Source organism: Zootoca vivipara, chromosome 8 (genome assembly GCF_965207765.1).
Source record: "Zootoca vivipara chromosome 8, rZooViv2.hap1.1, whole genome shotgun sequence".
NCBI lineage: Eukaryota > Metazoa > Chordata > Lepidosauria > Squamata > Lacertidae > Zootoca > Zootoca vivipara.
The window spans coordinates 85,289,685-85,760,590 of record NC_142591.1 but is presented as its reverse complement, the minus strand read 5'-3'; the positions used below and the strand labels follow the sequence as shown (position 1 = coordinate 85,760,590).

The window sequence follows — 470,906 nt, the reverse complement described above, 5'->3', positions numbered from 1 at the left end:
ATTTTCTAAATGTCAGGTAGTTGTTTATCTCTCTGACCTCTGATGGGAGGGTGTTCCACAGGGCGGGTGCCACTACCGAGAAGGCCCTCTGCCTGGTTCCCTGTAACTTTGCTTCTCGCAGTGAGGGAACCGCCAGAAGGCCCTCAGCGCTGGATCTCAGTGTCCGGGCTGAACGATGGGGGTGGAGACGCTCCTTCAGGTATACAGGACCGAGGCCGTTTAGGGCTTTAAAGGTCAGCACCAACACTTTGAATTGTGCTCTGAAACATACTGGGAGCCAATGTAGGTCTCTTAGGACCGGTGTTATGTGGTCTCGGTGGCCGCTCCCAGTCACCAGTCTAGCTGCCGCATTCTGGGTTAGTTGTAGTTTCCGGGTCACCTTCAAAGGTAGCCCCACATAGAGCGCATTGCAGTAGTCCAAGCGGGAGATAACTAGAGCATGCACCACTCTGGTGAGACAGTCTGCAGGCAGGTAGGGTCTCAACCTGCGCACCAGATGGAGCTGATAAACAGCTGCCCTGGACACAGAATTAACCTGTGCCTCCATGGACGGTTGTGAGTCCAAAATGACTCCCAGGCTGCGCACCTGGTCCCTTCCACCATCTCCCAAAATCGCCTTGGTCTTTCCTTCACTTTGGTATCATGGGCCATTAAAATAAGCTTGCCAGGACCCGAAGAGGGCGTGTCAAAGCAAAACACATTGCCCAACCTGACCTGTTGGGACAACACTCGGCTTCATTATATACTTTCAGCAAGCTAATCAATACACTCTTTGCCATTATTAAATTGTAAATGATCTTCCACTTCAGTGAGTGGAAGGTACCTCTGCACTGAAGTTTGGAAACCTGCAAGTCTATTTAAATGGAATCGATTAATTGGTTGCAAGACGGACGATTAATCAACCCAGCGCTAAGTGCTTGTGGGCCGAAGAGGCCATGAAGCTGCCTTAGAATCACATAATTGTGGAGTTGGAGGCATCATCCGGTCTTCGTCCGGAGTCCCATCACTGCTCCATCTGGCTAAGCATTGCCTGAGGAGATCTCCCCCTGCCCTTCACAGAGATATCTTCTGGCTCAAATCCTCGCTCAGCCACACAGCTCACTTGGTGACCTTGGGCCAGCCTCCATTTCTCAGCCTTGCCGAGGGACGAGGAACAATTGCATGCACAGCAACTTGAGCACCTTGGGGGAAATCCAAGATCTAGATGTAATAAAGAAATTTTAGTTACAGGTAGGTAGCCGTGTAGTCGAAGCAAAATAAATAAATAAAAAATATTAAAAAAATAAAAGACTGCAAAGAGAAGTTGCTGAATTGGAACTCATTACCAAGCTTAAAACCATGGAGCCACCTGGGATGAACAAAGACATAGGATTCTTATCTCATTATGCATGATCAAGCTTTCTTTAGTGCCTCAGCCCTTGCTTTCCCCCCGCAGGACCTATTGCAGTCTTCAGCAGTCGTTAACAGCCATCAACAGGTTTACCACTCCTATCGGCCCATCACCCATTCCCCCCACCCCCCCACCCTCTGTATATACATAAGGGTCTGGCTCTTCTGTTTCAAGTGTATCTGAAGAAGTGTGCATGCACACGAAAGCTCATACCAAAATAAAAACTTAGTTGGTCTTTAAGGTGCTACTGAAGGAATTTTTTTATTTTGCTAAAGAAATTTTGTTTGTGGCTTGCTGGGGTTGTGAAGAACATGCCCCCCCTCCACCATTGAAGTGTGGAGGGCTCAGGTCTCACCTGGCCAGGTAGGCTCAGGTACCCTCCTTGCCTCAGCCCTCCCCCCAGATCTGCAATAGGATCATCTTTTTGTTTTAGAGCATTCACACCCCACTCTTCAGCCAAAAGGTCTCACCGAGCAGCTTACATACAAGCCATTGAAATAAGGCCGTCTCCACCTTACAAAAGGCATGGCACAAAAGGAAAAGGGGACGGGGAGGGAAGAGGGGGAGATCAAACTCAGGTGCCAATTCTTAAAGTTAGCCATACTGGCCTACCTCTTAGGGCTTGACAAGGACAGCTGAGCTAACATAAGCAAGAATAAATTATAGCTGGGGAGGTTTTTGTCTGGAAATCCAAACCAGCAACCTCAAGTCGCTTATCTCAATATGAACAATGGATTACACTTGTTTCTCAAAGCCCACACAAATAGGAATATGGTAGGATAACAAACCGTAATGGCACTGGGGGGGACAATTTTTTAACGCTTTAAAACTTTTTTAAAAAATCACAAATACCAGTAGTTTCCCACCTGAAATAGGAGTTATGTTAGTGTGAGAACTCCGGTCTTGAGTTCCACCTTTCGTTTTGGTGGAGAGGGCAGCTTCCTGGATCTTTCCATTGTCTCTTATTGGCAGCACCCACCTCTCCCCTGGTGGTGGGGTGGGGGACGGAATAGTCTCCCCAGGAACCAGCAGCTTCTGTCTCCAGGGAGAGGAACTGCCCCTCTATCCGTTTCCTCTCTCTGCAAGTACACGCAGCACATCACTGCTACCCGGGGCTGTCAATCACAGTGGTGGTGAGCTCCCTCGTGGGTTAGAACGATGGGAAGTGGGAGCAGGATTGTTTTATAATTATTTATTAAATCTATATACTGTGCTTCACCAAGAGACCACAGAGCGGTTTACAACACAGAACACACAATATAAAAGACAGTAACACACACACACACTTTAAAGGGAGGGACATAGATTGTTTAATAAGCCAAAAGTCTGGGGGAAGAGGAATGTTTTTGCCTGGTGCCTAAATATATGTACTGAAGGTGCCATGCGAGCCTCTCTGGGGAGAACATCCCACAAACATGACCCTCCACGCATCCCAAATGTAAGGATGATAATGATACTGACCGTACCAGGTCAGTGTGAAGTTCAAGTGAGAAATCACAGAACGTTTCGAACGGTGGAAAGCCCTGTGCAATTGCTGCTTATTGATCAGCCTTGCAAGTTGGAATACAGTGGTACCTCGGTTTATGGACACAATTGGTTCTGGAAGTCTGTTCATAAACTGAAGCGAACTTTCCCAATGAAAGTAATGGAAAGTGGATTAATCTGTTCCAGACGGTCCGCGGAGTACTTAAACTGAAGCGTTCATAAACTGAAGCTAACTTTCTCATTGAAAGTAATGGTAAGTGGATTAATCCATTCCAGATGGGTCCGCAGAGTCCTCAACCTGAAGCGTACTTAACCCGAAGCATGCGTGTAATTGGTTCTCGAAGTCTGTTCATAAACTGAAGCGTTCATAAACTGAAGCGAACTTTCCCATTGAAAGTAATGGAAAGTGGATTAATCTGTTCCAGACGGGTCCGCGGAGTCCTCAACCTGAAGCGTACTTAACCCAAAGCCTGGGTGTAATCGGTTCCGGAAGTCTGTTCATAAACTGAAGCGTTCATAAACTGAAGCGAACTTTCCCATTGAAAGTAATGGAAAGTGAATTAATCCGTTCCAGATGGGTCCGCGGCGTTCGTAAACCGAAAATTCGTAAACCGAGGTGTTCATAAACCGAGGTTCCACTGTATAAAGTCTCAAACTTCCAAAGTCTGGCGCGTTAACAGCAAGATTCCTTAAAAGTCGGAATATTTCCATGGAGGGTTTTATTGCCTTGGATTTACGTCCACCGTATCCTTTTGACACCCTTGGCAATGGACCTTCTTTCTTGCGACTGGCACACTGCGAGATCACTTGGAACAAATTAGCCACCCTAGGAGCTCCTTATCAGCCAGTTATTGCATTAGCTTGATTGCGGGGTGGGGTGGGGAGTGTGTAGAGATGGGGCAAGACCCTGGCCTAGCGCCTGCTCCAAGTCTTTACTCCCAAGTAGGGGTGGGTGGTTGTGTGAAAATGTGGGTGCATACTCACCGCTTGGACAGCTGCCTTGGCTGCCTGAGTTCGAGGCCCTGTAATGTATTCAAATGGGCAGCCATCTCTGCTGCTTAATGGAGTCCAATAGTCCATCTTTCATTATTGACCCATTTCCTTTATTGGCCTTTTCGGCTCATCCAGGAAATTAAATCAATACCGTTCCTTAAGAGAAGCAAGTGAAAAGGCGGGTCTCTCGTAATGGATTCCTGAGACAAAGGCTCTATTAGCGCGGCCGGACTTCACAGATAGAGCAGCTGCCTTCTCCTGCCTCCTCATCAGATGTTTTTCTGCCAGGGGTTGCCAGCGTGGAGCTCGTGGGCACCAGACTGCCATCTAGTGCCTCCCAAGAGAGCTCAGAAAATATCCTCTCCCTGTTCAGTTCCTGCTTGCACTGCCTAATAATAATAATAATAATAATAATAATAATAATAATAATAATTTATTATTTATACCCCACCCATCTGGCCAGGTTCCCCCAGCCACTCTGGGCGGCTTCCAACAAAATATTAAAATGCAGAGATCCATCAAACATTAAAAGCTTCCCTAAATAGGGCTGCCTTGAGATGCCTTCTAAAGGTCTGGTAGTTGTTGTTCTCTTTGATCTCCAATGGAAGGGCGTTCCACAGGGCGGGCGCCACTACCGAGAAGGCCCTCTGCCTGGTTCCCTGTAACTTGGCTTCTTGTAGCGAGGGAACCGCCAGAAGGCCCTTGGCGCTGGATCTCAGTGTCCGGGCAGAACGATGGGGGAGGAGACGCTCCTTCAGGTATACTGGACCGAGGCCGTTTAGGGCTTTAAAGGTCAGCACCAACACTTTGAATTGTGCTCAGAAACGTACTGGGAGCCAGTGTAGGTCTTTCAGGACCGGTGTTATGTGGTCTCGGCGGCCTTGGCCTCTCCTACGTTGGATGGCCCATGGACTGAGTTTATTTACAATGCCACTTTCCCACAATGCACTGTGCCCAACGAGGCTTGCAGAAAACATACAAAACATCAACATGCTGAGCGTTCCAATTGGAGAAAAGTCTTTACCCAAGGTGTCATGGGCTTTGAAGACACTCAAACTCAGGACGCAAGGGAGAAATGTGCCAAGAGGAAGGCACGCTTAGCAAATTCACACCATGATCAACTCCTGCCCGGAAACCTATGTCGCCACTGCGGAAGGACGTGTGGATCCAGAATTGGCCTCCACAGTCACTTATGGACTCACTGTTAAGACCGTGTTCATGGAAGACAACCTTACCCGGCTATGAGTGATCGCCAAAGAAGAAGAGGAATTTGTTTTCTGGTCCCTGGGTCCGGCAGGATATACATCATACCCTCCAAGTGTCCCTATGTTCCAGGGAAAGTCCCAGATTTACGGAATAATAATAATAATAATAATAATAATAATAATAATAATAATAATAATTTATACCCCGCCCATCTGGCTGGGTTTCCTCAGCCACTCTGGGTGGCTCCCAACAGAATATTAAAAACATGATAAGAACCTCAAACCTTAAAACCTTCCCTAGACAGGGCTGCCTTCCGATGTCTTCTAAAAGTCAGATAGTTGTTTTTTTCCTTGAGATCTGACGGGAGGGCATTCCACAGGGCGGGCGCCACCACCGAGAAGGCCCTCTGCCTCGTTACCTGCAACCTCACTTCTCACACTGAGGGAACCAGCAGAAGACCCTCGGAGCCGGACCTCAGTGTCTGAGCTGAGCGATGGGGGTGGAGACGTTCCATCCCGGTTTCTGATTTGGTCTCAGAATGTCCCGCTTTTCCTTAGGATGTCCCTATTTTCATTGGAGACATGTCGGAGGGTACGGTACATCGGAACAAAAATGGTTCTTTAAAAGATGTCTGCCTTTCTCCAAGCCTTCCAAGGGAGGTGGAGGTACAAACTGGAGTGAATGAATCGTTAAGAGGATGGGAAGATTGGAAGTTGGCAGGCAGAGAAGCAGCAGGGAGGCAGCCCACCTCGGACCAAGATTCAGGCATTCCCCGGGTGTTGCCGCGATGGAGGTTTCCCCTAATCAGCTGTGGAGGTGTTTGTGCGTTTTGCTTCGCAGCCGCCACAGCAGTGCTGTGCCATGCTGCCATCTAATGAGGCTTGTCACTGCCGTTCTCCTGACAGGGCCTCATAATTATCACTGCGGCCTCCTTCTCCTGGAGAGGCTGGGGAGTGTGCGAGGAGAACTGTCACATGCGCTCTCTCTCTCTCTCTCTCTCTGTGTGTGTGTGTGTGTGCGCACACACACACACACAAACACATACCTCCCATTCACTTCTTCAATCTTTTAGCCAGGATTTCAATGTTGGCCAGAAGGCTGCCTTCTGCCACCAGGGGCGTAGCAAGGCGCCGCAACACCCGGGGCGGCAAATTGTCATGCACCGGGGGGGGGGGTGTCGTTGTTACGTGGCGGGGTATCACCCCCCAGCGCCTCCAAAGCCGCGCGCCTCCAGCTACAAACTCCAGGTAGAAAGCCCACTCAGCGTGGCGGCTGAGCAGGCTTTCTACCTGGCATTTGTAGCTGGAGGCGCGCAGCTTTGGAGGCGTGGGGGTGGCAATACCCCGCCAAGTAAAGGCACATGCACAGCATCCCACTGCGCATGCATGTTATGTAGCAGCATATCACCGCTGCCCCCCCGGCGACTCCAATCCGCTTGGTGCGCCAAGTGGCTCCCCCACAACTCCCAAGCCGAGCCTCCAGCCTCCCGGTAAAAAGTCTGCTTGGCGTGGACTTTTTACTGGGAGGCTGGAGGCTCAGCTTGGGAGTTGCGGAGGTGGGGGGCACCAAGTGGCACTCCCCCCAGAGTGGAACCCAGGGCAGACCACCCCCATCGCCCCCCCATTGCGACGCCCCTGTCTGCCACGGTTAAAACCTCCGTCCATCTAAGGTCAGATCTGTCAACAAAAGAGGTGGGCAACCTTCTGGTCTCAGGGGAAGCATGTGGCCCAAGAGTCTCATTTTATGAGGCTCCCAATGGTTCTTGAAGCTTCTCCATTCCTCCATCCCATTAGAGTCCTTTTCTCCTGTTATTTTAACAGAGCTGAAAGGAAACGTTTCCTTCCTTCCTCTACTCTGTAGGCATCATAACAAGCAGCCACTGGTAGCCCTCTCCTCCTCCATTAATCTGCCCAATCCTCTTTTAAAGGCATCCACGTCAAGTGATGGAACGCCAGGAACAATGACTCCTGGGGCGTGTGGGAAACTCTCAAGTGAAAAGCGGGACGACTGTGGGGTGATAAGCAGTGGGGAGTGTTGGCTTTTAACACTTCCGGGGCACCCCCACAATGCACACCTGCTCCCACACCAACCACTGCAATGCAATCTGCTTATTTCAGGAGCTGAGAAGGGGGAGCTATTTAGGGCTGATGCACAGCTTGTGTCCACGCCACACGTTGGCAGGACAATCTCTCAGCCACTTTGAGGATTAAATGCACTCAGGTCTGTTGGAGGGAGTGGAGTCTACATTGCGGGGCAGTGGATTACTGGATTCTAGCACTAGTTACAGGTAGGTAGCCGTGTTGGTCTGGCGTAGTCGAAACAAAATTTAAAAAAAAATCCTTCCAGTAGCACCTTAGAGACCAACTAAGTTTGTCATTGGTATGAGCTTTCGTCTTACCTTCCAAGTCCCGGACTGCAGAATCCGGGACCGGCAGCCGTGTGACACCGGAAGTTGCATCGACATAACTTCCGGTGTCGCTTCGCCCTTCTATGGGCACCAAAAATGGCCGCTGCCGGCTTCGAAAGTCGCTTGTACGCATGTCAAGAAGTGTGTTGACGCAACTTCCGGTGTCACTCCGCCCATCTATGGGCACCAAAAATGGCCGCTGCCGACACCAGAAGTCGCTTCTATGCACTTCCGGACATGCGTAGATGCGACTTTTGAAGCCGGCGGCGGCTATTTTTGGTGCCCATAGAAGGGCAAATCGGAAAGAAAAAAATGGCCGCCGGCAGGAGAAAATAACGGAGAAAAACAGGAGACGAAGTGATACTGGGGACCACCGGGAAAAGGTAAGTAAAAATGGGGGTTTCCCGGGGAAAACGGGGTACTTGGCAGCTATGGCTTTTGTGTACATGCACACTGCTCTGAATAAGTGTGCATGCACACGAAAGCTCATACTAATGACAAACTTAGTTGGTCTCTAAGGTGCTACTGGCAGGATTTTTTAAATTTGGATTCTAGCACATCAGTGGTATATGCAGGGGCCATCTCTCTTCTCTTCTCTCCTCTCCTCTCCTCTTCTCTCCTCTCCTCTCCTCCCCTCTCCTCTCCTCTCCTCTCCCCTCTCCTCTCCTCTCCTCTCCTCTCCTCTCCCCTCTCCTCTCCTCTCTCCTCTCCTCCCCTCTCCTCTCCCCTCTCCTCTCTCCTCTCCTCTCCTCTCCTCTCCTCTCCCCTCTCCTCTCCTCTCTCCTCTCCTCTCCCCTCTCCTCTCCTCTCCTCTCCTCTCCTCTCCTCTCTCCTCTCCTCTCCTCTCTCCATCTCCTGCAAATAGGAGAGCAAAATAACATCACCCAAAGGTGACATACTTCTCCGCCATCCTCCACAAATACAGCTAACTCTTTAATCCACCGTTTCTTGAAGTGGGGTGCCCCCTTGGGGGTGTTGGGGTTATCTAAGGGTGTGGTGTTCTGGAGGTGTAAGTAACCATCAGATTTTGAAAACTTGTCATCATAGGATCATTGCATTGCAGGGGGCCTCTTGTCACTGGGTATCACTGGCTCAAGTGCATCAGTTTTGTGGAATGAATTAAACTACGGTAAATAGTTTTAATTGGACTTTGAATACATGTGCAATTAATTGTTACTGTTCGAATTCTGTGCTATTACCTTCCTTAGCGGATCATGCAAACCAATATTCTGAAGGATGCTTTCTGTAGGGTAGGGTGTGAGCGCTGGGGATGAGCTGATGGAATCAAATTGGGAGAGGTGCCTGAAATGTTTGGGAAAACCACTTCCGCATTTCTCGGAGGTGGTGTTGTGGGCGTGGCCCGGCCCGACCCTCGCGAGAGGGCTGTAGCTCAGGCCTCTCGCGAGATTAGAGTTCCCGCCTCCGTCATACCCCGGCCGACCAATAGGGCCGGCCGGGAGGCGGGCCTTCGTCGGCGTTTAAATCAAGACGGAGGCGGGAATTCTGCCTCTCTTCGCCCCAGCATCGCAAGCGTTCGGATCAGCCTTTAGAGCTCCCGAACCCTTGCTGTTTGCTTCGTCCCCTTTGTTTTTCTCTTACAGGTTTCGATCGTCGGCCTCCTCGCGTGTTCCCGGTGCCTCCGCCGCGCTCCCCGTGCCTCCGCGACATCGCTTCGGCCGCCTGCAGGCGAACGCCTCCGCCGATCAGCTGGGGGCTCCGCCGATCAGCTGTTGGGCGCGCGTGCGCAGCCAGGGCCGCGAGCAGGAAGTCGGCTCGGAGTCTGGCGCTCAGCGTTTTGGCCAGCTGCCGTGTCTCCGGGGGACGCATTCGTGCAGCAAGCTGCTGCAGTCGTGAGGGCTCGATCGCAGCCTGCAGGAGTCGTCGCCCGCATTCCCAGGGCGCTTCACTGAACCGGTTGCAGCGGCGGCGCTGGGGCTTCCCTTGCCGGCGGCTGGAGCCTCCCTTCCCCGCTGCTTTGGGCCGTACCAGCATCATCAGCGTCGGCTGGGTCGAGGCGGCCGCCTCCCCACGACCTTCCACACAGCGGTGCCGGCCATCGGGGGAGATTAAGAACAAGGCTAGATCCTGAACAAGGTGGTGAGCTTCCTGCGTGCGCGGCCTTTCCCATCAAGGCTAGTGTCTTTGTTAACAAGCTCTCTTGGCTAACAACTCTCTTGTTAACAACTCTTGGCTAACAAGCCCCACAACCACCTGAGACTAGTGTCTCCTTGCAATTTATAACCCCGGTCCTTTTGGTGTGTGTGCGTGTTTTGTTTTGGACCCTGTAGCGCCGCTTTCGTGTTTCTAGTCCTTGCCCCCCCCCCACGTGCGACAGCCCTAGCGGCCATATTGGGAGGGGTTTATTGCGGTAAGCCGCGGCGGCCATTTTGGGAGGGCCCAAGGGTGCAGCAGGGCCAGCCATCTCGTGGCCATCTTGGGAGTTGATAATTGCGGCAAGCCGCGGCGGCCATTTTTGGGAGGGTACACGGGTGCAGCAGGGTCAGCCATCTTTAGCGCCCCTCCTGCATTGAGTCTTTTGCGGCTGCTGTTTTTTCCGATCGCCATTTTGAGAGGGCCCACGTGTTCAGCGGGGCCAGCCATCTTTAGCGCCCTTCCAAATTATTGAGTCTTTTGTGCTCCTGCATTGCTATATTACTATATTACTATATTACTGGATCCCTATTATTAATAGTGGTATTGCTATATTACTATATATTCCTTCAATGGTGGGATCAGTTAGCGGGCTGGGGTCTTTTAGTCGATTATTCTGTTATCGCTTAGCTTTATTTGCGTTTTCAGCCTCATTTTAAGTACTGGTGACCATCTGGTTTTAAAAGTCACTATTTATGTTGTGGTAATTTGGTTGGTTTCCTAGGCAGCAATTTCTAGTATTGTTTAGCATTGTTGGGTTCTAATAGTCGCTAAATCGTCTTGCTGGCAATTTGATTGGCTCATTTGGCATACATCTCTAGTATTGCTTAGCATCTGGCCGTTAAGGGCCACTGGTTTCCTAGGCAGCAATTGCTAGTATTGTTTAGCATTGTTGTGTTCTAATAGTCGCCAATTCGTCTGGCTGGCAATTTGATTGGCTCATTTGGCATACATCGCTAGTATTGCTTAGCATCTGGCTGTCAAGGGCCACTGGTCATCCCGCAGATTTGGATCAGATCGCGGGGGAATTTGGCACAAATAGTTTCAGTGGGCCAGAATATAAATTTTTCTCTTGGGACAAATTCACTCAGGTTCAGCCAAATTGGTTTTATTGAGTGGCCAATTAGCCTCAGTACATTCAGGTATCAGGTAAATTCGCTGGGGGTTAATTATTTGAAGCGCACTGATATCTAGGCAAGACCATGTCTTCAGGACGCAGTACGCGCAGCAAATCCTCTAAGACCGCTGCCCCAGCAGCGGATGCTGGCGCCGCCTCACCGGGCTCGGCTCCTGCCTTTAACCCGGAGGCTTTGGCCCAAGTGGCTTCCAATTTACAGAATATTTGTAATCAGTTAGGTCCACTGTGTTCCACGCTCGCCCCTCTATGTGTTTCGCTTGCCTCCGCGAACAGGGGGGTACAAAATGGACTTGGCAATTCACAAACCTGTGTTCCTGAGTCCCCCCCCCGGTAGCAGTCAGTTATCCAGCTCTTCCTTCTCTTTTCTCAGCTCCCAGTCTAGTGGGGGGGGAGTCTCAAGTGCAGGGCCCGCCCAGCCACATGGTGCACAGCGGGACATGAGTGCTCAGCCAGGCACTTCAGCCGCTTCACTTCAGATCCTTCAACAGAGTCAGGCCATGGCGCAAGCTTCCCAACCAGCGTCCCTTAACCTTCTTCAGGCCGCCCCGCTTCAACAGAGTCAGGCCATTGCCCAAGCTTCCCAACTAGCTTCCCATAGCCTTATTCAGGCCACTCAGCTCCCCAGTAGCCCCCCCAGGGTGCGTTCGAGTCCACTCACATGCAGGCTCGCGCACCGGTTTCGCCCCTCATGTCTGCCCAGTCTGTTTCAGAAATTTTTAGGTCCCAACCCTCACAGGCCCAGGCAGGGCCTCCGCAGTTGCCTGCAGGTTCGATGTCGTCACGGGTGGATGACAGCATGCGAGCGGTGGTCGAACCCCATAGCGAGTCGCCGGGCGCTGAGACAGGTCAGACCGGAGGTAAAGCAAAGAAGAAGACGGAAAAGAGGAAACGCAACAAGAAGGACGACTCAGACGAGGATTCAGGTACATCGTCCGATTCGGATGCAGACATTCCCATGGAGGATTACTGGGGGGTGGCAGAAGACCAGATGGGCCTTCCTCTGTGGGTACACAGGAGGCGCTCTAGTTCCCATCGCAAGGGTTTTAACGGCACCCTTGAGTGCAGGGGTGGTGTGTTGGTGCCTGAGGCTAAATCCTCCACCAATTCCGATATCGATATAATTTTGGGGTCCCATCTGTCCAACCGTAAGCGCGAAAAATTTTTGAACGGTGATTACATCGACATTTTCACGCTGCTGCCCCTGTCACAAATGCTAGGGAAGGGGGAAAAAAGGAAACAATTTGGAAAGCGCAGGTATAGAGCCCCACGTGCAGACCGCACTTTTGAGAATTGGCAGACCGGTATCCACATTTGGCTTGCGGTAATTGCGGCAGCATACCCCAAGAGGGCGATGCATTTGTTGGCCTACATAGCGGACGTTAGGCTGGCCTACTCGATGGCGGGGGAGGCGGCGGCTCTTAACTACGATGAGGATTTCCGTAGAAACGCCTCGCAGAACTCAAGGACGCGCTGGGACCAGAGAAATCAGCACTACTGGAGTAACCACGTGGTGCCCTTCGTCGAAAAGAAACAGGCGGAGCCGCAAAAGTCAGCCAGGTTTGAGCCCAGGAAGGACCCACGTCGCAGGGTCTGCTGGGAGTACAACAAGGGCCTCTGTCAGAGGCCCAATTGTAAGTACGCACACGAGTGCGACAAATGTCTCGGCCAGCACCCTGGAGCCTCCTGCTACAAGGGAAGGCAGCCCTTTCGTGGAGGAAGAGGGGGGGTGCAGGCCTGGGCCCCAGGAACTCTCAAGGTGCCACCCAGGGACCAGCCCCTGGCCAGAGTAGGTACTAATAAGTCTCTATCTCTGGCATTCACCCCCATAAAACTTCACCCCCTACGCATCCTGTTAAACAGCTATCCTAATTCCACTGCCTCCTCTTTCATTTGGGACGGCTTCTCGCAGGGTTTCAGAATCCCAGTACTTACTCCACCGTTAACCGGTGACCCGCCGAACCAAAAGTCCGTGCGCGACAGGCCGGATATAGCAATTAGAAAAATTAATAAGGAGATTGACGCGGGTCGAGTGGCGGGCCCATTTAAGACACCTCCCATACCCGACCTCCACATCTCACCCCTAGGCATGGTACCAAAAAAGACCCCAGGCGAATTCAGGCTTATACACAACCTATCTTTCCCAGTCGGTAAATCTGTCAATGATGGCATCCCACAGGACCTTTGCACAGTGAAATACGCATCCTTTGACCAGGCTGTTAAGCTGGTTAGGCAATTCGGTAAAGGGGCACTGCTAGCCAAATGCGATATCGAATCGGCATTTCGGCTTCTGCCGGTTCACCCTCACGACTTCAAATGGTTAGGTTTCAAGTTCAAGGGTGCGTTTTTCATTGACAAAGCCATGCCTATGGGTTGCTCTGTTGCATGTTCAGCCTTCGAGGCCTTCAGCACATTCTTGGACTGGGCCCTTCGCTTTAAAACAGGCCTAGCAGGTGTCACGCATTACCTCGATGATTTCCTTTTCGTGGGAGGGGCCAATAATGGGGAGTGTGCAAGGCTTATGAAGGCCTTTGCTTCCCTTACGCGAGAGCTCGGGGTGCCACTCGCACCTGAGAAAACTGAGGGACCAGTAGTTCGCTTAACGTACCTAGGCATAGAATTGGACACCGTGGCCCAAGCATCACGCTTACCTTTGGATAAACTGACCGCTATTAAGGAATTAATCTTACAACTGATTCCTCTTAAAAAAGTAACGCTTAAACAGATTCAATCGTTGCTCGGGCACCTCAATTTCGCGTGCAGGGTAGTATCGCCAGGTCGCCCCTTCTGCCGCCGCTTGGCTAGACTTACCGTAGGTTTGAAGCGCCCATACCATAGGGTCCGATTACCCAAGGGAGTGAAAGCCGACCTCGAGAATTGGCTGACCTTTTTGGATCACTTCAACGGAGTGTCACTTTGGCAGGACAATCTGACCTTACGTTCAGACTTCCAGGTACAATCTGACGCAGCCGGGTCCCTGGGTTTCGGTGTTTACTTCAAGGGCAGGTGGTGCGCTCAGCCTTGGCCCGCCAGCTGGCATGCCTCTGGGGTCACACGGGATTTAACTTTCTTGGAGTTTTTCCCAATTGTGGTAGCGGTGCACTTGTGGGCCAGGGAATTCAGAAATTGCAGGGTTTGCTTCCGGACTGATAATCAAGCGGTGGTCAGCGTGATGTCCAGACAATCATCCCGCTCCGGGAGAGTCTCGGCCCTCCTGCGGGCCTTCGTGCTGCGCAGTCTCGAACTGAACTTGCAATTCACCGCCAAATTCGTTCCGGGGGTTAATAATGATATCGCCGATGCGTTGTCTCGTTTCCAGATGGACCGCTTCCGCTTGCTGGCACCGGAGGCGCAGCAGTGTCCAGAGCCGTTCCCGGAATCCCTATGGAACCTTGGGAGCGAGAAATCTTGAAGGGAGTATTCGCATCGGTTGCCCCCTCGACTCTGAGCTCGTACAAACGCGTTTGGGCAGAATTTTCTAAATTCAGAAATAAGGGTCCCTCCACATCACCTTTGGGCCCCCCCACCGAGAGGGAGGTTATGCGATATGTGGTTCACCTGAGGGAATTGGGCCGTGCGGCCAAGACTCTTAACATACATACGGCAGCGATCTCCTTTTTCTGTAAATCCCTGTACTCCATCGACCCTTGCGATAACTTCCACTTGCGAAGGGCCATGGAAGGTTGGCGTAGGCTACAGCCACCAGCCGGCGACCCTAGGAGGCCCATTACATTTGACCTTCTGTGCAAGATCCACACTCAATTGACGTCCCTTTGCTGGTCTCCTTACGAGGCGAGCTTGTTCTCCGCGGCCTTCTCGCTAGCGTACTTCGGGGCCCTCAGAGTCGGAGAGGTAGTATGTGAGGACCATCCAGACGGGTCCTCCCGTGGGATCAGAATGCAGGATGTAGCGTTGTCTAGCTCGGTGGCAGTAGTGCACATCCGCCGCTCTAAAACTGATCAGCGGGGATTAGGGGCCACCATTCGCCTCCCTGCAGCAGGTGGCCAAGGCCCTTGTCCAGTAAGGGACCTCAGGCACTTCCTATATCAGAGGCCGGCTGGCACAGATCCTCTCTTGGTCCACCAGGACAGCTCTAAGCTCACGCGCTCCCAGTTCACACGGGTTTTACGCAAGGCCCTCACGCTGTGCGGCGTTGACCCAAGCCAGTTCTCCGCCCACTCCTTTCGTATTGGTGCAGCAACCTCCGCAATGCACTTGGGCCTTTCAGCGGAAAGGATTCAAGAAATAGGAAGGTGGAAGTCGAATGCTTATAGAAGTTACCTGCGCCCTACCTTGTAGCCGCAAACCATTACCGTTCCTCAGTCTGACATCAACTGATCCCCTGTTTGTCACTGTTTCCTTGCAGGTGGGCGCCGCATCAATGTGTGGATTGCGGGTCACAGCATTGTGCACTGGGCCAAACGAAGGGCTATGGAAACCGGTCTTGGGAGTGATCTCGGCCTCCCTAAAAACGTTAAAATATCGTGGATTGCCAGGCGCGGTATGCGCTGGAAAGAGCTCCTGCCCGCTGTCTTGGAAAGGGCTGCTTCAGTTGGGCCCCCTCATGCGCTGGTCATACAGCTGGGGGAGAATGATTTGGCGTATCGAAATGCAGTGGAACTGAAATGGAATATCTTTGAGGACTTTGATAAGCTACTTGCTTCTTTTCCGGGGATGACGCTGATGTGGTCCGCCTTGTTGCAGAGGCGCGTTTGGCGTGAAGGACTCTGCCCGAAGGCATTGAACAGAACCAGAAGGCTATTGAATTCATTTGTATTGCGCAGGGTTCTGGGTTTGAAGGGGCAGATAATTTCCCACCCTGAGATAGTACGCACTGAAGCAGCCCTTTATCGTAACGACGGAATACACCTTTCACCCCGGGGGAACGACATTTGGTTGGCCGACATAATTAGGGAGTTAGAGCATTGGTTGAGGGTGTGAGGGTATTGGCGGCGAGCCTTTGGGGCTCGATTGGCGGTTAGGCATTGGAAAGCTGCATAGATAAAGAATGGGGGGGCAGATTGCGTCATCCTCTGCCCAAATTTGGAGATTTAATCCCGTTAAAGGGGTTCCGGGGGCGGTAGCTTTGTCCGGGGCCTACGGAGGTCAGGGCCTTAGAGCACCCCCCAACGGTGGCCACAGGAGGTGTCTCAGTAGATACATATCACTGGGCTCCTTTCTGGTGGTTAATTTCTCCCAGACTGTAACACACGGGTTGCAGTCGGATATAGTCGGTTAGGGTCCAATGCCTAAGCCAATACCGCTCAACATCCTTAACCAATAAAGTTGTGGCCTTTTCACCCACTTAAACTTAATTCACTGTGTCCTGTGCTTTATTTCCGGGGAGGGAGGGACATCGCCACACAACTACAGCTCTAGTCAAAGGGAACTTTTCAAGCGGAAGGCAGCTGCAGAATCCCTGGCATCTGCCGTTAGGGCTGGGAATGAGTCCTCAGCAATACTGAGCTAGATGAGCCAATGGCCTGACAAAAGAAATAGAGTGTCCCGATCAAGGGAAGTAATGTTGTTGTTGTTTAGTCGTTTAGTCGTGTCCGACTCTTCGTGACCCCATGGACCATAGCACGCCAGGCACTCCTGTCTTGCACTGCCTCCCGCAATTTGGTCAAACTCATGTTCGTAGCTTCGAGAACACTGTCCAACCATCTTGTCCTCTGTCGTCCCCTTCTCCTAGTGCCCTCAATCTTTCCCAACATCAGGGTCTTTTCCAAGGATTCTTCTCTTCTCATGAGGTGGCCAAAGTATTGGAGCCTCAGCTTCACGATCTGTCCTTCCAGGGAGCACTCAGGGCTGATTTCCTTCAGAATGGATAGGTTTGATCTTCTTGCAGTCCATGGGACTCTCAAGAGTCTCCTCCAGCACCATAATTCAAAAGCATCAATTCTTCGGCGATCAGCCTTATTTATGGTCCAGCTCTCACTTCCATACATCACCACTGGGAAAACCATAGCTTTAACTATACGGACCTTTGTCGGCAAGGTGATGTCTCTGCTTTTTAAGATGCTGTCTAGGTTTGTCATTGCTTTTCTCCCAAGAAGCAGGCGTCTTTTAATTTCGTGACTGCTGTCACCATCTGCAGTGATCAAGGAGCCCAAGAAAGTAAAATCTCTCACTGCCTCCATTTCTTCCCCTTCTATTTGCCAGGAGGTGATGGGACCAGTGGCCATGATCTTGGTTTTTTTGATGTTGAGCTTCAGACCATATTTTGCGCTCTCCTCTTTCACCCTCATTAAAAGGTTCTTTAATTCCTCCTCGCTTTCTGCCATCAAGGTTGTGTCATCTGCATATCTGAGGTTGTTGATATTTCTTCCGGCAATCTTAATTCCGGCTTGGGATTCATCTAGTCCAGCCTTTCGCATGATGAATTCTGCATATAAGTTAAATAAGCAGGGAGACAATATACAACCTTGTCGTACTCCTTTCCCAATTTTGAACCGATCAGTTGTTCCATATCCAGTTCTAACTGTAGCTTCTTGTCCCACATAGAGATTTCTCAGGAGACAGATGAGGTGATCAGGCACTCCCATTTCTTTAAGAACTTGCCATAGTTTGCTGTGGTCGACACAGTCAAAGGCTTTTGCATAGTCAATGAAGCAGAAGTAGACGTTTTTCTGGAACTCTCTAGCTTTCTCCATAATCCAGCGCATGTTTGCTATTTGGTCTCTGGTTCCTCTGCCCTTTCTAAATCCAGCTTGCACTTCTGGGAGTTCTCGGTCCACATACTGCCTAAGCCTGCCTTGTAGAATTTTAAGCATAACCTTGCTAGCGTGTGAAATGAGGGCAATTGTGCGGTAGTTGGAGCATTCTTTGGCACTGCCCTTCTTTGGAATTGGGATGTAGACTGATCTTCTCCAATCCTCTGGCCATTGCTGAGTTTTCCAAACTTGCTGGCATATTGGGTGTAGCACCTTAACAGCATCATCTTTTAAAATTTTAAATAGTTCAGCTGGAATATCATCACTTCCACTGGCCTTGTTATTAGCAGTGCTTTCTAAGGCCCATTTGACTTCACTCTCCAAGATGTCTGGCTCAAGGTCAGCAACCACACTACCTGGGGTGTACGAGACCTCCATATCTTTCTGGTATAATTCCTCTGTGTAGTAATAGTCCCGCTCTATTCTGTCTTGGTCAAGCCACACCTGGAGTCCTGTGTCCAGTTCTGGGCAGCACAATTTAAGAATGATATTGACAAACTGGACGGTGTGCAGAGGAGGACAACCAAGATCTTCTTTTGTGATCACTCATAGCCAAGTAAGACTGTCTTCCCTGAACATGATCTTAGTGGTGTGTCCATAGGTGACTGCAGAGGCCAATTCTGGATCCACAACTCAGATGATCAAGGGTCTGGAAACAAAGCCTCATGAGGAATGGTTGAAAGAGCTGGTTATGTTTAGCTTGGAATAGAGGAGACTGAGAGGAGATAGGATAGCCATCTTCAAATCTCTGAAGGGCTGTCACATGGAAGGTGGACCAAGCTTGTTTCCTGCTGCTCCGGAGGGTAGGACTCAAACTAATGGCTTCAAGTTACAAGAAAGGAGATTCCAACTAAGCCCCAGGAAGAACTTTCTGAGAGTAAGAGCTGTTCGACAGTGGAACGGACTCCCTCAGAAGGTGGTTGTCAGGAGTAAGGGCAGGAGTCAGGCTCTGGGGCCTGTAGTGCTTTGCAGGACTGGGGCCTGCCTCAGCTTGTGCTGGAGAGGCAAGGAGTGGTCACTCAGGTGAGGCCACTTGATACCTCACTGCACCTGGTGGCAGGAGTTGGGAGGGATAAAAGCTCAGCATTTCCCTTCAGCTCTTTGCCACAGCAACACTATCCCTGCCTGGTTGCATCTGGCCTCTTGCTCCTTGGACCCTTGCCTTGCCGACGCCTTGATCCTCGAACCTTGGACCCTTGCCTTGCCGACGCCTTGATCCTCGAACCTTGGACCCTTGCCTTGCCGACACCTTGCTCCTTGAACCCTTGCCTTGCCGACGTCTTGCTCCTTGGACCCTTGCCTTGCCGACGCCTTGCTCCTCGACTCCCAGACCTTCGCCTCTGCCTTGCTCCTTGACTCTGCGACTGCCTGCTGCTGGACCATCAGCCCTGCATCTGTTCCTGCTTCTACATCACCATCTTGCCTCTGGTCCTGACGTCCTCAGTCAGGGCTTCAACCGGCCACCGACCGGACTGTGACAGTGGTCAGCTCTCCTTCCTTGGAGGTTTCTAAGCAGAGGTTGGATGGCCATCTGAGATTCCTGTATCGCAGGGGGTTGGACTAGATGACCCTCAGGGTCCCTTTCAGCTCTACAAATCTATGATTCTATGAGCATAGGGAGGTTTGCTATGTTCCAAAGTGATTTCCTATCTGGGCACTGACCACATCTGGAGACCTTCAGCAGAGCAGCAATGGAAACGCTCCAGTATCCTTTCATTGATGTTTCTCTTAAGCATATGGGAGACTCAAAGGTAGACTTCTTCTGCTTATGGAACCTCCTCATGGCTGATAACTATTGACCTGTAATTAGGGGTGAGGGAGAAATGTGACTCAGTTGACCTTTAAAGGCCAAACTACCTGATCCACACTTTCTAAAGCAATACAAAACTGTAACACATTCACCCTCTGAAATTGTGTTTCTCCACGTTTTTGCAGTTGTCCAGCTCAAGTGATTTCTTAAAAATACTTGGGGGAAATGAGTAATTTAACCCGGGTGGGGGCCAAAAGTAGCTTACAGGCCCAGCCTGCCCCAACTACAGCCTAAATATGGCCCTAACATTTGCCTTGATTTACTGTTACACCTTGTGTAAATCACCGGTGGCGAGTGTAAGGCGATCCTGCTGGAAGGTGGCACAGCCTCATTGGCGCCAACCTGGGCTGAGCTCAGGATTCAGAGAAAAGCAAACAGGAGCCGGACCAACTGTGCGATGTGTGTGATGGGTGGTTATTAATTAGCACATTTTGTCTATCTTACCTTTCCTCTGGGGAGTTTGCCTGGCATCTCTGGTTTCTCTGAACCCGACTTGAGCCTCAAAGCAACCCTTTGAAGCCATCTCAGCTAAAAGATCAAAGGTCTCTCCAGCCATCCTTCCTATCATACATTCATCTCGGTTTCCACTTGTGATGGACACTTAGGTCCAACGCCGAGGGCCTTCTGGCGGTTCCCTCACTGCGAGAAGCCAAGTTACAGGGAACCAGGCAGAGGGCTTTCTTGGTAGTGGCACCCGCCCAGTGGAACGCCCTCCCACCAGATGTCCAAGAGAAAAATAACTACCAGACTTTTAGAGGACATCTGAAGGCAGCCCTGTTTAATCTTTTAATTAAAAGGGAAGCTTTTAATCTTTAAGAAATTAGTGTATTTTAATATTTCTGTTTTCTGTTGGAAGCTGCCCAGAGTGGCTGGGGAAACCCAGCCAGATGGGCGGGGTATAAATACATTATTATTATTATTATTATTATTATTATTATTATTATTATTATTGTCCTGGGGAAGTTCTATGCTTCTGCCCCTCTCCCATCATGCCAGGCATCCAATAAATCTGAATGCTGAAAGTCCTTCACGCAGCACAGAGTTAAACTGTGGAACTCTCTCCCACAGGAGGCAATGATGGCCACCAACTTGGATGGCCTTAAAAGAGGATTCAGCAAATTCATGGAGGAGGAGGAGAGGGCTATCAATGGCTACTTGCCACAATGGCTATGCTCTGCACTGGAGACAGCAATGCTTCTGAATATCAGTTGCTGGAAACCACAGGAGGGGAAAGAGCTCTTGTGTTCGAATCCTGCTTGCAGGGTTTCCACGAGCATCTGGTTGGCTACTGTGAGGAGGAGGAGGAGGAGGAGGAGGAGGAGGAGGAGGAGGAGGAGAAGGAGGAGGAGGAGGAGCAGAAGAAGAAGAAGAAGAAGAAGAAGAAGAAGAAGAAGAAGAAGAAGAAGAAGAAGAAGAAGAAGAAGAAGAAGAAGAAGACCTAGATGGGCCACTGGTCTGATCTAGCAGATTCTTCTTGTGCTCTTATATGATCCTCCTTTCAATTCCATTTGCAGTTTTACTTAAGCAGAGGTTGGGGTGTGTGTGTGATTGGTCAGCAGTTCTGTAGTTGCAATGAATGTGGGTTGGACTAGATGTCCTTCAGGGTACCTTTTCCTATGGAAAGTTTCTAATTGGTTAATTTAACCAATGAATTGACCAAACATTGCACAGCTTAAATGGAGAAGTGTGGTCTGTTGTTTTGTGTGCAGTAGGTCTCCAAAGCGGCTCATCGGTGGGCAGATTTCCCTTTCCCACCTCGTTTCATTTTTATATGCATTTCTATGCACACTTTCCCTTACATGAGCCATTCTGTACACTTTTGTCTGGTTGCAGAAATGCGTCGCAGATCTTAGAGAGGTGCAGATTTTGAGTGTCAGGCGTGTGCTTCGGTGCACGTTTGGGTTTAAGAAGGGCAAATTAGGTGGTTTCTCATCCAAATGCAAACAAGATCAATTTTCTTCCCCATTCCTCACCTGCACTGTGACCTTTTTAGGCATAGCTGCCAACCCTCCCTTTTTTTGCGGGAAACTCCCTTATTCCAAGCCACAGCTGTCAACTTTTCCATTTCCCCCCCTGGAAATCCCCTTATTCCAGCGCCGTTTCCCGCTGCTATCCTGGATTGTTAGATATACCATAGACTGTCCCCGGGACAGGTGAGGCTGCTGCTGATCCCTTATTTTCAAATCCGAAAGTGGACAGCTATGCTTTTAGGTGGCATAAGAACCTAAAACGAGCCTGGTTGCTGGATCAGGCCGATGACCCATCTAGCCCAGCATCCTGTTCCCAGAGAGGCCAAGCAGATGTCGGGTCAGCCGGGGGCAGGAACGATCCCCAGGTATAATGCAGGAACGAATCCAGCCCGTCTCTCCCATCAGCGTGCAGCTCTAGGGAGTTCCGACAGCCCTTTCCCGACGATTTATTATGACCCATGTCTTGGAGACACTGAGTCCATAAAAGATAAGAAGAAGAAGAGTTTGGATTTGATACCCCGCTTTATCACTACCCGAAGGAGTCTCAGAGCGGCTAACGTTCTCCTTTCCCTTCCTCCCCCACAACAAACACTCTGTGAGGTGAGTGGGGCTGAGGGACTTCAGAGAAGTGTGACTAGCCCAAGGTCACCCAGCAGCTGCATGTGGAGGAGCGGGGAAGCGAACCCGGTTCCCCAGATTACGAGTCTACCGCTCTTAACCACTACACCACACTGGCTCTCAGTGATAAAACACAGATGGAGCCAGGCCGAGGCTGTGTACTAAAAGCTACTTTATTAAGCATAAAGCAGAAGAAAAGAAAACATGTCTCCTCTCACTGGGACGGCTTGGTTGGATGGGTGGTATACAAGTTTAATAAATAAAAGGAATAAAAATCATGGAGCGGTTCCTCATAGAATCATAGAGTTGGAAGAGACCACAAGGGCCATCCAGTCCAACCCCTGCCAAGCAGGAAACACCATCAAAGCATTCTTGACATATGCCTGTCAAGCCTCTGCTTAAAGACCTCCAAAGAAGGAGACTCCACCACACTCCTTGGTAGCAAATTCCACTGCCGAACAGCTCTTACTGTCAGGAAGTTCTTCCTAATGTTTAGGTGGAATCTTCTTTCTTGAAGTTTGAATCCATTGTTCCGTGTCCGCTTCTCTGGAGCAGCAGAAAACAATCTTTCTCCCTCCTCCATATGACATCCTTTCCTCCATATGACATCCTCCTTCGACTGCCTGGACGCATCTCAATCTGCTCTATGCCCCACTGCCACCTGTCGGTAGAGTAGACCTCCCACTGACGTCTGAACCCAGCAGATCCCTAAATACCGTAGATTGATGGATTAACAGCCAAGACAGGTGGACTGCAAACCTGTTGGCCGCGCAGTCACGCCGGCAGCAGGAGGGAGAGCGCGGAAAGGTAAATGGAGAAAGCAAACGGCGCAGAAACGCACCCAGGACCGCGATGGCAGGCGGATGGATGATTGACAGCGAAGCATGTAGAGAGACTGAGCGGCTGTGATAGACGTTGCAGCTGAAAAGAAAAGGTGCGTCAGTTACATGCACAGGCAAAGAGGCGACACGCGGCAGATGGACAGCTGAGTGGCAGGTACATTCTGGAGGCAGGAGATTGATGTAGATGTGCAGGTACTGCGCACAGAGACAGGAATCTGTGTCAGCCCGTAAGATCCTGGTACAAGGCTCTTGAGCTCTGAGCTTGTACACAGTACCCCAGGGCCCTCTTTAAAAGCACATTTCCGGAGCCAGCATCAGAAACAGAAGTGAAGGAAGGGGGAGATCGTTTGCTAAAACTTGCCACGCGGACGCCTTTCCTCCGACAGGAAAAAAAGGCGTTGGAGAGCAGGGGAACAGAACTTCGACAATTCAAGCACAGTTTACCCAGGCTTCAAAACACACGCGGGAGGAGGCAGAATGCCAAGGTTTTGTTTTTTCCATCCATTAAAAATAATAATAATAAAAGTAAGGATTTATCTATATTTTCTAAAGACACACACACACACAGAGCCCCACATTTCCAAGTCAGCTGAGGAGTGACAAAGTAATTTGCTTTTGGCAGTCTCTCACGGCTGTCTAATTTCCAGTGACACTGCTCAGCTGCTGACTGTACTAACTGTCAGAGTCAATTAGCCGGAAGCTAGGAGCGCAAACTGTTTACGGGTGCTAAAATTCACTCCACACGCTGTGCGGAAGTGAGAGAAAAAATGGGAAGGAGGGAAAAGAAAAGGGAAAGATTCAGGCACTTCTCGTCTTAATGGCACGAGTGTCGCTGTCACAGAGCTCAGAGAGCTTGGCCCAGAAAGGAAAGAGAAATAGATGCCCAAGTGATGGGGAAGGAAAGGGCAGCTTCTCACAGAGCCGCTGGAACTCATGGTCACTGGATAACCTCCTACACCAGCCTCAAGCATCCTGGTGCCCTACAACTCAGTCCCATCAGGGAAACTAGTTTTATTCTACCCTATTGGGAACGTAGAAGCTGTTGCAATGAGTGGAACAGCAGTTAGGATGAAAGATGTGTGCTTCACAAGTGAAATTATGGACCCATCCCCAAGACCATCAAATCCACGGTCTAAAAAGTCCGTATAGTTAAAGCTGAAGGTTTTCCCAGTATTGATGTATGGAAGTGAGAGCTGGACCATAAAGAAGGCTGATCGCCGAAGAATTGATGCTTTTGAATTATGGTCTGGAGGAGACTCTTGAGAGTCCCATGGACTGCAAGAAGATCAAACCTATCCATTCTGAAGGAAATCAGCCCTGAGTGCTCACTGGAAGGACAGATCCTGAAGCTGAGGCTCCAAGACTTTGGCCACCTCATGAGAAGAGAAGAATCCTTGGAAAAGACCTTGATGTTGGGAAAGATGGAGGGCACTAGGAGAAGGGGACGACAGAGGACGAGATGGTTGGACAGTGTTCTCGAAGCTACGAACATGAGTTTGACCAAACTGCGGGAGGCAGTGGAAGACGGGAATGCCTGGTGTGCTCTGGTCCATGGGGTCACGAAGAGTTGGACACGACTAAACGAAATGACTAAACAACAACAAAATTACTTAGCTGCACCAATGGTTAATTGCTGCCCATTTTTAACCTGTTTTTATTGTACGGCTTTATGTTTTATTGCTGCGAACTTCTTCAATCCTTTTCGATGTAGCAGAATATAAATATTTTTATCAGTAAATAACAGGAGCGCAGGTGCCAAGGCACAGAGTCAAGCCCTCGGTCCCAACTTGTGCAAATAGTAACACCTTGAAGCTGACCCGGTAGCAAATCAGATACCAGTGGCAGATCTCTGAGCACAGGCATTATATGTTGAGAAGGCCTTGCTCCTGTCAGCAATAGTGCTGCAGAATCCTGCACCAACTGCAGCTTCTGGATGAAGCAGGAGGGAAGCCCCACACAGAGCGCATGGCAGTAACCCAGTCTGGAAGTCACCAATGCATGAACATCTGTGGCAACACTCTCCCGGTCCAGGAATGGCCGTAGCAGTCTAACCAGCCACAATTGGAAGTACTTCAAGCCACTAAGGCTACCTTAGCCTCCATGGACACAGCAGCATCCAGAATTTTTCTTGTGGGTGCTCAGCGCAAACACTGCAGGGCCTTCTCGGTGGTGGCGCCTGCCCTGTGGAACGCCCTCCCAACAGATGTCAAAGAGGAAAACAAGTACCAGACTTTTAGAAGACATCTGAAGGCAGCCCTGTTCAGGGAGGCTTTTAATGTTTAATAGATTGTTGTTGTTTAGTCGTTTAGTCGTGTCCGACTCTTCGTGACCCCATGGACCAGAGCACGCCAGGCACTCCTGTCTTCCACTGCCTCCCGCAGTTTGGTCAAACTCATGTTTAATAGATTATTGTGTTTTATTTTTGTGTTGGAAGCCGCCCAGAGTGGCTGGGGGGACCCGGGCAGATGGGCGGGGTATAAATATATTATTATTATTATTATTATTATTATTATTATGATGCAACATGGCCTCCAAGGCGCGGTCTTCCAAGGCGAAGTGATTTCTGGGTCATGTTGGACATCTTTGATGTCACGACATCACGTTACGTCGCGGGTGCCATTGAGCACCCATAATCTGGGGCCCTAGTCGGCACCCCTGGGCACAGAAGCTATTTGCCCACACACAGTGCCTCCATCTTGCCAGGATACAAGCTCAGCTTATTTTTTCACATCCATTTCACCCTCCCCAGGTTGCTCCCCCTCCTGGCTTAATTTCAAGAGGTATCCTGCAGTGCAGAACCTATTCATTGGAATGGTGTTTGGGGGGAAAAGGCTGGTGATGTTCAGATTCCATACCCTCCAAAAATCGTCAGATGAAAATAGGAACATTGCTCACCCCCCCCCAAACTGACCCTCCTCAATTCCCCCATTTTTTGGTCCCACCCCTGCAGAACCTTTCCTATCAGAAGAAGGGCGAGCGCCCTTGCCACTTCACTAATGGGGCACAACACACATGCATAGCTGCCAAGTCTCCCGTTTTCCCCGGGAAACCCCCGTTTTTCCAGCTGCCCCCAGCCGAAAAAACGGATTTTTTTTGTTTCCCCCCGGTTTATTCTGGCGTGGTGGCCATTTTGGAACTGGGCGGAGCATGCTCAGAAGCGACTTTTGATGCTGCTCTGCCCAGTTCCAAAATGGCTGCAGCGCGACTTCCGGTATGCTACTTTCAGTCCGGTCCCTTATTTTTCAGAGAGGAACTTGGCAGGTATGCACACATGCCCTCCAGTGTCCCAATAAAGCCTCTTAATTCCGATTTCATTTTATTTTACTCTTTGGAAGATTTACAAAACAAAAAGCACACACATCATTGAATAATTTTTAGAAAGGGGCAAGATTAGGCGCAGGTGCACAAAGCATTTTAAAAAATCAAGACTCCTTGCACAACACTCCCCCTTTCTTCCCGCTCAGGGCAGCCCTGCCCTCTGCCTGCTCCTCACCTGAGGCTGGTTCTTGGTGGCAGCAGCGTCTCCCCCTCCTTGCCTGCTCTCCAGAAGCTGCTATTGTGGGATGTGACACCTAAGTAGCAGTCAAGTACACATTCCTTGTTTTCCTAGAGTGGATATGCAAGCGAATGTTTGGTCCAGCCAGTCAGAACTTTCTGTTTCCTCCTGGGCTGGGGCATACATCCTCTGCATGTGACCAGAGTTGGGCGTGACCTTACCTGTCCAGGTAACAAAAGTACAAGACATGCAGCGCCCTCTCTCTTTGACTTCCTCCGTCGTTAGAACAGCCTTTAGCTAGAGATGCTTCAGCCAACAGAGGACACTGGGATTATCCCCATATGGGATAGGTCCACATGTATATACTTTGTAACTAAGTCCGCCTTCAGGGATCCAACTGTGAACTGATGATGTGAGTAAACTTCTTTTATTTGACTTTAAATAAGATTGCCGTGTGTTTATTCTTTTAAGAGGGATATAAGGGGGCTTACCAGGAATAGAGTGGAACCCCTAATTACATACGATTCCAGTTACGACCTTCAGTAGGTGCTTCGACTTATGAACTTTCCTTTAGGCCTTGTCAGCAGCCCAGAGCTTGCTCAGCCAGCTGTGGGGCAGCACAGGGGTCTCCGCCGCCAGGGAGAGGACCCCCATCCCACCCCCGAAGCTGTGGAAGAGGTGCCGCCTGCAAGAGGCACAGCAGGGCACTCTGCAGCCCCAAACTCCACCGAGGAACTAACCAGAGGAAGTTCAGAGAAGAACCTCGCCTGGCAAGAAAATAAAGTGACCGTGGCCAAAGTGAACCAGCTCTTTACTGACCCTTGCCCCACCCCCAGCTTGTAGCCAGGTAAGCCCACCCACCCTCAGTGCATGTCAGAGTGGGGGGGGAATGTTATTTTTTTCATCTACATTACTGTCTTATTTATTTTATAGTACAGTGCATTGATTATTGCCTTCATTTTATGGATCTATGGTCTCGTTAGACAGTAAAATCTGTGTTAAATTGCTGTCTTAGGGGGTGTTTTTCATCACCTAGAACGGATCAATTCACTTTCCCATTACTTTCTATGGAAAAGTGCGCCTCTACTTATGTGCGTTTCTAGTTTCTACCTCTGGAACGGATCATGGTTGTAAGCAGAGGTTCCACTGTACTGGTAATTCAATACTGAATTGTATAAAATAGTGAAAGGCTTACACAAGCCTGCAACCAGCTACCCACTGTGTGTTTTAAAAGGGAATGGAAAGCTCTGCTAAGTAAAGGAACTTGCTAGCGCAAGTTAGGAAGGATATTAATGAACAATATATCCTCGCCTGACTCCCTGAACATTCCCACAGCTATGAGCTGCCCAGGCGTGGAGGGAGGCCTGCAGCAGCCATGGAGAGGCAATGGGAGGCTGCCTTGCAGCTACTGCTGTTGTTCAAGACAAGTACCAGCTCATCCATTTCTCAGAACCTGGCGGTTGGCAGCACTGGCGAGGAAGATAGGGACATTCCGGGATCAATTCAGAAGTCAGGAATCTCAGGATGGCTTATGTAATTCTGGAACTGTTCCTGGAAAATCGGGACACTTGGAGAGTGTGAGGTTCCTGGACCAGCCTGGTGACTATTTTGACTACAACTTTCATCAGCCCCGGCCAGCTCATCAGTCTGGGGAAGGTGGTCCAGGACAGACCACATTCTGTTTCCCTCAAAATAAAAACCAGGACCAAGAGATTTGGGCAGGCCCTTTCAATCTCCCCAGAAGTTTGTGCTGGTATTTTTAGCAAACCCATTTTCTCATTGACTGTGTCTTTTTTATTCTTCTTCTTCTTCTCTCTCCCAGGTGATGGCTTTAGCCAAGACCCCCTGCGCTGCGCTTGCAAAATTTGTGATTGCTTTGGGTGTCAGTAGCAATCTTCCCTACCTCTTGCATTCATCTTTCGAAATATCTTGCAGACTTCCTCATTTCCGACAAAGGATACATCTGTGTGCTTATCCCATCCTGATATCAAAAGTAGCTGATGGCAGCGCTTCTTAATTTGAAGAGGGTTACACGCTCATCTTAAAGTTAGCGGGACACAATGTTCTAAGATGCTTACAGCGATGCAATGGTGGCTGAGCCTACTTTAGAGGTCAGAGAAACATCTTTCTCTGAAATGTAACCACCCTGTGAAATGGTATACATGCTGTTTTTTCTTATAAAAAAAGCCAGGTAGCTATGCTTGCATATGGCCTAAAATAAGCTGTGGATCAGCCAATTTTAAGCCATGAATATTTAGGCAAACTTTAACTTAAACGAGTAATATTCAATAATATTTAATAGTGCCACTCTATCCTACCTTTGCTCAGACCAAACTTGGAGTCCTGTGCACGGTTCTGGACACCTCAGTTTAAGAAGGATATTGACAAGGAGATTGCAGGAAAGGTGAGTCTGCGTAGACATACGGAAAAACTTTCTAACAGTAAGCTGCTCAACAGTGGAACAGTCTCCCTCGGGAGGTTGTGGACTCTCCTTCCTTGGAGGTGTTTAAGCAGAGGTTGGATGGCCATCTGTCATGGCTGCTTTAGCCGAGATCCCTGCATTGCAGGGGGTTGGACTAGATGACCCTTGGGTCCCTTCGAACTCTAAGATTCAATGATTCTATGACAAGCTGGAAGGAGTGCAGAGGAGGGAGACCAAGATGATCAAAGGTCTGGAAACCAGGCCTTATTTATTTATTTAATAAAAAGTGTTATAGACCGTTCTACCGTGAAAATATATCACAGCAGAAAATATATTATAACATAAAAGCATGCAATAAAATGAGGAACAGATGGAGTTGGGTATATTTAGCCTGCAGAAGATAAGACTGAGTGATGATAAGTTAGCCATCTTCAATTATCTGAAGGGCTACCCAGGGCCGGATTTAGGTTTGATGAGGCCCTAAGCTCCTGAAGGTAATAGGGCCCTATATATGTCCAGCTGTCCTTTGCCAACAACAAATTGTTGCTGTTTTCTGTGTGGAATATTTTAGGGAGCAGGCTAGCAGGCGGGGCCCATTACTTGCATCATAGGAGCCTATACAATGCAAAACACTGTTGCCGTATGCCATTTTTTTAATCTTATATTTTGGAAATGTACATCCAGGTTTTTTCCCCTGTAAATTTTTTGGGGCCCCCAAGAGAGTGGGGGCCCTAAGCTATAGCCTGTTTGGCTTATACATAAATCTGGCACTGGGGCTGCTACATGGAAGATGGAGAAAGCCTGTTTGCTGCTGCATCAGAGGGCAGGACCTCAGCCAATGGATTCAAATTGCAAGTCAGGAGATTCCTGCTAAACGCTAGAAATAATGTTTGGGAGTCGGGAAAGATGGGAGTGAAACTAGAGCCAGCCAGCGGTCCCTGAACGAGTCAGCCACAATTGAAGATCCTTTGGACAGTCTAGAGAAGTCTTTCTCAGAAGGTGTGGCAGGAGAGAATTGCGAGGGTGGCAGGGAGACCCGAGGACAATCAAAGAAACATTTCAGGGCATACCGTATATGTAAGGGGGAGGGATTATAGAGATGCCCCCCCTCTCATCAGTAGCAGCCCGTCTCCAAGCAGTCATGAAAGCGCGGGGTCTGAAAGGGGTGAGTCAGGAGACGGAGAAGGAGTGCCAGGGCTCTGGCAGCATTGGAGAGCCCCTGCTCCACAGGCAGGAAGAGAGAGAGGCGGGAAGGGTGGACAGGGAGAAGGCAGACCGTAGACCCTTTCCCCCCCCCCCGACACTGGTATTGAGGAGGAGGAGAAAGGGGAGGAGATTCACTGTCCCGAGGCTTTTATGTTGGTCAAAGTCGCGAAAAGGGGCAGTGCCGGATTCTGATACGGAATGAGAAGACATGAAACCGACAGCTCACTACACTGTAAATAATGTGCACCAATAAAGACTTTTGAAAGACAAGCATGTGGAAGGTCGTTACTCAGGAGTAGTCTGAACAACCCTGACAGTATAGTATCCAAATCTTTATTTTATTTTATTTGCAGAATATGGATAGATATCTTTTCACAACGAGAGTAAGAGCATACTGAAAATTGGCGTGGTATGAGCAAATTTTTATCGTGGAAGTGTGGCCCAAAGAAAAAGTTTGAGGTTCTAGAGAAATGGAGTCCTCTTTTGAATGCCACTACTGCAGCTCGTGTTTTGTTAGCCCAAAAATGGAAAACGAGTGAGGTCCCAACCAAAGAAGAATGACAACTTAAATTGATGGCACATGTGCAGCTTGCAGACCTAACATATAGACTAAGGGAACAAGAAGAACATACATTTAAAGAAGGCTGGAAAATGTTTATTGAATATATGTGTACATTTAAAAATGTTGGTAGCATTAAGAGAAATTCAACAGTGTAAATACGTTTTGATGGAGACAGAGGAAGGGTTGTCTAAATGGAGATTTTGAAATGTAAATTAGAAAAATAATAATAATAATTATATAAAATGAGAAGAATTACATAAAATGAGAGAAATGGAGTCCTTGTCAATAGCCTTCAGGGTAGATCTCCTTCTGAAGACCGCCGGGATCCTCCCTCTGGGATAAATGAAACAGGATCTTGAATGGTGCAAACAGAAAAGGCCTCTGCTACAACAGCTGCGCTGGCTGCCCTTTCGCTCCATCGCCCGGTCCAAGGTGCTGCCGATGATCCATAAACTCTTAGTGCTGAGAGTAATACCCTTCACCAATGGTACTGGTGATTAATTACAAATTAATATATGTTGGGATCAGACAAATGCTGGAGATGTGGATCAGGTAAAGCAGATGATATGCACATCTTTTGGAAATTTTGGAAATCTGGTCAGGCTAATATTTCTGGTGTGGTAGGATATCATATGCCATTAGAATCTAAACTATTTCTGCTTGGTTATCTGAAGGATGTTATCCTGGAAAATGATCAAGAAATATAAAATGTAACTGCTGCAAATGGAGGCAGGGGTACATCCCCTACTGCATGCAAATGGTTGAAAAAAGCCGGTCTATACTATAGTAGCAATGATTAAGTTAACTTACTATAAAAGAATATATATCAATTAGCCTAATAGGTTTTCCGGGAGAAATGGTGGTGTTTGTTTGTTTTTGTAATGTTTTGGAATAGTAAGTTTAATGATAACGCTCTACCTTTTTTCTGCCTCCCATCTTTTATTTGTTGTTGTTGTTTCATCGTTTAGTCGTGTCCGACTCTTCGTGACCCCATGGACCATAGCACGCCAGGCACTCCTGTCTTCCACTGCCTCCCGCAGTTTGGTCAAACTCATGTTCGTAGCTTCGAGAACACTGTCCAACCATCTCGTCCTCTGTCGTCCCCTTCTCCTTGTGCCCTCCATCTTTCCCATCAGGGTCGTTTCCAGAGAGTCTTCTCTTCTCATGAGGTGGCCAAAGTATTGGAGCCTCAGCTTCATGATCTGTCCTTCCAGTGAGCACTCGGGGCTGATTTCCTTCAGAAATTCCTTCCTAGACTCCTACCCACTCAAACCTCTCTTGTACCTACGATACATTGACGATATTTTTATTATCTGGACACATGGACAACAGACCCTGGAAACCTTCCACCAGACATTCAATGACTTTCACCCCACCATCAACCTAACAATGAACCAATCTATGCAAGAAATACATTTTTTGGACACTACTATAAAAATACAGGATGGACGTATAGACACCACCTTATACAGAAAACCAACTGACCGACAAACATATCTACATGCTTCTAGCTACCATCCTAAACATACCAAACAATCCATCGTATACAGCCAGGCCCTACGTTACAACCGCATCTGTTCCAACTCTACAGACAGAGAATCTCACCTAAGAGATCTACAGCAAACCTTTTTAGAACTAAAATATCCACCTGATGAAGTTAAACAACAGATCAACAGAGCCAGACTGATACCTAGGGAGAACCTGCTGCAAGACAGACCCAAAAAAGAAAATAACGGAACACCACTAGTCATCACATACAGCTCCCAAGTTAAAACAGTACAACGCATCATCAGAGATCTACAGCCTCTCCTGGACAATGACAGCTCCCTTTCTCAAGCTCTGGGAGGAAGACCTTTCATTGCCTACAGACAGCCACCCAATCTTAAACAACTCCTCACCCACAATAATACAACCACCAGACTTAACATGGACACTGGTACCAGAGCCTGCAATAAACCCAGATGCCAACTTTGCTGCCACATACACCCGGACAACATCATTACTGGCCCCAACAACATCCAACATACCATCTCAGGACTATTTAATTGCTCATCTTCTAACATTGTGTATGCCATCAAATGCCAACAGTGCCCTTCAGCTCTCTATATTGGACAAACAGGCCAAACCCTACGCCAAAGGATAAATGGACATAAATCTGACATCAGGAACCATAAGACTGAAAAACCAGTAGGAGAACACTTCAATCTCCCAGGACATTCTATACAAGATCTCAAAGCAGCTGTTTTATTACAGAGAAATTTCAGGAACAGACTGGAAAGAGAAGTTGCTGAATTGGAAATCATTACCAAGCTTAAAACCATGGAAGCACCTGGGATGAATAGAGACATCGGATTCTTATCTCATTATGCATGATCAGCTCTCTTTAGCACCTCAGCCCAGGACTAATTGCAGCCATCAGCAGCCATTAACAGCCATCTCCAGGTTTACCACTCCCATCAGCCCACCACCCATTCCCACCCACCCCCACCACCCTCTGTATATATATAGGGTCTGACACTTCTGTTTCTAGTGTATCTGAAGAAGTGTGCATGCACACGAAAGCTCATACCAAAATATAAACTTAGTTGGTCTTTAAGGTGCTACTGAAGGAATTTTTTTATTTTCCTTCAGAATGGATAGGTTTGATCTTCTTGCAGTCCATGGGACTCTCAAGAGTCTCCTCCAGCACCATAATTCAAAAGCATCAATTCTTCGGCGATCAGCCTTCTTTATGGTCCAGCTCTCACTTCCATACATCACTACTGGGAAAACCATAGCTTTAACTATACGGACCTTTGTTGGCAAGGTGATGTCTCTGCTTTTTAAGATGCTGTCTAGGTTTGTCATTGATTTTCTCCCAAGAAGCAGGTGTCTTTTAATTTCGTGACTGCTGTCACCATCTGCAGTGATCATCCCATCTTTTATAATGGTATGGATATTTCTTTGTTGATATTTCAATTTACTTTATGGACTCTAAATATTTTTTATTATTATTCTAATTTAAAAGGGGGTTGGATGCAAGGTGGCCAGGGGAACTCCAAGACAGAAAGAGCTGCTGGTGGGATGGAATCTGATTGCAGCTCTGGGCATGACAAATCCCAGATGCAAGGTCAGTTATGTGAAAGTCATTTCAGGAACTGGGAGAGAGGGAGAGAACAAGACAAGCCATTTCATAGGATCATAGAACTGGGAGGGGTCCCAATGGTCATCTCTTCCAACCCCCTGCAATACAGGAATCACAGCTAAGCATGCCACCTTGTGGTCCTTGGAGAGAAAAGTAGGATAAGAATGCAAGGAATGAATTAATCCTCTCCTTCTCCTTTCCCTTCTCAGATTAAGGTGCAAGAGCAAGTCATTCCATTTCAAGTTGATCCAGGGCCAGATTGAAGTTTGATGAGGCCCTCAGCTCATGAAGGTAATGGGGCCCTTTATAGGTCCAGCTGTCCTTTGTCAACGACAAACTGTCGCTGTTTTTTGTGTTGAATATATACTATATGGCAATTTATGAACCTAATAGGTGTCTCAAGCCATTTGCACATAACAAAATATGTATTTTATCAAAGCAATCGTTGAACTAAATTACAATTAAGAAGAAGTATATTGATAGTGAAATAATTATTACTGTAAGCTCTAATTGTATGTAGGTTTTATTTTTTTTTATCTTATATTTTGGAAATGTCCATCCAGTTTTTTTCTCCTTTAATTTTTTTTGAGCCCCTAAGCTAGAGGTTGTTTAGCTTATACATAAATCCGGCACTGAGTTGATCCTTAAATGTTACTGGCATCCATGATTGTTTGTATGGGCAGTGGCATTAATTTGCAATTCTTATTTTATTAAATTTGTGTCAATTCTGTATTTTTATTCATTCATTCATTCATTCATTCAATTTATACACTGCCCTATACCCGGAGGTCTCAGGGTGGTCCACAAACAAAACCACAACATATAAAATCAAACCAAAACAATAACCTAATAATCCGCCCTCAAAAAAAGCCACATTCTAAAAGGGTGTTGGATGTCAATGAGACCAACCAATGGCCTGGTTTAAAAGGGACGTTTTTGCCAGGCGCCTAAAGGTGTATAATGAAGGCATCAGGCAAACTTCCCTGGGGAGAGCATTCAAAAGATGGGGAGCCACTGCAGAGAAGGCCCCGTTCTCGTGTTGCCACCCTTGTGACCCCTCAAGGAGGAGACACATGAAGGAGGGCTTCAGAAGATGATCTCAGGGACCGGGTAGGTTCATATTCCAGCAAACCACATTTCTGCCTTAGAATACATAACAAAAAGTCTAACAAATGTGAATGGTTTCAGGCTTTCATTGTCACGGGATACCTGAGGAAATCTGCCAGATCAAGCACACACTTCCAATGACCTGCAATGGATGGTGGGTTTCAGCATGTCAGAGACCTGAAACCCACCATCTGTTGCAGGTCACTGGATCTGTGTGCTTTTCCAGAGACCCCAAAGCTGCATAATGAGACTCAAATGAAAATCCCAGTGGGCTTCCTGAGGTATATCTGCTATCAGGCTAAAACCCAGAGACCTTCCAAAGTCAATAACGACTTAGCTTTGCCTTCATTTAATTTTCTTCATTCACATTTTAATCAGAGACAAACTCTGACTCTCATTAGCTTGATTTGAAATGGACAAGTCAAATTAATTGAGCTAATTGAAACTGGCGTTCACATTCAACAAAGTTATCATTCCGTGCGGGGTGGGTTTCCGTGTAGGAAATAACTGGATGACCAAGGAATAAATAAACAAATAAATGCAAACCTCTCATCTTTCCTGTTCTGGTATTTCATTTACTAATAGGAGTATTTCTAAATGGGCAACTCATTCCCCGAAAGAAAATGTGAAGCTGAGTGCAATAAAATCGTCAAAAACGTTACTGAATTGTAAAAATATGGAACAAATTGCCACCACGTTGAATCAAATCAATTCCCCCCCAAAAATGCATGGCAAAAGGTTTTCAGCAGCTGCTGAATATAAGAATAAAGGAGAGCCTTCTGGATCAGGCCAATGGCCTATCTAGTCCAGCATCCTGTTCTCACAGGGGCCAAACAGATGACTCTTCTGGGAAGGCTGCAAGCAAGACTCCTGTGTCACAAGAGCCCTTTCCCTCCTGCTGCGGTTTCTAACGCCTTGCTGCCTCCAACTGCGGAGGCAGAAGGAAACCATCAAGGCTAGGAGATGTTCATTTCTCCTCCACGAATTTGTCTCATCCTCTTTGAAAGCCTGTTCAGTCTGACTCCCCCTTCCCTTTCATAAGAACTTGCATGAAAGTGCCCCCCCCCCCCCGATTTTTCTCACAGGCCCATATAAGTTCAGCACAAACAGTTTGGGCCTGGTGAGCATTTAAGGTCCCCAACCCTAATCTGCGGGTTGCCATCCGATTGGATTTTATTCTGATCCTGATCTGATTTTAGGATGTATTTTAAATGATTGCCTGGTTTTATGTCAATGTGTTAATACATTTGATGTTAGCCGCTCTGAGCCCAGTATTGGCCGGGGAGGGCGGGGTATAAATAATTATAATTATAATTATCCAGGTTGGTGGCAGTCACTGCCTCCGGTGGGAGGGACTTCCACAGATTTCTCTGTCTACTTTCTCCCATGTTCAAACTTCTCCCATGTCAGAATCAGGGTGCTTGTCTGATTCTAGTGGGTACAGAGTTTCAAACCCCTGGTGCTACATGGCTAGTCCAACCAGCTTCGTGGGGCAGAAATATTTTCAAAGGAAGGAATGAAGCACCACTCTTTAGTCACACCTGAGCAGTGAATCCTACATACTTCCCAAATTCAAAGTGACAAATAGAATAGAATGGAATGGAATGGAATGGAATCATAGAGTAGTAAAGTTGGAAGGTACCCTGAGGATCATCTAGTCCAACCCCCTACCAAGCAGGAATACGCAGATGTCCCATATGGGGATTCGAACCTGCAGCCTTGTTGCTTGTATAGCCAGCAGGGGCGTTCTGGTTGGTGCTAACCTGTGACAGGGCCTTTTCAATGGTGGTTTCTGATTTATTGAATGGCCTTCCTTGTGTGGCACGCCTGTCGACATCATTGTTATCTCCCAGGAGGAATGTGAAAACATTCCTGTTTACCTGCCACAAGACCATGACAGTCAGTAATCACACAGTTCAAAGATGCTGATAACTCTTTATTAGTAAAAACAACAACAACATGATCTCCAAAGACTTGGTTGAGTATCAGGCCTAAGAAGCAGATAAGCTCATTCTTATGAGCTTAGTCAGTTGCCGAGACTGAAGGTCTCACCTCCTCGCAGCCATCTAAGTCCCCTTCACTCCAGGGCTTTCCTCAAGCAATCGGAGACTGTGACTGTGTGCAGCCAACCTCTCCTCCACTCTTTTCATGCCTCTCCTGATTCTGGGAGACCAGCGGGCAGGGGAGCAAGTCACAGCAGGAGGGGGAGACACCAGTGACTCAACGGCCTCTTGACCTTTCCTGCTTCAGCTTCTGATTCTGGACTTCTCTCTGCCACAGACTCCCTTCTCACCAAGCCCTGTTGCCTCTTCAGCTTCCAACACCTCTTACTCCCGTCTTCTCCCTCTGCCCTCTCATTCTTGTCCCACCAGTTGCTCCTCCTGAGGAACAATCACTTAAGGTAAAGGTAAAGGACCCTTGGATGGTTAAGTCCATTCAAAGGTTGCAGAACTCACCTTGCTGTCAGGCCGAGGGAGCCGGCGTCTGTCCACAGACAGCTTTATGGATGGATCCTGTGGCCAGCAGGACTAAATCGCTTCTGGCACAACAGGACACCGTGACGGAAACCAGAGCGCACGGAAACACCGTTTACCTTCCTGCCACAGCGGTACCTATTAATCTACTTGCACTGGTGTGCTTTCGAACTGCTGGTAGGCAGAAGCTGGGACAGAGCAACGGGAGCTCATTCCATCACGAGGATTCGAACCACCAACCTTCTGATCGGCAAGCCCAAGAGGCTCAGTGGTACACAACCCATGGCTCTCGCTTCTTCTAACGGTGTTCATTTCCTAAGAAGTTTGGGGAAACTCTCTTCCACAGGAGGCAGAGACAGCCCCCAACCTAGATGGCTTAAAAAGAGGATCAGGCAGATTCACGGAGGCGGCAACTATTAGTCAGGATGGCTCTATTCTGCCTTCATAGTTGGAGGCAGCGATGCTGCCTTCATAGTTGGAGGCAGCGATGCTTGATTACCAGTTGCTGGAAACCGCAGGGGAGAGGGCTCTTGTGCTCAAATCCAGGCACTTGGTCAGCTACTGTGAGAACAGGATGCTGGACTCTATGGGAGATGGGCCTGATCCAGGTGGCTTTTCTTAAGCCTGCTTTTTTAAAAGGAGGTTGGATGATACATTGACGATATTTTTATTATCTGGACACATGGACAACAGACCCTGGAAACCTTCCACCAGACATTCAATGACTTTCACCCCACCATCAACCTAACAATGAACCAATCTATGCAAGAAATACATTTTTTGGACACTACTATAAAAATACAGGATGGACGTATAGACACCACCTTATACAGAAAACCAACTGACCGACAAACATATCTACATGCTTCTAGCTACCATCCCAAACATACCAAACAATCCATCGTATACAGCCAGGCCTTACGTTACAACCGCATCTGTTCCAACTCTACAGACAGAGAATCTCACCTAAGAGATCTACAGCAAACCTTTTTAGAACTAAAATATCCACCTGATGAAGTTAAACAACAGATCAACAGAGCCAGACAGATACCTAGAGAGAACCTGCTGCAAGACAGACCCCAAAAAGAAAATAACAGAACACCACTAGTCATCACATACAGCTCCCAAGCTAAAACAGTACAACGCATCATCAGAGATCTACAGCCTCTCCTGGACAATGACCGCTCCCTTTCTCAAGCTCTGGGAGGAAGACCTTTCATTGCCTACAGACAGCCACCCAATCTTAAACAACTCCTCACCCACAATAATACAACCACCAGACTTAACATGGACACTGGTACCAGAGCCTGCAATAAACCCAGATGCCAACTTTGCTGCCACATACACCCAGACATCACCATTACTGGCCCCAACAACATCCAACATACCATCTCAGGACTATTTAATTGCTCATCCTCTAACATTGTGTATGCCATCAAATGCCAACAGTGCCCTTCAGCTCTCTATATTGGACAAACAGGCCAAACCCTACGCCAAAGGATAAATGGACATAAATCTGACATCAGGAACCAGAAGACAGAAAAACCAGTAGGAGAACACTTCAATCTCCCAGGACATTCTATACAAGATCTCAAAGTAGCTGTCTTACTACAAAAGAATTTCAGAAATAGACTGGAAAGAGAAGTTGCTGAATTGCAACTTATCACCAAGCTCAAAACCATGGAGGGACCTGGTTTGAACAGAGATATCGGGTTCTTATCTCATTATACATGATAAGCGATCTTCAGCCATCTCAACCCTTGCTTTTTCATGCAAAACCATTTGCAGTCGTTTGCGGTCATCAACAGCTATCAGTCAGTCAATCACCCATTTCCACCACCCTTCTGAGTGATCCCCCCTCCCCATCCCCACCCCTCCCCACCCCTTCTCTACATAAGTGCCTGGAAACTTCCATTTCACTGTATCTGAAGAAGTGTGCATGCACACGAAAGCTCATACCAAAATAAAAACTTAGTTGGTCTTTAAGGTGCTACTGAAGGAATTTTTTTTATTTTACTTCGATCCAGACCAACACGGCTACCTACCTGTAACCAGAACTATGGAAGGCACCACATTGAGCCGCATGAAATGGAAGTCCATCAACCTCACCAAGAAACTTGCCCAGGTACAAACTGACATCCTCTTTCTATCTAAATGCAAAAACCTGGACATTGTACCTAAGGGTCTTAGAATTAAGAACCCTCTTCAATCAACTTATCCCACAGAATATGCCAGAAAACTATGCCACACTTTATCTAAGAAACTGCTGAAACATCTTATCGGCGTTCTGTATTCCAAACAGAAGTTAATAAAGGAGGAACTCTCTGCACTGGAGAACTCCATCAGGAATCACCCGGCCTGGCAGAAGTTCCACAAGGAAAAACAAACCATTTACCACTCTCAACTGGAGTTACTGAAGAACCAGAAAAATAAAAAACTCTGCAACCTTTCCAACCTACAGGCCACCAATCAAAACAAGATCAACAACATTGTCAATCTTTCACAGCAAACACTCAGCCCAGCTGAGGAATCCGTCCTTTCACGGGGACTATCATTCTGCCCTGCCAAATCCCAACACATGATTCAGTTCTGCGGGGACCTGGAAGCATTTTTCCGCCGTTTACGCCTGAAGGAGTATTTTCATCACACACAAGAACAAGACAAAGTAGAACAAACTACATCCCCACAACACAACACCTCTCAACTTACTGGGGAACAACCATCACCCTCCAAACGCATCAATGAACAGAACATTGACCACCAACTACCACCGAAAAGAAGTTACACAAAAAGGGACTCCACATGGACCCCTCCTGATGGACGCAATACCACACTAGATCTGTACATCGAATGCTTCCGCCACAGAATCCAAACGGATGTGACCAGAAAACACCATCGCTTACAACAAAATCTAAACCATGCTGAAAGGAGAGCCATAGAAAATCTCAGGAACAACCCAGACATTATAATTAAAGAGGCAGACAAGGGTGGAGCTGTCGTCATCATGAACAAAACTGATTACATCCAAGAGGCCCACAGACAACTTTCCAATACTGCCTTTTACATGAAATTGGACTCAGACCCCACACAAACATACAAAAAAGAACTGAACAAGATTATTAAGGAGCTACCCCTACACATCCAAGAACAGATCCTCACAAACACACCAGCGGAACCTCGGCCAGGAACTTTCTATCTTCTACCCAAAATACACAAACCAGGAAACCCAGGACGCCCCATCATCTCAGGTATTGGCACCATTACAGTGGGTGTTTCCGGCTATATGGACTCTGTTCTGAAACCATATGCTATCAGTGCTCCCAGCTACGTACGTGACACCACAGATTTTCTGAGGAAAATACAATATTTGAACAATCTTCCTAACAATACTATACTAGCCACTATGGATGTGGAATCTCTATATACCAACATCCCACACAATGATGGTTTACAAGCCATAAGGAACACCATTTCAGATAAAACCACAGCGGACTTTGCTACCAAACTCTGCCACTTTGTCCTTACCCACAACCACTTCAAATTTGGTGATGACCTGTTCCTCCAGATCAGCGGCACAGCCATGGGCACCCGCATGGCCCCACAGTATGCCAACATCTTCATGGCAGATTTAGAACAACGTTTCCTTAACTCCTACCCACTCAAACCTCTCCTGTACCTGCGATACATTGACGATATTTTTATTATCTGGACACATGGACAACAGACCCTGGAAACCTTCCACCAGACATTCAATGACTTTCACCCCACCATCAACCTAACAATGAACCAATCTATGCAAGAAATACATTTTTTGGACACTACTATAAAAATACAGGATGGACGTATAGACACCACCTTATACAGAAAACCAACTGACCGACAAACATATCTACATGCTTCTAGCTACCATCCCAAACATACCAAACAATCCATCGTATACAGCCAGGCCTTACGTTACAACCGCATCTGTTCCAACTCTACAGACAGAGAATCTCACCTAAGAGATCTACAGCAAACCTTTTTAGAACTAAAATATCCACCTGATGAAGTTAAACAACAGATCAACAGAGCCAGACAGATACCTAGAGAGAACCTGCTGCAAGACAGACCCCAAAAAGAAAATAACAGAACACCACTAGTCATCACATACAGCTCCCAAGCTAAAACAGTACAACGCATCATCAGAGATCTACAGCCTCTCCTGGACAATGACCGCTCCCTTTCTCAAGCTCTGGGAGGAAGACCTTTCATTGCCTACAGACAGCCACCCAATCTTAAACAACTCCTCACCCACAATAATACAACCACCAGACTTAACATGGACACTGGTACCAGAGCCTGCAATAAACCCAGATGCCAACTTTGCTGCCACATACACCCAGACATCACCATTACTGGCCCCAACAACATCCAACATACCATCTCAGGACTATTTAATTGCTCATCCTCTAACATTGTGTATGCCATCAAATGCCAACAGTGCCCTTCAGCTCTCTATATTGGACAAACAGGCCAAACCCTACGCCAAAGGATAAATGGACATAAATCTGACATCAGGAACCAGAAGACAGAAAAACCAGTAGGAGAACACTTCAATCTCCCAGGACATTCTATACAAGATCTCAAAGTAGCTGTCTTACTACAAAAGAATTTCAGAAATAGACTGGAAAGAGAAGTTGCTGAATTGCAACTTATCACCAAGCTCAAAACCATGGAGGGACCTGGTTTGAACAGAGATATCGGGTTCTTATCTCATTATACATGATAAGCGATCTTCAGCCATCTCAACCCTTGCTTTTTCATGCAAAACCATTTGCAGTCGTTTGCGGTCATCAACAGCTATCAGTCAGTCAATCACCCATTTCCACCACCCTTCTGAGTGATCCCCCCTCCCCATCCCCACCCCTCCCCACCCCTTCTCTACATAAGTGCCTGGAAACTTCCATTTCACTGTATCTGAAGAAGTGTGCATGCACACGAAAGCTCATACCAAAATAAAAACTTAGTTGGTCTTTAAGGTGCTACTGAAGGAATTTTTTTTATTTTACTTCGATCCAGACCAACACGGCTACCTACCTGTAACCATCGGTCAGTAGCGATTTCCGCTTTGCAGGGTGCTAGACCAGGGGACCCCCGGAGTCCCTTCAAACTCCATGATTCTATGATTCCATGTGTTTTTATGAGACCTGCCTGAGGCCATGCACCAGGCAACTTTCCTCTGAGCAAGCAAAGAGTGCCTCGCCATTTGAACGCCTCTTGAGGTCCCCCTCAGACAGAACCTGCCTTGCCCTCTAGCGAGATGGGTTCAGCGATAGACACATGACGCTGTTAGTGATAGAGAGGGGGCATTGGCGGGTGACACTGGTGGTGCATTATGCACGATGCTCACCCTTTGTCGGGGTTATGAGGAAGGCGAGGAGGAGGAGGAGGAGGAGGAGGAGGAGGAGGAGGAGGAGGAGGAGGAGGAGGAGGAGGAAGGGAGTAAACACAGGAGACAGGTTTGTCAGCCGGCTTCTTAAGCGAGAGCCCCGCGTGCTACTGAGCGGAGTTTCTCCCAATTAAATTTAACAAGAGACATCCCTGAATCTTTCATGAGCATTCAAAATTTTTTAGTCCAGCTGTCGCTTCTCTCCCCCACCACCACCACCCCTCTTTTTAAACGGCACAGCACTTTGTCGATCAGGCCTGGCCTTTTGTAGGGACATAAATAATTCCTGGGGTGACTTCCAGAGGTTCCCAGATCCAAGGGGATCCCAAATGGACCAAAGGAGGGGAGCAGCGTTGGGGTGGCGGCGGCGAGAGGACCTGGGGAGTCCTTCGCTCGGCCTGCCTTTATTTTGATGGGTTTGGCTTTGTTACTTTATTATCTGCATCCCCATCTTCATCACGGCTCCCCCCCTCTTCCCCCACCCGCCCCTCCGTTTACCGCGTGATCGGCTGTCACTTTAATTATCCATCGGCCCCTCGACGTGCCGGCAGGTAACCCAGCCGTGCTCAGGCATCAAAGTGCCTCCCAGGTCTCTCTGTGTGTTTGTGTGCAGCTTTCCCGCACAGCATCCCTTGCTTTCAATTAAAAGCTCAGAGCCAGCCTGAAAGAGAAGTTGCGGCTTCTGCTAAAAGGAGCAGAGAAGGAAGGGAAGGCGTGCGATGGAGGGCCGTGTCGCCGGGTTAACAGCGCAGGCGGGGACCAGGAAAGGCTTTGGCAGAGAGGCCTGGAAGAGGAGGAGGAGGAAGAGGAGGAGGAGGAGAGCAAGGTGCCAAAGAGAGGCAGCTTGGGAACCGCCTCTCGGTCGCCCATCTCCAAACCCTGTTCCACCTTCCCTGGATGGCCATAGGCTGAAATGCGGTGACATCACAGAATGTTCATGAACATTCACCCAGAGTGGCTGGGGCAAACCACTTGGTTTCCCTGAACTAAAACAGGAAAGAATTTATGGCAGAGAGGGCTATCTATGGTTATGCTCTGCTTCTGCACTTGGAGGCATGAGAGCTCCCTGTCCTAAAGCGAGGAGGTGAGCTTTTTCTCTAGTCCTGTGGTTTCCAAAGTGGGAGTCACTGCCACCGGGGGGGGGGGGAATCGCAAAGGAGGGGGTTAAGAGGTAAGGGGGTGGCAGGGAACCACTGGAGGTAAATGACTACCAGACATTGAAAAACCAGTTGCACCAGGTCAAGTTCCTCAATTTTGTTGAATTAAACTAAATCGCCTGGGGTACTATAGCTCAGCCGGTACAGCATGGGACTCTCGATCTCAGGATCATGGGTTTGAGCCCCACGTTGGGCAAAAGATCCCTGCATCGCAGGGGGTTGGACGAGGTGACCCTTGTGGTCCCTTCCAACCCTACAGGTGACCTATGGTTTAAGGTAGGCATAGGCAATCTCGGCCCTCCAGATGTTTTGGGACTACAACTCCTATCATCACAGTGGTCAGGAATGATGGGAGTTGTAGTCCCAAAACATCTGGAGGGCCGAGTTTGCCTATGCCCGGTTTAAGGTCTCTTGCCTTTAATAAATCAATTCTAGGATTTAAGCTTTAATTGAAGGTTGAATAAGCGTGCAATGACTTCTTAGTGTTTTATCTTCCTTTTGGGTCATGCAAACTGCTATTCTGAGTAACGCTTTTTTGCAGGGTATTGGGCACTGGGCATGGGTTTATGGAACCAAGGGGGTCGTGGTCCAAGAAAGTTTAGGAGCCACTTCCCCCTGGTCTTTCGCACCATTGGTATAAACGTTTTCACGACCCATTAAATCTAGAAGATGCTAAACAAGATTGAGAGCCAGTGTGGTGTAGTGGTTAAGAGCGGTAGACACGTAATCTGGGGAACCGGGTTCGTGTCTCCACTCCTCCACATGCATCTGCTGGGTGACCTTGGGCTAGTCACACTTCTCTGAAGACTCTCAGCCCCACTCACCTCACAGGATGTCTGTTGTGGGGGAGGAAGGGGAAAGGAGATTGTTAGCCGCTTTGAGACTTGAAATATACTCGGAGTCAAGAGTGAATTTCATGCTCTTTATTCAGCTCATAGTCATCAAGGAGGAGAAGAGAAGACGAATGGCTCTTTTCCCCAAACCATCTGCTTATATACATTATTTACACAATGGGCCTTGCGTGATTGGCTACTTCAGGGCTACACCTGTGGGCCAATTATATTGTGGATTGACTTCTGCCTGCAGCCTGATTGGCTGCTCCTACAGGCCAATCAGGTAGCAGATTCACTTCTGCCAGCCGCCTGATTGGCTGCTCCAGCAGGCCAATCAGGTTGCGGATTCACTTCCACCTGGAGTTGGATTGGGTAGCTCCCGCTGATTCTGAATCCTATTGTTCTAGGATTCAGCTCAGTACATAACACCCCTCCCCTCTAAGTTACAGTCCTGCCCGGGAAGTTGCATTCGTAGTCCCCAAGGTCTGCTGGCCGCCTCCGTGTGCGTTGTGGCCTGGGGTGTTCCTTGGTCAGGGGTTCTGGTTCTGGCTCGTGTTCCGAGGCTGCTGGCTGTGCCAGGGCTGTCTGGTCTGGCGCCACTGAACCACTAGGTTGTAGCTCTGGTTCCGGTGTCCTTCCAGCCTCGGGGCGCCCCTCTGTGCCTACTGCTTCTGCTTCCCCTGCCCACCCCTCTCGCTCTACAGGCCTCACTGCCCTGCTGTCCCCTTGGGACCCCTCTGTCCCGCTCTCCTCCCGGGTTCCTCCTGGGAATCGTCGCCGTAGCTGGTCGCAGTGGCGGCGCCAACATTGCCCCCCTTCCGTTAGTACCTCGTACGACACGGGACCGGTCACCTTGGTGACTGTGGCGGGTACCCATGCTGGGCCTGCCCCAAAATTCTTTGCATACACTGGGTCCTGTGCCACAAATGTCCGGGGGTTCCTGCCTTTCCCCACCACTACCTCATCCTGAGCTCTGTCGGGGTGAAGTCGGTCCAGTCTAGTTGCAAGGCGCCGGCCCATTAGTAATTCAGCTGGGCTCCGGCCCGTCGTTGTGCTTGGGGTGCTGTGCTGTGCTAGAAGAAATGTGGCAAGGCGGTATTCCCAGTCCCCTTGTGTCATGCGGCGGAGGCTGTCCTTGGTGGTCCGCACCATGCGCTCCGCTTGGCCATTGGTGGCAGGGTGGAATGGTGCTGAGCGGATGTGGCGGATGGCGTTCTGGAACTCCTCTGACGTGAATGCGGTTCCATTGTCCGAGACGAGGGTGTCAGGGAGCCCGTGGGTCGCAAACAGCTTACGTAGTACCCGGATGGCTGCCGCCGTAGAAGTGGATGGTACCAGTGCGACCTCCAGCCATTTGGTGTAGGAATCCACCACTATGAAGAATGTTTTCCCCTGGAAGGGGCCAGCGAAGTCCACGTGCAAGCGTGACCATGGATGTCGGGCGGACTCCCAGGGCTGGACTGGGGCCCTTGGGGGATCCGGGCGGGATTCTTGGCAGGTCTGGCAGTGTTGGACCCAGGCCTCTATCTCTCTGTCAATCCCCGGCCACCACACATAACTCCTGGCAAGGGCCTTCATCCTCACTACCCCTGGGTGTGTCTCGTGTAGGGCTGTGAGGACCCTTTTGCGGAGGGGCTGGGGAACAACAACCCTGCTTCCCCATAACAGGCACCCCTTGTGGGCCGACAGTTCATGTTTGCGGTTTGTGTAGCCAGCGAATTCTGGCCCGGGGCTGCTGCTGGGCCATCCTCGCCACACCCAGTCCAGGACCCGGGAGATGACCCTATCTTTTGTGGAATGGTGCGCAACTTCTTGTGCCTGAATGGGTCGGTCGGGAAGCAGCTCCAGGGTCATAACCTCTTGCGCAGGCGCTGGGTCGGGGCCTGTTTCTGGTAGTGGTAGCCTGCTGAGGGCGTCTGCGTGGCCCATCGCCTTCCCAGGGCGGTGGATTAGTGCATACTGGTAGCCGGCAAGGAAAATTGACCACCTGAGGACACGTGGAGACAACACTTGGGGGGTCTGCTTCTCAGGGGCAAACAGGCCAAGCAACGGCTTGTGGTCAGTCACTATGGTAAAGGGCCGCCCGTACAAGAAATCATGGAATTTTTTTACGCCCTTCACGATTGCCAGACCCTCCTTGTCAATCTGTGAGTAGTTTCGTTCGGCTGCAGCAAGCGTCTGGGAGAAGTATGCCACCGGCACCTCTCTTCCATCCGGGAGTTGGTGTCCCAGGACAGCGCCGATGCCATAGGGAGAGGCGTCGCATGCCAGCACCACTGGCAGCCTCTCGTCGAAGTGTGCTAAGACCGAGTTCGAGACGAGCAAGTCCTTGACTGCCTGGAATGCGGCCCTTTGTCGCTGGCCCCACACCCAAGGGGCCCTTTTATCTAGGAGTCTGTGTAGGGGCTCCGCTACCGCTGCCTTATGGGGAAGGAAGGCATGGTAAAAGTTCAATAGTCCCAAGAATGACTGAAGTTCGGGCTTGCTCTTGGGCGCTGGGGCCTCACAAATGGCCCGTACCTTGTCACCGGTTGGATGGACCCCTTCTGCGTCCACCTTAAATCCCAGAAAGTCCACCTGCGGCACTCCCAGTAAACACTTTTCCCGCTTCACCTTGAGGCCCGCCGTCTGGAAACGGTGCAGGACGGAGCGGAGGCGGTCCTCAAATTCCTCTGGTGTGGGCCCGGCGATCAGTACATCATCGAAGAAGGGGGTGACGCCAGGAATCCCTTTAAGGAGAGAGTCCATTAGATTCTGGAATATGCCTGGTGCCACGCTAACGCCAAATTGCAGCCGCTTAACTCTGAATGCCCCTCTGTGCGTCACAATCGTCTGAGCCTCTGCTGTGGCTTCGTCCACAGGCAACTGTTGATACGCTTGGGCCAAGTCCAGTTTGCCAAAGATTTTTGACCCAGCCAGGGTGGCGAGGACATGGCTGACCACTGGCACTGGGTATGCATGGGCCGTGAGAGCCTTGTTTATGGTGCATTTGTAGTCTGCACAGATGCGGACCGAACCGTTAGGCTTGACGGGTGTGACAATTGGAGTTTCCCAGGGGGCGTTGGGCACCGGCTCCAGCACTCCTTGCTCCACGAGCCGGTCCAATTCCTCGTCTATGCGGGGTTTCAGGGCGAACGGGACCCGGCGGGCCTTGTGCCTGATGGGTCGTACAGCGGGGTCTAGCTGTAGGGCAATGGGGGGTCCTGTATATCGTCCCAATGCCCCATCGAAAACCCCTGGAAACTCTTTGCATATGGCGTCCACGTCCACTTGTAAGCTAGTGCGGTTCACCCCGGTAACAGCTAGCCCCAGAGGTCCAAACCATGCCAGTCCCAGTAAGCTAACGTAGGGGCCCTTAACTACCAGCAAGTCCAATTGTTGCTTTCGCCCTCGATATTGCACCCTGAAGGTCCCCACCCCCATAGTAGGGACCTTACGTTTCTGGAAGTCCCGGAGGGTGAATGGGGCCGGCCTTAGTTTGGGACCCCCATTAGGGCACAGTTCCCTTAATGTTCGGGCCGAGATTATGGATAGAGTTGAACCCGTGTCCAGCTCCATGCGGCATGGGGCTCCCTCTATCTGTACCTCTATATAAATTTTCTCTGTGCTGGGATGGGGCAACTGGAATACCTGGTAGTCCGTGATCTCCGTCGAGTTGCCTTGGTGCATGGTGCCGTGTGACCTGGGGCTCCTGGGTCGGTCATCTGATGCTTGTCGACGGGTGAGTCGAGCCCGACACACCCGGGCGATGTGTCCCAATTTTCTGCACTGCCTGCACTCTGCGTTGCGGAAACGACAGGTCCTCCTCTCGTGGTTCTCCCCGCAGCTTGCACAGTTCCCTCCTTCTCGTCGAGGCTGCTGTGGTGTGTGTGCTGCTTGAGTGCGCCGCTGTACTCGGTGTACTTCCTCCCTGTCAGATTCGGATTCGTCGGTGAGGTCTTCGTGGTAGACCCTCGGTTGGGATGGCGGGGCCGGTCGTGCCTCTTGCGTTGACCTCTCGGCGGCTTCGGTTGCCAGGGCTTCCTCCAGAGCAATCTGGAATGTGAGGTCTTTTTTGGCGTAGAGGCGTCGTTGCAACATCTCGTCCCTCAGGCCACCGACAAGGCGGTCACGAAGCATGTTCTCCAACTCTGAGAAGTTGCATAGCCGGGCGGCTTGGCGGAGGGAGGTCACAAACCCAGTTATGGTTTCCCCCGGGGCTTGCCGCTTTGCGTAGAAGGCATTTCGGCAAGCTACCACCGAGGGCTGTGGTGAGAAGTGCTCCTTCAGCCGTTCCATTATTGTTTTGTAAGAGACGGTAGCGACATCTCTAGGTGCAAGGAGAGCCCGGGCGATTTCAAACGTCTCCTCTCCACAGACGCTGAAGAATGTCGCCCTCTTCATGGCATCGTTGGTGACTTCTTTTGCTTGCAGGAGGAAGTTGAAACGGGCGACGTACCCTTCCCAGTCTCCTGGTGCTGGTTTGAATGGCGAGAAGCTGCTGTCGGTTGCCATTCTGGGTTCCTTGGGTCCTGGAGCTGAAGCCTGGATGCACGGTGCGATGCAGCGGTGCAGCAGGTGGCGGTGCTGCGGTGCAGTGCGTGGTGGCGGTCAGCTCAGCAGGATCCCATCCTCGTCGCCAGTGAAATATACTCGGAGTCAAGAGTGAATTTCATGCTCTTTATTCAGCTCATAGTCATCAAGGAGGAGAAGAGAAGACGAATGGCTCTTTTCCCCAAACCATCTGCTTATATACATTATTTACACAATGGGCCTTGCGTGATTGGCTACTTCAGGGCTACACCTGTGGGCCAATTATATTGTGGATTGACTTCTGCCTGCAGCCTGATTGGCTGCTCCTACAGGCCAATCAGGTAGCAGATTCACTTCTGCCAGCCGCCTGATTGGCTGCTCCAGCAGGCCAATCAGGTTGCGGATTCACTTCCACCTGGAGTTGGATTGGGTAGCTCCCGCTGATTCTGAATCCTATTGTTCTAGGATTCAGCTCAGTACATAACAAGACTCCTTCGGGTAGTGATAAAGCGGGGTATCAAATCCAAACTCTTCTTCTTCTTAAAGTCAAACATGCAGACAAGTTAAATAAAAAAATTCCTTCAGTAGCACCTTAAAGACCAACTAAGTTTTTATTTTGGTATGAGCTTTCGTGTGCATGCACACTTCTTCAGATACACTTGAAACAGAAGTCAGTCCCTTATGTATATACAGAGGGTGGGTGGGGGGGGCATAGCTGCCAAGTTCTCCCTTTTTTTAAGGGAAATTCCCTTATGCTGAATAGGCTTCCTCGCGAGAAAAGGGAAAACTTGGCAGCTATGCAGTGGGGGGGGTGGGGGGAATGGGTGATGGGCTGATGGGAGTGGTAAACCTGTAGATGGCTGTTAACGACTGCTGATGACTGCAATTGGTCCTGGGGGGGGAGCAAGGGCTGAGGCGCTAAAGAAAGCTTGATCATGCATAATGAGATAAGAATCCAATGTCTTTGTTCAGGACCAAATGTCTTTGTGCAGGACCAATTGCAGTCATCAGCAGTCGCTAACAGCCATCTACAGGTTTACCACTCCTATCAGCCCATCACCCATTCCCACCCCCCCACCACCACCCTCTGTATATACATAAGGGTCTGACTCTTCTGTTTCAAGTGTATCTGAAGAAGTGTGCATGCACAAGAAAGCTCATACCAAAATAAAAACTTAGTTGGTCTTTAAGGTGCTACTGAAGGAATTTTTTTATTTTACTTCTACTCAGACCAACACGGCTACCTACCTGTAACTAATGCAGACAAGTTGTTCCTAGTGTGAGTACGGTAGATCTTTGCTCCCTACCTCTCCTTCCTCTGCCTGCTCTTCCTCCTCCTTTTTAGGGGACCAAAAGTCCAATTCCTTTTGCGGTATTTCTAAAGCTTCCTTTAATAGCCTCAGACAAGGGAATTCTGTCAGAATCCCACAGAGGACTTGGGAGGGAAGGGAATCTAAACAAAGGCCCCCTGGGCCGATTTGCCTCTAAATTTGTTCTCATTACCCCCCCCCCCCCCCGGAGGATCTTAGCAGACTGAAATTCATCCTGCCATTGGGATGCAAATGAAAAGAAGTTGGAGAATTTTATTGGGCAAAAGAGAAGCAGACAAAGGTTGCCTTTTAACCGGGTGACCTTGGCACAGGCGGACCAGCTGAGGTCAAAAGCTCCTTTTGTCAGGGAACCACACGCCATTACACCTTTCATGCTCTTTAAGGCTAGACAAGTGGTTGGAGTCTAGTTTCTTTGTTTGTTTCTTTGTTTATTTCATAAAATTTATACACCACTTGATTGTTGTTGTTTAAAAAAGACCCTCAAAGCAGTTTACCAAAAAAGATAAAGCCATAAAATCAAGAAAAAAATTACAATATTTTAAAACATTCAAAAATGTTAAAATAGATTAAAACTTCGCACCAGCATTTCTAAGCCTCTGGGTTGGCTTGCCTTAAAGGAGAACATTTTCAAGCAGGTGCCAAAAAGAGTAGAGTGAAGGCGTCTGCTGCTTGATCTCAAGAGGCAGGGAGTTCCAAAGTGCAGCTGCTGCCACACAAAATGATCAAGCTCTGACAAATGTGGAACAGGCTTTATGTGGCACCTTTAAAGGTAAAGGGACCCCTGACCATTAGGTCCAGTCGTGACCGACTCTGGGGTTGCGCGCTCATCTCGCATTATTGGCCGAGGGAGCTGGCGTATAGCTTCCAGGTCATGCATGACAAAGCCGCTTCTGGCAAACCAGAGCAGCACATGGAAACGCCGTTTACCTTCCCGCTGTAGCGGTTCCTATTTATCTACTTGCATTTTGGCGTGCTTTCAAACTGCTAGGTTGGCAGGAGCTGGGACTGAGCAACGGGAGCTCACCCCGTCACAGGGATTCGAACCGCCGACCTTCTGATCAGCAAGCCCTAGGCTCAGTGGTTAAACCACAGCGCCACCTGGGTCCCTGTGGCACCTTTAGTAGTGCCAATTCTAGGAGAGGACGACTCGGGGGAACAGGCAGCAGGGAAGGCAAGGTTAAATTCCCACAACTGTGTCCTGTAGGCAGCCCTTTCCCCACCCAAAACAATCATGCGCCTGGGCAATCTCCGTCTCAGCCACTCTTTGCTGAATCATTGCCCTCCAGGTACCTTCATTTCCCTGGGAGTTTCTTGGGACTCCTGTACAAATCCCAAAGTCTTATTCTTCTGTCTTGTCCTGCACTCCAAATCAGGAAATTGAAGGATCCCATTTGCAGGTCTGGGGTGCTCCTAGAAAAAAAAAGCTCAACAATTGAACTTCAATCCTAAAAAAGCTCAACACCTCTGGTTGGCCCTCATGCATGTTGACTTCATCAAATCTGGCCCTCTGTGAAAAAAAGTCTGGGCACCCCTGTCCTAGATCCATCTCTGTCACTGGGCATTCAAGCAACTCCCTTGGCACAGAGAGCCTTTCTTTCCCGTTTCATCAGACTTACCAGCTGTGACCTCGAAGTTATCCATGCCCTGGGAAACGTCCCAACAAGATGCATTATATATGCATTATTGCCTTTTGAAAATGAACTGGAAGCTTTGGCTGGTGCAGATGTCGATCCCATACCTGGATCACGTCTCGCTGGCTTTAAAAGAACTCCGTTTGCTAGGGGTCCAATTCCAAGTGCTGGTATTGACTCTTGAAGCCTTAAATCAGGCATCCCCAAACTGCGGCCCTCCGGATGTTTTGGCACATGACTACAACTCCCATGATCCCTAGCTAAGAGGACCAGTGGTCAGGGATGATGGGAATTGTAGTCCAAAACATCTGGAGGGCCGAAGTTTGGGGATGCCTGCCTTAAATGAAGAGCAGACAGCCTGTGACCCTCCGGATATTTGTTGGACTACAACTCCCAGCATCCCTGACCAATCACCACGCTGGGCAGGGCTGATGGGAGTTGTAGTCGAGACTATCTGGAGGGCACCAGGTTGGCAAGGCTGGCCTGAAACGTTATCTCTCTGTGTCTTGCAAATGCGCAAGCGATGACCAGCTCCAATGAACTGTCAATTTGGCATCCCTCCCTCTCCGCTGCCTTCTATTCATTCTCTCTCTCTCTCTCTCTCTCTCTCTCTCTCTCCCCCTTTCCCTGTGATGTCTCTACAAGCCCTGTGCTTGTAACAAAATAATAAAGAATTAATCAAGACAAAAGCTCTCAGCCACATTTAATGCTTCACAGGCCCTTAGCCACTGTGCAGGAGTGTTTTGAAAAAGCCCTGTCCCCCTTATGAAATAATCAGGATGGAGAGACAGTTAGCCGCGCAGGTGGTTTGAAGGCACTCACTTGAGAGGAAACTGTCAGAAAAGGCCTTTCCGAGGCGTCGCTCCATCAGTTTGCCAGCAAATGGGCCGTGCAGGCCCCTCCTGCCCCCACCAGGCATGACTTTCCTTCCCCCCCCCTTGTGAATGGTCAACTTCTGCCTGGCCTCAACATGAGACTGGCTGTGTGTTCTCTTGAGGTCCTGCAAACAAGACTTCCAGCGATCTTGGACTTCTTTAAAAAGAAGAAACCAACATCTACTACGTATCACTGAAGCCAGTTCACCCATTTCATTGAATTTATAGTTGTAACTGGATTTGGAATAAAAATGCAATTTATTGTTACTGCTTTCGTCAAAGCATGCAAACCACTATTCTGAATCATGCTTTTTGCAGGCTAGGGGGCACTAGGGATGAGTTTGTGGAATCAAGTGGGCAGAGGCCCAGAAAAGTTTGAGAACCACTGGGTGAGACCATGAAAAAAGCACTACTGCATCACAGCCAGGTGGGGTAGGGATATTGTTTGTTTGTTTGTTTGTTCATAGCATTTATACACTGCTTGATTGTAGGAAGGATCTCAAAGCAGTTTACCAAACAGATAAAACAATACAATGATCACTATTTTTTAAAAAAGCAATGATTCATAGAATCATAGAATCATAGAGTTGGAAGAGACCACAAGGGCCACCCAGTATAACCCCCTGCCGAGCAGGAAACACCATCAAAGCATTCTTGACATATGCCTGTCAAGCCTCTGCTTAAAGACCTCCAAAGAAGGAGACTCCACCACACTCCGTGGCAGCAAATTCCACTGTCGAACAGCTCTTACTGTCAGGAAGTTCTTCCTAATGTTTAGGTGGAATCTTCTTTCTTGTAGCTTGAATCCATTGCTCCGTGTCCGCTTCTCTGGAGCAGCAGAAAACAACCTTTCTCCCTCCTCTAAATGACATCCTTTGATATATTTGAACATGGCTATCATATCACCCCTTAACCTTCTCTTCTCCAGGCTAAACATACCCAGCTCCCCAAGCCGTTCCTCATAAGGCATCGTTTCCAGGCCTTTGACCATTTTGGTTGCCCTCCTCTGGACACGTTCCAGCTTGTCAATATCTTTCTTGAACTGTGGTGCCCAGAACTGGACACAGTACTCCAGGTGAGGTCTGACCAGAGCAGAATACAGTGGTACTATTACTTCCCTTGAATCCATCTAGATGCTATACTCCTATTGATGCAGCCCAGAATTGCATTGGCTTTTTGAGCTGCTGCATCACACTGCTGACTCATGTCAAGTTGGTGGTCTACCAAGACTCCTAGATCCTTTTCACATGTAACAGTAACAGAGAGGGTGCCTGCCTAATATCAATAGGCAGGGGGTTCTCAAGAGTAGCTGCTGCCACACTAAACTTGTGCCTCTCCAGGTTTTAAGGGGTTCCCATCGTCTCTGGCCATTGGCCACCTTAGCTCGAGCTGACAGCAGTCTGAGGACAGAGGAGTGAATCTGTCTCTGCCCTCACATTTTTCCTATCTTTAAATTCAGTTCACCACATTTCCACATCACGTTGCCGGGGTGGGTGGGGGGCAGAATTAAGTCCTCATGAAAATTGGTCAGCATTCTGGTCAGTATTTCCCCTAATATACACAATTTCAATGCCCATTTGCATGATACGATGCGTTGTCGTGTGTTATTTTTGTTCGTGTGTGCATTTTAAAGGGCGCATTCCCTTAATATTAGCTTTTTTCGTGCCCTTTTGTTGTGGGAAAACCGTGTTGCAAAATTCAAGGAAGTGTGGGTTTCAAAGGACATGATGGAACCAGACTTGTTTCAGACGGGGCAAATAAGGAGCTTCACATTAAAAGGTGAATCGAACCAATTTTCTCCCCCAGAAGATCCCTCCATCTTCCCACAGTGGCCAATCAGATGGTTCCACGGTCTGAGGCAGCGATGCTTCTGAATCCCAGTTGCTGGGAACCACAGGAGGGGAGAGTTGCTCTTGTGTTCAAATCCTGCTTACGGGTTTCCTACAGGCCCCTGCCTGGCCCCTGTGAGAACCGGAGGCTGGACAAGTTCACCTGATCCAGCAGGCACTTATTACGTTCTTACGAAGGCTCCTAAGCAAGGCATTCCCCCTCCCTTGCTGTCGCTCCCCTCCTATGGCTTCTGGACCCGGAAGTTTAGTGAAGCAGGTCTGCTGATCTGGGAGACCTGGGTTCAAATCTCCACTCAGCCGTGAAGCTCACCGAGCGACCCTGGGGTACTGCCTCTCAGCTTAATCTACCTCGCAGGGTTGTTGTGGAGATTAAATGAGGAGAAGGAGAACCATGTAGGCTTCCTTGAGCTCCTTGGAGGAAGAGGTGGAATAAAAATAATACGTATAATAATAATAATAATAATAATAATAATAATAATTTATTATTTATACCCCGCCTATCTGGCTGGGTTTCCCCAGCCACTCTGGGCAGCTTAGAACAGAAAAATGAAATAAAATAATCTATTAAACATTAAAAGCTTCCCTGAAAAGGGCTGCCTTCAGATGTCTTCTAAAAGTCTGGTAGTTGTTTTCCTCTTTGACATCTGTTGGGAGGGCGTTCCACAGGGCAGGCGCCACCACCGAGAAGGCCCTCTGCCTGGTTCCCTGCAACTTGGCTTCTTGCAACGAGGGAACCGCCAGAAGGCCCTCGGTCCTGGACCTCAGTATCCGGGCAGAATGATGGAGGTGGAGATGCTCCTTCAGGTATACTGGACCGAGGCCATACTGGACCGATAGTGCCATCATGACCATGGGCCTTGTTGGGTAATTCAAAGTCCAGGGGGAGAGCTCCACAACAAGCGCATTTGCAGAACATCTGCATATGCAGATTTGCATATAGCCCTTGACTCCCACCACCGTGCAGCTTATTGATAAATAGGGGATTGGCTCCTGCAGCGGCTGCAAACGGCAGACCTGAGCAAAAGGATCAGGGAACAAGGCCCCAGATTGGGACTGTTAGCCATTATTTTCCGCTGCTCCAGAGGGCAGAACTCGAACCAATGGATTCAAATGACAAAAAAAGGAGATCCCGACTAAACATTAAGAACTTTCTGACAATAAGAGCAGTTTGGCAGTGGAACGGTCTCCCACAAGAGGTGGTGGGCTCAGCGGCATAGCTAACCGCTCAGGTGCCTGGTGCGGGGGCGTGTCCTGCAGCTGGGGGCGGAGCAAGCCGTTCATGGGGGCGGGGCGAGCCTCTCCATTGCTTGGAGCCTCGCTGCCGGCTCCCCCTCAGCTGTAGGGCAGCTGACTGAGGGAGAGGCAGTAGGCCGTACCTGCCAAGTTCCTCTCTGAAAAATAAGGGACCGGACTGGAAGTAGCATACCGGAAGTAGCGTGGCGGCCATTTTGGAACTGGGCAGAGCATGCTCAGAAGTGACTTTTGATGCTGCTGTGCCCAGTTCCAAAATGGCTGCCGCACCAGAAGTCACACTGCAGCCATTTTGGAACTGAGCAGAGCAGCATCAAAAGTCGCTTCTGAGCATGCTTCGCCCAGTTCCAAAATGGCCCCCAAGCCAGAATAACCCGGGGGGAAACAAAAAAAATCCGACAGCTGGAAAAACGGGGGTTTCCCGGGGAAAACGGGAGACTTGGCAGCTATGCAGTAGGCAGATGCAAGTCCCACGCTGCCATTTTAGGCAGCCTGGAACCTGCAGGTCCCTAAGCCACCACGTCACTCCTAAAAAGTTTTGTACGCCCACTTTTTTTATAACAAAACTCATTTTGTCACCCGCCCTCAGTGATGACACCCGGGGTAGACTGCTCACCCCGCACCCCCTTCTTCCGCCACTGGGTGGGCTCTCCTTCCTTGGAGGTTTTTAAGCAGAGATTGGATGGCCATCTGTCAGGGATGCTTTAGTTCGAGATTCCTGTATTGCAGAGGGTTGGACAAGAGGACCCTCCCACCCTTACAATTCTATGATTCTGTTATTCTAGTCAGCCACCTCCTCCTTCCTCACAAGGCGAACCCGGCCTTGCTCCTTCTGTCTCAGAATCCAAAACCGCCAGCCTTCCTTCGCACATTTACCTGGCTCCATCTTGAAACCAGCAAGAGTCCTCCTCCTCCTCCTCCTCCTCCGCCATCAAATAATTAATATTGTTCCTGGCATGCCATTCCTTCCCAGCCGTTTCTCTCTCTCTCTCTCTCTCTCTCTCTCTCTCTCTCTCTCTCTCTCTCTCTCTCTCTCTCTCTCCCTCCCCCCCCCCATTTCTCCTGCTTAAAGGAAGCGCTTGTCAAAGCCCTCAACAGCTGTTAAAAGTGAGGCGTTTAGAAATGAAAGTGCCCAAGTCAGCAAGCTCTCAAAAATCCATTGGGAGGCCTGCTTATTTGTAACGGAAGCGCATCTTAATCCATGGCTGTTTTTCCAAGCCAGAGAGAGAGAGAGAGAGAGAGAGAGAGAGAGAGAGAGAGAGAGAGAGAGAGAGAGAGAGATACTGTCTCCAACAGGGAGGGAAGGAAGGAAGGCTGGGGAAGCAGCCTGTCTACCTTGTTTCTTGAAGTCTTCGGGGGTCTCTCTCTCTCTCTCTCTCTTGTGTGCAAGATCCAGACGTCTCTGACAATTGTCAAACCAAACAGGAGAACCTTCCCCAAGCAAAAGTTTTCCGTCATTTTGGTACGCGGGGCATACAAACAGCCCCGCCACCCACCCAGGTTTTGCACTAATGAGCAGGTAAGGAACAGGAGGGCCTCCCGTCAAATGCACAGATCCTGCTCGTTTCAATGGGGCTCGTGCAGGAGAATTTCCCACACTGGCTGACGGTGGCCCCATTTAGTCAGACGTGTCTGTCTCTTAGCCACTTTGGAGGCTCCTGGACTACAAAGCAACACAGTCTCTCAGGCTGCGGCAGAAGGAGGGAGACAGGGGTCAGGGAATCCGAGAGCTGGAAGGGACTCCCAAGGGTCATCTAGTCCAGCTGCCTGCAATGCATTGCAGGAATCAGTGTCTTCAAGGTCTTCTTGTTAACTTATAAAGCCCTGAACAACTCAGACCAGGTTACGTAAAAGACCGACTGTCCCTGTGAGATCAGGAATGGGGAATCTTTAGCCTTACGACTCCCACCAGCCCCACCAAGCATGGCCAAAGGCCAGGGGTGATGGGAGTTCCCATAGAATCATAAAACTGCAGATTTGGACCCTAAGGGTCATCTAGTCTAACCCTCTGCAGTGCAGGAATCTCAACTAAAGCATCCATGACTGATGACAGATGGCCACCCAGTCTCTGTTTGAAAGAGTCTGCCACCTTCTGACGGAGACCGTTCCACTGTCGAATGGCTCTTACTATAAGAAAGTTCTTCCTAATGGTTAGTGACCAGGGGTCAACAAACCTTTTCGGCAGGGGGCCAGTCTACTGTCCCTCAGACCTTGGGGGGGGGGAGACTATATTTTGGAGGAGAAAAATGAACGAATTCCTATGTGCCACAAATAACCCAGGGATGCATTTTAAATAAAAGCACACATTCTACTCGTGTAGAAACATGCAGATTCCTGGACCGTCCGCGGGCCAGATTTAGAAGGCAATTGGGCCGGATCCAGCCCCCGGGCCTTAGTTTGCCTACCCATGGGTTAGTCAGGATCTCCTTTCTTGCAACTCGAAGCCATTGGTTCGGGTCCTACCTTCTGGAGCAGGAGAAAACAAGCTTGCTTGTTTAGGGAAGTTTTTAATATTCAAAGCTGTGTTGTTTTTAACACTCAATTGGGAGCTGCCCAGAGTGGCTGCGGAAACTCAGCCAGATGTGTGGGGTATAAATAAATTATTATTATTATTATTATTATTATTATTATTATTATTATTGCTCCGCCTTCTGTGTGACAGCCCCTTTAGATATTTGAAGATGGCTGTCATATCTGTCTCCACTTTTCCAGGATAAACCTTCCCAGCTCCTTCAACCGTTCCTCATAAGGCCTAATTTCCAGACCCTTGATCATCCTGGTTGCCCTTCTCTGGACACCTTCTAGCTTGTCAATATCCTTCTTAAACTGTGGTGCCCAGAACTGGGCACAGGACTTCAGGTGGGTTCTGATCAAGGCAGATTAGAGTGGCACTATGATTACCCAGGTGGCGCTGTGGGTTAAACCACTGAGCCTAGGGCTTGCTGATCAGAAGGTCGGCGGTTCGAATCCCTGTGACGGGGTGAGCTCCCGTTGCTTGGTCCCAGCTCCTGCCAACCTAGCAGTTCCAAAGCATGTCAAAATGCAAGTAGATAAATAGGAACCGCTACAGCGGGAAGGTAAACGGTGTTTCCATGTGCTGCTTTGGTTTGCCAGAAGCGGCTTTGTCATGCTGGCCACATGACCTGGAAGCTGTACACTGGCTCCCTCGGCCAATAATGCGAGATGAGCGCGCGACCCCAGAGTCGGTCACGACTGGACCTAATGGTCAGGGGTCCCTTTACCTTTACCTTTAGGACTACCCTTGAACTGGAATCTCATCCGGAAATTATCCTAATAACGCAATTACAGTCTGGATACGGGAGGGATGCTTTCATAGTTTTGGGTACCTGTAGTTTGGGTGGGGTGGATATACTCCGCTGCCTAGTCTCACAAGGTGGAGGTGGGCAGGAGAGATGCTGAGAGATGCACAATCATAGAACTGGACTAGACCCCAAGGTCGTTTCAGTGGTTTGAAGCTCCCTCTTTTGCAAAACTGGAAAGGGAGAAATGTGCAGACGTGGTGTGAAAACATGAAAATGTAGCAACAACAAAAGCATCAAAGAGAATACCTGAGTCCTGCTTACTCCACCATGCAAAAGAGAGAAGTGGGGGGGGGGGGAGATTACCTGCCCCCATCACCCCTCCCAAGAGAGAGCATTGTCTAGAGAGGATCAGAAACTTCCCAAGGCATGCAAGAGCTGGAAAAGGCAAGGGAAGAAAGATCCTCTCTCTATTCCTTTCCTCCAGGCTTTCAATGTTGCATTTGAAGAGGCTCGGTTACTTCTGCACTCACTCAGCTCCCTGACTTGTTTGCAGCTCCAGCCTTCAGCCCCTGGAAGCAAAGTGGCGGCACTTAGAAAGTGACACACTTTAGCATGTGCAGAGTGCATTTTGCAACCACTACTGCAACTGGGCAACTGCAGCCCAGTCCCAAAGATTCTCGTTTATTTATTACTGAAATAGCAATATAAAAAATTCCTTCAGTAGCACCTTAAAGATACAGTACACAATATTATTCATACGCTTCAGATACAGTACACAATATTATTCATACGCTCATTCTCATCGTTTAGCAAAATTTAAATACTGTTTGGTTGTATGTAGAACCTCTAAACAGTTTACGAAAAATAAATTTTGTCAATAAAAGACAAAAGGTAAAAAAAAGTGTGTGCTTTTAAAAATCAAAATCAACCCATATCAACTTCTACACATCTGGGTAGGCTTGCCTAAACTAAATTGTTTTTAGCAGGCGCCAAAAGGAGCACAGCGGAGTTGCCTGCCTGACATCAACAGGCAGGGAGTTCCAAAGACTAAATTTTTGTGTTTACATGTTGTCCTCCCTCCTGTATGGTGCTCAGTACCAGAATTTTCAACAATGATTAAGGGAGCAAGATCCACCAAGATGAGAGGGATAGGATACAGTGGGCCTCTGGATGTCACCTCCACGAATCCCTCTCCTCCCACAAAATGTTGCAAAACCTTATCTTTTAAGAGTCTGGAGGGAGGAGGCAAGGCATACTGGAAATGCCAAGTTGACAAAGAAACAGGCATACTTTGGAAAGTTCAGATCATTTCCAGGTTCCCAGCACTCACTGCTTTTAACCACTGCCTGCCATCTCACTGGTGACAAAGCCAGTCAACATGAGCTCTGCAAGAGATCAGCTGCTAGTCCCAGAGTACTGAGTAGCGATGGTCACACCTGGAGTTGGTTTTTAGCCTTCCTTTCCCTTCTCTTCCTACAGACAACATTGCTTTTCTGCTCTTTAACGATACTCCATTATGGAGAACTAGAACTCAACTGTTGTTGTTGTTGTTTAGTTGTTTAGTCATGTCCGACTCTTCGTGACCCCATGGACCAGAGCACGCCAGGCACTCCTGTCTTGCACTGCCTCCCACAGCTTGGTCAAACTCATGTTTGTAGCTTCGAGAACACTGTCCAACCATCTCGTCCTCTGTCGTCCCCTTCTCCTTGGATTCTTCTCCAAGGATTCTTCTCTTCTCATGAGGTGGCCAAAGTATTGGAGCCTCAGCTTCAGGATCTGTCCTTCCAGTGAGCACTCAGGGCTGATTTCCTTCAGGATGGATAGGTTTGATCTTCTTGCAGTCCACGGGACTCTCAAGAGTCTCCTCCAGCACCATAATTCAAAAGCATCAATTCTTTATGGTCCAGCCTTCTTTATGGTCCAGCTCTTACTTCCATACATCACTACTGGGAAAACCATAGCTTTAACTATATGGACCTTTGTTGGCAAGGTGATGTCTCTGCTTTTTAAGATGCTGTGTAGGTTTGTCATTGCTTTTCTCCCAAGAAGCAAGCGTATTTTAATTTCGTGACTGCTGTCACCATCTGCAGTGATCATGGAACCCAAGAAAGTCAAATCTCTCACTGCCTCCATTTCTTCCCCTTCTATTTGCCAGGAGGTGATGGGACCAGTGGCCATGATCTTAGTTTTTTTTTGATGTTGAGCTTCAGACCATATCAGCTACACAGCTGCAAATAAAGCACTTTACATGTGTTGTAAAGTGCAATATACAAATGCGACACAAGAAGGCGACAGTGAGCTATGTAAAATTCAATGTATTTTTCAAAAAAAAAAAAAATTTTTTAAAAAGCATTTTCACAGCATTTTTTATATGTGTATAGATTCCACCCTTGTGTTTTTAAGAGACAGGAGGTGAAGTGTACTGAAATTGCCATGTTGGCAAAAACACAGGCACACTTTGGAAAATTCAGACCCTGTTCCTGGTAGCCTGGCCCTCTGTTCTCTCGGAATCGCCACTGTAGGGTTTATACCCCATGCAGAGGCATGAACTGTGCTTAGCAGATGTCATTGCATCCTTTGAACAGGTGTGGGGAGGAAACAGGGACTTGCTTTTAACATGCTTTATCCTCCCTGTTATTAGAGATTTTAACCCTCCCTGTTATTAGAGATTGCTGGAGACTGCTCTCCATCTGCTCTGTGCTGTGATAATACATTTGCACTGCAATAGCCAGCCCCAGAAGAAATTCTGTTGTTATAGATATACTGTAATAACTGGGGGGGGGGGCATAATTGCCCTAGGGGTATGATGAGGACATAAAAACATCAGGCCAATGGCCCATCTAGTCCAGCATCCTGTTCTCATGGTGGCCGACCAAATACCTGTGGGAAACCCACAAGTTGGGCCCGAGCACAAGAGCAAATCTCCTCTCCTGCGGCTTCCAGCAACTGGTATTGAGAAGCACTGCAGAGCATAGCCATCAGGCCTGGGAGCTATCAACATCCCTCTTCTCCATGAATTTATCCAGCCCTCTTTTATAGGCATCCAAGTTGGCGGCCATCGCTGCCTCCTGTGGCAGTGAGTTCCACAGTTTAGCTATTTGCTGTGCGAAGTAGTTCTGAATCTTCAACATTCAGCTTCATTGGAGAATGGCAAATCATATTTAGAATAAACCCCAAAGGGACTGTTATAAGAATTTTAAGGTTTCAAATACAGAATAAATATTCATAAATGCACACATATCTAAATATATAAACCATGTGTCTGAAATAGTACAGGAGAGCAATCCTGAAGACCTTTTGACTCTTAAGCTGCCCAGGTAATGCAATCAGTGACCATTATCAGGTATCCTGGCAGACAAGATTTCTGCTGTAGACCGCCTCCTTCTGTGATGATGTTTTGGGGGATGGTCTTGCAAATCCTTTGCAATATGTAGGGATATTTTGTGGAATCGTAGCGGTTTTGGGAGCTGCTGGGAATTGCAGCCCAAGACATGTGGAAGGCACAAGGTTGGGGGAAGCTGTCAGGGGGCAATGGGCTCATAAGCATTCACTAGCCACTCACCAAACATGGAGTGAGGAGCCAGGGGTGGGGAAGTGGTGATCGAGAATTATGTTCCCTGCAGGCATCTAGACGCAGCACCCACCCACCCACCTGCTTCAGGTGTAGCTCTAAGCTTGCCTATCTGGAACGGGAGTTGCTTTTCTGGCTCCAGGTCTCGTCCTGGCTCAGAGAAGATGCTGAGTCAGGGGATGCCTGCACATCTGCAGCAGAGGATCCATGCGCTGCTGATATTAATCAATGTGTTTCTATCAGACTCTGGCAGGCGCCCTGGGCCTGCAGCTGTGACAGCATCTTGGGAAATGAAGTGCAGGCGGGAGGAGAGATGCCGGAGAACAACAAAAACGGAAGCAGGCGTGGAAATGGCCCACCTTTGCTTACCCATCCCATGCTCAGCGAATACGATCGGCCGTCGCTGTTGCTGCCTCAGTTTGCAAACGATACAAAACCCAGCTTTGCATTTCCTCTGCACTGAAATGAACGCGCAATAACATAACGACATTGTGACTTGCGTAGTTTTCATAATTAATTGCGTACATTGCAGAAGTTGCACCCTTTAGCCACAGCAGAGAGAGAGAGAGAGCTGTGCAATGTCATGGGGGGGGGAGAATTCAAAGTGTTGGTGCTGACCTTTAAAACCCTAAATGGCCTCGGTCCATGAAATATACTCAGAGTCGGTGCAGTGCGCGGTGGCGGTCAGCTCAGCAGGATCTCGTCGCCAGTGAAATATAGTCGGAGTCGAGAGTGAATTTCATGCTCTTTATTCAGCTTGTAGTAGCAAAAGGAGAAGGAGAGAAGAATGGCTCTTTCCCCCAAAACGTCTGCTCTTTCCCCCAATACATTCTTTACATAATGAGCCTTGCGTGATTGGCTACTTCAGGGCTGCACCTGCAGGCCATTCAGGTTGTGGATTCACTTCTGTCAGCAGCCTGATTGGCTGCGCCTGCAGGCCAATCAGGTTGTTGATTCACTTCTGGAGCTGGATTGGATGGCTCCTGTGGACCAATCAGACTGCTGCATTCTGGATCCTATTGTTCTAGGATTCAGCTCAGTACATAACAGTCCAGTATACCTGAAGGAGCGTCTCCACCTCCATCATTCAGCCCAGACCCTAAGGTCCAGCTCCAAGGGCCTTCTGACGGTTCCCTCCCTGCAAGAAGTGAGGTTACAGGGAACCAGGCAGAGGGCCTTCTCGGTAGTGGCGCCCACCCTGTGGAACGTCCTCCCATCAGATGTCAAGGAAATAAACAACTACCTGACTTTTTAGAAGCCATCTGAAAATGGCCCTGTATAGAGAAGTTTTTTTTTAATGTTTAATGTAAGGTTGGCATATTTCAAAAAGTGAACATGTGAACATCTTGGGGGAGGGTTAGTACTTGAGGCTCTTTCTTTCTTCGCAAATACTCAAAAAAAGAAAGGTTTTTCAGCTATTACTAATGGAATCCACCAAAATCTATGCTTGTTTATGTTTTTATATGTACCATCCAGAGGTGCATGGGCAACCCAGCCAGATGTGAGGAGTAGAAATAAAAAAAGTTGTTGTCGCTATGCATTTTGTGTTCTCGTTTTGTGTTTTTATGTTGCAAACCACCCTGTGATCTTTGGATGTAGGATGGTATACAAACTTAATAAAGAAAGAAAGAAATAATAAAATAAAATAAATATGGAAATCGAGAGACCTCGGTGACCAGCCTCCAGCCGCCACCTAAATCTTGCACCCTGCGGCGTATTGACTTTCTTGCTGATCTGGGAATGACAGCCGGCTTGTGAAAGGAAATCACTCAGGCAGGACAATGTACCAGGGCACTTAACAGCTTGTTACAGGAACAAGAGCCGATGGAGATTTAAAAACACAGATTTCCATGGAGGCCGGAATTCCTCATGAAAACATCCGCTGGCATTCGCCCTTAATTCCCAGGGCTCTCAACAGAGCTATGAGGGCAAAAGCTCCCTGCTGCCCAGAGGCATTTGCCTCACCTCCTCGCCTCCTGGGTGGGCCCTGCATGAAGGGTTTGAAACAGGGGTCAGCAAACTTTTTCAGCAGTCCACCGTCCCTCAGACCATGTGGTGGCCCGGACCATGTGGTGGCCCGGGGGAATGAACGAATTCCTATGCCCCACAAATAACCCAGAGATGCATTTTAATAAAAGGATAAAAGGTAAAGGGACCCCTGACCATTAGGTCCAGTCGTGACCGGCTCTGGGGTTGCGCACTCATCTTGCATTATTGGCCGAGGGAGCCGGCGTATAGCTTCCAGGTCATGTGGCCAGCATGACAAAGCCACTTCTGGCAAACCAGAGCAGCACACGGAAACGCCGTTTACCTTCCCGCTGTAGCGGTTCCTATTTATCTACTTGCATTTTGACGTGCTTTCTAACTGCTAGGTTGGCAGGAGCTGGGACCAAGCAACGGGAGCTCACCCCATCACAGGGATTCGAACCGCCGACCTTCTGATCAGCAAGCCCTAGGCTCAGTGGTTTAACCACAGCGCCACCTGGGTCCCTAATAAAAGGATACATTCTACTTATGTAAAAACACGTTGATTCCCAGACTGTCCGTGGGCCGGATTGAGAGGGCGATTGGGCCGCATCCAGCCCCCGGGCCTTAGGTTGCCCACCCCTGGTTTGAAGGATGGGCTCCCGCTGTGCTTCTTCTGTGCCACCCAGGAAATGGAGAGCGGCAACATTTTCCTGATCTCGGCTGACCAGATGCCCTCTTGGCTTATAGGGGCAAGTTAAACTTCCTTGGGCCACAGCCAACTTCCTCAGAACAAACAGAACTCACCAAGAACTTCTCCCTTGTTCTCTGAGGATGGCCATGGCGGTACCTACCGGTAAGAGGTGCTGGAGCTGAGCTCCGGTGAGCTCTGGCTGAAAAACGGCCCTGAGAAGAAAACGTGAAACAGCTTCATCATTGTTTCCCAAAATGAGCGTCGCCAGCTTTACTTGCCAGATTAACCGACTAAGGCTGATCCATTTGAATTTTGAGAGCCAACGTAGCAGCAAGCCTTATGAGAGACGGCAGTCATGAGGCAAAGGGTTGTGTGGGTTCAAATCTCACCTCGGCTACCACCTCACCAAGGGTCATGGCTGAGGTGAAATATATATTGTTATAAGAATTATAGGGTTTCAAATAGAAATTGAACCTTCATAAATGTATGAGGCAAACACATACATAAGTATATCCACCACGTGTCTGAAATAGTACAGGTGAGCAATCCTGAAGCTATTTTGACTCTCCCAATTTGACCTCAAATATTCCTCTGCAGTAAGGGAGGCAAATGGTAAAAGCCTCCCCATTGCCTTTTTGCCATCACAAAAGAATGGCTGGGCTGCCCAGGTAATGTAATTCAGTGACCATTATCAGGTATCCTGGCAGACAATATTTCTGCTGTAGACCGCCTCCTTCTGTGATGTATGCATGATTTTTCAGGGGGGTAGTTTTGGGCTACAGGGTGGGCCATTTCAAAAGGCTATATAAGAGCTTTCACACCATTGCTCAGGTTTCTCCTCCCTCCTGCGTGTGGTGAGTGAGGACCCTGTTGCAACAGTTCCTTGAATAAAGATCAGGCTTCCTAGCCGCCTTGCTTCTCAAAATTCTCTACCCCATAAGGGAAAAGGAGCAGGTTTTTTCTTAGAACAATAGATTTACCTGCTTCATCCCCACCCTCCAATGACACCTCACAGCTCTGCAGCTTGTCCTCTCGGCTGGGAAGCCTCGAGGAGAGTCGTCCCACGATGCCTCTGGTGCCAGGATGAGCTCCCTTTTGCCAGGTCACGTGTGGGTGACAAGCACTGGCCTCTCCGTTGCCTTGTGCCCCTCGGGCAAGAAGTCCGGCAAGGGGCTTGTTTTCACCTCAGGCAGCGCCATGGGCTTGAGGGCATCCTGAGCAATTTTGCAGATGACACCAAATTGGGAGGGGTGGCTAATACCCCAGAGGACAGAATCAAACTTCAGAATGACCTTAACAGATTAGACAACTGGGCCAAAGCAAACAAGATGAATTTTAACAAGGAGAAATGTAAAGTACTACACTTGGGCAAAAAAAATGAAAGGCACAAATACAGGATGGGAGACACCTGGCTTGAGAGCAGTACATGTGAAAAGGATCTAGGAGTCCTGGTAGACCACAAACTTGACATGAGTCAACAGTGTGATGCAGCAGCTAAAAAAGCCTGTGCAATTCTGGGCTGCATCAATAGGAGTATAGCATCTAGATCTAGGGAAGTAATAGTACCACTGTATTCTGCTCTGGTCAGACCTCACCTGGAGTACTGTGTCCAGTTCTGGGCACCACAGTTCAAGAAGGATACTGATAAGCTGGAACGTGTCCAGAGGGGGGCAACCAAAATGGTCAAAGGCCTGGAAACGATGCCTTATGAGGAACGGCTTAGGGAGCTGGGTATGTTTAGCCTGGAGAAGAGAAGGTTAAGGGGTGATATGATAGCCATGTTCAAATATATCAAAGGATGTCATATAGAGGAGGGAGAAAGATTGTTTTCTGCTGCTCCAGAGAAGCGGACACGGAGCAATGGATTCAAACTACAAGAAAGAAGATTCCACCTAAACATAAGGAAGAACTTCCTGACAGTAAGAGCTGTTTGACAGTGGAATTTGCTGCCAAGAAGTGTGGTGGAGTCTCCTTCTTTGGAGGTCTTTAAGCAGAGGCTTGACAGGTATATGTCAAGAATGTTTTGATGGTGTTTCCTGCTTGGCAGGGGGTTGGACTGGATGGCCCTTGTGGTCTCTTCCAACTCTATGATTCTATGATTCATTCCTGCTGCGGGAGATGGGCAGGGCTGTGTGTGTGTGTGTGTGTGTGTGTGTGTGTGTGTGTGTGTGTGCGAGCGTGTGCCCCTCCATCCTTGCACCAGGTGTGACAGCTCTGCCCTTTCCTCGGCTTCTCTCTGAGAGAGGCCCGCCAGGTCTCCGCCACCTTCGCTATCAATCTTTCAGGAGCTGGAGTGGCTGTTCCCCCGGGGAAGAGGGATTAGCTCAGGCTGAGGTAGCACCGGACAAGCAGCGGAGGGGAAACAGTGGCGGCTGCCACAGTAAACAAGGCGACACCTGCCAGAAACCATGAAATATTCATCCGTGCCCTGCTGCCGCGTTCAGGTAAGGGAGCCTTGCCTCCGCCCGGCCAGGCATCAAAAATGCAGCGCAGCCTGGCATGTGGTGGGGCTTGCTTAAAGATGCATGACCCTATTTTTGTAGCATCCCCATCACCCCATCTGTCACCTCATCTCCGTCTTCCTGTCGACGCGAGTGCTGGAGGGAGTGAAAGAGGGTGGGTTTAGGAGCTGTAAGAACCTGCCTGATATTCCATCAGACCCTTGGGCCCACCTAGCGCGGTGCCATTTGCAACAGTGGGCGTGGCTCTACTCAAGGCATCTCCACCTGGAGATGCTGCGGCCTTCTGCTCTACCGGTGAACTACAGCCTGTGGAGAGGGTTTAGCTCCGGCAGAAGCAAGAGGGGTTTGGAGCAGGTTAGTAGTCAGGAAAAGGCTTCTGCAAGACTCTCCAAATGTCCCTCTTTTCCAGGGACAGTCCTGGGTTTACAGACGCTGACCCGGTTTCTGATTTGATCCCGGAATGCCCTGCTTTTCCTTAGGATGTTCCTATTTTCATCAGAGAAATCTTGGAGGGAATGGAGTTATGTGACCCCCCCGCCCAAGCCAAGGATATAAGTAACTCTACAACCTTTAGAAGACATCTGATGGCAGCCCTGAATAAGGTAAAGGGACCCCTGACCATTAGGTCCAGTCGTGACCGACTCTGGGGTTGCGCGCTCATCTCGCATTATTGGCCGAGGGAGCTGGCGTATAGTTTCCAGGTCATGTGGCCAGCATGACAAAGCCGTTTCTGGAAAACCAGAGCAGCACATGGAAACGCCGTTTACCTTCCCGCTGTAGCGGTTCCTATTTATCTACTTGCATTTTGACGTGCTTTCAAACTGCTAGGTTGGCAGGAGCTGAGACCAAGCAACGGGAGCTCACCCCGTCACAGGGATTCGAACCGCCGACCTTCTGATTGGCAAGCCCTAGTCTCAGTGGTTTAACCCACAGTGCCACCTGGGTCCTTTAGAAGACAGGCAGCCCTGTATAGGGAGGTTTTTTAATGTTTAATGTTCTATTGTGCTTTTATAAATGTTGGAAACCACCCAGAGTGGCTGGGGCATCCCAGTCAGATGGGAAGGGTATAAATATTATTATTATTGTATTGGCCCAAATATAAGCCGCACCTTTAAAATTCAGCGGGGGGGGGGAGAGAATACCCGAATATAAGCCGCTCCCTTACAGGGAGCATTCCATTTTTACTGTATGTCTGTCTGTTTCAGCAGCAATTTCATAAAAGCCACTTTTTGTAAGGTCACGCATTTAAGCCGCACTTTAACTTTTCACAGTCGGAATTTGGGGGGGAAAGGTGAGGCTTATATTCATGCCAATACAGTATTAGGAACAGGACATCCCTATTTTCAGTAAGTAAGTGGGCAGTAAGTGGGTGGGTTGTCAGGGGAGGAGATTTGGAGGCAGGGAAGAAGAGAGAATGAGGGGTCTTGATTTCCTCTTCGGCTCAAATTAAAATCCAAGCCGGAGAACTTCATTTGGCAAGATGTTGCTTCCAGCCCTTGCAATTTGCAGTCTTCTCTTTCGGCACGATACTTTCTATGGCCTTGTATCGTCTCTCTTTGAGCTTTGGGGCTTGTCTCTCTTCCCCCCTCAGCCACCCCTTTGCAACAGCCAGACTATGGTGCATGTGGGGCTGTGTGCGCTGGATTGGAGGGGCAAGAGACAGAAACTGGGCACTACAGTTCAAGAAGGATACAGACAAGCTGGAACGTGTCCAGAAGAGGGAAACGAAAATGGTCAAAGGCCTGGAAACGATGCCTTATGAGGAACGGCTTAGGGAGCTGGGTATGTTTAGCCTGGAGAAGAGAAGGTCAAGGGGTGATATGATAGCCATGTTCAAATATATAAAAGGATGCCATATAGAGGAGGGAGAAAGGTTGTTTTCTCCTGCTCCAGAGAAGCGGACACAGAGCAATGGATTCAAGCTACAAGAAAGAAGATTCCACCTAAACATTAGGAAGAACTTCCTGACAGTAAGAGCTGTTCGGCAGTGGAATTTGCTGCCAAGGAGTGTGGTGGAGTCTCCTTCTTTGGAGGTCTTTAAGCAGAGGCTTGACAGCCATATGTCAAGAATGCTTTGATGGTGTTTCCTGCTCGGCGGGGGGTTGGACTGGATGGCCCTTGTGGTCTCTTCCAACTCTACGATTCTATGATTTTATGATTCTAACTCCACTGCAGGGGAACTCTTTGCAAAACCAAGAGAACCTCATGTGTCTGAGCGCCACCACTCAGAGCTCTCTGCCAACGGGGGAATAACTTGCATGTTTGGATTTCCATTTGCATATGGCCATGCATTTCAGCATATGGTTGTTGTCAGTATTATACTGTGTTGGGGGTTAGTCCAGGGACCGGACCGTTTGCAGACTGCACACACTTCGTTTCTCGCATATGTCAAATTAGCAACTTCTCCCAGCTTGAGCCCAGAGGCTGACGACTTAACTCTCCCTTCGCAAGTGGTGCCGTGGAGGTGAGCACTGTTGTTTGAGTCTATAGAACAGGAGAGGCATAGCTCAGCGAGAGGCAGAAGACCCCGCTTTCAACCCTTGGCATCTCCAGGTCAGGTTAGGTCTGAAACCCCAAAGAACCGCTGCCAGTCGGGTGGACAAACAGTGCCGGATTTATGTATAAGCTAAACAAGCTATAGCTTAGAGCCCCACTCTCTTGGGGGCCACCCAAAATTGAAAAACAAACTGGATGTACATTTCCAAAATAGAAGATAAAAAACAAATAAAATAAAACCTTCATACAGCAACAGTGTTTTGTGTTGTGTAGGCTCCTATGATGTAAGTAAGGGCCCCGCCTGTTCGCCTGCTCCCTAAAATATCACTAGTTTGGTCATTTCTATGTACAGGGTGTCTACATTCCGCGTGGACTGGTTGCACGGCAAAATGTGCAAATGGCTTGAGATACCTATTAGGTCCATAAATTACCATACAGTGCTACCTCTGGATACGAATTTAATTCGTTCCAGGGGTCTGTTCTTACCCCAAAACATTCACATTCAGAGGCGGCGCTTCTGCGTATGCGCGCGTGGCGGAAACCTTTCTGGGTTTGCCGCGTGCGTAACCCGAAGGATCCAGAGGTGTTCGCAACTAGAGGTACCACTGTATAGCATATATTCAACTAAAATAAACCAGCGACAATTTGTTTACAAAGGACAGCTGGACATACAAAGGACCCCATTACCTTCAGTAGCATAGGGCAGGCCTAGGCAAACTCGGCCCTCCAGATGTTTTGGGACTACAACTCCCATCATCCCTAGCTAACAGGACCAGTGGTCAGGGATGATGGGAGTTGTAGTCCCAAAACATCTGGTGGGCCGAGTTTGCCTATGCCTGGCTTAGGGCCTCATCAAACCTAAATACGGCCCTGTGGACAATACAAAGCTAGATGGACTCAATGGTCAGACTATGCTGTTTCTTATGTTCCTATGCTGCTGGACCACGGCCCCCATCATCCCTAACCATTGGCTGTGTTGGCTAGGGCTGATGGGAGTTGGAGTCCAACATCTGTCACTTCTCCAAGACCAGGAGAAAAGGGTTGAAAGCAAATCAGAAGTCGAGAGGACGGGTTTTCCACTCTCCTCTTCTCTTTGTCTAATTGGCTAGATCTGCTTTCGTCAGTCACTGCTATGACTTCATGGGTGTTGGTGGGGGGACGGGACTGGAGGAGGGAGCCTTCCTTTCTCCCACCTGTGGACGCCCTTGGCCAGGGTGTGACTCGGGATGGATCCATCCATTTCATTTTCTTTCATTTCCCACTTTTCCATTCTTGAGTTCCGTTCAGCTTTGGTTTTAGAACAGACTTCCAGAATAGATTAAGTTGGAGAACCAAGATATTGTTTTTTAATTGTTTTTGTTTGTTTATATCTTCTTAAAGTAAAAAAAATAAATTACGAAAAAAATACATCTGGTCTAGCTCAGCAGAGTCTTTCCCAGCTCTGCCTGATGTTTCAAGAAAGCCCCCACCCCACCCCACCCCGAAATGCTGGGCTTACATGGTGATTCAAGCATAATTAAACCCAACCAAAGAATGCCAAGCTACTTAGCTGGCACAAGGGAAGACACTAACTAGAAGGATGTTAATTACCCAGTTTATTAGGTGTCGGCATTATCAGCATAACCCTGACGTAATTAGCTCACCACAAACTATCCCACAAATATTAATTGCCTAAAACTTCCCCGGAACTTGGATGTATTAATAAAGACAGTAATTATGTATGGATTGTGTTTGCTGAGAGTTAATGACATGGGGATTTGATTTGTCCCTCCTAAAAGCGATAAAGTCAAGGAAGTGTTCTCCAAACAATCAATTGATATTTAATTAACAAACACGGCCCTTTCAGAGAAAACCTAAATTAAAAGTCCACAACGTCTAATCTAAAGTGTGTGGTGACACCTCTGGGTTCTCTGAATGCACCAATTTCCCCGCCCATCTGATGGCAAAGGTTTGCAAAGGTGTTTTTTTTAATAATTAAAATAAACTTTATTGAATTACACATTAAAAAATACACTCACAATCACACCAAGAAATAAACGAAAATGTCCAAAACATAACATACAGCAACAAAACTTCAAACAGAACAAAAATAGAAAAACAAACATATCATAATCATAAATCATAATCATAAATTAAATCATAAATCATAATCATAAATTAAATCATAAATTGTAATTATAAATTAAATCATAAAGAACATAAACATAATCATAAATTAAATCATAAAAAACTTTAACTAATTCTCTCATTCATTCTCTCTTTCATACCCAAAAAATCCTCTCTTGTCCTTTTCTTAAGATTAAAGTCCTCTATCCCCTCCCCCCATCCTCTCCTACTTCCAGCCATTCCTATATATTGAGTTATTCCGTTCTTGATTGATGCATACTTATTTTCAATTTCTCTTTTTCTTTAATTTCCTCACACTTCATAAATCTGCTACAAGATTCGCTTTTTCTACCTTATTTTTCAGATATATCTCAAAGGACTTCCAGTCTTTCCCTGCTTTCTCCTTCCCTTCCAGTAGCTGCTAGAATTCTAATTGCGCAAAATTGGAAAAGCGAAAAGATTCCAAAGATAGAAGATTGGCAAATGAAATTAATGGGATATAAAAATTTGGCTCTAAAATATGGGATTTCAAAAGGAATAGGGAAGGTTTGCAAAGGTTCCCGTGCAGAGGCTGCTGGGAATGAGCACAACGGCGGCTTGTTCTTTGTTGATTAGCTAATTTAACAAAACAAAACAAAACCATCTCGGCAACCCGTAACTGAGCAACTGAGTAACTAGAACTAGAGGCGGAGTGTTGTTGTTTTTTGACTTAGCAAGGTGAGATCCTGCAGAAGGGAGTTTCCCTGTTACTCCTCTGCAAGTTGAGAGTGGATCCTTCCCCAATAAGCCAGCAAAACATGAAATCAGCACAGTGACTATGAACAAAAGGTTCTTTGCAAGGCAATGGAAGCCAATGTGGAATCATAGAATTGCAGAGCTGAAAGGGAGCCAAAGGGACATCTAGTCCAACCCCCTGCAATACAGGAATCATAGCTAAAGAATCTCTGGCAGGTGTCCATCTGACCTCTGCTTAGAAACCTCCAGTGAAGGAGAGTCCACAACCGGTTGGAGGATGGATGGCGGCTAACGGATTGAAGTTGAATCCTGACAAGACAGAAGTACTGTTTTGAGGGGACAGGGGGTGGGGACTCCCTGGTCCTCAATGCGGCAACTGTACCCCTGAAGGAGCAGGTGCGCAGCCTGGGAGTCATTTTGGACTCACAGCTCTCAATGGAGGCGCAGGTCAATTCTGCGTCCAGGGCAGCAGTCTAGCAGCTCCACCTGAGACCCTACCTGCCCGCAAACTGTCTTGCCAGAGTGGTGCATGCTCTAGTTATCTCTCGCTTGGACTACTGCAATGCCCTCTACGTGGGGCTACCTTTGAAGGTGACCCGGAAATTACAACTAATCCAGAATGCGGCAGCTAGACTGGTGACTGGGAGTGGCCACCGAGACCATATAACCCTGGTCCTGAAAGACCTACATTGGCTCCCAGTACGTTTTTGAGCACAATTCCAAGTGTTGGTGCTGACCTTTAAAGCCCTAAACGGCCTCTGCCCAGTATACCTGGAGGAGCGTCTCCACCCCCATCATTCAGCCCGGACACTGAGGTCCAGCTCTGAGGGCCTTCTGGTGGTTCCCTCCCTGCGAGAAGTGAGGTTACAGGGAACCGAGCAGAGGGCCTTCTCGGTAGCGGCACCCGCGCTGTGGAACACCCTCCCATCAGATGTCAAGGAAATAAACAACTATCTGACTTTTAGGAGTTATCTGACGGCAGACCTGTTTAGGGAAGTTTTTAATGACTGATGTCTTAATGTATTTTTATTCTTTTGTTGGAAGCTGCCTAGAGTGGCTGCGGGAACCCAGCCAGATGGGCAGGGTATAAATAACTTCTTCTCCTTCTCCTTCTCCTTCTCCTTCTCCTTCTCCTTCTCCTTCTCCTTCTCCTTCTCCTTCTCCTTCTCCTTCTCCTTTTTCTTCTTCTTCTTCTTCTTCTTCTTCTTCTTCTTCTTCTTCTTCTTCTTCTTCTTCTTCACCTTCCTGGGTGGCCCATTCCACTGTCAAACAGCTCTCACCATCAGAAGGTTTTCCTTGATGTTTAGTCAGAATCTCCTTTCTTGTCATTGCTTCAGGCCCTTTCTTTTCTTCTCCAGGCTAAACATACCCAGCTCCTTCAAGCACTCCTCATAAGGCTTGGTCTCCAGTCCCTTGATCATCTTGGTTGCCCTCCTCTGCACACTTTCCAGCTTGTCAACATCCTTCTTAAACTGTGGTACCCAGAACTAGACACAGGACTCCAGGTGGGGTCTGACCAAGGCAGAACAGAGCGGTGCTATTCCTTCCCTTGACCTGGACACTAGACTTCTGTTGATGCAGCCTAGAACAGCATTCACTTTTTTTGCTGCTGCATCACACTGTTGACTCATGTTCAGCTTGTGGTCCACCAAGACCCCTAAACCCTTTTCACAGGTACTGCTAGTAAGCCAGGTGTCCCTCATCTCATATTTGTGCATCTGGATCTTCCTGCCTAAGTGTAGAGGCTGCTTAACAATTTCCTCGCTGTTCATTTCTCAGTTCAAAATAACTTTTTTTCTCCCTGTCTTCTTGGTTTCGAGAAAAGATGAGTAAGAGGTGACATGATAGAAGTTTATAAAATTGTGCCCAGCATGGAAAAAAGTGGATAGAGAAAAGTTTTTCTTTCCCATAATGCTAGATCTCATGGACATGCAATGAACCTGAATGTTTTATGTTTCAGGACAGATTTTAAAAAGTACTCCTTCACACATCATGTAGGCAAACTATGGAACTCACTGCTGCTGGAAGCTTGTGGTCCATTAAGGTGTATATCTGGTTATTCCTGCCTAAGGGTAGAACCTTCCACCTTCAGCCTTGGGGGTCATATTCTGTGCCCTGCCTCTGCCAAGCTACTTGTGCAGGGGCAAAGCACCTTTGGGCAGTGGGCTGGCCCTAGTGGGTGAAGAGCAGGGCCCCCAAATGACCGAGGCTGCTTCCCACAACATCCTTCCTCGCCCCCCCCCCATATTATTTTAAAAACTACCCAGGCACAAACATGGTCACAGACACCTGTTTTCTTATTTTTACTTTAAATATAAATACTATTCTTTTCCTACAGCAAACGGTGCTTATTCCCATGTAAAAATAATAATAAATGTTTAGCCTCAGGGAAGCAGGCGCAAGCTCTATTTTATTCCTGTTACCGTAGTAGTCGTGGTAGCGCTGTGATTTTAAACAAGCTGGATGTGAAATTGTACATGCTCAGAGTAAATTATATATATATATATAAATATATATGAAATCAGAATCAGTGAAATGGGTTTTTGACAGTTGCTCTGATGTATAAGAAATGTGGAAGCTGTTGGACAGCGTGGAATTGTGATGTGAAGGGAAAAGGGAGAAAGGAAATGTTAATTGTGTGCTTTGCAACAGAAGTAATACATGGGGCTATTAAAATGTGGGGGCATCTGACCATTCAGATCCAGCTGCACCACAGTTTTGGGGACCTTTTTGTTGCCGAGTCGTTCAGTCGTGTCCGACTCTTCGTGACCCCATGGACCATAGCACGCCAGGCACTCCTGTCTTCCACTGCCTCCTTATCTATGGTATTATTAGTGCTCCAGCCCCCTAAGAATCTGAATCAGCGGTCAGCAAACTTTTTCAGCAAGGGGCCGGTCCACTGTCCCTCAGACTATATTTTGGAAAAAAAATAATGAACAAATTCCTATGCCCCACAAATAACCCAGAGATGCATTTTAAATAAAAGGACACATTCTACTCATGTAAAAACACGCTGATTTCCGGACCGTCCGCGGGCTGGATTGAGAAGGCGATTGGGGCCCCCAAACTGCGGCCCTCCAGATGTTTTGGCCTACAACTCCCATGATCCCTAGCTAACAGGACCAGTGGCCGGGGAAGATGGGAATTGTAGTCCAAAACATCTGGAGGGCCGATGCCTGACCTAAAGGGACAAACTGGAACTTGAATTAGTTTCTTTTTGGACAAGTTGAACTACAATTGGCTCCTTTATAAAAATGAGCCTTCCAAGCTCTCATCTAGACATCCTTCAGATTCCGTTTTTCTTGAAGAGTTTGGGCACCTGACCAGTCAAGAACGAGGGATGATGAACTAGAAATTTATCGTTTCCTTGATGGGTGGCAATTGAAATACATTGTGGAATCAATCTGGTTAAAGATGATCAACAGAATTTACAAACTTTCTGGCGTCTGCCGCTAGAAATATAACACCACAGCACTGGAAAACAAGCTACTAACTTTACCCGAGAGGTGTGATGGGAGACTATGGAACAAAGCCTTTTATATAGCATCTTGAAGCACTAAGAACATGAAGGCAAAATCTAAGCTATTTTGCAAACCTGTTTTACATTTGACTGTTACCATTTTCATTGTAGATGCATTGAAAGTTTCTTGGTCTGCATATTGGGGTTGCTTGTTATATATATTTTCAAAAACTGGAAAATATATTGTGAATTCCCCGCATCCTGTTGACTCAGGGTCGTATCCTGACTACTGTCAATTGTCGATGCTCAGCGCCTTCTTCATTTATACCCACTGGCTATCTTGATTTGGTGCAGGGAAGGCTGAGACGGAGACAGATGCTTCGGAAGATTTACTTAGCAACTAAAACAATATTAACTAAGTGGATGCAAATCAACAGGTATGTTGAAGGGGTGCTGCTTTTTAAGAGACATCGCCGCTGAAATGACTCAGCTGAACAAAGGGAATTATTCAGAATGTGACTAACGTGCGTGTAAGATATCCTCAAGAAATCAGGAAAGAAGTTTTAAAGGCTTCAAGAGAATTCAAGTGCCGTTAGATCTGTGGCCCGACAGTTTTTATGTACATGACAGGAAAGGTTTGGGAGAATTGGACCTCCTGGGGTTGGGGGGGGGGGGGAGAAGGCAGCCATCACCATCACACCCTGGGGTTTTTCGTTCTTGGGGAAAACACCAAGATCAATCCACAGGTCACCTTACAGAACTTGGAACTCTTTTGCCCTAGGTTTCTCAAATACGACAAATATTGGAGTTTATTGTTTTACCTCCGGAAGGCCTTTCCCTCAGGACTTCTTGCATAATAGGAGAATGCATTTTTGTCCCAACACTTGGATAAATTGGTCTTTTCCATCACTGCCTATTTTGTTTTAAATGTATTTACAGCTTCAATGCAAGCAAACTTTCATAGGGCAAAGGGCACCAGTACCAGGTGAGCTGCCATCAACCATAATGAGTATCCATGTTGGAGCATCTCCATTCCCATCATTCAGCCCGGACACTGAGATCCGGCTCCGAGGGCCTTCTGGCAGTTCCCTCCCTGCGAGAAGTGAGGTTACAGAGAACCAGGCAGAGGGCCTTCTCGGTGGTGGCACCTTCCCTGTGGAACACCCTTCCATCTGATGTCAAGGATATAAACAACTTTATGACATCTGAAGGCAGCCGTTTGGGGAAGTTTTTAGTGTGTGATGTTTTATCACTTTTTTATTATTAATATTCTGTTGGGAGCCGCCCAGTCAGATGGGCAGGGTATAAATAATAAATTATCATCATCATCATGTAGGATGGATTCTGTTGTGTTTTCAATACATTAATTTTTTTTACTGTATTTTAAAAAATATGTAATTGACTATTACTCGTATGTTGCCTTGGTAGGTTTATATTCTGAGTTGTGGGGTATAAATAATTGCAACAAATGAATAAATATGAAGATTCAAGAAGATACCTTACGTAATTGTTACCCGTGCTGTTAGAAAATGTGGAATTCGTACTATATTTTTTGTACTTGGCCTTTGTGATATACCGTATATAGCATGTTGTAAATTCATTGGCATATGAAGCTCTGCATTTTCATAGTCGGGGGGGGGGGCTTTCCCAACATGATTCCAGGCCTCTCCGTGGTGGTACAAAAGGACTATCTAGTGAGCACTGATTCTTAGCATGAATCTTACTTACATATTCTGTTGAAATATATTGGCTGATGAAGACTATTACAAAATAGTAGTATCATGCCGGAGACACTGTCCTTTTGAGGCTTTTGAGACGTCTTCCATTGAAACTTTTGAAAGACTACTGAGAGACTTTACTTCTGAAACTTTTGAGACATCTTCTGTTTAAGCTTTTGAAAGACTATTGTGAGACTCTCCTTAGACATCTGTTTTGAACACACGGCGTGACGGCCCTTGCTACCACTCTCTTATATTGTACATATAAACTTTGATTGGCTTATTCCTACAATTTGAATATCATCATTATTCTATTATATAGAATCATAGAATCATAGAGTTGGAAGAGACCACAAGGGCCATCCAGTCCAACCCCCTGCCGAGCAGGAAACACCATCAAAGCATTCTTGACATATGCCTGTCAAGCCTCTGCTTAAAGACCTCCAAAGAAGGAGACTCCACCACATTCCTTGGCAGCAAATTCCACTGTCAAACAGCTCTTACTGTCAGGAAGTTCTTCCTAATGTTTAGGTGGAATCTTCTTCCTTGTAGTTTGAATCCATTGCTCCGTGTCCGCTTCTCTTTTTTTTTTTAAAAAAAAATATTTTTATTAATTTTCCAATTAAAACCAATTATATCACATTCCATATTTCAAATTATACACATATATATATCAATCAAACCGAATGTTATGCCAAATCATCTAAAGAATTTTTTATTTGGGTTCCCATGCTTCAAGAAATTGGGAATTCCTCGCAACTGTCCACTGCCGTCTTTTTTCTAAAGTTCAAATCGTCCTCCAAGTTCATAATAATCCAGATCTTCCCCTTACAGTCACATAGATGTTTTCCACTTTCATCCGATTGTTTCCCAGCTGCTGAGATAAATATCAAACAAAGTTTCACAGATGTTCTTTCTCCTGTGTGAGTTAATCAGTCCAGCCTCCCCATAAATCTTCTTAATGGAGCTCCCTGTTGCGTCGAAGCAGTTCGAAGCAGCGCCATCTTAAAAAGCTCAAATCACTTTCGATTTCTCTCATAGCCATGAAGATTTACGATCATTATAGAATTTACAGCTTTTCCAGGCAGGAGACCCAAACATCAAACCATAGACTCTTGGTAAATTAATGGATCTCCTTGCCCTATAGCTGAACTTAGCTTCAGGTCGCTGCTCCAATTTAAAGTGCGTCACAGCTCATAAATCCTCCGAACGCGTCCAGAACTCCTTCCGTCCGACTAGGGGGGGGCTTTTCTCATCGGCAACTCCACATCTTTAAAAAATATGCTCAGTAACAACAGTTATAAAGTTCAACTCACACAGTCTTTTGCTTCTCTTTCACTCCAAACAAGCCAGGACATCGCGTCCGGGAAGGTACGAGGCAACAATATGAAGAAAAAAAAATAAAAACTCACTTCCCTTATCGCTCCGTCCCCATCAATCCTTCTTCCAGATGCAGTACAATCTTTGACTCCTCTCCCTCAGCAGCATAAATTTCTCAGCAGTAAACAGCGCTTCTTCCCCTCCTTCTGAAGTATGTCCATAGATTTAAGCCTAATTATCTTCTTTAACCATGGAAATCCCCGCCATGCAGATTAGCGTCCGGGAGTCCTGGCCCTTGTAAGTGCTCAGCCCAAGCTCCCCCCACTCCAAAAACAGTCGGAGTGGGTCTGGGGGCATCGCGGGCCAGCGGCCCCTCTCCGTAACCCCCGGAGAGGGTAGGGGGTTGCCATTTACTCCCCTAGCAACCGCCAAATTCCTTACGAAGGTCAGAGAGATGGAAAACAGGTCCGCCATTCCTGCAGGCGGAAACCGGAACCCCGTGTCCGCTTCTCTGGAGCAGCAGAAAATATATTCTCTACTAACTATTAGCCTACTAATAGTTCTGACTGGGCTTAGGAGAAGCAGGCTATAAACATTTCACGCAAAAATTAAATAAATTCATTCCCTTGTGGAGCATGAAAATCACTGACTGGTACTAGAGCAGACCAATGGCTGTCCAGCCAGGGCACAAGCTCTGGCCCTTCTGGGGCTGCTGCCAAGATCCCTGGGGACTTCTAGAAGCAAAGCATGTGTCCTTTCACTGTGCTGAAGCCCTCTTCACATCTGTTAGGAATGGGAAAATGCAGAAGCATTACAATAAGAGAGAGGAGCAGATCTGTCCATTTCAGTTTCTTCCTCATTTTTCCCCAATCTTAAATTTAGTCGGCTACACTTTTGCATGAATTTGCAAGAAACCTCCACACACACAAAATGTCAGCATAGAATTGTAGACCTGGAAGGGACACAAAGGGCCCAAAATAGTCCAAGCTCCTGTTGTGCTTTTCTCATGTACACATTTTTGCAAGAATCTTCCCTAACACAATGCATCATTTTCATATGTTGATTTGCACTGAGATTCGCGTCTTTGCATGCAGTGTATGCATTTATTTTATTTTTTTGCACACTTTCCCAACACAGGCATTCTTGTACATACTTTTTGGTTACAGAGCTGCCTGGTGAAATTCTGAGAAGGGCACAGATTCTGGAAGGATAGCTGTGTTTCGGCTCACATCCTGTTTTGGGAAGCGCAGATTTGATAAGCATGCATTCAAATGTGAAGAGACTTTCGTTCCCCCATCCCTACACGAGAGTAACCCCCATAGATTTCTCTGGTGCCAGGAGCACTGTGCATGTGTCTTTGCACATGCATGGCCCATTGTTTCTTCTGATGGGCCGTAAATAAGAGATTCTCCCTGTCCACCTGGCCTGTTTGTCTCCGTGAAATATTCATCAGCAGCTGATTAAGTTTTCAGGAAGGGACTCAGCCATCCAGGTGGGACTCTTCTGCTCCAACTGCCAGGGGAGAAGTAGGGGGGGGGGAAGAGGCCGTGAGCTTCTCCTTCCCCCCAGCCTTGCTGTGAATGAAAAGCATGGGAGTAAACAGAACAGGGAAGAGATACTATGCCTCCCCCTTGCAACAATTTCATAAATAAGCTTTCAGCTCCGGTGCTTTACATAGAAAATCTAGAGAGCTGTGAAAAACCTTTTGTTGTGCCTACAAGACATCGAGAGATCAGTATGTTGGGGGCTTACTGCTGCTATTATTATTATTACTATGGTACTTAATAGCAAATGGGGCTCGTCAACCTGGGAAGGTAGCCTATCCAGGAGGAGGAAAACTGATCTTAGACTTCCACTGCCTTGCAGGATATCTTCAGGAGGAGAAAAGGCTCGGGAGTAAACCCTACACAAATCTGGAGCGGAGTCCCTAAGACAATTGGATGGCGCCTTGTGTTCATGAGGCTGACATGAGGTTCCTGTTGTCTGGGTAGACCAGGACCTCCGTACACAATGTCCAGGCTTGTGCCCCGGGGAAGTCTCTTCAGGCAGATGGATGCCAACTCGTTGTTGTTGTTGTTGTTGTTGTTGTTGTTGTTGTTGTTGTTGTTAGCTACTATTTCAGTGTGTTCCTAGTGCTGCAAGGGTCACGTGCACATGCAGCAGCTAAAAAAGCCAATGCAATTCTGGGCTGCATCAATAGGAGTATAACATCTAGATCAAGGGAAGTAATAGTACCACTGTATTCTGCTCTGGTCAGACCTCACCTGGAGTACTGTGTCCAGTTCTGGGCACCACAGTTCAAGAAGGATACTGACGAGCTGGAACGTGTCCAGAGGAGGGCAACCAAAATGGTCAAAGGCCTGGAAACGATGCCTTATGAGGAACGACTTGGGGAGCTGGGTATGTTTAGCCTGGAGAAGAGAAGGTTAAGGGGTGATATGATAGCCATGTTCAAATATATGAAAGGATGTCATATGGAGGAGGGAGAAAGATTGTTTTCTGCTGCTCCAGAGAAGCGGACACGGAGCAATGGATTCAAACTTCAAGAAAGAAGATTCCACCTAAACATTAGGAAGAACTTCCTGACAGTAAGAGCTGTTCGGCAGTGGAATTTGCTACCAAGGAGTGTGGTGGAGTCTCCTTCTTTGGCGGTCTTTAAGCAGAGGCTTGACAGCCATATGTCAAGAATGCTTTGATGGTGTTTCCTGCTTGGCAGGGGGTTGGACTGGATGGCCCTTGTGGTCTCTTCCAACTCTATAATTCTATGATTCTACGTGTGGAGATATATTCTCCGAGCATCCTTATTCTGTACAGTTGTACTTTGGTTTTCGAACAAAATGCATTCCGGAAGTGCGTCCAACTTCCGAAATGTTTGGAAACCAAGGTGCGGCTTCTGATTGGCTGCAGGAGCGTCCTGCAGCCAATCGGAAGCCGCACCGAATGTTTGGCTTCCGAGGCAAAGTTCGCAAACCGGAACACCTGCTTCCAGGTTTGCAACGTTCGCGTTCCAAGTCGTTCGTGAACTAAGCCGTTCAAAAACCAAGGTACGGCTGAATTTGGATGCTTCTTTGAGCACCTGGGCGGGGTCTGGCATCTTTAAGATCTCTGGTATCTCTTTAAGGCCCTTTGGGTGACTTTCACCTCTGAGATTCCTTCCACAGTGTCTGCTCCAGCTGCTGGCAGCGTCAGAGGCGGCCTGAAGTTCCCCTGCACAATCCCTGTCAAAACGAATCAGAGGTGGCAAGGGAGCAGAGCAGCAGTAAACCGTGAGAAACAGGAGGAGAAACCAAGTCGAAGAGACCAGGGGGAACTAACTCTACAGGGCGAGCCGCCTCTGCCAAAACCTGCCTTCCTACACAACTCTGCAAAGTGCAGGTGCCCTCGGCTTGTTTACACACCTGGTCAACTTCAGCTCAAAATGCATTACGTCTCAGCAGTAAATGTTCTGCATTTTTTTATTTTTTTAAAAAAATATCAGTTGTGTTAAAAAAGGATTAGACAAATTCATGGAGGTAGTGCAGACATCCCCAAACTGCAGCCCTCCAGATGTTTTGGCCTACAACTCCCATGATCCCTAGATAACAGAACCAGTGGTCAGGGATGATGGGAATTGTAGTCCAAAACATCTGGAGGGCCAAAGTTTGGGGATGCCTGAGGTAGTGCTATCAGTGGTTCCTAGACAACATGGCTATGTTTTTTCTCCTCAGTTACAAAATTTTAGGGTGCACACAGTTCAGACACATATGCCACAGAATATGAGAATATGAGTACACACACACACACACACACACACAGAGAGAGAGAGAGAGAGAGAGAGAGAGACAGACAGACAGACAGACAGACAGACAGACAGACAGACCCCACCCATTTGGGCGGCTCCCAACAGAATATTAAAAACACGATAAAACAGCAGACATTAAAAACTTCCCTAAACCAATCCTTCACCCTTAAAATTCAGGAAATATTCCCTGAGAAAAATTGCACTTTGTTTTAGCACACAGAACAATACCAAAAGCCACCTCGGCTCTCCTAATTACTCTTAATTAGTTCCCTTACAAAAGGAAATATCTTAGAGACACCATTCCCAATAGTTCTTTCACTTAGAAATCCTGTCTTAAGGGCATATTTTGTGTATAAATTGGGGGGGGGGCTGCACGATAAAAGCAGAGATCCTGAGCCATCTTAAAAATAGACTTGGACCAGGAAGGAGTTGGTGTGAAGCAGATAAGTGCAGAGCCGGTGTCTGGGGCGACTGGGCTTTTATCCATTCCTAGCATGCTCCTTGGATCACTGGATACATTTTTAAATGCCTTCTGGATGAGGCCATGAACCATCTCATGGGCATAGCCAGGATTTTTGGTTTGGGGGGGGCAGCCAAAGCAGTTCAGCTTTTTTCGGGGGATCACCCCAAGAGAAAGACATTACGGTGGACAGGCTTTTGGGGGGCAGACAACCTCATTTAATTGAGTACCTACTCCTGCTGATCACCGAAGAATTGATGCTTTTGAATTATGCTGCTGGAGGAGACTCTTGAGAGTCCCATGGACTGCAAGAAGATCAAACCTATCCATTCTTAAGGAAATCAGCCCTGAGTGCTCCCTGGAAGGACAGATCGTGAAGCTGAGGCTCCAATACTTTGGCCACCTCATAAGAAGAGAAGACTCCCTGGAAAAGACCCTGATGTTGGGAAAGATGGAGGGCACAAGGAGAAGGGGACGACAGAGGACGAGATGGTTGGAGAGTGTTCTCGAAGCTACGAACATGAGTTTGACCAAACTGCGGGAGGCAGTGGAAGACAGGAGTGCCTGGCGTGCTATGGTCCATGGGGTCACGAAGAGTTGGACACGACTAAACGACTAAACAACAACAACTCCTGCTTGGCTCTGCCCATGAACCACCTCTGAATTTTTAAAGGAAACTGTTTCCCCCTTCGCATTTTTCTTGTAAAAGCTGAGATGTGAGGGCGAGGATAGCCCTAATTTTTAAGAAATGTCACATAGTAAAGTACACCCTCTCGCCCTCTTTTTTCTTATGCAGCCTGCAGGATGTAGCAGTGAGATGAATGTTGCAGCAGAAAGGTTGAAAAATTGAGTGGTTCTCAGCACTGTCCACTGCTAGGATATAAAAATAGACTCTTGGGCAGTAGCCATCAAAAGTGAATTCCTTTAAAAAAGGGGGGGGCTACCACAGCGTTTGTTTTTAACAAAAAGACCACATGGTGCCCAAGAAGGGGACGCCCTAACTTTCTTACCTGTGAGTAAAAAAATCCAAAGTCAGCTTCTCTCTCAGTGAACAATCCACTCCCAAAGTCATTGATGAATTCTGACATGGGGTTCTGAAAACTGGTTTCGCAACTTATACTTATATTGGCTAATAAGTCAGCTCCCAACAAAATATTAAAAACACAATAAGACCTCAAACATTAAGCCCTGCTGGATAGCTCAGTTGGTTAGAGCATGGTGCTGTTAACGCCAAGGTTGCAGGTTCGATCCCCGTACAGGACAGCTGCATATTCCTGCATTGCAGGGCGTTGGAATGGATCCTTGGGGTCCCTTGTATCTCGACCATTCTCTGATTAAAAACTTCCCGGAACAATAGCCTCAATGACACACACAGTTTCTGATTGAACCGGTGCAGCTGTTTTGGCTGGGCTTCCCAAAACAGGATGTGAGCCGTCTTAAGCGCCCCTGGCACCGTGGTGCGCCGGATCCCTCCGCAGTTTCCCAGCGCAGTGGGTGGGTGGGCGCAGCACGGCTGCCACAGGCGCTGCTGCGCGGCCGGCGGGCGGGCAGGCACAGCGTGGTCCACAACTCCTCTGAGCGCGTGCGCTGTGCAAAAAGGACGCAAGGTGACGTTAGCAGCCCGGGGAACGTGGTCGGCCCCCTCCCTGCATCAGCCCCTCCCCGCCGCATTTCTGCAGCCAATAGGCTCACGGGGGGCGGGGGCGGAGTTATTTATTTTTTAAAATGGGCGCGCTTCTTCCCGCCCAGCAGCAGAAAAGGCTTGCGGGCTCGGAGCGCGTGTTTGCTGCTGCTGCTCCTGCCTGCGGCCTGCCTGTGGCCTCTTGCCGGCCTGGTCAGGAGATTGAGGTAGATGTATTAATCAATGGGTTGATTCAATATGAGGAAATTTTATAAGTTCACTTGATGGGAGCAACACACATGAAACCATACAGGTGTCCTAATAAGGGAGTCAGAGTTTTGCCCATTCCCAGTAATCAAGGCAGCCCAAACTCATAAGGCAGTGGTTGCTGGTGCCCATTCCCAGTACAGTGGAACCTCGGTTTATGAACACCTCGGTTTATGAATTTTCGGTTTACGAACGCCACAGACCCCTCTAGAACGGATTAATTCATTTTCCATTACTTTCAATGGGAAAGTTCGCTTCAGTTTATGAACGCTTCAGTTTATGAACAGACTTCTGGAACCAATTACACCCATGCTTCAGTTTATGAACGCTTCAGTTTAAGTACTCCGCGGACCCGTCTGGAACGGATTAATCCACTTTCCATTACTTTCAATGGGGAAGTTCGCTTCAGTTTATGAACGCTTCAGTTTATAAACAGACTTCCGGAACCAATTGTGTTCATAAACCGAGGTACCACTGTAATCAAGGCAGCCCAAACTCATAAGGCAGTGGTTGCTGGTGCCCATTCCCAGTCATAGCTGCCAAGTTTTCCCTTTTCTCACGAGGAAGCCTATTCAGCATAAGGGAATTTCCCTTAAAAAAAGGGAGAACTTGGCAGCTGTGTTCCCAGTAATCAAGGCAGCCCAAACTCAAAGTTATTTTTATAATGACGAGGATGACATTGGACCCTCATTATTAATTATTTTACATCAGGCACTGATTATGATTTATGGTACACTGGGGCCCTGAATAATTTTCTATGGCATTTTGGGGCATTGATTATTGGGCATAGCAAATTTTGCTATGGGGCCCTCTGATTTCTAATTACGTCCCTGTTTTGCGGCTCCCAGTTTATTTTTTTTCTTCGGAAACGGGTCCAAGTGGCTCTTTTTGTCTTAAAGGTTGCAGACCCCTGAGCTAGAGGGTCGCAGACAGCAGGAACATTTTACAAAGGAGCTCCCACTAGCTCCTGGGAGATGGGATCGTGAAGATCCCAGCTCTAAAGTTTCAGAAAGGTTTCATCTATGAAATGTGTGCACCTCAACCTTCTGCCAGAGAAAAATCCCTGGCTTTGTGGCCAGTGTGTCTGCGCATTACTGGAAAATTTTCTGATACTGTGTTTTTAAGGGTTGGGGTAATTCTTTGAGGCTGAAAATGCGAGAAGACATAACATTTTTGATCTTTCACAGAAAAGCCTCGACGACAGAGACAAACAGCAGGAGTCATTTCAAGAGTTTGCGTTCAGAAGGAAAAGAAAGGAAAACCCAAAGAGATTAAAAGCAGACAAAGGAAGCAATGTGGTTTACAAGTCTAGCTCAGTCTTGCAATGCTGGTGCCAAGGAGATGTTCTGGAGCTACAACTCCCGTCATCAGGCATGGCCGGGGATGATGGGATTTGGGGTCCAAGAGTATCTGGAGGACGACTCTCAGTCTGGGAAAGGCTGGCTTAGCAGCTCCGCTGAATTGGCTTTACAAAGATCTGCTCGTAGAAAATTAAAAATAATAATAATTCTGAACGATGTTCTGATTTTATTTGGGGGGCAGGATCAGGATCGCTATCAACTGGAACAATTATATTTTTACTTTAAAAATATGTGTATCGTTTTACAGTTTAAAAGTCAATACCGTAATTCAGAGTAAAATTATTTGTAGTGTGTGCGGTGGGTGGAGAAATCAAGCTGCAAAGAAGATCTAAAATCTGTAAGTTGACCTAAAATCTGTAAGCCAGTTCTGGTTTCACTATTGACTATTAAGGAGAACATTCTATGCACAATCTTTATCAATGAAGTTAAGATCTTCGGAGCCGCTTTTTTCAATGACAGCGAGTTAAGCAGGTTCTTAAATTGTATCTTAAATAGTGGAGCATGACCTTTGGGTTTTTTAATATTCAGATTCATGGTGGCGGGGGATAGCCCATGAAAGACAACTCAAGGTGTTTAGGATGTACAGTGGTGCCTCGCTAGACGAATTTAATTCGTTCCACGGGTCTTTTCTTATAACGAAAAAATTCATCTAGCGAGTCCCATAGGAATGCATTGAATTTTTTTCGCATTGTTTTTTGCCCATAGGAACGCATTAATTGAATTTCAATGCATTCCTATGGAAAACCGTGATTCGCTAGACGAATTTTCATCACTCCTAGCCGAGTAAGATTGTCTTCCATAAACACGATTTTAACAATGGGTCCGTAAGTGACTGTGGAGGCCAATTCTGGATCCACATGTCCTTCCGCAGTGGGGACATAGGTTTCCGGGCGGGAGTTGATCATGGTGTGGATTTGCCAAGCGTGCCTTCCTCTTAGCACGTTTCTCCCTTGCGTCCTGAGATCGAGTTTCTTCAAAGCCCATGACACCTCTGGTAAAGGCTGTTCTCCAACTGGAGCACTGGAGCGCTTGCCGGCCAGTGTTTCCCAGCTGTCAGTGTTTATACTACATTTTCAGCCACCACAAAGTGAACAAGCACAGCACAACTAGGACTTAAGAAGCAGACCAACCTTCCCTCCGTGGCGAATGCCAGGACAGTGGTGTAGGAAGCCACTTGGGCACCCGGAGCGGCAAACATGACGCACACCTGGGGGCGGGGCATCACTACGTACGATGTATGCATCGCTACATACGATGTATGCATCGCTACGTACGAGACATGCTTTGCTACGTCCGATGCATGCTTTGCTACGTCCGACGCATGCTTTGTTACGTAGCGACACTGTGCATGCACACTACGTAGCAGGGTGCCGGCACCGCCGCTCACGCTGCCCCCCCATGGAGCTGGGGGCAGGCCGCCCCCTCCGCTCTCCCCTTGCTACGCCCCTGGTGCCAGGACACACAACCCGTTCTCCTTCCTTGCTCCTACACCAGCAACCCCCAAAGTCAGAAACACCAAGTGATTGTCGTTTCAAGAGAGCCAGGCCAATCCCAGGGTCCTGGTTGGAAGGCACAAAATGCAGCCACGTTGCTAAAGCTAAACAGGTCTGCGGCTGGCATGGGCTTGGAGAGAAGACAGCCCAGGAATTGCAAAGACATCACCTTGAGTGCAGAGAAGGAAGAGAGATGCCACACAATAGACAGTGAGGCAAGAACCACCACTTAGAACAGCAGTTCCCAAACCTTCGGCCACTGCCCTCTTGGTTCAATAAACTCATCCCCCAGTTCACCCTACCCTACAGAAAACACTATTCAGAATAGCAGTTAGCATGCCCCACTAAGGAAAATAATAATGCAATAAAATTCAAGGCAGTTAACACTCAATTGCACATTTATTCAAAAGCCAATTAAAATTATTCAATCCAATTAATTCCACAAAATTGATGAACGTGGTCCAGTGATGGCAGCTTTTCAATGTTTGAGAGCCTTTTGCACCTTTAGCGCCCCCCCCCCGGGCAATCCCCCTCCCAGGGGAAAGTATGGCCCAATTGGGGAACAACTGGCTTAGCCAAACCACCCCAAAGACTGGTCTCCTCTACTCCCTCTGAATGCCAGGCGTTGGCCAAGGTCAAGGGGACTGTGGCTCATTGGTGGGGCAGTTGCTTGGCATGCAGAGGGTCCCAGGGTCCAAATCCCAGCATCTCCAGTTAGGACTGGGACAGGTGCCCTGGCTGAAACGCACAGAGTGGCGCTGCTAGTCAGCATAGACACAATACTGAGCTTGACTCTGTACAAACTTCCTATGTTTCTTGTTGTTGTTTAGTTGTTTAGTCGTGTCTGACTCTTCGTGACCCCATGGACCAGAGCACGCCAGGCACTCCTGTCTTCCACTGCCTCCCGCAGTTTGGTCAAACTCATGTTCGTAGCTTCGAGAACACTGTCCCACCATCTTCATCCTCTGTCGGCCCCTTCTCCTGGTGCCCTCCATCTTTCCCAACATCAGGGCCTCTGTTTCTAAGAGCTGGCAAAACTGGGAGGAGGGCAGAGAGAGAACCTGGCAGGGCTCAAGTCGCCGAGAGTGCTTATAAAAGATGGCGGGTTTTATTTCCAGGGGCAATTTCTCCAACGAGGAGGAAGCCTCGCTTGAAAAGAAAGCCAGGCACGCAAAGATCCCTGAAGACCTGCCTGTATGTGTGTTATTGTATTATGTTTCAGGTTCTGCATTAAAGCAGCATGACAGATGATCAGTGTTCTTATTCATAAAAGCCTCCCATTCTCCTCCACCCCCCATTTAGCACAGTTCATACAGGCCTTTTCCCTGTAGGACACAAGCAAGAGAAAACAATTGGGGAGGGGGGGAGCCAGTTAAATCATCCACACTAGACATAAGTGGAGGGGGCAGAGAGAGAGAAGAAAACCACTTTTAAAATACTAACCCATATTTAGTGTTGCCTCGGAGAGAAACCACAGCTTTAGATTAGTACTGTATATAATAAATAATGAGGATTATAACTTACATAGCACTTCAGAGCAGCATCTGTCATTTCAAGAAAAGCACCCAGCACATTAATAAATATCTAGTAAGCCGCAGGTCAGCCACAGGGAGACATTCTGCTGAAATTATGCAGCGCCAGATTTTACAGAGGGAACGCAATCAATCGCTTTTGCCAAGTTTGCCAACTTGTACCAACAGGGCCAAGTCAATCAAAAATATTAGAAAGCAGAATTATTTCATTTTGGAACAGCGAGCTGAAGTGACACAAGACCAGCGACATTTCTCTTAAGTTGATGGCCGTAAAATTTATGCTTTGTGAAATTCAGTTTCTACCCATTTAGGGGAAGATAGAAAAGAGGACAAAATGACAAGATGATATTATAATTATTTTATTGTTCATACCCCACCCATCTGGCCGGGTTTCCCCAGCCACTCTGGGCAGCTTCCAGCAGAACACTAAAAACAGAATAAAAACTTCCCCAAACAGGGCTGCTTTCGGGTGTCTTCTAAAAGTCAGATAGTTGTTTATCTCCTTGACATCTGATGGGAGGGCATTCCACAGGGAGGGTGCCACCACTGAGAAGGCCCTCTGCCTGGTTCCCTGTAACATGGCTTCTTGCAGGGAGGGAACCGCCAGAAGGCCCTCAGAGCTGGACTTCAGTGTCCAGACTAGACAATGGGGGTGGAGACGCTCCTTCAGGTCTACTGGACTGAGGCCGTTTAGGGCTTTAAAGGCCAACACCAACACTTTGAATTGTGCTTGGTAACGTACTGGGAGCCAAGGATGTGTGTCAATTAAAATATATCAGGAATAGCATTCTGACTTAAAGTCTAGAACCTAGATGGCTTTAAAAGAGTATTAAGAGAAATTTGTGGGGGGGGGGCTGCCCATGGCTACTAGCCAAGATGACTATACTTTGTCTCCCCAGTCCGAATCCCAGTTGCTGGAAACCACAGGAGGGGAGAGTTGTTTTTGCGCTCAAATCCTGCTTGCAGGTTTCCCATAATGGGCCATGGTGAGAGCAGGTGGATGCATGTCTAGAGAGCTTGTGAAAGCACCCTGAAAATGATGGGGAATTGGCTGTGGGAACCTCGGCAAAGGCTTGCTTAAACCAAGCATGCCTCAGAGAGGCCCCTGTAGCAACCAGCACAGGTCTCCCACTGAAAAGGGAGCCATGCTTTCAGCAGACTCTTTCCTCCTCTAAGCGAGTAGCCAGAGGGAAAGATCTTCAGACAACAATTCGAATCATCCTGTGTTTTCCCCAAGTGCAGACCTTGACACCTGACCGTCGCAATAATTGCCTCCCTAACTGAGGTTCATTCCGTCAGCCTTTGGCCTTCAACACCTCCAAGCGGAGTACAGTCTAAACTAGCCTGTGAGCCATGTCTGAAACGGAGGGACAAAAAGCACACACAAGTTCTGCGAACGCAAATACAAGCGATTCAGAGGATCCAAATGTGTGAAACAGGGCCGAAAGGTAACTCTTCACAAGACTTTGGAAGCAATTGAAGGATGATGCTACAGTGGTGCCTCACTTAACGAAATTTCCGCTTAACGAAAGGTTTTTTCTAGTGGAGAATTCATTTTACGAAAAATTCGTCTAGCGAATCGCGGTTTCCCATAGGAATGCATTGAAATTCAATTGATGCGTTCATATGGGCAAAAAAAAATTTCAAAGAATTTTCAATGCATTCCTATGGGATTCACTAGACGAATTTTTCGTTATAAGAAAAGACCCGTGGAACTAATTAAATTCGTCTAGCGAGGCACCACTGTACCTGTATTGCAGGCCTTGTTTGAATTAATTGTGGGCTGTATCTTGATTGATCGCTTGTATTATGCATATCGTCTTATTTATATGATGTTAGCCGCTCTGAGCCTGGCTTTGGCCGGGCAGGGCGGGATACAAATAAAATTTATTATTATTTATCATTAATATTATTATCCCCCAATACAGGGCCACAGCAGAAAATGCCTGTTGTCTTAAAATTGGAAAGGACCACAAAGGTCATCTAGGGACCTTCTGCTCAATTTGGGGCTTGAACCCACAACCCCAAGATCAAGAGTCTCATGCTCTACCAACTGAGCTATTTTCAAGTCATTGCCCTGCTGTGCCATAAGTAAGCTGGAAGCTCAAGCACACTGTGAAGAATCCTGGCCCTGGAATAACGGAATCTAATGTTGGCTGGACTAGATGAATCCCAAACCGGAATTAAGATTGCCGGAAGAAATATCAACAACCTCAGATATGCAGATGACACAACCTTGATGGCAGAAAGCGAGGAGGAATTAAAGAACCTTTTAATGAGGGTGAAAGAGGAGAGCGCAAAATGTGGTCTGAAGCTCAACATCAAAAAACCAAGATCATGGCCACTGGTCCCATCACCTCCTGGCAATTAGAAGGAGAAGAAATGGAGGCAGTGAGAGATTTTACTTTCTTGGGCTCCTTGATCACTGCAGATGGTGACAGCAGTCACGAAATTAAAAGACGCCTGCTTCTTGGGAGAAAAGCAATGACAAACCTAGACAGCATCTTAAAAAGCAGAGACATCACCTTGCCTACAAAGGTCCGTATAGTTAAAGCTATGGTTTTCCCAGTAGTGATGTATGGAAGTGAGAGCTGGACCATAAAAAAGGCTGATCGCCGAAGAATTGATGCTTTTGAATTATGGTGCTGGAGGAGACTCTTGAGAGTCCCATGGACTGCAAGAAGATCAAACCTATCCATTCTGAAGGAAATCAGCCCTGAGTGCTCCCTGGAAGGACAGATCGTGAAGCTGAGGCTCCAATACTTTGGCCACTCATGAGAAGAGAAGACTCCCTGGAAAAGACCCTGATGTTGGGAAAGATTGAGGGCACTAGGAGAAGGGGACGGCAGAGGACAAGATGGTTGGACAGTGTTCTCGAAGCTACGAACATGAGTTTGACCAAACTGCGGGAGGCAGTGGAAGACAGGAGTGCCTGGCGTGCTCTGGTCCATGGGGTCACGAAGAGTCGGACACGACTAAACGACTAAACAACAACAATGTTTGCCATGTGTCCCTCCTTCCACAGAAGAGTTCCAAACAGCCTTGTGGAGAAGAAATGGGCTTAAACTGAGCAACTTCCAGCAAATGCATCTGGATTGACCTAACAGGCCAAATTAGAAGCATCAGATTCCCCCCCCAAAAAAGCAATAATACAGCACCTTTCACAATTGTATCTAAACTGTTTTGGTGAGCTTGCCAAGAAATGTAACTGCAACTCTAGGCATCAGAAAGCCAGCGGAGGCGAGAAGGGGATTTATTCTGATTTCTTTCATCGGAAAGAGAAAGAAAGAGGAAAGCGAAGAAGCATCTGGGCAGATTCGATGGTCTCACCCATGTAAAAACCACAGCAGCCTTTGAGAGAAACAGGCATTTTCTGAACCTCAACAAATAGGGCTGCATTAAACCGTCCTCTGCAAATCAACACACTGGGGGGGGGGATTATTTTTGCAAAGCAGATCACTCTGCCAGGAAGTGCAAAGTTACCCAGTGTTACGATGCTACCCGACATCACATGATCTCACAGTTTCTTTAAGGCTAAAATTGCAAGACTCTACAATAAAACAGCTAATATCACCGACTACTAATTTTTTTTTTTAAAGGAACTCTATTTCTGGAGCTCAGCCTGCTACTGAAAAGAGCATATATATATATATATATATATATATATATATATATATATATATATATATATATATATATATGCAAAATCCCTGTTTGTCATTATTTTAACTCAGCCAGTTGGAATGGGAGGGCCCCTTTATTTTATTTTTCAAAACATCCAGGAATGTAAAATTAAGAGTCCTAGCTAATGGCCCTTTGACTCTTTAGATGCCTTACTGCTAAAAAAAAAAACAGTATTGCTGGGGGAGGATGAAATGAAAGGAATATATTATAATGTCCATTGCAATTGGGGGGGGGAGGCAAGGAGAGAAGTCACATGGTCTTAAGTGAAAAATAAATATATAGGCAGGATCTATCAAGTGTTCCTCATCACTGTTATTTATGAAGACCTGATTCCATGATTCATCGTACTTTGCCATCATATACGAAATACACGGGAGAAAATAAAAAGCTGGGCATCATCCTGTCTTAGTTGCGTAAGAGAAAATTGTAGCAAAGTTCTGGCCTGCTAGTAGATGTCGGGTGAACAGTGCCAATTTTCTTGCCTGGATCTGTCCTGTTTAATAATTCTCCTTGCCTCCAATCAAGGTATTTACTAAATATGGGTTTTTATTTCATTTATTTACAACCTTGCTGCCACAGAAATTCAAGCATCTATTTGCCTTCATTGTATTAATGGCTTTTAGAGCACCTCTAAGCAAACCACCTATTATACACACATTTTTTTAAAAAAATGCTGACATTTAAATATCTGGCCATTGGGCTCCTCCCCTGAAATTGCAGGATGACTTGGGATATGCAACACAGAAACCTCTCGTCTCTAATCTATGAAATGGAAAATTACAGCTAACTATTGCATAGCGTTGTTAGGAAGAAATATGGAACATAGGTGTGAATAAAAAGGTTTATACCTATATCAAGGGTTTCTATATCAAAAGGTTAATTGCATTTCAAATACAGAAGGTGAAATAATCTTGCTGCAAACATTCATCACCCAAAATTAATCCTTTTGCAAATTTTGATGTTGAATATTTACCAGGATTTAAGTTGCCTTAACATTGGGTTTCAATCTTTAACATTATCAGATATTAAGTGCTGGCATGCAATAGTATACAGTATTTAACAGGATCTGATGGCTGACATGCAGTAGTAATTTTACTGAGTGTACATGTGAAGCAGCATTCCTGTTCCACTCACTGTGTACACTCTCTGGAAAATTGAATATTTATATTTTTTTCCCCCAACAAGATTTCCCAGGTGAAAAAACAGAGTTCTGGCAGAGGTGTTCCATTTTGTGTTGTTGTGATAACCAGAGGTGCCAACTACAGTATAGAGGGAAGAAGGGGCTTCAGCCCCCTCAATATTTTTTTGGGGGGGGCGGACAGGGGGGTGAGCCCTCTCCATATTGAGTGGCCTGCCACACCCACCCACACACCCGCTGGGCAAGCGTTCACATGCCAGCTGGGGATAACTTGTGCTATTTCTCAAGACATGTTTTGAGACAACCTTTTGTTGACTGCATCCACACAGAAACCTCCTGCATATCTACAAGCACTCATATTTACCTGTGAGCCAACAACACACAAACGGCAGCCCAATTGGAAATTCTGCATTCAAAACGTAAATCGCGAAAGAGGCAAAATGTTGACAGGTTTAAAACAACTGCAAACCTCCACCCCAGCTGTAATTCCTTCTTTCGGAATGCCTGGAGTTACAATCCAAAGCGAATCGCACCCACCCTCCGCAGGAAACTGAGCATTTCCCCTTAAAAACAGGTATGCTGTAGGCAGGATATATTCCAAAGAGGTACGGGGAGAGCGATTCTTTTTTTAAACAGTGATCCTCTCAACAGAGCCATTCTGTAACAGACATATGATCCCAATGGACCTCACACACACAGGAGAGACACGTGGTTCTCTCGCCTACGTCCGAAGAAATCAGACGGCATTTCGAAACACCGAGTCTTTGCAAGGACAAGAAAAATTTAAAACCTCTCTCCTGCCAAGGGAGTCTCCGACCACCTTAAGGCTAAAGGGTTTTTCTGGGGCAACCCAAGTCCACCACCCTCCTCTGGGATTGCGGCAAAGGCCAGGAGAAGTGAGCGCATTGCACTCGCCGCATGTCATGTTTCACACCCTCCTTTCGGAACACATGTTTTCGGAGACACGTACAGGAAGAAAATAGCCCAGGAAGAAAGAGGCGCAGCAGCTGCTATTAGTGGGAAGAGCAGCTTGGCCTCCGTATCTTGGACCTTTGAACTCTGCTGGAATGCCAAGGAGTCCGAGGGATTGAGCCTCACTCTTGCCTTGTGGGACTGCCGGCCTCGTCCCCGAAAGCAGATTTAGAGGGTCGGGAACAGGCAAGAGGTGAAGATAAAAGGATTCGGGCGATACTGAAAGGGATCTCCTCCTGAGTGGGCGGGAGAGTCGATACCTCTTGGCAACACCCTCTGCACAGACACCGGAATAAACTGCACTGTCAATGCAGTCGGCTTCTGGAGTGGCAGAATTTCACCAAGCAGGGGGTGGCCGCCAAAATGCAGATTGCTTAAGATTTTAATGGAATTTGCACTTTCTGAAACAATATGCACAGTGCAACACAGCCATCCCTCGACATGCACACTTATCCAATTGTGCAATGCAGCTCTCGGACCAAAAATAAAAGCGGCTGTTAGGGGGAAGGGTTCAAAAAGATGCATGGGGTTGGGATGCTTACGCACCATCCCTCTGAAGCACATTCTCTCCCTTAAAGACTTCTGAGCATGGTATTTCAACCCTTCCAGAGTTGTGATTTCCAGCAAACCTTTATGAACGACGGTGCCCAGAATTCTTGGAGGTGAGGAAATGTGCTCTCAAGGGAGAGTGCGGGCATGCCACCTTAGTGAAAATAACACACAAAATGCATTAGATCAGAGGAAATTGCTTGCCAAAATAAAAATAAAAATGTGCCCGTTTGGAGAAATTGACAAGCTGATGGGGAACACTGGACTTAAGCCTAAATGCAAAATAAATAACTGCATTTGATTCCACTCCTCTGCAATGCTACTCCATCCGCCTTCTCCCTTACATAATGCCAACATTCAGACTGCGGGCTCCTTCGAGCAAAGATCTCTCTACGTATTAGAGTATAGCACTCTCTAAAGAGGCTTTGCAGATCCATTCCACTCCATTATACATAATGGGGATCCTTCACATTGATAGTCCACAAAATTCCTTGCAAATAAGTTCAGAGTAGCAGTTACCAAACCACTACACAGGAGAGCTTATGTTAAAGGTTGCAAGAAATCAAGACTCAACCCATTTTTATAAAAAGAAAGCCCAAGAACTTGCATGGCGCAGGTCAAACAGTCATTACAAGCGGCTCAGGGCTCACCGAAACAGTTCAACATAAGCAATCACTTCAGTCACTTGTGGTGGAAATATTTTTAGAGCTACCAGTCTGACGCTGTGTACAATATTATCCAAGACATGTTCAACCTTCGCACACCCAGGGGCAAAGGCCTTAGGGGAGCAAGTCTTGGGTCACACTGCGGTTGGAAGAACATGATGGGGCAGCAAAGGGGAGTGGAGTCCCCTTTCCAGCTGCCAATATATAGATGGGCAGGGCACAGATTTTTTTCGTACATGTGCAGAGGTCCATGTACCTTGCAAGGCAGTTTACAACATTAAAACCCAATAGAGTGGTACCTTGGTAGTCAATTGTATTAACTGCTCAGATAATTTGTTGCTGCTGTTTACTTTCCGTGCTATCCTGCTTGAGATTATAGTGACTGGAATGCTTGCTGGGTTTTGTTTTGTTTTTGATGCTACTGCAATTACCGCGAGCTGCTTTCAGCTCAATATCTGCTGTTGGAAAAGGGGAATAAAAATATTAAAACAACTCAGGTCTGCCACAGCACTGATCCAGAAACTATTTACTCAGCTAACAGTGTCATGTCTGCTTTGGCTGGAAAATCAAAATAAATGCGCTTGCCTTCCATTATTCGTCATTGTTGTGGCGCCCAGTGCAGGCGAACTTTGCACTCCCCTAAATTTGCCTCAGGCAGACCTGCTGAAATTAATGGACTTAACTTAGTCATATTTGCCCATTTCAATGGGTCTACTCTGAGTAGGGCTACCACGGAATACAGTGGTACCTCTACTTACAAATTTAATGCGTTCCGAACGCACATTCGTAAGTAGAAACATTCGTAAGTAGAGTTATTCGTAAGTAGAGGTACCACTGTACCGCCTTTTAAAAAATGGCACTTTTAATCCTTCCATCCATGGACAGCACTCACCGTCCTTGCGCTCATATCCACGATGGATTCGGCTGAGTGAGAGCGCCTAGCGGGTTCAAGGTCACCCCTGAGGTGTTTTTTTTTTTTTTACGACCGGCAGAACATTTGAACCCGGGGTCTCCTGGGTCCTAGCCTGACACTTTAGCCCCTGCGCCAACTGCAAAGTGCGGTTTTCCCGGGCCCTGCGAAAGCCAGAGGGGAAGGGAAACAAACCCTTGAGCAGTGCTGCGCCAAACATCTCAGGAATGGTGTCTGCTCATAACGCTGATATGTTCGGAACGAAAAGTTATCGCCTCCACCGCTTGGCTCACCGTCTCCCCTTTGCTCCTCCATGTTCCCAACTAGTATATCGAGCTGCAGCCAGACTTGTTGACTGGTTATGTGCACCTGCTTCCTTTTTAGCACACACCTGTTTCTGCAGAACAGAAGCACCCAGGGCTGCTCTGGTGCTGAGATAGGTGGTTTAAGCCCTGGGAATCAGAGAGCAGCTCCAGGATTCTCACTAGGCAGGCACGTAATATATAAAAATTAAGCACAGTATGTCTATACCCCAATAATATATACTAGGGGGTCCCCAAACTAAGGCCCGGGGGCTGGATCCGGCCCAATCGCCTTCTCAACCTGGCCCGCGAACGGGCCAGGAATCAGCATGTTTTTACATGAGTTTGTAGAATGTGTCCTTTTATTTAAAATGCATCTCTAGGTTATTTGTGGGGCATAGGAATTCGTTCATATTTTTTTTCCAAAATATAGTCCAGCCCCCTACAATGTCTGAGGGACAGTGGACCGGCCCCCTGCTGAAAAAGTTTGCTGACCCCTGATATATACCGTATTTTTCCGTTTATAAGAGGCCCCCATGTATAAGATACCCCCTTTTTGGGGGGACTCCGAATTAAGAAAACATCCCCCTCAGCACTACCCATGTATAAGACGAGCCCCAATTTTAAACCTATTCTTTGGTTTAAAAAAACCCCTAGTCTTATACATGGAAAAACACGGTATATTTAAAAAATGAGCAAGATTTAATTATCACAACTCTAAGGCTGCCAGTTTGTTTAGGATTAATTCTAAGCATACGTAACTTGGAAGCAAATCCATTTGAAATCAATGGATCAATTTCCTAATACGGCTGGGCGTCAAATTAGTCATACTTTCCACCCTAGAGGATGAAAAGCCACTTTTAAAAACAACTCTGCAATGCAAACGTTAAACTGAAAATCGTCACGTCCGTTCTGTGTGCCCTGCCCTCCGTGAATCTTTTACGCGTGGCAAAAACCCACAGGGTCGAGGGCTCAGAGAGGTGCCTTTTAGTCTCACGTGCGTAATACGCGCCAAGGCGGCACAGCAAAAAAAATGTGCCTGCTGCAAAGGCAACGTGGGAAAATGTAAGGCTCCCCTGCGCTGCAACGTCTGCCAGAAATTAAAGATTGCAAATGGAGGCGTTGCAGTGGGGTGACGGCAGGTCACATGCCAGAGTCCACAGCACACACTCCGAACATTAAGCGAGGAGGGTGTCCCATTCAGGTAGGTGAACTTACACCCACAAATGTTCCGCTGCGGAATTGGACACGTTTATTGCACTTGCAACCTAACTCTCTCCCAAGCTGCTCCGAGAGGCACTCAGTCTCTCAACTGCCATATAAGGGAGATTCGCCTGTTTATAAATGATCACCTATTTCTATTTGGTCGAAATGCCCGGCGATAAGGATCCATTGGAAAGGCTTTTCTTCCAACTAAGGTATTTTGGAAAGGTCTTCTTTCCACCAATCATTGTGGTGGTGAATTTGGAGATGAACCTTCAAACTTGCTCCTTAAATGATCTGCAGGGTTCTAATAACGCAGTTTTATGTTTGACTTTTTATTTCGCAAAATAAGTGCTACCTACCCAGTCAAGTCTGTCCGGGTCCTAAGAAAGCCAATTTTAATGTTTTAAGATTTTAACTATTTTTTGTTTTGAAGTACTGTTGTAACTTTCTTGATTTTATTTTCTCTTATTTTCTCTTTTCGTAAATTGCTTTCAAGTCCCCCCTCCCAAACCATGCAGTGTATACATTTCATAAAATAAATAATGCAATTTTAACATGTAGGTTAACTTGATCATGGCAGCAAGAATGACAGGAGGAATGCAGGAAGAGCATCTGCTAAAGTACCCCCCTCCCCAGCCCATAAAATCATTTCCCAGTAGCAGCCGACCAGATACCTTTCGGAAGCCCATAAGCAGCCCATAAGTACAACAGCGCTCTCCCTGACTGCGATTCCCAGCAACTGATATTTCACTGGTAGACTTCGTCTAAAGCTGGAGGTTCCACAGTCTTATCCTCCAGAAGCAAAAACTAGAAGCAAAGAGAAACCACCCAAAAGGATAAGCGGCTGCAGAGATGTTTAGTGTACAACGGCAACAAAACTAAGCCACACATGCACAAACCACATTTTAAATGACTATGGGATGTTAGGAGTTCAATTAATTTCAAGTGAAGGGCAACCCATTCATAAGTTATTGAAGGAGAATTAAGCCAGTGGATCCAGTTCAGGAAGGTGTGTTATAGTTGCTGTAAACTTTTTTTTTTAAGCTGAGAATCATAATCACACGGCAAACATATAAGGTATTTAGATTTTCATGTCAGGCATCTAAGTGCAAAAACTATTTTATTTTATGGTGCCATACAAGTCAGTAACCCAAAGGCTGGTCAGCAAGAGAGATGCTGCTTTATGGCATGTTTGATACGATCACAGATTATTATTATTAATTATTATTATTATTATTATTTATACCCCGCCCATCTGGCTGGGTTTCCCTCGCCACTCTTGTGTGTGCTCCCTACAGGAACACCAACATGTAAAAAGTGACAGAGATTTAAAAGATGCTGGTCAGGTAACCAAAGGAGCCATTTCAAAATAGGCTTCCTAGCCCTCAAGCCTCTAGCCACTCCACCATGCTGCCTGCCACCCCATAGGATCACCCCCAGGGACTGAACTGAAAGGACAGCCCCTCTTCCCGTGAACTATTCTGTGCGCGCATCAGACACACAGCACATTCATGCACCTCTGTAGAAACGCAACATGGCACCCAGCTCTCATTTTGCTAGAACTGACTGGTCCAGCTGCCTTAACTGCTGTTATTGAAGATTCTCCCTGAACTGCTCTGCCACCATCGCATTGCAACGCTGATGCAAACATCTTCCTTTGCAGCGCAACACCGCAGCTTGCCTGCTCCACGGACGAGAGAAGCTTGGGTAGGGGGAGAGAGTAATTCAGCCAGCTTCACATACAGCACTCGGTGTCCACACATCACATTGTATCCTGTAGATCCAGACTTTTTTGCTGTGCCGATTCCATTTGGCACACATCTGAACACACCCATCCTGGCCACAGGACTTCATGTCTTCAGTCTGGGAAATGCCAGAAAGCAGAGGGGGGGGTCCCTGGAGGGGTGTTTTGGGCACACCTACCCCACCCAATTTCGATAATAAAGGAGAGAGAGAGAGAGAATAAAACTCAAGCTCTAGAAAATAGAAGGGCTGAGGAATGGGAGGAGAGAAGGATATTGACCCTAGAGGAGTACGAAGGCCTGGCTTCCTGCTCGGGCGAAAAAGCGAGAAAACGTCTGAAAATTAAGGCATCCCTTCTGACAATTCCTCATCGCTTTATCAGTACGAGTCACTCGTATTATAAGAAGCACCGGATCATTCAGACTGTTGTTCGGTGTGGACTGTGAGCTTCTTGCGCCGCCACCAATTTTCCGTTGCCCACAGGACAGCCTCATTCAAATCAATCTTCTCTCCCACAGCCTGGGATTTTCTTCTACCAGGGATACTTTGAAAAGGAGAGAATATGGGGAGATCTAGATGGAGGGAGGGGGAAATTTAGAAACAACTTGAAGTACGTTCCTAAACGTTTATATAAATGTAAGTGAGCGGATGCAAACAGACACACCCAGCTGCCCGAGGAACATTGCAAACAAAATGGATTCAGCTTTTCATCAAAATAAAAGCCCGAACAGCAGATTATTTGAGAAAATACTAAGCCACCACTGGCCAGTACCTCAAAAAAAAAATTCTGGTTCAGCTTGCACCTTTTCTTTTCTTTTAAAAGTTTAAACCTTGGAAAGGAAGCTCAAATGACACACTCTCTTCAACAAGCCATCGTACCATGAGATTGCTTCACTTTGGCAGCAAGAGAGCTTCCAATTCATGGCAACAGACAATGCAGAGTTTGGGCTCAGTTTGCTAAAAGGTGCTAACTCCATTTTTTCAGATCCTCTTCTGCCTGGAATGCTCTCCAGAACTCTCTCGCGTCAACAGCATTTCATGAATCAAACAATACTTTCCTCTGCTAACTTCGTTAGGCAACAACCACAGTCTCTCTAATAAACAAGCCTGAGAAATTGGCACAAATATGTATTTGCCTGTTTGGGGTGCAACCTAACAAAATTTGGCCGTGAACAAGTCCCACTGAAATCAAGAAAGCTAAACGCACAGAGTTAAAAATCGCTCACTGGTTCAACCTTAAGCGGAGTGATTTGGAAGCAAATTTCATTCAAGTCATAAAGCCCGACTCAATTGGAAGAAGCAGATAACAGGGAGGAGGGTCACAGCCCCGTGGCAGAGCATCTGCCTTGCATGTAGAAGTTCAACGCCTGGCATTTCCAGGTAGGGCTTGAAGGGATCCCTGCCTGCAATCCTGCAGAGCTGCTGCCAGTCAGTGTGGGCAGTGCCAAGCAAGATTGCCCCACAGTCTGACTCCATATAAGGCCGGCTTTCCTGTGTTCCTAGGAGTTAAATGTTATGTCAACAGTTCCGGATCGATCCGTTAAACCGCCGGCAAATGGGACATCAAAGGAAAAGGCACGGTGGGCTGAGACGTAAAATAATTTTTTTTAAACCCAGCAAGGATTGCTGCTACTAAATTTGGAAGGGCACACAGGCCACAGATTTAATCCTGGCATCCTCTAACAGAAAGAGCTGGGAGCAAAGATGCCTGAAAGCTTCTGCCACTAAGAAACAACGGCTGCAACCACACTGTGCATTTAAATCACATCCATATGCCCAACCCCCAAATAAACCTGGGAACTGTAGTTTAAGGCTGCTGGGAATTGTAGCTCTCTCTGTGGGGGGTAAACTCTAGTTCCAATGATTCTCCGAGGAGGAAAATGTGCTTTAAATGTACAGTGTTTGCAGCTAAGCGGGCAGAGAGCCTGGCCCGATATAAACCAGCTTCCTCTGATCCTCTGATTCTTTTAGCTTTAAAAGAAGCTGGAAAACAGGCACAAATGGTTCAATTTAATTAAAGAAACAGCAGTAAATCTTAGAAATGGAGAGCCACAAAAAGGACTATTTAAAAAACAACACACACACTGAATGACGAGGAGAAACAGAGTCAAGACAAGGAGCACAAAGGTGATTTGTCCCTCCCCACCGGGGAAAAATTAGGGACAGGGAAAGAAGCTGCAAAATGAAGGATCAAACCCTCAGTGGGATTCCCAGGTGATGATTTCAAAATTAGGAAGCAATCCCTCAATTTATACTGGAAAAAATCTTAATAATCAGGGATTTTCAGCTTGGGAAAACAGAGGGGGTTAGAGGGGAATGAACTATAAGATCTTGAATAGTAGGGATACTATAGCAGAGAATGGTTTGCTCAGCAGGTTTAAGACGAAAAAGGCGCCAAGAAATATACAAAAAATGCCATCGGCACCAGATATTGCAATAGCCACTAGCATATTGGGTTTTTTAAATAAAAATAAAAATACCGTACTGAAATAAGCCGTCAGTGGCAACAGAGCGCAACAGCAAAAATGTAAGTTTCCTTTTCAAAGACAGCATCTCTCTTAACTTTTAAGTGCCAGAGATGTCCGAAGCACAGGTGTCTTCCTCATGCCCAACTGACAACCGGCATGGAGGCAGGAACTGGATGGAATTCGAAACTAGTTGGGCTAATGGGGCAGAAATGCAAGGAGCGGTTTTGGAAATGCAATGCTTGAAACGAGCAGAGTCTTATGTTCTGTAAAGTGATTATCCTCCATTTGAGTGGCTGCTGTTTGTAAAGGTCATATCATATATATGAGTTTCAGCAAATGTAGCCCATCCTTTACCCCAATTTCAGGAAAAGGACCAGAATTACAAACCCCGAAACAGCAGCTCTGCATGGTGGGAAAAGCTGGGCAGATTTAAACTGCTTTGGGAGAGAGGAGACTTTTTGCTCTTAGCTCACTGTCGCCTGACACCAATCTTGGAAATTATTGCCTATGACTTGGCATTTCTCAAGTTGCTGTGGTCAGAAGCACCTCGCACTATCCCCAAGCTCCACCCCCCCCCCTGTCCTTGTTTAGTCATTGCCTTGTCTGTTCTGATGCTGCTTTCTAGAGAATAACAAGCAGAGACTTCTTCGTTACAGGAAAGGAAGGGCTGGATCGCACCAAGCCAGAATGACCTGCCTAGAAGTTTCGAGACCAATACATGGAGAGACAGCACAAAATGAAAGGAGAGGTTCTAGGAGAGAATGAGAAATTACCAACCCTACATGCACATAAAAGCCAGAAGAGGTTGAGGATTCGGAAAGTGGAGAATACGGGAAAGTGGGGAAGGAAGAGAGAGCTTTTTAATTCCTCCAGGCTAGATTCCTAATCCAAAAACCTCCAATGCTTTCTTCAGGCTGGCTAATGCTACCCCACTTCAGACAGATGCTGCGCCAGTCTTGCAATCTCTGCTTCTCAAATCTGGCAGTGCAGACCGTCAGGTTAAATCACCAAAGCAGGCGCCATTCTTTCTCCACTTTTGGGGATCAAGGCTCCGCTCAAAAAGCAGCTGCGACACATCAATATCTCAACTGAAAGAAACGCCAACAGATTTGGCATTGCGCACTGCGAAAACATAAACTTAGTGGGGAACAACTGGAGGGGAACCTCAAAAGTGGATTAAGATGCCGATCTTGGTTCTGTAACATTGTGGGGGGGGAAGCATGTATACAAATATATATGGATCTGTCAAATCACAGTTCCATGGAAGCAGCTAACAATTTGCCATTCAGAAAGGATGCAGGGCTACAAGCAACACCACAAAGCTCTCTAGGTAACTCAGGTGTACTTCCAGCGTAACATTTCAACATCACAGGACAACTTCTCATAACACTGCCCATCACGCCGTTCCTGCCAGAACGCACAGGACGAAAGCAAAATGGCGCCAAGGCCAATCGGAGATGGATTTGGAAAAGCTGGGCTATGGGAAAAGAAGAACAGCAGCAAAATGGGGAGGGGGAGAGTGTGAGGAGCCAAAATTTGACCAGCAAACAATAAAACTAATGCAAGGAAGAGGAAGGACAAAGGCGAGGTGTGGCGGACAAGGCTAGTACCACCTCCCAAATAGAAATGGAGTCTAATTTCATGCCATACTCAACTAGACAAAGCTATTTTTAAAAAAGGTACCCAAATTCAAGCTTCCTTCCCCACTTCCAACATTTCCCCCACTTCAAGAAAAATAATAATTAAAAAGCAGCCAAGAGGTTGCCGACTCTCTGCTTCTATACTCACCCTTGCTTGGTCTTCTTTGTCCACTAAATGGGGCATCGGTAAAACTGGAAGATGTTCAGCCAAAGAGCGGAGGAGCTAAATTCAAACTTTTGCAGGAGTTTTGGGGAGCGGGATAGTCTGCAGAGTTCAGGTCTTGGGCCCCTTTTCATTGGGGCAGAGTGGGCACAACCGAAGAGGATGGCGGCAGTCCGGATGAATCCCGGGGCAAGCCCTCTAGGATCATGCCCCACACTGGAAAAGATCTTTCTAGAAACCGATTTCAACCAAGTCACAAGAATGCTCTGATACGGCCCCAATTCATTTTAACAAGGCTCACACAGGAGAACTTACTCCTGTTGGTTTGTGGCTAAAAACAAACTAGGAAGACACTGACACAGGCAAATCACCCCAAACAGAAAAAGATTTGGAGATTTAGTAAATTTATAACATCTTTTCCTCAAAACAAATCCATCCGGGCATGCATTGTTGGAATTTGGGGGGTTTCTTTAAATATTTCATGCGAAAGTTTTAAATACAAATACTACATCAGTGCAATTGCTATTTTTATTTTCTAAAAGCTTTTATTTCCAGGTTAAAATACCAACTCCCTTTTCTAACTTTCTAGGTTTAAGAAATTCACGCTGTTAAACTCAGAACATACACCCCACACTTCATTCTTCCAACGCCCACAGTATTTTAAAGAAGTTATATGGATTGATTTAAAAGAGGACATAATCCCCTAAGAAGCTGATGTAGGAAATAAGGTAATTTATTACCATCTAATATAAAAGTCAAGCAGATACACTCTGCATTTGGTTATAAAAACAGGCAGTAAGGAAAGTGGTTAAAAAGAGCCCTCCAACTGGAACAAAATTTTCTTTTAACTAATTAACTGGGAGCACAATGAGACAATATACCCAATTTCTATTCCGATGAAACTCTTTCATCTAGAATCTTAAAAGTGGGAGGGGTGGCAGATCAGAATAATTGTTTTAAATCCAGCATGAAAAAGTCATTTTCCCAATAGGAGGGAGGAAATAGCAATCTGTGGTACATCCCACAAAAAATATACTGATTCATATATTGTAAACCTAAAATAAGCCAAGAATGTAACACATTTTTTTTAAAGCCACATTTTAAATATACCTTCTATTATTTAAAGGCTGCATGCAAATACATTCGGCAATAAGGAATTCAGAAGAAAAGCCTATTTCCTTTCCCAAAAAGCTGCTGCCCAAATTGCCAAAAATAAAAAAAATCACAGATGGGGGAAATAATCTAGTTGCTTTAAATGGTAAGTGGTGTAATTGTAGCATAGCTCCAAGAAATCAGAATATCAAAAGAAATAATGCCTGCTTCCCAGCCTTGCATCTCGTCTGCCATTGTGAGAACAGGATGGTGGACTAGATGTGCCACTGGCCTGATCCAGCAGTCTTTTCCAGCATTCTTATTAAAGAGAGATTAATTTAATTTGACAGTGTGTTAACAGAACAGTTCTGGACAGGAGGTCTTTGAATTTAGGTAAATTTAATATAATTTTTCAAATTCCTGGAGATCACACATCTCCCCTCTCCCTCTCCCTCCGAACACACTTCTGATTTCCTTGCAAAAAAAGTGTGAGGAAGAAAACGGGAGAGACAACTGCCATTTCATTTCCTACATTCACTAAACCCAAGACACAGCCAAGCTCCCAGAATGTGCAAAATACGTTCAAAGAATTGGCGAGGGGGGGGGGGGAAACAAGACTAGAAAAGGCAGCAAGACGAAGAAATATGTCTAAAGAGATTTATTTTTGTTTCGTAGCAAATGAAAGCTAGAAGGAGGCTTTTTGCACTGATGCCTGAAACACAAAGAGGAAACAATTCATGACAAACAAACAAAAATATATCTATATATATAAATATTCAGTTGGTTTGAGGTTGCAACAGCCTGCCTGGCTCAAGAGCAGGATGTGGGGAGAAAATTAAGAACCGTATTGAAGCTCTAGAGATGAAATTGGTTGTATCTGGATGCAACAGTGTTTAAAAACCACAGAAATTGAAATTTCATTTAAAATGCCTTGCACCTAAAAATGCACCGGGTTCCAAAATTTCACAAATTGTGCCGGGTTTTGAGAAATACCCATATGCTTTAAGATACTTATTCCTAAGAGTCCTCTTTTAAACAAACAACTTTTATTTAAAAAAAAATAGCCCAGCTGTGAATCAGTCAAGCCTTCACCCAAAAGCACAATTGCATTTCTTTGTTTGTTTGTATTATTATCATCATCATTATTAGCAATAAATAAAGTGTGCATTTTATAAATCAAGGTTCAAACCGTTATTTCGTTTCCTTGGAATTTAATAAATAATTCTGGTGCATAGTATTAGTAATAGTATTATATAGCAGCCAACAGATTGCAGTTCATATATTAACTCTATTGCCTTTCAAATTGTCTTTAAGAGTGTTTTCTTTTCTTTCCCCCAATATTGTCTTAAACAGCATAGATAATTTTAAATCTCTATAAAACAAACAGCATTATTTAATCCAATTGATTACTGTATATAGTGCATTCGGCTTTGTCAACATCATTAAATTAATTCTTATATTATTTGCATGCTATTACATACAAACTTTCATTAAGACTCGTTTTTGTTTTTTTAAAAGTTTTCTTTCTTTTTCTTCCTTTTAAAGTCACCAAGCAAAGTAAAAGGTCAAGAAGATAAGACTGGGCAGTCGGGGCTCAGGAGGAGGGAGAGAAAGGAACTAAAGAGCTACGAATATGTACACGTGGACACCTTAAATAAGTTAAGTCTGGCTCAGTTCCCCGTTGGTTTGGTTTGTTTGTTTTTAAATAAAAAACGCACACAGACAAAAATAATTAAGAAAAAAAGGAGGGGAATTAAAAAGGCAAGTAAACTCAACCCAGATTGTGGAGGCTTCATCCCCCTCGCAGGGGGGGGAAAGGTCCAGCGTTATTTGAGCATCATTCTTCCATCAGGAGAGGGAGGGGGAAAACATCACTTTGCAAAATCTTTTTTTTTAAGACTATCAGATTCTGTTTAAGATGCACCGAAAAGGAGAGGGGGGGAAGAGAAAAAAATTCTGGACGTAAGAGGAGAAAATACAAAGTTTGGGGAGGGGAGGGGCGGGGAGAACAACTGGTTCATGCTTTCCCCTCATCTGTTCTCGTAAGGGACCGGGGGGGGGGGAAAGAGATTTTACTGAAATCCCATACATGTCCGGCATGCAGGAATGCGGAGAGACGGAGGTCTCGAGGAGGCGGAGGAGGGCCGGGAGAGAGTCGGTCGGGCGCCGCGGCAGGACGAGGGCCCCCTCGGGCTCTCCAAGGAAGGAAGGAAAGGAGGAAGGAAAGATGTTGGGGACCCCTCTCCAACGGCGCTGTCCTTGGTCGACAGAATCCTATTGCTGCTGTTGCTGCTTCACGTCGAGGGATATTTGGAGGCTGGGGTGGGGGGCTTGCCTGCTCCAGCGCTTTCGTTTGGTTTTCTCTGAGGTGGGGGAGACAAAAAAGTTGTCCCTCCTCCTTGCCAAAAACGGTCCCTGCCCCCCGGAGCGCGTCTGTATGTATGTCCGTCCCCGCGGCGAAATGTACAAGTCCGCACGCCTCCTTTGCGAACACGCCAGGAACTAACAGCGGAGGAAAGACGAGGCTCCCTCGCTTCACTTTAGAGCATCAAAAGAGGTGCGGGAGGGCATGAAACTGGGAAGAGGGGGGTAGAGGAGGAAGGCGAGACAGTCAGTACGAAGTCGGGGGGCGCGAGGAAAGAGAAAGAATTCAAGTCGGCTTAGAAAAAGTTATGAACGCAGTCAGTGCAAGGAAGATGGAGGGGGCGGACTTGGTGGCGAGCGGGTCTTTCTCCCCACCCCACCTCCACTTCAGGTCTGGCTTCCCCTCTGTCCCCGGGTGGGGGTGGCGACCTGGGTCCCCTAAGAAAGAAACCGCGAAGCCTTGGCGAGGCCGTGCGCCCCTTCGGGTATTTACAACTTCTCTCCGGAGGCGAGCGAGGAGGGCGCGGGAGAGAAGGACAATCCACAGGGGTTCACACGCCCCCCACCCCCACCGCTTTCTTCCTTGTTCTCGAGGGGAGGGGCGGGGGCTCCCCCAGTTCCGTCCGCGCCGTCGTGCCTGCAGCTTCACATGAAGAAGTCGGCGGAGGGCGGCTTGCCCGGCGCAGGTCCCCCCTGGGCGGGCGACGGGTCCCTGGCGGCGGCGGCGGCGAAGGTGCGCCCGGCCAGCTTCTCGTACTTCTCCTTGTAGAGGTCCCGCTCCTTGGCGAGGCGGGAGACCTCCTGCTTGAGCTGCTCCACCTGGCCCTGCAGCTGGCACTTCTCGTTCTCCAAGATGTGCCGCTGCTGGACGCGCTTGTAGCGGCACGACTGCGCGTAGCCGCGGTTCTTGAGGGTCCGCCGCTTCTGCTTGAGGCGGATCACCTCCTCCTTGCTGAAGCCGCGCAGCTGCCGGTTCAGCTCGCGCACCGACATGGACACCAGCTGGTCGTCGGAGAAACGGTCTTCCAAGCGCAGGTGGTGGTGATGGGGGTGGTGCCCGCCCCCGGGGTGGTGGTGATGGTGCCCCGGGTGGTGGTGGTGAGGGTGGTGGTGGCCCGACGGGGCTAACTCTTCGCCGGGGAACGGCTGGCCCCCCCGGAAGCCCTCGTAGCCGCCCTGGTGGTGGTGATGGTGGTGGTGGTGCCCGATGAGCGCCTCGACGGCGTCCTCGGGCGTCAGGTTCAGCGCCTCGGGGTTCAGGTGGTGCTGGTAGTTGGACATCCAGTAGAGATCTTCCAGTTGCGCCTTGCCCGACGCCCCTCCGGGGTTGCCTCCCCCGCCCCCGCCGCCGCCCCCCGGGTGGGCGAGGCCCGTCGGCGGCTGCCCTCCGGGGCTGGGCGCGCAGAAACTGGGCGACGACGGCACGGATGAGCAGGGCGTGCTGATGGGCGTCGAGGAGAGCGAGCCCGGCGGCGGCAGGCGGTGGCAGAAGCGCTCCGCCTCGGCCGGCTCCTTCTTCACCTCGAACTTCATCAGGTCGAAGTCGTTGACGTACTCGATGGCCAGCGGGCTGGTGGGCAAGTCCGCCGCGCTCATGGCCAGCTCCGACGCCATCTCACCGCATAGAGGGCCGCCCGGGCCGCCGCAGCCGCGTGCCCCGGCCCCCGAGCTCCGCGCACCGAGGCCGCCTCGACGACGCTCGCCGCCGGGTCTCTGCTCAGGCTCCCTTCCGACGGCAGCCGGAGAGGAGAAGCTTGGAGAGGCAGGAAAAGTTGCTGCGTGCGATCTCAGTGGAGGAGAGTTTGCGAGGAAGGAGAGAGAGGGAGGAAAAGATTGGAGCGGGGTAGGTGGAGAGAGAGAAAGAGAAAAAGGAAGAAGAAGCGGCTTTGCTGGCGAGGGCGAAGGAGGCGTCGTCGGGGAAAGTTGCCCTCACTCCAAAAAGTCCATGGGGCCAGGAGGGGGGCGCGCCGCGGGGAGGAGGCGGTGCAGGGAGGGCGGTGGTCGTCCTGCGGGCTCCGGGCAGCCCCCCTCCAGCCTGGTCTCGGCGCTCAGCTGCAACGCCGGGCGCGCTTCCCTGCTTCTGCTCAGCTCCTTCTCCGGCGACGCTCCGGGGTCCCAGCAGCAAAGCAGCGACAGGAGGAGGAGCAGGAGAGAGGCGGCTTTGCCAAGCGGCCAGCGCCCCCCTCCCGGCACTTTTCCTGCCCCCCCCCCCCGCAAGTGGGGGGCGTCCTGGAATTGCACGAGGCACGCGTCCCCTCTTCCTGCCCGCTTTGCAAGGCGGCGGCGGCGGACGCGCGAGGGTCCCGAGCGCTGCTGCTGCTGCTCCTCCTGCTGCTGCTGCCGCCCCCTCGGCCGCCTCCCCCCCTTGGCGAGTAACTGAAGTGCTGAATGGAGCATTCTTCCTTTTATAGGGAGCGGCGCCAGGCCCCGCCCGCCGAGGCGGGGGCAGCCTCCTTCCCGCCTATAACGAGCCGGGGCTGGCGGGGCAATTTGCCTATCCCTATAGCAACCCCCGGGCCCAGCTGTCAGTCTCTGGCGGGAACAGCTGGAAGCCAAGGAGGAGGAGGGGGGAAGGGAAAGGGGAGGGGGAGAGAGGGGAAGCTCCCTCTAGTGGCCGCGCCGGGGAAAAGCAGCCCCGGGGTCCGTCTTGGGGGGAAGGTTGGGGGGGGGAGGCGCGCCTCGGCTGGCCCAGGGAGTCCGGGGACAGTTGCCAACTTCTGGCTCTGAAAGCCCAAGGGCGCCCGCGGGAAGGAGAACGAAAGCAACTTTGCGCAGTGGAGGAGGACAAAGCGCGCATGCAACTCTGTCCGTCGGCGTTTTTTTATTGTCTTGCCCAGATACCACGGTAAATACGGCGCTGGCTGCGCACCCGGGCGAGCGCGTCCCTGCCCCGAGGAGCCTGCCGTCTGCATTCAGCCCGAGAGGGGATGGATGCCAGCAAATGCCATTACGCACGGCACACACTCATCCAAAGTGCTCGCATCGCCCGCCCTCTTTGCATCCTGCAAAGGAGCGCGGCAAGAAGCGGCTTCCCACAGGCCCGGTCTCTGAGCCCCGCAGTTTCTCCGATGTCTCGCGCGGAGAGACATCTTCTGCTAGTGCCCAGGCCTTTTTAATTTGGAGAATTGAATCCATTGCAGAGAGTAGGGCCCGAGCCCATGGATTCAAACCAACCTTAGGGAGGAGATCTTTCTGAATTGGAGTTTTATTATTTTTATTTTTATTCCACCTTTTCCCTCAAAACGGGGTTCAAGGTGGCTTATAGAAAGTTGAACAAGACAGATAAAATACAAAAAGCTCAAAACATATTACAAAAAAGTTAGGTTGTGGACTCCCCTTCACTGGAGGTTTTTTAAAACAAAGTGGGTGGCCATCTGTCAGGAATTTTTTAACTTCTTTAATTTCTGCATTGCAGGGGGTTGGACTAGAGGACCCTTGAGGGGCCCTTCCAACTCCACAATTATATTATTTTGCCTTGGAAGGGAGTGGACTCTCCTTCAGTGGAGGTTTTAAAACACGGTTTGGATGCCTCTATGTCAGGAGTTCCTTAGCTGTGATTCCTCTGCATTGCAGGGGGTTGGACTAGAGGACCTTTGGGGAGCCCTTCCAACTCTACAATCCTATGATTCTATGTTGCAGCGGTGGGTGAGGGGTATGATTGGAATTGGGACCTTCCCCCTGCAAAGCAAGCCCTCTTGGCCACAGGTCTTTACCTCTCTCTCTCTCTGGAAGGAGCAGAATGGCCTTGTGGGAGGAAATGAAGGCACAACTGTTTGGCCTGGCCCTCTAATGGGGCAAAGGACGAGCCCTGTGGTTTAAATCCCTCTTTCTATTTAAATACCTCGCCCTTGGACTATAAGGAAGCATATAACAAGCAGTCTTTAAAATAAGCATGTTTGAAACTGTTGTAAGACATACTGAAAATCGTTTCGCATTTTTGGAATTTAATGTTGGGCTGTTTGTGACACTTGGGACTCCTTCAGGAGGAAAGCTGGGATAAGGATCAAATCAAGTAGCAGCAACATCCGAAAGCCAGGTAAGAAATAAAACCCCAGGACTGTTTTATTAAACCTGCCACCACGGCTCGCAAACAATAAATGCTTGGGATGTTAACTAAACCTAGGGGTGAGTCAGACAGACTTAGCCTCACGGCTAAATGATGGACAGTGAGGGGCTGGAGTGAGCTTTCCCATGGAGGGGATTTCAAATGGGGAGTCCACCTTGGGGAAGGTCACTGCTGGTCCACAGCACCTGCTGCCATTGGGAGAGTGTCCAGTGAGTCTTGGTGCTGAGCAAAGCCAAGCCAGATTTTGCAAGAGTTTTAGGGCTCTCGGTTGCACAGATTACCTTGATGCTCTTTCAATCCACTGCAATGTTGTGCTCGTATCATGCTCCCCCCAGCCAGCTGCTCAGCCACTGCATGTCCCCCCCCCTGCCCCGTGCCGGGGTGGCAAAGTAAATATTCCAAATATCATAACTATGGCTGGGTACACGTTGCCAGCTTAAAACACAGCTAGAGCATGCCTTTTCTCAGTTTGGTTGGGGGAGGAAGCACATCCAAACACAGTATTTCATAAGCAGCGACAGGACATAGAGTTAAACTGTGGAACTCACTGCCACAGGAGGCAGGGATGGCCACTGACATGGATGGCTTTAAAAGAAAATGAGGCAAATTCATGGAGGAGGCGGCGGCAATGCTTCTGAATCCCAGTTGCTGGAAACCGCAGGAGGGAAGAGGGGTCTCGTGCTCAGATCCTGCTTGCAGATGCCCATGGGCATCTGGTTGGCTCCTGTGAGAACAGGATGCTGGACTAGATGGGCCACTGGCCTGATCCAGTAGACCCTTCTTCTGGAAACCCGAGTCATTTCCTGTAGGGCAGCCACCGCCATCTTCCCCCAGAAGGAAGGCTTAGAATGAACATTTCTTCTGCAGGTGATGGGTGTGTCACTCTTAACCTACGTACTTTCTTTGTTATTGGCTAGATCTGCTTTCTTAAATGCCAATCCTGGCTGTGACTTTATTCATTGGCTAGACACACAGAAAGGCGGCAGCTTTCTCGCGAAACAAATGAGGGGAACAGGGCCTGCAGATTTGGCCTCACATTGCAGGTTCCCCAAGGGCTAGAAACTTATTTTTATATTTCAAAATAAGTAGTGTTTTAAAAAGAAAGGTGGGGAAACCTGGTCAGATGGACAGGGTATAAATAATATATCATCATCATCATCATCTGGGGGTGGGGTTATGGCTTATCTGAGAGGAGAAGCTGCCCCCTTGAGCCCCCTCAAAGGCAGCCCAGCTCTCAAGGCCCACCCAGACTCCTCCTTGAGATTGATTCTGGCACGGGAACTTCGCCTCAGACCCCTCTCACTAAGCAGGAGGGCTGCAAACTTTGATCAGCTAATTGATTAAGCCATTTCAACACATTTTTAAACATTTGTTAATTGATCGGGAGGTGCCTTTTGAGTCAATTAGACCACACCATTTTTGTTTCTAAAGAAAAGCTAATTTGCTTTATAGAGGTTCTCAGAGAAACTCCCAATGGGGAAAGGACCCTATAAAAAGGGGGGGTTTCCCCTTTGTCTTTCTCACCGGTGGGGTGTCTAAGCAAACACCTGAAGAGGGCTCTGTTCTGGCCCTCTAACCACCACACCTGAGCTGCAGGAGGTTGGGTGTGGCTAAGCATAGAGTTCTCATCTCAAAAAGGAGCTGGAAAAGGTTTAGAAAAGGGCAAATAAATGCTCAAAGGGCCATACCCAGAGAAGTCAGGCAGGAGCTGAAAGAGGGTTGGGAAACAGTGTGGCGTAATGGTTAGAGTGTCAGACTAGGACCTGGGAGACCCAGGCTGAAGTCCTCAGCCATGAAGCTCTTACTGGGAGACCTTGGGCCAGTCGCTGTCTCTCAGCCTAGCTGAGAGGGTTGTTGTTAGGAGAAAATGGGGCAGGGGTGCTGATCCTGTCCCACTTGAGGTTTGGCATCTGCAGAGGAAGCAGCTGTCATACAGAGCTTCTTCCCTGCACACAAAGGCAGGTCAGGATAGGCCCCTTTGGTCACGACGGCTTAATTAACTACGAACCCTGGAATTTTGGATCTCCTCCAAACAGGTGCCAAAGCTTTGTTGTCCTTTTGTAGGATTTTTGTAGCGTGACACCTATGTTTTGTAGCATCCCCTAAACTGAATAATTGATCCTAAAACGGGGGGTCAGAGGTATCACCCAGAAATCCAACAATGTCCGGTTCACTCCACCCAGGTGCCAATTTTATTTAGTCGTTTCTAATCAGGACCTTGGCCAGCTCCCAGGCAGAAGGGCTACATCAGGCATCCCCAAACTGTGGCCCTCCAGATGTTTTGGCCTACAACTCCCATGATCCCTAGCTAAGAAGACCAGTGGTCAGGGATGATGGGAATTGTAGTCCAAAACATCTGGAGGGCCGAAGTTTGGGGATGCCTGGGCTACATCCACAGATCCACAGATCAACAGGAGATGTCAGGTAGCCTGTTTATTATTATTATTATTATTATTATTATTATTATTATTATTATTATTAAACCTATATTGGCTCCCAGTATGTTTCCGAGCACACTTCAAAGTGTTGGTGTTGACCTTGAAAGCCCTAAACGGCCTCGGCCCAGTAGACCTGAAGGAGCATCTCCACCCCCATCGTTCTGCCCGGACACTGAGGTCCAGCTCCAAGGGTCTTCTGGCTGTTCCCTCCCTACGAGAAGTGAAGTTGCAGGGAACCAGGCAGAGGGCCTTCTTGGTGGTGGCGCCTGCCATGTGGAACGCCCTCCCATCAGATGTCAAGGAAATAAACAACTACTGTATCTGGCTTTTAGAAGACATCTGAAGGCAGCCCCTGTTAATAATAATAATAATAATAATAATAATAATAATAATAATAATAATAATAATAATAATAATAATATATTTATACCCTGCCCATCTGGCTGGGCTTCCCCAGCCACTCTGGACGACTTCCAGCAAAATATTATAATGCAATCATACCTGTGGTTGCATTAGCTGCGGGTTGCGTCTTTTCAAGTTAAGAACGCGGCGGACCCGGAAGTGTTTACTTCCAGGTTCTGCCGCGCATGCATGCGCAGAAGCGTTCTGCGTGCTTCGCGCATATGCAGAAGCGCTCTATTGGCGCTTCACGCATACACAGAAGCGCCACTCTGGATACGTACTTTTCGGGGTGCGAATGGCACCCCGAAACGGATCAGGCACTTATCCAGAGGTACCACTGTACAGTAGTCCATCAAACATTAAAAGCTTCCCTAAACAGGGCTGCCTTCAGATTCTTAGGAAAGTTTTAAATGTTTGTTGTTGTTGTTGCTGCCCCACCTATCTGGCTGGGCTTCCCCAGCCACTCTGGGCGGCTAGACAGGATTAAATAGAATAAATGTCTCACCACAATGAGTAAGGGCTGTTTCCAATGACTTTGAGGTGGTTGTTGTTTTATTACGGTCAGGCTGTATATGACTTTTAATAAATGAATTGATTAATAAATGTCCACAGCGTTCTGAAGCGGAAAGTGGATGCAAGTTCAAGTTTCATAGTCGGGTTGAAGCTGGTTTGAGGCGGCCGCACGGAAACACACCAGAAATCCACCTTCACCCTGAAACTACGGGATCGAGATGGAGTGTGGCTGATGTTGTGTGAAAGCTAGCAGTGGGAGAGCATTTCATGTGGGGATGGCAGGAATGTGAACATAAAGCCTCTGGGTGACAGTTGCCACATTCAGAGCTAGCAGGTGGCATGTCTTAAACTTATATTCCCCCTCCCCCCCTTCCCCAAGGAGCCCGGGGCTATTAACACAAGACAATTAAACAGAAATAAAAACAATATTTTAAACACCTAAAAATATCTAAATGATCAGACACACCCTCATGGTTTATAATGTCCTGGTTGTCTGGTGAGGTCTTTTTTCTGCCACCTATGGCCTGAGTGAACAGGAATATTTTCAGACAGACCTCCTGAATGTTAATGAAGAAGGGAGACAGATTCACCTTGGCAGGTAGGGAATTCCACAATAGGAGCCTATCACACCTGAGCTGGGAATCCTCTGATATCATCAACTGACAGAGCAGAAGAAGCAGTAATTTGCACATGACGCCGTTAACCTGCGGGATTGAGTGCTGCAGGGCACTTTCTGGGTCACCGTGTTGCAAAGCGCCCTGTTGCCTTTTGACAAAGGGTGGCAGAATCGATTTTTTAAAAATAAATAGGTTACAGCACATTCTCAAGTTCAACAACAAGTTCAGGATCAAAAGAATACAGAGTGCGCTTCTTTCGCCATTTTTGGTGCCCATTTGAAAAGACAAGCCGGTAATTCAGTTTCAATATGGCTTGCTTCTTTCCGCAGGGTCTTTTGCTCTAAATAAGACAAATGGCACTGCGCCCACATACTGATATCTGAGCACACGTCTCTCTCTTTATCCTTCCCTATTAAAAAACACAGTGGTGATGGTCATGCGTCTTAATGCCTTGCAGGGGTTGGGCTAGCTGATCCTCGGGGGTCCCTTTCAACTCCACAATTCTACGATGCCATGTTTCTGAGAGATTCACAAATATAAAAACACGAGTATTAAAACACAAGCATTCAAGAAGAGGGAAGTCTCGCAATGGCTGCTTGTTGGGATGGCAAGGATAGACGCAACCTCCAGGTTCAGGAGCAGTCTACCTCCGATTACCAGGCGCCACCCGCTCTGCCTGTTTGCTTCTCGGGAGCATCTGTCCAGGCTCAGACATTCAGTTCCCACGGTCTTACCTTTCAATTGCCTCCATCCCCAAACCCCTGGATCCGAAGGCATCTAGCGAGTTGCAGCGGAGCCACCTTGCCGGAGAAGGCGTCCCTGCTGCGGGAAGAGAGTGGCCTGCCTGCCTTTTTCTCTTTCACACTCTTCCCTCCCACCCCCACCCCCACCCCATCGAACAGGAGATCTGCAAAATCAAAGCACTCCCAGCTTGGATGAGCTCGGCACAGCACTTGCTGGCTCAGCAAAGGGAGAAACTCTAAGTTGGCTTCATTTAGCAGCTACAAATGGAAGACTGAAGCCAGCAGCGCAGGGGAGAAATGCCCAGGAGGGTGTTGGGAGATGGAGGGGGGGTTATCGGCTTGGCTTTGCAATGATGTCACACACACACACACACACACACACACACACACACCAAATAATAGCATTTGTGGTGGCACGGAAGCCCAAGGAAGTGCATAAGCTGTGGGTGTTTGTGTGTTAGTCCAGATCCTGTACACTGAAGGCAACTGGCTCATTTTGCATAATTGATGCTGGTTCAAGTAGATCTGGGGAAGGCACAGATCTGCAGAGAGAGCCAGGATTCACAACTCCCTAACCGCTATAAATCTTGCTGAGACACACACACACAAACAAACAAACACACACACACACATTCGTTTCTGGCTTTTAAAAGTTCAGTTCTTCCTTGCCTTGTCTCCAAAGCCAGGTGGGGCTATGAACCAGCTTATTGTTTGCCATGGAAACTGAGGTTGAGGGGATCGGCTGGATTCTGAAATGAGTGTTGCAAAGCAGCTGGTCCAGCTAACAGACTGAGGCTGAATCAGGGAATCAGCCGCCCAGAGCGGCCGGGGCAACCCAGTCAGACGGATGGCATATAAAGAACAAATGAAAATATTATTGCACTCATGGAATTGTCGAGTTGGAAGGGACCCTGAGAGTCATCTAGTCCAACCCCTTGCAATGCTGGAATAACGGCTAAAGAATCCCCAAGAGGCGGCCATCCAACCTTTGCTTAAAAACCACCATCTTCCCAGAACAGCTCTTACAGAGTCAGAAAGTTCTTCTTGATGTTGAGTCGGAATCTCCTTTCTCATAACATGAAGCCATGGGTTCGGGTCCTACCCTTCGGAGCAGGAGAAACCAAGCTTGCTCCCTCTTCCATGTGGCGGCCCTTGAGATATTTGAAGATGGCTATCCTATCGCTTCCCAGCCTTCTGGGTTGCACAGCAGTGGCCCAGCTATGGAGCATGCTTCTTCTCCAGAATCGAGGGGCCGAGAAGCTTCCTCAGTCACTGAATCTCTGTTATTAGTCATGAATTAATACTCTGGCACTTTCTTGGCCGGGAGCGCAGGAGGGCCAAAGTGTAGCGAAAATGTCAGAGCCCTCAGGTTTCCACCAAGGAGAGGTGAGGCCCGGGATTGTAGTCTTATTCACACACACCCCCAGGCCCAAGCCTTCTGTTCCTTGCTCCCCCTATCTTTGGGGGGCTGAGGGCATCTGTGGGCCCAAACACAAAAGGTGTGCGTGTTTGCGTCTCTCTCTCTCTCTCTGTGTGTGTGTCTCCCTCCATGGGCTTCTCCTTCCTGTTGCTATTTCGATAAAAGCACGTCAGACTCAGGGGCAGCCTCAGACCGCTTTGAGGAAATCTCTCCCTCCCTCACGCAGTGACAATGGGCAAAGAGCTTTCTAGTTTGAAACACAAAGTGGAAGAGTTTTGAAACCCACCTCATTCCTTACAACAACACCCCAAAATTGTACAGAAGTGCCACCTGCTCCTCTCATATTTCACGGCACAAGTCTGGGGTGCCATGAAGTAATAACCCTGGGAGCAAGTACCACTGGGTGGGGGTCCCTCAGGCAGGTGGTAAAAATTAGTCCCCAAAGTGGGAGCATGCGATGGGGCTGGCTGGTTGCCAGCATCCCCCAGCCCCTATAAATCTTCGAGTTAACCTGCCGGGGGGGGAGAGAAAGAGAGAGAGAGAGAGAGCATGCCGTCTAGATTTGTAGCTTGGAGGGAGGACTCAGCAAAGCGACCCCCTCCTGGACATGGAGAATGTTAGAAGAATTCTAAGGTCCCAAATAAACATTCATAAATGTACACATACATAAGTATATCTAAATATCTTCTGGACGACAAGTCTAATGATATTACAGTGGCTGAGGCAAAGTTTCTTTCGATAGTCATACGTATCAAAGATAATCATACTGAAGACTACACAAATATCGTCTCGGTCTCCCTCACCCGGGGAGTTGTCTGTATGAATCTGCATTTTATTCTGAATCTATGTTACAGGTTTTTGGACCGCGATAAAGATTATTATTATACATAAGTATATTAACCACGTGTCAAAAATAGTACAGGAGAGCAATCCAGAAGTCATTTTGACTCTCCCAAATTGACCTCAAAATTTTCTCTGCAAGGAGGGAGGAAATAGAAAGCCTCTCCATTGTCTTTTGCTTACCTGTCTTTAGACAGGTAAGCAAAAAACAATTACTTCCGTCATAGAGCTTCAGTATGCTGATGAGAACATAGTGTGTGCACGCTCAGAGGATGACCTCCAAACCATCCTAAATATCTTTGCAAAAGCTTACGAAAAGCTTGGCCTATCACTCAACATCCAAAAAACCAAAGTGCTGCACCACCAAGTACAAAATAACCCCTCTGCAGCGCCACAAATCGAACTCAGTGGTGTAACATTGGAAAATGTTGAACACTTCTCCTACCTAGGCAGTCAACTTTCCACAAGGGCCAACATTGATGCTGAAATCCAGCGTCGTCTGAGCTCTGCGAGTGCAGCTTTCTCCCGATTGAAGTGCAGTGTGTGTGAGGACTGGGACATTCGCAGGGAAACCAAAATGCTTGTTTACAAAGCTATTGTACTACCAACCTTACTATATGCTTGTGAAACACGGACCACTTATAAACGCCATCTCCAACTCCTCGAAAGATTCCATCAACGGTGTCTCCGAAAATTTTTACACATCACTTGGGAAGACAGGTGAACTAATATCAGTGTACTGGAAGAAGCAAAGATCACCAGTGTTGAAGCAATGATTCTTCAACATCAACTTCATTTATTTTTCTGTTGGAAGACACCCAGAGTGGCTGGGGAAACCCAGTCAGATGGGCAGGGTATAAATAATAAATTTATTATTATTATTATTATTATTATTATTATTATTATTAGTCATGTTGTGCGGATGCCTGATGATTGTCTTCCAAAGCAACTACTCTATTCCAAACTTAAAAATGGAAAGCGTAATGCTGGTGGTCAACAAAAGAGCTTTAAAGACTCTCTCAAGGCAAATCTTAAAAAAATGTAGTATAAACACTGACAACTGGGAAACAGTGGCCTGCGAGCGCTCCAGTTGGAGAACAGCCTTTACCAAAGGTGTCATGGGTTTTGAAGAAACTCGATTTCAGGAACCAATGTCCCCACTATGGAAGAACATGTGGATCCAGAATTGGCCTCCACAGTCACTTACAGACCCATTGTTAAAACTGTGTTTATGGAAGACAATCTTACTCGGCTAAGAAGATTTGTGTATGAATAGGATGAGCCTGTGACCTGGATTCAGGAACTAAAAGTATTTACCATCACAAAAGAGTGGCCAGGCTGCCCAGGTAAAGCAGTCAGTGACCATTAACAGGTTTCCTGGCAGACAGGATTTCTGCTGTACTTTAGTTCCTGAATCTAGGTCACAGGCTCACCCTATTCATACAGGTAGGTAGCCGTGTTGGTCTGAGTCGAAGCAAAATAAAAAAATTCCTTCAGTAGCACCTTAAAGACCAGCTAAGTTTATATTTTGGTATGAGCTTTCGTGTGCATGCACCTGTAACTAGAACTATGGAAGGCACCACATTGAGCCGCATGAAATGGAAGTCCATCAACCTTCTGAAGAAGTGTGCATGCACACGAAAGCTCATACCAAAATATAAACTTAGTTGGTCTTTAAGGTGCTACTGAAGGAATTTTTTTATTTTGCTCCTATTCATACACAAATACGCCCTTGAGACAGGATTTGTAAGTGAAAAGACAATGGGAAGGAATATTTGAGGTCATTGGGAGAGTAAAAATGGCTTCAGGATTGCTCTCCTTTACTACGGTATTTCAGACAGGGACGCGGGTGGCGCTGTGGTCTAAACCACAGAGCCTAGGGCTTGCCGATAGAAGGTTGGCGGTTCAAATCCCTGCAACGGGGTGAGCTCCTGTTTTTCGGTCTCAGCTCCTGCCCACCTAGCAGTTCGAAAGCATGGCAAAGTGCAAATAGATAAATAGGTACCGCTCTGGCGGGAAGGTAAACGGCGTTTCCGTGCGCTGCTCTGGTTTGCCAGAAGCGGCTTAGTCATGCTGGTCACATGACCCGGAAGCTGTCTGTGGACAAACGCCGGCTCCCTCGGCCTATAGAGCGAGTGGAGCGCTCAACCCCAGAGTCGTTTGTGACTGGACCTAACAGTCAGGGGTACCTTTACCTTTACTATTTCAGACACATGGTTCATATATTTAGATATGTGTGCATTTCTTATTCCATATTTTAATAACACCAACAGGACATCCCCTGCATGTGAAGACAGGCTCTGGCAGAGGGAAAGCATGAGACCAAGAGTGGATCCAATGGTCCAGAAGGCGGTTTCTGCATGTGCTGTAGGGGGAGGGGAGGGGAGGGGTGGGTGGGGCTCACCCACCTGGGCAGGTAGGTAGGCAGGTAAGTAACCCATCTAGGTGAAGGGAAACTTTAAACCTTCTCTTTGGGAAAAGAAAAGGCTAAGGAGTAAATACCACACAATTCCGGAGTGGAGTCCCTTGTTGTTGTTTAGTCGTTTAGTCGTGTCCGACTCTTCGTGACCCCATGGACCAGAGCACGCCAGGCACTCCTGTCTTCCACTGCCTCCCGCAGTTTGGTCAGACTCATGTTGGTGGCTTCGAGAACACTGTCCAACCATCTCGTCCTCTGTCGTCCCCTTCTCCTTGTGCCCTCCATCTTTCCCAACATCAGGGTCTTTTCCAGGGAGTCTTCTCTTCTCATGAGGTGGCCAAAGTCTTGGAGCCTCAGCTTCACGATCTGTCCTTCCAGGGAGCACTCAGGGCTGATTTCCTTAAGAATGGATAGGTTTGATCTTCTTGCAGTCCATGGGACTCTCAAGAGTCTCCTCCAGCACCATAATTCAAAAGCATCAATTCTTCGGCCATCAGCCTTCTTTATGGTCCAGCTCTCACTTCCATACATCACTACTGGGAAAACCATAGCTTTAACTATACGGACCTTTGTTGGCAAAGTGATGTCTCTGCTTTTTAAGATGCTGTCTAGGTTTGTCATTGCTTTTCTCCCAAGAAGCAGGCGTCTTTTAATTTCGTGACTGCTGTCACCATCTGCAGTAATCAAGGAGCCCAAGAAACCCAAGTGGAGTCCCTAAGGCAGTTAAATAACACTCTAGGTAGCTTATTGCTTTCATGCACCGGGTGATCAGCTAAAATGAGCCCGTTATCCCCCCAATTTCCAGTCTCTTTGAATTTTCCCCGCACAGCACCCCATTTTCTGAATGGATCTACTTAGGGGGGGGGGAAATGGCTTGTTGGGTCCCCTTCCCCCATCTTCTTGCATCACGCCTTCCCTGGCAAATTGTCATCATGATTTGCACTAATTACAGGAAGCTGGAATAGCCAGTTTGCAGAGCAAGCAAGGAAGAGGAGAGGAATCTATGACACTTGGGCAGGAAGACGTACGGCCCGATGGCCTTCACAGCAATAATTATTATGAAATCACAATGCATTAATAAAAAGCTTTATGGCTCACAGCGACGGGGGTCTCCAGGAACCCAAATAGCTCATCCTCACCCCATGAAGCAGAGGCGGTTTTAGGGCAGCGAGCTGAGTGCCGTCACACTTGCCTCCTCACTGCAGGGGGCGCCGCAACAAGCTGTGGAACAGAGCATGAGGGGGGTGGGAGAGGGTGAAATCTGAGAGGCCAAACTCTGCCGCTGCATGAAGGCACAAGAGCTGCTGTTTGGGATCAGACCAAGTTACCTTTAGCCAGGGATGGGGGTAAACCCAGTTCAGTGCAGTTTGCGTTGCCAAATCTGCACTTCTCCAAACATCGTGAGATCTGAAACACGGCCACTCTTGGAAATTCATGCTTCTCTGAACTTTGCAATGCAGTTTGCCAACCAAGAAATGCACCTACTGCAGTAAAGTATCATAAAGACACATATATGGGGGGGGGGGAGATACAAAAATGCATTGTTTCAGGATATTGCTTTGCAAAAATGTGCACCTTTTAGCTAGGTAAAGGTCAAGGGACCCCTGACCATTAGGTCCAGTCGTGACCGACTCTGGGGTTGCGCGCTCATCTCGCCATACTGACCGAGGGAGCTGGCGTACAGCTTCCAGGTCATGTGGCCAGCATGACGAAGCCACTTCTGGCGAACCAGAGCAGCACACGGAAATGCCGTTTACCTTCCTGCTGTAGCGGTTCCTATTTATCTACTTGCACTTTGACGTGCTTTCGAACTGCTAGGTTGGCAGGAGCTGTGACCGAGCAACGGGAGCTCACCCCGTCACAGGGATTTGAACTGCCGACCTTCTGATCAGCAAGCCCTAGGCTCTGTGGTTTAACCCACAGCACCACCTTTTAGCTAACAAGTCACTAATAAGTTGGAGGAGAACCACAGAATTGTAGAGTTGGAAGGGACCCCAAGAGTTATCTAGTCCAACCCCCTGCAATGCAGGAATCTCAGCTAAAGACTCACCCTAAAATGGGAATTATTTCATTGCAAACTGATGCGAGAAACTGAAACAAGTACATGCTCACATAAATCCCATCATTACTCACCCTTTCCCTAGAAGTGCCTAACCAGGGACATTTCCCCTAATATAGTTCTGGTTACAGGTAGGTAGCCGTGTTGGTCTGGATCGAAGTAAAATAAAAAAATTCCTTCAGTAGCACCTTAAAGACCAACTAAGTTTTTATTTTGGTATGAGCTTTCGTGTGCATGCACACTTCTTCAGATACCATCTGAAGAAGTGTGCATGCACACGAAAGCTCATACCAAAATAAAAACTTAGTTGGTCTTTAAGGTGCTACTGAAGGAATTTTTTTATTTTATTTCCCCTAATAGATCACTATTGCCAGTTATTTTGCCCCTAATACAATGTAGTTTTATATCTTACCTTCCAGGGCCGGCTCTAGGTAGACCCCCGGTGGTGCGGTGTGTCAGGGCACCGGGCCGGTAGGCAGGGCGCCGTGCGGCTTTGCCGCGCGGAAACCATGCTGCGCCCTGCGAGGGCGGGGTCGCCGGAGCGATCTCCGCCCCTCAGCGCCAGGGCGGCCGACCTGCTTGAGACTGCCCTGATACCTTCACCAATACAGAGATACTTTAGTACAGAGGCTTTCAACCCTTTTTGATTCCACGGTTCTCTTGACCAATGACCCTCTCTCTGTGGCACCCTTGTGGGGTTCAGGAGCCCAGTTATGTCGCCCCCTGACTGTAGAGCTGGCAGCTTCTCACCCCTTTTCAAGCACCCTCCCTCATGGAGGGTTCCCTCAGCCTCCTCTCCTCTCCCCTCTCCTTGGGAGTCTTCTGGGCAGCCGCTGCTTCTGCCCCTGGTCTCTGAGCTGTCCCCCTTCCCCAAGGAGAGGTGCCTCCTCACACTGCCCCACAAGGGCCTGGGACTTGTCTGTCCATTCCCAACAGCAAGGGCTGGCGGACTGACTGGCTGGGCTCCCTTGCCCGCTTGCTTGCTTGCTCCGAGGCCACCTCAGCTCCTGGCACCCAGCACCCCCTGGGCAGCCCCTGAGGCACCATTCACCTGCAGAGCTTGTAGCTAAAGAGAGAAGAAGAGAGGGATGGAGGCCAGTGTTGCTTGTGGCACCCCGGGCCATCATTCCAGGCACCCCAGGGTGCCACAGCACACTGGTTGAAAACCACTGCACATCCTTTTCAAATGGAAAGCTGCATCACAAAACTCAGAAAAGAGCACACTTCAAAGGATAGGTAAAAAAGGTAAAGGAAAAGGAGCCCTGGACGGTTCAGTCCAGTCAAAGGCGACTATGGGGTTGCAGCGCTCATCTCGCTTTCAGGCCAAGGGAGCCGTCGTTTGTCCACAGACAGCTTTCCGGGTCATGTGGCCAGCAGGACTAAACCGCTTCTGGCACAATGGAGCACCATGATGGAAACCAGAGTGCACGGAAATGCTGTTTACCTTCCTGCCACAGCAGTACCTATTTATCTACTTGCCCTGCCGTGCTTTCAAATTGCTAGGTAGGCAGAAGCTGGGACAGAGCAACGGGAGCTCACTCCGCTGTGGAGATTCAAACCGCCGACCTTCCAATTGGCAAGCCCAAGAGGCTCAGTGGTTTAGACCACAGCGCCACCCGCGTCAAAGGGTAACTGCATTTCATTTCACTTCTTGGTTCAGGGAAGGTGAACTGAACAGTTTTCTCCCCTGTCTTTACTGGCCATTAGATCTTCCAAGCAGGGAGCATCTCAAAAGACCAGAAGAAGAGACTCCTGGTGTGGGAATGTTCAGGAAGGATATACAGTGGTACCTCGACTTACGAATGACTCGACTTACAAATGTTTCGACATACGAATGGAGCTCCGTCCGCCATCTTGGATGCGGTTTAGATACGATTTTTTCGACTTACGCATTTTTAGATAGGGTTGCTTCAACTTACGATTTTTTTCTCCCAATGCATTCCTATGGGATTTGACTTACGAATTTTTTTGACTTACAAATGTGTGTTCGGAACACATTAAATTCGTAAGTCGAGGTACCACTGCATTGTTTAATAATATCCTTCCTAACCTGTGTTAGCAAGTTCTATGACTTAGCAGAGTTTAAACATTCCCCTTTAAACGTACAGCGGTTAACTTGTTGCAAGCTCATTTGAGTTTCTAAATACAGTGGGACCTCGACTTATGAATTTAATCCGTTCCGAATGCACACTCGTAGGTCAAAAACTTTGTAAGTCGAGTTTCCCATAGGAAAAGCGGTTTCCCATAGGAATGCATTGGAAACGGAAAAATTCGTAAGTCGAGGAAACCACATCTAAAAACTCGTAAGTTTAGGAAACTGCAGCTAGCCGCGAACAGGTTTTCTGTTCCGCTTGTAAGTCGAAAACGTCGGATGTTGAATAGCTCGTAAGTTGAGGTCCCACTGTATAAGATTCCTGGTAATTCCCTTTCATCCCTCTTAAAAAGAACAGACATGGCAATCTTATTTAAAGTCAGTAAAAAGAAGTTTACTCACAGTATCACCAGTTCACAATTGGATCCCTAAAGGGAGACTTAGATTACAATATATATACGCGTGGAGCTCTCCCATAAGGGGGTCAGTCCCTTTGTGCTCTGTTGGCTAAGCCAACAGGGCATCTCTAGCTGAAGAGATGTTGCTTCTTCGAGGAATGAAGTCAGAGAGAGAGCAAAAGAGGAAGTGTGCTCCCTGCCTTGCCCTTTTGTTACCTGGGCAGGTAAGGCCATGCCCACCTCTGGTCACATGCAGAGGGAGTTTGTCCCAGCCCAGAAAGAAACAGGAAGTTTTCTACTGGCTGGTACAAAGCATCCCCTTGTATGTCCACTCTAGGAATGTTGTACAGTGGTACCTCGATTTACGAACGACTCAACAACAGAATTTTTCGACTTACGAATGGGGGTAATGGCCGCGCGCTTACAAATGTCTCGGCATCTGGAAAAAAACCACGGCAGTTTTAAGATAGGGACTTTTCAACTTACGAATTTTTAAATAGGGTTGCTTCGACTTACGAATTTTTCCGTTTCCAATGCATTCCTATGGGAAATCACGTTTCCAATGGTGTTTTTCGACTTACGAATTTTTCGACTTACGAAGGTGCCTTTGGAATGGATTAAATTAGTAAGTCGAGGCACCACTGTACTTGACTGCTATGTGTTTCACATCCCACACCTGGGACAGGACAAGGGTCCATCTAGTCCAGCATCCCGTTCTCGCAGTGGCTGACCAGATGCCCATTACGGGGAACCAGCAAGCAGGATCCGAGTACAATAGCCCTCTCTCCTCCTGCGGTTTCCAGTAACAGAGCTTCAGGAGCAGAGCCATCCTGGTTTGTAGCCACCAATTGCCTCTCCTCCAATAATTTGTTTAATCCTCTTTTAAACCCACCCACATTGGGGGCCATCACTGCCTCCTGTGGGGGGGAGTTCCATAGTTTTTTCACTATCTCCTCTTGGGCTGAACTCAGAGCAACCATGGGTTGCAGGCTATCTTTGGGGGGGGGGGAGATTGCACACTCCGAGCCTCAGACACAAGCTCCTGAGGTCTATCAGAAACATCTGGCCCCAAACACCTCCAAAATATTTAGTTCCTCAAACCAACTTGTGCTGTACAGCAGCTTTAAGTTGGGTAGAATGAAAGGCGCAATAATGACATTTTCAACAAACAAAAAATGGAATAAGCCAATACTTCACAAAGCAAAACAGGGACCAGGAAATCTATCGCCCCAATAAAAGAGGCAGAGACATTTGGAAAGGCAAGAGTAGAAAAAACATCGCTCAGGCTGTCTCATAATATCTACTTTCGAAGGTCCAAAGTTCAGATTACGAGTGACATTCTCATTTGCTGCCAGCTTCAAACCCTGGCGGGACAGTCTCACTCCCTAGTCCTCTCTCCCGCTCCGGTGAAACTCCATTCATTGTGTAAAAAAATGATGCAGCGCAAAAGGGCAGGTGGGGGACGAGGCTCTGAGCTGTTCAGCTAGGCCAGCTGTGGTGGCTGGGGCTGGTGGCAGCTGCCTCTCAAAACATCTGGCGGGTGCCCTGGTTGGCCAGGGCAGAACTAGGCAGAGATTTCCCCCCTACTCATGAGGTGTGAGCATCTCCTTAAAGCAATCCTTCCAGCATGTTGCTAAAAATGCAAAGGCCAATAGTTCTTTATACAGTATCTATATCTATATCTATAGACCCAGGTGGCGCTGTGGGTTAAACCACTGAGCCTAGGGCTTGCTGGTCAGAAGGTCGGTGGTTCGAATCCCTGCAACGGGGTGAGCTCCCGTTGCTCGGTCCCAGCTCCTGCCAACCTAGCAGTTCGAAAGCACGTCAAAATGCAAGTAGACAAATAGGAACCGCTACAGCGGGAAGGTAAACGGCGTTTCCATGTGCTGCTCTGGTTCACCACCTGACCTGGAAGCTGTACGCTGGCTCCCTCGGCCAATAATGTGAGATGAGTGCGCAACCCCAGAGTCGGTCACGACTGGACCTAATGGTCAGGGGTCCCTTTACCTTTACCTATATTCAAAATTGAATATAACTCAGTTGGCAAAGCATGAGACTCAAGGTTGTGGGTTTGCGCCCCATGTTGGGCAAAAGAATCTTGCATTGCAGGGGAAGGGTATTATTATTACTGGATTATTATCTGAATTTATATACCGTCCTATCACCGGGGGTAGTAAATGACCCTTGCAGTCCCTTCCGACTCTCTCTCTCTCCCTCTCCCTCCCTCTCCCTCTCCCTCTCTAGCTTGCAAATTGACTTATTACTTACATACAGTTTTCATAACAACAACAACAAACAACAACAACACCTTTATTGTCAATGTACAACCTGTGTACAATGAAATTTCCCATCAGTTTTGGAAACATAGAAAGCGACGGTACACTTAATTGGTACACACACACACACACACACAGAGAGAGAGAGAGAGAGAGAGAGAGAGAGAGAGAGAGAGAGAGAGAGCGCTCCTGGGGATCCTCAGTCTGGAATGTCTTTTCTTGGTGCCACGGCCATGCCAGAAGATTAGCAGCTCCCTTGCCCAGGACAGGAACACACGTCAGCCCCCCTTGCCCTTGCCCTCCCCCCCCATCCATATTAACAGCTGTCTCCCTGCATGGAAATGGGACATTAAAGGATTACGGGTGGGCATGGCTCCAAAGATCCCTTGTCACTCCTCTAGCCGGGCCAGAGAGCAAGAGGGGCTGGACCAGGGGGCAGGGGGGTGCGGTATTTTTAGACAACGTGCCTAAGATACAGTGGAGGGCTGGGGGGGGGTGTTTCTGGGAACCAACTGCTGCTGCTGGCATCTACACACACACACACACACACACACACACGGGTCCTCCCTCCCACTTCACCCTGAAGCCAAGGGCCAGTCATCTAAGCAGGTAGAGTGACAACTCTTTGGAGCTCCAGGGAGGGAACAGGGCCTTTGCGTCATCCTCTTATTCTTAGAGCCAGCGCGAAAGGAGATTCGGTTCCCCCAGGGATTACATCTTGCCAAGACAAGCAGCAAAGGAAGAGGTGGCAGAGGGGACACTTTTAAGATAAGATAAGATAAGATAAGATAAGATAAGATATCTTTATTGTCATTGTCCCCTTGCGGGAACAACGAAATTACTCGGTTGCTACATTCACTCAAATAAAGCATTCCGCATAATCCAAAATTAAAAATTACAAAATTACAAATTTTCCCGGAGAGGTGATTGCAGGCATTAAAGGGGGGGGGGGAATGCATGGAAGTCAAAGTGTTTGAAACTCCCAGCGAAATCGGTCTTGGCGAGATAAGAGAGGGAGAGATGATCCTTCAACTGGTAGATCATTGGTGTGTTATGTCGCACAGATCCAGCTCAGAGTATGCCACACTACCAACCTCTGGTGGTTGCTGCTAAGCGGATGCACTTACTAGTCTGCTTGTGAATTTAAACTTTAAACTTCTCTGCGCTGTATCCGTATTGTTACGCTAAAGTTCCTTTGTGCGATGTTGCAATGCTATGGATTCATAAAAATATGTTAAAATTCAAAAATCCAGTGTTGGTCTCTAGAGGGGGGTTATATATATATATATACAGGTGAAACTCGGAAAATTAGAATATCATCGAAAAGTGCATTTATTTCAGTTATGCAACTTATTATTTTTTATTTTTCTTTTAATTTTTACAAATGCTTTCTTTTGGAAATTCCACAGTAATAAAACAAACAGTTACAATAATACAAAGATAAACAAAAATAAACATCGCTATTACATTTCATTACAGTCATACCTCGGTTTAAATACGCCTCGGCTTGAGTATTTTCAGTTTAAGTACTCCGCGGACCTGTCTGGAATGGATTAATCCACTTTCCATTACTTTCAATGGGAAAGTTCGCTTCAGGTTAAGTACGGACTTCCAGAACCAATTGTGTTTGTAAACCAAGGTACCACTGTAATTACATTCCATTTATAATTGACCCGCCTAACAACAAATAATTACGATTACAACAAATAAAGGCTTGACATATCTTGCTTTGCATGTCATGCATCTATCTCATATATTAGTTTCACCTTTTAAGTTGCATTGCTGAAATAAATGCACTTTTCGACAATATTCTAATTTTCCAAGTTTCACCTGTATATGTAAAACAGAGAGACACAAATCCTTGGGCAAAGGAACCATTTGCGGTTCCAAGACTGCAGCTTGCCTTGCGTGAACCCGAGGAGGGAATGCCAGGAGAATGGAGCCCGGTGAAAACTCCTGTTAACAGGGTGTGTGTGTGTGTGTGTGTGTGTGTGTGTGTGTGTGTGTGTGGTGTTGGTGTTGTTACCTCTCTTTTCAGCTTTTACATGTGCAAGGAGGCACCCTGGTATGCATTTTTAACAAATAAAGGGATAACGTTTATAGTCTTCTAATAGCTTTAGATTGAGTCAGACGGTCAGCAGAAGTTGGATGGCCCTGAGAGTGCATAGCTCAGTCAGTACAGCACGAGACTCTTAATCTCAAGGCCATGGGTTCAAGCCTCAGGTTGTGCAAAATATCCCTCCATTGCCTGCATTGGACTAGATGACCCCTAGGGTCCCTTCCAACTCTACAATCCTATGATACCACGAGCTTGCTGGGAGCTCCCTCTCTTGTCCTTCTCTTGGTCTCGCCACCCTGACAGGCATGCTTGGTGGGAAAGAGCCTTCTTGGTGGTGACTCCTCCTGAACAACTTTGCAACCTCTTCCTAGAGAAATTAGACCTGCTCCCTCCTTCTTGTGCCTTCGCAGGCAGCTGAAGACTTCCTTGTTCCAGGAGGCCCTGGGGAACGGACTGTTTCTTAAGGAAAGGCTGGTGCTGTGATCTTTTTATTGGACTTATCTGTATGTGATCGTATCGGTTATTGTTTTGTCTTGTCCTTGTTTTTATTATATATTTTGCGGTTTTGTTCAGTGAACTGCCCTGAGATCTTCAGATGAAAGGCAGTATGCAAATACAATCAGTCAATCAATCAATCAATCAATCAAATACTCTACTAAGGTTTCATTGTTTTTTAATGAATGCTTTTAAAATACTGTATGTTGTTAGCCATTTCTATTTTGCCAGTAAGCCACCTTGAGAAACCAGGATATTAATAAATATAATAATAAAAAGGCAGGATATTCCTAAATATAATGATTTATTCTGTCAGTATAGCATGAGACTCAATCTCAGGGTTTTGGGTTCGAGTCCCATGTTTGACAAATGATGCTAATTATATACCTTCATCAAAAGATCTCAGCACGGTTCACAAAAGATTCCTGCATTGCAGGGGGTTGGACTAGATGACCCTTGTGGTCCCTTCCAACTCTACAATTCTATGACCCCCTTGCATCTCCCGGAAGGTCTCCCCCTCCCCTGAGGGTCTTCTGGGCCTCTTTCGGCCTGGGAATCTCAAGCCGAGAGGCCATCCTGCAAAACAGGGTGGAGAGAGTCGGACAGCTGAACACAGTGACCCGACTTGGGCTGCCCGAACTTGTTTATACGCCTCCAGCACACACCCAGAGCCACCCCCCCCCCGGCAGCTCGAGTTTCATACCAAGAATCCTGGGGCAAGATGGGCTCCCTCGGCTGTCGGCATTGCCCGCGTGGTTGCTGGGGGTGGCTGCGAGGCCCAGGAAGCTTCCCAAATGTCATAGTGGCTTGTGCGTGACATCCAACACCCTTGCTGAAAAGGAAACCACCCTTAATCCCAGCCCAAGGGCCCCGGGGAATGGGGGGGGATGCAGCACCCGGGGTGGAGGGCTGTGAAGCCTCGGGCCTGCGGGTGGGATCGTGTTTCAAGGGGGCAGCAGCTGGGGGTGTCCCCTAAGATGACTTCTCAGAGCCAGGAAGGTTGGGGTTGGTGGTTCCTGGCAGAGAATTCCCTGTGTGTGTCCCCCTCCTCGGCACACACACACACACACTCACACAACATGCACCCAAAAAGACACAGAGTTGAACTTTGGCCGTAGGTGCCTGACAGCCTTGAGGCCTCATTCTCCTGGATGGAAAGGTAAAGGTAAAGGACCCCTGGACGGTTAAGTCCAGGCAAATTTGACTATGGGGTTTCAACGCTCATCTCGCTTTCAGGCCAAGGGAGCCGGTGTTTCTCCACAGACAGCTTTCCAGGTCATGTGGCCGGCAGGACTAAACTGCTTCTGGCACAACAGAACACCGTGATGGAAACAAGAGTGCACGGAAATGCCCTTTACCTTCCCGCTGCAGCAGTACCTATTTATCTACTTGCACTGGCGTGCTTTCGAACTGCTAGGTTGGCAGGAGCTGGGACAGAGCAATGGGAGCTCAGCCCGTCGTGGGGATTCGAACTGCCTACCTTCCCATCAGCAAGCCCAAGAGGCTCAGTAGTTTAGACCACAGCGCCACCCATGTCCCTTGTCCTCCAGGACAAGCAGATGAAGGTGAGGCATTTGGGGTGAGGGAATAATGCACATGGCACCGGGGTGCATTTCAGCAAGAACGGGAGTCTCTCTCTCTCTCTCTCTCTGACTCTATCTCCCTCTCACACACGCACCAGATATAAGGAAAGACTTCTTCACATCGCCCTGTGGAACTCCCTCCCACAGGAGGCCACTGACCAAAATGACTTCAAAAGAGGATTAGACCAGTGTTTCCCAACCTTGTGCCTCCAGATGTTTTGGGACTACAACTCCCATCATCCCTAGCTAGCAAGACCAGTGGTCAGGAATGATGGGAATTGTAGTCTGAAAACAGCTGGAGGCACAAGGTTGGGAAACACTGGATTAGACAAATCATAGACTCAGAGAATTGCAGAGCTTGAAGGGTGGTCCTGTGCAACTCCTGGCAATGCAGGAATCCTCGGCTGACGCTGCCTGTTCTTGATCCGCCAGCCTCAAAACACTGGCTGAGAGAGGAGCCCTGAAGGAAAGAAGCTTTTCCCTACACATGGATTGGCTACAGAGGGCTACTACGGTAGCCAGGTTGGCTCTGCTCTGCCTCCACAGTTGGATCCTGCTTGTTTACTCACAGCTCACTCTGGGACTATCTGCTAAGGTGGAGAGCCAAAGGGACCCAACTGCTGTGATCTGTTCTAAACCATTTGCAATCTTAATGTCTGGCTGTATTATTTACATTGCATATGCATGGGGTGTTTCTTTTGGGGGTGTATGAGGATTGGATTTCTAGAAACCGGAACATAAAGTTGAGATGAGAGAGAGAGAGAGAGAGAGAGAGAGAGAGAGAAGAATATAAAAGGAATAAGCAATAACGGAAAAGAGACAACAAGCTTCTTTGCAGACGACACCTTGCTAACAGTTGAAAATCCGTTAGAAAATGTGCAGGTAAGAGAAGCACATTTGAATTTCTTTTGGAGAAATATCAGAGCTGCGAATGAATTGGTCCAAATCAGAGATGATGATATTTAACTATGATGAAGATGAAAAACGAAAATGGTTGAAGGAAATAAAAAGACTGTAGATATAAAATTAGGAAGTGTAATAAAAAGTACTTGGGAATAAATATAACAAGAAATTTAGAAAATTTAGAACAAGAGAATCTTAACGAGAGAGAGAGAGAGAGAGAGAGAGAGAGAGAGAGAGAGAGAGAGAGAGAGAGAGAGAGCTTTGTGTACCATTCAGAGATGATCCCATGCAGTGCCAAAACTGTGAGAAACACCCCCCCCCATACACACACACACACACGTGGCTGGCTGTTTTCACAAATGGTGCTTAAATCATTTCTCTGCATTTCCGGCTTCCATAGCTGGAACATAATAGTTACATTAACTAGAACATGCTGTTCCGAGTGGCGCAGTAGCATAGTGCTAAGTGAGGAAGAGTTTTCTATCAAGGAGAGCTGAACGTGCTCCCATCCTGGCTGGTAGGTCTTCCTTTGCGTGCTTAAGACAGGTAAGGTCTTGAAACTGAGCAGCAGCGAGGAGGAGGAGGCAGGCAGCAAAGAGGACAAAAAATACCCTGCTTGGGGGAAAACCAAGCAGAGATGTCAGAACGTGGAGGCCAACCTGAACACGGGGGCGTAGCACACAGCCGCGCTAAAAAGAACTTTTCCACACAGCACATATAGTTAAACTATGGAACTCACTCCTGAGCAGCTTCTCTTCACCCCTGGATAAATGACCATGTCACCAGGGATGTGGCAGTTGGCTGTGGAAGGGCAAATCTCATCATCATGCCGTAAGGAAACAAAATGACATTTGGACCACTCAGAGCAGGCAGCAAAGAAAGAGACTAAATCTGCCAAGGGTTCCTTGTTTGTTCAGACAGAGGTTGGCATCCCGTGGACTGCAAGAAGATCAAACCTATCCATTCTGAAGGAAATCAGCCCAGAGTGCTCACTGGAAGGACAAATTGTGAAGCTGAGGCTCCAAGACTTTGGCCACCTCATGAGAAGAGAAGATTCCCTGGAAAAGACCCTGATGTTGGGAAAGATGGAGGGCACAAGGAGAAGGGGACGACAGAGGACGAGATGGTTGGACAGTGTTCTCGAAGCTACGAACATGAGTCTGACCAAACTGTGGGAGACAGTGCAAGACAGGAGTGCCTGGTGTGCTCTGGTCCATGGGGTCATGAAGAGTCGCGACTAAACAACAACAAAGGCTTGCAGATACACTAATTCAGAGGTTTTCAACCTTTTGGGGTCCACGGCTCCCTTGACCAACTCCATTCTTTCTGCAGCACCCCTGGGGAGCTCAGGGGGCTGGTTAGGTCACCCCTTGCTTGCAGAGCCGGCAACCTGCGACCCTAAGATTAAGAGTCTCATGCTCTACCAACTGAGGGGTTTTTTGCTTATTTGATATGTGTTTGAAAACCACCACCTTGGCTAGGTTATGCACACTTTTTCCTCTCTGCACATACCGCCAGCGAACGAAGAAGGAAGTGATTGAAATTTTGGCATGCTTTTTATTTACCATCATTTTCCTTCTATGGGTTTTATGAAACACAGCAAGTTCAAAAACCTAAGAAATGAACCAGCTCTCTCGGAGTAAAGGACTCACCTGTGCACATGGGAGATTTGGCTGCAGAGATGAAAAGGTGCATGAAAAAGAAAAGGCTAGCACATGAATTTCCCCATAACAGGGAGGTCTTAAGAAACCCTGAAAGGGTTGCAGGGCACCTGGGATCCAGATCCTCTCTTTCGGTGAAGACTTCTGTCTTGGGGCGAAGGCCAGACTCAAAGGGACGGGTATTTCACACACCACCAAACAGAATTGATAGCTGCAATTTCCCAAACAACGTGGGATTGTTCAGCTATATTACACCTCTGAGACCAAACTTTAGTCTGGCTGTAAAACCATGCAGAAACATGAGGAATTGCCTGGCAACCGAGCTCAGCTCGCTACTTATTTAAGAGCCAGATCCCATGAGTTTTTACATCAGCGAGTAAGACTACAGGTGTTGGGTCTGCCAAGTCAGAACACGGGATCCATTTAGCTCAGCTCTGTTTGCACGGGGTGGGTTGGGGTGGGGAGCGGATCTCCAAGATTTCAGGTCAGGTAGGGGACATAGGCCTACCTGGAGATGCTGAAGGTTGAACTAGGGACATTCTACATGCCAAGCAGGTGCTATGCCATTGAGCCGTGATGGCTGCAGCACAAAACTGCCACATTCCAGACAGCCTTGCCAGTGGAGGAGGGTCCCAGTGCCCCTGCCCCAGATGCAGTGCCCATGCAGAAGAGACCTCGGGCAGAGTTACACCATCGGCAGAATCAAGTGGCGCAGCTCTTCCTGGACTGTACCACTTCATCAGAGCGGGAGGCGGAGTCCATGTTTCCATGCTCCTGCCAAGGACTGGTTGGACGCAGAGGAATGGTGGAAGGAACCTGCTGGGGGGGACCCCCAAGGGAAGAAGGCTCAGAGACAGGAGAAGAGGGAGAAGATTGGGAAGAGGAGGCAACAGGACTTAGTGAGCGGGGAAGAGCGTGTGGCAGAGAGAAGTCCAGGATGAGAAGCTGAAGCAGCAGGAGGGAGGGAGAGATGACTCTGGCTGGTGTCTCCCTCTCCCTTCCCCACTGGTCTCCCAGAACCAGGAGAGGCATGAAAAGGGTGGAGAAGTTGTCTTCATGTAGCACAGTCTCTGGTTTCTTGGGGGAAACCCTGGAGATGAGGAGAGGCAGGCAGCTGTGGGGAGGCAGGGACCTTCCATCTTAGCAACTGCTTCATGGGGGCAAGACCTACCGTGGAAGAGTTGCTGTGCTCCTTAGGCCGGTGCAGATTGTGTTTTTGCCAAAAAAGATTCAATTCCAACCGGGATGGTAGAATTTCCTGCCGGCTCAGTCTTGGCAGCTCCCTCGTACAAAAACACACGGCTGACACTGGAGTAAATCTTACTCCAGGGATAGGGGACTCGGGGCCTGGCAGATGTTCCTGGACTGCAAATCCCATCAGCCCCAGCCAGCTTGGGCAACAGTCAGGGGCAATGGGAGGTTGCAGTCCAGCAAACATCTAGAGGGCTGCAGGATAACCCCCCCTGCCTTAGCCAATGAGTTTTACTTGTCCAACTCGGCATATGAATAAAACAATCATGCTGAAGAAGGGTGCTTGAATTTCAGATGATGCACATGGATGTTGCAGGAGGCCCATCTCAGAAGCACCTTAGCTGGACAACCTCCCCTAAAATCATGCTATCCATTTGGTTCTGGTTGCCTCAACTCAGCAAGGACATTATAGAGCTGGGAAAGGTTCAGATCCCGCTTGCGGGTTTCTCTTTGGGGGCATCTGGTTGGCTGCTATGAGAAGAGGATGCTTGGGGGGGGGGGCTTGGCCTGATCCAGCAACCTTTTCTTATGTTCTTACGTCTGCCAGCTGTGGGTCTCAGAAGTGACTTCCCTTCTTAATGCGCAAGGGACCTCCGTGGGAAGCGACATAATCTGACCCAGGGACCCAGCCACTCGGCCAGAGCGATTAAAGGCTCGCTTCTGATGGCCGCAAATACCAGTCCCCGGGGCTTTTGGCAGGTGCCGCATGGAAAGAATTTGAAATTCTCTTGGACTGCATGTGCCGGTGCATGGCTAGGGGGGGGGGCTGAGGAATGAGGAGGACGCCTGGTGCAGAGTTATCAACAGCCCCATGATTTGGTTCTGTTCCGTCCAGGCAGGTAGTGCTTTTGGAACCTTACAAAACAAAACAAAAAAAGACAGCGGGAGCCTGGAAAGTCTTCCTTTGGGCTGCGTCCCAATAAGGGTCCCCCGCCCCCCAAATAAGGTAGTCCATGGAGAATCTAATTAAGGAGTTGGGAGGAGAAGCAGGGATCTGGAAGAGGGTCTCGGAAGTTGTCGCCTTAGGTTCCCAGGTCAAAAGGGCAATCCACTCAGGAAAAACTGCAAGCGTTTTCTGCCATCATCATGCAGCTTAACCGCCACGGGCCATTTGGAATCCGTTCTCTGAACTGCTGCGGAGAAGACTTTGGGGAGGAATTCAACGTAGTGCTAAGGAGATCTCTCAGCAAAGGCATTTCTTGCCTGCCGTTTCCCATTATTATTATTATTATTATTATTATTATTATTATTATTATTATTATTATTAAATAATAGTGGGATTGTTGGAATGGGAGATTATTGGTTTGTTTCTGTTCTTATTTTTATTACGTATTTTGTGTTTTTTACATTGCAATTTTATGTCATGAACCGCTCCGAGATCAATGGGTATAGCACGGTATACAAATATAATAATAATAATAATTTATTTATACCCTGCCTTCCCCCCTGAGGGAATTCAAGGCCGTTTACAGCTAAAACCAGGAACTGCTCAAAGCAAAGAAAAACAACTACTAAAAAACAAGTATGCATTGATAGGATTAAAATCAATTAAAACCATGCAAATAATTACAATGAGAACAGCACTTGCACTTCTATCTGCCATGTGCTTCTCTGGGGATTTAGAAATCTCCCCACAGCCAATCTGGGGCAAGAGAATGAGCAGAAGGCTTTGCATGGGGTTCTAGTGGCCTCAAGTGGGAGGCAGCTCCCCCTCTCCCCGGGTGGGTGGGTGTGGATTTCCTAGGGTACAATTACTTCTAGCTATTTCGAATTCCACCGTGCTGTCATTTATCTTCCTTAGTAGGGTGTGCAAATGGCTATTCTGAATACGGCTCCAGAAGGAGGAAGTTTCAGAGAGTGCAGAAAAGTTTGCCCCTGTTCTCCTCGCAGAGCTGTCTGGCCAGCAATCCTGGGCTCTTGCGGGGAACGCTGTCAGGCAGGACGCTAAATCACAGAGACAGAGAAACAGAGAGGGGGTAATAAAAGCAGCCCAATCAAAGGGGGTGATTGTTAATGGCCCCCTTGCTGCTGCTCCCCCTACCACCACCTGGAGCGAAGTTGGGCCAGGAAGTGCCAAGCAAGGCAGATTGCAGCCCTCCTCCCTATCCGTCTCTTATTAGCTTGCTACTCTGCGGAGATGAGCCAGGATGCTTCACCAGCCGGGGATGGGAGGGCGTTTCGATGCTTGCCGCACAGGTGCCAGTTAAAAGAAGGGGTGGCCAACGCATCCTGTAGAGAGAGGAGGCCCTTGAGATGGGTCCAGGCATGGCTTTTTATAGATACAGAGCAGATTCACAGAAGCATAGAATAAAGTTGGAAGGGACCCCCAAGGGCCATCCAGTCCAACCCCTGCTATGCAGAAATCCCAGCTAAAGAATTCCTGACCATCCAACCTCGGGAAGTTCTGTGGTTCTCACTTGTTTCTCTCTCTCTCTCTCTCTCTCTCTCTCTCTCTCTCTCTCTCTCACACACACACACACACACACACACACAGATGTAGTGAATATCTAAGAGCAGCCCTGTTGGATCAATCTAGTCCACCCATCTAGTCCAGCATCCTGCTCCCACAGGATGTGGAAGGACCGCAAGAAGGAAATATGCACAAAAGCAACTCTCCCCTCTGGTGGTTTCCAGAATCTGGTATTCAGAAGCATTTCTGCCTCCAACTGTGAAGCCAGCCACCCTGGCTAGCGACCATTGATAGCCCTCTTCTTCACGAATTTCTCCATCTAGGTTGACGACCATCACTGCTTCCTGTGGGAGGGAGTTCCACAGTTGAACAATGTGCTGTGTGAAGGAGGACTCTCTTTCGTCCGTCCTGAACTTTCCAGCATTCAACTTCCTTGCACGTCTAAAAGTTCTAGCCTTATGAGAGAGGGGGGAAATGTTTCTCTGTCCCCCTTCTCCATGCCGTGTATAATTTTATAAACTTCTATCATGCTGCCTCTTGCTCGCCTTTTCTCTAAAGTCACAAAGGCTGCAATCTTCCTTCAGGTCAATGTTTCACGTGATCTACTGTATTTTTTTGTGTATAAGACTATATTTTTTCCTAATTTTTTGAACTTTAAAATAAGGGGTCCTCTTATACATGGATAGTGCAAAGTGCATTTCTATTAATTTTGAGTCCCAAAAATTAGGGGTCGTCTTATACATGGGCGCGTCTTATACACGGAAAAATACGGTATGTCTCTTTGATAAAATGAACACATGCCTAAGTAGCAAGTGACTAAGAGGGTTAAGAAATAGTATCATTTCTGAGTTCTGTGGTTCTTACTTGCTTCTGAAGGTGTGTTGAGAGCAGGGAGGGGACAGAAGTGGCTATCCAGATACTGTTGGACTTCAGCTCCCATCAGTCCCCCGCCAGCATGGCCAACCGCCGGGCATTATGGGAGATGTAGTCTAGTGATACCAGGAGACCCTCAGGTCCCCATTCCTGGTTTAGAGACAGAATCCATTGGCGTAGAGTGGGGAGGGGCATAGGGCAGGCATCCCCAAACTGCAGCCCTCCAGATGTTTTGGCCTACAACTCCCATCATCCCTAGCTAACAGGGCCAGTGGTCAGGGATGATGGGAATTGTAGCCCAAAACATCTGAAGGGCCGAAGTTTGGGGATGTCTGGCATAGGGGTGGTTGCCCTAAGTGCAAAATTGTTAGGGGTACAACGTCTTAACACCCACTGCTGACTCAGTACACCTACTGCTTCCATCGCTAGGCTGTTGAAAATGGCTTCTCCATGTGAACCAAGAAGTGACCTCTCCAGGCACAACAGAACGACTCTTCTTTCCTTATCACTGTGACTGCAATCTCCCGGGTGACACAGATGTTGTTAGGCAGCTGGATGTGTGTGCATACCGTCTGTTTCCCTCCCACCCTCCATCCACTCGGCCCCGGGAGCTGGCAACCTGCGCTATGACACTGACAGAATCCAGAAGACCTCTGCTGAGACTGCGACGAACTCCAAACCACTGATGGATACAGCAACACCACATCGCTTTTTCAGACCAAGAGGTCCTCAAAGTGCTCCCTATCAGATGCGAACTCATGTTATTTCAAGATCCGGAGACTTGGAATCCTTGTGGACCAGACTTCTCTCTCTCACACACACAAGTACACTCGTCCCAGCCAAAGGTTAGCCCATCATGGTCCATTTGATAGGCAGAGTCTGTTGCAGGATCAAGCATGGTCTGCCCAGGCCACGAGGCCAGTCTCCTTTGCTCACCTATGGGACCGCCTCTCCCGGTATGCCCCGCAGAGGACATTAAGGTCCACAAATAATAACATACTGGAGATCTCGAGTCACAAGGTGGTTAGGCTGGCCTCGACCAGGACCAGGGCCTTCTCAGTACTGGCCCCGACCTGGTGGAACGCTCTGTCTCAGGAGACTAGGGCCCTGCGGGATTTGCCATCTTTTCGTAGGGCTTGCAAGATAGAGCTGTTCCGCTTGGCCTTCGGACTGACGCAGTCTGACCCCGGGGTTACCCTCCCCTAAGGTTTTATCTTATAATGGTTTTATCTTACTTGAAGATTTTTAATTTCAAAATTGAATTTTAACATTGTATTAATCTGCATTTTAATTCAATTGTTTCTTTTATACTTGCGTTGATATTTTTGCTGTTAGCCGCCCTGAGCCCGGTCTTGACTGGGAAGGGCGGGGTATAAATAAAATTATTATTATTATTATCATGAGTAAAAAGTGCTTGGCCTTCCCTGGATGCATCCCAGGTGGTGCCACGGCAGGGGAGATTCCTTGCCAAGAAAACTCTCTTCCCAAGGGAAGGAAGAGAGGCTTCTTGCATTTCACATTACCTGCTGGAGGAGCAGACGGATTACAGAAGAGCAGAAAGGAGCAGGGTGCATTTCAACCTAGAGGGTGCTCAAAATGTTGGAGGTTCCCCCCACAAAAATGGGCAATGAATCACAGCAGCCAGATTAGCTCCAGGGAGAAGGGGGGTCATTGCGAAACCTTCAACCCTACTGTATGTTTCAGGCAAAGACGGGCTTGGTATCATTTCACTCGAATGGCTTTATGACTCATTTGAAAAGGGAGTAGATCAGGGGTCCCAAGACTTACCCGGCTTTGGGCCGGTGCCCGCCGCGCCAATCGCACGGCGGGCCAGAGGGCAGGGGAGTGCGCGCGCAGCAGGCCGGAGGGCAGGGGAGTGTGCGCCCGTGCGCATGCGCACACACACTTACTGGCACGGTGGCACGCTTCCAGGACGGAAAAATCGCCGAAAATCGTTTGTGTGCATGCGTATGGGCCTTCCCCCGACCCGGAAGTGCACCGGAAATTACCTCTTCTGGGTCGGGAGAGGCCCATACGCATGCGCACAAACAATTTTCGGCGGTTTTTCCCGACGTGGAAGTGCGCCGCCGCGCTGCGCGCCATAAGAGCAGGCAGCGGGGGTCGTCGCAGGCCAGATTGGGAGGCCAATTGGGCCGCATCTGGCCTGCGGGCCGTAGTTTGGGGACCCCTGGAGTAGATCCTCCGTCCAACCAGCTGGGCTGGGAGAGGAAGGAAGGAAGGAATCTGCGTATGTACTGCAATTGCTCTTTTCCTGCATGAGATCTTTCCCCAGAATTTCCACCCAAAGAGGGAAATCGGTTGAGTATGTCGGTCTGGAGAAAGGACCCCCCCCAAACCCTGTGATTTCCCCCCACGCCCAGAGAAAACACAAGACTCTCTTTCACAACCAAGACCTGTATAGAACTTCACAACACGCCTCTACAAATATAAATGTTTTGCTTGTGGCTTTTTTTTTTTTTGCATAATAAAAGCACCCAGGCAAGCTGGTTTTACAAATCACTCTGAGACCCAAATCTGGCCTTGACTATCAAAGAAACAACTTTGCAAAGAATCTAGAGTTCTTTCCCCTCAAAAAAAATTCTGCTCGGGAAAGAAAGAGAAACCGCCCTCTGCCCTCGTGTCTCCAAAGCCTGCAGGAACTTTGCCTCTCTCGGGACAAAGTCAGGCATGAGATTTAAGCCCCTCACCCATCAACCCACAATGGCTTTGAAATCCCAGAGCCATCTATCAGCAATCATCTCCCTTAACTCTGCATCTTGGCACCCTTGGGAAAACCACCCTGGCCAGGCGGTCCAAGCATGAGGTGGTAAAGGGTCTGGGGTGCAAATCTATATCTTAGGTTTCTACCTGGTCTCTCTCCCTGCTTCCCCCAGTCCACCATCGCGGTTGATGGTCCCAGGTGAAGCCAGCACAGCCACGCTGAGTCTGGGACCCAGGCAGACGTTTCTGGGTGACGCTCCCCCTGCAGTGCAGGCCAGCGGAGCTGAATTAGGAGCTGGTGAAAGTCTGAAAGAGAAAAGCTCCTTTATTGGGGGGGGGGAAATAAAACCACAAAGCTGCCCTCCTGGGCTGTGTGGGAGACTGGGGTAGCCTTCCTCTCGCAAACCCCACTTCTCACATAAAACAAGCGGACAGCCCCTCTGGGCAAATCCAGCCGAGCCTTTTTGCCTGTCTGTCTCGGTGCCGTGTCTTCCTGAGTTAGTCGCCAGGGTGGCTTCGAATCCCTGAGGCGTGTGTGGCCGAGGCGTCATCTGCTGCGCAGGGCTCTGCTCGGAGGTGTTGCCGTCCTCACAACCTGGGCTTGATCTGCAAAGGCTTCCCTGGGAGTGAAAAAAAAGAGGAGAGAGAGTTGTTTGTTATCAAAAGGAAAAGAGGCCTGAACTATTACAACCCGGTGTCTATCGCTGAGATCATCTGCAGGAGCATCGCTGGTCATTTTTTTGAGTTGGGGAGTCTTGCTTGACAACAATGAGAAACTGAGCCTCCAATGTCATTGGCCATGTCCTGTGGAACTCTCTGCCACTGGAGATTCAGCAGGCACCCTCTGCACCAACTTTTAAACTGAAAACCTTTTGATTCCTCCAGGCCTACGCAGGCAATTAAGAATGCATCCTTCCACAATGGGTAAGTGATATTGGTTTTTAAATGTTTAATTGTATGTTTTAAAGTTTTTAGTGCTGCAAGCCCCTTTGTTATATATATATATATATATATTTATGAAACAGCGGCACGGAAATATTTTCATAAATAAACCAAAAGTGAAAAGGACACACACCCCTCTTGGCATTTGGGAAAGAGAGTGGATTGTTTGATCCTCCTCACCCTGAAAATGCTGCCTGACCTCAGCAACAGCTGCTCTGATGTTGCACCTCACCTGCTTCATTCCCCCCCCCTTTGCCACAGCTGTCAAGCCCACTGGGCTGCTAGTCCACAGCGAGGCAGGTACGCCGATGCCTCTGCAAAGCTCTTGGGAAAGCGAGGGTGTTGTGTTCTGGCTGCCTAACCTCAAAAAAGGACATTGTACCACTGGAAAAGTTTGAGAGAAGGGCAACCAGAAGGATCAGGGAGGGCGGATCGACTGCCCTAGGAGGAAAGGGTGCCGTGTTTGGGAGAAAAGGAGAGGAAGGGTCTTAGGTTCTAATAAAAGGGGGCTTACTTTTTAATTCAGGAATGAAACCTGATGCCCACTGTCATGGCCATTACCCTTCTCAAGAGCTATAGTGAATGGGGAACTGCTTGCGGGGAACCCCATCCTGCTCAACGTTGTTTACATTGGCAGGAGAGCTCAGCGGGTAGAGCATGAGACTCAGGGTCTCATGTTTCAGGCAAAGACGGGCTCGGTATCATTTCACTCAAATGGCTTTATGAATCACTTCAAAAAGGAGTAGATCCTCCGTCCAACCAGGTCACACATACAAAGCTGGGCTGGGAGAGGAAGGGAGGAATCTGGTAAGGGTTCTCTCTCAGGGTCGTGGGTTCGTGTCCCACGTTTGGCAAAAGGTTCCTGCATTGCAGGGGGTTGGGCTAGATGACCCTCGGGGTCCCTTCCAACTCTGCGATTCTGTGATTCTCATTGCCGGAAATCTGGGCACCTTAAGCCCTGCAGAGAAGGAGCAGCTCACTTTCAAACACTCCAACGCTCCTGGTTCCGCACACATTAAACGGCAGGGTGAATTAGCAGGATGGATGTGGCAAAGGGCTCAGGTTTGCTGACAAGGTCAGGCTGCTCAGGATGACAAAATGCAAAACGCTAGAACTGTCTCTCTGGAAGGAGCAGCATCCCGGGGGAGAGGATGGCGGGTCTTAACAAGCCAGGAGAGGCGGGGAAACTTTCTTTTTTTTTTAAAAAATACATTTTATTCCGATTTTCCAAATTCAACAAATTAACAAAACCAATCTTTTATACAAAATCTTATATTCACATCTTTTACCTTGCTCCGCCGAGCTATGACTTCCCCCCCTCCCTTCATGCGGTTTTCTTGTTAATTCCCTTTTTTGCAGTTCCTTTTTTAACATATTGGTCAATTCGTAAGGTTTATTTTAATCCTGTGAGAGTTTTTAATGATCTACAGTTTTTCTCCATATAGTCCACATATTTACTCCAGTCCTTTTGAAACCTTGTCTCCCCCTGGTCACGAATCTTGCATGTCAATCTAGCAAGTTCAGCATAGTCCATCATTTTTATCTGCCACTCCACAATTGTAGGTAATTCCTGTAGTTTCCATTTTTGGGCTAACAAAGTCCTAGCCGCGGTTGTTGCATACATAAACAGTGTTTGATCTTCTTTTCTAATCTCTCCTCCTATTATTCCTAACAAAAATGCTTCTGGTTTTTTTGGGAAGGTATATCTAAACATCTTTTTCAATTCATTATATAAACTTTCCCAAAATCTTTTAACTTTTTCGCATGTCCACCACATATGATAAAATTCACCATCTTTCTCTTTACATTTCCAGCAACTTTTATCACTCATTCTATACATTTTAGCTAACTTAACTGGAGTTAAATACCATCTGTACATCATCTTATATACATTTTCTTTCAAGGCAGTACATGCTGTAAATCTTAAAGTTTGATTCCATAGTTTCAACCACGCATCATATTCAATATTATGCCCCAAATCTTTTGCCCATTTAATCATCACTTCTTTTGTCAACTCATCTTTTGTATACCACTCCAACAACAGATCATACATCTTTGTCAAAAGCTTTGTTTTGCCTTCTAGCACTTCTATTTGAAATTTGGATCTTTTATCCTCAAAACCTATTTTTCTATCTTCTTTAAGCACATCATTTATTTGATGGTATTCTATCCATCCTGTTAACACTCCTTTAATGTCCTCAAAAGGTTTTAAACTCCATCCTTTTTCAGTTTTCGTCAAGATTTCCTCATACGTGGCCCGCCTCTTTTCCATATTTACTTTCTTAACTGTTAATACCTCTGCTGGTGAGACCCACCAGGGTGTTTTAGTCTCTAACAGCCTTTTATTTCTTTCCCACACCTCGTACAGAGATCTTCTTATCACATGATTCGTAAACCCGGTATGTGATTTCTTTTTGTCATAACATAAATATGCATGCCATCCAAATCTATTGTTAAAACCTTCCAAATCTAACAAGTCCGTATTCTCTAGAGTTATCCATTCTTTTATCCAACAGATACAGGACGCTTCGTAATAAAGTCTCAAGTCTGGCAGGGCGAATCCACCTCTTTCTTTCTTATCTACCAAAATCTTATGTTTTATTCTAGGTTTTCTCCCCTGCCAGACAAATCTTGATAAAATCTTTTGCCACTCTTGGAATTGCCTCGTACCTTTAACCACAGGTATAGTTTGAAATAGGAATAACATCTTAGGTAATACATTCATTTTTATTGTTGCAATTCTTCCTAAGAATGACATTTTCATATTAGTCCATCTTTCCAGGTCTTTCTTTATTTCCTTCCATACTTGTTCGTAATTATCACTGTAAAGATTAATATTCTTTGCTGTCATCCATATTCCCAAATATTTTACCTTTTTAGCCACGTCGAGTCCATGTTTTAACTGTAATTCCTGTTTTTCTTCTTTCGACATATTCATTGCCATAACCTTGGTTTTTTGTCTATTTAATTTGAATCCTGCCAATTGACCAAATTTCTCCATTACTTCTATAGCTTCTGCAACACTTTCCTTTGGATTTTCCAATGTTAAAACTAAATCATCTGCGAAGGCTTTCACTTTAAATTGCTTTGCACCTACCTTAATACCTCTAATTGTAGATAGGTCTCTTAATCTGATCAATAATATTTCCAGGACCATGATGAACAATAACGGTGATAAAGGGCAACCCTGTCTAGTTCCTTTTGTGATTTCAAAATATTCTGTTAGGGTGTTATTAATTATCAATCTTGCCTTTTGCTCTGAATAGATCGCCTCGATCCCATTCACGAATGTATTCTTCCCAACCATTGATTCCAAATTCCTCTTCATGAATTGCCAAGATATATTGTCAAAAGCTTTCTCAGCATCTACAAACATCAAGACAGCTGGTTTATCTATCTTGGTCTCCAGATATTCTATTACATCTATTATGTGTCTTACATTATCCTTTAGCTGTCTACCAGGAAGAAAACCAGCCTGATCCTTATGTATTATTTGATTTAAAACTTCTTTCAATCTCTTGGACATTATATCTGCAAAGAGTTTGTAATCATTATTCAATAATGAGATTGGTCTATAATTTTTGACTTCTAAGCCATCCGTATCCGGCTTTGGGATCAATGTTATGTATGCCTCTTTCCATGTATTTGGGATCTTTCCCCCCAACAGAATATCATTCATCATTTCCTCTAAAACTGGAACCAACAGTTCATTCAGTACTTTATAATATTTCGCCGTTAAACCATCTGGTCCTGGTGCTTTACCTTGTTTCATTCTCCCTATTGCTTGTTGTAATTCTTGTGTCGTTATCCTGTTATTTAGCTTTTTCCTCTCTTCTTCTGGAATTGGTTTCAATCCATATTTTCCTAGATACTCACTGATCTTCTTCTCATCTTCTTTCTTTTTGCAATACAAATCCTTATAGAATTTTTGAAAGGTTTTCTTAATCTCCTTTGAATCTTCCGTCGTTCCTCCCTCTGTTTTAATCTTAGTTATTATGTTCTGATTTTGACGTTTCCTTAACTGCCAAGCCAACAGTTTTCCTGTTTTATTCGCCGATTCGAAATTTCTTTGTCTCATTTGTTTTATTTTCCACTCAATCTCCTGATTGATCAACATGGAGAATTGTGTCTGTAACATCTTTATATTATTCTTTATTTGCTGATTCTCGGGTTTATCAATCAGGTTCTTCTCATTTTCCATGAGACATTTCAAAATTTCTTCTTTCTTCCTTTCTTTCTTTCGTTTCAGAAAACTGTTTTGCTGTATTAGAAAGCCTCTCATCACTGCTTTACTTGCATCCCATACCATATCCAGTCCGGTATCCTTGTATAAATTCCAATGAAAATAGTCTTTCAGGGTCTTCTTAGCTTTCGAGACCACCTCTTTATCATCAAATAAATCTTCGTTCATTCTCCACCTGAAGGACTTTTGGTCTTTGTTTTTCAATTCCATGAATATAGAGTTATGGTCTGACAGTGTACGTGGTATTATCTCTGTTTTACTCACCCTGGGCACTAGTTCCTTGGAGATCCACATGTTATCTATCCTTCCCGAACTCTGATTTGGTTCTGAGAAGAATGTAAATTGTTTAGTTGTAGGGTGCCTCAGTCTCCAAATATCCACTAGACCCAGGTTTTCTACTAGTTCAAAGAAGGATTTTGGTAATTTACCTTCATTCTTCCTTTTCTTGGTCCTATCCAATTCTGGCACTGTCACTCCATTGAAATCGCCCATAAGCATTATCTTTTGATCCATATATTCAGTCAACCTTTCCTCCAGATTCTTGTAGAATTCAGCCTTATTTTCATTCGGTGCATAGATTCCCACCACTAACATTTTTTCTCCCTCAATCGATATTTGAGCCGCGATTATTCTTCCTTCTTCATCTTTAAAAATCAATTTCGGATCTAATTTCTCCTTTATATACAAGACCACTCCTCTCTTTTTCTTTTCCATCGAACTTATAAACTCTTTACCCAACCTTTTATTTTTAAGAATATAACTATGTTTTTTTGCCACATGTGTTTCCTGAAGACAAATTATATCCAAATTCTTCTTCTTCAAAACATGATCAATTTTATTCCTTTTAGTCTTATTATTCAAGCCATTCACGTTCCAGGAATGTAACTTCAATGCCATTTTACTTCCTACTATCAGGAAGAGCAGAAAATTATTTTACTAAACTTGGTCGGGTTCTTTATTTAAATCCTTATCTTCTTCTTCTTCTTCCTCTCTCTCTGACTCTTGATCTTGGTCTTCTTCCTCTGCCTTTTCTTCTTCTTCCTCTCTTCTCTTTCTCCTCCTTCTTTGTGGTCTTGGGTCTTCTTCCTCTTCCGCTGTTACTTCTGCCAGAACAGCTAGTTCTGGGTCCAACTCTCCCAAAAATTTTTCGTACTTCCTCAAGAATTTTCCGATATCCTGTATACTTGTCAGCACATGTCTCTTCTCCTTATAATGAAACATCATTCCTTCGGGGTATTCCCATCTATGTTGAATTCCATTTCTCTTAAGCAAGGCCACCATTGCTTTATAATTGTCGCGTTTTTTCAAAAATCTTCCTGGTATCTCTTTAAACACAATTATAGGCTTACCACTGATGATTAGCTTGTTGGTGAAACTCAGTCTTAAAATCTCATTTTTCATCTCCATTGTATTGAATATCACCACACAATCACCAGGTGCTTTCCTTGCTTTGGCCTTTGCAGATTTCACCTTAATTCTAAATACATTTACAATTGTCTGACTCACTTCTTCATCTGTTTTTCCCATCCATTTTGCCAATTCAGCAATTATTCTCGATTTGATATCTTCTCCCGTTTCTTCAGGAATACCCCTCAATTTCAGATTCAACTGTCTTTGTTTCATTTCTATCAATGCCAAATTGTCAAGCATTTGTTCATGTGCCTTATCCAGTTTTTTCACTTTGTCTTTCACTTTATCCGTTTCCTTTTTAACCTCTTTTACTTCTTTTTGTGTCTTCTTAATTGAATCTTCCATTGTTTTGGATCTCACTGACAGATCTTTTATCTGAGTCGAAAGCTCTCCCACCGCTCCTTCAATCTTCTTGTCAATCTCTCCCAATTTCTTATCCATTCGCTGTTCACTATGTTTAAATTCATCTTTGATTTTTTGCCATAAAGCTTCTAGATCTTTAACTTCTTCTTGTTTAGAGCCTCTTCTGTCTAGGCGGGGAAACTTTCAGGCTGATGGAGGGGCTGCCCAGTGACTTTGTGGGCAGAGGGCCGGACTTAGGTTCGAATCCCAGCTTAGTTATGAAACCCTTTCAGTGGCCTGCAGCCACTTTCTCTTTCTCCCTCTGCCTGACCTACCTCACAGGGCTCCTGGGAGGATAAAATGGGGACAGAGGGAAACACATTGCCCTGAGTTCCTTGGAGAAACAGCAGGACAAGAATGTAGGAATAGAAGGAAGCAATACATTTAAGAATCCCGCTGAAAATATTGACTCCGGGCTACACTCCCCACACCTAGAATTTTAAAATGTGCTTTGTGCATTCAAAGAACTGATGGCTGCCAGTTCCCTCTGGGATCAGACCCTCTGCCACAGCAGGAGGAGCTTAGGAGCCAAAGGACGGTCGCTTTCTAGTGGCACCGAGGGAACAAGAGACCATCAGAAGAACACTGCCAGGTCACGCTCGCCTTTTGTCTAAACTAAAAAGTCACAAACCTATGATCAAACCTCTCCATTCTGAAGGAAATCAGCCCTGAGTGCTAACCGGAAGGACAGATCCTGAAGCTGAGGCTCCAAGACTTTGGCCACATGAGAAGAGAAGACTCCCTGGAAAAGACCCTGATGTTGGGAAAGATGGAGGGGACAAGGAGAAGGGGACGACAGAGGACGAGATGGTTGGACAGTGTTCTCGAAGCTACGAACATGAGTTTGACCAAACTGCGGGAGGCAGTGCAAGACAGGAGTGCCTGGCGTTCTATGGTCCATGGGGTCACGAAGAGTCGGACACGACTAAACGACTAAACAACAAAAAGTCACAAGCACTGTTCTTCAGATCAATGTTTTATGCGATCTCTCTCTGTTTGATAAAATGAACACATGCCTATCCTTTCAGACATCAGTTGCCCAGAGCAAGTGACTAAGAGGGTTAAGAAATAGTATCATTTCTGAGTTCTGTAGCTCTCACTTGCTTCTGAAGGTGCATTTAGAGCAGGGAGGGGCACCCATGGCTGTCTAGATACTGTTGGACTTCAGACACCCATCAGCCCCCAGCCAGCATGGCCAACTGCCAAGCATTATGGGAGATGTAGTCTAGTGACACCAGGAGACCCACCTGGTTTAGAGACATAATCCAGTGGCGTGGCGAGGGGGGGCGGGGGCGTTTGCCCTGGGTGCAAAATGGTTAGGGGTGCAAATTTTCACTTGTTTCTAAGTGTGTGTTCAGCACACGACCTCTCTCCCCCCCCCCAAAAAAAACAGAGCCCTGTTGGATCAAGCCAATGGCCCATCTCGTCCAGCATTCTGCTCCTACAGCATGTGAGAGAACCGCAAGCAGGAAATGAGTGCAATAGCAACTCTCCCCTCCCCTGGTTTCCAGCAAATGGTATTCAGAAACTGTGGAGTGAGCACAGCCGTCCTGGCTAGTGACCCTCAAAAGCCCTCTTCTCCATAAATTTGTCCATCTAGATTGGTGGCCATGCATCACTGCTTCCTGTGGGAGGGAGTTCCACAGTGTGAAAAAAAAGGACTCTCTTTTGTCCGTCCTGAACTTTCCAACATTCATCTTCCTTGCATGGCCACAAGTTCTGGTATCATGAGTGAAAAATGTTTCTCCGTCCAGTTTTGTAAACTTCTATCATATTCTCGCTCGCTCGCCTTTTCTCTAAACTAAAGAGTCATAAATGCTGCAACCTTCCTTTGGATCAATGCTTCACGTGATCTCTCTCTCTTTGAGAGGCTGGGATGCCCACAGGGTGTGCAAATCATAAATGAGGAAGGGGCTCAATCTGAGGAGGGGGGGGGAGTGCCCAGCTTGGCCCCCTGTAAAGGCTCAGATCGGGGACGGACGGATGTCTCTAAGGCCTGAGAAGCTGGGATGGGTTTTACATTACGTTGCCTGCCAAGTGACAAGGGTTCAGGTTTCCAAACTGGCCCCCCTCTCCACTGCCTGTAAAAGAACAAGGTACACCCATCTCAGCCCCGAACGTAGCCCGGGTGTCACGGCCCCTGCTGGGACGATGCTGCCTTTTGAGGGCCTGGGGCGGTTCCAAGAAGGATCTAGGCTTTATATTGGGAAAGGCCTTTCATGCCGGAGATTCTTCACGTGGACCCCGCTGGGCTCCCCCGCTGGGAAACCACGGGTGCCCTCCTGCAGCAGCGCCACCGAAGAAGCAGGAGGAACGTGGCAAAGTCTCGTAGCTAGCTCTCCTCCCCGCCTTTTAAAACTTGGTCAGACAAACTTTGGGCAGGGCTGTAAGTGGCGGTGGCATTGATGCATGGCTTTTTGAGCTAATTTATGTAAAATAAAGAGGGCTCATTTAGCACCTTTCCACCCTTAATATAACAACCATACATCAGAGGGAGGCCCGGCAGTCGCCCCCGACTTGGCCATTAGTCACCTGCGACGCCAGCTAATGCCGCGTAAAAGGAGTCAGCAGCGGGCGAGCAGACCTCTGGGTGCCCACCGGCGTGCGGGCATGAGAGGCACCAAGGAGGCAGCAGATCTGGCAAGGTCAAGAGGAGAGCAGGCATCCTTCTAGATCAGGCTTCCTGAACCTCGGCCCTCCAGATGTTTTTGGCCTACAACTCCCATGATCCCTAGCTAGCAGGACCAGTGGTCAGGGATGCTGGGAATTGTAGTCTCAAAACATCTGGAGGGCCGAGGTTAAGGAAGCCTGTTCTAGACAGTCTTCAAGGGCTTTAAGCAAAGGCTGGGCATCTCAGGGTCACTGTTGCACTGGCCACCCTTTCTACCGTGCATTCAGGGTTATCTTTCGTTCGGAGAAAAGGCAATGACAAGGTGTGATGGTAAGGTGTTTCTCAATCTTGGGTCCCCAGCTGTTGTCGGACTACAACTCCCATCACCCCCAGCTAGACAGGACCAGTGGGCAGGGATGATGGGAGTTGTAGTCCGACAACAGCTGGGGACCCAAGTCTGAGAAACTTGGTTATAAAATGATGCATAGCATGGAGGAAGAGGGGAGATAAAAGTTTTGCTCCCTCTCTCGTAACACTAGGACTTGTGGGCATCCAATGAAGCTGCATGTTGGAAGATTCAGGACAGATGAAAAAAGGACTTATTTGAATAGTGCATAGTTAAACTGTGGAACTCCCTCCCACAGGAGGCAGTGATGGCCACCAAATTCATGGAGGATTGATGGCTATCAGCCACGGTGGATGTGCTCTGCCTCTGTGGTAGCAATGGTTCTGAATACATAGAATCATAGAATCATAGAGTTGGAAGAGACCACAAGGGCCATCCAGTCCAACCCCCTGCCAAGCAGGAAACACCATCAAAGCATTCCTGACAGATGGCTGTCAAGCCTCTGCTTAAAGACCTCCAAAGAAGGAGACTCCACCACACTCCTTGGTAGCAAATTCCACTGCCGAACAGCTCTTACTGTCAGGAAGTTCTTCCTAATGTTTAGGTGGAATCTTCTTTCTTGAAGTTTGAATCCATTGCTCCGTGTCCGCTTCTCTGGAGCAGCAGAAAACAATCTTTCTCCCTCCTCCATATGACATCCTTTCATATATTTGAACATGGCTATCATATCACCCCTTAACCTTACAATTTGAGGGAAACTGCAGGAAGGGAGAGGGCTTGCAGGCTTCCTACAGGCATCTGGTGGGCTACTGTGAGAACAGGATGCTGGACTAGATGAGCCAATGCCCCTGATCTAGCAGGCAAATCTAAAAATATGTAGTATAAACACTGGCAACTGGGAAACACTGGTCTGCGAGCGTTCCAATTGGAGAACAGCCTTTACCGAAGGTGTCACGGGCTTTGAAGACACTCGAACTCAGGACACAAGGGAGAAAGGCCTGGAAACGATGCTTTATGAGGAACGGCTTAGGGAGCTGGGTATGTTTAGCTTGGAGAAGAGAAGGTTAAGGGGTGATATGATAGCCATATAATAATAATAATAATAATAATAATAATAATAATAATAATAATAATTCATGGAGGATTGATGGCTATCAGCCACGGTGGATGTGCTCTGCCTCTGTGGTAGCAATGGTTCTGAATACATAGAATCATAGAATCATAGAGTTGGAAGAGACCACAAGGGCCATCCAGTCCAACCCCCTGCCAAGCAGGAAACACCATCAAAGCATTCCTGACAGATGGCTGTCAAGCCTCTGCTTAAAGACCTCCAAAGAAGGAGACTCCACCACACTCCTTGGTAGCAAATTCCACTGCCGAACAGCTCTTACTGTCAGGAAGTTCTTCCTAATGTTTAGGTGGAATCTTCTTTCTTGAAGTTTGAATCCATTGCTCCGTGTCCGCTTCTCTGGAGCAGCAGAAAACAATCTTTCTCCCTCCTCCATATGACATCCTTTCATATATTTGAACATGGCTATCATATCACCCCTTAACCTTACAATTTGAGGGAAACTGCAGGAAGGGAGAGGGCTTGCAAGCTTCCTACAGGCATCTGGTGGGCTACTGTGAGAACAGGATGCTGGACTAGATGAGCCAATGCCCCTGATCTAGCAGGCAAATCTAAAAATATGTAGTATAAACACTGGCAACTGGGAAACACTGGTCTGCGAGCGTTCCAATTGGAGAACAGCCTTTACCGAAGGTGTCACGGGCTTTGAAGACACTCGAACTCAGGACACAAGGGAGAAAGGCCTGGAAACGATGCTTTATGAGGAACGGCTTAGGGAGCTGGGTATGTTTAGCTTGGAGAAGAGAAGGTTAAGGGGTGATATGATAGCCATATAATAATAATAATAATAATAATAATAATAATAATAATAATAATTTATTATTTATACCCCACGCATCTGGCCGGGTTCCCCCAGCCACTCTGGGCGGCTTCCCAAAAAACAGAAATTCTAAAATACAGAAATACATGTTCAAATATATAAAAGGATGTCATATAGAAGAGGGTGAAAGGTTGTTTTCTGCTGCTCCAGAGAAGCGGACACGGAGCAATGGATTCAAAGAAAGAAGATTCCACCTCAACATTAGGAAGAACTTCCTGGCAGTAAGAGCTGTTTGGCAGTGGAATTTGCTGCCAAGGAGTGTGGTGGAGTCTCCTTCTTTGGAGGTCTTTAAGCAGAGGCTTGACAGGCTTATGTCAAGAATGTTTTGATGGTGTTTCCTGCTTGGCAGGGGGTTGGACTGGATGGCCCTTGTGGTCTCTTCCAACTCTATGATTCTATGAAATGTGCTAAGAGGAAGGCCCGCTTGGCAAACCCTCACAGTGATCAACTCCCACCCGGAAACCAATGTCCCCACTGTGGAAGGACGTGTGGATCCAGAACTGGCCTCCACAGTCACTTATGGACTCATTGTTAAAACCGTGTTCATGGAAGACAATCTTGCTCGGCTACGAGGAAACGCCAAAGAAGCAGAAGCAGCAGCTCACGATAGTATCAGGGTGGCAATACATGACTTTGCTTTCAATATGGTGAATTTCAGAATGCAGAGGATCTTACGGGCTGCAAAGTCCGTGTTTCCAGTGCCAGAGGAGAAAAGAAGTTAAGAAGCAGCGTTGACTGCATCCGTGACACTCGCCCGAGCTTTGCTTGCTGGGGAGGAGAGAGAGGGGACCAGGGAGCAGGCAGGCAGGCGCTGGCCGGAAAGGGGAAAGGATGGAGGGTGCCCAGGAAGGAGCACGTAGAGATGCCCTCTCCGTTTTGGGCCATCTCTATTAACGGTGTACCTCTAGACCTCGATTCTGAAGGAAATCAGCCCTGAGCGCTCACTGGAAGAACAGATCCTGAAGCTGAGGCTCCAATACTTTGGCCACCTCATGAGAAGAGAAGACTCCCTGGAAAAGACCCTGATGTTGGGAAAGATTGAGGGCACTAGGAGACGGGGACGACAGAGGACGAGATGGTTGGACAGTGTTCTCGAAGCCACCAACATGATTCTGACCAAACTGCGGGAGGCAGTGGAAGACAGGAGTGCCTGGCGTGCTCTGGTCCATGGGGTCACGAAGAGTCGGACACGACTAAACGACTAAACAACAACAACCTCTAGACTAGAGGCTAACATTACAGATTATTAGACTTCCATAGCACGATAAATATGCAACGTGGTCGCTCCTGCAACTGCCCTTTCATCGGGGAGGGCCCTCAGAGAGAGAGAGAGAGAAAAAGAGATTTACAGCTGCAAGACGAGACTGGCAATATTTCCTGAGCCATAATATTGGCAGCTTTTCATTTATGCCCGAAGACGGTGCGGATAAAAGAAGACAAGTTCGAGAGGGAGGGAGGGAGGAGGGAGGCAACACAGGATGTGAGCAAAGGCGGCCGAGAGGGAGTTAGTTGCCATTCATGTCAGCCCCACTTTCCCCCTGGGGCTGGTGGCAAGAGGGCTCTTTAATCGCATTGTTTCTTCCTTCCCCTGAAGGACAGCGCTCCTCGTAAACCCAGGCACGGAGGGCGGGGGGGGGGGGGAGCGTGTGATGTTATTTATTTATTTATTTACGAGGCGCTATGAAATTCTTACAGACACACTGTAAAATTGTCTGTCAACATCCCCGCCCCAGAGTTCCCCCCCCCCGACCCTCCCCAACAACGAGAGGCCCTGACAGAACATTAAACAACTAAAAACTCTCATCTGTGTTCTGGCTGAACTTAATTATGAATTGCAAACAGAGAGGGGAGAGGGGAGAATTTTAAAAATGTACTAAAACGAAGCAACACGTGCGCGAGAAGAGAAGGGTGGGTGGGTGCCCAGAATTTTAACCAGATTTGGATTAATTTGGTTCCGCTTCTGCCCTCTTGCCCCACCCGCTTTGGATCATGGCTGCTTTCCCCAACCCTTGCCACACCTGGATGTGCGCGTGCGCAAGTACACACACACTCTTGCACACTCGCAGGCACAAGTTGGTACGGGAGAGAGAGCGGGGGGGTCAGTTAAATTTCTGAGGTCCTTATTAAGAACTTAAGGAAACTGAAAATCCAGGCCATTCCTGCCTTTACCGGCAAAGCACAATAACCCCAACTCTGGACTTGCATCTTGAGACTGTAAAAGAAATGGAAGCCTCTTGAGAGGCTCCGATAAAATGTCCCCTAAGTGCCACATTTAAAGATGCAGTGTAAAACAATGGTGTAAAAGTCAACAAAACTGGCTCTGTATGAAACAATAGAGAATGTTACTCAGCCAAAGGCTTGGTGGTCAAAGAGGAATGGTTTCGTCTGGTGCCTAAAGGCATATGACATACCCTCCAACGTTTCTCCAATGAGAAACGTTGTGCAGTGTGATGCAGCAGCTAAAAAAGCCAATGCAATTCTGGGCTGCATCAATAGGAGTATAGCATCTAGATCTAGGGAAGTAATAGTACCACTGTATTCTGCTCTGGTCAGACCTCACCTGGAGTACTGTGTCCAGTTCTGGGCACCACAGTTCAAGAAGGATACTGACAAGCAGGAACGTGTCCAGAAGAGGGCAACCAAAATGGCCAAAGGCCTGGAAACGATGCCTTATGATGAACGGCTTAGGGAGCTGGGTATGTTTAGCCTGGAGAAGAGAAGGTTAAGGGGTGATATGATGGCCATGTTCAAATATATCAAAGGATGTCACATAGAGGAGGGAGAAAGGTTGTTTTCTGCTGCTCCAGAGAAGCGGACACGGAGCAATGGATTCAAACTACAAGAAAGAAGATTCCACCTAAACATTAGGAAGAACTTCCTGACAGTAAGAGCTGTTCGGCAGTGGAATTTGCTACTAAGGAGTGTGGTGGAGTCTCCTTCTTTGGAGGTCTTTAAGCAGAGGCTTGACAGGCATATGTCAAGAATGCTTTGATGGTGTTTCCTGCTCGGCAGGGGGTTGGACTGGATGGCCCTTGTGGTCTCTTCCAACTCTACGATTCTATGATTCTATGAAAACAGGGACATTCTATTCCATAACAATAATTTTACTACTGTATTCATATCCTGCCCATCTGACTGGGTTGCCCCAGCCACTCTGAGCAGCTTCCAACATATATAAAAACATAATAAAACATTAAAAACCTTCCCTATACAGGGCTGCTTTCAGATGGCTCGAGGGTTGGACAACTCCATACTCGCCATCATTTCTCGGATGAAAATAGGGGCGTCTGAATGAAAAAATGGAACAATCCAAGATCAAATCAGAAACTGGGGAAGCTTCTGTAAATCCAGGACTGTCCCTGGAAAATAAGGGCACTTGGAGGGTCTGGTATAATAAATGTGGCAGGTGAGCTTCCCTGGGGAGAGCATTGTACAGATGGGGGGCCACTGCAGAAAAGGCCCACCCTCTGGACCTCTTGTGGAGGAGGCACATGAAGAAGGGCCTCGGATGATGACCACAGAGTCCGGGTAGGTTCTTATGGGGAGAGGCAGTCCTTAAGGCTTCCCCTGGCCTAGAGAGTCTGGCATAGCTATTTTAGGTGTTCAAATATGTCTTGAATTTCCTGAACATAGCTGGAATACTGTAATTCGAAACAGTGTCTGGGGGAAAATCCGAAGTGTTTATTTCAGCGAATTTCACAAAAGATATGCAAAAAAAGCTCAACAAGTAAAAAAAATAAAATCAACAACTTTTGTGTCCCGATTTTTCACTTTTCGCAATATGGCAGCCCTAATTAAGATTGAGCAGAGTCCCACAAGGATGGTCAATTAGGTTGGCGAGCACAGGGACAGCAGAGTCTTCTTTGTGGTGGGCCCACAGTTCTGGACCTCCCTTCCTGCAGAAGGGCAGAAGGAACCTTCAAGCAGATGCCTTTAAACCTTCTGGTTGCCTTGTCTCAAAAATGATACTGTAGAGTTGAAAAAGGTTCAGAGAAGGACCACCGAAAAGATCAAGGAAAGGATACAGCATTGGGGAACCATTTAGCTTAGAGAAAAGGCAAAAAAGAGGCGACATGATAGTAGGAGTTTATAAAACTATTCGTGGCTTGGAGAAATAGACAGAGAAAGCTTCTTCTCCCTCTCTCAACACCAGGACACCCATGGAAGCTGAATGTTGGAAGGTTCGGGACAGAGGAAAGGACTTGTTCATGTAGCACAGAGTTCAAGCTATGGAACTTGCTCTCCCAGGAAGTAAGGATGGCCACCGACTTGGATGGCTTGAAAAGAGGACTGGACAAATTCATGGAGGAGGAGAGGGCTCTCCATGGCTATTAGTCATGATGGCTCTTCTCTGCCTCCACAGTTGGAGACAGCAGTTGCTGGAAACTGCAGCAAAGGAGAGAGTGCGGCTCTTGAGAACCAATCCTGCCAACAGGTTGCTCGACTCGATGGGCCTTATCCAACAGGCCCATGTTCTTATGCTCTTTGACGACTCATCATGATGCTTCAGTCCATCTTAACACTGTTTTCTCTGGCACAGATTCCTGAGACTCGGTGCTTCCTTATGCTTCCATGTTCCACTGGGACTTTTCAATTATTGACATGTACTTTAAGCCCTAAAATGTAACGTATAAACCAACAAGGAGGAATCAAAATACTAGTTCTTTGGATCCTAGCTACAGAGCCCTTTGATTCCATTCCTTCCCCCCCAAACAGGACGCTTTCCAAATAAGGTCCCAGAATTCTGCAAAACCTTCTTCTGTCCCCACGATAACCCTGCAAGGTGGGCCAGCATCTTTCTGTTTGTTGCAGGTGAGGAACGGGGGCCAAGACAGTGACTTGGTCAAGCCCCCAGTGGGGTATTTAAACGCAAGGCCCCCTGCCCCAGCCCCTCTTTGGAGAATGGGAGGAGGGCCAGGGAAATCTCCCCAATTTCAGCAAAGAGACCCACAGAGTATTAATGGTCTCAGAATCAATACAGGATATGCAAAAAAAGGAAGACTAATCTGAATGAGTAATCATTTTGAAATGCAACACCATCCATTATAAAACACGAGGACAGCAAATGAAGGAATATCCAGAGAGCAGAAGCCCGGTGCCGCTTCAATGAACAGGCTTCGAGGTTTGCTGCCATTTATCAAAGAGTTTTGCAGGTTGGGGGGGGGGTTCGTTCTTGGGTGGCCCAATAAATATCCTCCATCGAGCTGAGCAAGAGGAAAGGACTATACCTCTGGCCTACCTCTTGGAAGGCAGTGTCCCTGCAGAAACTACAGCAAGCCCCCTGCCGCCCGCCCGCCCGGCTGCAAGCCCCTCGGTTAAAGTTCCTGGTAGAGCGTTCAAATTGTGCGATCCATCTTGGTGGCAGACGACGCAGTCACTCACTTGTTCCTGCCACCCTCCGTATCTCGGGAGCGGCACAATCTATCTTCCGGGAACCAGGTATATAATTTCTAGTTAGTGAAAGCTCCGCTAAGAAGCCCCTTTTTCATTATGATGATTGAACAGCTTCGAGCAAAGGAGACTGCGAGGCTGGGAAGGAGAGCGGGAGCCAGCCGCTGCGGTGGAAACCCGAGTCGCTTCTGCTGAGCTTGCCACGCCGGCGAGAGAATTCGTGCTTCCAAGATGCTCTCGTGCCTTTCATGAAAACCAACACACATTTTTTCCTGGGCCTGAGCGGCATGCAGACAAACCAGGCTTAAGAATGAAAGTGTTGTCAGGTCCAAAAAGCAGAAACTAAGCTGCAGTGCTCTGCTGAAATGGTTGGTTCTTCAACAAACAGCTCTCCCTAGGGCAGGCTTCCCCAATGTGTTGTTGTTTAGTCGTTTAGTCATGTCCGACTCTTTGTGACCCCATGGACCATAGCACGCCAGGCACTCCTGTCTTGCACTGCCTCCCGCAGTTTGGTCAAACTCATGTTCGTGTATGCCTGTTGTCTTTGTCCATGGAGTTTTCTTGGCAGGGATACTGGAGTGGCTTGCCAGTTCCTTCTCCAGGTGGATCACGTTTAGTCAAAACTCTCCACTATGACCTGTCCATCTTGGGTGGCCCTGCATGGCATAGCTCATAGCTTCTCTGAGTTATTCAAGCCCCTTCGCCACGACAAGGCATTGATCCATGAAGGGATCAATGCCCCAATGTGGCAACCCTCAGATGTTTACATCAACTCACAAAAACCCTGGGCAGTTGTCTCACCTCGGCAAGGATATTGTAGAGTTGGAAAAGGTTTGGAAAAGATAAACCAAAATGATTCAGGGGATTCATCCCTACGAAGAAAGGTTGTTGTTGTTGTTTAGTCGTGTCCGACTCTTTGTGATCCCATGGACCAGAGCACACCAGGCACTCCTGTCTTCCACTGCCTCCCGCAGTTTGGTCAAACTCATGTTTGTAGCTTCGAGAACACTGTCCAACCATCTCGTCCTCTGTCGTCCCCTTTTCCTTGTGCCCTCCATCTTTCCCAACATCTTGGTCTTTTCCAGGGAGTCTTCTCTTCTCATTAGGTGGCCAAAGTTTTGGAGCCTCAGCTTCAGGATCTGTCCTTCCATTGAGCACTCAGGGCTGATTTCCTTCAGAATGGGTAGGTTTGATCTTCTTGCAGTCCATGGGACTCTCAAGAATCTCCTCCAGCACCATAATTCAAAAGCATCAATTCTTTGGCAATCAGCCTTCTTTATGGTCCAGCTCTCACTTCCATACATCACTACTGGGAAAACCATAGCTTTAACTATATGGACCTTTGCCGGCAAGGTGATGTCTCTGCTTTTTAAGGTGCTGTCTAGGTTTGTCATTGCTTTTCTCCCAAGAAGCAGGTGTCTTTCAATTTCGTGACTGCTGTCACCATCTGCAGTGATCATGGAACCCAAGAAAGTAAAATCTCTCACTGCCTCCATTTCTTCTCCTTCTATTTGCCAGGAGGTGATGGGACCAGTGGCCATGATCTTAATTTTTTTGATGTTGAGCTTCAGACCCTATTTTGCACTCTCCTCTTTCACCCTCATTAGAAGGTTCTTTAATTCCTCCTCACTTTCTGCCATCAAGGTTGTGTCATCTGCATATCGGAGGTTGTTGATATTTCTTCCGGCAATCTTAATTCCGTCTTGGGATTCATCCAGTCCAGCCTTTCGCATGATGAATTCTGCATATAAGTTAAATAAGCAGGGAGACAATATACAGCTTTGTCGTACAGTGGAACCTCGGTTTATGAACACCTCGGTTTATGAATTTTCGGTTTATGAACGCCGCGGACCCATCTGGAACGGATTAATTCATTTTCCATTACTTTCAATGGGAAAGTTTGCTTCAGTTTATGAACGCTTCAGTTTAAGTACTCCGCGGACCCGTCTGGAACGGATTAATCCACTTTCCATTACTTTCAATGGGAAAGTTTGCTTCAGTTTATGAACGCTTACTCCGCGGACCGTCTGGAACGGATTAATTCACTTTCCATTACTTTCAATGGGAAAGTTTGCTTCAGTTTATGAACGCTTCAGTTTATGAACAGACTTCCGGAACCAATTGTGTTCATAAACCGAGGTACCACTGTATTGTCGAAACTGCTTTCCCAATTTTGAACCAATCAGTTATTCCATATCCAGTTCTAACTGTAGCTTCTTGTCCCACATAGAGATTTCTCAGGAGACAGATGAGGTGATCAGGCACTCCCATTTCTTTAAGAACTTGCCATAGTTTGCTGTGGTCGACACAAAGGCTTTTGCATAGTCAATGAAGCAGAAGTAGTTGTTTTTCTGGAACTCTCTAGCTTTCTCCATAATCCAGCACGTTTGCTATTTGGTCTCTGGTTCCTCTGCTCCTTCGAAATCCAGCTTGCACTTCTGGGAGTTCTCGGTCCACATACTGCCTAAGCCTGCCTTGTAGAATTTTAAGCATAACCTTGCTAGCGTGTGAAATGAGCGCAATTGTGTGGTAGTTGGAGCATTCTTTGGCACTGCCCTTCTTTGGGATTGGGATGTAGACTGATCTTCTCCAGTCCTCTGGCCACTGCTGAGTTTTTCAAACTTGCTGGCATATTGAGTGTAGCACCTTAACAGCATCATTTTTTAAAATTTTAAATAGTTTGGCTGGAATACCATCACTTCCTTGTTATTAGCAGTGCTTTCTAAGGCCCATTTGACTTCACTCTCCAGGATGTCTGGCTCAAGATCAGCAATCACACTACCTGGGGTGTACGAGACCTCCATATCTTTCTGGTATAATTCCTCTGTGTATTCTTGCCACCTCTTCATAAAGTTCCCTATGAGCATCTCTGGAGATTTTTTCTTTAAATCTTGCTTGTTTAGTTTGCCTCCAGGTGACTGAAAAATCCCTCATTTTCTCTATTTAATTAGGCAACGGTTCACCATTTGCACACAGGCTTGGGTGAAGGAGATGACTTTATGACCGTGAATTCAAAGCTAAAAATGATTGCCCAAAGAGCTGATAAACACACTTCTTAGAAATGCTACTAAAACAACTTATCCCTAGATGATAAATGCATGCCCAAATATTTCACGTTGCCTCTGGAAGATATTCACATATAGGCCTTGATTAAACTCGGGGTGAAAGGGGTGGGGGAGTGCCTGCGTGTGTGAAAACAGCCACCAAGAAGGTCTCCCCACGTGACATTGTTGCTCAGAGATGATGCATCACTTAAAACACCTCAGAGGCCATTCTAGGTTATTCTTAGAGGTCATAGGAGGACACAGAGGAGGAGGAGGAGGAATGCCAGTTGCTGGAAACCACGGGAGGGGAGAGGGCCCTTGTGCTTAGATTTTTCTTGCAGGCATCTAGTTGGCCACTGTGAGAACAGGAGGCTGGACCAGGTGGTTCCTTGGCCTGATCCAGCAGTTCTTCTTATGCTCTTAGTCAGAGGCACCAAGATATCCAGGGCCTTTAAATCTGCACAATGTTTTCAACTCCCCACTTCCATAGCCATGCTGCTGCACATGGCCAGGAATTGGCCTGTCCTTTCTCTGGAGAGGAGGTCCACAGAGCATCTGCAAAGACCTCGCTGTTCACCTCTCATGCCTACAAGGATGCAATCATTTGGGGAAAGGCCTTCAGCGGAAGGGGACATGCTGTGAATGCAAGAGGTCCCAGGCTCAACCCCCTGGCATCTCCCACTAGGGTTCATAAAACCATAGAATTGCAGGCTTGGAAGCAACCCCAAGGGTCATCTAGTCCAACCCCCTGCAATGCAGGAATCCCAGCTAGAGAATCCCTGACAGGTGGCCACCCAACCTCTGCTTGGAAACCTCCATGGAAGGATAGTCTGCCAGCTCCCATTCAGACGCGAGACAGCTTTTACCATCAGAAAAGTATTCCTGATATTCAGTCAAAATTTCCTTTCTTGTAATTTGAATCCATTGGTGTCGGTCCTACCCTCTGGAGCAGCAAAAAGCAAGCTTGCTCTACTATCCGTGTGACAGTCCTTTAGAGATTTGAAGATAATAATAATAATAATAATAATAATAATAATAATAATAATTATACCCCGCCCATTTGGCTGGGTTTCCCCAGCCACTCTGGGTGGCCTCCAACTAAAGACTAAAAGTACATTAAAACATCAGTCATTAAAAACTTCCCTAAACAGGGCTGCTTTCAGATGTCTTCTAAACATCAGATAGTTGTTTATTTCCTTGACATTGGATGGGAGGGTGTTCCACAGGGAGGGTGCCACCACCGAGAAGGCCCTCTGCCTGCTTCCCTGTAACTTTGCTTCTCGCAGTGAGGGAACTGCCAGAAGGCCCTCGGAGCTGGACCTCAGTGTCCAGGCAGAACGATGGGGGTGGAGACGCTCCTACAGGTATACTGGGCTGAGGCCGAGGCTGGGGTGAGGCCGAAGTTGGCTATCATGTCTCCTTTCCATCTTTATCACCTCTCACTCAGGGCAAAAGGTGATTGCTGATGGAACGCAAGCCATGCTGCCTCTGTTTCGCCTCTGTGGCTCAGCCTGAAGATGGAGAGGAACCCCCGGTTTCTCCCTGCAGATGATGCCCTGGGTACTTGCGCCTTGCCCCCAGGGTAAGGGCATACTGCCTGGGAGCCAGCTCTCATGGCCGTGGCAGAGAAAGGGGCCGCCAGATGTAATCCAGCCGGCGGAATGACGGAATCCCCCAAGCATTTTCCTGGCCGCTCGGGCAGGGTGGCGGTTAGCACAAATCTCCGGTGACACTGGGCTTGTATGCTTCACGGCCCCTCAATTCCACTTGTCAACTCGTTCACAAACACAATGGTTCCGTCTCGCGACTCACTGGCCATAAAATGCAGCAGATGAGCTCCCTGTTAGCTGACAGGATGCAGCCAAACATGAAGCAGGCAGGGAGTGATCCATTATGGGCCACCAGGAGCGGAAACCGACAGCGGCCCCAGGAAAGGCAGCCATGGACAGCAGCTCCAGAAAAAAGGGGTCTTGTCGGGGGTCTCCTCTGCCTCCTAGCATGCTGTTCCACTGTTCTCCCAAGAGGCCGGGGGCTCCAGTTCTGGCTGTCATGTGTCAGGAACTGTAGGTCTCAGTTCTGGCCCCTCACTTCTCTCGGTCTTTCTGCAAGCTCATGGTGTCTTTTTGCATGCACCTGGCGGCACAGTTTGGTATCCTGGGAATCATCATGTTTGCTTGAAATCAAAAGTCAAGGTTCTAGCTCTCACACATATTCTGCACTTGCGTGGTTTGAACACTTGGGACACTGAACAATACTTAGAACAATAAAAAAATTCCTTCAGTAGCACCTTAAAGACCAACTAAGTTTTTATTTTGGTATGAGCTTTCGTGTGCATGCACACTTCTTCAGATGCCTCTGAAGAAGTGTGCATGCACACGAAAGCTCATACCAAAATAAAAACTTAGTTGGTCTTTAAGGTGCTACTGAAGGAATTTTTTTATTTTACTTCGATCCAGACCAACACGGCTACCTACCTGTAACCAATACTTAGAACACTTTCTGTGAAGCCCTGCTGGGTGAGATCAGTCTCCCTGGAAATCCTGCTTGCAACTGACTCCTTCTGCCTTTGGTCTTGCCCTGCTCCAGCCCTGGCTTACAGGACTCCTGCTTATGTACCTGACCAGAAGCCAGACAGAGCAGGGTTTCCAGAGTGAGTCCCAAACCTGCTGAGATTGAAGGGGGGGGGGGCAAAGAGAGAGATATGCAACTACATTGCAGCTCTGTAAATTTGCAGTTCAGGCACCAGAGACTTGCCCTCTGTTTCTGGGGGCACCTGGGCGGCCGTCAGCAAATTACTCAGCCTCAGCTTCCAACCTGTAAAATGGGAATGGCGTCCTCCTGCACAGGACAACTGGTTGAGCGAATGCAAAACTCTCTTTGTAAATGAAAATCATAGAATCATAGAGTTGGAAGAGATCACAAGGGCCATCCAGTCCAACCCCCTGCCAAGCAGGAAACACCATCAAAGCATTCTTGACATATGCCTGTCAAGCCTCTGCTTAAAGACCTCCAAAGAAGGAGACTCCACCACACTCCTTGGTAGCAAATTCCACTGCCGAACAGCTCTTACTGTCAGGAAGTTCTTCCTAATGTTTAGGTGGAATCTTCTTTCTTGAAGTTTGAATCCATTGCTTCTCTGGAGCAGCAGAAAACAATCTTTCTCCCTCCTCCATATGACATCCTTTCATATATTTGAACATGGCTATCATATCACCCCTTAACCTTTCTCATTTGAAAAGCAGCCTTTCAAATGAGAAAAAGCAAGTAAGAGGAGGAAGCGCCCCTCTTGGCAGCAGAACAAAAGTTTCCTTCTCTCACTGTGTGTCTATGTACAACATTCATTGTCACATAAATAAAATAAAATAAAATAAAATAAAATAGTAGTGACCAGGTGATCAATTCAAGAGTCACCCTAGGGGTGTTTTTTTGCAGCTGGGCCCAGTACCACTTCTAATTTGCATCAATCTTGCTGGCTGGGGATGGAGAAAGGGGTTGTTCCCATGAACCCTCTCCTCCTCCATGTCAGGGGCCACTACTGCCTCCTGTGGGAGGGAGTTCCACAGTTAAACCACGTGCTACGTGAACAAGCCCTTCCTTTTCTCTGTCCTAAATCTTCCAGTCTTCAGCTTTGTTTTATGTCCATGAATTCTCTCTCCCATGTCATTCATCAGGATATAAACTTCTACAAGTTCTTGTCATGAGAGAGGAAGAACAACTTTTCTCTATCCACTTTCGGCCTTTGTGTAGAGACAGCTCCCTCGGAGACTTGGCATCCATTCTGCCTCTCACGTTGAGGGGGGAAGGTTGACTTCTTTCTACCCCTGCCTTTGGGCTTAAGTGTTCCACTCCAGCCTCACATCTGTCAGGGATTCTTTAGCTGTGACTCCTGCATTGCAGGGGTTGGACTAGATGGCTCTTGGGGTCCCTTCCAACCCCCCAGTTCTATGACTCTATGATGTATCTCAGTTCCAACGACTCCGATGCCAAGTGAGTAACTAGCGTGGGAGGGTGGTAAAGCTGGGGTTGTCAGATGCAGCCACTGGAACAGGAAATATTTCCAAGCCTCTCAAGTGAGATTTTAATGCTCTTTTCTCTGCATATAGGGATGCAAAGGCTCTGCGTTACAAGAGGAAAGAGCTTTCAAAGACCATGCCACAATTCATCCAGAAAAAGTGAGGATTGCAGGCCCACCAAACGCAGGAGGCTTGGCAGATTTGAAAGTTGCCAACAAATCAGTAAGGAGAGAGGAGATATTGGGGGGGGCGGGCGGCTGCAGACACAATAAGAGGCACACAAATGAAGAGATCAGAAAGCACATTCTCAAAGAGCTCCCTGGGGGACAGGAAGACACGGGTTGCATTCTGAACGAGAGCTGACTAGGGAGCAAGGGGGGTGGGCAGAAAGTTTTTAAAAATTGGCATGAGTCATGATAGAGCCTCCATGGGTCGGGGTAATGTAGCTTTGACTCCTGTGGACCGACGGGACATGGCTCTGGCACCAGGCCCTGCCTGCAAACTTCCCACAGCAGCTTCTTGCATGTGTTTCCCCCCCATAAAATAATTTCGATTCTTCAGAATCGCAGCTGTTTCTTCCTTTGCTGCCTCATTCGGAGGCAGCAATGCGTCTGAGTACCAGTTTCTGGAAACCACAGGAGGGAAGAGGGCTCCTGTGCTCAGATCCTGCTTGCTGGCTTCCCATAATGAGCATCTGGTGAGAACCTTGTGAGAACAGGATACTGTACTGGAATGGATGGCCCATTGGCCTGGTCCAGAAGGGCTTTTAGGTTCTTTTAAAAACTAGTTCCAAGGCCTAGTAGTTCTGGAGGTAACCTGAATGTTTGCAGGCCATGTCTGCAAAAAAGCAGCATTGCTTCGGGGGGGGGGCATTTTCATGGCTCCGGGTCCTTTCTTCCCCAGGAATCACAATTCCTCCTCCTGCCATGCACTGCTTTTTGCCAAAAAGATTCTACATTTGAGAAAGCTCCGAGAAGCGCACAAGTCTGAAATGAATGGAATCAGTCTGAAATGAATGCAATCACTAATGTAGGCCTGTTAATTTCAGTTGGTCTACTCTGAGCAGTTGGCTACTACCCTGAGGAAAGTCACACAAGCCACCTCAAATAATTTGTTCTTAAGTGCAGAGTCTGCGTTTTCTGAGAGGGGAGTTTCTGGCCCAGGGAGGGGCCGGCAAGCAAGCAAGCAAGAACGGACAGACAAGACATCCGCCGCTCTGCAAATGTGCACACTCTACCTGCAGCTTGATAGACTCTGCATTAGGAAAGCAATTATATTAGAGGTTTGTTAACTCAATTATGAAAGTAGTTTGTGATGCTTTTTAATTAACTCATTTCTGTACGCCTGATAGAGCATGGATTTGCCAGATGAGACAGAGCCTCGACGCGGGGACTGGGCCGTGGTGTGAAATTGGGAAACGGAGGGAGGCAGGCAAGCAGTGGTGCGCCTGGGTGTGTAGGAACACACACAGAAGGATGGAGCCAGAGAGCTCAACCCACTGGGGCCTTTTCCTGCCTCGCTGAAATGAATCAGCACACCTGAGGCCTCCGAGACCCGACTCCTGACACCGCAGGTCTCCCTGCAATCAATGGGCTTTTCTAAAAAAAACTCTGAACCTGAACTGCTGCGGACGCAGGCAGGGTGACTGGAAGAAGCTCTGCCGCCCACTGCCAGGGCTGGGAGCCCAGAAAGAGGCAGAGGCAATGGCAACAACGGGAGGGGACAGCTAGAGTTGAGTAGGCCGCTTGATGGCAAGAAGAGGGCAGGGTGCTGGATTTTGCTTTGGGTATCCTGCTGATCTCACACAGGGCAGAGGAACTATCAAGGGGGCCTTCTCTGTGGTGGCTCCTAAGCTGTGGCGCTCCCTCCCCAGAGAGGTGCACCTGGCACCTTCGTTGCACGGCTTCTGAAGGATGCTGAAGATGTCCTTCTTCACACTGGCTTTTGCCACTTGAGGCCAGCACACACTTCCGTGCATGCCGAGGACGCACCTTGCTTTTGTAAAGGTGATTTGTTTTCCAACAATTAGTTTTTAAGTGTTGTGACCATAGGATGAAGGGCAGGCAATAAAGAAACAATTAACAACAACAACAACACCATCAACATCATCATCACAGTTGCATTATTGCACCAGGCAAAAAAAAATCAGTTTTGAATTTACTAGGACCATTATTTGGGATGAATTTTAAGGGGGGTGGGGCTTGTGTGAGATGTGAAACAGGATTTATTATGCCTGCCCAGTGTGCAGCTTGTAAAAGGCAATCTAACTTACTTTTCTTATTTAACGTTTTGCCTTAACAAGCGTCCTGGTGAACTTAAAAACCTGGCATATTACTTACTGGTTTTTGTTTGTACCTAATGAGGTATTATTTTAATATTCTTTGGTGATTTTATTTTTTGGGGGGGGGGTGTCTCTAAGCCTACGTTGTTGCTAGAACGGCTGCAAAATCCCCATAGATGCTCACAGGAATTGCTGCAGGATAGAGATGGCTGGAACTATCAGGGGCAGCAGCAGCAATTCTACCTGCCTTGCCCCCTCCTGCCCCACCTGGGACCCTTAAAAGGAGGAGCTGCTGTTTAAGTGCTTATTCTTGCTCTCTCTTGATGGTTTCGTGGGGAATAATTGCTTGCCCTTCTGGTAGGTAAACGAATGCATTTTGATACTTCTGAAATGTAAAGATTTATTTTTATCGTTATTGATTTGCATTCTGTCGCATGTGCATTGATATGTTTGTATTCGCATCTGCATTGTTTCTGAGCTGCCTTGGGGTGGGGGTTTTTTTTGGCCAAAAGGTGGCATATTAATAAATAACATGACAGGAATGAGATTCAAACCCCTGCCCCCCCCCATTTTATGTCTCTCCCCTGCATCTGTTTCAGCAGAGCGGAGCCCCAGGAGCCCCAGAGAGACCAGCTTGCCACTCTCCCAAATACCGAAAGGCAGATGGCGCCTGGGATGCAACAGCCCACTGCAGATAGGAAACGAAACTCCAGAATCTTGCTCTGGGAATAAATTATGCAGTCATATGATTCTATGATGCCATTCCTTCCTAGGAGGCATTTAAGCAGAGGTTGGGTGGCCATCTGTCATGGATGCTATAGTTGATATTCCTGCATTGCAGGGGGTTGGACTAGATGACTTTTGGGGGTCCCTTCCAACTCTATTATTGATTCTATGATTATAAACCCAAGGGGTGCTGTTGTTGAGTCAGGGAAACCCTGAAACACGGAGTAGGATCCATAAAAGGGATACCCAAGAGCAGTGAAGTCTGGGGTCTACAATGAGCTATTCTGAGAAGCATGCTATTCATTAGGTTTCTAGTCCTCACCATCAATTGAAACAGCTTGGGAGGCTCTGGGGCAGAGCTTTTAAGGGGGCAAGGGGTTCAGAAATTTACCTTATTGGCCACGGAACTCTCTATTCTCCACACCCTGCTTTTTTCTCCTTCATTTGTCTCTTTTTGCCTCAAAACACAATTTCAGGTCCCTGGGAAACTGTTTAGTTCTCTCTGCTGATACTTTAAATCACGCTGCCTAATGCCCTTCTTCACACAGCGCATGGTTAAACTATGGAACTCGCTCGCCTGGGAGTCCATTTCCCAGTCACTTTCCTTACTGCAAAACATTTGATGGGGGGAGGGGGAGCAGGTATGTTGTGCAAGAGTGCACAGTACAACTTATCTGCACAACCAGAATCTGCTGGCGTGCAATTGAATTCCACCGGCAAAATAGAGACTGCCTGGAAGTGTGTGCTGGCCATAAACAGTTTTAGCCAAGTTTCTCTCTCCCCGCAATGAAGCAACTCAGCCTCTTGTTGCAAAGGGCTACTCAGGACTGCTATTGTCTGGTCCATGGAGCCCCCAGGTGGCAGGTGGCAGAATAATAGAATCACAGAATTGTAGAGTTGGAAGAGACCCCCAAGGGCCATCTAGTCCAACCCCCCCCAATGCAGGCACCACATCCCTGACAGACGGCCATCCAAACCCTGTTTAAAAACCTCTTTCCCCATTCACTGTCAAATAGCTCTCACTCTCAGAAAGTTGTTCCTAAGGTTGAATCGGAATCGGCTTCCTTGCAATGTGAATCCATTGGTTCAGTTTGTCCCTACTGGAGCAGCAGAAAACAATCTTCCACATGACAGCCCTTGAGATATTCGAAGATGGCTATCCTATCACCTCTCTGCCTTCCCGTCTCCAGGTTAAACACCTACAACTTCCTCCACCGTTCCTCACCAGGCTTGGTTTCCAGACTCTTTTATCATCTTGGCCACCCTTCTCTGAACACTTCTTAACCTGTGCTGCCCGGACCTTGGCACAGAGTCCAGGGTGAGGCCCGCTGGCGTGATTCAGGGGTGTGCATTGGCAGGGAGGGAAAGGGGGCTCTTGCAGAGTTACTGTATTCCTGCAGAAGCGGAAGCGGTAAACAAAAACTGAAGCACTGTACCTCAATGAATTTTCCAAAGCGAAAGTGTTTTGAGCGTGCTCAGCGGAGCTGTTAAAAAAGACTGGAGCGAGCATCTTCCATTAACGTTACGACCGTGAAATATGACAATAAAATGATAGCCGTATGGCCGCAAATTTGCAGCCCGCCGAGTTGCCAGGGGTTTATCCTCACTCAAACGTGCAGAGAGCTGTAAAATGTTTACAGAAAGGGTCGTTTGCCACCATAAAACCCTCTTTTCTCTCCTAAACAAGGCTGAGTGGAGTCATTTACAAACCCCAGAATGTTCATCGGGGGAGAGGGGAACATCTGTTCTCTCCAGGAGCCTGCAGTGATCTTCTCGAACAAATTAACTAAAATGGGTGCTTTCTAATTAAATTAGCACTCGATTGGAAGGGCCGACATTGGTGCACTTGCTTACAATTAGCACGGGGAGGACCGACTGCTCTGGCGCAAACCATTTAACTGGAAGGTGAAATATGGAAAGGAGCATTACCTGCGGACGATTAGCACCGGAGCAACGGGAGGCTTCGCTTCTGCCCTCGCCACAGCCACGAGAACGCGAGAAGGCGGAGGGATTTGCAGAGCCCCCCAGCGAGAAGGAACAGAGAGGAGAAGGAAGGCTCTTGAACGATTGCCTGTGGTCGGCCTTGCAAAGAGCTGGGAAGTGAAGGGACTCAGGGTAGCCTGCTACTAATGAAGGTCGCCCAGCAAACCAAGCACTCTCCGCAAAGGCTTAGCCATGAAGGGTCACTGGAATTGCCATCTGCAGAGGTAATCTCTCTCTCCAAAGAAGCAAAAAAACCGGGGGTGGGGGTGGGGAGGCACCTTCATGCTCACCCTGTGAGCTCCCCAAGAATATTTAGTGGTCCCTGAAGAAAACAGAGCCCTATTCATTCCTACATCAAGAAAGGATTTTGGTGGCAAGGTAATCCGATTTTTTTTCTCATCCGATTTTGCAACACATGTCACTTGCAAGAGCCTAACAAATGTTTAGAAATACAGAGAGCAGAGGGCTATCAATGGCTGCTCGCCAGGACAACTAGGCTGTATCTCCACAGTTGGAAGCTTCGTTGCTTCTGAATATCAGTTGCCGGAAGGCACAGGAGAGGAGAGGGCTCTCGTGCTTGGATCCTGGACTAGAGGGGCCATTGGCCTGATCCAGCAGGCCATGGGAACCAGGCCTGAGGTTCCTTCACACACCCCAATAAAAGATCTGAGGAGGCTGTTCAGTTGATGGGCACTGCCACTCAACTGGTGTGTTTGCGTTGCATCTTCTGATTGATTATGTGGGGCTGACCCGATATTTTATTCCAGTTGGGAGCCCTGTAGCAGGCTCTGATGTTCCTATCTTCCATGCACCCCAAATTCCAACTCTCAGCTAATCATTTCCCCGGGAGCAGAATCCAGACACTTCTTGAACACATTACGAACACTGGCATAGTGCCGGAAGACGGCTCTGGCTGCTCTGCCCACCAATGTTGAGGACCAGAATCCGTGCTTGTACCTGCATCTTCCCCACTCCTATCCTTCTCAGGCTTGCAGTCTTCCTCGCTGGGGGACGTGGGGGGCGACTGGAGAGAGATGAAGGAGGGCAGCTTAGTTAGCCTGCTGGTCTGAGAGGGAGTCTCGGGGCTCCAGACGTCTCCCCGCTGCTCTGCCCTTGAAGGCCCTGCCATTTCTTCAGCTTCCTCTTTCCTAGAGGAGAAAAACAAAGGTCAGTGCTCATCCAATGTGTAAAGCTCCCATGTATTTAATATGTAAATTTAATACACACACACCTACCTATAATCTCTCTCTCTCTCTTTTCTATCTATAATCAGCTGTTGGTTTTGTTTACATTTTGAACTGTTTTTAAGGTCAACTTCTTCTTAACTTAAGAACATGAACAGGACCTGCTGGATCCCACCTAGTCCAACATCCTGTTCTCACAGGGGCCACCCAGATGCCTCAATAGGAAACCAGCAAGCAGGATTCGAACATAAGAGCTCTCTCCCCTTCTGTGGTTTCCGGCAACTGGTGTTCAAAAGCATTGCTGCCTCCAACTGTGGAGGCAGGGCAGAGCCATAAAGGCAAGTAGCCACCCATAACCCTCTCCCTCTATGAAACTGTCCACTCCTCTTTTAAAACCATCTAGGTTGGTGGCCATCACTGCCTCCTGTGGGAGGGAGTTCCATAGATTAACTACATTCTGTGTAGTTTCTTTTATCTCTCCTGAGTCTTCCAACATTTGGCTTCATTGGATGTCCATGAGTTCTAAGGTTAGGAGAGAGACCAAAAAGAAAAAAATTCTCTTTCCCTGCTCCCCATGCCACACACAGCATCTGAAAATACCCACCTTGGTCCCTGAGATCTTGGGGAGAGTTTCTCTTGCCCCCCCCCCGGCTTAGATGCAAGGTTCCTAACTACCTGAAGCAGGGCATTCAGACAGCGAGACCAAGTCTATGGGATTCGCTCCTGATTGAGATTAGACAAGAACCCTCCTTGCTGAACTTCAGGCTCATAACCAAAGAGTTTATTGTTTCAACAGGCATTTTAAGGAAGTGCTGTTTTTTGTTTGATAAACTTCTTTTGTTTTATTGCTTCTGTCCTGTATGGTGTATTTATTTGTGTGGGCCACTTACAGATGCTAGTGATTCAGCGGTATAGAAATGACTTAAGTAAATAAAAACCGATCATTTTTAATCTATGCTTCATTGTGAAACATGTTACAGAAAATAAATAAAAATGCAGAGCTTTTAATGCTACTGGGAGATACAATTTGATGCTGCAAAGGCCGCCAGAATTAAGCAAGTAAATATTAAATTCACAGTAGGCAGAAGCTGGGAGAAATCTAGGAGCGCCTTGCCCTGGGAAAGACTACAGATCACCCTAGACCTGAGTGGGATTCAGAACGTCTCCCCAACCCAACCCAAGGAAGATGACACTTGCAGCCAGAGCAAGAGGACTTTCCATTTGCAAAGCACTTCCAAGCCTTATTGGCTTTTGCTTCTCAACAACCCTGCAGGGTTGCTTTTTGTTTTAAAAGATAAAAAAGGGAGGCCCAGACACCAAATAGACCACACAGCATGTCCATAGGAAGGGTGGGACTCAGCATAGTGTGGGCCCCACATTAACTATGCCAGCCAGAATGGCTGGGGCAACCAAGTCAGATGGGCTGCATATAAATAACAAAATCATTATTGTTATTATTATTGTTGTTGTTGTTGTTAAAGAAATCAGCCCAAGAAGGAACAGAGCACCCATCTTTGAGAATAAGATGTGTCCCTTCCCCTGTAAAAAATAAATAAATCATTGCACAACCCACTGAGGAAGATAACAACACAATAACACACAATAACACAATTCAAAACGGTAGCAATTGATTGCACAAAATTGATTATTCAAAATCCAGTTAAAACTATTTAGTTTAATTCACTCCATGAAATTGACAGACTTGAACCAGCGATAGCCAGCTTTTCAAAGTCTGACAGACCGGGGGGGGGAGTTTTGCCCACTTTGGGAACCACTGCTCTAACCACTAAACCACGCTGCCGTGTGCTTTCACACCTTGTTTCACAAGCTCCTGACCTAAGCGCTGGCACTTAACAGGTGCTGGAGCCCAGTCCTGGCTCTGCTTCAGCCCCCCCCCCCCGCATCTGCCCTCCCCTCTTCCTCCTGCCCAGCCTCCACCCCCCCACACACACATTGGCTCAAGGCCTGTCCCACCCCACGGGCTCTGGTGCCTCTGAGCAAATCCGGCTAATGTGATGTTTTATCATGTTTGACGTCTCTGTTGGCAGGGCTAATAAAGACAGAGGGAGCCTGCTATTTAAAAGCTCCTCTTGTCTCGCGGCCGCCCTCCCTCTCCCGGAAAAGGGAGACTGGAACTCAGATGCCCCCTCCTCTCTACCCTGATGAACACCCCGCCCACCCCCCTGGCATTCTTACCTAAAAATGAGCAAGGAGGTATTTTACACCTCATTGGCACACAGGGGATGCAAGCTGGCTGGCATTCCAAGTTTATTCTGTCAGCCTGGAGAACTCAGAGAGAGTCTGGCATCCGCTGCTCCGAGTGCTACCATACAAGGCAGGGCTGGGGGCTCTCCGAGGAGGATTCTCAAGGGACCAATATAGAGAGATGGCCCCCACTTTGCAGTCCACACCCAGCCAGGTTGCTCATCGGGGAGGAATAGAGGCTGGTGCGTCCAGAGGACCAGCTGAGCTGCCACGACCCTCTAAACTGGACGCACGTGCAGCCTGATCCTAGCTGGCTTTACTCAGGTGTAAGGACACTTTGTTGGACTAGGACCTAGGAGACCAGGCTTCACATGCTGACTTGGCCGTGAAGAAACTCACTGTTGTGAGTTTCCGCTCAGCCAAACCCGCCTCGAGGGGGCGTTGTGGGGATGAAATGAGGAGGGGGGGAAGAGGGGGTTAAACATATGCCTCCTTGAGCTCCTTGGAGGGGAAAAGGTGAGGTGCAAATGCAAGAAATCCTATATAATAATGTGCAAGTGTCTCTGCGTCCAGTCCCTGTGTCCCTGTGTCCGCACTACTGCGCATGTGCCCCATGGACACAGGGATTGGACGCGGACGCGCGCACTCTCCCCCCACCCCCTCTGCCTACCTGTGGCCACCAACCGCTGCTCCCCTGGCGAGCGAGCGCGCTCTGTACGAGCGAGCGGACGCCCAGGAGAAGGCTGCCATTCAGCCTGTTTCGGCGACGGCGACGCGTGGGGGGGCCAGTTGGCTCCCCCACGCGTCGCCGCAGAAAGAGGCCAAATCGCGGCCTTCTCCTGGGTGCCCGCTGCCCAGAGGGGCTCAGCGGAGCGCCCACTGCTAAAGGGAAGGAAGGCTGTGGTCCCGCCGCTCCTCTCACATACCGGTATGTTCTAGCGCCCGTTTTTTAACGGGCTGAATGACACTAGTAAATGAATAAGACCGGTGACGCTAAACGGGAATTGACTCCCCAAACACACACACATTAAGAAGAGGACTGTACTTGTGCAATTTGTCCAACCATGCACTCTCTGCTCTCTCCTAAAGAGGAAGGACCACAACTTGTAAGCTGCTCTGGGTAGCTTTGGGCAGGATAAGGCGACTAACAAATTTAATCAGTAACAACAAAAACAAACGAGCACCTGCTTGTTATTGCACAACAAACAACACCCCTTATTCCCATTTCACAGAAACTGATCAGGGCATGCTGATGCATGTTCAGACACAGCGATTCTGTGGGGCCAGAAAAAGATGGTGTTAACTGGCGAGCGGGGTCAATGTTCAGCCAATGCTGGGCTGGGCCAATGCAGGAACCCCCAGATTCAAAGTCCTTTTTGGCACTGGGGGAAGTTGGCCTACACTGGTTAATGGAGGCAGTAAAAAGGGTAATAAAAACGGCAGCTGCTAGATGTCTCCCAGCACAGTTAAACTATGGAACTCACTCCCATAGGAGGCAGTGACGGCCCACTGGGGTGGCTTAAAAAGAGGATTGGAGGAGTGGGCTCTCAAGGGCCACTAGCCAGGATGGCTCTGCTCTGCCTCCAGAGTCAGGGGCAGCAATGCTTCTGAAAGCCAGTTGCTAGAAACCACAGGAGGGGAGAGCTCAGCTCTTGTGTTCGAATCCTGCTTGCGAGTTTCCCACAGGCATCTCGTTGGCCACTGAGAGTCCAGGATGCTGGACTGGATGGTCCACTGGCCTGATCCAGCAGGTTGGTCTTTGGTTCTTAAGTAGCCCTCCCTCTGTTAGGAGCTTTGAAAGAAAGGTCTCCTTCTAAGACATGGTGTTGACAAAGCAGATCAAGCAAAGGTTATTGAAAGGGCGAGAGAATGATGACCTTTCCTTAATTTTTCCATTAAAAGAAATGCCTCGAACGGCAGACATTTAAAAGCAAATAAAAGCATAAAAAAGAGAGAGGCAAACCCCAGACAAATGGCTCAAATGCAGAACGTCCTAAGTCATCCTGCATTGCAAGGGTTGGACTGGATGACCCTCGGGGTCCCTTCCAAGTCTACAATTCTGTGATTCTGTTAAGTGTGAAAAATACTTTCTGTTCCTTAAGCAGTTAAGGTGTGGAACAATCCTGCGTCCTGCCATTTTTATAGGCTGTGATGGAAAGGAAACCAAGCAAAAGCAGGGCTGAAGTCGCTTGCCCAGAGTGAACTCTTGGGCAATGCTGCTCAGGGTTGAAGGGTGACGAAGGAAGAGGGTGCTCTCCACACTCATCTCTCATGCTCGTTTTGGAAAAGGGATGTGTGGTGCACGCTGGATGCACAACCACACCTCAAATAATCCACCTGCCACTCTTCCCCCCCACACACCCAGTTTCACTGCGCTAGGCCTCCGGGACTGTGGGTCAGGCAGCACAGACGTCAGAGGTGCCACAGAGAGAGCTGATTGTCCGCACCTGCGTCCATCGCAAAGAGACCGCATCAGAGGAACACCGGCCTTTTTTCTTTGCAGGTGACAGCGGCATGTCGCAAGGGGGCAGGACAGGAAGTGGGAATTACCTAGGGAGGATGCGGGAGGAAGCGTTAAGGACCAGTGGCAACTGGGGGTGGCACTCTTGAGTGCTCGGCACAGAGCTAGAGAGGAGAAGAAGCAAAAGTAGCTGCTTTCTGGACCTTTTCCCGCTAAGGAGGGATGAGCCAAGCCTTTAGCAGCCGCTGAAATGAAGTTTTGGGTGTGCGTAGCAGGGGGTGGGGCTGCAGATTGGGTTCTTGCATAAGTGCATGTCTGATGCGCAGAGACCCCTTGCAAAGGAAAATGCCCAGATACGAGGCTGGAAGCGTTTGATGCGGAAGGAATGGCAGAGGGGCTCCTGCCAGAACGGCTACGGACAGAATTAGCTACCTTTTCTATTCTGGGACTATATAAATATATCTGCTCTGTTCTGTAATGCGGAGGTGGGTCTCATTCGCAGCCCTGGGATGGAGGAGGCGGGGGCACGACACAATGCGGTCATGAGACACAGGACAGCAGCTCAGGCACACAGGCAAGCTGCATGACTTGCAAGCTGCAAAACATTTGCTTAGTTCATTCCCTTGTTTCTGCAAGTTCTGAGCTGCCTCAAGTGCAGCTGCTGTAGAAAGATGAGGTATACACAATAAAATCAAGTACAGTAAAAAAAAAACAACGCAGGCCTTTAACCTGTTGATTATTCAGAACACTTATTTGTTGAAGTAAATTGTATCTGCTGATGAAATAATTTTTGGATGATTAATTACCTGTTGCTGAACCAATTAAATCAATTAAATTTTAACCAAATTTACTTATTGGGAAAACCTTGATATTGGTGCCTCTAAGAGATACAAAAAGGGACCCAGGTGGCGCTGTGGTTAAACCACTGAGCCTAGGGCTTGCTGATCAGAAGGTCGGCGGTTCGAATCCCTGTGATGGGGTGAGCTCCCGTTGCTCGGTCCCAGCTCCTGCCAACCTAGCAGTTCGAAAGCATGTCAAAATGCAAGTAGATAAATAGGAACCGCTACAGCGGGAAGGTAAACGGCGTTTCCATGTGCTGCTCTGGTTCGCCAGAAGCAGCTTTGTCATGCTGGCCACATGACCTGGAAGCTATACGCTGGCTCCCTTGGCCAATAATGCGAGATGAGCGCGCAACCCCAGAGTCGGTCACGACTGGACCTAATGGTCAGGGGTCCCTTTACCTTTTAAGAGATACAAAAAGAAGGGTGTTTCAGTCAACTATATAATGAGAAGGTGCCGTTCCTCACGGGAAGGAAAGGCCACAGATTAAGAACTCATATTTCAGTCCCTGTTGCTGGTACAGAATCAAAAGCAACTGAAAAAAAATTAGTTAATGTACCCTTAGCCCATCAATTGCCACTTATGCCCATAGATCAGTTAACTATACATTTGGTTGATTAATCTGATTAACCAAATGAAAGCTTCAAGCCTTATTTCTAAACTGACTTTTCTTAAGGAACCTACATATTGTAACTTTGCTGTTGTTTTGTTAATTATAGTTTAGTAATGATTTATTGTAATTGTTGAGAGTGATTTTTTGTTTAATTAGTATTTGCTGGTATTTTGGGAGGTAATTTTATTTTTATTATTATATTCTAATGGATTATTGAATACTATTTCATTTTATGTAATCCATTTATTTTAAGTCACGCCCTAGCTGCAACAAAACATGTCTCTCCCCTATCAGTCTCTACAGCCACAGCAGGTGCTGTAACTCTCCAATGGTTTGAATTCACCCCCAAAGACTCCCTTCTCCATTGTCTCCCAAGACAGGTGGATGCCGACAAAAATATATTTTTAATTGTGACTTATTTGCATTGGGTTGGACTCCTATAAGATGTGTGATCTTTGTTGCATACTTTGCTGCTTCCTCAGCTTGTAAACCGCCTTGTGTAGAGCGATATAGAATGGCAGTACAGTGGTACCTCGGTTTACGAACTTAATCCATTCTGGAAGTCCGTTCTTAAACCGAGGCACGCTTTCCCTAATGAGGCCTCCTGCCGCCAGTGCCCTTCCACCGTTCGGATTCCTTTCTTAGACCGAGGAAAAGTTCTCAAACTGGGACAATACTTCCAGTTTTGTGGAGTTCATAAACAGGACTGTTCTTAAACAAAGGTACCACTGTATACAAATTAAAAGTGATGAGGATTCAAAATTGCTCACAATAACACTCTTGAAGTGGAAGCGCTTTCTAACGTAGAACAAACTGTTAAGTATCTAGGAGACGAAGGTTCTGAGCCTGGCTGGCTTTTGCCTTTGGATCAAGTCCCACGACCGGCCTCGTCCACTGTGACAGCTTCTAGGGAAGGATCATTTCCTTGGCCCGAACAATAAAGCAGCTGCTTGCTGCCTTTTCCTGCGGCGGACTCGCTTTGCTCAGGCTGCAGGAGCCCAGGAGAAAACCTCGGGCAGATCGGGAAGGGTGGAGAAAGCTCCCAGACATCTAACTGCGCAGGTGGCTAACAGCATGGTGCAGTGGTTAGAGTGTCAGGCTAAGACCTGGAAGACCACGTTTCGAATCCCCTCACTCAGTCATGAAGCTCACCGGGTGGCTTGGAGCCTATCACCATCTCTTGGCCAAACCTACTTCCCAGGTGTTAATGCTAAAACGAGGAGCGGGGAGCCATGCATATACTGCCTTGAGCTCCTTGGAGGATCTAACTAGAATGCCAAGCGAAACACGGACACTGGTGCCTACGATTCTGAGCAGAAACACATGCAGGGCTCCAGAGTCAGCAAATGTGATCTCTGCTCTCAAAAACGGACTGGAAGTGTGCATTAGGTATGGTCGCCTGTGAATGCAACCTGAATTCCGTCTCCCTCCCATCCCTCGCTGTGAGCAGGTGGAGGAACCAGGATGCCACGACTATGCTGGGGTTGCCTTGCCCGCCCCCCCCCACCGGCCAATGCAGAGTTAAAAGTGCCTCTGCTCCCAGAGTTAAGGGTGCACAGCTGGGAAGGAGGGAGCCTGCGGCGTTATGACAATGAGATGATCAATAGGCCCCCAAGGGCACCTGGGACAATGACCTCTAACAAGGCGCTCTCTGCGTTTATGCTGATGCCTGCTGACGCGCTCAAGTCTCCGGCACAGCCGTAAAGGTGCTGTGTCCTTCTGCATCTGCCACTGTGCAAGGGCCTCGCTGTGCCAGGATAACACCCTCTCTTCTCCTTGGGCTGTTCCACAGACTCTACAATGGTGTTACCTACAGAGCGGCAGCTAGAGAAACAGGGAGCAGAGAAGGGGAGAAAAGGGGCACAGCTAATTTCAGGGGGAGGAGAACTGTGTCCTATGTGCTAGGTTTTGCAAGGAAAGAGAGAGGGAAGCAAGGAAGCAAGGAAGCAAGGAAGCAAGGAAGCAAGGAAGCAAGGAAGCAAGGAAGCAAGGAAGCAAGGAAGCAAGGAAGCAAGGAAGGAAGGAAGGAAGGAAGATGCATAATCTCCTTCTTCACGTCTGAGGGGATACATCACTTGCATGCTATTGCACTACGCTGCATTGCAATCATATACAGTACCACCGTTTCCCCTCTAAAGTGGCATGCATGGTTTCCTACCCCTTCTCATTTAATCTTCACAACAACCCAATGAGGTTGGTTATTTATTTAAGGATTTTCTTGGTTTACAGAAATATGTGCAATGTCTCTTGTAACGTTTTTACAGATCTACCTCTTCCCCCCCCTTTCCTTCCCAATGAGGTAGTTTAGGGTGATAAGCAGCCAAAGTTCACACCTAGTGAGATTCATGGGTGGCTGAGGGGGGATCTGAACTCTGGTCTCCCAGGTCAGAGTCCGACACTCTGCTGGGACTCCCTATGAGATGAGCTAAACAGCCAGGAAGTTAGTGTGTGTGTGTGAGAGAGAGAGAGGTGTCCCTTCAGCTGCTTCTTCAAGAACGGACGGCATCCCGTAATAGGAAAGAGGCTTGTAACTGGGAGAGAGGGTGGCAGTTCCTCAGGCAGCAGCTGGGCCTTCTTACCTTGAGGTCCGCTCTGCAAGGCGCCCCCACTTGGGCGCTGAGCATGCCCGCTGGAAGGAGGGGTCTGTAGCACTGGGCTGCCTGGCCAGGCGTTTCCTCTGCGGGTGCTGCAGTTTGCACTGGGATCCCTTGGGGCAGACTCCGTGCTTGGAGAAGTCCGGACACACCAGGGTGTGCTTCTTCTTGCACTGAAAAGCAAAGCAAAGAGTGCCGGTGTAAGGGGGAGAGAGTATAGAGAACCTCCCCCTATCATCAGGAGCAGCTCCTCCCCAAGCAGCCATGGAAGCGGAGGGTCTGAAGGAGCTAGTCAGGAAGCAGAGAGGGAGAGCCAGGGCTCCGGCAGCAGGGAAGAGCCCCTGCTCCACAGGCGGGAAGAGAGGGAGACGGAAAGGGGGGAGAGGGAAAAGACGGAGCATAGACCCTTTCCCCCGGCAGCGGAATTAAGGAGGAGGAGAAAAGGGAGGAGATTCGCTGTCCCCAGGCTCTTATGTTGGTCTAAGGGGCGAAAAGGGGCAGTGCCGGATTCTGACACGGAATGAGAGGACATGAAACCGACAGCTCATCACACTGTAAATAATGTGCACCAATAAAGACTCTGAAAGGCAAGTGTGTGGAGAGTCGTTACTCAGGAGTAGCCGTAATAACCTCTGACAGCCGGCAATGAGTTGGCGTCAACTGTGCAGGCTGGCAAAGGAGCAAGAGGCTCTGGCATTGGAAGGCATGCTCAGCTATAGCTATCAGCTGTAAGCCCTCGATGGAGCAGCTTTTTGATTAAAGCTACTATACACTTTGGTAACTGTTGGTAGTCTTACTAACCACCCCAAAAAGTCTTCGGTATGGGACTGGCTGCAAACCAAGGGAATTAACACAATCCTTCAGCACTTTCAACAAATCTACAGAGGTGCAGGAAATGAAGGCCGCAAACATGTGCATTGTGTGCAGCAGAGACACAACTGAGTGGTACCTCTGGTTACGAACGCTTCTGGTTACAAACGCTTCAGGTTATGAACTCCGGTAACCCAGAAGTAGCTGCTCCTGGTTGTGAACTTTGCCCCAGGATGCGAACGAAAATTGCATGCCGGGGGCGCGCGTGCAGCGGGAGGTCTCATTAGCGAAAGCGCGCCTCAGGATAAGAACGGTTTCAGCTTAAGAGCGGACCTCCGGAACGAATTAAGTTCGTAACCAGAGGTACCACTGTAAAATATTATGAGGCATTCAATTGCACACTTCAGAAGCTCCCACAAGTGAGAACGGCTTCAGAAAACACGGTACGTCACAAAAATGTCTCTACTTACAGAAACAGGAAAATTAAAGGACGGGAGACAAAGGGTGGAGCATTTTGAAAGTTTGTGGTTCCCCTCCACTAGTTATACGAAGCAAAGATTTAATTTTGCTTTAGTCAGTGTGTATTCACTAGCAAAACAGCAAGGAAAGTTATGATATAATATTGATACTTCATAAATAGCTTCAAAAGGTAAAGGTAAAAGTCCCCTGGACAGTTCAGTCCAGTCAAAGGCGACTATGGGGTTGCGGCGCTCATCTTGCTTTCAGGCCCAGAGAGCTGGCGTTTATCCACAGACAGCTTTCCGGGTCCTGTGGCCAGCATGACTAAACTGCTTCTGGTGCAACGGAACACCGTGACGGAAGCCAGAGCGCATGGAAATGCCATTTACCTTCCCACCATGGTGGTACCTATTTATCTACTTGCACTGGTGTGCTTTAAAACGGCTAGGTTGGCAGGAGCTAGGACAGAGCAGCGGGAGCTCACCACAGTTGCGCAGATTCGAACCACCAACCTTCCGATCAGCAAGCCCAAGAGGCTTGGCCGTTTAGACCACTGCACCACCGCGTCCCTATGCTCCACAGTTTAACTATGCTCTGCATGTATAAGCGCTTCCTTCTATCTGTCCTGAATCCTCCCCCCTTTGGCGTCGCTGGATGTGCAATGCTGAGTTGAAATGCCCAAGCACATATACAGACCTGAGAACGAGGGGGCGCATGAATTCAGGCGCGGGGTGGGTGCACCGCCTGCCTTCGCTAAGTCACCTTAACTGGACAGCCGCCCAGCTAAGCGTTCGTGTAAACTGTATATGCAATCCACGACAGCACGGCCTTCTTTCTTCTTCTTTTTCAGGCTTGTATTTCATTCCGTGACCTGAGCTGACCAAACTGCTCCCACCCAAAATAGCTGGAGCCAGAACCTCTCTGAGCAGCTTCCCTCGACTGCTCTGCTCCGAGAAGGCTTGTCAAGAGGGTGCCAACGGCCCCCCGGTCGTCATCAGGCAAAGACAAATGCCTTGACATTTCATTGCGACTGCCCGCCCCGGCCCTGCCGTCTGCTCTAGTCTCTGAAGTGGAAGAAGTCCGGATTAGGGGCCTAAGTCTGGCCTTACTGGAGGAAAAAAGGCAAAGAGCCCAGTGGCAGCAACACTTCAACAAGTCTAACACGCCGATTGCAGTGAAGGATCTTTCGTGGTCAAGATGAAAGATGCACAAAGTGCGAGATTCGCAGACGCTGTCGTAAGGGCCAGCTTGTCTGCTGTGGTGCTTTTGTTCAGAAGCCAGTGATAATTCACAGGGCCTCGCTGATTATTTATAGGGCAACCAATTGGTGCGGCGTTTTATAAAGAGAAGAAGACAGATCCCTGCCTCAAGGAGCTTACAGTCTAGCCTTGGACCTTGCCATCGACCATCACCCAAATCCTTGAATTCTGGGATTCGAGTCAGCTAGGCATACTCCGTTGACCCCTACCATTAGCTTAATCCTGCCCTCTTTACCTTCCAATTTGAATTATAAAAGCTTCCTGGCAAGATCTTGTTAGGGCTTTGAGTTGGCAAGAGGGTTCCCGAGGTCAGTGGAAGCAGTTTCCTTCAACATTTGTATGCCGGGCACCATTCTGAATAAAGATGATGGCCCCTGGCATGACTTCATCCCTTTGGGGGCAAAGGTTTGGCTGCCTCTCAGGATACCGTTGCCAAACTTGGCTGGAAGGTTGCCATGGTCTTTGGTGTTTGGATGCCAGGCCCCATTCGGAATCAAAAGATGGACGACAAAGCATGACTTGGGCATGACTTCACCCAGTTTTTGGCACGATGGATCGGAAGTCACAATTTACACCACCAGTTGAAGAAATACACTATTTTGGGTTCTACGCCACGCTGCTTCTAATGCATCCCTTAAAATAGGTGTTTTGGATCTTGTAAGGTCCCCTGACCATTAGGTCCAGTCGTGACTGACTCTGGGGTTGTGCGCTCATCTCACATTATTGGCCGAGGGAGCCGGTATATAGCTTCCAGGTCATGTGGCCAGCATGACAAAGCCACTTCTGGCAAACCAGAGCAGCACATGGAAACGCCATTTACCTTCCCGCTGTAGCAGTTCCTATTTATCTACTTGCACTTTGACGTGCTTTTGAACTGCTAGGTTGGCAGGAGCTGGGACCAAGCAACGGGAGCTCACCCCGTTACAGGGATTCGAACCGCCAACCTTCTGATCAGCAAGCCCTAGGCTCAGTGGTTTAACCACAGCGCCACCTGGGTCCCTAGTAGTCCATATTAATTACTACAACAAATGCAGTTCCATTGGGTGGTTAAAATGATTAAAATGAACTGCAAAGTCAGAGTGTCTGTGGCATGGCACATAAACTTCCCCCAAAGAATGCTGGCAAACCACAGTTTCCCAGCACCATTAAGAAACAATGGTTCCCGGGATTCTTTGGGGGAACTAATGCGCTTTAAATGTGCAGTTTCTGTACAAGCAGCCCTCGTATGAAAAAGTGATCTTTCCATTGAGAGAAGTCCTAGAGCTGGGGGCCATGCAACCCCTGCCCATTTCAGTCACCCCCTCAGACACTGAAGTGTTAAGCCAAGCCCAGGCTCTGACCTTTACTGGATGGTTCAATTTAGTCAATATGCTTCAACATGGACAGAGGGGGGGGGGCTTTGGGTGCTCTCAGCCTGCTGCCCTGTTGGAGTGAGATTCAGACACACACTGGCGAATCCAGGTTGCACAATTACAGCTGGTCTTGGGCAACACAGCCACTCCCCCACCCCACCCAAAGATCAGACTTTTTGCTATAAGAGACAGGAAAATGCAAGGGAGGGAAAACACTTTCTTTGACACAACATTGTCTAACCTCCCTGCAAATAAAATCAGAATAAATGCTGATTAAATAGTCTACGTTTGCAGAAGGTATCGGGTTCAATCGTCAGCAGGTCGGATTGGGAGACTCCTGTCTGAAATCCTGGAGAGTTGTTGCTAGTCAGAGTAGACAGTATTGAGGTAGACAGAACAATGGTCGGATTCTGTGTAAGCCCAATCTCCCTTCAAATCAGGATGAACATTCAATAAACTGGCTGCCTGAAAGCGTCCTTTGTGAACAGTGACAGCTAAGAGCTTTGAATTTGAGGCACCTACAGAGGCCACCCAAAATCCAGAATGCAGGGTGAAGTTGGGTGCGGGAGAGAAGAGACTGAAATGGAAGATGGGGAGAGGCAACAGGATGAAATGCAGAACTGAGCTCCAAGCATCTGGCTGGCAATCCCAAGAAACAAACGTAAGAAAGGGCACCGGAAGAGGTTTCATTGAAAGAGGCTACGTTCCAAGGCCAGGTGACGGGCATTATGAAGCCAAAATGATAAAGTATCTGGAAACCAAGCCTTATGAGGAACGGTTGAGGGAGTCGGGTATGTTTAACCTGGAGAAGAGATATGGTAGCCATCCTCAAATATCTGAATACATCGAGGATGGAGCAAGCTTGTTTTCTGCTGTTCCAGAGAGTAGGACTTGAACCAGGCATCCCCAAACTCGGCCCTCCAGATGTTTTGGGACTACAACTCCCATCATCCCTAGCTAACAGGACCAGTGGTTAGGGATGGTGGGAATTGTAGTCCCAAAACATCTGGAGGGCCGAGTTTGGGGACGCCTGAATCTTGAACCAATGGCTTCAAATAGCAAGAAAATATATTCTGACTAAACACTAGGAAGAACTTTCTGATGGCAAGAGGTGTTCAACGGTGGAATGGATGACCTTGGAACGTGGCGGGCTCTCCTTCATTAAGAGGTTCTGAAACTAAAGCTGGATGGCCACCTGTCACAGCTTCTGCAGCTGAGATTCCTGCATTGCAGGGGGTTGGACTAGATGACCCTCATGGTCCCGCCTGACTACAATTCTATGATTCCATGAAAGTCACACACACAGCCATGGAAGCCCCATCGATTTCCCTTCCTCTCCCATAGCCATCTCTTTCTCTCTCTCTTTCTCTGTGCCCCACTTCCGGTCACAGAGCTTCCTTCTGACCTTGCGCCCACCCTAATTCTCCCTATCATCTGCAGCAGGTGAGGCTGTGCAAGGGCTGGATGCGCCTGGGAGTTCTAGTGCGAAGCATCTGGAGGACACTAGGTTGAGGAAAGATGTTGTGGTTAAGAACATAAAAAGAACCTGCTGGATCAGGCCAAGGGCCCATCGAGTCCAGCATCCTGTTCTCACAGTGGCCAACCAAATGCCCGAAGGAGAAACCCGCAAGCAGGATTCGAGCGCAAAAAGCATTTTCTCCCCTCCTGTTTTCCAGCTGCTGCTGCTCAGAACCATTGCTGCCTCCAGCTGTTCAAGCAGAGCACAGCTATCACAGCTACGTTTGTTTTTTGTTCGTTTGCATCGTGCACACATATAGAGATTTCAAATGCATTTCAAGGATCTAAATAATTTTATTGCAGTAAGATGTTTTTATAAAGGCAACGCTCCCCACCCAAGAAGTAAGGGCGTTTCTCCCCAAGTGCTACACAGAGTACGTCCAAGGGATTACGTCAGGCCAGAGCTAAAAATATTCCCATCCCCAAAGGACAAGCCAAATCTTGCCGGGGCATCTTGATGGCGTTCATCCTCTTTTCCGGTCCCATTCTCTTCAAATCACAGAACTTGCCTTTGTCCCGTTTGAGATATCTTTCTGCCTCCTCTGTCACCTCGGGTCTTCTCCTCCAAACACACAGACCCGGTCAAATCCTAGCACTCTCTGCCCCCCCCCCCTAAAAAAAGATACAGCGCATCCAATAATTGCACTAGGCTCTGTTTACCAGCTTCTTTTCAAGTCTCTACATCTATAAAGAAAACAATCCTCTCTCTCTCTCTCTCTCTCTCTCTCTCTCTCTCTCTCTCTCTCTCTCTCTCTCTCTCTCTCTCTGTGTGTGTGTGTGTGTGTGTGTGTGTGTGTGTGTGTGTGTGTGTAATTCATTCCAAGGCTGTGTCCTATTCTCAAGTTTCCAATAACTTTTGCACACCCGTTCCGAGCTTGGCTGAGCCTCTCTGCCTATGACAACATCTTTTTGGCCTCCCTCCCTCCAGAGCAACAGCCTCCTCCTTCTGGGGTAAGGATGTCCATCAGGCCGGACCTGGGTCATGGGAAAGGGAAAGGGGAATGCGGCGCAGCTCAGCATCCTCCGAGGCAGGGGGACGCTTATTTGGAATGGAAGCAGAGGGTCTCTGGTGCCCCGGAGATGGGGTGCGCACAAATATCTGCCCCTCCACGCCCGGTTTTCTGTCCGGTTGTATGACGGAAAGAGCTATGCGCTTATGTTCCGTCCCGGCTGGCTCCGTTAACACCCAACAAAACACGAGGATTCGGTTACTTTAAGCCCTGCACATGTCATCCGAGGTGAAGAGGAGGGCTTAGCGTTGTAAGGGAGCGACCTCATTCCTTGGGTCACCCGATCCTCTCCACCTGTCGGTGCTGCTAATTTTACCGCCCCCGGCAGGGCCATGGCCAGCTAGCAGGTTGCACCATAAAAAGAAGGGGGGGAAAGGGAATCGGGCAGGGAAGCAGCTCCCTCCTGGGAAGAGAGAAGAAGATCCATCAGGAAATGCAGGGCGGGGGGCAGAGAGGAGGGTTGAGAAGTAGAGAGATGAGCCATCAGGATGGTGGCGGATGAGAAGGATGGAAGATGAGCCCAGGTGCTAGGAAAGGCCAAAGGAGCTCATCCTGACCAGCATTCTGTCCTCATGGTGATGGTCATAGAATTGCAGAGTTGGAAGGAACCACAAGGATGATGCTGGTGATTTTTGTGTATATCCTGCCTTCATCCCAGGCTGGGACTCAAGGTGGCTTACGCACATCAAAACAGCATAGATAAAACACAAAAAGTGTATAAAAGACATTTCGTTAAAAAGTAATCATGCTCTACTAGAATTAAAATAATATAAACAAGCAAATCTATTAAAATGCAGGCAGCGAAAAAAGAACAGAACAGCAAGGAAGGAGCCAGGCTGGCTTTTCTAGGGAGGGAGTTCCAAAGTTTCCTGGGAGCAGCCACCGAGAAGGCCCTATGGGAGTCCTACAATGCCGATGGTGTCATGATTTGGGAAGTGACTGCAGACTGCACAATATCTTAGGAGGACTGATGTCTAGAGATCCCTTGAGGGCTGTTTCCTGCCCTACATGGATGTATAGCAATTCCAGGTGCATTGCAAAGGTTGCTAACTTCAGAAATGGCCAGGAGCTTTGTTTAGTTGGGTTTGTAGCAAAATCAGAAAATGTCACCATGTTTATATGATCCGAAGCGAAACCAGAAGCCGTCTTTGGTGGCAATGCCCTCGGGTTTCACTAGCCTGGTCTCAGGCCTATCAAGAAATACCATATCTAAAATAATTAAATCCCCTGCTCAGGCTTCCCCGCAACTGTGATTCCTGAATATGTGGGTGGTCAGCATGAAAGGCTGTCCCTGTAAAGAGCTCTGGCCTCCAGTTTTACTTTTGTGTCACCTGCTGGGATTTTATTTCCTATGCTTTGGACATAGATGCTCAACTCCAGCTTGGGAGATATGGATGTCTTGATTTATATTGGTGCGTCACAATTTTTTCCCTCTTACCATTTGTTGTTTGTTTGCTTTGTAGACGTTATAGTGTTAAGACCCGGCGACTGCACTTTGGGGTTGTTAAAGGTAAAGGTAAAGGGACCCCTGACCATTAGGTCCAGTCGTGACCGACTCTGGGGTTGCATGCTCATCTCGCATTATTGGCCGAGGGAGCCGGCGTACAGCTTCCAGGTCATGTGGCCAGCATGACAAAGCCACTTCTGGCAAACCAGAGCGGCACATGGAAACGCCGTTTACCTTCCCGCCGGAGCGGTACCTATTTATCTACTTGCATTTTGATGTGCTTTCGAACTGCTAGGTTGGCAGGAGCTGGGACCGAGCAACGGGAGCTCACCCCGTCACAGGGATTCGAACCGCTGACCTTCTGGAAAAAAAAATCCCTTTCCCCGCTTTTCAATCACCATGTGGCCTTGACCCCCCCCCCCACTTTTCCATATCTATTGATGGATACTCATGCCATGTACCGAAATGTCCAGTTTTGCCAAAAGCCGTTTCAAACCCAAAGCTCAATCTCTGCTGCAAACAGCTCCAGGTCTGAGAGACGTTTCTGCCAGGTGACCTCTGCAGAAGAGCCCCTGAGTCGCAGAATTAGCTGTCTGGATGGAGGGCAGGGTGATCGAGTGGCACTCTTTTCCGTCAAGTCTCTAATGCTGGGCACCTTTCAGGAAGCCATCGACAGGGCTGGAGGGAAGGCTTTTCCAAGGCAGTTTGGAACTGACAGCTAGTAAACGGCCTTTTTGATGGCTTCCCCCCCCCTTCAAAATAATTGGCCATAGATGGAAAAAGCTTTCAGAATTCCCACTTCCTGCCATTAAAACCTGGAAGGCAACCCAGCCCAAGCATCTTTGACTCAGAGGAAGGATAATGGGCAAATTTATCTGGCCCACGGAGCAATGGCACGGGAGGGTCCTTCCAAACTCCATTTACAAAACAATGGTGGTGTATGTGTCAAACTAGTTTTCCTGTTTTTAGCTTATACCTGTATTCTAATATTGGAGAGCAATGCCGACGGCCGACGGCAGAGCCTAAAATAGCTGTTGCAAGCAGGGTTTACTACTCGGTTTGTCTGGAGCAAGACAAAACATGAGTCCGGATTCAGACGTGGTTTAGCCTCAGGAAGCAGCAGCAGAGAGAGGATGTTGCAACTGCCGTCTCCAGGAAGTCACGCATTTCCTTGATCCTGGTTCACGCAAAGTCGTGGTTTGGCCTAGTGCTATGTGCCCAGTGGCCTAGTGACTGAATGCGACTTAGCAGAGGGTGATTTCATGCATGTTTTTAAAATGCGGTTTTAAATATACATCAAATGGAGCTTTTAAATGCTGCCTAGCCCCCTAGCCGAGCCCTTCATGCTATTTGCTCCTTGCAGGAGAGGCTGCATTTGGCGGCCTTGCCCTCCCGATTCTGCTGATGCCTCCACATATTTATAGGGCACGGCGTCCTCGTTCTATTCTTTAACGAAGGAAGAGACCCGAGAGCCGCCTGCCCAAGCGTCAACTTACAGCTATTGATCTGCAGCGGCTTTTCCTGCAGCGGCGTATTTGCTTTGCAACCCTGACGGTGAGACTCTTGGAGGGAAATGATGCCTGCCGGCGGCAACCAAATCTCAGGCCCTGACAAAGTCTAAAAGAGGAGCCGCCGTGGCATCTGAGACAAATCCACAAAAGCAGGGCCGCCCCAAATCGTAAATAATTCCACAAACCAGAAGCTTCTAGGCCAGTGGCAGAATCCCCCTTGATCATGTAGCCCCAGCCATGAAATTCCATGGAATCACAGAATCATGGAAATGTAGAGTCGGAAGGGACCCCCAGGGCCATCTAGTCCAACCTCCGGCAATGCAGGAATCACAGCTGAAGAATCCCTGGCAGATGGATGCCCAACCTCTGTTCGAAAATCCTCAGTGAAGAAATCTGCAGTGGCCCCCACTTGTGGAATGCTCTCCCCAGGGAGGCTCGCCTGGTGCCTTCCTGGTGTATCTTTAGGCCTGATTAAACAATCTATGGCCTTTTAAATGTCCTTGTGGGAGAGTAGGTTATTTGAGGTTTTTCGTTTTGCTATTATGTATTTTGAATTTTTATTTTGAATTTTTTCTGTGATCTTCAGATGAAGGGTGACATATAAATTTAATTAACCACCACCACCATCATCTCTCATCAGGCAGTGAGAGATTTTACTTTCTTGGGCTCCTTGATCACTGCAGATGGTGACAGCAGTCACGAAATTAAAAGACGCCTGCTTCTTGGGAGAAAAGCAATGACAAACCTAGACAGCATCTTAAAAAGCAGAGACATCACCAGGCCAACAAAGGTCCGTATAGTTAAAGCTATGGTTTTCCCAGTAGTGATGTATGGAAGTGAGAGCTGGACCATAAAGAAGGCTGATCGCCGAAGAATTGATGCTTTTGAATTATGGTGCTGGAGGAGACTCTTGAGAGTCCCATGGACTGCAAGAAGATCAAACCTATCCATTCTGAAGGAAATCAGCCCTGAGTGCTCACTGGAAGGACAGATCCTGAAGCTGAGGCTCCAAGACTTTGGCCACTTCATAAGAAGAGAAGACTCCCTGGAAAAGACCCTGATGTTGGGAAAGATGGAGGGCACTAGGAGAAGGGGACGACAGAGGATGAGATGGTTGGACAGTGTTCTCGAAGCTACGAACATGAGTCTGACCAAACTGTGGGAGGCAGTGGAAGACAGGAGTGCCTGGCGTGCTCTGGTCCATGGGGTCACGAAGAGTCGGACACGACTAAACGACTAAACAACAACAACATCATCATCACTTTTTGAGATAAGGATAGGGAAATGAAAGGTGGGGGGGGGAGAGAGACGTCTGCTTGCTACAATGTCATCTAACCTCCCCATGAACAGATCGGAATAAATAAATAGGTCACCTGGAAGCACCTGGAAGCACACAGGACAAAGCATCATTAGAGACACTTTCTTCCCATTCGCAGGCTGTGCAAACCCCTCCCTAAGGCTAAAAGTGGGGGGAGTGACAACTCCATTCGACACACCTACAGTCTATAGGTCTCCAGTAACCTTCAGAGGCCCTGTTCCCAGCACACACCTGCCCAGGAGCCGTAGGGAAAGTGGAACGACGCGAGCGGCTTGTGAGGCGGAGATGATCCTGCTCTATCCCCGGGTGTGTTACGGCACAATGATTATCAGGAGTCAAAACACGTTGCCCCAGAAACCAGCAACAGGCACCTCAAGCCTGGCTGTTGAAGCCAGCAATTGCTGCTTGCCCTCCGGCAAGGAACATGTGCGTACTCTGTAACTGTGTCGTCCGCCCAACTCCTTTAGCAGGGACGTAACACACACGCTGGGGGCTTTCAGCCCCCATTAATGACTCGGCAGGGTGGATAATCTAGTCCCAGGCAGAGCCTCTGCCCTCGCTATCTGCTACCAGCGCCACTCCTCCGTGGCTTGTGAGCACATTCCTGGCAGAAGTTAATAACACAGGAGGGAGACCAGCAGTCAGAGGGCTGTGGTGTCTGCGAGGCTGTTGCCACTGAGAAGATAATCACAGACTATTATCAAAGGGGAGGATGTTTTCCCCCCCTTCTCCTTTTTTTGTATTATCAAAACTTGCCCAAGCTATTAAACAGTTCCCATTTGTACTGATAAGCAACATTTACAGCATAAGTGTCTGAAAGTCACAGAAGACGCAGCAGTTATATTAAGGAAGCAGTGGGGGCCCTCATTATGCCATTACGGTGGAGGGTAAATAAGAGGTATCTCTGCAGAAATCTTTGGAGGTTAAAGCCAGAGCGGCGGGGATTGTTTGGGGCTCTCGGAGAGTTTGCTAAGCCCTTTAAATCAAAAGCTTCTGTTTCGATCGGTGGCCTCCGTCACACTCGCCTCCGCTGCTGCTGCGCTGCTGTAGTTGTGGATTAATCCAGGAAGATTAATCCAAAAAAAGGCTGGCCAAATGATCAAGGCACAGAGCAAACCAGCAGAGAGAGGCGTGTTCTCCTTCTCCTGGATGGGGGAGTATAAGTGGCAAACAGTCGGGATCCGGAAAGACCTGGAGTCTGCCTTAGAATCATAGAATCATAGAATCGTAGAGTTGGAAGAGACCACAAGGGCCATCCAGTCCAACCCCCTGCCGAGCAGGAAACACCATCAAAGCATTCTTGACATATGCCTGTCAAGCCTCTGCTTAAAGACCTCCAAAGAAGGAGACTCCACCACACTCCTTGGTAGCAAATTCCACTGCCGAACAGCTCTTACTGTCAGGAAGTTCTTCCTAATGTTTAGGTGGAATCTTCTTTGGCTGGGAGAGCTGTGTGGGCAAGAGAGCAAGCTTTGCAATTACACAAAGCCCTGGTCTCCAAAGCAGGCATCTTCAGAGAATACCTCTGTGGGTTTCCTGCCTGAAGAAATGCTCTGTGTGGCGCAAGAGCAGCCACCTCTTCCTAGGCAAGAGGGACGGCACGCAGCACCCTGCCAGAAACAGAAGCACATCCTGAAAAGAGCCTCTGCGGCCTGGGAGTTTTCTCCCCTGCCAACTCAAATGGGTCCGCAGAGAGACAGTCATCAAGCGGCCTTAGAAAATGGAGCAAGTGCCTCAAGGAACTCAGGACACCACAGCCCACAGCGGCTGCTGAAGACCAGCTCCCTTGAACTGCATTCTGTGGGCATGAGCCTCCCTATGACACATGGTTCCTAGCCTGTTCCCGAGGTTCAGACAAGGCTGGATCCATGTTATTCCAGTCCGGGTCCAGATGGCTAATGTCAAGGGACCTGGCGTGACCTTAAATTCATTTCTATGCCAGGCCACTGAAAGTCCCTTATTGTGTCCCAATAGGGTCCTTTGGGATATTTTGCATTAAAAGAAGTGGGGCAAACTGGGTGAGGGATTAAGGAGGATCCATCTATCTCACTCGTGTCTACACTGGCAGCAGCTCTCTGAGATTTCAGGCACGGGACATTTTCCAACCCTATTCAAAGACGCTCTCAAAGGAACCTGGGATCCGCTGCATGCAAAGCTGGTGATCTGCTGATGAACTAAGGCTGCAAAGAGATCCCAGGAAAAGCCACCAGCCATTGAGCCGGTTTTAAAAGCCGTTTAAGCATTTGTTCTTAAAAATATTCAAATACAAGAGCCATTTGCGACAATTGTACATAAAACCACCCAACAGAAACCACATGTACAATTGCCGCAAATGGCTCTTGTATTTGAATATTTAAGAAGTTAAAATCGGAAATCAACTAAATATTGCGGAAAGACGTCTTCTTAATTGCCCGTGTGAGCAGCATGGTGGAATAGAAAAGTTTTCGGCAGGCATTTACGAGTCAAAACAGAAGGCGTCTGCTGGATTTATCTGGAAGGTTCCCTCTATTCCGTGGGGCAAACACAGAAGAGATAGCCTGAGTCTGGAAGAACAAAGGAGAGGAATTCATCTTCTTCACGCAAGGCAGGTGATTTCTAGTCAAAGGAATCAGCGGTGGAAAAACAGGCAGCGTTTTCTGCAAGAACCCCGCACAGCACAAAATTACATCACATGGCATCAGCAAAGGTTTATTTTACCAATCCAGAGAGGCCCTGTGCAGACCCTCTCAAAAGGTCCTTAACGGAAGAGGGAGAGAGCAGGCCAGGAATTCTAAACAATAATGGATCTTTTTTTAAAAGTGGCTGCCTTGCATAAAGACAAAAAAGGCACACAGAAAAGAAAGGAAGGAAGAGGTGAGGGAGGCAGATCCCGAGGTGAAGCGAAGCCCATCCTGGCAGCATCAGGGGCTAGAAGGAGAAGGAGGAGCAGGGAGGAGGAGAGGCTGCCGCAGCTGGGCAACTGCCTTGGCTGCAACAGGGCAGGCTCAGCTGAAGGACCCTTGAGCAGGAATTAAATTGGAAGCAAAGTTTCACACATATACCATGTTTCCCCAAAAGTAAGACACTGTCTTATATTTATTTTTCCTCAAGAAGATACAGTATGGCTTATTTTCAGTGTGTGTGTGTGTGTATCTTATTCGAGCGGGAAGGGCTCTGGGTGCGGCGCCGCATCCATGTCTTATTTCCGGGGTATGACTTATATTGCGCAAATGCTTAGAAATCCTGCTACGGCTTATTTTATGGGTATGTCTTTTTTGGGGGGGGGGAGAACAGGGTACAGTCATAACTCGGTTTAAGTACGCTTTGGTTTGAGTACTTTCAGTTTAAGTACTCCGCGGACCCGTCTGGAACGGATTAATCCACTTTCCATTACTTTCAATGGGAAAGTTTGCTTCAGGTTAAGTACAGACTTCCGGAACCAATTGTGTAATTAAACCGAGGTACCACTGTATATACACAGTGCGTTTTTTTGGGGGGGGGACACATACCCTTAAACATTTTGTGAATCTAAGTTTGGCCTCATTGAGGGGCAGTATTTCAATATGAGTAGGAAAATGAGAGTGCCCCTAAACATTTTTTAAAAGAAAAAAAGCAGTGTGTGTGTGTGTGTGTGGTTGTGTGTGTGTATTCCGCCTTCTCTCCTCCAAGGAGCTCAGATTGGCACACCTGGCCCTCCCCCTCCTCATTTAATCCCCACGACAACCTGTAAGGTAGGTTAGACTAATAATAATAATAATAATAATAATAATAATAATAATAATAATAATAATAATATATTATTTATACCCCGCCCATCTGGCTGGGTTTCCCCAGCCATTCTGGGCAGCTTCCAACAGAAAAATAAAACACAGTAATCTATTAAACATTAAAAGCCTCCCTGAACAGGGCTGCCTTCAGATGTCTTCTAAAAGTCTGGTAGTTGTTTTCCTCTTTGACATCTGTTGGGAGGACGTTCCACAGGGCAGGCGCCACTACCGAGAAGGCCCTCTGCCTAGTTCCCTGCAACTTGGCTTCTCGCAACGAGGAAACCGCCAGAAGGCCCTCGGTGCTGGACCTCAGTGTCCGGGCAGAATGATGGAGGTGGAGACGCTCCTTCAGGTATACTGGGCCGAGGCCATTTAGGGCTTTCAAGGTCAGCACCAACACTTTGAATTGTGCTCGGAAACGTACTGGGAGCCAATGACTAAGAGAAAGTGTCTGGCCCAGGGTCACCCAGTGAGCTTGTAGCCATGTGGGGATTCGAACGCTGGCCTCTCCCAGGTCCTAGTCTGACACTCTAACCCAGGGGTTGTCAACCTGGTCCCTACCGCCCACTAGTGGGCGTTTCAGGATTCTAGGTGGGCGGTAGGGGGTTCTACGGCACAAGCTGAATCCTCCTTCCACTGAGCGCTGGTGGGCGGTAAGGAAATTTTACCACCAAGAAAGATGCATTAGTGGGCGGTAGGTATAAAAAGGTTGACTATCCCTGCTCTAATCACTACACACTGTCCTGTGAGCGGAAAGGTTAATTTGCAGTGATTCCTCAGCGGAGCCCAAGTCCACTGCAGTTTGGTGACGTACAGTCAATGGCCTGCTGCACTAAATGCCTCTGAAACGCCATCCTTGAGCGAGCCCAATAGGTGACAGGGAGCAGCCACGGAGAAGGCACTGCAATGCATGCCCACAAACCAAATTCCAGCCGGCGGCGTGACACAGATTTGTGGGAAAACAGGGGGCCCTTGTAGGTGTTGTGGCCTGCAGCCTTTGACTCCCATAAGAATCTCAATTGTTCGAGCAACGTGGTATACTAGCAATTCTCTCGCAGCCCACAGTTTGGGGACAAAGGCGGCAGACCGGGAATTCCCAACACACCTTTGTTGAATGGGGATTAAACGTGATGGGCACATTTTTCAGGTCGCAGCATGAACACCCTGCTCCCCACCCCCCAAAAAGCAGGGACTATAGAAGAACATGCACCTGACAATATAAACATGAGAAAGAAATGGGGGGGGGGGCAGAGAACAGCCAGTGCATCTAATAGGCAGGACTGTACCAGGCAAAATATGGGGAGGGGGCATGGTTGGATTAAGCAAAAGGGGGGCGGTCAGTCGATCAGCTGGGCAGAAAGTAGCAAGGTGGGCTACTGAAACAGGCTGAAACACTCACAGAATCATAGGACTGGAGAGTTGGAAGGGACCCCAAGCATCATCTAGTCCAACCCCTGCAGTGGAGGAATGACAGCTAAAGAATCCTTGACAGAGGTGAGGCCAGACAGGAAGTCATGACAGAAGTTTATAAAATCACGCATGGCACAGAGAAAATGGATAGGGAAAAGTTTTTCTTCCTCTCTCATGACACCAGAACTCGTGGACGTACAATGAAGCTGAATGTCGGAAGATTCAGGGCAGAGGAAAGGAAGGACTTCTGCATGAAGCGCAGTGTTAAGCTGTGGAACTCACTGCCACAGGAGGCAGTAATGGCCACCAACTTGGATGGCTTTAAAAGAGGGAGGAGGAGGAGAGGGCTATCAATGGCTACTAGCCATGGTGGCTATCCTCTGTCTTCACAGTTGGAGGCAGCACATAACCCCGGTCTTGAAAGATCTACATTGGCTCCCAGTACGTTTCTGAGCACAGTTCAAAGTGTTGGTGCTGACCTTTAAAGCCCTAAACGGCCTCGGTCCAGTATACCTGAAGGAGCGTCTCCACCCCCATCGTTTTGCCCGGACACTGAGGTCCAGCACCGAGGGCCTTCTGGCGGTTCCCTCATTGCAAGAAGCCAAGTTGCAGGGAACTAGGCAGAGGGCCTTTTCGGTAGTGGCGCCCGCCCTGTGGAATGCACTCCCATCGGATGTCAAGGAAATAAAAAAGTACCTGACTTTTAGAAGACATCTGAAGGCAGCCCTGTTTAGGGAAGCTTTTAATATTTGATGAATTATTGCATTTTTAATATTTCGCTGAAAGCCGACCAGAGTGGCCAGCTGGGCGGGGTATAAATTATTATTATTATTATTATTATTATTATTATTATTATCATCATCATATGAATAGCAGTTGCTGGAAACCACAGGAGGGGAGGGGGCTCTTGTGCTCGGATCCTGCTTGTGGGTTTCTGCTTGGCCACTGTGAAAAGAGGACGCTGGCCAGGATGGGCCACTGGCCTGGTCCCACAGGCATGTTCCACGAAGGGTGGGGAGCCCCTGGGGGATCTCCCAAGGGAACCTCTGTCCCTGGCACAGAGTCCCAGTGCCCAGAAGGAGGGGTTGGCACCCGGGGTTTCTAGCAGACACGGGCAGCGCCAGGTCCGACCTCAGCTGCCTCCCTGCCTTCCCCATCCCTTTTAAAAGCTAAAACTGCAGACAGCTGTGCCCTGCCGCATCTCGGACACAAGAGTAGGAAAAGGGGAGAGAAAGAGTGGGGGGGAAAGGCAGAACGAGAAGAGATTTACTCCCTTTCTAAATTATTCACAAGAAAAGGGACTGCGCATCTTTAACAAGCCATCGTTTTATGAAGCAAGGTTAACATTTTTACTTGATTCAGTAGAATATTATAAACTCTCCGGGGTCCATTTGAGGACTTTCTACTTTGTGCAAAAGGAACAGACTCAGCACTTTTTATATTATTTAGAGAATAAAATTAACCCTCAATGGCCCAGGCTGGGTATTTCCTCTCCCCAGTTAAATATGGCACGCTCAGCAATTCCACCCCCCCGATATAATTACGGGCTGCTATCCATCATCTGTAGGAGAATGTTTTTCTGACACTCCAGAAGTGATGCGGTAAGCACGTTCACTAATAGAATAAATATTCTAAGTATCTCTTTTATATTTTCATTTAAATTGGAATATTTTAAAATAATTGTACAGGGGCTGCCTGGGTGACTTGTACCGGTGGCTGTGGAGAGAGGCTGCCCGATCGACTCTGGCTTCGGCTCGGAGGGAAGGTCTCCCACCACAGAAACCAGGGTGCGCTTGGGGTCCGGCTGGAAAACCCAGTAAGCAAAAGGTAATCTGCTAGCAATCTTTTCCTGCCAGAGTCCTCGCCAAGTGTTCCTCTTCCCCACATTTGACTGATGGCTGCCTCTCCAATGGAATGTAAGTGTCCCGATTTCTAAATTTATTTATTGCATCTATATCCCACTTTTATTTCCCTCTCAGGAACTCAAGGTGGTGTACATGTCCCCCCATTTAATCCCTACAACCACCCTATCAGGTAGGCTAGACTGAGGGAGGCAGTGACTGACCCCAAGTTACCTGGTGAAATGGGGGTATTCGAACCCTGGCCTCTCCCAGTTCAGCATCTAACCAAGACACCACAAGGTGCTCTCTGGAACTCCTCCTCCTAGTTGCACAAGAGTAGCCCTACTGGGTTATACACAGCGGCCAGCCAGGTGCCCTAACAAAAGAATTCAGAACCAGGACCGGAAGGCAACCGCCCTCTTCCATTGTTGTCCTACCACCACCTATGAAACCTGGAGGTTCCCCTCCAGCCACCATGGCCAGCAGCTGCTGGCAGACTTCTCCTCCCCCTCTGTCCTCTCTAGGCATTTGTCCAACCCCCTCCTAAAGCTAGCAACCATCACATCTGGTGGCAGCGAGTTCCACAAGCCAGCAACGTGGGGAAGATCTTCCTTTTGCCCGACGTACCCATTCGCTTTGCTGGATGAGCTCACTTTCTGGCGCTGTCAGAGAGGGAGGGAAAACCTCTCCTGCCTTTGCTTTCTCCACACCTTTCTCAACAGGTAGGGCAAGCACATGCCCTGGCCTCGAGTCAGCTTTGCCTCCATGCCGGTCTCTGCTGCTTCCAGTGGCTGCCATCACCTGAGACAAGGAAGCCGCATTCGGGGCTGGCCCAGTACATTTTGGCAACTGAGGCGGACCACAAATTGACACACAAACGCACCCCAGCCAAGGAAGAAGGGATGAGCAATTGGGAACAAAGCAGGGGATTGACCACTGGGATCTGCTGCCCCTGAGGATCCTGCCACCCGAGGCAGTAGCCTCACCTTGCCTCATGGGTGTGCCAGCCCTGGCTGCATTCCTTCACAATACTGCAGCCGTGTGGGTGTCACTGCGCTGTCAGGCAAGGAATGTGAGGAATTAACTACAGTGGTACCTTGGTTCTCAAACTTAATCTGTTCTGGAAGTCTGTTCCAAAACCAAGGCGTGCTTTCCCAGACAAAGTCATGCAAAATGGATTAATCGGTTCCAGAATTTTAAAAACCACCCCTAAAAGAGCAATTTAACATGAATTTTACTAACGAGACCACTGATTCATAAAATGAAAGCAATAAAGAATGTACTGCAGTCACACAATCAATCAATCAATCAATCAATCAGTAGCTGAACTGGATTCCACACAGTCACAAAAACAACAAAAAGAGCTGCAAAAACGCAAAATAAATAGCAAAAACAGACAGACCTCAGCGTAACACTCAAAATGGAGCACATTTGGCATCCGAAAAAAATTCGCAAACTTCCTTCCGGGTTTGGAGTGTACAGTGCACACGACCACTGTATTGTCAAAAGTACACTCACAATCACCTCCTAGGTGTACACCTGTTGAGGCAGTTGTCATGACAGAGAGACCCCCCGCCCGCTACAGCCTCGGCTTAGGTACCACCACCACCCGAGCTGCACACAAGCAGAAGCAGACTTCACCTGCGTATAACCTGCTTCTGCTCCCCCCTCTTCACCCCTCTCCTGGTCCTGAGAGACAGTGGAGCAGGAGACACAGGGGCAGCAGGAGGAGGTGTGGAAGCCCTTGACTCCCCACCAGCCTGACTTCTCTCCCCCTCCTCCTGCCCTGTTCTTCACTCTCCAAACCTGCAGCATCTCCCGACTCGTGACTCTCGTCTCTTGGCTGTCACACATTCCCCCAGATCAACAACGTTCCCTTCTTCCAAGTCAGTCCCCAACCCCTCCTTCTCCCGGTGCCCACTCTTCAGTGTCCGGCCAGTCCCGGAAATGGGCGCCCCACAAGCCACAGCTGGCCCTGCTGCCACAAAATTCCACAGCAAAATTCTGCCTTCTTACTGCCAGGGCCATTTCTTGTTGGCAGGTTCGGGACAGGTAGAAGAGAGGATTTATTTACATGTAGTTAAGGGACACGGGTGGCGCTGTGATGTAAACCACTGAGCTTTGGGCTTGCCGATTGGAAGATCGGCAGTTCGAATCCCCGTGACGGGATGAGCTCCTGTTGCTTGGTCCCAGCTCCTGCCCACCTAGCAGTTTGAAAGCACGTCAAAATGCAAGTAGATAAATAGGTACTGCTCTGGCGGGAAGGTAAACAGCGTTTCCGTGCACTGCTCTGGTTCGCCAGAAGCGGCTTTGTCATGCTGGCCACACGACCCAGAAAAACTGTCTGCGGACAAACGCCGGCTCCCTCGGCCTATAGAACGAGATGAGCACCACAACCCCAGAGTTGTTCGTGACTGGACTTAACTGTCAGGGGTCCTTTACCTCAGGGGTGGCCAACTCCCAAGAGACTGTGATCTACTCACAGAGTTAAAAACTGGCAGTGATCTACCCCATTTGGGGGGGGGGGTTCAGGTCAAAGTTCTTGAGCTTCTTTTTGGGGGAAGGAAGGCCCATTTTTGGGGGGTTCAGGTCAAAGTTGCTGAGTTTTTTTTAGAGGAGCCAAAGCTGTTGAGCTTCTTTGGGGGAGCCAGTGATCTACCAGTGATCTACCACAGACGTCCAGTGATCTACCGGTAGATCACGATCTACCTGTTGGACGTGCCTGCTTTACCTTTTTTTAAAGTTAAGCTGTGGAACTCCCTCCCACAGGAGGCAGTGGGGGCGACCAACCTTGATAGCCTTAAAAGAGGACGTGGCAAACCAATAGAACCAAGGGCTGCTGATGTTAGATGGAGGGGGGGGGCTCTCTCAAGCCCACCGCCCAACAGAAGGACATAAAAGATGGGATCATCAGGTGTGTGACTGTACATTTGAGAAACGAATATTGCAGGGCTAGAAAAGCTGAATCAAAGGGCAACCCAAGAGATCATGGGCGTGAAGGAACTCCCCAGTGAAGAAAGGTGACAACATTTGGGGCTTCTGAGTTTATGGGGGGAAGGCGAGCTAAGTGGGTGGGGGGACACAGCAGAGAAGTCGAGAATTATGTTTGGTGTGGAGGAAGTGGATAGAAAGAAGTGGTTTTCTCTCTCTTATAAGGCGAGAGGTTAAGACTATCCAATGAAGCTGAATGTTGAAAGATTCAGGACAAAAGGAAAGTAGTCTTTCACACAGCACAAACTACGGAATATCGTTTAATTACAAAAACACAGTGGTGATTTTATTAAATGTATGAGTCGCAATTTTGCCATGGCAACTCAAAGTGACTTGCAATATTATAAGCAAAAAAACCCAAATGCATATCTATATTAAAACCAGTACTTTTTAAAAAGAAAAATCTAAAAACAGTTCCATTTTTTAAAAACTAGATTACTGCTGCAGCAAAGAGAGCAAGTTTCCACCAGGAGCCCCCTTGGTTTCATTGAAAGAACAGATTCCTTACCTTTGAGGTAGCCCTGATTTTCAGAGAATTTAAGATTAAGTTGTCTCTGGTTGTTTCTTACCAAACGAAGAATAACAGCACACACCACATAGAGCCAAACTCAGTCGGCTATTTTTACTTTTAAAAATTCCCAATATTTAAATCCTACTTTTCCAAAGATGCACACACACATAAACACACACACACAGTGCGAATCACATTCTGTGATGCCAGCTGCATGTGTCGCGTGGATTTGAAGATAGAAACGTTTCTGCCCAGTATCTCTCCACCTAGGGGTAGTTGCTACTCACCAGTGGTACTGAAGCCCAAAAAGGAGGAAAGAGGGGGTAGGAGAACATTTAAAAAATGAAAAGGAGACACCCTTCTCCACTGCAGGCACTGGATTTTCTGTGAGTATGGACCATGTCATGAGACCAAACAACAATTCAGAGAGAGAGAGAGAGAGAGAGAGAGAGAGAGAGAGAGAGAGAGAGAGAGAGAGAGAGAGAGAGAGATCTGGATTCTCATCCCAATGAGATACTTGTCTAAGCCCTTGCCCCACCTTACCTTCTCTCCCAAGGGACAGTAGCCTTTGAGGAAGTCTGAGCACACTTCCGCTTTCCGGGACACGTAGACATGGCTGTAGGGACAGTCACTGTTGTTGCAGATCCCTTTCAGGAAATAAGAGCACACAGGCATCTGAAAGGACAAAGTCAGGAGGGAAGATTAATCTCCAATGATTTTAGTGCCAGTTCCAACCCCCCAAGTCTGACGGAAAACCATCCCTGCTATAAAATGAAGGCTACAGTCCCCATCCCTCCAATACCAGGTTTGATTCTGGCGTGGTTTACACATGCATCACTTACGCTCACAACAACCCTCCGAAGCGGGCCACAAATATTCCCATTTTGCAGGTGCACCACCCAACTTAGTCGCCTTCATAGCTGCTTCCCTGTGGTGCACATATTATGCATCTGATAACTTATACAGTGCTTAATTACAACAATCTCTAAGTAACTCCATACAAAAAAAAACCCACCAACTGTTAGAACTCTAACACCAGAAACAAAGAAAGTCAGTAGGCACCATAAGTTGAACATAAGTCCAGTGTCCAGATCAAGGGAGGTCATAATACCACTCTATTCTGCCTTGGTCAGATCCCACCTGGAATCCTGTGTCCAGTTCTGGGTGCCACAATTTAAGAAGGATGTTGACAAGCTGGAAGATGTGCAGAAGAGGGCAACTAGGATGATCAAGGGTCTGGAAACCAAGCCTGATGAAGAACGGTTGAAGGAGCTGGGTATGCTTAGCCTGGGAAAGAGGAGACTGAGAAGTGATAGGGTAGGCATCTTCAAATACGTGAAGAGCTGACCCATGGAAGATGGAGCAAGTTTTTTTTACGTGGGGCTACCTTTGAAGGTGACCCGGAAACTGCAATTAATCCAGAATGCGGCAGCTAGACTGGTGACTGGGAGTGGCCGCCGAGACCACATAACACCGGTCCTGAAAGACCTACATTGGCTCCCAGTATGTTTCCGAGCACAATTCAAAGTGTTGGGGCTCACCTTTAAAGCCCTAAACGGCCTCGGTCCAGTATACCTGAAGGAGCGTCTCCTCCCCCATCGTTCTGCCCGGACACTGAGATCTAGCGCCGAGGGCCTTCTGGCGGTTCCCTCGCTACGAGAAGCCAAGTTACAGGGAACCAGGCAGAGGGCCTTCTCGGTAGTGGCGCCCACCCTGTGGAATGCCCTCCCACTAGAGGTCAAAGAGAATAACAATTACCAGACCTTTAGAAGGCATCTTAAGGCAGCCCTGTTTAGGGAAGCTTTTAATGTTTGATGGATTTCTGCATTTTAATGTTTTGTTGGAAGCCGCCCAGAGTGGCTGGGGGAACCCGGCCAGATGGGCGGGGTATAAATAATATATTATTATTATTATTATTATTATTATTATTATTATTATTATTATTATTATTTTCTCCTGCTCCAGAGCCGAGAACCCAAACCGATGGATTCAAATGACAAGAGAGGTGATTTCGACTAAACATCAGGAAGGACCTTCGGACAGCAAGAGCACAGTCTAACGCAGCACCTGTCTACCATAATATTCAAGGGGGAGGGAGTTCCAAAGGCTAAGTGTCATGATAAGACATCCAACTCTCACCAGACGCGACTGGCGACGGGCCAAAGGGTACTTTGATTCCCATTTTTGTCATCTTTGAGAGAAATGCCCTTTGCGTCTTGAAGCCAGATTCTGTCCGTTGTTTCCTCCAGTGGGTGGGCAGATCTCCACAGGACTCACTGCTCCTGCTACCGTTGTTCACAGGTGCGGGTGATGTGAAAAAGCAATGCAAAACCAATCTGTGCGCAGAGACAGATGTGGGACCGCCTTGAGCACTGCTGCCACAAAGCACAAAACTTTACCTTCTGCCAGCTGCTGGGTAATTAAAAACGAATTACTGGCCTGCTGTGACAATCCTACTCCTCCACCTTCAGCGGCTACTGGAGGCGGAGAAGAAGGGCTGCAGCCCAGGATGGCCAAGCGCTGCCTTTGCAGGGATGGAAACACTAGGACTGCTGCTCAGCCAAGGAAGCTGAATGTTGGAAGATTCAGGACAGGGAAAAGCAGCGCAGTGCAGAGTTAAACTGTGGAACTCCCTCCCACAGGAGGCAGTGATGGCCACCAACTTAGATGGCTTTAAAAGAAGATTGGACAAATTCATGGATGAGGAGGGAACTATGGGTGGCTACTAGCCAGGATGGCTCTGCTCTGCCTCCACACTTGAAGGCAGCGATGCTTCTGAAGCCCAGTTGCTGGAAACTGCAGGAGGGGAGAGGGTTGCTCTTGTGCTCGGATCCTGCTTGCGGGTTTCCCACAGGCATCTGCTTGGCCACTGTGAGAAGAGGGTGTTGGACAAGGCGGGCCATTTGGCCTGATCCAACAGCCTCTTCTTACATTCTTATGTTCTTAAAGGATGCCTGGGTCAGTCGCTGGCATCTCCACGAACTCTGGTCAGAAATGACCATGCTGGAGCCAGTATGACTAGAGCACCTGTGGCATCCTCCAGCTGTTTTGGACTACAACTCCCATCAGCCCCAGCCACTATGGCCGTGCTAGCTGGGGCAGATGGGAGTTGCAGTCCAAAACAGGTGGAGGGCACCAGAGGGCTGCTCCAGCGTGACTCTGCAGAGGATAACTTTAAATAAGAATACTGCTTAAAAGCATCTTGCTCCTGAGTGTGCCTTCCAAGGCCCAGTCACCACATGGCTTGTGAAGTGCTCGTTCTGGGTGCTTGGCTCGCAAATCAGCTTATTGCCCAATGAACAGAGCCAACCCTTCTGCCAAGTGCCATGGCCTTAAGTCCTACGGGTTCAAGGATCCTCCGGCCAGTATTTACAGATGTGCAATAAGCGCAGGCGACGCGGTGCATGGGGGAGGGAACTTTCCCCCGAAGGACGTATTAGGGCTTTAACTGAATTAGTTCACTAGAGTGAGAAGGAGGAGGAGGGAGGGGAGAGAAAGAGGACAGCAAAATGGAAGGCTAAAAGCCACGCAAGAAGGAAAAACAAAGAGGGCTTTAAAAGCAAAGAGTTTATTTTTAATTGTCTTTTAACTGCAGACATTAAAATAAAGGACAGGGCTCTGGGGCTGCCTTCTCCTGTCGGCGGTGGCGTGACTGTAAACGATTCCCTTAATGTAGGTTTTGATATAGAGATCAAATTAGCTCTAATAAAAAGGGATAATAAAGCCAGCTCTTATGCAAAACTCAACTCCTCCCAGCTGTCAAGGCTGAGCCATTACCAAGAGGAAGCGCCGTTCTCGTTTCAATTAACCTTGTTTGCACCCCGCGATGTCCGCGCAAATAACAATAACATTAATGCAAGGCGCTGCGGCCATATTAGGAAGCCCCGAAGACGCGCGCCTGCCTTCCCGGAGCCGGCGGCTAATGAACCCGAAACTCGACGTGAATTTCCAAATTGCTCACAACAGAGTTTTGAAGCTCTATTAGGGAGAAAAATGCTGATTCTTGTCAAGTCCCTCAAGGGGAAAAGCTGTTGCAACAGCAGCCTGCTCCAGCCCAAGTCTTAGCCTCATGCTAACCTCTTGCATCCGCAAACTCAGCCGCGCTGGCACATGGGGAGTGGTAGGGGGCTGGCAGCCCCAGGGATGGTGGGCAGCAAACTGGGGGCCACAAGCAGCTCTGCCCAGGAGGGCTGGGCCACTTCTCCACTATGTCCCACCCTCCAAATGAGGAAAGCTGTTCGATGCTCCAACTCTTTTCGTACCATATTCTCAGGAAACCTATCAAGACTCCTCTCTTTTGCTGGGCTTCTAAGGCAGCCAGAGATAATAATCCCTTCTCTTCTTGCTTTGCCCTTTTTGAAAAAAACAATTAAAATTGAACGTAAACATTTGCAGATTTCCTTTTTGATTTAGTTAAGGACTAGTTAAGCACGCCAGGCCTATCTATCAAAGGCAGCCTTCAAGATGTTGTCGGACTACAACTCCCACAGTGTGCTAGCTAGAGGCTGATGGGAGTAGTAGTCCTACAACCTTTGGAGGGCATCAGCTTGCACAAGGGTTGCTCCAAAGTGGTGCCCCAAATACAAATGGCGCTTGACCCCCGAGGAGAGCTGGCTGAGGCTGATGGGAGCTGTAGTCCAACAGCATCTGGAGGGCATCAGTTTGACGAAGGAGGGCCTAAGGGCATGCTACACAAATGTATCCCCCCCCCGGCCTCAAAGACAAACCTCTAAACTGTGTTTGCTCACACAACCTGCAGAGGAATCGGAGGCCCAAGCAGCGTTTTTGAAAGTCAACCACGTCTGGAAAGGTCTGGGCCTGCCTCTGTCTCCATTCCAAGCAGGCAACTTGGTGGGAAGTAGCTGCAGGGCCAGTCCAAGGCATTTTGCTGCCTGAGGCAATGGACAAGATGCCATTCCCCAGCTCCATTCCATGTACAAAACCCTCCCAAACTGGCTGTCAAAACCAACTCTAACACTGGCAATGGAGCCAGTGTCCTTGGCTGCCTCTGAGGGCAACAGGCTAGCTTAGGGGGCATACAGCACGTAGCTCTATCCTAGGGTTGCCATATTTTGCCGCTTTTTAGAAACTCTGGCCGGACGCTATTTCCGATGGATGAATCCCAGGGAATCCTGGATGCACGACAGCCCTACTCTGTCCACTGTCCCAACACCACCTCCAACACCTGCCACCTCCCTCTGTCTCAAGGCAGTGCCGGCCCTGGCTAGGCAGAGCACAACTTTAAAATAAACCGTCTGTTGCTGGTTGCTCAGAAATCCCACCCGAGGGCCTTAAGGAGCAGGGCAAGTAAGAAACCAATAACCACGTCATTCCATGGCATGTGTTCCCTTCCGTTTGGCTTGCACACTGCCTGGTCCCCCTGCTTCCCCCTGAGGGTTTCCGAAAGAAAGGGACAGACAACAGAGGGACTTCTCAACTTCTCCATTCCCAGTCGGAGCCAAGCGCATTTGCTCTTGGCAGCAGCCAGGAGGTAGGGCAATCGTGTATCCAGACCCAAAACAAAAATCTGTCCCTGTACTAAACTCAAGACACAGAACAAGAAAGCTGCCTTTAAAAGAAAGGGCTCATTTGGAGCCAGTGGACTCCAGCCAGGCCATTTGCAGCGAAGCCTGAGCACAGCAGAAAACGGCTTGCTTTTGCGGTAAGGATTAACTCACCAGCCACTCTCTTTGGGTTGTGCTTTGATAAATGAGGCTAACATCACCTTTCCTGGTAATCGCCAGGTTAACAGGAAGCTACGAGAGCAGGTGCCGAAGTCACCACTTGCTCCGGGCAGCCGGCTACCCCTGGGCTATAAATCATGGCGAAAAGGACTCTTGAGCTCAGCAAAGGAAGGGGAGGCTGCAGCCTAGAAACTCCCCAACTCAAAATAGAAAGTAAGAAGTCCACTCCTCTCCCCCAACGCACCTCACTAACATGGACTTGCTTTGGGGAAACCACACGTTGATCCACAAGTGGGGGGGGGGCTGGGTGCTTTTAGTTTCCCATTCAGCACAGCACAGGGATGGGTTCCTCTGTGCTCACAAAAAATGAAGAGAACAAAATTCTGCCCCAGACAATCTGCATTCCGTGCAATTCCAGAACCTAGGTAAATTACGCCTCGACTTTGCGGCATTTATTGTGCAAATATTTTTCAGCGTTTCGCATTATTTAATCTGGGTTTGCTAGTCACGAGCGGGGGGGAGAGATGGGTGCTTTGCAGTCCCCCCCAATCAAAAAAGCATATTTAGCTACCTCTCCGGATTCCGAGATTTAAGCAGGTTTTGCTCACACAGCTTTAAGCATCTCTTCAAAGTAATAAGGGCCAGAAACCTGCTTATCTTCTGTTAGTGAAAATGGAAGTTCTCAGGAAGCTGAAGTGTTGCACCTGATACCATCTAGGAGGCGTCAGGGAGGGAGGGAGGCAGAGAGCATGAAGTCATAGCTAATGGCCTGACTGGGGCCAGCTGAAAACTTTTTTTTTGTTTCAGCCAGCCTACCCAGACATATAATTTAGCTACCTCTATCGCTTTTAAAAGCTGTATTGATTTTATCTTTGTTTGTAATGGTGATGGTTCTCTGTGTATGTGTGTGTGTGTGTTTAACAACAATGCCTTCATATATATTTGTTCTTAATTGGACTGTGAATTTGAGCTGTGTTTTATCCAAAATTCTGTTTCTCCCTTGATTGGAGAGTTTTTTGATCAAGCTGGTTATAAATCTACTAAAACAGTCGTTCCCAAACTTTGGGGGGCTACTGCCCCCATTGGTTCCATCATCCCATCCCCAGTGCCCCCTACTCTATAACGAGCATTATTCAGAATAGCAGTTTGCACGACCCTCTATGGAAGGTAATAACACAATGAAATTCAAAACAGTAACAATGAATGGCACATTTATTCAAAATCAAATTAAAACTATTTAGTTTAATTATGTCAACAATATCAGTGAGCTTGATCCAGCATTACCCATTTTTCAAAGCCTCATGGTCATTTACCAAAGTAATAATTTACACCTCCAGCACCCCCCCTGCCGCTCCCTTGCCTCTTTGCAACCCCTGCCCTCCACCCACTTTGGGAACCTCTGATCTAAATAAATAAATCTGCACATATGAAAAAGAAGCCCCCTCTCTTCCAATATGGGTCACGCTCTAGAGTGATGATGGAAATGTCCTATCCAGAATTCTGGGCGGGACAATGAGACCTGTACCAGGAGTTGGTACTTCCAGGAGGCTGGGGAAGAGGCTGACCATCTCTGTCCTCCCAAACTTTTCCCTTTTGCTGCTGCCAGCCTCCTTTGGAGTAAAGATATGGCAGCCAGCTGCATGTCAGCTAGCCTGGTGAGAGGAGGACCCCTCCCCTCTGAACTGTATGTAAGCCAGGCTCCTTGGAGAGATGGAAGACCAGAAACTTTATTTTCGTTTTTACTCATTTTGCTTTTTATTTATGCACTTAAACCTTAACTGTTTTGTTTGTGTTTTTGTAATGTTGAATTTTATTCTGTTTGTTAAACTGCTGATTATTCTCATTTTTTAATTTACTGGCATGCTCTTGCATATTTGTATTCTTGAAAGATCTACATTGGCTCCCAGTACGTTTCCGAGCACAATTCAAAGTGTTGGTGCTGACCTTTAAAGCCCTAAATGGCCTCGGTCCAGTATACCTGAAGGAGCGTCTCCACCTCCATCATTCTGCCCGGACACTGAGGTCCAGCACCGAGGGCTTCTGGCGGTTCCCTCATTGCGAGAAGCCAAGTTGCAGGGAACCAGGCAGAGGGCCTTCTCGGTAGTGGTACCCGCCCTGTGGAACGCCCTCCCAACAGATGTCAAAGAGGAAAACAACTACCAGACTTTTAGAAGACATCTGAAGGCAGCCCTGTTCAGGGAGGCTTTTAATGTTTAATAGATTACTGTGTTTTATTTTTCTGTTGGAAGCTGCCCGGAGTGGCTGGGGAAACCCAGCCAGATGGGCGGGGTATAAATAAAAAATTATTATTATTATTATTATTATTATTATTATTATTATTATTATTATTATTATTATTCTGAGGTTTGGAATGTTCTCTGTAAGCTGATATGGGGATGGTGCATCGCGGAACAGTGGCATCTAAGGAAACTCAATCAATCCATCCCTCATCAAATGCAGGTGCCGTGATCTTCAGAAATGGGACCCTCTGCTTCTGCCCTGCTTGCCAGAAGCCAAAACCTGCCGCCAGGTGCCACCCAGCCGGTTGCCGTGGCAATCAGCACAGTGCCGTATGTTGCAAGCATGTGCTTGACAGTGATGGCCTGCCCTGAGGATACTCTTCCACCTGTGCCTGAGGGCGCCCCAGATGCAGAAGACGACAGCCCAAGTTGCCCTGACCTGCTTAATGTGCTACAATACTGATGATGGTGCTGGAGGAGACTCTTGAGAGTCCCATGGACTGCAAGAAGATCAAACCTATCCATTCTTAAGGAAATCAGCCCTGAGTGCTCCCTGGAAGGACAGATCGTGAAGCTGAGGCTCCAATACTTTGGCCACCTCATGAGAAGAGAAGAATCCTTGGAAAAGACCCTGATGTTGGGAAAGATTGAGGGCACTAGGAGAAGGGGACGACAGAGGACAAGATGGTTGGACAGTGTTCTCGAAGCTATGAACATGAGTTTGACCAAACTGCGGGAGGCAGTGCAAGACAGGAGTGCCTGGCGTGCTATGGTCCGTGGGGTCACGAAGAGTCGGACACGACTAAATGACTAAACAACAACAACAACTGATGCATCATAGAATCACAGAATCGTAGAGTTGGAAGAGACCCTGAGCCCCCTGCAATGCAAGTCCAGCCCCCTGCAATGCAGGAATATGCAGATGCCCCATCCAGGGATAGAACCTGCAGCCTTGCCATCATCAGCACCCCCCACTAGCCAACTGAGCTATCAAAGCAGCCTAAGAGACCCGCTTTGCTCTCAGTATGGGAAGCAGCCCCTATGGCGATCCTGAACGGCTTTTCCAAGCCAACTCCAAATGAATAGGTTGTTTGAAACACCTCCCCTCTGTGGCCTCCTCCCTCGGCACCAGTCTGTGACTAAGAGCCAAACCAACCTTGTCTTTCGAAACCTTGTGCGAAAAGGGGCAGCTCCCATCGGTCTTCTTGCATGTGCCACGGAGAAACCTGTTGAGAAGATGGGGGAGAAGAGGGAGGTCTGAGGAGCTTTGGAGGGAAGCAGATGACAACTGGAAAATTTCGGCAGGGGGGGGGAATGGTGGAATTCAACCGTTGCAAATATATTTCTGCTTGCCGTGCGGAACAATCCTCGCTCTCCAAACCCTGTGTGCTGTTTTGGCGGTTCTCCTGACCCCCTCCCCAGCCGATTTCAGGGGGTGCACAGCAGGAGGAGCGGGGAGCCCCACTGCGCGAGTGGAAGCCCTTGTGCATGGCTTCCACTGATGTTGCGCAAACCTCACCCAAAGCAATTTCAGCTTCCACCAGCACGAGGCAAAGGTCGAGCGCAGATATTTCTTTGGAAAGGCCTGTCCAAAGATGGGACAGGCTCTGTCGATTTCTGCAAAATTCCCACGGACAACTTAGGCCAGTTTTAATTTACTGACATGTTCGCTTAGGGTGGCGCTTGCAATCGCAGACAGCTGTGACCAATGTGTGGATTATACATGTGTATCTGATGCACGCTGGACGCAAATGGAGACGTGCCCCTTTTCGCCTCATTAACTTGGTTAATCCACTATGTTTGTGCACAACAGCACTGTCCCTTCCTGGCGCTTCTAGAAAGGAAGATCATTTACCGCGTGCAGACGGCAACCTTTTCCGGGTCATGGATGTAGGGGCACCTCTCGCCGCGGTTGCATTTGCCAAAGCGGTTGTAGTACATGCAGTATTCCTTCTTCTTCTCCTTCTTCTGCTTGGCCTGGCGGATGATGGCCAAGCTGCGCTGGACGGCTCGGCTGAAGGGAAGGAGAGAGACAAGCAGCTCACTTCAGCCCCGGCCAGCAGGGCCAAGCGGCAGGCATGACCATTCTTAAAACTACATTTATTAATTTTGTGTAAAAGACAAATTGTAACTGACAAATGCATGAGGGAACTCATCAGAATTACAGCAAAATTAAGTAATAAATAACTAAGATTTAAACTAATAATAATAATAAGGATTTAGTAGGATTGTTCTGCCCTCTTTTCTTCCACAATGTGCAGAGCAGAGCTCCCAAAGTACTGGCCCCTGATCTCTGCTGTCAAATCTTCTCACTGTTAAAAGTTCCATAAACTAGCCTACACTTTGCTGGTACACTAGGGAGCCTCTCTTCCCCTGTTTGTAATTTATACATTAAATGCTAAAACCCTCAAAGCGGGTTATTAATTAAATAAATACATTTACATGCTGCCCTTTCACCTGAAAATATCTGGGTGGTTCACAAGATAAAAATACAGGAGATGTTTACTGAAGTCAAACCAGACCAGATAAGAAGTGTCTTTTCTAGCTACCCCTCTCTGTAAACGGACTTTGAGCATTAGCTTTTCAGGAACGGTCAGGAATGATGGCAGCGACAGTCCAGTAGCATTTGGCAGGTACTGCAAAGGATGCTCTTGCCTTGGGACAGGAGTGGCCAACTCTCAAGGGACTGCGATCTACGTTCAGAATTTTAAAATGACAGTTGTCTACGCCCGTTTTGGGGGGGTTCAGCTCAAAGTTGTTGAGCTTCTTTTAGAGAGGAGAAAAGGCCCATTTAAAAAAAAATGGGTTTTTTTGAGGGGGGTTCTGTGGTTTTTTTGGGGAGGGGTAAAGGCAAGCGACAAAGAGGTAAAGTCACTCACAAAAAGATCGCTATGGATCAAAACAGCAGCACAGAGGAATCTCCGCCATCGTCTTCCTTTTCAGAGATCATACAACAATGGAGGGCGGGGCAAGGGGGCGGGACAGGAGTCAGTTTTACTGACAGTAAGGAAAGGGAGCCAGAGATCGACTGTGATCTACCAAAACCTCATGGGGATCTACCAGTAGATCGTAATCGACCTGTTGCACATCCCTGCCTTGTTGTTGTTTAGTCGTTTAGTCGTGTCCGACTCTTCGTGACCCCATGGACCATAGCACGCCAGGCACTCCTGTCTTGCACTGCCTCCCGCAGTTTGGTCAAACTCATGTTCGTAGCTTCGAGAATACTGTCCCACCATCTCGTCCTCTGTCGTCCCCTTCTCCTAGTGCCCTCAATCTTTCCCAACATCAGCGTCTTTTCCAGGGAGTCTTCTCTTCTCATGAGGTGGCCAAAGTATTGGAGCCTCAGCTTCAGGATCTGTCCTCAGCTTCACGATCCCTGCCTTAGGACATCACTAACTGCCACCTCATCTGCCATCTCCCCAGGCAAGGAAGCAAGAGAGCTTTTCAACACACAATACATGCCTAAAAGTAAACCAGGCCTGCAGCTTTCTCTCTCTCCATCCATTTCCACTGCTTTTTGCCCCCCACCCCACCTAAATAATTGGCAAAACGCCCTCCGCCAATCCAGCCCTTGGGAGTGGGATGGAGAAGAGAAAGAAGGGACATTGTAACAGTCCATCATGTCTCTCAGTCTCATTGTCACTCAGTCAGACTACAGCAGGCATGTCAAACCTGCGGCCCTCCAGATGTTTTGGACTACAATTCCCATCTTCCCCAACCACTGGTCCTGCTAGCTAGGGATCATGGGAGTTGTAGGCCAAAACATCTGGAGGGCCGCAGGTTTGACATGCCTGGACTACAGCCTTTTGAGAGGGCATAGAAGAGTTTCGGGGTCTTAGCAAAATGGCCAGAGAGGTTCCAGGGCTTCCAGGATTAACAGGACACCTGCTCTCTTCACATTTTGGGGACTAGTGTCTCTTCTCTCGAGGGAGGGAATACAGACCTTGCGATGTAGCGGCTGGTGGTCGGCCTGCTCAGATAACTGGATGGGGAATAGCCAGGGGAGCCGTGGGCAGAATCCAGCCTCACTGTTCCTGGAGAGAAGGAGAAACAAATGAGATGCTAACTAGCACTCGTGCAGATATGAAAGTTGCAAAAGGAGCTTGATCTTCTATTGATTCGCAGGCAGGGCGGCACCGTACAAAGTTCCGGCACGGTAAATAAGCACATCTTGGGTGGGCTGAGGTGTTGCCGCCACCTTGTCAGCAGCAGGAGACTGCCAGGTGTCTGGCTGGGGATCAGAAAAAATAAGGCCAGGGACTCAGGCAGCGTTGCAGAAAGGCACAGGCTTGCCAGCGATGTGCCATTCCCATGTCACAACATTTGGTAAGGACCCACCTGTATGGCAACAGCTGAGAAACTAAGAGAGCTTATTTTGTATTTTATTTACATTTCTTTACTCAAGGCCTTTGTCTCCTGCCTCCAGCAAACTGCCTTGAGGGTTGGCAGGGACAAAGGATGCTGCGGAGAACAGGGCAACCCAAATGATCCAGGGGATGGAGAAAACCCACTATGAAGAAAGGTCGCAGCGTTTGGGACTTTTCTGTTTAGAGAAAAGGCAAGTGAGAGGCAATGTGACAGAAGTTTATGAAATTATTCATGGCATGGAGAGAGCGGGTGGAGAAAAGTTTTCTTCCCTCTCTCATAAAGCAAGAACCCTTGGACATCCGATGAAGCTGGGCGTGGGAAGATGCAGGACAGAGAAAGGGAAGGACTTTTTCATGCTGCACAGAGTTAACCAATGGAAGAGGAGGCAGCGAGGGTCACCAACCTGGGTGACGTTAACAGAGAACTGGACAAAGGCTCTGCTCTGCCCCAACCATCCCATTCTCACGGAGGCTAACCAGAGGCCTGTGGAAAAGCAGGATTTGAGCACAATAGCCCTCTCCCCTCCTGCGGTTGCCATCAACTGGCATTCAGAAGCAATGCTGCCTCCCCGTGTCGGCTGAGTGTGGCCGTCATGGCTAGTGGCCCCCAACAACCCTCTCCTCCATGACTTGGTCTAATCCAAGGTTTTAGGGAGATGGCGCATGGGATCTTCAACATACAGAAAATTTGGGTCTATGAGAAGGCATGCTCTGAGAAAGCTGGGAGCTGAACTGAAAGGCCTCGTTTCCAGAAGAGAGTTTCACGCCACTGTTGCTTCTTTACATCGCGGCTCCCTCCCCCAAGGCATGATGGGGAGTTCCTCCTGCATTGTTCTGCCCTGTACCATCAGCCGAGACGTGTGCCTGAGCGTGGCAGGTGGGGAAGAGCGTCATTCCGTCGTTCACCTGCCAACCAGAGTGTGTTCCCGAGTGAGTGAGTGGAATTTGATAGCGTGTCAATGAGCACTCTCTTCACCCGGGCTGTCACGCAGCCCGCTGGTGACGGCACAGGCCCATCTGTTCCATGTGCAAATAAAATTGCTGGCGCAGTCGCATTCCCGGAGCATTGCTGCCGATCAGAGGCATCAACCAAGCCCAGCCATGGGGCAAACTCCTCTTCTCTCCCCCCCCCCAAGACAGGCAGTCACTGCAAAACATCTGGATGGCCCCTCGCAAGATGGGACCCTTTGCTATGGACTGGACTGAGCTCTGTTGCCTTGTGTGCATCTTCTTCTGGGATGTGGCAAAGCATTTTCTCCCCATCACCATCACAAGGTTTTCTCACCATGAGGATTTTGGCAAGATCAGCCAGTGATCTTTTACAAGTGCTACTTTCCGGTTGTTAAAAAGCGCTCATAAACTTGCCTGCTTTGGGAAGAAGCGCTAAAGCAAAAGATAAGATGGGAAGCTGGGAAAAGATGCAAAAAAGTTCCAAGCAGACCCTCAAGAGCAGAGGGGGCTTTGCAGTCTGAGACACTGTCACTTTGGGGGGGGAATGAGGAGGAGCCACACTCTAATTCGGCAAATAAATGCATGTCAGATTTCCACACCCTCTTCTGTTTCAAGCTTGATCCAGGCTCCTCTGCCCGCTCTCTGCAGGCTCCAGCATGCATGGCTGCCCATTGGGTGACATCCCAACATGCATATGCCTCACGTGTTGGTGTGTGAACTGCCTCCCTGGGGGAAACAGCAGGACTAGAAGGGCCACTGCAAACAAGATGCTGCAAACCTCTGCAGACTACAGAGTTGTGGCCTGGGGTTTTGGGGAAGGGTAGTTTAACCCAGGCATCCCCAAACTTCGGTCCTCCAGATGTTTTGGACTACAATTCCCATCTTCCCTGACCACTGGTCCTGCTAGCTAGGGATCATGGGAGTTGTAGGCCAAAACATCTGGAGGGCCGCAGTTTGGGGGTGCCTGGTTTAACCTTTCCCACTCCCATGCACAGTTTTCCTGACTAAAACTCTCCACCCACCTTTGAAAGTGCAAGGCAAAGCATTCAAGTATCACGTCTATCCATATCTTCCCTCTGGAGAAAACAGGTGAGGGGTTGCTTCACATCAGGTAAAGGACCTCAGAAGGAGGAGTGACAACCCTTCTCCCAGAGCAGAGGCTTCTACATGAGCAAAACTTAGCCTCATCCTGGATCTGCAGACTAGATTCATGTCGGGGGGGGGTGCTGACAGGACAGGTGGTCTTGAGATGGGGACTCCCCATCTCCAAACTCCCTCCTCCTAAGTAGGTAAGTCATGAGGACCTGGGAGCATGGTCCTCTTCTTCTCCTCATACTGAAGCAGAGTCTGAAGCCAGGCTTCTTCAACCTCAGCCCTCCAGATGTTTTGAGACTACAGTTCCCATCATCCCTGACCACTGGTCCTGGTAGCTAGGGATCATGGGAGTTGTAGGCCACAAACATCTGGAGGGCTGAGGTTGAAGAAGCCTGGTCTGAAGCCATGAAACGCCATGATTCACAGCAGCCCTCCAGACCCCTGTCCCCCCATCCCAAGCAAAGTGAAGAAAACCTGTCATGAGCTGGAGTCTGGGAAACTCTGTTCCAGCAGATAAGCGCAGATGCCTTTCCAGCTACTGCATCTTGAGCAAGAAAAAAAGAAAGAGAACTAAAGTTATTCCCTCCCTCCTGTCTGGCTTAGAGAAATGAATGGCTAGAATTTTTAACTAATGAAATAGAAACCAATAGATCAATAGCTGGAAGCCAAACAGCTTCATAGCTGGGCTTTCATTTTATAAAAACGGCCTAATTTATTTATCTCTGCTGGAAGTGTTCGCAAAGCTGCGTTCAAACTGTTTAAGGAGCCCTCTTGCCTGCTGTGGACCTGCCTTGGGGCCGCAGGAACTTAATAAATAAATAAAATTATGACAGCTGCTCCCAGGGAGCAAGCCCCACCAAAACGGAAAGGGGTTTGGCCCACGGTCCTCTGAGGCACTTCCAGGAACCATGTTCCTTTCAGTGGGGGCTGCATCCAAGGCCTTTTATCAGTGTGTGATTACAATATTAAGTAGGTGCTCGGGTCCAAGAGGTAGAATCATAGAATTGTAGAGCTGGAAGGGACCCCGTGGGTCATCTAGTCCAACCACCTGCAATGCAGGAGTCTCAACTAAAGCATCCATGGCAGGTTCCACACTAAAAAATCTATTAAAATCATACAAATAATTACAATAAAAAGAGCATGGCACCCAGTTCCCCAAAGCCTATGGGAACAATTGTTGCTAATAACATATACAATATAATAAATAAATAAATAAATAAATAAATAAATAAATAATAAAACAGCGTGGCTCACATGCTTACCAACCCTTTCAATCCACCCCATCCCCAGACACCACCATTCCAGCCTCAGCAAGACGGTCTGCTGTTGAACTTTGCCGTGGGCATTTCTGCGCAGGCTCTTCGCTCACGGGGGAAATGGGCTGCAACACTGGCATGGTGACATAACGGCAAACAAGGCAGTGTTGTGCGTGGAGAGGTCAAGTCATAGCAAACATGGCAAAATCACGTCCAAGGTAAAGGCAGCAAGAGCAGAGCCCAGTTGAGGCAAGGCAGAGTCTTCAGGACCTTGGACAGAGCACAGAGTTCTGGGATGGGTGGAGAGCTGCAGCCAGAAGCACAGGCTACCCTGGGAGCCAGTCTTCCCAATTGGAGTCCTAGAAGGACTTGGAGGGCCTCTTCCCCACCTGTGCCCTTTCGGATAGGTCAAGGTCAAGCGGCAGGGCAAAAGCCAAGTGCAACATTAATCCGGGGATATGCAACGTGGGTCCCTCCAGGTGTTGTGTACTGACACCTTCATGAGCCACAACCAGCATGGCTTATAGTTTGAGATGATGGGGGTTTGTAATCCAAAACATCCAGATGGCATCACTCTGGCTACCGCTGCATCATTCCATCTTCTGCCCCCAAAGAAATGGAATTCTGCAACCTTCAAAATCCTGCAAACTGGCACACATCTTCCTTTACCTATTTTAGTCTTCTGCCGCCAATTGCAGGGGGAAGTATTATGTAACACTGATCACAAGAAATCCACACACATTGGAACCTACATTTGCCTTCCAAAGGGCTAGAAACTCGCTTTAAAATAAAAATACAAAAGCTGCCATGCCTAGGACGTTGGGTGAAATTCAACGCCATGCCTACACAACCGTATTAGCAAACTGAATTATCTCCCCTCTCCTCCTCCAATGTCTTGGGGGTTTCTTTTCACCCTCCAGAGCAGATAAGGAGGCAGCACCAGGGGAGGGGAGTAGCCCCATTGTGCTAGCAGTAGTCCTTGCACTGGCTGCCGCTAGTGTACTGGGTTTGCTAAATCTGACCTGCTGAAGTAGCTGTGATTCCTGCATTGCAAGGGGTTGGGCTGGATGACTCTTGGGATCCCTTCCCAGTCCACAATTTTACGGTTCTATGAATTCAAGAAAACGTCCTGCTCAGATCAGAACAGGTTACAGCAGCCCACAGAGAAGGGTCCCTGTTCTCAAAGGAATCAGAAACTAAAGTAGAAAAGAGAAGCAGAACCAAAAATCTGCTAGTGTTGAAAACAAGTAGTATATCTAATTAATAATCCCTGTTCTTCCAGATATTCTTACTTATGAACAAAATGTGCATTGTTTTATCCTTATCACATGCCTGCCTACCCCTGGAGCTCCATCCAGAATTATTTTTCCCTAACTGTAAAGCAACATTTAGCCAACATTTCTAATCTCTTGTTTTTGAATTGCCGTATGACTGGCTTTTACTGTTCTTGGGTTTTGCATTCTGCTGCTCTTATTGTATTTTTATTATTCTTGCAAGGCACGGCACAGTTTGTTTGTTTTCAAAGGGCAAAAGAAAAAGGCCCCTCAATCGCCCACACCACAGACAGGCTCTCTTTCGCCACGGCTGCAAGATGCGCCCCCGGCTCTCCCCACCTGCAAGAAAACTATTTGCATCTTGTACAGGATGCTAAGCAAAGGCACTGCCACTCACGTGCCCCAGGTATCCGTTGCCTGATGAGCTTTATTTGTGTTGCAATGAAGCATGGTGACCCAGCGGGGGCAAGGGTCAAAAGGAGCATGTTGGAGCTGGAAAACTACAGTGTCTCTGACACCCAGTGGCTGTGAAGGCAATAATGGCCAACAAATATCTTAAAAAACAAGCCCATTATGCAAAAAAAAAAAAAAAACCCCAACCCCTTCTTGTCCTCAGAGAACTGAAACACACCACGCAGGGCGGGGGGGGGGGCAGGTCAGGCTCGGCTAAGCGGACTTGGCTGGAAGGGAACAAAATGCCTGAATGGCCACACACACACACACACACACACACACACACACACACACAGCTCTGTGAATTCGTTCCAAGGACTGAAGAGGGAAAGTAGTTAGGCTTGAAGAAGATCTGCTATTAATCATCGCCATAATCATGCATTTAATGAACACGACAGTTCCCTCTCCCTCTGGAGGGACGCAGAGGTTCTCGCAGCAACAAGCGCTTTGCGACGCACTCGCCAGAGGATGCCGAGAGCCTGCCAGAGCGGGACGCCAATGGCAATGCATCAAGGCGCAGCACGGCACCCTTTTCGTGGGCTGTAGTGGGAGTCTTTCGAGGCAAGGCGCTGCGGTGCAGGCTGGGTGTCCTTAAAATAGGGAAATTTCCTTGACGCACCGTTCACATCCAGAGCCCTTGTTGGCTATGCAGGGCATGAGTGGGCTGCATCAATAGGAGTATAGCATCTAGATCAAGGGAAGTAATAGTACCACTGTATTCTGCTCTGGTCAGACCTCACCTGGAGTACTGTGTCCAGTTCTGGGCACCACAGTTCAAGAAGGATACTGACAAGCTGGAACATGTCCAGAAGAGGGCAACCAAAATGGTCAAAGGCAACCAAAATGGTCAAAGGGAGCTGGGCATGTTTAGCCTGGAGAAGAGAAGGTTAAGGGGTGATATGACAGCCATGTTCAAATATATCAAAGGATGTCATATAGAGGAGGGAGAAAGGTTGTTTTCTGCTGCTCCAGAGAAGCGGACACGGAGCAATGGATTCAAACTACAAGAAAGAAGATTCCACCTAAACATTAGGAAGAACTTCCTGACAGTAAGAGCTGTTCGGCAGTGGAATTTGCTACCAAGGAGTGTGGTGGAGTCTCGTTCCTTGGAGGTCTTTAAGCAGAGGCTTGACAGGCATATGTCAAGAATGCTTTGATGGTGTTTCCTGCTCAGCAGTGGGTTGGACTGGATGGCCCTTGTGGTCTCTTTCCAACTCTACGATTCTATTATTCTATGATTCTATTCTATGTTCAGGGTCGGGGCCTGGGAAAAGAGTCTTGACAGGACCAGATCCAAGGACGTGCAGGTAGATGTGGAGGAGGCCAAGACAGCTGACCTGAAAGGTGTCCATTCAGCCTGGGATCCTCAGCAACCCCGGAAACCCAACGGGTGCAAGGTAGGTTGCAAAAATGCTTATTATAGGCCAGGGCAACCACTAGCGCTGATTTTTCAGGGATCAAGAAAGTGCTGTGTCTCTATCCAACATGACTGGACAGGAATAACCACACACCTTCCTCCTGCTGCTTAAGATGCCTCACTAAGCCAGTGCAGAGCGCCTTGCTCAGCCTCCAGAGCTACCTCTGATCTGCCCTTCCTAGGTGTACTTTTAGTTTCAGCAACAACAATCTTACAAGATGGCCCTCAGAAGCAGATACAGCCCTTAGGAGAGGCTTCCCTATCCTATCCTGGAATGCATTAAAATATCCACACACACCAGCATTTAGGCATACACGTTTAATTAAAATGTATTTCCTGGCTTTTTATATACAGTATATAAAGGCGGGACTGTTGACATAAGCAGAACCCTAAGTATAGAATGGAACAAACTTTCTAGGGTACTCTAAAGTACAGGTGAAACTCGGAAAATTAGAATATCATCAAAAAGTGCATTTATTTCAATAATGCAGCTTATTATTTTTTAATTTTCTTTTAATTTTTACAAATGCTTTCTTTTGGAAATTCCACAGTAATAAAACAATACAAAAATAGACAAAAATAAACATCACATCGCTATTACATTTCATTAAGTACATTCCATTTATAATTGACCCGCCTAACGACAAATAATTACAATTACAACAAATAAAGGCTTGACATATCTTGCTTTGCCTGTCATGCATCTATCTCATATATTGGTTCCACCTTTTAAGTTGTGTTACTGAAATAAATGCACTTTTCGGCGATATTCTAATTTCCCGAGTTTCACCTGTAAATGCTTTTGAGGTTATCGTAAAAGTGTAAGAAGTGCCTGGCTGCTGGATCAGACCAAGGACCCATCTAGTCCAGCATCCTGTTCTTGCAGCATTTGACCAGAAGCCTCTGAGAAACCTTCAAGCAGGACCTGAAGTTGCAGGGCTGGGAGGCAACCACAGGCCAGAGAGAGTTCTGTGGGATTTCAGGGCAAGACAGGCAGAATCCAGAATCCAATTATTCTCTGTCCAGCTTGCACCCTCCTTCTCCATGTGCCAACATTCAGACAGAGTTTCTCCAGTCCCCACAAAGGACGCTTTTTGTCTCTAGACGGCAGCTTCGAAGAAATCTCCATAGGTGAAGGCAAGGCCTGTGAACACATTTGCACCCCGGCTGCAAGATCCTTTAACACAACCATCGAGAAGGAATGGGAACGTGTCAACTTGAGTCATTACCACTGTTTACTAAATGAACTCATCCATGCACCATGCGCCTCTAGTGACTATAGCACCCGTTGCCGGAGCTGAAAGTTGACGAGGGCTCTGATCGGTCCTTCTGAATATTCAGTTCCTTCTGCAAAAGGATTGAACTGAAAACATTTCTGAAAACTTCGGCTTTGCATTAACCCTCGAACCAAGTTGGCCTCTCAATCAAAGACAAGTTGACAAAAGGTGCAAAGCAACATCTTTGTTTGTGTAGGTCTACTGAGAATGGGCAAATTGTGGGGACTCTGTAAGGGGCTGAAAAATGGGTGCCCCAAACTTCCTGCAATTCAGCCATTTATTTTTTTTCTGAGTAGAACTTGGCATACTGTCAGAATGTGCCAGAGCTTCTCAATTGGGTTAGAATGCCATGCAGAGAAACAACAGGCAGCCTCTCTTGAGGGTGGTTTGATTGGGCTGCATCTCAGCATCAGTGACTAGATGATCTGACCATGCTGCACACAGAGCTATGTCAGAAACCCCAATCCCAGGTCACAACAGCTTGTGCTTGAAAGGAGGTCAAGGCAGTACATCATGCAGAGATGCAGCAGGAAGCCTCCTCCATGGGACCAGTTCAGGTTCGCTGGAGCTTTTTATTGACAAACTGATTCCATGTGGCACATGGAAGCAGCTCTCTTGTGCGCCTTGTCCCCTGCAGGCAGCTTTGGGATCATAGCTGCACGATTTGCAACTGTAAAGAAACATCCCCGTGTGTCTGGATTACACATTCTAAATTTAGAGATTATTTCTAAAATGCACCTAATTTTTATTTCATGTCATAGGATTGCTCAAGTGCCCAGAGCAGAGTATCATTTTACAATTCCTGAAACCCCTGAAGGCACATGGAGACAAGCCACTCCTCTTGCAACACACAGGCTTTTGCAACTGAAAACTGCTTTTATTAGACACATGGTCTTTTTTTTTAAAAAAAAAAAAGATCTTTGCAACTTTAAAGTTTTGTTTGTCTGATATTTGTTTTGTTTCCCTTTGCTATTGGGGCTTCCTCATATTCCAAAATGCCCTAGGCAGAGATTAGACTCCATGTAGAACAAAGTGTGCCCATTGGGAAGATGCGATGCACAGAGCCAGGTTTTCTGCAACTGCCTACATGACGATGCCATGGATAGGGGCAACACACAAGGAGCTTTGCAACCTGGAAATGCTTCTGCATGCAGCTTTGCTGCTGGATTCACAGACAGGGGCACTAACCCCGGAGCTCTTTTTATCCACACTTACTTGACACAGAAGCAGCGCCCCTTCTTGGAGAGCAAGGAGCTGGCCACAGTCATGGAAGCTTTTGCTTCTGCACTGCACTGCGATGTGTGCAAATGTCCTTCAGGGCTGCCCGGGAATTACAGCTAGAGCAAAGCAAGAACCTAAGAAGTTGCCTTGCATGGAGTCAGACCATCTAGCTCAGCATTGTCTTACACCAGGCTTCCCCAACCGGGTGCCCTACAAATGTTTTGGACTACAACTCCCATCAAGCCCTGGCTGGGGTAATGGGAAGGCAAAGTTTAAAGTGTCTGGAAGGCACCAGATTGGGGAAGGCTGTTCTCTTTCATGTGGACAGGCTCTGCCCCTCTGCTCAGCAGCCTCCCTTTACCAGGTTGGACCAGAGGCCCTTTCCATTAATTCACCTGCTTGATAAAAAGCAGCGGCCCTTTCCTGCACCTGCCACAGATGCCACCTCCCCTCTGCTTCACGCGGCCGCCTTGGCGCAATTTGTTCTGCTAAACCTGTTTAATGCATGACCTCGGCACCTAGGAAAGGTATTCTTTTAACCATGAAAATTCCTTTAATCGGCCGCATTAGCATCTTGCATCTGCAAAGGCAGCCTTATGGCGAGCGCTGCCTTCCCCCCCTCCCCTTTCCATTTCAGCCCCACTTTCCATTTCAGAGGCCCATGGCTTTAGTGCTGAACAAAACATTTGTGAGCCTGGCACCGAGGAAATTTATTTCTTTAATTATTACCCATTTAAGCAGGTCCAGCCATTTCCAAGCGGATCAGCACTAGCTGCTGCTGGGGGCTCATTTATTTTAACTCACCCAGCGGCTCAAGTACTCCTTCCTTGCCAGAAGGGAAAGGCTAAATGGACGCTCCCGTTACAACAACAACAACACACCCATTTTCTGTTGCTTTCTTACTTTCCAAAGACCACTTTTAAAGGCTCAAGTGCAAGAAAATAGGATTGGGCGCTACATAAACACACACTGGAAATCTGCAGTAAAAAATTCGGGTGGGTAATTCTGGATGCAGGTGTGCAATTCAGCCCTCTCTCACCTCCCCCCCCCCCCCGCTCACAACACAGGCTCCCTCACCCCCCATTCACCCACCGCCTTTAGAAGCCACAGGCCCACAACCCAGAGGGGTTCCTTTCAAGAGCAGCTTCAGGGACTGAACTGCATCCAGCAGGCAAGGAGTTTCAACTTTATTTTCATGGCACAGCGGCCTCCCCCACAAATTGCCTGACACTTGGCACCGGGGGGCAACAATTTAAAATCAGAAAGTCGACCGCCCAGTTGGGCAGGCGGAATTTAATCGCTCCGCTTCCCAGATTGTGGCCATAACCTTGTTGACTACAAAGGAGTGAGGTTACAGTGGCGATCTTGGGCTCTGCAACAAGCTACCCAAAGTCTCCTGGTTAATGCATTATATTACTCTGAGGGTTTGACACGTCAGAAGAGCCTGCCTGAAGTAAGTGGCTGCTTCATATATCAGAATTTCCTGCACAGAGATTAATCTCCATGTAAGTGGAAGGGTTAGATTGCGGAAACATGACACACGCGGACCTTTCTGCCACAGATGCACAGGCAAATCAGCACTCCCAAGGAGTGTGTGTGTGTGGAATGAAGACACAGTTCATAGCCCACGTTTGGTAACTCAAGGATTCATCTCCATATACCGGTAAGAAACTGAAACCTGCAAAGCAGCCCCTCAAAATGGGATTGCTGCTACAGGATGTGCTTGGTGCTTTTAAAGGAAAGCGTAAGTCCTGCAGCCTCTCTGCCCAGAAGGCCATTTCAGACCAGTTTGCTCTCTCCATAAATTAGCTGCCTTTCCAAGATTTGCTCTCGCGCCAACTGAAGGAGTCAACTCACTATCATCGAGTTCTGCAGGTGGACAGAAAGATAAGCCCCTAATCAGAATCCATTTCTGTACACAGCCGGTTCGCCCTGCACACACTTTAAAGTGATTGAGCTGTGCATTGTGGATGGTCCCAGGAGCAGGAGACTTGCAGAATACCACCGACCAGCCCCGCCTTAGGAGTCCGGTGACCACGAAGGAAGCCCTCGCCACTCTTGCCCGCCAGCCATCAGCTGGTGCCCTGCCAGCCATGGCTCAGCAGTCTGCACAGGTCAGCATGGAGCCTGCTCAGCACAATTCACATTAATTGGACCAAACCTCTTCTGGGGCCGACACTCCGCACGCACAGAGGCCAACCTCAGCAGAAAACATCTGCAGGGGGATGCACCGCCATTCTACAACTCTCACATATACTGTAAACCGTTGGTTTTAAACATGATTTTTTGCTCTCCCCTGAAAGGTATTTCACAAGGAAGTTTGAATGTGATCTCAGAGCTACAGGGCATGCACTGCAACGCACACATCCCAGCTGCGAAGGGACTGCAAAGAAAGTTGTCAAAGGTGCAAAAAATTCAGTAATCTGGGTGAGGAGCCTTTGCCAACCTGGTGTTCTCCAGTAGTTTTGCATTGTGACTCCTATTAGCCCCGGACAGCACAGCCATATGATGCTAGAGCCAATGGGAGCACGTTCATGCTGGTAGGAGCTGGCAGAAGTTGTAGTCCAGAACATTTGGAGGGAACCAGCGTTGCAAAGGTGTAGGGTGGCTGCAGGGTGGCCAGACAGCACAGTCACCTCACCTCTTTCTTATAACTTAAAGGGTAAAGGGACCCCTGACCATTAGGTCCAGTCGTGACCGACTCAGGGGTTGCGCGCTCATCTCGCATTATTGGCCGAGGGAGCCTGCGTATAGCTTCCAGGTCATGTGGCCAGCATGACAAAGCCGCTTCTGGCAAACCAGAGCAGCACATGGAAACGCCGTTGACCTTCCCGCTGTAGCGGTTCCTATTTATCTACTTGCATTTTGACGTGCTTTCGAACTGCTAGGTTGGCAGGAGCTGGGACCAAGCAACGGGAGCTCACCCCGTCACAGGGATTCGAACCACCGACCTTCTGATCAGCAAGCCCTAGGCTCAGTGGTTTAACCACAGCGCCACCTGGGTCCCTTCTTATAACTTACACACCTTTTTTTAAGGGGGGTGCAAATCTCACTGTAGACTTTTTGTTACAATCCTCACAACAACCTTGAAGGGTAAAGGTAAAGGTAAAGGGACCCCTGACCATTAGGCCCAGTCGTGACCAACTCTGGGGTTGCGCGCTCATCTCGCATTATTGGCCGAGGGAGCCGGCGTATAGCTTCCAGGTCATGTGGCCAGCATGACAAAGCCGCTTCTGGCAAACCAGAGCAGCAAATGGAAACGCCGTTTACCTTCCCGCTGTAGCGGTTCCTATTTATCTACTTGCATTTTGATGTGCTTTCGAACTGCTAGGTTGGCAGGAGCTGGGACCAAGCAACAGGAGCTCACCCCGTCACAGGGATTCGAACCGCTGACCTTCTGATCAGCAAGCCCTAGGCTCAGTGGTTTAACCCACAGCGCCACCTGGGTCCCTAACCTTGTAGGGTAGGTCAATATTATTATTGCAGATGTTGGTGGGGAGAGCTGTGGAAGAGAGTGACTTATCTAAAACTAGCTGGTGAGTTCATGGCTACAGTAAGGGGCGTCTCAGCCCTGGCTCTTTGGCCCTACCCATTGCTAGCTGTTTTCCAACTCTTCTATTCTTCTTCTTCTTCTTCTTCTTCTTCTTCTTCTTCTTCTTCTTCTTCTTCTTCTTCTTCTTCTTCTTCTTCTTCTTCTTCTTCTTCTTCTTCGCAGGCATTTGGGGCTGCCATCTAGCAATATCCACAAATGTTGCAGTTTCAAAGAGGGGAAGGGAATGACCTCCAGGAACTGAGAATGAGGTCCCGGAAGGGGTGGTGGTGGTGGCGGCTTCCAACCATAACTGCTTCCCTCCCATTTTCCTATATATTCAGCAGAAAGGAGAGCTGGGGACAGGAGGGTCTTAGTGGCTGATCACTCACATAGGATGTGGATTCCTGGGAGCACTGAGAGACCTCCTCAGGTCCTGTGGCAACATATGACATATTACGGGTACTGTAGACCCAAGGCTGAAGTTGAGAACTGTAAGACCCAAATCACTGAGCCATTCATCTGGTCTCACTTACTTAGGATCTGGGAGAGATCAGGGCTACAGAAATTAATAGTGTTGGCATAACCCCAGAAACACCAGTGGGGCAACCAAAATGATCAAGGGGGTGGAGACACTCCCCTACGAAGAAAGGTTGCAGCATTCGGGACTTCTTAGCTTAGAGAAAAGGCGAAATGATAGGAGTTTGTAGAATTATGTATGGCATGGAGAAAGTGGCTACAGAAAAGTTTTCTCAGAACACTAGAACTTACAGACATCCAATGAATCTGAATGCTAAAAGATTCAGGACAGATAAAAGAAAGTCCTTCTTCACGCAGCCCATAGTTAAACTATGGAACTCCCTGCCACAGGAGGCAATGATGGACATTAACCTAAATGAACAAATTCATAGAGAAGAGGACTATTGATGGTCACTAGCCAGGATGGCTCTGCTCTGTCTTCACAGTTGGAGGCAGCAACGCTTCTGAATCCCAGTTGCTGGAAACCACAGCAAGAGGGGAGAGGGCTCTTGTGCTGGAATCCTGCTTGCAGTATTCAAACAGGCACCTGGTTGGCCACTGTAAGGACAGGATGCACGATGAGATGGGCCACTGGCCTGATCCAGGAGGCGGCTCTTCTGCTCATCCATTCAGTGGTTCCCCCAGCCTCAGTTCCTGGTAGGACACAACGCTGCCTCCTTGGATGAAGCTTCATCAGATACACAAAACCCCAAGAAGGGGCCTGAGGACATTAAGCAGAGAACAGGTTGCTCGTGTGATCCCTTGCAGTGACAAAAGGAGGTGGGTGGGCTGGGGGTGCCCTGGGCGCTTTTGGCTGCTCTGCAAAATGTAGAAACGGCATTCCCGTGACATTCAGCCCTTCTAAAATTAGTTGGTAAACAACCAGCCGAGTGTGCATTTTCTTCAAACGCTTTTTGTCCTTCCTGGCAGCAATGACGGGCCTTGACAGCCTGGCGCCTGGTCAGCCACCCCCGCACTCGGCTCTCCTGACTGTGCATGGGGGTTTCCCCGGCCACCTTGGGATTCATGCTGATCAGCACACACGTCCCTGGGGAACTGGCATTGCACACTGAAGGATCCCGGGGCGCTTAAAAGCACATGGTGTTCATAAGAACATAAGAAGAGCCAGCTGGATCAGGCCAAAGGCCCATCTGGTCCAGCATCCTGTTCTCACAGTGGCCAAGCGAGGTGCTTGTGGGAAACCCCCAGGCAGGATTCTTGCACAAAAGCCCTTTCCACTCCTCTGTGTTTGCAGCAACTGGTCTTTAGGTAAAGGGGCCCCTGACCATCAGGACTCTGGGGTTGCGGCGCTCATCTCGCTCTATAGGCCGAGGGAGCCGGGGTTTGTCCGCAGACCACTCCGAGTCATGTGGCCAGCATGACAAAGCTACTTCTGCCGAACCAGAGCAGCGCACGGAAACGCTGTTTACCTTCCCGCCGGAGCGGTCCCTATTTATCTACTTGCACTTTCAAACTGCTACCGTAGGTGGGCAGGAGCTGGGACCGAGCAACAGGAGCTCACCCCGTCGCAGGGATTCGAACCGCCGACCTTCTGATCAGCAAGCCCTAGACTCTGTGGTTTAACCCACAGTGCCACCTGGGTCCCACTGGTATTTAGAAGCCTTGTTGGCTCCAACTGTGGAGGCAGAGCAGAGCCATCACGGAGCCTTCGACAGCCCATGCATGCTTCCTGGGGGACACTAGCATCCAAAGCCTGCCTTCAGAACAGGCCAAGTTTAGTTGAAGTGGTTTGGGGGATCCTGTGCATATTTTTCTTGCATCAGTTGGATTGCTTCCACTTAAATGTCTAAATATCTGCATGCACCGTTATCACACTGAGGATTGGACTGTCCTAAGAGTTGCATGGAGGGAGAGAATTGACCACTGTCCCCTCACTCACCCATCTCAACACCTGTCTTTTGCACACTCACACAATGAAGCCACTACCCTACCAGCATACACGAATACTCACACGAGGGGAAAAGCCAAATCAGGCACAGGATACGATCCAGAACCAACTGTTCACATACAAACATGTCCATGTCTTTACATCAGCAGTCCCCAATTTGGGCTGGTATTCAACAAAGTTTTACTCAGAGTACAGCCATTGGAATCTCCCCGCATTCTCACTGCAACCTTGCGAGGTAGGCTTGGCTAAGAAAAAAATGCACATGTTGCATGCACCCAGCATGTTTTGCGGACTGAGCAGGGATTTGACCCTGAATCTTCCCCCCCTTTTCACGACCAAGTGAAAGCAAAAGAGCCCCGGATGTGCAACCCCCCTGAAAGGAGGAGATCATAATACCTACAGACTCTGCTCCAGAGGGAAGCTGGAGGGTGCCTACAAACGCCACTTGGGGGCCTCTTCAACTCCATCACAGCGCCAAGAGTGTGTTGAGCACAACCAGAGGCGGCTCTTTAATAGATTGAGGTCAGGCTCGCTTTCCGGACAATGTCAGCCCTTAATTTTGTTCCTGCTGCTTTCAATCTTGTGCTCGGGGCTGCCTTCCCCCATCACTCTCCCCTCCCTGAAACTTCTCTGTGGAATTTGCTTTTTGAAAGAGCGAGGGTTTCTTGCCATCACTAAAGACCTTGCCTATTTCCTCGACTGCCTGTAACTCGTGCATCCGGCACAGAGCCAGGCAAAACTCCTTATTATAGCGGCCGGTTAAATATCTCACACCTTTGCTGAGTGGAAGAATGCAAGAAGGGCTCTTCTGTTTCAGACCTATTTAGTCCAGCATCGCATTTCCCACAGTGGACGCCCAGGTGCCTCTAGGAAGCCCACAAACAGGACCCCAGTATGACAGCCCCGTCCTCACCTGCAGTTCCAAGCAGCTGGCATACAGAGGAGGACGGAAGTGGGGAAGGGTCGTAGCTCACTGGCAGAAGGAACTGCCTTGCATGCAGACGACCCCAGGTTCAATGCCCGCCATCTCCAGTAGAGCTGGAACGTCTCCAGCCTGAAACCCACGGGCTTCTATCAGCCATTATCTTCCAGCCTAATCTACCTTGCAGGGGTGTCGCCAGAGTAAAAAACAATAACCCCATGTAAGATCCTCTGAGCTGCTCAGATGAATGGTCAAATATGTATCTATGCATTTAAAAATGTTTTTAACCTACAGTTCCAAAGACCAAAGCAGGCGATAATACCGTAATGTGCTTAAACTATATCGGCTGGTGCTCACTTCGGCAGCACATATACTAAACTATATCGGCTGATATTCTTTGTCCCTTTAGGGTGTGCCATTTCAGGGGGTGGAACTTATTTTACCCAAATTTCTTCAGTGAAGGGTCTTAAAAATATGTTTGTGAAGAACTAAAAACTGCTTTTTTGTGATTGGACAACATTTAGCTTGGTAAGACTATGTTTGATGAAGAAGCACATAAAACGCTTTTATCCTTTTGAAAATGTCAGGTACTGTAATGCCAAACAAACAAACAAAATTACAAGTACTTGGCAATAATTTCTAAAGATTTCTATGCAATTTTATATACATTTCACACCAAGCAAAACTAATTTTATTAATTTAAGCAAAGCAGTTTTTCAATTCCCAAGTCATGTTACAACTTTTGAGCACCCCTCATTTTTTGGAATTTGAAACTTGCAGCACATTATGTTCCATCTGCCCTCGGCTATGTGTGCAATTTATAAATAGGTCATATAAAGAAGGCTTAAATCTTAAAGAAATGGGAAAGTAATGAGACCCAGAGGTCAGCTTGCCTGGTCCAGAATTGGTTTTTCAGGCAAAAACTCAACCCTTATACATATGAAGTAATTTTTTAAGAAGAAAGTCCCTTTGACCGTATTATATTAGTAGTAGTAGCATCTTGCCCTTCCTTCAAAAGGAAGCCAGGCCAGAAAAAAACATCCGCTTTTTAAAAAGCATCCCAGAACAGTCAAAGCATTCTAAAAACAGCTGCAATTGAAAACATGCTGCCAAGAAGTGTGGTGGAGTCTCCTTCTTTGGAGGTCTTTAAGCAGAGGCTTGACAGGCATATGTCAAGAATGCTTTGATGGTGTTTCCTGCTTGGCAGGGGGTTGGACTGGATGGCCCTTGTGGTCTCTTCCAACTCTACGATTCTATGATTTCATCCAGTGATCTCAGGGTTGCCAGGAGCAGGTTTTGTTTTTTTTCCTTGCCTGGGTAGACAGGGATGCTTTCAAATTATTCCTGATAGGAGACAGACACTCCTCGCTAGGGAGGGCATTCCACAAGCATATGCAGAGTCCTTTCCTCTTCCTGCTGAGCCACACAGCTGGGAGAAGGGGCTTTGAGCTGCCCTTCTCATTCCCAGGTGAAACGTCTCGTTTCAGGCCTTGCAAGTAGGAGATGAGCAGGTCAAACTGGACTGCTTCAGGTTGCTAGGGGAGAGGGGGGGGTCATAGGATAGGATGTTCCTCCACGGAACGAAAGCTCCCACCAGGAGCTGGCCCTTTTCTCCCTGACACCCCGTTTCCTACATGTGAGGATGCTTTACTGTAGGCCAGAGCATGCCATCATGGGAGCCCTCGCCTGCAGACCAAAAGCTGCACCAGGCTGATCGCGTCACCTCCTGTTTGCGAGAACAAGGCCTTAGAGATTAAGCACAGATCTGAGCCGTCTCATCTAATTCTGGGCATTTCCCCAAGCCTCTTTTGCACATAACAATCTAATCAAATTTTGGAAGTGGAACAAGGTGGCGAGGCAAGGCATGCTCTCTCGGCTACCGGAGGCCAATCTGCCGGGGAGGCGAGACGCATCTGAGCTCCGGGCACGTAGTGAATAAAACCCACTCCGCTCAGGTCCACCAACCAAAAGGCAAATAGCCACGGCTCTCCAAGCTGGTGATAACGAGCTTGTGGGTTGTGGACAAGCTAGAGGAAAACTACTGGTTTCCTTCTCACTTACAGAGATGGATGACTTGCTTGATCACTTCTGGCAGCCTCGTGATTGGCCACTGATATTGCAAAGGGCTTGGCGTTAGAGGCAGCCCCGGGACCAAAAAAATCCTTAACTTCTGCCAGTGGTGACAAAGCAGGTGTTGGTTCTGGCTGATGAAAGTGAATCAGGTTGGCCTCAGCTGCCCGTAAGGGAAGCCTCCCCCCCCCCCACAAGCAGGACGACAAAATAAAGACAGTTAAATAATTAACAGCCACATTTGTCGTTTCCAGGGAGGAATCAAAGGCGGGTGAAGTTGACAGAATTGAAGGAATGCAGCCGAGAAGCCTTGTGTGAACGCGGAGGGGCCGGGCACCTGCCTGGTTCAGCTCATTTGACATTCAAAAGCTCCTGACACTCAATATCCGGCTTCTGTCTCGACTGGGGAAAGATCTGAACCGCTGTGTTCCAGATGCAGAGATTTAGCACCTGCATCTGGTGTTGTTTTGAGTTATGGTGCCCCTTCTGCAGCCTACATTGGACCCCCTCAGGTGGGTGAGGTGGGGTGCCCTCTGGCTGGTGGCACGAAGCCACTGGCTCCTTCCATCTCCTCGCCTTTGCATCATTACTCTGCTGGTGCTCCCCGTCCCTTGGGGCTGCTAGGAATGGGGCACGACTGGGAGAAGCAAACTCATGAGACGGTGCATCCCAGGTCCACCGGGGGGCTGCTCAATGCGCTCAGAGTCGGAGCTCCTGGGTCAGGGGCTGCGGTGCTTAAAATCACATCGAAGCAGCCCGCCCACCTGGTAAAAGAGAGGAGCGCTTGAGTGTTTCACCCTGGCTCTAAATTGGAGTCATGACAGAGGGAGACAAAATATTGACCCAATAAATCCAGATGGAGAGCGCCATTGCCAGGCGGAATTATAACCAGCCCCAGTTAAATGCCAAGCAATTAAGCTGTCAAGTGTATCTCCCATCTCTTTGCTGGTCCCAAACGCTCAGGAGATAGAAAGCGCCGTGACAAAAGGAACTTCTAAAGGGAATGTGGTCCTGCAGATCAAGCAAACACATGGAGATGCAATGAACTCAGCAAATAAATACTGCTGGGGCACTCAGAATCACAAACGTACACACTCAGACACAAACACACATGGTTCTAGTTTGGAAGCCTTATTATTCCAGGCCATCAGATGTGGAAAGGCTCCTGAAAGCTAGCTAGAGCTCATCATTTAAGAAGATATGTCAAGAATGCTTTGATGGTGTTTCCTGCTTGGCAGGGGGTTGGACTAGATGGCCCTTGTGGTCTCTTCCAACTCTATGATTCTATGATTCTATGATTCTAACACTGTAGAAATATCCCAGGTTAGACCTCTAACACCTCCAGCTAAATTCATAGAAACATAGAGATGGAGGGAACCCCGCGGGTCATCTAGTCCAACCCCCTGCAATGCAGGAATCTCATCTAAAGCATCCATGACAGTTGGCCATCCAACCTCTGCTTAAAAACCTGCAAAGAAGGAGAGTCTACCACCTCTCATGGGAGACCGTTCCACTGCCAAACAGCTCTTACTGCCAGAAAGTTTTTCCAAAAGTTTTGTTGGAATCTCCTTTCATGTAACTTGAAGTCATTGGATCGAATCCTACCCTCCAGAGCAGGAGAAAACAAGCATGCTTCCTCCTCCATGTGACAGTCCTTGAGATATTTGAAGATGGCTATCCTATCTCCTCCCTTTCCCCCCAGGCTAAATATACCCAGCTCCTTCAACCAAGCACCTAGGAAAACATAAATCTGCCTTATACCGAATCAGATCATTGGTTCATTTAGCCCATCTAGCCCAGTACTGCCTACACTGACTGGCATCAATATGGCTCTCCAGGGTTTCGGACATGGAGGTTTTCCCCCAGACCTACCTAGAGATGCCAGGAATTGAACTTGGGAACTGTTGCACACAGAGCAAATACTCTACCACCGAGCTACACCCTTTCCCCCAAAGCATCGGGGCTGGGAAACATCCCGCCCCACCCCTGCCTGACAGCTGCTTCCACTCAGAGCAGGCAGCACTAGGCTAAATGGAGCCAAGGGTTCAACTCAGCGTAAGGCCTCAGCTTCATGAGCAGAACTTTCTGGCAGCAAGAAGAACTTCATGAGCAGAAGAACTTTCTGGCAGCAAGAGCTGTTGGACAGTGGGACAGACTCCTCCAGAGGGGAATGGACTCTCCTTCCTTGGAGGTTTCTAAGCAGAGGTTAGATGCCCATCTGCCAGGGATGCTTTAGCTGTGATTTCTGTATTGCAATGGGTTGGACCAGATGACTGTTTGGGTCCTTGTCAACTCTCTGATTCTATGGATGCCTCGGGTGTCAATGCCGGGCCTGGAAAAGTTGCACAGATGGATGCTGAAAATAGGCAATACCTGTAAGATGGTGAAAGGGGGCATTAGTGGACGAGGGAAATGGGCTCCTTAGAATCTGGAGAGGCATTTTTCCCCCAGACTGCTGAGTCACCATGCCGTAATTTGAGACGGTCCTCCCTTCCTCCCTCAAGCCCCCACCTGCCTGCTTGCTAAGAGGAAAGGAGCCAGGTACGATAAACAAGAGATGGAAGCTGGCGCACACCTGGGGCCTCCTGATTATGGTGTAATCAGATTTGAAATGCTTCTGCAGAGCTCCTGGAAAAGGCACCCCAATTTCACAGCCGCACAGGCCAAGGTGAAGGGAAATCTTTGGGATCGATTGGCGTCCAAATTAAGTATGGGGCAGGGGGAGGAATCAATCTCCATCTAATTCCGCCATTGCCCCCCACCCCACTCTGAAAGGCAACCCAGATGGAAATAAACTTAAAAACAAAACAAAACACTGAAGCAAATGAAATGTTTAATAGGGAGAGGAGCGGCCAAAGCGGAAGATGATCATAAAGAAGAGGATTAAGAGGGGGTAAGAAACCTCAGCCAGAAACCCGGGGGGGGGGGAGTCAAGAAAGCAGTACCCTGACAAAGAGGGAGCTGTTCCTGAGCTCTTCTTCAGCAGCCCTGTGCTCCTCTCCACCGCTGCTCCCCTCACTGCACACACACACACGCCTTGGCAGGTAAAAAGCATGAGAGGGGAAACTGAGAGTGGAAAATCAGGGCTGAGCTGGGGAGGGGGAGAGCGGAGAGAACTGCTTAGGGCACTTCATCTCAGCAGGTGAGGGGGGGTTGGAGATTTAGCTTAAGCCGTCGATTAACTCACTGGGTGCTGCGGATGTGGGGGACGGGACATTTTTAAAGTGCACTGATAATAGCAGAGTGGGAGATTCAGGAGGTGCACGTGGGGGGGGGGGGCTGAGCAGGGAGAAAGTTTGCAGAGTTGATGAAACACGCTTTCCAGGGAATTGATCTCCCTGGAGCCTTAAGAAGAAAGCTGGAGGAGGAACCTTCGAGTGGGGATGCTTCTTGACATGAACAACAAGACTCCTGTCCAGGTTGAGAAGACAGCTGCACACTTCCCATAATACTCAGTGGCCTCTTTCATGTTGCTGCTTCTGTGCAGGAGTGTAGGACTGTTCTGAAGAAGCGTTTTCCATGAAAGAGACTCCCTGAAGTCTGCCAGCAGGATACTGTAGCTTATTAACACGAATCTCCAAACAGGCAGGCCCTGAGCAATGGACCTCCGTTCTTCTGAAGCAAGAAGAGCCTGCTGGATCAGGCCCAACATCCTGTCCTCACAGCAGCCAACCAGATGTCCCAGAGGGAAACCCACAAACAGGACCAGAGAGGGCTACCGACGGAGCTGCCATCCGCTTGCCCTTTTGCCTGCCCCATCCCCATAGAACGGGACCCGAAGGGGTGTGTTAGCTTGTAAGATCAGTGTCTTCACTTGCTTAGCCATGAGTAGAACCCGCTGTGCCTTCCAACCTTACTTTGCCTATGCATTGCACTGATCTGAACATTAAAGGTTTTGGCAGAAAATGCACTCAGGTGTTTGACCAGGACATGAATGGATCTTCACAAAATAATGTTTGGGGAGGAGAGTTAAAATTACATCCATTTTTAAAATATATATTTGGTTCAATATATGGAGGAGTTAACACTGTTCACACTTAACCTGAGCCTTGGCCAACAAATTTCTGTCCAGATAAAAAAAAGATCTAAATCCTGCTTTTAAAACATGCATAGACCTGAGCTCTGGAGAACTTCCAGGGGAAGAGGCTGCCATAAAGGAGAGGCTATTATCAAGACCATCTCTCTGTGATGTCTGAACTTGGGAACTGGCAGCAGAGTTTTAGATGTCTGGGAAATGCTAGAGAGGTATTAACAGATAACTACCAACCTGGTTATTGAATTGGATTTATAGCACTCCTCACTCCATAGGAGTACAATATACCTGGGTTTTTATGGATGGATTTTTAAGAGTGTGATACATCCCACACAGTGCTAGGGAGAGGATGGGACACAGACAGAGAAATGTTTGAATAAATGCTATGGTCCGTTTCCTTGTTCTTGAACTTAAAAGGGAAAAGCTAACACATGAACTAGATCTCTGTTTTCCTGTTAGCTATTTTTCAAGTCCTACCTGCCACTGTTTAAAAGGGAGATTTTAAAATATTTGGAGTCCCTGAATTGCATTTATTCCAATAAGATTCCCAAACAGATGCTCAAAGTAAAGTAGATCTGAGTCTTAATGTTGTTACTCCATTTGTAAACTTTCCAATTTGGAGATTTTCTTTTGAGTTCTGGAAAATAAGCCAAGGTTCCTTGCAAGAACTTAGACCTGAGATATTGAGCCACTCAGGATTAGTGAAGTTTCTCTTTGTGAGCTTGCAAAGAAGCCAATATTTTATAAGGGGCTGTGACTTAATCCAGGATGGGGTAAGCAGTGTGGTCCCTTCCAGATGCTGTTGGACTCCAACTCTCATCAGTCCCAGCCAGCCTGGCCAGTGGCCAGGGATGTGGATAGGAGTTGTAGTCCGACAACATCCAGAGAGTAACATCTCAGCTACTCCTGATTGAGGAGATCAAATCCCACAAGGCTAACTTTTATTAGCAGCAGATGAGCTAAGCTATCTTGCCAAGTACTTTGCACTGACCTAGCAAACCTCAGCTCCGAGACGGTTGAACTTGACAACTAAAAAGACCGTTATGGAAACCCAAGCCACACTTAGCAGAACAAAGATAGTTGGGATCTGAGACGGTGTTACAATGTCAGCTGCCTCCCAGTCCAACTGGGAGCAGCTCTGCACTCACATGTGCTAGTATCCAAGACCAGGAAGCTGTCCCATAGCCTACCTGCTCTGGCGTGGCTCCTGCTAGCAACTTCAGCGCTCCTGGCCGGAGAGCTGGAAGTTTTGGCAAGCTTGTTAGCAGACACCCTGTACATGACTCCTCCGATGCAGCGCAGATCTTTGTTCCTCCAGTGGTGCTGCAAAGCCTGGAACTTGCTCCCTGTGGGAGAGTGGCGGGTGCTACTCAGCACCGGAGACCTGCAAAGACAAAATAATACACTCAAGGTAAGCAACGGGGACCTTTGCTCACAGCCTGCCATGTTCTTTTAGGGCTATCCAACAGGGCTATTCAACAGAAACAAGAGTTTAAATGCTAGCAGAGTTGTTATTCCAATGTGCTATTCTGAAAAGTGGTCTGGCCTGACCTGTCCCTGGCATTTCCTTCCACTTGTCTCAAACAACTGAAGCAGAAAAATATCCAAGATTTACTCCAGACTCACCCAAGCCTCTGCAATGAGCATGCATTCTGGGACTGAAGCGAACTCAACAGTATTTTGCTTGCTCTGCATGATTCCAGGAGCCAGGCTTCTGAAAGAGGTAGAGCTTTTCTAGACCAGCAATGTCCACTTGGACCAGCAGCAGTTCCCAAAGGCCTCTGCAGCCCCCCCCCCAACTGCATGCCCCAGTATTACCACCAGACTGCACGTAGGGGAAGGGGGTGGGATGTGGAGCAGAGCATCTTTACTTATATTCTTCCACTGGAACTTTTGCATTACCAAAGTTCATTAGGCGCAAGGAATTGATGCTAACTACAAAGAAATATCCGGCAACCTTGGCAGTTTCCAAGTTTTTAGGTTCACTCGATACATGTAAAATAAGCATGCTAAACTAGATCATTCTCTAGGACACTGGAAAATTCTCCAATGCAAACAATTTTCTGGTGCAAAATTACCCCAATTTGTATCGGGAAATTCTTCAGAAATCTTCCATTCAATGTTTTCTGGGAAACGCACATCGCAGGGAAGGGAGCAGTTATAGATGAGAGACGAGGGCTTGCTAAGGTGTTCCAGAAAGTTCATGGCAGAAGCAAGAGGATTAGACAAACTGTTGGATGACAAAACTATCAGTGGCTACAAGTCATGATGGCTATGTTCTCCATGATGGCTATGTTCTCCATCAGAGGCAGAATCACAAGTGGAAAGAGTGCTGTCACACTCAGATCCTGCTTGCAAGCTTCCTCTGTGGACTAGAAACTTGTTTTCTTTTTTTAGCATGAAATTTCCTTGCCAAATTCTGGGTCCTCCAGGCAACTCCACCTAGACGCAGCTTGCTGCATGGGCTGACTCTGCATCTGTAACTATTCCCACTCGCATTCGGAGTTCTGCATATTCACCATTAGGCCAGCAGCCATTCCAACCAAATCAAATCTGTTCCAGTATCAGCTGCCTTAACTATTTAGCGCTAATCCAAACAGTAATTTGTTTATGCAAATGAGAGATCTAATTTTGAATTAGCACAAAACTATGGCTCATAATGCTATTAGCTGAAACTATATAAACCGCGGCATTGACTGAAGAATGGGTGTAAATTAGAGAGCTGCTCTCCTATCAGCAGAAAGCAAAAGCCGGAGGAGCAATACCTTTAAATGAAGGCAAGCGCGGCACACAAAAAGGGGGAATTGCAAAATGTAATAATTACATTTATTAGTGCTTAGCATGACAAGTTTATTCTAATATGGTTGTTGCCATTGGCTACCGGCCTTGATGTATTGTGCCTGAGAGTTCCCACAGATGGGGCAAGAAGAAAGTTGGTCCGTTAACTGGTTTGCGCAAAGCAATCAAGGGAGGAGGAGGAAGAAGACGACTTGGGTGCACAAATGCATCTTTAAGCATCTCTGCTGTAGCGCCTGATCAAAAGGCTTCCGTGAAACATCGCCAGGGTGGGACCCATGTATTTAGATCAAAGCACTTATCTGACCTAGGATTTGATTTGATTTATTGTTACGGTTCTTGACCAGCACACATAAATATGCAATACATAAAAACAATAAAAGAAGACAAGAATATCTAAAAATAGACAATAAGTATAAGTTTTAACAATTGGTTAAAAGAAAACTAATTAAAAGGAGTATTACTACTTAGGGAGGTAGACTAAAGCAGTTAATATCACTGGATCCTCTTTAGCTAGTCCTGAAGATGTTCTGAGGACCTAGGAAAAAAGGACTCTGCATGGATTCAGGTGGAGCAGACACTTGGAAACAGGCACAAAACATCTGATTGCAGGGACACAGTGAAATTATTCCTATTTCCCCCCCGGGCATTTAAAACTGGGCCGTTGCAATGGTGTTGCTCCTGTATGCTTCACTGTGAACTGAGGTCCTACACACCCTTGTGGTAGAAAAGAGATGGTAGCATGTATTAGTCTGTAAAAAGCAAGCCACCAGCAAGGTCTCCCCCAGCGTATTTCTAGGAGTCAATCTTTAGTGCATGGCTGAATGGCTCTGAGGTGTCTGGAACAAGACTTCTACAAAAGGTGCTTCCTTTGGCATTTAAAGCCCTAAATGGCGTAATTTGTAGCCAGTGCAGTTGGACCAGGATCCAGTGTAATATACTCAAACCGTCTTGCCCCGGTGAGCAACCTGGCCACTGAGTTCTGCACCAGCTGAAGTTTCCGAACTGTCCTCAGAGGCAGCCCCACATGTAATACATTGCAGTAATCTAACTTAGAGGTTACCAGAGCATAGATGACAGAAGTTAGGATATCCCTGTCTGGATAGGGATGCAGCTGGGCCACCAGCAAAAGCTGATGGAAGGCACTCCAGGCCACTGAGGCCACCTGAGCCTCAAGAGACAGCAAAGGATTCAGGAACCTGCTATGAACCTGCTCCTTCAAAGGAAGTGTAACCTCATCAAGAGCAGGACACCTGGCCACCCATCTGGTCTAAGGAACCACCCACTAACAGTGTCTCCGTCTTATCTGGATTGAACTTCTGGTTCTGGTTCTCATCCAGTCCATTATACAGCCATACCTCGGTTTAAGTACGCCTCGGTTTGAGTACTTTCAGTTTAAGTACTCCGCAGACCTGTCTGGAATGGATTAATCCACTTTCCATTACTTTCAATGGGAAAGTTCGCTTCAGGTTAAGTACGCTTCAGGTTAAGTACAGACTTATGGAACCAATTGTGTACTTAAACCGAGGTACCACTGTAGAGGCAAGACGTCGGTCCAGCTCTTCCACTGCCTCACCTGCAGATGTAAAGGACAAACAGAGCTTTGTGTCATCAGCAATATTGCTGACCACATGCTCCAAAGCTCCAGATAACCCCCCTCAGCAGTTTCATGTGGATGTTAAAAAGCATGGGGCATAAAACTGAACCCTGAGGAACCCTACACTGAAGGCTCCATGAGTGTCACCCTCTGGAAATGAGCATCTGAGTAGGACCGGAGGCGCCACAAATATTTTATAAATTTATAAAATTTATTTATAAGTAAATAATTTTTTAGCATTCATTTGGAGGAGGGAAAGCATGATTAGACAAAATGGATTGGCAGCTACCATTGAAACTAGTAAATTGCTTCAGTAGCACCTTAAAGACCAACTAAGTTTCTATTTTGGTATGAGCTTTCGTGTGCATGCACACTTCTTCAGATACAGTGAAATGGAAGTTTCCAGGCACTTATGTAGAGAAGGGGTGGGGAGGGGTGGGGATGGGGAGGGGGGATCACTCAGAAGGGTGGTGGAAATGGGTGCTGGACAATGACCGCTCCCTTTCTCAAGCTCTGGGAGGAAGACCTTTCATTGCCTACAGACAGCCACCCAATCTTAAACAACTCCTCACCCACAATAATACAACCACCAGACTTAACATGGACACTGGTACCAGAGCCTGCAATAAACCCAGATGCCAACTTTGCTGCCACATACACCCAGACAACACCATTACTGGCCCCAACAACATCCAACATACCATCTCAGGACTATTTAATTGCTCATCCTCTAACATTGTGTATGCCATCAAATGCCAACAGTGCCCTTCAGCTCTCTATATTGGACAAACAGGCCAAACCCTACGCCAAAGGATAAATGGACATAAATCTGACATCAGGAACCAGAAGACAGAAAAACCAGTAGGAGAACACTTCAATCTCCCAGGACATTCTATACAAGATCTCAAAGTAGCTGTCTTACTACAAAAGAATTTCAGAAATAGACTGGAAAGAGAAGTTACTGAATTGCAACTTATCACCAAGCTCAAAACCATGGAGGGACCTGGTTTGAACAGAGATATCGGGTTCTTATCTCATTATACATGATAAGCGATCTTCAGCCATCTCAACCCTTGCTTTTTCATGCAAAACCATTTGCAGTCGTTTGCGGTCATCAACAGCTATCAGTCAGTCAATCACCCATTTCCACCACCCTTCTGAGTGATCCCCCCTCCCCATCCCCACCCCTCCCCACCCCTTCTCTACATAAGTGCCTGGAAACTTCCATTTCACTGTATCTGAAGAAGTGTGCATGCACACGAAAGCTCATACCAAAATAAAAACTTAGTTGGTCTTTAAGGTGCTACTGAAGGAATTTTTTTATTTTACTTCGATCCAGACCAACACGGCTACCTACCTGTAGTAAATTGCTGTTCAGCAAACTGCTATGAGTTGTGTTGAGTGCCTTAAGACCTGTGTTGTTATTTGAACTCTATGCGTTATTTTAATCTTAATTGACTTTGTTGAAAAACATACTTGCGGCTCCTGCCAAGGACAGTATATAGATCACCCCAATAAGTGAATCAAAGGCAAGGCACCCACCCTCTCCCAGAGGGCACACTGCCGTCCAAGGTGTGCCCATCCCCTTTCTGCCTCTCGTGCCCCATTCCTTTGCAGATTAGATGTCTTGCGCTCCAATTGCACTCTGCTTCTGTTTGCGTTAGAGACTGCTGAGCTTTACTACTTCGGCCTCTAATCCAGACACCTGCGCTCAGCGGTTTTCCTAAACATTTCCGAATGAAGACTCATTAAAGCCAGCCACCCCGAGGTGGTTGCTGCAACCGCTTCTCCTTGCTGAGCGCACACGGAAAGGTAAAAAGGCTGCCTGTTTTGCTGAAAGCTCCATCTGCTAGGGCTCCAACACACCACAGCTGTGATTAAAACTGAACAAGGCAGGGAAGCAGCTCTTTTTTATATTGGGAGCTGCCGCTGCGGGCGTGAAAACCAAACCACAGGTTACAGACAGATCAAACAGCAAGCGAGAAACATCGAGGAAACGGATCGCATCCTGGCCAAAGAACAAAAGCGGCTATATTCCATTCTGACCACAGTTGCCATGGTCTAATTGGTGTGGAAATAAATGTGGTCGCCTTATTGTAGTGGTGCCCAAGCACTCTCAGTGATGATGGGGTTTTTCTGGGTCAGACTTAGCCCTGATTTCCACCACAGCCAACCAAGTGCTGCCGAGACCACATAACACCAGTCTTGAAAGACCCACAATGGCTCCCAGTACGTTTCCGAGCACAATTCAAAGTGTTGATGCTGACCTTTAAAGCCCTAAATGGCCTTGGTCCAGTATACCTGAAGGAGCATCTCCACCCCTATCGTTCAGCCTGGACACTGAGGTCCAGCTCCGAGGGCCTTCTGGTGGTTCCCTCACTCGGAGAAGTGAGGTTACAGGGAACCAGGCAGAGGGCCTTCTCGGTAGTGGCACCCACCCTGTGGAACGCCCTCCCATCAGATGTCAAAGAAATAAACAACTACAGTCATACCTTGACATCTGGATGACTCGACTTCCGAAGGTTTCGAATTCCAAAGTCGACAACCCCGGAAGTCTTTTTGCCGCCTGCGCAGAAGCGGCATGTGCAGCCGGCGCATGCACAGAGGCGCGAAATCGCGCTTCGTGCATGCGCAGAACGGGCGCTTCGACAACCGAATACTTCGACTTACGAAGACGGCCGCGGAATGGATTGTCTTCATAAGTCAAGGTACCACTGTATCTGATGTTTAGAAGACATCTGAAGGCAGCCCTGTTTAGGGAAGTTTTTAATGACTGATGTTTTAATGTATTTTTAATCTTTTGTTGGAAGCCACCCAGAGTGGCTGGGGGAACCCAGCCAGATGGGTGAGGTATAAATAATAAATTGTTGTTGTTGTTGTTGTTATGGAGCCCCCAAGTACAGCATAAATGCAACAACCCTCCCCTTTAGGAGGAAGTGCCTTAGCTCAATAGTAAATCATCTGCATTGCAAGCCAAAGGTCTCAGGTTCAATCCCTGTTCTCCAAGTATGAATAGAATAATAGAATCATAGAATTTGTAGAGTTTGAAGAGACCACGAGGGTCATCTAGTCCAACCCCCTGCAATGCCCAACGTGGGGCTCAAACCCATGACTCGGAGATTGAGAGTCTCCTGCTCTACTGACTGAGCCATGGAGAGAGACTCCTTCCTGAAATCCTGGAGAGCAGCTCCTATGTTTGCTCTCTGTCCCCTGCCATTTGCCCCCAAGGAGTCAGAATTCAGAGGCCATAGCAGCTGGCATATACTGTTTTTCTCTCTTTAAATGCTGGAGTATTATTAACTTGTTGGTCACTTTTTTTGAAAAATGAATTATTCAAAGTGACAATCGAAAATCACAATAGACTCTTTGGGGTTTTGAGATGAGTACTGTGACATTTAAACGGCTATATTGATATTTTATGTTTCTAAAAGGAGTAAACAGGAGTCCACCGCCAGCGCAAGAAATAAATCTAAATGCCTATCAAAAAGACCTGCTGTGCCTTCTGATCTCATACTTGGCTGTTACTGCTTTAAGCCAGAAGAGGGTAGACTCACTTGATCAGTACACAGAAGGCTGCAATTATTTCAGAAAGGAGCAAAATGTTGCTTAACTGCTACTGGTCTTGCGATTCCTAGATTACTTGCTTTTTGTGGAAAATGCTCACAATTTGGAGAACAATCCTACCCAACCCCCATTTTTGCTAGGGGTGCTGTTAGTGGAGGAGGGGGCGTCTGTCCTGGAGACCACAGTCTACCCCTGCCCAGCGGCGTCGCTAGCCTTCTGGCTGCCCGGGGCGGGAAACCCAAAGGCACGACGGAAACGTCGCGAAGCATGACGAATGTGCACGCGGGATGCCTATGACACGGCGCCGTGGCAAACCCCACGAGCAAGCCACGGAGTGAGGCAGTCTTGCTCGCATCGGGGCTTAAGTCCTCGATGGCAGTGGCCAAGTCGTGCGGTGCCGGCCATCGGAGGTGGTCAGCCCTGTCCAGCCTGCTGCCTGGGGTGGCACGCCCCCACCGCGCCCATCTTAATATGCCCCTGCCCCCCCCAAACACACATCTACTACTAGCAGATTTCCAAAATACTGTAGTATTTGGGGGGGGGGGTGAACTAATTCCTTTGCCCCACAAATAACCCAGAGATGCATTTTAAATAAAAGGACACATTCTACTCATGTAAAAGCATGCTGATTCCCGGACCATCCGTGGGCCAGATTGAGAAGGCGATTGGGCCGGATCCGGCCCCCAGGCCTTAGGTTGCCTACCCCTGCCTGAAAGGCTCCACAATCTGGCCTCTGAACTATGCCATTCTGGAGTTAGCACAGTTAACCCCTCCCCAAATTCATGGGTGGGAAGATCTCCTACCACCTCCTGCCCTGGCTAACCAGCAAAACTTTGGCGGCAGAATCATAGAATTGTAGAGTTGGAAGGGACCACCCCCTGCAATGCAGGAACCTTTTCATCCAACATGGGGCTCAAACCCTGTCACAGTGGTGGTGGTGGCTACTCTAGAGTAACGACTCCTCACAGCTCTGCATTTTTATCCTTTTATTTAGTGCAGTCTATTTACAGTGCTGATACAGTGCTATGTTGTCAGTCCAGTGCAGAACCTCCGAATGGAGATTCCCGCGTTTTTCTCCAGCAAAGTAGCCTGGGGATACTGAATCTCCTCCCCCGGCGCTTTTTACGCAATTCCGGGGTTGCTGGGATCGGTCTTCTTCCCGCGGTTTCCCTGCCTCCCCCTTCCTTTCCCAAGCGTCGCCTTGGCCCGGCTATCCTGCCTGAGCCCTGGCTTCTGCTTCCTGATTCCCCGCTAGAAACATCCCCCTCCCCACTCCCACTTCCGCTGGGCGAAGAGCTTGTGTTTAAGATGGGAGGGGGCTGTCTATAGCTTCTGTCCCTCACAAACCCTGAGATTAAATGTCTCATGCTCCACTAACTGAGCTATCCCAGTAGCGGGTCGCCTGGCCCTGTTAGGTTTGCTGAGCCAGTTGTGGGCCTCTGCCGGGAGAAGCCTTGGGGTGCCAGCGACCCCTGCCAGTGAGTCGTCCACAGACAAATTGAACTGCCAAGAGCTAAACTGAAAGGCATTTCCCCAGCCGTTAGAAATTGGGATTGTTTGCATGACACCCACCGTGAAGCATGCCTTTTAACATCTATTTATTGGAAACATCTGTCCTCATGTATCTCTGAGCCAGACTTTCTCAACCTTGGGTCCCCAGATGTTGCTGGACTACAACTCCCATCATCCCTAGCTAGCCGGGCCAGTGGTCTGGGATGAAGGGAGCTGTAGTCCAACAACATCTGGGGACCCAAGGTTGAGAAAGGTTGCTCTTGGCTGATAATATTGGTGGTAGCTGTGGAAGAGGTCTCCACCATTCGGTTTTAAATTGGATAACATATTTTTTCCTGTACTTACGACTTATGGTAAACAGCACTTTCAAGCCCAAAAGGGAGCCACACAAGTAACTTAGAAAATGGTTTTAAATACTAATAATGAACAACATAAGACCACATAAAACAGGAAGTCTGCAGCATCAGCAACAAAAGAAAACAGACACCAAACAGCCGCACAGCCTATATTCTGCAAAAACAAAAACAAAAAACCCAACCACATTGTAAGGGGGAGGGCTTATAGAGAACCCCCGCCCCTTCATCCGAAGCAGCCCGTCTCCCAGCAGTCATGAGAGCTAAGGGTCTGATGGAGGGAGTCAGGGAACGGAGAGGGAGGGCCAGGGCTCTGGCAACATCCAAGAGCCCCTGCTCCATAGGCAGGAAGAAAGGGAGGCGGACAGAGAGGACAGGAATCGGTCAGACAGAAGACCCTTCCCCCCAACGTCGGAATTCAGGAGGAGGAGGAAAGGGAGGCGCTTCTCAGTTCCGAGGCTTTTATGTTGGTCCAGAACGCGGAGGGGGGCAGTGCAGGAATCTGACTCGAGTGGGTAGACATGGAATCAGTAGTTTGTTACACTGTAAATAATGTGCACCAATAAAAACGTCTGAAAGACAAGCATGTGGAAGGTCGTTACTCAAGAGTAGTCACTACATCCCTGACGCCCATCTTCTTTTATAGCCAGGTTTCCACCGCTCACCAAATGCCAGGCAGTCCCCCTACTTTTAAAGAGGGGGTGGGGGTGGAAAAGGGCCTCGGAGGTTAATCTTGAGTGCACAAATAGGCATGTGAGGAGCAGGGTGCTCCTGCACCCGGATGACTTCGGGTTTTAAAAGGTAAACATCAGAGCACTTGGAATTCTGCCTAGACACAAATCAGTAGCCAGCACACACAGAATGATGTCAGAGCAGCCTGCTCCAGGGAGAAGATTTGCTCTTGCATTTTGGTACCCTCTGGAAGTTTCCATGTACTTTCCAGACACAGCCCTAGTAACGACTGTATTACAGCATTTTATCCAGTTCGTTACCTACGCAGTAAGAATGACTGCGGCCAATTTTTTATTTTATTTTTTAATGTTAAGAACAGCAACTGGTATTCGGAAATACTGCTGCCTCTGTCTCCAACTGCGGGAGCTAATAGCCCTTGATAGCCTTACCCTCAATGAATTTGCCTAATCGTTTTTTACAGCCATGTAAGTCGGTGGCCATCACTGCCTCCTGTGGCAGAGAGTTCCATAGCTTAACTATGCTCTGTGTAAAGAAGGGCTTTCTGAATCGCCGAACATTCAGCTTCACTGGGTGCCCACAAGTTCCAGTAAAAGGAGCTTGCTCAGTCACCCCTCCTATCCTAAAGGAACAAACACCTGTTTGCATCATGAGTTCTCGATTAACCAATTTTCCTTAGCACTGGCCTTGAGAGCCTGATGGGGAACATCTGCTCTCAGATTCATTATTCCGAATATCTAGCAGCTTCTAACATAAAGTAACAAATTAGGCTTAGGGGAGACTGTTTTCTCCACAGGACCTGCCCCCATTTTTGTTTTTGTTTTAACTTTCAAAAACCCTTCAGGCTGCAAACACTGTTCTTTGCCCCTGCGCTACAGCTGCCCAGAATTGTGGTCAAGGCATTTTTTGCTTTCTCTTTCAGAGGAAGAACATGTGTAGTCCTGCCGGCACAGTCCACGCAGAGCCCGAGCTGTGTGAAGTCTCCACCGTATTATTATCGGACATCTATCACGTTGGAAAAATCACGCTAAGAGAAGCCTCTTGCAAACTGTGCTTATTTTTCTCCTGCGTTAGCAGCAAATGAAGTGCCTTGCTTGGAGCTGAAGTGGAAACGGTCGCCACAGGTAATTCTCAACTGGATTCTCACAGAGACATGCGTGCACCGCAGTCGCTTCCTTTAAGCTGGAACTGAGTGTTTAAAACACATTAATCTAAGTGGGGGACGCTCGAGGTCCCCAGCCAGGTTTTCCTGGCTAGTAACCGGGTTAACGTGGCAGATTGACAATTGCTGAAAGAGATCTTTATATGTGCAACTGAAAACAACCACATCTAGCTGGACAAGCGGAAGGAGGGTTGTATGATGAAGGGAAAACAGTTTCAGTTGCCGTAAGAGTGCTCTCTTTTCAAAACTCAGCGTGCAAAGAATTGCAGGGAACGACAGCTCGAAAATCCTTGGCAGCTTTTCCTAGTCCACTGTTCGCATAGAGTTCTCAGTCAAACCGTGGCTTGGCACGAACGCGTCAGCTCCCAGGGACTCGCTCCTCTGCAGTGGTTCTTGGGGCTGTGTCACACCGGGGTAAACCACGGCTTGGTTTAGTGTGACGTGTGAACCAGGCTACAGTGGAAGAGAACAGAAAATGTCTAGGCAAGATGTATGCCGGCTCTGCTGTGACAGGCCAGCTCCATCAGGTCTCCCCTCCCCTCAATGGGGATCTGAGGGACCCATCCCAGGAGTGGGAGAGAGCTGAGAAGCAGCGTTTCCTCCATGGGCTCTGGTGTGAGAGGCCGGCTCCATCAGGCACCTTCTGCCCCTGAACTGCACCAGCTGGAACAATTGTCTAGAAACTGGAGTGCATTTTTTAGGTTTTAAGTCTGCAGGTTGGGGCTGCCTTGTCTTGACTGCATGTAAGCTGCTTTGGGAGATCTTTTTGGCTGAAAAGCAGTGTACAAATGCTCTTAATAAATTTTTTTAAAGGTCTGGCAGGAGGAAGAATCATAGAATTGTAGAGTTGGAAGGGACCCCGTGGGTCATCTAGTCCAACCCCCTGCAATGCAGGAATCTCAGCTAAAGCATCCATGGCAGATAGCCAGAATTCTGGGGTCCAGTGCTTCACCAAGTCGATTCCTTAGGGCTTCTAGTGGTGGTTTTCCTCTGCCATGCAAAATAAAAAAATTTTTTAAAAAACCCCAACCTTTGCATTCAGAGTAAGGCAGATTTGTAGATTTGTGCAAATTATTCTGAGCACTGAAACTAAGGGCAGTTTAGCATACAGTCTGGACTTTCTCCCAGCACTCCTTTTAACAGAAACACCTGGGCTGATATCTCGACAGATTAGGCATGGGTTGGCTTTATAAGCACAAAGTGAGTCATTTAGGGAAACGTACCATGGTGGACGTGTCTGCCATAAAACGGAAGCCTGTCCGTTTCGGACCCTAAGGGAGCTCATTATTTCCCTCTGGTTGAATACAAAATGTGCAGCCCGGGGTCTTGGTTTCCCCCTCGGCTATCCCACAGAGCAATTTCTTTCTGCAAGAAGTCCTGACAAGTTCCAGTGGTCTTATTCAAAAAAGAAGAAAAGAAAAGAAAAAAGGAGGGAGGGAGGGAGGAACAATTCCACATTAAACGCACACCCAAGAGGTGTAAGTGATTTGTAGAAACTGATCCCTTTCGACGCCACCGTCTCTTCCTGTATCAAGAAGGAGGAAATAAGTGCTGATGGATGCTAACTATTGCATGAAAATCATGGGAGTTAGAAGGATAAATATTTAATGCCTGCAAAGCAGGTACCCACAAGGAGGAAAAAGTCGCAACCAGGAGCAGCTGCCAGGGAAGGTGGGCTGGAGAGCCAGGGTCACGGGGCAAAATCACTGGCTCAGCCTCAACTTCCCATCTGCAACATGAAACCAAGAGTTTGCCAGGATGGATAAGTGAATGAAATGCTCCTGCCCTGAGTCACCTTGCAAAGGTAAATTAAGCTAAGCAACTCACATTATTGTTCTGTTTTTTGTTTCCCAGAAGGGCTGCTTGGTTTTAAAAACTGGACCGCCCAGGACTGCCTTGGCATGAAAAAACAGTATCGGGAACTCCTGCAAGTTGGGCAAGCATCCTGCCGCCTCCCTTGTTTGGTGCAAAAAAATGATCATATTATGCAAACTGATTAAGACTAATCATTATACATCAAGGGTCTGGGAATTAAAAAACAATGCACCTCAAGACGAATGCCGTTATAGTCAAAAGTATACACGCAACATATTATACCCAATGCATTATGTAAAACTGCCGCTCAGCATGTTTTGCATCACATACTCCATTCATATTTGTGATTCTGGATCGAGGAGTTGAGCCTTTGGAAGTTGCTTTTTTCACAAAGTTTGGGGTTGTTGGGGGTTTTTTTGGTTTTTTTTGTTTGTTTTTTGCAAAGAAGGTTAGATCAGCAGGGAGTATAGGTGATGGAAGGGGAAAAACATTAGACACGAGCCCCTGAAATTCATTTCTATAAAGCAAAAGTTTTCCTCCCTTGGAGGTAATCTACTGAGGTTGCACGCTGGCAGTGGGCACGGCCACAACCACCCCACCCCCACTTGCTCTCTTAAGATCATAAACATCAGCACTGCCACCTCCCTCTCCCTCTCTGCGTGTCACACACCCTGCACAAGGTAGCGGAGAAGCCATGGTTGGTTTGCCTGGGCTGCCAGACTCTTCCTCAAGCCTGGGAGGCAACTCACTCTGAGATGGAACGAATGGATGCTTCAGAATTTCCTGGTGCTTTCTACTACCTGCACAAAGAACACCAATGGGACAATCAGGAAGCAACTGCTTGTGAGATCCTAGGGACTTTTCTCTCTTCAGGAAGTGAGAGCTGGACCATAAAGAAGGCTGATGCTTTTGAATTTTGGTGCTGGAGGAGACTCTTGAGAGTCCCATGGACTGCAAGAAGATCAAACCTATCCATTCTGAAGGAAATCAGCCCTGAGTGCTCACTGGAAGGACAGATCCTGAAGCTGAGGCTCCAATACTTTGGCCACCTCATGAGAAGAGAAGACTCCCTGGAAAAGACCCTGATGTTGGGAAATATGGAGGGCACAAGGAGAAGGGGACGGCAGAGGACGAGATGGTTGGACAGTGTTCTCGAAGCTACCAACATGAGTTTGACCAAACTGCGGGAAGCAGTGCAAGACAGGAGAGCCTGGCGTGCTCTGGTCCATGGGGTCACGAAAAGTTGGATACGACTAAACGACAACAATGGTTGTCAGTTGCCTGGAATACCATCTGGTGGAAAGCTTGGGAGGGCAGAAGCAGGGTACAAATGCCTCACAACATCTCACTCCTAAAATGCCGACTTATTTATTTAACAATGGCATTTGTGTGCCACCCCATAGCATAAAGTTCTCTGGCCAACAAACAACCATCTTAGAATGTTGAAATTCAGCAAAGGTAAGAAAAGCTATCGGACTCTGTCTCCAAAGCACGTAGGAAGCTGTGAGTCAGGGAGCACAGGTAGATGGAGCATCTCCTAGCCTCTTCACCACACAGATTCTGTCGTAAGCCTGAAGGCCCATAAGAACATATGAAGAGCCTGCTGGATCAGGCCCGTGGCCCATCTAGTCCAGCATCCTGTTCTCACAGGGGCCATCCAGCTGCCCCCATAGGAAACCCGCAAACAAGATTTGAGAGAAAGAGCCGCCATCGATAGCCCTCTCCTCCTCCATGATTTTGTCACATCCTCTTTTAAAGCCATCCAAATTGATGGCCATCACCACCTCCTGTGGCAGGGAGTTCCATAGTTTATGCGTTGCATGAAGGACTTTCCGTTATCTGAATCTTCCAAAGTTCAGCTGAACTGGACATCCATGATTCTAGTTACAGGTAGGTAGCCGTGTTGGTCTGACGTAGTCGAAACAATTTTTTTTAAAAAATTCCTTCCAGTAGCACCTTAGAAATCAACTAAGTTTGTCATTGGTTTGAGCTTTCGTGTGCATGCAACCTAAGAAATGTGCATGTACACGAAAGCTCATACCAATGACAAACTTAGTTGATCTCCAGGATGCTACTAAAAGGATTTTTTTTATTTTGTTTGGACATCCATGAGTTCCACCCCTGCTGAAGATAAAAGAATTTTTTTTGGGGGGGGGGGAGATCTCTTCTGTTTCTAACTGTGCTGCTTTTGTCCAGAGCTGTTTCTCTTGTTTTTTTTAACAAATACATATAACATGTATTTTTTTAATTAAAAAAAAGTTTTACCAAACTGCTGTAACCTGCCCTGGGACCTTGGCATGAAGGATGGGTAATAAATCTGATAAATGAATATAGGTGGCAGGAAAGTGCTGGTATTGGGCACAAAATTCGAGTGGGACACTGAGAAAGTGGACGTGTGGTTTCCACGAAAGGCTGAAAGGAAGGGAGACCCCAGAGCTGTCGATCTAAGGTGCTTCCTTGCCCTTGAGCTGCTCTTTAAGGATGGCCAGGCTGACACTGCATAATGATGGAGGCATTATTTAAAGACTATATGCTATTATTAGGACAAATATGCCTAGACACTGCCTTCATTTTCTCTTGGTTGCAGTTTCACCACAAAGTGAGCAAACCTCAAGCTAAAGGTAAGCCAAATCTCCCTACAGAAATTGAGGTCTAACTTATTTTTCACATTTAGCTATTTCACATTCGTGCATGCACACAGAAAGCATACAGCCCCTCCAAAACTCGTTTAACATCACATTTTATCGAAAATTTGAACATTTATATTTTACGTAAACTGCTTAGAGGTTTTGTTGATTAACTGATATATAAATCCCGCTATATAAACCAATAAAATAAATATTTGATCTCGGCAGCCATTTAACTCCTACAAGAAAAACAGGACGTGGAAAGCAGAAATCTGCCCATCTTCAGGAACACAGATGGGCCCAGGAGGGAACTTTCCAGGCGGAAGGAGCAGAGGTTCTAGCTATCTGTGAATCTGGGGCCCCGAAATCAGGCCCTGTGGCCTGAGAAACGCTCGTTTCTGGAACAGTCAAAGTCAGCTAAGGGGGCAAACTCCCGAACAGACCTGTAATCTGCTCCAATAACCTTTAGAGCTGTTTCCCCTGCTGGAGACGGCAAGACGGGAGGCGAAAGGCGCCAGGAAGTTTCAGCACTGCTTCAGCAGTTTTCGTTTTCCCTCCCTCTCTTTCCAGCCTCCTTGCAAAGAAGAAGGGGAGGGGGGGACACAGCCCAGGCTGGTACAGCAGAGATCAGGGGATCATCGAGCAGGAAGGCTGCAGGCGCCCTCGGCTGGGATCACCGCCATGCCAGGGAGCAAGGAGGCCCAACAAACGGCAGCTCCATCCAACGGCAGGAAAGAAAAGCACGAGCCAGCCAATGGCAGGCTCAGAAATTGTACTGTGCCACTCATAGAGTGAATTAAAATCCACGCCAGTCATTACTCTATCAGGCACTCCACTCTTTTTATCATCTAAGCACCCTGTGCGGCAGACAAGCGTGAAAGAGAATAGATCCATGCTATCAACACAGTCACAAAATGCTTCATCGTGGCCTTTTATCTTGCTCTGCCTTCCAAGTGCCGCTGTTTGGGAGCCAGGGAGAAAGCCGTCTCACCATCTGATTCCAGATCATTACCAAGGAGTATTCATCCTTAGGGCAGACTGGCAAGCACGACACAGGGTACATGGTCCACTGTGGACACAGAAGGGTTTGCAGCACGGGAAATTTATCACGCATCGTGACAGACACTTAATGGCCTAACGGTTAGAATGCTGGACTAGGACCTGGAAGACCAGGGTTCAAATCCTCCCTTGGCCGTGAAGCTCACTGCCTCTCCGGTTAACCTACCTCACAGGGTTGTGGGGATTAAATGAGGAGGGCAAGGACCATGCAGGCCACACTGAGCTACTTGAAGAAAAAGTGCCAAAATGGACTTATGCATTGTTCACACAAGCTTCCAGAGCCACCCAGAAACTGTTTTCCATGTGGTTTGGCCAATTTCAACCACATAATTGGCTAAACCCAGCAAAACCTCACAGTAAACTTGCTGCAACACTCTCAAGAAGCCAACCAGGTGAGCCACTGCTTGCTTGTGTGAACTTGGGCCTCCGTTAACCACCGTTCTTGCTGGCTCTCGGAAAGAGGTTATGGGAAAGCCGTTCCCAGTATGAAATGTAAAACTAGAGGGGATGGCGCAATTACAAAACGGAGCTAAAACAAAAGCCAAGCCGTCACAAGGAGAGGAGTCGCGCTGGATTGATTCTTCAGGAGAAAGGAAAGGTAATTCCAGCACACCTTTCTGCCGTTGGAAGGAGCAGCTTTGGAATAATTGGCTGCAGAAGATCATTCATGCTCCACACTCAATAGGACAGTGGCAATGGGAGGGAGGGGGAGGGAGGGAGGACTCCCATGCCTGGCTGAGCACAAAGCGTTTCCCCACAAAAGGGAGGGGGGAAGGGGAGGGGGCGCCTGGGGCTTCATTGTCCCCATCACATCCTCATAAAGGCCTTGTTATCCTCTTAGGGTGACTCTAAAGATCAGAGCCCAATTCACAGGGCTCCTGAGCAGTTATCTACCAGCAGCAGTGGCACTCATCTGGCCTTACCTGTGACTGCTGAGCCCGACATTCAACTCTGAGCAAAGGCAGGGGGCAGAGGGGGAGGGGGGAAGGACACCCTCCAAAATAGGAGGGCAGGGGGTGCCTCGAAAAAACAGCTTGTAGCTTTTCATTCTCCGCGGTGTCACAGCACTCCACCAAATTGTTACCCTAATGGAAAGGACGGCCTTCGGAAATGAACTGTATTGAGAAGAGAGGATAAAATTAATGAGATAATAGCCAGGCCAAGGACCTGAAGAATACGTCTGCCCTCAACACGAGGGGCTTGTAATTCCTTTTCTGCAACACAAACCCTCCGATCTAAAGACTTCTCCCATCCGTCCAGCAAGCCTGCTCCGACAGGAAATTTCATTAATGCTGGAAAATAGGAAAGGTATTAAGCGTGGATAATGAAGGCCAGCAAGTGAACAGTGCCTTAAGATAGTCTTCTTTCTAGCCTTTGTAATGGGAGGCATGAACTTTCCCTTCAAATCCATTTCTAATCCATTTGAAATACTACAGCAAATTATCTTCCCTTCAGCCCGAAAGCGGCCAGCCAATTTACTCCGAATAGAAGTGACAATGCAACAGAATTTATCGCCATAACCTTGACTACACAAGGTTGAGAGTTGGCTTTCCCTCACCCCCAAAGTGGGGACAGAAAGCAAATTTCAAATGATTTTTTTTAAGGGGGGTGGGAGAAAAAAAGGCTAGGGAAATCGAGGCACACCATACAAACGCGCCTTTACAAAATAATAATAACAAGCCAAGTGCCACCATCAAAAGTCAGCTGCAAGAACATGGGGCTGGAGCCTCCACACATGTCACTGAGCGAATTCAAGGCTTTCATTCTCCCAGAAAGACAGATGATGATAACAACTCCAGCTGGACCTTTTCCTCTTAAATCTATGGAGGGATTCAAACCACAGCACTTGAACAGCAGGACAAAACCACCCTATCTGGCTCTCAAGTGCAAGGGCCGAACTGCTTTTCTCTGTTCCCAACACAGGAGCGCAACTTCCATCTCTCTCTCTCTCTCTCTCTCTCTCTCTCTCTCTCTCTCTCTGCCACAGTGGAAGGGAACAGAAAATTCAAAGCTGAACAAAGGAAGCACTTTTTGCACAAGATTTGGCAGCACGCTGTGAACCTCTCTGGAAGGCAAAAAAAGAAGAGAGAAATGAAGGAGGGTTTCACTTTTACTGCAACAACTGAGATTCAGGGTTAAACATTTAAGAAGTAGTGGACACATTCAGAGTTTTTACTAAATCTCTGCTTTAATCTTTGCTTTTAAATATATATATATATATATCCCTCTCTCTCTCCCTCTCCACCCACACTTGTTGCTACAGTCAAACATCGGTTGTCAAACATAATCTATTCCAGAAGACAGTTCAACTTCTGAAATGTTCAACAACCGAAAACTGAAAGCAGAAGCCTTAATAATAATAATAATTATTATTATTATTATTATTATTCATGGATCAATGCCTTGTCGTGGCGAAGGGGCTTGAATAACTCAGAGAAGCTATGAGCTATGCCATGCAGGGCCACCCAAGATGGACAGGTCATAGTGGAGAGTTTTGACTAAACGTGATCCACCTGGAGAAGGAACTGGCAAGCCACTCCAGTATCCCTGCCAAGAAAACTCCATGGACAAAGACAACAGGCATATAAAAGTTATGACGCTGGAAGATGAGCCCCTCAGGTCGGAAGGCGTCCAACATGCTACTGAGGAAGAGCGGAGGACAAGTACAAGTAGATTCAGAGCTGATGAAGCGGCTGGGCCAAAGCCGAAAGGACGCTCAGTTGCAGATATGCCTGGAAGCGAAAGGAAAGTCCGATGCTGTAAAGAAAAATATTGCATAGGAACCTGGAATGTAAGAACCATGAATGGAGGTAAGCTGGATGTGGTCAAAAATGAGATGACAAGAATAAATATCGACATCCTGGGCATCAGTGAACTAAAATGGAAGGGAATGGGCGAATTCAGTTCGGGTGACTATCATATCTACTACTGGGCAAGAATCCTGTAGTAGAAATGGAGTGGCCCTCATAGTCAACAAAAGAGTGGCAAAAGCTGTAATGGGATGCAATCTCAAAAATGACAGAATGATCTCGATACGAATCCAAGGCAGACCTTTTAACATCACGGTAATCCAAGTTTATGCACCAACTACCGGTGCTGAAGAAAGTGAAATTGACCAATTCTATGAAGACCTACAACACCTTCTAGAAATGACACCAAAGAAGGATGTTCTTCTCATTACAGGGGATTGGAATGCTAAAGTAGGGAATCAAGAGATAAAAGGAACAACTGGCAAGTTTGGCCTTGGAGTTCAAAATGAAGCAGGGCAAAGGCTAATAGAGTTCTGTCAAGAGAACAAGCTGGTCATCACAAACACTCTCTTCCAACAACACAAGAGACGACTCTACACATGGATATCACCAAATGGGCAGCATCGAAATCAGATTGATTATATTCTCTGCAGCCAAAGATGGAGAAGCTCTATACAGTCAGCAAAAACAAGACCTGGAGCTGACTGTAACTCAGATCATCAGCTTCTTATAGCAAAATTCCAGCTTAAACTGAAGAAAGTAGGAAAAACCACTGGGCCAGTAAGATACAATCTGAATCAAATCCCTTATGAATACACAGTGGAAGTGAGGAACAGGTTTAAAGATTTAGATTTGGTGGACAGAGTGCCTGAAGAACTATGGATGGAGGCTCGTAACATTATACAGGAGGCAGCAACGAAAACCATCCCAAGGAAAAGGAAATGCAAGAAAGCAAAATGGCTGTCCAACGAGGCCTTACAAATAGCAGAGGAGAGGAGGCAAGCAAAATGCAAGGGAGATAGGGAAAGATACAGGAAACTGAATGCAGATTTCCAAAAAACAGCAAGGAGAGACAAGAGGGTCTTCTTAAATGAGCAATGCAAAGAAATAGAGGAAAACAATAGAATGGGGAAAACCAGAGATCTGTTCAAGAAAATTGGAGATATGAAAGGAACATTTCGTACAAAGATTACCATAATCAAGGACAAAAGTGGTAAGGACCTAACAGAAGCAGAAGACATCAAGAAGAGGTGGCAAGAATACACAGAGGAATTATACCAGAAAGATATGGAGGTCTCGTACACCCCAGGTAGTGTGGTTGCTGACCTTGAGCCAGACATCTTGGAGAGTGAAGTCAAATGGGCCTTAGAAAGCACTGCTAATAACAAGGCCAGTGGAAGTGATGATATTCCAGCTGAACTATTTAAAATTTTAAAAGATGATGCTGTTAAGGTGCTACACCCAATATGCCAGCAAGTTTGGAAAACTCAGCAATGGCCAGAGGATTGGAGAAGATCAGTCTACATCCCAATTCCAAAGAAGGGCAGTGCCAAAGAATGCTCCAACTACCGCACAATTGCGCTCATTTCACACACTAGCAAGGTTATGCTTAAAATTCTACAAGGCAGGCTTAGGCAGTATGTGGACCGAGAACTCCCAGAAGTGCAAGCTGGATTTCGAAAGGGCAGAGGAACCAGAGACCAAATAGCAAACATGCGCTGGATTATGGAGAAAGCTAGAGAGTTCCAGAAAAACGTCTACTTCTGCTTCATTGACTATGCAAAAGCCTTTGACTGTGTCGACCACAGCAAACTTTGGCAAGTTCTTAAAGAAATGGGAGTGCCTGATCACCTCATCTGTCTCCTGAGAAATCTCTATGTGGGACAAGAAGCTACAGTTAGAACTGGATATGGAACAACTGATTGGTTCAAAATTGGGAAAGGAGTACGACAAGGTTGTATATTGTCTCCCTGCTTATTTAACTTATATGCAGAATTCATCATGCGAAAGGCTGGACTAGATGAATCCCAAGCCGGAATTAAGATTGCCGGAAGAAATATCAACAACCTCAGATATGCAGATGACACAACCTTGATGGCAGAAAGCGAGGAGGAATTAAAGAACCTTTTAATGAGGGTGAAAGAGGAGAGCGCAAAATATGGTCTGAAGCTCAACATCAAAAAAACCAAGATCATGGCCACTGGTCCCATCACCTCCTGGCAAATAGAAGGGGAAGAAATGGAGGCAGTGAGAGATTTTACTTTCTTGGGCTCCTTGATCACTGCAGATGGTGACAGCAGTCACGAAATTAAAAGACGCCTGCTTCTTGGGAGAAAAGCAATGACAAACCTAGACAGCATCTTAAAAAGCAGAGACATCACCTTGCCGACAAAGGTCCGTATAGTTAAAGCTATGGTTTTCCCAGTAGTGATGTATGGAAGTGAGAGCTGGACCATAAAGAAGGCTGATCGCCGAAGAATTGATGCTTTTGAATTATGGTGCTGGAGGAGACTCTTGAGAGTCCCATGGACTGCAAGAAGATCAAACCTATCCATTCTTAAGGAAATCAGCCCTGAGTGCTCCCTGGAAGGACAGATCGTGAAGCTGAGGCTCCAATACTTTGGCCACCTCATGAGAAGAGAAGAATCCTTGGAAAAGACCCTGATGTTGGGAAAGATTGAGGGCACTAGGAGAAGGGGACGACAGAGGACAAGATGGTTGGACAGTGTTCTCGAAGCTACGAACATGAGTTTGACCAAACTGCGGGAGGCAGTGCAAGACAGGAGTGCCTGGCGTGCTATGGTCCATGGGGTCACGAAGAGTCGGACACGACTAAACGACTAAACAACAATAATAATAATAATAATAATTTATTATTTATACCCCTCCCAATACAATAGAGAAACTCAAAACAGAAGCCGCGTGGCACATTCAGCTTCCGAAAATCATTCAAAAACCAGAGCAGTTACTTCTGGGTCTTCGGGAGCCAAAACGTTCAAAAATGGAGCCATTTGAGAAACAAGGTTTGACTATATAATGTTCTGGTGGAGAACCTGAACACACATTAACTTTAAAACTCCCAAAACAGACAAATAAAGGTCCTCCTACGGGGGCTTCCATTGCTTAGGAAGCAAGGGGCTGTTCTCTTGGCAGTTCCTGACATGGTCAGTTCCTTACTACCAGAGGCAAAGAGAATCCTGTTTGCAGAGTTTAAGACTTTGGTCCACAGAATGTGGGTTTGGTGAGTGCAGAACTGAACCTGTTTACCTAGAGTTTCCGTGCGTTGCTCTGGTTCGCCAGAAGCGGCTTTTTCATGCTGGCCACATGACCTGGAAGCTGTACGCCGGCTCCGTCGGCCAATAGAGTGAGATGAGCGCCGAAACCCCAGAGTCGGTCACGACTGGACCTAATGGTCAGGTTCCCTTTACCTTTACCCTAGGGACCCAGGTGGCGCTGTGGTTAAACCACTGAGCCTAGGGCTTGCTGATCAGAAGGTCGGCGGTTCGAATCCCTGTGACGGGGTGAGCTCCCGTTGCTTGGTCCCAGCTCCTGCCAACCTAGCAGTTCGAAAGCACGTCAAAATGCAAGTAGATAAATAGGAACCGCTACAGCGGGAAGGTAAACGGCGTTTCCATGTGCTGCTCTGCTTTGCCAGAAGCGGCTTTGTCATGCTGGCCACATGACCTGGAAGCTATACGCCGGCTCCCTCGGCCAATAATGCGAGATGAGCGCGCAACCCCAGAGTCGGTCACGACTGGACCTAATGGTACCTTTCCCCTTTAAAGTTCTGGGAAAGCCTGCCTGGAGAGAGCACCCGCCTCATTTAAGGTCAGGCCAGCCACTTGGTGCAACCTACCACCCTTTCGAGGGACTTAGCCAGCCAGTTCTGTGGCTGGCCGCGCTCCAGCCATCGCTAGGCACAAGCAGGAGGAGAAGGCAGACTTTCTCAGCTGCCAGCGCAGCCCCTCGTGCCGGCATTTGGCTCGCTTTTGAGAACAGATGCTCAATAAGGAGTTTGGAGGAGCTTCCCTCAGAAGACTCAAAATTAACTGCACATCCCCTTCCAGGGGAACACGAAATGGAGCTGTGTTAAGAGACCAAAGAGCAGCTCCTCAGCAACATCTCCATTTCTACAATTCCCCCGGACCACCGCATAACAGGTTGAGTCTATTCAGCACTCACCTCTCCAACAATCCAGCACTTCAGCACAAAGTTGTCCCCTGGCAGCCATTTGACTAATGACTCCCCCCCGCCCTTGAAGGGGAACATACGCTTCTCATTCCCAGGCTACTCGGCAGAGATCCACTGCCGCTTCCAAGCAGCATTTTCGCCTCTCCCCGGTGGGGAGCAATCGTGGGACGCACGCCCCCCCGCCAGCTTTAAACATTTCTCACAGCCACCAGCAATTCTCAGTGGACACAGCTTTCACTCTCGGGTTCTAGTTATTGATGGCCCGGTGTCTGACTAGTCGGAGGTGATCGGGAAATGAGACGTCTCCCTCTCTCAAACAACCAGCTTGCCTCAAGCCAGGAACTTGGTAGAAGGACGCTTTCTGCTAATTGGTTGCAAGCAACGCAAAGCAAAGCCTCCTCTAGTGACTTAGTGGCTGCAACAGCTTCTAGTCGTGACGGCTGTATATTATTTCATTGTTTTGTTTTATTTACAGTATTTATCAACCACTTAGGGAACAATCCAAACCCAAGATCCACAGGGATGAAGTGTGGGAGGACTAAATGGGGGGCGCAGATAGTCATGCTGGATCCTAACTCTGTTCTGCTCAGCCACGTGATTCTTGCACCTCTGGAAAATGTGGTATAAGTTCAATTCTGTTTTAAACGGTTGCTTCCCTTCTGCCGGGCTTTGGCCGGCTCAGCCAGCAGCACACTGCTCCTAATTAGGATGTGGATCTGACGTATGCCATGCTGCCTTCCAGCAATTAGGATTGCTCTCTTTATATTTATACTGCACTAAGTAAGAAACAATGAATAGTGTCATTAAAAGAAAGAAAGAAAATACAACATTAAACCCAGTAAGACAGCAGTATAAAAGCATGTAAGAACAGGAATTTGGGGATTCAGAAGTGTGCATGCACACGAAAGCTCATACCAAAGTAAAAACTTAGTTGGTCTTTAAGGTGCTACTGAAGGAATTAAAAACAGGGTCCAATCTTACAGGTCAAGGAAAGCCTGGCCATAAAGGTAAGTCTTTGCAAGAGGTAGGGAGCGACTGGTGGCAGCTGATTCAGGCATGGCAGGGGGACCTTCCATAACACAGGGGCAATAGCAGGAAATGCCCATTTGGGGCCATTGCCCTTTGATATTCTGTAGCATTGCATGTTTCCTACAGGCATCTGGTTGGCCACTGTGAAAACAGGATGCTGGACTAGAAGGGCCAAACAGGCTATTCTTATGTTCTTAGGGTATGGTACCCTAAGTAGAATTACTCCGGATAATCTGTGGTCTCACCGGTCTACACAGGAGCAGACAGTCTTTCAAATAACCTGACATTGCCACCAGGGTTGCCAGGCATAGGCAAATTTGGCCCTCCAGATGTTTTGGGACTACAATTCCCATCATCCCTGACCACTGGTCCTGTTAAGTAGGGATGATGGGAGTTGTAGTCCCAAAACATCTGGAGGGCCGAGTTTGCCTATGCCTCCTGTAAGCCATCCAAACGCTTACACTCCACTTAGACCAGTGGTTCCCAAAGTGGGTGGTACAGACCCATGGGGGGCAGTGGGATTACGGGGGGGACCACTTAGAGACAAGGGGGTGGCGGTGAGGCACTGGAGATACAAATGGCTGAACATTTGGTATCATCAGATCAAGTTGTTGTTGATTAAACTAAATAGCTTTAATTGGATTTTGAATAAATATGCTATTAATTGTTTTGAAATTTCATTCTGTTCTTCTCTTCCTCAGTAGTCCATGCACACTGCTATTCTGAATAATGCTTTCTATGGGGAGAGGTAGGGGGTGTGGTGGCCTGAAAAAGTTTGGGAACCACGGGCTTCGATGGATCTACTGGTTCCTAACTTGCCTTGCGTGTTCAGTTTCAAGGAGAACATTTCAACATGAATTTCTCATCAAAGGCCTCCAGGAGCCGGCTCTTCGGCTTCGACCCCCCCCCCCTGCTAAAGACTGGCCACATGGAAATCTATGAAGCCGTCTCATCTAGAGTCAGGTCACTGGTGTGTCCAATGGGCACAGACTCTCTGGGTTCTTTCCTAGTCCAACTGCCAGAGATCATTTTCAACTTAAACGCCAATAAGAGTTTAACCTGGAACATTCTTTATAAACAAAAACCCAAAAAGTTCCCTGGGACAACAGTCTCCCCTCTCCAAGAGGAACCCTGTTTGACAGTGGAAGACTCCCTCTGGAAGTTGTGGGTTTTCTCCTTCCTTGAAAGTTTTTAAGCAAGAGTTGGATGGCCATCTGTCTTGGATGCTTCAGTTGAGATTCCTGCCTTGCAGGGGGTGGGACTAGATGGCCCTCGGGGTCCCTTCCTACTCTTGATTCTCTGCTCATGGCCAGCTTACCCCTCCCTTTGTCCAGCCAGGGAAAGCGCTTCACCTGAGGCGGTGAGGCTGCTTACACTATCACTTATTGGTCAATAATAGCCAAAGTGCAAGAGGGAGTTTAATGGCTTGGGCAGCAAAAACAAAACGAGAAGGAGCAAATAACCTTTAATGTCCCATGACATGTTCCAGCCTCTAACTACTCCATTACTTTTTAGCCTCTTCATTTCCAGAGGCCTGCGCAAGAGGGGCCAGGTGTCAACAGACTTTTCTACAACCCTTGCAATCTCCTGTTTATTACTGCCCAAGGCAGCATCGCATGCAGATTGAACAGGAGCATTTGGGGAATTTACAATTCGATTCCCGGTTACCTGTGCATGCCGGGCAGGCACTGCGTTCGACACAGAGGCTTTATTAAAAGGGGGGGCAAGATGAAATATCGGGGGCAGCAAAACATGGCCCATCAACCCAGGACTCTGCGGGAGCAGGGGTGGGGAGGGGCGAGATATTTCGACCTCTCGTGATTTATGGAAAAAAATTGAGGAATGCAGCGGTGGTATTTCCTTAGAGTTTAAGGGTGCAAACGCAGCCCAGCTGGATTTCGCAGCCTTCTGCCTCCAACACTAGCCTGCCGGCGGCCTCGGCTGATATTTCCTTTCATGTTTTAGAGGGTGGGGAGTGTTAGTACCACTCTCTGCTGAAAGAACTCAACTGAGTTCAAAAACATGGCATAACTCATAGAATCATAGAATCATAGAGTTGGAAGAGACTACAAGGGCCATCCAGTCCAACCCCCTGCCAAGCAGGAAACACCACCAAAGCATTCTTGACATACCGTATGCCTGTCAAGCCTCTGCTTAAAGACCTCCAAAGAAGGAGACTCCACCACACTCCTTGGTAGCAAATTCCACTGTCAAACAGCTCTTACTGTCAGGAAGTTCTTCCTAATGTTTAGGTGGAATCTTCTTTCTTGTAGTTTGAATCCATTGCTCCGTGTCCGCTTCTCTGGAGCAGCAGAAAACAATCTTTCTCCCTCCTCTATATGGCATCCTTTTATATATTTGAACATGGCTATCATATCACCCCTTAACTCCTCAAATAATAGTAACTCACCCACTCACAGGTGAATCTGCCCTCCATGAATCTTCCCAGCCCTTTTTAAAGCCCCCTCCAAACACATAAATTCCATGCTTTAGGAAATACAGGCAGAACTCAACTGAGTTCAAAAACATGGCATAAATCCTCAAATAATAGAGACCAGCTCCTCCCTGCACCCCGCAAAAAGATCTTTTCAGCCTCTCCCCCCCCCCGGTGACCCCTGCTCCACCTCCTCTAGGCTCTGGGACCCCCATGCTATGGACCGCAAGGTCAAACCCATGTCCTAAGATGAGCGAGCCTGAGCCAATAACTGCCACCCGAGCCAGTTATTTTCTAGAACAATAATATATTGAGTGAGAGCTTAATTATTTTGGGGACAAACCAAAAGAGTTTCTCTGCTAATTTGAAAGCGTTGTTAATGTCAAGCTGCTTAATTGCCATCGCCTCCTCCTAATATAGCCTGGATTGGTTAACTAAACTGCAGTGACAAGGGAAACAATTTACTGATTGAGCCGAATGCCACACAAGGAAGGAAATAAAACGACAGACGTCCCTAGGATGGTCCAGGAACAGCCACTCCAGACAGCTCACCACTATTCCGGAATTTCCTCCCCACTCTCTCCTCTGTGGCAAAGGCCATATTTTAATAGCACCTTCTAGGAACAAGGCAATAGCTTTTTTAGGGTTGCCAAATGTCGTCTTTTTCCAGGACACATCCTCTTTTCCGTGGGTATGTAAAATGAGAGTCATCATAGCGATCCATAGTTAAAAGTAGAAGTCGGCAAATGTGTCCTCTTTTTTGGCGCTTCAAAATATGGCAGCCATACGGGAGCAAGGAAAATATTAACCCGATCCTTTGGATTTAAAGTTCATTTCCGCTGCAACCTGACTTTCCTCTCACTGGGACAATTTGCGGTACATGCTCCCCACAGACCCTCTCCTTGGCATACCACAGATAAACAAGGATGAACATTTCAAGTGCCCCCTCCAACCAAAGAAACCCATATCATCATCAGTGGTGCACGCAAACTGGTACCAGGGTAGGCATTGCAGGGGTTGGGCTAGATGACCCCGGGGTTCCTTCCAACTCTAAAATCCTATGATTCCATGTGCTTTCAGTATAAGAGCAGAAGGGCTGTAGTTCAATGCCTTTGCCCCCAGGCTCAATCCCCGACATCTCCAAGTAGCTCTGAAGGGAGAAGCCTGCTGCCTGAAACTCTGGGGAGCTGCTGCCAGTCCGTGTAGGCAGTACTGAGATAGATGGACCAATGGTCCGATTCAATGTACAGCAGCATCCTTCGTTCCTGCTTAACACTTTTGACAACCAAGCTAGCCAGGAAACATGGCAACAGAACAATGCAAGGACCAAATGATCCCAAGCTGAGGAAAACCACCGGGGAAAACATCGCCTTCTTCTCCTGTTCTCGCCACGTACATTCTTAAGGGTATCTTCAACAACCATTTTAGGACTGCCAGATCAAAATGGAAACAAAGGGAAGAGCCATTCTGTAGGCCCTGTGTCATGTTCTGGAGCTCCAGCTTTTGGAAAAATTGAGAGAGGAGCTCTTAAGGCTGCAATGTTCCGGACGAAGGAGCCTGCTGGATCAAGACAGTGGCCCCTCGAGTCCAGCATCCTGTTTTCACAGGGGCCAGCCTGATGCCTGTGGGAAACCAGCAAGCAGGATTCGAACACAAGAGCCCTCTCTCCTCCTGGGGTTCCCAGAAGCTGGCATTCAGAAACATCACTGCCTCCAACTGTGGAGGCAGACCGCAGCCGCCATGCCTGGCCCTCTCTTCCATGAATGTGATTAATCCTCTTTTTAAAGCCATCCAAGTTGTTGGCCATCACTGCCTCCTGTGGGAGGGAGTTCCACAGTTTAACTATGCATTAGAATAAAGGATAAAGACCTTCCCTTAATGGAGACTACATGGGGCTACCTCTGAAGGTGTCCCAGAAACTACAATTAATCCAGAATGCGGCAGCTAGACTGGTGACTGGGAGCGGCCGCCAGGACCATATGACACCGGTCTTGAAAGACCTACATTGGCTCCCAGTACGTTTCCGAGCACAATTCAAAGTGTTGGTGCTGACCTTTAAAGCCCTAAAGGGCATCGGTCCAGTATACCTGAAGGAGCGTCTCTTCCCCCATCGTTCTGCCCGGACACTGAGGTCCAGCGCCGAGGGCCTTCTGGCAGTTCCCTCATTGCAGACAGAGGGCCTTCTCGGTAGTGGCACCCACCCTGTGGAACGCCCTTCCAACAGATGTCAAGGAAATAAGCAGCTATCCTATTTTTAAAAGACATCTGAAGGCAGCCCTGTTTAGGGAAGCTTTTAATATTTAATGCTGTATTGTTTTAATATTCAATTGGGAGCCACCCAGAGTGGCTGGGGAGACTCAGCCAGATGGGCGGGGTACAAATATGTTGTTGTTGTTGTTGTTGTTGTTGTTGTTGTTGTTGTTGTTGTTGTTGTTGTTGTTGTTGTTGTAAAGAGTCTGTGGATGCAAACATAAAGAGGTAAAAAGAGCTCTGTCTAGGTTTGCAACCATTGGGAGAGGCCAGATTTTGGAAATTTCATTCCAACCACAGTTGCGCCAACAAGGATTACAAATTATTTAAAGGTTAAGCAGCTGAATTCATGAAGGGAACTTTCACTGTTTTTTCTGGAGGAGCATTTTAGGACACAACCCTGAGGCCCACTCCTCTGATCAAACTTTGGAGAGCCCCACAGAGCGTGGGGTGCAAGGTTATTTGCCTATTCACTGGAATCGAAAAGTGTCAACATGATGCTTGACAGAGCTGCCTGTGGATCCAGAGGATCCAGGTTCAAATCCCTACACAGCTGGGAAGCCGACAAATATGGTATGTTTTCCATTGGCCTGGCCTGCCTAAAAAAACAGCACTTGGATGGATAAATGAGATTGTGAGAAGTAAAATCCTTTGTGCACCAAGAAGTCTTAAAGGTACGAGGGCTTAGAAGCCTTTCCCCATAACCCCACCTTGATCTTGGAGAGGAAGAAAATACATTTTGCACATGCTCAGATATGTTTAGGGAGGCTTTTAATGTTTAATAGATTATTTTATTTCATTTTTTTCTGTTGTAAGCCGCCCAGAGTGGCTGGGGAAACCCAGCCAGATGGGCGGGGTATAAATAATAAATTATTATTATTATTATTATTATTATTATTATTATTATTATTATTATTATTATTATTATTATCAGGGCCAAGTCACGAAAATGGATGATGAGATTTAAGAGAGCCTAGAGAAATGTCCTTCTGCTCATTCAGCATAAAGAAACGCACTTCTCCAAAAAAGATCATTTCAGGACTGCTTGAGTGCAAGAGCCCCTAATCAAAATTGCATATTGGGGGTTTCTGCGGTATCCTATGGTGGAACAGTCGTCGATTCTTCCTGTCCCTCGCCGCCCCCTCCCAATGAATCTGCACACATGCTTTCTCCTTTTTGGCTTCAATTCCAAATCCTTGGGTGAGCAAAATATCCTTCCGCAGAGCCAGCCGTGCCCAGAGTGCCACAGCATTAATGCTCCTGCTCTCGGCAGGGGGCCATTCGCAGCTGTAATTAACAGCTCCCAGGGGGTTCTGAAAGCAGGCAGCCTCTGTGCTCATTGGGAGGCGACTCCACCATTGCTCAAGGGAGAGCAGCCTCTCTTTCCTCTCCTATGCTTCTGCAAGAGCTTCCTCTGGACCTTGTGTGGGACTTGGGACGAGGGTGCTGCTCGTATCGCCCTCCCAGCTCCACTGAGTTAGTTGTGTTTGCCTTTGTAATGCACCTCTCCAGGCAGGGCTCCATGTTATCTTCTCACCCTCAAGGCCTTGCACCAACTCACTATAGCCAACCCTATCAAATTCAAGCTTCTAGTCCTCTCTTTTAGAACTTTCTGACCCTGACCAACACCCCTGCTCACCTCGCAAGATTTCCTTTCTTTTACATATCTTTTTATTGATTTTCACAAATTTACTTAAATTTCAATATATATTTTTCTTTAAATTTTGACTCCCCGCCCCCTTACTTCCCTCGTGTTTTTATTCCCACCTTATACCTTCTGCTTCTAAAAGGCATTGCTCGCTTTTCTGGGCTGAGCTCAGCGTGGGGCTGACCAACCAGAGTTCCCAAATCCTACCACCCAAGAAGCAACAGGACTTGCCTGCCCATACGTATGAGAGCTGAGAGCCAAGGCCCTGGGCCACTAACCCCCATTTCCTTCTCAAAGGCCCCCCCCCCCCCAGAAAACTGGATCCTGATGGAGGAAGCAGTTTTAACGTTTATTTGGGCCACTGTGATTCACCGTCGAAGAGAGGGAGGGAGGAGGGAGGGAGAAGGCACAGGAGGGGGTGTGGAAAGAAGATTTAAGGGGGACATGTTCCTCAGATTTCATTATCTGAGCCTGGTCCTGGCTGGCTACTTAAAGCCACGTTACGGCCGCTCCATCCCTGCGTCTCCCGTCATGTATAAAAATGATTCAGAGGCACCCACCCAGGGCCAGGGGATTGGCTCGGCCACACGGATGGCGTTGCCGGCATTACAAAAGGATATCACGCCGTTATTAAAGGGTCGGGGCTATTTTATGTGCTCACATCTATTCAATTGGTATTTCGATCAATGAACGCGTTACAAGCTTTCCCTTTAAGAGCCCTAATAAACAACAAGATGGAAAGTAAAATTCTCCATAAAATGACACTTTTAAAAATCCATTTCAGCCGGAGCTATCGGTACTTTGCAAAGCAGGCTGGAAACCAACAAAAAAGAGGGGTGGGGGCGGGGAAGGATGGGGAGAAAAGAGATTGCTCTCCCCCCTAAAGTTTAAAAGTTCAGACGATAACTCTGCACGGCTTCCGTAGGTTCCATCAGACAGAGGCCCCTTAAGAGCAGCAGTTCACAAACACTTCCTCTCTAGTTTTGGGGCGCGGGGCTGAGATAGAGGGCACCAAGGGAAGGCCCTTGTCCCTTTCAGAGATCCCCCTGCCCTGCCCCACAGGACCAAGGGAACAAGCCTTCCTTCTTGGAGACCATCCCAGGAGGAGGGAGGAGCAGGTTCTGAAGCCATCTCTCTTCTGCAGTGGGAGGGGAGCTCAGTTTGTCCAGTGCTGTCCTCCCTCCCAACCCCAACTAAAAGACTCAGCTTCTCATCATGTGGCATCTGGTTGGCCCAATCCACCAGGCTCTTCTGATGTTCCCAGCAGCTTCTCAAGAGTCCCCTCTGCCTGTTGTTTTTGAAAAGCAAATCTCTGGCACATCCTGATAAAGCCCCTTGAAACCAGAGGAAGGCCAAGCAGGATTTCAGAATGTGCACATTCAGAGGTGCAAAGGGATTCTACCTTATCGGGAGTCAGACAATTGGACCGTGTCACTCAATACCGTCAACCGCAGCCTTCCTCAATGGCCAAGCTGTCTGGGATTGGTGGAAGTTGTACTACAAAACATCTGAAAGGTACCTGGTTGAGGTAGGCTGGTCTACAATGACTGGAAAGGCTGGTGTCTTGTGTGATTCTGCCATTCTCTGTGTCCAGCAGAGGTAGAATCAATTACGCAAACACAAGCAAATACATGCACACTTGTTCACACGGCAGAATTTCAGCTTTTCTCGACAGCCTGGAAGCGTTCCTTCTTAAGGGTCGTTAGGCCGATTTAAGGGCTTCGTGAGAAGAACACAATGAATTCAGATGACAATCAATCAATTAAGTAAAGTCTTTTCCTACAGCTGAGGTACCAATAATGGAAATTCTACTGCATTACCTGGTCAGTCAGCTGCTGAAGACTCACTCCACTAAGTGAGCACAATATACACAGAATATTAAAAGTTCAGGTAGAGGGAGAGGAATCTGATCCAGGCAACTCCTCCCAAAGGACATCGAGTGCGCATTCAGAGCCAAAGTGAATTAGCCGCCAATGTTTCCCTCTCCTGCTCTTGCACATTTTCAGCAGGGCCTCTGCAAATGTGCCCACTGACTCCCTGGGAATTTTGAATTAACAGCACCATAAAATTGGGCAGAAGCCACGTCTGCGACAGCGTTAGTCACTGAGCTGGCAATCAGCAATGTGCGGGGCCATTGAAACTGGGACTGCGAGGGAGGCACCCAAGGGAGCGTGGCCCAGAAAGCGCTCCTCCGCCTGGAAGGATGAACCGTCAGCTGAAAGGGACTGTGAATCCATCACGGAGGCCTCCAGAGAGGGAGCCCCTGGGGAGGCCTTGAAGATTTGCATCATTTGTGGTTCCGGGCTGCATGGCATCACACACACCACACTGAATCCAATGAGCATAAGGTCTTTGCCAGCATCACACACACACACACACACACACACACACACACACACACACACCTTTGTGCAGTCTGCTGTCAACAAGGGCAGACAATGCTGCTAATGTGTGTCTAGCAAGACAGGCACTACGAAAGAAAAGACTGAACTGATGGCACTTGCTAAGAGCAGCCCTCTCTACAGAGCGACGCAGGAGGACCACGCAACCATGCTGCTCCAGAGAAGCGGACACGGAGCAATGGATTCAAGCTACAAGAAAGAAGATTCCACCTCAACATTAGGAAGAACTTCCTGACAGTAAGAGCTGTTCGACAGTGGAACTTGCTGCCAAGGAGTGTGGTGGAGTCTCCTTCTTTGGAGGTCTTTAAGCGGAGGCTTGACAGCCACCTGTCAGGAATGCTTTGGTGGTGTTTCCTGCTTGGCAGGGGGTTGGACTGGATGGCCCTTGTGGTCTCTTCCAACTCTATGATTCTATGATTCTAACCATCCAGCCCCATGTGAATACACTCCCCAAAGTGTCACTGCAAAGAGGACTCATTCCCAGTGACTGAGGCGCTCACTGCACCAAACAGCCTGGAACTGGGCGGACTTGTTCAGCTCGAGGGCTGCGCTGAAGGCTGGCCACTCCTCCAGGGCCATGCCGGAGGTCAGTGTGGCCAACCAACACACAGCCATGCGCACACATCCACATGTTTGCTTCTACAGCTACTCCTGTGCTGCCATGGGGAGAAACAACAACATAGGGTGGAGAAACAGGAAGAGGGAAGCCTTCTCACCTTGAGAAAGTGACCCGCTTCAATCCTCATAGGCTTACTCGAAAATGTGTTGTCTCGCTAATGGTTTAGAATTGGTGTTGCATTCATTTAGTGCTTGCTGGCACAGGAACACAGGAAGATGGCCTTATTCTGCGTCGGACCACTTGGTCCATCTTGGTCAGTAATGTCTACACTGACCGACAGCGTCTCTCCAGGACTGCAGGCAGGGATTTCTCCCTACAGTACTACCTGGAGATGCTGCGGATTGAACCTGGGTCCTTCCTTCTGCATGCAAGGCAGGTGCTCTACTGCTGAGCCCTTCCCCCTAAACACCACTGAGTCTGAATGGTGACTCCTTTGATTGTACAGCTTAGCCAATGTTAGGTTGGTCTAGATCAGGCATCCCCAAACTCGGCCCTCCAGATGTTTTGGGACTACAATTCCCATCATCCCTGACCACCGGTCCTGTTAGCTAGCCAGCCCTTTGCTAAAATCGGAGGAGATGGAGACCTATTCTTACCTTGGAGAAAGACCTCTTCTCCCTCTGTCATTATGAAAGGGTCTGAGAAAGCAGGAAGGAAATCGAAGAGTTCCTTGTAATGGCAATGCACTAGAGGAAGAAAATGTTCGTGGCTTCAACCTTGTGCAGTAGTGAATATGAGACATTTGTAAGCAACTTGGAGGGTCCCCACTTGTTTTTATATGTATATTTATTTATTTTTAAAAATCATGAGAGGAAGGGGGAAATTGCCATGCAGAACTGGAAGGGGCACCTATCCATTAGTGTTATAAACACTAAAAGAAGTATTCAGTTGTTTTCTGTACTTCAGCCAAAATTACGGCTTTCCCCTGGGGAAGAGGCTAGGGCAGGCATCCCCAAACTGCAGCCCTCCAGATGTTTTGGACTACAACTCCCATGATCCCTAGTTAACAGGACCAGTGGTTGGGGAAGATGGGGATTGTAGTCCAAAACATCTGGAGGGCCGAAGTTTGGGGATGCCTAGGCTAGGGTTAAACAACTGAAGACATTTTCACTCTCAAAAGGTGGTGCCTGGCATCCATCACAGACATGAAGACTGAGATGCAAATTCATTTCACGGGACAAAAAACATTCCAGCGAACTGCCTTTCAGCTTATGATACAGGGCCAATATAACCCTCCACATAGAAGGCAGGAGGCCTCCCCAATTCACTCCTAAGCAGGTATGGTCGGTTTAATCCCCATTGATGAGGGGGGAACTGTGAGTGGGGGGCTTCTAGGCTCCCTGTGGAAACCTGCAAACCCTCTCTAACTAGCACGAGAAGTCCAAGCCAGTGTGTTGTAGTGGTTGAGAGTGGTAGACTCATAATCTGGGGAACCTTGGGCTAGTCACACTTCTCCGAAGTCTCTCAGCCCTACTCACCTCAGAGTGTTTGTTGTGGGGGAGGAAGGGAAAGGAGAATGTTAGCTGCTTGGCTTGGGACTTGGGACTCCTTCGGGTAGTGATAAAGCGGGATATCAAATCCAAACGCTTCAAATCCAAGTCAAGAAACCCAGTGGCAATGTTGCCAATGCAGCAGGTTTTGCAAAGTTTTTCTGCTTCCCATAGGGTTGCCATACGTCCGGATTTCCCCGGACATATCTGGAATACTGCAGTTGGCAGCAGTGCCTAAACGGAAATGGGGGGAATTTCCGGGAAAATGTGGACGTATGGCAGCCCATGTTGGCAATGTCGTTTGTGCAGTTTTCCCACAAAAATAGCTCAAAAACAGCAACTCTGGGCAAAACAACAACAACTGTTTGAAAATATAGCCAAAGGTGGAGGAAGAAAGGGAACCCAGGACAGCAAAGCTGCACCCCTTCTGATCAATGGACACCCTGTTCAGTCTCTCATCCCAACTGGAGCACACCAATGTCCCAGCATCTGGTTCCTGACAACAACAAAGGTTCTAAAGCAAAGTGGGGGAAGATAAGTAATGCCAGTCACTAATGCCAATTAAATGTTTATTGAAGATTTTAATGGAATGATTTATTATTGTATTACTGCACTTTTTATTGTGAACCCCTTTTGATGGATGGTGATGGATGATTTAAATTTCTATGCCGTCCTGCATCCAAGGATCACAGCGAGGTTTACAATATAAAAATACAAAAATACGTGGCATGGTAACCAACAACAGCGACAACCTCCCCACAGTTGGAAAGGCCACAGATTGTTTCATTGGCCAAAGGCCTGGGAGAAGAGAAGCGGGTTTGCCAGGCGCCTAAAGATATGTAACAAAGGTGCCAGGTGAGCCTCCCTGGGGAGAGCATCCCATTGACAGGGAGCCAATGCAGAGAAGGCCCATTCTTGTGTTGCCACCCTCTGGACCTCTCGTGAAGGAGGCACACAAAGAATGGGGGGAGGCGGTCCTTGAGGTATTGCGGTCCTGGACTGTTTAAAGCTTTATAGGTCAAGACCAGCACCTTTTTTGGGTCAAAACAAGAAGTGGGCCTAGTAACTAATTGATAGCCAGTGAGGTTGGGCCAGGATTGGCATTATATGGTCAAACCGTCTTGCCCCAGTGAGCAACCTGATTGCCAAATTCTGAACCAGCTGAAGTTTCTGAACTGTCTTCAGAGGCAGCCCTGGGTATGAAGTGTTGCAGCAATCTAACCCAGGCATCCCCAAACATCGGCCCTCCAGATGTTTTGGACTACAATTCCCATCATCCCTGACCACTGGTCCTGTTAGCTAGGGATCATGGGAGTTGTAGGCCAAAATATCTGGCGGGCCGCAGTTTGGGGATGCCCGATCTAACCTATTCACAGATGGAAAAGTGGTATAAAAATTATTGGTAGCAATAATACTTTTTTTAATTTGCATCGTTCATTCTGAAAACTGAATTTTGGACTTTTTTAGAAGTCTGGAGAGGACAGGGTCTACCTGTCCACCAAGGGAAATAATGGATGCACAGAACCCTATCTGACAGGACTGAAACTGATTGCAAATGTTGAAAATGTATTATGGGCTATTAGCTTTCGGCAACCAGAACATTTAACTTCTTATTTACATCCCAACTCCTGCCTTAAAGGGTTAACCCCATGCCTATTGAAACAGCCCTTATTCTTCCTCACAGAAAAATTCACTGATGTGGGTTCACATTATCTTTATTTTACTGAAGAGGAGAGAGAAGCTGAATAGATTACTTGTTCCAGGCCTTAGCTGGGATTTGAACAACGATTCATACTTTGGTGGATTCCGGACCATCTTTGCACAAGCTGTCACTTATTCCCACATCAGCGGCAGCAACAAGTACTCTGTGCTGCTCACACAATGCCTTCACCAGCCCTGTGGAATGCCCTCTCACCAGGTGTCAAAGAGAAAAACAACTACCAGACTTTTAGAAGACATTTGAAGGCAGCCCTGTTTAGGGAAGCTTTCAATGTTTAATAGATCATTGTATTTTGGTGTTCTGTTGGAAGCTGCCCAGAGTGGCTGGGAAACCCAGCCAGATGGGCGGGATATAAATGTTGTTGTTGTTGTTGTTGTTGTTGTTGTTGTTATTATTATTATTATTATTATTATTATTATTATTATTCACTTGTGGGTTAAATTGAGACGAAGAATTTCTATCTCACTGAATGCATCCATTAGTTTACCAGGGCTAGAATTTATCTGTGCTACCTAGGGCTGTTTTTTTTTGTTTTTTTGTTTGTTTATTTGGTGAATGGTTCCCATATAAGTTCCAACTGCCACAGACTGTGATTCTTGCATCGCATTGCCATTCAACCCCCACCTTACGATCTTCTCCTTTACACACCTTCTAAGTGAGATTTCATGTCCTGCATCTCACAAAGCTGCCTCGAGTCTGCAAAAGTTTACTCTGTGATAAATTTGTGAGTCTTTGTAGATACAGCAAGAAACCACTCCTGGTTGTTTTTTGCGTTTCAGTGGGGACTGAAGAAGCCGCAACTCTTTGCTTTGCTGTCCTGATCGGAAACAGCCTCCCGTCCTTTGCAAAGGCTGCTCTAGCTATTTCTGCCCCAGAAGCAGCCACAGAGGAAGCTTTCAGCCACCTGCCTGGTCGCCTGCAATAAGGAGAGAGTAGCCCCTAGGGGACCAGAAAGGGAACTGCTTCTAATCTGGACAGGGGCTGGGTCCTCTTCTTCCCTCTCCTCTCCTTCGAAGCAGCTGAAATGACTAAATGAGAGTTCTGTGTGGGCTGGTAAACAAGAACACAAACAGCAGTTTGCTGGACCTTGCTTAAGTTTCACATTGTCTAGCATCCAGAGCAGGGGTCCCCAAACTAAGGCCCGGGGGCCGGATGCAGCCCAATCGCCTTCTAAATCCGGCCCGCAGACAGTCCTGGAATCAGCATGTTTTTATATGAGTAGAATGTGTCCTTTTATTTAAAATGCATCTCTGGCTTATTTGTGGGGCATAGGAATTTGTTCACATTATTTTTCAAAATATAGTCCGGCCCCCCACAAGGTCTGAGGGACAGTGGACCGGCCCCCTGCTGAAAAAGTTTGCTGGCCCCTGATCCAGAGAGTGCTTGTGTCTGCAAGAAATTACTATGGGTTAGTAACAGGGGTGATGCTGTTTGTAAAGATGTGTTTATTTATGCATATCCCACCTTCCAAAATACTCTGTTCACCAGGGCTAACAACTGCAGGTGGTAAACTGCTACTGCCGGTCACATGGGAAGACCACCACACCTGGCAGTAATTTTAATGCTCTTGCGCTGTAGCTGTCTCTCTCTCTCTCTCTCTCTCTCTCTCTCTCTCTCTCTCTCTCTCTCACACACACACACACACACACACACACTACTCTGTGAGCCAACACAGCTCTTAACTGAGAGTGCACCAACCGAAAAAAGAAGAAAAATGAAGTGAAAAGTATTGTGACAAGCGCCTTCCATTCTGAAAGCTGCAGAAATCAATACCAAGTTATTAGGAACGGCACAGCCTGAGCCCTCGTTGCTCCTACTCCTCTGCCGACCGAGAGGGTGATCCAGAGAATGGATCTTCCTCCTCAGCTCACCTAAGTCCTTCAGGATCAAACCAGCTTGTTTCAGCCACCCCTGAACGCAATCGGGTGGGCAAGGAGGAGGGAGCGTGGAGACAGGGAGATGGCGATAATTTATACTCTCCTGCCTATACTTTATGGCTTTCTTAATTCGGCTCCTGCTACTATTAATGTAGTTAATGTTGAGATTATATCTATTTTCTGGCGTCAGACGGTGATTTATTCAAGCCATTTTTCCGGTGCCGGCTCCCACGCTGTTAAATCAAGTGACTTGCCAATTAACTGCTGACTGGGGGAAGTGGATGCAATCTTAACAGATATCTAACCGCAAATTAAACTGAGGTTGGGGGAGGAGGTTCTCGCACTTTGTGGGGAAGGGTGGGGCTAAGAAGACAAACCTTGCTGACTTCAGAGATTGCAGGGCAGAGGGTGTAGAACACCCACCCACCCACCCCGCAAAATGAAAGGGAAATAACTTGGAAAGGGGGGGCGGGGATGGAAGGAAGCTGGGTGCGCACAGAAGCCAAGACGTGAGTCCTCTTCCGTCGCCATGGCAAGGCCTCTTTCCCGCAGGCTCCCACAAAGGCTGCTGCACCCCACCCACCCCAGTTGTGGCTAAAGGGTCGAGCCGGGCCGCCTCCTTTGCACGTCCCCAGCTGGGTGCGACAGGGACGCCATCTCTCGGCCGACAGATGCTGCTGCTCTAGACCTGGCAGCCTGTTTCCGTTCCAAGCGCCTGTCGGCAAATCAGCCCAAGTCGTCTCTTTGGCAGCAGGTGACGCAGCACGGCCTGCTTCAGAAACTTTGCTCATGCCGTCGCCGCTGCCCCAGGGCCTTCTGGGCAAGCCATCCCTGGCGGATGATAGATTGACAGGTTGCGTGCCAAAGCCCCTTGACGCATGTTTGGGGGAAAGAGAAGTGCACAGTTCAGCCTTCGCCAACCTGGTGCCCTCTCCCATCAGCCCCAGCCAGCTTGGCCGTAAGAGGTTGGAGCTGATGGAAGGGGTCGTGCAAAACCTCTGGAGGGCGCCAGGTTGGCATAGGGGGAAAGGAGGAGTCTCTGCCTCTCCCCAGGGTACTGCTGCCTCCTGCAACTCTCTGAGTCAGTGTTTCCCAACTTTGTGCCTCCAGCTGTTTTTGGACTACAACTCCCATCACCCCTAGCTAGCAAGACCAGTGGTCAGGAATGATGGGAATTGTAGTCCGAAAACAGCTGGAGGCACAAGGTTGGGAAACAGTGCTCTGAGTGGACTCTTTGAGGGCACCTCCAAGGTTCACATAAGAAAAAGCCATTATGAAATTCCCCAAGCTGAGAATACAGGCTGCCTTCCCCCCATGGGCTTATTTTTAAACCAAAAAAATGCAAAATATCTTCTGCATGTCCCAGTGCCTGACGCTGCTCTTAATAGGAAACAAGGGCAGCGCAGAAGTCTGCAGCTCTGCTAGATAGATTAGCACCTTAATGGCATGAGGCTGAGACCGCCTACCTGGTGCTGACGGAAGAGGCGTGGGGTCTCAGGCACGGCCCTTATGGGGAGATGCTCAGGCCTGAGCAGGGAGAACAGGGACGTGGGGCGGAATCCGCGAGGCGCTTTCCAAGAACATGGAAAGATGCCCTCAGCCTGACCACAGATGGCTCCTCCGTTAGAGAAGGAGGAATGTTCTAAAATTGGGCTTGAAAGGAGCGGGGGGGAGGGGGGGCAATGCATGCCAAGCTAATCTGTGTCTGCGTCCTTATACTGCATTTGCCCTGGGTGATCTTTGGCGAAAGGCATTATTTTTAACTGCATTTCAGCACAGCCTTCCAATCCCGACAGAAGCAAAAAGAACACTGTTCTTCACGGGGAGGGGGGTGATTGTTGGGCTAGAGGGGGGTGCACCTGTTTGAAGCCCCCCCCCAAGTCACTACAAATGCCATGGGTTAATTTTGAGCTCCAAAATGCTATGAAGCCTCTGCAGATGCCTACTTCAGCTAAAGCAGCCCATTGCTCATGGAACAGTATTTCCCGATCAGTACACCTGGAAGTCTTTCCCAGAATCATTTTGCGATCTAAGGACACTCCCTTCTTCAAGCTAGAGGGTGTGGGGGTTTTGACAGGTGCCCTGAGAGATCTCAGGTGGAGAATTCACCCAGTGCTCACCAAAGAAGCTGGAAATATCAGTCACACCGGAAAAGGGAGCCCTCCTAGCACCAAGAGGCCACGGCAGGGAATATTCTATTGTGCTCAAAGTTTCAAGGAGAGGCTAACTCCGTGCTCTGCTCCTACAGGCTACAGACCTCCTTTGCCTCTTCCTATCACTTGGCCTCGCTCTCAGCTTCGCCACAGCTTGCTCTGGGAGGGAGGGAGGGAGGATCTGGTGTTTGCAACTGGGAGCTGAAGCCAGAAAGTTCCCCCCCACACACACACACCCCTGTCCCAACATTTAGCCAGAAGGTTTTAAATTTTATTTATAAGCCATTGGTGGCTTAGCTTTCTTCAGCCAGAGGGCCACATTTTCTCACTGGCAATCTTCTGGGGTGCCACCTAAAACGATGAGTGTGGCAAAAGTAGGTGTGCCCTAAAACACACCATTCCCCATCCCCTGTCCAGGCAAGCCCACAAGACGCTGAAATCATCACCCGAGGCCCTTCTCAATGTGCTCCCCTCCCATGGCAGGTTCAGGTTGCTACATGAGAACAGGCCTTTTCAGTGGTGGCTCCCCACTTGTGGAATGCTCTCCCCAGGGAGGCTTGCCTGGAGCCCTCTCTGTCTAGTTTTAGGAACCAAGCAAAAAAAGTTCCTTTACGCCGAGACTTTTGAAGTTTTTTTTTTTTTTACATTTTTACATTTTTCTGGCTGAAGCTGCCTTTAATTTGAACAGATCTGTCGGTTAGGATTTGGCAGTAGGGCAGGAGGCTCCCTTCAGGGGAAATTGCTTGCTTTGTCGTGTTTTTCAAACTTAACTCATTCCCTACAATGAAGCTGGAGGCTGCCTCCTAGTCTTCAAAATGACCAGAAGAGGGGTGGACAAAAGGTGGTATTTTTTTATCAGAACATGTTTTTTTGAACAACATGCTCACCAACATTGGCCCACCCTGGTAAACTCCATTTTCGTACAGGATTAAATTATCTATCTATGAACAAGGACCCAGGTGGCGCTGTGGGTTAAACCACAGAGTCCAGGGCTTGCTGATCAGAAGGTCGGCGGTTCGAATCCCTGTGACGGGGTGAGCTCCCGTTGCTTGGTCCCAGCTCCTGCCAACCTAGCAGTTCGAAAGCATGTCAAAATGCAAGTAGATAAATAGGGACCGCTACAGCGGGAAGGTAAACGGCGTTTCCATGTGCTGCTCTGGTTTGCCAGAAGCAGCTTTGTCATGCTGGCCACATGACCTGGAAGCTATACGCCGGCTCCCTCGGCCAATAATGCGAGATGAGCGCGCAACCCCAGAGTCGGTCACGACTGGACCTAATGGTCAGGGGTCCCTTTACCTTTTATGAACAAGGAATGGTCAACATTAGTGAATGTGGAAAGGGGGGGGACCTTCAGATGCAAAGCTGGGGAATGATTGCAGTTTACAAGTTCCTTAAACTTCCCAGATCAGTGTTTTTGCAGTAGCAGCGGCGGCGGCAGCAGATAACCCTGTGGGAGGCTCTGATTTGTAGGTGACCTCCTTGTAGTGGTCAACCCTGCATTCCAATGAGCTGATAAGCATGACCAATAAAAGAGTAGCCCGCAGTTTGGGTGAGATTAGGGGGCAGCCCGTTGAAATATACCACTAGTCTAATATTCTATTGATCACCTTAAAGGAAGTTTACTACTGTCCTTAAAACAAGAGCTAAAGCACTATTTAAAACAGTGTTTAACTATGTAAGCCAACTAAGAAAAATTAGCAACTCAAGTCCGCTTTGGGGGAAATTCTCCGCAAATCAACATGGGTCAACGGGTGGGGCATTGGGCCCGGGAGGCCAGACGTCAATCCCCAATGGTCTCAAGGACCCTTGGGCTCAGCCTCAGTTTCCCATGTGCAAAATGGCAACGACCCACTTCACATCTTGAGGACTTCAAGGCTGAACAAAATTAAAATGCTGCGCACTTTGCAGCACTTTGAGGTCACAAATGTGCAGAATCTGGACAGGCCTGAGCCTCGCAGTCTCCACTGGTCCATGGAAAGGTATCATCAGACTCTGCCAGGGGGGTGTTGTCTGTTTTCAGATACAGAATTACATCTAGAAGAAAGCACCTTCAACCCACCAACTAACTGTCCTAGATCAGTTCCATGTCCAACACAGGCATTTCAAGTAGCAGCCCAGACAAGGACAAGAGAAGAGGGGGAGAGTGATGCTGTCACATACCTGGCCTTACATAGCAACCCAAAACCTGTCTGGTAGGTGTGGGGCAGGTGCAAGGGCTATCTTGGATCCTGGGGAATCTGAAGCTCCATTTGGCACCATGCAAATGACCACATCCAAGGCAGAAGGAGCTCTGTGTCAAACAGGGAAGCCGCAAGACCCTAGGCCACCTGAGCAGAGTGACTTCTCCATGGAGATGTCCCATCAACAAGCCCTCTAATGTTCACCCACTTTCCTAAAATGATCGTACAACGAAGGTTAAAGTGCAAAAGAGTGCTAGACTAAGGTTACCAGATGTCCCTGTTTCCCGGGGACAGTCCCCGGATTTACAAATCAGTCCCCATACAAAATCCTATCATTCCTACTGAAGTTGAAAAGTGTCCCTGGATTCATTGAAAAAAAATCTGGTAACCTTATGCTAGACTGGAAGCGATAGTAGGAGACACCTTAACATAGGCATAGGCAAACTCAGCCCTCCAGATGTTTTGGGACTACAATTCCCATCATCCCTGACCACTGGCCCTGTTAGCTAGGGATCATGGGAGTTGTAGTCCCAAAACATCTGGAGGGCCGAGTTTGCCTATGCCTGCCTTAACAGAGTCCCTTGAATAGAATCTGCACGTACACACACACACACAGGTAAAACTCGGAAAATTAGAATATAGTCAAAAAGTGCATTTATTTCAGTAATGCAACTTAGAAGGTGAAACTAATATATGAGATAGATGCATGACATGCAAATCAAGATATGTCAAGCCTTTATTTGTTGTAATTGTAATTATTTGTCGTTAGGCAGGTCAATTATAAATGGAATGTAATTAATTAAATGTAATAGCGATGTTTATTTTTATTTTTGTATTATTGTAACTATTTGTTTTATTACTGTGGAATTAATTTCCCAAAAAAGCATTTGTAAAAATTAAAATAAAAATAAAAAATAATAAGTTGCATTACTGAAATAAATGCACTTTTTGATGATATTCTAATTTTCTGAGTTTCACTTGTATGTGTGTGTATATATATAATCTTGTAAGAACAAGGTGCCTGCCTGGGAGCTGTCCATAGTCCTATATATCTTGCATGGAGCCCAAATTCCTGCCTGGCCTGGCCCAGCCTGGCTTCTTCATCAGCTCCAACTGGGAGTTTTGGCTTCATGCCTTTGCCTCTGTCTGGTTTTGCCCTGAAGACAGAAAGTTTGTGCCAGCTACAGAGGATCCAAAAGTATATTTCACATCAAGACATCCAATGCTCACATCTATTTTCTATTTTATTAAATAGATTTCTAACCCGCTTTCCTTTAAAATAATCCAAGAGCAGGGTAAATAAATATTAATAATAATAATCGAATATGAGTTGTATAAAACAACTACATTGTTCAGACAACCTGATTCTTCTCCCAAACCATTTCAACACATCAAAACAGTTGGCAACAGCCACCATCTCCATAATAATAATAATAATAATAATAATATTTTATACCCCGTCCTCCCCAGCCAAAACAGGGCTCAGAGCGGCTAACATCAAATATATAACATATTACCATAAAATCAAGCAATCAATGAAAATACATCCTAAAATCAAATCAGAATCAAAGTGAAATCCAATCAGATGGCAACCCGCAATTTAGGGATGGGGACCTTAAATGCTCACCAGGCCTAACTGTTTATACTGATCTTATATGAGCAAGTCACCAAATAAAAAATGAGCAAGTCACCAAATAAAAAACTTATATGAGCAAGTCACCAAATAAAAAACTTTTTCTGCAACATGTTCAGGCATGATAACAAAGAACCATTTCAAATTTATCTGCCAATATTCCAAAGGAGGTATAAACGGGCTTTTTCAAATGCACGGGGGCCACCTGAGGAAGTCAGGAGCAACTTCTAGACTCAGCAATCGAAACAAGTTAGTGAATAAGTATTTCCTAGCATTTGTGGCTCTGGGGATTGCTGTCCCACCTAATCTGCATAGCTCCAGGCATTAAAATCCTGTACAGCGTACAACTGTACCTTTTTCTCAAGAGATTTTTTTAAATAAAAAAATTAAGGTTTGGAAGGAACAACCACCCAAGGCCACTGGGGAGAAGCCAGCTTTTGGAACAGCTTCTGCTCATCCGAAGACAGGCGATGCAGAGCAGTCAAGAGATGCTTGACTTAGCAGTGAAACTAAAAAGTGGGAGACTCCCCTTACAGGGAGGCCAGTTGACTTGTAGAGCAGTCCCACTGCTTTTAGGATTTATGAGTAAGAGGCAGTTAATTCTCTATTCACAATCTGGACGTTGGGATGCAAGCGAGTCCTGCCTCTTATGTCCAATAAGCTTGAAATATCTCAGGAAAAGACTATTCAAAACTTTTTTTATCATTGTTGACTCTGCAGCCAACCTAGATCGTTTTATAAAGGATTAGATAAATTCATGGAGGAGACAGCTATCAATGGCTACTAGCCTTGATGGCTATTACCCAATATGACTGTGCTCTATCGCCATAGTTGGAGGCAGCCATGCCTCCGAATACCAACTGCTGGAAACCACGGAAGGGAAGAGCACTCTTGTACTCCAAGTTCTTCCCCCTGGTTTCTCGCAGGCATCTGCTTGGTCACTGTGAGAACAAAATGCTGGACTAGATGGGCCCCCTGGCCTGATCCAGCAGGCTATTCTTACATTCTCATGTTTTGAACGATTTAGGGTACACACTGGTTGGGGAAACAGCAATGCATTCGACCGTGCCGCAGCTCTTGGCTTATCTGGGTCTGAGAGTTGGAGAACGCAGAAGAAACAGAGATCTTGGCAATGCAGTGAGTGGAAGACCTCATGCGGCAAGACACTGCTTGGATGCAAATTGGCAATTCCGCTAGCAGGGCCCAAAAGATGGAGTGCCACACACATACATCAAGAAGAAGGTGGCAAGGTTTTCCAAATTTATGACCCATCCGCAATGCTCCACACCCCCTCGCAATTTCATGGAACCAACAGCAACCGATCTCATTGAACCTCCTCCACAATCTAGAGGCACTCCAAGGAGTTGATTGCATTGGTTTCATGCCGAGATTTGTCACACGCAAAAACCTGATCACCGGCATGTGGCCTGCTGCTAGTAGGAACATTGTCGCTAAAGGTGTCATCATGCCAGTGCTAATTACGCCAGTCAGGCTTCTCTCCCCCAACACACAGAATTGCTTTTTGAAGCTGCTCGCTCGCATGCCCACCCCCTCCATCCCTGCCCACCTGCAAAAGGGACCCTTGAGCTCAGGGCCCAACACGAGGAAGAGGAGGAGAAGCCTGTTTTCCGTGGCTTTTAACTCTGCCTTGGCAAGCTGTCTCATTTATCTATCATGCCTCCTCCTCTGCCATAGAAAGAGTGTGAGAAAGAAGCCTACAGATCTCCAAATAAATAAATAAAGCCTTTGAAAGTGGTGCCAAATTAAGAGCCGCTGCCGAGCTGTCAAGCTCCCGCTAGCTGCGTCTCTGCAGCACCTTGCGTGCAAAAACCGTGGCTGGGCCCATTTATTAGAATGATGAAAGCCGAGGGATCTAAAAATTGCACTCCTTCCTTAATGAGCAGCCGAAGGGATCGGTAAGCATAATTTCAGAGGCTAGTAATATTTTATATAATCGCCGAGTGGTTTAAATTGAAAACCCCCAACTGAATCAATATTTACTGCATTGAAACGAAATGAATAGTAATAAGTCACTAAGCTCCCTGTCCTGTTTCATAAAATAAAAAATTATAAAAATGAGCACAGGCGCAAGGAGACCATCACATTAACTTTTACAGCACTTGGGGAGTCGTAACCGACTATTCTCATAAAATAAAATTTCAAAAAACCTGCCCAAGCAGGCTGAGGTTCAGCAATACAAGTGGGTGTGAGTGAGAGACAAGAGAGCTGGCACACACATGAACACACCCATGCACACGCGGGAGAAACAGTGAAGCAGGTGGGACCATTTTTTAAGGGTAAAAAAAACCCCACAAGAACTGGTAGTTCCCCACCAGAGTCAAGTCGCTGGTGGCAAGGACTCATGTGCCCCAAATACTCTTGGGGAGCCTCTTACTTGCTTTGAGTCTTCCTCTAGCTACAACCGCTATGTGCCACCTCCACAGTCAAGAGTCGGAATGACAATAGCTGGGAATCACAGGTGAGGAGAGTTGCTGTCGTACTTGGGCTTTGCTTGCAAGCTTCCCATAGGCACCAGGTTGGCCATTGTGAGAACAGGATGCTGGACTAAATGAGCCACTGGCTTGACGCAGCTGCAGGGTACTTCTGATGCTGGTATCTCCAGGCCACTTGGAACACCACCCCAGCTCTCACCTCAATGTTCACTGCACCACAGACCACGTGGGCTTTTGACTCCTAACTCTGGTCTGGTGCACTGACTCACTCGAGCCCTGCTTGGCCTCCAAGCCCAACTGCTTAGCACAAACTCCAAATGCTCAGTGCTGGACTGCTACCTGCCTGCATTTGTGGCTACATGAAAACCAGCTGCAGATTGACTGCCCCAAAAAAATCAATACCCTTGGCACGGTGGGTGCCTCGACTCTCAGCAGGCCCTCAACACCCATTTTCATAGGAAGTTACAGGCTACAGAAGCTTGAGCCTTTGCGCCTTCCCCTTCGGATCTGGGGGAAGCAGAGGCTGGGCTCTGGCACCCGCTAAAATACCAAAGCCTTCTGTGCGCTTTTAAGAGGGCAAGATGAATATAAATGCACAACTCAAAATACAACACTCCGGAGCACAAAAGCCCGTCTAACTATTCTTGCCACCCAACACAATTCCATCCTTTGCACTTATGAGGCTTTGAAATGGCCGTACACAAATTGTTCAGCTGGTAAATTTAACTACACAAAGCCAGCTTTTTTAAGACACTAAAATAGTAAATGCGCTACAGTGTAACTTGAAAAAACATTTTTCTCTCCAGTGCTTTCGACTTCTCACAACCCTATTGCATTAGCACTAGTGTTTTAGCACATGCCAGCTGGTGAATATTCATAGTCCTATATGCAACACTTTTCCACACAAGGTGTTTGTTTCTTTTTACAACTTTTCTTTCATTTGTTTTCACAACAACCTTGCACGGCAGGTTTGTTAATGCAATTTGGGGGGGGGGGAGAATGAGCGATTACAATAGGCCACTTTCTTGCTTAGACCTCCTAAGTAAGATTCTAATGCTGCTGCAGCCACAGGAATGCAAGGAGCCGCTTGCAAACATCAGAGCCTCTGAGCAGAACTGCCAGTGCATTTTATGGAGGGAATAATGAGTTACTCAGTCCATATCAACCATCTCGAACCCTACGATCAGCAGCTGAAGACTCGGGGAATGCCCAGTTGGCATTGACAGGGCTATTTAGGGGTACTCCCGTTTGTGAAATGCCCTCCCTTGGGAGGTGCAGCCGTTTGTATCATTATTAACTTTGGGGGTGAATTGGACAACCTTCCTTTTTACCCAATCAATGGGTGGCTGAAGGACAAGGTTCCTGCGAACCCTGTGATCGCTGAATAGAATAATGATTCTAGTGTATCTGATTTTAGAATGCTTAAAAAGAGAATGTTGTGGATGTACAGGATTTGCCATCCTGGGCTCCTTTGAGAAGAAGGACGGGATATAATTTCAAAGAAGGAATGAACTACAGCCTCTTCCCATTGGCTCTCCAAGGGTGGAAAGATGTCGCTGTACTTTGGAAGAGGCTTTGGGGAAGGAACATATTTAGCTCGAGGAGTTTGTAGAGGACCCTCCAAATCACCAACTCCAAACCAGTGTTTGAAACTCCCATTGTTCTAGGCGCATTTTGCAACAGGGAATTTCATTAGAGCAGTTTCTGAGCTCTGGACACAGTAAAGGGTAAAGGTAAAGGGACCCCTGACCATTAGGTCCAGTCGCGGACGACTCTGGGGTTGCGGCGCTCATCTCACTTTACTGGCCAAGGGAGCCGGCGTACAGCTTCCGGGTCATGTGGCCAGCATGACTAAGCCGCTTCTGGCGAACCAGAGCAGCACATGGAAACGCCGTTTACCTTCCCGCCGGAGCGGTACCTATTTATCTACTTGCACTTGGAGGTGCTTTCAAACTGCTAGGTTGGCAGGAGCTGGGACAGAGCAACGGGAGCTCACCCCGTCGTAGGGATTCGAACCGCCGACCTTCTGATCGGCAAGCCCTAGGCTCAGTGGTTTAACCCACAGCGCCACCCGCGTGTACTGTGCCTAAAATTTCAGATTAAAGCTGCAGAGTGGAAGAAAATGAGGACCTTTTCCTGCCTCCCCACTTCCAGCTACTCTCTGAAGACTGGAGAAGAGACCCTCTTTAGGAATATTAGGGGGCAGGCAGGGGAAGGACTAGACCATGTGAAAAATGAACATAATATTTTTTGCCTGCAGTTCATTCATTTTCAGCTTTGTATTCTTGTTAGTTTTTTTAAAAAAGCACCTAGACTTTCAATTGTTGCACCCATTACATAGGTTTAAGGTGCCATTTAGCTCCTAGCTTTCATATCTCATTTTCTAACACTGCTTCAAAGAGAAAACGCACAACAAAACAGCCAGCGTCCCTTCTAACTCTACAATTCTGTGATTCTATACACCAGCGAATCAGCTCTTACCAAAGAGGCTGAGCTCCCATTTGGGCAGACCTTCAGCTTCCAAGGCATTAAGGGACATGCAGAGAGGTCAATTCTCCCCCCTGCCGGCCCTGCTTACAAAAGGCTAAGGAGCTTTGCTACCAGCACAGCCCTGAAAACCCGTTTGGCCAGGAACAACACCCTAAATTTATACTTTTGTACATTTTGCACAAGCTGTAGACCAAGAACCTGGAAAACTTTTGATGGCTTTTCCCGGACAAGCCAAAAGAGCTTGTGCCAGATTCCGCAATTTGCTTGCCCTCTGCCACTCTCCGAGTTTAGCAGCTGTGACCTTTACGACCCCCCTGCATCCACCTCCGACTCCCCCTTTCGGAAAAGCCTGCAGGACGGCACAAAAAACAGATGCTCCTGTGGTCAGCTGAGCAACCCAGGACTTTCCAGGCAGCCATCAAGAGCAGCAAAGGCGGTAGAGGAGGCACAAGCCACAGATGTTCTCGAAATGCATGGTGATCCCATGATAGCCGCCTGCAAGGGGGCCGGGTACCAGCTGACTAAAGTTAGGCTACTAGCCAAATGGAAATGGAAACAGCTTGCCAGGTTTGGGCTCGACTGTCAATGGAGCTAAAAAACTGCTGAATCGGTGAACAGACCACCATTCCATTCTTGCCGTCTCAGCAGACTTGTTCATGGGATCGCTATTTACTTCAAGGAGTTCTGGCCATCTAACAACAGGAGCAGTTCATTTCTGCAGTATTTTACACCTAAAGGATAAGACGACACAGTTGGCAATCAAACGGCTACCCAGTGGGATGCTGGGTATTTATGTGCCCTGGTCCAATTTCTTTGGGGTGATTTGGCAAAGGACGTTTCGCTCACGATCTCGCAGCTCCAGTTTAAATTATGCAGAATCACACAGGGCCACATTTATCATTATTCATTTACTCATGCCTCAATTTACTCCTGTTGTTGTTGACCACGCAGTCAAAATTATTACGACGGTGACATTTATTTATATCCTGCCTTTTCCCCAGACTGGGACTCAAGGTGGAATACACAAATTGAAACAAAGCAGTCAAAATGCAAAAAGCTAAAAAACCATACAGAGGACAATCATTAGAAAGTAATTAAACTCTAATAAAATTTAAACAGTATTTAAAAACTAATCTATTAAAATATAGATGCCATAATTAAACACAATAAAAACTGTGCAGCACTATTAAAAGTTGCTTCCTTAGAAAGTAGTCAGTTCCCAAAGGCCTGCTGGAATAAGGGTCTTCAACAAGGAGGGAGCCAGTCTAGCTTCTCTAGGGAGGGAGTTCCAAAGTCTGGGAGCAGCCAGCACTGAGAAGGCCCTGTCCCATGTCCCCACCAAGCGTCCCCGGGAGAGTGGTGGAACTAAGAAAATGGCCTCCCCACAAGAACTCAGAGCCTATGTAGGTTTTCATGGAAAAATGAGGTCCTTCAGGTAGCCTGGGCTTAGGTAAAGGTAAAGGGACCCCTGACCATTAGGTCCAGTCGTGACCGACTCTGGGGTTGCGCGCTCATCTTGCATTATTGGCCGAGGGAGCCGGCGTATAGCTTCCAGGTCATGTGGGCAGCATGACAAAGCCGCTTCTGGCAAACCGCTGTAGCGGTTCCTATTTATCTCCTTGCATTTTGACGTGCTTTCGAACTGCTAGGTTGGCAGGAGCTGGGACCAAGCAACGGGAGCTCACCCCGTCACAGGGATTCGAACCGCCGACCTTCTGATCGGCAAGCCCTAGGCTCAGTGGTTTAACCACAGCGCCGCCTAGGCTTAAGCCATACGTAAAAAGTAAGCTGCTTGAGGGCAGAGATCTGTTGTTATTACCTCGGTTATTCTGTATGACAACAAGCACAAGGATGTGATAAGTAGCAGTTGTGAAGCTAAGCAGGTGCAAACCTGATTCTTTTCTTGGATGGGAGACCCATGTAGCAGCAGAATATAATGAGTTGTTGTTTTTATCCCCACACACACACTAAAAAAGAGCAGAGTACAGCAAATTGAAGGGCACACATGTACCTGCAGATCAGTTTCTGTAACTCATTAAAAAAACACCATTTAATTTCCTAACCCCACCCCACACCCTTGGTTAAAATTGCCATTCAAATAACAAAAAAAGGATGTCCAAAACAGGTCGGTAGCCCTGCCAAAAAGCGGAGTTCCTCCACCCACAGGCAAGCTCAAACTTCACTTCTCGTGCCCTGCCTGAGGGTGGGAGGCCCTGCCTATGCAAGCATTTCTCACGCAAGGAAGAAACAGGTGGAACCATCCTTCAGACTGGGAAAGAACGATGTGTTTGTCTTAGCCTGGAAAGGGAAGAATTAATCAATTTAACATTAAGCCCGAACATTTGCCAAGCCGAGTGACCTTCCTGCCCCGGGAAGCGGGTTCGATTCTCTCGCGGAGCCTTGAGACTCGGCCTGTCAGTCATCCGTAATGCGCTGGCAGTCGAGCCAGACGCAGCCCAGATGCCAGCAACAGTTGGAGGGGCCTCAGCACAGCAGAGCCTGGCCGGGGGCTGGAGAGGGGCTTCCTGGTCAAGCTGGAGGCAGTGGCTAATCAGGAGCGGCCACAGGGTCACTTCTGGAGGGCACAGGGCTGCCACTCACCAGGCAAAGCTTGCTCTCGCCACCTTCCATGCCAGCGGTTCGCGCAAGCCACCCCTTGGACTGACAGGACAAAGGGCAGAAAAGACTGACGGCAAAAGCAAACCACAAAGCCTTCGTTTCTTCTTGAGAACTTCTGAAACAGAGGGAGGCGTCGGAAACGTAAAGATGGCAGGGCTGGCAGTGGGGAGGGAAATTCATTCATTTTGTTCTCCCCCCCCCTTTGGTAAAGAATTGGAAACATTGAAGGGGAGGGGGTTATTGGAAAGAGAGCAATCCAGATGCATGGCTGGATATATCTGGCATAAATCCAAAGATCGCACTCTGTGAGCAGGAAGGCAGTTTCACTCATGTAGCACAGAGATGGGGAACCTCTAGCTGGGGCAGTCTCTGGACATCTCTGTGTGTCCCCTGGGACTGTCCCCACAGCCCCTCTGCAGCGAGGAGTCTTACCAGCCCTCCTTGCACCTTCCTTGAGTGTTTTTGCCCGGTTTGGATAAGTCCTTGGACTCTGACCATGTTGGTGTCATGTGAACTGTGGGTCCAATTCATGTGGCCAGCAGGATTAAACTGCTACTGGCACACAGAGGACCGTGACAAGTGTCAGAGCGCACGGAAATGCCGTTCATCTTTCCTCTGCAATGGTACCTATTTATCTACTTGCACCAGCATGCTTTCGAACTGCTAGGTTGGCAGAAGCTGAGACAGTGGGACAGAGCAACGGGAGCTCACCCCATTGATTGGCAAACCCAAGAGGCTCAGTGGTTTAGACCACAGCGCCACCTGTGTCCCTGAGGTAGTTGGTATGGAATGACTAGCAAACATAATCACACAATACACAAAGAGGAAATGGCACCTTCCATACAAAATGGGTCTATTTTACCAATTGAAAGCAAACCAGACATCTTTACCAAAGATGTTTCTGAGCCCAGTTTCCACCTACAAACTCCAACTGGGTTATTTTTCCCAAAGGGAAATAAAAGTGAGCATTACAAGGTCACTGAAATAACTTTACAGTGGCCCTCCTAAAAGTTTTTTGAAACAGGCCCTGTCTCTTAAGGGTCTCCATAGCACCTCGCAAGAGATTTCACTGCCATACAAATAAACGCTGTCACAGATTCCGGTGGTTTCAAGGAAGTGTTTTATGGAGAGCCCAAAAGAGAAGCAGACAGAACGATGGAGTCCTGTGAAGTGACCATTTATAAATGTAAAGAGCTGAAGACAGAGTTGAGCCAACGCTCCACAGACAGCTGCAAAAGATCCGTGAGGAAAGACGAACATTTATTCAAATTAAGTTAGATTTCCCTATATATCTGGGACACAGAACATGAGTCAACATGGTAAAAATGAGACAACAGTGTATGGATGGGCCTGACAGGCAACCAGCCAGGAGAGGCTGATGGGGAGCATAAAAATAGAGGGATACCAGCCTGACAAAATTGCCTTATTTTTTTCTGTGAGCAGCATGCCGGTGTCACAGACAAATGAGAGGAGCCAGACGTACAGGCTTTTATGTACTGTCCCACCAGGATAGCCAAGCACAGATCTTTTTGCCGGTAGCCACAAAGGCTCCTGGGAAATTCCCAGAGCACAAAGGAAAACTTTGCTGTTTCCTTTGGTTTCCTGGGGCGAGTGCAGAGAGCACAGGAACATATATATATATATATATATATATCCCACCTCTTTTTCTCCAAAGTGATGTGCCTGGTTCTCCCCTTCCTCACTTAATCCCTACAGCACCCCTGCGAGGTAGGTTATGCCAAGAGGCAGTGACTCTGGTGTTGAGCTCTGTGATGGGGAGGGTTGTGGCTCGGGTGGAGCACCTGTTTGGCATGCAGAAGATTCCAGGTTCGATCCCCAAAGGCACCAACCTAGGTGGCCTTTAAAAGAGAATTGGAGGAGAGGGCTATCGAGGGCTACTAGCCATAATGACTATGCTCTGCCTCCAGAGTCAGAGGCAGCAATGCTTCTGAATAGCAGCTGCTGGAAGCCAAAGGAGGGGAGAGGGCTCTTGTGGTCAAATCCTGCTTGCTGGTTTCTGACAGGCACCTGGTTGGCCCCTGTGAGAATGGACTAGATGGGCCATTGGCCTGAACCAGCAGGTTCTGCTTACATTCTTATCTCCAGGTGGCTTGGGAAAAGACTCCATGCTTCAAACCTCGGAGAGCGGCTGACTTGGCCATCCCTGCTTTTGGGCCCCGCAAAGGGCACTGTCAAGATTCAGGCCTTGCCTCACTGACCCAAGGGGAAGCAATACCGCAAAGGATCAGAAATGTCTGACGAAAGAGGAGAGCAAATCAATTTCGTTCAACACTTCCTGCAAAAAAAAAAAAAGTAGTTTTACAGGTTGAAATTTGCTTCAGGTGAAGAATTTCACTGTGCACCCAAGAAGCTCAATTTTGTGTCTCTTCTGCCATTGCCATCTGAAGCAAGCAGACCCAGAAGCAGAGGTTTTTAAATGAAAAAACCGGAGCACCAACTGGAAACCTCTCTCTAGTTATTTCCTTTCCTTTCATCTCGGGACTCTTTGCAGCGTCGCTCGTGAAATAAGGTCAAAGCGTGCCAAAGGGACTAAGTGAGGGCTGCAGAGGGAGTTTGCACAGAGACAAAAGCCCCCTCTGAGGGGGCTGGGGAGGCGGAACTCAAGGGAAGTGAGAGCCTCTCGCAGAACTTTCACTTACACAGAGGTGGTGCACTGGGTTGTATAAAGCACTCGCAGAAATACAGTTCCACCGAAAGCTCCAGAAACCCAGGCGACGCTCAGCGACGCTCTTCAAGGTTTGAGGAGCTGCGTGCTTGCTTTATATAATCATCTCATAATCCCCTAAGCAAGTAGGCAGGCGGCCCCATGGGCTCTCGCTGCCTTGTTCACAACACGAGTTTGAGCTTGGGTGCTTGGCGTTAGGAGCCTAAATCCATATTTAAAGCAGCTGAAAAGGGGGGTGGGAACGGTCAGAAATATGGGAGTAGGGGAGAGAAGGAGAGGGCTGATTTTCAGGGATGCTGGAAGCCTCCAGATGACATAGAATCATAGAGTTGGAAGAGACCACAAGGGCCATCCAGTCCAACCCCCTTCCAAGCAGGAAACACCATCAAAGCATTCTTGACATATGCCTGTCAAGCCTCTGCTTAAAGACCTCCAAAGGAGGAGACTCCACCACACTCCTTGGCAGCAAATTCCACTGCCGAACAGCTCTTACTGTCAGGAAGTTCTTCCTAATGTTTAGGTGGAATCTTCTTTCTTGTAGTTTGAATCCATTGCTCCGTGTCCGCTTCTCTGGAGCAGCAGAAAACAACCTTTCTCCCTCTTCCATATGACATCCTTTCATATATTTGAACATGGCTATCATATCACCCCTTAACCTTCTCTTCTCCAGGCTAAACATACCCAGCTCCCTAAGCATAAGGCATCGTTTCCAGGCCTTTGACCATTTTGGTTGCCCTCCTCTGGACACGTTCCAGCTTGTCAGTATCCTTCTTGAACTGTGGTGCCCAGAACTGGACACAGTACTCCAGGTGAGGTCTGACCAGAGCAGAATACAGTGGTACTATTACTTCCCTTGATCTAGATGCTATACTCCTATTGATGCAGCCCAGAATTGCATTGGCTTTTTTAGCTGCTGCATCACACTGCTGACTCATGTCAATGGAAGGAGAAAACTCAGCTTAGCAAGCGATTTATTTCCAAGCATTCATATTTGAACATTGGGGAAAGCGTTCTCACGCAACGGGGCCTCCAAAGGCCAGGAAGGAAGGCAACCTCAAGGAACGGCTGAGCTTCTCCAACAAGCCTCCCAGGATCCCTCTGTTCCTTCCCCTTATCTGACCATCGCCACTGTTCAGGAATCTTTCTGCGCTGCTTCCTCTACACACACACCCATCAGTTTCAGCTCCTGCATTTCTTCACGATACGGAGGCCATGTGCCGGCCAAGGCAAGAGGTGTGACGGGCTCGCTCACATGGACGGCAATGAACAAGAGGAACATCTTCAAATCCCAGCTCATGAATGGCTTCGGTGGTATTCCTCTGTGTGTAGCAAGGGTGGGGGGATTCAAATCAGCCTCCGTTCCTCTTCTGAGAAATGAGAGTGCTGACCCAGCCACCTAGTCCAAGCCCCTGCAACACAATGAATCACAGCACTCTCCAACATGAATCTGTCAAATCCTCTTTCAAATGGAGGGGTTTCCTTTTTTTTTCTTTCGGCGATGGTGGGGAGAAGAGAGAAGACGCACACCCCTCGCGAAGGCCTTCTGTGCACACTCCCTTCCGTGTGTGATCCGCACCGGGGAAGGAAGCATGCAGAAAGAGCAGCCCAAGATTAACACAAAATACCCTGTCAACTAAATAACCCATAATTGCTTCCCCAGGTTTGAAAGTGACAGTTTTATTTTTAATAGGATCAATTCAAAAATCTACTACTCCATTAACCAAAATTAAAAAAAGAAAATCCCATTATTCTTAAGTATTTTCATATGCATTTAAAGCTGGTCGTTAACCTCTGAGTCCCAGTTTTATTTTGTTTTCATTAGTTCCTCCAAAGTAGAGCTCAATTACTGTAGCTGCTCCCTGAAGGGCACAGAAACCTGGGTAGGATTTCTCTCTCTCTCTCTGTCTCTCTCTGTCTCTCCCCACCCCACCCTCTTACATGCCCAGTGCCTGCTGCTGCCTGGGTCCCAACACTTTGGAATGATATGCACAATAGTTTAACTATGCTCTGCTATGGAACTCCCTCTCACAGGAGGCAGCGATGCCACCAACCTAAAAAGGGGATGGGCAATGGCTTCTGAATCCCAGTTGCTGGAAGAAAGCAGAGGAGGGGGGGAGATGCTCTTGTGCTCAACTCCTGCTTGTAGGTTTCCCACAGGCATCTGTACTTCCTGACAGTAAGAGCTGTTCAGCAGTGGAATTTGCTACCAAGGAGTGTGGTGGAGTCTCCTTCTTTGGAGGTCTTTAAGCAGAGGCTTGACAGGCATATGTCGAGAATGCTTTGATGGTGTTTCTTGCTCGGCAGGGGGTTGGACTGGATGGCCCTTGTGGTCTCTTCCAACTCTACGATTCTATGATTCTATGGCCACTGTGAGAACAGGATGCCGGTCCAGGTGGGTCGCTGGCCTGATTCAGTGGGCTCTTCTCATGCTCTTGCATCCTAAAGGAGGCAGCAGTGGGATTCTTGACAAAAGGTAAGAGCAGGTCCCCACTGCACTGGGCCTGGTGCTTGGAATGGTGCAATCAGCCACCATAGCTCAGAGGAGCTGGAAGCTTCTACTGTTCCTGGTTCTCAGCCAGGTCCTGATCCAGGCAGACACTCACGTGCGCACGCACACACACACCCCTCCTGAGCGACCAGCCAGATACTTCAGCACAGCGCTGAAGCTCCTGCCTGGTGGGCTGCCTCCTTCTGCTCCTTGGAGAGCTGGCCAGGAATTCAGGCAGCCGGTCCCCAGTCCTGGGAAGGGATATTTTGGCAGTATGGAGGCGTGCTTGGGGTAGGGGGGTCCTACTCCTTGTCTGAAGATTTGTGCAGGATTGGGCCCTGACTCAAAGCGACACGACAGGAGCAGGAGGAGGCAAAGGCTAGGAAGGAGGACGTGTGAGGGGAAGAGCAGGGGCAGAATGGTCCAATCCCACCTCCAGCCATGTGCCCAATTATGGGGCTTGTGCTGTCCCACAATCCTGATTCCGCATTGCACCCAAGCTCAGGTCTTGGCAGCGCATGAGGATAAGTCAAGAGCAGCCCCCAGATGCCAGCTCCAGTTGGGAAAAGCAGATTGAGCATTATAAACTGTCTTTCGTTGCTGCAGGAGGGAGGAGAGCGCACTGAGCATTCAAAAGATTAATCCACAGCTTTGGCAAAAGAGCTGCTACATTATTTTATTTTTATTATTAAGAAGCCTCCAACTACTAGCTAACAGAAAATGGATTATGTTAGGCCAGATGTCAGGACTTCTTAGAAACAATATGGGGTTGTGTGTCTCTCACCATCCTCATTAAAAAGATTAAGAAGTACTTCCTATAAGAAGGGGGGAGGAAACACACATTTTAAAGAACTACAGCCACTGTTTTCTCCTTGTCTGTAATATTTCCAATCCCAGCAGATGAATTTTACTTTAATGAGATGTCATTTTTAGAGAATGGTTTTAACATCCCTTCAAAAAAGTCTTATTCCTAAACCTTTATAAAGCACGTCAAGATTATTAAAACAAAATTTACCACAGACAAATATATATATATATATATTAAAAAATTAAAAAGAAAAGTTCTGAAAACCAGCCATTTTGCAGAAACCATGACACAGCTGTTTTCCAAATGTGATGGAAAAGGCTTTCCGAGTTATCTGCTTAAACACAAGGTTTCTGTTTACTTCTCACTTTCTTATCAAATGAATTTGGAAAGAAAAGGGAAATGACAGGAACTTTAAGGACATTAGTCACAATTCAGCGGCCCTTCAGATTAACGTGCCAGAAGCTGAAAAGAGTACACACACACACACACACACACACACGGAGGGAGGGCGCGAAATGGTGCACAATACAAGCCCCACTTAGAGCACTGGCAAAACACACAATTTTGGATTCCAAGAGCAAGTGGGGAGCAGTTCCACAAGACCTTTTGAGAGCCACTGAGCATGAAGTGAGAAAGAGGAAGGCAGGCAGGCAGAGGTGCCCAGGCAAGTTCTTCCAGCACCTGCCGCAGGGTCCCATATCTAAAGCTGCTTCTCTGCCACCAGGATGTGAGACCACAAGAAAGGAAAGCACTTTGCTGCTTACTTTCTCCAAACGCGAGTACTCGCTGCTGCCTCCCCCCACCCCCGGTGAAATATAGATCGCCACGTCTCTGTGATGCATTGCACGCTGGAATCACGCAGTCTCAGCACTTGCTTGCTAAGCTGGGACCCCAAAACCCGGCTCTCCCGCTCATAAATCCCAGCGTGATTTAACAGGCCTAACCCCTCTGCGTCAGGGTTCCCGTTTCCCCTTGCAATAGCAAAGTGTCAGCAGTGTGGAGAAGGGCTGTGGCTCTTTCTTCTAGGACGAGTGAAAGGCCTCTCGGACCACCTTCCCCCCTCCCCCCCTTTCCTGCCATGCTATGGTGCGGCAAGAGCAGCTGTGAATTTTTGACTGGCACAGGGTGCCCAACAAATGAAAAATAAAAGGTATGGGGAGGCTTTGGTCCCAGTGCATTCCTGCCCCCTGCCCAAGTGAAATATATACAGGGTATGATAAGAGCAATCGGCCTACACTTCCTCCATGAAAATAGTTTTTGGGCTTGCTGATCAGAAGGTCGGCGGTTCGAATCCCTGTGTTGGGGTGAGCTCCCATTGCTCGGTCCCAGCTCCTGCCAACCTAGCAGTTCGAAAGCACGTCAAAATGCAAGTAGATAAATAGGGACTGCTCCGGAGGGAAGGTAAACGGCGTTTCCATGTGCTGCTCTGGTTTGCCAGAAGCGGCTTTGTCATGCTGTCCACATGACCTGGAAGCTATACGCCGGCTCCCTCGGCCAATAATGCGAGATGAGCGCGCAACCCCAGAGTCGGTCACGACTGGACCTAATGGTCAGGGGTCCCTTTACCTTTACAGGAGGTATCATCTCCAGTCATTTGATTTATCAGTAAATGTAGCATGCAGACACAACTTTAAATTTATTAGGTTATTTAATGTAAACTCAATGCATATTACAGTTAGTTATTAATGCTAGGAGTAAGGATTCTTTAAAATTATTTTAAAACTATTTAACTATTAAAATGTTTTTTATAAAAAAAAAATCAAGACACACTTCCAGAATTGTCTTAACAAAACAATTTGGCTTGGAATTGGGGTATTCAACTGGTGAGTTTAGAACTTGTTGCCAAGAGGTAGTAGCCAGCAGGGGGGAAAAACAACACTGGCAGCTTTTGTCGTTTCAGAAATTACCTGCAAATTCCTAAACTGGGGCGGGCCAGAGCTTATAGGATGAAAGTAAGAGGACTGCTCTTTTCCAAACAAGTTTCTGAACTTCTCTTACTTAAGAGAAACTGTCACCTCCGTTCAGCATCCTCAAAAAGGCATCTTCATCGAGATGTCACAAGGCATAATAGCAATTGGTTTCATCAACCAGTTAAAAAGGCAGATATTTAATCAGCTGGAAGATATTTAATCAAGATGAACACACGAGGAATGCTGGGTCTCGCCAACTGTCAACTCACAAAAGTACTTTTAGACGTGCAGACCAGGAGGGAACAAGCAGGATTGGCAAAAGCTGTTGGCTTGCGGGGAGGAAAGCGCTCGTAATAATAATAATAATAATAATAATAATAATAATTTATTATTCATACCCCGCCCATCTGGCTGGGTTTCCTCAGCCACTCTGGGCGGCTTACAACAGAAAAATAAAACACAGTGATCTATTAAACATTAAAAGCCTCCCTAAACAGGGCTGCCTTCAGATGTCTTCTAAAAGTATAGTAGTTGTTTTTCTCTTTGACATCTGATGGGAGGGCGTTCCACAGGGCAGGCACCACTACCGAGAAGGCCCTCTGCCTAGTTCCCTGCAACATGGCTTCTCGCAATGAGGGAACTTGGCTTCCCGCAATGAGGTGGAGACGCTCCTTCAAGTATATTGGACCGAGGCCATTTAGGGCTTTAAAGGTCAGCACCAACACTTTGAATTGTGCTCGGAAGCTCGCAAGTAGCTTCCTCATACCTTGAAGCATGCAACTGATGCACTACAGTGGTACCTCGGTTTATGAACACAATTGGTTCTGGAAGTCTGTTCATAAACCGAAGCGTTCATAAACTGAAGCGAACTTTTCCATTGAAAGTAATGGAAAGTGGATTAATCCGTTCCAGACCGGTCCGTGAAGTACTTAAACTGAAGCGTTCATAAACTGAAACATGGGTGTAATTGGTTCTGGAAGTCTGTTCATAAACTGAAGCGTTCATAAACTGAAGCGAACTTTCCCATTGAAAGTAATGGAAAGTTAATTAATCCGTTCCAGATGGGTCTGCGGCGTTCGTAAACCGAAAATTCGTAAACCGAGGTGTTCATAAACCGAGGTTCCACTGTATTCGGGGTAGATGTCCTTCCCTCAGCTAGGCTGAGCAGCAGGACTGTGAGCCTCACTCCCAAACAGAGCACCTGCTGGCCCTTCGACACACATCTAGCCTGAAATGCAGTGTTAGAAACTGAGATATGAAAGCTAGGAGCTAAATGGCACCCTAAATGGGCGCCACAACAGAATGTCTAGGCACGCTTAGATAAAGTGCATAAAGCTTATTTCACTCACCTGCTCACTCTCCCTCTCTCTCTCATAGTACTAGAAGAACTCAGGAGCATCCAGCAACACCTAACGTTGGAAGATTCGGGACAGAAAAAGGAAGCACTTCTTCCCGCAGCACACAGTTGAGCCATGGAATTCGTGGAGGAAAAGGCTTCTGGCCATGCTATCTGTGCGGTATTTCTAATGCCAGAGGCAGGATGGGGAAGAGGAGCGGAGAGGGAGTTGTTGAGCTCAGGGCCAGCTTGCAGGCTTCCCAAGAGCACCTTGTTAGCCACTGTGGTGGAGCAGAAAAGCCTTTGGTCTGATTCAGCTGCAGGGCGCTTTTTATGTTGCTAAAACAGCCGGGGGGGGGGGGGTGGCACCCAAAAACCTCCTTGAAACCAGTAATTCAAGCGCTGGCCCTCCTCACACAATCCTGAGCAGGTGCTGAACTGCAGCCCAGGACACCTGTCACCTTCTCTTCCTTTACCAAATATTGCTTAAACAGGGGGAAACAAATCTAGAACAATAACGAACACTTTATTTTAATACCTTCAGCAATTTCATAATGGGTTTTGAAGGAACAAAACATTTAACTTTAATGAAGTAAATATGAGTCTCAACCTAAATATTGCTTCAGCTGCCGGGATAAAAGCACAAATTAAAACCAGAGTGGGAGGAGAAGAATCTCGGAGTCTCATTTTGGTACCTTTAATTGCCACTGGCCGGCATTTCGGGGGAGACGGGGAAGAAAAGGAGCTCTCCGCGGCAGCTTAAGATAAACTGACCTTTTAAAACAATACGGTCTCGATACTTCCGAAAAACACAATCTGCACACACAGACACACACACAGAGAGAGAGAGAGACACACACACACACCTCTCATTCCCTCGCTTCCCTGGAGGAACTTAAAATGGGGATTGGAGAAGTGTCAGCAGAAAGGAAGAAAAGCAGCAAGGGAAAGCTCCCAGGGAAAGCTCCATTTTTCTGCCAAGATCCAGATGAGCACAGGGCCAATGATGGGAAAAATCTGCTTTCGCAACAGTCATCCCCCCCCCTCCCTCCGGGAAAGGAACTGAGAGGGAGCGATCCGTGCATCCGCCTGGACCATTACCAGTGAAGCATGAAGGCAGCGTGTTCCCAACATGTCTTTTCCGTCACAGCAAACAATAGTCAACAATGAAGAGAACTGCCAAAATCGAAAGGGTACTTAACTTCTGGGGGCAGCATAGCACTTGTTCTCTATGTGAGAGCACCTGAAACCGGTTAACAGGACCGCTCCCGAAACCAGGACACGTCTGCAGACCTACAGGGACTTCGAAACCAGGACACGTCTGACTCTGCAAACCTACAGGGACTTCTCTAGGTAACAAAAGCCGTAGCGTTTAGCCCACCAGGCAAGCCAAAGGGTGTGGGTGAGAGTGGCGCCTCAACATGTGGCAGGAAGGGGTGACCCAGGTGGGGATCAGCAGCCCCCCCCCTCGGAAACTTGGACACCAACACCAGCTCAAAGGCCAGTGACCAAGGAGTGCTTGCAATGAGTTGCATACACCCAAAGGTGGTGGGTTTTTTTTGGGGGGGGGTTTCATTCCGGTGACTGAGAACTGAGGAGATTTTTGCAAAGGGAGATTTCTTAGATGGGGCAAATAGGACTCAAGGGGTGCAGCCTTAGACGGGACCCAGGTTCAAATGCTGACTTGGCCTTATTACTGCCCCAAGGAAGTGTGCAGGTCGCAAACTTCCTGCCACAGTGAACCGCTTGAGAGACCCAGCTCTCGCGCTGCTCTGTGAAACTGATGTGCATAAGAAAAAAGGGGGAGGCGCTCTAAAATTGGTACTTCCATGCCCCATTGTGCTTCACATACAATCAATGCAAAGCTTATTGTACATATCCTAGTTAACTTGTGGGGGATCGTGGCAGATAAAGCCATCAGCGATTCCACTCCTGCCAGTTTCATTAGGCAGCTGCTCCCCTCTCAAAAGCTTCTCTGGAATGCCTTAATTGAACAATTCAGTTGTGTCCATTGTTCAGGAAACCTTGGAAGCTCGCAATGGCTTTCCGGAGCACTCTGGCTGCGCTCGGGTTTCATCCTCAAATGCAAGAACAGCCACGATACCACAGGCCGTGATCACTCATCTACCCACCGGCACAAGACAGTTCACCGAAGGAGCACCACCTGAAATTCATCCCCCAGGATTTGGTCCCAAGTGATTTCTCAAGGGCTCCAGAGAGACCCGTGGATTTCTTGTGCCGCTGCTGGTGAAGGCCAGGAAGCCCCACTCTTTTGCAGCCCCACAGTGGAACGTAAAAGGTGGGGAGGGGTAGGAACTCCCCGAAGAGATAAAGGGGGAGGAGTGAGAAAGAAGCACAATCAATAAATCTCAACCTCATTGGAGCTCTTATTAAGTAAATTAATTTAAGTTAATTTAACTCGATCATGACTCCCGATCACAGTGATTTAGTGAGGGGGGAAATTGCATTAGGAAAGGCCGCACACACCAGATAGAAGAACGGAAGAAAATTAGATCCACTTAGCAATGTGAATTAATATGGAAATAGCAGGTGTAAATTTAACCTTATCAAGAGAGTGAAAATTATCTTCATAAATTTGTAGAAATAGCCCCCGAGCTGCTTATAAATCTATTTAAAACAAAAATATTACAAAAGTGCAGTAAAATTAATTTAAAATATACTCCCATCTATTGCCTGCAGAAAAGTCAGTGGCAGGGTGAAGTTTAATGCAATCTAGCAATAAGGGGAGAAAGCAAGAAATCACCAAGGGGTTTAGCACTGGGGGTCGAGGGGGGCAGGAGAGAGAAGGGTGAGGTTTCCCCTCTCTTCTCTCCCCATCCCTCTGCCCCTGACACCTTCTGGGAGGCACATTTGTCTTTTGCCTCTAAACAATTACTTTACGGGAGAAGGAACTCCTCCCGACGTGGGCACAATGCCCCGGCCAATGTGAAACAGGACAAAGCAAAATTAGACCCCGTGAAAAGCCTCACTACGAGGGGAGCAAAACCACGTCAGCTTCACTCACATAAATCGCAAGGGCAGGACACAGGGCCTCACTCATCATCACTCAGACAACCCTGAATGTTGGACTGGGCAGTGGGTTTGGCAGCCGCCATACTGCTCCCAGTACGTTTCCGAGCACAATTCAAAGTGTTGGTGCTGACCTTTAAAGCCCTAAATGGCCTCTGTCCAGTATACCTGAAGGAGCGTCTCCACCTCCATCATTCTGCCCGGACACTGAGGTCCAGAACCGAGGGCCTTTTGGTGGTTCCCTCATTGCGAGAAGCCAAGTTGAAGGGAACTAGGCAGAGGGCCTTCTCGGTGGTGTCAAAAAGGAAAACAACTACCAGACTTTTAGAAGACATCTGAAGGCAGCCCTGTTCAGGGAGGCTTTTAATGTTTAATAGATTATTGTGTTTTATTCTTCTGTTGGAAGCCACCCGGAGTGGCTGGGGAGAACCGGCCAGATGGACGGGGTATGAATAATAAATTATTATTATTATTATTATTATTATTATTATTATTATTATTATTACTGCTGGCTACACGTGAAGAGGCTGTGCAAGAGGTAAAACACAAAGAGACTTTGCAAACTGCAGCCATAGAGACACCCTGAGCATTGACAAGACTAAGGTGGGATCGCAGAATCTGGTACAGTACTTGCTGCAGGTAATATTCCACAGCAAGCACAAACAACATGCATTTTTTACAATCAGGAAATACGGGCCGAGGGAGGAACTTCAATGAACTGATGGTAGCCGTGAGACTTAAAACCAGCTATACCAGATCACAGAGTCCACTGAGTTCAAAAGTGACAGCAGAAAAGGGCCAGGATCTGGAGCAAACATTAGCCCTTTTCAAGCATTTAAAGCTTCTGCGAGAACAAGGGGAGTATGTTGGACACTTCGGCTACTCTCCAAGGGTGTTCACATGTTGAGGGCGCACCTGCAGTAGGGTAGCTGACTAAGACCGCAAAGGTCAAGGATAGCAAACGTGGGGCTCCCCAGATGTTTTAGACCACAACTCCTGCCACTGTCCAGGTGAGCTGGAAGCAGAAGCGCTAAGGCAAAAATTAACCTGCAAGAAGTATCCTTCTTCTTCCCTCCCAACAACTTGTTGAATTGGCAAGTCCTAGAACTACTTTTGGGGGGGACGGGGATGACCTATCACAGAACTCCCGCCCTTCTATTTACAGTCTCTGCTCATCCAAGAAGCACTTTTGTCCAGATCTCTCACTGAGCATCTGTGGCCTTCCTACACAACGTGCAAAAAGGGGGGAGGTGAGGGAGAGAGAAAACACGCAAACCAATCTCCTCCGATAAATGGGCAGCATTTGCTGTGGATGAGGTAACTGAGGAAGAATGGTCATTTCAGCAAGACACCCGTAGCACACGAAGAAAGAGGAAACTGTTTCCATCAAGATAGGCTTCTTTCAACGGACTTAAATAAAGCACGGAGAGTCAATCAATAGTGCTGGCAGAGAGAGAGAATGGACACACCAAACCTTAGAGTGGAAGCAAAGGAACATAGGAACCTGCCTTGCACTGAGTCAGCCCATCTATCTCAGTATCGCCTACACTGACTGGCAGCAGCTCTCCAGGACTTTAGGCTGACTGCTCTCTCAGCCCTTCCTGGAGATGCCAGGGGTTGAGCCTGGGCTCATGCTGCACAATGCCCATGTGAAGAACGGCTTCCACCCCCAGGAGACTGTCAGAAAAAGGTCGGCTGCAGCCCCTGTGACACCCGCAGGAAATTTAGCCAGGCAGTGAAGACGTAACAAGGATATAGTCAGGAGATGCAGCTGCTCAACAGAACCTGGGACAGCTACCCATGTGATGAAAGCAGCAGCTAATATATAGATATAATAGTTGGTCCCCATGATGCTGGAAATCTGCAGGGCCCTTTGGAAAGAGGTGGGGTAAAAATGGTGCAAGTTTCTGAAATATAGGGAGGGAGGGCACTAGAAAATAAAAAGACTAATGGCAGAGAAATGACACAACTCTCAGAGCCAGATCAAAAGGAAGATTTGTTCACACATTCTTGGGAATATCCATTAAGCCAGGGGTGTCAATCACATGGTCAGAGATCTTACCAGGCCTGCCAAGGGCATGCCTATCCAACGCCAGATTTAGGGGCAGATTATCAGTACGCCTAAATGCAACGTTGCTGCAATCAACAGCAATGATATAAATCTCATCTGTGTCAGGCTTAAAATAAGAATAAAGTAGGGCTTTGTGACTTGGCTTTAGCAGTTCAAGCATTTCCTCCTCCAGAAGAATTTAGAGTTGCAAATGAGTGCAATACCCTCCAACGGAAAACCAGCTCTTGTTTTACAATAAGCACAAATGATCTTCACATATACAATGTCTCAGTCTTTCCCCCTTCATAAACAGAATCTGTACTTTACATAAAGCTATTCTTAAGCAGGCTGGGTGGGATAATCAATTGTTTTAGGAAGGTAAATGCTGTACTCCAATTTTAAATTCTTGAAATAGCAATTGTTTTGATACTGTCAAGTGTTACTAAATTGCTGGTGACAGAAGTTCCCAGATAAAGCATCTGGTTCTTAATTTTTAAACTGTTTTCAAACTGTAACAAATACTGTATAATCAGCTTTTAAAAAACGGGAATATCAGCATTTTCTTTTATTTCACCAAGTAATTGAGGAAGTTTATTCTATTTGATTTTAAAATTCATTCTCCCCCCCCCCTTTTCAAGCCAGCTGCCACACTCATTTGTAAAACTTTGTAATATAGTTGAGCACCTTAAACTAATTGCTTGCAAATTGCAACTGGTCATCCGCTGAAGGGATCTTGTAACGGAGGGAGGTTTGAAAGGGATGACAACCTCTACAGAGTGTGCGGAGAAAGAGGCAACTTATTCAGGCTGGAAATGGGAAAGCCGGAAGGGGAGAACAGAAAAATGAATAAAAGCAAATTCTAGTAGAGGAATAATGAAAATAATGAAATCCTATAAATTCCTCCATGCAGCCTCCTCCCAAGAAACTGTGGGAGACTTACCTATGAGAACAAGCACATGGGATTGGACTGAAAGTACATTTTCTAACACGGGGGATCCTCAAAAATGTATACTGCCGTGTTTCCCCAGAAATAAGACACTGTCTTATATTTATTTTTACTCAAGAAGACACACTATGGCTTATTTTCGGGGGGTGTCTTATTCCAGCGGGAAGGGCTCCGTGCATAGCTGCCAAGTTATCCCTTTTTTTAAAGGGATTTTCCCTTGTGCTGAATAGGCTTCCTCGCGAGAAAAGGGAAAACTTGGCAGCTATGGCTCCGTGCGGCGCAGTCCATGTCTTATTTTCGGGGTATGGCTTATATTTCAGAAATGCCTAGAAATCCTGCTATGGCTTATTTTATGGGTATGTCTTATTTTCGGGGGGGAGGGTACTTATATGTCACATAATCTGAAGAATCCCAAAGTAGTTTACATAAAGCACAATAAGATGGTTACAGAAAGAAAAATCTATACAGTATGATGACCAAATACTGATGACCAAATATTGATCAGCTACTGATGTGAAGGCTGAGATGACCCCCAAACCCAAAGAATCCATTGATAAGGCAGGAGCATATATGAAAAGCAATAAATTTTGTTTCCATGGTTTAGGTTTTGTTACCTGTTTAGGGAAGTTCTTGATGTTTGATGCTTCATTGTGTTTTTAATATTCTGCTGGGAGCTGCCCAGAGTGGCTGGGGAAACCCAGCCAGATGAGCAGGGTATAAATAAATTATTAAATCATCATCATCATCATCATCATCATCATCATCATCATCATGGCATCCCTCATCTAGCCCAAGCTGTCCAGAAAGAGACCAGCAGAATCAGCAATTGTTCGACAGGTGCTGAAGAACCACACTAACGGCCCCATGGCTTTAGGTCTCTCCTAAGTCAGTGATGGGCAACCTTTTGAGCTTGGTGTGTCAAAATTCGCCAAAAAAACCAAGCATAACTCGGGTGGTGTGTCACTTCGAGAAAAAAACCATAATTTTGCGATATTTATAGTTTAAATAACAAAAATGTATAGTTGTAATATATAACTGTATTTAATAAACCAAAAACTAATTATTTAACCAACCAAACCAAAAAACCCTTATTTATCACAAAGTGCCCAGAGTTGTTGAGCTTTTTGGGGGGAGCTGCTGACCAAATTTTGGAGGTTTTTTGGGGGGGTGCCCCAAAGCTGCTGCATCTTTTGGGGGAGGAAGAGAACAGAAATAAATGACGAATAATACCTTCGCTGGAACTAACACACAGCACCGACATAGTCTGCCAAAGCGACAAAAAAACCAGCACAGAAAGGGTTTAAAAAAGAACGCTGTTACACCCAATCATAGTCTGCCAAAGCGCCAGAAAAAACAGCACAGAAAGGGTTAAAAATCCAATCTCTGGCTACCAGCAACAACAACAACAAAGGATCCGGGTTTTAACAGCGGAGACAAGCTCTAGCGGAGACAAGCTGTAGGAGGAGCGGGAGAACAAATGGGGGGGAATGACAATGACAACAACAACAACAACAACAACAACAACAACAACAACAACAACAACAACAGCGCGAATGGGCTGATGGGGCACGTGCCAGCAGTGAGGGCTCTGCGTGTCACATCTGACACGCATGTCATAGGTTCGCCAACACTGTCCTAAGTGGTCAACACTTTGGCAAGGCGCTTGATCTGCAAAGCAGTTTCCATTGCTCATAAGAACAATGCGATATGGCTTTTTTTAGCTGATTGGCAGTTGTAAACAGATGCCCACTATAACATGGTACCAACACTGGAACAATGGTCAAAGCTGCGTCGGAAATTCTACCTGGATGTCGAGAGCCTTCTAGACTTCCAGCTGTGAGCAGGGCTGCTGAAAGATGCCGCAGAGGCCGAAGGAGCAGACGTTGCCGCCTTCTTCACAATCCTGTAGCGAGTGTTCACCACTTTATTGGTTGTGGGGCTTGCATGAAGGAAGCTGGAGCCTGGGATTTAAAGAGAGAGGAGGAAGAAATTAACACAGGCCTGAAGAAACATGTAGAACAAGACTGGGGTCGTGGGAAAAAAGGATCAACTCTTTGCTGAAATGCACAGATACGAATTCTTATCCACACATACATACAAAATGGAGCATTGTTTAATAAAACAGAGCCCAGGGTTATAATATCCCTCAATAGGTTACACTTTTGACTACTTTCCCCAAGTGCAAAATGGTCAGAACTGTGAACCCAGGAAGAGCATTACAGGATCAGGCAGTTCTCATGGCAGCTGAAAGCAAAAATGTTCCCATTTTCCTTCAAGTATTACAAGATAGAGCAGGAACCTAAAAACCACATTAGAAACATCAGAATAAATTCTCTGGTTAATCTATCTCAAATTTTAAATCTGGTAACAACCATTGTGAAAGGGTTTTGAAGAATGGACAGCAAAAGAACAAGGAGGGAACCAACTTTTTTCCTCCATCAGTGGTTTTGATCACAAAGATGCAATTGTACACGCTCTGCATAAACTGAACTGATGGTTATCTTACACTGAGTAAGGCCACAGGCCTATCTAACTCAGTATTGTCTAGACCAGGCATCCCCAAACTCGGCCCTCCATATGTTTTGGGACTAAAACTCCCATCATCCCTAGCTAACAGGACCAGTGGCCAGGGATGATGGAAATTGTAGTCCCAAAACATCTGGAGGGCCGAGTTTGGGGGTGCCTGGTCTAGACTCTAGACCAGCCTTCATGGACCTGGTGTCCTCCCCTCAGCCCAGCCAGCAAGGCTATCTGGAGGGCAGCAGGTTGGCAAAGGTTGGTCGAGGCAGAAGCCTTTTCCGAGACCTGCCATTTAAGATATGCCAGACTTCCCAAAACTGGTACACTCCAGCTGTTTTGCACTACAACTCCCACCAGGCTGGGGAAGACAGATATATAGGCTGAACATTTGGAAGAGCATCTTAACAGCTAGAACAATACAGCAGGGAAGCAAGCTTCCAGAGGACGCTGCTTCATTTCTCTCCATGGGAGTTTTCAAAGAAAAGGTTGAACAGGTTTCTATCAGAGGGAAGCTTCAAGCGGGCATTGGACTAGAAAACCCGTGAAGTTCCTTCTGTGTGCTCCCCAGGAGCAGATTGTGAAACCTACAGAACGCTGCCCCGTGTCTCTCCATCCTAACCCGCCCTCTATAATCAAGCCTTCAGCACCCTCCGAGGGCTGCTTCTCATCTAAGCCCTTTGTTGCCAGAACTTGAAAAGATTAGCAGAAAGAAGCAGTGCCTGACTCTTCGGCCTGCTGCTTCTCTGGAGCTCCAGGCACAGACCTCAGTGGCGTTTTGCCAGCAACTGCTGCCTTCCCCCAAACCAAGCACAACACCGTCAAATTCTGACCAAGAGAAGCACCCAAACCCAGCTTCATCATACCTACAATGACAACACACCCACTCAGCACCACCTCTCACATCTAAGCCCCGGGTCTTTCGATCCTCAATTGCCACAATAGCCCTGAGCTACACTTCCCACTACGAATTCCCACTTAGCCCCTTGCCCTACCTCTCTGCCCCCCTGGTCAGATGAACAGCTTTTGTTCTTCCCTTGTAGCATGTGGCTTAGCTCACTTGCTTGAGTCATTTAGAGCAACCGGCTCTGTCCTGCAGGCATTTCACTGTGGCCAGCCTCCCCTGATCTCTGGATTGCAGCACATCCAATTGTGTGATTGTGTTAGCCTTCTCCTGTACCGGCGAGCAGGGAATGATGACCTTCTGGCCTCCTCTAAGGATTCCACACTTATAAGACATTGGGGGGCAGTAGGATACGGGGAGCAGTGGGTGCCTAGCCTGCCTGCCTTGAATATTACAAATGCTTCCTATTTGTGCTATTGAGTGTCTTTGGACACATTTTGCAGTCATTTAGAAAGAACACCTTTATCCGCGACATCTACACTCCCAAACAGATTTATGTATTTAATCATTTCTACTTTCACAATATTTTGCAATGTGATATACACACCATTTTTTCTGCTGAATGCCCCATGCAATTAACAGCTATATGTTTGATTCTGTTTCTTCCCCTTCTTGATAGCCAGCAATTTTTTTTCACAGCTTTAAGGAATGCATCTAATTGCCTGACTTTTATAACATACAGCTATAACTGCCCAGATAATTAAAGCTGACACTACATGCTGAGACGAAGTCTGCTGGTTTTATAACTGATTTGAAGAGATGACTCTCCCCCCCCCCTCCTTTGGGAATCCTCTAATTAAAATTATTGCAAGGTGGAAAGTGGAAAAAAGGAGGCCCATATATATCTATATCTTTTTTTTCTGAATGTCTTCTGCCTGCCTTGGGAAATGCAACCTTAATATTCCCTACTAGCTAAGTTAGGCAACTTCTAAAAGGCAATATATCAGGAGCAGCACCAAATGAAAGTCCACAGGTGGTCCACTTCTCTAGAGAAGGGGCCAAAATTTTGCCCAGAGGCAGGTAGCAGACACCCTGAGCCTGGTCACCCATATTTTCAGGCCTATTTAAGTAGAATTAGCTCCTCTGCTGCTCCAGAGAAGCGGACACGGAGCAAGGGATTCAAACTTCAAGAAAGAAGATTCCACCTAAACATTAGGAAGAACTTCCTGACAGTAAGAGCTGTTCGGCAGTGGAATTTGCTACCAAGGAGTGTGGTGGAGTCTCCTTCTTTGGAGGTCTTTAAGCAGAGGCTTGACAGGCATATGTCAAGAATGCTTTGATGGTGTTTCCTGCTTGGCAGGGGGTTGGACTGGATGGCCCTTGTGGTCTCTTCCAACTCTATGATTCTATGACTCTCAAACTAGGAGGAATCATGCCTTGTCTACTTCACAAACCTTCACTTCTAGGAAACATCCTTATACCATTGGTCCATCTTGTTCAGTATTGTCTACACTGACTGGCAGCAATGGCTCTCTGGGTCTTCAGACAAGGAGTCTTTTTTCAAAGCCCTACCTGAAAGACGCAGGGATTGAACCCAGGACCTTCCTGAACACGAAGCGGGTGCTCTCCCCGCAAGCGATGGTGGTGGCCCTTTGCCAATGAGTAGTGTGAATCAAGAGTCACACAAGGCAAGTCGTACCCAGAGCAGCAAAGCTATCTCCTGGACAGAAAAGCAGCAAAGAGAGCCACAGTAGAACCTCTGTGTTCAGACGCAGTGCACCTCTTTCTGACAGATGCCTTGGACAAGCAAGAGAAGATTACTGAAGTATCCGATTGGTCTCTGCTGGAGACAAACTGCTGGATTAGAGGGGCCTTCGGTCTGACCCTACAAGGCAACTCTTACATTGTGATCAAGAAGGGACTGACAGAGGAAGAGGAAGAGGAAGAGGAAGAGGAAGAGGAAGAGGAAGAGGAAGAGGAAGAGGAAGAAGAAGAAGAAGAAGAAGAAGAAGAAGAAGAAGAAGAAGAAGAAGAAGAAGAAGAAGAAGAAGAAGAAGAGGAGGAGGAGTTTGGATTTGATATCCCGCTTTATCACTACCCAAAGGAGTTTCAAAGTGGCTCAACATTCTCCTTCCCCTTCCTCCCCCACAACAAACACTCTGTGAGGTGAGTGAGGCTGAGAGACTTCAGAGAAGTGTGACTAGCCCAAGGTCACCCAGCAGCTGCATGTGGAGGAGCGGAGACGCGAACCCGGTTCCCCAGATTACACGTCTACCGTTCTTAACCACTACACCACACTGGCTCTCTGGAAGAGTGAAGGGAGATAGCAAATCTAAACAATCGAGCTATTTTTGCTTCTAGAGTGGGTCTAAAACAGCCTGGAGTATTAAGGTGGGTCTTGGGCATGGAAAGTTGGAAGGCGGCTGATGTAGACAGAGATAGTCTGCTGGAGTTTTCCTCAAAGCTGCCATCCGGGAGTTTCACAGTGGTCTCCAAAAAGTACATCCCATTCACACCCAGTGAAGAGACCTAAGTCCTACTTAGCTCTCCCACTTCCTTCCCAGTGCTGGCAAGTCACTGGAGGTTGTTGCTGCTTCACTCCTCCAGACTTGCTCCATGTGGTCCTGAATCACAAAGTCACACTCAAATGAGACTCGGGGAAATCAATGGACATGACGAACTTAAGTCCATCGGCTTCATTGGGTCTACATGGAGCATGACTTGGTTGAGATACTGCCCACTGCTTTCCGAGGCAAAATTCTACCATGATACTTCAGTGTAGTGACAAAAGTCTACTAACAGCTCCATTTGCGGCATGTTTGCATATCGCCTTGAATAATACGTAGAAGGTGAATAATAAATTAATAAGTAAAAGCTACTTGGCTCCCGAGAAAAGAGAATATATTATCAAATGGAGGCTTGCAACCTTGAGCACTAGGAAAAATGTGAACAAAAAGTTAGCTTTGAAAGCATTGTATTTTTTGCTGGGGGGGGGCGTGTTTTTGTTTGTTATTGTGGTCTGTATTTTTGTGTTTTTATATTGTAAACTGCCCTGTGATCTTCAGATGAAGGGCAGTACAGAAATGTAATACGTAATAATAATAAATGGACAACAACATTGCAATAGTACACACACTCCAGTCTGCATGTATTGGATAATTCCACGTTGCAAACCACTTAAGAGATTTTTGTACAATCAAGTGATGTGTGCGTTGCAATGCTGCGCGCGCGCACCTCTCTAAATAAATAAAAAAAATAGACATTTTTGGACTCCCATCGACAAAGCTCCATGCTATGCCAGCATATCCGCTTTCCAGGGTTCCTCCCAAGAAAAACCTATAGCTATAATTTTACTAAGCCTTGCCAGTAAGGACTAATAAAAGAAGAGTTGCTATAAAGTATATTAAAAGACAAAAAAGGGTACATTAAGGTAATGTTAAGTCTCATAATTCCCACAAAAGGCAGGAAGTTAAAGCTGTAAGTCTGGGCTTAAAAGACCTTCTGCTGCCTTGTAATAAAACACACACTAGCTGAGGGAAAAGGTATATTAATCAACCTTCTGCAATATCTGTCCCCTGTTAATTAAGGATTGTTTGCAAGGGGTTCTGCTCCAACCTACTGCAAGAATGAAAACCAGCGCCCAGAGTAACATCGGCTGGCAAGAGCGAGTAAACCTGCCCACTCCTGAAGAAAGCAGTGAATTTTAATTTTATTTTGCCACTCCATCCCTCGGCTCATGGTAGCTTACAATCCAAAAGCATCATATAACATGATGATGCCTTATGAGGAACGGCTTAGGGAGCTGGGTATGTTTAGCCTGGAGAAGAGAAGGTTAAGGGGTGATATGATAGCCATGTTCAAATATATGAAAGGATGTCATATGGAGGAGGGAGAAAGATTGTTTTCTGCTGCTCCAGAGAAGCGGACACGGAGCAATGGATTCAAACTTCAAGAAAGAAGATTCCACCTAAACATTAGGAAGAACTTCCTGACAGTAAGAGCTGTTCGGCAGTGGAATTTGCTACCAAGGAGTGTGGTGGAGTCTCCTTCTTTGGAGGTCTTTAAGCAGAGGCTTGACAGGCATATGTCAAGAATGCTTTGATGGTGTTTCCTGCTTGGCAGGGGGTTGGACTAGATGGCCCTTGTGGTCTCTTCCAACTCTATGATTCTATGATTCTATTCTATGATTCTATGATGTGAAGCAAACATGTAGCTGAAGCTTGACATGAGGATGGGCAAGTGCTGCTGATTGGCAGGCCATGCTATTAATTGGGAGGGTGTTTTTGGACTCCCATGTGGTCCAGCCCCTTCCCTTGCTCTTCAGGTCCACAGCCAATCAGAGGGATGCATCTCTCGTGAAGATCCGGACACAAAAAATGACATTTTGGAACGATTTTTAAGGAAAATCTCCAAAAACGACATTCCAACAATTTCCGCCTGGACACTGTTTCCGACATCCGAATCCTGGCTATGTCTGGGAAATTCCGGACGTATTGCAACCCATGAAGGCAGCCCCTTAAAACCACTGAGAAACGGAACAGCTTCTCTACAGCTGTTACGGCTTCTCCTAATAGAAGCAGGTTGCAATACCCCACTCTAGAGCTCTCCTGCCTTCTTTTCTCCCGTGCACCATTCAAAGTATGGGGCATGATCTTAAAAGGTTCTGGACTTGAGACACAGCCTCCTCCCACATGTCCAGTTGCAATTTCAGTGGTAAGCAAAGGAACCCTTCTAGTTTTATCATCACACTACGAAGAGAGGTGTGATCTGAAATTCTCCAGATCTGAAATTCCCTCCCTTTGGAGATTCACCAAAGTCTCAATCTGACATCAGGAATCACAAGACAGAGAAACCAGTAGGAGAACACTTCAATCTCCCAGGACATTCTATACAAGATCTCAAAGTAGATGTCTTATTACAAAAGAATTTCAGAAATAGACTGGAAAGAGAAGTTGCTGAACTGCAACTCGTTACCAAATTTGGAATCATGGAGAGACCTGGCCTGAACAAAGACATTGGATTCTTATCTCATTATACATGATGAGGCTGTCTTTGGCCATCTCACCCCTTGCTTTTTCCTGTGGGACTAATTGCAGTCGTTAACAGTCATCAACGAGTTTCCACACCTATCAGTCAAACACCCATTCCCACCACACTCCTGAGAATACCCCTCCCCACCCTCACACTGTATATGGGGGTCTGGAGACTTCTGTTTCAGTGTATCTGAAGAAGTGTGCATGCACAAAAAAGCTCATACCAATGACAAACTTAGTTGGTCTCTAATGTGCTACTGGAAGAAAAAAAATATTTTGTTTCATCCTTTGGACATGTTGTTGAGGATCTTTTTAACTTTGTGCTACTTTCAGAATCAAGCTGGTTCTATAGTCTGGCTTTTTGGTGGCTGCAATTGAAAGTGGCAGTGTGGGTTGCAAAAGGGCAAACATTACTAGATTAAAGGTAAAAGTAAAGGACCCCTGGGTGGTTAAGTCCAGTCAAAGGTGACTATGGGGTGCGGCACACACCTCGCTTTTCAGGCCCAGGGACCGGGCGTTTGTCCGCAGACAGGTTTTCAGGGTCATGTGGCCAGCATGACTAAACCACTTCTGGCACAACAGGACACAGTGATGAGTGCCAGAGGGCAATGAAACACCATTTACCTTCCCGCTGCAGTGGTACCTATTTATCTACTTGCACTGGTATGCTTTTCATCTGCTAGGTTGGCAGAAGCTGGGATAGAGCAACAGGAGCTCACCACTGTTAAGCAGATTCGAACCACCAACCTTCCGATCGGCAAGCCCAAGAGCTCAGTGGTTTAGACCACAGCGCCACCCACATCCCCAAAAACTCATTACTAGAGTGACATCAGCTGAAGACTTGCAGGATTCCCATCCCGCAAGGAGCTCAATCAGTAAAGTAAATTATTTCAGCGGAATAGCAACGAAAATATGTTTGAGAACTTACAGTGGTGCCTCGCTAGACGAAATTAATTCGTTCCACGGGTCTTTTCTTATAGTGAAAATTTTGTCTAGCGAATCCCATAGGAATGCACTGAATTGTTTTCGTGTTTTTTTTGCCCATAGGAACGCATTAATTGAATTTCAATGCATTCCTATGGGAAACCGCGATTCGCTAGACGAATTTTTCGTAAAACGCATTTGTCTAGCGAGGCAAGCTCCGCTCGAAAAATCCTTTCATTAAGTGGAAATTTCGTTAAGCAGGGCATTCGTTAAGCGAGGCACCACTGTATTAGTTATATTGAACCTCCAGTTAGATGTCTAAGAAAAGAGAAGCAGAGGAAAAGCTGAAGAACTGAGCCAAGAACTTAGACCAGCTCTTACCGACTTGGTGCCCTCCAGCTGTTTTGGACTGCCAAATGACTGGAGGGCACCACGTTGCCAAAGGCTGGCTTGCAGCAATGCCAGGAATGCTACCAGAGCTGTGCGCCTCTTTGAACAGTGACCAATTCTCGTTCCTACTTCCCCATCCTTATTTGCTTTGAGAAATTCCCTGGCACTAACTCACTTCACAAAACACACCAGTCACATTCTTCCTGTCAGTCTCCAGGGCATCCCTTCTACAGATCAGCTTCCAATTTAGTTGTCACTCACCAAGCAGCCCATTTTGCTAAATAACTTCATTCCAGCACTCACAAAAGCGTCAGGGCAGCCTTTCTCCAGCCCCTTTCTATGCCATCTAGTATTTCGGCAAATCCTGTGCAAAGGGCTTAATTTAGCAACATTTCAGCTGCAGCTCAACGAGCCCGTCATTTTATTCTTCCTGGGGAAAACCTTCAAAGGAAACCCTTCCCTCAGTATTCCTTGCAACATGTCTGCAAGTCAAGTTAGATTTATTTATTTTATAATGTACGCCACACTTTTGTGGAAAGCAGACTGAAGTGACCAACAGTGTGTGTGAGAGAGGGGGGGAGATTTACTTTTAAACTAGATTTTAAAAGTAACATGAAGCGGCAGCAACCGAGATACCACAAAATATACTAACATTGAAGACAGTAGACAGCAAGAGAAATGAGATAAAAGGATAGAATGACCACACATAAAATCAACCAAGCATGTCCAATCTGTGATTAGATACACCTAAAGTAGTTATTTGCAATGAAGCAAATGAGCCAACAGTCATCGGCACAAAACTGGGAGAGCACAGGTGAGTCCTCAATTTCAGCCCCACATCCCAGGCTCTCCTATACTATACTATAAGTTCTTTTGATCGATCTTCTTTGGAAAGCCTACAGAGCAGACAAGTCCATTGCCCTGCTGGGCAGCTAGCTGTGGAGAGACCACGGAGTCTCCTTCCTTGGAGATTAGAAGCCAGCAAGACACTCACCTGCTCACCTTGTAGAGGACGAGCAAGGGGAGCAGCTCCCCCCACAAGCACACTGGTCTCCACACTACCAGTGACCCCAAAGAGCCATTGGATCTGGGCCTCCTTGCCCCAGGACTGAAGGTCGCACACACAGGATGCCAGAGTTTGGGCCATGATCTTAGGCCATTCCTCATCTCCCAAGGGCCAACCAGGCACAACCTTGAAACCCACTGCCAAAGTGTCCAGCTAGTTGCGCACAAAGCTACATGGGAAGAGAGGGGGTGGCATGAAAGCAACCTGGCTGAGAGGCAGGCAAGCTCCAAGTCTGAGCTGCTTCACGGCTGAAGCAACATGGATCCCCCAAGTTCCAGCCTCCTTGACCTGGGGAAACAGGTAGCCAGGTACCACTCTAGGGCAGTTTCTTCAGAACTCTCCTTGTGTAAGAAGAGTGTGGATGGATCAGGCCAATCACCATCAGCACCCTAATTCCCATAATGGCCTACCAGATACAGATGAGAAGCCCATGGCAAGACACTGCCATTCATAGATCTCTCCTCTGCCGCTTCTAGGAATTTGTCTTATCTCCCTTTTAATTCCACCTGTGCTACTGCGCTGTCGCAACATCTTATGGCAGTGAGTTTCAAGTGTTAATTATTATACATCATGTGAAAAAGTGCTTGTTTTTATCCAATCTGAGCCTAATGGTCATCAATTTCATAAGGTAACCCCAATATCAAGGGTTGTGATACCCCCCCCTCTCTCATATTCTGCCCCCTTCAGTCATCTTTCCCACTCTAAGCTAAACAGCAGGCCCTTGGCAGCTGTTGGGAATCCTGACCTGAGTACACTCACATGGTCAACTTCAGTAGGCACCTGCAGGCTGAGAATTGAGTGACATCAGACAGACAGGCAGATGCTAGATACCGTGTTTCCCCTTTTTTAAGACACCGTCTTACAACTTTTTTTCCTCAAAAAAACACACGGTGGCTTATTTTTAGGGGGTGTCTTTTTTTTTTTTAAGTGCCGGTACAACTGGGTCCCACTGGCTCAGGACGCTTGGCGCTCTCTTCCGCGTGCATTTTCTGCCTCTTCTATTCTCTCCGTTTCCCCTCCTCCCCATCCTGAATCAAGGGCTCTCCTTCCTTGGAGGCTTCTAAACAGAGGCTGGATGGCCACCTGCCTAGGAGACAGACACCTCACTCTGTGAGGTGGATTTAAACCTCATAGGATGCTGGAGCAGGAGGTATACATGAAGCTGCCCAGCGTCATGTCGGTGTAGGTGGGACTGCGCTGGTCGCAGTCGAAGCACTTGCGGTTGGGTGGGAGCACTGGGAGGCTGCTCAACTCCCATGGCTTTGAAGGCGGCGGCGGCCGGGTGTGTGCGCGCACGGAGGTATAGAGGCTGCTCCCCAGGCTCTCTCATGCTGGCCGGGGAATGAGGAGGGAGGCCAGGACCCGTCCCGCTCCGAGACGCTCGTGAGGGAAGCGCGAGGGGGACGAGGCTTGGGCCTGCGCCTCTGGCGCGCGCAACCCCAACTGACAGACCGACGGAAAGAAGGGAAGGGAAGGGGGAAAGGGAAGGAGGGGGAGAGGAGCGGCATCAGCTCTCAGCGAGGAGGCCGGGGCAGCTGAATGACAAGCCGAAGAGGAACCTGCGCGGCACCTTTTCTCTGTCCCGGGGGGGGGGGAGACGCGATCACAAACATACAGGGGAGAGAGAAAGACGCACGGGGAGGGAGGGAGGGAGAGAGAGAGAGACGCAGACGCGCGCGCACGCGCACAAAGAAAGAGGGGGAGAGATAAAGACGCACAGGGAGGGAGGGAGAGAGAGAGACGCGCGCACACACAGAGAAAGGGATGGACACGCACACAGAGAGTGCGGCGCTGCTTCGCGCTTTGTCAGCGCTGCAGCCGCCGCTTCTGACCGCTAACCCGACCTGGCAGGCTTCCTCCTCCTGCCACGGCCAGCATTGCAGGAGCTGGGTCCTGCTGGCTTGTGCCCTCAGTGTTCCGTGCGGCACTGCTGCACGCTTTATCGGCGCTGCAGCAGCCGCTGCTGCTTCCGGGCACCGACCCAACCCGGCAGGCTTCCTCCTCCTGTTGCGGCCACCGTGCTGGGTCCCGCTGGCTGGCTGGGGCGCTCAGTGGTCTTGTTCCGCACGTCGCGGAAGTATGGCTTATTTTTGGGGTATGTCTTACATTTCTCAAATGATTAAAAACCCTGCCATGCCTTACTTTTTGACTACGTATTAAAAAAGGGGAAACACGGTAAGATAGATATCCCTATTTTTAACATGGTGTCATCAGCCAATTTATTCACCCTGAGCCTCGGGGACATGGTGGGGTAAGAGGTCCATGAGTAACATCAGAAGGAATCATGTTCTTCAGGGATGCTTTATGCTGATTTGCCCAATGGGTAATGGTGAAAAACAGTGGGGGACCCTCTTCTAGCAATGCCTCTCTCTCCTTCCCTGCCCAACACTCCAAACAGCTCCCCATTTGCACCTCTCCAAGTGGCCATGAGCGCCCTCTCCCTCCCTCTCTCTCTCCCCTGACCTCAGAAAAATTACTGGTCTGAGGCACCACTGAGCATCTTTTCTGGCTCCCTCCACCCATTTCCCCAGCCCTTCAGCTTCTGGCCTTTGAACAAGCGCTGCTAGTTGCTGCTAATCCATCAGAAACCCAATCAAACACTTCCTCACTCCGTACACCCCTGGACAGATGTGGAAGCTCCAACCCAGATAGACATAAGCAGAGATCCCACATGATTGAGGTCTTTCAGCCTCCCGTCCTGAAAACAGGCGGGCGAGTGCCTGGTGAAAACTCTATTTGCCAGCGGTAATTGGATGTTGCATTCATCCTGGAGCTCCTCCTCTGACAGAGTCCGGGCATGAGCCCTCAGCATTAACTGCGTTCTGAAAGGGGCTCTCCGAAGCAGCTCGGTTTTCTATTATTACTTGCTAGCTGAGGGGTTTTGTGTAGATAATCATGTTATTTAGATAGGATGTTGGTTTAATTCCCTTCATTACAGGCTCCCAGGGTTGTAATTTTTTTTCTCCGCATGATGTATTCCCCGTGGCACATTTCACTCAAATCAAACACTTTACGCTTTTATTACAAACAATGCCCCGGCGTCCCGCGTTATCAGCCCGGCACACACATGCACGCTCCTTGCAGAGATCCGGAGGTCAGTTCTAATGACTAATCGATCTCATTAGCTTTCCTAATTAAAAACTTTACTACCGCAATGGAAGACAAACTACAAAGAAACTGCTTGCATCATATTTGAATGGGATATGAGCACCATTTATCAGCCCACAGCTCACGGCCTGCACACACCCAGAGTCCCCGGCGCATTGCTGAGAGGGTGCTTTCACGCCCAGACATGCTTCCTCCCTTGAACAATTTCCTGCCAACCTTGCCGAAGGAGGAGAGGGGAGGCCAGTGGGGAAAGGATTGGAGACCTTCCCGTATACTTTCACGAGGGCCCCACAGGGGTTTCGGCAGGCGAGCTCATCATATCAGCACGCAAACGCAGGTGATGGGAAACGCGGCAGCAAAGAGCACAGGACTCTATTGCAGTGGGTCTCAGAATTAATGAGCAACTTTTTCCACCCATCCCCAGGCAAGGGAACCAGAAGCTGCTGCCAACCCTTGACTTGCCGGTCCCCGATTGGTATCCGTTCTGGCCCTGCTCCATTGTGGGCATCAGCTGCTTCCGTGGCACGTCCTCAACAAGCACCTTTGTGAGGAGCAAAACAGAACGGCTAGCCCACGCTTCCATGCAACCAGCACAGGGTGCACCAAAACAAGACAACAATAGCAGGAACAGAACCCTCTCCATGCTTCATTTCAGAAAGAGACACACACAGAGAGAGAGAGAGTTTGAGACCAGTACCAAGACCGCAGTTCACCTGGAAGTCACTAATCTCAGAAAAGGTGGGGATTGATAGCAAGGGAGAACTCTGAACCTTTTGAAAGCAACCTTCTGCCCCCACCCTCTTAATTCTGAACGCAGAAAGTTGCCTTACATCAAGTGAGTCCCTTGGTCCATCAGGTTTAGTAATGTCTTCTCTGACTAGAAAAAACACGCTCTCCAAGACCCTGAGGCAAAAGCTGCTTCCCCATCACAGGTATCCTTCTACCTTCCCACTTCGCAACCCCCAGAGCTAAGCCCCTAACACTGGAAAGAAGTCACCACAGTTTGCAGGGGGGGGGTCCCAATTCAAAGTAAGCCCAATTGCTGTGTTCTGAAAGGGTGTCCCTTTTCAGAACAGTTATTGCTGTTCCCAAGAACAATAGCTGAGTCAAGCAAGCCCCGGAATCACCTACATTCCTCATTCGGAGTTGGCTCCCCTGGGATGTTCAACATCACAGCCAGATATTCCAATGATAATTAAACCAGATTTAATGCTGAACCAGCAAATGGACTGCAACAAAAGCTATTCCAGCATGGGAGTCCTGAAGGGCAATGATCAAGAATAGGAAGTATTCATTTTTAAATGATTCACCCAATATGTATTATATTCAGACACCCTCCCTGGTATAGAAAATTTTCGTGATGCACCCAGAGTGCTTCCGTCTTGGGTACTCATCGTTGCCACCCTATCAGGTGAGCCAAGAAGGGATTCAAGGCTATCCACATGGCTTCCTTTTCAAGTTTCCCATCTTCCTTTACTCCTCCATTGGGGTAAATGTTCCGGCACTCCCTTGTGAGACGGCTCCTTCAGGAAGGCATTGCACAGTCCACCAGACCGCATCATTAGGCTGTTTTCCAGCTTCCGTTCTCTTCTGCTTCATTCTCCCCCATGCTGCCATACCTCATTATCTCCACAGCCGCAGAGGAGCTATCCTGACACGCAGCAGGTAGGGCAGAATGGGGAGCTCCATGCGCTGAGCTCCTCTCCTCTCTGTGGGCTCCCATCTCAATGACAAGCTCATTTCTCCGGAGGTCCAACAGTGGTGGCAGCACAATAACCAGCATCTCAAGGTTCAAGCCATACCACTGACCACAGCTGGAATGAATTAGCTAACCGTCTAAGCCCCTATTGTGAATTCAACTTCTCCAGGGGGCGGGGGAAGTTTTGGGGAAAGAAGGCAAAAAGTTGACAGCAGAACCAAATCACGGAGGGAAATGAAATAGCGCCCTTTGACTCTTTTTCTCAGGATAAGCTTATGCTCTCAATACATAATTTTGTGGGGGGTTTTCCTGAGATCTTGAGTCATAGAGAATGTGAGTTTATCTGTGCATGACGGGAACAAAGCTCAGTGGCAGAGCAGATGCTCTCCATGCTAAAGGCCAAAGATTCAGTCCTGGCTTAAGACTCTCCAGATAGGATGGTGGGCTAGAAATTATGTCCCCCCACCCATGACCTTGGAGAATTGCTACCAGTCAGAATCAAGAGGAGCCCTGCATCTGGATCCGACCAAAGGCCACCTAGCATAGCATCCTGTCCTCACAGTGGCCCGTCAGGTGCCCATCGGAAACCAGCAAGCAGGATCTGAGCTCAACAGCAATCTCCCCACTTGTGCTCTCCGGGAACTGGCATTCAGAGGCCTACTTAAAAGGACTGTTAAGGAATAGTAATGCTACTGCTTCTTCACAAATCTCAAAGGATCAAAACGTTTATCAGAAATGGAATGTTTGCTCCTACAAATTTAGTCACTAGGGATGTGAAGCAGAATTATTTTCCCCATCCTTAGTTTAGGGGGGGGGGGCTCACATATTAATCTTTCCTCTCTTACTGTGAAAGGTTATTGAAATAAAGCCACACAGCAATTCAATTCAATTTACAATACTAGTTCAACATGTGCTATGACTATCCCACCACATAAACTTTTTTTATTTTTAAGGACAGGGGGAAAGGAAGGACCGGAGAGCCTCCCTTTTTAAAGGGACCCCTGACCATTAGGTCCACTCACGGACGACTCTGGGGTTGCGGTGCTCATCTCACTCTATAAGCCAAGAGAGCCGGCGTTTGTCCGCAGACAGCTTCCAGGTCATGTGGCCAGCAGGACTAAGCCGCTTCTGGCGAACCAGAGCAGCGCACAGAAACGCCATTTAGCTTCCCGCCTATTTATCTACTTGCACTTTGACGTGCTTTCAAACTGCTAGGTGGGCAGGAGCTGGGACTGAGCAACGGGAGCTCACCCTGTCGTGGGGATTCGAACCACCGACCTTCCAATCAGCAAGCTCTAGGCTTTGTGGTTTAGACTACAGCGCCACCCACGCTTGGACCTATTTTCCTCTTCCCCCGGCTCTTATGCTAAGGGTACGACTGAATTGCCCAGCTGAATCGGCCCAGTTACAACCGGGAAAAGGAAATTTAATCACTGTATGCTGCAAGCCTGCTAAATATTAAAAAGCCTGCTGGCAGACCACAGTTTGAACAGTCCCCTCCCTCCTTCCTCTCAACAGGCACTTAGCCCCACAGGCTTGGAGGCCTTCGGAATTTGCAGTCTTGTTAAAAAAAAAAATCTCTCATAAGGGTTCTCAACCCATTTCCCCAGATACGCAACAAATTGAATAAGAGACTACATTGCACGGTGGATAACACAGTGGAAAATTGTTATTTATACCAATTTTTGCATAAAATGAGGCACCCTGGAGAGAGGGATTGAGGGCGTTGCCAATTCTTAGGCTCGCAAACGCAAGGTTACACCAGGCACGGCTGCTGAACTGTAATCCTGGGAGAAATGTAGGAGGAAGCAGAGGTGTGCCAGGCATACAAAAGGTGGCAGTGAGTTACATCTCACTCAGTGAGTTAGATGGCGAAGCGGCCAAGTTTGCTGAGTGGTGAAAACAAAAAAAGGATTGTGAAGAGCTCAAAAAGAAGCTCTCCAACTGAGCAAATGGGCCATAAAACGGCAAATGCAGTTCAATGCAAAGAAGTGCAAAGTGTTGTCTCCCATAAGCATCTGGTTGGCCACTGAGAGAACAGGATGCTGAACGAGATGGGCAGCTGGCCTGATCCAGCAGGCTCTCCTTAGGTTCTTAAGTGTAGTTAAGAGTTCTGTATCAGTTCCAGTTGCCAGTTTATATTCTGTAACCAGCAGAAGGCAGTCTAATAATGCACAAAGTCTCAAGTAAAAATGAAACACAATAAAATTCCATCTTCTCGAATACGTTTGGAGCAACACCCATTGGAGTTCCCAAACTGCTGTCCATCCAGGTCCCATCCTAGGATTTTATTCTTTATTTTATCCGATCTTTAACACACACCCTGGCGTTTTACTTTTACATCCGGCTATTACAGAGTTGGTGAATGTTGGTGGGATGTAGCCCATTTCTGAAATCAGTTGCAAGTATCAGTTTGCTGTGGCAGAGGGGCAGCAGAGCAGGATCAGAGGGGAATCAAGATTGATTGCTGAATAAGGCAGGGAATCTCTCCCTCCTGCTGTGACCAGCTCCCCTCCGCCCTGGACACCCAGAACAAGAGGACATAGCAAAGAGAGCCTTAGGCTGCTGGGGAAGGAGCCAGGGGGAGGAGTCTTAGAGAGCAGAGGACCTTCAGTCCTCAAAACTGCCTCATTGGGGGAAGACCTACTGGGAAGAGTTGCTGCGACCACTAGGCCTGCGCTGCTTTGGTTCCTTTGAGGAACTTCACTGACACCGGGTGTTTTATCGCTGACAGCATGTGCAAGGGGGTGTCCAATGTAGGAGAGGCCGTGCCATTGAGAAAGAAGAGCAAAACAGTCTCCCATGCATTCTGGATTATCGAAGGGATGGCAACAGAGACCTTTCATGGGCACCATTGAAAAAGGTACCATTGGACACACTGACACCAACAAATGCTGCGTCGCCAACCCTACAGATTTGGAACTGTCCTGGCTACTTTACCTACTCAAGTGCCCTTTCTTCCAAAATCAGCACATTCGTCATCTTTTTTTGGTATCTTCAGGAACCAGCACCCTGCTTCTTAGCCATGCCTGCTTTCCACCCAACCTAAATATGCATATTTTTTAGGCTGGGACATATGCAGCTGAAGAACCCCAAAGCTTCCTCGCAGCATTTTCTATCCTGCTTGGTTTGAATGAATAGATTGTCTCGTTTCCCCCCACGTCTTACCCTTGGGCAGACCTTAAATCTGCTGGAAGCTTGCCAGTGCTCCCAGACAATCCTCCATACTTGACACTGCAGGTTAAGTCAGTTAACACCTGAAAAGTATCTCTGCCGTATTGCTCAGCCCCAACAGCTCTTGTTCTGATTTCCCCAGTTGGCTCAGGTCCCCAGCGCTAAAAAGAAAAGAGGCAGGATTACTCTAATACTGTTACCAATTTCAGTGTGAAAGCAGACCCGGGTATTATGGGGTGATTAGTACAGAGGCTGCTCAATATGTTCCCACAGAATGGCACAGCGAGAGGTTAATTATATTGCTACCGGAATCGGCTTCTGAGAAGGCCTTTCCTTTGGTTTAAGAGGGGAATTTAATTTTCACTCTTATTCAGTCCGGGGCTCTTTGGAAAGAGGAAAAGGATCTACTTATGCCAGAATTTAAGCAGCACTTTATGATCACAAGCCACAGTTTAATAGGCAATAAATCCATGCGATCAAACACACTTCACCTGCGACCCCCACCCCCCCCCAAAAGCCAGTTGGCTGCTCCAATGGAGGACAACAGAACAATGAGTGTTGAAACTTTTAAACGTCTTTATTGGGCTCCAAGTGCATTCCAACGTTTGCCTCTCAAGGCAATCTGCTTCAGCTGGAGGCATTCAAGGGGAATTAGTGCCAAATCAGCTCTGCTAATTCTGTGCTGAAAAGACTTCCAAATACCGGTAGTAGCTAGCAATGCTTATCAAGGATCCTAACACAGCAGACACACAGGTTCTGGCTCCGGCAAGATCCAAGAGAATCTTCCTTGTTCTTAAACCCCTGGAATCCGTTCAAGCAAGATAAGGAGCACACAGAACCACTTGGGCACAAATGATCTCATTTGTGTATTTTTTAAAAAAAACCAAATTAGACATATTTAAGAAGTATTTTAATCTAATACCCTAACCAAGGACTTTTAGCTCAGGAGGGATTTGCAATGCCAGTTCTTTAGCACCAGTAATCTTGGTTTAGGTTTAGATTTGTTAAAATTTGTACATCACTACTCTAGCTGGATGTAGAACGTAAGGTCCAAGCAAATGAGTATGTCCTGGTTTGCACATAATACTAAACCATGGCTTATTCAAACTATGGTGTGAGCCCAGCCGAGTAACATAATTATGGTTGATGGTGTTTCCGGCTTGGCAGGGGGTTGGACTGGATGGCCCTTGTGGTCTCTTCCAACTGTATGATTCTATTCTATCATTCTATGGTTTTCTTACTTCCAACAAACCACAATCCAAAGCCATGGTTTGCTGTTGGCTTACAAACCTTGGTTCGTTTTAAGTATGGTCTGGTGTTACATAACAACCCAACACTAGCCATGGTTTGTTTGGCCACCCCACCCTAGATGCTCACCAAGCTACAATGGCAACAGGCAAAAGCAGCTGGGAAACAAAACAAACTTTGGAGAAACAAGCCATGATTTGTTTGTCTGTGAGACAACTTGTGGTTTGTAAAGCTAAGTCACAGAGTGTGAACCAGGCCTGTATTTGGGTTCTGCCATGCTACTAGAGCAGGCATCCCCAAACTGCGGCCCTCCAGATGTTTTGGCCTACAACTCCCATGATCCCTAGCTAACAGGACCGGTGGTCGGGGAAGATGGGAATTGTAGTCCAAAACATCTGGAGGGCCGAAGTTTGGGGGTGCCTGTACTAGACAATCTTGAGCGTGGCCTTTTCCCTCCCTTTTTTAGTGTCTCTTCTCCATCATGATGTTATATTAATATCTACCAATTTGTGCATCTGATTAATATCTACCTTTGTGCATCTGAATGTTGTCCCTATTTTCAAAAAGGGGAAAAGAGAGGACTCAAACAATTACCGCCCAGTTAGCCTGACATCAATACCTGGAAAGATTCTAGAGCAGATCATTAAGCAAACAGTCTGTGAGCACCTAGAAAGAAACTCTGTGATCACTAAAAGTCAGCATGGGTTTATGAAAAATAGGTCATGTCAGACTAATCTGATCTCATTTTTTGACAGAATTACAAGCCTGGTAGATGAAGGGAACGCTGTGGATGTAGCCTATCTTGATTTCAGCAAGGCCTTTGACAAGGTGCCCCATGATATTCTTGTAAAGAAGCTGGTAAAATGTGGGCTAGACAATGCTACCATTCAGTGGATTTGTAACTGGCTTACTGACCGAACCCAAAGGGTGCTCATCAATGGCTCCTCCTCATCCTGGAGAGTGGTGACTAGTGGGGTGCCACAGGGTTCTGTCTTGGGCCCAGTCTTATTCAACATCTTTATCAATGACTTGGATGATGGGCTTGAGGGCATCCTGAGCAAGTTTGCAGACGACACCAAATTGGGAGCGGTGGCTAATACCCCAGAGGACAGGATCACACTTCAAAATGACCTTAACAGATTAGACAACTGGGCCAAAGCAAACAAGATGAATTTTAACAAGGAGAAATGTAAGGTACTACACTTGGGCAGAAAAAAATGAAAGGCACAAATACAGGATGGGTGACACCTGGCTTGAGAGTAGTACATGTGAAAAGGATCTAGGAGTCTTGGTAGACCACAAACTTGACATGAGTCAGCAGTGTGATGCAGCAGCTAAAAAAGCCAATGCAATTCTGGGCTGCATCAATAGGAGTATAGCATCTAGATCTAGGGAAGTAATAGTACCACTATATTCTGCTCTGGTCAGACCTCACCTGGAGTACTGTGTCCAGTTCTGGGCACCACAGTTCAAGAAGGATACTGACAAACTGGAACGTGTCCAGAGGAGGGCAACCAAAATGGTCAAAGGCCTGGAAACAATGCCTTATGAGGAACGGCTTAGGGAGCTGGGTATGTTTAGCCTGGAGAAGAGAAGGTTAAGGGGTGATATGATAGCCATGTTCAAATATATGAAAGGATGTCATATGGAGGAGGGAGAAAGATTGTTTTCTGCTGCTCCAGCGAAGCGGACACGAAGCAATGGATTCAAACTACAAGAAAGAAGATTCCACCTAAACATTAGGAAGAACTTCCTGACAGTAAGAGCTGTTCGACAGTGGAATTTGCTACCAAGGAGTGTGGTGGAGTCTCCTTCTTTGGAGGTCTTTAAGCAGAGGCTTGACAGGCATATGTCAAGAATGCTTTGATGGTGTTTCCTGCTTGGCAGGGGGTTGGACTGGATGACCCTTGTGGTCTCTTCCAACTCTATGATTCTATGATAAAGAGGGCTTTAGCCCATGAAAGCTTACAAAATATATTTGTTGGTCTTTAAGATGCCACAAGATCCTCGGTTGTTTACACTAGATTGCAACATATTCCATTTATGTGCCACATTTCCTTTTACAGAATGATCCTTTGATTGTTTGTACTAAGATATTTAAGAATTATCTCCTTTTCTGTAATGTCAACAAGAGAGCTTATTTTTTTAAAAAAAAATACACTAGAATTCATGCCTTATTCTATATCACTAATAAAGTCCATCTTCCTGAAATAAAAGCACCATGTTTTCAAAGTATTTATTGCCAATTTTAAGCAAAATAATCACATTTTCTTAGCTGCAGGGCACATGCTAAGCAATAGCCCATCTCAGAAACCACTTCAATTAGGGGCTTTCTTGTATAGAACAAATTGGATGAAGGCATGGGACTAAAGTGGAACAAGGAAACGAATGGAGCAGCCAGCTGTAGAGAATGTCACAGTAGAGACGGTGGTCTGTTCCCAAACACCGTGGCAATTTGAATTTTACCTTCTCACTCATTCAGGAGCCATTCTAAAGTAGAGCTAAGAACTTTGCTACGGATAGATCCCTCATAAATCCTGCTATGTAAGTATTTGCCACCCCACATCTGAAATTTTGAACGGTTATCTAATTAATTGTTCCTCACCTTTGTTCTCACAACACCTGCCAAGTTTTATTACCATTTTAGAGATAGAACAATGGACACCAAGCAATTTGGCCCAAATCTCATAGTTGAGTCCTTGGCTGCAAATTGTGAAACCCACTCTTTGCATGCTGAAGGTCCTAGAATCCATTCTCAGATTTTAGGTGGAGAAGATCCTTCTCTACCCCGAGACCCTGAAAAGCTATTGCCAATCAGAGCAAAGAATACTGGACAAGACAGACCAATTGTGTGAAGTGTTGGAGGCATCTGGCTTTGGTCCATACCCTTTTGAACTACACCAGCCTTCCCCAAATGGGGCCCTCCAGATTTTGGGACAACTCCCATCCATCCCAGTTTAATAATATCATCTGCGCCTAGCACAGGCATTGGAGAGAAAAAAAAAACCCAAGTAGCAGTCCTGTGATTGTGGGGCCCTTATCATCGAGACTGACCACAACAGGAGTGCTGGCATCCTTTGACATTTGGAAAAAGCTTTACAAAGTTGTGCTCTATGCCAATCAAGACAGTGAGGGGTGGAAGGGAGAAGTCTGTGTTCCTGTTTTAAATTATAGTTCCTGGACTATATATCCCTGTTTACCGGTTACCTGACCCAGGAATTTGAGGACAATACTAGAAATGCACATCAACACATTTCTGCTCTCCAATGCAGTTCTCATGCAGGCTATTAGCTATGATCAGAAGCAGCAGAAGGCCCAAAGCCCTTTCCCCCAACCTCTGGGTATTTCCTACTGGAACCACTTCTCACCGCATCTCACACACCACACAAATCAAACTGAGTGAACCCACGCCATTAAGAGGGAGAGGTCAATTTTATTTATTTCGTACCACCATTCAATCATGGTCCCAGGAACAGGGAACAATACAGGTTCTGGGGAAACGGCAGAATGTAGCAGCAATAATTCGCAATCTCTCATCCCCTCTAGGCAATGGAGCAACTGAACGCCATATAATGGACCGGGGTAGGCTGACACATCCAAAATCCCTGGATGCCACGACTTGAGGAGAAATGCATGCTCTAAATCAGCTTGTTATTAAATAACTTGCACTCTTTATGATCGGGCAGGGCCAAAGGGACATTTGCCAACAAAGGGAAATGACCCGTGATCTTTGCTAGTTCAAGTCTCTAGTTCAAGCCTGCACAATCGGTGACCCACTAGGCCTGGATTCGGCCAACGTATCGCGGCCTGTGTGCACACTCACAGAACCAAGGGCCTGTTGGACGGTTGGACTTAGTGCAGTCTTCACCAGCCCAGCACCCTCCAGACGCTTCGGACCCCAGCGCCTATCAGTTGGGGGGTTGGAGCCCATAACATTTGGAAGGCACCCCTGGGTAGAGCCACCCCTGCTTCAAAACCTATGAGCCACCCTGGATTCAAGAAGCAAGGGCAATTTAATTTAACCCTGTGAAATGTTTCCACCTACTGCATGCTTTCCTTAATAAATTATCTCCATTAAATTACAGAACATAACAGAGATATTTATTGTGGCCATCGAGCAGGTTTTGTTCCGCTCACCCAATCAATTTGATACTCGCGCCGCGGTTAGCATAAGGCTAGCTGGCTGGAACAGACCTTGAGGGTAGTGTGCAGAATTTTATGAAAGTAGTAATTTACCGATTACACCCAAGAACACTCATAGCAGTGGCAATGATTAAACTTTCTTAATGCAGAAACTACGAAAGCCCATGACAGCTGGGGGGAGGGGCACATACCATTCCTTTCTCAGCTCAAAATCCCTTTCCTCTCACTAAGGGTCTCTCGGTCGCTTTTGCTTTTTTCATTTCCCAGACACTGTACATCATCCAGGCCTCTTCTTCCGAGGAATACATGTAGAAGGGGCACTGCACCCCTCTTTCTCTGCAAACTCAAGCAAAACCTCCTCTCTCCCATCTCCTTAGCCCTCAACTTTTCCATTATGTTAGAAACGCTTTAGGTATATTTTTAAAGGGCCACTATCAACTTTTTTAGGGACGTAGGTGGCGCTGTGGGTTAAACCACAGAGCCTAGGGCTTGCCGATCAGAAGGTCGGCGGTTCGAATCCCCGCGACGGGGTGAGCTCCCGTTGCTCGGTCCCAGCTCCTGCCAACCTAGCAGTTCAAAAGCACGTCAAAGTGCAAGTAGATAAATAGGTACTGCTCCAAGTGGGAAGGTAAATGGCGTTTCCATGTGCTGCTCTAGACCACAGCGCTACCCACGTTGACCAATGAACTTCAAACTAGACTGGAGACAGATAAAGATATAGAGATACAGACTGAAACTGCCTTGGTCGCACTGGTTGATGATCTCCGGCAGGCTAGAGACAAAGGTGAGAGCTGTTTCCTAGTTCTGCTGGATCTCTCAGCGGCTTTTGACACCATCGACCATAACATCCTTCTGGACCGTCTAGAGGGCTTGGGAGCTACGGGCACTGTCATACAGTGGTTCCGCTCCTTCCTCCTGGGCCGTGTTCAGAAAGTGGTGGGGGGGATGAGTGTTCAGACCCCTGGGCTCTCACTTGTGGGGTGCCTCAGGGTTCAGTCCTCTCCCCCATGCTTTTTAACATCTATATGCAGCCGCTGGGAGAGATCACCAGGGGGTTTGGGCTGGGTGTTCATCAGTATGCGGATGATACCCAGCTCTACCTCTCTTTCAAATCAGAACCAGTGAAGGCGGTGAAGGTCCTGTGTGAGTGTCTGGAGGTGGTTGGAGGATGGATGGCGGCTAACAAATTGAGATTGAATCCTGACAAGACAGAGGTACTGTTTGTGGGGGACAGGAGGCGGGTGGGTGTGGAGGACTCCCTGGTCCTGAATGGGGTAACTGTGCCCCTGAAGGACCAGGTGCGCAGCCTGGGAGTCATTTTGGACTCACAGCTGTCCATGGAGGCGCAGGTCAATTCTGTGTCCAGGGCAGCTGTTTATCAGCTCCATCTGGTACGCAGGCTGAGACCCTACCTGCCTGCAGACTGTCTTGCCAGAGTGGTGCATGCTCTAGTTATCTCCCACTTGGACTACTGCAATGAGCTCTCCGTGGGGCTACCTTTGAAGGTGACCCAGAAACTACAACTGACTGGGAGCGGCTGCCAAGACCACATAACACCAGTCCTGAAAGACCTACATTGGCTCCCAGTACGTTTCTGAGCACAATTCAAGGTGTTGGTGTTGACCTTTAAAGCCCTAAATGGCCTCGGTCCAGTATACCTGAAGGAGCGTCTCCACCCCCATCGTTCTGCCCGGACACTAAGGTCCAGCGCCGAGGGCCTTCTGGCGGTTCCCTCGCTACGAGAAGCCAAGTTACAGGGAACCAGGCAGAGGGCCTTCTCGGTAGTGGCACCCACCCTGTGGAATGCCCTCCCACCAGAGGTCAAAGAGAACAACAATTACCAGACCTTTAGAAGGCATCTCAAGGCAGCCCTGTTTAGGGAAGCTTTTAATGTTTGATTTCTGTATTTTAATGTTTTGTTGGAAGCCGCCCAGAGTGGCTGGGGGAACCTGGCCAGATGGGCGGGGTATAAATAATATATTATTATTATTATTATTATTATTATTATTATTATTATTATTATTATTATGTGAGTTTTAATTCTATCAATGTTTACTTTTTTATGCCTGTTTCTTTTCTATGTTTTTAGCTGCCCTTATTTTTATCCATAAGCCAAGCTGAATCCCTGTCAGGGAAAAGGGCGGGATATAAAAATATATAATGACAACAACAACAACAACAACAACAACAACAACAACAACAACAACAACAACAACAACAGACCATTGCCAGAGGCAGCAATCTCACAGACGCTGGAAGGAAGAAGTAGGAGGCAGCCGCAGAAGACAGCTCCCTGTGCCCAAAAGAGATGGGTCTCATCCACAGACCCAGACACAGCAGTCAACTTCATTAACTAAAGGCTTGATATTATCAGTTGGGAGGGAAAAGAAGCTTGCAAGGAAGGCGAGCAGGACTGGGTGGGGGGAAAGAGACCGTGCATATCAGGTTGAGGTTGTATACATCATTTGCAGCTTAGGCTAAGAATCAGTCATCAGCCAGCCAGCCAGCCAACCTCGGAGATCCATAATGCAAAAACGAAGCAATACAACAGAAGCCAACGCATTTCAAGCCATCAATATAAGGAATCGTAGCTGTAATCCAGGCTAATGGAATAACACTCAGGAGCGGAATGCAAAAGAACATTATTATGGTGCTTTAGCATTTGGACTATTAAAAGGAGAGCAAGATCGTTAGACACTGACAGAGCTCTGGGCAGCGTGGCATGACAGCCCCCCACCCACCCCAACAAAAAGCCACACAGCCCCTCTCAGTGCCACTGTGCAGGGCAATATTGCCAAGAGGAAAAGAGGTGGAGGGCAGTTTCTGAGTCAAAGAGGGCAGCGGGCTGGGGAAGAGGGCAAGAAGATCAGGAGGAAGAGACTGCAACTCTTGGGAAACAGTTTGAAAGTTAGTGGAGATAAAAGAGGGAGACAGTGAGATTGGGAAAGGTGGAGACTTACGGGGCATGTTTTATGGGGCAGCCATGTTTTTCTCCACAACGAATAATCTCCCTTTTAAAAATAACAATGGAAACTCTGATTCTATAAGATGTCAAATTCCATCCCATGCAGAAGATCCCACCGGTTATCGGAATGCACGCTTGCACCCCTGGCTGCAAAAAAATTTTTTTGTTATTGTTGTCGTTCTAAAGCCGCAAGGCGAAAGGGGAGCCAAGATCCATCCGTCAGTCTCCTAGACCCACCTATCCGTCTTTCTGATCAATCCGCCCATCTGTTTAATCTATTCAACCTCCCTCTGCACTTTCCTTCACCCATCTGTCTGGGCCCTGTCTATGTGTAGAGCACAATCTCGGCATCTGTCTGTGGAATCTGTCATTTCAAATTTGTCTGCCACCGGAACTCTTAACACAACACGCAGCTCGGGCATTATGGCAAGTTAATGATGTGCAACAGGACACATGTTCGCGCGGACGCTGGGAAGATCGAGGGCTCTGGCGCTTACAGGGGCTCCCTTTGAATTATTTATTCTCCATTATTAATATCCAGTGGACCAAAGATTGAATGAAAGATGAAAGGTTTTAGGGTGTTTCTTTTGGAAAGAAAATAAAGAAGCAGCCCTCAAAACCAAGGACTGCATACCCAGACAATGCAAACATCTACTAATCCTAACTTTAACCTTAACTCTGGCATTGTAGCAAAGAGGCCTGTTGAAACAGAACAAGCAGGCCCCATTCTTAAAACACAAAGAGGAAGAAAGATGGACTAATGTGAAGGCAGCAAGACACAAACACACCCCTGATAGTGCACTCAGTCACCTGCAAGGAATTGCCCCGGATGACAGCAGGTGAGAGGCACCGTGTCCTGCCACCTTCCCCAGGAAAGGCATCTGAACTCATTCATGGCGGCGGCAGTGGCCTCTCCCAGGCAACCTTCAAGGACCAGCAGAGGAAGTGCACACAGCCAAGGTTGCACCATGGCATATTTCCAGAAAGCTACAAGGGCCCACCTCAACTGCCTCTCCCCAGAAAGGGGCCTGGGCAGAATGGGAAGCAAGCAGAGCAATGGCTGCAACTGAACCAATTGATTGCAAATTGGCCATAGCGGACCAGGAAAATGAAGAAGGTGAACAATAAAACACCGTCGTCTAATCTTTTTGTCTGGGACTACTAGTCACACTGCATTGCCCCCCCCCCAGCACCAGCAAAATCAGATTCTGTCTTCCAAAAAAGGTATGTGAATCAACAAAATCTTTGTAGAAGTTGGCACGCCCAGGTCTGCTTGCTTCTTTATGAAAGGGATGCTTCAGATTTTGGAGAAATTCTCAACGAGATGGGCTGTGGTGAAGGAGGCAAAGATTGGGTGAGAAAGAAAGAAAGAAAGAAAGAAAGAAAGAAAGAAAGAAAGAAAGAGAGAGAGAGAGAGAGAGAGAGAGAGAGAGAGAGAGAGAGAGAGAGAGAGAGAGAGAGAGAGAGAGAGAGAGAGAGACAGGGGAGGGCAGATGAGAGGGCACAGAAGAACCATTCGCATTAGCCAGGCAACCTCGCCTGGGAGATGATTACTTGCTTTCTGAGGGTCGGAGGAAAGGTGAGAAACGAAGCCAGGGAGGTTCTTGTGAATCCAGATGTTCGGTGCTTAACTCCACACATGCAAAATTGAAAAGCCCATTAATTCCCAAAACATCCACTGCCAGCATTTTAATATGGTTTGACTGCTTCCTCCTGATGCAGGCTCTCTTGAAATGTGTGCCAAGGCAAGAGGTGGGCCCCTAAACGGCTCCCCTAAACACACCTATAAATAACCCTCTGGCCACACAAGCACTCTTCCCCCGTTGGGGATTTTTCCCCCCCTTCTTCGCGGTATTAAATTAGGCATGTAAATCTCACCTCTGCTACTGAAGATTCACGGTGTATGGCTTGGAGGCCTCAGAAGGCTAATGCTGATTTAATACCCAGAGATCTTTACTGATGATTGGTGGCCCATTACGCTCCCATCGTCAGCACATTACACAGCACAGAGAGTGCACTCCTGCTCCCACCTTGGCTTTTAAGCACTTCCACCCTGCACATCTTGCAACCCACAAAGTATGTCCAATGCAGGCAAGCCGGCCTCGCCGAGTCCGACCCAGAACTTTGCTGGTGCAAGAAGCTGTGGTGCCCACCGCCAGGGGGCTGTGCTACACTGAACATTCAGAACGTCCCAATCAACTGCAAAAACTCTCGTCCTACATTGCCTAATACAGACATGCCGGACTGGATCCAATCACCAAACCTAAAGCCCCAGGAGCAAAAACATGGGGTTGGCATGCTCCCTCGGCCTCTCCTGTGCATGAATCTCACCTCAACTGACCCTAGTGCAAGGCACACATCTGGAGTAACGGTTGCCTTCAAAGTGGAACTTGCAACCCGGTTAGCAAAGACTTTGTCGCCATTTCCCGATTTCCCCCTACAATTTACAACCCCTCTCTGTAGATTTCCCCAAGACAGCTCACACATAAATGACCAAATAATAAGAAAATATTTGAAATGAAGGGACCTGCACAAAGGTGTATAAAACAAGGTGTGGAGAACCCAGGAGTTTTGAACCTGGCTCTCACGTGCCCAGACCCAACACCCTCTCTGCAAGATAGCACCCCTCTGCTGCTCTGAAAGGTACCTAGAAAAAACACAAGTATGTGGGTTGCATTTTTTTGCTGGGGATAAATTTCACGCCTGCAAACTCTCTGAATTTTAGCTGAGGGTGTGTGTGTGTGCGTGTGCACAAGCACAATAACCCTGTAAGGCGGGCGCCTTTATTATTTTCACATACCAGGGAGAAGGAGCCATATGCCCAGGTCCCAAATACAGCCTCTCTATCTTATTCTCAGGGCACCTACACTCTTGCCAGGGCTACCTCTTATTCCCCTGCTTTGAACCCTCAGCTGGAATGTGTCCGTGAACTCTGATAACGCCTCTTTCCTCTGATAACGCCCCGCCCACTTTTGCCTCTGGCCCCGCCCACCACTGTCATATTCCCGCCCCCCGCCACTGAAGGTTGCCCCAGAGGGGAATGTGGCCCTCTGGCTAAAAAGACCCCTACCCCCTGCCATAGTAAAGGTAAAGGGACCCCTGACCATTAGATCCAGTCGCGGACGACTCTGGGGGTTGCGCCGCTCATCTTGCTTTACAGGCCGAGGGAGCTGGCGTATAGCTTCCGGGTCATGTGGCCAGCGTGACTAAGCCGTTTCTGGTGAACCAGAGCAGCGCACGGAAACGCCGTTTATCTTCCCGCCAGAGCGTTACCTATTTATCTACTTGCACTTTGACGTGCTTTTGAACTGCTAGGTTGGCAGAAGCAGAGAATGAACAACGGGAGCTCACCCCGTCGTGGGGATTCGAACCACCGACCTTCTGATCAGCAAGCCCTAGGCTCTGTGGTTTAACCCACAGTGCCACAGGGCCAATCACACTTTTAACTTGCGATCGCCAGGATTTGAACCCAGAACTCCCTAGCCCCATTTCACACCTGCATGCTGCTAACAAGTGAACCAGAACAGCTCCCTCCTCTCCTCCTACGTAGGTTTACATGGCCTCTGGCCTGAAGTGGGCGATTTGGTTCTGCTGGAAGATGGCAAGCGGGCGAGGAGCAGCCATGCGCTTCTTCTGTTCTCTGCGGAGACTGCCAGAGAGGTGGCTGCAGTCTGTGCGCGCGTTTCCTTGCTCAAGCCCCAGTTAAAGAGAGCAAATGGGTCCCCAGCGTATTGGGCCTTGTTCAAACACAACCCCTTATGATAACGAAGGGGTTTTCTGCCAAACGCTGTTTCCTCCCCCCCCCTCCAAACGCCCCGCACCTTCAGCGGATGATTATTAATGCCTTTGCAGGAGCCCAGTCCATTTCTCTAAATGAGAACCGCCGTGGCAGTCCAAGCAAGAATGAAACGTGATAAATGCGCCCCCTCCCCACCCCGCTCGCTCGGCAGGAGCCGCCAGGGGTTCTCATTCTAACAAGCTTCAGATGTAAGATGACTGGAATAACAAAGTATGAATTTTTATGAGTCTAATAAATCACTCCACTTTTCCTGCTCTTCATCGTTTTCAGCACTTCAAGCATTGGGGGGGGGGAGAGATCCAGGACTGTAATCAAATGGCTTTGTGGATCACACGCAGGAGGAGGAAGGGAGGGGCGAGAGGAGCCAGAAGCCCCTCTTTCCTCAGTGCTGAGGAAAGGTTTGCACTTGGCTGGGGCAAAGCAATTCTCTCTGGCTAATGATAGGAAATGCAAAAGCCAAGGGGCTATTTTCTCTCCATCCCTTTGCCCTACCGCAGACTCCCCAAGCACCAGGGCACTCAAAAATGCTTATTTAAAGATCCCAGGAGAAAACATTTCCCAGGGGACTCTCATTTGCATCACAAGGCAACGGGCTGGGGCAAATCACAGGCAGAGGCTTCCAAATGCTAAGTGAAAGTTGTTGGAAACCACAGAAGGGGAAAGTGTTGCTCTGGTGCCCTGATCCTGCTTGTGGGTTTCTCACAGGCATTTGGTTGGCCACTGTGAGAAGAGGATGCTGCCTCACAGTGGGGCGGGAGGGACAGGACATTTCATGTCACCCATGTGGAACTAGAGCAGAGCATGACTCTTGGGAAGTTTTAAAATGTTTAATGTTTTATTGTCTTTTTTACATTTTGCTGGAAGCCGGCCAGAGTGGCTGGGGCAACCCAGTCAGATGGGTGGGGTATAAATAAAAATAAAAATAAAAATTATTATTATTTAGCATAAAAACATAAGAGACCTACAGCTGGTTCAGGGGCACTAGAATCTCAATGTTGGAAGGTTTGAGACAGATTTTTTTAAAAAAAAACAACCTTATTTGAGCTGCACATACGGTATTTAAACTATGGAACTTATTTAACAATCTGCTGGACTAGATGGGCTATTGGCCTGGCCCAGCAGGGCACTTGTTATGTTCTTATGAAAAGTTCCCCAACAGGGAAGAAGCGGCTTTTCTGCATGTCTGTTTTTATGCAGTGACGCAGTGGCAAATTCTGACATGCAGGCACTCTGCACAAGAACACCCAGAGCCTCACCTTCTCTAAGAAAACGTGGCAAACACCACAATCTTTTGGACAATGCAGACATTGTGGCTGGAATACCAAGCCAGCTTTCCTCTCCCACTTCCCCTTGCTCACTACTGTGTGACATTTGGATTGGTCATAGGAAGGTTTAGCCCTTAGCCACACATGCTAAAGTAGCTCACCTCTGCTTAGCTGGGCTTTGCTCCAAGATCTGCTTATCTGGCAATACAGAGCATTTGCAAATAGCATCCCCAGGAGAGAACATCTTTGTCCCTGCTCTGAAATATGAGGTGGTACTTTGGTCCCAACCATCCCTGCTCCACTACGCCATCTGCTGCCAGTCAGTGGAGGCAACACTGAGCTGGATGGGACCAATGGTCTCACTCGCTATAAGGCAGCTCCCTCTGCTCCTCTTGCTCTCCTTCATGGGAGGTCTCTTGAAGATGCTCCAGCTCTGAATTCCCATACGGATTCCACTTTGAGCTCTATGGTTCAATGAAGTCATGGGATGAACAAATTCTTATCTGCCCCTAGTGACACCACCCTCCCAAGCTTCCAAGCAGCACCAAGCCCAGGGCGAGGCAGAGATTTCTCTCCTGGGACGGCCCATGGACCCTCTGACAGTCTTTGCAAGATTACCAACTCCTGAAGAGAGGCTTGACGATCACGTCCCTCCCCGCGATCACTCAGTGGCAAAGCACATCCTTGGCATGCAAAATCCCTATCAACTCCAATTAGAAAGATCGAAGAGATGGGGGAATACTTCTTCCTGCCCCCGCTGCTGCCAACTCGATAGGCAAATAGTCTGAGGAAGGAAGCTCCTCCCCTGACAAGCGCAGGCGGATCAGCCGGGAAGTTAGAGGGGTAAAGGAGAGTTACAAAAAGAATAGAACTTAGGTGCACCCCAAATATGCTAGCAGAAAGTTATCTGGCAGCACATGCAGCAATGAGCACCCTACAAACTGAAGCATTCTAGGCATTAAAATGACCTAATGTATTACTTCCTCCACTCAAAATGTTACCAGCTCATTCAGCTGTGTGTGTGTGTGTGTGTGTCACACTTTGTGGTGCATGATTAACCTGGAAAGTTGCTTGCCCAGAGGGAATTGTTATTTGCCCCACGAGGCTAAGTAAGATATTTACTGAGAAACAACATAACATTTAAAATCTGAAAGAGGTTCTGTAGAACGTCACATCTGATCTGTGGACCATGTCACTGTGGTCCACTTCAGATAATGTGAAGAAAATCCCATATAACAGATGAGAAATAAATAATCTGCCCCATGGAAGCTTTGCTAGTAACCCCTAATGAGAGATCAAATTAATCCTGAAAGTGCTTTCCATGTTCAGGGCCTGCTCACATTCTGTGCCAAGAAAGTCAAAGTCCTGTGCCAAGAAATCTTGAATAAATCACACAAATCAATAATATCCATGCTTGCCCCCCTGTTTTGCATAAACTTTTTCCTCCATTTGCATGCCTCATTCTGAACTTGGTATCTGAGTTTTCGCGGGTTCAGAGTATTATAGGACAAAGAACAGTGCAGGGACCGGAAAGGACTGATAGAGATGCAAGGGCTGCTACAAATAAAAGACCTACAAGAGGGGAACCGGAAGCCACAGAACATTTAACACCTGAACTAAGGAAGCTTTCCCCATGCGCCTCAGCCAGGTTTTCATGTCATACTTTTGCAAAACCATCAAACACACTTTGCAGAGCTTTACAGAGAGTAACAGGAGCAGGAAAGACAGGCTCCTGCCCGCAAAGACTGGGCACATTTTGATCATGTGCGGATACGAAAAGGAAAAAAGCAAGAGGCAAAAGAAAAAAAGGGATGAATTAGAGCCAAGATGCTCAAGTACCCATTGCTCCTGAGGTCGCTGGAAGTCCAGAATTACAGAAGGCAAACACCATTCCAGCTCTGGCTATTTCCCTATCAGGAGTGCAGTTTTGAGCTGATCAACATGGCCTGGTTTTGAGTTGATCAACCTGGCCACCCCTGAATTGGTTCCTTAAATCCATCCAATGTGTTTTTCATGTGCAACCACTTTTCATTTGCTTCTCCAGCACAGCACTGAATCAGGGAGGGAATTCATCTTTGACAAACATTTACCGATTATCAAATCACAACCGCAGCCACAGACAGGGGCAATAAGTCACTTTAAGCAGCCGCCCGAACCGCAGTCTGAAGAGTTTGGGCAGCTCTGCGATGACAAATAACTCCTGTCAACACCACATGTTCCCTTGCGCGCGGGATCCTTGTTCTCCCTTGTTCCACGCTACCTGGTGTTTAATGACAGCGCTGTCAGACGAAGACAGAGCCCTCTGCGTCTGTGGACTGTCAACGCCCTATTAGAGAGAAGATTGAGACCCTACTCTTCTTAAACTCACTCAAGCAACACAACCTGCTAGTTTTTATAATTATTGTTCGAGAGCCATCGATCGCGGGCTGACACCTAACCTATCTGTATGAAATGGGAGTAGTTTGCTGGGTGACAGTTGCTATAGATTATGGAAGGTGGGGGTCGTCCCCCCACTCCTTCCCACTAGGCTGCAAAGACTAAACTGAAAAGGAAGCCAAAAATGGTATGAGTGAGAGTACTTATATTCATTCTCTTTCTCTCTCTCTCTCTCTCTCTCTCTCTCTCTCTCTCTCTCTCTCTCACACACACACACACACACACACACAAAACCAGAGTCATCTGCAGGCTGTTTCCCATGTTACGATTTCCCAAGAGGACAAACTCCCGTAAGCCAGTCCCATAACATGGAAGAGCTGATTTACACCTAACTAAATTTAGCCTCTGTTGAAGAAGTAACATACCAGACGCTGTGTGCTGTGGCAGTGAAAGGTGCCAGGAACTGTTAGAAAATGCATTTTCGAGTATAATAATTCACCTTAAACAATGTGATTGTATAAAGTTTTATTACTTACTGTTGCCCATAACTGCTTGCAACTATAATCAGCCCACCGCAAATATATAGAAAAAAGGATCTCAGCAGACAAGAGAGGAAAAGCATGAAACTGACGACAAATGGAAATTGCACTGACTCTGCCCCTGGACATCTTGCAGTGCTCAAAACCCACCCAGAAGCCTTGAGGAGGAATAGCCTGAAGGCCTCTCCAGAGGGAAGGGAAGGTTGCCAGCTGCTGAGCCCAGGTGGCTCAGATCCTTTGGGACAGGAAACTGGGAGCCCTCCAACATCAGCCCTCCAACCGCCCCAAGGCTGTCTGCTCCCCAAGAGGTTGCCAGTCGAGGAGGCAACTGGCCACACAATGGAGCCACAGGACACTGCTGCTGCAAGCCAGAGCAATGATCTTTCAAATGCTTTGCACCCTCTGCACAAGGGGAGGGGTATGAGCTGCTGCCTGCCCTGATCAGGTATTACCTACTGTATATGAATTTGTTTCAGAGCTTTGTCGAAGCAACATTGTCCCCGTCCCCTTCCTCCTGCAGGCTGCCCACAACACTGCCCCTTGCTCTGCCAACCACCTGGTCCTGTCCTGCAACCCTTACTCTTTCTTGCCTCTTGGCAATCAACATCCCAGCAGCAAAAACCCTGGGTCCAGGGCAAATGAAAGACTTATAAAACAATCAGGGCTTTGTTGGTTGTTGGTCTGCAAAGATGGGCATGTCAGAGCTGGACGAAATCTTGAGAGTAACGCAGGAGGCGTGAGAGGTACCAATTTAAAAACACGCACAAAAGGAAGCAGAGTTGTCTGAGATACGCCTTCCTGCCCCACAGAAACCTGCCCCTGTGCCACATTCAACACCTGAGGCCAGAATCCATGTGCTGCAACCTTTAGAGGTGTACTTGGTGGTGCCACAAGAGAGAGTCACAAAACGCACCTGGCGCCTAGCTAATTTTGAACAGTGCTCAGGTCCTATGGGCTCCCAATTGGTTACTGTGAAAACAGGATCCTGAACTAAGATGGTCTTTGACCCGATCCTCCTCCAGCAACAGAAGCAGGGCTCTGTTACCAAGTGTCCCAGTTTTGCAGGGACGGTCCTAGAATATCTAGAATCATAGAATCGTAGAGCTGGAAGAGACCATAAGGGCCATCCAGTCCAACCCCCTGCCAAGCAGGAAACACCATCAAAGCATTCTTGACATATGCCTGTCAAGCCTCTGCTTAAAGACCTCCAAAGAAGGAGACTCAACCACACTCCTTGGTAGCAAGTTCCACTGCCGAACAGCTCTTACTGTCAGGAAGTTCTTTCTAATGTTTAGGTGGAATCTTCTCTCTTGTAGTTTGAATCCATTGCTCCATGTCCGCTCCTCTGGAGCAGCAGAAAACAACCTTTCTCCCTCCTCTAAAGCCATCTAAAGCCATCACAGCTTCTGCCTTGATCCCAGGCTGACCCACCTTCTCCCGGTTAGCGGACGGGGTCTGCAGAAGCAGCTCCTGGGGCGCCACAGACCTTGCGAAGGAGACAAGAGAGTGCCTTCCCGCTCCTTCCCCACCTACAGGGCGCTTTCCCGAGACCTTCTGAACTACAACTCCCATCAGCCCCCAGGAGAGGGGCCAGAACACACGTGATCGCAGAGGAGTCTCAGCTGCCGCTGGCCTGGCGCAGCTTCCATAACACACATGCATGAGAGAGGCCCATGCTTGGCCCTGAGATGCCCGCCCAGAGTATCCCCACATGGCTGCCATGGCGCAAACACACTCTGGGAGGCTTTGGGTTGTCATGGCAGCGCCCCCCACCCCACCCCAGGAGGATGAGTTTTATCTGGAGAACATCGACAAGTTCATCATGGATCAGAACTGAGTTGTGAGTGGGGTCCTTGTGGGGCAAAGGGGGTCCTGGTGGGGGGCACGGGAGCTTCGGAGGGAGGGGGCCGGTGGGGGGATTTGAGGAGTCGGGGCAGCAGTCAGCACAAGGCGGCAGAGCAGGAGAATGCCGTGGGGAGGTGAATTGGACACAGAGAGGTGGTCTTAATTCATTTTCATTTATTATTGTTATTACTGCTATATATTTCTTTGCACACTGTCTTTTTTCACCCTGGCTGCTTACAGCTAAGAACAGCTTGAAAACATAAGAGGGCGGACAGACCCTCCAACATTCCTCGGATGAAAATGCCCCTAGATTTTCAACTGAGGAATGTTTGGAGGGCATTCGTTCTTAGTCATCAAAGGTGGAGATGCAAACGTACGGGGTGGGGGGGTGGGGAGTCAAATGACGTGGGAAGATGTCACCAAACTGGTGTCCCCAGCCTGCCCCTGCTCATCCGACACCCTCCAAACAGGCGGGAGAGAGGGAAAGTTGCCGTTTGACAGGTACCACTGTTCTATCCGACAAGTCAATAATCCAACCTCTCCGCCACGATTGGAAGCGCTTTGCTTTTTGTTCTTAAATCTTCAAAGTCCAATCCGCTGGCTCTCACATCGCTTCCCCCCCCCCCCAGCTCACACACTCTCTCTCCCAACAATCCCATCCAACCAAAAGGACTGTTGCTTTTTCCAATGCTGAAACTTACAGCGGCTTTGCGCTTCCTGTTACCTAGAAAACATCTAATTTTCTAAACCGTGATTGACAGGAAAGCAGATCGGCTTCCCTTGTACCTTCTCCTTGGGATTACCAAAATGATGCCTGGGGGAGGGAGGCAGGAGAGAAACTCCCATATCCAGACATCCAGTCTGACAAGCAATTCTCGACAAGCGCTTGGCAAATATTTGATAAATTCTCATTTTCCCTTCTAGGCTGTCAGGTAATCTTTTTATTGACAGCGCTACAGGAGTATTTCTGTAGTCACTGGGAAAAGGTTCACACTCCAGCTTGTTATTAAACCAAACATAGTGGCGTTTCTTTTCTTTTTTCCTTTTTTTAAAAGAGAATTTCCTAATAGAGAGGAAAGCGACAAAGCTGGCCACCAGAAAGGCTTTCCGCTTCTGTAATTCGACAAAATCGCACCCAAACACCTGGTTTGGGTCTCTTACTTGAGGAGGATTGCAGCTTTTTTCACTGCTGGTTCTTAGACAATTCTTCTTCTTCTTCACATCCTACTGTCACCTTCCGGGGTTCAGACAAACTTGTGCCTTCTCACCCTAATTTCACTTTATGCTGATTTATCATAAATCTGACTGGGGGGGGGCATCCTTAGCTCCTCAACTTTTTCTAAGCTTCTCTCCTACCCTGTGCTGCTGTCTTTTAAGAGAGAGAGAAAGAGAAACAAGATGGGTATTCATATGCAAACCATATTCTCTTACCATATTCTGTTTTATCCTAAATAAGATGCATTATACATACAGCCAATAAAGGCAGGCAGCGTCTACCACTGACTGCTGGATCTCCTGCAACAGGAAGACTCCCCTTCATGTGGGGCAAAACAATAATAATTATTTAGAACATTTCCCATCTGCTATGTTGTTATGAAATTGTTTGGAAAGGCATCCCTGTTTGTTGGAAGCCACTTTGAGCATGGCTTGCGAAAAAGCAGCATGCAAATAAAATGAATGAATGAATCTCACAAGCTCATTATTAACAAGACCAGGGTGCCAGCTGTAAATATAGTATTCGGCAAGCTTGACAGTTTCACAGTTGTCCATTTTGTCTGCTAAACACCAGTAAAAGGAACATGCTAAATTAGCTCACTCTGCAGGGCATCAGAAAATTATCCTGTGTAAGCTGATTTTTCTTTTCTGGGTGGCAGTCAACTAAGTTTTACTCAAAGTATACCTACTGGACCCTGCTATATAGCTGCAAAGAAAACGTTTTAAGTGTGTTGTAAAGTGCATTATTCAAATATGACACTAGATGGCAATGGTGTGCTATGGCAAATTCAATATATTTTTCAAAACATTTTTTAAAAAAGCATTTTCACATTGTTTTTTTATGTATGTCTAGATTCCAACTTGGTCATGTTCATTAATTTCAATGGATCTACTCTGAGTAAACTTTAGACTGAATACAAATGATATGGTAAAGAGGCGGAGGCAGCAGACTGTTCAATTCTGACTTTCAAATCATCCCTTTGAACTGTTATTTTTTATACTGGATACTCTGCATAGGAAGATAGGCAGCTGGCTTGTATCGAGTCAGAACACTGCTCCTTCTAGCTCTGTATAACTTACACTGGCTGGCAGCAGCTCGCCAGGGTGTCAAGGTGAGGGATATTTCCAGCCTTACCTGAAGATGCTGACAATCTACGGCCCTTCCCCATAACCATCCCCCTTTCTCAATGACCATGACAGGTGAATGTCAATGATATGGACCTGACACTTTGCCTATTTTATGTGCTCAGAGGCTGCCCTGCATGTTCAGACTTCTCTTCGCCTTTGGTTCACCCACCAAAACCTGAGCCTGTGCCGCTTTCAAACATGGTGCAAGCTTCTTGCATTCCAGCTAGCATTTGGTAGCCAGAGATATGGAGGGAGAGACTAGGACAACCTTGTTTGCCACGCCAAGCCAAGGCGAGGCACTCAAATGTCCAATCAAATCAATAATGTATGACTGTATAATACAGCATAAATAGCATAAATATTTAGTTGATGCAGTGAACTGCCCTAAGATCTTCGGATGAAGGGTGGTATAGAAATTTAATAAATAAACCAATACAATGAACAAAAACCAATGTTAAGGAAGACCCACACAGGAAAAATCTGAAGTCTCTCTCTCTCTCTCTCTCTCTCTCGCAAAGAGATTACAATAGACAACTCATGAAAGTCAACAACCACCTGTGCAATAAATAAACGTGTTGTGCTACCCAAGAACTTGGCATGCTCAAACTAGTCTTGCTGCAAAGGCTGAGAACAAGAGAACTCATTGCTACCCACTCAATCCCCTTTACACCAGCAACACCAGGAATTATTAACAGGACAACCCCAGAGGCCACAGCTGGGTAAGAGGAAGAGACAGACTTGCAGAAAGAGATCCCCAAGGCAGAATGGGGATTCGCTTGGGCCAAGGTCTGGAGAGCCAGTGTGGTGTAGTGGTTAAGAGCGGTAGACTTGTAATCTGGGGAACTGGGTTCGCGTCTCCGCTCCTCCACATGCAGCTGCTGGGTGACCTTGGGCTAGTCACACTTCTCTGAAGTCTCTCAGCCCCACCCACCTCACAGAGTGTTTGTTGTGGGTGAGGAAGGGAAAGGAGAATGTTAGCCGCTTTGAGACTCCTTCGGGTAGTGATAAAGCGGGATATCAAATCCAAACTCTTCTTCTTCTTCTTCTTCTGTACCGTTTAGAGACATCATCTACTCTCACAAAACCTTCACACTGACTTGGACATTCACCAGATGAGATGGAAGGTGGGCAAGAGAGTCAACATTAATGGGGAAAAGCCTACGGGTGACTTATTGAATACAGTCATCCCTCAAAGTCGAATGGAATCCGTTCCGGAAGTCCGTTCAACTTCCGAAACGTTCAGAAACCAAAGCGTAGCTTCTAATTGGCTGAAGGAAGCTCCTGCAGCCAACTGGAAGCCACGGGCAAAAAAAGAAATTTCAATGCATTCCTATGGGAAACCGCGATTTGCAAGACGATTTTTTTGCAAAGCGAATTGACTCGCGAAATGAATTAAATTCGTCTTGCGAGGCACCACTGTAGTCACTTTTTCCTTTGTCTGTTTGCACCATACATGTGTGCACAGTAGAAGGAAATGCAGCAAATTTGGCCAGGACCTCAGCAACCATTGCAAGCAGCATGGAAGAAGGAAGGGCCAAGGCAAAAACTCAACAGACCAGCCAGAGACTCAGGAGCACATATATCGCAGCACAAAGTGAGCAGGATCTTTCAAAAATGCACAAACTTAGCTGTTTGCTGATAAAGCCAGCCAGCCACCGTCACATTTAACCGAGGCCAAGATGAGAGTTGGGGGGCGGGACTCAGCAAGAGCATCTTTGGCCCTCCCCCGCGTTACTGCTTGCACACATACAATCCATCTCGCAATACAGTTGTTTGGGACACAGTGGCTGCGCACGAGGCAAAGTGGAACAGATTTCCAAACATTTCATGCTCAGGGAGCTCCTCCAGCATGTGCTCGGCATGTACGCCTCCAAAACTGCTTCCAAAAACAGCTGCTGCACTCCTTAATTGGTCTCCACGGGCGACGGGCGTTCGTGATTTCAGCTCCAATGCCTGCCTGCTTGGGTTGAGGTTCCCTTCTCTCTGCTTTGGTTCCTCTCCCCTCCCACCCACCCCCCTTCACTTAATGGAAGCCTGGCTCGGGGAGCACAACCTTTTGTCAATGTCAGTGGCTCCTGGAAGTTCAGTTAAAAAGCAGTTAGCCAGCTGTACTTATTAGCTACTTGTGGAAATTAGCAAAGTACCAGAGGGGGAGGGAATGGCCTGCCAGCCTTAGCCCGCTCTTTGACAAAGGACACGCTGGGCAGATTACAAGAGTCTTGGAACTTTGCGCTACGAAGCATCTCAATATTCTGTAGCTAGAAAACCAAATTCTGCAACCAAAGGAAATCTGCAGGCAGATTCTTATTTTGCATTGTCAGGGAGAAGCTGCAGGGTTTCTATTTTGCCTTCCCCTTTGTGTGGGGGGGTGTAAATTATAAAAGGGAAGGTGGTAGAAGCTTTCTGTCGGCCGCATATGCGTGAATTGTAATCATAAACTGACAGACATAAACATACATAGGGGGGTGTTCGAAGGCACTTGTTCTGTTGGTGCAAGGATTTACGCTTGTGCAATGGAATTTCCCTTCCTCCCCCCCCAAACAATATATATTGCCCTCTCTAAATCTTCTCTGGAAGGTCAGGGAAAGCCCCAGATTTAGAGAGCATGTGGTTCCACAAGCATGAATTTTTGCACTGAAGGAGCAAACTATTTAACACTACACTGGATGAAAACACCTGGTGGCTTTCTAAGGGGTCTTTCTGTGAGGTCGGGGGGGGGGGTGCAAAAAGGATAGGGATGACTGCTGTACATAAAAACAAAATAGTTACAGAGGCAGACTAACATGGCAGCCTCTCTGGAAATTGGAGAAATCCCAGGCACCATGTCAGACTCCAAAAATCAAATTCCGACAGTCCACCTTCAGAGAAAACGCCAGCTGTGGGCAAAGAGTACAGGGACAGCAAGGAAGAGAAAGACCAAGGGAGGTTTATAATACATTGGCCAGGCCGTTTGCTGTTATTGCTGCTTCAGGACAAAAACAAGACATGCTGAGAAATCCCCAGCACCTTCAAATTCAATGGAAGAATCTGACAGAGCTTTCTTACAACTCCTTTCTCGTGACTCTAGTTTGGAGTTTCAGTAACTTTTCAAAAGCACGCTTGAGGCTGGAAAGTCTCCTATGACGCATGCGAGAATTGGTTCCAGCACAACGATAACGGAAGATTTATGAATCCAGCTGCCTTCTTGAGTATATGATCGGTGAAGCAACATGCATGATTGCAAGAAACGTTTGGAGCAAATATGTGTGTTTTGGGTGGTGGTTTTCAAAATGAGCTCTACCTGTGCATATTGATAGATGTACTGTTACGACGGTCTGTTCCTTACAACTGCACCATTGCATACTTAGGGATTGTTTTAATAAGGGTTGAACAGCCTGTGTTTTTGGTTAATTGGTAGTTCAGTTGTACCTCTATAGCTGCTTAATTTATTATTCAGAAATTCTCACTGCCAAACTGCATGTGATATTAGTCATAGAGCTCCACCCCTAAGTGCAGGGGGGCGGAGTTTAAGAGAGGGGAGGGGGTGCTGATCTGGATTAGGAACTTAGCCTGGGGGCGTGATATAGGGCTCATCCTCTCTCTGCAGGACTGGTTCATACTGGACACCCCACACCTGCCAAAATAAATGAATGAAACCAGGTTTGGTTTTTTTAGCAATATAAAGCACAGGTTCCAGGGGGTGGGTACAAATAGGGATTGAGCCTGCAGCAGGGGGGGCAAAGTGTTAAAGCCCCCCTACACCCCCCACCCACAAGGCTCCCAGTTTGGGTTTGAGGAGGGGCAATGCTGACTTTCTGTTAAAAAGAACAGCCATTCTGCTCTTTGGCACAGAAGCAATGCTACGTACAGTTTGGCCTTGGAGTCTCATGTTCCAGGTTTCAAGTCTGGGCCACCTTTCACCACAGATGAAAACAGAAGGTGGGGGAACGAAGCAGACCTCTTTCTTACAAATTCAGTGGGGTGGGAGGAGGGGGAGATAGATATTTCATCTGGAGAACGGGAAAGGGGTCTTCTCCTCCTTCATGGACCTGTTCCTAACTCCCAGAAGTCTCAGCAAGCATCCAATAACACATCACATGCACACATCATCCCCCCCCCCGAAGACAAGGGTGGAATATGCCAGGGAGAGAGAAGTTACAGAAGCATTGCTTGAGGAGGGGAGAGAGAAAGAAGATCGGGGTGTTTTGCAACTCATCAAGAGACACCTTCCTTTTCTAGCCCTCCTGCCCCAATGCACTTCCCCCCCCCAACCCGCTTTCACGCAGCAGGATACCAGCAAAGAGAGGTGCCCCACGGCGCTCGCAAGGCACACGGGAACAGACGTCAGCGGAGCACAAGGTGGAGAGCTCAGCCTCCTGGGACCAGCAATCCCCCCAAAGGCTGCACGGAGACGGGAAGGGGGACGCGAACAAGTGTGAAGCGCTCTCCAGCGCCATCAAAGTGGGGCCTCCGTTGGGAACAGAGTCACTGTCCTGCTTAGAACTTAGCGTAGTTCCTCCCAAATTCTCAGTTATTTCTTTCCCTGAGACAAGAAGACACGATTTGTCACATTTAGACAGGCTGAATAGGGGGAGGGGGGTAGCAACTGAAAAGCCCAGTGTTTTTTAATTCTATATGATGTTTCGCTGTTGCAACCCTTATCGTTTTCCAATGAATTTTCGCCGCAGATTGATTGCGGGAGGAGGCGAGGGAATGGCAAGATTAACGAAGACAAAAGCAAGTCTTCTAATAGCTTTCGAATGAACTGTGCAAGAAGCGGCCTCTGCAGCCACACCCAGATTTCACACGCACAGCTGTAAAAACAAACAAACACACACACACACACCCAAAAACCCCACAGCCATGTAAGGATCCTTCCCATCTCACAATCCATGCCAGGTTCAGCTTCCTAACTTTTGCCAACAGCCACACATTTTTCACCAGACCCTAAGTGACAGCTCATTTTCTGGTACCATCCCCAGCCCCCATATAGGAAGGACAAGTCACTTGGACGGAAAGTTATCGGCCTGCATAACTTACTCACAAGTGTTATTTGGGGGGGAGGGAAGAGAACCGGGAGGGGGATTCACGGTGATTTTGAAAGAAAATTGGGACCCAACATTACCAAGGCCATGCAAACTCGCAAGGACCCCTCTCTGTGCCTGTAGCTCAGTGGCAGAGAATTTGCCTTGCGCCCAGAGGATCCTGGGTTCAATTCCCAATGGCTGGGAGAGACTTCCCTGCCTGAAACCCTGGAGAGACTCTGCCAGTCCGTGTAGACAGTACTAAGCCCAATGGACCAACAGTCTGACTCAGCATAAGGCATCTTCCTCTGCTCTGCCACCAGCAAGATAAACCACTGTCCTTGCCGCAGGTTCTCAGCTGCGCCGCACTAGGCTACTTCGCAGGATCCTGAGAACGACCGGGCGGGAGTATAAATCCAGCCAAGCCCTTCCTCGTTGATTAGTGCAGCTGATTTTGGACATAAAACAACAATACAATTGAACTGGGGTCTATTTAAAATAATAAAGCGCCTTTGATTTTTCATATTCATAAAAAGTGGAACAATATGGCAGCCCAGGAGAGCGCATATCAATAAAATCCAAGCAGAATATCAATATTTAGCTACATGGAAATTTATAACAATCCAGGGAGCCATTTCTAATGTACTGGCGGGTAATTTGCACTGCGTACTGTATTAAACAATAGAAATCTGCGCCATTGACAATAACTTTAGCAACATTCCAATACGTTTCATGGAATTAATAAAAAGTAATAATAGTTGGGTGAGCACAACTTCCCTTGTCCTTAAAGGCACCTCAGATATAACTGGCTTGCAAAGAGGCATAAAAACCAAGGGTGGGGCCATTAAGAAAGGCTGGGCCTGTTCTGAGAGAGGCTCATTACACAACTCATGCAAATGACAAGGACACCGTAACCAGTGCTATTGTTCCAGAAAAAGAGGTACCGGAACTCACCATGAACTTGTTCTCTTATAAGGGCCATGGTGCTCACCTGAGAGGTGCCAGAACTGAATTCTGGCGAGTTTCGGCTGCAAAAAAAGCCCTGGCTGTAACCCACAACCTAGCAGCTAAGCAGGAACTGCCAACTTTCCCACTGGAACCTCAAGAGTGACTAACATTCTTTGGATTCTACAGAGGGGATCTCAGGAGCCGAAGCTTATGACCCATGTCTTCCTCTCTGCTTTGCCTAAGGCTATCAGGTGAGTTTATGCAAGAGGCAAGATTCGAACCAGGGACTTATTTTCTTACATTCACAACCCACCCTTCATTCCATCCTGGAAACCAAAGCGGTAGGTGTCTAGATCTCAGGAGGTCTTCCCCTGGCCAGACCCAGATCTGCTTAACTTCTACAACATGGTAGCCCCAGGAAACTTCAGGCCGTACCCTTGGGCCTCCCCAGCTCTCAACTCTCACTTTTAGCCACTAGTGTCCACTCCTGATGGGAATTTGTACTAAAAAAGTACAGCAATCCTGAACCCGCTGAAGGGATCCTCCGCGGGTATAACACAGCTTCTCCGACATAACTTTTCTTCCTCCAAGAGCAATGGGTCAGACCCAAAAGCACTCTTTGTAACCTTGCACCCTCCTGGTATTTTGGCTGGATGGGGCTGGTGGGATTTGCAGCCCAAAAATGCCGACAGGGTGCCAGGTTGGCAAAGGTTGCCCCGACGGGTTGCAAAATAAAAAGAATGGAGTTTTCACGCTGCGGCATGGCTCTCAGGCCGTGAGCCCAGCTACGCTGCCAGCAACTTCCCGAAACAATCCTGTCCATCTGCGGAGCCACAAGTGGGAGAGCAGCTGGCATGTTTTCATGCAGTCCCATAAACTCCCGAAACGTAGAACTAATCGCAATCTTAGGCATCCATTCTTGCCAGGAGGAGTTACATGCTGGAACATTAGCGTGTCATGTCCTGAGCACTTCCAAAATTGTGGAAGTCCTGGATGGAGGAAGCTGGGGCTTAGCAGAGATGCAACGCATTATTGATGGTTGACCTCTGGCTGACACATTTTTACTCCTCCTCTCCTGCCACAAAGCCCTTCTCCTTCTGGGCACCCCCTACAGACCCCTGGCCAGCACACAATTAACAACAGAGGCATCGCCGTTTAATTTCTTGACAAAACAAGGATGTTTTCTAGGAAGCTCTTTTGCAAACTATAAAAACCACACAGCCCTTAAATTCTAGGCACTCATTGTGGCATTTATTTCCATTTATAACATGCACTCTTGACTGCAAGGCCTTGTAGGGCAAGGAGCAACAGTTTATAAACGCACAGAATATTGCAAGATAAAAAGACAAAAAAGGAGGGAGAGGAAAACAGCCATTAAAAGTATGTTCAAGTACAGAGTCGAAAAGCACCCCACCTTGAAAGGCCAATGGTACAGAGAGAGACAAACCCTCAACGCAACTGTTGTTTGTGCCAAAATAGCATGGAGTTTCCCAGCATCAAAGCAGAAAGAAGCCACTGAGTTTCAAAGGCTTTTTCACAGGATTCAGCTCACAGCATCAACTCCCCCTCTGAAGAACAGCTGGGCAAGCGCACACACACACACACACACACACACACACACACAAACGCAGGTGGCTAAGATCTGGTTTTAAATTCTTCCTTTTCACTGATAGATCCTATACGTCCAATGCCTACCCTTTTCATCTAGCAAATACCATAATCTAGACAACAACTTTAGCAGGGATTATACTGTTGCTCTTCCCTTTTCCTTCTGTACGCCCTCACATCGAGACTGGGGTGAAAAAGCAGAAGTACTGGCTATGCCAGCGGTCCCCAGACTTACCGCGCGGCGGGCCGGAGGGCAGGGGAGTGCGCGCGCGGCGGGCCGGAGGGCAGGGGAGTGCGCGCGCGGCGGGCCGGAGGGAAGGGGAGTGCGCGCGCGGCGGGCCGGAGGGAAGGGGAGTGCGCGCGCGGCGGGCCGGAGGGCGGGGGAGTGCGCGCCCGTGCGCATGCGCACACGCACACGGGCGGGGGGGAAATCGTCGAAAATCGCTTGTGCGCATGCGTATGGGCCTCCCCCGACCCGGAAGTGCATCGGAAATGACCTCTTCTGGGTCGGGAGAGGCCCATACGCATGCGCACAAAGGATTTTCGGCGATTTTTTGCCGATTTTTAAGATCGTCGCCGCGCCGCGCGCCGTAAGAGCAGGCGGCAGCAGCGGGCGGCGGGGGTCGTCGCGGGCCGGATTGGGAGGCCGATTGGGCCGCATCCGGCCCGGGGGCCGTAGTTTGGGGACCCTTGGGCTATGCCATACACTCCCCATGTGGAAAAGGACAAACTGACTGCACAGACAGAGAAACCTGTTCTTTCATCCAGAAACTATGCTGTGCCCCTTTCTGGCAACTTCGAACCACGGTTTTGAGCACCATGAAAAAGCCACAGGCTCCCCTCAGACATGCAGCTTTCTGCCCCTTTACCTGCCTGGCGCTACCCATTAATAGCTCCAACTTCAGAACCAGCAGATGAAGGTTAGCAGCTGTGTCCCATTCAGCTGCACTCTCCAGCCCCAGTTCCAGGTACAGCAGGTTTGCAGAGTTTCCCAAAGGGTCCAAAGGATGGAGAAAGGACCTCCCTCCATTCACAGACCTTTCTTCACCCTCTGTCGTCTCCTCCATCTTCTTAGATATCGACTGATGCTGAGACACTTGCACGCATCACAGCCAAGGTGGGCCTTTGGCCTGATCCAGGAGGCTGCTCTGACGCACGTGAAAAACAGAGGAATGCTTCTACATCACCGACGCAAACTGTAACAAGAACCCAGTTGTGTCTCAAAACACCTACCAGATTGGGGAAGGCTGGCTTACACGATTTCAACATGCCCTTTAAACTCAGATATCCTCAAGTCCCACTGATGTCGGAAATCCCTGAAGGCCCTCTCTCTCTCAACCTGGGATCACACGTTATTGAAGTTATATTTTCTCTTTTTCTAAAGTGCTTTTGATCATCACAGCCCATCAGCATATTGTGTGATAAAGGCAAGAGGACAGTTCATGCCTGGCACCTACGGCATTCTCTAGATGGGGGGGGGCAGGAGAGAGAAATGCATGTGGCACTTCTTCCAAAGCCACCCCAACAATTTCGAGCTTCTGGTGAGGCTCCCTCCACCTATTAGAGGGCTCAAGAGGATGACAGATTACCGACTCCTCAGATTAATTGCTCTCCAAAGTGAGACGGTCATGTTTGGCGCCCGACGTCAGCACATCCCATCAATCTCGGCAGCAGAGAACTACTGTCAGAGGGGATAATCCCCTCCCAGCTCCCCTCCCGAGGCAGGCAGTTCATTTCCACTTCATTACTTCACAATGTAGTGAACCGGTGAGTGTCTTAGTTACCAGCTCTGCTACACACCAGCGCTGCCTTCTTCGCTATACCAACAGCTGTGCTGTGCTCAAGCAGTGTGTTGCCACAGGGGTGCTCACCCTCCCCTCCACCCAGAGTCCTGCTGGCACCATGGCAAAGGCAGAGGGGAAGGCCTTGGATAACGGGGGGCGGGGGGGGGCTGTTACAACTTTCTTAGCTGATTTCATAGCTGAAGAACCACAGCCCAGCAGCATGTAAAAAGGAGAAATATCCCCATCACTCTCTGCTTCCCCAAGCCACATTCCCTTCGAAGATTCGAGGGTTACCATCCCTCTCTAGGAATTATTCAGCACTGGAGGTGGGGCCCCTGCTAATGTTTTCATTCTCAGTGAGTTGAACCCATGTGGCAAGCCAAAGGACCTCAGTTCATCCGTTTTCAAAGGACATCTCTTGTGTCCAGATTGGTTTGCTTCTGCTTTTGTTTTATTCTGTATTCTGTGTTCTCATTTTGTATTTTTGTGAACTGCCCTGTGGTCTTTGGATGAAGGTCAGTATAATAATAATAATAATAATAATAATAATAATAATAATAATAATAATAATTCAAGATGCAACTCCCTGAAGTGGCCCCTTGAATTCTGCAGGTAAAAACAAGGGACTGCAACGAGTGTGGCATAAATATACTCACATACTGAGCAGGAACAAGGTGTTAAGAAGAGCAGGAACAGCCTGACACTTGCTAGAGTGAGCACAGAGGGAACCCAAAGCGCATCTGTGTTGGAGGGGGACATTCTTTCTGTTTCTCAGGGACAGGAGAGCTGATCTGTCGTGGGAAGGACAGAAGTGGCTAGAAGGGATGGCACTCCCCCGAGAATCCAAGACTCTGCACAGGCCTACAAATGTTGGTGACCCCCTAAGTGACTAGTCCAGAGCGTGCTTTTTGCAAACCAGTTTCTAGGAATTGCAAGTGGAAAGGGTGTGCCGGCTTTACAGAGACTTCTAGTTGGGCACTATGAGAACAGGATGTTGGACTGGATAGGCCTTGGGGACTGATCCAGGATGGTCTTGATTACGTTAATTCCCTTCTCGGGGTCTCCAACTGTGACAAACGGGAACCCTAATAATAATAAATAATAATAATAAACCTTTATGGTCACTACACCACCTGTGTGCAGTGAAATTAAACAAGCCCCCCCCCCCACACACACACACTCAGTCTTGTTCGCACTCTGTGTGCTTGTCAGAAGTCAATTGCACCACTATTTTTTTTTTCATTCAGCAGCCCAGAAGCCCATGGATAAAAACTGTTCTTTAACCTGTTGGTGCAGCTGACTATACTTCTGTATCTCCTGCCTGAAGGTAGGAAATTAAAGAGGTGCTGCCCGGGGTGTGAGTCGTCCCTGAGAATTTTCCTCGCTCTCCTAAGGCAACGATCCCTTGCGATGTCATCCAGCTGTGTTCATCACCCTCTGTAGGGACTTCCTGTCCGTGACTGTCAAACCAGCGTACCGCACTGTAATACAGTACGAAAGGACACTTTCTACAGCGGACCGGTAGAAGGATATAATCAATTTTTGTTTGACATTGTTCTTACGCAAGACCCTAAGGAAATGGGAGTCTCTGTTGGGCCTTCCTAACCACCTGGGTTGTATTGATTTTCCAAGGGAGGTCTTCACTAAGGTAAACTCCCAGGAATTTAAAGGAATAGACTCTCTCCACACAGCCCCCCCCCCCGATATTCAATGGGGCTGGTTCTCCTCTCTTCCTCCAAAAGTTCAAAACCATCTCCTTTGTCTTACTGATATTTAGGTGCAAGTTGTTCTCTAGGCAGAGGCATAATGCTTCTGACAGTGGTGTTAGAAGGCAGCCACTGTGGTAAGCAGGCTCTCAGGCTCAGATACCTTCGTCCTTCAATCAGTGATGGAGGGCTAAAAAAACTTCATGTGGAAAATGTTCCATTTCAATTCCCAACTGCAATGCACACACAATCTTAGGCAACCCTGGCAGTTTTTTTTTTAAAAAAAACAAACTAAACAAATTTTAAAATTAGGTTCTTCTTTAGGACATTACAAAAAATTCTGTGCAACCTGAACGTTTTCCAATGCAAATTACCCCATGGAAATTACCAATTCAAAATTTTCCGGAACACCCAAATTAATGCCTGCAATATGGAGGATAACAGCCAACATACCGTGAAGGGCTGGTATGTGGAAAAGCTTAGATAATGCACGTGAAGCACTTTGAACACCTAAAAGCACTACAGAAATGTGAACTATTGTTATTTTTATTAACAGCAGCCTCAAAGTTCAGTTTTCATGTACGTATTAACAGTCATTTTTAGATACATTTGTTTTTGCTTTTTTAACACAAAATAAAAGAGAATTGAATGAACTCTCATTTACAAGACTTTAAAAAACCAAGAGGACTAAGTATCAAACCCGGCAGCAAGACATTGCACTTACCTAAATGGAAAATGTACCTGTGAACCCAAGGCCAACTGATAGGACATTTACCTGCCTGTTGCTGGAAACAAAGCTCCTGTCCTCTGAGTGCCATACAGTAAGCCTGCAACTTACCCAAGGGGTTACGTTCCAAGGATTGTGCCTAATGCCAAAATCACAGAACCATACAATTGTAGAGTTGGAAGGGACACCAAGGGTCATCTAGTCCAACACCCTGCAGCTAAAATCACGTATAGCCAAAACACATTGGGTTCAATGGCAGGTGGGATTGTCAAAGTCCTTTTCCCCAGATGCCTGCCTGATTTCTGATTATTTAGAAATTGTTGCCAAGTGTGTAAATTTGAATTGTGATTGTGTGTGTATGTGTGTGTGTATACACGCACATTTGGCTCTTTATTCTTTCCAGCAACTATGGACACCTTCTTCAGAGACTCTCCTCAAAACGCCTGTGCCACCCAATATTAACTGGGTGTTGAGGGAAAAGGGCATGGTCTTCTCAGTGGTGGTACCCCATTTGTGGAATGGCTCCACACAGAGACCCTTCCAACACATTTGATGCCTTGCAATTACGTTTTTAATTCACCCAGGTTTCTTTATGTGTTGTTTTAGCATGCTTTGCTTTATTAGATTTCATTTCTGATGTCTGCCTGTTTCATCTTGTTGTTTTAACTGCCCTGGAAGCTGGCGTAGAAATCTTGCAGAAGAAATAGAAACAAAAGCAAACAGGTGAGCTGAATGCCATTTGGAATCCCTAAACCAAAATGCCACGCAGGGGCCTGGGCTTTTTGGAGTCTACAGCTGGAAGCTGTTTCCAATGAAACCTCTATAAAGATTCCCAGCTCTGAGGAAGCCAATGTTCTTGGCCGACTGCATTTTGCTTTTTGGATATTAATGTTCAGCCTTCAGTTGAGCTAATTCCTACCACTTTCCGATGAACCACTTTTTCCTCAGTTGCGAGCAGGCAAGCAAACACTCCTTTTGCAAGACTCAGATGAAAGTCTTTGAGCAGAAAGATAGGCCCAGGGCGCCCCCTACAGGAGATGCTCACAGATGCAGCCTTGAGACCTTTGGAGTCCACCTTAGAATATACCTGAGAGTGCCAACCAACAGAGAGAGATGAGGTCCAGGAATTGTTAATCCCACCAGCAAGAGAGAGGGGCAAAAACAGACCATGTCATTTCCCCTTGAACGGCCTGTTACTCCTGCTGCACATCTCAAAAAGGATGTCAACTATTCTAGCAGCAAAGGCTGTGCTGACCGATTCTCCCCCACCCCACCCCAAACACACAAACAATACGCCACTTTTCCAAGTCTGAAAATATTATAATCTGAGAGATTGCATGATAAGAAGGCCGTTTGGTCCTGTGCTGTATGGTTAACAGCAGGCAGCAGGCAGACATGTTTCTAAAAGCAATTTTTAAAAGCACGGTTCTGAGCCAAAGCCCTTTGAGACAATAAAGGGCTTTGTATTATTGGCTGCAGAAGAAGTGGTCCTTGATGGAATAGTTGTCTTTGACCAGCTATCCTGAGGGAAGGGAGAGAGGAGGAAGGATGCGGCAGGCCCTAGTTTATAATTATTTTTATCATCATCATCATCATTCTAAAATTTATACCATTAGACCTACATGGGGCAGATCACTTTGAAGACTTACAGTGAGATTCACCTAACCAGCACCATCAGTGAAAACTGTGTGCAAAGACTTCCTCTTCCGCAACAGGGCTTTATTCCTCCTCCTCTTCCCGCACACACTCCATACATTCCAAAATGAGGTCAGGGGGTTGAGGGAAACCCCCCCCCCCAGGACAGCTTGCCTAGGAGGAGCATCATAGCAGGACACTGAAACCCACCCAAAGTTACGGAAAGTTGGGATTAACTGCCAGCCGCAGTTCATCACAGGCATCCTGGCGCATTAGTTTCTTAACCAACTGTAGCTAATCGGGCTCCTGTTGCTTCCGGAGCCCCCCTTGGTCCCTTGGTCTCTGGCGTCGCCCCAGGGAGGAGGGGGAAATATTGATCCACTTCCCCACAAGCTGCAGCCCGTCAGAATCCTCCATGCTGAGCTAGGAGAGATCTCGCAGGTGGGCTCTGCCTGCTAACAGCAGCGGCCTGGCGTTTCACAAGGTCCAGGGCGAAGCAGCTGGAGCTGCACTAAGAGTTTTGTTTTATTTTCCTGCAAAGCCCGGGGGGGGGGGTGGCAGTGGGAGACTCTGCCACAAGCTTGGCCTCATGGCTCCAAGACAATAACTCCTTGACATCCCGACTCCAGAGTCCTGTTTGTTCCCTTCAGCTCAAAGCAAAACTACTTTTTCTCTCACCTAGCATAAACTTAAAAGCTTAAACTTTCATAAATAGATGCTCTCTTGTTTTAGGTTGTTCCGAAAGCTCAATCGGAACCTGGAGCTGAAGGCGAAGTTAAAGCAATATCTCCTTGCTTGGCCATGTGGCACAATGTTACTAAGCAGGGCTTTAGAAAGAAAAAAAGAAAAAGCTAGATTTAAAATTATTCTTCGCCTTCAAGAACAGCTCTGCGAGGCTCTAAAGCAGTGCTTCCCAAACTTGGGTCTCCAGCTGTTTTTGAACTGCAGTTCCCATCACCCCTGACCGCTGGTCCTGCTAGCTCGGGGTGATGGGAGTTGTGGTCCAAAAAGAGCTGGAGACCCAAGTTTTGGAAACACTGCTCTAAAGCTTGAACGCTCTACAATAAATGCGCTTTTAAATCTTTTCTACAGGCAACAGGAAGTTCTCTCATCTTTGGGTATTACAAATTCTGTTGGGAGATGAATTGTTGATTTGGCGCAGAGTATATATGAACTCCTAAACAATCTATAAGGAAATGCGGAAATTACCAGTCATGCGCAGAAGAAAAATGTCAATGGGCTAAATTAGTTTTGTGCAGATATTTTGGCAGTCTTTTTGAGGTAGGATGACTCAGAAGCCCCATTCACACAAATGGCATGCATACAGAAATACTTGCCATTGCAGAGAGGGATGGGTGACCACTACATCGATTTATAAGGTCACACCTGCATGCACCCTAAGCTTGGGAGCAGCTACCGGGGGATATTTCCATGCAAATAGGCAGGTGTTCAGCGGCACATGTTTGAGCTTGCACTCCACCTTGAATACAAGCCCACTTAATACCTATATACGCTGTTGCGCTGAAGACTGTCGAAATGGAAGCATGCGGTCCAGCAAACCTGCTACTAACAGTGAGTTAGTGCAACTGATGCATGGAAACTGCTTCAAAACTGGATGGAATTCGATTTCATGACCACATTGGACAGCATCTCTCAGGATTTGCACAAGAATTACAGGTGTGTGTTTTTCTACAAAAATGTATTTGCCTCGCCCGCCTGCCCCCCAACATACACAAACCATTTGGTTATGATACTGTATTTATGAAGCACCTTATTGCAGGAGCATTAAAGGTGTTTTGTTGACATTTAAACCCCTGCTTTCCTAGCCATGTGCACCTACGAAGTGGATGTGGAGGAAGCCGTTGTTCTTGGCTGCAGAAACTCAAGCTCAGCACAGTAGCCCAGCCAACTAAGGCAGGCGGGTCAGCTATGTTGCTCTGGACTCCCGTTCATTTCCAGAACAACTGTCCAGGTTGAGCGAGCTGTCCTGAGCCCCACAACCAGCCTGCATGCCACAGCCGGTGCTTATCTAATTTATGGTGACTACATGTGGCCAGAGATCTAATTTGTGAATTCCAACCATTTGAAGCAAACCTTAAAATTGGAATGGCATCCGTGTGCCGAACAAGAAACTCCCCAAGGCTGCCCTGAGCTGGCTGAACAGAGGGAGACGTGTCTGTCGTGGCTCAGATGCCAAGTCGGATGCTTCTGCTGGTGATTCGAGAGCGCAAGTGCTCTTCACCACCAAAGGGAGACGCAAAGATAGCTCTTGAGCACCAGAATAAACCTGCAGCTAAGGTTTCCTCCCCAGCCTTCCCTCTCCCATCCCAATCGCCCTCTCCGCAAGCCTCCAAACACACACACACACACCTGCCTTGCATTTTTGTCTTGTTACACTGAAATGGAAAGTTTGGAGGGCAAATTGGAGAGGGATAGGGTTACCCTGGGAGACCAGGAAGGCAAGCAATAGCCTGCTCACAGCTGCGCCTCTCTTCACTTTCACACAGGCGGCTAATTGGTAATTTTCATCACTCTCTTCGAGAGGATTTGCTGTTTTATATAAATCAACACCGAGTTGCTGGTGGAAGAGACACACGAGCAGCCCCAAGAGATGAGAGGTGGGCCACGGTCAGCCAAGCATGTGAAGAGCAGGCGCTGTGCATCCCAGCAGGATTAGGACCAGCGTCAGGAAGGAGCGGTACGCCCCAGGGGGAAGGCAGCAAGCAAAAGGGGGCTGGTCTTGCCCTAAGGGTACCATCAATACAGGGCTGACGGGCTGCATGCGGCTAGGCAGGCTGCAAGTTACGCAAGACTGTCATAAAAGTTAAGGTAGCCATTACCAAAATACACCAGTGTGGATGCCTCCACCTTCTCCATCTACACTTCCAAATAAAGTTTACCTAAGAACACAACAAGCCTAATTGAAATAAGAAACGCTCTGCAAGTTCTGTTTGTGTCATGATGAGGAATTGTGGGGAGGGCTTTAATACTTTATACATCCCGTCTGAAAAGGTATGGGGGGGGGGCAGAGAGCAGGAGACAGAAACTTTCGCTTGCTGTTCCAAGGGGCACATGCCCCCACTCAGTATCTGAACACAGTATCTGAACACTTCGATATCAACAGAAAATGTCCTAACAACAGTCAGTCAACAGAGAGACCCCACTGAACACTTGCCTGGTCAAATTCAGCAAGGAAGAAGAAGAAGAAGAGTTTGGATTTGATATCCCGCTTTATCACTCCCCTAAGGAGTCTCAAAGTGGCTTACAATCTCCTTTCTCTTCCTCCCCCACAACAAACACTCTGTGAGGTGGGTGGGGCTGAGAGACTTCAGAGATGTGGACTAGCCCAAGGTCACCCAGCAGCTGCATGTAGAGGAGCGGAGACGCGAGCCCACCCAGTTCCCCAGATTACGAGTCTACCACTCTTAACCACTACACCACACTGGCTCTCAACCCAAAACACCTACAAAACTATTATGCAACCTACAAAACTATAAGGCAATCCAAACACCTACAAAACTATAATGCACGCTTCCCACCCTTGGCGTTTTTTGTTTCTACACACACGCTCAATTCCTGGAGTTAGTGGGCTCTGCAGACCAGATGCCTGGAGGAAGGGAGGGGAGGGGAGGAGGAAGCAGTGCTGAATGATTTAAGGCAGCCTCTGCCCCTGATGGACCCGTCCCACGACTGCCAAGAGCGTCACCTGTTGGTATTCAGGAGCATGAGAAAACACCCAGGAATGAGCAGAATCCCGGGAGCCGTGGCTCCCCCCCCCCCACCAACTGCAGTAAGAAAGAACCTGCTAATGACTCTTCACTTGGTACAGGGATTAGATCATCGCTCAAATTGTATTCTCAAGGAATGGAGCAGCCACATTCCCCCGACACGCAACTCTCTTTCCAGTGAGATGAAGGGCCAGGGAGGCCCAGGCAGCAGGCACAGCAGGCAGGAGAGGCAAGGGGAAAGGCACATGCCCAGCAGCGGCCCGGAAACCCTCGCAGCTGCCGGGCTGCTTTGGCTCGGGGCACCCGGCACAGCAGGAGCAGAGAAGGGGCAGACACACAATCGAAACAGGGCTTCTCAACAGAGCCAGCTGGTGAGGGAGGCTGGCAGGCTGGCTGTTTTTCATTCACTATTTATTCAATTTAGATACATTTGTACCTTGGAAGTCAAATGGAATTCGTTCCGGAAATCCGTTCGACTTCCAAAATGTTCGGAAACCAAGGTGCAGCTTCAGATTGGCTGCAGGAAGCTCCTGCAGCCCATCGGAACCCACAGAAGCCCCATCGGACATTTGGGTTCCAAAGAACATTCGCAAACCAGAACACTCACTTCTGGGTCTGCGGCATTCGGGAGCCAAAACGTCCGAGTACCAAGGTGTTTGGGATCCAAGGTACAACTGTACCACCCTTTATCAAAAGTTTCAGAGTGATGTACGGCATTAAAAACACATTACAGAGCATCAATAATAAAACATAATGAAAAGCATACTAATAAAATGATAACAACAACAGCCCCCTCTCTAAGCTTTAACAGGCCATAGATTATTTCATGGCCAAAGGCCTGGGTAAAGAGGAATGTTTTTGCCTGGCGCCTAAAGGCATGAAATGTTGGTGCCATTCGAGCATCTCTGAGGCATGCTTGCACCATTTTCCAGCATGCCTCTTTTTCGCTCTTTTTAGATGGGGCAGTTGGGTCATCCATGCAGCAGCCATTTTGTGACTGGCGCCCACAGCGCTTTCCCGGGATTCAATATGTTCTCAGTGGCCCAAAAATGTTTGTAGCCTCTGCTGCAACCCAATACATGCAGGGTGCAGCCTACCATTTCGACACCCATAAAAGATGGGCTAACTCAATATGGTATCTTCCTTCCCGACAAAGGTCTCTTTTCAACTTGGATTGGATTGGTTTTGAAAAGGATGTAAGTGCTCATGGTATCCCCTCATTTTCTCTAAGTTGCCTTTTTCCTGAAAGACACACATGATCATGACTAAGACCAGGCACCCCCAAACTTCGGCCCTCCAGATGTTTTGGACTACAGTTCCCATTTTCAATTACCATTGGTTCTGTTAGCTAGGGATCATGGGAGTTGTAGGCCAAAACATCTGGAGGGTCACAGTTTGGGGGTGCCTGACTAAGACCAAAGTTTGTCCTTCAACTTTATATAGTGAGCTTCATTGAGAAATAAGCAGTGGGGCAGCAGTACCAGCAGCAGCAGAGAAGAAAGCCCAATTATTCCTCGTCTTCCCTGCTGACGCTACCCTTCCCCTTGGGTGCTGATAAAACCCGACCATGAACATGCAGCAAAGGATTCTTGGCTGCTTAGAGTGTGTCCCCCATCAGCCTCTGTGCCCCGACCATGTTTTGTAGGGCAAGAGCCTCTAGGACAGACACAGAGATGTTCCCATCCGGTAAATATTTCAGACCAAAACCAATTACCCTTCCGAGTAGCATCTGAGCAACAACAACTCCAATCTGCCAAGTAAGCAAGTTTCCCTAAACTCAGAGAGAGGAACGGAAGCAAAAGAGCTTTTAAAAGGGCGGCTGAGAAAACCACTTTGGAATCATCCAACCCAGAAGAAAATCAGAAAAATTCAGCAGGCAGAGAGATGGCCAGGTCGGGGGGGGGGGGCAGTGGCAGGTGGGGAGATGCACTCTGGTCCGCGACACTGAAAGCTTGTGTGTTCTAGGGCTCTGGTTTTCAACTGGTGTGTCTGGACCCACTCCTTGGTGGCCACAGCCGGTGCAAGGCAGGTTGCAACAGGAGCACCATCACCATGCAAATATATGGTAAAAGATTAAGAAAAGTTTGACAATCCCCACCCCTTTGCTTCTTCCTAGTTCCCTGAAGTCTGGACCTACAAAGCTACAGTGGCACCTCTACTTACGAATTTAATGCGTTCCGAACGCACATTTGTAAGTCGAAAAAATTGTAAGTAGAATCCCATAGGAATGGATTGGGAGAAAAAATTCGTGAGTAGAAGCAACCCTATCTAAAAATTCGTAAGTAGAAAAAATCCTATCTAATCCGCATCCAAGATGGCAGACGGAGCTCCATTCGTAAGTAGAAACATTCGTAAGTAGAGTTATTCGCAAGTAGAGGTACCACTGTACTTCAGAGTGGTAAGACCACACAGACTCTCTCTCATCCCTGCACCCCAAGACTGTTTTAACTGGCAAAGCTGCAGATTCTGCGTGCAAGCCGTTCTGCGAGTCAGCGGCAGCCCTTCCTAGAACTGAACCTTTGCAGTCTATGCAACGGGGCAATTCTAGACCCAGACTCAGAAGGGAGCCCCACTGAGTTCAACCCGGGTGAGAGGGTTTTCGGATGCAGGCTGAATCTTGCTAACGGAGCCCGTCTAATGCAAAATGGTCCGGTTTATCCCATTTCTAATCACAACATTTGAGAGGCTTCAGTAAAACCGCCTCCCAGCTATAATGACCTATGAACCCGCATGGACAGAGAACTCCAAGGCGTGGCACTGCGAAGGAAGGAGGGAGGGAAGGTATTTTGCAAGCTCCAGAAAAGATGTTGCCTACCCTGTGTAAGTGCTGCTATTACTCGCCTGATGACCATCTTCTCCTCCAAGGGATCAATGCCCGTTCTGCCCTGAATGGATGACTAATGTGGCACTTTTGCTTTTTCTTTGAAATATTCATAGCGGGAGAGTGGCTGAGTTACTTAATGGAGCAGAGGAGTCTTCCAAGTACAAAAGAGGGCTTGTCAATAATTTTTTTAAAAGGAAAAAGGAAAGAAAACCTAAATAACACTTCCCACTGCTACGGGAGATTTCATATTTGTCACTGAGAGCCCCCAACCAAAAACAAAGCAGCCCGGAAACAGTTTGGGCCTTCATTAGTGCAATTATAAACCAGACAGCCTTCTAACAAGTGCTAGCTCACCTGCAATTAAGAGGGTCTACCAGTCCAGTTGGCAGACCCCCCCCCATACCTGAACTCTGCTCCAGCTAAGAATCTCCCACCGCCAGCCAGCAACAGTTGTTGATGAAGCCATCAGGTAGGAGGGAAGTCAGTCTCCAATTGAGAACTCCTCTCACACTAATAGCAACATTATTATTATTATTATTATTAATAATAATAATAATAATGCATACTCCACCCATCTGGCTGGGTTTCCCCAGCTACTCTGGGAGGCTCCCAGCAGAATAGAAAAAACACGATAAAACATCAAACATTAAAAGCTTCCCTGTACAGGGCTGCCTTCAGATGTCTTCTAAAAGTCAGATAGTTGTTTATCTCCTTGACATCTGAAGGGAGGGCATTCCACAGAGAGGGCACCACCACTGAGAAGGCCCTCTTCCAGGTTTCCTGTAACCTCACTTCTTGCATAAGACCCTCGGCGCTGTCCGGGCTGAACAACAGGGATGGAAACAAAATTTAAAAAAATCCTTCCAGTAGCACCTTAGAGACCATCTAAGTTTGTCATTGGTATGAGCTTTCATGTGCATGCACACTTCTTCAAATACACTGAAACAGAAGTCACCAGACCTTTATATATAGTGAGAGGGTGGGGAGGAGTATTACTCAGAAGGGTGGTGGGAATGGGTGATTGGCTGATAGGTGTGGTAAACCTGTTGACGACTAGTTACAGGTAGGTAGCCGTGTTGGTCTGAGTCGAAACAAAATAAAAAAATTCCTTCAGTAGCACCTTAAAGACAAACTAAGTTTTTATTTTGGTATGAGCTTTCGTGTGCATGCACACTTCGTCAGATACACAGATACACTGTTGACGACTGTTAACGACTGCAATTGGTATTACAGGCCTTGCATTTTCCTGTAAGACCAACTGCAGTCGTTAACAGTCGTCAACAGGTTTACCACACCTATCAGCCAATCACCCATTCCACATGACCCTGTTTTCGTTGCAACAGGAGATTTAACGCAGGTGAGCATAGCCATGAATAAACTGCCCATCAACAGATTGAACACATTTTCACTGGGCAGTTGAAGGGTTTCGTGAAAGAGGAGTTGTGCTGCCGGTTTCCCCCCCCCCCAATCCACGCTGATCACCTTGCTCATCACAGGCTTCGAAGCAAGAGCCCAGAAGGCCGCTTCCAGAGGAATTGCACCCTGAGAAAACAAGCAACACGTTGTGCGAGCTCCTTGTCTTGTTTACTCCCTGCAGCTTTGCTAAGCCATCTCTCTGGCTGCATTTGGGTCACAGGACGGGGAGAGGCTCAGAAGCTCAACTCGCCTGCTACTCAAGTAGCTGGAGATGCAAAGAGACACGCGGAGAAAGAGGCTAATAGGACATGGCAGCTGAGTTTCCAAAAGTGCTGGTTGCAGGGGTTTTGATTGGGTTTCCCCTCCCCCCCCATGCAGATTGGGAAAGGCTGGGTGCTTTTTAAAAATGCAAATAAAAATAAATAAAGGCAAAGTTATTGAGTAAAACAGAACAAAGTCAAACGGGGATTCATATGACAAGTGGCATGAGTTGCAGGCCAGCCAGGGTAGAAATCTGACGTGGTTCAGCCCTGCTACAAGCTTCCATGGCGTGCATGCAAATCCTTCGCACGCCATAGTGTTGCAGAAGTAGTACTGGTGGCATTCATTTGCCACATCTCACACAAAAAAGATGCCCGAAAGCAACCTACAGATTCATGAAACAAAAGCAGCCTGGCAAACATTAGAAACCAAATATAGGACAACCCCAGAACAGGCTACCCCCAAAATGCTCAGCTACAAAAGAAAGGGCAACCCTACCAGCATTAAATAGACCAGAAGTCATGCCTCAGTTTGATCCGTCTTGCTGGAAAGCGCAGGAGGAGAAAGGGCTCTTGGGATCAGCTCCCGACTGTAGGTTTCCTAAAGAGGAATCTGGTTGTCCATTGCGAGAACAGGATGCTGGACTAGATGGGCCATTGGTCTGATCCAGCAGACTCTTCATATGTTATTATGCAAATAAACCACCAGAAAATCTAGGCAAACAAAAGTGCCTTAACCTGGCACTTAAAAGCTGGCATTCATGGTTCCCTGCATGATTCGCTGGGTTGTGGGAAATCAGCTGGAGCCATATTAGGCTGCACACACAGACAGACACAAAAGCAGCTATGGTGTCTCCTACAAATTTCTACATTTTTAGACTACAATTCCCATCAGCCACAGGAGGTACAGCTGCCTGGGAGGCAGCAGGTGAAGAAGTGCACTGCTTTTCAGGCTAAATGTGAACATGTTAAAGGAGGCTGTCCCTTCAAGTAAGTAGCGGTATGAAACGGAGAGAGGAGAAAGTGGAGGAAACTCAACAGGTACCAATTGTTTTCATCCTGGTCCCTGGACCACAGCTTAAGAACCGCTGGACTGGCAGGGTAAACGGATTAACGAAGACAAAGTCCCACAGTCTGTCCCTCTTCAATTTCTGTGCTTCTGGCTGTTAACCAGACCAAAGGCAGTTGCATCTCCATCTCTCTCTCTCTCCATGAAACAGAGCATAAAACAAGCTGACCGCTTTCTCTCATACACACAAACACACACACACACACACACACACACACACACACACACACACACTTCCAAAAGAAAGAGGCCTGAAGTGAACGCAGTGGGCTGGGAATTTACTGCCTGTCACAAGTGGGAGTTTAACATCTTGATTTCACGCTGATATTCTTCATTACTTTTTACAGCCAGATCTCTCTTGTTTATGTGGCCATTGCGGCATTCAGGCATCGGCTAACGCACCTGCGCTCAAAAACTTCTCCAGACAGAGGAGTGAAGAGGAGGAACTGCTCTGCCCCCTAGCCAAGGATGGCCATTGCAGACACAGCCCCAAGGGTAGAGGTGTGCCAGCCTTCCCACGCACCCACAAACAGCCCCCCTAACGCTTCCTCAATGAAGCAGGTAGCTGATCCACCTGTCCCCTTATCTTCCATGGTGCTTCCTCATTCCTCTCCAGCCCCTGATGACTGACAGGTGCCCCAATACGAATGTACACACATGCACACACAAAAAATAGCACTTTTCTTTTAAAAACAACAACAGAGAGGGACTGGTGCAAAAATGGTGATGGTGGGGGAGAGGAGAGATGCAGCCAGGATTGAACCAGATGCAGGCAGCCCTGGATGGGAGGCGCTTGGTGGGTTTTTTAAATGCACAGAGAGAGAGAAAAGATTGCACGCCTGCTCCGGGCAGCAAGAGAAACATCGGCGTCTTTCTTGCATCCGACTGGCTCTCCACAATGAGCAAAGTTAATAGAAATATCTATCTTTGGTGGTGCAGGAGGCATTTGCATGACAATGGGCCGTGCTGCTCTATTGTTGGGTGGATTTTATACAGCCATAGGCCACAGGTGCAATTTGCTCTTTGTTGCACTTCTAGGCATGGGATTGGATTGGGCTGGTTGGGCGTTTAACAGCAGCATGCTCAGAAACCTCTGCGCACCACGACTACATTGGCACTTGGGTGGCGGGGGAGCACGGTCATACCACACCAGGGATGGGCAAACAGGCCCAGGGTCCAAGTGCAGGCGTCCAGGACTCTCTCCAGGAACACACACCTCAGCGCCTCTGCTTCACAGCCTTCACAAATGTTTCTGCCTGGCTGGAATATATCCTGGGACTCTGCTGCACATTAGGTGCTTCCAGGAGGAGGACACATGCTTGCCCAGTGTTCGAAATTCGCCAGGGGCATTTTGCAGCTGGCTTTCGGCCACGTGCGAACCAAGTGAAGATTCCCAGGCACCAGAATGGGGGCTGACGTCTCCACCGTCTGGAGGTGCATGCTTGGGGATCCCTGAATCTTGACTGTTTTCACACACTAGCAACGCATCCTGTAGAATTCTATCCGTGATATATTATCTGCGCAATAATAACGAATTTCAGGATCCAAAAAGTCATACCGTGTTTCCCCCTTTTTAAGACACCGTCTTATAACTTTTTTTCCTCAAAAAAGCACAAGGTGTCTTATTTTCAGGGGATGTCTTAATTTTTCATTAGGTTTTTATTTTATTTTATTATGGTACCTTCTGTTGCTCGTTGGTCTTATAAGGCAGGCAGGAAGGGTGGAATTTGCAGAGACTGGCTCTTGGAATACAGGAAGGGAGGAAAGTCTATCCGCTGCTGGGTGCTCCGCGGGCGCCGAGGCCATGCAGCCCACAACATTCCGGTGGGGCGGAAGGGGGCCAGCAGCGCTCCCGCCGCTGTCCGTTCAGTGCCGAAGCCGCGGCCTGAACCTGCGCACGCGGGAACCGGGCAGGTTCCACGCCGGGGGAGCTTGGTGCTCGCCGTGAGCGGGCGTGTGAAGCGATGGCGCGAGGCTCCCCCAGCTCCAGCCTAGGCAGGGATTTTGCTAAGGCAAAGCCTTCAAGGAGCCAGGCTTGGGCGGCTGGCTGGCTGGCTGGCTGGCGGGGGTTAGGTCGCACAGCGGCTGAGGAGGCAGGGCGGGAGTGGGGCGGAATCTGAAATGGCCCACTCGTGGGTGGCAAGGCGGATTGGGAGCGGGGCGAGACGTTGCCGGGCTGCTCCGGCACAACATGGCTTTAAGGGAGGGGCGTGAGGGCTTCTGCGGGGGTCAGCGGGGCCCTCGGCAGCTGCGCTTCTCATGCTTCCTCTGTGTGGGAGGTGGTGCTACAGAGCCCAAGGCGGAAGCCGGGAGAGCCTCTCTGAAGAACTGTTCTCCCGGCACGCGCTTAAACAGAAAGAGCCCAGGCGGACCAAACCAAAGGTCCCTCCAGTCCAGCGCCTTGTTTTTAAAAGCGATTAGAAAAAAAGCCGTCCGTCGCCCCGGCAGCGCGAAAGGGCCCACAGGCCTCCCGTCACTGTTCAGCCTTGGGCCATGCAGCCCACGACGCTCCAGAGGCGCGGGAGGGGCCAGCTGCGCTCTCACCGCCACCCATCGCCCCGGCAGCGCGGAAGGGCCCGCAGGCCTCCCGTTGCCGCTCAGCCTTGGGCCATGCAGCCCATGACGCTCCAGAGGCGCGGAAGGGGCCAGCAGCGCTCCCGCCGCCACCCATCGCCCCGGCGGCGCGGAAGGGCCCGCAGGCCTCCCGTTGCCGCTCACCCTTGGGCCATGCAGCCCACGACGCTCTAAAGGTGTGGAAGGGGCCAGCAGCGCTCCCGCCGCCGTCCGTTGCCCTGGCAGCGCGAAAAGGGCCAGCAGCGCTCCTGACGCGGGGGGGTTTCCCTGTCCGGGCGCTCGGCCCGAGTGGAAAAAAGTCCTGGGAAGAGCGGGGAGGCTCCCAGCGCGGCTCGCCTGGCAACGCGCTCAATTCATGCACCCCCTCCCACATGGTCTCAAGCCTCTCCGAGGTATGTCTTATTTTCGGGGTATGTCTTACGTTTCGCAAATGCCTAGAAATCCTGCCATGGCTTACTTTATGACTACGTATTAAAAAAGGGGAAACACGGTATTGAAAATTACGAATTTCAAGGTGTCTGGCCTAAAAATGGCAACCAGGCATTCCATTTTGGCGACCATAACACTGGTTTAAAGAGCCATTTGGCGCCTGGCTCTGAGTTTCTAACACTGCCCCTGTCCAATTCAGCACAGGAAAGGGTGCATGGCTTCCTTTAGCCAAGTATCAAAAGTCCAGGGAGAATCCTCAGATGCATATTGTGGGCATTACACACAGACACGTGTGTGTGTGTATGCAGCATACTCAACAGTAAGGGCCAGAATGTATTGCAATAGACAAGTATGACGAAAGCTGGGTATCACCCAATAGTGCAGAGGAGAGGAGAGGCACACCAGGATATAATGATCTATGAAGAGCTCTCTGGATCTGGGGAAAGCCTCGTCTAGTCCAGCCTCCTGTTCTCACAGTGGCCAACCAGATACCCCAATGAGAAACCAGCAAGTAGGATGCAAGGCACAAGAGCCGTCTCCCCTCTTGCTGTGGTTTCCAGCAACTGCGATTCAGAAGCATTGCTGCCTCCAACCGTGGTGGCAGAGTATAGGCCTCAATGGCTCATAGCCATCCATAGCGCTCTCTTCAAAGCCATCTAAGTTGGTGGCCATCACTGCCTCCTCTGAAGACGTGGCTGCAAAATGTGGGGTGGGAGGGAGGTTGTTTCTGTTGAAGCCCTGTTGCCTCCCTTCTTTCAGCAGACATGCATTCAGAGAGCAAATGCACAGTTTGTGTTCATGATCGGGAGTACAAGTTGCAAAGACCAGGGGATGCAGCTAATTGCAAATTTATTAAGTGAAACGGTTGTCTATGAACCGGAAGCTGCAGAAAGAATGTGAAGCTCATTCAGTTCAGCCTCATACACCAGGCAGCTGGACATACGCTGCACCCCTGGGTTCCCACCTTTCAAAGGCGAGCTGCCCTAGACTAAGCAGAGCCTCCAGGAACGCTTGCATCTCCAGCCAACATTGCATATTCCCTCCATCCATTTCACAGCACTGGATGAATTTAAGAATAACTTTTTGGCTAATTTGTGGACTGTTCTGCTCTCTCTGCTCACCACTTTTGCAGCGTTGACACATAAACCCCCCCCCCCCCCGGTCATGTGGGGCAAGATTAAAACATAGTCACGCAATAAAAACACAACCAAATCTATGTGTGTACTTCTGCCATTTTGGAAATAAATATACTATGGCCCATTACCACGTTTTTAAAAAGTCAAAAACCATTGATTATTCGGGAATAATTAATTAGCGCAGCTCTAACAATACATAAAATGGCTAGCCTTTGACTCTTCTGATAATTTATGCAAGATTAAAGTATCGCTGTCATTGCCTTTTTTTTCCTTCACTGCCTAATTCAGCGTTTTCTTTTTTCATTAGGAAAGCAGGACTCTGGGATTTAACTGCTCTAATGCCCTTTTACGGTGTTTGGGGTAGTAAAATTCAAGAGACAGTACAACACCAGGGAGGGAATGATGGATCACAGCCGCCGCCCCCCTTACACGCCAGGAGGAAGAGTGGGGGATAAATGGTAAAACACCCCAGTTAATGTTTGGACGGAAGTGTAAATCCTCCGCTCTCAGTGATGCCCCCAATAGCTCACCAGCCCAACCATGTCTCCCATGCTTGATTTCTCTTGCTGATAACACAGCTCGTTTCACATAAAACATGGGGGTATTGCTTTCACCCTAATATCTTCCTAAGCAGCTGCATTACATGGGAGCCATTTTAGAGCCTGTCACTAAATTAAGATCACCAATCAATGGTGAAATCCAGCCAAGGGAAAATTATGTTTGCAGCCAGGCCGGGGAAGAGCCCCATGCTAGGTCAGCTGCTTTGATCAGGAAAACTCACATTTGGACCAGCAAAGAATTTGAGAACCCAGAAATAAAATTATTTCATTGGATTTTCATTGGCTCCCAGTACGTTTCCGAGCACAATTCAAAGTGTTGGTGCTGTGATATTTTAATAAAATATCAGATAAAATATCAGATAAAAGGCGCCTAGAGTGGCGGGGAAAACCCAGCCAGATAGGCGGGGTATAAATAATAAAATTATAATAAAAATAAAATTTTTCTAACATGCATTTCATTGCAGTGGTAGCCTCCAGGAAATAACATATTGCCAAACTGCAATTTGGACGTCAAGAGACGAACTTGCACAAAACTTTCCTCTTGCTGAATTCTGCTCCCTGATCCAGGTCACATCCCTGCGGAAGGGGTCTTGAATCGTCCACACCAAAAATCAGACCCAAAACATGCAATTATCTTAAGTTCTGCAACTGGAATAAACTCCGGGTGTATGTGTTTCGATCCCACAAAACTTCTTAGTATCCTGCAGAATATTTTCCCGCAGAATCCAGTTGGCATAAAGAGGGACGGGAGGGAAAGGGTTAATGTAGAGGGGGTGGCAGAAAAATGTGCAGAGTTGCTGAGAGAAACAGGAGAAAACAGAGTGAGAACCCAGCATGAAATATTCATATACCGTACTGCTTTGGACTTTTGCATCGCAACAATAACTACTTTTTCTTACTATTATCAAAAGTAATAATTATGTTGCAAGAAGAAACAGTCACAGCCCTTGCTGCTTCTATGCATAGGAGTTTGCAACGTATCTTTTAAGCCTCTCTGAAAAACACCAGGACCCAGAATGCTGGCTCTCACTCCAGAGACATCTTCTACTGTACTTTAAGTGGGTGGGAATGTGGAGCAGCTCAGCCACTGGTTATGAAACTCCTTCCCAAGGGAGGTCAGACAGGCCCCATCTCAGATGAATTTTAGGCAGGCCTCCCTCAACAATACTTTTAATCCTTTAGGCTTTTAATTGTTGTAATTTTAGCCATTTTGGTTATTTGCTTTAATTCTACAGCCATAGAAGCACAGAGCCATAGAATTGCAGATTTGGACAGCATTCAATTTAATTTTATTGCAAAACCACCTTAGGGGTCTTTGTTAAAGCTGAAAGGCGGCAAAAATGTACAACACTGCAAATCATATGAGAACCTTGCATGTAAGCAAAGTTTGGGTTCAAAAGGAGCTCTCTGCTCAATTTAGTCACAATGCCATGGAAAGCTGTTGACCTGATAGAAGCTGCGAAATAATGAAACGGGAAGAGGAGATTGGCTACTCCACAGTGAGAAGGTGGGGGTTGGCATCTGCACCCACTTATCCCAAACTGAAGCCACTCCAAGTTCTTCAAAAGACTCTCAACTGCTCAGAGATGCTGGAAAAGGCGTTTGTTGAAGGTGGTCTCGAGGGAGAGAATAGCCAGGACAATGGCAATGCCGTGAGTGACAAGGGGCGCCTGGGGCAGAAAGCCGGCCAAGTTGTAGGAAACAGAATCACAGAACTGTAGAGTTGGAAGGGGGCCCGAGAGTCATCTAGTCCAACCCCCTGCAATGCAGGAATCGTGGCACACGAATCTGAGGCCATCCTGGGCCCCGCTTAGCTTTGCAAATGTGCTAGCAGTTTAGCTGCTGCACCGCTAGGAGGACAAACGCCATCCGAGAGATTTATGGAAGAGCAATAGAAACAAAGAAGAGGAACACATGATTTAAAATCAAATTAATTTACCATATATTCCAGCATATAAGACGACTGGCCGTATAAGATGACCCCAACTTTTCTAGTTAAAATATAGAGTTTGGGATATACTCGCCATATAAGAAATACGACCCGGCGTATAAGACGACCCCCGACTTTTGAGAAGATTTTCCTGGGTTAAAAAGTAGTCTTTTACGCAAGAATATACAGTAGATGTTTAAAATAGAAGGCAACACACCCAGTATTTGGGAATTACCCAGAACCCGGGGGGGGAGGAGGCGAAAGGATCCCTTAGCAGAGTTTTCCGAAAACATCCTTCCGAGAGAGCCGCTCAAGCACGCTGGAACGGTCCCCCGTAAAGTCCCAAGGAAACCCAACACTTTCACCCCAGCAGGCTGACGTAAGAAGCAGCGGCTGGGGATCGTGGCCAAGTATGTGAACTTTCACAACTTTGACAAGCAAGCTCCTTTACAGAGCACACTTCAGCATCGCTCCACCGGGAAGAGCGTAATGATCTCTAAAGCAAAGGCAACCTGTTTCTGAGAGCCACGGCTAGTAGACATTTCGAGAGTTCCACTTTTCCGAGGGCAGCATGGCAGTGGGTGGGGGGTTAGCAAACTCCATAGGGCAGCCAGAAGGTATCCAGGCAGGCAGGACTAAAAACAGGCCGCTAAGAATAGAGACATGTGCAACACTAAGCTAAGTTTTGCACCCGATACAACAGCCTTCCCCATAATGGACGGAAAGGTGGAGCATCAGCATAGGAAGTTGCCTTACACTGAGTAGGATCACTGGCCCAGTACTGTCTAGACCAGGCATCCCCAAACTGCGGCCCTCCAGATGTTCTGGCCTACAACTCCCATGATCCCTAGCTAACAGGACCAGTGGTCAGAGATGATGGGAATTGTAGTCCAAAACATCTGGAGGGCCGAAGTTTGGGGATGCCTGGTCTAGATTGACTGGCAGCAGCTCCCCTGGGTTTCAGGCCTGGGATAGCTCACTTAATCTCCAGGTTGCGGGTTCGAGCCCCACGTTGGGCAAAAGATTCCTGCATTGCAGGGGGTTGAACTAGATGGTTCCTTCCAACTCAACAGTTCTATGATTCTACCTGGAGAACAAGGTCAACAAGCACGAAGAAAAATAAAGGTTTTGAAAGCAAACCAAAATAAGTCTAACCACACAGCCCTATTTAAATGCCTCAGCCTCTCTCACACACCAGGATGTTACTGTATGTATTTTAATCTGCTTTTCTTCTTACTGCCAACCTCCTTAAGAACTTGATACCAGGCTGCCATACAAATACCTAATATGTATATATTTTAAAACGAATATTTGTGTCTTGTTGCTGTTTTTTATATTAAAAAATAGATACCAATTATGTTTACACAGCACTAGAATGTTTTATGCACGGCAACTGCTATTTTTGGCAGCTGCCAAAAAGGGGAGGGGAGGCTGATCCAGCTCCAGCCATGCATTAAAAAAAATCGTATTTACCTATGACTAATTGAACCAGAATGTGAGAGGTCCATCCCTCTGAAAATAATGCCCTGCTAACTCAAGCAACATCCACATATAGTTATTTTAAATTGTTTTTAATGCTGTAGCCTCCCCTGGGACCTTAGGGTGAAGGGCAGGTAATAAATAAATTATTATTATCTTTATTTATAATAATTGTTATTATGTGCACTGAACTGACACCCTGAGATTTTGATCCAGCAAAATCTTTCACAGGCGGGTTCTCTCTCTCTGCATCAAGGCAATGGGAATCCTACCAGAAAAAAATGAGCAACACTTCCTTGCACCACTAAGGCGAGCCGTGAAAGTTTGCAGGTGAAAAACCTTTGCAGAATCAGGTCAAGACAACCGGAAGTCAGAAGTGAAATTCTGAAAATGAGGCCAAAAATCCCCCACCGTGAACATCTTTTAATATGCTCAGTATGGAATTGAGACTTGCTTTCCCATTTCTGTTCGAGACCGATTAGCCAGCCACGCACACAAAAATAACATCTTCGTTTTGCACCGACGCACTCCCAACAGCAAGCTTGGGATTCTCCTTGTTTCAAGATATTATCTCGGCAATCTCAGCATTTCCACTCCCTCATCTTCCGTCATTAAAAACTTGAGCATGAAACTGTAATTAACCCAAGCAATCCCCATTTACTGCAGATCTTGAAAGCGGGGGAGGGGGGAGAGATACTTGTGAAATTAACAATAGCGTGACACAGGCAGAACACAATCCGTCCTCTCCTTTGCCAGCCCCATGGAATCGAAGGCACGACATGCAAATTGCAGCTGTGCTCTGGCAAACTTCCACTCTCTGTATCTTGTATGTTCCTGCTGGGCTGCACCTTCGTATTTACCCTTTCCAAGGGACATGTCCCTGCAGCAGAGGAATCGTGGATCTCTCCAATTCCCCTATGAAAATTATCCATTTCTGGAACTCCTAAGCATCAAATAGTACGCTCCAATAAAGGCTGACATGAATCCCAAATCATGGGCTTCACATGCCCACCCACCCAAATGCCATTTGGCACTTTCGGTTCTGTTCCCTTCACATAGGCTCCCTGAATCTGCCGCTCTCAACTGGGACGTCATGAGCCTTTAGTGCAAGGCGAATAAAAACTCCATGCATGCTGCATTTGTAAGTGCATATGTACACTTAGCAGAAGGAGAGAGACACAACCACCTAGTCTGTCTCTGCAGTCTAAGGAGAGGAACAGAAAAACATTTAAATTACCGCTGGTTCAGCTGAAATCAGGAGCATTGTTTGTTTGGGATTCTAGTGCCCCAGGTCGTAGGCATTTGGGGTTGACTGGGGGGGGGGGAAGCTCCCAGAACCAGCTCTTCCCTCTCCACCGGTTACCAAAACCGTGACTGCCCTTTCATACAAGTCCCCAATCCGACGGCCCGGTGGCAAGGTTGGAAAATAGCCTGGCCTCCTCAAAGTTCTGACACAATATCTGGATATTGGATTTGGCAATGCAACTGAGTTAGAAAGCGGAAAAGATGACCTGCAGTCCTCACGCAGAGCTACTCAAGATGAGCATGGAGAGCTGGGGGGGGGGAAGCCAACTCCCTGCTCCACACGGATCCTTCCATGAGCAAAAGTTATCCATCAAGGCAGAAGCTGCGTACTTTGCAGCTCACTGGCACCAAGTGCTCTCGAAGCCGAGGAGACTTCTATTGCCTTTTAAATATTACACTATCAATGGCCTGCATCCTTCCACGCATGAACGAAGGCACGTCATGCCTTCCGGGGGACATTACAAAGGAGGGACACACAGAAAAAAAAAACACGGCTCTTCTGGCACCTTTGTAATATTCTGCAATTCCCCACGGGCAAAGAGAGGCAGGCCACACTGCTGAACAATGCAGTTTTGAATTCAATTAAAGTGATTATCTGTTGTGCCAAATAAATTGTGTACAGCATATATCCTGTAGCACTTTACACCTTCGGGCTCATTATTTCCTAACTGTTTCCTCCTGTTTATGCGCTTTCAAATTAAATCGCTGATAATATGCGCCAAAATAAAAAATGAGCACACCTTGTCCGAAGAAAATTGATTCTCCTTTTCTCCTGAAGCGGGCGATTGCCAGGTTTTATATACTCGGTTCCTGGCGATCATTAGTAATTCAATTTTCTTTTTATTAGCCCCCTTATCTGCTGAGCAATATAGTGGCAGAGCTGACCTCTTTCGCACGGGTAAATGTTTAAAATCTTTTCCCTGATTAATTTTGCCAGTTAAGGAAAAGAGGAGAAATGGCCCGGCTCTTAGCCATCACAATGAATATAGCTTAATGTTGATTGTGATGGAATTTCTAATGCCAAGGAAATTGATTGAACGCAGCAATTATGCCGCAATACTAACTCAAGGGAAATGGAATAGTTTTCTCCTGGCCATAGTCTTTTGGTTATTTAAAACAATCCAATTTGCAAGGATAATTATATATTAGTGTTTTATCTGCCACTTGAAATGAACATGGGAGTTTTGATACTGGCCCAGCATTAGCAGGTTATTGCTGCAAATTACTTGATATCTGCTTTCTTTCACATAAAGAGGAAATTAGGCAATCAATTACCAGAAAAAGGTGGACGAGGGAGAATGCCAGGGGCAAGACTGCCCTCTACAGGTCAGAGGGGAGGAGGCGTCACGTGAGCCCTTGCCGGAATGAGGACGGTCCTGTCCCGACTCTGTGGCTGTCAGTCCAAGAGTCTGGATGGGCACCAATCACACAGGGGGTCACACACACCCCCACGGGCACCCTTTGAAAAACACCGCAAGCAGCTGCCTGCACGCACACACAAGGGAGCCTTTGCTAGCAGGCGACGCTAGAGAGAGGGGGGGGAGGTGTTTGCTTTATCTCATTATTAAAGGGAAACCCTCAAAATAATCATGGCCGGGTCTTGTACCGAACACCAAAAGCTCCAGCAGATGTCAGCAGAGTCGACGCAAGCGATCAGAGAAGCAGAGGGAATGTCACAGCATTGATTTTACTGGGGTGAGGCAAGGTTCAAAGCGCCCGGCCGCTCATACATGCCCCCCTTCTCCTCCACTGCCCACTTGTTTCATTAAGGAACAAAACTCCCCCAGGGGCCCAGACCCCCCCCCCAGCACCAAGCAGGATGAGGCTCTACATCAGCCAGGCAAGCTGCCCCAATAAATGGTCTGCCTCGAGGTCTGTGCGCCGCACCGGATGTGACTCCCGTGCATACAAACAAGAGTAACATATAAAAGTGTCTTATAAGGATGCTGGATCTTGAGCCTAGGTTTCCAGGCAATTTCAGGCCTCCTTGGAGGACAGGGCCCATTTGCAATCTGCAGGCATTAAGAGCAAGATCTCCAGTTCGTTGGAGACCTGAACAGTTATCATCCAAGCTGGTCCAGAGTGCAGCCCGACCACAGCATTGAAGGATAATAATCTGTTAATAGTCCACCTCCACAAACCGTTCTGCAACTCCAGGTGGAGGTGGGGGGGTGGGCTTTTGCCCACTCTAAAAGAGCAAAATATATTGCTGTCAATAGTCTATCCTGCTATTGGACACCTGCCACTTGGCCAACCGCCACAACAGCCTCCCCAAAAAGACAGCAGGCGAATCACAGAATTACCTAGATATGGCATGTCTGCCAGAAAAGTCAGATTATGCCAGCCTCCCACTGCCCCAAAAATCACACCCAAGTATCTAGACAAGCCCAGATGAAGGCTCAGTGGATTGGTTCACACCGCGTTACATCAGAGATTTGGGATGGCCTGGACCGGAAGTTCACTTGCATCCACATCCATGAAGACAATGCGACATGTGAAATGGAGCAGCACTGGTCTCCCATTTTGCCCAACGGGAAGCAACACACGCAGGTTTCAGTTTTGCACACTCCTGAAGCCACCATAAATCCATGTGCTCCCCTTCAACACACTGAACTTATCAACACAAAGGTCTGGCAACCGACTTCCAACTTGCACATACACAGAGGTCTCGCAACATTTTGGTTTGTTCCCATTTTGTCCAAAGCAAAAAACTGTGATGACTAGTTAGGGAAGAAGTCGTGATATTAAACTACAGTTTAGAGTTGGTTTGATATCCTGATTTGTTCCATTGCTGGCAACCAAAGCTTCCTGTTTGGGACCATAAAAATGAAAACTATGGTGTAATAATAATCTCAGATTAAGTGACTTGCTAGACAAAAATGTCCCCAAGCAACCTGCAAAAGATTTATAAGCATAAGCAAAAATACATTATATTTTTTCCGTCTATAAGATGCCCCCTTGTATGGGGGGACTCAGATTTAAGAAAATTGGGAGAGACATTATCCGTGTATAAGATGCCCCCTAACTTTGGACATTATTTTTTAGGGGGGGGGGACCTAGACTTATACACAGAAAAATGCGGTTAATACTGTTACAGAAAACGCATGCAATTCATTAAAAATCCACAAAGCAACACCACTAACCAAACAAGCATCAAAAATCTTCACAGGCTCAACTAACAAAAAACAACATAGTTATGAGGGGAAAGGTAAGTTTTTACCAGATGCTGAAAATATGTCAATGAAGGCCCCAGAAGTACTGCACTGGGTAGAGCTTTGTGCAAAAGGGGTGCCACAACCGAAAAGACTCTTATCCTCTGAGCCTTCCTCAAAGGAGGATCCTGGAGAATCAAAGAATTGTAGAGTTGGAAGGAAACCCAAAGGTCCTCTAGTCCAACCCCCTGCAATGCAGGAATCTCAGCTAAAGCACCCCTGATCAATGACCATCCAACCTCTGGTGGAAAACTTCCAAGGGTCCACCACCTCCTGAGGGAGACTGTTCCACTGTCGAACAGCTCTTACTGCCTGAAAGTTTTTTCTGATGTTTAGTCAGAATCACCTTTCTTGGAGCTTGGAGCCATCGGTTCGAGCCATTGGAGAAAACAAGCTTGCTCCATCTTCCATGGAACAGCCCTTTAAATATTTGAAGATATCTATCATATCTCCTCTCTTCCAAGCTAAACTTACCCAGCTCCTTCAACCATTCCTCAAGGCTTGGCTTCTAGACCCCTGATCATCTTGGCCACCGTCCTCTGGACACCTTCCAGGTTGTCAACAGCCTTCTTAAATTGTGCTGCCCAGAACTAGACACAGTATTCCAGGTGGGGTCTGACCAAGGCAGACTAGAGGGGTACTATGACTTCCCTTGATCTGGACACTAGACTTCTGTTGATGCAGCCGAGAACACCATTCACTTTTTTTGCTGCTGCATCACACTGTTGGCTCATATTAAGCTTGTGTTCCAAGAAGAATCCCAAGTGCATCTCTTTCTCTTTCTGATTTGAGTTACTCTTTTTGCAAACAGAATAGCAAAATGGTTGCTTGCATAGGCAAAAGTCCCATTCACATATTGGTTTAATAATCCAATATACAAACCTTGGAATGAGTGCTTCCCAACCTGTGGGTCGTGAAGCCTGTGCAGGTGGGTCATGGGTTACAAGCAAGCCCCAAAATAATTATTTCTTGCAATCCATAATGGTTGTGATTAATACCTCTTGCAGCTTTTTGTTTCATTGGCATATTTTAATGCTGTGCTGACACTCACAGCCGAACATAGGAAAGGCTCGAGCCTTACATTTCAACCCTTGGGAACTGCTTGTTGACAGCAAAGAAGAACTAAGGCAGGGGTAGGCAATCTAAGCCCGGGGACCGGATGCAGCCCAATCGCCTTCTCAATCCGACCTGCAGACAGTTCTGGAATCAGCGTGTTTTTACATGAGTAGAATGTGTGCTTTTACTTAAAATGCATCTCTGGGTTATTTGTGGGGCATAGGAATTCATTCATTATTATTTTTTCAAAATATAGTCCGGCCCCCCACAAGGTCTATGGGGCAGTGGACTGGCCCCCTGCTGAAAAAGCTTGCTGAGCCCTGAACTAAGGTCTGAAATTCATGCGAAATTCATGTAGATTTGCACTTGTGGATTGCCATACCCCAAAAGTTGGGAGCCACTGGTCTGTATGAAGCCAGCAGCTCATCGAGTTAGGGAGCATTCAGGACCGATTCCAACATTCCTTGTAACAGCCGGATCCTATGTGAGCCTGCTCAGAAGTAAGTCCCGCTGAGTTCAATTCAACTGACTCACAGTTGTTTAGAACTGCTGCCTAAAAAGTCAGAAGTCACACATGCCCACATGTCAAAGACTCAAAAGTATGGAGGAAAGGAGTGTGGGGAGTTTATTCTGGTGAAGAAGTCACACATAATAGTTACAGGTGCAGCAGCCTCAGAACTGTGAAACTGCCAGAAGATTACAAGTGTCCCGCACTTGGCCAACCCTCAAGAAACAGCTATAAAAACCACCCCGTTGCCAAGAAATTCCAGGATGACGCATCCGAAAATACTCCCTGGTTAAGGTCTGCCTCTTTAGTGTACTTAGTTACTGATAAATCAACATGTACATGGGTGGAGTAACAGCGACAGTGGCGAGAAAGTGAACGACAAAGTGCAATGTGCTACAAAACGCTGTTGCTTCTTCCTAAAAAGCAAAACTACACTAGGTTTTTAAAATTTTCTTAACTTTGCCAACACATTAAAGAGCACAAAACTACCTCGAAATGCTCAAGGGTGCTAGGCTTGGCTTTACAACATTTACTTGGATTAATTCCATACGAGGAACTGAGCATCCTGGAGACACCTGAAACATTTCTAGAACCCTTTAACAAGCAAACAAGGTGCTCTGGCATTTGTGTAAAACGCTTCAGGGTTTTTTTTTTAATCTAAATAATAATAATGTCCCACCCTCACCAGACTTTTTATAAATAAGCGTAGATGATTACTTCACACCAACCTGGCACTTGAGATGCTGACTGGGCCCAAAGGGACTCCTAACCCAAAACACTGCCAGGTAGCAGGAGGCTGTTTTTCCATTACATTATCCTGCCCATACTATCTAGGAAGTTCACAAATCAGTAAAATGCAATCTGGCCCCATTCCCTCCCACAGCACCCCAATCCCCAGCCAATATTAGAAACTCAGATATGTAAGCTAGGAGCCAAATGGCTATTTAAACCAGGGCCATGCTCACCAAAACGAAATGCTTAGTTGCCATCTGAGGGCCAGTCGGCTCAAAAGTCGTGCCAAAGGCACAGAATGCTCGAAGAAATGGAACGAGTTACGGTTCAGTTGGGCTGGAAAACAAGTGGGTGGCTTACGCTGCCAGCTTTCCAGGGAAAAAAAAACTCACAGAGGCCACGGCCAAAGCCCAGGCCACGTGACCGATATATGCAACCATAATCCAGTTTTTAAATCTTTGTTAGCGAAAGGAGTCTTGCAGCCAGGTCTGCAACTCTTCCAGCAGAGTTGGCCAAAGCAAGAGAGAATCTCAACCAACACCATGCTTCTGCAAACCAGACCAACAGGATGGACTTCCCTTGCAGTTCCCAGGACAAGGCGCTGGTGTATTAAAAAGCATACCATTAAACCAAGAGACACGACTTCCAAGCTTGTTCTTACCTTCTTTGGCCAAAAGGTGGGTCCGGGATGCCGGCAGGCGGCGTAGCCGGTGCTTGCCAATCTGCACCAGGCCTTTGGATCCAGCTCTTCTGGCAGTGGGCGATCCCCTTCCCCGAGGGGAGTTCCTTTTCCTGAGACAATAGCGGCTTCTCAGAAGCACGGTGGGAAAGGACGGGCTCTTCTTCTCAGTCGGGGAGCTGGAAGGACAACAGAAGAACTCACCATGGTGTAGTCCTCTAGCACATCACACTCGGACCATAAGCAGATTCATAGGGCAGTCTCACATGGGGGGGGGAGGGAAGCTCTCAGCCAAAACCCCTTTTATGTAGTCAGGGCTCCAGGAAGCTGCAGGAATTATTCAACCCAGCCGCCTCATAGAGAACGGTGACTCAAATACACTCAGAGATGAATGGAGCTTCACCCACTGATAGCTCCACCTTCCAGGTCCATCTTACAAAAAGCAAATCCAATGAAAGTTATGTGAGCTGAGAGGGTTAATAGCTCAGCAGTCGTCCTGTATCACGAGGGGTCCTGTGACGTGTCATGTAAACAGGAAACAGGAAGTATCTGTGTGATTGCTGTTGTATTCTGTAATATATGACATTGTCTGTTTGTATTCTGTTCTGTTTCTGCTGTGTTCGTATCGCAGCTGCAGCATCATGGAGATGAACACTCCTGGCTGAAGTTGCCCTAACAATAAATCTTCTCTGTTTTAATGAACAAAGGAGTGAACGTGAGTTATTTAACAGGCACAGAAATAGCTGGATAAAGTTTCCGCTGCTATGGACTGCTACTGGACGGTTATCTTAACTTCAGAAGGAAAATTTCTGGCGTTTAGAAACGAGGCTTGATATTTGGGAAGAAGCGTACTGGACTGAGTTTTTGCAACGCTTCTACACAGCGGAAAGTTGTCGTGGGCAGATCGATTTCTCTGCTATCCTTCTGCCTCACAAAGCTGTGTTTATTGATATATGCCAATTAGACAACTGAACATTCTACAAGTTATATGTTCTGCATATTTATACTGCTCAGCAGTATAGTGTTCATTACCAAGAGGTGCTGGTAAAATAATCACAGGTACCAGCTAAAAAGTGGTGCAGGGGGACCAATAATCCAAAACCTCATGTTCCGCAGTTGCAATAAGTTGCACCAGCAGACTGAATGTTACTTGATTTTTGTGGAAGAAATTGTGCAAAATCTGATCTACATGTTTAGCCCTGCAAGCTAGAATCAAAGAACATCGGGGGGGGGGGAGGATACATGGAAGCAGAAGGTTAGGGACTAGGGACCACAAGAAAGAACTACAAAATATATTTAAGAGTAGATATTTGAAGGCAACCACCATAAAACCTCACACAGGCGATGAATCACTTGTCTGAATGTTCCATGCACACAGACAGTTAGCACACCAGGGAATAGCCTACCTAGTTTACAATCCTTCACCCTGGCATGCTAGCTTTCTATAGGAAGATTGTTTTTGATGTGGGGAATAATGCACTCATGCTCTCCCAATATCTGCATCCTGAAATGGTACAGGCTCTTCTGGGTTCTTTCTGCAGAAAGTTGCACCCAAGACTCTGGACTTCAGGCTGGGGCGGGGAGGATCCAGGTACTATATGAACTGCTAGAAATTAGAATCTAGCAGGCGAAAAAATTGGGAAGCAGTTTCCCAGCTAGAGTGGATCCCACAGTTGTCATGAATTTGCTCGCTGCTTTACCTACCCAGACACATCTAGTGCCCCAAACATACAGTCCAACTCTCATCTCCAGGCCCTGACAGAGCTTATTCCACACTTTGCAATGCAAAAATAAGTGTTTTCATGGGCCCCAGCAGCTGCATTGGAGTGGTAAGCATTACTATAGGGCAGGCACGTCCAACTCCCAAGAGACTGCGATCTACTCACATTATAAAAATACTGGCTGTGATCTACCCATTGTTACTGACAGGCAAAGCTGTTGAGCTTTTTTTGACCATGATCTACCCCATAGACATCCCGCGATCTACCTGTTGGACTTGACTGCTATAGGAGAAAGTCTTGGGAATTTCTCCCAACACAACCAGTAACTTACCAGGCATTTCCCTTCCTCTTGATGATTTTGGCCCAGCTCTTCAGTTTGTAACTAAAAACCCCACTATTCCCAGAGGGTGATCTCGGGTTGCCATGACCAAGAGGCCCACGCCTCACAGTCTGAAGGGAAGCGCCAGCTCCCACGAGAGGAGGCGCTCCAAACCCAGCACATTCCTTACGCTGCCACGTGAATGCAGAGGTGGATGGAGCCGGAGACAGTGGGAGACTGGAGGCCTTCCACTTGTACAGGCTGGAAGAAATACCCATCTTGGACTGCGGGCTGGATTTCTTTTGCTTTGCTCCCAATTCCCCCCTTGGGAGTAACTTGGGACCTCTCTCTGCACTCACAGCAACCTTGCGTGCATTTTCAGAGGCTCTGGGAGCAGCCCATTTTTTCACAGTACGGGGGGATTTGCTTTGATTCGCCACCACGTGTAATTGTTTCTCCTGAACTTTGGAGACTTGATGGAGGCCGGCAAGGTAGGAGCTCCTTGGAGAGCAGGTGCTGAAGGTTTGCCCTGGGAGAGGTTCGTATCAACAGGTGAAGGAACCTCCGAAGTGGAAGCAGCAGCAGACTTCTCAGCAAGCCTCGGTGGGCCGGGCTTCCCCGTCACTGCAAGCGTCTGCTGCAAACTATGCAAGGCTGGAACCTTCCTCACCAACAGACCACTTGCTTTATGATCAGGCAATGTCAGGGGCTGCTGCTGCTGAGGCTCAGATTTCAACGTAACGGCGCTCTCACTGATAGTCCTGCACAAGTCAGGGGCCAATTCCGATGCACCCTGAACAGAAGGCCCCTTCCAACACCCGGCAGGCGTGTCAACCTTCTCCTTAGCAAAGCCCTTGCAATGCAGTGAGTGAGGCGAGCTGGGGGCGCTCAGTGCTTTAGTCTTTTTCGGGCCAGCACCCGAAGGCCAAGCAGTCCTGCTCACGCATCCTCTAGACACAGCTGGGCCTTCTGTTGCTTCCGCAGAGCTCAGATGGGATCCTGGGGCAGCAGTGCTGGCTGCTGCCGAACCAGCCTGCATCCCCACAACGATATTGCCATCTGCACTGAGGCTTACGCTTCTTCCCGAGAGCGCGGCCTGTGCCTCTGTTGCCTCAGGGCTTGTGTGGCTCAAGCTGGTCCGAGACGCACTAGCAGAAACGCTGGTTCCAGAACAAAGTGCCGGCCGAGGCGGGACGTTGACGAGAGAATATTTCTTTCTCCAGGCATTAGGACAACTCTGGCGAGGCTGAAAATCCCTCTGGGTTTGCTGGGAATATCTAGCAGAGAAAGCACCCTGGCTGCTAAAGGCAGGCGGCCTGGGATTCTGCCACTGAGGTGCTGGGGCAGGGGGGGCAATTGGTGTATTCCCATGGATGTTTTTATGGTTGTTGATGAGACCTAGAAGGAGAGAAGGAAAAGATTCCAATAGTTATGCCTTCCAGCAGACCTTGAAGGATTTGCAACACAATTTATTTCCAAACCAAGACAGGTCCTGCATAGATCAGTATCATGCATGTTTCTGCGGGATGTAGCCCTGCCGGTAAGAAGCCATAATCTATCCCACCTGAATTAACAGAACATATGAAGCCCCATTACAATACAAAAAATAATAATCTTCAACCAAACTCAAATACATTTCAACCTACCTGCCCCAACCTTGTGCTGGTTAACCACAACCATAATAATAATAATAATAATAATAATAATAATATATTTATTTATTTATACCCCGCCTATCTGGCTGGGTATCCCCCGTCACTCTGTGCGGCTTCCAACACACATCAAAATACGTTAAAATATCACAGACTAAAAACTTCCCTAAACAGGGCTGCCTTTAGGTATTTTCTAAATGTCAGGTAGTTGTTTATCTCTCTGACCTCTGATGGGAGGGTGTTCCACAGGGCAGGTGCCACTACCGAGAAGGCCTTCTGCCTGGTTCCCTGTAGCTTTGCTTCTCGCAGGGAGGGAACCGCCAGAAGGCCCTTGGCGCTGGATCTCAGTGCCCATAACCATAACCTCCAAAAGCTACCCCAAAGAGAGAGAGGGAAGAAACACCTTGGTGCATCTGCAGCAACACAACCGGATGCCTTCATCTGCCTCAGCTGCAACAAAACATGTCTCTCCCCTATCAGTCTCTGCACCCACAGCTGGCGCTATAACTCTCCAACTGTCTGACTTCACCCCCAAGGGCTCCCTCCTCCACCATCTCCCGAGAAAGACGGATGCCAACCTATATATAGTTTTAATTCCATCAATGTCTATCTGTTTTTCAGTCACTGGTTCCCGCCTGCCCCCCTTTTATGTTTTCAGCAGTTCTTGTTTTTATCTGTAAGCCCCTTGGGGCAGGGACCGGAGCTCAAGCACCGCCTGCAAGGAAAGGCAGCCAGGGAAGAAGCGCTCCCACAGGCAGACAGGGCCCCCTCCCAGGCCCCTCGGGGCCCCCCTGCCCTCAGCCCCAAGGGGCCTGTGAGGGGGGCACCCCCGGACGCCTGGGTCCCTCACCTTGAAGCAGGCGAATCTGGCGCCTCAGCTGCTCCTTCTCCTCCATCGCCGGCTCTTCCTGCTCTTCCCGCTGCTGCCTCAGCCGGCAATTCCTCGCCTACCTGCCCTGGACGTCACGGCCGAGCGCCGCCTCCAGGCCCGCAGGCCCGTCCGCTTCCGTGTACGTCATCGTCCCGCGCGCCCGGCGCCTTTCCTTTTTTATAAGGAGACATGCGTGCGGCCGCACACTTCCGGTTTCCACTCGAGCGCCGCTACGAAATGCGGGGAGGCGCAAAAAGCGCGGCGCCGAACGAGACCGACGATGCTTATTCCTATGCAGGGTACTCGGGATTGGTCGCTGCCGCCACCCGCTCACCCAGCATCCCCGCCTCAGGGTCCTGCCGATGGAGAACCGGAAGTGTCCTTACGCGATTCATTAAACTCTGCGGCGCTCGGGCTTTGAATTTGACTGACCTCTGTGTGCTTTGCGTGGCTCCTGTGGCTACGCTTTCCACGCTTTGCGTGAGGCTCGCAGGCAGCTCCTCCTCATTCCTGGCAGTGGCAGAGTCCTGCTTTCAACGCGGATCATCCAGGTGCCTTCAGGGGAACCCACGAGGAGGACCCGAGGGCAGTGTTTGGGATTCCATAGAATTGTAGAGTTGGAAGGGACGCCCCCCCCCAGGGTCATCTAGTCCAGCCCCCTGCAATGCAGTAAGGCAGAGACTAGCACTTTCGCGTGCTGCCTCCAGCTGGGAACGGCCAACGTAGCCGTCGTGGCTAGCAGCCATTGTGGCTAGTAGCCCTCGCTGCCAGGAGTCCCAGACATTCAACGAAGCTGAGATGCTGCCAGATTCCAGGCAAATAAAAGAAAGTCCTTCTTCACCTAGCACACAGTTAACCTGTGGAACCGTCTGCCACAGGAGGCAGCGATGGACACCAAATTTGGATGGCTTTAAAAGAGTGCTGGGCAAATCCATGGAGGGCTATCGGTGGCTACTAGCCACAACAGCTATGCCGTTCATGATCTGTTTGTTTTTATCTGTTGTAGTCCCAAAACATCCGGAGGGCCGAGTTTGGGGATGCCTGATCTGGATGGTGCCCCCAGTACCTTCCAGTTCTTGAGCTCCTGTAGCCAGTGAGGGTGAGACTCTTAACAGAGGAGGTTGCTGAACTAGTTTGAAAAGCCACTTGTGTCCTCAGCAGCATCACAAAAGAATGAGTTGGGTTGCAAGAGCTGCAACTGAGTGATGGTGTCCTCCAGGCTAAGAGGTGGGCCTTTCCTGCACCCCCTTTCCTAGCTGCTAGGTAGGAGAACAATAGCCAATATGGGATCATAGAGTTGGAAGGGACCTGGAGGGTCATCTAATCCAACCTCCGGCAATGCAGGAATCTCAGCTAAAGCATTCATGACAGATGGCCAGCCAACTTCTGCTTAAAAACCTCCAAGGAAGGAGAGTCCGCCACCTTCTATCCCATGGTCAAACAGCTCTTACTGTCAGAAAGTTTGTCCGTACGTCAGTCAGAATCTCTGTTCTCGTAACTTGAAGTCATCGGTCTGAGTTCTACCCTCCAGAGCTGGAGAAAACAAGCTTGCACCCTCTTCTATGTGTCAGCCCTTGAGATATTTAAAGATGGCTATCCTATCTCCTCTCAGTCTCCTCTTTTCCAGGCTAAACACACCCAGCTCCTTCAACCGTTCCTCATCAGGCTTGGTTTGATCAGAGCTGGAAACAGGCTGGAAGCTGGAGAAACAGACTTGCTTCCTCTGTGCTGGAACCAAAACTGTTCCTAATGGAGATGTGAGATCTGCTGGGGTGCGAATGCCATGAAACACACACACGCACACACACCCCTCATGCCTGGGTTGTATATGCATGCGAACAAAACCATATATCCCAAAGATGCCACAATTCTCTCCGCTGACCTTCGATGGAAACTGGGCAAGCTCTCGGAAGCCCTGGATTCTTTTACTGCTCTGAGATTGGGGTGATGTGTAACCCTTTTTAAAAAAAAACCCAAGTTTTCCCTCCATCATCATATCCTTAACTAGCACCCCCTGAGAAACATCCATCTCCAACTTTGGGTCTGTGTTAAAACTCCATCCCTTCCAAAGATTTCACTGACACCTGCTGCAACTCGTGACGCCCCCCTTGTTTTGTGAGTCTAACTCGGGGGTGGGGGGGAGCGCTTTTCAAAAAAGCAAGCAGCGCCTTTTGACACTGCGTTGGCAGGGAGGCCTGCGTGCGAGAACATACCCTAGGGAAGGTGGCATGCTTAAGGAAAATTAAATTGCCTAATTCAGCTTGCAAATAAGCACGGCGCTGCTAATCCCCCTAATGAGTTCAGCCTCGCCCAGAACGATGAATCTTGCAACAAGCATGCGCTAGGACCCAATTAGCTCGCTCACACATCTGAAATCATCAGAGCCTCATCAGTTTGGGTTCAGGCTGTGGGAGTCTCTCGGTGGCTTGTGAGAAATTTGCTGAGAAAAGCAAAATAAAGAAAGAAAGAAAAAAATGCTCAAGTTGGTGAAGAGCTGAGCCAGCAGGTTGTGGAGACCTGAGAGGGGAGGGAGTGGCAGTGGTTAGAGAAGATGGTTGGCACCAGGCAGGCAGCTGCAAACAGCATCCAGGTCTGTTTGTTTGTTTTGAAGGCAATTTGGGAGGAGTTTTGTGGGGGAAAATACCTCGGAATCCCAGAGATACCCAGGCAGGTGTTCTGCTAATGCCTCTCTGTGGGACTCTTTGGATTGAATCTTGAATTGCCCTTGTGAGAGTCCGTCTAGGTCAGGGCGGCCTAAGATATTTGGGCACTTTCATACCCTCCAACATTTCTCCAGTGTAAATGGGGGCATCCTGTTCTCCATCAAGAAGCTTCTCCTGCATTTGATCTCGCCCCCCCCCACCCCACATGCCGCATACACATCTACATCTGTTGCCTTGAGCCAATTACAACCTCTCAGCCTGACCTACCTCGCAGGATTGTTGTGAAGAAAAAATGTGCAGGGGAAGGAATCATGCACAGCAACTTCAACAATTGTTGTTGTTGTTTAGTCATGTCCGACTCTTCGGACGCCAGGCACTCCTGTCTTCAACTTCAACAATTAGGGTTGCCCTATTTTGAAGAGTGGAGAAGAGGACGCATTTGCCAACTTCTACTTTTAAATATGGATTGCTGTGGACTTTCATTTTACATACCTGTGAAAAACAGGATGTGTCCTGAGAAAAGAGGACATATGGCAACCCTGATTTTAGCTGTGAGCTGCCTTGTTCAAAAGCACGTCAAAGTGCAAGTAGATAAATAGGTACCACTCTGGCAGGAAGGTAAATGGCATTTCCGTGCGCTGCTCTGGTCCTCCAGAAGCGGCTTAGTCATGCTGGCCACATGACCCGGAAAAACTGTCTGCAGACAAATGTTGGCTCCCTCAGCCAGTAAAGTGAGATGAGCGCTGCAACCCCAGAGTCATTCGTGACTGGACTTAATTATCAGGGGTCCTTTACCTTTACCTTTTTAAAAATGCAGAGGATAGCACTGTAAGACTGCAACGTACATAGGAGTAAGCTCCATTGACTACAGTGGGGCTTACTTCTGAGTAGACGCTGTGAGGCTCCATTAACAAGAAAGGAATAAAACCTCCACACATTTCCTAAGAAATGACTGTCTGCTGTTGCATTGCAATCAAATCATTTAAAGTTGGTGACATTTTCCTTCAAAATTATAGGAAGGTCTTCGTATGGCAGCTCCACCATTTCCTTCATTGAACGCAAGTATTTTATTTTCTGTATAAACAGGAACTCTGCTTTTGTACCCAGACACACATCACTTTTAATTGAGGTGGAGGGGAGGAAAAAGGAAAAGCAGGACATTCCAGGATCAAATCATAAACTGGGATGGCTTCTGTAATTCCAGGACTGTCCCTAGAAAATAGGGACACTTGGAGAGGATGCAGCTGAGGCAGACCCCAAAATGATGCCTCGCTCCCCGCCCCCCAGGGAAGAAGCCGGGGAGGGAGGATTTTACATCAGGAGCAAGGGAGGGGGAAGAAAGATTGATCTGCTGCCCCAGCGGATCTCGCCGCCTGAGGCAGTCGCCTCACTTTGTCTCCTGGGTGAGCTGGCGCTGGTCTATGTGCAGGTGGAAAAGGACTAGTTCAGAGGGCGAGAAGCCCTGGGCCCCAGGCTGAATGTGGACTCCAGGACTCCCTGCCTGGCCCCTGGGACTCTTAGGAGCACAGCCACCCTTTTGCTGAGCCACATCCCTTCCCTTCAATTCAAGGTAAAAGGTAAAGGGACCCCTGACCGTTAGGTCCAGTCACGGATGACTCTGGGGTTGCGGCGCTCATGTGGCCGGCATGACTAAGCCGCTTCTGGCGAACCAGAGCAGCGCACGTTTACCTTCCCGCTGGAGCGGTACCTATTTATCTACTTGCACTTTGACGTGCTTTCGAACTGCTAGGTGGGCAGGAGCTGGGACCGAGCAACGGGAGCTCACCCCATCGCGGGGATTCAAACCGCTGACCTTCTGATCAGCAAGCCCTAGGCTCTGTGGTTTAGACCACAGCGCCACCCGCGTCCCTAATTCAAGGTAACCCTGTTGGAAACAAGCATGTCTGGGGGGAGGGGGGGTCTACAAATTGCAGATCCTTGCCTGGGGACAACTGGCAGCCTGGGGCACAAAGGAAGATCCAGTTGCTGTCCTTGCTGCCCTAGTCATCCACAGGTCTTCACTTGCCCAGCCCCCAACTCTCACCCTAGCCTACCTCCCAGGGCTGTTGTGAGGATGAAATGGGCAGTCTAGGGACCACATACCCTCCGCTCCTTGGAGGGCAGGTAGGAAGATAAAGGTAATAAATATGTGAATATAACCAACATTCATTGCCTGGTAGACCTGATGCTTTTTTGCAGGGCCATCCTGGTGGAATAATAATGATAATTGTTGTTGTTTAGTCGTTCAGTCGTGTCCGACCCTTCGTGACCCCATGGACCATAGCACGCCAGGCACTCCTGTCTTGCAATAATGATAATAATAATAATAATAATAATAATAATAATAATAATAATAATAATATGCCACCCATCTGACTCGGTTGCCCCAGCCACTCTGGGTGGCTTGCAATAAATTGAAACCTCAAACACAGCAAAACACCACACATAAAAAACTTCCCTCTACAAGCCTTCTAAAAGTGAGGTAGTTGTTGCGATAGTTCCAGATAATGCTCTCTATGAGTAAAACTTTTCCAGAAAAGTGAACAGCTTGGGGATGGGTGGGAAAAATTATCTGTTTTTAGAAAAAAGAGAGAGAGAGAGAGAGAGAGAGAGAGAGGTGGTTCCCAAGGGCAAATGAAGTTTGAAATTGATTTTTTTGCTGATGCCAGCATTTGCCGAGGAGCTGTGCCCAAGGGAAGGAGCATCCCTTGTCTTACAAGGTGGGGGTTCCTTTTCCAGGAGAAGCTGCTGCCTGCGGTCCCCAAAGGAAAGACTCCTTTCATTTGTCAAATGTGCATCACATTTTCCTGGTGGGATTATTCTTTGGGGAAGGAGGGCAGGGACAGTAGGTTCCTGCTCAAGGAGAGTTAGTGGTTGCAAATGCACCAGAGACCTCCATGTCTTCACGACTACTGTGCTGGGCTGAAAAGAGCCTCCCTCTCCTCCATACCAAGTCAAAATCCTTCTTTTGACCACCTAACACAGCCTTATAGGAACATAGGAAGCTTCCTTCTACTGACTCAGACCATGGACCCATCCAGCCTGAATGCGGTATATAAATATTGTTTATTTTTATTTTTTTACTTTTTTTACTTAGCTTAATATTGTCTACACTGACTGGCAGTCTCTCCAAGATTTCAGGCTGGAGTCCCTCCCATCCCTACATGGAGATACCTGGGGGATTGCAAGGCAGATGTAAGACCTCCTGCTTGCATGACACACACACACACACACCCCATTTGCAAAGCAGATGCTCAGGACCCCAATACTTCAAGGGCCGCCTCTCCTCAGATGAAGTGCCCTGCCCCCTGGGATCAAGATTTGAGGCCCTTCATGTGCTTCCTCCATGAGAGGTCCAGAGGGCGGCAACATGAGAACGGGGCTTTTCTGCAGTGGCTCCCCGTTTGTGGAATGCTCTCCCCAGGGAGGCTTACTGGGCACCATCATGGTATATTTTTTAGGCAGCGGGCAAAAACTGAAATCCTAAAACGTCTTCCTAACAAAAACTCTGCCATTGCATTCTGATCTCAGGGCTCAGAGAGGGACCCCCCCCCCAATTTTCTGGCTTTGCTTTGCTGACAACCTCTCTCCTTGTCTTTGTTCCCTGCGAATGGTCCATCAGTCCAGCTATTCAGAGTCGGAATTCCAGTTTATTTCTCCAAGCATTAATTTAACTCTAACACTTACTAAACCCATGGAAATCCATAACAGTTTGGTTCACAGTTGGATTTTTTTAGTTTTATTCACACACATATACAACCTGAACCTGCAATGGAGAAGTTCACAGCATTAAACTCCGAAAGGGTCCCGATTCTCCCATTACTGCAGCCTCCAAATCAAAAAGGCAGCCTACATTGGGTTCTGCCTCCCCCCCTCCAGCTTGGAAAAGAGTTTTGGATAGAGCATCTGGTGTGACCCAGTCCTGTTGTTAATTTATATGAATGGCCTGGTTAAAGTTTCATGTATAGTCACCGTGGCAAGGATATTGTTTACCAATAAACAGAAACTACAAATAATATAATGTATAGGAGAGTGGATCGGGGTGTGTGTGTGTGCGTGCAGGATGCAGGAGTTTGCCATAACGGCTAAAATTAAAAACTTCCTTCCAAAATTGCTCTGTTTGTAGACACTCCCACCATGTATGCTGACATGTACCTATAATTTGGCTTCAGTTGGTGGAACTGGCACTTGCCGCTGCCACACAATACCTGTTCCACATCTTGATCTTTTAGTGTGGCAGCACCTAAACTTTGGAACTCCCTGCCCACTGGTATCAAGCAGGCCCCTTCACTGTACTCTTTTCAATGCCTCCTAAAAACATTTTTTGTTTAGACGAGCCTACCCAGAAGCGGCTTTGTCATGCTGGCCACACGACCCGGAAGCTGTACGCCAGCTCCCTCGGCCAGTAAAGCAAGATGAGCGCCACAACCCGAGATTCGTCCGCGACTGGACCTAATGGTCAGGGAGGGGTCCCTTTACCTATACCTTTACCCAGATGTTTAGAAAGTTGTTTCAATATTTAATCTGATTTTAGTCTTTTATTTTAAATTTTCTAAAGTCTTAAATTATTGTTTATTTTTTCTTATTGATAATTTAATTGCTTTATCTTTTTTGTAAACCACTTTCAGGCTTTTTCATTATTATTATTATTATTATTTTACAATGAAGCAGTGTATAAATTTTATGAAACCAATAAAGGTGCAGAAGGAGCACGTTCTGTGCTCCTCTGCCATTTAAACAGAAAGAAATATATTCTTCTGGTTTTTAAGATTAGCTGCCCAGTAACAGTCTTCTGGATGACCCGCAAAGATAAAATGATAATACACAATTTTAGAAATGTTATAAAACAATTGCAGCGTGACCATTTCCAAGCAATTTTAAGAATGCAGGTTTATAAAAGCCTGGGAGAACAAAAAAGACGTTTACTCGGAGCAGAAAAAAAGGCAACTAAAATAAATAACAACAACTTAAAGGAAGGGCCAGGCACGGCTCTCTGGGAGGCCTTTTGACAACCTAGTGTCCTCCAGCTGTTTGGACTACAAGTCCCATCAGCTGGCGCAGGGGCCGATGGGATTTGTAGTGCAAAACATCTGGAAGGCAGCCGGTCACTTCCCCCTCTGGGCTGCGCATCTGGACCCACCTGGATCTGTACCGCAACCCCTCCCTTCCGCTCCCCTGCCATGCCCTCTTTCCGCCTCTAGGTGTCGCCCTCCTCCACCTTTCCAACCCCCCCCCCCGCACTTTCGTATTTTGCTTTCTCTAAGATCCAGGATTTTTTTTTCTCCCCCTCCTAAATTCCTTTCTGGTCTCTTTCCGGCCATGTGCGATTGCAGTTTCCTCTGGGCGTCCATTTCAGCAGGCTGCAATTAATCAGCGGAGAAATAAGGCGAGGAGGAGGAGGAGGAGGAGACCGAGGAAAGGAGCAGGAGAAGAGGACCAGAAAGGGGACAAGAAGGGGGTCCCCTCCCCCCCCCACCACCACGCCCGATCTCCACTCTCAGTCCCATATAGACCACCCTGCCAAGGCTCCCCGAGCGCATTTCCTTTCCCTGGGGGGAGAGGAGCTGCTGCAGAGAAGACCCTCCCGGCCTTAGGGATCTTGGGATTCTGCTTCTTGGGGAGAAGATCTCTGCGCCCCACGGAGGACCCTTGGCTGATGTGAGTGGATGGGGTGGCCAGGGGCTGCCAGCCGGGTCTCTGGGGCAGGAGGGGCGCTGCCTGCTTGGGTGCGCCGCCCGCTTCCTCCATCCCTGCAAAGCCCACCTCGGGTGGGGCTTGCCTGGGGCTTCTGCCCGGAGAGGGCATCATCCTCTCCAGCCCTAAAGCTATGGCAAGATTTCCCCCAGCTCCCTTCCTTTCTGGGCCAAAATCCCAGCTGGGCTGGATCGATGCAGCAGCCGCTCTGAGCCTGGCTTGAACCTAGCAGCTGGAGAAGCCTCTTCAATCAGGGACATCTCCCTTTTCAGCCCCCCCCCCCCAACCTGAAGAGGGACCTGGTTTTACCTATATATTTCCATCCCTTGAAGCTTCCAGGAGACACAGGATCAAAGGAGACCCCGGTGCCCGTCAGAGAGAGAGAAATAGAAAGGGGTTTCTAATATACAGTATATGTCATTGCCAGCAAGGACTGTTATATATCGCAGCGAGGGTGTGTTGGATTTTTGCAGCGTCTGAGCGCCCCTCGGTTTCTCTCCTGCAAAAAAGGGGGAGAGGATTTTGCTGTGGCTCTGAGGGGTTTGCATGTCACCAGCCCCGCTCCAGAGGAAGGCCATGCAGTGAGGAGGATGTCTCTGTCCAGGCTGAACAGTTTCCTCAATGGCTTCCTGGAGGACCCCTCTGGGACGGAGGCGGCCGGAGCAGGGGACATGTCCGGGGTCCTCAAGCGCTTGGAGACGGGCACCGTGCTCACCCTGTTCTACCAGAAGAAATCCCAGAGGCCCGAGCGGAGGAACTTCCAAGTGCGCTTGAAAAGCAGGCAGATCATCTGGAGCCGCAGCCCAGAGAAGGTGGAAGGGGATGGTGAGTTGGCCGGGGACTGCCATGGTTTGGGACGCTATGGTTTGGGACGTTGGAGGGAAAGGAGCGGTGGGGTGGACCGAGAATGTGGGTTCTGGTGCGAGATGCATGGGTCTTTGCCGAGAGGGAAGTAGTGTGGAGTTTGCTCAAATGCGCTCTGGGCTGGGCCGCACTCTGACCCACTGGCCCAGGTTATTGAGTGGAGGAGGCAGTGTTAGAAACTAGATTGGCTAGGTGCCAACTGCCTCCTTGAACCAGGGTTACAGTCGTTAAAACAGAACGCCTAGTTGCTATTTTGGGGGCAGGTAGCTTGAAAGTCATATTCTTCAATACGACTTTTTGGTTCCTGATTGTGCAGATGAAATATAACGGGTAGAATTCTGCAGGATGTGGTATTTGTGTGTGGAGAACAGTCCAAGGATCCCCAGGCATGCGCCTCCAGGTGGTGGAGATGTCGTGAGCCATCCTGGTACCCGGGCATCGTCACTTGGTCGCAATTGGCCCATAGCCAGGTGCAAAATGCGCCTGGCGAATTTCTAACCCTGGGAAGATCTTGGCAACCCCAGTCTTAGCAGCCATTTATCCTTATGATGCTGCACAGGTGTGCTTGGGAAACCTGGCCACCAGGACTGGCACACCAGAGAGTTGTGAGGGCGCTGGAAACGGGCAGGGAAGTGTTGTTGAGCCGTTGGAACCTTCTGGGATCTGATGCCACAGGTGAGGCTGTCCTGGAAGCTGTTGTTATGAAGGCCACAGTGGGTTGAGGGGGGGATGTGTCTGGCTTCTTCTGGCTTCCATGGATGCCTTAGTGATCGGGAGTTGGAACCATCCTTGTTCAGCCCAAACCCTGACAGTGCTGTTTGTTTTGTAGACTTTTTCCAGAGGGAGCAGAGTGCAAGTGTGTGTTTGTGCAACACAATTTTATACATAAAAACTCAGGCACCTAGTCAGCTCCAGGTATGCCTTGTCGTCCCATCAGGTCGCTTGAGACCAGAGCGCCTTCCGCCAGCATCGCCCGGTGGCTCAGTTACAACCCTATCTGGGCAGGGATGACCCGGCTGCAGTAGTCTATGTTCTGGTAGCCCCAGTATTGGACTACTGCAGTGGGCTTTATGTGGGGCTGCCCTTGAAGACTGTTTGGAAACTTCAGCTAGTGCAGAACGTGGCCAGCCAACTGCTGGTGGGCTCCAGGGCAGCTGATTATATAAACACCGGTCCTGGCACAGTTGCACTGGCTGCTGGGACATATCTGAGCCCAGTTCAAAGTGTTGGTTTCACCCAATAAATCCCTGTATGGTTCAGGACCCCAATATCGTTGGAGCACCTTTTTTGGCTGGCATCTACTTAGGCCCGTCAGTTGAGTCCCTTTTCGCAGACGTTCCCTTTGATGCTCTCTCCTCAGTGAGGCCTGCTTGGTGCCATCACTAACATGCTTTGGGGAACCAGTTGTAAAAATATCTCCCAGATATTTGATGGATTGTGATGGTTTTGCTGTCTGCTGATAATGCTGCTGCTGTTTTCTTTGGTCCGTTTTGCAGGTTGTTGTGATATGATGCTGTTCTTTCGTGTTTATTCTTATCTTGAGCGTCACGGTGTTGTCAAGATCGGGCAGACTGTGACGCAGGAGAAGGAAGGTTAGGGAATAGGGGAACCTGGGAGTGGCTGTCTCCCCTTTCTATCCTGACCAGTCACTTTTGGAAGGGGGATAGGGATGCCAGCTCTCCCGCCCGACCTGGAGGCAGCAATGCTCACAGTCTTGACATCCCCACAAGGGTAGAAACTCTTGTCCCACCTCATCTGTAAAAGCTGGTGTGAGGGACAGGGAAACTGGATCCACCATAATAATAATAATAATAATAATAATAATAATAATAATAATAATAATTTATTTATACCCCACCCATCTGGCTGGGTTTCCCCAGCCACTCTGGGCGGCTTCCAACCGAATATTAAAACAGTACAGCATTAAACATTAAAAACTTCCCTAAACAGGGCCGCCTTCAGTTGTCTTTTAAAAGTAAAATAGTTACTTATTGCCTTGACATCTGCTGGGAGGGCGTTCCACAGGACGGGTGCCACTACCGAGAAGGCCCTCTGTCTGGTTCCCTGTAACCTCACTTCTCACAATGAGGGAACCACCAGAAGGCCCTCGGTGCTGGATCTCAGTGTCCGGGCTGAATGGTGGGGATGGAGACGCTCCTTCAGGTATACAGGACCAAGGCCGTCTATCTTTCTGGGAAGATTACCTTACCCGACCCATGAGATAAAGGTAAAGGAGCCCTGCACGGTTAAGTCCAGTCAAAGGCAACTATGGGGTTCCAGCACTCATCTCACTTTCAGGCCGAGGGAGCCAGCATTTGTCCGCAGACAGCCTTTCCGGGTCCTGTGGCCAGCATGACTAAACTACTTCTGGTGCAATGGGACACCATGATGGAAGCCAGAGCACCCAGAAACACTGTTTACCTTCCCGCTGCAGCGATACCTATTTATTTACTTGCGCTGGTGTGCTTTCGAACTGCTAGGTTGGCAGGAACTGGGACAGAGCAACAGGAGCTCATTCCGTCATGGGGTTTCGAACCGCTGACCTTCCAATCGGCAAGCCCAAGAGGCTCGATGGTTTAGACCACAGCGCCACCCATGAGGGCAACTGATCTCCCATACAGCACTTTCCTCTCTATTTGCAAGTAAACCAATTTTGCAAATCATCACAACTCATCATCTGAGTCTCCTGTTAATTTCTACCCAGGTCCCGCTTACAGGCTTCCCCATGGCATCTGGTTGGCCAGCTGTGGGAACAGGAGGCTGGACTAGATGGGCCATTGGCCTGATCCAATATTAGCCGTATCTTTGCAAACCCAAGCAAAGGAGGTAGGAGTGGAACCCCCCCCCCATTGGGGGAAACACTGGGACGTCTCACAGATGTGCTATTCCAGCACAGGATGTTGTGCTTTGCTCACAACGTCTGGCCACAATGCCTCCTTTTGTACTTGCAGATGTGCTCTCTCGCTTTCCTGCCTCAAAAATTCCTCGGCTTCCTTATCTCCCACAAATCAAAGAACAGACTCTCCAGTTCCTTAGAATGAGCTTAAGAAAAAACCCTTGCTCATCCCTTGACTTCCAGGACATTTGTTGAGATCAAGAACATCCTAACGGCTCAAGGGAAAGTTTGGGAGAGAAATTGGGGACATGGGGCTAAGAACAACGGAGGGGGGTGAATCATAGAGTCGGAAGGGACTCAAGGGTCATCTAGTCCAACCCCTTGCAATGCAGGAATCTCAGCTGAAGCATCCATGACAGATGACCATCCAATCTCTGCTTAAAAACCTGCAAGGAAGGAGAGTCCACCACCTCTTGTGGGAGTCTGTTCCACTGCTCAACAGCTCTTACTGCCAGAAAGTTCTTCCTGGTGTTTAGTCGGAATTTCCTGAAACTTGAAGCCATTTGTTCGAGTCCTACCTTCCAGAGTGGGGGGGGGAGCTTGCTCCATCTTCCAGGTGGCAGCCCTTCAGATATTTGAAGATGGCTACCCTGTCTTCTCTCAGTCTTCTCTTTTCCAGACTAAATATACTCAGCTTCTTCAACCGTTCCTCATCAGGCTTGGCTTCCAGACCCTTGGTCATCTTGGTTGCCCTCCTCTGCACACCTTCCAGCTTGTCAACATCCTTGGCCTAGAACAGGACACAGGACTGCAGGCTCACTGGCAAGCGAAGGGATAGGGGCAAGGGCCACAGCTCAGTGTGGGAGCACCTGCTTTGCATGCAGAAGTCCCAGCTGCAGTCCGCAGCATCTCCAGTGAGGGTCAGGAATGTCCCTATGTGGAAATCTTGGAGAACAGCTGCCGGTCAGTGCACAGAGAGGGTAGCCAATGCGCTGCCCTCCAGATGTTTCAGACCACAGTCCCCATTGGACCCCAGCTCAGCCAAAGTGACCCATGGTCAGGGATGATGGGAGTTGTAGTCCAGATGTTCTGGGAGGCACCTTATTGGCTACTCTGGCGTGGGCAAAGCTGAGCTAGACAGACCAATGGTCAGACTCTGTCCGAGGCAGTTGATGATGATGATGATGATGATGATAATAAATTTATTATTTATACCCCACCCATCTGGCAGGGTTCCCCCGGCTACTCTGGGCAGCTCCCAGCAAAATATTAAAATACAATAATTCATCAAATATTAAAAGCTTCCCTAAACAGGGCTGCCTTCAGATGTCTTCTAAAAGTCAGATAGTTGTTTATTTCCTTGACATCTGATGGGAGGGTGTTCCACAGCGCGGGTGCCGCTACCAAGAAGGCCCTCTGCTCGGTTCCCTGTAACCTCACTTCTCCCAGGGGGGGAACCACCAGAAGGCCCTCGGTGCTGGATCTCAGTATCCTGGCTGAACGATAGGGGTGGAGACGCTCCTTCAAGTCTACTGGGCCGAGGCCGTTTAGGGCTTTAAAGGTCAGCACCAATACTTTGAATTGTGCTCAGAAACGTAGATCTCTTTTCAAACCAGGCCTTTCTGATCTGCATGTTTATGCCCTGTGGATCATGTTCCCAAGAAGGGAGAGGGAGCCCACTTGCAAGGAAACAAATCTTTCACCCAAAGGACACCGAAAGAAACCCTGCCCACTCTTCCTTTATAGCGCAAGGCCTCTACCCTGCACCCCACTTTGCCCTGCAGGAGTTTGACTCATGGTGAGCCAAGTGGGGTCCCCCCACAGGGATTCCCCCAAATGGAGCCTCTGTTGCAAAGGGACAGGATTTGGCCTTGGAGAATTCGCTCTGCACCCTACCCGCTTCCCTTCCCTAGCTCCCTCTCCACTGGGGATTACATATATCAATTCTCTGGGAAGTCCGATTTGCCGGTTGTCAGATTGATCTGACCTGTTCCCCACTTGTATGGGGCAGCTTTTAATCCTCTCAACCGCACCAAAGCAAAGGTCAGCCCAGCCCTCCCTCTCTTGATGCATCTCTTAGGCAGAGAGGGGGAAAAGGCAGAAGGATCTCTAGGTTGCCAAGTCCTTTCCGGCCTGACGCTCCTGTGCTTTAAGCTGGCTTGCTTTTTCACGCTGGTGTTTTCCGAATGAGAAACCTCGGTCAGTTAGTCCTCCTCAGCAGTGTCTGTAGAACCCATCACTCTGGTCAGACCTCACCTGGAGTACTGTGTCCAGTTCTGGGCACCACAGTTCAAGAAGGATACTGACAAGCTGGAACGTGTCCAGAGGAGGGCAACCAAAATGGTCAAAGGCCTGGAAATGATGCCTTATGAGGAACGGCTTAGGGAGCTGGGTATGTTTAGCCTGGAGAAGAGAAGGCTAAGGGGTGATATGATAGCCATGTTCAAATATATAACAGGATGTCATATAGAGGAGGGAAAAAGGTTGTTTTCTGCTGCTCCAGAGAAGCGGACATGGAGCAATGGATTCAAACTACAAGAAAGAAGATTCCACCTAAACATTAGGAAGAACCTCCTGACAGTAAGAGCTGTTCAACAGTGGAACTTGCTGCCAAGGAGTGTGGTGGAGTCTCCTTCTTTGGAGGTCTTTAAGCAGAGGCTTGACAGGCATATGTCAAGAATGCTTTGATGGTGTTTCCTGCTTGGCAGGGGGTTGGACTGAATGGCCCTTGTGGTCTCTTCCAACTCTATGATTCTATGATTCACTCTCAGGCATCTGCCTTCCGGGTAAGCAAGCCTGAGATTTTTTAACGGCCACCTGTCATGGATGCTTCAGCTGAGTTTCCTGGGCAGGGGTTGGCAACCTAAGGCCTATAGGTCACAAACGGCCCACAGGGGTTGTATAACCGGCCCATGAGCTGCCCCTGAACCAAGCCACCCACTCGACGAGTCCCCATGCGCTGTGCTAAACCGGTGTAGCGTGTTGTGGGGACTAACTTCTGTGGCGCCGGAAATAGCAGGTGCGATCCAGCCCACAGAGGGATCTCCGCTGGAGTGAACCAGCCCAGGCAAGGTAAACCTTGCCGACCCCTGTTCCTGGGGGTTGGACTAGATGACCCTCGGGTTCCCTTCCAACTCTGCGATTCCAGGATTCTATGGGTCTTCCCCCTGCCCCTCCCAAGACGTGACAATGGCGTGGCTTCCGTGTGGGATGAAACACTGTGGTTGCGGTGGGATGATGCTAGCGCCCAGGGTCAGAGTGCCAGGAAAAGCAATCTCTGCCGGCCCCTTGCAGCTTGTGCTGCGGTTCCTCCTAATGCAGAACGGAAGCTCCCTCTTGGTGCTTCCAATGCTGCTAAAAGCTTTGGGGTCGTGCCCTTCTGCAGCGCCTGGTCGGACGCCACATCCGCGAGGGAAGCAGCTGTGTGTGCTCTCTGCTTCTGAAGCGCCCTTGTTGCAGCCGGGGTGTGGGGTGTGGGGTGTGTGACTCGCTTTGCCCCACTTCCCACTCTCTCCTGCGAAGGAGCAAGGGGCGGAGGGAGACAGCATGATCCTGCCAGAAATATACTGCCCCTAAGTAACCCAGCGCAAGCGTGCTTTTGAGGGGGTTTGTGGTCTTGCCCGGCTCTGTAGCCATTTGTGGGCGGCTGAGATTCTTCCCTTAGTGCAGGCTCTCTGCAAATATGTTGAGGGAATTGGAGAACAGAGAGCTCCTTTGGTTAAAGGCCAGCCTGGGGACAAATTTGCTATTAGTAGGTATCATCTGGAGATTAGCAGACTTGTGTTTGTGCTCAAGGAGGGCTCTTTATCTATCTGTATTATTCCTGCACACCTCCGTTGCCAACAGCACTTTGAATTGTGTTAACCTAGCTGTGATTCCTGCATGCTGCTTCTTTTTTAAAGTCTCCCTTTTCCACTCCATCTTCTGATTCCCAAGCATCAAACACAGCAACCCGTGTTTTTCAGTGATAGGTAAAGGTAAAGGGACTCCTGACTATTAGGTCCAGTCGTGACCGACTCTGGGGTTGCGCGCTCATCTCGCATTATTGGCCGTGGGAGCCAGCGTACAGCTTCCAGGTCATGTGGCCAGCATGACAAAGCCGCTTCTGGCAAACCAGAGCAGCACATGGAAACGCCGTTTACCTTCCCGCTATAGCGGTTCCTATTTATCTACTTGCATTTTTGACGTGCTTTCGAACTGGTAGGTTGGCAGGAGCTGGGACCAAGCAACGGGAGCTCACCCCATCACAGGGATTCGAACCGCCGACCTTCTGATCAGCAAGCCCTAGGCTCAGTGGTTTAAGCCACAGCACCAACTGGGTCCCTTTTCAGTGATAATAACCCTTTAACTCTCCCAGAACCTCATGTGCAGATCTGAACAAGTGCACAACAAAAACACTCATCTATTATTTCTTCTTCTTCTTCTTCTTCTTCTTCTTCTTCTTCTTCTTCTTCTTCTTCTTCTTCTTCTTCTTCTTCTTCTTCTTCTTCCTCCTCCTCCTCCTCCTCCTCCTTGGCTTATGTGCCCCGCAAGGCCAATGAGCCTGAGTTGCATTCATGTTTTTCTACCCGACCTCCTTCCCTGCCTGTTGGCTCAGCCTTGCCCAGAGGCCGAAGGCTCCCTGCCTGTTGGACAAAGGAGAACTTTATTTGTGGCTAAATAAATAAACCGTTGGTTTTTGGCAGCTGCAAGCCCCTTGGGTGCTGGGAGGGCACAGGGCTATTCAAAGATTAGCTGTGTGACTGGCAAATCCCTTCTGGGCTCCAGCGGGGATTTCCTCTTTAAAAGGGCAGTCAAATGTGGACCCCAGTGTGGAAGGGAGATTCTTTCATAGAATCCTAGAGTTGGAAGAGACCACAAGGGCCATCCAGTCCAACCCCCTGCCAAGCAGGAAACACCATCAAAGCATTCTTGACATATGCCTGTCAAGCCTCTGCTTAAAGACCTCCAAAGAAGGAGACTCCACCACACTCCTTGGCAGCAAATTCCACTGCCGAACAGCTCTTACTGTCAGGAAGTTCTTCCTAATGTTTAGGTGGCATCTTCTTTCTTGTAGTTTGAATCCATTGCTCTTTGCCCCAAGGCAAGCAGGAGGCGCCACCCTTGAAGTCCCAGGGCCTCCCGGGTCGTGGCACCCTGATGTCTTTAACCCCCTTTGCTGAAACTGGAGCTGTGGGTGGATGATAGTTTTTCCAGACAGCTGGGTTTCCGTTATGCATGCTCATAGGGAGCGTAGGACTGTGAAAGCAGTCAAGATCGAAGCATGCCGCCTTGAGCTCTTGGAGAAAAGGTGGGGTTTAAATGTAAAAATAAACACACTCTTGGAGCAGCAAAACCCCATTGTTTGAGCATGGTGGATGTTCCCTGTGGGCCGTGAGGTCTTCACCGCCAGTCAGCAAAAAACAGCAACAGCAGCAATGCATTTTTCTTGAGTCTTCCTTCGTCAGAAAGAGGCCCTCCAAAACAGCTGTGCCCTAAGATATTTTGGGCACAATCTCTTGGGAAGCTCTGCAGTGCCGTCTCTTGTAAGGAATGCACAAGAGCCCTTCTGTTTGAGTGGGAGAAGTTGCGCTGCCGGTGTGTCTGGCTGCGCATGTCCAGCCGTGAGAAGGGCGAGCGTTGAAAACGGGACAAAAATGGTAGGTAGCCCCTGTGAGACTGTTTTGAGTGAAGAGATCTCATCTGAGACTACACTGGAGAGAATGTTAAGGAACCCGGGTCGTTCCGGCCCATGCGTAGGACTTGAGAAAAAGTTCTTTGGCCTTTGCAGAAACTGCTAAAATGGAGCAATGGAGATTGTCATTTCAAACCTCCTATTGGGCATCTTCTTGTAGCTGGTAGCTCAACACTGGGAGGACCCCAAGGGAGCCATGTTAGCTAACTGGCATAAGACAGCTTGACGAGTCACTTTGGTGGAAAAACCGTCTACTTCCAGCTAAAGGAACAAAGTGTGAATATTCTTTTGTGGGAGACGGGCACTGTTTCATAGTTTAAGAAAGCAAAGGTGATATACGAGGACATCTCCCGGCAGAATACAAACTTTTCTGGCTGCTACGGAATTCATAGATTTGAATTTTAATACTTCCTAATGGATTGAACTGACAGATTACTGGGTTTCTTGGGAAGGCAGCCTCTAGTCTTCTTAAGCACTGTTTGGTGGTGTTGGAACGGGCTCCCTCTGAAATTGGTGGCCTCTCCTTCCTTGGAGGTTTCTCAGCAGAGCTTGGATGGCCACCTGTCAGCTATGCTTTAGCATTGCAGGGGGGTTGGACTGGATGACCCTTGGGGACCCTATGATTCCATGACTCGTCTGTGGGAGGAGGAGGGGGGCTGTTTTTTATTATTAAAACCCAGTCGTTAAAGAATTACGGTATACAGTGGTACCTTGGTTCTCAAATGCCTTGGTACTCAAACGCCTTGGAACCCAAACACCACAAACCCGGAAGCATGTGTTCCAGTTTGCGAACTTTTTCGGAAGCCAAACGTGTTCCATTTTAAGTGTAACGCTTCCAATTTGAGTGCCACACTTCCGTTTTGAGTGTTACGCTTCAGATTTGAGTATTACGCTTCCAATTTGAGTGTTACGCTGAGGTCTGCCTGTTTTTGCTATTTATTTTGCGTTTTTGTTTTCCGGCTCTTTTTTTAGTTTTTGTGACTGTGTGGAACCCAGTTCAGCTACTGATTGATTGATTGATTGATTGGTTGGTTATGTGACTGCGGTACATTGTTTATAGCTTTAATTTTATGGTTCGATGGTCTTGTTAGAGAGTAGAATTCATGTTGAATTGCTGTTTTAGGGGTGGTTTATAAAAGTCTGGAACGGATTAATCTGTTTTGCAGTACTTTCTATGGGAAAGCGCGCCTTGGTTTTGGAACGCTTTGTTTTCGGAACGGATTCAGTTTGAGAACCAAGGGACCACTGTAAAAGGAAAGAGAAAAGGGACGAGATGAGAGCGCTCCCGCTCCAAGGGCAGAAAAGGCCGCCTTGCGCTGAGTCAGGCCCCTCATCCGCCTTGCACACAATAGCCGTCCGTTCTGACTAGCAGCGGCTCTGCGACTTTCAGACAAGAGTCTTTCCTGGCTGTGCCGGAGACGCCAGGAAGTGTGCCGCGGGGTCTTTCTGCACGCAGAGCCCAATGAGTGACCTGTGGCCCTTTCTGTGTTGCTGTCAGTGCGCAGGGTCCGCAGAGCCACAGCGCCGGAAACTTGCATATGTGGATGTTGCTGTGGACCCACACGGATGTTGGCACGTAGCTGTGACCCCCTATGCGCTTTTTCCCCACCCTCCTTTCCCAGCTGGTCCTCCAGCCTCTTAATTATCTTTCCTGCCCTCTACCTGCTGCGATCTGTCGGAGCCCAGCTGCAGAAGGAATTTGTTGCTGGAAATCCCGGGATCCGGCCAGTTTCCTGCCTGCTTGTGCGGGACAATAACTTCGAGTCTGCTGACATCGCTCTGGTTGCCGCCCGCACCCCAAGGCCTCTGCATGGCGGCGTCTCGGTGACTTTGGTTGGGAGAACTTAATTTGTAGTGAGATGACAGTTGCAAGAAAGGAGTTTCTGACCTAAGGGTCACCCAATTCAACCCCCCTGCAATGCAGGAACGACAGTCCATCAATCTACTAGTTCTCAGCTGTGCAGGATAGGCTTGCGCAGGAAAACGTTCCACGGGATTGTGACTTTTGTTGCTTATTTTACCCACCCATGGAAGCTCACCGAGAGATAAAGAGCGCTTCCACTGGGTTGAGGAACGTCGTTTTCGGCTGCAAATGAAGGCAGGGGAGGCAGGATTTCACCTTTGCCAGGAACCTAACTCCCCCCCCCCCACTCCTTTTTATACTGCTAAAATGCCAGAGTGTAAGATTCCACATGCTGCCATTTGAAATTTCGCTTTGAACAGTTTGGCAAAGCAAGATGGTTATGCACTTTGCAGAATACGTTGGTTAAAATATTTGTAGGCATCGCAGCTCATTCTGAATACAAACCTGAATTCTTACATTTAGAATAAAGTTAAATTATTTTGGAGATTAGTGCTGGGAAGTATTTTAAAAAGGCATCATAATCCCTTGCATGTCCCCCCCCCCTCCCAAGTATATTTGAAGGGTGCTTTGAAGAAAGTTATTTTGGAGTTAGTGATGGATCTTCTAACTGCAGCCAAAATTATGATTTTCATCCATTGGAAGAAGGATGGAATGTGATGGCTACCTTAGTGAAATTAATTAAGGTCATCAGCAAGTTGAAAACCATATGCACTATACATTTAATGTGGTATTATTCCACTTTCAATAGTCATAGCTGCCCCCAAAGAATCCTGAGGGCTGTACAATAGTTTGTTAAGGGTGTTGAGAGCTGTTAAAGGTAAAGGTAAAGGGAGCCCTGACCATTAGGTCCAGTCGTGACCAACTCTGGGGTTGCGCGCTCATCTCACATTATTGGCCGAGGGAGCCGGCGCATAGCTTCCAGGTCATGTGGCCAGCATGACAAAGCCACTTCCGGAAAACCTGAGCAGCACATGGAAACGCTGTTTACCTTCCCGCTGTAGCGGTTCCTATTTATCTACTTGCATTTTGATGTGCTTTCGAACTGCTAGGTTGGCAGGAGCTGGGACCAAGCAACGGGAGCTCACCCCGTCGCAGGGATTCGAACCGCCGACCTTCTGATGAGCAAGCCCTAGGCTCAGTGGTTTAACCACAGCGCCACCTGGGTCCCTACCAGAGAGACCCAGAGAGCTGTTAGGAGACCCCTATTCCCTGTCACAGAACTACAGTTCCCAGAGTGATTTAACTTTTAATGGTCAACCCTCTTCCCAGGTAACCCTGGGAATTGTAGCTCTGTGAGGGGAATAGGGCCCTCGGCACACTTAACAAACTACAGTTCCCAGAATTCCTTGGAGGAAGCCATGACTGTTTGAAAGTGGTCTGAAGAAGTGTGCATGCACACGAAAGCTCATACCAAAATATAAACTTAGTTGGTCTTTAAGGTGCTACTGAAGGAATTTTTTTATTTTGCTTCGACTCAGACCAACACGGCTACCTACCTGTAACTGAAAGTGGTCTGATACTGCTTCAAACGTATAGGGACCCTTGTCCTTAGCTGCAAAGTTTTGGAGTCAATATTTTCAGGGCAACATTAGACCTCCTGTATTATATAATAGACCCTGCAGGTGTGCGTGTGCGCGCGTGCGTTGTTTTTGAAGTATCACAAGTCAGAATTCTTTCACAGGGAGAGATTCCAGGAATGCAGTTGCAAGAATCCCGCACATAGAGGACAGTCTGACTTGTATGCATTGATACATGATGGAATAAACATGTCTGCAATGAGATCATCAATTTACATAATTAGAAAACTTATCCTCCACCCATCCAGTGCTTTTGCATTGCTCAGTGAAGCTTATAATTTTCTTTTAAGAGCGCACGTAATCCCATCAGCGACATAAAACGTAAACTTGGAAGCGGGCTTGGCACACATCTGTGCCTGAATTTATGCAATCTTTGACGACAGTTAGCAAGATCAGGGAAGGAGTGCAAGAGACAATATAACTAAGTTTCAATTATTTTCCTCACTGGTTTTTCAGGGCTGTAGCCACGTTCAGAGTAGACCCATTGAACTAGACCCTACCCCAGAGGACAGGATCACACTTCAGAATGACCTTAACAGATTAGACAACTGGGCCAAAGCAAACAAGATGAATTTTAACAGGGAGAAATGTAAAGTACTACACTTGGGCAAAAAAAATGAAAGGCACAAATACAGGATGGGAGGCACCTGGCTTGAGAGCAGTACATGTGAAAAGGATCTAGGAGTCTTGGTAGACCACAAACTTGACATGAGTCAACAGTGTGATGCAGCAGCTAAAAAAGCCAATGCAATTCTGGGCTGCATCAATAGGAGTATAACATCCAGATCAAGGGAAGTAATAGTACCACTGTATTCTGCTCTGGTCAGACCTCACCTGGAGTACTATGTCCAGTTCTGGGCACCACAGTTCAAGAAGGATACTGACAAGCTAGAACGTGTCCAGAAGAGGGCAACCAAAATGGTCAAAGGCCTGGAAACGATGCCTTATGAGGAACGGCTTAGGGAGCTGGGTATGTTTAGCCTGGAGAAGAGAAGGTTAAGGGGTGATATGATAGCCATGTTCAAATATATAAAAGGATGTCATATAGAGGAGGGAGAAAGGTTGTTTTCTGCTGCTCCAGAGAAGCGGACACGGAGCAATGGATTCAAACTACAAGAAAGAAGATTCCATCTAAACATTAGGAGGAACTTCCTGACAGTAAGAGCTGTCCGACAGTGGAATTTGCTGCCAAGGAGTGTGGTGGAGTCTCCTTCCTTGGAGGTCTTTAAGCAGAGGCTTGACAGGCATATGTCAAGAATGCTTTGATGGTGTTTCCTGCTTGGCAGGGGGTTGGACTGGATGTCCCTTGTGGTCTCTTCCAACTCTATGATTCTATTATTCATCTAGAATCCCCCCCCAAAAAAACATCACTGCTGCTGTTGTTGTTTCTGTACTTTTTAATTTTCCCAGAGGAACCCCCCCCCAAAAAAATACAAAAAACTGTATTCCTGTACATACACCACTTCTTGTGACAGTATACATCTGCAAAACCCTTTCTATTAAGCATAAACCTTTGTGACTGATTTTTGGGTTTTCTGGAGAAGTTGTAAACAAAACAAATCTCTACCAAATCTCTACCTAATAACTGTTCGTGGATGCATCTTAAAGACATTATAATAAAAATATTTATTATTTATACCCCACCCATCTGGCTGGGTTTCCCCAGCCACTCTGGGCGGCTTCCAACAGAAATATTAGAATACACTAATTTCTTAAAGATTAAAAGCTTCCCTAAACAGGGCTGCCTTCAGATGTCCTCTAAAAGTCTGGTAGTTGTTTTTCTTTTTGACATCTGGTGGGAGGGCGTTCCACAGGGCGGGCGCCACCACCGAGAAGGCCCTCTGCCTGGTTCCCTGTAACTTGGCTTCTCACAGCGAGGGAACCGCCATAAGGCCCTCGGCATTGGACCTCAGTGTCCGGGCAGAGTGATGGGGGTGGAGACGCTCCTTCAGGTATACTGGACTGAGGCCGTTTAGGGCTTTAAAAGTCAGCACCAACACTTTGAATTAGTGTTGTAATCAGACATCTCCAATATACAACTTCTCCCTCTTCAGATCTTTAAATGACTTGCCTGTTGGCAAAAAGGACAGAAAATACCCCTGGCAATCTTTGTAATTTTGGCACAAATTTGGCACACAGAACCAGCAAGGACCCCCAGAGATGGCTGCCCGGTATCTTACATCTCACGGTCGTACTAGCCAGATGGAGCCTCTGATTTCTGGTCATTCTCTCTACATTTTCCTACTCTATGCACCAGTAATGATCAGCAAAGCATGCAAAAGTTGTTCCAGATCACCTTTTGAAACGGGCCTCTGTCTCTATTTCCAGTTGTTTCCCCTTTTCTGCCTTATCTGTTCCCTATCGATGTCCCTTTTCCTATCTCCTGTGCGCCTCCATGCCTGTTTCCGCCAGCTTCTCCCCACAAATAACCCCACAGGGGATATATTTTATGGTGCCAAATGACTCTGGCAAAAGTGTGTCGCCCTTGCCAAGCCCCCCCATCTCCTGTTCTCTGGGAACAGCACAATCCATACGGGCACTCGCTCGCTCACAAACAGAATGTAAGAAAAAAGGGAAGGAAAAGTTGGGATTTGTGCGCACGCAAAAACCTCCCCCCCCAAAAAACGAACAAAACAAACACCTTCCCAAAACCAACAGGACCACATCAAGACGGACTGTGGTTTAAGAAGTTTGGGGGTAAAAAAAGGTAAAGGGACCCCTGACTGTTAAGTCCAGTTGCGGATGACTCCGGGGTTGCGGCGCTCATCTCGCTTTACTGGCCGAGGGAGCTGACATTTGTCCACAGTTTTTCTGGGTCATGTGGCCAGCATGACTAAGCCGCTTCTGGCGAACCAGAGCAGCGCACGGAAATGCCGTTTACCTTCCCACCGGAGCGGTACCTATTTATCTACCATACTTGCACTTTAACGTGCTTTCGAACTGCTAGCAGGGACCGAGCAACAGGAGCTCACCCCGTCGCAGGGATTCGAACCACCAACCTTCTGATCGGCAAGCCCTAGGCTCTGTGGTTTAGACCACAGTGCCACCCACGTCCCCCTTAAAATAAGCCATGGGGTCAACAAGTCCTGTCTTATTCCCTCCATCGCATTTGGGAACATCACTGCAAAGCCACTTACGCCCCCAGGAACAAGGCTATTTTGTTTCCCCTCCAGTGTTATAAATAGGACCGAGTGTATTTTTGGGGATTTCCGGAGTCTGACACAAGTTTCCAGAAAGCATCACACCCAGAGACCTGGGTCACGTTCAGCAGCGATTGTTTCCAGCACTGCACCAGGAGGGAGACTCTTGGCACACGGCTGTTTCAAACTCTGTATCCGTGGGGATCTTTGTACGTTTGCTCCTACAGCAGCCGCAGGAGGCAGCTCACTGGAATTCCTCATCTTGATGGGCAGGATCTGGAGACGGGGCAGAGACGGGTCAAAGGCTGTGCAGATAAGAGGAAAGAAGACTGGAGTGGAAACCTAGATTTCCCGCATCAAAGTCCAAGAAGTTCTTATCAACTCATAAGAACTTAAGGAGAACCCTGCTGGATCAGGAGAAAAGGCACCTCTGGCCCAGAATCCCATTCCCACAAGGTCATAGAATCATAGAACTGTAGAGTTGGAAGGGACCCTGTGGGTCATCTAGTCCAACCCCCTGCAAGAATCTCAGTTACTCATCTAAAGCATCCATGGCAGATGGCCAGGACCACCCAGAAGCCTCAGGGAAGGTCTAAAGCAGGCATCCCCAACCTTTGGCCCTCCAGATGTTTTGGACTACAATTCCTATCATCCCTCACCACTGGTCCTGTTAGCTAGGGATCATGGGAGTTGTAGGCCAAAACATCTGGAGGGTTGCAGGTTGGGGGTGCCTGCTCTAAACAGCAGCAGTCCTAACCACAGTTGTGATTCTTAGCAACTTGCATCCAGAGGCAGACTGATTCTTAGAGCAAAGGTAGCCCATTAGTGGCTGAGGCAGTGCTAGAAATAAGCCAGGTGTGTTTTGAGAAGGGCACAGATCCAGTTGCAACCATGTGGAGATCTCTGGGTGCCAGGATGGTGACTGGGGAAAGCAAAATGTCCCTTTACAGAAGGATCTGAAAAGATTTTGCTTGAAGCTTAAATTTGTTTTATTCCGGATTGTTTTATTTGATGTTTCAATATGTTGTAAACCACTCTGAGGTTTGTTTTTTTTCAAAATATAAAGTGGTATAGAACTGAAATTTCTTCTTCTTCTTCTCCTTCTCCTTCTTCTTTTCCTTCTTTTCCTCCTCCTCCTCCTCCTCCTCCTCCTCCTCCTCCTCAAGGAAAAGCGCCTTGATATTCAACTATGGTGATTGTAACCCATGTTACATTTGGCAATTAGCTTATAGATCTGAGTTCCTAACACGGCATTGTGGCTAGTACCCACTGATAGCATCATTCTCCATAGAATAATAGAACCTTAGAGTTGGAAGGGACCCCCAAGGTCATCTAGTCCAACCCCCTGCAATGCAGGCGTCTCAGCTAAAGCATAAACTCGGCTGATCCTCTTTTGAAGCCCCAGAGGTTTTTGGGTGTGAAGAAGGAGATTTGAAGGCTATCAAAGGCTTTGGAGCATCTGATTGGCCCCCCCGTGAGAACAGGAAGCTGTGGGACTTGATGGTCCATTGGGCTGATCCAGCAGCCAAGCTCTTATGATGCTCTTTTGCAAGGCGGCACACAAGAAGAATCGGGGACAGGAGGCGGGTCTCCCACTTCCACAAAAGGACTTAGAGCAGGGCGTCTCCAGCTGTTGTTGGACTACAACTCCCATCACCCCTAGCTAGCAGGACCTGGTGGTCAGGGAATGATGGGAGTTGTCGTCCCATAGGGTTTATAGATACAGTATGGTACATTTTTGGAGGGGGTGGCAGCCAAACCTCCAACCTGTTTAAAAGTGAGGTGCCCTGCATGCATCCGCAAAAGAGACGGAGGGCAGCCTGCGGCTGAACCGACAAAGCCCCCAAACTCTCTCGCCTTAGGTTTTCCTTCTCCTGCCTGCCTGCCTCCGTCCGTCCGTCTGCCTGCCTGCCTGTCCTTCGCCCCAGGGCAGTTTGATCTCATCCGTTCAAATTACAGCTGTCTGCTGACAAGGGGCCACTTAAACGCAAAGCTTGCCCACCTTTCCGAGCACGACTCTCATTACGCTCTTTGAAGAAGCCGCAGCCGGTGGGGTTATTATAGGGTGGCTTCCGGCTCTGCGGCCTTGGACTAGGAGACGGCTTGGACGGGTGAGCTTTCTGCAGGAGCCAGACGTCAGTCAACACCACTTTCTGGGGGTGACTTTGGACTCTCCAGGTGCCCAGCAGTTAAGGGGGGCAGACAAATGCTGACCCCCCCAGCCCCACTAAAAAGGCGCACACACAAAAGGAGATTCCGACTAAACATCAGGAAGAAAGAGTCGTTCGACAGCGGAACAGACCCCCTTGAGAGATGGTAGACCAGGCTTCCTCAACTTTGGCCCGCCAGATGTTTTTGGCCTACAACTCCCATGATCCCTAGCTAGCAGGACCAGTGGTCAGGGATGATGGGAATTGTATTTTTATTAAATATTTTTTTTATTAGAAAGTTTTTATAACATCAAAAACATCAATAAACCGAAATCAAAAACAAAAACACAACAATACAAACAAAAAACACATACATCATCTTATATCATCTTTTTAACTCATTGTCCCTTTTGCTTCCCCAACTCCCCTCTATCTGATTTTCATTTTAGATTCATCTGTAACAGTTTCTATTTCATTACTTTTAATTTTCATCATCCTGTATTTTTCTTGATTCCCTTTAATCCCATCCTTTTACTTGTATCTCATTTTTCCTACTTTATAGTCTCCTCTTTTCTCCCTATTGCCTTAACTTCTGTGTTTCCCTAGATGTTCAGACTTTCAACTCTCAAAAATAATTCCCTAAATATAATTTAAATTTCCTCCAATCCTCCTCCATCCTTTCATCTGCTTGATCTCGGAGTCTTCCTGTCAATTCTGCCACTTCCATAAAGTCCAACATTTTCATTTGCCATTCCTGTAGAGAGGGCAGTTCCTCTTTTTTCCAATATTTCGCAATTAAAATCCTCGCAGCTGTGGTGGCATACATAAACAAGTTAACATCTTTTTTGGGGATTTCTTCCCCCACTATTCCAAGTAAAAAGGCCTCTGGTTTTTTCAAGAATGTATTTTTGTATATCTTTTTCATTTCGTTATAAATCATTTCCCAGAAGCCTTTTATCTTAGGGCATGTCCACCACATATGATAGAATGAGCCTACTTCCTCTTTACATTTCCAGCATTTGTTATCACCTTTATGATACATTTTCGCTAATTTTACCGGAGTCAAAAACCATCTATACATCATTTTCATTAAATTCTCTTTCAACACAGTACATGCCATAAATTTCATACCCTTCTTCCACAGTTTTTCCCAATCTGACATCATAACATTATGGCCCAAATCTTTGGCCCAATCAATCATAACCGATTTTGTTTGCTCATCTTTCAGATGCCACTCCAACAGTAAATTATACATCCTGGACAAATTCTTACTGTTTGCCTCTATTAATTCTGTTTCTAATTTTGATTTTTCTGCTTGAAATCCTATTTTTTAATCTATTTTATATGCTTCGTTTATCTGTACATACTGAAACCAGTCACTTAACTTGTCCTTCAATTGTTCATATGGCTTTAACTTAAATTGATTTTCCACTTCAATCAAAATGTCTTTGTACTTCAGCCTATTCTCATCCATATTTGTCCTACAATGATGGGAATTGTAGTCCCAAAACAGCTGGAGGGCCGAGGTTGAGGAAGCCTGTGGTAGACTCTCCTTCCTCAGAGGTTTTTAAGTAGCTCCGCTGTACAGCATCTCTTTTGCATACTCCCTGCCTGAAACCCTGGAGAGCTGCCAGTCAGTGTAGACAATATTGAGATAGGTGGAACAATAGTCTGGCTCAAAACAAGGCAGTTTCCTATTTTCCACCATGTGTGCAAATTTATAGTCATTTCCTGTTATCAATAACAACTCCACCAGATCATAAATGTGCCACTTTTCTTGTATATGCTTCAGCTTGACACAGGACAGTAGCTCTCGGGTTTTGTGATTATTTGGCCCCCACTGCTTGTATCCCCCCCCCCCAGGTGTAGAAATGCAATGCCAACCAAATATGGTATTTCATGCATCCATTCACAAAAGACCCAGAACAGTAAGTATCATGAGACTCCTTGTTGTCTATGAGTACAGAAAGGGACGCCGTCATCACACTCAGAGTAAACTCATTGAAACTGATGGGTATAACTGGCTTAGGCCCATTAAGTTAGAATCATAGAATCATACAGTTGGAAGAGACCACAAGGGCCATGCAGTCCAACCCCCTGCCAAGCAGGAAACACCATCAAAGCATTCTTGACATATGCCTGTCAAGCCTCTGCTTGGTGTTAACAGGCTATAGGTTTTAACCTGTGTGGGGGTTTTGGGGTGCTTTAAAAGTTGTTAGTAAAAATGGCTGGTGGTAATGGAAGGGAATCAGGGGGACTAGGGTAACTGGAGGAATTGTGGGCCATTGGGCATCGCTTCCGCAAGGCAGGGCCAGGACAAGGCAATTTTGCTACCCAGGGCAGAACATCAAAAGATCATAGAATCATAGAGTTGGAAGAGACCACAAGGGCCATCCAGTCCAACCCCCTGCCAAGCAGGAAACACCATCAAAGCCCTAGATGGGCTGTGCCCAAGTCATGGTGCAATGTACCAGTGTTCGAAACTCAGATTAGGCACCAAATACGGTAGCTCCTTAAACCAAGGTTAGGTAAAGGTAAAGGGACCCCTGACCATTAGGTCCAGTCACGGACGACTCTGAGGTTGCGGCTCTCATCTCGCTTTACTGGCTGAGGGAGCCGGCTTCCAGGTCATGTGGCCAGCATGACTAAGCCACTTTTGGTGAACCAGAGCAGCGCACGGAAACGCTGTTTACCTTCCCACTTGGAGCGGTAAGGTAAAGGGTAAAGGGGCCCCTGACCATCAGGTCCAGTCATGTCCGACTCTGGGGTTGTGGCGCTCATCTCACTCTATAGGCCGAGGGAGCCGGCATTTGTCCGCAGACAACTTCCGGGTCATGTGGCCAGCATGACAAAGTTGCTTCTGGCGAACCAGAGCAGCGCACGGAAACGCCCTTTACCTTCCCTCCAGAGCCGTCCCTATTTATCTACTTGCACTTTTGATGTGCTTTCGAACTGCTAGGTGGGCAGGAGCTGGGATCGAGCAACAGGAGCTCACCCCATTGCAAGGATTTGAACCACCAACCTTCTGATCAGCAAGACCTAGACTCTGTGGTTTAACCCACAGCGCCACCTGGGTCCCCACTTGGAGCGGTACCGGTACCTATTTATCTACTTGCACTTTGACGTGCTTTTGAACTGCTAGGTTGGCAGGATCTGGGACAGAGCAACGGGAGTTCACCCCGTCGCGGGGATTCGAACCGCCGACCTTCTGATCGGCAAGCCCTAGGCTCTGTGGTTTAGACCACAGCACCACCCAATAGAATGTCTAGTGCCCATTTTGGGGCCAGGTGGCTCTAAAGTCATATTTTTCGAACGATGGACTGACTGTGACTGTTTCTCAGTGAAACCTCTAGCTGGTTCAGAGGACAACCTTGAGCTAAGTTAACAGCTTTGAGAACTGAAAGAAGAAAAGTCACTTTATCCAGGGGCAGCCTGCATTTCTATTGGCCTGCTCTGTCCTTTTTGATTCAGGGTAACGCGGACCATTCCTAATGTAGGAATATTCTTCACATCTGTGAGCAGGGCAGTGGCGCGGGGTAAGTGAAGACAAGCCACAAGAATTCGCTATAACCTTGTTCCCTGCTTGTGCTCAGGTTGCACAGAAAAAGCATTTTGGTTCCCGAAACTCATTCCGACTGTGCAGATAAAATATGCCTGATAGAATTTTACAGGCGGGGTATTAGTGTGTGAAAACAGCCCAGATCCAAGGATGCACCTCCACATAGCGAAGACGGCAGGCACCCGGGCATCTTCACTTGGTTGCAGGTTCAAAATGCTCCTGGCGCCTGGCTAATTTCGAACACTGCACAGTACCCAAGGCATGACAAGCCATTTTGTCACTTGAGGCCAAAAATCCTCTCCCTGGGAGTAAAAATATCGCAATAATAATGGATGTTTTGAAGAAGTAACCCTTTCCCGTCCTTTGGGGACACCCAAGGCAGCTGTCTTCTCCCTCTGCCCAACGACAGAGCCGGCCATGTCATTAGGAGGACGTCATCCTGAGCTCCTGGGTCTTGGTGTCCGTTCTCATGCCAAGCCCACTGTCCTGACTTCCTCTCTGTCCCCAGATTTCTCTCGGGGGGGGGGGCGACTTAGTAAGAGAAATTCCCAGGTCTGGGCTAAATGCAAACGGGTGATGGCCTGGAGTATCTTGACTGCATCCCGATGTTTCCAGGGCAACCGGGCCCTGCATGAGGCTGGCCATGTGGAAGCGGTTTGAGAAAAGGAGAGGTGCCCGGGGAACAAAGGCTGTTTCACTCCCGCACTGGAGGCCTGCTTGGCGGGTTATGTGTTTCGAGGGAGACGGTCCGCACATTTGGCTGGGAGGCGACTGCTAAGTACTGGGCACGCATGCAAAGCAGCCTGGGGGGTGGGTGGGACATGCATATATTCAACAGGGACATCCCTCCCTCCCTTCTCGCCTTTGTTGCTTCATCTCTACGCTGGGGGAGCTGCACCTGTTGAATTCTGCCTGATTCATTGAAAGGTTTGAAGCCTCCGCCAAGAAACTCTTCTATGTGAGAGGGAGAACCAATGAAAAATGCAACATTCTCTCTTGGCTGTAAACAACATGAGGGTTAGTGTTAAGTTGATTAATTGATTCCATATAATCTAGATTAATTCATTCCACATAAATACCACCCTGGGAATCTTTTAACTTGCCTCTTAATATGGAAGGAATGAGATGGTGGTGAGACCTTCCAGTTAATTAGTGCAGAATATTATTATGATTGTTGTTGTTGTTGTTGTTTATTAACCTGACCGTCACCAGAACAGCCCAGGGCAGGTGACAGCAATATAAAATACAACATTAAAAACTATTTAAAACAATTGGAGATCACTTCCCATGAGGTGTCCCAATGCAATTTGCAATGCAATGAAAACCTACAGAGAAAAAATTGCACCTGTAAAAACAGCTAAAGCATTTGCATATATAAAAGCAAGTTTGAAAATTATATATAAATAATAATTTTGAACAATAGCAACAACACACATATATAAAATCAGTTCTAATCCAATGCAGATGTCAACAAGGATGAAATGCAAGAATCGCTGGCTGTGGTCGTTGAAATTCCCAGTGTCAGAAGAAGAGGGGATCAAATCTATTACACACATTGCTGAACCTGTTTGCAATTAAGCATATAGTGATTGCACTGATTTCTCTCTGGGTTACTGTTATTTGTCTTATTTTATATAACAAATTTAATTTTCAAAAATCTTTTTAAAAAGAAAAGAAGGGAGAATCTGGAAACAGCGAGGTGAAGTGGGTGTTTTTGAGCAAGCATAATCCTACCAGGTCTTTTGGGAAAAAACATTGACACATATTCCTCTCTCTCTCTCTCCCCCTCTCTCCCTCTCTCCCTCTCTCTCTCTCTCTCTCTTTAACCTGCAGTGGACATCAGGGAAATTAAGGAGATCCGTCCAGGGAAGAATTCCCGGGATTTTGAACGATACCCGGAAGATGCCCGGAAACTGGATTCTGCTTTGTGCTTCGTTGTCTTATACGGAATTGACTTCAGGCTGAAGACCTTGAGCTTGGCTGGTCAGTGGGGGGCAATGGGGAGGAGGTTTAGGGAGAGGGGAGGGCAAATCTTTACACCCCTTGCCAGGAAGGGAAGGGATTTTTACCACTTTCTTAGTCCCTTCCAAGCCTACGATTCTATAAAGACACCAAATCCATTTTATTGACTAGAAAGTCGGGGCCTGGGAGGAGGAGGAGTTAACCTGGGGAATTCAAGGGGTGGGGGAGGAAGGTGCTTCTCTGTGCCCAGGACCCCTCACCTGTTCCGTTGGCTGTGTGCGCAAGCAGAGACCGCCTCTTTTACCTGGAAATTCGCTTGCAACCTGTTCCCTCCCTCCCTGGGAGGAGCAGAAGAATGAGATTTTGAAACCAAGCGGTTTCCATTTGCAGCGTCTACTTTCTATTAAGCAAACCGAGACTGTCTGTGGTTACACCTCACTCGGATTAGCATAGATGGCAGATTACTTTCTCCTAATTAGGTTGTGTTCGGAGATAACCTCCGAGTTTCTTGCAGGAGCAGCCGACAGACACATGGCAGCGGGAGTTGTGGCGAGGGGAGGGTTCTCCTCACCTGATCTCCAGCCTGTCGCTCTTTGCTGCTTCCCAGGAGGAGGGCAGGGCAATGGGGCAGTGGCGTTGGCATGGGGGAAATGCCCTGCCAGAACCAATCCTATGCTCCTGGTGGTTTTTGTGGCACTGTGCCTACCTAGCTGCTGCCTGCTCCTCCCACTAAGCAGCAGCAACAGGACTGATCCATTGCCGGATTTACGTATAAGCTAAACAAGCTATAGTTTAGGGCATGGGTAGGCAAACTAAGGCCCGGGGGTCAGGGATGATGGGAATTGTAGTCCCAAAACATCTGGAGGGCTGAGTTTGGGGGTGTCTGATATAGCATCTATTCAACAACAACAACAACAACAACAACAACAACAACAACAGTGACAATTTTTTGTTGACAAAGGACAGCTGGACATATAAAGGGCCCCATTACCTTCAGTAGCTTAGGGCCTCATCAAACCTAATTCTGGCCCTGGACCGAAGTGAGGGGCACTGGCATAGCTGCTGCCTCTTGCTTTTCCCACCTATTTCCCCCCAAGAATTATTATTATTATTTTGACCTCTGTTGACTTTCTTAACAGATTTCCAGCCCTGCTGCAAAAGGAAACTCTCGTAGTCCGGCACTTCCTTATTCGCAGCCACGGTGACCCCCAAATAATGGGTGGTTGGGTAGGCGACACGGTAATTCAGCAGCCTGTCGCTTTTTAATATTTGGGGATTATTTACGGTATCCGCAAGTACCGTATTGGCCTGAATATAAGCCCCATCGGAATATAAGCCTCACTTTTAAAATTCACGGGGAAATGAGAGGAAAAGACAATACCCAAATATAAGCCCCACCCTTAAAATTCCGCAGGCACTCACAGCCATTCCGTTTTACCGGATGTCTATTTCAGCAGCAATATCGTAATAGATCGTTTTGGTAAGGTCGCGAATTTAAGCCGCACTTTAACTTTTCACAGTTGGAATTTGGGGGGAAAGTGAGGCTTATAGTCAGGCCAATACGGTATTACAGGGGCAAAACATTTCCATGCCATGAAATGGAGCTTAGAGAAAAAGGACCTCTGTGGGAACTCAGAAGTATCCCCTTGTGGATTTATTTTATTTATTGTGTTCATATCCCTGCTTTTTCTCCTAGGAGCTCAAAGTGATATACATAGTTCTCCTCCTACCCCTCCTCCTCCTCCTCCTCTAGCCCCTACAACAACCCTGTGAGGTAGGTTAGGCTGAGAGGAAGTGACGGGCTGAATGTAACCAAGTGAGCTTCACGGCTGAGTGGGGATTTGAACCCAGGTCTCCAAAGAGTGCCAAGCTGGTTGAGAAGCTACCCTGCGTTGGGGATGTCTGATTGCACTCATTTTGGCAGTAGATAATGTGGAGCTATTTATCTGAGGGTTTTCTGAACTTTTCCTGGCTGCCGTCAAAGGAGTTCTGTTATCAAAGTGATGGATTGATCGATTGATCTCATAAAATGTATACACCGCTTGATTGTCAAAGCTGTTTACAAAACAACAACATAAAATTATGTTTTTTAAAAAGGTAATTCCCCTTTTTTAATCTGTTCTAGTTTTTTTTAAATGCATTTATTTTTTAGGAAGATTTATATATTTCCCAATTAAAAATAACCTCTTTAAGTAATTTATGTGAAGGAGTATAAAATTCATTTTTTTGAAAATAGCAATAAATATTAAAATCAGTAGACATAATATAGTTTTTATTATTTTTAAAGAAAAAAATCAACAGGTTTATAAATGAACATGAATAATAAAATGGCACGTCTACCCAGGCTTGCATAAACAAAAGCAATTTCTAGCAGCCATTGAAAACGGCACAGTGGAGGGAGCAGCCTAATATTAATCGGAAGAATCTTCCCGGAGGGTAGGTGCCGCCACACTAAGAGATCAAATTCTCCCATGTGTGGAACGAGCACGATGTGTCACTTGTATTTTATTTTACCTGTATTTTAAGATTTTGCTGGAAGTCGCCCAGAGTGGCAGGAGAAACCCAGCCAGATGGGTGGGCTCTAAATAATAAATTATTATTATTATTATTAGTTACAGGTAGGTAGCCGTGTTGGTCTGAGTCGAAGCAAAATAATAAATTCCTTCAGTAGCACCTTAAAGACCAACTAAGTTTTATGCATGCACACGAAAGCTCATACCAAAATAAAAACTTAGTTGGTCTTTAAGGTGCTACTGAAGGAATTATTATTATTATTATTATTATTATTATTATTATTATTACTACTACTACTTGTAAAAGTGGCCAATTCCGCAGATCAATGCAGTCGAGGGGCAAAGCGATCCTTCGCGCAGACTCTTCCAGGCTTTATATACTAATAGTAACACTTTGAATTTGGCTTGGTGAATGTGTTTTCTTTTTATTACTATTATTATTAATTAGCCCAATTTCTTTCGCTTTCATCTCCAGCTTCGTATCTGTAGTTCTCTGCTTGGCTTGATGCTGTTTCTGGAATCTAAAGGGTGATGTTCTCAGCCTGTTTTGTCTGCCTCTGGCCCCCGGCCAGTACAAATAAGCATCGTATGACTAACGCGACGCCCGTGGGGTGTGGCGCACCTGCCTTCCGTTCTGCTTTTATGGCAGGATTCGACTCTCCCTGTAATTTTCCCACCAGAAAACATCCCTCTTTCCCTTTGTGCGAATCCATGCTCCGATTTCCCTAAAGGGGAACGTCCATATCGGGTGTCACCGAATCGCCACAAGGCGTTGCATGGCAATGGCCGTGGGAACAGAGGAAGCGGCCTTACCCTGAGCCCAGACCATTGGGTCCATCCAGCTCAGTATTGTCTACTCTGACTGGCAGCTGCTCCCCAGGGTTTCAGACAGGAGTCTCTCTCTCCCCCCCCAGCCTAATTAGAGATTCTGGGGAATCTCTAGTTACCCAAATATATCACGCACACAAAATACCAAAACAGCAGCCTATAGGCTGGGGGAAATAATAAAATTAATAGAGAAGAATGGCAGGTGAAGTTGATGGACTATGCCAAAGTGGCTAAAATGACCGGAAGAGTCAGAAATCGGGAAGATCAAAATTTTAATAAGGAATGAGGAAAATACGTAACTTACCTTAAAGACCATTGTAAACAGTTAAAATCATTAGTAGGATTGGAATATCACTTGTAGTTTAAGGGTGAATTCTGGACATCATGGAAGAAGTAAAAGATGCAGGAGGGAATGATTAATAATAGGACCCACAAACGGGAGGAGGGAAGTCCAGAAGATTCCTTGGAATCTTGTTTTTATGATTTATGTTTGATATATCACTGTAAAATTTTAATTTGAAAAACCAAATAATCTTTTTTAAAAAAAAATGCACCCAAGTGATGTTAACGGCCAGCAACAGCTTGAGAAAATATCTGATTTTTTTAAAAGCCGGCACTGAAATCATAGAATTGTCAAGTCGGATGGGACCGCAAGGGTCATCTCTTCCAACCCCCTGCCATGCAGGAATTTCAGCTAGAGAGATTTCACACACAGAGAGAACGATAAATGAAAGCACATGTCAGGAAGTGCGGTGCAGTGGTTAGAGAGTGTTAGACTAGGACCTGGGAGACCAGGGTTCGAATTCCCACTCAGCCATGAAGCTCTCTGGGTGACCTTGGGGACCAGTCGCTGCCTCTCTGCCTAACCTACCTTGCCGGGCTTTTGTGGGGATTAAATGAGGAGGAGGGAACCATGTGCACCAGCTCCTTGCAGGAAAAGGTAGAATATAAATCCAATAAACAAACAAGTGCAAATAAAGCAGAAGGAAGGAAAGATGTTTGTCTTGGCACTCTCTCATCCAGAGCCATTTTTCGTCTCCCAATCTCCTCTTGTCCTTAAAGACCTACATAGGCTCCCAGTACATTTCCGAGCACAATTCAAAGTGTTGGTGCTGACCTTTAAAGCCCTAAACGGCCTTGGCCCAGTATACCTGAAGGAGCGTCTCCACCTCCATCGTTCTGCCCGGACACTGAGGTCCAGCGCCGAGGGCCTTCTGGCAGTTCCCTCATTGCGAGAAGTGAGGTTACAAGGAACCAGACAGAGGGCCTTCTCAGTAGTGGCACCCGTCCTGTGGAACACCCTCCCAGCAGATGTCAAGGCAATAAGTAACTATTTTACTTTTAGAAGACAACTGAAGGCGGCCCTCTTTAGGGAAGTTTTTAATTTTTAATGCTGTACTGTTTTAATATTCGGTTGGAAGCCGCCCAGAGTGGCTGGGGAAACCCAGCCAGATGGGCGGGGTATAAATAATAAATTATTATTATTATTATTATTATTATTATTATTATTATTATTATTATTATTATTATAAAACTGGTTTACTTGCCCTGTGGAACGCCCTCCCACCAGATGTCAGAGATAAATAACTGACATTTAGAAGACATCTGAAGGCAGCCCTATTTAGGGAAGTTTTTAATGTGTGACATTTTAATGTATTTTAATTTTTTGTTTGTTGAATTATTATTATTACTATTATTATTATTATTATCATCATCATCATCATTGTCTGCAGTGCTCCAACAATACACATTTCTCTTTTTTTGAAATCAAAAAGAGACAAGTTAATCTGGGCTGCAGGGAATCTGCCTGTCCCTCTTGCCATCTTCCTTGTCAGAGTTCTCCTTTGATGGCAGGCTCCCTGCTAAAATTGAAAGCTGAAGGGGGTTCCTGGCTAGATCCCGATGGGGAAATAGGCAGCAGTTTGAACCTTTTCAGGTCTTCCCTCCTTCCCCCCATCTTCATTCTCTGCCGTTCTCTTTTTCCAGCCTTTTGCGAAGAAGATGTCAACCTCTGGGTGGCCGGCTTGAATTGGCTGCTGACGGACACGCAGCGATCGCAGACGCCGCTCCACATCGAAAGGTGGCTGAGGAAGCAGTTCGACTCGATGGACAGGTCGAGAGAAGGCAGGTGAGTGAGGAGCGCCGTTCTCTCTGGAATGGCCCCGAATTGGGGCCTCCTCTCTCTTCCTGTGCCATCGCAAGGTTGCAAATGCTTCCTTCACAGCCCAGTTTGTGCCTGGGCTTGCGTCGCTCCTTTTGTCCTGGAACCAGTTGGCAAACTGGTGTCCCCAGCAGCGAACGGCTGTACTTAGTTATGGGATGTAAACATAAGGGAAGGTGTTATTTGCTAAAGATTACGGCGTGAAATGATCACAATATATTCAAAGAGAGGTTCCCTCTGCTGAGAAGCACCTTTTTTTTGCATAGATGATAAAGCACGATTGGTTTCTTTCAAACGTTGGACGGTTATTTTAGTGCTGGGCGAAATGGTGTTTTAAAGGGTAAAGGGAGTGATTTTTGGCATTCTGTCTGTTTGTAGCAGACCGTGCAACCTGAATCCAAGACTCCAGCGGCCTGTTCCAAGCAGGACCTCTGGGATAGCTCAGTCAGTAGAGCATGAGGCTGTTAATCTCAGGGTCGTGGGTTCAAGACCCACATTGGGCAAAAGATTCCTGCATTGCAGGGGGGTGGACTAAATGACTCTCATGGTCCCTTTCAGCTCCACAGTTCATGGATAGGGAACAAGGGAACCAGGCAAACAGTTTAACTACGTGCAGCCAAACCACTTTGGGGTTTTCTTTAGGATACTGACAGCACAACAATCGTCAGGGGATTAGTGCGCCTGCGTAATAATCTTCCCTTCAGGGTTGGCTGTTTGATGAAATAGCCTCTTGGTTTTGCCCAGCTCTCATCTTTGAGTGGCCAGGATACAACTCAAATCGTGCCTCATAACAAGAGCCGTCTCTCTTCTGGGGCATGAGATATGAAGCTTGCAGAATTATCGGTGGGGTGTACAGAGGGAAACATCCCAAAGGCCGGCAAGCAAAAGAACATCTCAGCTTGATGTGTAATTAAACCGTGGAACTCACTGACACAAGATGGTCGCTGACCTAAATGCCATTTCGGAAAGGATTAGGCGAGACGCTGGGCATGTCGGGTCTTCGTCCGCTGTGCCGTGCGATGGCGGCCTCCCGCAGGAAAGAAATGCTCTCGCTATCCTGCCTCCTGTTTCATCCAGGGAAGGATTTGAAGTCGTTGACACAAGCGTGCCTCTTCCGTAGAAGAAAGGCCAAGTTGGGAGGAGAGATTAGGGAGGGAAACAAGAGAGGCCCAGCTCCAGAGGCCTTTTTCATGGTAGGAGGTGGGGGCTCTGGCCTGACAGCCCTCCCCGTATGGCAGCGATCTGTAAACAGGATGCTGAAGAGGAAAGGATGGGAGTTTATGCAGGAAGAGGAGGGTGTGGAAGCTCAGCAAGGAGAGAGCAGAGGGCCAAAGGAATTGTCCCGTCCCTCAGCTGTATATGCCGCACAGAGTTGTTATTAGCCGTCTTCAGGAACCGACTGTAATCCACAGAGATTATTTTGTGAGGAATGGTGTTTGCAGCCTTCTTATTATTTCCCACTGGATTAATTTTGAATTCGCTTTAATCCTGCTTGCATTCTTTTAATCAGTTGCTCATTTTAATCCCAGGGGGATTGGTCCAAGGCGCAACTGTCGTAATTACACTTGGATTATTTTATCAAAGCACCCATTTAGTCCCCCCTGGTCTAGTATTAAGCAAATGCTTAATTTAATCATTGTAGATTTTTTTTTAAAAAAAAAAGCTAAAAAAAACACCAACCTCAGTTTAATCCAATTTGGATTTAAAAATACGCCTAATCTTGCGTTATTTCATACTTTTTAAGATTGGTAGTACTGCTTCACAGAACAAGCATTTTCAGCAAACTCTGAGATTGCAGCAACCCTTTTTAATCCGCAGTTTCGGCTAAAATTCCACGTTGGGCTTAAATAAATGCACATCATGTAAACAGGCTGATCGGGCTGGAATTCCGCTGGAAAAAACTTAATGGCCCCTACAACAACCCTGTGAGGTAGGCTAGGCCAAGAGGCAGCGACTTGACTCAGCTTCGTGGCCGGCTGAGTGGCGGATTCGAACCCTGCTCTCCCAGGTCCGAGTCTGACGCTCGGACCATTACACCATGCTGCCTCGCGAGGGTTGCACGAGAGATCTGACGCACCTAGAGGGGAAGGAACACCAGTGTGCACATGACTGGGGACTGGGTTCTACCATCTCCAGCTTAGCATTTTGGCTGTTTCCGCAGTCCTGTTTCGTTCTCCCCACCCAGGCCTTTCACCTGCAAATCTGCCTGTGCAGGCTGCAGGAGAGGAAGGGACCCAGGAAGGGTTTTAACCACCCTCTTCCTGGGAAGCGACACCCAGCAAACCTGGCCTGCAATGCAAAGAGCAGCTGGCTTAAGTTAGCAGAGGTGGAGTTGCAGGGAGGGAGCTGTTGAGCCAAGGCTTCACCCTGCTGCCACCTGCCGCCCAAGATAGGGAGTAGCAGGTGAGCGCCAGCCCTGATGTGACCCTGGGAGTGCCATGCCTAATAGGATCACAGCCAAGGTGGGCGAGGCTGCGGTCCCCCCTGTGATGGACTGCCTTGTGGGTTTCCAGCTGGTGAAGAGGGGCTTCCAAAGTCAATTTAACTGGGTGAAATCTGACCAAAAGTCCAGAGGTAGCTCTATTACCAGTTTACGATGGGGTGGAAGGTCCGCAGGCCATGAAGGACTCGTTCCCAAATTCCTCGACAGCCGCACGAATTATTGTAGCTAGGAAGTGGAAGGGGCAAGCGGAATGTAAAATGGAGGGATGGTACAAAGAGGTTTGGGATATAGCTATTAATGATAAGTTAACATGTGCGATTAAGGGAAGGCGGGGAATATGCAGGAGAAATGATTTTGAGGAGATAGGGGGGGGGGGTTGTAGAATTTGTACCGTCAAAATGGAAAGGGGTCAAACCATCGCAAGAGGTGCTGAAATTTTGGGAGGTTGGATAGTTACAACGGAATGGTCTCGGTAGTGGGGTGCACATTTTTATTCTTACTTATTTACAGTATTTATTTATGATTAATTATTAACTTAATAAAATAACAACAACAAAGTCAGTTTGACAGATTCATGGAGGGTAAGGCTATCAGTTATCCACTGCCTTTCTGGACATCTTTGGGAGAAGCTTAGCTCAGTCAGCTAGAGCATGGCACTGATAACGCCTGCAAAGATTTCTGAAATCAAGAAGTCTCCACTCACATCTGGGAATCCCAGAAGCAAAAGTGGAGGCTATTCCAGAGCCATGATACTATCATGGAAAAGGGCATGTGATTTAGCTGTGATTCCTGCATTCAGAGGCGGATTTAGGGCAATGCAACTGGTTCCCCCACATTAGGCACCAAGCCAGAGGGGGGGGGATGCAGAACAGAAGGCGAGAGCTTCAATCCCCATATGGGACAGCTGCATTTTCCTTCATTGCATGGGGTTGGACTAGATGATCCTACAGATCCCTTCCAACTCTTCAATTTTATGATTCTATGAAAAGGCTAAGGAGTAACGGCAATGAGCATGGGGGGGGGGTTGCTAAATTTTGGGCTCGCTGACATGTGAAAGACCAAAGTCTGTCCCTGCTGCATTGCATGGGGTTGGACTGGATGACCCTTGGGGGTCTCTTACAACCCTACAATTCTGTGTGCTGGGAAAGATCATAAGGTAGATTCACGGGGGAGAATTCAGTCGTTCTGTTACTCTGGACCCAAGCCATTTAGGGATTCAAAAGTCGAGTCCAGCGCTCAGAGACACCTGATTTGCTTGCAGAACGTTCCAGGTTCAATCTCCAGGAAGGGCTGCGAATTTCCCCTTCCCTAAGACCCTGGAGACTCCCTCCCGGCCAGCATGGACAATGCAAGGCTAGGCAGAGCCCCAGTGGTTTGACTCTGCCCAAGAGAGCTTCCTGCGTTTCTCATGCTTCAAAATTGACATCATGTCCGCCGGCTGACCACCCTTAACAGCCTTGGCATCCACATTCCACGGCGGCTGCAACATCTGAGAATTCCTGCTCATTTATTTATGTTCTAATTTATTTATTTTCATTTATGAATCATTTCCTATAAAGCCACTCTCCAAAGCCAGCCTCGTCTCGGGCCGTTGAAAAGCAATCTTGCCTGGATGTGACTAAGCGGCTGACGTGTGAATTACTTGGGGCCAGATCATAGAATCATAGAATCATAGAATCCTAGAGTTGGAAGAGACCACAAGGGCCATCCAGTCCAACCCCCTGCCAAGCAGGAAACACCATCAAAGCATTCCTGACAGATGGCTGTCAAGCCTCTGATTAAAGACCTCCAAAGAAGGAGACTCCACCACACTCCTTGGTAGCAAATTCCACTGCCGAACAGCTCTTACTGTCAGGAAGTTCTTCCTAATGTTTAGGTGGAATCTTCTTTCTTGAAGTTTGAATCCATTGCTCCATGTCCGCTTCTCTGGAACAGCAGAAAACAACATTTCTCCCTCCTCCATATGACATCCTTTCATATATTTGAACATGGCTATCATATCACCCCTTAACCTTCTCTTCCCCAGGCTAAACATACCCAGCTCCCTAAGCCGTTCCTCATAAGGCATCGTTTCCAGGCCTTTGACCATTTTGGTTGCCCTCTTCTGGACACGTTCCAGCTTCTCAGTATCCTTCTAGATCACATGCCTCAAGGAGAGATCCCACAGCCGGCACATCCGCTGAGGCTGGGAGGGGAGAGGGAGCTCTTGGGATCACCAGTTGGACAGGGAGGAGCAGCTGGATCCCAGACCTGTATCTCTGGGGAGAGTGCAGCCCCAAAATGGTGGTGCGCTAACCCCAGAAGGAATAATATTCTCCGCCAACCAGACACTCACTTTCCCCCTTCTTGAATAGCAGCTCCCTGGTGCTGCAGGCCTCTGTTTTGCTTTGCAAGACTTAGTATCCCCTTCATGCTGCCTCTCTTGATATTTGCATGAAAATAGCGTTCAGCAGATTTAGCTTTTTGTAGCTGGAGCTCAGCATCAAAAAAACCAAGATCGTGGCCACTGGTCCCATCACCTTCTGGCAAATAGAAGGGGAAGAAATGGAGGCAGTGAGAGATTTTACTTTCTTGGGCTCCTTGATCACTGCAGATGGTGACAGCAGTCATGAAATTAAAAGACGCCTGCTTCTTGGGAGAAAAGCAATGACAAACCTAGACAGCATCTTAAAAAGCAGAGACATCACCTTGCCGACAAAGGTCCGTATAGTTAAAGCTATGGTTTTCCCAGTAGTGATGTATGGAAGTGAGAGCTGGACCATAAAGAAGAGCTGGACCATAAAGAAGGCTGATCGCCGAAGAATTGATGCTTTTGAATTATGGTGCTGGAGGAGACTCTTGAGAGTCCCATGGACTGCGAGAAGATCAAACCTATCCATTCTGAAGGAAATCAGCCCTGAGTGCTCCCTGGAAGGACAGATCGTGAAGCTGAGGCTCCAATACTTTGGCCACCTCATGAGAAGAGAAGACTCCCTAGAAAAGACCCTGATGTTGGGAAAGATGGAGGGCACAAGGAGAAGGGGACGACAGAGGACGAGATGGTTGGACAGTGCTCTCAAAGCTACGAACATGAGTTTGACCAAACTGCGGGAGGCAGTGCAAGACAGGAGTGCCTGGCGTGCTCTGGTCCATGGGGTCACGAAGAGTCGGACACGACTAAACAACTAAACAACAACAGCTGGAGTCAGTCCGGGCCCTCCTAGGCCAGGTGGAAAAAGACCAGCAAGGTAGGGAGCAGGTCTTCCGGAATTCGCTCCGGAAAAGCTGTGGGCCCTTGCCAGCCTTGGAGCTGTGCTCTGGCAGCCGCAGCGCCTCCCCTCTATCCGCACAGCAGCTGCTGGCAGGCTGTCGCCCTAGTGCAAGCATGTGCAACTCTATAGAGACTGCAATCTACTCCCAGTATAATGAAACTGGCAGTGATCTACCCATTGTCATTGACCAGAGTTGTTGAGCTTTTTTGGGGGGGAATGATTGCATAACATCGATCACCAAGCAGTCCACAACCCTCCCTCCTTTCCCCAATCGGATGCCGACAAAGGGGAAACCAGCTTTCAAAGCAGGGAAGGAGGCAACAGAGGTTAATAGCGGCGGGGGCAAGGCGCGTTGCGATCGCTCAGGAGAAACACTGCTATCGTTTTTATAACTTCCGCGATTGACCTGCAGCACCCCGGCAATCTCTGGCCACCCAGTAGTGGTATTTAACTCCAAATGAGCCAAAGTGTATAAAACTAAGCCAAGTATGTGTTGGAAGTGCAAAATGATAGAAGGAACTTTCTTTCCTATGTGGTGGCCTTGCAAGAAAAGAAGCAGCAGCAGCTAAGGGCTATTGGGAAATGATATATTAATGAGATTAAAAAGATTTTTCAGTTGATGATTCCCAAGAAACCTGAAGCTTTTCTTTTAGGAATTATAGATAATGATGAGCTGATTAACTTATTTATGTCTACAATGACAGCAGCACAAATGTTGTAAGCCCAAAGATAGGACGAAGGAGACTTTCCAGCAAGAGAAGATTGGCTTTTGAAAATGATGGAGTATGTAGAACTGTCAAGAGTTAACAGAGTTCAGAGACCCAAATGAGGAAAAATTCCTAGAGGACTGGAGACCTTTTATTGAGTATTTAAATAGCTATTATAGCAAGATGAAAGCGCGAGTAGGACTTGAAATATGAGCTACAGTGTGAATCATTACGACAAATAGGTTAATTTGAATATATTGAATAGTATAGGCGGACGCGGGTGGCGCTGTGGGTTAAACCACAGAGCCTAGGGCTTGCCAATCAGAAGGTCGGCGGTTCAAATCCCCGCGACGGGGTGAGCTCCTGTCGCTCAGTCCTGCTCCTGCCAACCAAGCAGTTCAAGGGTGAGTAGATCCTGGCTGGTCCAGAGAAGAGGGGGGGACTTTATAATAATAATAATTTATTATTTATACCCCGCCCATCTGGCTGGGCTTCCCCAGCCACTCTGGGCGGCTTTCAACAGAAAAATAAAACACAGTAATCTATTAAACATGAAAAGCCTCCCTGAACAGGGCTGCCTTCAGATGTCTTCTAAAAGTCTGGTAGTTGTTTTCCTCCTCGACATCTGTTGGGAGGGCGTTCCACAGGGCAGGCGCCACCACCGAGAAGGCCCTCTGCCTAGTTCCCTGCAACTTGGCTTCTCGCAACGAGGGAACTGCCAGAAGGCCCTCGGTGCTGGACCTCAGTGTCCGGGCAGAATGATGGAGGTGGAGACGCTCCTTCAGCTTTGTTCTCTGTGTCTGTCTCACACACAGTGGAGACCCCTGACTCCATGTTCCTCTCTCTGTGTTGCAGCATCACCCCCAAGGATCTGAAGGCCATGTTGCCCCAGGTCAACTACCGCGTGCCAAACATGAGATTCCTCCGGGACAAGCTTCTGGTAAGGAAAACCCTCTCCTCTTTTTCCTTCTCACGCTGGTCTCGGCAATGAGGGGGGGTCTGCTAAAAAGGAAACTGATGGAGAAAGTCAGGTCTGCTTGGGGATATTCCAAACCACAATGACAGGAGCTCAGCTAAAATCTGGAAAGGTCAAGAGGATGCCAGCATGCCTAATGAGCCGAGTCAATGAAGCTTTTAGGCAGAAGAAGGCTTCCTTCTGAAAATGGAAGTCTGGTTTAAATAAGGAGAGCAAAAAGGGAACACAAAACTTTGGTAAAAAGCAATTGCACTGGGCATGCAAGGCAGGCAGCACTCAACAGTGTTGGGATCGGGGCCAGTAACATAGGGTCCCACTCCTTCCAGGCTGACTCTGTGCATTTAGCCAACCTAAAAGGCTCCAGGATTACATTACCTGAGATGCAAGGACTGGGGGCGGGGGGGGGGGCTGATCCGAGCAGAGTCAAAGCAAGTCTCATTAACCCTTTCCCTTTTTGTCCTCTGCCCACACAGGAGGTCGAAGTCCGGAATGAAATCACCTTCAGCCACTTCACACACTTCTATAAAAACCTGATGTTTGATGCGCAGAAATCGGTAAGGACATTTACGGCACGCTGTTTTTAGTTCTGTTGAGTTGCTGTAGAGTTTTTATTGACCAGCTTTAAAAAAGAGAGTAAAAGTTCTTTTGGGGGGCGGTTCCTTTTATTGTGATAGTTGCAGGGTTTTCTCACACTTCTTAGAAAACCAGCCTAATAATAATAATAATAAAGGCTCCCTTCCCCCTAAACTCCTCATAGCACCCTCAGCCTCATATGTGGCTGGTATGCATATCGTTTTCTTTGTTCAGCTCCGTATTCCTTCGCTCATGCAAAACTACTTGGCCAAAACATCTCCCTTTCACACCTCTGGTGATGGTTTGCCGTTAACTGGGATGCTGCTTAAAAATCTGTCCTTAAAGCGTTAACCAACCGTTGGTCCTCGGTCTTGGTTAAAGTTTGCCACCCTGTCCTCTTTTTATGCATTGTCTGAATTTGAAATGGCAAAAAAATAAAACGTACAAACGTTTGCAGCCTTGCCTGTGTCCTGATTGCGTTGCTGATGGCTGTGTCGCTTCTTTGCGTTTCAGATAATTGAGCAGCTGGAGTTGTCCTTCCCCTTGCGGTAAGTAGGAAGCTCCCCGAGGCCGAGATCGCTCACTTCCTGTCTCTTGGCCTAAGTCTCCATGTGTTCGTTGAAACGAAAAGAGAAGCACAGATCAGGAAGGGGGTTGGCAGGTTTGATGATCTGCCTCCCCTCCCGCCAGCCTGGTGCCCGCCAGATTTTCTGGACTACAACTCCCATCAAAACGCAGCATCGTAGGTCCATGCTGCCTGGGGCTGGTAAAACACCCCCAAACTTCTGGAGGGCACCAGGTTGGAGAAGGCTGTTAGAAAGAAGCTGGAAAGATGATGAAAACTTCTTTGAAACACAAGATCTGGATAAAACCAAGGGCAGTCCCTTTCTGGGACGCCACATTTAAATTCTTCCTTGGTCTCCTTGCTGGCCGTAGGAGGACCAATTTGGCCAGTTAGCCCTGAGTGATCATTCGATGTCTACTGACTGGGTTCCCCCCCCCCCCATGACCCCTGAATGTTTCAATTTTATTGATATTGATGCTGCATTTTATGTTGTATTTTATGTTGTTTTTATGTCACATTTTAATCAATGTTGTATATTTGATATTAGCCGCCCTGAGCCCAGTTTTTAAACTGGCAAGGGCGGGGTATAAATAAAAATTTATTATTATTATTATTATTATTATTATTATTATTATTAGTCCTTCCAGCCTAGGATCTACTTTCCCAAAGTGGTTAACCCAGAAACATAAGTGCAACAGCAGCACTCTCCTTGTGAGTCCCAGTAACCGGTATTTGGTGGTATACTGCTTCTGCACAAGGAGGTTCTATATATGAGCAAGAGTAACCTCAAGGGATTTGTCTAATTTTCTGGAAAGCCATTTAAGATAAAGGCATGGGTTCCATGTGGTGGAGTCTCCTACTTTGGAGGTCTTTAAGCAGAGGCTTGACAGCCATATGTCAAGAATGCTTTGATGGTGTTTCCTGCTTGGCAGGGAGTTGGACTGGATGGCCCTTGTGGTCTCTTCCAACTCTATGATTTTTTGATTCAAAGTCAGGCCAAACGAACTGGATATAATGTCCTGGACAGCTAATGCCTGGGTCCCTCTGCTCTAGTTTTCTCACCTTTGGAACAGGCACACACTTCACAAAATGTCCTGTGCATGGGTTTTTGGTTTTTTTGTGGCTGGGTTTATGGGGCATCGCCAGGTGGATTTTTGTGGCCACTCTCTTTCTCTCTCCGACACTTTCCCTAGCAACGTGGACCGGCCAGAACTCTGCCAGATCATGCTGTACGACTTCCAGAAGTTCCTGCAATATGACCAGAAGGTATTTGCAAAGCGTTCAGTTAATTCTGCGGAGGAAGGTTGGGCCTGGGAGAGCCTCTCCTGCTCAGAGTAGCACGCCAGAGAAAGATCCGCTTGTCCCATGAAAGTAACCGATTAACCGGCTTTCCTTGGTAACTGACAGCCAGTTGGAGACCTTTTTGCAGGGAGCAGTAAATCAGCCAACCGCCTTGTGCTCTCGCAGTGTGAAAGCAGCTAACATCATGGCGATGCTGGCTGGAGTTGATGGGAAATATAGTCCAAAACAGCTGGAGTGGCACCTGCTTGGAGAAGGCTGTGCTCTGCCAGTTGGGTCCTCTCTGTTGCCTTGCAACGAAGGTTGGATTTCTCCAGTTAAAGCCATCACAAGGATTTGTTTTCAGCCTGGAGAGATTTAACCCAGAGTCAGTCTGTCCCTCTGCTGAGCTCTGATGCAGTTCTTACTTACCTTTTTAGTTATTATTTTTTATAGTTATTTATTGACATTTATTCAAAGACGTACAGAAATGCAGTACATACCCATTGCAAAGTATCTTTTTTATAATATACTGAAATTAAGCAGCTACTTAATATAAGAAAGAGCAAGGGCAGAAAGGAGAGAAAGAAATAGCTAAAGAGAGAGAGAGAGAGCACCAAAGAGGAGAAAGAGAGAGAAGAGGAAAAAAAGATTAAATAAAGATAAATAAAGATAAAAGGCTGTCTTTTCCAGCTCTCTGTTCTGCAGCCAGGTAACAGCCCCAACCATTCCATCTTCTATAAACTAGTATATTTTTCAATCTTCAGATCCAGGTTTTACAAGTTCGTTTTCTCTTTCACGCCAAAATCATTACTGAACATTTGTTAATTTCTTACGGACTTTTTGCATGAAAGAAGTGCTTGTTCCTTACAACGCTCCCCTCCTTACCTTTCCCTCCAGGAGCTGTGGGCGAGTGACATTGCCAAAGTCCGGGAGTTCATGTGCAACTACCTCCGGGATCCCTTCAGCGACATGGCGGAGCCCTTCTTCCAGCTGGACGAGGTGGGTGGCACCGGCCCCCTGGGCACCTTCTCCTCCCCTCCTCACCCTGTGGGGCACCAGAAGTCAGCTCACCATAGAGCACGCCCTGCCAGCTTCCATTCTGTGGACGCCAACCACAGAAAGCGCACTTCAGTGTCTTCCAATTAACTCCAAGGCATTGAGCTTCCATGAGCTGACAGGAGAACCCCATGGAAGGAGGAACAACTTTAATTGATCTGCTCTTCTCCTTGCAACCCTCTGTGCCCCTGTAAAGGGTTGTGGGACTAGGAGGAAGATGGCACAGGGGATTGCAGGGAGACTTGGCAAACATTCCCCTCCCCCCCCTTAACCTACAGCGGGAAGGTAAACGGCGTTTCCATGTGCTGCTCTGGTTTACCAGAAGCGACTTTGTCATGCTGGCCACATGACCTGGAAGCTATACGCCGGCTCTCTCGGCCAATAATGCGAGATGAGTGCGCAACCCCAGAGTCGGTCACGACTAGACCTAATGGTCAGGGATCCCTTTACCTTTAATTAATTAATTATTAGTGGAAAGAAGGACCCCATGTAAATGAGGACCTTGCACCTGACTCCAGCCAAACCACACCTGCGGTGCTCACCTACTTCTGGGAGTCTTCCTTATCCCATTCCCTAGCTGACCTCTAACTGGTTCCTCCCTCCCCTCGGCTCCCTGCAGTTCCTGACGTTCCTGTTCTCCAAAGAAAACATGGCCATGGACTCCAGGTTCGACCGAGTGGTGCCGGAAGAAATGAACTACCCCTTGACTCAGTACTGGATCTCGTCCTCCCACAACACGTAAGAGCTTCCCTGGGCCCAACCCAGCTACAATGGCACAGCTGGCAGGGCCCCTGGGTCTTACAAGGGAACCATAGAATCACAGAATTGTAGAGCTGGAAGGGACCCCCAAGGGGCATCTAGTCCAACCCCCTGCAATGCAGGAATCGCAGCTTTAAAAAAATCCCTGACAGATGGCAAGCAGAAAACAAGCAAATTCCACTGCCGAACAGCTCTTACTGTCAGGATGTTCTTTCTAATGTTTAGAAGATTCCACCTAAACATTAGAAAGAACTTCCTGACAGTAAGAGCTGTTCGGCAGTGGATTTTGCTACCAAGGAGTGTGGTGGAGTCTCCTTCTTTGGAGGTCTTCAAGCAGAGGCTTGACAGGCATATGTCAAGAATGCTTTGATGGTGTTTCCTGCTCGGCAGGGGGTTGGACTGGATGGCCCTTGTGGTCTCTTCCAACTCTACGATTCTATGATTCTATGGCCATCCAACCTCTGTTGAAAAACCTCCAATGAAGGAGAGTGCAGCACCTTCACGGGGAGTCCGTTCTACTGCTGAACATCTCTTATCCTCAGAAATTTCTTCCTGCTGTTTAGTCGGAATCTCCTTTCTCGTCCTTTGAATCCATTTGTTCAGGTCCTCCCCTCTGGAGCAGCAGAAAACAAGCTTGCTCCCTCTCCCATGTGACGGCCCTTGAGATTTTTGAACAGGGCTGTCTTGTCACCTGTCCATCTCCTCTTCTCTGGGCTTAAATCACATTCAAAATTAAGTCACGCTGAATGAACTGGGGCCCATCATCCCTAGCAGTGCAGCCTTTTGTCACATCCTCAAATCCAGGGAGATGCTTGGTTGAAGTCGTCCCATGGATGGAATCGCCGGATGGGAAGGGGCGGGCTTTTCCAATCAATACTATCCCACCCATTTGATCTCAGCTGGATTGTTTTGTCTCCTGCTGTGTGTCTGGGTCACCTGGCTCTGTGCATCGCTCAATCACTCACTCGTAGCATTCAGGATCTTTCGCAAGCCACAAGGCTTGCAGGAAGCGAAACCCCAGCCCCCCCCTTCTAGGCTTCTCACAGGTGTCTCTGCCTCTTATACAGGTATCTCACAGGGGACCAGTTCTCCAGCGAATCCTCTCTGGAAGCTTATTCGCGCTGCCTCCGGATGGGGTGCCGCTGCATAGAACGTGAGTCTGACTTTTGGGGTTCTTGGACCCGTTTGGCTTCCGCATGCAAGTTGCTGCAAACCGCAAGTTGAGAGGGTTGCTCTTGGGCTTGAATCCTGATTGTGGGTTTCCAATTGCGGGCACTTGGTTGGCCACTGCAAGAACAGGATGCTGGACTCGACAAGCCGGCGGCCTGATCCTGCAGGCTCTAATGTTCTTAATTTGTTGGAGCATTTGTACCCCATGTTTCGGCCAAATGGACTCCGAGAGTGCCTTGCGTAGAGTCAATTAAAACAAGACATCTTAGCCAGTGGCTCGTAGCACTTGCTTTTCCAGCCAGTGGGCAAAAAGGGATTTTGCAAACCAGTCCTGGTCTGTGGCTTTCTGTGCCATGTTATCTTTCCATCTCGTAGCTCAGAAGCAAGCAGACTGGGATTTATATCTTATCCAGGCCTGACAGCTGCTACAGCCTAGGAAGTTAGGCTGTTAAGTGAGAGCTCTCCTGAGCATGCACAGAGTTATTTTCTGTAAGCACTGACTAACCTCAGCTCACTCTCTCATATCTGATATTGAAGGGCAGTGATTCCAGCAGGATTCAGATGTGCCTTGCTGCTCTTTGCCCCCCCCCAAAAAAGGAGAGAGACAAACAGATGCCTTAAGTGTGTGTGTGTGTGTGTGTGCGCGCATACATTTGTGTGAGTGTGTGCCTGTAGCAAAGGGCCGGGCAATCTATACATCATTATTATGGTTGTTACCGGATTGAAGAAATCCTGGCCAATGCGTTGTGTGAATTGGGAAGTCAATCAAATAATTAATTGATTACGTTTTGCATCTGAGTATAGACCAACCTTCTCCAACCTGATGCCAGTCAGAAATTTTGGACTACAATGATGAGAATCCATAATAATTCTGGAGCATGAAGCATAGAAAGGGGGAAGCTTCTTTTAAGATGACACTGGGCACTTGCAGTTTTTAATAAGCACTGGTGTTAAAGATAGAGAGATATAAAACCTTCCTGGTTGATGAAAAAGAAATTCCATCTCAATGAAAAGGGCAATTAACCTACTGTATATGCTGGCGTATAAGGCGACTGGGCGTATAAGACGACCCCTTACTTTTCAAGTTAAAATATAGAATTTGGGATGTACTCCAGCCCTTTTTTGGCGGGGAGGGGAGGGGAGGCTGTCTTCTCCAGCACTCAAGTCTGCAGCCGGGGAAATGGTGGTTTGTTTGTTTGCTTGCTTGCTTAGTTATTGAGAGGGGGAAAGAAGCCAGAGAGAGGAGAGATAGAGAAGCAGAGACATCGATCAAAAGGAGGGAGAGGGAGAGGGAGAGGGAGGCAGAGACATCGAGCAAAAGGGGGGGAAAGAAACCATAGAGAGGATAGCGATAGAGGGGCAGAGACATCGGAGGCTCACACAGCCAGCGAAAGACGCTGAGCAGCAGTGAAAGAGAGCGGAGAGAGAGACGGAGAGATCCCTTTGCTTTGCGCTGACAAAAAGAGAAGAGGCAGCAGCTTGACACCAATGAAATACACAAAACTGTATCTCTGCGCTGATCCAGGTCACAAAGCCATGAGGGAGCCATTCTCCCTGGCGGGGAGCAGTCCCCTCCCGAGCGCGCTTCTTTGCGTTCATATGGTCACTGCATACAGTGGGGATGCGGCCGTTTTTGAGCTCCCCCCACCGTATGCGGTGACTGCAGATTCTTGGACCCGGCGTATAAGACGGGCCCCCAACTTTTGAAAAAAATTTCCTGGGTTCAAAAGCTGTCTAATACGCCAGTATATACGGTAATAACTAATTCAGTACCAAACCCTCTTCACCCACAGTGGACTGTTGGGATGGTCCGGATGACTTGCCAATCATCTACCACGGCCACACACTCACCTCCAAAATCAAATTCTTGGACGTGCTGCACACCATCAAGGAACACGCTTTCGTCACCTCCGAGTAAGTGATGCTCCCCCTCCTCTCAGCCCTTTACTCTGCCTTCTCTTTCCTAAGAGTGTTTGGTGCCTGCTCCCCGTGACTCTGGGAAAAATTGCTTGTGCAAAACTATTTCCCGGGAGCTCGGGGGAAATTGGAATCAGTGATGAAACCCCGGAGGGTATTTTTCGCTGATCTAAAGGCATATCCCGAGAGAAGCTTCCTGTGTTGTGTTGCTTGTGCGGGAGTGTGGAAACTCAGCACTACGGGAGTCTCAGAAACTCAGGGGCTTTCCTCTTGCACTGTGCCATCGGAGCAATTGCGTTGTGTGTGTTCAGCATACGAACCCGTGAAACCACCTGGCGTTGCTTCAGGCTGTCGGATTGGGGCAGGGGCCTGTCCTCTCGGGGGTCGGGGACAGGGCTGTGCCGATGATGGCAAGTCGCAGGTGTCTCGGGGTGCACCTGGGTGAGGCCAGCCTGCCTTTTCTCTAGGTTCCCCGTCATCCTCTCCATCGAGGACCACTGCAGCATCGTGCAGCAGAGGAACATGGCTGCGCACTTCAAGAAGGTCTTTGGGGACATGCTGCTTACCAAACCGGTGGACGTCAATGCGGACCAGCTGCCCTCACCTGCCCAGCTCAAGAAGAAGATCCTCATCAAGGTAGCAGGATTCTTACCTGCCCTTTATTCCGAGCTGAACCTTTAGTTCATCTATAGCTCACACTTGTCTACACTGACACACACTCTCTCTCTCTGCATGCAAGGCAGATGTTCTGCCCTCACCTACGGCCCTTCTTGAAGAAATGCAGGGCCGGCCGTACGTGCAGGCTGGTTGGCGCTGGGCACCATGGTGCCGACCCGCCAGGAGGGCACCGTGAGCTGTGCCCACCCGCTGGCCGGCCGGTCCGCCGCACAGCTGCGCCGGCGGCAGCTGCGCCTGCCTGCCTGCCCGCCCGCCGCGCAGCTGCGCCTGTGGCAGCCGCACAGTGCGTGGTGCCCACCTGCCCACCGCGCTGGGAAACACGGCGGGAAGGCGCCGGAAGGATCCGACGCACCACGGCGCCAGGGGCGCTTAAGATGGCACTGAAGAAATGCCTTGTGTTCTCTCTTTCCTCCCGGTCCCCTGACGTCCCCCACAAATTAAATGACATTGCACAGCGTTCAGGCCATGTTGCACCTTGTTTGTGACCTAAGTTTCCTCTTCTCCTTTGTGGCACCCGTGCGCGTTCAGGGGTGAAGTCACACCACTGGGTTCCCAGCACCTATGTGCCCTCCCTGGGGTGCAAGCCTGGGCAATGTGTCTGGAGGAGGTCCTGGGGTGTCCAGATGTCAAGACCCTCCCTCAGCCTGGCAAGATGTTTGGCACCAGCTTGTCTGTTGGGGCTGTCGGAAGGAGACATACAAGGCGCCATTCAACCGTCTTAGGGACTTCACTCCAGATTTGTGTAGGGTTTACACCAGGGGTCAGCAAACGTTTTCAGCAGGGGGCCGGTCCACTGTCCCTCAGACCTTGTGGGGCTATATTTGGGGGGGAAATATGAACAAATTCCTATGCCCCACAAATAACCCAGAGATGCATTTTAAATAAAAGGACACATAAGGGGTGATATGATAGCCATGTTCAAATGTATGGAAGGATGTCATATGGAGGAGGGAGAAAGGTTGTTTTCTGCTGCTCCAGAGAAGCGGACACGGAGCAATGGATTCAAACTTCAAGAAAGAAGATTCCACCTAAACATTAGGAAGAACTTCCTGACAGTAAGAGCTGTTCGGCAGTGGAATTTGCTACCAAGGAGTGTGGTGGAGTCTCCTTCTTTGGAGGTCTTTAAGCAGAGGCTTGACAGCCATCTGTCAGGAATGCTTTGATGGTGTTTCCTGCTTGGCAGGGGGTTGGACTGGATGGCCCTTGTGGTCTCTTCCAACTCTATGATTCTATGATTCTATGTAAAAACACCAGGCAGGCCCCACAAATAACCCAGAGATGCATTTTAAATAAAAGGACACATTCTACTCATGTAAAAACATGCTCATTCCCGGACTGTTCGCAGACCGCATTGAGAAGGCAATTGGGCCGCATCCGGCCCCCGGGCCTTAGTTTGGGGAACCCCTGGTTTACACCTTAGCCTTTTCTTCTCCTGAACGTATCCCACAAGCTAGCAGAGGTTTAGGATCAGACTTCTCCTCCTACATTGTTGAACCCCAATAATACATAATCCTTCTCCTAGGTTGATGAGCCCCAATAATACGTTATGCATCTAAGACCCTCATGTTCCTTGCTAGCAACTAAACCATGTACCTGCTGCTTGTGGTTCATGGCAGACCAGCCCTTCTCCCACACAGTACGAGGAGCCAATTTCTTTTTTAAAAAAAACCATTCCTTGCGCTTGCCATTTTCCCTTCCTCCAAGAATCTCTGGGTGGCATCTTCACAGCACAGCAAAGATGCACAGGAGGTTAGCCTAAGATTTGCGTCTTGCTCTTCTCCCTCTCCCTCTGGCATCCTTTTGAATATCCAGGCCAGCCTTTGCCAACCTGGTGCCCTCCATCTGTTTTGGACTAGAGCTGCCCTCAGCCCCAGCCAACATCTGGAACCCTAAAACATCTGGAAGGCATCAAGTTGGTGAAGGCCAGTCTAGTAATAATTCAGCTGGCAGAACCTGAGATTCTTAATCTCAGGGTTGCGGGTTCAAGCACCACCTTGGGCAAAAGATTCCTGCAATTGCAAGGGGTTGGACTAGATGATCCTCAGGGATCCCTTCCAACTCTACAATTCTGTGATTCTGTCCTTTTCTTCCAGCACAAGAAGTTGGCCGAAGGGAACCTCTACGAGGAGGTCTCCTTGGCCAGCTACTCCGAGAACGACATCAGCAACTCCCTCAAGAACGGCATCCTTTATCTCGAGGACCCCATTGACCATGTGAGGCTCTTGCTTTTCCCCACAGCTCAGCGGCTCCCTCGCCCTGTGTCCCACCCCCCACCCCCCTCCATGGCTCTGACACTCTTTCCCCCTCCCTTTTGGCAGACGTGGAGCCCGCACTACTTTGTTCTGACCAGCAACAAGATCTATTACTCCGAGGAGACCTCCCGCTACCAGTCCAACGATGACGAGGAGGAGATGGAGCAGAAGGAGGTGCGTTTCTGGAGTGGTTTTTTATATATATTTATTAATTTTTCATGATAACAAAACATAAAAAACAACTAACATAACATATACAACCAACATAAACAACGAAAATAAAAACATAAAAATACACCATTCAATCTTATATTCCATATCTTTGTCAACTTTCCCTCCCTTTTACGTTTCTATATATCACTTACTTAGCACTTTCTAAATCTTAATAACATTCTATTTCTTAATTATCTATTCTAAATATTGCTCTTAATCCCCTTTCTATCAAAAATTTTCAAAACCTCATAATATAATTTTAGTCTTAAGAGCAAAATAACATCCTATCGTATATCTAAATCTTAACACATATTACATTAATCTAACTTACTTCTGCAACCTCCTTATACTTCCAGATCCTTTATTAAATATTACTAATCTTATAATTCTAAATAAGTTTCTGGAGTGTTGCGGAGGCACTTGGCTGTGAAGAAGGCAGTGGGGCACTCCCATTTTAACTGTGGCAGGGAGTTCCACAGTTTATAAGAGGTTTTCCTGTACTGGTCCAGTAAAACGCTTGCGCTGCGCAGACCAGAAGCAGTTCTCTTTGCAGAGCATTAAGCACAGCGGCTGGATTCTTGTTGTGGTAAAAACCTTGTAGCTTTGCAGCAGAAACGACCCACGGAAGCCCAACTTTCGAAGACAGCTTTATTGCAGAAAAATAACAGAAACACCTCCAGAGCTTTCAGACATGACTGCTCCACACCCCACAGGCAAACAAAACAAATGCTCTCTATATATACTGAGCATCTTAACAACTTAACGACTTAACAACTTAAATCACATGACCTTGCTAATTTGCCAGCGTCTTAGGTTTAAAGTCCTAACAGTTTATGCATTTCTATGTGTCCTGAACCTTCCAACGTTCAGCTTTGTTGCCCAGGAGTTCTAGTGAGCCTGAGCTTGGGGCAACCCATCCAGATGGGCGGGGTATTAATAAAATAATAATAATAATAATTAATAATTATCATCATCCAGCTGTAGGTAGGACTCTTCTTAGGTTTTTATTCTGACAGTCACAGTCAGCTCCTGTTTCATACGGGTGACACAAACTCTCCTGCCCGCACCCCCAATGTTTGTTGATATGCGTGCCTTTCCCCCCTGAAGATGCTTCAGCAAAGTCTGGAAAGGGCATGAGGATATTAAACCTGCTGTGGCTGCTTCTTGCTTCCCATTCTCCCACCCCCTCCTGCCCCTTTGCCACTGAACCCCCCTCCCACCACCTCCCCTTGACTTTCCTTTCCCCTCTCCCGCTGCCTTTGGGCTTTTTTAGGAGCTGAACAACAACGAGCTGCACTTCAGCGAGAAATGGTTCCACGGCAAGCTGGGCGGGGGACGCGACGGGCGGCAGATCGCCGAGAAGCTGCTCCACGAGTATTGCACCGAGACGGGCGGGAAAGACGGCACTTTTCTGGTGCGGGAGAGCGAGACCTTTGTGGGCGACTATACCCTCTCCTTCTGGTAGGTCGTGTCGCGAGGAAGAGCTCATCCCCAACCCCTGCCAGGGTGCGAAGCATGAGCTTGGAGCCCTCCACCTTGAGAGTCCTTCGCTCCTGTTCTACGACGTGCGAGGATGCTTAATCTGGCCAGACACCTTGAAAAGGAATGGCCCAAACGAAAGGCTAATAATAATAATAATAATAATTTTTAATTTATACACATACACCCCAAATCTGGCTGGTTTCTGCCAGCCACTCTGGGCAGCTCCCAACAGAATATTAAAAACATGATAAAACATCAAACATTAAAAAACTTCCCTAAAGAGGGCTGCCTTCAAATGTTTTCTAAAAGTCGGATAGTTGTTTATTTCCTTGACATCTGATGGGAGGGTGTTTCACAGGGTGGGTGCCACCACCGAGAAGGCCCTCTGCCTGGTTCCCTGTAACTTTGCTTCTCGCAGTGAGGGAACCGCCAGAAGGCCCTCGGTGCTGGACCTCAGTGTCTGGGCAGAACGATGGGGGTGGAGACGCTCCTTCAGGTATACAGGACCGAGGCCGTTTAGGGCTTTCAAGGTCAGCACCAACACTTTGAATTGTGCTCGGAAATGTACTGGGAGCCAATGTAGGTCTTTCAAGACTGAAGTTATATGGTCCCAGCAGCAGCCGCTCCCAGTCACCAGTCTAGCTGCTGCATTCTGGATTTGTTGTAGTTTCTGGGTCACGTAGAGCGCATTGCAGTAGTCCAAGCGGGAGATAACCAGAGCATGCACCACTCTGGTGAGACAGTCTGCAGGCAGGTAGGGTCTCAGCCTGGGTACCAGATGGAGCCGGTAGACAGCTGCCATGGACACAGAATTGACCTGCGCCTCCATGGACAGCTGTGAGTCCAAAATGACCCCCAGGCTGCACACCTGGTCCTTCACAATCAGAATGGTAGGGGTAGAAGGCCCCCCCAAAGGCCATCTAGTCCAACCCCCTGCAATGCAGGAATCTCAGCTAGAGCGTCCGGGGCAGGTGGCCATCCAACCTCTGCTTAAAAACCTCCAAGGAAGGAAAGCCCACCGCTTCCCAAGGGAGACTGTTCCGCTGTCAAACAGCTCTTACTGTCAGAAAGCTCTTCCTAATGTTTAGTCAGAATCTTCTTTCTTCGAGCTTCAAGCCCTTGATTTGGGTCATACCCTCTGGAGCTGCAGAAGCACAAACATAAGAAGAGCACTTGCTGGATCAGGCCAGTGGCCCATCTTTTCCTGCATCCGATTCTCTCAGAGGTCAACCAGATGATTCATCTGGGAAGGCTGAAAGCAGGACCTAGGAGCAACATTGCTCTCCTCTCCAGTGGTTTCCAGGATCTGGTCTTCGGTAGCCTCGGTGCCTCCAGCTGTGGAGGAAGAGCTCTTCTGAGACCCTTCTATGTGTGCCTCCTCCACGAGAGGTCCAGAGGGTCGCTACATAAGAACGGAGCCTTTTCTGCAGTGGCTCCCCGTTTGCGGAATGCATATCTTTAGGTTCACCCTTTATTTTAATGTATGTATGTGGGGGGCTTTCTTTGATGCTGGTGGTTGTTAATTACATTTCTATACTGCCCTCCATTTGACAATCACAGGGAGGTTTACAATATAAAAACACAAAAATACATAACATAATAAGAGAAGAAAACAATGACCACACCCTCCCACAGTTTAAAAAGCCATAGATATTTTTAATTAGCCAAAGGCAAATTGGTTGTTTGTTTGTAAGTTGTTTTGCATTGCCCAGGACAAGCTAAAGCCACTAACAAATTTAATAAAAAAAAATGAATGAAGAATCCCAATTTAGGTTGGTGGCCATCACTGCTTCCTGTGGAAGAGAGTTCCATACTTTAACTTTGCACCGTGTAAATAATTTCTGGCCCCTCCTCTCGCCCTTCCTTCCGCAGGCGTTCCGGCCGTGTTCAGCATTGCCGCATTCACTCCCGGCAGGAAGCCGGCGCCACGAAGTTCTACTTGACGGACAACCTGGTCTTCGACAGCCTCTACAGCCTCATCTGCCACTACCGCGAGGTGCCCCTGCGCTGCAACGAGTTCGAGATGCGCCTGACGGACCCCGTGCCGCAACCCAACGCCCACGAGAGCAAGGAGTGAGAAGCCCCATCCCTTCTTCCCTCTTCCTCTCCTCTAACCCCGGAGACACACGTCAACAGCCCTGATTGGGCAGAATTTGCTGTGGGCCTTGGGTGAAGGTTTTATAGGTGGATGCAGGGCAGGGGAGCACCCTGGGTGCAAACGCCACCAACAAGCGGGTGCTGAACTGGGAGCCCTACAGGTGTTGGGGGAGCCCCATTGCACGGGGGCCCGACCCTTGAGTTGGTGACGTCCTTAGAGGCGCATGGTCCGTGAGAGAGGGGCCTCTGAACTGATTTCCAGTTTCAAAAGTCAGCCCATAGCTCAGCGGAAGAGAGTCTTGCCTTGCAAGCAGGAGGTTGCGAGTTCAGTCCCTGCTGGCATCTGCCTGAAATTCTAGAGGGCTGCTGCCAACCAGTGTTGGCGAAACTGAGGTAGATGGGCCAACAGTCGGTATAAGTCCTGTGTACCAATGAGCATGTGCAGAGAGCATGACTTGCACCACTGTGTAGTGCATGGGTAGGCAACCTAAGGCCCGGGGGCTGGATGCGGCCCAATCGCCTTCTCAATCCGGCCCACGGACAGTCCAGGAATCAGCCTGTTTTTACATGAGCAGAATGTGTCTTTTTATTTAAAATGCATCTCTGGGTTATTTGTGGGGCATAGGAATTCGTTCATTTCTTTTTCTTCCCCCTGCTGAAAAAGTTTGCTGACCCCTGGTGTAGTGATAGCCAGGCTCCATGCATCTCGGCTAACAGACCTGGAAGGCAACCCCCCCCCCCAAAAAAAAATATTTTCTGAACAAGATAAAGCAGTATGGAAATTAAAAACGAGTGAAAATCTTTACTTCCAGAGAAGCCTGGGTTCCGTCTCCTCCTCCTTTTAAATTTGGGGGTGTTCCGAAAGGGGAGCAAAGGGGGACCCAGCTCAGGACTGCCCCCCAGCCCCCTTTCTTCACCTGCCTCCCAGAGCAACCGATCAGGCGCACACCTGGCGGAGGCTGTCCTGATGGAGCTGCATCTTCTCTCTCCGCCAGGTGGTACCATGCCAACCTCACCCGCCTGCAGGCGGAACACATGCTGATGAGGGTCCCGCGGGATGGAGCCTTCCTGGTGCGCAAGCGCAGCGAGCCCAACTCCTACGCCATCTCCTTCCGGTGAGCCTCTCCGTCCCCTGGATGCAGCGAGAGGGGGGAACGCACGCGCATAAACCTGCAGGAGAAAGTGCGCATGTGTGTCTCTGCGTGTGCATGGTGTTATGTTTTGGGTCTGGGAGCCACTGAGGCTAAAGTCGCAGGGAAAGGGATAAGCAATCCACAAAATTCGTACTGGACTGCAATATAAGCTTGGTTAACTCCTGGCTTTGAAGATTGCGTTTACTCTTCTTCTTTTTTTAATGATATTTATTAAATTTTCCATTTTAACAATCCAATACAAACCACATTAAAACATTCCAAATTATCATACAATCGAAAAAGCTGAATACTCAATGCCAAATTGCATATCTTTTTTGGGTGACTTCCCATGCTCTGAAGTTCAGGAAGTGATGATCTAATATTGTACTGCATTCCTTAATTAGTCAAATAGTCCCAGGAAACATTTCCGATGTTGACCCTTCATTCATTTTTAACAGCCTCTGAGTTTGTATAACAAGCGGGTTAGTCCTTTGTAGTTTGGTGTGAACTATTTTAATTAAGATTGCGTTTACTCTTCAGCTTTTTCTTCTCCCAAAGGTGTCCCGCAAAGCAGCGGGTACGAATTTTTCTTCGGGGTTTACTCCCGAATGAGCGTAGCCGCAAGGCAGCAGAGGTTTAGGGTTCAGAGGTTTCCCTTTCCTAGATGGGCCCCCTTCCCAGGTGGACGAGCCCCCTTCTGCCCCTCGTGTAAACAGGTTTTGTTAACAAGGTGCGAAGAGCAACCTGTTTATTTCCAGTGAAGAAACTCGCTCATTGATTTATTTATTTTTGGATGGCGCCCTGTACGCCTCCTCCTTCCGGCAACTCCTGCAGCCAAGATTGGTGCCAAACATCTTGCTCTGCTTTCCTTTGGACCAAGAGGGGGTCTTGTCGTCGGGGCAGCCCAGGACCTCCATGCACACTGCCCAGGCTTGCGCCCCGGGGAGCTCACTTCCAGGCTGCTAATGCTGCAGAAACAATGCAGGAAGCAGCATTTACGAGTTACTGGTCTCTGCAGCCACAGCAGGCGCTGTGATTCTCCAGCGGTTTGACTTCACCCCCCGGAGGCGCACTCCATCGTCTCTCGAGACAGACGGACGCCAGCAGCAAGTGAAGATCGGCCTGGAAATGTAGGGATAGTGTCCGAAGAGTGCTGCAGGACCAAGTGGGGTGTCTAATGTTTGTGGAAAGAAATCCCCTCCCGCAAAAGGAAGTCCTTTTCCATCTCCACTCCAGACACTGATCTTGTTGAGATCCCTGCATTGCAGGGGGGTTGGACTAGATGGCCCTTGGGTCCCCTTCCAACTCTGTGATTCTGTGATACCCCACTGCCCCTTTTCAGACAGACGGTCGCCAGAAATTGCTTCAAACACACCCCATGCAGAGTTTAGTAGCCTGACTGCTGAGCTACTCCTGTTTAGAACCTTCTCTGTATTTTGATGCTCACCTGCCTTCCTCTGCATTTGAAACCTGCTGTTTCCCACCCTGAGCTCTGTGGGTTGTGGAACCATCCCAACCCCTCTGTTTTTCTGGGCTCCTCTGGCTGCAGGGCGGAAGGCAAGATCAAGCACTGCCGGATCCAGCAGGAGGGTCGACTTTTCATGCTGGGCAGCTCGGCGGAGTTCGAGAGCCTCCTCGACCTGGTCAGCTACTACGAGAAGCACCCGCTGTACCGCAAGATGAAGCTGCGCTACCCGATCAATGAGGAGACGCTGGAGAAGATGGGCACAGCGGTGAGGGGGCGCTGCCCTGGTTTGCAACCTCTAAGACAGCCGTCGCCCCCAACCTGGTGCCTTTCAGGTGTTTTGGACTACAACTCCCATCAGCCCTTGGGAGTTGGTAGTCCAAAACACCCGAAAGGTGCCTGGCTGGGGGCAAAAGGTGCTTTAGAAGATCTGGAAATCCCCTTAATGGAGCCCCTTGGGGGACAAACAGATCTCAACGGTCCCCTTGTCCAAGGGCTGCTCACATTTCCACACGGGGAAGATTTCCTTTGCAGGATGTGCCCCTCTTGTTTTCTCCTGACTACTGTCCCCCCAAAACACGGGGAATATTCAGGGTGGGCAGGAGGGGAGTGTGCCAAATTTCCTGAGTTTTCCTTCCATGCAGCAACTGGGATTTTCTCCGATAGGACACCCCCCGGGAGAAGCTCTCCATGCCTGCCCGTTGGGTGCCTTCAGGGCAAAGAGGCTCCCTTCTGCCTGGCCGCTCCGACAGAAATTTCTGGGGCTTTTGGTGACTTCTCAATGGGGGGAGGAGCTGAGGCAGCAGCCATCTGGGAGCAGAGAGGAGTTGGACCAGATGACTGTTTGGGTCCTCTTCCAAATCTACAATTCTGTGATTCTGTGCTGCCTCCTCTCTCCTGCAGGAGCTGGACTACGGAGCTCTGTACGAGGTGCGGACCCCTCACTTCTACGTGGAAGCCAACAAGATGCCCACAGCCAGGGTAAGTGAGCAAGAAAGGCCCTTGGGATGCTCTCTGCTCTTGGTTTGTTTCTAATTCTGAAGATCTCCATATCCCTCCTTTGCATTCTCACATCCAGAAACAAATTAGGGAAATGCAGACGGAGGCCGCACGTAAAATCAGTTAAAATGAAAGAGCCATTCCCCGTATTCCCTGAACCAAGAAGACTCATTTATTTCCCAGCAGCTTTTGCAACTTTCAGCCTGGATTTTTCTGTTGGCACAGAGTATTTATTCTCACAACTCCCTAGTCCTCATGGTCTCGGTGGAATAATCTGGATTGGACAAACGTTAGGGCAGTCACAAAGTATACTCTGGGCAACACAAAATTATTTGTGGCTGATAAATTACAGGGCGGGCAGAGAAAAACAACCAAATAATGGACAACTCACCAATTCCAAACAACATGTTTGCAAGCTTTCCTCTGCAGTCATAAAACTAAAATCTCGTCTAAAGCACACATACAACATTTTACTTGCTATTTATGTTATTAGTTAAGTTAACTTGTTTCCGCCACAGGGCATAACAAAAACCACGGCAGTAAAGATCCATCTACTTATGAAATTTAGACATGCATGTTTCCAACACTGTCAGTGATTTCAGACACAATCCAGAACATGTGATTCTGGGAAGCTGTGTGTGAACCTTAGACGACAGGTGTGTCTTGCAGCCGCTGTTTTCCTTGTGGTTTCTAGATCACCAGGATCAAGTGAAAGGCGAGGGCTGGTATCAGCTGGAATCTAAGCATTGCCAAGGCTTTCCACAAAGAAAGCTTGAGATTCTGCTCCAGGGCTCAAATTCTGCCATTCATTCCCTGCCACATCCAATGTTAGCAAACTGTGTCTGGACCACAGAAAGTTGCAAAAGATGCACTCCAATATCTTTTAAAACCCCAACATGGGAAGTGAAATAAATAGTGCAGAACTCACAAGGTTTGGGCGGACGTAATCCACAGGTTTGTTTGCTCGTTTGCAGTTTGCAGACGGTGAGCTCTTAATTTTGAGACTGCTGCTTTCAGCAGAAATGTGGTGATAATTTCTCTTGTTTGCATCTTAGTGCACAGTGAAGGCCTTGTATGACTACAAAGCCCAGCGGGAAGATGAGCTTTCGTTCTGCAAACAAGCCATTATTCACAACGTTGACAAGCAGGATGGCGGATGGTGAGTCCTGTAGTTCAGGGCTTTTTTTTTTCCTTCTAGAAAAAGAAGCGCTGGAACTTTTGCTGATGACCCTTGAGGTCGCTTCCAACTCTACAGTTCTATGATTCTATTCTGCTCCCTCATTCCCTGGCTGGGGGATCCCATCATGGAATCTCCTCCAGCCCCGTGTAAGAGGAGGCAGAGACAGGAGAGAGAAATCTTTTTTCTGGCACACTTTGTGCATGGTGTTGACAAGGCAGGTGTCTCTGTGTGTGAGTGTGATGGTGTCTTTCTTAACTGCTCCTTTTCCCATATCCCCAGCTCTCCCCTCGCCATAGCAAGCGGTGCCAGCCCCCCAATGCCCCCCAAGTCAGTCTGTTTTCCTTGTTCCTGTTACCCTCTCTAGGTGGCGAGGAGACTACGGGGGCAAGAAGCAGCTCTGGTTCCCTGCCAACTACGTGGAGGAGATCATGAGCACCTCTGTGCCGGAGCAGGATGAAGCCGTGAGTTCGGACCCCTCTGAATTAACCCTTTCTCTGCTGCCATTTATGATGCCCTCTTACTGGTATTGAGAGGGAGACAGCTCTGCCTTCCTTCCTTCCTTCCTTCCTTCCTTCCTTCCTTCCTTCCTTCCTTCCTTCCTCCCTTCCCTCCCTCCCTCCCTCCCTCCCTCTGAGCTCCCCCAGTTCCCATCTGGACACCCAGCTCCCCAGTGTCGGCCCCCTTTACAGACCCACTCCCAGATTATTATTATTATTATTATTATTTATTCAATTTATACACAGCCCTATACCTGGAGATCTCAGGGTGGTTCACAAACAAGACCACAACATATAAAATCAAACTAAAAACAATAACCCAATTAAAAAAAACACTCAAAAGAGCCACATTCTTAAAGGGTATAGGATGACAACCACATCAATCAAAGGCCTGATTAGAAAGGAATGCCTAAAGGTGTATAATGAAGGCACCAGGCAAACTTCCCTGGGGAGAGCATTCCACAGACGGGGAGCCACTGCAGAGAAGACCCTGTTTTTGTGTTGCCACCCTCCGGACCTCTTGAGGAGGAGGCACATGAAGAAGGGCCTCAGAAGATGATTTCAGGGTCTGGGTAGGTTCATATGGAAAGAGGCAGTGCTTGAGGTCTTGTGACCCTCAGCCGTTTAAGGCTTTATAGGTCAAAACCAGCACTTTGAATTGGGGCCAGAAACTAATTGGTAGCCAGTGCAGTTGCATAAGGAGTTGCATCTCATTGCTGGGAGGGGGCCATTTGAATGGGGAGAACCCCACATGATGGTAAACTCTGCCATTTTAGGGGATGAAACCTAATTTTTGCAAATTTCTTCAGCTGGGGGGGGGGTGTATGTCTTAAAAATATGTATTTGCAATTTTACACATGTTTTATTTACCAAGCAAAACTAAATTACATTAACTTAACCAAAATATCTTTTGAATTCCCAGGCCATCTTGCAACTTTTTAGCACCCCTTATTTGGGGAATTTGAAATTTGGAAAAATTTGACACACCTTAAAATTGTGATGGGTTTCGTGGAATATGAGGCTTATCAATGGCTCCTAGCTCCCTGATTAAGATGCAAGGCCAATGAGTTTCCTGATCCACCGTTACGCTGCTAGAATCTGCAACTAGGGCTTGGATCAATTGAACTGATGGATCAATTGAAGTCTGCAGTCTGTGTTTGTTTAGCCAACCTGATGCCCATTGATTGTGGGGAGGGGTGGTTAAAAGTTAAATGAATGCCCTGTGGTTACTTTTGTGTTTGGGGAGTGTAGCAAGAGAAACGTAGGGATTGGGATCTCGAGGTACTGCAGACCCCTGTCTTTTGTTGGTTAACCACCACCCCTTTAAAAACAAGACTAATAAATGAAACCCTGATTTCTCCCCCATCCCCTCTCTCTCTTTTCTCTTGCTCAGTCCGTGGAGAACAGCCCTCTGGGAAACTTCCTGAAAGGTTTTGTTGATGTCCCTTCCTGCCACGTAGGTAAGTGTCTGAAGTAGCAGGCGCTGGGAAAAGGCAGGGTTATCAATGCACTCCCTCCCTGGGGGAGAAGGACCGAGTTTGAATCCAAACAGGACAGTATCCTGGAATACAGCCTTCCCTGGGCATGAATCCTAGCGCTACCTGTTTGTAGTGGCGCTGTGGTCTAAACCACTGAGCCTCCTGGGCTTGCCGATCAGAAGGTCGGCGGTTTGAATCTCCACAACAGAGTGAGCTCCTGTTGCTCTGTCCCAGATTTTGCCAACCTAGCAGTTTGAAAGCACACCAGTGCAAGTAGATAAATAGGTACTGCTGTGGCAGGAAGATAAACAGTGTTTCTGTGTGCTCTGATTTTCGTAACGGTGTTCCATTGCGCCAGAAGCGGTTTAGTCCTGCTGGCCACCTGACCCAGAAAGCTCTCTGTGGACAAACTCCGGCTCCCTCGGCCTGAAAGTGAGATGAGCGCTACAACCCCATAGTAGCCTTTGGCTGGACGTAACCGTCCAGGGGTCCTTTACAGGGAACCAGGCAGAGGGCCTTCTTGGTAGTGGCACCCACCCTGTGGAATGCCCTCCCACCAGAGGTCAAAGAGAACAACAACTACCAGACCTTTAGAAGGCATCTCAAGGCAGCCCTGTTTAGGGAAGCTTTTAATGTTTGATTTCTGTATTTAATGTTTTGTTGGAAGCCGCCCAGAGTGGCTGGGGGAACCCGGCCAGATGGGCGGGGTATGAATAATAAATTATTATTATTATTATTATTATTATTATTATTATTATTATTATTATTACCTTTACCTGCATTTTATAAAAAAAATTGCCTACCGCTTGATTTTAGAAAACCTCAAAGCGGTTTGCAAAAGGAGTAAGGCCCTGAGGTTATTAGTTAAGGGAATTTAAACATGCAAAAGGATTGCTTTTAATCCGCTAGGAGCAAATGAGGGCAAAACACCCGGCCCTCACTCCCAGTTGCTGCTTGGAAGCTGCCCTTTGGAGACCTTGAAGCAAATGTGGAGGTTGGGTCATTCTCCTTTCGCCATCTCCCTGGGACAAGCCCAGCCTGCCCATTCTCAACGGCAAGCCAAATTGGCTGCGTTCCCTTGGAAACTGGAAGGCGCACGAGTCAAACTGAACTGGGACTGGGGAGCCTCAGTGGGAATGTTCCAGGAAATCGTGGTGGCGTTTGTGGGGTTTCCACCCATCGGGGGCAATGAAGAGGGAGCCTGTCGACACATGTGGCAGCATCTTCAGTGGCTTGTTTTCATAGAATCGTGGAACTGTAGAGTTAGTTGGAAAGGGACCGTCTGGTCCAAGCCCCCTTCAACAGGAGAGCAGGAACTGCCGCTTGCCCTGCGTGCTCCTCCACGGAGCATTCCTGCGTTGAGAGCCTCTTCCAGTAAAGCCAACCCCTCTGGTGTCCTTGTAGTTATCTCCAAAGACGGGAGGAGCTCCAAACCATTTGTCTTCACCATCCATTCCCAGCAGATGACCCACCCATCCCAGTCGCTGGACGTTGCGACAGACACGCAGGAGGAGCTCAACGACTGGGTGGCCAAGATCCGGGAGGCCACACAGAACGCAGATGCCAGGGTGAGTCTTCCACGAACACTTTTTCCTTTTGTGCCATGGCTTTGAAAGCCGGAAGACATTGTAAGCCTGATGACAGAGACAGGGTTGGTTTTTGCTGATCCACAAGACACTCTAGAAACCTTTCCAGAGTGAATAATAATAATAATAATAATAATAATAATAATAATAATAATAATAATTTCTTATTTCTACCCCGTCCATCTGGCTGGGTTTCCCCAGCCACTCTGGGTGGCTTCCAACAGAAGGTTAAAAATATATTAAAACATCAGTCATTAAAAACTTCCCTAAACAGGGATAAATGATTGCAATGAGTGGACAGTTCCCAGAGCCTTGTGTTGGGGCCATTATTATTATTATTATTATTATTATTATTATTATTATTATTATTATTAGTATATGCTGCCCGTCTGACTGGGTTGCCCCAGCCACTCAACAAAATATTAAAATACAAAAAACCCCAAACATTAAAAACTTCCCTATGCGGGGCTGCCTTCAGATGTCTTCTAAAAGTCAGATAGGTGTTTATCTCCTTGGCATCTGCTGGGAGGGTGTTCCACAGGGTGGGCACCACCACCGAGAAGGCCCTCTGCCTGTGTAAGGGGGAGGGAGTACAGAGTACCCCCCCCATCATCAAGAGTAGCTCCGGGCTCAGGCAGGATGAAAGAGCCCAGACTCCACAGACGGGAAGAGAGTGAAAGGGACCAGGGGGAGAGGGAAAACATGGAAAGCAGACCCTTTCCGCCGGTTCCAGAATTACGAAGGAGGAGGAAAGGAAAGAGATTCAGTGTCCCGCGCCTTATATGTTGGGGGCGTTCACGCCGAGGGGCACTTCCGGATTCTGGATCGGACTGAGAAGACATGTTTCTGCACCTCCTTCACTGTACATATCAGCACTAATAAACACGTTATGGAAAAGTAACCTGAGGAGCGTCGTTACTCGAGAGTAGTCACCAGAAACCTTTGACAGCCTGGTTCCCTGTAATACCACTTTTTGCAGTGAACAAATTTTTTTTTTTTTTTTTAGCAGGTGCCAAAAATTGTGCATGCCTGATATCAACAGGTTTCAAAGTGTTGGTGCTGCCCCATAAATGCTGAATGGGTGTTTTGTGACATTTATAAGAGTGCCAGTTCCGCCAAATGTTATAGATTAGTTGTACTGTTGTAAGCCGGCTCGCTCTATTTCACGAAAGTAATTATTCATATAGATGGATCAAAACGAAGAGATGCTCCGTGGAGTTTCTTCTGACCTTTTATGCCCTTTGTGTATCCTGTGCAGATGCAGGAGGGGAAGATCATGGAGCGGAGGAAGAAGATTGCCCTCGAGCTCTCCGAGCTGGTCGTTTACTGCCGCCCGGTGCCTTTTGACGAAGAGAGTGAGTCCTCTCCACCTCCCATCCAGTCCCACGTGGAAGAACAAATAGGGGGCAGACAGGCCCCGGGGGAACCTCTTGATCCACCAAACTCCTGTCTCTGGGTGCCTGCTTCCTTCCCTGCCTGGTGCCGGGATACCCCTGAAGACCATCTTGGCCTTTGAGCCAAGAGTAGTTCAACAGGTGCCCAAAATGAGCTTGAAACTCCCCAGTATCTGGCTTTTCATTCATTCAATCAATCAATCAATCAATGGAGAGTCTAAGGTAATATTCAGACTATTTGTCCTTCTAGTCTCAGGCACAGAGTGGCATTCCCACAGCACCCGCCACCCAATAATTTTTCCAGGGAAACAACCGTAGATGTTGGAACCTGAGATCTCCTGCTTGCAGAACTTGTGTTCTGAGACTGAACTAGGGGACCATCTTTCTGAACCCTGATGGTTATGTTTTGAGTGTCACAGGCAGCCCATGGCTCTTGTCCCTGTGGCAGCCACAGAACGGGGAAAGGCCTGAGCTCCGTGCCAGACCCAAGACTGTGCATTCTGAAAGCCGGCAAATAGTCCTGTCTCCGGTCACCCTCTCTGCATCACTGTGACACTTTTAATAGTAATAATTTTATTATTCATACCCCGCGCATTTGGCTGGGTTTCCCCAGCCGCTCTTCTGGGTGGCTCCTGGCAGAATAGTAAAAACACCCAACATTAAAACTTTTCCCTAAACAGGGAAGTTTTCTGAACCTCTTGTCGTTTGGGTGTCCCTTGCTCACGTGTTTCCCAAACCCCGCTTGGACGGGGGAATCTCTTCTCCCTTTCCAGAGATCGGCACAGAGAAAGCCTGTTACAGGGACATGTCTTCCTTCCCGGAGACCAAGGCGGAGAAGTATGCCAACCGCGGGAAGGGCAAAAAGTTCCTCCAGTACAACCGCCGGCAGCTGAGCCGCATCTACCCCAAGGGGCAGCGCCTGGACTCCTCCAACTATGACCCGCTGCCCATGTGGATCTGCGGGAGCCAGCTGGTGGCCCTCAACTTCCAGACCCCCGGTAGGTCGGCCTCCCTTCCTTACAGCAGCTGCGAGCAATTACTGCTCTCTTCTTTTTCCCCCTTTCCCTTTCATTGCAAGCTTTATTGACATTTTTAAAGAAACAGTTGCCAAACATGAAGTGTTGTCTTCCAGGACAAATGCGCATACGGGTGTTAAGTGTGTTGTCATCCACACGGCATCAAATAATAATAATAATAATAATAATAATAATAATAATAATAATAAAATTATTTATACCCCGCCCATCTGGCCGGGTCTCCCCAGCCACTTTGGGCGGCTTCCAACAGAAAAATAAAACACAGTAATCTATTAAACATTAAAAGCCTCCCTGAACAGGGCTGCCTTCAGATGTCTTCTAAAAGTCTGGTAGTTGTTTTCCTCTTTGACATCTGTTGGGAGGGCGTTGCACAGGGCAGGCGCCACCATTGAGAAGGCCCTCTGCCTAGTTCCCTTCAACTTGGCTTCTCGCAATGAGGGAACCACCAAAAGGCCCTCGGTGCTGGACCTCAGTGTCCGGGCAGAATGATGGAGGTGGAGACGCTCCTTCAGGTATACTGGACCGAGGCCATTTAGGGCTTTAAAGGTCATCCACACGGCATCAAAACTTGGAAGCTCTTCTCCACTGCAGATTAAGCTCACGTCCTAGACCAGGGGTTGTCAACCTGGTCCCTACCGCCCACTAGGGGGTGTTTCAGGATTCTAGGTGGGAAGTAGGGGGTTCTATGGCACAAGCTGAATCCTCCTTCCATTGAGCACTGGGGGGCAGCAGGGGCGGAGGAAGGGGGTGCGGCGGGGGTGGACTGCCCCGGGTGTGTTCGCTGAGGGGGGGTGACATTTGGTGCGCCGCCTGCCTACGACTCCCAAGCCTACTCTGAGCCGTCAGAAGAAGGGAACTGTGCCGTTTTGCCGGCGGCATTCCCCCCTTCCACCTTCGTTTTGACAGCTGGGGGAGGCTTGGGAGTTGCAGGCAGGTGGCATGCCGAATGTCCGCCATCGGCGGCTCACTCCGCCTCCTGCTGCAGGGCGCGCACGCCTCTCTGTGTACCCGAGCGGCTATCCTGTGCCTGGGAGGGCACCCTCCATGCCCCGCCCCCCTCGGGAGCATGCCCCGCCACTGGTGGGCGGTAAGGAAATTTTACCATCAAGAAAGATGCATTAGTGGGCGGTTGGTCTAAAAAGGTTGACTACCCCTGTCCTAGAGCGTTTTCTGACGCAGCCGATATATTTGCAGGTTTCCTCAACCACTTCCTGCCTCCAGGGTGGGGCATCTCAGGAGCAGGGGCCAAATGTGGGTCTTGGGACTCCAGGCCAGGCCACGCCCCCTTTCCTATGCCACACACCCCTCATACGTGCCAAGTTCCTCTCTAAAAAATAAGGGGCCAGGCCGGAAGTAGCATACCGGAAGTGGCGCTGCCGCCATTTTGGAACTGGGCTTTGGAATCAGTGACTTCTGATGCTGCTGTGCCCAGTTCCAAAATGGCCGCCGCACCAGAATAAACTGGGGGAAAACAAAAAAATCCGTTTTTTCGGCTGGGGACAGCCGGAAAAACGGGGGTTTCCCAGGGAATATGGGAGACTTGGCAGTTATGCACCCCCTTTCCATAGTCCACACCCCTCATCGGCCCTGATCACTGATCTAGGGACTGATCTACGAAACCCAAGGACCCACGTTTGGGTCCTGCGTTGAGACCATTCCCACCACAATCCATGTCCATGGAACATCCTTGAGCCGCGGTCCATTTATTTTCCTGTATTATATTTCACATTAACACTTACATGTGCCACGTTACGCCCAGGAGAGACCCCCAAAGTGCCTCCCTTTAGTCATGGCTGAGCGCTACTGTCACGGCCTGTCCCAGATAAGGCAGGAGCGCACACACACACACCTGATCGTTATCTCTTTATTGGCAAAATAAACACCCCATAAATCACGGCTCCCCTCTCTGGGGTCACGCCCTTGGCCCTTTGCCACATACTCCTCAGAGCCCTGACATCTCGGTGGCTCTGCAGCTGCAGTTTGGCCCCCCTGCGCTTTCTCAACCGTCCCACTGTGGCCCCGTGGCACGTCCTGCAACGCTGTGTCCTTCCCCTCCTTGCTCTGACTCTCTCTGCTTCCAGACAAGCCTATGCAGCTGAACCAGTCGCTCTTCATGCTGGGGGGCCGCAGCGGGTACGTGCTGCAGCCGGACATCATGCGGGACGAGCTCTTTGACCCCTTCGACAAGAGCAGCCTGAAGCACGTGGAGCCGATCACCGTTCAGCTGCAGGCAAGTGAGAAGAGGAAGAGGAGGAGGAGGAGGAGAATGGGGTAGTCCAGCTCCAGCTCCTGCCCAGTGCTTTTCAGGGGGGGGGGGAACTGTGCCGTTCCTTCTCCTTTGCATATGCTTCCGAATGTCACTAGCTGGAAACCGCAGGAGGGGAGAGTGCAGCTCTTCCACTCGGACCCCGCTTGCGAGTTTCTCGCAAAGCACATCAGGTTGGCCAATGTGAGAATGGGGAGCTGGACTAGACAGGCCCCTTTGGCCTGATCCAGCAGGCCCCTCTTGCATTCTGACGTCTTACCCTTTCCACCTAGCTCAATGCCTTTCTCCTCCCCACAGATCCTGGGGGCCCGGCACCTCCCCAAGAACGGACGCAGCATCGTTTGCCCCTTTGTGGAGGTGGAGGTCTGTGGCTCCGAGTTCGACAACAGCAAAAACAAGACCGATGTCGTAGGTGAGAAGGCCGGTCTCCTCAGATGTGGTTGAGACAGACAGACAGACAAATTACTGGCCTTCCTCTTCCCGCAAAGCAAAACTAGAGCTCCAGGTCCCTCTCACGACCGGGGGCTTCCCCCCTCCCACCCGATCATAGCATGTGTATCTTCTGAGACATTTCCTACAGTCTCGTGGCTTTGCATAGTTCCTAGTTTCCCAGAGGTGGGGTAAGCAACGGCCCATTCATTATTAAGGTTACAGCAAAATCAGGTTAAAAACCTCCACGGAAAGAGAGCCTGCTACTTTCTAGGGGAATTTGTTCCCCTGCCATCAGAAAGTTCTCCCTAATTTTGAGTCGGAATCTTCTTTCTTGTAACTTGAAGCCATTGGTTTGCGTCCTGCCCTGCGGAGGAGGAGAAATCATGCTTGCTCCATTTTCCATATGACATCCCATCCTATATTGGAAGATGGCTATCATATCTCGTCTCAGTCTCCTCTTTTGCAGGCTAAACATACGCAGCTTCTTCAACCCTTCCTCATAAGGCTTGGCTTCTAGACCCTCTATCTCCTTGGTCGCCCTCCTCTGCACACCTTCCAGCTTGTCGATATCCTCTTTAAATTGTGCTGCCCAGAATTGGACACAGGACTCCAGGTGGGCTTCAGGGATCTTGGCTAACTCACAATCTCCTTGTTTCATTTTGATTTTCTCCTCCTCCGCTTCCAGCTGACAACGGCCTCAATGCGGTTTGGCTCCTCAAGCAGTTTGTATTTGACATCAACAACCCCGAGTTTGCCTTTCTGCGCTTTGTGGTCTACGAGGAGGACATGTTCAGCGACCCAAACTTCTTGGCTCAAGCCACCTTCCCTGTTAAGGGCCTCAAAACAGGTACGGGCTGAAACTCTGCCCCCCTGCTTCTTTTCCCACACTGATTCATGGCCTCTCTCCCCATGATCCAATAGGGCACATTCTCTGCCCCGGTCCCACTATGGAAATGGAATGGAGTGGCCCAGTGGGTCTTCCTTGGAAGCCGATATTTTTATATTAACAGTATTGTTGTTGTTGTTTTTGTTACGAATGAAGAAAAGGCTAAGGCAGGGTCCCCCAAACTCAGGTCTCTGGCCGTTTTGGGACTACAATTCCCATCATCCCTGACCGCCGATCCTGGCGATGGGAGTTGTAGTCCAAAAACAGCTGGACAACCCAAGTTTGGGAAACTCTGGGCTAAGGAGTAAACTCTACACAAATCCAGAGAGGAGCCCCTAAGACGGTTGGAAGGTGTCTTGTACGCCTCCTTCCGGCAACGCCTGCAGACCAGCTGGTGCCAAATTTATTGCTCCGCTTTCACTTGCATTCAGCTGTGGTCTCTGCCTGCAGGTTACAGGTCGGTGCCCCTCAAGAACAGCTACAGCGAGGACCTCGAACTCGCTTCCTTGCTGATCCACATTGAAATTGTCAATGCCAAGGTAAGCAAGATGCAGGTGGGCATCTAAGGCCCCGTGCAATGGGTTGCCCATGCTTAAAAGCAAGAGTTTGTAATTCTGCATGGACCCTCTTAGCTTTGACCTTAGCGTCAATATACTTAGAGAATGGAGCTGCATTTACTGACAAAATGTGGTTGTGGTTCTCTCAGGGTTTCAAGTGAAAATGCATTTAAGAAGTGTCATATTTTTTCCTTGGTTTCCCTTGATTTCCTTGTTGTATCTTTTGGGGTTTGTTTTGTGTGTGTGTGTAAAACTTTTATTAAATTTTCTAAAAAAATTCCTTCAGTAGCACCTTAAAGACCAACTAAGTTTATATTTTTGTATGAGCTTTCGTGTGCATGCACACTTCTTCAGATACACTAGAAACAGAAGTGTCAGACCCTTATGTATATACAGAGGGTGGGGGGTGGGTGATGGGCTGATGGGAGTGGTAAACCTGTAGATGGATGTTAATGGCTGCTGATGGCTGCAATTAGTCCTGGGCTGAGGTGCTAAAGAAAGCTTGATCATGCATAATGAGATAAGAATCCGATGTCTCTATTCATCCCAGGTGCTTCCATGGTTTTAAGCTTGGTAATGATTTCCAATTCAGCAACTTCCCTTTCCAGTCTGTTCCTGAAATTTTTCTGTAATAAAACAGCTGCTTTGAGATCTTGTATAGAATGTCCTGGGAGATTGAAGTGTTCTCCTACTGGTTTTTCAGTCTTATGGTTCCTGATGTCAGATTTATGTCCATTTATCCTTTGGCGTACGGTAGGGTTTGGCCTGTTTGTCCAATATAGAGAGCTGAAGGGCACCGTTGGCATTTGATGGCATACACAATGTTAGAGGATGAGCAATTAAATAGTCCTGAGATGGTATGTTGGATGTTGTTGGGGTCAGTAATGATGTTGTCCGGGTGTATGTGGCAGCAAAGTTGGCATCTGGGTTTATTGCAGGCTCAGCCCAGGACTAATTGAGGACTAACCTCAGCCCAGGACTAATTGCAGCCATCAGCAGCCATTAACATCCATCTACAGGTTTACCACTCCCATCAGCCCATCTCCCATTCCCACCCACCCTCTGTATATATACAGGGTCTGACACTTCTGTTTCTAGTGTATCTGAAGAAGTGTGCATGCACACGAAAGCTCATACCAAAATATAAACTTAGTTGGTCTTTAAGGTGCTACTGAAGGAATTTTTTTATTTTGCTTCGACTCAGACCAACACGGCTACCTACCTGTAATTAAATTTTCTGTTTTGCAATTTAGAATTTTCATTTAAACAACCTTAAAATGTCAGTGACTTCCCTTCTTCTCTTTCCATGGTCCATTTTGCAAATCATAAACCCCTGCATATTTTACATAGACTAAACCATTCAGCAATCCATTCTTACATCCATCTAAACTTGTTTACACTGCTGAATTTATCTTAATGCCGCCAACATTTTCAAGTGTACACAATTTCCCCCCCATAGATTCAGTAAACATTTTCCAATCTTCTCTAAATGTATGCTCTTCTTGTTCTCTTATTCTATATGTTAGGTCCACAAGCTGCGCATATTCCACCAGTTTAGGTTGCCATTCTTCTTTAGTGGGGACCTCGCTCGTTTTCCATTTTGGGGCTAACAGAACACGGGCTGCAATAGTGGCATACATAAATAACTTCTTTAAACCTGTTCTATCTTTTGTAAACCGGTCTGAGGGTTTTCGCAATCAAGTGGTCTATAAGTGTTATGAAATAATAATAATAATAATAGTCCAACCCCCTGTGATAAACGCAAGCTGGCACCTTGGAAGCTGCAAGGCCGGCGTGGTCGCCTCCCTCTGGGGCTCAGGGCTTTGCCCCCTACAGCAGTTCTTCTGTGTGTTGCAGGAAGAAGATGACGAGAACCTCTACTCCTCCATCCAGCAATTGCGCGACCGTGCCAATGAACTCTCCAACCAGGTGTCTGGCTTCGAGCACAGCAACAACAGCGACTCTCGCTACCAGCAGCGCCTGGACGAGCTGCGAGCGGCTCAGGAGCGCCTCATGGAGCTGACGGAAGTGCGCAACAGGAAGTGAGTGGGCGCCATTCGGCTCTCCCTTCTGTTCCTTCCGCCCATCCTTGGTTTTCAATTTATTTAATTTAAAATCTGCCAGCTGTCCAAACTCTTGTATAATCTCTAATACTTTAGGTATACTATTTTCAGGATCTTGAACTGTCAAAACTAGATCATCAGCAAAGGCTTTGAGTTTGTATTGCTTCTTTCCGACTTTCTGCCCCTGTGACCTCCTCATTCCTAATCCTATCTAACAGAACTTCCAAAACTGCAATGAATAACAAAGGAGAGAGTGGGCATCCTTGTCTAGTTAGTTCCTTTTTCTATTCCAATATCCTCTGAAACTACCCCATTCACAATAATCTTAGCTTTTTGTTCTGCATATATAGCTGTCAAATCATTAATGAACTCCCTCCCGACTTCCATCTTCTCAAAATTACGTAACATAAATCTCCAAGAAATATTATCGAAGGCTTTATCGGCATCAATCAAAATTAAAGTTGCACTAGTATTCTTCTTTACTTCCAGCATTTCTAAAATATCCACAAGATTTCTAATGTTGTCTTTCAGATGTCTGCTGGGCAGGAACCCTGCCTGATCTTTATGAATCTGGTCTCTTAATATTCTTTTTAATCTTGATGCCAAAATACCTGCCGCCCATCCTTGGCCTAGCCAGCTCCCCTGTCACAGCCTCCCTGGTCTGTCCTCTTCCCTGATATGAAGCAGCTCCGCTGCTGCTCTTCCTATGGGTGATGTGGGGACTGCCCCCCTTCTCCTAAAGAGCGCTGGATTTACGTATAAGCTAAAGAAGCTATAGCTTAGGGCCCCACTCTCTTGGGGGGGGCAAAAAAATTAAAGGGGGAAAACTATTGATAGTATTTCAGTTCAATAATTACTTTGATAAAATACATATTTCGTTATGGGCAAATGGCTTTAGATATTAGGTCCATAAATTACCATATAGCATATATTCAACACCAAAAAAAGGCGACAATTTGTTGTTGGCAAAGAACAGCTGGACAGACAAAGGGCCCCATTACCTTCAGTAGCTTAGGACCTCATCAAACCTCAATCCGGTCCTGCTCCTGAACCTTCCCAAGAACAGGAGGACAATATCGATTTAGAACAGTGGTTTGCAGAAGGGCACAGTTCAGAGGCTGCAGAGGGCAGCAGCTGGGAATTATTGAAAGAAGGATAGCAGGAAGAAGAAGAAGAAACACCAGGGGAGAGACAGCCGAAAGACTCGGAGTCCTTGGAAAGCATTCCTGACCACCCCCCTCACAGAACCAGGCAGGCATTGAGGGTACTGGAACAGAATGCTCCGAGGCAGAAAGCTCAGATTAACCGACGCAGGAGTGACATTGAATAGGGGAGACGTAGTGGGGTGGGACTTTACTTGGAGCAACGCCATTTTTAGAGAAGGCTGCATTCCTTCATCGTGCTTTGTGAATTATTGAATAAACTAGTATCATTAAGCCCGTTAAATTAACGGGTGCTAGAACATATGTTACTACTTGTAAGTTAAGCAGACCCAGCTAAACTCGGGCTTAGGCACGTTTCAGCAGTAATCTTTCCTAACTTCTCTAACACAGATGAAGTTTGGGTCCGTCCATCCCCCAAACACACACCCCAGACCTATTAGTCCCCCTTTAATCCTAACCTCCCTCCCCCCCAAGTCTGAAAGTTATCCCCCAAGATCACAAATATGGTTTCTTTGTAAAAGGATCCTCCCTCCCAAAACCTATAGGCCTCTTTTAAATCGTCTACCAGAAGTAACCCCACAAAAAAACCCCACTTTCCTCATGGACTTCTCCTTAAATAATAATAATAATAATAAATAAATAAATAAATAAATAAATAAATTAAATTAAAACAAAGGCGGCTTCATTCTACGCTCCTCTGTGTCTACATGGCGTCATCTTCCACGGTGCACTTTCCTCCTAATCTTAGCGCCTCTAATTGCATCTGGTCCCCTGGACCCTCTTCTCCACCCCCACCCCCGGGAAATAAACCTTGCAGCGTAAGCGCCCCCTGAATAAACACTGAATAAAATAAAGCCATGCATGTGCTCTCCCTCCAAGCTGTGCCCGCTTCGGGCAACCCGTCTCCCCCGCTGGGCTAGGGCTCTTAGCAGGGCCGCCCTCACAACTCGGCGGAGGTTTATCCTCCTCCTCCTCCTCCTCCTCCTCACCTGAGGAGAAGGAAGAGGCCTCTGCTGCTGCCTCCCGCAGCGCGCCTCAGGTAAGCGCGCCGCCCCTCGCTCTCCCACCTCGCCGCCCCCGCGTCACTCCGCCGCAGCTCCCACTAGAACGGCCGCTAGAACGTATGTGAGAGGAGCAGCGGGGTCGTGGCCTTCCCTCCCTCTCTGCGCTCGGCTGTGGGGCGCGCCGGGAACGCAAGTAAACAAACTCGCTCTCCCGTCGTGCCCCGCGGCCGAGCACAGAGAGGGAGGGAAGGCCACGGCCCCGCCGCTCCTCTCACGGGCCAGGGAGGGTTGTCAGGAGGAGGCGGCGGCAGACCAAGATGGCGGCATCGGGCTCCGGGGCCGTGGCGGCTGCGGGAGCCGGACCGGGCTCCTCCTCCTCATCTTGCTGCTGGTCGCTGGGGGGGGGAGCATAGGAGGGGGGGAAACCCGCCCCGTCCTGCCCAGTGGGGATTTGAATCCAGGACTCCTGGGTCCCAGTCCAGCACTCTGTAACCGCAATGCCACCTGCTCTCTATATAAGTTCTCAAGGAGAGGCCCCCCAGCCCCACTTGGACTCCAATCATGCTCTTTGTTTTTCCCAACGCAGGTTGATGGAGAAGAAAAAGCGAGACCGGCAGCTGGCCAACAAGCGGAACTGAAGCAAGGCCAGCATCCCTGGCTCACCCGTGCCGCTGGGGGGCCTGGAGGCTGCCTCTTCCTTCTCCCTACCAAGCTCCCAAATGGCCTTTCTTACCAGCCACTGCCCAGACAGTTCTCTGCTGCCCAAGTCCCAGCTGGCTGGCTTCCTGGCACCAGGGGCGGAGGCTGATGTGGGCCACAGCAAGAGCGCCCCCCCAGGGGGGATGGGAAGCAGGAATCTGAGCGGACTGACCACCTGCGGGGATGGAGACCCTGCAAGTTTTTGCAGGGCCCATTACGGACGTCGGACATGGGCCTTGTCGAAAAGTTTTGCTTAATTTTAACCCATAGCGGAGGAGCTGGGCTTTTTATTACTTTTAATTTAATCAACCCCCCCCCCCCCGCTTAATCCTGGCCATTTTATGGTCACAGCTTGGAAGAGGTCTCTGGCGTCACTTTGCAGGACAGTTCCCACACCTAACCCCACACATTGCAAACCTGCAGAGGCCGAAAAGCTAGAGTAGTAGGAACCCGGGACAGAGGAAATCACCGCTGGATGCAGAGGACTTGCAAAGGGAAGCTGAGAAAAATAGATCCAGTGAGGTGATAGTTAGACATCAAAGGTTACCGAGTGGGAGGATCATTTGGTGGGGGCAGGAACAAGATGCACCACCCCCCAGAGAGTCTGCTGTGAATACAGATGTGCCTCACAGCGAGTTCCCTCCTCTCCATCCTTAAGCACAAAGTTCTCCGACCGCAAACCTTGCTGTTACGATGGCTGCACTCTTGTCTCGGAGGCAGCGAGCGGTGCTCCTGAGGGGAGAGTACAGCTCTTGCGCTCGAATCCTGCTTGTGGGTTTCAAATAAGGGGCATCTATCTGGCTGGCCACCGTGAGAATGGAATGCTGGACCAGATGGGCCCTTGGCCTGATCCTGCAGGCTCTCCATGCGTTCTTACGCTGCTTGATCCGGACTAGATCTTGTTTATTTGGAGGGGGCTTATTCCTGTTAAGCGTGTGCAGGATATGGCAGCCGTGGTATATTTATTTATTTATTGCTGGAAGGGAGAAAGTCCCCTTTGGTCGAGAACATCCCTCAGCGTTTCTTCTTGTTGCAAAGCGTAGGCTCTGTCCTGCCGCAGCGGCTGCATCGTGGACACCAGGAAGGGAGTTGGCCCAGGGACTGCGGCCATCGATTGTGGCTTTGCACCCTCTGGCCTTGATAGCCTGGCTTCCTTGTTATAGTGTCTTCAAACGGAAGTAGGGAAAGGACCTGCAGGCGTTGGGGGGGGAAGCAAGCCCTGAGAAATGTTGTTTGTTTGAGGAGGGACCTCTGAATTCGCCACTGTTTTCACTTTAGCTGCCGGCAGGCTCCTGTAATTTCTATCTTTCGCCAGGGGCTCTAATGGGAACAGCTTAGCACACCACAGGGCAAGCCATGGTAGGCACAGGCAGGTGGTAGGAGACCCCCCCACCCTACCCCCAGCTGTCTCTTTTACATCCATACTGACCGAGAGAGAGAGAGAGGAGCTATGGAGCATGTCAGTAAATCATAGTACAGGTACTGCTCCACATTTTTGGTGGTGGATTGAATTGAAAACTTCCCTTCCTCTGTTCTGAAGGAGTCCCCAAACCAGAGCTTTCCAAACTTTTTACGTCGGTGGCACACTTTTTAAACATGCACCATTTTGTGACACAGGAATTCACTTTTACTAGCAAGCCAAAGGTTAAACTAACCCCTTTCCAGCCCCAGGAGCAGTCGTGCGACATCTACATCCGTGTTTAGGGAAGTTTTTAATACGTATTTGAAGATTTATTCTGGTTTTAGTCCTCTGCTGGGAGCTGCCCAGAGTGGGTGGGGAGACCCGGCCCCGGATGGGCAGGGTATAAAGAATAAAATTATTATTATTATTAATATTATTATTATTATTATTAATTACTACACACTGCAGCCAGCACACTAACGTGTCGTGACACACCGTTTGGAAAGCTCTGCCATAAACGTTTGCATTTTGAGAATCTGTTTCAGAGATGTCCAATGTCTTGTCCCTGGGCCCTTAGCAGGATAGCAAGCCAAGGTGTCACCTTTCACCTTAGTGAGTTCTTCCTTCTTTCCCAGGGAAAGAATCCCAGGGATTCTGCAGTAGAATCACGTACACCGATGAAGCCAACCCCAACAGTTGTGTCCTTCCTACTGAATGCAGAATTTGGGCCATTTTAGCAGCATAACCCAGATGCTGGGAGGAATTATGGCAAAAGTCTGCACGCACTGGAATTGAGCCCACGAGCAAGTGACTCCCCCCAAATCATTGTGGCTTATACCGGCAGCTCCCAACTCACAGGCTTCATGGGAACACAGAAAGCTCCTGCTGCTACTCTGAGGCCGGCTCGAGTGATGAGGTGGTCTTAGGAGAGGTTCTGGCAAAGTTTTATTGATGGGGAAAGTTGGCCTATATACAGAAATGAAAAACTTTGGACAGAAAGCAAAGTCCAAATGTACCAGGTAGTGAAGTAAGTCCGAATTGGCAGAGTAAGTTTGCAAAAAGGGCTGAAGCCACAGGGAAATTGCTGCTGCCCAAACCAGGTTGAGAGGGGTGGGACATGTTTGTGGGAATCCTCCTGCAACCCACTCACTCCCGTGATGTTTGTGCAGGAAAGTTGTGGCCTGTAAGGAAGAGGAAAGGTGAAGGTGGCTGTGAGGAAGCTGGCAAGGAGAGCTAAGAAGATACCAGGAAGATCCCAAGTACCAGATTTAGTGGGGTGGGGTGGGTGGGTGGGTAGTTGCATTTTGCCAAACTCTTCCTGTATGAGCTATCTTTGCAGCCCATCCCTTTGCTGTGGTGTGAGGGACACACTGAGCTCTTTAAAAGGGGTCTGGTGGAGAGGTGGTGGCATTTTAGAACCTCACAGGACCATGCAGAAATAACGACCACAAAGCACTGATAGGGCCTGGAGCTGTGGGGCGCAAAAAAAGAAGCTCAGAGAGAAGAGCAGAATTGTCCTCCTTCAGTTAAGCTGGTGCCAGAGCCACAGGGAAGCAGCTGGCAACTGGGCTGCGAGGAACTCTGCACAAGCCACACCCCAGAATCTTTTGTCACCAGCAGGCTGAGGAGTCCAACTTTTGCTATTTGAAGAGAAAACAGAGCATGCATCCCAAAGCAAGGATAAGCATTGACATGCTGGGGAAATCTCGGCTGCTAGAAAAGGGCTGGAGGCGAAATGCAGCAAGCCAGAGACTTAATGCGACTTCAGGGTCCCACGTTGCAGATTTAACCTGCAGGTGTTGAGCAGGGCGGCGGTTCCATGCCTGGAATGCTTGCTCTCCTTCCTCCCCACCCTGGCTCCTTCCTTCCATGGGCACCGATCAGAGCTATGGCAGAAGGTTCTTTAAAAGAGCATTAGGCAAATTCATGGAGAGGGCTATCGGTGGCTCATAGCCATGGTGGTTCTGGTCTGCCTCTGCGGTCAGAGGCAGAAATGCTTCCGAAGACCAGTTTCTGGGATCTCACAGGAGGGGAGAGAGCTCTTGTGATTGAATCCTGCTCATTTGTTTGGCCACTATGAGAACAGGATGCTGTGCTAGGTGAGACCTTGGCCTGATCCAGCAGGGAAATGCTTGTGTTCTCTCATCCGGGCATTGCTTTAACTCCCTTCTTCACTTACTTTGGCCA

At 48.0% G+C, this 470,906-nt stretch overlaps 3 protein-coding genes across 3 annotated transcripts; 1 reads left to right on the top strand and 2 right to left on the bottom strand.

Annotated features, from left to right (window-relative positions):
• Positions 1 to 107,459: 107,459 nt before the first annotated feature.
• On the bottom strand, positions 107,460 to 111,537 carry MAFA (MAF bZIP transcription factor A). Its single transcript, XM_088676070.1, has one exon. It carries the CDS (start codon positions 110,792 to 110,794, stop codon positions 109,826 to 109,828), a length of 969 nt encoding a protein of 322 aa, XP_088532196.1. The 5' UTR covers positions 110,795 to 111,537; the 3' UTR covers positions 107,460 to 109,825.
• Positions 111,538 to 143,097: 31,560 nt separating this feature from the next.
• Positions 143,098 to 388,704, bottom strand: ZC3H3 (zinc finger CCCH-type containing 3). The gene is given in 13 exon segments (XM_035124913.3): positions 143,098 to 144,039; positions 173,718 to 173,908; positions 182,643 to 182,830; positions 204,384 to 204,515; positions 212,921 to 212,990; positions 213,620 to 213,778; positions 215,708 to 215,798; positions 239,248 to 239,441; positions 308,229 to 308,385; positions 383,993 to 384,189; positions 386,063 to 386,489; positions 386,492 to 387,448; positions 388,553 to 388,704. Coding segments are annotated over 13 exon segments (2,841 nt in total). The 5' UTR covers positions 388,599 to 388,704; the 3' UTR covers positions 143,098 to 144,007.
• A 7,874-nt stretch (positions 388,705 to 396,578) lies between these two features.
• Positions 396,579 to 469,148, top strand: LOC118089856 (1-phosphatidylinositol 4,5-bisphosphate phosphodiesterase gamma-1). The gene is made up of 31 exons (XM_035124907.3): positions 396,579 to 397,755; positions 420,428 to 420,577; positions 425,884 to 426,025; positions 433,315 to 433,399; positions 433,909 to 433,989; positions 434,522 to 434,556; positions 435,767 to 435,839; positions 436,752 to 436,853; positions 437,530 to 437,648; positions 438,737 to 438,822; positions 440,633 to 440,753; positions 441,224 to 441,392; positions 443,528 to 443,647; positions 443,753 to 443,860; positions 445,173 to 445,360; positions 447,254 to 447,454; positions 448,474 to 448,593; positions 450,161 to 450,344; positions 450,980 to 451,057; positions 452,131 to 452,234; positions 452,620 to 452,716; positions 454,146 to 454,212; positions 455,635 to 455,798; positions 457,075 to 457,171; positions 457,984 to 458,208; positions 460,329 to 460,477; positions 460,811 to 460,925; positions 461,631 to 461,792; positions 462,282 to 462,370; positions 464,246 to 464,430; positions 467,205 to 469,148. The coding sequence occupies exons 1-31, from the start codon at positions 397,521 to 397,523 to the stop codon at positions 467,254 to 467,256; spliced, it is 3,903 nt and encodes a 1,300-aa protein (XP_034980798.2). The 5' UTR covers positions 396,579 to 397,520; the 3' UTR covers positions 467,257 to 469,148.
• Positions 469,149 to 470,906: the final 1,758 nt, after the last annotated feature.

Coding starts and splice junctions, on each gene's coding strand:
- MAFA (XM_088676070.1), bottom strand. CDS start 110,794: ATGGCGTCGGAGCTGGCCATGAGCGCGGCGGACTTGCCCACCAGCCCG.
- LOC118089856 (XM_035124907.3), top strand. CDS start 397,521: ATGTCTCTGTCCAGGCTGAACAGTTTCCTCAATGGCTTCCTGGAGGAC. Junction 447,455..448,473: donor AACGCCCACGAGAGCAAGGA/GTGAGAAGCCCC, acceptor TCTCTCCGCCAG/GTGGTACCATGCCAACCTCA. Junction 448,594..450,160: donor TCCTACGCCATCTCCTTCCG/GTGAGCCTCTCC, acceptor CTCTGGCTGCAG/GGCGGAAGGCAAGATCAAGC.